The sequence below is a fragment of the Malaya genurostris genome, chromosome 3 (assembly GCF_030247185.1).
Source record: "Malaya genurostris strain Urasoe2022 chromosome 3, Malgen_1.1, whole genome shotgun sequence".
NCBI classification, from domain to species: domain Eukaryota; kingdom Metazoa; phylum Arthropoda; class Insecta; order Diptera; family Culicidae; genus Malaya; species Malaya genurostris.
Window position 1 is genome coordinate 37783436 of NC_080572.1, and position 576011 is coordinate 38359446.

The 576011-nt window shown below is 36.8% G+C and overlaps 17 protein-coding genes across 24 annotated transcripts; 9 read left to right on the forward strand and 8 right to left on the reverse strand.

Annotated features, from left to right (window-relative positions):
- Positions 1-5844: 5844 nt before the first annotated feature.
- Positions 5845-43740, forward strand: LOC131435035 (NADH-cytochrome b5 reductase 2). 3 transcript variants are annotated; one of them, XM_058602499.1, is made up of 5 exons: positions 5845-6025; positions 6354-6433; positions 42014-42581; positions 42928-43025; positions 43083-43740. In XM_058602499.1, the coding sequence occupies exons 2-5, from the start codon at positions 6413-6415 to the stop codon at positions 43353-43355; spliced, it is 960 nt and encodes a 319-aa protein (XP_058458482.1). In that variant the 5' UTR covers positions 5845-6025; positions 6354-6412; the 3' UTR covers positions 43356-43740. The 3 variants fall into 3 exon arrangements, with proteins under 3 accessions (XP_058458482.1, XP_058458484.1, XP_058458485.1); XM_058602501.1 differs by lacking the exon at positions 5845-6025 and adding an exon at positions 6099-6238; XM_058602502.1 differs by lacking the exons at positions 5845-6025; positions 6354-6433 and adding an exon at positions 15066-15285.
- Positions 43741-45483: 1743 nt separating this feature from the next.
- LOC131435783 (uncharacterized) lies at positions 45484-46549 on the reverse strand. The gene is made up of 3 exons (XM_058603978.1): positions 46355-46549; positions 46152-46292; positions 45484-46095 (listed from the first exon to the last, which is right to left on the reverse strand). The coding sequence occupies exons 1-3, from the start codon at positions 46410-46412 to the stop codon at positions 45797-45799; spliced, it is 498 nt and encodes a 165-aa protein (XP_058459961.1). The 5' UTR covers positions 46413-46549; the 3' UTR covers positions 45484-45796.
- Positions 46550-76824: 30275 nt separating this feature from the next.
- On the forward strand, positions 76825-350459 carry LOC131439303 (GTP-binding protein Di-Ras2). 2 transcript variants are annotated; one of them, XM_058610163.1, is made up of 7 exons: positions 76825-77500; positions 244403-244441; positions 291397-291850; positions 321090-321312; positions 342193-342390; positions 348812-348904; positions 348965-350459. In XM_058610163.1, the coding sequence occupies exons 3-7, from the start codon at positions 291762-291764 to the stop codon at positions 349205-349207; spliced, it is 846 nt and encodes a 281-aa protein (XP_058466146.1). In that variant the 5' UTR covers positions 76825-77500; positions 244403-244441; positions 291397-291761; the 3' UTR covers positions 349208-350459. The 2 variants fall into 2 exon arrangements, with proteins under 2 accessions (XP_058466146.1, XP_058466145.1); XM_058610162.1 differs by lacking the exon at positions 244403-244441.
- On the reverse strand, positions 223957-225795 carry LOC131439299 (alkaline phosphatase-like). Its single transcript, XM_058610159.1, has 2 exons — positions 224555-225795; positions 223957-224500 (listed from the first exon to the last, which is right to left on the reverse strand). Exons 1-2 carry the CDS (start codon positions 225773-225775, stop codon positions 224075-224077), a joined length of 1647 nt encoding a protein of 548 aa, XP_058466142.1. The 5' UTR covers positions 225776-225795; the 3' UTR covers positions 223957-224074.
- Positions 225928-237822, reverse strand: LOC131439298 (membrane-bound alkaline phosphatase-like). Of its 2 annotated transcripts, none has more exons than XM_058610157.1 (2): positions 236320-237639; positions 225928-226396 (listed from the first exon to the last, which is right to left on the reverse strand). In XM_058610157.1, the coding sequence occupies exons 1-2, from the start codon at positions 237556-237558 to the stop codon at positions 225977-225979; spliced, it is 1659 nt and encodes a 552-aa protein (XP_058466140.1). In that variant the 5' UTR covers positions 237559-237639; the 3' UTR covers positions 225928-225976. The 2 variants fall into 2 exon arrangements, with proteins under 2 accessions (XP_058466140.1, XP_058466141.1); XM_058610158.1 differs by lacking the exon at positions 225928-226396 and adding an exon at positions 232134-232636 and having other exon boundaries at positions 236320-237822.
- Positions 242184-244198, forward strand: LOC131439300 (membrane-bound alkaline phosphatase-like). The gene is made up of 3 exons (XM_058610160.1): positions 242184-242379; positions 242440-243605; positions 243668-244198. The coding sequence occupies exons 1-3, from the start codon at positions 242298-242300 to the stop codon at positions 244010-244012; spliced, it is 1593 nt and encodes a 530-aa protein (XP_058466143.1). The 5' UTR covers positions 242184-242297; the 3' UTR covers positions 244013-244198.
- LOC131439302 (membrane-bound alkaline phosphatase-like) lies at positions 247470-249454 on the forward strand. Its single transcript, XM_058610161.1, has 2 exons — positions 247470-248770; positions 248832-249454. Exons 1-2 carry the CDS (start codon positions 247523-247525, stop codon positions 249168-249170), a joined length of 1587 nt encoding a protein of 528 aa, XP_058466144.1. The 5' UTR covers positions 247470-247522; the 3' UTR covers positions 249171-249454.
- A 21011-nt stretch (positions 350460-371470) lies between the features above and the next one.
- On the forward strand, positions 371471-439939 carry LOC131438269 (uncharacterized). Of its 2 annotated transcripts, none has more exons than XM_058608149.1 (7): positions 371471-372290; positions 413456-415104; positions 415170-415502; positions 422313-422504; positions 422954-423528; positions 423590-423830; positions 431153-439939. In XM_058608149.1, the coding sequence occupies exons 2-7, from the start codon at positions 413567-413569 to the stop codon at positions 431211-431213; spliced, it is 2940 nt and encodes a 979-aa protein (XP_058464132.1). In that variant the 5' UTR covers positions 371471-372290; positions 413456-413566; the 3' UTR covers positions 431214-439939. The 2 variants fall into 2 exon arrangements, with proteins under 2 accessions (XP_058464132.1, XP_058464131.1); XM_058608148.1 differs by having other exon boundaries at positions 413482-415104.
- Positions 439931-474776, reverse strand: LOC131438270 (solute carrier family 25 member 16-like). The gene is made up of 6 exons (XM_058608150.1): positions 473933-474776; positions 472988-473214; positions 463598-463792; positions 463376-463532; positions 462919-463060; positions 439931-440848 (listed from the first exon to the last, which is right to left on the reverse strand). The coding sequence occupies exons 1-6, from the start codon at positions 474084-474086 to the stop codon at positions 440674-440676; spliced, it is 1050 nt and encodes a 349-aa protein (XP_058464133.1). The 5' UTR covers positions 474087-474776; the 3' UTR covers positions 439931-440673.
- Positions 468368-472954, forward strand: LOC131438271 (angiopoietin-related protein 6-like). The gene is made up of 6 exons (XM_058608152.1): positions 468368-468523; positions 468622-468666; positions 468719-468792; positions 468854-468892; positions 472220-472745; positions 472802-472954. Exons 1-6 carry the CDS (start codon positions 468387-468389, stop codon positions 472926-472928), a joined length of 948 nt encoding a protein of 315 aa, XP_058464135.1. The 5' UTR covers positions 468368-468386; the 3' UTR covers positions 472929-472954.
- A 14650-nt stretch (positions 474777-489426) lies between the features above and the next one.
- Positions 489427-489897, forward strand: LOC131436471 (EKC/KEOPS complex subunit LAGE3). Its single transcript, XM_058605200.1, has 2 exons — positions 489427-489584; positions 489639-489897. Exons 1-2 carry the CDS (start codon positions 489562-489564, stop codon positions 489895-489897), a joined length of 282 nt encoding a protein of 93 aa, XP_058461183.1. The 5' UTR covers positions 489427-489561.
- An 8-nt stretch (positions 489898-489905) lies between these two features.
- On the forward strand, positions 489906-490725 carry LOC131436470 (uncharacterized). Its single transcript, XM_058605199.1, has one exon. The coding sequence runs from the start codon at positions 489906-489908 to the stop codon at positions 490503-490505; it is 600 nt and encodes a 199-aa protein (XP_058461182.1). The 3' UTR covers positions 490506-490725.
- Positions 490726-493040, reverse strand: LOC131436469 (nucleolar GTP-binding protein 2). The gene is made up of 2 exons (XM_058605198.1): positions 492292-493040; positions 490726-492227 (listed from the first exon to the last, which is right to left on the reverse strand). The coding sequence occupies exons 1-2, from the start codon at positions 492880-492882 to the stop codon at positions 490788-490790; spliced, it is 2031 nt and encodes a 676-aa protein (XP_058461181.1). The 5' UTR covers positions 492883-493040; the 3' UTR covers positions 490726-490787.
- Positions 493041-503603: 10563 nt separating this feature from the next.
- On the reverse strand, positions 503604-505901 carry LOC131433770 (uncharacterized). Its single transcript, XM_058600363.1, has one exon. The coding sequence runs from the start codon at positions 505899-505901 to the stop codon at positions 503604-503606; it is 2298 nt and encodes a 765-aa protein (XP_058456346.1).
- Positions 505902-506223: 322 nt separating this feature from the next.
- Positions 506224-512215, reverse strand: LOC131436709 (uncharacterized). 3 transcript variants are annotated; one of them, XM_058605578.1, is made up of 3 exons: positions 511977-512215; positions 510732-510838; positions 506224-510658 (listed from the first exon to the last, which is right to left on the reverse strand). In XM_058605578.1, exon 3 carries the CDS (start codon positions 509742-509744, stop codon positions 506514-506516), a length of 3231 nt encoding a protein of 1076 aa, XP_058461561.1. In that variant the 5' UTR covers positions 509745-510658; positions 510732-510838; positions 511977-512215; the 3' UTR covers positions 506224-506513. The 3 variants fall into 3 exon arrangements, with proteins under 3 accessions (XP_058461561.1, XP_058461560.1, XP_058461559.1); XM_058605577.1 differs by having other exon boundaries at positions 511909-512215; XM_058605576.1 differs by having other exon boundaries at positions 506224-510046; positions 510125-510658; positions 510732-512215.
- Positions 512216-512370: 155 nt separating this feature from the next.
- On the forward strand, positions 512371-513795 carry LOC131436711 (luciferin sulfotransferase-like). Its single transcript, XM_058605579.1, has 4 exons — positions 512371-512643; positions 512695-512874; positions 512929-513280; positions 513340-513795. The coding sequence occupies exons 1-4, from the start codon at positions 512372-512374 to the stop codon at positions 513661-513663; spliced, it is 1128 nt and encodes a 375-aa protein (XP_058461562.1). The 5' UTR covers position 512371; the 3' UTR covers positions 513664-513795.
- A 6813-nt stretch (positions 513796-520608) lies between these two features.
- Positions 520609-569489, reverse strand: LOC131439543 (polyamine-transporting ATPase 13A3). Its single transcript, XM_058610686.1, has 3 exons — positions 568664-569489; positions 567609-568491; positions 520609-528071 (listed from the first exon to the last, which is right to left on the reverse strand). Exons 2-3 carry the CDS (start codon positions 568118-568120, stop codon positions 524615-524617), a joined length of 3969 nt encoding a protein of 1322 aa, XP_058466669.1. The 5' UTR covers positions 568121-568491; positions 568664-569489; the 3' UTR covers positions 520609-524614.
- Between the last annotated feature and the right edge of the window lie 6522 nt (positions 569490-576011).

The window sequence follows — 576011 nt, forward strand, 5'->3', positions numbered from 1 at the left end:
AAGAGACTTTTCTTTTCTTTTCTCTGCCGTTTACTATTATGACCTACTCTCAGCGAGTGCCGAGTCATTCGAAATTACTCGCGGTTAATTTCAACTTTTAGTTAAAATCTGACATTCGAGTGGTTAGTTTGATGTTGTCAAAAATAACCCTGCTCGAGAGCATGGTTATTTTTGACAGATCGATCGACGACACGACCAGGCACTCCGAACAAAAATTGGCAATGAAATTGTCTGTTAACGATTCACCGCCAGTTACCGCAAATATAGCGACCCCTTGATAATGATAAAAATAATCTTCTTGAGCAACACTGTTTAGGTTGCTACGTACTAGTTACGAAGGAGCTCCAAAGTAAATAAACAAACAATTTGAAAAAAAAACGCAAAAGATACGCGAATTGTATACATTTTTACAGATTTTGTTCAATATTTCAGTAACTTCTACTGTGAAATCCAAAGAAGGTCACCTTTCCATTGTACGCAATGGAAATGCTAACCAGTCAACATGTTCTAACTGCAATGGTTTCGTGAAAAATCAAATTCATGATCGAGAAATATAAACAATTTATCGATCGAGCGTTTTTTAATGTTCTAACGGGAATTATGTAGAATACGGATACAAAAATAGAAAATAAATTTGTTTCCTACGGTCTGGATCGAATTCTAGAATGTATCTAGGCCAACCCGTGCCATGATTTAAACATAGGTGTTCCCATTTTCGTTCGGTAGAATGGCGTTCGAATTTCGGGAAGGTCCCGTTACGACGGTTATTCAAGGTAGAACGTGTACAATCGCTATCCTCCACAATAAGGCCACTATGACCGATACACGCTTTATAGTAGCTTCAAAAGAGATTGACGCATCGATCGGCGTGATTCACGAAATCACGTTCCGTATCATCGTACATAGGAGGTCCAATCATTTCGACTATTTAGTCGTAAATAATGTAATATTTTCTACCGCCCGTTCACCATGCGCTACGTACATCTAGTCAAATAGCTGCTACATGTCTGCCTTTTCGGGGTGTTTTGGGTGAAAGTCAATGTTAAGCTGGTCCTTTTATTTTTGGTTCACAGAAATCCGCATTTCTTCTGGTTCACAGAAACAATTTGTTTTTGTTTTGAGATTATTTATATAGTCCGTTCAATTAAAAAAAACATACGTAGCCATGGTTATGGTAACTGTTATCTAAAATCAACAGTTTTCTACTTTTGTTGCCAGTTTCAATAGATTTTCAAGCAACTTCGTTTTGACATTACCAGTTACTGAGGGGTAGTTAAATTTTCGATACAGTTTAGATAGACGAGTGGCAGGTCGTGTCGTCGGATCGATGGTTATTTTCCAACACTGAAAAAAATCTTGTGATAAAAATTCTAATATTAATTCTTTAATTGAAATTATTTTCAGAGGAAAATAAACCCAAATTACTTTCCGTCCGTCAAATTTTGAAATGGGCCGCAGTTTTAGTTAAATTTGACTACTCGACACAAAATAACCACTCAAGTGTCAGATATCAACCAAAGGTTAAAATTAACCGCGAATTGGTTCACAGCCTTAACATAATAACCTGTTTATTTTAAAAATTACATTACTTTTTAGTTATGATGACACTTAAAGATTACGTAAGTGCACCTTATGAAAAATCGTATTTGGTTTATTGAATAATCCATCCAGCGAGATAGCGTGGCGATGATTTTTTACAGGTAAATTTACAGGTTTTGTAACTGAAAAAGCGAATTTTTTCTATGTTGTACGGCATATCTTTGAGTTTTTCTGTTGTTACGAATAACAACTGCTCGTCTTGTATTATGACAAATCTCGCATATTCGACGATCACTGATATCATAGGAAATAGATATACTGGGCCGTATGAATAAAACGTAGCATGCTTGAATTTCGGTAGTAAATGCTACATGTGGAAGGTTCTTGTCAAAAGCAGAGACTTTACTACACAACAACGTTCGAACACGTGTTATTTACTACAATTTTTCGGTAGGTAGCTCCAGAGGATGCTACTCGTGTGTTTGCTGATGAAGTGAAATAGAGAAATTAAAACCGAACCAAACTTGTTTTACTCTGTGGACTATGTTTTTGAGAAGATACTACAAACAACAGACTTTACTACATTTTATTCATACGGCCCACTGGCTAGCATGTGTGTAAAATTCACTTATTCAACGTGGCGAATACTTGAAGATGTCACCACGCTCGACACCATTTTAGGTGCAGTATTCGGGTGCTATATTCACCACACGCAAAATTTCTGTTTTGCTGTTGGTGAAAATGACAAGATTATTTTTGTTTTATTCCGATTGAATGCTCGTGTGATTTAAACGACAATGAAATAGTCATCATTTACACTTAAGGAAATTGTGAGCGAAGTTTTCAAATTGTTGTAGTTGGAATATTTCTATAACATTCTTTTTTTCTTACAGAGAAAAAAACAATGGTTAATTTAAGAAGATCGTTGGGCAATTTGAGAGCTTCCTTTGGTTCTTTTTAGCAGAGTAAAAACTTAAGAAGTATGAGCTGAAAAACTTTTATTTCGAAAGTGGTTCTTCATTGAGTATGAAAGACTATTCTTTTCAATTGAGAGCATGTTTTTGTTAGAGTGATAGTGTGCTCATGTTAATACAAAAGCTATCTGCATTCGATACAAGGATCAAATCAAATCTCCCGAACTTCGCCGCGAAAGTATTAATATACAAACAAACACTGCAGTACCACTTTTGATTACCACCAGCGATGCCAATCCTACGGATTTATCCGTAGATCTACGGATTTCTACCTTTTCTACGGATCTACACTGAAAATCATATACCTACTCGTTTTTTTTTTTTCTGAAAACGGCCATCAATCCGTCTGTCGAGTTTCACTTTGAAGAAAGATTCTGAAAGACTTGGCGCTAGCGAAATTTTCGTCTTGTTGATTTCAATACTTCAGAAATTATTCTTCAAAGTTTACGCACGGAGTTAAATAAATGACATAATAAAAATCCCGAATAAAAAATATTGTAGAAAAACAATACGATTTGCTGTTACAAACCTTCCACAATTTTGCTTTGACGATTGAAAAATATTGTAATGTATTGTTATACACTATTCAATTAATTGTGAACATGCTTTTTACAATAGAATGTATAGGTTGTTAAGTATCGTAACAATTCAACTCATACATGTTTTCTTGGAAAACAATCAAATGTACAGTTTGCATATAGTATTAATTTAACACCAGACGAAAGAGACTTTTCTTTTCTTTTCTCTGCCGTTTACTATTATGACCTACTCTCAGCGAGTGCCGAGTCATTCGAAATTACTCTTTAAAGTGAATATTGATGGATGGTTTATTGGCCGTTATAAAAAAAGCGTGAGTTTTCTGGATGGCATTCAGAGAAGCCAGATCTGCAGATTTGTCTGTAATGTAGCGTTTACAATTCTGCTGGCTGCCAGCATGCTGGTCAGGGCTTGTATTGTGAATCCTCAAACGAACGAAGCAACAAAAAATATTTACTGTGAATACTTTGCTTGACATAGCTGAATGAGAGACCTATATTAGAGAGAAACTGGATGCGTGAGAGTATATGCTACTGAGTAGACCAATTCCCCTTGCCAAGTACATTGTCTGTGCTCTTAGTCTCAGTTAACACATGAACTAAGCAATCCATGACAATGTAATGAAATGAAGAGTTCGCTCTCGTTAGTATTGTACGAGAAAGAAGACCTTGCCTCACGGCGTGCTACAAGACGCGAAGCAAAGTCATATAGGCAATGTTTACGGTTTATATTTAAAGTGTGGGTTTACAGAAATCATTTTTAACATAATGTTCGCATTCCAAGACCAAATTTGATCACATTTTAAACATACTTTCAACATTTTATAGCAGAAATTTTGCATTTGAGCCATAGCCTGTGTATATATCCTAGAAACACTAAAAGCAATGTTTTTTAAATTAATATTCATCAGAACTAAAAGTTGTGAATCTAGTTTCCTAATAGGCATCTACAATATGAGAACCATTCATCAAATGCTAACCTCATGAAGCATAGGTCTCAGCAAGCGGGCATATTCATGAACTAATGAACGAACGAAGCAGCTCTCCTTGCTTGGGTTGCGCTGTGAATTCTACCTGACATACGAATGTGTGTGAATAGCACAGATGGTGAAACCCTTTTGTTCATATTCGTTGCTTCAATTTGCAAGCCCTGATGCTGGTGTCAGTGTACTGCCCTCTTAGGAAAAAAACGTTCAACGGTGGTCCTTCGTTGGTCCAATACGTTCAATCATTGGACCACCGTTGAACGTTTTTTCCTAAGAGGGCAGTACACTGACATCAGCATGCTGGCAGCCAGCAGAAGTGTAAACGGGCCATAAATTTGCGATTTCGTACATAGTGCTGCAGACAATTTTTGTTGTGCAGACTTTTGCAGACTTTTAAAAATCGAGTTTTTTGCAGACTTTCGTCAAAATTTTCAGACTTTTGAAATTGTCGCGACCTTTTTTTTGCTCGCCAGTTCTGTTTAGCGTATCATACTTTATAGAGAAATGGCTGCCAGCAAGACATAAGTACGATTCAGACGGTCCGGCTTCTTCCGTCACCGTCACCGGAACGTCAACGTCCGTCACCGTCATTCTAATTCACACGATCCGGTTTCTTATCCGTGTCCGTCATGTCATTTTCTTACACGCAGAATTTGAAGAACTTAGTTTCGCACAATCTTATTTCACTAATACAAAATCTGGGAGCTTTTGAAGCCAATCAATCTGTTGTTGTCCTACCTTTTAATCGAATAAATATCTTTCAAAATTAACTAGAGAGCGGAAAAAACAAAACCATCAGTTCCACTCAACAACTTAACGTACTTTGCAAATCTACTGATTAGTTTAATTACATATATGTGGTATATTTTGTTTAAGAGTGGGATCTTGACACCGAATACATACATAACAAACGTCAGCTCAATACCGTAATCATATGAATCGTGCATGTGTGCGATAATCACAGTCCGTCAAATATTCTTTCGGAGAAATGTTGACGGAGCTTGCCGTTGACGTTCCGGATCTCTGCTGGATCGTGTGAATGCGCAAAGGGAAAACTAGTTTGACTAATTTTGACGGAGGCTGACGTTCCGGTGACGGTGACGGAAGAAGCCGGATCGTCTGAATCGTACAATACTTGCTGACTGCAGATTTTTTTTCGGATATACAGACTTTTCCAACCCTGTTTGAAGATATTTGGAATTTTCACCTGGCATCTCTGATGGCAATAGTTAGCAACGTTGCCATGTATACCGATTTCTCGGTATTTATACAGATATTTGACCTCTATACCGCAATAATTTACGGATCGTACAGATAAATACCGATTTTCGGTTTTAGCTTGGATAAGCAGCCCTTACACGAGACAATATTATTGTCAATACAAGGAGTATTGACAATACTTTTGATCGTGTAATGGAAACTTCATTGGATTGACGAAAATTGAGGAAACCGTCAAATATGTACAATGGACTCTTCTCTCAATGTTTCAATGTTCAGTTGCAATATTTGAAGCTTCAAACGCTTAATTATTTCGAAAAATGCGGACTCAAGTTACCAAGTCAATTGGATTGACGGTATTGACAATACTTTGGATTGACAATAATATTGTCACGTGTAAGGGCTGCTATAGACATGAGACATGAGAAAAGGTTGCTGTGGAACCTTTTTTTTTGCTCGCCAAAATGGTGCTTTGGTTTTCCTGGTACTTATGTTACGGGATTCTGATACCGATATGGTACAGATAGATTTTTGCGCCAAATACCGATTTTTCGAAAAATGACCTGGCAACGCTGATAGTTAGTGGTTAGTGCAGATGTGTGTGATCGATTGTTCGATCGATTGTGACAATCTAGTTTGCCTTCTCCACCGTTCTGTACAATAATAGTCATGTATCAGATAAAGGTCGGGCTAGACTAGTTTGTTACTGTTGACCGTAAACAAATTATAAAAATTCACAATTCTACAGTTTTTGGTACATCTAGAATAAGAGGTGAGTAACTACATTCGTAACACATCGGTATCGATGTAGCTTCACCAACAATCAAATGAAAGCTTTTTCTGTTCTGTTTATGTTTGCCAGTATGATGCAAACCTTTGCTTTAAAAATAGCCAAGATAAATATTCTTTCGGTTTCTTGACCTATCTTCTAACGGTGGTACCATCTGGTCATGATATAACCAATATTCCGGTAATATTTAGTCCGGTGGGTAATTGTTATATAATTAGTCTTCAAAATTCATCTTCATTCGAAATTTTCGCTACAATTTACTTTATTTCTCGGTTTCGTGGTTCCATTCAAAATTTCTTCAATTTTGCAGAAAATTGAATTGGTTGCGTGCCTGGTGAAAGGAGGTGCAGATATTGGAGTGGAATTGATATGGCTGTCACGGTGCATCAGGTAAGTTTCTACACATGATAGTCGAATGTTGAATAAATTATGCGCGCTGACTTTTCCCTGTTAGTTTAAACCATTATGCAATAAGTAGAAACTTTTAATTTACTTAAGCGATTAGAGCACAAATAGTCAGTAAATTCAGTCGTCGGCTTAATTTGTGTGTTGGATGGATTGGATGTTACTCCTAATATTCAAAGTTGAAGTATGTTAGTTTTGTAGTGTATTATTTCGACTCAAAAGTATCACTTCTATAGATAATCACCTCATTGTTTAATACCACAAGAAATTGTAGGCAGTTGATGTTCAATTTAGTATCAATTTCAATATCAGACAAAGACTAAAACTATTTTTTCGTTTACTGTTATGAATAATAACGGATAATTTCATTGTTGTCGTACTTTAATTTTACTTTATGAATAATTCTCAGCAAGCACTGAAACATCCGGAATTCTTTTTCAAAGTTGATGTTTTGTTAGTTTATTGGCCGTTGTCACAAAAACGCCTTAATTATTTATGGCAATCCATTGTGGTTCGAACATTAATTTTACGCTCCATGAAAATGGTATCCCCCTGCCACCGGAATGAGAGGAACCGGTGCAATTCTCGATACTTCTGTACTTGAACAATAAATAAATGGCAAATGCTAACTGCTTGAATAAAACAATGATTCTTTTCAAAATATGATAGTATACATGAATTTTGTTCTAATTAATAATCCTGTGAGGTCGTCTACGCTGTGTATCCCTAATTATTATTGATTCTAAACTGAACTAAATAACCTGTTCAGATATCTGTATCATGTTGAGATGACCTTGAATTCTCTTTCTTTCTCTACTAATATCGAGCAGTTCTACTAACTCACACCCACAGTAACGGACACATGGGCATTAGACATCACACTGTCGGAGAATGAGTTATTTTGAATGATGACGAACCATGCGTTATCTCAGTTTTTCTCTCTTGCTCCGAGTTCTTCGTATGGTACACTAAGAAAAAAACCACAGTAACCGTAACCTGTTTTTCATGGTCATTAAACTATACGCTTGAATAGTAGCAACCACCATAATGTATGACTGTTCGCCATCTGTATTGTATAAATTACTACACAACAAAGACTACGACTTAATTAATTGGTCATACTGACAATGTTAGCCATCTCAAATATAGTACAAATAGTTAAAATCACAATTTCTAGTAAGGTGAAATTGCTCTCCAGCCTCTAAATATATGAGAAGCGAAATGGTTTTTACTACCATGTGAATATGGTATAATAAAAATATGGTTTGAAAGACGATTGTGAGGTTTAAAAACACTATTTATATAGTCCATATCAACAGAATTTATGTAGTAAGCACATTATCGTATAGTGTTTTCTCGAGTGTTTTTCAATCGAATATGTACGTCTTTTGTGCTGACTATACAAATGGCAATAAACGGATGTACTATGTTATTGTCACATAAAGTTACAATATAGCAGAAAATTTCACACGTGGGTAATACATCAGTGATTGATTTAAAAAAATATTTTATATTCTGACTTTGTGTAATTTGGTAGGTCTTGCAGGTGAGTAAAGTTTGTAGCCTTATTAGTTTCCGTTGTTGAAATTGAATTTTTCAACAATTTTGCCAACAACGGCTATGTTTTTCAGAAAAATCGACGGACCATTCATTCATTATCGGTCACTGTAGAAACAACATCAAGCGATTGAAGAAAAAGAAGAAAATCATCCGCTTCCCGTTTCCACAAAACGCACGAATTCGACGGAAAAAATAATAATTCTTTTGGTTATTAATTTCGTTCATGCTATCCGTTCCTGCTTCAGGAAAAACTCCACCGGTCAGTGCTTGGAACAACAGCTGCTACCAAGTAATGCTTCTCCGTGTCTACGTTGCTAATCAATATTTCACCAGGCATATCATCATATAACTTTGATTAGATGCGAAAATAAAATAGAACTCAATGAAACTATTTTGTTTTTCCGGTTCTAGAATTTAAACTCATAAAACTTTTCAACATTAGCGCATGTTTTACTGATCTTCAGCATTGTTGCATCAACCACCGTTTTTAGTTTTGAAATAACTAGTAGTGAAATGTCAAAAATACCATGCCTCTGGTTGTAGCAAAAACTACAATGTATATGAGGATTCGGTCATGGTGAGGCTAACCATCTCATTCGTATTAGTTATTCGTACAATATACTGTTCAATATTACTATTCTAGAGCCAATACCATTTATAGTAAGCATGAAATTGACTATTGTTGAAATCTTCTGATTTCATAGTCGGTTGAAAACCACTAACACATGGATCAATAAGTCCCGAGACTAACAATGGAAACAACATTTTTTTTGCAAAATTTTTTTTATTCATCAACATAATCACCTTTTATGGTGATACAATGGTTCCAACGTTTTTCCAATTTTTCAATACCATGTTTATAAAAAAAATTATCTTTCGCTTCAAAATAAGCTTCAGTTTCAGCGACGACCTCCTCATTTGAGCCAAATCTTTTTCCCTGGAGCATTTTTTTAAGATCAACAAAGAGCCAGTAGTCACTGGGGGCTAAATCTGGCGAGTATGGGGGGTGGGGAAGCAGTACAAAGCCCAATTCGTTCAATTTCGCCATTGTTTCCATCGACTTGTGGCAGGGTGACTCGTTGCTGTTTTTGTTCCATCGAAAGCAATCGCGGCACCTACTTGGAAAAAACCTTTTTCATGCTCAATTTTTCATGAAGGATAGTAAATACACTTCCGTATGATATCTGTATCATCTCAGCAATCTCACGGAGCTTCACTTTACGATCTTTCATTATAATTTTTGTCACTTCACTCACATTTTCCAGTGTAACGGCTTCCACCGGTCTACCCGAGCGTTCCGCGTCATTTGTGTCGGTACGACCACGTTTAAACTCGGCGAACCACCGACAAATCGTTGCTTTTGATGGATAAGAGTCCGGATAACATTTTTCAATGCATTGTTTCGCTTGCACGGTGTTTTTACCCATTAAAAAACAATGTTTTATCAAATAACGAAACTCGGTTTTTTTTCCATTTTTTGAACAAACTACAAAACGACTTTACTCCAACCTCGAGAACTCAGCTGTTTCTGGTCGGATCGACTTAAAATTTTGACCAGTTTCAAGCAAAGGTTAGTACTCTAGAAAGACGTGGTTACTGGTTTACTACGAGCGCCATCTCTGCTTTAGTCTCGGACCACCCGCGATCCCATTTCAACCAGAATATTAGTTGATTTTCTGAATTCGATTGGTTAAAATTTGGTACAACTAATCGATTGTAGTTTTAACTAAACTGTCATTTTTGTTTTTCGATTAGCAGAAACGATGGTTGAAACAACTAATTTAACTGTTTGAAAAAAAAAATGCTGTCAATTAGTGAGGACACATACCTTTCAGTTTCAACAAATATTTTAGTTGAAATAACAGGTGTTGTTATTGAAACAAAATTCTGTTAGTTAAAAATAAATCGGTTTTATTTGTTTTAGATATTTTTATTAAATTAACCTAAAATGAGTATTGAAAGATGATGCCTTCAAATGGTTGAACTAAAGTTATGCACTGATAATTTTAGTCAATTTATATGAGCTTGGGTGCATTAACCGCTGGGAATTGGAATTTTGCGACGGCAATTCAAACGTGCCATTCAATCGCAGCGCGTTCTGTGTGTTTGAAACCCTTTGCTCCTGTTATTTTTATAAATTAAATTCATGTCAAAAAGCGTTTTATTGCTAATGCATGAACATCATCATCGGTTCAAACAGCAGGAAGTAAAACAGCCTGCTGGAAGTAAATCAATGATCGAATTTGAAGCATAAAATATTTGCGCATACCTGAAAGATTACGCGATGATCATTCATTAACATTTTCCAATTTGTCACCAAATCTTTTTCATCTTAAACAAGGTTAACTTTATCACAACACCGCTGTTAGATAAACACTTGTAATGGAATCATGAATTTCTCAAATCAAATGAACACAATTTCACCAAACGCTTTAACCATCGATGTTGTTTTCATTGACATTTTGAAGCGACGCGAACAGATTTCAACTAAAAAAGTTGTTGATTTTGCATTGCGATTATTGTTTTGCTTTCAACTGTCTCCGGCATTTGACAGCATTCAAAACAATATATTTTTCAACTACTTGAATATATGCAAATCAAAAACCATATTGGTTGAATCAAAAAGAAATTAGTTAAATAAACTATCGCAAAAATCAAAAACTGCGATATCGCAATTTTATGATCGAAGGGTTCTCCGTGGGGACTTATTGATCCATGTGTTATACTTTCATGGTCAAGTTGACCCTCTATATAGTAACAGTTACCATACTATTTTTCTGAGTGTACGCTCCATTTGGCCGTCGAAATTTATTTGCAGATTGACGATGAAATGAAATGCAGAGGTGCTGCTCGTTCAGAGATGATAGGGAGGGGGAGTATTTTCAGCAATGGGGGTGGATATTTTCAGCAAGAGCCGTCAAATTGGTAGGATAATTCTAAGTTAGTTCACACAAGGAGTAGCCAAATGAGGTTGTTCGGGCTGTTGATGTGGAACATAGACGATATAAAATAAACTGGCCTAAATTACAAATATCACAATTTTTTTTCTGCCTTTCTATGGAATGGCATTATTGAATTTTCTCCGGATCCGATTTCCGGTTTCAGAATAACAGTGAAACATGTACAAAAAATGTGTACCCAATTTTCTCAGAGATGACTAAACTGATTTTCACAATCTTAGATTCAAATGAAAGGTCTTATAGGATAGCAGAAAAAACGAACAAAATTCTTTTAACTAGACGTATAATTCTTCAACTGGACAGGTCTGGTAAGTTGATTGCCAGACGAATCGACATCGGTTATACCACCTCTCAGTGCTCGGCTCGGGGAGTACCGGAAATATTGATCAAAAGCTTCAAAACGTAACCCCTATATATTTGAAGAAAATTCTTCAAAAATTCCCAAAATGGACGCTTATCGTTCTGGGAAGAAACAACAATCTATGCCTCCAGTGACGGTGATGATCTCCGAATTCAAAGTATTCCGTACTGAGCTTTCTGCTTTTCTCCCGGAAGTAAAAGTCTCATTTCAAATCGGACGAAGAGGAGAATGTCGAGTCTTGATTGATGGATTGGCTTCCGCAACAGACGCAAACAAAAAACGGATACACCAAACACTTCGTCTTCTAATGAAAACAAGTTATGAGTAGGTAAATCTGTTTTGTCGTCTTCTTCATCTGGTTACAGTTACGCTAGCGTGACAGGCAGACAACCACCTACCTATAATTCTCCAAAGCCGTTCACGAAGTCGATTTTAGCGAGATAATGGAAAATAAAACGATCTACTTACAAGATTAGCTTTTTCAAATGATCATCCGAATGAATTCGAATTCAGTGTGGCAATATGTCAGTAATATTATAATAAATTAAAAATTCAATTCTGATGTTAAATATTTATTTGAATATTTTAAATTGGAATGCTCGATCTTTAAAATCGAGTGAAGATGAATTTTCTAATTTTCTAAAATTCACAAATAAATGCTGCTATTGCTTATTTCTTAAACCAAATTGATATGCAACCCACATTATGTGGTTCATTGATTTGACAGTTTTACTGGAATGGGTGGTGGAGTTGCCATCTTTGCCCAACAGCTTGGGATTGGAAATTTCAACCATTCATGGAAACTATTTTATCGTTAGAGCATATTTGCTATTCCAATGTGTCGGTAAACAAATAAATTTCTTTATAGGCGATTTGCAAAAACTCCCAAGACATCGACCTATTTTTTCGTAATAGGGGATTTGAATGCAAAGCTTGTCCAGTGGAATTGTAGACAAAATAATCGTAATGGAAAAATATTTCATGATAAACTCTGTTGATTACTTCACAGTTCTTTATCCCAGTAATCCGACTTGTTTCTCTTCCGCGAGAAACACCTCTACAATTGATCTGGTTCTAACAGATCAAAGTCATATTTGTAATGAATGATTGCTCATGCTGACTTTGACTCAGATCATCTTCCTGTAGCATTCAGAATTCCCCATGAAGTTATAATTAATCCAATTAGTTATATATTCAACCATCATACAGCTAATTGGTTTGAATACAGATCTCACCTTGAAAAACATGTGGATTATTAAATAACTTTAGGAAATCCTGCGGACATCGACATGGTAACAGATAATTGAATCATTGCATTATCGAAGCCTACAGCAGAAAAAAGAATTGTAACAATCTCAATGTGAATATCAGTTGTTGTGAGAAAAATTTAGATTTGCTGAACATCAAATCCAACAATTTTCTGTTTTCGAGCAATATTGCAAATAAATCATACGTTATTACATCGTAACAACGTATTCTGTAGATTACACCAGCTTGACTGAATACTTAGACGATTCTGAAAGGAAATTATGCATCTTTTCGTGTAATATTATAACCTTTAAAACGACACCAACACATTTGTGATATTACAACAAAATTGCTGTACATCACTACTCACTACTGATGCGCAGCGATTACGATATAATATCATAACACTCTTGGTGCCGTTCTAAAGCTACACGTGTAAAAATTCATTGCCGGTACCATGATAAAAATCATGAAATCATGAATCAAAAGTCATGATTGCATGAGCGAAATGATTGATATCATGAACAATAACACATATTTCATAAATATTTTCATGATATCAATCATTTTGCGAGAAGATGCATAATTTCATTTCGGAATCATATACAGTATTGAGTTAAAGTGATTTAATGTACTCAATACGTTGGAGAGGAAAGTTGGCATCACTGGGAGTGCTATGCGGTGTCCTGGTGCTGCTCTAAAAAAAGTATAATTTCAATGTGTTGTTTGATACGTATAGTTAAAAATTTGGTTGAAGTTGAGAGTGCTATTTGTTGAATAATATTGATCCGCGAAACTAAAGATGCTCAAGCGGCGGCAACTGAGAATTTACCGCCCCAAAATTCAACGATGTTAACCTCGAATCGAAGCGCCGTCTACATGTCATTGTCGGATTTCTATGGAATGTGTGAAAGTTTACAAGTCGATCGTGTCATTCAGACTGAAGGTCTAGGGTTGGTCTGCAGCGGACCCATTCGCGAGTGTTTTTATTTTATTCTTTCAGTGGTCGTGTTTCATCTCGCGTTATTGACAGCAGAGCGAGCAGGAGAAAAGGGATACTGGTGAGATCGTTCCTTGGAGATATTTTATATTTTTCTTGTTTATTAGTATCGAAAATCAGGTTTTGTTGAGATCATATTGTTTACCAAAACATATCCGGATCTCTTTCCCTCCCTACTAACATATCTCCTATCCCGTGATGCTCGTGGAGATACAGTGGTACCCGCGGTCTCTAGAAACAACGAGTATCGGACTAACATTCCTTCCTTTCCCTCAGTAGCACAGCCTTTGGTCGTAGCCAGCGTCGTTATTGATCATTTAATAAAAAGTTAGGAGTGAGTGGGTACGTACAGTGAAAATGATTTGCTTCTCCCAAGCTTCATTTTCTTGGTTCGTTGTACATTTACACTCATTAGGTCAATCACGAAGTGCAACTACGGGCGATCTACTTCAGCTCAGCTCAGCTTTAATGTACTCAATACGTTGTTTCGATGTGATAACGTGTGATTTATCTGCAATATTTCTTGAAAACAGAATATTATTGCGAATATAAAAACGTTATCGCGATCTTGATATGAAAACCATAGTTAAGGATTTACAAAAAGAAATTAAACATAGGAGAAATTAAACATAGGACTCTTTTGCGAAATGGAAATTTCGCTAAAGAAGTTGAACAAATTAAACCATATTCTAAACCATTCTGGAAACTATTTAAGGTTCTTTAAAATCCTCAGAAACCAATTTCTGCTCTTTCGAACGTTGTCAGTCCTATTGAAAATGAAGTCTCATTGAAATACGATTATATTCAAACTCAAGTATTGTTACATTACTGAAAAAATTGATGAGATTCAGTCAATCATAAGCACATCATGAAATGCAGTCAATCATAAGGAAAAAACATGAAGGCTCCTGGTAATGCTGGAATCTTTAGTATTCTTATTAAAGGTCCAATATTGCATAGAAAATAGTAAAAGCATCCGACAGTGTTTGATACAAAGCTTTAATATAAAAAATATCTGATTTTCAGTTTTCCTATTTATTTGATCAAAATGATTAAAAAGTATTTAACTGATCGTACTCTCCAGGTTAGCTATTAGAATTGTAAATATGAATTGCTACTCTTACGAATAGGGGTTCCTCAAAGTTCGAGCGTAGCTCCAATCTTGTAAAATATAGTCACTTCTGATCTTTCAAATCTACCCGGTGGTTGCCAGAGATCTCTATTCTGTGACGATACAAGTCTGTTCCGATGGTTCAAGCTGCTATCAGAGCCACATCGTAAGACGAAGAGAAATATGATTTCAGATGTTTTCGCTTCGTTCACTCATCGGGTGCCGCGCCTGGTTACGTGAGTGTAACGGGGAACCTCTTGTTTCCTTCTTGCATTGTGTTGTGGTGTGTTGGTTGGCTCTTGTGAGCATCACTGGCATGGCACAGCAAGGCAAGGAAAGGCGAAACGAGGTGGCTGATGATTAGTCGTAGGTCGACCGTGAATTCAGTGTACTAGCGGCGTTCCTCTCAAGTGCATCGATATTTCGCGTGACTCCGATACGCGTTTAGAGACGGTGCGATTAGGACCGGGTGGTGTTGAATTCCGTGTCGCTTTTGTTTCGTTATAGTGTACTGTGTTAGTAAGACAGCTGGCTAGTTTAACTTTAATCTGATTGGCGATCGTTAGACTATTCCAGCTTACAATGTTTGACATTGAAGTGAGTATTGCTAGGTTTTTACAGTCTCCACGTTTAACTAGATTAGGAATTTAAGAAAAAATTGTCTGATTACGCAATGTCTAAGGCTATTGTTTGCCTCCTTTGGATAAGAGCTGATGAACTGTCATTCATGGACATGCTAAAGTGAATGGTGACGTTTTTGTTATGTGTAAACAATTCATACTCGATGTGAAAATGAAATGCCGGGTTGCAATTCATTTAGGGCTTGGCTTATCTTTAGGGAGCGAAATGTCACTATTTTAAACTTGACCGGCAAGGGAAGCCACTAAAAATAGTCCTAACTTTATTATTTTGGTACTAGGTCCCATCGTAGATATGACTGTGCACAAATGTATGCTTGCCTAACATATGCTACTTTTTTCTGTTGCTCGTGTCACATTGCTCTCTCGGTTTGTGTCAGTTTTTACCAGATTGCTTTTGATGAAGCAGTAAGGCATTCCAAATGTTACTGCTTGTTAGTAGATCATATTTCTGCTGTTGTGAGTTGGTCTGAACAACACTGATTTTTTTTTAATTCCGTTATTTGGTATTACCGGTTGAAAGTACTGACCTTATTTTCGAAACTCAAGCAAAATAGGCTGCCGAGGTTAGGGATTGGGATAAAACCAGCACAGTTTGTACTAGCTACCGAAAAATCTACCGGGCCGCAGCACAACCGACTCACTTTTATATAGATTCGTATTGTTTCAACAAAGGACGTTTAACTATCGATCAGTACTCAATGAAAAACGTAAGATGACGAGTTAGGATAGAAAATAGTGAATGAGTTCTCTTCGGAGATAGGGCTCGAACTTACTAACCTCCTGGATTTACTGTTCACAATGTTAATAAGGTTCTTCTCATAAAATTATTTTTATTTGTTCAAATTTCGAGTTTCCTAATTCGAACTGTCAAAACCGAGCAGATTCTAAAAATTTTATTAAAAATAAATATTTATTGAAACATGAGTTAAAATTTAATTTGTTAACATTTAAATTGGGTGTTCAGCCAAAAATGGTGACTTTTTATGCCCTATTATGTACATGATTTGGTTATTACCAAGACATCATTTGCAGCCGCAATTCTGTGATGGGAAAATTGTAAACCTACTTGTATTGTATAATGGGAAAAAGGAACTTATATACTAACTTACCAACTAATACAAGAAGCGAAACGATTCAATTGAAGATTGCATCCATTTTTGTCGGAATTTGTTTATAATATTTTGTGACACTACATCTAATGGTTCTATATTTATGAGTCTGTGTAACTCATTTGTACTAAACCAGGGTGAACGCTTTCAAATCATTTTCAGAATTTTATTCTGAATCCTTTGAAGCGTTTTCTTCCTGGTGGAACTAAAACTTGACAAAATTGGTACTGCATAAAGCATGGCTGTTCGGAAAATTTGTTTATAAATTAATACTTAATTCTTTAGACAGAGCTTTAGAATTTCTGCTTATAAGAGGATATAAACATTCAATATATTTATTCCACTTTGCCTGGATTCCTTCAATGTAATGTAATGTAATGAGTTTTTTGTCATACGTTAAACCATACGTATTTTGCTTGATCAGACCATATCAATTCCAAGCCATTCAATTTGAGAATGTGATTATTGTTTGGTTTAAGAAAACAAGCTCTTGACCTATGAGGAAAGATAATTAATTGCGTTTTTGCTGCAATTTTCCATTTTGACAGATAATTACTGAAAATATTTAAGCTTCTTTGTGGGCAACTGCAGATCACTCTTAGATTCCTACCTGTGGCTTACAGACTTGTGTCGTCACAGAATAGCGATTTCTGAAAACCAACGGATAGATTAGGAAGATCAAAAGTGAGCATATTATACAAGATTGGGGCTACGCTCGAACCCTGCGGAACTCGTACGGGTAGCAATTCCGATTTACAATTCTGATAGCTAACCTGAAGAGTATGATCAGTTAAATAATTTGGAATCTGTTTGATTAAATAAATAGGAAACTGATTCTAAGAAATTTTGTTTTATTTTGTCCTCTTATTTTTATGCTTATGCTATAAGCTCCAGATAAAACCAGATTTGTTTAGAAACTTCCCAGAAGGTGAAAATACAAAAATACGAATATTTTGCGTTATAAATTGAAAATATTTGGTTCCATCAGATTTTTTATTACATTACATTTTATTATTTTGTTCTGACTAGAAAAAATGTCAATCGATTGCTTTATTCAAATAAATAGGACGGAATAATTATTAGAATAAACAGGAGTTTTTCCGGTGATTGTAATTGAAGACTGTTACAATCGATTTTTTTATAAATCTAACCGACTACACAAAAATATCTCGGTGAATAGTTGACGGATTCCTACAATCTATGGTTTGTTTGATTGCTATTACGATAAGGTATCTAAATTGAATACTATTTTCAGTTTTCGAAATCAATTGTGACAGATATAGTTAAAAAACTGCAAATTTGGACATAAAAGTCTATATAACTCGAAAAGTAATAACCAGGTACAAAAACAGAAACACTTCCTCATCCACATAACATTACATCTCTCGAATATGGTTGGTCTCGGTATCTTAGAGCTGAAGCAGTGTACCTTATTAAATATATTGTTATATAAAAAACCTCTCGAACCGGAAATGTTCGCCATAGTCCTTCCAAATTTGATTGACATTGTTAGCTTCCAAATAAGTTCATCGAATTTCGTTGAGTCATCTTCGAAAAAAATTCAGCATATGAAAAAAGAGCGAGTAATCCGTTACGCCTTTTCTACTTCCATATCTTCAGAGCCGGAAGTAACAACTATTTGATTTTCGAACTTTATATCGAAATTTCAATAGTAGCTTTCAAACAAACCTAGACTAGTAACTTTCAAACGAGTCTATGTTTGTTAAAATCGGCACAGTTATTTCTGAGAAAATTTAGCGGTAAAAATACAACACCGTTTGTCGCTTACGTCACTTATACCAATATATCTTCGGAACCGGAAGTGCCAGCCATTTGATCTTCGACCTTGATCGACGATTCAATAGTAGCTTTGAAACGAACCCAAACTTGTTGAAATTGGCTCAGTCTGTAATATATCGGAGAAATTCGTCCCTCCCACGATTCATATCTGACGAATTACCAAAGAACCTAAGTTATTCGCATTGAACTCCAAATTTATTACGTTTATTAGTTGAATTCAGTTTGTCTAATAAATCTCAAGCACTCTCCCATACTCACATATAACCATAAAAATTGTTGGAATAACCGATGGTTTCGCTTCAATTCATTGAAATGTTATTTTTGTTTTCTATGATACGTTGAATTTATTCCATGTTCTATATCGATGACGTTGTTTTGAAGTCAATATTTTATGAGTCATCTTTGTGGCCCCAAACGACATTTAAGCGCATTGCAATAATAAAAACTTACGAAATCGTTTCATAGCTCAGCAACTATATGTTCTTTTATTCCATTTTGAGTTTATGATGAACAAATAGTGAAACATGTATTCAAAGCAATTTAAAGTAATCGTTGTGTTTGGGAATTATCAATTTTATATTCTTCATCACCATTAAAATCTATTGTCACGTCACTGCACTTTCACTAAGGTGTAAAGCTTACAAATATATATATATATATATATATATATATATATATATATATATATATATATATATATATATATATATATGTATATATATATATATATATATATATATATATATATATATATATATATATATATATATATATATATATATATATATATATATATATATATATATATATATATATATATATATATATATATATATATATATATATATATATATATATATATATATATATATATATCAATTTAGAATTACTTTATGTAGTCTTCATCATTGTATCCTTTCAATAAACCTTTACAGGATTTTTCTACGGATTATATTTTTACACAGCGATCTTAACTGAAACGTTGTTAACAATAAACTTTCAAAGTTAGGATTCGATCAGTGGCGCGACATGTGTCGTCAAGTTAAGCCCGTATTAGAGCGAGTTGCGCTGCGGTACACTCCACGCGTGCGGGTCGTATTAATCTTTCCAATCTGAAACTTTGCCAAGATTGAGTTAAACCCCTAAGGCTTCTTTTTTCAACTAAAAAAGAAAAAATAGGCCCAAGTTTGAATTTGTTTATTAATTTTTAACTATTTTCATTAAATAAACTATAAAGGTTGTTTTATGGAATCGCTTATTTGAAAGCTAAAGAAAAAGCTAACGGAAAAGACGCACATTTCCTTGTCCGAATTTTTGTTTCTTTATTAGATTTTACAGGGAAAAACGTATTTGTAAACGCGAAACTTCAAAAAATCATATCTCGAAAATTCCACGTACCATATTGAAATAAAAAAAAACGTATCAAATATTTTCGAGTTCTTTACCGAAAAATAATCAGATGAAAAAAAATTGTGTGGCTGATTTTGCGTGGAATGCCCGATATATAATTAGTCTGTGAAATTCCGTATATTGTTACCCTTCCCGCCGATGAGACGAAATTAACGTAAAAGTATACACTTGACATGTATGATAGAACTCGGTCGAGTTTCATTAACGATTAAAACACGGTAAATAAATTACTAGGCACTCACTGTTAATATATTCCATTCCAATTGACTTTCGTTGTTGTTGAGTGACGTTTTGCGTCATGAATTATTCAACAATAAGTTCGAAACATTAACATAAAAATTTTCATATCTTATGTGAATCAGTCGGAAACGATAATACAAATCAATTTTTTAAAATATGTTAGACAATGGATTTTCAAAGAATTTATACTTATACTATTCAATGACATTCACATAACTTTATCACGACAATACAATTATTATGCACTAGAGATTACTAGCATTATAAACGACACTTACTTAGAAATTGAACGATTTCTTACAATACCCATTTTATTGTATTCAACTCGTTGTTATTTCAACACAAAACCAAATGTTGCATAAATTCGTGTCATTATTTCATATGCCTTTTATTGCTCAAGGTATAATGCCACCGAACTCTCCGAGCATTTCTCCACCACCACAATACGAAACAGCAGCAATAGTTTATGTGAACTTTCTTCGATTAGTTTGGCGAAAGTTCTAAAATTTTGAGTTGCAAGGGGCTGGGTCCACTAGGAGATTGATAGTACCTATTATCTTTCTCCGGACAGTACCAGTTTAGATGCCGTGTGGAATCCGGTGGAAAAAACTTAACCAAGAATAGATCCACTGGGATCCTGCTTTCATGTAGTAAAGGGCGACAATTTTTTTTACTAAATTATCTCTTCATTAAACTTTGGTATTTTTTCTTCTTCCATGTCATTAATATTTAATACAATTCTAATAACAGAGATAACATAGAGATACTTGTTTGTTTGATAAATTATTATTTTTTTCTCCGTAGCCGGCTGCCCAGGTCAATCAATATAACAAATTACCCATTTTTTGTGGTAAATAATAGAGTAAAAATAATAAACAAAGACGCGCGTGAAATTTGTTGAATTTTGTTTAGTAATTTAAAATAATATAGTTTATAGAATAAGACACTACAATGAATGAACTATTTTGTTTAATTCCTATTAATTTTGTAGCAGCTAATTCCATTTAGAAAAAAGTAATGAAATTTTTATTCGTTACGCGATAGTATTTCAAATATTCCTTCAGTTTTCACGAATAAGAACTGTGAATCAAGACTTCAGTATCGGATATTGTTGAAACGTTCATTCGGGAAGTCAGTGAGTTCAGTGGTGCATCCGAGCATCTTGGAACCGGAACATACTAGGAATCAGGAATCCTACCATTACTGAAAGTTAATATCCTTCTCCCGTGACCCTTGTGGAGTGCCCAGTAGTATATACGGCCTCTAGTAACAACAAGTGTTGGACTAACATCCCTTCGCATTGCTTTGACGATCTACGTTCGGGCCTGGCCGGCGCCGATACTGATCAATGAATTCTGGGGTTACCAGAAGAATGAATTCTGGGGTTACAAGCAATCGGAAATATGATCAGCAGTTTGTAATTAAATTTTCAGCAGCATGAGATGACCATAAATAACTGAAAAACAAACTTTTCTAAAACTTTTGGAAATTATGAGGCAAACAAGCGTGATGAATTTTTCACGCTTGTTTGCTTTTTTCGCACCCGGACGACGGTTTTGAGATCAGGCACATATCAGTTCCGACTATCTACTGGACGAGTACAAAAGGTAAACTTTGATTGAAAATCGTTCATTTCTTCTACTGCTTCAGACGGAACTAGATGTCGAAGTGAGATTCTTCCACCAACATCAGTAAGAACAAACCAAGTATAAAGCGTGAAACGGTTTTTATATCCAAACAGTGTTTAGTATCTTAGAGAATTACACGCTTCTGAATACCATACATTAATCCCGTACAGCAATTTGGTAGTTGCTTTCACTGAAAGTAACTATCAAATTGCATAGAACTGACTCAGAAGCCATTCATTTCGAATTTGGTTGCCTTAATCAAGGTGTTGATTATGGCTTGATCAAGGCATCTCCAAGAAAAATACAAAGCTTGCTATCGCAAAAAGGTTCTTTCGAGTACTTTACTTTAGGTGTATATTTTCAAATTCTAGTACTTTAAAAGAGGAAAGCTAGCATAACGACATCCAGTTATGTCTCTGACATCACACACCCGAACTTTTATTTCTGCTTTTCCATTGATCTCTTCTATTTGTTAGAGTAATATCTACTATCAGACTACTGGTTCAAAAGATTGGATGAAAAATGGTTCATTCAGTTTGACAGTTGCGACAATTTAAACATTAAATTTGTGATGAATGTGAACTAAACGTAATGACTAAACTATAGCAAGTCCATCATCTGGAACAATTGTGATAAATCGGTGGACCGCGCATGAATATATGATCTTCTGATTCAACAGCAGACTTACGTGTATTGAAATTGAACTTGTTGGAAACAAGCACAGTCACAGTCAATTTTGTAGGTGACGCAACTTTACATTGGCTTTATTTCCATCGACGATTACTTTTTGTTATCGGGTGTATTCGAGATAGGTGAGTCTGCATTTTTTTTCTTCAAGTTAGCTGAGTTAGCTCTAAAATGCCAACATCCATATTTTAGGAATAATTGTTCGGCAGGAATAATAAACATTGGAATACACAACAACAACAACATAAGCATAATAACAGGCAAAAATAAAATCATAAAAAACCTAGATGAGAGATCAGCTCACCGCGTTAATCATATGTGATTGATAACGTCTTCCGAAGTGTCCTAATTTAGGCGGCACGAAACAATATATGATATCTGTTGGTGGACTTTATGAACTTTCAATTTCTAGTTCAACGTTGTTCAACGATGCGTGGCGCGATGTTTCCGCCCGGTTGGTGTTCACCACTTTTTTGTGTAAGCTCAAGCCGATCTGATTGTGCTGGGTGAAAAGGTTTGCTGGAAATAACTGTTCGAACTGACTGCAATTTTCACTGGTTTGATCTCTTTCTATTGTTGCTTACCGATGGTCGCCGGTGCAATACGGGGGGAAACGGTTCAATTTTTAAATTAACTTTCAGTTTCCATTATTTATTACCGTGCGGAAGGGTGTTGCTCCTAATTTCAAGCTCGTGATACTTTTTTAGTGTCCAACTAATGTTTTTACTTGAATATGTCTTACTTTACTATGGGTCACCCTGTGGGGAGAGCGATGAGTTTTTAATCAGGAATATCTCTGGTAGTACTGAACGTAACAACATCATATCTGTTACATGCTATCGGAAGTAAACCCAAACCTCCATTTATAAACTAAAGCGTGAGTTCGTAACTCGAATCAGTTTATGTTATTTGGAATTTACTTAGTAAAATAAGTTTTTGCGAATAAGAATTCGCAAAAAAGTGTTGTGCTACGAATATTGTAAAATTGATATTTTCGGAACGGATGACAATAGCAGGTGCTGGAAAATGATGTTGAAAACCCATAGAATATACAAATTTTTTAGACGTGTTTTATGAGTAGTTGCGAGTAAACGATGCTTAAGATCGTTCCGAGATTCAAAATAATGACATCCGACTGATCCATTTTCCTAGACGTATTCACGTCAAAAGTATCTATGATTATCTTCATAATTAAACAACAAATTAAACAACGTACAACATCGAAGATTGGTGAAGATTAAGGCATTTTTAATGCAAAAATGCAGGTTTTGATTGTTTTCATATGATATCGGTACATCTGGTTTTCCATCCTGGATTTTTAAACGCTTTAAATGTAATTTTTGTTCTACGGGGTAACAGAGGTAATTTCTCCACTATAATGTATTTTGGCCCGCTAATATTTTTTTTTTGTAATCAGAATGAAGCACACTCCAAAAAAATTGAATTCTACAAGTGACTTAATCCCTCATACGATGTAATTCATAAAGCCCTAATTTGTCAAATGACGGAAATTTATTTTTGTATTGACTTAATGCTAGATGATCTTGAATTTTACTGGTTTCGACTGTAACTTGCGTTCTGCTAGCAGGTGCGACTGTATGAATTTAAATGCATCTTTTACCAGCCAAGCAGATGCATGCTTCTGTGGCTCAATCGATTAACAGACGTACTTGCGATCCAATGATTGTCGGTTCAAGTCACGGCGGTTGCTATAAGTATTCTTTTTTTTATTTCAATGAATTTCATGTCATGGAGTTTAAGACACAATATTAAATGTTCTTCCACGTAAATTTGCGTGAACTGCGACTAGGTTGCAATATTTAAAAACCCTTGTGTGGAGCATTCACAGACATTTTCATAGACACAAATTATACAAAGGTTATAAGCACATAGTTAGAATAAGCGGCAATAGTAAAATGATTCTATCGCAATTATCAACTGCCTGTATAGAATCGGATCGCGAAACGAGAATAAGCGACCGTTTGTTGCTTCAGAGAGAATCCCCACAGCAGCGTGCTAGCCGTTGATTCTCCGACGGTTCACCGAGAGAAATTCGCTCTCGCACTAGTGTCTATTCTATGTTAAATGTACCATGCCGGTCTTTTTGTTGTTGCGATGATTTCCGATTCTCTTTAATGGCACTGATTTAATCGTGGAAGAGTTGCGAGTGAGCATTCTTTGATACGATAAAAGCCATCCTTGGTGTACATATGCATACCTAATATATTAAAGAATTGCATAATGTACATCGGACCAAAATATATCACAGTAACCAAAGTACTTCCTTTATCCTACATTTGAATTTGAAAATAGGCATATTGTTAGGATTTTGAAGGAATATCGATGAATTGGAAGTCGCCGTTCTAAATTACGAAACTATCTCAAATGTTGTATTCAGGCAGCTATTCATCAAATCCGTTCCAAAAATACTCATATAGTAATGAGTTGCAAAGAATATTGATCACCGCGGATTTTCATATGAGCTCAAACATCGTTTTTACAACATTTTCTAATCGAACCCGCTCCGAAAATATCAATGTTGTAATGATGTCTAAAAATTATCTATAAACCGGAAGACGCCACCTTGGATTTTGGAACGATTACAAATTCCAAAAATTCCCAAATTGCATGGATTTTCATGGAATATCGATAAACTGACAGTTACTATCACCTTGGACCACTATTTTTGCCACTGTGAAAACCGACTTTTGAACCATTCGACTCAGCTCGACGAACTGAGCAAATGTCTGTGTGTATGTATGCATGTATGTGTGTATGTGACAAATAATGTCACTCGATTTTCTCAGAGATGGCGTGATCGATTTTCACAAACTTAGATTCAAACGAAAGGTCTTATGGTCCCATAGATCGCTATTGAATTTTATCTGTATCCGACTTTCGGTTCCGGAATTACAAGGCAATATGTGCAAATCTATGAGAATATGTGGAAATTTCTCAACCTATTTTCACAAACTAAGATGCAAATGAAAGGTTTTGAAATTCTTTAAAAAGTCCCCGAAAAGTTGATCCAGATCCAACTTTTGGTTCCGGTATTACGGCACGGTAAGCAAAAAATTTTCAATTTCATGTTTATTTTTTTGCATAGCGAAACAAGATGCACATTTTTATAAAATTTACTGGTGAATTCATCTAGTTGTCAGAACTTGTTAGTTGGTGGATATATAAATCTACTTTGGGCCTACCAGTGCCCGGTTTCCGCTCCCGAATTTCTCAGCAACGGTTAAACCGTTTTCCACAAATTATTACTCAAATTAAAGCTCTCAGTGTTTTAAAAGATACTGTGCAATTTAATCCAGATCCGATTTTCGGTTTCGAAAATATAGGACAATGAGTATCAAAACTTTCAAACTGTCATACAAAATGATTTAAAATCGGTATCAATTGGTACGTGCTGGTACGGAAGAAGAATAAGCCACCGCCTCCCCCACCGCGTGCTCTGTTCAATGTTGTATAGCGTGCAGGGTTGCTACATTTAGATCTATATTAACTTGACATAACTGAGCAGAGCTGAGCTGAAGTAGATCGCCCGTAGTTGCACTTCGAGATTGACCTAATGAGTGGAAATGTACAACGAACCAAGAAAATGAAGCTTGGGAGAAGCAAATCATTTTCACTGTACGTACCCACTCACTCCTAACTTTTTATTAAATGATCAATAACGACGCTGGCTACGACCAAAGGCTGTGCTACTGAGGGAAAGGAAGGAATGTTAGTCCGATACTCGTTGTTTCTAGAGACCGCGGGTACCACTGTATCTCCACGAGCATCACGGGATAGGAGATATGTTAGTAGGGAGGGAAAGAGATATGATCTCAACAAAACCTGATTTTCGATACTAATAAACAAGAAAAATATAAAATATCTCCAAGGAACGATCTCACCAGTATCCCTTTTCTCCTGCTCGCTCTGCTGTCAATAACGCGAGATGAAACACGACCACTGAAAGAATAAAATAAAAACACTCGCGAATGGGTCCGCTGCAGACCAACCCTAGACCTTCAGTCTGAATGACACGATCGACTTGTAAACTTTTACACATTCCATAGAAATCCGACAATGACATGTAGACGGCGCTTCGATTCGAGGTTAACATCGTTGAATTTTGGGGCGGTAAATTCTCAGTTGCCGCCGCTTGAGCATCTTTAGTTTCGCGGATCAATATTATTCAACAAATAGCACTCTCAACTTCAACCAAATTTTTAACTATACGTATCAAACAACACATTGAAATTATACTTTTTTTAGAGCAGCACCAGGACACCGCATAGCACTCCCAGTGATGCCAACTTTCCTCTCCAACGTATTGAGTACATTAAATCACTTTAACTCAATACTGTATATGACTCCGAAATGAAACTATGCATCTTCTCGCAAAATGATTGATATCATGAAAATATTTATGAAATATGTGTTATTGTTCATGATATCAATCATTTCGCTCATGCAATCATGACTTTTGATTCATGATTTCATGATTTTTATCATGGTACCGGCAATGAATTTTTACACGTGTAGCTTTAGAACGGCACCAAGAGTGTTATGATATTATATCGTAATCGCTGCGCATCAATAGTGAGTAGTGATGTACAGCAATTTTGTTGTAATATCACAAATGTGTTGGTGTCGTTTTAAAGGTTATAATATTACACGAAAAGATGCATAATTTCCTTTCAGAATCGTCTAAGTATTCAGTCAAGCTGGTGCAATCCACAGAATACGTTGTTACGATGTAATAACGTATGATTTATTTGCAATATTGCTCGAAAACAGAAAATTGTTGGATTTGATGTTCAGCAAATCTAAATTTTTCTCACAACAACTGATATTCACATTGAGATTGTTACAATTCTTTTTTCTGCTGTAGGCTTCGATAATGCAATGATTCAATTATCTGTTACCATGTCGATGTCCGCAGGATTTCCTAAAGTTATTTAATAATCCACATGTTTTTCAATGTGAGATCTGTATTCAAACCAATTAGCTGTATGATGGATGAATATATAACTAATTGGATTAATTATAACTTCATGGGGAATTCTGAATGCTACAGGAAGATGATCTGAGTTAAAGTCAGCATGAGCAATCATTCATTACAAATATGACTTTGATCTGTTAGAACCAGATCAATTGTAGAGGTGTTTCTCGCGGAAGAGAAACAAGTCGGATTACTGGGATAAAGAACTGTGAAGTAATCAACAGAGTTTATCATGAAATATTTTTCCATTACGATTATTTTGTCTACAATTCCACTGGACAAGCTTTGCATTCAAATCCCCTATTACGAAAAAATAGGTCGATGTCTTGGGAGTTTTTGCAAATCGCCTATAAAGAAATTTATTTGTTTACCGACACATTGGAATAGCAAATATGCTCTAACGATAAAATAGTTTCCATGAATGGTTGAAATTTCCAATCCCAAGCTGTTGGGCAAAGATGGCAACTCCACCACCCATTCCAGTAAAACTGTCAAATCAATGAACCACATAATGTGGGTTGCATATCAATTTGGTTTAAGAAATAAGCAATAGCAGCATTTATTTGTGAATTTTAAAAAATTAGAAAATTCATCTTCACTCGATTTTAAAGATCGAGCATTCCAATTTAAAATATTCAAATAAATATTTAACATCAGAATTGAATTTTTAATTTATTATAATATTACTGACATATTGCCACACTGAATTCGAATTCATTCGGATGATCATTTGAAAATCTTGTAAGTAGATCGTTTTATTTTCCATTATCTCGCTAAAATCGACTTCGTGAACGGCTTTGGAGAATTATAGGTAGGTGGTTGTCTGCCTGTCACGCTAGCGTAACTGTAACCAGATGAAGAAGACGACAAAACAGATTTACCTACTCATAACTTGTTTTCATTAGAAGACGAAGTGTTTGGTGTATCCGTTTTTTGTTTGCGTCTGTTGCGGAAGCCAATCCATCAATCAAGACTCGACATTCTCCTCTTCGTCCGATTTGAAATGAGACTTTTACTTCCGGGAGAAAAGCAGAAAGCTCAGATCTATATTAACTTGACATAACTGTTTAAAAATTGCAATGCTGATGGTAGTTTATACCAAAGAATGTTTTTAATTTTATTCAATTTTCAAAATAAAAATCTTGACAGAATCTTCTAGTGATGTTTTAGAAAATATAAGTAATATGAGAAAGGCATCATTACACCACTAGGTAGATTAAAAAATGTTTTAATTTAAAGTTTATCCAGTTTCAATGCATATTTTCATATTATGCAAAAAAGAAGAAGTTACGTAAATCGAATACTTCATACCCTGAAGAATTCTGGTTCTGAATATTGATTCAGAATTATAATTTTGAATTAGAATCCACGTTAGAAATTTCTTTTCATAATCCAAATACAGAATTCAGGTTCAGAACTCAGATCCAAGTCCGACATTTTTCGCAAATTAATAAATTCTGCGTATTTGGTTTTGGTGAAATTACGTTCGGAAAAATAATCCGTTCGGTGATCAGATCTCTGAATTTTTTTTCAAGTCGATTTGAAAAATCCGATCACACCAATTGCAAAATTTTTAAATATACTAGTTTTCAAATAGTTTTTTTTTGAAAAGACAGGAACCTTTTTTTCTGTTTTGAAAATATCGAACAAAAGTGAAAATTTCTGGTTTATGAAGAAGCATTTTACTTTCTGCTGGAAAGACAAATCATAGTTTACTCGCTGACGACTGGTGCAATAGGTCGAATGTCACAGATAGTAGTGCTTACTGTGATTGACGATGTGAGCTAGCTCATGCAGTGTTAGTCATGCGTTGATAAATAATACTTAACGGGGATTTTTAGCAGCAATCAGTAAGCAATACTCTATAATCAGATGTTCACTCAAACGTATAACCGCAATAAAAAGAAAGTGACCTACCGAAAATAAAATATATTTAGCTCGATCGTCTTGTTTTGCAATTTTTGAGTGAACTGTAACTATTTCACACCTAAGACAAGACAAGACAAGACAACTCGCGTTACGGGTTTAGCTCCGAGCAGCGTTGCCAGATTTTTTCTAAAAATCTGTATTTGGCACAAAAATCTATCTGTATGGTATGGTACAGAATCTCTTCAACATAAGTACCAGGAAAATGTCACCAAAGCTCCTTAAAAAAACCTATTTTAATCCACCTAGTGCACAGTGGTTTGAATCGACAAAAACGTGAACTTAATTCTCTAGCTGCTAAACCGTTGATCGGATATACATAGTTCCTTTGGAGAACTCATTCACAAAAATATACCTCGTGATTTGATCACAATAAAAAATGTGCAAAGCCTACTACGATAAAAGTTCATTTCAACAACTTTATTCCCCTAAGAGATAGAAAAATGATGTCTTCTACAAAGTTTTAGAACTTCCGACAAGAAAAAACTTTGCCGAAAAAGCTAAAGGTCTAATGCATATAGTTTCGGATATATGAAGCATTTTCTTTTGATACCACTTAAAATCAATTTTTTGTGCATAACTTTTTTCGTAATTACTTTTAGTGTCTACTATGTTCGAGATAATTACTAAGAACATAAAATTACACATTTTTGTTGAAGACTGTGCAAGGTTTGGCTTTTTGCATAAAAAGTTATTTAACATTTAAACTTTTATATACACTAACTTTAATTACTAATAGGAAGCAGGGTCGCAGACCAAATGGCACATACATATACTTTTTGAAAAGTTTAAATCAAGTAATATAAAGATACGAAGTGTGTAGCGTGGCCTTTTTAAATTGAGTGAATGAGAGAACAAAATATAGAGTGCTTTTTTGACCATTTTCTTAGGAAAAACGTACATTAATGAAATTGTTTATCTTCATATCACGCGTTATTTGTGATATCGATCGAGTTACCTTTAGGTAAAAACTTTCGCAAGAAATTGCAGTCCAGGTATAAAAAATAGAGCATTCGTTTTAACACTTTTTTACTAAAACGACTATTATTGGTTTATTAAAAAGAGATTTGCAGGAGATGTTAAAACATTGGAATGTAACGTATGTAACGTTGAACCACTCACGCATTTTATTGTAATATTATCATCGACCAAATGCTCCAGCATTTGTGTTATCAACCAACTCTTTTATGTTCTTAAAAATAATATGCAGCGCTGCTCTCACCAACACCAACAGTGCATATTTAGAGCAGAAATTTAATATAAAGTTACTTCATTGTGCTTCATTTTTCAATATAAAGCTTGCTTCATTTAGAATTGGAACAAACTTTTGCTCATATTGTGGCGCTCCTGGTGGACGGATTTGGAAGCTCTTGGCGCCCACGTGTCGGGAATTTTGTCAGCTTCAAGTATGATTTTTGACATTCCGAAAATCGACTGTACTTTGTAAACAATCAACATGGAAGCCGAAAGAAGGAAAAAAAATTGTGCACAGTTATTTGGAAAATCCATTGTGGTCTGCGTCTAGGCTAGCTAAACAGCTGAAATTGCCCAGAAATACCATATGGCGCGTTATCAAACGGTATAAGGAAACATTGACGACGATTCGGAAGCCTCAAGCTAATCGTCGGAGTGGAACTTTCAACCGGAAACTGAGTGGTAAGATTTTGAAGACGATTAAGAGGAATCCTAATCTGTCGGACCGTGATTTGGTCAGAAAATTCGGTGCTGCCCATAGTACCGTGAGGAGAACTCGACTCCGGGAAGGAATCAAGTCGTATCGAGCTAGCAAACAGCCAAATCGGACCATAAAACAGAATAGTGTGGTCAAAATTCGTGCTCGGAAACTATATGACCAGGTGCTGACCAAGTTCAACGGGTGTCTCCTGATGGACGATGAAACCTGTGTCAAGGCTGACTTCGGTCAAATCCCAGGTCAAAAATTTTACTTGGCAACGGCTCGGGGGGATGTTCCAGCCAAATTTAAATTTGTTTTTGCCGACAAATTTGCAAGAAAATTTATGATTTGGCCGGGCATTTGCAGCTGCGGCAAAAAAACGAAAGTTTTCGTTACAAATAAGACAATGACATCGGAACTATACCAAAAAGAGTGTCTCCAAAAACGAATTTTGCCGTTCATTCGATCCCACGACCATCCTGTAATGTTTTGGCCAGATTTGGCAAGCTGTCATTACAGCAAAGCCGTTTAAGAATGGTATGCAGAGAAAGTGGTCCAGTTTGTTCCGAAAAACCTTAACCCACTCAACTGCCCCCAGTTCCGCCCTTTTGAGAAATACTGGGCAATCATGAAGAGGAGACTCAAGGCAAAGGGAAAGGTTGTCAAAGACATCAATCAGATGACGACCTGGTGGAATAAGATAGCTAAAACGATGGACGAAGAAGGTGTGCGCCGCCTACTGAGCCGTGTTACAGGAAAAATTCGAGAATTCCTTCAAAACCGTGACGAATAATTTTATCCGTATTTTTTCTTAAAAGTATGAAGAAAACGCTACATTTGTATAAAAAAAGATCTTGAATACAATAATAAATAACTGAAATACAGGCAATTGTCTTTGTTCCAATTTTATTTGAAGCAAGCTTTACATTAAAAGTAAAACTAAACGTCAATATAAATAAACGGTCATATTCATTGAAATTAATGTATTCCAATTTAGTTTTACATCGAGGATGGTTTTGAATCGAATTTTTTATTCAACTGATGTCCATTTCATAGTACTATTTATTTAGAAATCGTGTGAATTCCATTATTTTTTTCAGTGTATGGCTTAATTCATAAAAACTTATTTCGTAGAATGACATGATTTTACAAAAAGGATTCAGCCTTTCAAGCAGGCTACACTTACACATTTCAACACATAAAAGTTAATCTCAGAAGACTTAAATTTAAACGATGTTTTTTTTGGAATTAAATGAACGGATAAGGAATATTCTATTAAAAGAATAAGTAAAACTTGCCGAAATTTAATGAGCACGTTAACATGCTTCTTTAGTTTGATCAATTACATACAAGAATGCATCATGAAATTATATTCAATCATTACACCATTGCACCAAAGCTACACTAACGACCGATTCCAATGTTTTAACATTTCCAGCAAAGCTCTTTTTTATAAACCAAAAATAGTCGTTTTAGTAAAAAAAAGTGTTAAAACGAATGCTCTTTTTTTTATACCTGAACTGCAATTTTTTGCAAAAGTTTTTACCTAAAGGTAACTCAATCGATATCACAAATAACGCGTGATATGAAGATAAACAATTTCATTAATGTACGTTTTTCCTAAGAAAATGGTCAAAAAAGCACTCTATATTTTGTTCTCTCATTCACTCAATTTAAAAAGGCCACGCTACACACTTCGTAACTTTATATTACTTGGTTTAAACTTTCCAAAAAGTATATGTATGTGCCATTTGGTCTGCGACCCTGCTTCCTATTAGTAATTAAAGTTAGTGTATATAAAAGTTTAAATGTTAAATAACTTTTTAGGGAAAAAGCCAAACCGTGCACAGTCTTCAACAAAAATGTGTAATTTTACGTTTTTAGTAATTGTCTTGAACATAGTAGACACTGAAAGTAATTGCGAAAAAAGTTATGTACAAAAAATTGATTTTAAGTGGTTTCAAAAGAAAATGCTTCATATATCCGAAACTACATACGTTAGACCTTTAGCTTCTTCGGCAAAGTTTTTTCTCGTTAGAAGTTCTAAAAGTTTGTAGAAGACATCATTTTTCTATCTCTTAGGGGAATAAAGTTGTTGAAATGAACTTTTATCGTAGTAGGCTTTGCACATTTTTTATTGTGATCAAATCACGAGGTATATTTTTGTGAATGAGTTCTCCAAAGGAACTATGTATATCGGATCAACGATTTAGCAGCTAGATAATTAAGTTCACGTTTTTGTCGATTCAAACCACTGTGTAGTGGTGTAACGATGCCTTTCTCATATTACTCATTACATCATAAATATTATCGTGAAATTCGCAAAAACAACTGTTTATTGAATAGAAATAGGTTAATTTGTTCGGATCTAATCTCACAAACTCTATAAAACCTGTTTACCCTGTAGTTCCGGAACCGAAAGTAGTATCCACAACAAATTAAGGAATTCCGTATGAAACTGTAAGACTTTTCTTTTGAACCTATAAGTTTATGAAAATCGATTTGGTCATCTCCAAGAAAAGTAAGTGAGATCCTTTTTGCAGTTTTTGATCACTATTTCCAATTCTTCCGAAATCGGATTCAGATAAACGGAATAGCCGAAGTTGGTTCGTTTACTACCAACAAATATGACCTACAAATTGGAACAGTTTTGAACGTAGTTAAACCTATACATACTATCTCATGCTCTATTTCGATTAAACCAATTAAACGAAATTTCTGTTAGTTCTACATATGAAATAGAACAAAGCACGCATCGTTTTTGTGTTTTCTACTTCTTTCGGTGTTGTACATATTGTCACTCTATATGGCGATTTGATAACTTTGACACTCATCGCCCTGTAACTGCGGAACCGGAAGTCGGATCCGGATGAAATTTCACAGTAGGTTTAAAGACAGTATGAACTTTAATTCAAATCAAGATTTGTGAAAATCGGTTCAAGCATCGCAGAGAAATCGAAGTGAATTTAGTTTTAGGAGTATTTCTGCCCCACTTTCGGTGCTCTCGGAACAGGAAAAGAGGGGACCAGTAGTGCCGAATTAAGAACAAGCTTTGCAAACTAGAAGAATTTATGGGATTTGTTTCTGTTTTTAACCATCGTTTGTGGAAAAATACTAATAAAATTGGTTATTCTCCATTTATCACTCTTTAGTTCCGAAACCGGAAGTCGGATCCTGATAAAATGTTCCACAAATTTTTAGGGTATTATAAGACCTTTCATTTGAATCTTAGTTTGCAAAAATCGGTTGAGTTGTTCCAGAGATAATTGAGTGTTAACTTTTTCTTAAATTTTCACATATTACCATATAACTCCGGAACCGGAAGTCACATTCGAATGAAATTCAATAGCAAGCTATGGGACCATAATACCTTTTTTTTCAATCTTAGTTTGTGAAAATCGGTTCAGCCATCTCTGAAAAAAGTGAGTGCATATTTTTTTCACTTTTTTGGTACATATCATCCTATATCACCGGAACCGGAAGTCGGATCGGAATGAAATTCAATAGCAGGCTATGGGACTATGAGACCTTTTATTTGAATCTTTGTTTGTGAAAATCGGTTCAGCCATCTCTGAGAAAAGTGAGTGCATATTTTTGTTACATACACACACACACACACACACACACACACACACACGGACACATACACACACACACACAGACATTTGCTAACTTCGTCGAGCTGAGTCGAATGGTATATGACATTCGGCCCTCCGGGCCTCGGTTAAAAAGTCGATTTTCACAGTGATTGCATAGCCTTTCTATATGAGAAAGGCAAAAAGGTCCCACGACGACCTTTTCGCATGTCTATCCGAGCAAAAAACAAAAATCGGTATTTATCTGTATGATCCATGAATTATCGGTATTTTGGGAGTACATATCTGTATTGCGTATTGTAATATTCAATACAGCTTGCGAACCAGCCTCAACAGTCAACATACTACAAGATACCAATAAGTTATAGTTGCTTTCATTGCTTCCTGTTATGAGGTTTTTTTTTTGCGGATAATGTAGGTACTCTAAATAAATATTTATAAAATCTCCAAATGTTCGATAGCTCAATACCACACAAAATACGAAGAAATTTTTGTAAATATGACAAGTGTCATTATTTGAATAATGGAATGTAAATAACATGCATTAATATATAAAAGAAATTGGCTGCACCGCCAATGTCGCTAGTCATATACATTTAATTATCATTAATAATTCAGCAGGGTAATGGAAAGCAAACAACATAAGAATAAGAAGCCAGCTGTCTCGGATCAGCTACGAGTGGTACTGAATTTCAGCACCATTGCACCTTCGAACGGTTTCACCCAGCCCGGTGGTAAGGATAGGGCGCTCCAGCAAGTGCTATCGTTGCCAACATCTGGGGCATTTGGTGCGCAATCAGAGTGCTCAGAGTATGGTAAACAAACTTTCGAGCATTTCAAATCGAGTAAAATCTTAATTTCCTTATCGTAGTGATGATATTCTGATCGATAATTTGCGGGAAAGTGCGGTAAAGGGAATAAACAATTAGTTTATAATTATAATAAACAATTAGTTTGTAATATCCAATTTTTTGTTAGCCATTCTTCTTCATTGTTTTTGATCCATGGAAGTTGACCATCAATATCAACTTCCCTCTCTGAGCAGCCTAGAGCAGCCGTGTAGTTTCGGTAGCGGTTTCCCAACTGGCTAAGAATAATGCTACGGTCCACCTGTATCGGTGGTATAAGTCCACCAAACAGGTAAGTCGTGTGGCATCCGGCGGAATTATTTTCTACCAAGAATTGATCCACTGGTTTCCTGTTCCATGTCGTAAATGGCTACAAAAATAGGAACTTCTAAGTCAAGGTGTATTTCCGTGCCGAGGACTGAATGGCTGCAGGAGGTCAAACAATGCAGTCGTGACGGAATATCTTGGGTGTTTCCCTTACTGGATACACGCAATGCTTAGCAATCGACTTATTTGTGCCTCGCTTCAGCAAGCAGAGATTAGAAAGCTAAGTGTCTGTGGGTATCCTCAAAGTGGTGTTCTATCCCCACTTTAATGAAACCTAATCGCTGATGGTTTGTTAAGGAAACTTAATAACCGGATTTTGCCGACGATTATCATATATTGATGACCGGTATAAACATTACCACTCTCTGTTGTCAGGTTGGATTATCTGTAAATCCGGGCAAAACATCAATGGTGCTTTTCACTCATCGTAGGATAATCACAGGAGCTCGTCCGTGATCGCATGTCGAAATCAAATTGACGACCTCAGCATTTCAAATTCTGTTTAATTCTTATGGGTACCAGGCCATTCTGGTATTACTGGAAATGAATGGGCTGATGAGTTGGCTAGAGCTGGTGCAACGAATGATTTCGTTAGTCCTGAACCAGCTTTATCACTTTCAACTAGTTGGATATAGCACAAGATTCGTTCTTGGGCTGCATCCAAACATGCCAGCTACTGGCGCAGCTTGCAAACTTAGACAAAAGCATTTTTACCAGATTTAAATCTGAAAATGTCAAAGTGTCTACTGCATTTTTCCAAGCATCATTGCAGTATTCTGGTCAGAGCTCTAACATTGGACATTGCAAACTCAATTATCACATGGCTACTATTCAACGTGCTGAGTATCATTCGTGTGATTTGTGTGAATGCGATTATGGTACTTCATATTCGGGTTTTTGGTTCTCAATACATGGTTGAGTCTATAATTAAAGGATATTCTCTCGTTTCTCACCCGATGTGGTAAGGAGCTATAGTCAGAAGGGTTCATCGTTCTTCCTGGAGTGAATGAATCCTTTCTGTATTCACATTAAATAGGGTTTAGCAGATTGTTTGGCATCCTTTACGGGGTACCTAATTGACTTCTGCTCGTACATACTGCGAATCGTTCTGCATTCTTCCGGGATTGCAGAATGGTGTCGCTTCTGTAAAATCTCTAAATCCTCTCGGGGGTTGGAGGTTTTATTAACTGTGCATCGTTCAGCAGAAAGAACGCACATAGTAACAAACCTAAATAGGTTTTACAGCAGACTGTTCGGGACCTCGTAGAGGTTCAGAATTTACTTCTGCTTTTTTGTGTTTTTGTGTCGTCAATTTTCCCCATCCTCCTAGTCCAAAACTTACCATTTCCCTTCAATACTTCCCTCTTATATATCGGGAAAATGATGCTAAAAGGGGCTGTCCATAAAAGACGTCACGCCGCATGGGGGAGGGGGGTGTTTCATAAAACGTGACCTTTTGTGACAGGGGGAAGGGGGGGAGGTTTTTGTGTGTCCAATATTTTCAATGAGCGCATTTTTGAAATACCTAATTTTATTACTGCTTTGCCCTATTTCTTGAAAAAATCTCCACAATAAGCGTTTACATACTATAGGAAAACGTGTATTTGTTGATGTAAAAGCTTCTTCTTGTAAATTCGGAAATGAATCATGCAGGAAGTCATTTTTGTTGTGATCAGCAAAAGTGCACGGAGGAGCGAGTAAATTAGCGAAATTAATAAATTTTGCCTAATATGAGTAAATAAGAAAAAGATGCCTTCAAACGGTTTAACTTAAGTTATGCACTGAAAATTTGTTCAGTAATTTGATTTTCTAGCATTGATAATAGTATATCATAAGAATTTCTCTTATCTGATTCTGATGCTGTTTATTCAATTGTACTCCATTTGAAAAAGGGCGGGAGATCAATGATTTCAGACGTAGATCATGTCATGTCTTGATCATATCTGATTTTCCTCCACCAACATCAAAGCTTATCGAATCATCCAATGATTGAACTTACATAAATCAAGAATCATTTTAGCTCAAAATCACTACCCATTGTGTGACGGAAGATCAGTAGCGATATTGATCGATGTGATTTAAAATTCACTGTTCAACTGATCATGAAAAGATTCTCCGGCAGTGATCTCGTTTTGATGAGGTTTTGGCCTTTATATCCTCAGCCCTGTATGCTATACTAAGGAAATATTATTCTTTACCTGAAACGATAATATATCTGTGTACCCCTAGAAGGAATAAAACAGATGATTTAAATGTTTCATCAATTCCAACCAAATACTTTTGTTAATTTATATAATTGATATTAATAAAATAATTCCGATGATTTTGTAGTTTTAGGGATATTTTTTAATCTAATGACAGCATGTAATAAATCGATTTTACCCTCATATTTGTATGGTTTGTCATACATATTGAGAATGTATTGAGATGAATTTTATTTATTTTGAATTCGTGACATGTGACATAGGGGGGATGGGGTGTCTTTGCTTCTTGACAATTTGTGACAAAGGGGGGATGGGGAGTCAAAAATCGTCAAAAAAGCGTGACGTCTTTTATGGATAGCCCCAAAATAAATTTATGACAAATATCAAGGGGAACGTGCCACTTGAGCCAATTTGTTCTGATTCCTGATTCTTCATTGTTTTGGTTTTTGCAGAATGAATTTGCTGGCCACAGTTACATGACGTCATAGCAGGGGGCTGGTTTCACCTCACATCACAAGCACCAAGACATATTACCATTACTTATATACTTCACAATAACGTCATATACCCAGTGTCAAATAATTAAAATTAGAAAAGTGACAAATGTTTCTGTGATGAAAACAAATCAATCTGCTTGAGGCGGTTTTTCGTTTGTAATAGTGAACTGGGATGCCAAGTGCTACAAAAATTCTTTTCATTCCCGCTTGTGAAAAATTCTAACAACCGGCAGAAGTCTGGGTGCATTCCGGCTGCTGTAAAAATTGCCTCTCTCGCCGTACGTGTCTTGCTAATTCGCTTCATTTTCTTTTTCAACATGCCCAAGTAACATTTTCAATATTAATAAATACTTGTAGCTGTCTTCAATGCTACATAATAAATCTTGCATTAAAACTTTAAACTTCACGAAAGCCCACTGAAAACCTTTATAAGAGCATGTTCCTGCACAGTGGACTATTCTTCGTAGGGTTTATAAAGCAAAGTGAAGAATCAGCATAAACCTGCGGTAGAACTCCAAATTCAGGAAATTTTTGTAGTTAGCTTTACGATCAACATTAAATTTATTCGGATGGAACGAAATCCGCCATGAATAAACTGTCATTTTAATAATATTTTTCTTGACTATAGGTGTGTGACGCCTGCTTTGAATGCAATCAGTAAGAATATATTAGATTTTATTTACGACTTTGAGGCTTTTTCCGAACGTAGAAATTTCATGCGCTTTTATTTTTATCGTGCATGTATGGATAAAAATAATAATTATAACTAATCGTCTTGAAATAAATGCGGTTTTTGCGAAAGTCTCCATGATATATGAAAATTATTGTCTGTGATTCATCGTTATTTTGTACTATTTCGTGACGTTAAAACTTGTGCATACGTTTTGTAAATGAATCATGAAAGTCCATCATATTTCCTCGTTTTTGCATTTCGAAGTTTATTTGATGCCAATAAAGGCTACGGCAAAGAATGATGGCGGCCATGCAATTTTCTTTAATGCAAATTACACTTTACCTAAGAAGCAATTAATCAAATAGCCCACAACAAATGTGTCATAAATGTACTTTAGAACCCTCAAATTTGCTCAGAGTGAAACTGTCATCCAATGAACACGCACACACACAAAACTAGATTTATGAAAGTATTTTACTGACAATAATGTTTTAAAGAAAATGTTTGAAAGCAATATTAAGAGCGTTTGCATGGTTTTATTCTAGTACAAATTGTTTTATTTTTAGTCCAGTTGTTAGTCCAGGTAAAGGGTTTTACAGAAGCTTTAAAAACTATGATATTACTTGTCAAAAGAGACACTTACTATAGTTGTCCTAAAACAGGTAGTGATTGAAAAATCAATTACAAAACTGCTATAAATTATAATCAAAACCATAAGACATTCGAATTGTTACTTGGGTGAAGTTAGTACATAAAATTTCCGTAATCGAAAAATTTTGTTTGATGCCTTAAGTCTTAGAATTGCATGAAACGTTGAGATTTAGTGTCATCCCGGAAAAATGTTTTTTGACAAAATAGGACTTAAAAAAATCTCAGCCCGAGAAAGTTGATATTTAAAAAAAAAATTCCGTCTTGACACTAAATCTCGACATTTCATGTAATTCTAAGAAATTCGGCATAAAAAAAATCGACCAACATCCAGTTTAGCTCAAATTTTGCATGGAGACTTTTTCCGAGGTGCTTAAACTTAAACAAACAGGGTCAGGGCAGACTTCTCTGCAACCAATTTAGCTGTTTTGTTGAAAATTTTCGAAATTTTTCTATGGTTGTTGCTTATATTGAGAGAGTTCGCTGTTTAATGTAAGCTGTTTAATGGATTCGCATCTTTCGATACAACGTAAACTCCATTCACTTCATACCATTCCAAAACATTTTGGCGTAGTGACAAGATACCAAATTGAGGCAGAATAACAAGGGATCCTTATGCCTGCGTAGAAATTTTCAAGAGGAATTGCAGATGAAAACGGATTTTTATTTTACTTTTGCCGTTCACTAATAGCGGCCCTTACACGATCATTAAAAGTGTCATTACTAAGTAATGACACTTCTGCTCAAACGCTCGTCATTACTGCATTACTGTACATCATTACTTTTTAGCATTACACGTTCATTATTAATGATGAGTATATGTAACTACTCCAGCAATAGCAATAGCAATATTTTTATTTTCGTTCAGTTGAAAATAAATTTGATTTGCCATTGAAACGTTAAGATTAATGAAATATTAACAATTTAAATCTACACTTTGTCATTTTTTCGCGTATCGTTATAAAGATATTCAGCACTTCCACAAAAAAAATAAGAAGAAGAAATAATGTTGGTAATGATGGAAAATCCGGAATTCCATCATTACTCGTGTCATTACTGAACTCGTAGACCTTACACGATCATTAAAAGTGTCATTACTTTTTAGTAATGACACTTTTAATGATCGTGTAAGGGCCGCTAATAGGAATAATGGCACATTGACGTCGAAATGAAACGCATAAACACTGCTCGTTTAGAGATGATACTTTCAGCAAGTGTTGTCAAATCGGTAGGAAAATTTTAAATTAGTTCATGTTGTCAACGATTTCAGATGAAACGAAGGTAATTGATTTGAAAAATCATAGCAGAAGTGGAAGAAAAACTTTTTACTCTAAGGTGGTTATTTAGAATGGAGAATTATACCGAATTGTAACGATGAACAGAATGTGACTGATAAAACTCGAGATCGCAAGTTGTTGTTCGTGATAATAGACAATAAAACTTATTTGCTGGAAGACTTTAAGCAGCTTCGCGGAATGTTTTTTGTACTGTTATGCAACGGAACGGTGTAGAGGAAAGGTCGTTTCCCAAAAAATATTTGGTTTGACAGGCAAAATCCAACGGTGGTCAAGCAAGCCAAAGCTTTATCACCACTGGAACGGTGAACAAGAAAACAATCCGAAGAATGCCTATAGAAGTGATTGTTGCAATTCCTACGCAGGCATAAGGATCCCTTGTTATTCTGGCTTAATTTGGTATCTTGTCACTACGCCAAAATGTAAGATGCGAATCCATTAAACAGCTTACATTAAACAGCGAACTCTCTCAATATAAACAACAAGCAACAACCATAGAAAAATTTCGAAAATTTTCAACAAAAACAGCTAAATTAGTTGCAGAGAAGTCTGCCCTGGCCCTAATGGCTGGAGTAGTCTCAAAAGTTCAAAGTTTCTTCATGCAGTCTAGTTGAGTAACCGTAATTAGTTTTAAGATGACTAATAATGCACAATTAAATGAATAAAAAATGCATCTTGGATCTGGCCCGTATCCAGGATTTCGTTTCGGGAGGGGCCCAAATATAAAAAATAATTTTATTGAAAATTGCTTATGTACCTAATTTTCGGTGTGCCTTTTACGGGTGTTTTAAACAGACACTTCAATCTTTTCCACTGGAACTGTTACTGTATTACATTTCTTTACGTTTACTGTATTGTTATTTCTGTAACACATGTCTGAGATCTTCTAAATAATTATATATCTGTTTTTGATTTCGGGAGGGGCCAGGGCTACTTTGCCCCCTCCCCCCCTCTGGGTACGAGGCTGCCGTGGATTAAACTAACTGCAAATTTGTTTAATTCTAAATATAATCTGTCCAGCTTTTGTCGTGAACAAGCCTTATAGTCAGATATTTTCTTTCACTATTATCGAACATATGGAACCCGTTCCGAACGCAACGATTAACCGTTCTTTATTTTGCATAGGTTGTGCCGGTGGCGCTTGGTGTTCTGGTAGTGATTGCCGGTGCCCTCATCGCCAACTATTTGCTGAACAATGCCAAAAAAGACAAATCCAAATCCAGTAAGGCGGAACCAAAAAAATCAACTCAACCCCGAACGCTCCTCGATCCACAGGAAAAGTATATGCTCCCGCTAGTGGAGAAAGAGGAAATCTCTCACGACACACGCCGGTTTCGGTTCGGGTTACCTTCAGCGGATCACATTCTGGGGCTGCCGGTGGGACAGCATATTCACCTTTCCGCAACGATCAACGAAGAGTTGGTGATTCGAGCCTACACACCGGTGTCCTGCGATGACGATCGTGGTCACGTAGATCTAGTCATTAAGGTGTACAAGAAGGGTGTACATCCGAAGTTTCCGGAAGGCGGTAAAATGTCACAGCACTTGGAGAGCCTGGCTATCGGAGATAAAATTGCGTTCCGCGGTCCGTCCGGGCGGCTGCAGTATCTGGGCAATGGCAAATTCTCAATTAAAAAACTCCGCAAGGATCCCGCTCAGATCTATGAAGCCGATCAGGTCTGTCTGATTGCTGGTGAGTGTGATAGTTTTTTGCTTTATAACGTTTGGATTGTATTGCGTTTGATTAATCGAAGTGACTAGCAAAAAACGTACTTGAGTTTCAATGTAACACGTGAAGGGGATGGCTCGAATGCACTGGCGATGCAATTATTTTACTGTGCATGATTTCGCATGGGTGGTACGATTATTAAGTATGGTCTGAAATGTCGACTACGAGTAAGCTTTTATGATACATTTTTCAGTAATTGTTAACTGCTACGATGCCTTTACATGAAGTTTGTTTTTTTTATAATAGAAAGCAGTTTTTAAGTTTTTTTCTGATCCTACACATGAAATGATAACAACAACGATTTTTTCAGGTGGTACTGGCATCACCCCGATGCTTCAGCTGGTTCGGGAAATTTTGAAACATGCGGAAACCGATAAGACTCAATTATCACTCATATTTGCCAATCAGGTAACCGTTTAACTGTGTTAGTTCATGCTAAATTATTCAAATGAAAAACTATTTTAGACTGAAGATGATATCCTGCTGAAACCGGAACTTGATGATCTAGCCGCACGGTATCCGGATCGGTTTAAATTGTGGTATACTCTGGACCGCCCCAAACCGGACTGGAAGCAGGGCAAGGGTTTCGTTACCGACGAAATGATTAAGGAGCACTTGTTCGAACCATCCCCAACCACACTGGTGCTGATGTGTGGCCCTCCTCCGATGGTCAACTATGCCTGTATTCCAGCATTGGAAAAATTGGGCTATCCAACGGATCGTAACTTTGCGTACTAAATATCAATTTTTGTATCACTAATATCTTTCGGAGAACATCGAAAAGACATTGTTTGTAGCTTCTACAATGAGACCAAGTAACTGCATTTCCTTTCGTTCATCTGTTGGCACTACCATAGTTTCTAAGAAGTCATCGTTGTCAATGTCGCGCAACTGTTATTGTTGTTTGCCGTCGCCTGGCCTTAAAGTGTCGAAACTGAAACTGAATTCCTGAAAGATGGTGAGGAAAACCTTACTACCGATACTACGATTCCTACGGCCAAGATATTTATCTGTATAGCGTTTAGAGTCGCTGTCTAAGACAATGGATTTAAAGTAACTAATACGAAGAAATGTGTGAAATTTCTGAAGCAGAATGCTTCTTAAATATATGCGTAGTATAACACTTCTATTTAATTAAAATCTGCATCCGAACTTCAGTAATTTTTTGAACTAATAAGAGGTAATAGTTTGGGGATTTGCATCTCGGTCAAATAAAGACATAATCTTATTCTAATTTACTACCAAAATTACGTTGTTTGGGCAATCGTACTGGCACACTTATAACATGGTAGAAGTTCTGATAAACTGTTAGGAACAAACGAAAACTAATGGTTTCATTCACCTTTATTCTGAATAACGACGTATCGTTTTTTCGATCGCTAGCAAAATCAAAGGTAGCTAGGATTCTACCGAACCATATTCGATCGATAAACCAATACGTCGTTATTTAGAATAAGGGCGAATTCAAATTTCATTGCTATGCAATGAGCAAATTAATGCCAGTTTTTTGATTCAGTATATTTAAAGAAATGTTCCCCGTGAACGTTAGCACAACCTTGAGACATATTGAATGATGCTGTCACGGTCCCAGGGCTTGTTTGTATCCTTACTCAATTGTGAAAGATGCACACTAATTGTACCATACAAATTATTTCCACTTTCAAAATTGTAGATTGAGTACAAAATCAAGCTATATTTAGTAAGTATAAGCTATATTTCATATCTTCTTAAAATATTTCCGCGACGCATTTGCACATGGTAAAAGGATCAATGCACAATTTCTGACATACGCCACTCTTCAGTTGGTCAACATAGACTAGTTCGTCTGGTGAGCAATAGAAATAAATTTCTTCAGCTTGCAGTTTTTTATAGTTGATGATCAAATATACTCACATTAGTAATAGTGGTCGTCAAATAGTGAGATAACTAAGCCCTCACAAGTTCTTATCCCATGCTTCCCTGTGTGGCTATGATGAAATTTAGTCAATAGAACGGCGTCGACTGGATGCTATCGCCTTCTGCGTTAGTAGCAGAATGAGAGGGCGCGAAATAGCTTGAAAGTTAAAGCCCATTTTAAAGTGCAATTTTAATCATAGTATATTACAACATATTATATATATATATATATATATATATATATATATATATATATATATATATATATATATATATATATATATATATATATATATATATATATATATATATATATATATATATATATATATATATTTATTATTGATATTATTATTACTATTATTATTATTTAAAGTACTGCTACGAAAGACGAGCATCACTTTGGAAGCTTTGTGTTTCTCCCTGAAGGTCTGAAATGAGTAAGACGCGCCCTTCTAACAAATAAACCATCAGGCAGATTTAAGCTGGTACAGCGAAATTCTTTATTATATGGCTGGATGTTCTAGCTGAAAGCCGCCGGGTCCTCAAACCCCATTTTGGCCTTCTTAACAGCAGTTATATGAAAGCTATCTGATAATCAAATTCGGATCTACTGTAAGTCTACCCGCATACACTGATTATGTCTTGAACTGATGGTAGCTTCCCACATACATACATGTTTTGAGGAAAGGTTGGGGTTGATAACATCCATTTGATCGTATGCCTCCATACTAGTTATGTTCTCAAACGAAACATGATTCTTTGCGCGATCCAAAATAGCACCACTTACAAAAAATTCGATGAGACTGAGAGGTGTGTTATTCCACGATAGTTCCCCACGTTACTTTGAATTTTCGAAATTACTTTGAGTTTGGCTCCAAACGAAAACGCCACTCAATTTATTTCGACCGATGGTTTACAGTTACTCCATTCACTTTCAGAGTTGTATCAAACAGAAACAAAATTCTATTTCAAAATGAGTTCAGTAATTTATTTTTGTCATACTTAAAAATAGTTTCGTTATATTTTTGATTTTCTTGTTCTATATTGGAATGTTTCTCCGGAAGTTGCAATAACTCCTTCTTTAGTCTGATTTTATTACTAGCAAACAGTTTGACGTGGTCGAGAAAATTACATGACTAATGATGTATCTAAGGCACGGGTTGGTTTATACTTCTATACATAAAAAATGGACGGATGTGTTATCTACTAGATCAACATACTTTGACAAGAAGTTCCAGAATATAATTTCTTGGTTAGTTGAATTTAAAAACCGAAGCGGCTCATAACATTTTCCATCTAAGCGCAAAAAAGAGGCCTGCCAACACAGATGCGCCCATCATCCAAACGAGCGATTGTCTACCAGGAGCTTTGTTGCACCGGTGGTCCAGAAAGCAGAAACAAAAAGTTGTGCTAGTATAGTAATCACGTCGTACGTCCAACTGTTTGATTGAATTATTTACATAGTGAGCCAACTGTTCATCTTTGGCCGATTTATAGCATCCTTCGTACTTATCTGCTGGAATATCGGTTCGAAAGCCTTGCAATGCGCTCAAACAGTCCCGGGTAATAGTTTCCGTAGCTACAAGTTTAGCATGCATTTAATCGTTACCATCAGAACAATAAATATAAACTTACTTCCTTTTCGTTCGATCACTTTCACGCATATATCATCGTCTTCTGGGCAAGGATCGCCCAGGTAGCCTATACCACGCCAATTAAATTTGTCGCCACAGCCTGGTGTAGCTGACGTGCATCGGTAGCACCAAATTGCTGTACCTGAACGGGATCAAGACAAGCAAAATTAAAAACAGATAGCTATGGTTCAACACTTTCGGAACCTTTTTCAAATGTTCCCAGAAATACTAGCAATGGAATAATCAGATCCTTAGCACGCATTTTTGAAGTACTGATCAGGAATAATAAAACACGCGAGTTTATGATGAACAACTGAAAATGGTATTATTGAAATCTAGCGGAATGTAAACACGCCCAGTCCAAGTAATTGATTCTCTTGGCGTTTTGTTTGCGTCTTGTTTATGGCATGTTACTGACTCATGGTTGCTATAAAATGCACGGTTAAAATAAAATACCCATTTATAGGTAGGGAAGACTTCACACATTTCAGTACCGTGAGGGTTCAGTGAAAGTGCCTTCAGTGCGCCGTCAGTGTTCTTTTTTTTATCGGAACCCTTCCGTTTCGTTTCCGTGCTGTTTCTGTTCCGGCACAGCCAATGCAATGACATACCGACTTCAGTGAAAATAAAAAATATCGGTGACGACGAATTTGAGTTTGCCGGACGGACGCTACACTGACAGCGAGCTGCACTGAAACGGCAAGGTGCCGGATAGGTGTGAATGCGCGCATAGATAACGAATGAAATAACATCAGTATCCGTGCACGGTGTCGTGCCGGCACTGAACCGGACCGGATATGTGTGAATAGTCCTTAAATATTTAATAATCCAGCAATTAGTTTGATCCATGGATTGACTTTGTAAACGCGCTTTCATGTGACAGACAGACAAAAGCCGTTCGTTTTTCTCTGAACTTAGTTTAAATATTCTAATTTTTTGGGTATATCTGATTTTTGTGCATTGTAACGGTCTGATCAGTGCTTTTAAATTTCTATTTCGTGCTGAATCTAGTGAATATTGAACTGTTTCGATTACATGGAAAATAAAATTCTTGTTGCATCTCGAAAATGAATAGTCTGTGCGGGGCTTAATCGGACAAAATAAGAGGGGCTCAATTAGACACATAATTTTCGATTTGAAATTTGTAACTCAGGAAAAAATATTTGAAATTTTATAATGATATCGTTCGGCACGTCTGTAACGACATGGCACTTCGGTGCCAATTAAAAAAGTGTTTTGCATATTGTTACGTATCGTTTTTGTCTATACACTCCTGGTGGCTGCTTTACAGCACCGGACCACCAGTTCAGGGTCGTTTAACTTTTGGTCTCCTGGAGAATCTTCACTTCGCTATATTTTTTGGGCGGACTTTCTTCCCCACCTGTGGCCACTGAGTAAATCGTTTCGGCGGAAACAAGTAACAATATAAAACAAAATGGACGACACAGCTTGTATAAAAAGAAAGACCGTACAATTTTTAACTTTTAAACACTATATTCTACATACACGGAAAATTAAATAGACAGAATGTCTTTATTGTTACTTGCGCTTTTTTCCGATCGATATTTTGTTCTCGACGCTCCGTTGCGGCCGTGATGCACGTTGGTCGACTTGATGGTTCCTGGCGACGACGAGCGAGGCGGCACTAGCTCCGGGGGCGATGAATCAGCAACGAATCAGTATCCAGATGCTGCAGCAACTTGGCCTATATGGAACGGAGGCCTGCGTTTTGTACACAACCCGGAGAGTGGTACCGTGCACTATATTTACGTTTTTCGGTTAACGTAAAAAAGAAACCTGAAGGCACACACGTCGGACTAGCAGCATACTTATCGATATTTATTACTGATCCCTTTGGATCCACTTTGAATTTATCGATGAAGAACTTCTGAAACGGATTTGATCCATTTGGATCGACTTCCACTAACTTTTTGTTCTGCTAATGACACGCACTGTCACATTGGTTTGTGACCGCTGCTACGATCATCACTCTACCGGGCTGGTAATATACTCGAGAGCCCGCAATGGTTTTCCCGCGGGTTTTATAGGCTGGTTGTCCGGTTTCCATCGCATACCCACCGCCACCCTCAAAGCATGCCACCCCGCATATTATGTTGCGATGATGACGATGATGACGATGATGACGACGATGACAGTGTGCAGACAGATGACGGTTACAATAATTTATCGTTTTATTATGGTTGGTGTCATGAACTGTGTATTTGAATTTTAGTACTTTTATAAGTGTGTTTTCTATTTTGTTTCCTTTCGCCGAAATAATCAAACACTCAAACGAAAAGTTAATGAAATAATCATAATTTATTAAATAAATTTGTATAAAGAAATATATGAACTTACGAATGTAAATAAATGAATAATATAAATAAATAAATAGTGTAAATAAATGATTGTAAATATATAAATACACAATAAATAAATGTAAATAAATAAATAATAAATAGAATAAATAAATAATAAATAGGATAAATAACTAATAAATAAATAAATGGAAATAAATAAATAAATCAACAAAACCCTACTTTTGACACCAACCTTTGCTATTGAGCAGAACTTAATCGTGACTCAAACATGTAAACACGGAGTATGAACGCGATTGACGTTTAAATTCTACTCAGACATTTACTGACAATGAAATAAACAAAAATATACAATATTTGAAAAACATATACAAGCTGGACTCAGTGACCAAAGGAACAACATTGTGAACAAAGAATAACAGGTCACAATTTTCCCCGACTCGGTTTAAAAAAAAACCGTAGGTTTTTTTTTCGAACAAAAGTCGACTTCTAATGCGACTACTTCTTCCTTAGTACCAGTTTCAATTCCGAGGGATGATTTTTCCAAAGGCCAGAGGAGCTCTCTCTCCCGGAATTGTATGCTTCTAAAGCAGTGAGCCTGTCCATTTTCAGTCTCGTGCTCTTGCCGAAATATTTGTCAAAATCAGGTGCGATATGTACCATCCATCATTCCAAAAACAACTGCGAAAGTGTAGCTGTCGAAACTGTTTAATATGCGTCAGAATTTGAGACGGTCTTTGCATTGGTAGAGCAGAAATATTGATCGGAAACACAACAAATAACAGAAACTGTCCGGAAGAAAAACAGACTAAATTTCACATTTTCTCCCCTTTTTCACTGCCACGAGAACGACGCTCGGACAAAACACCACTACTGTCACAAGAACGACGCTTGGACAAAACTACACTACTGTCACAAGAACGACGCTTGGACAAAACACCACTACTGTCACAAGAACGACGCTTGGACAAAACTACACTACTGTCACAAGAACGACGCTTGGACAAAACTATACTACTGTCACAAGAACGACGCTTGGACAAAACTACACTACTGTCACAAGAACGACGCTTGGACAAAACTATACTACTGTCACAAGAACGACGCTTGGACAAAACAATATTACTGTCACAAGAACGACGCTTGGACAGAATATTTTTAACCTAACTCATTCGTACGTCACATTCATTCAATTTCATTCATTTTCATTCATTCTCAGTCACACTAACATTCATAAATTTTACTCAATCGCACTCACTTTCAGATTGCATACTCATTCATATTCATGACACGCATACTACCTTAAACTAATTAAAACTTATATCATGGACGTCCTTAATTTTAATATTTTTCTTTTCGACTCTTTCCGAAGAGTCGAAAAGATACATAATTTTTACGAAATGTTTCACTCATTACGTACTTCTATTACTCGCTCAACTTGTGAGAGAAAATCGATTGAAGCTACGCAGAATGAAACCATTTACGTTGAGAGTGTACAGTTGGCATCTAATCGGCGGGCAAACGTTATCCCGCCAACTTAGATACCACCCTGTCGTATGTTTGTTTATTTTCCGATCTGTCAGTTCTGCTCGTACATTACTGACCACTTATAGAAAATAACGAAAAGTGATACGAGTTTGGATGGATACAGGATACAGGCAAAGACATCATATTAACAAGATATCCAGCTCTCACATTTCCCGAACAAATCATTGGCAACATCCTTTTTTGCGAGCATGTCGCCCCCAGACGAGCCCGCATCGAATCTTATACATAGAAGTAGGGGAGAAAAATGTCAAATTCGTGCGCGCCAAAATAGCAGGGTTGCGCACCCATACAATTGACATGATATGTTGAATGTGATGCCGTGCGATGGCGTTGCTGAACTGAAGATTGACTTCGCTCCAAGCTGACAGGGTCTGATACAGGTAAGTATTTTGTTTATTTATGCTAATTTGTTTTTATTTTCAGAGTTTGGAGACAGTGTTGCCTTTTTTTTTGGGAAAAGGATGGATAGCAGACGCGAAAATCCTTAATATCTCCAAAGACGGTATTTTGAAGAATATATATTATCTTCGCGTTAGCGAAATTAAAATGGTAAGTAGAATCCAGTATAACATTTTGGTTAATCTATTTTTGTTTCTATTATAGCACACTGTTCGCGTCCAGGCCGCTCCAGCCAGTCAATTTGGCAGAACGAAAAGCAGTGGCCCAGAGAAAATTATTATTCGTAAAGTCTGGTAAAAAGCTGTCGGCTCGGTTACCTATAAAAAGTAAATACAGTTTTTTTTCTGTGCAAATTATTTTTTTTAATTACTTTGGGAAACTCCTCTATGTTTTAGGTTCGCCTTGTATACTATTTGTTTGCGTTACTACATTGTGTGTGTATACAAATTCGCCTTCAATCAAATATTTTGTAGCTCAAGAAGTGAATTGTCTGATTGCCGAAAGTAGCTTTGATTTGATCAAAAACTATTCATGTCCGATTTTCCTATTATAATTTGACACCCTTACAGGAAAGATGAAAAATATCTTTTTGGATTTTGTTTTAATGTTTTTTTTTTCAAGTTATGAGAAACAAAACTAAATTTGCCTGATTAACTACACTAAAACGGACATAAAAACAATTAGCAGATTTTATGGTAGATTTGCTTAATTGTACCGAAAGCATAAAGTGTATAAAACATTGATGCGTTTATTAGAAGCTTGAAAAAATGAGCTTTCGACGGAACACTAGAAGAATAGATCACATGAAAACATCCAAATAAAGGTGATTCAATGTGTCAATTTTCGAGAGCATTTGCCTTTGTATCATCTGATAAAGTAAGCTCTCGATTATTTTTTTACTTGTTTTCGCTTCCGCGTACGGTAAATGCCGAAGGAGAGAATGACCGAATATGCAGTCAGTTCTAACTCCCCATTTGTTAAATTTTGCACATTTATTATTACATAGGGTAACAGAGGTATTTTGGCCCACTTTAGGATTGATTTTATTTTGGCCCACTTTGTACAAATATCCACTGAATGTTGTGATATCTTTGAAAACCCCTTCCGCAATAGGTAATTTAATATGATAGGCATCAAATTGATGCAACATGGGTTACTTAACATGGATAAAATCCGTTAAAATCGATAAAGTTTGTTAGGTGGGCCAAAATATATGAAGTGGCCAAAATACCTCTGTTACCCTACCAGCCTAGAAGCAGTTCTCATGTTCGCTTAAATTTGAGATCTGATCTGGCCATCTTAAAAAGAATCATAAAATAACACAAAAAACGACGAAAACTTTCGCAACCGCTACAAAAATAAACAAAACCGCAAGTATCCGAATGAAATGGTATTGGTAATTGTCAAATTTAGTCTGTTGGTATTAAACCGGCCCTCTGTCACGACGCCATCTTGATGAGATCAAAATCGGAACTTCAAAATCAACTGATTGCAACGTAAACAAACAAACAGTAATACTTTTGTTTTACGCGTTTACCTTGTTTAGTGCATGAAAATTAGTAAATTTTGGGTAGACTCTCTCACAATAACTGGTCGGTTTACCTAAAATACAGCAGACAGTGTTTTGGGACATCAAGTGGAGACAATTTTCACAATTTGAGAGTCGCGATGAATATCAAAACATCGCAATGTTTGGGGCTCGAAATGCGAGGGGCTCGACGTAATCGGTATACTTTCAAATGGCTGGTGCTCACATACCGGTGTCAGATGGGTGTATTAAACACTTTCAGATAGGAAAACATAAACGAAACAAACGATCAATGTTCCCGCTCAAACCATAGCATTTGACGGCGTGTCCGATGGACGATTTTTCCTCACTCGCCACAATTCGCAAAAACGACAATTACAATTAATTTCAGGAACAACTTCAGAACACAATATCGACCTGATGACTACGCGAGTAATGAAATTAACGTAGTGAATTGAATTTTCACCGGGAGACACGATGAAAAAGTGGTTTGCTTCTGGTCTAGGAATCAAAGCACTTTTTTTTTATTTTGCGTTGGGCGCCAATTGTTACGTGTCGTTTTGTACATACACTACTGTTGGCTGCGTTTCAGCACCGGACCACCAGTTCAGGGTCGTTTACCTTGTTGGTCTCCTGGAGAATCTTCACTTCACTAATTCTTTTGGGCGGACTTTCTTCCCAACCTGTGGTCACTGAGTAAATTGTTTATTCGGCGGAAACAGAATTACACAAAAAAACTAAACAAAATGGACGACACAGCTTGTATAGAAAAAGACCGTACAATTTAAATTTTTAAATTCTATATATTTTTAGCGTACGACAAAAAAACATAATGGCAAAATGGTTCACTTTTACTTGCGCTTTTATTTTGTAGAAAAACTTAGCTTCGACACTCCGTTGCGGCCGTGATGCTCGTTGGTCGACTTGGTGGACTCTGCTGACGACGACGGACGGGGTGGCACGGACTTCGGGGCGGTGGAACAGCAACTCGTCTCCAGATGAAGCAGCAACTCGGCCTATCTGTATCGGAGGCCTCCGTTTCGCGTGAGGAAGACCCAGTGAGTGGTACTGTGCACTATTAACCGATCGCGAGTGTCTGACGTATGATCGAGTGGGACATTTAACTTATTGGTCTTTGGGCTTTCCCCGGTTTTTCACTACGGTGGCGTCCTCAACGCCTGCCAAACACAATTTTTCTTGCCCTTCACTGACCGGGAATGCACTCACGTCGTGATAGCACTATTTTTAGTAAAACCGGGGAATAAAAAAACGATCCTACCGCACTTGCCCCACTCGATTACCGTGATCGAAACAAACGTTCGTGCGGATCTTCGACACGGATAACTACGGAGATCCCTTTTGGGATCGATTTGGACTGTGGTTCAAAGAAACGGATTGTCACTTTTGGCGGGTGACACGCTGCTGCTGTCTTCACTTCACTGGGTCAGAATCTACTAGTCTCCGCAATGGTTTTCCCGCGGGTTTTATAGGCTGGTTGTCCGGTTTCCATCGCATACCCACCGCCACCCTCAAAGCATGCCATCCCGCATATTATGTTGCGATGATGACGATGATGACGATAATGACGACGATGACAGTGTGCAGACAGATGACGGTTACAATAATTTATCGTTTTATTATGGTTGGTGTCATGAACTGTGTATTTGAATTTAAGTACTTTTCTATTTTTTTTCCTTTTGCCGAAATAATCAAACACTCAAACGAAAAGTTAATGAAATAATCATAATTTATTAAATAAATTTGTATAAAGAAATATATGAACTTACGAATGTAAATAAATGAATAATATAAATAAATAAATAGTGTAAATAAATGATTGTAAATATATAAATACACAATAAATAAATGTAAATAAATAAATAATAAATAGAATAAATAAATAATAAATAGGATAAATAACTAATAAATAAATAAATGGAAATAAATAAATAAATCAACAAAACCCTACTTTTGACACCAACCTTTGCTATTGAGCAGAACTTAATCGTGACTCAAACATGTAAACACGGAGTATGAACGCGATTGACGTTTAAATTCTACTCAGACATTTACTGACAATGAAATAAACAAAAATATACAATATTTGAAAAATATATACAAGCTGGACTCAGTGACCAAAGGAACAACATTGTGAACAAAGAATAACAGGTCACAATATAGCATTAGCTTTACGTCTGCTTAGCGGTTCAAGTTGAACATTTTAAGTTTACTCTAAGCTCTGCACTGAAAAGTGAAAGACTAAACGTGGAAAAGATATCGTATGGTTTTTAGCCATAAGAATATCGTATGCGCCTTGTAATGTCACGAAAATTGGAATTCCAATAAAAAGGCTTATGGAATTCATACGAAGTTTTAGGAACATTGTGTGAAATTTCTATGACAAACATAACTTCACAAACTAACAGACATGACAGAATGAGTAAATTCATATAAAAATAATTTTTCGTTATGCACTAGTTCCACCTATATTGTACTGCGCGAACTATTTACTATCTGTACACCCCTTGTGATATGTACAAGTTTTTTTACTAGTTGGTTTCCCATCGTTTGTCAACACCGATCAGCTGCTTGCAGAGATGCCTGATTTCATCAAAATATTTGAAAATGAATCGTCACAATAAATTATTGGATTACATTGATAATATATTTAACTTTTTCGCGATGTTGGAAGGTAACCATTTATTTGACTCAACGTTGTTCATCTAGACTATTTTTATTGTGTTGGAAGTTTTCACCAGAAATTAAGTGGCGGCAGATCAGAAGCAAGTAAATATTGGTTCGATTTTGTATTGCGTTGGAGGATGAGAAGTAGGCACAATTATGTATATAGTTTTGGCAATATGTATTAAATCTGTATCCTGCATGAAATTCGCATGAACTTATATAAATCAATACATTAAAGGTAATTCTGTATGAATGGTAACTCAGTTGGTAAATGAAAACATAAACACAGTCTAGATGACAGACAGGATTTTTTTGATAGGGTAACGTGGCGCCATCATGACATATGTGAGTACTGTCCTAAATAAAGGAATATTCGAAATGACCGTTAAAATGATTGAAGAATCTAATTTGAGTGTCCTGTATGTTAGTCTGTGATAACTTCTCTCATATACTGTGGAATTCATAAGTTGCTCGTATGCAAACTAGAATAGTGATAGATGAGATGTATATTGTAGAGTCATTATAATAGAGGTGTATTTTTCATATTAATCTTTTGAAATGGTGATGTTTTATGCATCATAAGATTTGACACTACTCATTTTGCCTGAGTATATAAATAAAATTAAAATCTACATATAATTCACGTTTTGAAACAATCAAATAGAAACTATACAACAGTATAGACAACCTGGATAAAAACAAAGACATAATATTAACAAGATATCATTGACAACATCCTTTTTTGCAAGTATGGCGCCCTCAGGCGAGTCTGCATCGAATCTCGTACATAGGAGTATATAGAGTACCTATAATAACCGAAAAAAAACTGGAACCTATTAAAGCACCTATAACTTATTGGTATCTTGTAGTATATATAAGAAACTAATTTGCAAAGAAAAATTGAAATGGAAATGACCGTACTACCTGATAACGTTTTTCATTGAATTCCCTCTCAGCAGGCCGTTCTATTTTGTTGGTCTTTGAGCGCTTGTTGAACGACATATTGCACGAAATATTCGTTCAATTTGCTGGATCGGTTTGTTGTTTTTTCTCTTGCAAAAATAGTATGAAAATTAAGTGTTACCTTTACATAGAAAGAGAATTTGTTGTTATTCTACGTGAAGTATAAGCACAGACTAACAGACAGGACACTCAAATTAGATTCTTCAATCATTTTAACGGTCATTTTGAATATTCCTTTATTTGGGACAGTACTCACATGTGTCATGATGGCGCCACGTTACCCTATCAAAAACATCCTGTCTGTCATCTAGACTGTGTTTATTTTTTCCATTTACCAACAGAGTTGCCATTCATACAGAATAACCTGTAATGTTTTGATTTGTATATGTCCATGCGAATTGCATGCAGGATACAGATTTAATAAATATTGCCAAAACTATATACATAATTGTGCCTACTTCTCATCCTCCAACGCAATACAAAATCGAACCCGTTTTGTTACAATATTTACTTGCTTCTGGTCTGCCGCCACTTAATTTCGGGTGAAGACTACCAACACAATAAAAAATAGTCTAGATGAACAACGTTGAGTCAAATAAATGGTAAACCTTCCAACATCGGGAAAAAGTTAAATATATTATCAACGTAATCCAATAATTTATTGTGACGATTCACTTTCAAATATTTTAATGAAATCAGGCATCCCTGCAAGCAGCTGATCGGTGTTGACAAACGAGGGGAAACCAACTAGTAAAGAAAACTTTTACATAACACAAGGGGTGTAACGATAGTAAATAGTTCGCGCAGTACAATATAGGTGGAACTAGTGCATCACGAAAAATTATTTTTATAAGAATTTACTCATACTGTCATGTCTGTTAGTCTGTGGTATAAGTATTGTGCAGGTATGTAGTGTTAGTTTAAACAAATAAGTGGAAAAAAAATCAGAAATTATGCAGTAACACTAGTCAGACGGGGCTCCAACTCCTCATGTTAAAAATGGCTCAACAATGGACCTCTGTCTGCCGGGTTTGTAGAGCGAAAACAATGACATTCGGTTTAACGGTCTGTTTCAAAATCGGCAAACGAAGGTCCCATGTTGGCCTCCCGTTGAACGTATGATTGGACTTTCATTGGACCAATGATCCAACGTATTGCACCAATGAAGGACCACCGTTGAACGTTTTTTTAAGCGGGTTCATTTCGTTTCGTCTGAAGTCTGGCGAATCTAAAAAATCCCGCAAAAAGAAATATGATAGCCGAAGTATGACGATCTAATACTACGAAACTTTGTATACGTGTTAATAAAATAAAATAATAATATTTGTTGATTTTAGTTATTTTGAGTTTAAATTTCCATAAGACATTTTTACTAATCTTGCTGCAAACACTGCGAAATTCGATGAGAATAACTCTGTGGTAACGAAAACAGTACAACACCAAAAACTTGGCTTGTCATGTCTTAGGCTAGGACAGGACCTGACAATTGTTAATCCACTTTTAGGACCAATTTCGGACCAGCTCGTGATTGGTTGAAATTGACATTAGCAAGTACAAGTTGTTGAAATCAATATTACTGCAGGGTGATAGAAAAAGTGTTGTCAGTATCGGCGGTAACAAAGTAGCTTGATATTGGATATTTTATTTTTCGGGTCATCTTTTCTAAATTATTAATTTCAATAGGGTTTAAGTTCAATTTGTTTTTAAGCCCTGTCAATGCGGAAAGTATACGAGTACATTTAACAATCACTGGATGATACAAAGAAAAAGCCTGAAATCACGAAGTGTGATATGGACGAGAATATTTATTATGTTGGTTGAGAATAGCACCGAATCTTTGGATACTTCTGTATGTTATTATTTTTCTCAAATAAAATATGTTGAATACTTTAGTTAATAAAGCTGCAAGAATTAATTACCCAAAATTGAGTGTTTTAGAAAAAATTTATTAAGCTGTTTCAACTAAACGTTTTCTTCAAAACAAACATCTGATCAAAATGAATCCAGAGCTATATTTTTGACCGATATAACATTTGTCTAAGTGTTTTCAAATGATAAATAATCGCATGTTATAAGGGGAGAAAGTTTTCAGAATGAATAATTATCTCTACTGGCAACAGTGATCGCGAGGCATTTATTATTTATAGCAGGGAGCAACCGGAATAAGAAGAGAAATATTTTTCTGGAAAAAGAAGCCAGTTGTCTGGTCCTGTCCTAGGTCTTAGGTGATGCCGTGCAATGGCGTTACTAAACTGAAAATTGATTTCACTCCAAGATGACAGGGTCTGGTTAAGTTAAAGAAGCTAGAAACCCTCTTAGAAAAAAACGTTCAACGGTGGTCCTTCGTTGTTCCAATACGTTGGATTATTGGTCCAATGAACGTCCAATCAATCGTTCAACGGGAGACCAATACGAGACCTTTGTTTGCCGATTTTGAAACAGACTGTTGAACCGAATGCCATTTTTTTCGTTCAACAAACCCGGCAGAAAGAGGTCCATTGTTGGGCCATTTTTTTGTATGAGGAGGTGGAGCCCTGTTGGACTAGTTTTACTGGCGAATTTTCGAAGTTTTTCCACTTATTTTTTTAAACTAACACTACATACCTGTACAATACTTCTACTTCACGTAGAATAACAACAAATTTTCTTTCTATATGAAGGTAACATCTCATTTTCACACTATTTTTGCAAGAGGAAAAACAACAACAAACCGATCCAGCAAACTGAACGAATATTTCGTGCAGTCGTTCAACAAGCGCTCAACGACCAACAAAATAGAACCGCTTGCTGAGAAGGAAGCGTTGCATATGATTTTTTTTTTTTTTTTTTTTTTTTTTTTTTTTTTTTTTTTTTTTTTTTAAAAAACTATTTATTGGAATATGAGTTAAAATTAAATTATTAAGATTTAAATTGGGTGTTCAGCCACAAGTGGTGACTTTTCAGCCCTATTATATATATATATATATATATATATATATATATATATATATATATATATATATATATATATATATATATATATATATATATATATATATATATATATATATATATATATATATATATATATATATATATATATATATATATATATATATATATATATATATATATATATATATATATATATATATATATATATATATATATATATATGATTTGGTTATTACCATGAAGACATCATTTGCTTCCGCAATTCTGAGATTTTTGTGTAGGGAAAATTCTAAACCTACTTGTATTGTGTAATGGGGAAAAGGAACTTATATACTAACTTACTAACTAATACAGAGAGCGAATCGATTCAATTGAAGATTGCATCGATTTTTGTCGGAATTTGCTTATAATATTATGTGACATTACATCTAATGGTTCTATATTTGTGAGTCTGTGTAACTCATTTGTACTAAACCAGGGAGGACGCTTCAGAATCATTTTCAGAATTTTATTCTGAATCCTTTGAAGCGTTTTCTTCCTGGTGGAACAACAGCTTGACCAAATTGGTACCGCATAAAGCATGGCTGGTCTGAAAATTTGTTTATAAATTAACAATTTGTTTTTTAGACAGAGCTTAGAATTTCTGTTTATAAGAGGATATAAACATTTAATATATTTATTACACTTTGCCTGGATTCCTTCAATGTGATCCTTGAAAGTGAGTTTAGCGTTGCATATGATAATTTTCCTAAATTGAGGGTTACAAATCATATGAGTTATTTTGAGGAAAGGATAAATGAATGTTAAAAACCGTTATAAGGGTTAAATCCTTGCGGTAAACGAGTTACGATGCGTTACTTTTAAAGAAGTTATAGGTGCTACGAAGTGTATACGTTACTCTTCTGCAATTTAGTGCAAGGTGTAACGAAGCGTTATATGCGTTACTTTTTGTAAGTTAAAGGCGTTACGAAGCATTACATGCGTTACTTTTTGTAAGTTAAAGGCGTTACGAAGCGTGAGATGCGTTACTTTTAAGTAAGTTTTAGACGTTATGAAGCGGTACATGCGTTACATTTGGTGAGGTTAAGGCGTTACGAAGCGTTACATGCATTACTTTTTGTCAGTTATAGGCGTTACTAAGCGTTACATGCGTTACTATGTAGTTAGTTATAGACGTTACGAAGCGTTATTTTTCTGTAAGTTATGAGTGTTCCGAAGCGTTACATGTGTTACTTTTTTGTACGTTATAGGCGTTATGAAGCGTTACATGCGCTACTTTTTTGTAAGTTATATGCGTTACGACGCATTACATTCGTTACTATGTAAGTTAGAGGCGTTATGAAGCGGTTACATGCATAACTTTTTTGTAAGTTTTTTAATCCATTTAGTGGTGTAATGATGGCTTTCTCATATTACTCATGTTTTCAAAAAAGTCACTAGAAAATTCTGTCAGATTTTTTTTTCAAACTTGAATAAAATCAAAACCTTTCTTTGGTAAAAATTACCATCACCTTTTCAATTTGAAAATAGTTATGTCAAGTTAATGTAGATTTAAATGTGACAACCCTGCAAAACACACAGTGCGCTAGGCGGATGCGTTTTCTTCTTCTACCGTACCAGCACGTACCGACAGCGTTGCCAGGTTGCCAGATTTGTCTGGGAAATGCCAGATTTTTTTCGTTTCGCCAGACACTCAAACTAACCAGATCTTTTGCCAGATTTTCCAAATTTTCCCAGATTTTTCAAATTTTCCTAGATTTTGTCAGATCTCGCTAGATCTTTACGGTTTTTTCCTCTATACGATAGGGAGGGAGACCTTTTTTTCGTTTTTTTTTGCTCACTGAAAATGAAGCCCGGCAAAAATTTCCTTGTATATAGTAGACCCAGACTAGAGTGCCTATAACCAGAGTGACGACATCTCATCCGTAATTTTGGCAACAATTCAAAACATTCCATTAGCTTTACATTGAACTGACAGGTCGTTTGCTCGTTTGGAACTGGGAGCTGTCATTCCAAACGAACAGCTGTCGCCACTCTGATTATAGTCACTCTAACCCAGACAATTCCAGATAAATTTTTGATTTTTGCCAGATTTTTGAAAAAATAACCTGGCAACTCTGCGTACCGATGCGTATCGATTTTGCTTCATTTTGTATGCCAGTTTGAAAGTTTTGATACTCATTGCCCTATAATTTCGGAACCGGAATCTTTCGGATCTGGATGAAATTGCACAGTATCTTTGAAGACACTGAGAGTTTTAATTTGAATCATGATGTGTAAAAATCAGTTTAACCGTTGCTGAAAAATCAAAGTGAGTTACGTTTTTTTTAGATTTTCTTCACTATTACGTTCGGAAGCGGAAACCGGGCAATAGTAGTCCCAAAGTAGATTTATATATCCACCAACTAACAAGATCTGCCAACTAGATGCATTTAATACTATATTTTAAAAAAAGGGCACCTCGTTTCGCCATAGCTTTTAAAAAAATACTCATGAAATTGAATGCCGCACTGTAATACCGGATCCGGAAGTCGGATCTCGATCAACTTTCCGGGGACTTTTTGAAGAATTTCAAGACCTTCCATTTGCATCTTAGGTTGTAAAAATCGGTTGGGAAATTTCTGAGAAAATTGAGTGCGCTTTTTCTCATATATTTGCACAATTTGCCTTGTAATTCTGGAACCTTAAGTCGGATAAAGATAAAATTCAATAGCAATCTATGGGACCATAAGACCTTTCGTTTGAATCTAAGTTGGTGAAAATCGGTCACACCGAGCGATCTATGGGACCGTAAGAGCTTTCATTTGAATCTGAGTTTGTGGAAATCGGTTCATCTCTGAGAAAATCGAGTGAAAATTTGTCACATACACACATACATACATACATACATACATATCTACACACATACACATACATACATTTGCTCAGTTCGTCGAGCTGAGTCGAATGGTATATGAAATTCGGCCCTCCGGGCCTCGGTTCAAAAATCGGTTTTCACTGTCATTGCATAACCTTTCTATATGAGAGAGGCAATCGATTCAACAGTATGTTTCGATATAAAATAATGTTTCGTAGATTTATAACGATTGTTTAAATAAAATGTAGCATCGGGAGGATCGAAAATGTTGCTTCCCGTTTTTTGTTTCGCCGCTTTAAGGTGAAATGTAGTCTCAAAAAGGCGCAAAATTTTAACCGCTTGAGTTGACCGATTCGTAGCACAAAGCATAACAAGAAAAACCAACATATAGAAATCAGGAATATTTTCAGTGATTGCGGGCAGTGGGCTTACCACTCGTTTTGTTGGCTTGTGAAAAAAAGACTTTTTGAACCGTAATGGATTTCTGAATCCTTCACACTTTGAATGTATCCTAATTCAATCGTTATTGTTAGTGATTACTATTACACTAGAACTATGAAACAAGAGTAATTAGGATTGACTAACATGAGGTTATATGTATATGTATTGACTAACATGCTTACCATGTATATGCCTTAGTTAAGTAGCAAGCATGTATTCTTCTTCAAGAAAATGATTGAAGACATGAAAACATTCAAATATTTTCGATATCTTTGACAGAAGTTCACCAGGTCCTTCACGTCGATGAGATGAAATTTATGTATTAACTTGACACGCACAGCGCGGTCGAATTTCCTTATCGAATAAAACACTGTTAAAATAAATTACTGGACTGAAATTACTGCCAATATTTTCCATTCTACCTGACTTTCATTGTCATTTTCGAAAAATAAACAATAAACGTAATAGCAAGACTTTGTTTTGCTCGTTTTAATTTCACCACAAAGTCCAATGCTGCATAAATTCGTGTCATTATTTGATAAGTAATTGTTGCTCACGATATAAGGCCACCGTGCTCACCGTGCATTTCTCAATACGAAACAGCAACGCACAAGCAATAAAAAATGCGGAAAAGTTTATGAAAACTTTCTCCAATTTCGTTTGTTGGTCGTCAAATGGTGAGATAACTAAGTCCTCACAAGGCCCTATCTCATGCCTCCCCGAGCGTCTATGATGACATTTGGTCAATAGAACGGCGTCGACTGGGTGCTATCGCCTTCTGCGTACAGAATAGCAGAATGAGAGGGTGCGAAATGGCTTGTAGGTTGAAGCCCATCCTAAAGTGCAATGTTTATCATAGTATATTACAACATATAATTCTGTTGTTTATTACATCATTATTATTATTAGAAGAGCGTAACTTACACTGCGACATTAACTGTTATATTGTATCATAGCATATTGTTTCATATATTATCGTCTTACACTATTTCATGTTATGATATACTATGTTGTATGGTATTATACTGCATTGCATTATATCATATTATATTGTATTATATTATATTGTATTTTATTTTATTATATTATATTATATTATATTATAGGGTTTATTATGAGTAGTACTACGTACCTCTGCGCAAAATATAAATTTGTTTTCCTTATAAGTTATCATTTTTAAAGTAATCTTTTAACTAACTATCAAGGTCGTCACAAGACGAGCTTGATCCTCACTGGTTCCTGTTTCATGTCTACACATGTGTCTGTGGTGACAATTGGTCGAGGGAATGCGTTGATGGCAGAATGAGAGGATGAGAAATGACATATAAATTCAAGTAATATAATATCATAGCATATCGCAACATATCATTTTATTCATTCTATTATTTATTATATATTTCATTGTACTATATTATTTTGTTTTTTATTATTATTTTCATTATAATATTTATTGTTATTATTATTAATTTGTCATCAATAATAATAACATATATTATTTTTATAGATGTGGATATTATTGTTATTAGAAGAGAAATATTCTACTTCCTGCAGTATTGCGAAGATAGAAGAGCATAACTGACACTCTACATTAACTGTTATTTTATATATTGTTTTATAATATATTATATTATATTATAAAACATTGTATTATATTATATTAAATTAAAAATATTATATTATATTATGTTATATTATATTATTTTGTAATCTATTATATCATTTTATGTTATATTAATTTCATTACACTATGTTTCATTGTATTTATCAATATAAAACATTTTGCACGGGACGTAAAGGGAAGGGAGCATCAGGGCATCGGACGAATTGATGACTGGACGAGGGATTGTGGATAGCCAGCCCAAGTCACTTGAAGGAAACTTGTTTCCTTCTGAAGGTTTGACATGAGTCTGACGCGCCCTTCTCAAACAAACCATCAGGCGGGTTCAAGCATGTATAGCGATATGCTTCATCCATGCACTGGATATTATGGTTGGAAGAGAATCTTTTATTCCCGCGGAATACGAGTAAGTGACTCTACTTACATATCCGCCCAACCCTTTTTGTTCGCTTTTCGGTAACAGCTATAGTAAGAAGGTGAATGGATGAGTCATATCGGAGCTACTGTAAGTCTACCCGCATCCACTGGCAAGTCCTTGAACTGATGGTGGCTTCACTTCACATCACATCACACATCACATCATTTTTTCCAATTTCGTTTGTTTTGGCTAAAGTTTTATAATTTTGAGTTGCATTTTCAGATGCTTTGTGAAATTCTGCTATAAACACTATTTTTCAGTTCTAAAACTATCCCCGTGGAACGGAACAGTATCCGTTTGCACATTTCAAAAACCAATCACGGCTCAGCAAAGCAAAATTTCAAAACTCTAAGAATATTCAGTTGTGATAAATTTAATTGCGTGTTTTTAGTTTTTTAAAAATCGGTCTAGTTTTTAAATAATTGATCAAAAACGCGACGCGCACATTCCGCTACATGGCAATCTGAAATCTAACTTTCTTAATTGAAGTTAAAAATTATTGCGCTTCACAGCAAAGCTGTTGGAAATTTTATTTTGAACAACTTTGCTAGAGACGGTGTACAATATTTAACACACTTTAGCATATGACTCCGGAACCGGAAGTCGGATCCGGATGAAATTCAGGAATTCTGTATGGGACCACGAGACCTTTCTTTCGAATCCTAGTTTGTCAAAATCGGCTCAGCAATCTCCGAGAAAACTTAGTGAGATTATTTGACACATACATACACACACATACATACACACACATACATACACACACACACATACATACACACACATACATACACACACACACACACACACATACATGTGTGTGTGGCTAGACCGATCTTAACAAGCTTAGGCACAAATCAAAACCACTTTGAATTCGATTTATTAATTTTTAGTTTGACGTAAAGCCGCCATGACTAAGTTCAGTTTTTGCAATGACTGAGCGGAAATATATATTGGAGAAGCCAAGTGAAAGAAAAACTAACAGAAAAGATGAATTTTTGGAAAAAGATACGCTCAGAGACAGGACACGAACCTGCGTTCTTATGCATTCCGTGCATACGCGCTACCATTTCGCCACTCTGATCTTGTTTTAGCCACACCAAAACTCGAAACAGACATAGTAGCAACGTACATCGAACATGGTCTACATCCTGGCCGTCACCCGACCGATACCTTACATCCAAACATCTTCTCTGTCCATCAAACACTAGTCCTCTCGCTTTATACCTATTTCTCCGATCAAGCATTGAGTAGGAGAGTGTATTTATAATCGCTTGTCACCTTCTTAATTTTTTAGCAGAACATAGAAGTTTATGTGAAATTGATCGTTGGTCGATCTTTCAAATAATTTCAGTAAAATAATGAATGGGTAGGAAAGAAATTAAAATATCTCAAATGATTACACAATTAAACAATCATAAACCATCTAATTGGATCAAGTAGTACAACAAATAATATTGATAGCTACAGTTAAAGGAATTGTGATGGGTATTCAAAGAAAAAGATGGGTGAGTAATGCCAGTTGCATAACCGGGTGACGTGATTACGATTAAAAAAGATCGTTCAAATTCTTCGATACTAAGCACTATTGAGTGCATTTACATAGAATGTGAAAGAGTAGTTGGATCTGAATCTCGATCGGGTCCAGGATGGACCGGGAACTGGTCCCGTAACAGTCAAGGTCTAGTTCCGATTCTAGTTCTATTGTCTGAGCCTGGAATGATAATATGGAACTTCCAGGTCCAGAGTCTGGATCTGGATAAGTAATATTGTAGGTTCAAGCCCAAGATTAGGATCTGGATCAATAATGTTGTAAGACTGATGTCCAGATTTGATTTAGATACAAGTCTATCCAGTCTCACAACCTGGATCAGAACCTGAAACTGTACTAGTAATATTGTCAGTCCAAGTTCTGAATTTGTTTGGGTCTGGACCAGAATCGGTAGCATGGTAAGTGCAGATACAGACCCAAATTTGTGGATTTATTCTAGACCTGCTTTGATTCTGGATCAAGATCCTTAACCTGAATTCCGGACTTGAGTTTTGTATTTAAGCCGGAATTCTCGACCTTGCCCAAGATTATTGACTTAAAATCTGAACCTGGATTCTGGACCTGTACTTGAATTCTAAATTCTAAATAAGGATTCTGAACCGAAAACTCAGATTCAGACCCTGAATTGTGAACCTGGATTCCGGGTCTGGATTCTAGATTTGCATTCTAGACTTGGATTCCGGACCTGGATTTTGATCGTGGGAATCGAATTATCATTAATACCTATCTCGCTTACTAGAGTATTTAAACCTGAACCAGACCCGTACCCGATCGAAAGTAAAATAGTAAAATCCGAATCCGACCCGTACTCGATAAAAATCAATATCTTTACCCGACTCTAACCCGACAAACCGGTTCGAATGCATATTTTTGAGTTCGAACCTGACCAGTTCCCGTTCAAAATGAAAAAAACCATCGCCCGTACCCGACCCGAACCTGATAAACATATATTTTTAACCTGAGCCCGACCAATACTCGTTGGGTTCGGGTTCGGGTCGGGTTTCGGCTACAAATACCTGAAACCTGACCATCTCTATCTCTTACTTCTTAAAAACTAGAGTGCCTGCAAGTAGAGTAATGACACCTCAACCGTAATGTTGGTAATAACTCAAAACATTCAATTCGAAATGTTGGTCGTTTTGGAAGCTTTGTATTGTATTCGACAGGGCGCTTGCTTCTTTGGCACGATACCGAAAAAAATGTTTGTTTCAAATGTTTCTCGGGTGACACTAAATCTTGACGTTTCATGCAATTCTAAGACTTTTGGCATCAAAATTATTTTTTCGATTTCGATTTCGATAAACACTGAAGCATGGTTTTGTGAACTACTCGAATCAATCTGAATCAATTGGTGTTTAAAATGAGCCCAAATTAATGTCCGAAATTATTTAATTAAGCAGATAAAACATATTTTCTTGAGACTGCTATGAATGATGGGAAAGGCATTATCACACCACTAGGTGGATTAAGAAGGGTTTTCATTTTCTATCCGAAATATTGCTTTTGGCCATAAACAATATTGCACTTCTTATACATGTTTCGTCATGAAATTTTTGTCATTTTCTTCAATTTTCAGTTTGATTAATCTGTTTAAATTACAAAATAAATAATAAATTGAAACATTATGCTATTCTTTGTACGGCGACTTTTCAGTTTACGTTGCGCAAACCACTGACATTAAATTTCAAACACTTTGAGCACGGGGAAAATAACAGAGCGAGATGAATTTGTTAAAAGTCTTTTACCAACTGAAGTTGATGCATTCAAATTTGCACCGCTGATGTTTACGAACGTCGAACGATCATTTTCGAGAGAATTTGGTTTGTGTAACAACCCATATTCATTTATGTTTGAGAACATAAGCAAAACATGTGATCCTTTTCTGTATCAATTTTGTTCAGGGGCCGAAAATGTAAAAAAAAACGTAAAATTTGCCTTTATTTGGTCAAAATATTTCTTACCTATCAAATATTTCCCCATTTTTTCATGCATAAATAAAAATATAAAATTGCATTCTATCGTATATATTTTTGGTTGCCCTGATCATAAACCTGAATACAAGTGGATTGATTTCTAAAATTTAATGTACTTTATTTGGAAATGTTGGTGAAATTCTGGAATTAGCAATACTGGAAATGCACTCATAAATGATTTTTTTTATACAAAATCTAGAGTGGTATAGAAATTGTAAGTACGATTAAAAAAACTCGAAAATTTTGAACATTTTTTTTACATGAAATACATTTTGGAAAATTCTGAAAAAAATCAAAAAAGTTTCCCATAATTCCTAAAATATTCCTGATTTTTTAAATTTTTTTGCTAAAGAGGTTTTTGAAAAATTTAAATAAAATGAAAATCAGAAGAACCACCCTAACTCCCCCAATATGACAGTTAAAGGGTTAAAATTTTGGGAAAGTCATCTCCAATATAAACCCTTTCAAACAGCGTATATCAATTTTTGTTCTGTTTTGGGGCAGTTTTTATATGTGAACCCGGCTACACCCTTTATATTCAATAATAGGTAAAATTGTGTGATTTGAAATTTACATGAGTTAAAAACGAAAACCCGTCACCGTCAAAATTAGTTGCATGCATTCTTAAACACTCAGCAAGCCATTATATTTTGTTGGTCGTTGAGCGTGTGTTAAACGGCATACCCAATGTGTGTTGAACTCAAGGAGAGAGTCGCTTAACACAAACAATATTTGCCTCTAAAAAACACGTGATATACTGTGAGTCTAAGTATGCCACGCTGTGCCCCATGAAACAGCTACTTGTCAAAACTTAGCCCTTTGTGTGCCGCAACTGTGAAACTATATGAAAACGAAAGTGCCAATATTGATAAATGCACCAACGCATTGTGTTAATGTGTGATTGGCACATTGTTCTAAGCGTCCTCACCTTGGTTGAACTGCATAACCATATGCATTATATCACTGCACATTTACAACTCTATTTTTACATTGTTAATGTATAATTACACTAATCCTACATACTTTAAAGCAATGTGCATTAAATTTGCATTCAAAATGTAACTGAGCATTATCTTACAACAACCTTCTGCCGTGCTACAGTCTGTTACATAAGAGCGTGGTCACTGTTGTGAGAAAATGGAAAGACTCAACATGAAAATACTTTTGAATATTGTTTTATTAGATCAAAATCTTGCATGCAAATATATTAATAGCAAGTAGAATGCTCTTCAGCGTTAATAATGGGTTGACACCTCCGAGGCATACTTTGAGCGAGATTTTGCGCGGATTCTTCTGAAAACTATTTCCAAATTTGTGAATTCGGCGAACAAGCTGTTTCAAATTGTGTGATCAGTTTTCCCAAGATTCATCTTCATTTGAGCCCAAACGTTCTCAATTGGATTGCCATCGGGCGGCTGAGAGGGCCAATCCAAGGTCACGACACCATTTTACGTTTTTGCACATGTTTTTCACTCAACATCGGTTTTTGCAAGGTACTTCGAAATTTCAAATTACTTGCGATCCGTTCGCTATATTTAACCTTTTTTAATCAAATTTGAAGCACCTTCTCGTAAAGTTAATGTCGGATTCTTCAATAACAGGTCACAAATCACTTTTTCGTCTTTTACCGACAATACATCGACAGAGCCGCAATTTGGAAAGTTGTTGACATTTTTCACCTCTTTAAAACGATTCACCCACTTACTCACAAACTGTTTCAACTTTTTCATGTATTTCGCCGCGGCAGCTTGAGTCATTTTGGGACCTTTCGAGTGCGAACACAAAAAACTGCTTCTTCTTATTCTTCGTCTGAATCGTACATTAAACTAATTTTGACGGAAACTAGCGTATCAGTGACGGTGACGGAAGGAAAAGGACCGTCTGAATCGTACTTCAGATTAATACTTTTTTGTATCGTAAAGTTAACACGTTCCGTCCGTTAAGACGTTCCGTGACGGTGACGTTTGTGGGAACGATTCAGACGATCCGGCTCCTTCCGTCACAATCAACCTCCGTCACCGTCAACATTATTTACATGCATTCTTATGGAGCCATTCACACGTAACGTCACCGTTACGGAACGTCTTGACGGACGGAGCGTGTGAACGTTCCGGTAAAGAAAGTATTGAACTAATTTTGACGAACGCTGACGTTCCGGTGACGGTGACGGAAGAATGCGGACCGTCTGAATCGTACATAACTCCATAAGAATGCATGCAACTAATTTTGACGATGACGGAAGTTGACTGAAGCTGTCATATGTGTACAAACCTGTTTTAATCCACCTAGTGGTGTAATGATGCCTTTCTCATATCAATCATACTATCATATACAACACTGGGGTATTCTTCAAAATAATTTGCTTCGATTCTTGAAAGAACAACCGAAATCGGTTTATTTGACCGTCTACCGAAAACGTTGGAGCATTAGAGAATATTTGAGGTCGATTTAGAATTTTTGCCTTTCTAATATAGAAAGGTTATGCAATCACTATGAAAACCGACTTTTGAACCGAGGCCCGGAGGGCCGAGTGTCATATACCATTCGACTCAATTCGTTGAGTACGCAAAATGTCTGTGTGTATGTGTGTGTGTATATGTGTGTATGTGTGTGTATGTGTGTATGTATGTGTGTGTATGTGCGTATGTGTGTATGTAACGTTTTTTTTGCACTAACTTTTCTCGGAGATGGCTGAACCGATTTTCACAAACTTAGATTCAAATGAAAGGTCTTGTAGTCCCATACAAAATTCCTGAATATTATTTGAATCCGACTTCCGGTTCGGGAATTATGGGGTAAAATGTGCAAAAAATTGTGAAAATAAGTGCACTAACTTTTCTCAGAGATGGATGAACCGATTTTCACAAACTTGGGTTCAAATGCAAGGTCTTGTAGTCCTATACAAAATTCCTGAATATTGCTTGAATCCGACTTCCGGTTCCGGAGTTATGGGGTAAAATGTGCAAAAAAATGAAAATATGTTTTCTAGCTTTTCTCATAGATGGCGCGACCGATTTTCATAAACTTAGGTTCAAATGAAAGGTCCTGTGGTCCCATACGTAATTCCTGAATTTCATCTGGATCCGACTTCCTTTAGGCTAAAGTGTGTTAAAAATTGTATACCATCATTGAAAAGGACGAAAAACCGTAAAAAGTTTTCTAAATCGACCTCAAATCTTCTCCACTTAATAGTTTTTTATCAGCAGACGGTCAAACAAACCGGTTGCGGTTATTGTTTCTAGGAATCGAAGAAAATTATTTTGAAGAATATAACAGTATTATATATGATAGTATGATTGATATGAGAAAGGCATCATTACACCACTAGGTGGATTAAAACAGGTTTTTTACGGGTTTTCACCCTTTTCAGTGATGGTACAAAATTTTTAACACATATTACCCTATATTTTCGGATCCGGAAGTTGGATTCAGATGAAATTTAAGAATTCCGTATGGGAACACAGGACCTTTCATTTTAACCTAAGTTTGTGGAAATCGGTCGCGCCATCTATGAGAAAAGCTAGAAAACATATTTTCATTTATATTTACATTTTACCCTATAACTCTGGAGCCAGAAGTCAGATCAAAATGAAATTCAGGAATTTAGTATGGGACCTAAAGAGCTTTCATTTGAATCTAAGTTTGTGAAAATCGGTTCAGCCATCTCCAAAAACAGTTGGTGCACTCGTTTTCGCAATTTTTTGCACATTTTACCCCATAATTTCTGAACCGGAAGTTGGATCCAAATAATGTTAAGGAATTTTTTATGGGACCACAAGACTTTTCATTTGAATCTAAGTTCGTGAAAATCGGTTCAGCCATCTCCGAGAAAAGTTAGTGAAAAACAACGTTTGATACCTACTCACACACACACACACACACAGGCATTTGTCGAACTGAGTCGAATGGTATATGACATTCGGCCCTCCGGGCCTCGGTTCAAAAGTCGATTTTCACAGTGATTGCAGTAACCTTTTTTGCCACCGCAATGTTACTGTAATGTCTTTCGTGAATCGCAAGAGTGATCCATATTCATATATAATAAATTTGTTACGGTTTTACCTGGATCTCGAGGATCAATACTCTTAAAGGTGAAACTGAAACGGTACTGTACCGGATAGGTGTGATTGTTATATGTTATATCGTTATATGATGGCTTATTCAAACGCACACCTGAATTTACTTGTGATTGAGATGTAATTTGCTCCCTTCTGAATGATGCATTTTTACCTTAATGATGAATTCATTTTGGGGTCGATGCACCTCCTCCCTCTCGGCACCCAATTGTGAAGTAGGACGTATTCAAGTAAAAATTAGGAGTTCATTAGAAAAATCAATAAATCGACGAGAAATCAATGATTGAACTTTGATTGATAGTGATATCATTTACGGAAAAAAAATTGATTGAAAGAGAGCAACGTCATTGAATTGATATTTAAAAAAATAATAAAGTTCAATAGGCTCAATTCAGTTAAATCCTCGTATTCAAGTACCTTTTATACAATACTTTTTTCTACTTTATTTTTATCTATCATTTTCGAAGGTTTAACACTAATGACTAATGACATGATTATAGCGCCTCTTGTTATCCTCCGGTTAAATTTTCCAGCTTCACTAAAGAAATTAACCTGCTTCTACTACCGACGCTCGAAGCTTGTTTTATCTGAACCGACAATAAATTATATTCTCTTTGAAATCTGAATGACGGAGGCGCATGGTTATTTACATAACAAACAACTGCTTAATCTGCCCAGTTATCAATCTAATGGAAGTGCAGCTGAACGAATCAAAAGTCAGAGAACATTTTCTGCCGAACGCCTGAGGTTCCTGCTGGAAAATGTCAACCCAGCGGAAATGCAAACATGGAGATGATTTCTGCACTGCAGCATACTTGCAGTGAAAAGTGAACCGCAGACGAGTGACTTTTTGCGTACAAAAATCCGTTTCTTCTGTGCATTTGCATTTCTTGTTTTCATCACCAGTGCTGGCCAACTCCCGACCCCAATCCCGAAACGAATGGGAAATGTCTGCCATTCTTCATCGCAGGCTGGATTGCGTGAATGTTTCCTTTGAGCACCGTTCGTTTGTGCGCCGAGCTAGTCTGCCGCAGACAGGAAGGCTCCGGTTCGTGCCGTGAGGCGTACCACAGCGGGGAAATGGTGGCTAGCGAACGTGAAAGGCAATGAGAAGTGATAACAAATGCTTTATGCTTGTTTGAAAGTTATGATCAACGTTGACGGTTTGCGGCGACACAAAAAAAATGTTTTGTTGCGGAAGAAAACGAGCGATTCGCGTTGTTGAAAAACATCAAACAGTCTCTCCTGAGATACATGTTACCAAGTGTCATAATTGAGTGGACTTTGTTATGGTTGGTGGGCAGATAAAAGTGAGTTTGCGTTGCTCAAAATTATTAAAAAAAAACAAGTATGGTTATAACATATGCCAATAAGGTTTCAATTTATCATCAATTCAACTCATTTGATGTTCAACCCAAAAGGTTATTTGAATTGAAATGAGAGAAATTTTAAAACTTCTCCACCTAGTTGAATTTAGTCTAAAGCCGAGCTAAGCAGAGCAAGCAAGCGAACAACTCTCCAATGTGGGATGGATCGAAAAAAACATACTGTCGAACAGTGCTGGCAGTGCTGTTGTTTCTTGAACTATTTTTTTATAAAATTTTTTTATTCAGGCCAATTCGCGTACAAGCTTTACGTGGCAGATTAAATAATTTTTTTACCATTGGATCTCGTTGTCACCCTTTTTCTAGGAGGAGAGGAGCTTCCATTTTTATCTTGCGATGATTGAGGGGCACTTTGTTCGTGGCTCGTCTCGTAATCCATTGCATTGTGCAGGTTGTTTACAAAACTGATATGTAACCAGTTGATTTTCATACGTAATCAGCGTTTTACACAAATATATCCCGTCCTGATCACAAATGATGTAAGATGGAATTGCTTTACGTAGTTGCATACGTACCACTCGCACGCCATTCCTGATACCCGGAAAAAAATCCGCCATACTTCCCTTTCGATGGAAAGAACTTCACCGTACTGCGACATACTTTCCCGAACAAACTGATCACTGGTCTGCGGGGGAAGATCATGCACGCGTACTTCTATGGCATTGTCCACCAAGTACACAGGGATTTTATATTTAACATTAACATGATCAACACTGTGCACCCCGTTATTAACCGAATCAAATGCAATTGCATCTCTTTCACGTTTGAACATAATGTACACACAGTTAGACGCCTTGTTGAATTGAATCTCACTTACATCATTAAAGTTTAGATACATTCGTTCCTTAGGCAAGATTTTAATTTCGGTTGCTGCTGGTCTAACTTTGCAGCTCTTGAAATCAATACAAATTGAATTTGGTCTTGTATTTGCCCATTTCGTACACACTGCACTGTATTGTCTTTGTTTCTATCGTCTCGACCGATAGCAGTTTTCGACGGTGTCGGATGAGATGCGAGCACGAACTGTCTTGAACTATTTGATATTTAGAATTGGAGTACGATGATTTTGTGCCAGATCAAGGAGACTACACTCTTACCAGCCGCAAGTATATTTTTTGTTGAAACCTAACCAAAATCAACTGAAGTGCATCTCTGCATTTTAGGTAACGAGTGATGTCCTCAGTATTGAGGTAAATGTAAGTACTCTTAGTGTTGTCATGGCAACTTTAAGATAAACGACCTAATTTTGGATAGCTCATAGAAAAGCTCGACAATGAGCTATTTCTTGTCAAAAATAATTAAATTCGATTTTCTGTGTACACCTCTATTTATATAGCTGCATGAATGTCTAGCTAGATGAAAATGTTTTAAAATACGTTATAATCCTTCAAAATAACAGCTGTCCGTTTCATAATGATGAAACCAACAGTTTCTAAAATATCCATATGTAGGGATTAGAAACTATAACGACAAATTGGAGCCAAATATACCATCATCTAGGGGCCCACCCGGAACAGAACTGCTACTGAAATACAAGATGTGAAACACCGGTCAAAATCGTTGGTTGTGTAAGAGGAATCAAGAGGATGACATCATTATGGTATGCTGCGATTAGCTCGTGAAAACGTAAGTCAATTCAAACCGATTTTTCCGTGGTAATGAAATACTGAAACAACGTTGCAATACATGTTTAAGTTAAATGTTTCTGAATCAATTGATAGTTAAATTATATAAATAAGCGTTCAAAATTATGCCAGAAATAGGTTACGCGACTAGTTTTGCGTATTTTAATTGACACACGGCCCTGTATAGTGAGGAATATTAGATTTATCCTCTATTCTAAAAGAAATTGAACTCACCTTCCGGAGTTAACAATCCAACGGAATACGGTAGATACGAATCCACAGCAGAGTCTAATACGGAAACGAAAAAACCAGCCAGTAAGTTCACAGTCGAATTCCAGGATTATCAAAACAGCTAAAGCGGGAAACTTTCGGAAGAGCACTATTATAATTAAACTATACATTGGAAGCTACTAAACGAAAATCCCATCATTTGCTTAAACTTTACTTATCATCAAGGATGTCAGGTCATTTTGAAAAAAAATCGATCCAAAAATTAGTCTGTGTACACCCCATATAACAGAGAGCGGGTCATTTCGCCAAAAGCCATTTCGCCGAAAGTCGTTTCGCAGAAAGGGTAATTTCGCCGGTCATGTTTCCTGTATGTACTGTCTCCTGTATAACTGATGCTGCGCAGCAACATAACCGAAGCCAGCTGAGTCGGCCGCCGCTAATAGTCAACAAGTTATTCAAGAAGTATAATTGTAGGTCAACAAAACGGGCGTTACGTTATCATCTTTCATTTGTCTCTATTTCGAATCAATTCCAATTACGATTTTAAGACGATTTCAGGATTCGGCGAAATGACCCTGATCCCATATGACAACATTGTACATCGGGATCATTTTGGTAGTAAAATAAAAAAGGTCACGCCACTTTCAAACGCTATTTGAATACTTTAAGGCGCAAAAGGTCACTTTTAAAATCTGTAATCATTTTGAAAATTTGAAAAAAAAATGACTTTTTTAAAATCTGTGCAGTATATTGAGAATCTGTGAACCTGGCATCTCTGTCAGGATAAGTCCATTAGCCATTTCATCAATTAGGGACCATTCACACATTTCAGCTCCGCGACGGTTCAGTAAAAGTGCCGTCAGTATTTTTTTTTTGTCGGAACCCTTCCGTTCCCGTGCTGTTTACGTTCCGGCACAGCAAATGAAGTGACATACCGGCTTCAGTGAAAATAAAAAATATCGGTGACGACAAATTTGAGTTTGCCGGACGGACCCTACCCTGACGGCGAGCTGCACTGAAACAGCACGGTGCCGGATAGGTGTGAATGCGCGCATAGAAAACGAATGAAATAATATCAGTATCCGTGCACGGTTTCGTGCCGGCACTGAACCAGACCGAATATGTGCGAATAGTCCTTTAATGTACTAAAACTCCTACACTGAATCAGGAATCAGAACAAATTGGCTCAAATGGCACGTTCCCCTTAATATTTGAAACTCAATTCAGAAAGCAACCCGAAAGTAGAGTTGCCATTTGGAAATCTGTGTTTCAACTTGAAAAATCCTTGTTGCATATTTTCGATCATAATCTGTGGAAAACATTTTCAAAATGTACCATTTTTATGAAATATTTATAAAAAACTGTATAAATCTGTAAAAATGCGTGCTACTTCATTTGGAAAACCCGTTTAAGTATTTTTGAATTCAAAAATTTGATAAAAACATTGAGTGCAGAGAAAAAGACAGGAATGTTACAATCGCTTAAACACATTATTTTTTTACGATCGCGACCTTTATCTTCGCCAGAACGGAATAAAAACTTAGCCGGTTCTTCTGGAACAAATGTTTGTATCCGGTTCCATTCCCAAATTCTCGGAATTAACTATTTGCACTGGAGTATTGATGTCATTGTCTCTAAGAGAAACTTTTTTGTTATATTTATATTTTTATATTTCCTTCATCTATCTCTTTCAACTGCGTTGTATATGGATTGGAAAGTAACTGGTAAAATGGTAAAACAGAGGATCCTTCAACTGCGTTCAACAATCGGGTAATAATTTCACAGACATTTATTACTCGTAGCTGAGTCCTCTCTATTTCTCTACAACATTGTGCAGCCTTGCTGACGGGAATAAAGCCGCATTTAGTATAATATCTTGAAATTTCTTTGTAGTAGTAGATCTTCAATGTCAGACTTTAAAAACTCATTCCTGCCTACCCTGCCTGTATCTGCTCAACGACAGCCCAGTTCGGTTATGCTATCAAAGATCACACGCTGGCTCTGTGGCATCGGTGGAGACCTGCTCTCTCACAACTGATAACAACTTGCCGAAATCCTGCTTCGTGTTTCCGTTTCGAAAGTCTGCGTTTGGAATCCGTACGGACGAGCCGATGGAAAACCAGCGGCAGCACAAGTCGTCCAGCGAACTGGCAGATAACATCGTGCAGTCAGTTTTCCCTGGGCTATCGCTGAGAACGGTCGAGTTTTCCTTCCTAACAGTTTGGCTCTGTGAGTGTCGGTTTTCTCCAATTTGTTTTTTTTTACCACAGTATACGCTAGAGTTCGCGCAATTCTTGCATTGTTGGTAGGACTCTGTGTGCGTGTTGGTACGCGTCTGGTACAGTGATAAATGGGTGACAGTGGAGTAGGAAGCTTTCTCCCAAGGAAATCGGTATTTTGGGGGTGTTGATTCGAAGATTTTCTTTGTTTTTTCGGTGAAGAATCAGGTGGCTGTGGCGTGAGAGTTTGATAAATGCCTACCACAACAATTGATGTCAAGTGAAATCTGATTAATGGTTGATGTGGCAAACGTATTCACCAGTGTCATAGAAGCAGGAAACCGATCCAGATCTGTGGACTACATCTAATCTAGTGCTGTAAAATGTTGCTCATATAACCGTGCCGGAGTACACCAGAAAGGAAGTTCTGTGAACGTATAGGTTCCGTTATTTGCCTAATGACGATTGTCGCTAAACCGAATTAAAACATATTAGTTTGTATTCAGTGTAGATGTTAGGGAATCGAGGATTTCTGAATACGAGAATTCTACGGAAATTGTAAAACTTTCGGATTCACATACCGGTAAGTGTGCTGCTACACGCAACGAAAAATATTGTAAAAGTAAATTTTGGTTTCACGATACGATTTATTTTATTGGTATAGTGATAAAAGAAAAGTAGATTTATTTTAGCAAATATTGTTGCTTGAAATTACAGAACTTAGTATTTGATTTTTCTCAGTTGATAAATTTGTTTCAATAAAGTTTTTGATAAAAATAGCAAATATTTTACTTGTGCGTTCCTGTCAATTTCTTGACAAACAATTTCATAGTAAATTTACCTCACAAAATTAGTTGAAAATAAACTAACTTTAAATAAAGGTGATATTTATTGTGATTTGAATTTATACACTTGGCACTAGAAATAAATGATAAGCTTAGTATTTCAACTTACCCTTTTTTTGTTAAAATCATACATACAGTCTGTTACATAAGAGCGTGGTCACTGTTGTGAGAAAATGAAAAGACTCAACAAGAAAATACTTCTGAATAATGTTTTATTAGATCAACCCTATTCAGCGGTAATAATGGCTTGACACCTTCGAGGCATACTTTGAGCAAGATTTTGCGCGTATTCTTCTGAAAACAACCTCCAAATTTGTAAACTCGGCGAACAAGCTGTTTCAAATTGTGTGATCGGTTTTACCCAAGCTTCATCTTCATTTAAGTCCAAACGTTCTCAATTGGATTGGCATCGGGCGACTGAGAGGGTCAATCCAAGGTCACGACACCATTTTACTCCTTTGCCCATTCAAGACGTCAATTTTGAAGCACCGTCGCGCAAAGTTAATGTCGAATTCTTCAAAAACAGGTCACAAATCACTTTTTTGACTTTTACCGACAGAGCCGCGATTTGAAAAGTCCGACATTTTTCACCTTTTTAAAACGATTCACCCACTTACTCACAAACTGTTTCGACTTTTTCATGTATTTCGCCGCGGCAGCTTGGGTAATTCTGGGTGCGAGTGCAAAAAAAAACTGCTTCGAAGCGCGTAGCGTACGCGGTATTCATTTTGGAAAAATGCTCAAATCGAATTGTAAACAATAGTCAGCTGATTTATTCTCGCATTGCATCAATGACACTACTGCCCTCTGTGTTAATAAAAAATATCACACCATTCCACTTTACTGATCGCGAGTAATCGTGACCAAGCTATTATGTAACAGACTGTATTTGTCTGTCATTAAGAAAAAAAAACAAATTTTCAAAAGTCCATTTTTAAACTAATTTTTAATCGATTTTTATCCATTTTCAAATTGTTAAATGCTATCAACAGCAGTTTTGTCGTGGGATGATCGATTTTTTTACATGCTATAATCAATCTTTAGGGATATTAATTTTTATTGTAATTCGGCGTTCAATCCGTTCAAGATATAGATCCAACATCAATTGTTTTCTGTATGCAGATTTAGTAGTATTTTGAATTATCCCTGCATACACTTGAATCTTTAAGAAACGCTAAGAAAACAACAGAAGCACATACATTTTCCCTCTAAAATTCTCTGGTTTATAAGGAATAAAACTGGTATGGTTTATTATTATTATTTTACTTCGGCTGATACGGTTTATTCAAGTTGTATCGTTACACAGGTAAGATCATACACACTCAGAAAATTTCGCAGAATTCGGTAATTTTTTTACCGAATTTTCAACAGCTGAACGTTCGGTAATCAGTTCGGTAATTAAATTGATTACCGATCGTTCGGTAATTGCTGAACTGTCAATCAACTACCGTAAACTGTAAAGCAAATGGATCTAACTGATTGTTCGGTAATTTTTTGATTGTTTGTTTTCTTTTGGTTGGAATTCTGGATTTTCGGATTTTAAAAATCAACACAAATTCACACAAACGAATGAAGAAAATTACAATCTGTTGTGGCTATGGTTTTATTCCACGAAAATATGAGCGCCCTCCGAAACACTGCATTTTCCCCTCGAACGATTTGTGTAGGCAGCAAGTGGACAAGCAATACAAAATTATTTTCTGCCTATAAGTAAACAAAAAGCTTTTACTGATTCTAATGTTTTAAATACTTTAGCACCTGTACCTCAATCCATTCGAAGAACACTTACTGAAAATTTTAATAACTGTTTGACAGTTAGTTTCAATACAATCAATTTTCACAGAAGTTCGGTTATTGGAAGATAATTTTACCATACCGTGGTTTTTACCGTACTCGGCGACTATTCAGATTTACCGTATGAATTGCATATCTATTTACAAAATTCTGTAATGAAAATTTACGTGAAACTGATCGTCCAGTGAAAATTTGCATAACTATTGTAAAATAAAACTCATGTTCCGAAATATCGGTTCATTTCTACCGAAATTTCTCGTCAAAAATATTACCGAACAAAGGAATTAAATCTTAGTGTGTAGATATAATTAATCATTTTTTTATGCAAATGTAAAACACGATTGAATCAACAAATAATTGACAATAACACCAACTCAACTTTTGTTGACATGTAATAAATGGTTAATTTATTTGAACAATAAAATCAGCCAAATCAAATTATTTTTTCGTTGGCCAGGATCAGAATTTATCTTCGAATCAAACAGTTATAATTGTTGATGTAGAAGGGAGAAATTGGTTCATAACAATCATATTCTAGCTTGAAATTATCAGAAATCATATTTAAAAATCTACTGACTGTTTTGTTATTTTAATCAAGCTCCATTTCTCTGCGTGTACTTAGCCCATGTTTCACAAAAGGGCTATATTTATCTAGCCTACATTATTGATAATTTTATTCAGAGAGAAGTGATTGCTGTAAAAAAATGTTGTTGAGGGCTGAGATTCTGGGTGAAAATTGTGTTGAACGATAAAAATTTTAGTGTATGAATAAATTTATCTTGATAATTTCCATCGAACTACGGATATATTTGTGAGGCTTTTGAAGCTATGACAGCATCAGAAAATGCTTAGATCAATAGTTCAAAAATGAAAATAATGTCGGACGGAAGAAAATTGGAAAACCTGTATTAATCCACTTAGTGGTGTAATGATGCCTTTCTCATATTCCTCATAACATCATAAATAATACTGTGGAATTCGCCAAAACAACTGTTCATTGTATAGAAATAGGAAAGTTTGTGTGGACTTAGTCTAACAAATCTGCAAATCCTGTTTACCCTGTACTTTCGGAACCGGAAGTTGTATCCACAACAAATTTAGGAATTCCGTATGAAACTGTTTGAACCTATAAGTTTGTGAAAAGCCTTTCACGCAGCTTACCATGATTCGATTCCCAAACCCGTACATAGAATCCGAAAGTTTTCCTGGCTTATTAAGGCGATGCTTTTGTATGGAAAACTCGAACTCGATCGAGCTACAGAATGCAAAATTTCGTATTTGATCGAAACAAACCAATTCGGACGAAATACAGAATCGGGGTGACTATCTCATGCTCTATTTCGATTAACCCTCAGGGTACGGACTATAAAAAAGTTACGTTCAGTACGGACAGGGTTAGCCTAACCCGGCGATTTTGATTGGGTGTATATCGAACTGTACTTTGTCAATTTGAATAATTTTTTTTTATTTTGTGTGAAATTGTCTCAAAAATATAATAGAATTGTCAGATTAATCATTTAACTGATTGAAAAAAAATTATAATGAAAAATGTGAACGGGTCTTGAATTTTTTTTTGTAAAAAACGTTTTTTTTTCAAAATGCTGTAACTTTTTGAAAAAAAAAAAAAATATTAACATTGTATAACTCGCATTTGAAAGGTAAAAAGTAGTTCTTACAAATGTCCATAACGGTTTTTTGATTTATTCCTAAAACTATATTTTTTTTGAAAAATGAAAATACGCGTTTTTTTCGAGTTAGCGAAGAAACGTTGTTTCGTTGATTTATGATGATAAAGGTTAAAATTAATTACTTTGAACAGCAACGCTTCGAGTGATTCGACGCGTTGCCATGTTTTTAATGCGTGTTCTTTAACAAAAAATTACAAAAAAAAAAACAAAATTTAACGAGTTATAATTCACTACGAGCAGCAAAGATTTCGATATAAGACGTACGTTCAAGTGATTGAGATCTACTACAATACTTCGCTTACACCATGTACAACGCGTTGTTTTGAGGTTAGAATCTACAAAATTAAGTAAAGAGTACGTATTCTTACTTACCTTTTTATTCCTCAGCGGCAAACAGACGAAAACGAAAACTTAATTTTTTTGAAAATTTTGGATTTTGTAACGTTCGATACGGACTGGGTGTACCACACCCGAGCACAATGTTTATATGTGTCTAGCTCGGACACAAAGCGGAGACTGACTCTGCCGCTTGGGCCTCTAATAGTGTGTACCTATAAGTTTTTTCCCCCCCTGGTCCGGACCCCCCTCGCCGACTTCTCTTCGTATGGCGCTTCTTTCAAATTTCGCTCGGGTTACGGTAACCCAGTCCGTACCCTGAGGGTTAAGGATCAAGAGTAAACCAAATTAACTTGTGTTGGTAATTTATATATTACGAACATCTTATTTGGTGCGTATGTCATACACTCAAATAAAAATTCACGTTCGATTCACTTGAAAAATCACGTAAACTGGTTTCAAATGTCAAATTGAATATTTTACGTGACGAAAATGAATGTTATACGAAAATCCCCTAAAATGAATAGAGTCATCACATAAGGTTTACGTGAAATGACCAAACGTCAAACAATCTACGTGAATTTCCAGTGTGAAAAATTCGATTTTGAAAATGGCGAACAGGGCTAAAGTGTAAATATTTGCGAAAAATGTTAATTAGTTCCAGTTTTTGACTGTGTTCAACTGGACTGAGTGCCTGCGTGAGTCCGGAAGTTTGCCCGCTCCTGCCGAAACAGGCCGTTGGTCCACCGAAAAACGAGTTCAAAATCGGTATTAAGCTAGAGATACTGGAACCATGTAATGCGACTTTAACCTGCATCGGTTGTGTTGTGGGAGTTCTCGACTCTCGACTGCGGCTTCGGTTGGATGGCAGTGACAACGAAAACGATTTTTGGAGGCTTGTCGATTTGAGATACCACGACGTAATTAGTTTCTTTTTAAGCTATTGAAATTATATGCTAATTTTCTGAAATAAATGTTTTATTTTTCATGGTATGTTTTATTTCATTGATTTATATAAACATCTGAAATCTCCCTTTTGACTTCAACCGATATATAAAATAGTAATTCTCTGGTATCTAAATTTGATATGAACTGATAGGTAAATGGGATATGAACAATACATTACATTCTACCTATGAAACACGTAACTTTTACTAGATTATGCATTAAACCGCTTTTAAATGCCAGTCCATTCAAATCTACGTGAAAAGTAGGGTGGAAAATATTCACATAACTTTTCACGTAACTATAACATGATTATTATTTTGAGTGTAGATCTATGTATTCATATATGCAATGCTACCAGTTTATAAAAGTGGCTTGCATGGATGAGTTTCAAACAATCTTTTGCAGCAATAATTAATTCTCAAAAGAACGTTAAGCCAGACTTTTTGGATGAAATATCAGTTTTGATAAATTTTTCACCAACGTTTGGTGGAGAATTGCTTGCATTTTATGACTGTAGATTTCAATTCCCTAATAAAAAAAGTTAGCAACACTGCTTCAGTGGATTTGTATTAGATTGCGCTACACAAAATAAACAAAACTAAATATTTTCTGTTACAAAAGCAGTTTTCCGGAAAAATAAATAGTTTTACGACAACATTCCATATTCATTGCCTTTTGCGTGTTAAATTAAAGGTTCCTATTTTGTGGGTTTATTTATAGAAGGTAAGTCTTTATATCGCAATAATTTCTGCAAGAAAAAAATCCATATAGGAATGTGTTTATTCCTTATCAAATGTGTTAGTGGATGTAAGCTGAAACTGAAATATTTTTTCTCGAGCAATTTTAAGGAAAGTGGAAGAGTTATAGACTATGGTATTCGCTTTTCTTAAATTGCAATTTTAAGCAGAATGATCCGATTGGTTCATTTTTCAACCATATGGAAGATTTGTTAATTAAAATCAGGAGAAGAAGCGCCGGAATTTGTTTTTATGCACACATTGTTGACATTACTCATACGCTTGCAAAGAGTCTTGCTCCTTAAACGAAATCGAACAAACGAAGCGAACCTGCGATTCTGTTACTTTTGCATATGTAAGTTAAGCTAAACAGCATGAATCAGCAGCAAAAATATGTAGTAGGATTATTATTATTATTATTATTATTATTATTGTTATAAAGACTGTGCCAGAAAGTATGGACGAACTTTGATTTCGCTGTAAATAATTCACAAGTGTTAGATATTCAAATTTTATTCGATATACTGATAATATTAGACTACGACAACAGAATATTATTCTCAACATTTGCTAATTAGCCATTGTGGACTAGCTGGCGCACCTTCTCGCGAACGTTCCCCCTGAAATTCCGTACAGACTGCTTGGCCACGAGTTTTGACACTTTTTTCCAATTTTTTGCGAACTGTTGAATGGTTTCGGCTGCCGAGACATGTTTCCTAAGATGTGCCTTCGTTAATGCCCAAAATTTCTCAATTGGTCGAAGTTGTGGGCAATGTCTTTTGGGACGAAAGTGACATTTTTGGTAGTATACCATTCTACCGTTGATTTCGAGTTGGGGCAAGAAGCAAGATCTAGCCAGAAGACAGCATCCTTGTGACTTCGAATCATGGGTAGAAGTTGTTTTTGTAAACATTCCTTGATGTATATTTCGCTGTTCATCAAAGCAGTGGTGATGAAGGGTTTCGTAATCTTACTGCAGCTACAAATTGCTTGCCAGATCATAGCTTTCTTACCAAATATTTCGGCTTCAATCGATGTCTCGGACTGGTTTAACACTTGCTCTTCTCGCACCGTATAATATTCTGGTCCCGGCAAGGATTTGTAATCGAGTTTCACGTAGGTTTCGTCGTCCATGATTATGTAGTTCAAATTTCTAGCAAGAATCGTATTGTACAACTTTCGAACCCTCGGCCTGATCGATGCTTCTTGTTTTGGACTACGTTTTGGTTGTTTCTGCTTCTTATAGGTTCGAAGATTCAAACGTTCTTTAGCACGAAGAACATTTGACTTCGAAGTGCCCACTTTTTTGGCCACATCCCGAACTGAAATCTTCTTCTTTTGCTCGAACGCCTTCAGTATACGTTTATCCAACTGAGGATTAGCAGAACCTTATTTTGACCCGTTTTCGGTTTATTCTCAAAGGTGTTATCCTCACCGAACTTCCTGATTGCATTTCGCACGACTTTTTCACTTATTCCTTCTATTTTTGCTATATTTCTCAGTGACAATCCGCGTTCTGTGCACCATTTGTACACAATTTTTCGACATTGTTCTGCTGAAAGTCCACGCATTTCGAAACAAACTAATAAAAACGAATAAACAACTGCACAAGTGGTTAGAGAAGAGTGTAAACAACCGGACGGAGCCATAAAATGGACAGATTCTGAACCATTGCGAAATGGCTGCGGTTTTTGGTTGCGTGCATACTTTCTGGGACAGTCTTTAATTGACATCAGTACACCACCAGCACGGTATTACTGCAATACCGGCTGTGAAAATTGCATTTACATTGCGAAACTTGAAAACTCAATGTAAGTTTAAATTTCAATTATTTGACATTATTTTATTCTTTTGATCGTTTTTATCATAAAAACCTATTTTAATCCATCTAGTGGTGTAACGATGCCTTTCTCATATATAATGTTGTGGTATTCTGTTCAAAATTTTTTTCTTCGATTTTTGAAAGAAACCAAGGGTTTGTTTGTGCATTAACCAGTATAACATACTGAATGAAACAGAACTTTGCTTGCGTAGGTCATCCTTAAGAAAACGTTATGGGTTCAGTATTATATACACTTTTGGCACCGGAACCCGAAAACCGGTATAACCGAAGTCTAGTACTAGTTTTTATTCAAATTTTGAAGACTTTATACGATTTTGCCATCGTACTCTAAACGACGGTTTGAATTTTGGTTGTATCCGAAAACATGCAGTAATTTTTGGTAGTATCTTATGACCGTTCTTTTGACCCTAAGATTTGGAATATCGGTTTTGAGTTCAGTTTATAAATTTGTTTACGGTTTTTGTTTCACCAGTTTACGATGTACAATATTTAACACATTTTACCCTATAACTTCTGAACTGGAGGTCGAATCCAAATTAAATTCAGGAATTCCGTATGGGACCGTGAGACCTTTCGTTCGAATCAAAATTTTTGGAAATCGGTCAAACCATCGCTGAGAAAAGTGAGTGAACCGATGCTTCCGGAACCGGAGACCGGGAACCAGGGTAGCCGGAATCGGTTTGCTTAGTTGTCTACCGATAATGACTATCGATTTGTGTAGTTTCGAGACCAGTTTAGGAAATTTTTAACGGTTTTTGTTCGGCCAGTTTTATTGACTGTGTATTGTACCACTTTAACACACTTTACCCTATAACTTCTAAACCGGTAGTCAGATCCGGACGAATCTAAGTTTGTGGAAATCGGTCTAGTAGGTTTTTCAAGTGATTGCATAAACTTTCTATATGAGAAAGGCTGAAAGGTAAAGTAGCAGATATAGTTTTCTTTATAGCGTGTACGAAATAGAACAAAGCACGCATCGTTTTTTTTTTTTTTTTTTTTTTTTTTTTTTATTAACTATTTATTGAAATATGAGTTAAAATTAAATTATTAAGATTTAAATTGGGTGTTCAGCCACAAGTGGTGACTTTTCAGCCCTGTTATATATATATGATTTGGTTATTACCATGAAGACATCATTTGCTTCCGCAATTCTGAGATTTTTGTGTAGGGAAAATTCTAAACCTACTTGTATTGTGTAATGGGGAAAAGGAACTTATATACTAACTTACTAACTAATACAGAGAGCGAATCGATTCAATTGAAGATTGCATCGATTTTTGTCGGAAAAGCACGCATCGTTCGTGTTGTGTTTTCCTCTTCCACGTTGCACGTACCGATGCGTACTATTGTTGCATTGTCGGATCCGGATGAAATTTCACAGTAGCATTTGACAAAATGTGAGTTTCAATTTAAACCAAGATTTGGGCAAATCGGTTCAAGTATCGCTGAGAAATCGAAGTGAGTTCTATTTTTGGAGTTTTTGTTCACTACTTTCGGTGCTTCCGGAATAGGAAAAGAGAACCAAATTTAGTTTATATACCCACAAACTAACAATTTCTGCAAACTAGAAGAATATATCAGACAGTTTTATGGAATGTTTTTGACTTATACTCATGAAATTGGTAATTTTACACTTATCACAGTTTAGTTTTCGAAACCGGATGTCGGATCCGGATAACATGTTCTAAACATTTTTAGGAAACTATAGGACCTTTCATTTGAGTCTTAGTTTGTGAAAATCGGTTAAGCCGATTCCGATAAAAAAGGGTGCACATTTAATCACTAATTTTCACGTATTACCCTGTAACTCTGGAACCGGAAGTCGGATCCAAATGAAATTCATTAGCAGGCTATGGGACTATAAGACATTTCATTTGAATATAAGGTTATGAAAATCGTCTCAGCCATCCCTGAGAAAAGTGAGTGTCTATTTTTCAATTTTTTTGGTGCATATCACCTTTTGACTCCGGAACCGGAAGTCGGATCGAGATGAAATTGAATAGCAGCTATGGGACCATGGGACCTTTCATTTCAATCTAAGTTTATGAGATTCGGTTCAGCAATCTCCGAGAAAAGTGAGTGCATATTCTGTCGGAATCTTCCATTTTTTATAACGGACAGATTTTCGAAAGCGATTAAAGACCAGAGCTGCCATACAAAGTCTGTCTTCTGAAATAAAAATCTTTTCACCATTTGTGACGCATGAACATCAAATTCTGTGAAAATCTAAATTTGTAAGATAATCTGTGACACAGAATTTATTTAGCAAAAATTATTGAAAATATCTTTAGTTTTACAGAGAAATCTGTGAATATGGTTACCCTGTCACAGACAGGTAAGGAGTCTGTAAAAATCTAGTCTTTCATTAGCAAGACAACACACAGTGAACACAGATTGATGAAAAAAAGACCAGGCATCCAGGGCTTACTTTTGAAAAGTACTACTGGATTGGCAAAAATAAAGGTTAGCAGTAACGATAAAAGAACAATTAATTCCAAGTTTTATCATTCTAGTTTGTTTATGATCTTTATTTACTTCATTAATAATTTAGTATGATGATTTTATTTACTACAGAACCTAGGACGGAACATATTTCGTTTACACAACACTCGTTGAGGAATGCAAATGATAAATTGCTCATGGATTATATATGATTTGAATTATGCTGATTGTCGTCTTTGGCTTCCCTCAACGTAGAATAAAACAGAAAACTTCATGCCTTAAAAACATCTGTGGTTACCTTATTTCAAAAAAATTATTTCAAGGCGAAATCCGATAATTACTTGTTATTCACGAAAAGATCGAAATTAAAACGGCAATTTGCCAAATGGGACAATCAGTTATGGATTCACTTCTAGAGAACAGCGTACAATCAAAAGTTTCTGCGATCAACGTTATTGAGATTAATTGTAAATATGAGTTCGTTCCGCTGACACTAGCTAAAATACTGATATTGAATTTAAATATTATGCAAAGCAAACTCGTTACTAAAGTGACATATTCTTTGTTGGAAGTTTGGTAAGTGTTATTCATATTATTAATGATATTAGCGAATCGACGTTAGGTAAAACTGTTGGTAAACTAAAGTTGACTATATTTTACTATAAGGTATCGTGTATCTTCCGATGATGTAACGGATTCTTATGCCATATTTGACGCAGCAAATCTACACTATTGAAATATGTTGTACATAAACATATCTTTGTATCTCTCTAATTTCTTAATATTACGATGAGGTCTTGTTTCGGTTGTTTGTTCTATTGTACTGCTATTTGTTAAACACTTACTGTCTTGTGCAATGTATAGGGAATCATTGATGTTATTAAGATTCGGAGCTCGTTTAATATCTTGCACGTTACGAGTATATTGAACACCGCGTTCGCTCCTAATATCAACTGTAGCTCCATCTCTCATCAGAACAGTAAATCGTTCAGTGGAGAAATTTGGATCTGTTTTGTTTTTCTCTAGGACAGGACCAGACAACTGGCTTCTTTTTCCAGAAAAATATTTCTCTTCTTATTCCGGTTGCTCCCTACTGTAAATAATAAATGCCTCGCGATCACTGTTGCCAGTAGAGATAATTATTCATTCTGAAAACTTTTTCCCCTTATAACATGCGATTATTTATCATTTGAAAATACTTAGACAAATGTTATATCGGTCAAAAATATAGCTCTGGATTCATTTTGATCAGATGTTTGTTTTGAAGAAAACGTTTAGTTGAAACAGCTTAATAAAAATTTTCTAAAACACTCAATTTTTTGTAATTAATTTTTGCAGCTTTATTAACTAAAGTATTCAACATATTCTATTTGAGAAAAATAATAACATACAGAAGTATCCAAAGATTCGGTGCTATTCTCAACCAACATAATCAATATTCTCGTCCATATCACACTTCGTGATTTCAGGCTTTCTCTTTGTATCATATCCAGTGATTGTTAAATGTACTCTTATACTTTCCACATTGACAGGACTTAAAAACAAATTGAACTTAAATCCTATTGAAATTAATAATTTTGAAAAGATGATCCGAAAAATAAAAAATCCTGACAACACTTTTTCTACCACCCTCCAGTAATATTGATTTCAACAACTTGTACTTGCTTATGTCAATTTCAACCAATCACGAGCTGGTCCGAAATTGGTCCTAGAAGTGGATTAACAATTGTCAGGTTCTGTCCTAGGTTTTTCTTAGGAACTGTCATAAGTACAACATCTCTCGACTTTATAACAGACGGCTTTGCTCCTCTTCGAACGTGTGCATACTTTTTTGAAATTTCGTTGTTGCATCTCTTTCTTGAATATCCCCACGATCCACCTTTTTGAGTGTAGATTTCCAGAGTGCTGGAAACATTCCCCTGTATTTTCGTCCTACCATCGGCCTAAATGGTGTAATGCCAAGTCCAGCATGAGGTTTCATCTTGTAGTGCTATTCGCCAACTGACTCCAACTATTTTAGCTGCCATCATCGCTTTCAAAATACCCTGGTTTTGACGTTCTACTGCTCTATTGGTTTGTGGACACAGTGGTATTGATTTTCTCACTATAACGCCTTTTGCTTACCAAAACTCGATAAATTCTGCACTTTGAAAGAGTGGCCCATTTGCACTTCGTAAAATTAAAGGAAGGCCCCAGATGAAGAATACTTTCTACAAAGCACTTATTGTGCTAGCAGCATCGATTAATTTCATTTCAATCAGCGAAATGAAACGACACAGAAAAAAATTATGAATTTTACTGGCGACAGAATTCTACAAACGATACAATTCATAACTACTTAATTTTTCAAATGACGCAATATTACACTCGCACAAAATTTTACAAGCTCCAAATGTAATTTGCACTCGGCTACCAAGTGCCACTGTTTGGATTTATATGTATCAATTATTCAACGAACAGATATGAGCTCCTTGGTTCAGTCGAGTAACCGATGTGCTTATGATCTAATGTTTCTCGGTTCAAGTCGCTAACGAACTTTTGTTTTTTCTTTCGTTCGAATTCAAGCCATGTAATTTTCAAATCACATAATTTTACATGTTCTTGGATAAAAATTTGTGTGAAATATGACGCTCCGATTATGTGCATCTTATAATATGTAAAATTACTAGATTTTTTCGAACTGTGGAGAGTATGTATCCACAAGTACCATATGTTAAATTCACTATAACCGCATCCTTGCACATTGAGAAAGTCTAATTGTAAAATTTCGCATGGACCTTCCGGTAGTTGACGGATAGATAATGGAACTAACGGATTTTTTTTTAAATTTATAAGCAAGTTTCGCAGCATTTTACAAATTTTCCGACATTTCTGGCCACCAAAAAAAATTCTCTCATTATTCTTTTCATTGCTGGACAACCTGTAATGCTTTTTTGTGTCGCTTTATTGGATGTATAATTGTATCCTCTTTAAACACCAGCGATCCCAATACACGGAGAAGTCTGGATTGCGATTCGAAGTGTACATATTCTTTTGGCCATGCGTTTGTTTCGATTGCTGCTTTGACATTGAGTAATTTCTCATCGATTTCGGATTCAAACTGTATCTGTTCCCAAGCTATTTTCATAGAACTAATATTCAATGAATAAAGTAGATTTTTACCGTCGTCTTCATCAAATGGTTCATCTATCTGAGATTTGGAAATAGATCGGGGTAGAGCATCCGCTATATTCAAATTCCCTGGAACTCGCTTCATTGTGAAATCGTAAGCTTGTAATCTTAAAGCCCACGATTCCGCCCTCGAACTAGAACGTTTACCAATTTTCAGCCCATCTCCAAAAATGAATTCGATAGTCCCACGACAAAAGGGCCTAACTGCAAATGAGAGCCTCTCTTTGTTCACTTTCTCTTTTGATAATTACGTAGCCATTATTGCAAATTCTTTAAAGTTTCCAATATAAATCGAAAGCTTGTAGTTTTACCTTGAAAGTTTTGCGAAGAGTAAAGCGTCAAATATAAAATCAGTTCGGTAAATCGTGAAACAAAAAGTAAACAAAGAGAAACTGTCATGTGCAGTTAGGCCCTTTTGTCGTGGGACGGTCGAATTCATTTGCTTCTGAATCTGTACGAACTACGAACCTTGCACCAGTTAGATAGAATGTAAATCGTTCAATCTCCCAAACTATTGCGAGAGCCTCTTTTTGTGTTTGAGGATACTTTTGCTCAGTATCTGTTAAAGCTTTTGATGCACAGGAAATTATTCTAGGAATTCTTTCTTCGATAAATTGTACCAGGACTGCTCCTAATCCAACTGATGAAGCATCAACATATAATTCGGTATATGCTTTAGGATCGAAGTATCCTAACTTTGACCATAAATCAAATGAACATAGATTTCCCATTGTACGGAGACACTAACAGCGCTTCTAGTGAGAAACGGGTGTACTTTTTTCCATTAGCTACTGTGGTTGTGGTAAATGCGTACATCCATGCAGGAGCATTTACGCACCTGCACATGCATTTTAGGAGCATTTACGCACCCATTCTACACCAGACGGCGCTTTTGGTGTCACGGGTTGCTCAACTACAGTACTATTACACTGGGGAATCTAGGTTTATTTTATTTTTGCTTTAATATAATTTTCAGTGATTCATTTGTTAAATATTTAAATTCATTTTCCAGCTCGTCGTTCCAGAAAAAACAATCAGATTTGGAGAAGGTCCACTTACTGATTCATCTGTTAAATTGTTTTCCACTGTTTCAACCGTTGCAATCTTTTTAGACCTTGTTAATAATTCATGCTCGTCAGTGCTGTAACGACGCTTAACTGATTCAGATGACGACGCCTTAGATTTATTCTGATGACATGCGCGTTCAAAATACCCTTCAATACCACAATTTCGACAATTCTGATCAATAGCATAACATTCGGATGGCTGATGTTGCCGGTTCGAGCATCTCCAACAAGGTATTCGTGGAATTGTATTTCTGACAAAGCTTCCACGGTTCAAAACTCTTCCTCCTCTTGCAGGTTTCCAATTATTCTTGGTTTTATGTTTAGAAAAGTACGACCAGACCAAGTATTCTTATCACCCTGATTGCTTTGTCCACCTGTTGCGACTATTGATACGCCCAATTGTGAAGCTTGAGAGTGATTTCTCGCGAACAAATCTTCGTTCATTTGTTCCATTTTATGAACACGTACCTTGTCGAGGAGATCCGCTAGGGATCCACTCTTACGTAGAATTTTTCTAGCTTTTTCTCGAACTTTACGATTGCGAGCATGCAATTGAATTGAATCGGCTACTTGTTCCACCGAATTTTCATCTTGAAAATCGCACAATTTGGCTACGGTAACGACTCGTTTGAGATATTATACATCTGTTTCTGTCAAATTTTGAGTTAACGATCTTAATTTCTGTCTCTGCATGAAAATGTAATCTCGTAATCCACGAACGTTGGATGGGATTTGCGTATGGAAATCTTTCAATATCTGGATTTTCAAAATGAGAAACTATTCCTTCAAGAACGTCTAACAGTTTCGGACCCGCTTTTATCGTAAATATGTTCATTTTTGTTATCTCATCAATTACTCCTGCCAAATGCATTGAGGCTTCTAACATGTGTCTCCATTGATCGTAAGATTTACGATCAATTTCTTCTTCTCCATCTACAGGCTTGCACTCGGGAACGTTGAGGGATGCAAATGATAAATTGCTCATGGATGATACAAGATTTGAATTATGCTGATTGTCGTCTTTGTCTTCCCTCATCGTAGAATGCATTTGAACGTGTATAGTAGATTTTTTCCAAACGTTTGTTATTTGCTCTGACTTTTTTAATTTAGTAAGTAATGGGGCATTTCGCTTCCTTTCCCTTCCAATTCCTTTGTCAAAACTAAGTCCTTGTTGGTTGATCTTGTAATTTTCCTGTAAAAGTGTATAATAATCGAATCATCACATTACCATGAATATACATTTTTCATACAGAATAAGAAATACTCTCGTCAAATTCACTCAACATTATCTTATAATTTATTTATTTATTTATTTTAGGCATAAAATTTTGGTTTGCACGAATTAATGTCTTCCAAGGACACTTGGATTTGGATTGGATTTGATGAGAATTACAATTGTCACAGACATATCAACTTGCTCAAGAATTTAAGTTAGATTTAAATGACAATTCAGGTCCACCCGGACTAAATGTCACGCAGTGACACACCAACTTGCTCAAGAATTGGATTTGAATGTAACTCAGGTCCACCCGGACAAAATATCTTACAAAGACACACTCACTCGCTCAAGAATTGAATTTAAATAAGAATCTAGGCCCGCCCGGACCAAATGTCACGCAATGACACACCAACTCTCTCAAGAATTGGATTTAAATGAGAGCTCAGGTCCACCCGAATCAAATGTCTTACTAATATACACCAACTCGCTCAAGAATTGGATTTCGTGAGAACTCTGGTCCACCCGGACCAAATGTCGTACAATGACACACCAACTCGCGCGAAAATTGGATTTAAAAAGTAATACTGGTTCACACGAACCTCGTTTTTTACAAAAGTGAGGAAGCAATTTGAAATAGGAATCACTAATCACTCTGGAACTCCGGAACCAGGAGTCGGATCCAAAAAAATTCAGGAACTTTGTATGGGGCAGTTATACCTTTCATTTGAATTTAAGTTTTTGAGAATCGGTTCAGCCGTTGAAAAGTTAGTGCACTTATTTTCATTTTTTTGCACATATTCCCCTGTAGTTCCAGAAACGGAAATCGGATTCGAATAAAACTCAGGAACTTTGTATGAGGCTACAAGACCTTTCATTTGAATCTAAGTTCATGAAAATCTGTTCAACCATCTTCGAGAAAAGTCAGCACAAAAAAAAAATTACATACACGTACACACACAAACACTCATACAGACATTTTGCGTACTCGACGAACTGAGTCGAATGGTATATGACACTCGACCTTCCGGGCCTCGGTTCAAAAGTCGGTTTTCACAGTGATTGCATGAACTTTCTATATGAGGCAAAAAGTTTGCAATGTGGGTGCTACGCGCTGATGAGTCAAAGACGAACCGTAAAATCAAATCAAAGTGGGTATGTGCACCTGTCATAAATTTGGGGGTATTTTGCTCCCTTTGAATTTCCTCAATTCATTGCACAATTCAGCCGTATTGTTTACCTGCTCGCAAGTTGCCAGACAGGCAAAATCCATGCAGGCAGTACTGCTGACCTGTTAAGGATGAATGCTTGTTCATTTTTGACGTCCTGCTAAAAAACCTAATGACCTCAAAAAATAAACTGGATGAACATCGTTTAATAGCTATCAGTGGTTTGTTCACATGTTCATTCTGTATCATTGCATTCAGTTCCATGATATAGAAGAGTTCTAAATGTGGTTCTTGTTGTATAATTCCAGTGAAAACAAACCACCAATAGCTGTCAGAGATGACTTTCATTCATCGATAGTTCACTTAGGTTTTACAAGTTGACATCACAAATGAACTCGTGATGAATAAAGTTTATGTTTGACAGCAGACGGTGGTTTGTTTACATTAGGTTTTTTACAGTCACTGCTAACCTTAATCGGGTGAACAAATTTTGACAGTTCAGCAGTACTGTTTGTAAACAGAGATTTTCTTGTTTGATGACAAATTGGATGAGACCATTTACGGTCCATATCGTCTAAATCAGGTGTTCCCAAAGTGGTCGATATAGACACCTTGGGGTCGATATCCTTTTTGTGGGGGTCGACGTAAACGAAAACTGACTATGGGGGTCGACGAGGTCTAGAAATCAACCCACTATTGTTTGATATAACAAATTGTTATTTGAAATATTTACGCTGAAAAATTTGTATTTATTTGACCATACGCAGAAATTTTACATCATTATTAAAAAGGCAAGAAATAGAATTTTCAAAGGAATTTGTTGATGGGGGTCTGAGGCCTAAGTTAATTTTAGTAAAGGGGTCTATAACCCAAAATAGTTTAAGAACCCCTGGGCTAAATAGTTTTAAAGTATTTGTTCACGATTGGATACGGTTTGTTTCTGAGATTTATTAAGTAAAAGTGACTAGTTGCAATGTGTAAAGATGATTGTTAAAGATGTGTTCTTCGATTTTTGTTTAAGCTTGTTTGTAAACAGTATCCTCAAGGATGAGTGCTTGTTCATTTGTAACGTCACGTTAAAAAATCTTATTAGGTTTTGACGAAACGAATAAACTGCAGATGAATGAAGTTCATCTTTTGACAGCTATCAGTGGTTTGTTTACATATCTATTAACACGTATTCAAATTAGAATGAATATATAAACAAACCACTGATAGCTGTCAAAATTAGTTCATTTTGTTCATTTCTGTTAGGCTATGTTATGTTCGAGCAAAACCTAATTAACACGTATTTAAATTAAAAAAAAACATGTAAACAAATCACCGTACGCTATCATAATGATGTTCATTCCGTAAATTTTGTGAGTTTATGTCATGTTTGTGTAAAATATAATGTTGTTTTTCATTTTAATAAAAATCTGTTGTGTCTTTACAGTAACTCTGAAATGCACCGAAATGCTAGCCGCATTTGACAGTGCCCTGATAAGGAGTACACTGACATTTGTGCACTTTGATGAAACAGGTTCAAAAGCCAGTCCGCACTCTCCGAAGCGAATTCGTGCCTACTTTCGAGTCATTTGGGATGACAATTCCTTCATCAAAAGCTGCTACGCACGACTGACCGATGAAGAAACGGTCACTTCTCCGTCGGCCGTTTTTATTCTGCCGTCGTCGCTTTGACGAAGGATAATCCGAAGAAATGCAAGTTCGTTAAACCGTTGCTTGTTTGTGAAGATTTCATTTGCCTTTACGTCAATCTAATCAAGAAGTCTTCGATCAACAAGTCAATTCAAGTGAACAACGAGATGAAGAGTGTTGTAGAAAAAAAAGAAAGGAAGGACTTTAAATAAGGAATTCATGTATACCTTACCTTAAATCTTTCGATGGTAGTTGTGGTTGATGTACTCTTCTGGTAAACTGCAATGATTCCGAATTATTGATCAAATTTATTTGGTTTGAATTAGACAAATATGAAACATGGAAGACTGTACGAACAATGGGAGGAGAGGAATTTATATGATAAAATTTTTCAATTTTATTAGAAGTCCATAATGAAAAGTAGAATGTCTCTCTTTTCCCCTTGCTGGAATTACAACACAAATATATTTCCTCCGGCAAAATTATTCGAAATCCCAATCTTGTCTTGGATCTGCACGGCTTTCATTATATGGAATCATTTCTCAGCGATGGAACTAGGAAAAATCCTACCTCACAGATGGGATTGGTTTTAATTAATACTTTGTGGATAGGAAAAAATATGAAGGTCCAATTACGCGAGATATTTTGTGGCATCGGTCATGTGTATGTTAGAATACGCATATAGCGATCGAAAAAATAAGAGGGAGGATTCTTTTGGCATTAAAAATGCCTTACTCTTCACTATATGGGGCCGGGTGTCAATTAAAAGTTTCAAAAATAGTCGCGTAACCTTTTTGTGTCATAATTTTGAACGTTAATAACTCGGTCATTTGTTGATGGATTGTTATAATTTAACAACCAATCGATTCGGAAACTTTTAACTTAAACATGTATGACGACGTCGTTTCAGTATTTCAATAGCATACTATTGAAAAAATGGTTAGAATCGACCTATGTTTTCATCCACCAATCCCCGTTGTGCAAAATGACGTCAACTTCTTGTTCGGCATAGGAGGCTTTGCGTCATGCATAAAAAAACACCGCAACGTTATGCGTAGTATGAAGAGAAATCTATAAATATAGGCTGCACAATATTTCTTTGCCTAGTCGATGCTTGACTGCGAATGAAACAAGTAGCTCGTCCAGTGAGCTGATTACTGGATTGTGTATGCGTTCGCTCGCTGGATTGTCGCTTTTGCATTATGTGTTGGTGAAATTTCCTGTTGTCTGCGCAACACCGTGTTCGCTTGAATATCTTATAAAGGGTGATTTTTTAAGAGCTTGAGAACTTTTTTAAACAATAAAACGCATAAAATTTGCAAAATCTCATCGGTTCTTTATTTTAAACGTTAGATTGGTACATGACATTTACTTTTTGAAGATAATTTCATTTAAATGTTGACCGCGGCTGCGTCTTAGGTGGTCCATTCGGAAAGTCCAATTTTGGGCAACTTTTTCGAGCATTTCGGCCGGAATAGCCCGAATTTCTTCGGAAATGTTGTCTTCCAAAGCTGGAATAGTTACTGGCTTATTTCTGTAGACTTTAGACTTGACGTAGCCCCACAAAAAATAGTCTAAAGGCGTCAAATCGCATGATCTTGGTGGCCAACTTACCGGTCCATTTCTTGAGATGAATTGTTCTCCGAAGTTTTCCCTCAAAATGGCCATAGAATCGCGAGCTGTGTGGCATGTAGCGCCATCTTGTTGAAACCACATGTCTACCAAGTTCAGTTCTTCCATTTTTGGCAACAAAAAGTTTGTTAGCATCGAACGATAGCGATCGCCATTCACTGTAACGTTGCGTCCAACAGCATCTTTGAAAAAATACGGTCCAATGATTCCACCAGCGTACAAACCACACCAAACAGTGCATTTTTCGGGATGCATGGGCAGTTCTTGAACGGCTTCTGGTTGCTCTTCACTCCAAATGCGGCAATTTTGCTTATTTACGTAGCCATTCAACCAGAAATGAGCCTCATCGCTGAACAAAATTTGTCGATAAAAAAGCGGATTTTCCGAATGGACCACCTAAGACGCAGCCGCGGTCAACATTTAAATGAAATTATCTTCAAAAAGTAAATGTCATGTACCAATCTAACGTTTAAAATAAAGAACCGATGAGATTTTGCAAAATTTTATGCGTTTTATTGTTTAAAAAAGTTCTCAAGCTCTTAAAAAATCACCCTTTATATCATCTAGCTATTGAAGAACCGAATCAGCGTGATTACCGATTCTTTTGAAATATCCCTTGTATTTAGCAAATTTTTGGTCGATTTTGCCATTAAAAATGCCTTACACTTCGCTTCCCGAGGCTGGGTGTCAATTTAAAACATGCAAAACTAATCGCGTAACATTTTTCTGTCATAATTTTGAACGCTTATAACTCAGTCATTTGTTGATGGGTTTATATAATTCAACAACCAATCGATTCGGAAACATTTAACTTAAACTTATGAGATGACGTTATTTGAATATTTCAATTGCATACCATTGAAAAATTGGTTTGAATTGAGTATTTCATTTTAATTCTCTGGTAACTATCAGGCCAATTTAGAATTATCGGCGATAGATTTTTTGCGGATCTAATTTGCAGCGCTTGTTGCTCGATGATTTGTTAATGGATTTTCCTAATTTAAATTATTCCAAAGCTTCAATATTGTAAGCTTAAAAATATTTTAATTTGTCTAAAAATGTTTTAATTTGTTGATGGATCGGTGTTTTCAATTCCCATACGAACAAAACGTGACAATGTTACTGCAGAAGTTGTTGTCCCACCAGGAATTGAACGCTTCAAAAGATTCAAAATTAAATTCTGAAACTTATCTAAAAGCGGCCTCCTCGGTTTAGTAGTATAAATGAGTTCCACAGGCTCACATATACAGTTCAATTAGATGCAATATCATATACTATCAAAGATAAACTCAAAGTAAGTTTACCTGCGGTTTTACATGTATCCTTTGAATAGGAACCCTCGTAGAATTTGGTTAACCGCCAGTTTCAGTTTAATTATTATTTGCTGCAAAACAATAAACGTCTGATGACTACACGCGTTGTAACTATAACAATGTTCATTCATATGTTAATAACATCAAGTTACAATATTAACAAAATTTCGGAATTTTGTTGCGTATCCATTCCGTATATTCCTAATATGCCAAAGCGAAAATCAATGTAAGTAACTAAATATTTTATGAGGACTGTTTCACATGCTTTCTTCCTCGTATTGTTGCCATATTATTTACCGACATTTTCCGAAGATTATTGACGATTTTGAAGAAGGATTAATAAAATTACGCTATTACTGAGTGTACCGGTACAACATCTTTCGTTAAAATAAATAAAATCTTTTCTTGGATCGATTAACTGTTTATAAAATTAATAAGTTTGTACGTTTCTCGAAAATTATTTTCATAAAATAAAAGTTTTATTTGTTCAGGTTTAAATGTTTAGGTTGTTTGTATCTAAAATTGAGCTTTCGAGTAACTTTGAATTCATCATAATTGACTTCTAGTTAAAGGACGTTATTCAAAAACTCAACAGTGTAAAAATTTGTGGAAAGGGATCAAAATTGAATAGAATCAATAATCAAGAAAGATTCTAATTGTCAATTTTATCATTCGCTAACAATCTCAGCGCTTAAACTAGAGCAAGTTTGTAATTAGTCAATTGAATATGTTTTTAGTCTAGTGTATCATCATCATTATCATCTTTATTTTTGTATTAATTATGAAGACCCTAGAAACGTTTCATTTTTAATGTTATTGTGCTCGGTCGTGTCTTGAATACAACCCTCTAATTTTTTTGTATAGGGGAATGTCGTCAGGGTTGGGCCACTGCAAAGACACCATATTAACAAGATATCCAGCTCTCACATTTTCCGAACAAATCATTGGCAACATCCTATTATGCGAGCATGACGCAGTCCGGCGAATCCGCATCGAATCTAGTACATAGAAATAGGGAGAGAAATGTCGCGCCAAAATAACGTCGGCACCCACACAATCAACATGATATGTTGAATGTGATGCCGTGCGATAGCGATGCTGAACTGAAGATTGATTTCGCTCCAAGTTGACAGAGTCTGGCCACTGTCTAGGTTGGGCCATTGCTTTTTCTTTTATATGACACATGCTGCCATCGGTGTTATATTATGGAAGTATTATTCTCAATGATGGCAAACTTTTCAGTGTATCATTTGTCACGAAGAATGTTTTGTGAAAGTTTTGTGCATTTGTCTTGTTTTTAGCAGTACTAAAAACTTCGGAGTAACCGCGAAAAACAGCTCAAAGCTTGGACAAAAATGATGACACCTCCAAAGTAAGTATATATTTCCATTATGTGGTTAAGCATTAACGAGTTTTTCAAGAGAAAATATAATTTCTATAATCTATAATCTTTTTGAAGGCTGGGTCACTCATGTAGTCAGGGTTGGGTCACATCACTTTTTTTCATTCAGTGCCTTGAGACCGTTTTCGCTTTTCTTGAGACCGGGAAACGTTTTCAGAATAAAGGTACATCTGAAAAGGGTAAATTACATGTGAACGACGTTTCTCGGGCTATCAAGGCTTTAATGTTGGAAAACGAATCCATAAGAGCTGCTGCAGGGCGGTACAATGTAAAAGCAGGCTCTCTTGCTACGGGGATTTGTACATATATTCCTGATATTTTCACGGATTCTGACTTTATCCAAGCTGTGTATAGTGGAGAAAATCAACGAACTGCTACAGAATAGGATTCGCAACACTGTACTGCCTTGATCAAAAAGTTCCCGGAATTTATTCAGAAAATAAAAAATAAAAGATTATTCATCAAAATTGATATTGTCCCCATCAAAGTACTCTCCATCGACTGCAACACACTGATGTCAGCGCTTGATCCAATCCTCGAAACATTTTTTATATTCAATTTTCGGTATGGCCATCAGATCCATCTGCGATTTTTCCATAATCTCATCTCGTGTGCTGAAATGCGTTCCACGGAGCGGTTTCTTGAGTCAACCGAATAGAAATAAGTCTCAGGGAGCCTTATCAGGTAAATTCGGTTGTTACTGAATAGTATTCGGTTCGTTTTTAGCCAAAGGTTCACGGATAACGATGGTATTGTGTGACGTTGCGTTAACGTGGTGCAAGATCCACGAGTTGTTAGCCCACAAATCTGGTCTATTTTGGCGAATTACTTCACGCAATCGTCTCATAACGTCCAAATAATACTCCTAGTAGTTAGTTTGCAGTTTACGGTCATCCATTCTTTGATTTTATTGATGTTACCGTCGGTTTTCGAAGTCGATGGCCTACCGCTTCTCTCATTATCATTCACTGACTCTCGGCTACATCTAAAACGTTCGTGCCACTGATAAACGAATATTTTCTTCAGTGCATCGTTGCCGAAACACTCTTCTAACATTTGTAATGTCGTCGCAATTGAAACCGTTTCTATCGCAGAATTTAACGCTAACTCGTTATAAATTCAATTCCATTTTGAAAATTGTAGAAAATCGAGGACACGCACAATCGCAGTTTCTTTTTTTCTTCAGTGACCATAACATTCTTATTGAAAGTATATTAAAACTGATTGATGTTCCATTCAAATAACAATAAATAGTTCCATGTTTGATCATTTGAAATTATTTAAGTGCATATTTCGTTCAGAATCAATAGTGGCCCAACTTTTTTATATTTTCGTTTTGTTAATAACTTTGTTTATATAATGCGCAGCAACTAACCCTAATTAGAAGTTTCTTATGGCGGACCAAACTTTTAAAAAACACATGAATATTGAGAATATTCCAATATAAACAAAAGATACAGGGCAAATTCAAAAAGTGGTCCAACCTAGACGACATTCCCCTAATAAATTCATCAAAGCATCCGTTAGAATATACAACGTTTACAGAATAGCTAGGTAGATTGGTTCATACTTTGTTCATAACATTCAAGCATGAAGCAAATCGTTCCAACACCATACTTTTGGAATGCGATTGCACATCACGACTCGGATCGGTGAAAAGTGTTGTGAGAGATAGACGTGGTATCTATCGCTCGATCGATTGAGATCGGTTTTTGAGTGCTTTTTAATAAAATATACAATAGTTGCGTAAGGAACTAAAGAGCCGCATGTTGCCGATCCCAGAGGTAGGCGAATACTGGCATATGTCACTGCGATCGACACTATTTATGTGCAGCATTCACGTTGACCTCACGCATTTTTTTATTTGTTGTAGGTCAAAATGTTTTGCTTCCGATTGAATTCACGTGTGATTGCAACGACATAAAAATAAAAGTGTCCCCTACACCAAAGGAAATGCCTTGAGAAGTGTTCATTTTGTTTAAGATGGAATATTTCCATACCAGGCAAGAGAGCATTGTTATCGTTCCGGAACGTAGTGGGACGTTTTGAAAAATCGCGGAGAATAGTTGAGTAGGTGATAATAGTGAGCTCCTTGTTTCCAACCTATAGCGAATTTGAAATTTTCACAGGATTTTGAGAATTTCTGTGGTTTAACCGATAAACATTTTTAGAAACTTTCTTTAGACTGCCCGAAAGCACATCACTCGCAGTATGAATTTTAATCAGTTAGTTATTCTACAAAAACATGTAGTGAGTGCAATTGGAGCTCCACTAATTCTTATCCTGATTTGTATATGTTCACTTGCACGAAATGACAAGTACGTCACTTACACGAGAGACATTGCCTTGCCATTTAACATTTTCAACATGAAATATTTCTGTTGCAATGAAGAGGCTGTTTGTGATCTGGGCTTTCTCCGCGTAGGTAGAATGGTTTTGGTTATATTTAATAGCAGATTAGGTTGGTTGGTCAGTAGATAAGGTACTGTTACAATGAATAGAAAGTTGTCCGCTAAAGTTCAAGCCTAATAAAAAGAACCTAATAATGAAGGTATGGTAGCACCAACAATGCAACTATACAGAACAAAAAATGTCAATTCTTTTGAAAGAGAAAGTTATGTCCCACAGTGGAATGTAGTACTAAGATCTCACGTTGCTTTCCAGTAGTAACCAAATACGAGACAGCTTTTCTGTGATAAGCGTCTATGAATGTGTGGATTACGGGAGGATCCTTTTGCTTCAGAAATTCTAATTTTGGTAACTAGCTCTAACGAAAATGAATAACTGCGGGTGCTTATATTAGCCTGTAGCTACAAACAGAAGTGCTTTTCTCTACTTCATATGGCTCGTTGTGTACGGGAATAATTTATTTGGATCTGCTGGTACTTCACCGAAGTTGAGTGATTGAATCAACTGATAATAAAATCGAAACATGTACAGAAAGACAGCCATTGCCGCTTTTATAAATAAAGAATAGTCCTGAACTTTTCACTCGCGGTTTGTGTCTTGGTGGCAGTAATCGTAGATCCCTGAGAAGGTAACCATTTCCACTGGGATCCTGCTATATTTTTTTTAATAATGATTAATTGCACATCAGGAAAATATGAACATCTCAGCGTTTTTTATTATATTTATAGTATATCTTTTAGTAGTATTTTGCCAGATTATTTCTTCTTTTTTTAACTGAGACTAGTTTGCGTCCTCTACCAGTTTGGTAAATTTACCGTATTAAAGTACATTTACTTCGTACTTAGGTGAATGGAAGGTAAAGTGGTGCTTGGTATCTCTTATGGTTTATGGTACAAGCTATTGAAAAAAATTGGGATTTGGTTTGAAACACCTTCGATCTTTACCATGCGTTTTCGATAGTTTTTTTTGCAAGTGTATTAGAGATTTTCAATAGCATGTAAGTTATGTTAAAAGAAAGTTTCATAGTAACGGGTGTTTTATGAAGGTTAGTTTTTTTCAATTGGGATTACTCTATTGTCTGAAAGTTGTTTCGACAGTGTAATGTGACGTCTCTAATCAGTATTGTTTGACAAATCATCATGCATCGAAAGGTAAACTTTCCCTCTTCTTCCTGATGGTTGCCAATTCTGCTTCTTCGCGGATGATACAGCTATCCTTTGCAAAGGAAGGGTCACAAGACATCTCACCAAAAAGCTGCAAAACTGTCTTGATTCCGTTGTCAGTTACATGAACACCTGGAAGATAAAAATTAACGCTTCCAAAACTCAGGCGATCCTGTTTCCAAACAGTCTATCTCATCGACTCACTCCTCCAGCTGATTGCAAGATCGTAGTTGATGGGCTTCCAATCGACTGGTCCAATGAGGTGGTCTACCGGGGGCTCACTTTTGACCGTAAACTACTTTTCCGCTCGCACGTCGATAAAATAAAAACTAAATGCTCCTTGCTCATCAAATGTCTCTACCCGTTAATCAAGAGAAGGTCACCTCTTATTCGCAAGAATAAGTTAGCCGTTTACAACTAGATCATCGCTCCAGTGTTCCAATATGCGTTGCCTGTGTGGGGGAGGTGTGCCGTTACACATCGGAACCAAATTCAAGTGCTACAGAACAGAGTCCTAAAAATGATTCTCGATCTTGCGTGGATTTCAACAGTTCACCAAATACCAGACGTCACTACCGCCAACGAGAAACTTATTTCAGCCAATAGAAAATTTCAAGAAAAATGTGCAATTTCTGAATACCCTCTAATTAGTTCACACTTTTAATATTTGTTTATAGTTTTAGTTCTTGTAGTTTAGTTATATAAATCAAACTGTCTGTCAGTTAAACTATTGAAAAGAAATTTAATCAAAAATTATTAACTAGAAAATTACCGTAAATTAAAGATGAAAAGTATCATCACTACATCACTTGACATGTGACATCATACAGAACCAAAGAGAAACAATAAATATTTAATGTAAAAAAAAAGAAAATCGTTCATTTCTTTTAGTGCTTCAGACGGAACTGTACGTCGAGGTGAAGTTCTCCCACCCTCATCAGTAAGAACTTCTAATGGCTCTAAATTTTATTTAAAGAACTATAAAGATTTCTTCTTTGCAAATCGGTAATTAAAACCATCAACGTAGTGCAAATCTGGGACAAATTGGATTAGCTTTGTGCAATGTTTGCAGTGCAAAATTCGCAATAGTGTTTAATATTGTTTATATCCAAACAGTGTTTTATATCTTAGAGGATTACATAATTTGACCCTTCTGAATGCCATAAATTTATCCGGTACTGCACTTTGATCTTTCATTGTTATATTCAAATCCAAAATGACATAATCGACATCAAAATTCTGCATGTTGCTATTTTGAACCATAATTGTATACCAAAGAATTATGCGACATTTTCCTTCACTATACTGTATACGGCCCATTTTTCAACCAGTTCTTTCTGCTGATTTGCTATATAAAATGCAGAGAATTTTCTGCTGATTTGCTATATAAAATGCAGAGCACCGACTCAGAATAGATTTGAACTCAACTCGTCACTCTCCATCACGAACGCCTTCATAAAAGGTTTTTTAGAACCACCATTATTTTATCATAAATAGCTATGCTGGTTGTTTCGTAGTATTTAATTGAATGTCAGAATGTTCAATGCAACTAATCTGTACTTTAGTTTAGGTGTATCGTTTCAAATTCTAGAAGTGAAAAAGGTGAAAGCTTGGATAATTCAAACAATCGATCAACTAATTGATATTCTGAAGTATGAAGAAAGAGTGTCAGTTTTATTCGTATTCACGACATCCACATCCATGTCTCGGACATTACACACCCATACTTTTTTTCTGTGGAAATTCAACGTTTGGTTATTATCACTTACTATTTGTTTAAGTTGCTCTTGGATATTAAAAACCGTTTATCGGTGTCAAAGGTTCTCATTCTTCTCTCATAAATGGGATGCAAAAATATACAAATAATATATAGGATATAGTATTAATGAGCTTTTGTGCATGCATTCCAAGTACATCCATGTGATTCTCAAATATGTAGTAAAAAACATAAATACTATAATAAATTTTTCAAGCGCATTTAGTATATAACCACGCAATGAGTTCTTGTTCATCGAATCTCTACGAAATTATAATGCTATTCTACGTCGCCCATTTTGCAGTACACTGCAGTAGTTTCGAATGCTTTGTCAGAGTTCTAAAATTGACAGATAAACGAAGTTTTTTTTGTGCGGCTCTTGAAAAGGAATTTGGTTGAACTTTTTAGCGAAAAAACACATAATTTCATGACAAGTGGATATTACAGACTGTGATTCGATAATACAAAGGGAGAAAAATTCTCAAATGTTCATGGAACTAGAATGGAGTAAGACCCGTCTCCAAAAAAACACATTTTGTAAAGACTAAACAGAATATATGTAAACCTCCATAAATTCATTTCGTCTATTCCATTTCGAAAGAGGCCTTTTTGTAAATGTTTGTAAGGGACACACCAAGAGAAAATAATGTAAATTTATGTCTCAATTTACTTAAATTTACAACCAAAAGCATGTACAAATGTATCATGTCACTAAAATAATTTGTAATATGTCAATATTGGATGAATACAATTAAATTTAGAAAACCAGTTTAGGTATGTACATTTGAATGCTAAAACCAAACACGGACATAACATTACTACAATCTTTTAGAAAACATGTATTTTGCGAGAACCGAACAAACATTCGTATCGAAAGAACAAGTTGAGTTTTGACCGAATTTCGCTGCGAACGAAGAACAATTTGTTTATTTGTTGCGGGGTCTGATCTGATCGAGGTCGGTCCAGAAGTAATCGGATATAGGCATTTGTTTCGGTAGAACCAGTGAACCAGAAGTTTTAAACCTGGTTTTGAATAGAATTTTTTTGTCCGGTTCTAGAAATGAAGATATGTTACAACAATTTTTGCATTATGTATACGATCTGAGTCTGTTTTTTACACCTAATGTTTTTATCCGGTGTTTGTATTTAAAATTATTTAAACGAGTTTTCCATACTAAGTAGATTATTGTGTTTTGCCTTTCTCATATAGGAAGGTTGTGCAATCACTGTGAAAATCGACTATTGAACCAAGACCCAGAGGGTCGCTTGTCATATACCACTCGAATCCATTCGTCGAGATCGGTAAAGTCTGTATGTGTGTGCACAACAAATTGAGTTCACTTTCTCTCAGAGTTGGCTGAACCGATTTTCAAAATCTTATATATATATATATATATATATATATATATATATATATATATATATATATATATATATATATATATATATATATATATATATATATATATATATATATATATATATATATATATATATATATATATATATATATATATATATATATATATATATATATATATATACATTATATTATACTTCGAATCAGCCCTCAAAATCATTTAAGCAGGGTTTACAATCTTCAGTCCATTATTCTGCCGAAATTCGAATTGTTCTTATATATTATGAACTTCTCACTCAAAATGACAAAAAATGCTGACAGCGGCACTTTAATACATTCATACATTTTTTACAGTCTGAATAAAAAATAATAACAAGCAATTGTAAATTTATTCATTACTTTACTATTTCCAGCAATTCTTGTAACATTGCATAATCCATTATGGTAGCTAAATAAGCAATGATAACTAAACAAACTATAGTTATGATATTGGTTTGCTCTTTCCTTATGATCGGGGAATGATCGTTGTATTCAATCTACTAATCGTATCGACTGAATCAACAACACGCTATCCAACTTTTTACACATATTCATTATAATAAACAGTAACTATGATACATATAATCTTACTCTTCAATGTTGCCAGTTGTGAAGAAAATTCATAAAAGTTCACTGTACCTTGACAGTGTACCGCATATCATAAAACGTGTCCTCGAAAAGTTGTCGGAGTATTCTGTATTATAATTTGTATTTGGTCTCAGTTCCCATTAATGTTTTTTTTCGGTAAAGTAGCAACAGCAAGATGTTTCGTCAGTTTGAAGCATTTGAAAGTTGAAACTATTGTCTGAGAAACACGTGCGCATTGAGATTTGATGACAATACGATTCAGCAGCATGGGTCTTCCTCATGGCTCATGCTTAAGTAATTTTGTTTATTGCAGTCGCCTATCCTCTCGAATATCACGTATATCTGGCTAGATTCGCAAACTTTTCGCGCTGTTCTACTGGAATATAATCCGATTAATACGTAGTGTGCTCCTATGACCTCTGTGTAATGGTTGGTTACGCGTGTATTCTCATCGTAACGGGAGACGGTACAGGTGTTTTGTAAGTCTCTAGATGAACGAATGAAGAAGAGATTTTTTTTAACTCTTAGGCAATTGAATAAAGCTAATCCACCATCCTAAGATGGTATCAACCATTAGACAGAGGCTAAGAAACGTCAACAACTTTTCGCCTTTCATCAGCTCGACGACATTCAATTTATTTTACTCCACAGCACTTTCATCATGATCACACCGAGCTCCGTCGGGTGAAGGTACATTACATATTTTGAATTCAGGACTTCGAATCAAACAACCCGGGAACGTCTGAAAAGTAAATCCGTTAAAAGTTAGGCGCTTTATGGCACACAAATCTCCCACCAGACAGCGGTTTTAGTCGGCTGCATAAATCAAAATAATCTTTTATATTATCGGCAGTTGCTTGGATGGAATTGGGCTTTGGGTTGAACAAATTTTTTTTACGGTGCACCATTTGAGAGAATCTTTAGTCATGTTTGTGTAGAAAAACACGATTTATCAATTAATTCCTTTTGCTGAGGTTGAGGCTTAAGAATTTTCCCGGAAAGTTTTTGGAACGTTGATCCAAATTTTCACCATAGCTAGTTCCACATTAAATTATAATTGATATGTGATGCTAACAAACTTGAATTAGCTCGTTGAAGTGGATAACTTAAATCCAAACGAAGCTTCATAATTTTTCTTTGTATTCGTACCAGTTTCATTGCGGGAAGTCAAATGGAGCCGAAAAGATGGCATTGCTATGTGATATATTTATGCTTTGTCTAATAAGTTGAAAATCAAGCCGGTACAAAATCTCAGATGCAAGAGATACAACCATTAGTAGGCTTTCTGATATACTAGTTTTTTAAATTTCAATTATCAAAGTGGCATATGCATATCCGATATGATATAAAAGTTTCATGGAAGCTGATTTGTCTGAAACTATTTGTACTATCTCAATGAATGTATACCACTGTCAAAATATAGTAAAATGAGATCTTTATAACGTTTATTAGGGTCGAAAGAAAATTATAAGTTTATCGATCTGATGAATCATAAAAAGTTTATCGACGGAAATAGTGTACAACTACGCTCAACACATTTCACAACCTGCTTCGATCTACTGGACCACGTTAACCGGAAAAAGGATCACGAAAAAGTTAGTTAATTAATCACACAGCTAACCGCATACAACACCGAAAGCTCTTGGCACCAAACGCGCTTTTGCCAAAATCAATCATGTGGAAGTGTAGTTTATACGTAGAAAATGGTGCGAAGTATCTTCTTCTCGTTTGGTGGAATATATGGCAGGGTCTCGACGCTAATATTTCTCGAAGAGTGAAACGAAGACCGACAAGTTTTGGGGTTATATCAAACTGATTGCGAGGTCGGTGTCAGATCGACAGGGAACTTAACATTCCAGACCGCAGTTTGGGATTACGATATCGCATGCCCTCATTAATCATTCCTGTCAGACGAAACGCTTTTGTCGGTGGTAGCGATTCTTACTTTAATCACAGGCTCATACCACGCAGCCATTTATGTCGACGAGAGGAATCTGAAAAGAACGCAAATAAGGAAACGTCTGAAGGTAAACAGCTTCAATAAACAGTGTAATATATTTTTGGGGTTGGAGTTCTGCGGAATCACCTTTTTCCGTTTGGCGATGTTTTCTGCCGAAAAATCGTTTTGTTTTTACATTCAACAATCTTATGGCATGCTAATAATCATTTCATTTTAAAATTCTATTCATAACGTGCAATGAGACCAGGGAAACTTACAAAAATAATTCAAGTTCTGTCTACTTTAGTCATTAAATACAATTCTAAAATACAAAGGGCGAACACAAAGTTATTGCAACACTATGTCCTCTCTGGAATTCAAATAACCGAACTGTGCACAAATCATCGTTGAAGTGAAACGCATGAAAAATTGTGTGCGCTGCCGCTCACTGATGTCGTTTTCGCTTGATGCCAAATCTAACCCAGTTTCCACCCTAACTGCTATCAGCCAGTTTCGAACCTAATTTCAAATTACACAGAAATTTAAGTCATGTTACGAAGCTGATTTTTGACGTGAATACGTCTTACTCTACTATTGGGCGCCTTAAAAAAATTTCTCGTATAAGAAATTACAAAATTACAATACAAATCTCTTGTTGTTATTTGTCAACTATTTATGATCGAATTTTCAGTAGTATGAGATGTATGTAAGTATGTTTGTATGTATGTGTGAAGCCACCATCAGTTCAAGGCATTACCAGTGTATGCGGGTAGACTTACAGTAGATACGAATTTGATCATCAAATAGCTTCCATATAATTGCTGTTAAGAAGGCCAAAATGGGTTTTGAGGACCCGGCGCCTTCCAGCAAGAACATCCGTCCATATAATAAAGAATTTCGCTGTACCAGCTTAAACCCGCCTGATGGTTTGTTTGTTAGAAGGGTGCGTCTTACTCATTTCAGACCTTTAGGGAGAAACACAAAGCTTCCCCCGCGTGAATCAGGTTGGCAAACCACTCCATCATCCAGTCATTCACTTGTCAGATACTCTGATGCACTCCCTGCCCCTCCCCGTTGTCGATATACTTGAGCATAATACAATATAATACAATATAATATAATATAATATAATATAATATAATATAATATAATATAATATAATATAATATAATATAATATAATATAATATAATATAATATAATATAATATAATATAATATAATATAATATAATATAATATAATATAATATAATATAATATAATATAATATAATATAGTACAGGGTGATTTTTTAAGAGCTTGAGAACTTTTTTAAACAATAAAACGCATAAAATTTGCAAAATCTCATCGGTTCTTTATTTTAAACGTTAGATTGGTACATGACATTTACTTTTTGAAGATAATTTCATTTAAATGTTGACCGCGGCTGCGTCTTAGGTGGTCCATTCGGAAAGTCCGCTTTTTTATCGACAAATTTTGTTCAGCGATGAGGCTCATTTCTGGTTGAATGGCTACGTAAATAAGCAAAATTGCCGCATTTGGAGTGAAGAGCAACCAGAAGCCGTTCAAGAACTGCCCATGCATCCCGAAAAATGCACTGTTTGGTGTGGTTTGTACGCTGGTGGAATCATTGGACCGTATTTTTTCAAAGATGCTGTTGGACGCAACGTTACAGTGAATGGCGATCGCTATCGTTCGATGCTAACAAACTTTTTGTTGCCAAAAATGGAAGAACTGAACTTGGTTGACATGTGGTTTAAACAAGATGGCGCTACATGCCACACAGCTCGCGATTCTATGGCCATTTTGAGGGAAAACTTCGGAGAACAATTCATCTCAAGAAATGGACCGGTAAGTTGGCCACCAAGATCATGCGATTTGACGCCTTTAGACTATTTTTTGTGGGGCTACGTCAAGTCTAAAGTCTACAGAAATAAGCCAGTAACTATTCCAGCTTTGGAAGACAACATTTCCGAAGAAATTCGGGCTATTCCGGCCGAAATGCTCGAAAAAGTTGCCCAAAATTGGACTTTCCGAATGGACCACCTAAGACGCAGCCGCGGTCAACATTTAAATGAAATTATCTTCAAAAAGTAAATGTCATGTACCAATCTAACGTTTAAAATAAAGAACCGATGAGATTTTGCAAATTTTATGCGTTTTATTGTTTAAAAAAGTTCTCAAGCTCTTAAAAAATCACCCTATATAATAATATATAATATAATATAATATAATACAATGTAATATAATTCAATTCAATATATAACAAATAATGCAACAAACAACCGAACCGAACCAATATACTATGATAAATATTGCACTTTAGGTTGTGCTTCAAACAACAAGCCTTTTCGCACCCTCTCATTCTGCTACTAACGCAGAAGGCGATAGCACCCAGTCGACGCCGTTCTATTGACCAAATGTCATCATAGACTCTCGGGGAGGCATGAGATAGGAACTTGTGAGGACTTAGTTATCTCCCATTTGACGACCAAGAATTTTCAGTAGTATGAGATGACCACAAACGAGCATTAAGGTGACAACCAGTGCCCAAAAAAGGCGCATAAAATTTCAACTGCATGAGTTTCACGAATCGTCGCACAAAGCGTATCGTGCAAAGCCGACACGATGAAATACGGAATATTTTCAGTGGTTGAATGCAGTGGGCTTATTACATGTTTTGTTCGCTAGTAAAACAAACACTAACTATGTATGCTTATAAACCATGAGTATTTTCAATTGACTTATATGAATAAGACGCATTTATGCATGTCGTTCTAGACGGTCAATTTAGTCATCAGTTTATTTACATTGCCCTAATTGATTTTCTCACGTATTACGAAATTGTCCTTTCTTTGTTACAAATTAAATCCTTTGGCATGATGACAATATATCACCTAGCTGATTATTGTATTATTGTATCATTTATAAAAGAACTGAATAATATTTAAATAAGATCTTTTTTTATATGGAATTAGAACTGGCTTGTAAGAGGTTTACTAAAAATATCTCGTTTGTGAAGTGCATATCAGTATATAAGTGAATAATATTTTACCCTTCTCATACATTTTTTAAGGTTTTTTAGATACTTTTTGTCCACGCCTTGCGAGTGTATATCAATAATTTATCTTTTAGAATTCTTTAATTCGGTTTGTGGATACTCTTTCAATTCGCTATACAATTTGTATTTTTGAGATGGGTTTGACAAATAAGTTATTGTAATAGCGGACCTTACACGATCATTAAAAGTGTCATTACTAAGTAATGACACTTCTGCTCAAACGCTCGTCATTACTGCATTACTGTACATCATTACTTTTTAGCCTTACACGTTCATTATTAATGATGAGTATTTGTAACTATTCCAGCACGGGGCTTGTAACCAGAATAACTTTCCCTCAGCAATTAAAGAATATTAGCAATATTCTTTATCTTCGTTTAGCTGAAAATAAATTTTATTTGCCATTGAAACGTTAAGGTTGGTCATTTCCAGATTTTTTTTTCACGTGCAGTTCTGAAGAGCAGGGATGCCAGGTCATTTTTACAAAAATCTTTGATCAAGCCAAAAACATGTCTGTGAAAATCTGTGCCAGTTGCCCGTACCATAATAGCAGATCAAAATCAATTTGGTGAACAAAAAAAAAAGGTCTCACTACCAACACGCTCTGTACCTTTTTCCTCAACCAATCTGTACTCTGTACTGAACCGACTTGACTTGCATAATGGGCGTTGAAATTCCATGTCAAATTATAAAGTCATCAATTTCAAACTAGATAAATATATGGAATTGCAATTCAATTGTGGATAAAAAAACTATGAAACTTCGTCGTTGAATTGACTGACAATCTATTGGAATAACATCTTTTATCATCATTTTGTTGTAAGAATTTCATTTTATTACTGAATAGAGATTATTACAGATATTTTATACAAAGAATACAGATTTTCTATGAAAATATCTGGCATCTCTGAATACAAATGACGATATTCAGCACTTCCACAAAAAAATAAGAAGAAGAAATAATGTTGGTAATGATGGAAAATCCGGAATTCCATCATTACTCGTGTCATTACTGAATTCGCAGACCTTACACGATCATTAAAAGTGTCATTACTTTTTAGTAATGACACTTTTAATGATCGTGTAAGGGCCGCTAATTAATGCCATGTCATTCCAACATAAATTTAAAATCCTATATGGCTGAAAACGATTTGTTGTAGAATTTTCAATTTATGAATGAACATTGCATTTGTGATTCAATCGGTCTTGTCCCTTACACAACCCCATATTTTTAAGGTTTCCCGAGCAAAACAGACATTATAAATTCTGCACGGAGAATACAAACTACCTATTGTTTAATTTCTTTTTACTACTTTTACTTTTTATTTTGAGTTGCTTTGAATCTTTTTTTTCATTCGCTGTCTCCACTGTTGTGAAAACCCAACGAGCAAAACCACCCAACAGCGAGAGTGTCGTTCAATAAGCTTACTATTAAGTAAATAAAACTCACTTTTCAGTATATTTTTTGCACTTTACCTAAAATTAGATTATGAAATGGAACCCCGAAATTAGGTGGGAAGTACTCAGAATTAGGTAGTATTGCGATACCTATCCTATGTAGAGCTATCACATAGTACTTGGGGGAAAATGCTTATAATCAGAAAATAAACCGTTCTAAAAGACCGGAAGACGGAAAGAAAGATAAAGGGTAACATCACTCCAAACCCCAACATATTAACACGGGATGTTGTCGAAAAAATTGGTGTTTCGCAAAGTTGTGTGCAGGAAGTCAAGGCGAGATCTGGATTACATGCATGCAAGGTTCAACACTTCTCAAACCGCGATGAACGCTGATCAACACTCTGTTGCCAATGCTTGTGCTGCGAAGCTCTACAGGAAATTATTGAACAATTACGGTTGCTGTGTGATGGATGACGAAGCATACCCCGAAACTGACTTACTTCAAATGGCAGGTCGGGAGTGTTACACCTCAAGATATCGTTTAAAAAAGTAAGGATAAAATCAAAATTATTTATTTGGTCGGTTACCTGCATCCAATCCACTATGATCCGAAACGTAAAATTAGCGTGACAAAAATATTTTCACTATTAAATATTAGTTTTTTGTAGTTAGTGTCTTCACAAAAGTTGTTTGTAATCAAATGGCGCTCCTTTGGATGAAAAATGTTACTAGGGTGGTCCTCATTTAGATAGAAATCTGAAATCTAACTTTCTTAATTGAACTCAAAAATGATTTTGTCGTACAATAAAGTTGTAGGAAATTTTATTTTGAGCAACTTTGCTGAAAAAAGTACCTCTCTAGCTTTTCATTTGATCGAGTTACATCAATTTTCCCGAATAAAAGTAGGGTGGCTCCTGAAAATTGACTTTTTTTGTTCTAACTTTTTTGTGAAACGTTCTACGGAAAAGTTATCTTTAGAAGAGTTGTTGTAATAATCATTGCGCATAATTTTGCTCAACTAAGCTTTTTCATATGAGCTACCAGTAAAAAGTTATGATTATTTTTTCATCAAAAATTAGTCAAGCTTCAAATATCAATATTCATTAGATGCCAGATCGATAAAAATGTATCCTATGCGGTTCCTGAAAGGTCATAATATAAGTAAAATTTTAAGAGAAAATTGGAAGGGTGTTATTTTTTTGACTTATTTAAATTAGTTTTAAAAATACCTTCAAAAAACTCAAAAACATTGCATAACTCTCAACACCTTAAGGTATTAACATACTTCTTTCGGCAAAATGATAGTGTCAAATTAGTTTAACAAGTGTTCCATACATTGTCCATTCGAGAAATGAGACACACAAAAACAAAACATTTGTGTTTAAAGAACACATAACTATTTTTGTTTTCTTGACGTATAGCCTTTGACTCGTCTGATTTTTCATAACAGTTCATGTTGAACTGTTAAGACAGATCAACACAAACCGATAAAATGTAAAGTTAAATGATTTTCGCAAAAGATGTCAGTTCTTTGGTGCAAAATAAAGTGTTTTTTGCGTAGCATTAACGTTACGTCTGTTTAGCGGTTTATGTTGAATTGTTAAGTGGCATCGCAGTTCAACATGAACACGAAAAATTAAGCAAATAACATTTGGAAAGTGTTTTTATTGCTGAATCCAATAACATCCAAACTCCCACTCTCAACAACGTCACTGCATAAGACAAGAGAATAAATAAATCAGAGAATCAGAAAATCAGGGGACCAGAGAGCCTGAGAAATGAAGAAATAAGAGAACCAGAAAAACAGAGAGTTACATAATCAGAGAACCAGAGAGTTAAAGAACAAGAGAACCTGAGAATAAAAGGTCTAAAAACAAGAATTCTGCAGAAACGGAGAAACAGAGGATAAGAAAACAAGAGAACTTGAGATCCTAAGAACTAAAAAACCAGAGAACTTGAAAAAGGTCTAAATAACAAGAACCCACAGGAACGGAGAAGCGCATAATAAGAAAATTGGATAATCAAAGAGCCAGAGAACCAGATGACCATGGAATCAGAGAATCAGATAACCTGAGAACCAGAGAACCCGAAAACCAGAGAACCAGAGAACCAGAGAACCAGAGTACCAGAGAATTAGAGAACTAGAAAACCAGAAAACTACACGGAGAACCCTTCGATCATAAAATTGCGATATCGCAGTTTTTGATTTTAGCGATAGTTGATTTAACTAATTTCTTTTTGATTCAACCAATATGATTTTTGATTTGCATATATTCAAGTAGTTGAAAAATATGCAATATATTCAAGTAGTTGAAAAATAATTGCAATGCAAAATCAACAACTTTTTTAGTTGAAATCTGTTCGCGTCGCTTCAAAATGTCAATGAAAACAACATCGATGGTTAAAGCGTTTGGTGAAATTGTGTTCATTCGATTTGAGAAATTTATGATAACAAGTGTTTATCTAACAGCGGTGTTGTGATAAAGTTAACCTTGTTTATGATGAAAAAGATTTGGTGACAAATTAGAAAATGTTAATGAATGATCATCTCGTAATCTTTCAGGTATGCGCAAAAATTTTATGCTTCAAATTCGATCATTGATTTACTTCCAGCAGACTGTTTTACTTCCAGATGTTCGATACCGATGATGATGTTCATGCATTAGCAATAAAACGCTTATTGAAATGAATTTAATTTATGAAAGTAACAGGAGCGAAGGGTTTGAAACACACAGAACGCGCTGCGATTGAATGGCGCGTTTGAATTGCCGTCGCAAAATTCCAATTCCCAGCGGTTGATGCACCCAAGCTCATATAAATTGACTAAAATTTTTGCAAATATATAACATTGTTCGAATTGATTCAACTATTTGCAATGTTTAAAACAAATTAAACTGATTTATTTTTCAACTAACAGAATTTTGTTTCAATAACAACACCAGTCATTTCAACTAAAATATTTGTTGAAATTGAAAGGTATGTGTCCTCACTAATTGACAGCATTTTATTTTTCAAACAGTTAAATTAGTTGTTTCAACCATCGTTTCTGCTAATCGAAAACCAAAAATGACAGTTTAGTTAAAACAACAATCGATTAGTTGTACCAAATTTTAACCAACCGAATTCAGAAAATCAACTAATATTCTGGTTGAAATGGGATCGCGGGTGGTTCCGTGTATAGAATCAGAGAACCAGAGAGCCACCTGAGAAAAAAGGCTAAAGAACAAGCACTCCGCAGAAACGGAGAAGTAGAGAATAAAAAAACGAGAGAACCAGAGATCCTGGGAACTAAGAAACCAGAGAAACTGAGAAAAAAGGTCTAAATAACAAGAACCCGCAGAAACGGAGAAAAGGAGAATAGACAAACAAAAGATCCTGAGAACCAAAGTACCTGAGAACCAGAGAATCAGAGAATCAGAGAATCAAAGAACCAGAGAACCAAAGATTAAAAGAACCTTAGAAAAAATAAGTAATGAACGAGTGAACCGCAAAAACAGAGAACTAAAAAAGCGGGAGAACGTAACACAAGATATACGAACAAATCTTCTTGGTATGTGGTTTCGGTACGACCAGAGAATCAGAGAATCAGAGAATCAGAGAACCAGAGAATTAATGAATCAGAGATTCAGATAATCAGATAATCAGAGAATCAGAGAATCAGAGAATCAGAGAATCAGAGAATCAGAGAATCAGAGAATCAGAGAATCAGAGAATCAGAGAATCAGAGAATCAGAGAATCAGAGAATCAGAGAATCAGAGAATCAGAGAATCAGAGAATCAGAGAATCAGAGAATCAGAGAATCAGAGAATCAGAGAATCAGAGAATCAGAGAATCAGAGAATCAGAGAATCAGAGAATCAGAGAATCAGAGAATCAGAGAATCAGAGAATCAGAGAATCAGAGAATCAGAGAATCAGAGAATCAGAGAATCAGAGAATCAGAGAATCGGAGAATCGGAGAATCAGAGAATCAGAGAATCAGAGAATCAGAGAATCAGAGAATCAGAGAATCAGAGAATCAGAGAATCAGAGAATCAGAGAATCAGAGAATCAGAGAATCAGAGAATCAGAGAATCAGAGAATCAGAGAATCAGAGAATCAGAGAATCAGAGAATCAGAGAATCAGAGAATCAGAGAATCAGAGAATCAGAGAATCAGAGAATCAGAGAATCAGAGAATCAGAGAATCAGAGAATCAGAGAATCAGAGAATCAGAGAATCAGAGAATCAGAGAATCAGAGAATCAGAGAATCAGAGAATCAGAGAATCAGAGAATCAGAGAATCAGAGAATCAGAGAATCAGAGCATCAGAGAATCAGAGAATCAGAGAATCAGAGAATCAGAGAATCAAAGATTCAAAGAATCAGACAACCAATGAACAAAAGAACCCGAGAAAAAAATTCTTAGGAATAAGAAAATAAGCGAAGAAGCAGAGTACTTGAAAAGCAAGAGAACGTGAGATCAGCAGAACAAGAGATAAGAGATAAGAAATAATTTCCTTAGTAGGTGCTTTGAGTATGAATAAAACGTTGTAATCGGAATCGCTTTGTTTACAACATTCTTGCAATCAGTTGCAATCAGAATCGATATTGTTCGATGATTGGCGGCATTTTGGTTCGTTGATACATGATGGTATTTCTACCCGCATTGGAAGCAAATAATTTCGTCATTCTGGCAGAATATGATAGTGTATATTCTGGCAGTGATACTATCTTCCAGGGGTAGTTAGGGAATTGAACGTAATCCATGGATGCATATGTATGTAAACAAACCACAACCGTGCCGGGAGCTTATGGAGTTTGCCCTACTTCCAAACGATATTTTGACCTAGAGTAACCCCAATCTGCCTGTGCACCACGCCTTTCTCCGGAAGAAATATTAACGTGGACATCCTGTTGTCCTGCGGTGGAATAACAATAACCTTATCTGTCTGGTGGAACCGATTGTTTAAGTGCCACTTGTCAGGCTTGAAGCTCAGGTAGTGCAGCTGGAATGAGGCCATTGGATATCTTATCTCATTAGACTAATTAGTTTTTATGTCATCGTCTGCAGTCTCAGTTTTCTTCGCCAATCCCCCGCTTTTATGATGCAGTAGTGTTTTGTTATCCATTCTGCATCAATAACAGACACCCTGTCAGTTTATTTTGTTTTATTTTGCAGTAATCTGTATTTCAGAAGTGGAGTTCTTTGTATTGTTCTAGTATTGGCTTCTTTAACTTGACTGCTATTTTAGTCGTTAGATTTCTTCAGAATAAAGGCTGACTTGATAGTACACCCTAAAAACTTTCAGATGAGTGTTAACAGTGATTTAATAGCACAAATTTGAACATTCTTAGCACACGACATAAACATCTACCCACCTAAATCCATTTATGTAACTGTACACAATCATTTTCATCACTAGCAATGTGGTAAAGACTTAATTTGTTGTGTAAACCGTTAAAATATGATTCAATGAAAACCGTAACCTCATTCATCGTGAAACTTTCCATATGCCATTCATCGATTCATACATGATCGAAGTGTGAATCAAAGTTCTCAACCTATCTATCACTCGATTCGTGTATCAAAGCGTGTAAGGTATTGCATTCATTTTCATCGCGGCGAAAAAGTTATTCAATGGAAAAAATTGTAATTTGAAAAACTCTTCTGATTACTTTATCGAGCAAATGGTAATCAATACTGTCAAATCAATTCAAATTTTGTGAATACATTATATTCCTAGTATTTCCTGTTTGTATAAATCAACTTGCCCTTCGAATAGACAATTCACCCTAAAAAGCAAAACAACGGTTCATCTGTTTTTGCATCATTCTTCATTGTATCATTGGTACCCACTCCTGCATAATCCGTAGAACTACTTCCTGTCTATGACTGTGTATAAATCCATTTTTTCATCGAACAAGGTACTAAGGGCTATTTTTAGAAGAGTAACAAATCATTCATCTGATTAAAAGCTCGTGCTACGACTCCCACCGTTAGTCCGGCTATGACTTTCGTCAGATTCCTGATAAGGTCCGCTCAATGTTGTGTTGAAGTTCGTTTTGATGGGGTAGATATCGCAATCGGATTCGAAAAATCGATTTAAAACGTCTATTGGATGGTCTGCCTTTTGTATGAGTGTGATCAATAGGTAAGCGTTAATTTTTTAAATTTTCATTGTTCTCCATTGGTCTTCGGAAGCCCTTTTTAGTGTATTAGAATACGACTTTCTAGCTAAGTTGATTTTGAAAGAGCTGAATAATCCAACAGTGAAAAGAATACCTATATTTTCTTTGTTGTGTCAAAGAGTGCTCAAATTCTGAAGAAGGAAACAAAATGCTTACGTATGTTAGTGGTTTTAGTGCCTTCTCGAAAACTTATTGTCTTAATAGAACAAATATAAACATGCTTCGAGCCAATAATTGTAGCTATTGGAGACACTGTGTCGAGAGTATATCAAACGAAACCTCAATTAGTACTGGTCGGAACAATAAAATGTGAAAATGGCAACGAAGCAATTGGGGTAATGCGCCAAAATTTTACTCGCGCAACGCGAAATTCCAAAACTACTCGCACGCAAAGTTAGCGAAATTGTTAAATATTACCAAATGGACTGTCATCAATCTACTGAAAGGCCGTTCAAGAGAAACAAGCTCATAAATCATTTAGGGGTTAACCTAAGTATGTGCTAAGGGCACATAACCGTTTCTACTTTTCATTACGTTTCATCTTAGACTCGTCAGTGCAGAGCAGTTTAACTTGAACCCCTAAGCAGACGGAAAGTTAATTTTTTTTTAAACAATTTTTATTCAGGCCAATTTGCGTATAGCTTTACGTGGCCGATTTACCCATGTTTTTGTTACATAAAATTATTTTTTTATTGTTGGATCTCGTTGTCACCCTTCTTCTAGGGGGAGAGGAGCTTCCATTTCCTTCTAGCGAAGATTGGAGGTCATTTTGTCCGTTGCTCGTATCATCCATTGCTATATCGTTGGAGTTGTGAGCGGTTTCCGTTTCCTTGTTTTCGTTGTTGATCGCCGTCTTGGGTTCATTTGCAGTTGCCGTAGATGCGCTTTGTACATTGATTGCAGTTGATAGTTGGTTAGATGGTTGGTTAGAAGGTGTTTTTGAAACAGGAGCACTGCATTCACTAGTTTCCGTTGTTGAGCGGTTGTCCTTGTTGTTGTTTGTTTTGTTTGTTTTCGCAGTTTCAGTGCAAGGTTTGCCGTAGTGTGCAGGTTGTTCACAAAACTGACATGTAACCAATTGATTTTCATACGTAATCAACGTTTTACACGGATGTATCCCGTCTTGACCACAAATGATGTAAGATGGAATTGCTTTACGTAGTTGCATACGTACCACTCGCACGCCATTCCGGATACCCGGGAAAAAATTCCGCCATACTTCCTTTTCGATGGAAAGAACTTCTCCGTACTGCGACATACATTACCGAACATACCCCTCGCTGGTCTGCGGGGGAAGGTCATGCACGCGTACTTCTATGGCATTGTCCACCATGTACACAGGGATTTTATATTTAACATTGTCATGATCAATACTGTGCACCCCGTTATTAACCGAAGCAAATGCAATTGCATCTTTTTCACGTTTGAACATAATGTACACACAGTTCGACGCCTTGTTGAATTGAATCTCACTTACATCATTAACGTTTAGATGCATTCGTTCCTTAAGCAAGATTTCAATTTCGGTTGCTGCAGGTCTAACTTTGCAGCGCTTGAAATCAATACAAATTGAATTTGGCCTTGTAGGCCAAGTTTCAGGCTTTGTTAAATCGTATTTGCCCATTTCGTACACTCTATTGTTCACTGCACTGTATTGTCTTTGTTTCTGTCGTCGCGACCGTAAGAAATTTTGGACTGCGTAGGAAGCGATGCGAGCACGAACTGACGGAAAGTTCCGCATCAACACGTCACATCTTCACCCAATAGAAAAACATGGAGTTATTGTGAAGCGGAGACTGAAGCAGGCGCGAAAAAATAATTGTCAGCGAAATGCAGTTCTAGGTAAACCGGTGTCTTGCAGAGAAAAATGTGACCAAGAAGTAAATTTTAGGCAAAAGTTGATGTAATGAATCGAACAAAAGGAGCTGGCAATTTGTATGCACTAACAAGGAAGCATGAGTGAATATTTTCGTTTAGTTTAGTAAGAATTGAACTAGACAAAGTTTTATTTGATAAGAAATAAATTTGATTTGATTTTTCAATTCATCATCAAAATCATCATTTTTGCGAATTTTTTCAGAATTATCGTTCAACAAAATAAATTCGAATGTATTGAATGATAATAGGCATCACTCAAACAACATTTTGTTGAGCCGAATGCGAAACGCAAAGAAAGTTGGAACAAAATATGTACTTTTTTGCACAAAAAAAAAACCCTAAATGTTCAAATCTCTGCGGTGACCAGTAGCAGTCGTCATTCGTTTACGCCCGAGACGTCAGAAAGGATATTGCAATATTTTTTCTTTTATAATTTGTTACAATGAAACATTTTAAGAATGGTTTGTCAAGTTTTCAAGTCAATCGAAGCAGAAATCTTGGGTCTATGCGTCGAGCTCTTACTTCTTCGCAGTATGAGTTAAGCAAAGAAAAGGCCTTTAGCCCATAACTTTCTGAGTTTTGTTCCGAAAGGCTCGAAAATTACACAGAACATTCTTGAAATGTTTTACTATAAGAAAATATAAATAAAAAAATAGATGTTTTTACAAATGTTTAGGGTCTAACCCGCCCCTTGAAGAGCTAAAAACTGTCGACTCTCAAAATCGCGGCTCTGTCGGTGTGTTGTCGGAAAAAAGACGAAAAAGTGACTTGTGAACTGTTTTTGAAGAATACGACATAACCTTTACGCGAAGGTGCTTCAAAATCACAATACAATATAATCTCTCAGATTTTTTTCGATAGTCTATCGTAAGATGAGCTAGTTCCATAATACCTAGTGTTATATGTTATAATCTTCCAGTTTTTTTCAATTTGTGAACAGTTATGTCACGTTAATAAGAATTGTACTTTATTTTGCACCGTCGTACTAAATGATTAAACACACTTTACCCTATAGATCTGAAACTGGAAGTCGGACCAGAATGAAACTGGAACCTATGAAACTATAAGAACTTTTATTTGAGCCTGTTTGTGGAAATCGATCAAATCATCTCTGAGAAAATTGAGTGAGTTTCGTTTTAGAGTTGTTGTTCACATAAACCCCGGTACTTCTGGAACAGGGAAATTGGATCCGATTGGGATTTCAATCAAATATCATTTGATCACAACGAGCGTCCGTGTATCTATTGAGCCACAGAAGCACATATCTGCTGGCCAGGTAAATGGTATATATAAATTCATATATTTGTACTATTTAGACCAGTAAAAGCGGTAAGTGAAAATTACGAACTAAACATGAAAATCTCATGCAGCTTCATGTAAATATTCTCACTACACCGTGTCTGTATCGACACACGTTCGTTCGACACACACGTGGCAGATACTTGAATTATCACATGCTTTCCATCCAAGGCTACAAGACACAGAGGGAAATTCCACAAAAATCGTTAGCAATCTTTCACATATCTTCTGTTGGTTTCGGCATTGCATCTTCGATTAATTTTTCGGTAATTACACAACATATCTCGTGAACAACCTGGTAGACAACCCCAATTCTGTAACTAAATGCTATGGTTTTATGCGTGTCTCCTGTTGCTAAATATCTGAAATCATGACTGCTGATTATCTTCGTCATTCAGAACAATTGCAATTACGGCTAATTCTTCGTTGGAAAAATGTGCCATTTTCGTGAGGAACAAAAAAAACATCAAATGCAACGATTGTGTGTGTTACTAATAGCAACGGCAGCGTCACGGAAAGTGCACGGTATGATGAGAATATTTTACAAATAAATCCCGGCACGTTGAAGTCCCGTTCTGGATACGTCACCTAGTGTGAATAGCGCTTAAGTCAGCATTGGGATTCCGTTACATTTAAATTTCAGATACTTTTACTGTGTACCTTTCTACGCAGAGAAAAAAAAATGTAAAAATAACCCAATTTGGGTTTCAAGCAACGACTTTTTTTTACTGAAACAGTGACAAAAGAAAATCTGATTTGATATAGCGAACATTGATGTTTGAACCTACAAAACCTGATAATCAATTTTTCTAAGTAGGTTATTTTGTTTCAAGCGACATTTTGATAAAAACAACAAATATTTTACTTGTGCGTTCCTGTTAATTTCTTGAAAAACAATTTCACAGTTAACTCAATTTGAAAAATTTGTTATAAATGAATGAATTTTAGATAAAGGTAATAATTGTAGCGCTTTAAATTCACAAACATTTTAGTTGAAATAAATTACCTTGAATTTTTTTTAGTTCAACTAACGCTTTTGTTTGTTGAATTCAAATATTTTTGATTGTTTTTAAGAACAAAATGATTTCTTACAAATTATTTCATAATTTTTGGTACCATTTTTATTTCGATTTATTTTGTGTTTTCAAATTCCTGAATTTTTTTTTCAATTCAATCAATCAATTTTGTCACTAGATGATCGAATCATTGATATACCACAATCAAGCCCTGTTTTTTTTTAATTTTTGCAGATTTTAACGATTCGGTGCTCCAGCAGTCCGGTCAAAATAGAGCTTCTGCATCAAATATTATTGTAAAGAAAATATGTTGCAATTTTCAAAAACATTCCTAATTATCAATACGTACGCTTGAATTGTTGGTTTATTTGTGCGGAAAAAAATATCTGGTTTATAAGAAATAATATTATTATAGTATTTAAACAGTAAACTTAGTTGTATCATTACACAAATAAGATAATAGATAAGTTGAACCAATTTTTTCTTGATATAGAGATATAGCAGGATTGAATCGGCATGTAATAAATAATAATTTTTTAAACAATAATCTCAGCCGGAACAAATATATTTGTCGTTTGGTTAGACCAAAATTTTGATTGAAATCAATCAGAGATCATTGTTGATGTTGGAGACAGAAATTCGTTCAAAACAATCAACAACAATATTCTTGCTTGACAGTAATATTAATAAAATTCAACCTAACTAAAATGTATAATTTTTTATATCTGTGTAGTATTTGATTAATTTCCTATACCACTGGCGATTATTTTTTGTTTATAATGCACTGGCTTGTGCGGGTTCACAAGAGAAATACACCATGTCGACACACCATACATTATTAGGATGGCGGTTCCACTATTCGAAGACAGCCGTTACAAATTTATGCGAAATGTGTGAGTATTCGCGTTGGTATTTGTCCATTACGCCCGTATCAAGGCATTTCGCTTGAGAGTTATAAATTATTTCTAGATACGACGGTTTGCGTTGTGACTCATCTAAAAGCTCGTATCTATTCATTAGTTTGTTTACATATATTTGCATATATCCGATACTGCACTGTACGGCGCGAAGAAGGCATAGTCAACGATTGTTTGTATAGCGACATAAAAATTGTATCGAAATTCGATACAAGAGGTCTTCTAATAAAAAAATTTAATCATCCCGACCGAAGCGACAAACAAAGCTTGACGGTTTGTTTTTGAGTTTTCAAACTGTCAACATCAATTGTAAACCAACTTTTTATTCAAATGTCTACCTGAGGCTCAGTTTAGAGGTACTGTCTCCTTCAATTGAACGAAAGAATGCTGCAAGAATGATATTTTATCCATTATAATTTTCAGCCAGAGAAAACTCTTCCTGCAAGTTTTGCTACATTACGTTAACAAAATCTAGTTGCTGATTCAAAACAAGCAGTATGTTTTCAAGTCGGGTATGTTAGCAGCAACCATTTTAAAGTACCTACCATCTGACACTGGTGTATTAGTACCAGCTAAAGTACCTCGAGCACCATTGTGAATATTACTTCACTTAAGGTCCCAAAACACTTGTATGTATTTTTGGAGAACGTATTATAGATTGTTCATTTACCTTGCAATCAGCTGATGTTGTGCATTCAAGTACTGATGTCATAGAGATATTATACATAGCAAAGAAAAAAAAAGAGATATTATACAGATAAATTTTTACGTTTGCCACAGGTTTTTGGAAAAATGACCTAACAACTCTGCCTCAAACACTAAGATGTTTTTATTTGCGTCGCGTTTCAAATTGCGAAAATTACTTTCACTTGTTGTCACCTTCTGTTGTATTTTATATAAACCGAAAACTTATTGTGATTGAATAATTCCAACAAATTCAAACCTTCGTGAAACAAACAAGGTGAACAGAAATACGATTACATTGTTCTTCTTCTTCTTTTCTGGTTGGCGTCACGTCACTTGAGATGGCGCCGAAATGATGGCATAGCAACTAAGGCTATATTGCCAGTTAATTTTCGTTTATAGTCCAATGGACTTTATTTTCACTTGACTACAAGCGGAAATCTCACTGTGTGGCTGCGTCGAATCGTCAAAGTACGGCTGAAAATCCTTTCTTTCTTGCGAAATACTCGAATTTTCTCCGGACTAACACGATGCAACGTGCTCACCCGTTGAGAGTTTCACCGGAAGTGATTACATTGTTGATTGTTTATTTACAATCAGCTGATTTTTTTGACGTTCCGATTTTTGGTCCTCAGCAAGATGGCGCCGTGACAATTCCGCGTTATGGCAACTGGCAACTCTGATCACTGAAAAAAGATTCTCCATAGTGACCGTGTATTATGCTAATTTATTTTTTTTTAATTTTTCAAATCGTGGTTATGATGATTTTTTTGATAAAATTCCCTAGAGCTAGAATTATAAAATTATAAAGTTATAAATTTTCTATGAATTGTTAACCATAAATTGCAGAGTATACGAAAGTTACATACAACTGTGGGTAAAAAAAGTAAAACTTTTGAATTATATTTCACACAGACACCTTATTTTTTGTCTATGTTGGTATGACTGTGCTAACGTCACGTCAAAATATTCATTAGTGTTTTGTATAATTTCTGTCTTTCTGTAGTATTATAAGTGCAATCGACGAATAAGTGAAATTATTCAACAAAGAAGATCCATTAAATTTTGTGTGCGGAATCAAATTTCTGATGCCGAAACTTTCAGAATGTTGCAAAAGGCATTCGGTGATAATTGTATGTCGCGAGCAAGTGTTTTTGATTGGTACTAGTTGTTCAAAGAGGTCCAGGACGGCCATCAACAGGTAATGTTGACAGTTTTCTATTGTCGTTTTCGTTTTTAAACTGCACTACACCGGTGGAGTGCTACACCATGGCATGAATAAATGAACAAAAATGATGAAAACATAAACAGTAACCATTGACTACAATAAACGATTCCATTGCACAGAGCTACACCAAACTTTTGATGAGTGCTACACTAGTGGTATCGGTGCAGAAAAAGTGTAGCACTGGTGTAGTGCAATTGGTAAAAACGAACGGTTTCAGTGCAGCTTTCGCTACACCTGTGTAGTGCAATTTAAAAACGAAAACGACATATGATTATCGAGGTGTGGTGTACTCCAAATTGCTTCCGACCGGCCAAACTGTCAACAAACTATTTGAGCGTTATGCGTCATTTGCGCAAAGCTATTCGTAAAAAGAGCCCGGAATTTTGGGCTGACAACTCTTGCTTTTTCCACCACGATAATGCAGTGCCGCATACTGCATTGATTCTTCGTTATGTTTTCGCCAAAAATTCAACCAATATCGTTGCACAACCACCGTATTTGCCTGATTTAGCTCCGTGTGCCTTCTGGCTATTTAGTAAACTCAAACGACCGCTCCGAGGAAACCGTTTTGAGTCAATTGAATACACCAAACGTGAATCGTTACGCGCATTGAAGGCTATTCCGGAAATTGACCTCAACAACTGTTTCGAGGATTGCAAAAAACGTTGGCACAAGTGCGGATTACTTTGAGAAGGACGAAATAGTTTTGAAGAATCAATGAAGAATTTTGAAATTATGAACAAAGTCTTGCAATTTTTTGCCCACAGTAGTACAGGGACCGCCATGTAACTTTTTTTTAAACATGCAATAAAACACAAACGGTTCATCCGATTTCAAAATTTATATTTTCATATTAAAGTACAGTCCTTCCGGTTATTTGTGGAATATAATTTCATTCAAATGGCTGCCTCGGCTGGCCTTGCATTACGCCATACGGTCGGTTTTTTAGTACATTTTCAATTGTATGCAGCTTTATTTCAGCTATGACTGCACGAATGTTGTCCTTAAAGGCTTGAATTGTCTCTGGATTGTCCAAATAACACTTATCTTTGATAGCCCCCCAAAGATAATAGTCTAATGGCGTCAAATCACAGGTCCATCAACGGGTCAACATTTTTTATATTCAGTTTTCGGTATGGCCAACAGAGCCATCTGCGTTTTTTTTTTCATAATCGGATCTTGGGTGCTGAAACGCGTTCTACGGATCGGTTTCTTGAGTCGACCTAATAGGGAACAGTCACAGGGAGTCAAATAAGGTGAATTCGGTGGTGAATACCAGTTCGTTTCGTTTTTAACCAAATGTTCACGGATAACGATGGCATTGTGTGACGGTACGTTATTGTGGTGCAAGATCATCCACGAGTTGTTTGCCCACAAATCTAGTCTTTTTCGGAAAATTACTTCACGCAAACGTCACATAACGCTCAAATAATACTCCTGACCTTGTGAAAGGAATTCATGATACACAACACCCTTGTAATCAATGAAAACTAAGCATCGCCTTCATTTTCGACAGAAAACGACGTGGCCATTTCTGAAACGTTCGTGCCACTGATAAATGACTGTTTGCTTCACAGTATCGTTGCCGAAACACTCTTTTAACATTTGCAACGTCGTCGCACCATTAAAACAGTTTTTAACGCAAAATTTAATGCGAACTCGTTGTTGCAAATTTTGTACAAAATCGAGGACATGCACAATCGCAGATGTACTCAATACAGCGTAACTTTTACAAATGTCTAGGTATCAAGCTGAAAATTTGATAGAATATCAATGACAGATGCTAGCTTGGCGCAATCATGAGAGCCACGACACACGGTGGCAATATTGAGAGCAGTTAATTTTTTCGCACTCTCTCACAGCAGTCAAAGCCACAGTGTTCGCCTTGTGGTTGTGTACGTACATACTGGATAAGTAGCTGCTTTGTTCATTTTTGGTCCCGGTTTCGAGAATGTTACAAACTCAAAATGTCATGACATTTTCATAACGGGACTGTCATATCCGCTGTGACCGATCTGTGGCGATGAATTGAATGCGAACGGTGGTGTTTTTATTACCGGTTTTGAAAAAAAATAATCACAAAGCTTATTCATTTTTTTTTTTTTTTTATTCAAGAATATAATGTTTAAGGCACACTGCTTAAGCTCTAAGATGCCAAGGGCTTTTACTAATTTTAATTTACGACTAACTTAAAACTAGGGTTGTATCATTGAGTAATGTCATATTTGGGTCGCAATGGTTGACTTTGGCAGATCCAGCCTTCAGCTGGTGATCGGCAGTGGCCGGTGAATTGAATATTTCATGAGAGTCTTCCATATGGCGTTGGTGAATGTTCATGTTGGCCGCATTCTTCGGTCCGTGTGGGTCCGCGGGAAACACCCCCAGGTTACGAATACCCGGCGGGTGGCCCGCATGCTGTTGGTAAGTTTCCGTGGGCGATGATGGTGTTGTTACAGAAAAAAATGAGAAAAAAAAAATAGCGAAGTAAATATTGCGGAAAACGGAGTAAAAAGGGGACATGGGAATGAATTGACTAAAACGACAGAGATCTAATTAGTTGACATCGAGATGGTGAAGAGACGGGGAGGGGGGAAGCGAAAAGGTTAGTGACAGCACAAAGATCTTGTTAGTTCCGATGAAGATGGTGGACAGATGAGGAATCGGGATAATCGGCGGAAGTTAGTGTCGAACCTGCAGGTGAAGATTATTCTTAGCCACAGTTGAAACAACGTCGATAAATAGGAGGAACTTTCTAAGCCAGATGTAACAGATTACACTTGTATATAAATGTGTTTGAGAAACTCGTATATCAGAAGCATATATGAGCTATCCCGACTCGCCAACACATCCCGAACCGGAACTTCAGGCGGTCTACCTCGGGCCCTGAGGGATTCCAGTAGCTTCGACCTGGCGTCGCGATACTCTACGCACGACCACACGACATGCTCGATGTCCTGATAACCGTCGCCACAGGTGCAGAGCCCGTTCTCCACGATCCCGATACGCCGGAGATGTGCGTTGAATGTATAGTGATTTGACATGAGCCGAGACATAACGCGAATGAAATCACGACTCACGTTCATCCCCTTGAACCACGGTTTCGTTGATACCTTAGGAATAATGGAGTGTAGCCATCGTCCCAGTTCGTCATTCGTCCATGAAGTTTGCCAACTTTCGAGAGTTTTCTGACGAGAAATACTGAAAAATTCATTGAAGCAGATTGGTCTTTCATAAATATCACCTTCTAATGCGCCCACCTTAGCCAATGAGTCTGCCTTTTCATTTCCCGGAATGGAACAATGCGAAGGGACCCAGACTAACGATATTGAATAAGACCGTTCAGATAAAGTTCTCAAGTGTTCCCGTATTTTCCCCAGAAAATAAGGGGGGTACTTTCCTGGCTTCATTGCCCGGAGAGCTTCTATTGAGCTTAGACTGTCCGTGACAATGAAGTAATGGTCTTTGGGCGAGGTTTCAATGATCTCGAGGGTGTACTGAATAGCAGCTAATTCTGCGACGTAAACTGAAGCCGGATCACTGAGTTTGTACGAAGCGGTGATGTTTTGATTGAAGATACCGAAGCCTGTGGACTCGTTGATGTTTGATCCGTCAGTGTAAAACACCTTTTCACAGTTGACTGTTCTAAATTTATTATAAAAAATATTTGGGGCCACTTGAGGGCGCACGTGATCCGGAATTCCACGAATCTCTTCTCTCATGGAAGTATCGAAAAACACAGTAGAATCAGAAGTATCCAAGAAATGAGCACGGTTGGAAACAAACGAAGAAGGATTAATATTCTGAGCCATGTAATCAAAATACAAGGACATAAAACGGGTTTGAGAATTGAGCTCAACTAACCTTTCGAGATTTTCAATCACCAGAGGATTCAAAATGTCGCATCGAATGAGTAAACGATATGAGAGATCCCAGAACCGGTTTTTCAATGGAAGAACGCCCGCCAGCACTTCGAGGCTCATCGTATGAGTCGATTGCATGCAACCCAAGGCAATACGCAAACAACGATACTGAATTCTTTCCAGCTTGATGAAATGAGTGTTCGCCGCGGATCGGAAGCAAAAGCATCCGTATTCCATCACGGACAATATCGTTGTTTGGTACAGCCTGATCAGGTCTCCTGGGTGGGCACCCCACCACGACCCGGTTATTGTACGAAGAAAGTTGATTCTTTGTTGGCATTTTCGTTTCATATACCTAATGTGACATCCCCATGTGCCTTTGGAGTCGAACCAGACCCCGAGATATTTAAATGTGAAGACCTGAGCTATGTTTTCACCCCCTAGTTGAAGCTGTAGTTGTGCTGGTTCTCGCTTCCTTGAAAATACAACCAGCTCAGTTTTCTCCGTAGAGAACTCGATACCCATTTGAAGAGCCCATGTGGATAAGTTGGCAAGAGTATCTTGTAACGGCCCTTGCAGATCGCCAGCTTTGGGTCCTATAATAGACACAACGCTGTCATCGGCAAGTTGTCTTAGCGTGCAAGATGTGTTGATACATTTATCGATGTCGTTTACGTAAAAATTGTATAAAAGGGGGCTTAAGCATGAGCCCTGAGGAAGACCCATGTAACTGAATCGTATTGTCGACAAATCACCATGCGCGAAATACATATGTTTCTCAGACAATAGATTATGTAAAAAGTTGTTCAAAACTGGCGAAAGACCATGCTGATGCAGCTTCTCAGATAGGATGTTTATGGAAACTGAGTCAAAAGCCCCCTTGATGTCTAGGAAAACTGACGCCATTTGTTCCTTACGAGCAAATGCCATTTGAATTTCGGTTGAGAGCAACGCCAAACAATCGTTCGTTCCTTTGCCTCTGCGGAAACCAAATTGTGTATCTGAAAGTAAGCCATTAGTTTCGACCCAATTGTCTAGACGGAAGAGAATCATTTTTTCGAACAATTTCCGGATACAGGAAAGCATAGCAATCGGCCGATACGAATTGTGATCGGTGGCTGATTTTCCTGGTTTTTGAATGGCGATCACTTTCACTTGTCTCCAGTCATGTGGAACAATGTTGCCCTCAAGGAACTTATTGAATAAACTCAACAAGCGCCTTTTGGCGGGGTCAGGCAGATTTTTCAACAAGTTGAATTTTATTCTGTCTAATCCCGGGGCTTTATTGTTACATGACAAGAGTGCAAGTGAGAGCTCTACCATCGAAAACGGTGTTTCGTTTGTGTTTGGTGTCGCGGCGCGGGTGATCTTCTGTTCCGGTACAGAGTCTGGGCATACTTTTTTAGCGAAATCGAATATCCAGCGGTTGGAATACTCCTCGCTTTCATTCGTGGTGTTATGATTGCGCATTCGTCGGGCTGTGTTCCAAAGAGTGCTCATAGATGTTTCTTTCGTTAAGCCGTCTATAAACCGACGCCAGTAACCGCGTTTCTTGGCTCTAATCAAGTTCTTAGTTTTAACGTCTAACGCCGCGTAATTCCGGTAATTATCAGGTGTTCCATTTTTTCTGAATTTTTTATACGCGGAGGCTCTCTCCGCGTTTAAATTTGTGCACTCTTTGTCCCACCACGGGTTGGGAGGACGAATGTTAGTTTTCGCGCCGGGTACACGTTTCGTCTGAGCTTGAGTCGCGGTGTCGAGAATCAAGCCAGCCAAAAACGTGTACTCTTCCTCCGGAGGAAGTTGTTGAGTTCTTTCAAGTTTCTCAGATATCGAGGTCGCATAGCTATTCCAATCAATATTTCGTGTGAGGTCGTACGAAACATTGATTGTCTTCGATGGTTTTGAGCCGCTGGTGATTGATATTACGATCGGTAGGTGATCGCTACCGTGGGGATCAGGAATTACCTCCCACGTGCAATCCAACCGTAGCGATGTCGAGCAAAGGGATAAATCCAGCGCACTTGGTCTTGCTGGTGGTGCAGGAATCCGTGTCATTTCTCCCGTATTCAATATTGTCATATTGAAGTTATCGCAGATATCATGGATCATAGCTGATCTGTTATCATCGTGAAGACAGCCCCATCCCGTACCGTGTGAGTTAAAGTCTCCCAAAACCAACGTCGGTGCGGGAAGGAGCTCAATGATATCACTGAGTCGCCGATGCCCAACCGAGGCTCTTGGGGGAATGTAGATGGAAGCAATACAAAGGTCCTTACCTTTGATTGTAACATGACATGCGACAACTTCAATACCTGGTATCGAGGGGAGGTTAATTCGATAAAAAGAATAGCACTTTTTGATCCCTAAAAGTACTCCTCCGTAGGGATCATCTCGATCCAGGCGAATAATGTTAAAATCGTGGGAGTTTAAGGGTATTTCAGAAGTTAACCAAGTTTCGCACAATGCAAATGCGTCACATTTCAGATTATTTACTAGAAATTTAAATGAATCTATTTTTGGGATAATACTTCTACAATTCCACTGTAAAACAGTGATTAGATCCGTGACCTCGGTGGATGATTTAGCCATCGAAAGATACAATCGCTGAAAGAAGGGGCCAATTTGCAGTCAACTGCTTCAAATATGTTTTTACTGTAGGCATGAAAGCAATTAAAATGCTTCTAAGAGGGTCTGAAATATTGAAAGTTGTAAAAATCCAGTCCACAACATCAGAAAACTTGATAAGTCCAGCACCTAGTTGGTTCTCTGGTGGATTTTTAGGGACGCTTGGGGATTTTGTAGTCCCTGGAAGTGGTGGGAATTCCATCTCGGAATTGAGTTTTCCGAGACCAGGAGCTTTTTGCTTCGGTGATTTTTCCCGATTCCCGTTAGCTGTAACTTTTCGAAGCCCTTCGGAAGACACCTTCGAACCCTTACTAGGTAGCTTATGAGAAGATTTATTCATTCTTTTCCTACAGCTATGAGGGACCGCTGAAGATGGACCTTCCAAAGGGTCGTCAGAATCGCTCTCGTCAGTCGACAAGCAGGCATATGGATTCGTTGTCTGTTTAGGAGGGGTGGCACTTTTAAGCATCTCTGCGAAGGAACGCTTGGAGTGCTCCTTTAGGGAACGCTTCATTCGATCACCTCGCAGTTTGTAAGCGGGACAATCAGAGAGGTCATGTGGACCCTCCTTACAGTAGAGACACTTTTCAGCATCCTTACCGCAAGAGCCGTCCGCATGAGCTTCCCCACAGTTAGCACAACGTGGCTTATTGCTGCAATGGGTAGCTGTATGCCCCAGTTGTTTGCAATTGGTACAATTCATTATCCGGGGTACAAATAAACGAACAGGCAAACGAACCCGGTCCAAGAGGATGTAGTTGGGCAAAGCAGTGCCGGCGAAGGTCACACGATAAGAGTCTGATTGGGGATAAGACTTTGTTCCATCCCCTGCGATCGATACTGAATGCAATCGCTTGCAATCCAGTATCTTGACATTCTTAAGTGAGGGGTCTTTAAAACAACCCGCCCCGTACTTAAGAATATCCTCGCAAGTCAAACTCGCATCGGTGACCACACCGTCGATTTCTACTTCGCGAGCGGGCACGTAGACGCGGTACTCCTGCGTAAAGGGATCCTTTTGAACAAGCTCATTAGCCTGTTTAGAGCTGGTAAACAGGACCCTGAGCTTGTCTGGCCGTATTCTATCAATACTTTTTATAGTATTATATCGCGAGAACAGGTCTCGCGATATTTTTAAAATATTTAAATTTTTTTCTCTTGATTTGGTCCGGAAATAGACCGCGTAAGGCCCGGCCGGTAGTGCGAGCCCATCAGGATAGCTCTTTATGCGGGACATTTTACAGACAAGGGAAGTCTCCATTTGAACATCGGGAGCGGGGGGGCCAGGACTTAAATTAGACATGTCGCGGAACTACTTCCGCGCAGAAACAAGTAATTCGGGGGGAAATATAATGGTCAAAAACGAATAATCGAAGTAACGGTACTTAACTTAAGATCCAACGGGGGACACCAAGCTGGTCTTCGTCGGTCGGCGTATCGCCGCTTTGATGATGTGCAAAAAACCTCCGAGAGGAAAAAGCACACTTATTTATAATCCTCACACAATGGCCGCTTGTTTATAATCCGCACACTTGGCCTTGATCGCCGAAACAATAACCGGCTAACGGTACCGTTTCGATCCACCGCTCACAATAAGGCACTGTTCTATTATATAATGCGAAAAAAACCTCTCAGAGGAAAAAGCACTATTGTCTATCACACAATATCGTTTCGATCGTCCGACCACTTTATCACACACACACAACTGGTTTTCAATGCTTTCGCAGTAAATCCAAATCACGTCCGTTCGCTCGGAAGGTTGAAACGGCAATGGCGGACAAAATAGTTGATTCATTGAAAGCTTATTCATGCAGATGTTTCACAAATATTACAACTATTTACTTAAATTTCATACACGAAGTATCAGAATCGCAGCTTTTGCCTTTCTAATATGATGCAAAGGCAAGAAATCTTACCGCAGAGACAATGAGTTTTGTGGTCATATTACTTCTACAATTCTGGTTCATGCTAAACGGGGTTTAGTTGTTTGATCGAAAAAGTGCATCCAAATTGTGGAAGTCAAAGCATTTATTTTGCTTTTCACATTGAACCGCTTCCTTCCAACGGGAGTGCAGAGAAACAATACACGCAAGGATACATAAAAAAACCGTCTGCATTGGGAAGCAAGACTTTCTTGTGCATGTCCCCCTACACCTCATGAGAATCGACATGAAACGTATTTCAAAGTTAAGCCTTGTTGGCGACTGTCTCTCAAAAGTTGTTGAATTTGAAAGGATTTTCTGTTTATTGTGGCTAGCCATTCTCAGATTGAAAACAGTACAACAGCTATCGATGTTCGAACATAACACTATCAATTAAATAAAAGAGCGAACTAAAGTTTTCGCCAACGCAGGTATGTAAATGTCGAAAATTAATTCTGGTAATCGTCAAATATAATATACTTGTTAAATCAGTAAACAAAACGAAAATAACAAAACTAGTAGAACCATAGCAACTTCAAGTAAGGTTGTCAGTTGAAAACATTTTCGCTTGCTCTCCTTTATCAAAGCTGAACGAAGAAATAGGCCACACTGAAAATTGAGTTTCCTTTGTTTTGAGGAGGAAACTCTCATTGTAGAATTTTTCTGTGAGCTATCCAAAATTAGGTAGGAAAAAATGTGGGAACCATCCAAATTTTGGGTAAATAATCGACTACTCTTTCTGAGTTCAAAGTGATTAGTAACTGAATCGCTATCTACTCAAACTTTGACTTGATCGTAAAAAATAGATAGTGAGCATTGCCAAAGTTGCCATGACAACACTTTGAGCAATCTTCCATTTACCTAAAAATTGAGGTAATTTCTCGTTAGATTTATACCCAAAATTAGGCAGCGGCTACTAAGAGTGTAGGTTAATTTGTTCATTCGTTGAACAAAACATTGGCGACCATTCGTCTCTTTGGGCCAGAAATACTTTCTGACTATATGCGCGGAGTTGGAAATGCTCAATTAAGATTTAAGTCTTTAAGTTTAAGTTCAAGAGAGATCTATGTAAATTCCGTGAACTGACGGTTTGAAATTTTAAATACACTTTACCCTGTTGTTCTGGACCCGGAGGCAGAGGCCAAACCAAAGTCAATAGCAGTCTATGAGACCGTGAAACCGCTCGTTCGAGTTTAAGTTCAGAAATTCGTTTCAGCCGTCTATGAGAAAGTGAAGAAAGTTTCTTTTTTTGAGTTTTTGGCTACTGCATCTGGTATTTCTGGAACCGGGAAAAGGTATTGTTGAAATCGATTTTTTGGCCAAAATGAAACAGTTTTTAGCAAAATTTAGAACAAATTTTCCATTTATGTCAGCGAAGCTCAAAATTACGGGTTTCGTTGACACATCGCCCTGTAGTTTCGGAACTGTTAGTAGGATCCGGAAAAATACTGTACATTAATTTATGGAGCCAAAATACCTTTTATACCAAGAATGATTTCATGATAAAACCGCAAAATAATTAAAGACATGAAATGTCCCACACACCTAGAAAAAATCGTGTAAATTTACGTCTTCTGGAACCGACATATATGAGCGTCAAAAATAACTCAATTTTACAGTAAATGCAACATTTAATGCATTCTGACATATTTTAAGTGCTAAAACATGTAAATTTACACGTTTGCTTGAAATGCGGGGTATGTTTGAAGTATAGTTATATAATTCTTGTAAAATTCAATCGTTTCACGGATTACGTTCTTACGAATTGTGTCATATATGGATATACGTCACCTGTAAATTTCATAATGTTTTGCTGACCAAAAACAAAACATGTTCGTGTTGCTGTTGCAGCATAGTTTGGACAACATAGTCATATCAGAACTAGTTGCAGAATGTTACACAGAAAACAATAATTAATTAATGTGAAATAGACATCAGTTGACTCGAAAATTTTCTTGGAAACCATCGTAAATGTAACACTAAATTGGAATGCATTGAATTTCTAAGAAATAGGTCTGTATGTTAAAATTAACGCCTAGCTTTGCTTTTATGGTATATTGAAATATATAGAGCCCTCATGAAAATGTATATTGAATTTCCAGCCGTTTCAGAAACTTTTACTCAGCTCAAAACCGTCGGCCTTGTTGGGGGTATCATCCGGATTATATAATGAAGAAAAATCAATTTTGTGGTTGTTTCTTTCGAGAGTTGTAGTGAAGGTTGATTTTTGCGTCTAATATATTACAACAAATATCAAAACAAAACAAACATCCAATTCTAATGATAATGACTGAAGATTTCAGTTTTGCATATCAATTCTCATCTGTACCGACTGAAACCAGTCTAGACACAACGGAGTTTGATTCATTCCTATCCATCTACCCTACTAAACGTAGCAGGAATAAAAAACAAGGACGTAGTCATTATAACTGAGGAATATGGCACCTTCAACGAAGAGGAAGAGTTTGCCTCCTATTCCTCTAGCTATATGTCAATCGCAGATATTTACGCAAAAATGTAAAAAGGAACCAACTGGTGGAAAAACGGAATCAGACAAAAGTTCAACCGATTCAGCATAATTTACATTTAAATTGGCTTTGTTCTCTCACGAACGCGTCCAGGATTGTGAATTTTGCTGCAGAATCTGTTTTCCACTCTCCGTCTCTCCGGCACAGTCTGTTTGCTAAAGTGGCAGCATAAAGTAGACGATGAAGAACTCTTGTCTAATGGTTATTTGCCAGCCCTTGAAGTTGCATACCATTCGCTGTTGAACTGGATTGTTGTTCTGAGGATGGTAATGGGAAAGCTCTCTCTCTCTTTCTCTAAAAAACGTGTCCTCTGCTAGGCATTCGTTGCTATTGATCCAGGTTGAAAACTTTGAAGAATAATTTACTGTCCCTGCTTTGCTGAGATTTATTTGTGCTGAATGACGAACAATAGAAAATAAAGTTGATGAATCAATCCTGAAATGTGGTTGCTACTTGGCAGACTAAAATGTGCCTGTTATTGAACACAGTAATTATCCTACTAGTTCTGCATATATCATTTCTCGCTTAGCTACTAAGCGAGAAATGATAGATGCAGCACTAGTAGGATAATTACTGTGTTCAATAACAGTTTTTCAAGTATTGTGATTATTAATATAAAGATATCCAAAAGTTGGCCTATCTACATGTGTTCGATTCCCGCACATACGATCAAAAAATTTTTAAGGCTATGATTTTTAATCTCCATAACCGAAATATTTAAGAAAAACCACCATTCTGCCCCAAATTTTTCTGTGAACTGTACGAAATTGTTCGAAAGTTATTATACAATGTAACCATTTAGGTTACAAATGTTTTTCGATACACCATGTACACTAATATTTGGATTTTTGGTTTAGTGGTTATAAGTTAGTATAGGGATTCTGATAGATTAGTGAACACCCCTATTGTGGGCTGAGTATAACTCAGATGGTCGACAGTGAATACGAATCTCAACAGGTGGTAGTTTGAGCGGTTGGCTGCAATGGTGGGGAACGGATAAAGGAGGAACAAGGAGAAAATGGAACTCAGTGGTTGACAGAAAGGTTCTGTACCATGTAATAAGCGGAGTACCCTTTTGGACTCCCGCTAAAAGTGGAGGACCGGTTAAATTATGCATGTCTCGCCCTGATCGGCTACCGGCCGTCACAGCTAATCGTAATAGGAGAAAGCAGGCTGACATATACAAACACACAATATAGAATTTATTTGTATTTTAGAGTAAACAGTGTTAATAATTCTCGGGTAATTTTTCGAAAGGGTGTATAAGCAAGTGACAGTTTCTCTTTAATCACTCTCTCTTTCGATTATTGTGATGTGATTACAAAGATTTTCTTTGATATCACTATTCTGTTTGAAAGTCGAAAGTTTCGGGTATCATTTCATGCAAAAAGTTGAGTGATCAACGTGGAAACCGCTGGGTAATCAAAAGAAGAGAAAGTAAACAAAGAGAAACTGTCACTTGCTTATACGCCCTTTCGAAAAATTAACCGAGACTTTCTTTCAAGATGGTCTTCCCTTAGATCCACTTTTTGGGAATCTCGTCTAATAAGATGTATATCCTTGATGGATTGAGTATCGATTTTATGTCGATCAGAAAACATCATAACAAGCACATCATTCGCTTTCCATGCAATGAAGCGATTTGTTTTGGACTCGACTGATTGAGAAGATTGTGAATTAAAACAACAAATAGACGAGCTTTAATTGAAGGAATATCACACCGCTGTTATACTTTAACATCGGTTCAGCATTTTTTCATCACCTCTAAGGAATCATCAGGCATTCTTTGTACGAAGTAGAAATCTATTCCAAATAAAATTTGCGCACATGCCATGTCACTTACCTTTGTCATTTCAATCACGGGGCTCTGACATCCTGTCTTGATGAGTTGACAATTGCAAGCTTTCAACGGACCGGAGTTTTTCGCGGTAAATGGAGCAAAGGCTGTTCCTGACGGTTTATGTTTTTTAATAGAAAACCTCTCAGTCTAACTTCATTAGCTGCAAGCAGTATGTGTGACGGCGTATTGGAATTTCAAAACTTGATTTGATCAACAACTAGACTGACAAATGATCCTGTCTACTATGGGAATGGGTTACTTATAGGTACTGTTATTCTTGAATAGTGACTCATTTTTTTTGCTCCGGAAGCAAACACAGATAAAAATATTTTGTGAATTTACATCTATTTTCATGCACATATTTGGAGCAGGTAATTAAACATAAAATTACTTTACAATTCTGTACGTTTCAATATAATTTAATCGCAAAACAAGCGTCAATTGAAAGATACAGTTATATTCATTGAAAATTCAACGCAATTCAATTTAGTTTTGCATCGATGAAGGTTTTCAATCAAAATTTCGATTCAACCCATGTCTATTACATGTTACTATTGATTTACATCTCGTGTAAATTTCATTATTTCTTTCTGTGAAGCTTTCGATTTCGTTTTATGTTTGATTTTCGTTCTTTGTTCTTTGATCTTGGGTATTAGTTTATCGTTCAGTTCGTTCAATTCGAGCTGATCGTTAGTGGCATTATGTATCTCGATTCGACTGAAATTTTATCGAATCGACCACGTTTCGTATTATGGTTCTCGATTCGAAGTCGATCATCGAGCTTCGTTCGACTTCACTCGAAGAAGTATTAGATTATCGAGAAGTTTTGGCATTATGGAACCAAAACAATCGAGCTCGTAAACGACTGAACTCGATAAGAAATGGTCGAAAGCCTTATTACTATCGACTATGAGTTTTCGAATACGTTTCTTTTTTATTTAGGTAGTTATCGATAACATCTTAGATTTTCATAAACATATTAGTATTGATAATCTTTATTTTAATGCATTGTTTTGTATATCGTTATATATATTTTGTGTGTTTGGCATATTATGTACAAGTCGAAATGTTTAGAAAGCATATTAATTGAAAGCTACGTGGTGTTTACTTAAAATAACAAAAGTAAGTCGAAACTAACCTATGCCCAGTAACTGTAGTTTGTAATAAAATCCTGTGGAATGAAAACGTCGCTCAAACGGATTGTAGGAAAAAGCTTATTCGCTCGATAACAATGAGCAAATAATGTTTTTACCCATATATCTAACTCAAGTTAATTGAAAAATTTGTCCAAACACCTTGAAAGTATTTAGAATATTCCAAAAGCATCACAATCTCGTGCTATTAGCGTGTATTTGACTCTTCAATAGTATCTAAATAAATTATGAAGACTACAAAGAATGGGTTGCTCCTGGTATATTAGCTCCTAATAAATATGATAAAACACTACAAAGAAAGCAGCAAAACCTAAAAACCTTTGATTAAAACTACACATATGGATGACGTAAATTGTATTAGACTTGAAACAATACATGAAAAATACAGATTTTTTTTTATTATAATTTCAAAAGTTCATCGATAAATTGTGTACAAGAACACGCTTGAAAAAATTCTTTACGTTTTCAAATGGAGTGGAAACGAATCTGCTTCTTGATTTAAATTTCAGAAATGTGTTCATGTTAATTTCGTGCGGCAACTTAAAACCGCAGTATTACAAACAGTTTGCTTCTTTTCAGTACTTGAACTGAATAAATGTAATCGAAAATACTCGAACAATAATTCAGTTTAATTTTTTTCATGATTGCAATGTATATGGGTTTGTTTACCTATGTATGTTATGACCAGAGATGCCAGATATTTTCATAGAAAATCTGTATTGATTCGTATAAAATATCTGTATTTATCTGTATTCGCTAATAAAATGAAATTTCTACAATACAATTATATATATATATATATATATATATATATATATATATATATATATATATATATATATATATATATATATATATATATATATATATATATATATATATATATATATATATATATATATATATATATATATCTTATATTATATTCATCGACGAAATTTTATAGTTTTTTCCTATCAACAACATATGCTTGTCTAATTTGAAAATGTTCACTTCATAAGTTGAGATGGATTTCCAAAACCCAATATGCAACGTCGAGTCAGGAAATACAACTGTCAGTCTGGCAATAATGTAATCTTTATTGCCTGAAATCTGTATAAATCTGTATTAAATTTAAGAAATCTGTAAGAAATTTGTACTCTGTATTAAATCTGTATGCGCATGTAAAAATCTGTATAACACAGATAAATCTGTATAAATGGCATCTCTGGTTATGACAGTTCGAGCAGCGTCAGTCGAAATCTAGTACCACATTGTTAGGATCTTGATCACGAGGTCGAAAGCGATACATAATGCCTCAGTTCAGTCGAATCGACTTCAAAAATAATCGTTTCGAGCAACTCGATTCGAGATGCATAATGTCAGCCCAGTTCGTGCTGTTCGTTCGACCTTCAGTGTACGAAATTGAAATATTGTTGAAGGCAGAAGTACGCCTCGATATGAGAAACCTATTCTTAATCCACCTATTGGTGTGATTAGGCTTTTTTTTTTTTCATCGACACAGTCTCAAAATATTTTAACCTTTTTATCAGCATAATTTCTGACACTCATTTTCAACACCATTTTTTCAGATTGACTCGGATTTGTCACACAAGTATACTTCACGTTTATGTCATATACTCGGAAACATTTCTCCGGTCAAGCTTTTCGGCAATTATACATTTGAATGTGATCTTAGGTCACTATCTGGAATAATTCTAAGGATAAAAAAATTATTGTGTCGATTACGTCAATCATCTCCGAAACTTGAATTGCCTTCCATATGATCTTCAAAATCAACCCATAGCACAGTTTTAGACTCAAATGAGTCTAAAATGTTGGATGATGCAAAGATTATCTGATATTTCTGATATGTTTGAGACGCAAAGATTCTCTGATATCTCTCTAATGCTAACACGACGATTTTCAAGCACAATTTCCTTCACTCTTTCGATGTCGTTAACAGAGGTGGACGGGTGAACAGCATGAGGCAAATCTTCTACGATCTCTCCACCCTCACTGATTGCTCTATGCCTCTTAAATTCTTTCTTAGACTCTCCAAAACATCTCTGCAAAATTCTCAATGATTTCGTAGCCGAAATTCCATTTGAAACACCCAATTTCAAGCAAACTCGTCATTCATTTTTTTCCAGTAAACATAACCAGACAAATTTTTCGTGTTGTCAACAAACAGCTGCCAAACACGCACTTATTGACATATCCCGCTCAAACTTAACAGGAATATCAAAGAAGGTTGTACCAACCTAGGAAAAAAACCTTTTTTAATTCACCTAGTGGTGTAATGATGCCTTTCTCATGTATAATATTGTGGTATTCTATTCAAAAATTTTTTCTTCGATTTTTGAAAGAAACCAAGAGATTGTTTGTGCATTAACTAATATAACATACATAATAAAACAGTGCTTTGATAGCGTGGGTCATCCTTAAGTAAACGAAGTGGGTTCACTATTATATGCACTTCCGGCACCGGAACCCGAGAACCGGTATAATCAAAGTCGGTTCGTACGGCCACCAACTAACATGACATACAAACTCTACTAGTACGCACTCTAAATTACGATTTAAATGTTTGTTGTATCCGAAAATATGCAGTAATTTTTGGTAGGTTCATAAGACCTTTCAATTGACCCTAAGATTGGGAATAATGGTTTAGAGTTCAGTTTATAACATTTTTTACGGTTTTTGTTCCGCCAGTTTATGTGACGGTGTACAATATTGAACACACTTTACCCTATAACTCCGGAACCGGAAGTCGGATCCGGATGAAATTCAGGAATTTTAATATGGGACCATGAGACCTTTTATTTTAATCTTAGTTTGTGAAAATCGGTCAAACCATCGCTGAGAAAAGTGAGTGAGATCCATTTTGGTATATATGACCACTATTTCCGGTACTTCCGGAATCGGATACCGGGAACCAGGGTAGCTGGAATCGGTTTGTTTAGTTGCCTACTGATAATGACTATCGGTTTGTGTAGTTTTGAGACCAGTTTAGAAAAATTTTTACGTTTTTTGTTTCGTCGGTTTAAGTGACGGTGTACACATACATTGAACTCACTTCACCCTATAACTCCGGAACCGGAAGTCGATTCCGGATGAAATTCAGGAATTCCGTATGGGACCACGAGACCTTTCATTTGAATATAAGTTTGTTAATTCGGTTCAGCCATCTCCGAGAAAACCTAGTGAGATTATTTGACACATACACACACATACATACACACACGCACACACACACAGTCATTGCTCAGCTCGATGAACTGAGTCGAATGGTATATGACACTTGGCCCTCCGGACCAATTTTCACTAGTCGGTTTTTCAAGTGTTTGCATAACCTTTCTATATGAGAAAGGCAAAAATTATCGATTGGGTTTACGCGCGCTGTTTAGATGAACCAGTCGGGGTCAATGCTGATCAGAAGGTATACACAGAGACATTTTCTGATCTCGTTGAGCTGAGTCGAATGGTATATAAAACTATGCATTTCCGAGACTCCGTTCGAAAGTCGGGTTTAGTGCCAATTCTGTTAGCTGTCTAGAAAGAAAGGCAAACAGCTGCAAGATATGCAGCTGAACAAATCGAGTATAGGGTAACGGCTCCCTGTTTCACCTCATTTGCAAGGACGTTACCTCAAAAACTTGATTGTGCCATTAAAACCATTATAATTATTTCATATTGCTACTCATTTCTTGGAAAATAAACTAGTATTGATAAAACGACTAAAAACACTTCTGACATGTTCACTATGTTCCTAATTCTCAATCTCAATGGATTTTTATTCATCCTATCGATAGTGCTATTAATGAGTGATAGTAATTAAAACAATATTTTGTACTGTTACACTCTCAGGTTCAAAATGTTAGAATTCTTCTTAAAAGGGCCTAATGCCAAATATGAGACAAAATTCGGCTTTCAAAATTATTGGGTGGTCTTCGCTTCCTTTCGTTTTACATTCAAAATTTTACTGTAAGGTTAATCTGAATTGACTCTTTAGAAAATATGAAAATATCAGATGCACAGGCAATCAAACACACACACACACACTTAACAACGTTATATTAACATATATCGAAATGAAACCAGTGCTACTACAATTGCCATGATGGTTTTCTTCTATTTAAAAGATATTTTTATTCAGGCCTATTTGCGTACAAGGTTTACGTGGCCGATTAAGCCGATTTTTTAAAGAATTTTTTTTGTATTGGATCTCATTGTCACCTTTGCAATATTGACATGTGGCCATCTGATTGTCATAGGTAACAAGTGATTTGCACGGGATTCTTGTATCCTGATCGAAAGTCACATAAGAAGATATAGGCCTCTTCAAGCACATGAGTACCCAATCGTACGCCATTTAGAATATCGGGGAAAAAGATCTTCCACTTTTCTTTTTCGATAGAGAGGATCTCTCCGTATTGGGACATAGTTCTGCGAATATAAGAATCGGTGACGCTTGAGTGAAGATTATACACACGCACTTTTATAGCACTATCATCCATATATACTGGAATGTTGTACTCAATGTTCTCGTGCTCCACATAGTGCACATTGTTATTGTCTTTTGCGAATTGAATTGCATCCAACTTTTTATAAAACTGGATGTAAACAACATTATTTGTTTTATTGCATTGAAGTAAATGCACACGTTTAATGTCAAGATGCATTTGCTCTTTCAGTAAACCTTCAAGTTCTCGTATCGAAGGTCGAATTTTTCACTACCTGAAGTCAACAATAATTGTATTTTTTCGTACCGGCGATAGGTTTTGTTCGTTTGGTTCACTCATTTCGAGATCGTTCTATTGTTCACTACACAATACTGTACTTGGTTTCTTCCGTCTCGAACGTAAGCGGTTTTGACTGACTTGGATGAGATGACAAAGCGAACTGCCCATAATGGTTATTTCAATAGTATTTAACGCGCATTTTCTAGTAATATTCGAAGCGGAAACAGTTTTATTGTAATTCAATTATTAATTGATCTAATTAAACTAATGGTACGGATACCTGTTATCTGTTGTTAAGGGTACGGATACCGAATATTTGTTGATGGTAATCTAAAGAAGAAAAATAATTTCTTCCATGACACTATGGAATGGCAACCTTGCGATACGAAATGGGTTGAAAAAAGGCACAATCAAGTGAATCAGGTGTATCTCATATTTTGAAGATTTTTATTGCTTAGCGAGTAATTTTAAAAGTTTTCAATCGTTGATAAAACAAGTGAAAAGTGAACATTACTAATTATGAAATTATGCAACATTGAATAGTGATGTAATTATGTGAAATAGTGATCATGCTTTGAGACGAATCAATTAGTAAATATTCAGAAACATCACGAACTGTAAAACTTGAGACGAAAATGTTTCCTTAATTGATATGTGATTTTTTAAATGAAAAAAAAAAAAACGGTCGCTGAAGGATTTAAATCCATTTTTAAATTAGAAAGTGTGACAAACACTTAAATAAACAATTTAAAATATTTCACAGCTTGGTTCAGACACGTTGAAAGATATGATTCATGTTCAAAGTTATTGAACAAAGTGATAAGATGGAAATAGGAGCTCAGATGAAATAGGGATACTAGATACGTCGGCCACGGCTAGCAATGATATCAGGAATCAAAAAAATAATGAGGATGATAAGAATTTAAAAAAGCTTATAACGATGCTTCCAACAAGGTGAATGGACGAAAACGCGATTAGTAAAGCAATTGCCCCAAGCCTTGCTGGATGATGAGGAGACGACCTATCCTCGAAGCAAAAGGACATCGAAGAGACGCAGCACAATCAAATACATTTAAGAATCTCGAACCGAACCAAATAAATAAATGAATAAGAAAATCAAGCCAGTCAGCCTTCGTCGGTCGGCCAAGGATCCTTTCGTCACGGAACCATGCCATCAGGCTGACTGGTAAAGACAACCACGAGACAAATTTAATTAACATTTAATCAACGGAACGATTTTACGACCAATCATTTAGTAATGGTACCGATAATAGCCGACGTTATTTTATCAATATGTTAGTCACTGCGATGCTGTCAATGCGCCCGATGATCCTGAGTATCGGAAAAGATGGGGCGTACGGAACCGGGACATAAACCACATGTTGCTGTCGCCGACAGATTCGTTTTCATCATTCTTATAGCTGGCGTCGTACATCGTGGGCATCAACTAGACGCAGAAAATATTTTTGTTCCTTTTTTACAGGGAAGCCTTCGGCTATCGGTTGTTCATAAACCGAATGGAGTCGTCGGGATTGGTTCGGGGTAAATTGTATTACATTATGACCGAAGAAAGTGCCCCCCGGAAGATACTTCAACCACACTGCATTATGCGGAACTCACATAATACATTAGGTCCCCGGTGAACGAGCAAAATCTTTAACCGCAGTAAAATAAATCATATAACTAAAAATAAAACATTGGGTTCACTAGAGATCCGTTGAAGGGTACTCAATAATACCGAAAACAATTCTTAGAGTTACTAAACCCAAGTGAAACGTTAAACATATTTCAACACAATTCCGAATTCCACCATCTACAAGTTTCCTAATATAAATGTGCGAGTTGAGGCGAATAGGGCGTTATCCTATGATAATGAAGTAACGGTGATACGCATACATGCTTCTGAGGTTCCGAAACGTTTTGACTCAAGAAAGCGAATGGTTCTAACTGATGTACTGTCGCACCCTTTCATTTCATTTCGTCTGGAATTCCGTCAGAGTGGTTTATTTTATCTAAGTTACAGCTGCAGTAAACTATAATTTCGAAACCGAAACACCGGTTGGTATGAAGTGTATTTTCATGTTATGAGTTTGCTACTTTGTTGGATCTTTGATGAAATACTTATCTTGGGAATAAACGCCAAGCGTATGCGGACTTCACTGGGGCAATTGAGATACAATAAAAAATTCAGCTCATTTTAAGGACATGCCTATTTTATGATTATTTTGAGTGCATTTGAGATCCATACCCTTTACAAATAGTTTAATTATTTATCTGAATTGCTACAAATTTGGAGTATTCTGTGTAGAGCAACGATAACTTAACTCAAACATGAACAATTTTATTCTGTATTTTAAACTTGATTTATTCTGTATTTTAAACTTTCGATAGTAATCAGTGATAGTGTTCTAAAGTACATTATCAAGCATTCACACAAAACGTAAAATTCGAACTAATCACCGTGGTATGAACGAGAGGCAAAATTTTACCTTTTAACCAAGGATGGCTATTATCGTATCAAAGAACACTCATTGGCAACTCTTCACACGATTGAATCAGTGCCATCAAAGAGATACGGATATCATCGCAACAACAAAAACCCGGCATGGCTCATTTAACATAGAATCGACACCATTGCGAGAGCGAATTTGTCTCGATGACATTTCTGAGAATCAAAGGTTAGCACGCTGCTGTGGGGATTCTCTCTGAAGCAACAAACGGTCGCTTATTCTCGTTTCGCGATCCGATTCTATACAGGCAGTTGATAATTGCGATAGAATCATTTTACTATTGCCGCTTATTCTAACTATGTGCATATAACTTTTGTATAAGTTGTGTTTATGAAAATGTCTGTGAATGCTCCATACAAGGGTTTTGAAATAATGCAACCTTGTATGAGAATCATCAAGTTGAATCATCGATTCGATTTTCTGCGATAATTGTCAACTTGCGATTCTCTCTTGGGAAATTCCACACAGCAACGATCATTATCAGACTGTAAATTTTTTTTAAGGGCGTGGAATACTCAGAGTATGAAGTGGAGCGAAGAAATGTAGATAAATTCTCTCGCGGTCCATGCATTGAGAGACTCGAGTTCTTGTAACATCTTCCACCGGATTGAAAATGTTGTATACAATATAGATAGCAATATAGCAGCTTCTGTCAAATTTTCGGCAATCACCAACACTGCTTTTAACATTTGTCATGTTTTCTGATAGAGCAATTTTTGAAAAACTACATGGTACGACTCTATGTGATTGTTCGAACTGTCGACGTTGGACTAAACAACTGTTGTCAAAATCACTCTTAACATTTGTTTTGAATATTTAGACAGTCTTTCTTGTGTTCCGTAGAAATTTATTTAGTTTTTCTTTGCGTTTCGTTAGTTAGTTTGCACTAATCAGTTCAATTTGAACTGCTCTGCACCGACGAATCTAAGACGAAACGTAAAGAAAAGTAGAAACGGTTATGTTCCCAAAGCACAAACTTAGGATAACCCCTAAATGACCATACCTAAATCGGCCAGTATTAGTCGAAAAAGACGTTTTCGTTCGGAACGTCAGAAAAGACATGGCACTTCGGTGCCAATTGAAAAAGTGTTTTGCAAATGGCATTAACTTTACGTCTGCTTAGCGGTTCAAATTGAACTGTTTAAGTTTACACTAAGCAGTTCAATCGTATTTCCGGTTCTGGAGTAATGGGTGAAAATGTGCAAAAAAATAAGAATAGACTTCCGACTCGGAAGTTACGGGGTAAAATGAGCAAAATGAACTAAAAAAGTGCACACGATTTTCTCAGAGACCGCTCATCCTAATTCACAAACTCTTACAAAGGTCTTACAACTCCATATAAGACTCCCGAATTTCATAAGGACACGATTTCCGGTTCCGGAATTACAGGCGGATAAGTTTGAAAATTTCATTTTTGGGAGCGTGTTTTTATTCAATTCATGACACGGAAAAATCAAGCCAAATACATTCAAATAAGTGCACCAACTGTTCTCAAAGATAGTTGAACCGATTTTCACAAACTTAGATTCAAATGAAAAGTCTTGCTGTTCTGTACAAAATTCCTCAATTTAGTTTGGATCTGACTTTCGGCTTCGAAATTATGGGGTAAAATGCGAAAAAAATGAATACAATTGGTCAAAATTTCAAATGATAGGTTCTATGGATCCATAGAAAAATCCTGAATTTCATGCGGATCTGGCTTCCGGTTCCGGAATCACAAGGTGTCCAAAATTTCAAACCGTCTTGTACAGTGTACCGGTACGTATATTCGCTGGTACGGAAGAAGAATACACAATACCACCTCTACGAACGAAGCACGCTGTGTGCGGTGCTCGATTTCATACACGCGGTAAAAAAAGCGAAAACCAACACTAAAGCTTGATTTGGAAAACACAAGCGAGTTCATCAGCACCGAGCACACATGAGTCCGAGTTTTCATTCGTTTTGAAGAAAACAGAATCACCGCACAGGTACGGGGGCTACCCCGTCAGACATAGGTTCGTTTGGTGTAATGCCGTTTGACATAAAGCCATTTGATTTTATATTTAGCATAATGGTTATTTTTAAAGGCTATTTGGTATAATAGTCATTTGACATAACAGTCATTTGGAATAAAATTTACAAATTTTTGATTCTGCGATAGTCGTTTGGCATAACTGATCAACATGCTGCCTAATACAAAATTAATACAATATAATTTACTAAGATTTTGAAAAGTCTGATCGTTTTTGTTGACCTGCTGTTCGACCTCGCTGCAACTCGTTTGGACATAACTGAGGGATAGATATAGGTGTTTTCTACGGAAGCGTTGCACCTTACAATGCGATATGGGTTCGAAAGAAAGAAAGAATTTTACTGGATTCAAGTTTATTTGACAAAATCTTTGCATTTGAATTGCATGCTTCACGATATATGCGAAATGTTAACGGCCGGTAGTAAAGTAATATCGTACCAGTGGTATAGTGATGTGAATGAAAGCTGTAAATAATATTTAAATACAAATGTAACATAAGTGCAGGATTTCGCTTGGTTCGTTTGTTTTCGGAAAATTGGTTCAATCGAAATAGAGCATGAAAGGTAAACCAAACAACTGGAAAACAAAAACTTTGTCTCTATAGTCAATATTCAGAATGAAATTTTTTTTTGTTGTATTTATTGTTACGTTTTTTAACGATACCAAACTAACTAGAGATTGTGAGAGGAGAAAGAATATGAAAATTATAGAGCAATAGTACTCAAGGAAGAGCAAGGATGTGGAGATAAAGTGGGCAGAAGGCTCCTCGCATTTGAACTTTTTCCTTCTACCAGAGGAGTCGAACTTAGAGAATAAATGGCAAATTTATAGTTAGTGGGTATTAAGAAAGGCTCAAATTCTTTAAAACTACACACTTAAAAAATGTTGCATCTTCTTAGAGGGACATAAAAGTAGCGTCGCGATTCACTTACATTCACAATACATAGCATGTAAAGATAAGTCATATCATTAACTTCACAGTTAATTTAACTGAAATTTACATCGATACAGACGCAAAATTTATATTTACATGTTAGTAGATGTAATATTGTGTCATCACCGAAGAAATTACGGCATGCTTGAATTTACGTCAAGCGTAAATTCTATTTTTTCTAAGAGTGTAGTCAGTTTTTTTTCCAGCATGCATGTCTTATTAGCTTATAACCAAAAACAAAACTGTAAGCATGACTATTTAATGGCCCTTAAAACAGCAACTGCGATAGTGTCCCGATTTCAGTTCCGGAAATAGTTATTCAAAGTTTCCAACATGACAGTTGCATCGTCTTCTCGTGAAATATTAATGAGAAAGGCACCATTACACCTCTAGGTGGACTAAAACAGTTTTTTTGTTTCCTAAATAAGAGGGCGCATTAACCATGTGAAACATTATATACTACCTTACTCTGCATCCCGAAACAAACATGGCAAATACACACAGTTCGAAAAAATTTTGTGATTTTACATCTTATGAGATGCACGTAACTGGAGCGTCGTATTTCACACAAATGTATATTCAAGAACATGTAAAATTGTGTGATTTGAAAATTACATGGCTTGAATTCGAATGAAATAAAAAAAACAAAAGATGGATAGCAACAGCGGGACTTGAACCGAGAAACATTAAATCACAAACACATCAATTAATCGACTGAACCACAGAAGAACATATGTGCTTGTTGAATAATTGATACATATAAATCCATACTGCAGTAATTGGTAGCCGAGTGCAAATTATAGTCGGAGCGTGTAAAATTTTGTGCGCGTGGAATATTGCGTCATTTGACAAATCAAGTAGTTATGAATTATATCCTTTGAAGGTTTATGTCACATGTAAAATTCCTAATTTTTTTCTGTGCACTTTTTGATATCAACGTTTTCCACTTTCTAACTGCACCGAGAATAAATGGTAAATATGTTCACCGATGTGTAGCGTATTGTATGGAAGAATCGTTTGAAGCAATACAAATAGTTAAAGAGCGCCACCATTTGAGGATATCACAGTACGGAAGAATTAAGCTCTTTTTAGGAAAGCGTTTTCCTGCTTTCCTATTGTGCATTCGCGTTGATTTATGCATGGAAATTGAACGGATTCGGGTGCTAGCTAGTGAATGGCTGCTACTCAATATGTATCTCCAATATTCTATTTGACCCTTATCGCTATAACTGCATCACAAATGGGTTTCAGATTTTTATTAATCAGACCAGTTACCCAAAGTCTGCAGAAACCAGTTGAATTTTCGATTTGCTTCAACCGAATTGGTGACATTCAGATTCAACGGATTACGTTCTTTCCTCGGCACCAGCTCCAGCGGATGTGACCCTAATGGTCGTTATAGTAGGATGTAGTGCTGACCTTCCAACTTTTAACAACTGTGTTATCGTTCTTAGTCTCACGCACGTGTAGTTGGATAGATGGCAGAACTTTCTAGCCGTACATTTCATTCTTTCCGCACCTGTCCCACTTGCTGCAGACGACGATTTACTGGCAAGACCAGCTTCCTGTCCGAAAGTGTCGTTGTATGGTCGCCTTCCTATATCTATACTTGGGTAAGCAACTTCCGGGCGATGAACAGTGAATTGAGATGCTTCAGCACAGAACTCCCAAGTTTACCGTACATATTTTATGTTTTTTGACAAAAGTTTGTCTTTCCACTTTACTCTGTCTCTATTCATGTTTCTTTACAGGTAAGTGGATACGATGTTTCAATTTTCCTCGTATGAGCTGTAGAGAGCTTGAAGCAGTTGATATAAGGCGGCAGGAAGTTGCAAGGGATGTGATTAAAGCCAGTGTTGGAATCGACTCGATGGTCTGAGGAGATCGCTGTACATGTTTCTATATGATGTTGGAAACTCACTGACCACTGATGAAAATTCTCGTCATCCTCCTGGATTATGTCGTTGAAAGAATTTTCTTGAAAATAAGGTGTTACTGCTGCACCTGATATGAGTCGATTGGATTTAACACTGCGTGTAATATTATAGAAGATTTAGAAATGAGGTTATGTCAATGATTGCCTTTTATGAGGTATAAGGTATGTAAATATTAAAAGTATCAGGTTACACATACACAACTAGAGGCTTGATATTTGATTTTGAAATTTAAGCAGAAATAAAAAAAATTTCAGATTTGAATACTTCTCGGTTGATTTTTCAAATCAATATTTTTTGTATATCACTTCTGCTGACAGCCAGCATCAGATTAATGATTTAATTACTTAAGGGATACATTTCATTGCTTTTAATAAATTTAACAAATTTTGTCAATAAGAAATTACTACTGGCACCAGAATGCTGGCAACCAGCAATAGTGTAAACGCCACAATAAGCGAATGACAGCTTCTATTTGTTTACTTTCGGTTCTATTCATTATGTCAACAGACTGTCATGCGATATATTAATAACTAAAAATTATACAAAATTTTGCTACCTTGTAACATTCAGTCTCAAACTTATTGATTCCTAAACTTACATTATCAATTTAAAGTGTATACAGAAGAAGGTTTTCCTTTGTTATGAACTTCGATAGTAGAGGCAAGAAATTTGAGTCATTTCTGCAAAAACACGTAGTTCATAATCAAGACACCAAAATATTTGTGATGTAACATGGTGCTATTAATTGATGAATAGGAGGAAATGCCTAGAGATTTTTGGACTTTTGTAAAAATATAGTCTTTTGAAATGGCCACGTTGTTTGTGTTTGCTCGCTAAGCAACTTTCGTGGATCATATTTTATAGAGAAATTTAAGACCACAGACATTTTTTCTAATTTACAGACTTATGCAAACAGGTCTGAAGATTTTCTGAATTTTTACCTGGAATATCTGGAAATGATAGTTTAACTATATAATCAGATAATTATCAATATAATCAGATAATTGGTCTAAAATAGAGCATGAGGTCAGATCAAATAAACGGATGACATTTGAAGATAAGATAACAAAAAGTGTTTTATAAGGTACTAGGAATTCTGTTTATTTTATATACGGGGCATTCCACGCAAAATAAGTCACCCAAAATTTTTTCTTCGTCGATCTATTTTGTTCCGTTACAGAACTTGAAAATATTTGACACGTATTTTTTTTATCTCTTACAGTATAGGCTGTTGAAAAAAGGCTCTTTTTTAAAAAGGCGAAATTTCAAAAAATCATATTTCGAAAATTTCACGTACCATATTGAAATAAAAAAATAGTTGTCGAATATTTTCGTGTTCTTTACCGAAAAATATAGTTAGATAAAAAAAAAATTGGGTGGATGATTTTGCGTGGAATGCCCCATATACAGGGTCCGCCATCTAAAATTTTTTTTAACTAGTGGTTATTTCGACATTGGTAACCTTAATGTCACTTTTGATTTTACAGAAACTTAGTTTTATCCTTCCGCTGAACGAAAATGGTTGTGTATACGCTTGAGGAACGCGTGAAAATGGGAGCGCCGTCAGCGTGTATGTTAAAAAGCAAAATTGTCGCATCTGGGGGACGGAAAACTCGCACGTTATCATGGAGAAGCCGATGCATCCTCAGAGAGATGGTTTGGTGCGGATATTGATCTGGCGGCATCATTGGGCCATTTTTCTTCGAAAATTAGGCAGGAGCCGCCGCGATTGGTTCTTCCCGTTACTTGAAGAGGAAGACTTTTTTAAGTGTTATGTGGACAAGCCAGAGACAATTCAAGCCTTTAAGGACAACATTCGTGCAGCCATAGCTGAAATAAAACTGCATACAATCGAAAATGTACTAAAAAACTGGACCGACCGTATGGCGTACTGCAAGGCCCGCCGAGGCAGCCATTTGAATTAAATTATATTCCACAATTAACCGGAAGGATTGTACTTTAATATGAAAAAAACAATTTTGAAATCGGATGAACCGTTTGTGTTTTATTGCAAGTTAAAAAAAAGTTACATGGAGGACCCTGTACAGGCTTTACATAAAATTGACACAATCTTTTTAATATAGCTGAATGAACATCATTTCACAGCTATCAGTGGTTAGTTTGCGTGTTCATACCATAACATTCCGTTATGTTTCATGTTACTTTCAATTTTTTTTCATTGTGTTCCTTGTCATTCCACAGCATTTCTGTGTGAATAAACCATTGAGAGCTGTCAATTATGCAATTTATTTGTGTCGTCACAAATGGAGGAATGTAGTGGAATGACAAGAAACATAATGAATTATATGTAAATAGCATAAAACATAATAAACACGCAAACAAACCACTGATGCTGTCTAATCGATGTGCACATTTCAGATGGATCAGGGTCATTTCGCCGAAAGCCGTTTTGCCGAATCCTAAAACCGTTATGAAATCGTAATTAGAATTGATTTAAATTAAAGACAAACGAAACATAATAGCGTTAACGCCCGTTTTGTTAACCTACCTTTGTACTTCTTGAATAATGATTGATTGTTTTACTCTTGAATAAAGATTGATTCATCAAACTCATAAAGTAGTTCCCTTGAAAACTTTTTGACTATTAGCTAGTAAGCATCAAAGCATTTTCATAGGTGTATCTACCAGGCAAATGTAGGTGGTATTTTCCGTTTATTTAGTGAAAATGAAAAAATACTAATGCGGCTAGGCCACATCGTTTTGGTTCATGTGCTGTCCGACCTCGCTACCGCTCGTTTGGACCTAACTAAAGCAAAGAAACCTAGCTTTGAGTAGACCGGGCAAACGAGGCGGTTACAGGTTACTCAGCTGGCGTCGGCTCGGCGGCTTTATGCCATCTTGGGTTCGGTTATGTGGCTGCGCCACATCAGTTAGACAAGAGACATAAAATGCAGGAGATATGACCCTTACGGCGAAATTACCCTTTCGGCAAAATGACCCTTTCGGCGAAATTACCCTTTCGGCGAAACGACTTTCGGCGAAATGACCTATTCGGCGAAACGACTTTCGGCGAAATGGCATTCGGCGAAACGACTTTCGGCGAAATGGCTTTCGGCGATATGACCCGCTCCCATTTCAGATGAGCCTAGAGGCCAAAACTCGCTGAATGAACATCATTTGACAGATAACGATGGTTTGATTACATGTTAATTCAAATTTTTAATACATGTTTTGGAAATGTAAGCAAACCACATATGTCAAACATGAACTTTAAAGTCTATTCGCATTATTCCGGGACGGGACCATCCGGGACGATCCGGGACGTTTTGTTTTCCCCATCGGCGATGACTGAGCTGCCGGCGGGTGCATGTATTGAAATCCCGGATCTGGCATAAAATCCATTTGGTTGCCACCGATATTCCTCGCCGAGTTTTTCCCGGTGCCGACGATGCGAAGAACTCGGCGAGGAATATCGAATAGAACATAGAAATGAAACAGGTCGACTAAATTTTTTTAACGTCTAGCAGTGAGCACGTTTTTATGTAATCGACATATTACAGTAAGAACCTAGTACTCATCATGCAATTGTCCTAAACACTTACGAATCGGATGTCGTAGTTTATTGAATCAAAATATTCTATACTTCATCGTAATGTAGTATCCTGATTCTGCTTTGCAATTTCAGTAAAAACAAGCAAACCTTAAATGTGTTATTGTTATTTTTGTGTTGTGTTATTTTTGTTTTCGTTCAAATTTGTATCTGTTTTTTCTTGAAATTTGTTTTGTACCTTTTCATGTCTCAGTGAATAAACTACATTCTATATTCATAATTTCCTAGGTCATGTACACATCTATCCAACTCTAGGCAAACCCATCCGATCGGCTCAGAAACATCCTAACTATTTAATTCGATTACCTAGTTCCAGCCTTCTATGATACGAACTGTTGTTGCGAAACCATCCGAGCAAACACGAAAAAGGGGATTTTTGTTCAGTGATTGGTTTATCATGCTTTGTTATCAGTGATTTCATTTTCCGACGAAATTTGATTTCAACTTTGCTCTCATTTTCAGTCTCGTAAACTTTGTCTGTTCCATTTCCGGTGGTACTGGTAGGTTCTAATTTCCAATACATTGGTTTGAAGTGTATCCAGGCTTGGAAACGTTTTCATTGATTTTACCCTTCATTAATTATAAACATAAATTTTTTGTTGATGGTATGAGTTAACACGAATTAAAGAACAAAACTTGCATTGCATTTTCCAGCAAGTATAATTGCATTTTAAAGTAGTTAAAAGGGTAATTTTATTTATTGTCTATTTTCGAAAAAATTCGTGTGCAAGGGTATTCATTAAAGAGCGTTACTTTAGAAAATCGGTCAGTAATCGGTCAGCAATCGGTCAGTCGTCTCATTTTTAAAACGAGTGTTTTCAATCATACCTATTATTTGAATTTGATATTTGCTTTTCAGTAGTAAAAATGTAAATGTAAGTTGTAAAAGATAAACAAAAACTAGAAGATAGACGATAGAAGACAGAACACAGAAGACAGAAGACAGAAGACAGAAGACAGAAGACAGAAGACAGAAGACAGAAGACAGAAGACAGAAGACAGAAGACAGAAGACAGAAGACAGAAGACAGAAGACAGAAGACAGAAGACAGAAGACAGAAGACAGAAGACAGAAGACAGAAGACAGAAGACAGAAGACAGAAGACAGAAGACAGAAGACAGAAGACAGAAGACAGAAGACAGAAGACAGAAGACAGAAGACAGAAGACAGAAGACAGAAGACAGAAGACAGAAGACAGAAGACAGAAGACAGAAGACAGAAGACAGAAGACAGAAGACAGAAGACAGAAGACAGAAGACAGAAGACAGAAGACAGAAGACAGAAGACAGAAGACAGAAGATAGACTGAAAACTGAAACTTCATCCTTCGGGAGCAGAAGACGGATCCAGAGAATAATTTAGTAATTGGAATGAATTGGAACCCAATCTAGAAGGTTCTCTGGGAAAACGAAGTAAGTTCCATTTTGGAGTTTTTGATCAATTTTGCAGGAAATCCCTGTTACGGAATCCGGGACCGATGTAGCCAAAGTTAAGTCTTGTGACGAGCTGCGTTGTTTTGAGCTAAGCTTAGCCTAAGAAAATTTCAAAATTTAAATCCTTCTTACCCTGAAATTCTGGATCTGGAATAAATTTAATAATCACCTTTGATTTGAATACAAGTTTGTGAAATAGGATAAGCCTATTTTTTTTAAAAAAAAAAGAATGCATTTTAAAGTTTTTGATCCGGAATCAGAAACCGAAGTGAATTTATTTGTCAATCATCAAGATCTGAAAACAAGAAAAATTTCAGTTTTTGCAATGACTGAGCGGAAATATATATTGGAGAAGCCAAGTGAAAGAAAAACTAACAGAAAAGATGAATTTTTGGAAAAAGATACGCTCAGAGACAGGACTCGAACCTGCGTTCTTATGCATTCCGTGCATACGCGCTACCATTTCGCCACTCTGATCTTTTTTTAGCCACTGCAAAACTCGAAACAGACACAGTAGCAACGTACATCGAACATGGTCTACATCCTGGCCGTCTCACCCGACCGATATCTCACATCCAAACATCTTCTCTGTTCATCAAACACTAGTCCTCTCGCTTTATACCTATTTCTCCGATCAAGCATTGAGTAGGAGAGTGTATTTATAATCGCTTGCCACCTTCTTAATGGTGCCAGTCGCTGGCTGGACATCGTCAGCGACAGACCCCTATGAAGGTTGTATTGATTGTCTGCCCTTTCCTACCAGAAGCAGATTGTTACGGAAAATCAAACCGCAATTGTTTTTAACGATTTATTAATTTTTAGTTTGACGTAAAGCCGCCATGACTATGTTCAGTTTTTGCAATGACTGAGCGGAAATATATATTGGAGAAGCCAAGTGAAAGAAAAACTAACAGAAAAGATGAATTTTTGGAAAAAGATACGCTCAGAGACAGGACTCGAACCTGCGTTCTTATGCATTCCGTGCATACGCGCTACCATTTCGCCACTCTGATCTTGTTTTAGCCACTGCAAAACTCGAAACAGACACAGTAGCAACGTACATCGAACATGGTCTACATCCTGGCCGTCTCACCCGACCGATATCTCACATCCAAACATCTTCTCTGTTCATCAAACACTAGTCCTCTCGCTTTATACCTATTTCTCCGATCAAGCATTGAGTAGGAGAGTGTATTTATAATCGCTTGCCACCTTCTTAATGGTGCCAGTCGCTGGCTGGACATCGTCAGCGACAAACCCCTATGAAGGTTGTATTGATTGTCTGCCCTTTCCTACCAGAAGCAGATTGTTACGGAAAATCAAACCGCAATTGTTTTTAACGATTTATTAATTTTTAGTTTGACGTAAAGCCGCCATGACTATGTTCAGTTTTTGCAATGACTGAGCGGAAATATATATTGGAGAAGCCAAGTGAAAGAAAAACTAACAGAAAAGATGAATTTTTGGAAAAAGATACGCCGTGGCTTAAGAAGGTGGCAAGCGATTATAAATACACTCTCCTACTCAATGCTTGATCGGAGAAATAGGTATAAAGCGAGAGGACTAGTGTTTGATGAACAGAGAAGATGTTTGGATGTGAGATATCGGTCGGGTGAGACGGCCAGGATGTAGACCATGTTCGATGTACGTTGCTACTGTGTCTGTTTCGAGTTTTGCAGTGGCTAAAACAAGATCAGAGTGGCGAAATGGTAGCGCGTATGCACGGAATGCATAAGAACGCAGGTTCGAGTCCTGTCTCTGAGCGTATCTTTTTCCAAAAATTCATCTTTTCTGTTAGTTTTTCTTTCACTTGGCTTCTCCAATATATATTTCCGCTCAGTCATTGCAAAAACTGAACATAGTCATGGCGGCTTTACGTCAAACTAAAAATTAATAAATCGTTAAAAACAATTGCGGTTTGATTTTCCGTAACAATCTGCTTCTGGTAGGAAAGGGCAGACAATCAATACAACCTTCATAGGGGTCTGTCGCTGACGATGTCCAGCCAGCGACTGGCACCATTAAGAAGGTGGCAAGCGATTATAAATACACTCTCCTACTCAATGCTTGATCGGAGAAATAGGTATAAAGCGAGAGGACTAGTGTTTGATGAACAGAGAAGATGTTTGGATGTGAGATATCGGTCGGGTGAGACGGCCAGGATGTAGACCATGTTCGATGTACGTTGCTACTGTGTCTGTTTCGAGTTTTGCAGTGGCTAAAACAAGATCAGAGTGGCGAAATGGTAGCGCGTATGCACGGAATGCATAAGAACGCAGGTTCGAGTCCTGTCTCTGAGCGTATCTTTTTCCAAAAATTCATCTTTTCTGTTAGTTTTTCTTTCACTTGGCTTCTCCAATATATATTTCCGCTCAGTCATTGCAAAAACTGAACATAGTCATGGCGGCTTTACGTCAAACTAAAAACTAATAAATCGTTAAGAAAAATTTATTATTTAGTTTTGAGGAATTCTCTTGTCGTCAACAATTTCAAGAATTTTTCAATGGAGTCTGATTTTTGAATCCCAGTTCACGAGAATCGGTTTAGCCGTCTTCGATAAATGTTAACATTATTTTCAGGTCCCTTCCGGAGCCGTAAGTCGAACCTAGATAAAATTCAAGCACTTTGTAAGACTTTTCAGTTGAATTTAGTTTTGAAAGAATCAGCCCTTCCATTTCCGAGAAAATTTACTGACATTGTTTATCTCTATTATCGGGGTTTTCTCCGCTGGGCATGTCTCATAATGTTTAATATCATTTCCAATTTCATTTTGCAGCCCGTAAAACTTTGTTACACCGCTTTAAATTACATCCGCTGGTATGAAAAAAGGGACGAGATTTAAAAAGGGTTCGATCCTTTTTAAGAAGGCATGGTTTTGTTGCCCATCCTTCTGTAGCTAGTATCAATCGCAAAAGAACATGAGCGAAACTACCAGTATTCAATCAATTTGTTTCAATACTCGTTAGATAATAATAATTATCTCAGTATCATTTTTAACACATGTATTGCCGTGCTGTAAACTCAGTTCAATGCTTAAACTCCTGGAATGGCCGAGAGACAGAGAGAGAGAGAGTTTTCCCGGAAGTGGAAACGAAACTCGTAAAATGACAGAACTTATCATGAAAAGTTTTCAACAATCAAACGTGGCTCGTAGGTACAGCCTTTTCTTCTTGAGAACGAAGAGTAAGCTCAACTTTTTCGAAACGATTCTATTCGAACTTGTTCCGCAGCAATCGCATCAGTCTCGAACTAAAACCCCGAACGAGGGTTCTGTTTTATGGCTTTCTCGAAATTTCCAGACGATGAAGTTTCAAGCGGCAGATTCTTTAATAAAACGAACATAAATAGCCAGGAACGTTTTGACGGGAGACTTTTGAATCATTTTTTCAATGTCGACCTTGAGCCTAAGCTGAGGAGCTGGTGATGGTTGAAAGATTTAGGATGAAAAATCGTTTTTTTTTATTTAATCTATTCTTCATCGGACTCTTCTTGTCGAGAAACAATATCCAGACCCGGAATAACGTGCTACCTTTATTTTAAATACGACAGGAAACATTTAAACCAATGACCGTCCCCGGTTAAAACACACTTCATCATTTTAGCTTCAACTTTTCAACTGAATGCAAACCGGAAAGTGAGAGCAAATTAAAAGAAACCGGAACACATTTTCTTTCAGCTGATCTCTTTACCCTGTGGGGTATCCTCTGCACCGGTCTCTTTAACGAATTCCATTTTTTGTTTGTTTGGAATATCAACCTATTTTAGGTGATTAAAATGTAAAATGAACGCCTGAAGGATGTTGATACAATTGTTCTGCCATTAAACTTTTCGGAACAGTTATGAATTATGAGTAGATAACGAAATTGTGCAATACTTTTGGATTTGTATTAAATTCGAGTTTGAGTATCCTCTCGGCTTTTTGAAAAACATTGATAGATTACTGGCGATGAAAAATTAAACTTTTCTAGAGATGAAAGCAAGATTTATTAGTGTTCATCTAGCTTTATATACCAACGGTGTCTTGTTATTGTCTGCAAAACTTTTTTTTCAAATTGTTATATAAATGGTAAAGTATCTTTAACAATGCCGGAGAAGCAAAGTTTGCAGATATTATGCACTGACGAGTACAATAACTTAAAAAATGGTACGAACGGTGTATCTAATATTGGATTATCTGTAATCTTCTGAAATGTTCTGAGCTTTTGACGTGGATACGTTATAGTTGGCGCCTTTTCAAAATTTATCCTGTGGTCAAGTGATAAGTTTTTGATTGTGATTATCTCTTGTTTTATCGAACGTATTAACGTATTTTCAGTTGCATGAGATAATCACAAACTACTTGAGATTAATGTTTTCTAAAATGTTTGATAAGTAGAAAAGGTACAAATTTGATTCTTCATTCAAAACCCAGGTCCAGAATTCAGTTCTGAAATTTAGATATAGAATCCAAGACCAGATTTTTTTCCTTTATTCCCAGAATCCAAATCTGAATTTTAGCATCTTGTCCCGAATTCAAGGCCAGAATCGGTTCACGAACTGAAATTTTGGAATTTGATTCTGAGCCCGGATTTTGAAACCAAAATCTGGGGCTGAGATCAGGATCTTGAATATATACCTGGACTTTCGAGCTTAATTTCAGAAATGAATTCTTACCTTGAATCTGGATTTTGAAACTTAATTCTGGAACTGAAATTGAGGTTCAGACCAAAATTCAGTTCTAAAATGCATTCCAGAATCCTGGATAAGAATTTAGTTCCAGAATGCAGGTCTAAAATTCGGTTCAAAAATTCAGTTCTACAATTCTAGAAGTGTAACTGAATTCACGAACTAGATTCTAAAGATTTTTCGATTAAATTGCGGGTCTGAATTCTAGAACTGAATTTCTGTATCCGTATCCGAAATTGAAATGTGAATCCTGAATCGGATTTTTTATAATCAAAATTCAGCTGTACCAGAGTACAGGTCCAGAGTTTAGTGCAAGGATTCAGGTTCTGATTCAGTGCCGAACCAGAATCCTGGTCTCGAACTCAGTTCAAAAACTTTGCTCCACAACACAGGTTCAGTGATAAGTACAAGAATCCGGAATTAAGTTCCAGAATGCAGTTTTAGAATTCAGTTTCCGAGTTCATGTTTAGAATTCAGTTCCAGAATCTAGCATTGAAATTGAGAATTCAAGTCTCAAATTCAGTTCGAGCATTCTGCTCTAAGCTTTTCTTGCAATCTTTTGAAATCTTCTGAAATCTTCTGAAATCTTCTGAAATCTTCTGAAATCTTCTGAAATCTTCTGAAATCTTCTGAAATCTTCTGAAATCTTCTGAAATCTTCTGAAATCTTCTGAAATCTTCTGAAATCTTCTGAAATCTTCTGAAATCTTCTGAAATCTTCTGAAATCTTCTGAAATCTTCTGAAATCTTCTGAAATCTTCTGAAATCTTCTGAAATCTTCTGAAATCTTCTGAAATCTTCTGAAATCTTCTGAAATCTTCTGAAATCTACTGAAATCTTCTGAAATCTTCTGAAATCTTCTGAAATCTTCTGAAATCTTCTGAAATCTTCTGAAATCTTCTGAAATCTTCTGAAATCTTCTGAAATCTTCTGAAATCTTCTGAAATCTTCTGAAGTCTTCTGAAATCTTCTGAAATTTTTTTCTTTATTTTCAAAAATTGCTGAATCGATTTCTTATGGTTCCATAGGTGCCTATTGAATTTCATTTGGATTCGACTCTCGGTTTTGGATGTCGGGCGCGATAAGTAGATTTCATGAGTTTTTTTTATTCAACTATGGTCAAAAACAGGTACAAATACCATGAAACTGACTAATAAATTCGTCTAATTTGCAGAACAAGGTAGTTTGGAGGTATATAAATCTATTTTGGTACTACTGTTCTCCCGTTTGCTGGTTCGGAAGCACCGTAAATAGTGAAGAAAAACTCCAAAAGTCGAACTCTCTTCGAATTCTCAGCAAAGTTTGCACCGATTTTCAAAAATCTTGATTTTAATTAGAGCTCACATCATCTCAAAAGCGACTGTGAAATTATAATCGGATCCGACTTCCGGTTTCGCAATTACATGGGGAATGAGTGTCAAAACATTCAAACCGTCATCTGATATGACGATACAAAACCGGTACGTGCTGGTACGGAAGAAGAGAACACAACACGCCTTTACAAACGATGAACAATGCGTACTCTATAAAATTTCATACACGCTATAAAGAAAACGAAAACCAACACCGAAGCTTGAGTTTGAAAACACAACCGAGTTCATCAGCACCGTAAACACATGACCAGAAGTTTTGAAATGCGTTGAATAAAACAGAATGACGGTGCGGCTACGAATGTCTGCTACTGGTGTGTAATTTTGGTAAAACACGGTGCTGCGGTTGAAATGAATCTTAGGTATGTTTTGATAAGTGCTACCGAAGAATTGAAGAATGTCAATGAGTTGAAATTCGCACCGAGGCCCGGAGGGCCGAGTATCATACACCATACGAATTAGTTCGTTGAGTACGCAAAATGTCTATGTGTATGTAACATTTTTGTACACTAACTTTTTTCGACTAACACGATTTCCCTCAACTTTGAAATCAAATGAATGATCTTAAAATGCCATAGAAAATTTTAAATTTATCCCACTTCCGGAATTACATGGTAACTACTGTGAAAATTTAAATTTCTGATTACTTACTTCTTATCCTTAGATAAAGCGTGACCGATTTTCACAAACTTAGGTCTTATGGTTCGATACAAAACTTTATATTTTCTTCTGGATACGACTTTCAGTACCGGAATTACAGGATGAAGAATGTTAAAAATTTTATATCATCACTTAAAATGGCGAAGCAAAAAAACGTAAAAAAGTGTCTAAACTGGGCAAGAAAGTATTCCAATCGTTTGTCATTGTTAGTAGACGGCCTATCGAATTAACTCCGACTATCCTGGTTCCCGATTTCCGATTACACCGAAAACTCGCCAAAATGGAACTCTATTTTCTCAGAGATGGTTTGATCGATTCCCACGAACTTAGGAAAGTAGAAGGTCTTAGTGTTCCATATAAATTTCCTGAATTCCATTTGGATCCGACATTCGGTTCCAGAAGTACTGTGATAGAATTTAAAAAAAAAAACGTTAAATTTTTTTATCACCACCTAAAGCGACGAATCAAAAGAGAGAAAAATTATTTTGAATTTGGTTCAAAATTGTTCCAATGTATAGGACAAATTTGTTGCTGACCATACGAACAAACTTGGAAATAGTGGTCAAAAACCGTAAAAATGATCTATCTCACTTTTGTTCAAGATGGCCAAATCTATTTTCACAAACTTTAGATTCACAGGATCTTACAATCTGACATTTCCGGTTCCGAAATAACAGGATTAATAGATTTTACTAGATTACATCCGAACAAACTTTCCTGTTTGTCAAGTTGTGACGAATATAAAATGAATTATTGTTTTGTTCCTTTTTAAAATTGATATTTTCGTTTGTTGACGATCATAAGATCTGCAACCGTCTGAAAAAAGGTCAAACATATGGAAACATATGGTTTTTCAAAAATCTTAGCCATTCCAAACATATTTGAAGATATACCAAATGCACCGAATCGATTACTTCTACTTGCATCATACAACCTTTTGGACCGAACATGCGCGTATATGTCTCTATTTTTTATAACAAAAAGTTCAAGGTTGAACGTTGCAAATGCAATATTCAACGAACTGATAATGAATATTTGTAGAGTGCTGGTGGAATTTAAAATCATGTTTTGCACTCGATCAAAATTTTATTCGACGGTTGATTCCGAATCGAAAACTATTTCTCGTGCTACTACGCATCACTTCTAGATTTGTTTTCGCGGTGAAACCTTTATTGCAATGATATCATAATAAATTATCATCCATATATGCATGAACTTTCTCCTACTCAGAATGTATATGCATCCTGTTTCTCCATCGTGGATGTATTGTCATTTTAAAATCGAATATATTTTCAGCTGATTGCATTCAAACCCGCACCAATGCTACAAAAGTTGAATAATGGAAATTGATATTTCCAATTGCCAAAACCGACTCATGCGAATTAGCCTGGGAATATATTCGGAAATCAGTTGTATTGAAACTTTTATTTTGGTCTGCGCATGGCATATTCAAGTGACCTCTGTCAAACGATTTGTTCGAGTTGCCCAATGAAGCATCATGATAAACGCCGGTTTCGGTGAAATTAATTGTCGAATGAAATGATTACCTCAGCTGTCACGCTATCAGAGACATTCATTTATTGCGAAATGAAACTAAAATGTTTGCTATTGCAATAAGACTTCATTGTTGACTAAAGAAAAAATAAAATTTTTCTTCCTTTCTCGTGTTACTCATACAGTCTCATTAAAACATTTTTTGTTTATTAAGTTAAATTCTAACACGAACTTGGGCTTATTATCGTTAAAAATTCATTGAGATTTATTCGGATAGATAGATAGAGGCTTCAACGCTTACGTCACATATTCGGCGACATTCTTAAAATCAAATGTATTGAAAATGATACACTTGAAATTCCGGTTCCGAAGGTACCATCAAATCTAGTAAAATTGTACTGGTAGAAAATAGTGCTATTTGTCGGTTACGTTACTTATACGATTATATTTCCGGAACCTGAAGTGTCAGCCATTTGATCTTCAAATTAGATCCATAATCCAATAATATAATTCAAATGAGCCTAAGCACGTTGAAATCGGTTTAGCAATATCCGAGAAATTGAGCGTATAGAATAAATCTTCTAAAGATGGTATATAACACTAGGGGTCTCCGAGGTTCCGATCGAAAATTTGGTTTTCCAGCAATTCTATTATCTTTCTCTAGAGAAATACAAAAAGGCTGAGTGAGTAACGTCAAAGGTATAACCGGAATTCTTCTTTATTTATTGGAAGAATAAAGTTATAAAAGCTTGGCTAGATTGGGAAATGTCTCTGTGTGTTCTTTTTAACGTTTTACCTATCCGCTCTATGTTTATCGGAGATGGACGAATCGATTTAAAAAATCTTAGGCTTGTCCGAAAGCTATCATTGGGTTGGAAATAACAAAAACTGACGCTCCTCGTATAAGTGACGTAACGTTAAAATAGGGGTAAAATGTATAGAGATAAATTGAAAATTGATGAACTGATTCAGCATTGCTATGATCATTCGAGCATACTATTGAATAATTTATGAGGTTTGGAAATCATATGGCTGGCACATTCGGCTTCATGGGTATAATCGTAAGAGTTATGAAATCAACAAACCGCCATCTTTAATATTCACTCAACTTTCCCGGAGATCGATTAACGGGTTTTAATTTTGACATTGTATTGTTATCATAGTATTTACCGACACTTTCCGAAGATCATCGACGCTCTTTAACGAGGGTTCAATCAAATTTCACTATTACTGAGTTTACTGGTTCACAGTTCACTGATTCACATTTTTCGATCAAAATATATGAAATCTTCTCTTGAATCGATTCATTGTTTATTAAATTAATACGTTTGTACGTTCTCTTTCTCGAAAATTATTATTATAATATTAAATCGTTTCATTTGTTCAGGTTTATATCATGGAATTGTTCGTATCTAAAATTGATCTTCTAAGTAACTTTGAAAGCATCATTAATTCCTTCCAGTTAAAGGTTATATTTCGAAAACTTCACAATTAAAAAAAATGGGGGATGGGTTGAGAAAATCAATCACATTAAACATATCATGTCGATTGTATGAGATTCGATGTGGACTCGCCTGAGGGCGCCATGCTCACAAAAAAAAGGATGTTCCCAATGATTTGTTCGGGAAATGTAAGATTTGCTTGTAGGTAACACAGGAATTAAATGTCGCTTACTACTTCAAAGCTGTCTTCGCGGGAGTGGGAAGGACAAACACCCAGTTTTCCATTCTGATGCTTGTTGATACCAAACATTTTAGAATTATTTAATTTTGAATCATTTGTAGTTTTGTCAAGCAACTGAAAATTTTATCTTAAATTGTTGATTATATTTTCGTTGGCAAGTAGCAATAATGATGTTGATACGTTAGATACAACAAGAGATTTTCACGTTCGAACACTTATAATTCTCCCAGAGGGTAAATTCCGAAAAAACCATTAGTATAGTAAGACATGGTCATATAAAAAAACGTTTTGCAAGCTCGATTGGTCCCGATCAATAATGAAGTAGTAACTCAAAAGCGGTCTCTGATGCTAATGCTAATGTTATAAACTAAAAATATTTGCTTCTATTGAAAACTGACTAACATAGTTACTTCACATATGTCTCTATGTTGGAATACCCTAAATTATTCCATAAACATTTGGAGAGTGGTAATAAAAATTGGTTTAAAATTAGTTATATAGTTTGGAAAGGAATACATTTTATTTTATTTTCTTAAAGTCACAAAATTGACCCAATAACTATTTTATTAAACTCATCTACCGTGGCTAACAAATCAGGAACGGATATTTCGTCGTGATAAATTCAGCCAACAAGCTGATAATGAGCTATTCTCATGGGAGATAAAATGTTGGTGCTATTTGTGCAAAAGCCTACCGCCGCAATTGAATCCTACGCCGCTCAACTTCATCCGATCACGCGAAATAACTCCATTGCATATTTCCTCATTTCTGCATAACCACCATTTATCACCAGTGATAATCACAGCACAACGTGTCAGTGGGTGGTAATTTTATTACTAGAATGTGCACATAGTTCGCATGACTGGAGCGAACGGGAAAAGCGTTTTCGCAGAAACGACAGGATTCAAGAGCATGCAACAAATATGGAGCGGAAATATGTATCATCAATAGTTTGCATTGTGGTGTTTTTTTTTGCCATCCAAGATGCTTCCCAAGTAGCAATCCGCAACTAGTTCTGATACGACTAACTCCAAGCTAATAGCATAATAATGTTGAAACAAGAGCACGAATATGCTTTCCATTTCTCATGGGACCGTTCATACACCACGTAGGCCAAAATCTGGTATTCTTTAAACCCCCCTCCCCCCTCGTAGACTTTCGTAGACTTTCCAATTATTACCACCCCCCTCCCCCCTTAAAAATATACGTAGACTTTTCATTGTCACAAAACAATTTTTTAATCATTATTCAGTGAAAGGTTACTAAGTCTTTAATCATTGATAGATTTTTATAGTTTACATTCTGTAATAAGATTAAATAAGATCTGACCCAGTACAGTTTTCATAAAGTCTTAGTTATTCAAGATATTCAAGAGGTAAAGATATACAATAAATCTCGAACAGCTTCTCTGGATGAACGATAAGAAAGTAAATGTGATTAAAATAACATATTATGTAAACAACCATTCGTGGGCATACGATTTTTAGACGAGCAACGATAAGATAGTGAGTTAACATACAGTTTTAATGTTTTGGTAATATCTTTCATAACCAATAAAGTTACAGTTTCCCTTGAAAAAGACCATAACCAGTGGTCGAAACGTCGAACAGTATATAACAGCCGTTCTTATTTAACAGACCGGTAAAGCCGAAACCATAATTATTGCAAATTAAAATCAACAATTATATGGGTGGAAATAGTTGGTTCGATTTCAGCCTCTGGGATGTATTTTTAGGCAAATGGTTACTGTCACAATTTCAATGATTTTGATTTTTCAAATCCGTTTTTGGTTGGAAGAAACCACACTACTTCACGTCAGAACAAAAATATGAATAACTTTTTAGATTTCCTCGCGAATTGGTATTTTCATAGTTAATTTCTTTTACTTATTCGTGTTCGTCTATAGATGAGTGATAAATTCTGATCATTTTGTCACCCAACTAACATCGGTCCTTTAACATGAATTGCAGAAGCAATTGACATTATCTTCATTTCTCCTTTTACAGCTTGATTACGTTGTGAATAAATAATAATAGGAAAGCATAAAAATTGAAATTTATTCATTTACTCCAATAAACTTAAAGTCCGATGACTTTTTGCAAAATAATAATGAGCTTTTTCAACTTATGTTTATGTTAGTACTTTCTTTTATTTTTTCACTTCGATAGGGAATAGAAGAATGAAAGAAAAAACAATAGAGTCGTCTGTGTTGAAATGTTATGCAATCACTTGAAAAACCGACTAGTAAAAATAGTGTCATGTACCATTCGACACAGTTCATCAGGCTGAGCAATGTCTGTGTGTGTATGTGTGTGTATGTGTCAAATAATTTCACTTTTTTGACAAACTTAGATTCAAATGAAAGGTCTTACGTTTCCCTACGGAATTCCTGAATTTCATCCGGATCGGACTTCCGGTTCCGGAGTTATTGGGTAAAGTGTGTTCAATTTTGTACACCGTCACTTAAACCGGCGAAAAAAAAACGTAAAAAATTCTAAACTGGACTTAAAACCGTTATTCACAATCTTAGGGTCAAATGAAAGGTCTTATGGTCCTACCAAAAATTACTGCATATTTTCGGATACAACAAAAATTTATTTATTTATTTATTTATTTGGGGAGTAGGGAAAAGCCCGATGGAGATGAAATATAGCAATCTCTCTCTCTCCTGCAGGCATAAAACCTCCTCATCTTTTGTATCAACAGACTACAATTAAAACTAACAGTTAAAGCTAAACGACCAACCCTATAACTAGTTGATGACACAATATTACAGCATTACAGAGCAGCTTCCTTGAAAGGCGAGATAGAAGAGAAAAGTCCCGATCAGATACACATAACAAAATAATAACACAAGTATATCAACAGTTGATATGCATAACAATTTGTGTTATTTTGAGATATTTAGCGAATGAAAACAGTTGAAAGTTGAAACTTATGATAACAATATAACAATATAGAATAATGATAAATATGATAACAATATAAAATCAGTTATGATGTTTTATTTTCATTTTCAAGACTCATGATGAAGTTCATTAATTTGAAAAATGAGTTCTTCCGTAGATTTATGTCGAAATATAATGATCAGAATTTCAAAAAACTAAAAGAAGAAATCAGAACACTAAATAAATCTATTTTTTATAACTATTATTATAAATTTCTGTTTTCGGAGGGAGGACGAACGGGTTAGTTTCGACGAATCTGATTAGTTTCTAATGAGGATAGTGAACATTTATTTACTGGATAGTTAAGGAATCATTGAATAAGCATTTTATCGCAATACGCGAGAGATGAAAATCAAAGACCTGCGAGTAACTGTTAAATAAACGACACATACTGAGAAACGGTTCATTATATCCGTAGTTAGTTCTAGCACGGGTTCGTAAACATGAATGTTAACGAAAATTGCGTCGATGGATGTCAAAGTTGACCGTAGGAGATCAGGGCAATCAATATGTGCTTGTATGAAATCAGCGATGAAAACAGCCTTGTAACACATGGATCAATAAGTCCCGAGACTAACAATGGAAACAACATTTTTTTTGCAAAATTTTTTTTTTTTTCATCAACATAATCACCTTTTAGGGTGATACAATGGTTCCAACGTTTTTCCAATTTTTTAATACCATGTTTATAAAAAGAACTTATCTTTCGCTTCAAAATAAGTTTCAGTTTCAGCGATGACCTCTTCATTTGAGCCAAATCTTTTTCCCTGGAGCATTTTTTTAAGATCAGCAAAGAGCCAGTAGTCACTGGAGGGCTAAATCTGGCGACTATGGGGGGTGGGGAAGCAGATCAAAGCCCAATTCGTTCAATTTCGCCATTGTTTTCATCGACTTGTGGCAGGGTGTTTTTGTTCCATCGAAGGCAATCGCGGCACCCACTTGGAAAAAACCCTTTTCATGCTCAATTTTTCATGAAGGATAGTAAATACACTTCCATATGATATCTGTGTCATCTCAGCAATCTCACGGAGCTTCACTTTACGATCTTTCATTATAATTTTTGTCACACGTGTTAGACGTTTCTACGAATACACAGCGGATCCAGTTCGATCAGTCGGCAACGATCATTATAACTTGGAAGGTTTAGTGGGTCTCTCCATGGTAGATTTCGGAAAGCAAACCTAATGAATTTGCGTTGAACAGCATCAATACGATCAATATCAGTTTGACGACAGCCGCATATTCAAGCGATGATCGGACTAGTGCACAATAAAGAGTTTTCAAGCAGTGTATGTTAAAGAAATTCTTGGTAATTCGAAATATGAAGCCTAAGAGTTTCGATGCCTTCGAAATCACGGTGTCAATGTGATTCTTAAAATTAGGTTTATCATCAAGAATAAACCCTAAGTCTTTCACGAACGATTCACGCTTAAGAATATTTTTCGAAAGATTGTAGTCATATCTTATTACTGAGTGCCTGCGGGAAAATGATATGACGGAGCATTTAGAGGCGTTTAATACCATCTTGTAGGAGTAACTCCAATCTACGAATGTATTCAATTGAGTTTGCAAAAAGTGTGCATCTTCTTGTTCTCTGATCAGATGGTAGAGTTTAAAATCATCCGCAAATAATAGTTTGAAACATTTCAGTAAGAAGTGCAGATCATTAAGGTAGAGTAAAAATATATACGGTCCTAAGTGACTTCTTTGAGGTACTCCAGAACTCACAGCAAACGGTGATGTTGTACAGTTTCCTATTTTTATCGACATCTCACGACCAGTAAGATATGAATGCATCTATTCCAGTGAAGAACCACCAAAGTCAAGTCTGTCAAGTTTGGCAATTGTTATTTGATGGTTTATTTTATCAAATGCTGCTGAGAAATCAGTGTAGATAGCGTCTACCTGTAGACGAGATTACATGGATTGCATGATAAAGGATGTGTAAGTTACTAGGTTTGTAAATGTTGACCATTTACTCATAAATCCGTGTTGATTTTCAGATATATATTCGTTGCACTTATGAGTTATGAAGTCGAGAACAATGATTTCAAATAACTTGGAAACAGCACATAGGGAGGCTTAAAAACCGGGAAAATGTAAGATTTTTTAAGAGGTCAGGAAATGTTTCCAACTGGAGGGACATGTCGAACAGCATTGTCAGACTATCGAGACTATCCAAGCACTTTTTAGTACTATTGAGGAAATACCATCAGGTCCTGCGTTTGTAGAGCATTTTAATTTAAAGCATGCTTTACTTATCATAGTCAGTGTAATAGTAGGGTGTGGTCCAACAAGGGAACGGAGAGGAACGTTGTTTATCGCTTTAGATACTTCGGAGCTGCTGAGGATTTCATCGGAGAAAACGCTACTGAAGTGCCTTCCAAATAGATTGCAGGTATCAGGCAAGGTGGATGATTGAACCTCTCCGAGCGACATATGAGTAGGTAGTCCTGTTTCTTTGCGTTGTTCATTAACATGACACCAAAAGCTCTTCGGGTTTTAATGTGGAATACATTTTTGTATAGGGGTGCAAATTAGAAACTCAAGAAAAGTACACGTCGAAATGTGGTCAGGTCAATTTTGTATCAATTATTAATATTATGTCACCATTTGATTTTCTACGTATTGATTTGAATATTCATAGCCATGTATTTTTAATTGTATATCATTCAAATGTTGATTAAAGCTAGCAGTGTCCTATTTTGTCTGCAGAAAATCTTCGGCATACCGGATTTCCCTGCCATAGTCGACGGTTTTGAAGGAGTAAGCGACATATCAAAGGGAAAGCATCGCTGTTGGAAGCACTCGAATCTATAAATATAAGCAAAATTATAGCTAACGTTTCAGTCCTACGAGTAGCATGCTAGAGGTAGGTTGTTGCTAGATAGCAAGACAAAAAGTGGCATTAAACGATTTGAAGCTTCAATTGATATACTCTGATCTTGTGTCATGCAAGTTCGGATGAAATTCCATGTTATGTCGTTTCGCTTGAGAAATTGACAACTAGCCCAAGGTAAATTTTGAGTGCATAAGATTAATTTCTAATTTTTATAAGATGAACTCGATTGATAATGAGAAACAGTTTATCGCTTCAAGCGAAATCGCAGAATGGTAGTAATGGTAGAGGAACGCTATGAAAATAACTGCTTGTATACAAAACTTGAACACAAGCTTGGCGAAGAGAAGCTCAAATATCTATATCCGTATCCTAAGCATGTACAAACATATAATTGCATACATTTGGGCTATTGATGTAATTTCGTCGGCTACAAAACAAAAACAAATCACGACAACTAGAGTCTAAATAAGAGATTATATTTGTCAATGATGCAGTCGCATAGTTTCCATCATTGTTTTATAAAATAGTCTCCCAGTTTAATGAAAATAGGAACTGATTCATTGCGTTGAAGTTTACTTTTGCGTAATCGTAATAAGTCGTCTCTGCTAGATTTTCGAAAGAAACAGGTTCATATACCGTTAGAGTAATTTGAAGCGCAGGATGATGACGGCATGATTTGACAAGAGCTGAAGGAGCAACGATAACGGCACAGTCGTTAATTAAGTCTTGACTGACAAAACAAAGATCAAGCATACGATTTTTGCTGTTGTAATTTCCGTTTCGTTGAACTAAGCCAGCGGTACTATAGCAGTCTAAGAGAAGCAAAGTTGTATATGTTTTAGAAGAGCACGTAGGATCAGGATGTAAATATCTGGATGAGCAGCGAGTCCATTTAATACTATAACGATTTTATCATTCAGGTTCATTTGATTTACAGTCATCGAAAGCGAAGCCAGATGTTCAATCATTATCGTATCATTCACACGATAGGGCGGGAAGTATAGAACACACATATTAAGCGTAAATCGTGCGAAAGAGAGAGCTATCCAAACTTGCTGTATACTGGATACGTTTGAAAGGGATACTAAACGAGATTTAAATGATGATCTACATGCAATGAGAACGCCGCCACCGACCTTTTTACTACTATTTTGATCATTTCGATCTTGCCTGAACACTGTATAACTGCTATCGAAAATTTGCTGAGATAAAGTGTTCTGGTTTAACCAAGTTTCAGTCAAAATATATACATATACGAGGTCTGTTCAAAAAGTTCCCGGAATTTTTTAATTGCGCGCGTCTGGAGAGTCCGGTGGTCAAAATTTTTTTTATTGTGTTGGTACATATGTCCCTAATGTATGGTGAAATTTTCAGCTAGCTGATCATTGTTTACATTCTGTCTTGTAGCGGCTGGTGTAGACGTGTTTTTTTGAGCTCGGCGATTTTTGTTAGTAAACAATGGAAGAATTGAAGAGTCAAAGAATTTGTATTAAATTTTGCGTGAAAAATGAAATAAAGTGTAACCAAGTGTGCGAAATGTTACAGAGAAAAACAATTAAATAAAATACAATTCACATAGGAACATAAAATTCACCTGCGAGAGGGAGACAAACAACAGTTTACCTTTCTTAGATGCTTATTATACGGGAGGCAAAAACTTTATCTTTCGAAATATATAGGAAGCCAACCAATACAGAGCGAGTTATACCTAATATTTCTAACCATTCTTACCAACACAAAATGGCAGCATTTCACCATATGTTTCACAGAATGCTAACCTTACCCCTCAGAGATGATGCGGTAGTGAAAGAGAAAAATTTTATCTTCGAAATTGGAAAGCTCAATGGATATCCGGAGCGCTCAATCCAAACAATCCTCGATAAGAAATTAAGATCATTGAAAAAATTATCACTTACAACTTTGACCCCCCTATCAGAAACGTTGAAAAGAATATCGGTAGACTCTAACATGGCATATCCACTTAAATCAAAATTAAAAACCTTTGGCTTGGATTTAGTGTTCAGTTGTATTAGCAACCAGTTGAAAACTTTACTAGGATCTACTAAAGATCCTACTGACATATTGAAAAAATTGGGGGTATACAAAATTTCATGTTCTCATTGTGATAAATTATACATTGGACAAACAAAGAGATCATTAGATATCCGTTTCAAGGAACATATAGCGGAAATAGGGAAAGCATCCAAGGATCTGGAACGGAGTTTATCACACCATTTCAAGTCGAAAGTAGCTGAGCATGCCTTTTCCGAAAACCATGATTTCACTACAAATGACATAAAAATTTTAAGACAAATTTCCAACCCATGGAAATTAGATTCGGCAGAAAGTCTAGAAATTTTCAAACATAATTCCACTTCTTTACTAAACAGAGACCAAGGAAATAGGTCTTCCTGGCTCTTTAAGTTACTACCTACACACAGGGGACAGACAAACATAGAAAACACTTAACCTCTCCCTACCCTAAACAAATTAGATAATTTTTTCGAGGTATTTATACCTGTTGTAGGAATCTACCTACTTCCATTTCATATAAAAGGAACAACATTGCAGCATTCTTTCAATAACTAAACAAAACTATCACACTGAAGAAGAATATAAATTGTATTCGAAATGCGCATATGTGATGTGACGTTTATTATACAAGATTTATAGTGTCATGAGATACATAGTGAATTTGTATAGTGACGTGATATACTTATAACAGAATTAAATGGTAATATTTAAAAAAATTTATCCTTGTAAAATCATTCTGTTCAAACACTCAAACGAAAAGTTTATGTTACAGAGAGCCTACGGTGAGTCTGCTATGAAAAAAACAAGTGTTTACGAGTGGTATAAGCGTTTCCAAGATGGCCGCGAAGACGTTGAAGACGACGAACGCTCTCAATAATCGATGAAAATGTGGGAAAAGTGGAAAAAATGATTATGGATGATCGCCGAATCACTATTAGAGAAGTTGCTGATGAAGTTGGCATATCAGTTGGCTCATGCCATCATATTGTTTTAAATGTGGCAGCAAAATTCATCGTTGCTTATTCGTGATTTTTTGGCTAAAAACAAGACTTTAATCATGCCCCAACCTCCTTATTCACCAGATATCGCTCCGTGTGATTTTTTCCTGTTCCCAAAGTTGAAGAGACCCATGAAAGGACAGCGTTTCTCATCGATTGAAGAGATAAAGGCAGAATCGCTGGGAGTGCTACAGAGCATTACAAAAAGTGACTATCAGGGGTGTTTCGAATACTGAAAAAAACGCTGGCATAAGTGTATTATATCTAGGGGGGATTACTTTGAAGGGGACCATATAGATGTAGACGAATAAATAAATATTTTTTAGAAAAATGAGAATTCCGGGTACTTTTTGAACAGACCTCGTATATCATATATAGCATCTGAGCAAGCAAGACGATAATCGACGAGAGAGCTATTCATTCCTCCAACGTTTTAATAGTAGATGTTTAAACCAAAGTCGTTTTTTAAGCCTCAGATATCTTACTGGCATTGATAAGTGTAATAAATGTGTAAATAACCCGGCTTTGCATGGATGTAAATTATTTCAAATTCAGAGGAGAATTTTATAAACAATTACAAGGGGCACCAATGGGCAATCCACTCTCCCCGTTTTTATGTGAATTATTCATGGCAAACCTTGAAGAATTTTTAAATAAACAGGGATTATTACCTAATCGCTGGTGGAGATACGTTGATGATATATTTTGCATCATCAAACGCAACGATTTATCGAACTTCTTAGAAATAAATAATAATTTACATAAATATATTAAATTCACCTATGAGGAAGAGAAAGACAACAGTTTACCTTTCTTGGACATTCTTATTGTCCGGGAGGCAAAATCCTTAACATTCGAAATATATAGGAAGCCAACCAATACGGACCGTGTCATACCAAATACTTCTAATCATTCCCATCAACACACAATGGCAGCATTCCACCATATGATTCACAGAATGCTATCCTTGCCCCTTAGAAAAGATGCTGCGATAAAAGAGAAAAACTTTATTTTCGAAATTGGAAAGTTCAATGGATATCCAGAGCATACAATTCAGACCATCTTCGATAAAAAATTAAGACTGTTGAAAAAACAATCACTTACAACTTTGACCCCCCCTTCTGAAAATTTTAAAAGAATATCAGTGGACTTCAATCAAAACATTTCACACCCACTAAAATCAAAACTAAGAAAATTTGGTTTAGATTTAGTGTTCAGCAGTATGAACTACCAATTGAAAACTCTATTAGGTTCTACAAAAGATCCTACAGAGAATTTGAAAAAGTCTGGTGTATACAAAATCCCGTGTCCTCATTGCGATAAAATATACATCGGACAAACAAAGAGAACACTAGACATTCGTTTCAAGGAACATATCTCAGAAATAGCGAAAGCATCCAAAGAATTGGAAAAGGGACTACCACATCACTTCAAGTCAAAAGTAGCAGAACATGCCTTTTTTGAAGATCATGAACTCACTACTAATGACATAAAAATCTTAAGACAAATTTCTAACCCATGGAAATTAGATTCAGCAGAAAGTTTAGAAATATTCAAAAACAACTCCATCTCTTTATTAAACCGAGACCAAGGGAATAGATCTTCTTGGCTTTTCCAGTTACTACCCATATCCAAGATAAAAAGAAACATAGAAAACACTTAACTCTTCCAGTTTTCTGTTACCTGTTTTTACCTTTTCAATTTTTTTTCCTTTTGTGGTTTACCTACTTACGTTTCTACCTACTTACGTTTGTATAAAAGGAACTTCACTGCAGCATTCTTTCAATAAACTTATAAAACCGATACACTGAAGAAGGATGCAAATAGCATTCCGAAATACGTATCTGTATTATAACGTTTGATACACTTTCGGAAAAATAGTGACTGTGAAAATAGTGACTTTGTGAGAGTGTAATGACATGATATAACATAGTGGAATTCAACGGTACAACAACAGTACTATTAGTGATTCAACTAGTTTCTTTTTGATTCCATCAATATGGTTTCTGATATTCAAGTAGTTGAAAAATATGTTGTTTTGAATGCTGTCAAATGCCGGAGACAGTTGAAAGCAAAACATTAATTGCAATGCAAATTAACAACTTTTTTAGTTGAAATCTGTTCGCGTCGCTTCAAAATGTCAATGAAAACAACATCGATGGTTAAAGCGTTTCGTGAAATTGTGTTCATTCGATTTGAGAAATTTATGATTCCACAACAAGTGTTTATCTAACAGCGGCGTTGTGGTAAAGTTGACCTTGTTTAAGATGAAAAAGATTTGGTGACAAATTAGAAAATGTTTACTGATTTGGTATTTAAAAAAATCAAACAATTTGTACCCCTGAGAGATATTGAAATTAAAAAATGATGAATTAAATCCATGTTAATGAATGATCATCTCGCAATCTTTCAGGTATGCGCAAAAATTTTATGCTTCTAGCGATTGATTCAATGTTAAAAGATAAATGTCCATCTTCTTTAATGATGTATAAAAAAAACGGTGCTTTGGCTCAAAAAATGAAAACAAAGATTTCAATGCGTAGAATCTCTACGCGCAGAATTAGACATAAGTGCACATTAACATATAGTTGATAACAGTAAAGAATACATTTATTAATAACCTGGGCTGGAAAAGCAAGATTAAAAAATCGTCCAATCGAGATCGCTGCCAAAGTAGATCACTTGTGATTTTTCCCAATGAGGATCACTACTGATCTGATCTTTTTAAGATCAATTGTTCAGTGATCTTCAAATAACATCGATCAAAATCGGTACCGATCTTTCATCACACAAAATCGGTAGTGATTTTGAGCTAAAATGATTAATGATTCATGAAAGATCAATCATTGGATGATTCGATCAGCTTTGATCTTTGTCGAAGAGAATCACATATGATCAAGTTCAGACATGAGTGCCGATTTATCTACGTCTGAAATCGTTGATCTCCGCTGAGGGGTGTGAAAATCAGTGATAACAGTAATTCTACAGGAATTATTAACTAAGGGTAACGCAGTGAGATTTTTAAAATCATGGAAAATTGTCGATTTTGTATCTCTTTATCACCAGAGTTGGGAAAAATACCGGTTTCGTTACGGCACGGCTTATGTAGTTGCAACATATGTTCTCGTTCGATACACCCCGTGTTCGAATTCACAACCGATTGTTTGATTCACAATAAAAAGAATGCCAGATAAAGAGAAATGAATGTTAGATGAAAGTTTCATGAAAATACTAACTTTACATCGTAATCACATTGATATTGTTAATTCGGCAGCATTCACTTTGCAATAGCAATACACAATACGAAATTAGTAAAAAATATTTCACACCACATATAGTGAGTAGAGCGACAAAAGACTGTTTTACTTCCAGCTATTTGATACCGATGATGATGTTCATGCATTAGCAATAAAACGCTTTTTGACATGAATTTAATTTATAAAAGTAACTCGAACGAAGGGTTTCAAACACACAGAACGTGCTGCGTTTGAATGGCGCGTTTGAATTTTCGTAGTAAAATTCCAATTCCCATCGGTTGTTGTACCCAAGCTCATATAAATTGACTAAAATTATCAGTGCATAACTTTAGTTCAACCGTTTGAAGGCATCATCTTTCAATACTCATTTTCGGTAAATTTAATAATTTCGCTAATTTACTCGCCCCTCTGGGCACTTTTGATTAAAACGTTTTTCTACATCAATCATTTTCGATCGTATCAGAAGTGTTTTTTTTTTAGAATTTAGATCTTTACTGATCTCGACTTGACATGATCATGATCATACAAAAATCAAAATCACTTAGAGATCAGATCAGTTCTGATTTCGTAATGATAATTTATTCCTTGGTTAAGATCACTTAAAATCAGCAGTGATCGTTGGTTTTCCCAGCCCTGTTTATAGCTAATGATATTACATGTCAATATAGAATACTGTTTATATTTTAACAACGATATTTATTTCATGTATCTCAACATTGCGAACTTTTTTCAAATAGATCATGAGGTATATCAGTAAGTATATTTGGATTATTTTCGCAAATCAATAACATTATTCGAGTTGATTCAACTAATTGCAATGTCTAATAAAAATAAAACCGATTTATTTTTCAACTAATAGAATTTTGTTTCAAAAACAACACCAGTTATTTCAACTAAAATATTTGTTGAAATTGAAAGGTATGTGTCCTCACTAATTGACAGCAACAGATAAATTAGTTGTTTCAACCATCGTTTCTGCTAATCGAAAAATAAAAATGACAGTTTAGTTAAAACAACGATCGATTAGTTGTACCAAATTTTAACCAATCGAATTCAGAAAATCAACTAATATTCTGGTTGAAATGGGATCGCGGGTGGTTCCGCGAAAATTATTTGGGTTCAACTTCCGGGTTGCGATAGCAGGTGAAATGGGTGAGTTGAAATACCATTACTTCACACAACGTGGGCGATAGAATCATCAGTTTCAGCGTGGGACTAAATGCCGAAATTTTACCCTAACGGTTACAGTTTCGGACTTCGGTGGTGGTAATAATGATGTACAGTGATGATACGTCAAGTAGCATGAATTATGCGGCTTTCCATTTCTCATGTATCTTGGATGCTAAGCGTGTTTCTGCCAGCTGCGAAGCGGGAACAGATGTTCCGATGGACGAGTTGCTCCAGTTGGCGTTACAAAATAGAATTCATAAATGATTTACATAGCTGATGTGCATTTGCATGGATCATCTCAGGCATTATTTGGACTTCAGAAAACGTTACACGAGTGCTCGAAACTAATGCATGATGATGATTGAAAAGGAGAGTTATGTGGGCGTTCGAATGAGATTTCATTAGAAAAGGTAGCAATCATTCCATGAATTTGGGTAGCACAGACTTGTTAAAGCAACAAATCAATGAAAGAGTGCAAAATAGACGGATTAATATAGAAGCTTCCAAGCTTCTCTATTCGTTCGGTCAGACATGGAATTTGCAACATCAGAAAATATATATACATGTACTCAAGAACAACGGGATTGCTCAAGGATAAGTCTTTTAATTAGGATCAGTACCGGGAATCTCGATGTATTAGATAATTTAAACATTAATTTGATTTAATTTGTTTGTAATTAGAACGCAATTTTCATTTTGGAAACATTCAATGTCTTGGTGGATGCTGTGATAAAAAATATCCTGGATACTGACAAGTGCTTTATGAATGTGTCCAATAATGGAAGGAACCAGAAACTTATTCGCCATTATTGTAATTAATAACACAGAAGTTCTATGAGAAGGTAAACCGCCCACGTAGAGGCTACACGCCACAGGTCGAAATGTGCAGAGATACCAGTATGGTAACCTTCTCACGAACAAGCGTGAGGTGATCGACAGGCAGAAGCAGTACTATGACGAACATCTGAATGGCGAAGCACAAGAGACAGAGAAAGACACAGGAATCAATCGGGGTGCACGCTCAGCCCACGACAGATTCACTGTACTGTCGGAGATAAGTGAGGAGATCGGCAAGCTAAGGAACATCAAAGCCGCGGGTAATGACTAAAACATGGAGGTGCGGCACTCCCTAGACTAGAGAGCTGCACTGGATGATTTCTAAGATTCAGGAGAACGAGATTCTATCGCAGGAATGGATGGAAGGAGTGGTATGTACTATAAAAGGGTGATAAGTTAGATTCTTGCAATTACCGCTCAATCACATTGCTGGACGCCGACTACAAGGTACTCTCTCGAATTCTTTGCCGTCGTCTATCACCATTAGCTAAGGAATTCGTAGGGCCGTACCAAGCGGGATTTACTATATTCGCGATAAGACAAGTACTCTGGAAGTGTCTTGAATACAACGTACCCACGTATCACCTATTCATAGACTTCAAAGCGGCATACGACACAAACGATCGAGAACAGATATAATCTGCCATATCTGCACGAATACGGTTTTCCGTATAAACTACGTCCGAGTATCTGGGACGCTCTCGAGTTTCTTCGAATCTCGGAGATGGCTACGGCAAGGTGGTGGACTGTCTTGTATCTTGTTCAATATTGCTTTGGAAGGTGTGAAGGTGTGACCACTTGCATAACTCAAAAAGCGCTACCAGTTACTAAGCCGGTTAAAAATAAGTTATCGTTACGTTGTAATGCCACTGAAATAACTTATCTTTCCATAACTTGAAAATAACTTGTAAACTAGTTGAAACTTAGTCACCATTTCTCATTATTTAAATTTCATGAGAACTATAATATTATCACAATCGATGTTCAATCCCTATATCCTATCGTGCTCTTGTTGCAACATAGTTGTGCTAAGTGGTATCAGAACTAGTTAAGAGTTGCTACTATTGAAGTCAAATAAACTTATTTTCAACTAGTAGCTAGAAGCATAGTTGTGATTAAAGATATATTTGAATTAATTTGTAAATTTACATCATGCACATATTTGGAGCAGGCAATTGAATGGAAAGTGAATTTACAATTCTCTATTTTTCAATGTAGTTTGAAAGCAAAACTAAGCGTTTTTTGAAACATACAGTCTTGTTTATTAAAAAATCAATGCATTCCAATTTAATTTTACATCAATCATGGTTTTAAATCCGATTCTCGATTAAACTGATGTCTATTTCATAGTACTATTGATTTACATTTGGTGTAAATTTCATTATTTTTTGCTGTGTAGTTTGGAGTTAGTCGTTTCAGAACTAGGTGCGGATTGACTGAAAGCTGAAGCTAGGCATATTGAACTGGCCATTAATGCATCATAAACAAAATACATGAATGAAACAGTCTCTAGAGAATATACACTATGCCTCCCACCACGTATACCGATAGACAATACATGAATGGAACAGTCTCTAGAGAATATACACTATGCCTCCCACCACGTATACCGATAGACGGTGACGATATCGAGGTGTTTGGCGAGTTCACTGGTGACCGCCGATAATAATACCAGCCGAGAAATTCAAAGGCGTAGTTTGGCACAAAATCGTGTGTACTTATATGTAAACTGTTTCGCGTGCAACAACTCTGCCCCGGAACGGTATATGCCTTAGCACAACCATTATGTTTATTTGAAACAACTTCTATTTATGCTTTTCTTTACGTTTCGTCTTAGACTCGTCAATGCAGAGCAGCTTAAACTGAGCTGCTTAGTGCAAGTGTGATAACACGACATTTTGCTGATTGTTCAGTAATCCACATGCTCTTTTTTGAAATTCGTAAAGTAATATGCTGATATCTCAGTAAAACGCGTACTTTTGTCGATGTTGGCATAATATTTTTTTTAGGGATTTGATCTTCGAACTCAATCAATGGTTCAATAGAAGCTTTCAAATGAGCCTAAGTTTGTTGGAATCGGGTCAGCCATTTCTGAAAAAAATGAGCGGTAAAAAATAAAGAACGTTTTGTCGGTTAAAGCATATAACAGAAGTAACAGAGATTAAATCTTCGAACTTGATCAATGGCTTAATAGAAGCTTTCAAATAAGTCCAAATTTGTTTGAAAGTCGAACTTGATCAACCATCCAATAGTAGCTTTCATACGAGTCTAAGCTAGTTGAAATCGGTTCAGCAATGTCCAAGAAAATTGATCGGCAAAAAAATCTTTGAAAGGTGCTTAGACATTTTCCCATCTTGTCAAGCTGAGTGAAATGTTATGTAACACATTGAAAGTCGGTTTCTCCAGCAATTCTATGTCCTTTTTATAGAGAAATTCAAAAATGATGTATTCTTTGTAGTGCAATATTTGGAAATAAATTCGGCACATTTAGTAAACAGCTTCTTCTAATTGTTAAAAAGTTTTCTCGGCAAGGTAGGATTTTTGTCGGGAGATTGATATGGCGATAGCATTCTTCTTCTCCCAAGTGCGAAAGAATTGAGTTGACATTTTGGGCGAAAGCTCAGACTGTGCACAACGGTGCGGTATTTTTTCATGCATTACGCGAAGCCTGCCTATACCGATCGAAGCATAATTGCTACTGTGTGAAGCAACGATCAAAACCATCGGCCGTGTTGTAGGAATCAAGAAGATGACATCGTTATGACATGCTGGGATTGGTTCGTGGCAATTCAACCCGATTTTTCAACAGGTTTCATTGCGTGTATTTACACTACTCCGGCACCATTCCGTATCCGTATTTAGTCGGACAAGTATGAATACACGCATTCAAACATGTGGAAGAATATTTGCGTCCGTCCACGGAACTCAAACAGGATCGGAAATGTTTGAATCGACCTTAACTTGATTTCCAAATATGGAAAAAAATAAATAGAATAACTGCGTATACCAGTTTTAAGTTAGACATTACAATAAATTAAACTGAAACGGTCTGCTGGATGTATGTTTGTTTCATTTTTAATTATATTATGCATCTCCCGCGTGAAATGCCTTGGAAACTTTAAGAATGCAAACCGATAATGATAGAACGATAAACCAAATGACAGGTATAAGTGAGTGGAACGTATGAACTGAGCGAGTGAGTATCAAGTTTCTGACATGTATTCCATCATCCAACACATCCTTTCGATACCGAACAACACAGAAGTCAGAGCCGACCAACTTGAGCTACTGGACTAGCAGGTCACCCTGAGAAAAGGATTGATGGCTTGCATTAGCGGGGATGTTTGTAGCTTTCAATAGAGGAAATAAGAGAACTATTCATGTGAAACTTTGATAGGTGATAATGGTGCACCACGACGGAACTCTACCATACTACGGGATTGTCAGTTTCATCATCGGTATGTGTACCTGGTAATCCAATTTAGAAATTTGATGAGATGTTAGCCAGCTATACTTGATTGTGAAACACTTTCCTATTCAACCACTGATGGAAACTGTAATCTGCAATCTATTTCCGTCAGAATTGAGTTACGTCTTTAAGCTTAACACACTGCAATCCGTTTAATTGGATGTGCGCTCGTGCTGGACTGGTAATGAACATGACAACAGACTGCAACGAACAACTCGAGTACCGTAATCTGTTAACTTAGCACTGAAACGATACTTCAGCGAGATAATTGATGGAATGAAAATGGAACTGCTGCTAATTATGTACCGTATTGTTGTCTGAAAATAGTGTTTCTGTTAGATTTTAGTATTTTATCATCCCCCACATCGAATCCTCATTATCTTAAACCAGGCTCATAGCCCTGGTCCCTCCAATAATCAGACATTTTTATTGAATGTTTTTTACATACCTATTTTATACGTATGAATTTTTGTTAATAAAGAGATTTTCGAAACCCATTTTAGACTTTCTCAAATAGAAAGGCTATGCAATCACTGTCAAAACCGTTTTTTGAAGTCATTCGATTCAGTTCGTCGAGATCATAGAATGTCTGTGTGTATATGTGTATGTATGTATGACGATGACAAATAATATCACTAAATTTTCTTAGAGATGGTTGAGCGGAATTTCACAAACTCAATTTTCTCAGAGATGATATGGTAGATTTTCAAATGGGCTTCAAATTTAGACTCAAATGAAAGATCCTATAGTCTCATGGGATGCTGTTGAATTTCATCCGGGTCCGACTTTTGGATCCAGAACTATAGGTTAAAATTTCAAAGGTGCCGGAACTATAGGTTAAATTTAAAATTTCAAATATTATTTAGTGCGGCGATACAAAACTAACTTGACATAACTGTTCACAAATCTAAAATATTATGTTAGTTTATACCCTTAAGAAAGTTTCTAATTTTCAGTTCGCTTTTACATCTCATCCAAGTCAGTCGATAAAACAAAACCGCTTACGTTCGGGACAGAAAAAAAACAAGTACAGTATTGTGTAGTGAACAATAGAACGATCTCGAAATGAGTGAACCAAACGAACAAAAGCTACCACCGACACGAAAGAGTACAATTGTTGTTGACTTCAGGCAGTGTAAAATTCGACCTTCGATACGAGAACTTGAAGGTTTGCTTAAGGAGCAAATGCATCTTGACAATAAACGTGTGCAATTACCTCAATGCAATAAGACGAATAATGTTGTTTACATTCAGTTTTATAAAGAGTTGGATGCAATTCAATTCACAAAAGACAATAACAATGTGCACTAAGTGGAGCACGAGAACATTAAGTACAACATTCCAGTATATATGGAAGATAGTGCTATAGAAGTGCGTGTGCATGATCTTCCCTCAAGCGTCACCGATTCATATATTCGCAAAACTATGTCCCAATACGGAGAGATTCTTTCTATCGAAAAAGAAAAGTGGAAGAATTTTTTCCCCGGTATTCTAAATGCCGTACGTTTACATACACTTGAAGAGGCCTATACCTTCTTATGTGATTTTCGGTCAAGATACAAGAATTCCGTGCAAATCACTTGTTACCTATGACAATCAGATGGCCACATGTCAATATTGCCAAAAAGCTGTTCACTACGGTAAGCCATGTGATAAACTAGACAAGGAGACAACCACACCATCCCGCATACGCATGGCTGCCAGATGGCTGACTAAACGCTGCCAGCTATAAAATATGGCTGGCAGATATTCTGGTGACCGACTGCCTCGCCGCTGCCAGATATATAACTCAAACGATACAACCGTATCCACCAGGATTTTCCCACATTGAAATCTTTGACATTTTCAGCGAAGGTGAGAAGATGAAAACGCTCGGCTAACTTAGATACAAACGACTTTGTTTTGTCAAATTGGATTTGACAACCGTCACTGAATCAATTTTGGTAGCCGTCTGGTGGCCATGGCTGCCCAGGTAGCCAAAACGCTATGCGGGAAAGGACAACGGTGCTTCCTTCACACCAACCCTAAGCAACCCCAGTACACCTATGACAGTCACCAACAACTGTAAAGCATCCTCTTCAACGAAACCATCCAACGTATTCCGTATAGAACAAAGTACACCAGCTGCAGTTAACAACTTACCATCCAACCAACCAGCAACTGCAAACAATGTACAACAAGACGCATCTACAGCAACTAGCAACAAAATCCACAACAATACCACCGATGCGGCAATGGATGACGAGACGAACCACGAACGAAGCGCCCTTCAATCCTCGCAGGAGGGAAATGGAAGCTCCTCTCCCCCTAGAAAAAGGGTGACAACGAGATCCAACTCAAAAAAAAATTATTAAAAAAATCGGCTCAATCGGCCACGTAAAGCTTGTACGCAAATAGGCTTGAATAAAAATATCTTTTAAATAAGAACAAATAAAAAAAGTTTCTAATTTTATTCAAGGTTGAAAAACAAACTTTCTTGACGGAGTTTTCTAGTGACATTTTTGAAAATATAAGTAATATGAGAAAGGCATCGTAATATATTATTTTTATTCAAGCCTATTTGCGTAAAGCTTGCACGCAAATAGGATTGAATAAAAATATCTTTTAAATAAGAACAAATAAAAAAAGTTTCTAATTTTATTCAAGGTTGAAAAACAAACTTTCTTGACGGAGTTTTCTAGTGACATTATTGAAAATATAAGTAATATGAGAAAGGCATCATTATACCACTAGGTGAAACAAAAAAAGGTTTTGTGATGCCTCTCAAACGGTAAAAAAACACAGAAAAGTTTGGTTTCTTTTGATAGTATCAAAACTACATAAAATGGTGCTGGATGACCGGAAAGTGAAAGTGCGCGTGCTAACAGATGCCACTAGGATTAGTATTGAGCGCACTAAAGATATCCTGCTGCTGGGGGCGAAAACATGAGCATTCAAGCGAACGCGAGCGCTTTTCGAAAGCACGTTTGGATATGCTGATGCTGAATTGGTTGAACTTTTGCTGTCGGTTAGTAACTGTTCAGAATGAATTTCGCACCAACTTGAACGAATGTTGGCAGCACTCTCTCAGATTTTAATCAAACTTTCTGTACATGAATACTTTGTCACAAAAACCCAGTTTACATACTTTGTTTTTCCAAAAATGATCTAGACTGACTAGGGTGAAACTTTTTTTTACCAGTTTTTTAAACGGCTATAATCTAAAAATAACAAATCCTTAAAAAAATTGAGCGTGTGATTTTCACAATTGTAGTATAATGTATAGTTCCGATGTAATGTAAATCATATTTAATACCAATCTTATGCAGTTAGGATTAGAGTGTAGGATGTACTGCTCTGTTACCTGTTTGCAATCAGCGTGTATGAATAGGGATGTCGGAAAGGTCGAATTACTCGATTATTTAGTAATCAAGTATAATTTTGAAACAAATCGATTGAAATTTATTCGATTATCTGGGTTATTATTCGATTACTCGATTATTCATTCGATTATTACTATGGGATTTTTTTAATTATTCGATTAGCTCAATAATCGAATATTAGTTTTAAGTTAATCGATTAAATATTACTCGATTATCTGGGTTATTAATCGATTACTCGATTAATCGCACGATATTACGGCATCCCTATGTATGAAAAGCTGACCTTCCTAGCAACACTGTACCCCGGAAGTGGTGTTTACGAGGAAGTCAGAGAAAATCATTGTACAGAAACCTCGATCGCGTACACACGTAAAATAAAGTCCGTGCGAAAACCACGTCCGTATTTAATTTTCTCTGCTACACAATATTAGTCAAGCTTTTTAATAACAGTATTTCAAAAAAATCTAAGGTGATTTACAAAAAACATCTCTGATTTAAATTTTGTTCCAATATAGGTAAATATATTCTCTACCTATCGTCAAAAAATCAAGTAGGGCACTTTTAAGGAAAAGAAATGATTTGAAAAAAAAATCCTTCGCCGATCTGATTTTTTTTCTCAGTGTATATTTATCGAAAACTAAACCAATGAAACTCATAATCATCTCAGAATCAAAAAATACTTAGTTTGTGATAAATTATTGTTTAATTTAGAAACTAAGTAAATTGTTATAATTCAAGAATTTCATTGCAAAAAGTTTATGTCATTAAGCAAATATTCCATTATTACTTCTTTATTTTATTGTTTAGTTCGAAGAAAGGATCAGGTAAAGAAATAACCACCCAGGAGACGGATATAGCGTGATGGGCTAGTCGATGCATTTCACGCAGCCCACCTTGGTTCGATCCCCAACCCCGCACAAAGGGTCAGAACGCTTTTGTGTCCCGAAGTGGCGAATAACCATCTATAATTCACACAAAAAAAAAACACCACAACATTAGGTATTGAATTTTACCCAAGTATTTATTAATTTTGGAACGTTAAAGTTCGATTCATAGAGCTGTCAAATTTTGTCTGATGCCTCATGGGTTACTATGGTTGATGCTGCGTGGGTAGTTTCATCAGTGCAGGTAAAGGTAAACCCATGAACAATCGCTATTTTTGTACATTTTCATAAATGCTAACGGTATTTTTTAGTTTCGATTTATATAGTGGATCAAGAATTAATATTGTCTAGTCATATGGCAGTTACGTTATAAAAGAGTGAATTCAATTCTCTGTGGATCGTAGTTTTTGCAATCCACTGTGAAATCTTAACCAACCTTATGAGTTTCTCATCTAAGCAGAAACCGATGCCGGTGTGTTGCCTTTTTAAGATCGACATAAAACTTTCACATATCACCTTACTCCGTGTCAATTTCCTTGCACGTTTGGCAGCAAATTGAACGTTTGTGTGAACGGGCACTGCAGATGAAGTTTTGAGCTTCCAGCAGCTATTTTCTCGCTCCGGTCTTAGCGTTATATGAAGTCAAAAAAAGTCTCTCATATCCTGTTTGCAAATATTGGAAGGAGCACTGCGATGCTGATGGTTACTGCCATGATTACGGCTTATAAACACAGCAATATTTAGAATCAAGCCACCTGGAGAGCAGTTTGCTGATTTTATCAAAATTTCGAGCTAAGTTGAATTGAACGTAATACGATTCAGGCAGGATATCCCAGTGCAACCAGACGTAGGCGAATGCTTCCCTCTTTAGAAAACGTTTCCCAAATGATTATTTTTCTGCAAAATTTTCTAGTTTCAGCTGAATTGTCGATGGTGATAAAAAGAAATTGAACCAGAAAACTGTTTTGTTGATTTAGGGATACAGCCTGTATACTGAACTGCAATTCAACATAAACCACTGAATGCTTGCCAGTTTCTGTTGAACTGCTGAGTAACTTAGCAGTTTAATAAAAACGGATGTTTAGTGACGACTCGAAGATGAAATATAAAGAAAACGTGTTGTTGATAATCTCTTATATCCTTCAACGATTTTGTTTTAGGCTTTGTTAAGACGTAAAGCCGCCTTGAGCTAGTTTTAACATGATCAGTATCTAACGGGGAAACAGATTGGAAAACCGACATGTGAACACAATGATGTAATGAAAACCGCGAAAATGTTACCGCAGAGACGGGACTCGAACCCGTAGCTAACTCCTAACCGGGGAAATTGTTTTACCAATTAAACTACCCTGCATATGAAAACACATGAAGAGAAAGTCCAATTGATTGGACGAAACTAAGCATGCTTCGCTCTACTTAGCCACTACGGTATTCACTTACAGTCCCGTATCGACGGAAACAAATTCAACAGAAACACATACAATGATCACGAGTCTATTTCTACCCATCTGCTCTTGCCGCACGATACTGATTTGAGACTTTTGTTTTTGTCTATTTCGCTATCTACGGGATAACACACGATAGTTTCATCCATCGATTTAATGGATCTCCACTAGTGTGTGGTAGCAGCAGTGACGATTGTGTGATCTCAAACACAATGGTAAAGGTAAAGGTAGACAAACCTTTTATTGTCCTTCAACGATTTTGTTTTAGGCTTTGTTAAGACGTAAAGCCGCCTTGAGCTAGTTTTAACATGATCAGTATCTAACGGGGAAACAGATTGGAAAACCGACATGTGAACACAATGATGTAATGAAAACCGCGAAAATGTTACCGCAGAGACGGGACTCGAACCCGTAGCTAACTCCTAACCGGGGAAATTGTTTTACCAATTAAACTACCCTGCATATGAAAACACATGAAGAGAAAGTCCAATTGATTGGACGAAACTAAGCATGCTTCGCTCTACTTAGCCACTACGGTATTCACTTACAGTCCCGTATCGACGGAAACAAATTCAACAGAAACACATACAATGATCACGAGTCTATTTCTACCCATCTGCTCTTGCCGCACGATACTGATTTGAGACTTTTGTTTTTGTCTATTTCGCTATCTACGGGATAACACACGATAGTTTCATCCATCGATTTAATGGATCTCCACTAGTGTGTGGTAGCAGCAGTGACGATTGTGTGATCTCAAACACAATGGTAAAGGTAGACAAACCTTTTATTGTCCTTCAACGATTTTGTTTTAGGCTTTGTTAAGACGTAAAGCCGCCTTGAGCTAGTTTTAACATGATCAGTATCTAACGGGGAAACAGATTGGAAAACCGACATGTGAACACAATGATGTAATGAAAACCGCGAAAATGTTACCGCAGAGACGGGACTCGAACCCGTAGCTAACTCCTAACCGGGGAAATTGTTTTACCAATTAAACTACCCTGCATATGAAAACACATGAAGAGAAAGTCCAATTGATTGGACGAAACTAAGCATGCTTCGCTCTACTTAGCCACTACGGTATTCACTTACAGTCCCGTATCGACGGAAACAAATTCAACAGAAACACATACAATGATCACGAGTCTATTTCTACCCATCTGCTCTTGCCGCACGATACTGATTTGAGACTTTTGTTTTTGTCTATTTCGCTATCTACGAGATAACACACGATAGTTTCATCCATCGATTTAATGGATCTCCACTAGTGTGTGGTAGCAGCAGTGACGATTGTGTGATCTCAAACACAATGGTAAAGGTAGACAAACCTTTTATTGTCCTTCAACGATTTTGTTTTAGGCTTTGTTAAGACGTAAAGCCGCCTTGAGCTAGTTTTAACATAATCAGTATCTAACGGGGAAACAGATTGGAAAACCGACATGTGAACACAATGATGTAATGAAAACCGCGAAAATGTTACCGCAGAGACGGGACTCGAACCCGTAGCTAACTCCTAACCGGGGAAATTGTTTTACCAATTAAACTACCCTGCATATGAAAACACATGAAGAGAAAGTCCAATTGATTGGACGAAACTAAGCATGCTTCGCTCTACTTAGCCACTACGGTATTCACTTACAGTCCCGTATCGACGGAAACAAATTCAACAGAAACACATACAATGATCACGAGTCTATTTCTACCCAAGATCCATTAAATCGTGGAGAACCATTAAATCGATGGATGAAACTATCGTGTGTTATCCCGTAGATAGCGAAATAGACAAAAACAAAAGTCTCAAATCAGTATCGTGCGGTAAGAGCAGATGGGTAGAAATAGACTCGTGATCATTGTATGTGTTTCTGTTGAATTTGTTTCCGTCGATACGGGACTGTAAGTGAATACCGTAGTGGCTAAGTAGAGCGAAGCATGCTTAGTTTCGTCCAATCAATTGGACTTTCTCTTCATGTGTTTTCATATGCAGGGTAGTTTAATTGGTAAAACAATTTCCCCGGTTAGGAGTTAGCTACGGGTTCGAGTCCCGTCTCTGCGGTAACATTTTCGCGGTTTTCATTACATCATTGTGTTCACATGTCGGTTTTCCAATCTGTTTCCCCGTTAGATACTGATCATGTTAAAACTAGCTCAAGGCGGCTTTACGTCTTAACAAAGCCTAAAACAAAATCGTTGAAGGACAATAAAAGGTTTGTCTACCTTTACCTTTACCATTGTGTTTGAGATCACACAATCGTCACTGCTGCTACCACACACTAGTGGAGATCCATTAAATCGATGGATGAAACTATCGTGTGTTATCCCGTAGATAGCGAAATAGACAAAAACAAAAGTCTCAAATCAGTATCGTGCGGCAAGAGCAGATGGGTAGAAATAGACTCGTGATCATTGTATGTGTTTCTGTTGAATTTGTTTCCGTCGATACGGGACTGTAAGTGAATACCGTAGTGGCTAAGTAGAGCGAAGCATGCTTAGTTTCGTCCAATCAATTGGACTTTCTCTTCATGTGTTTTCATATGCAGGGTAGTTTAATTGGTAAAACAATTTCCCCGGTTAGGAGTTAGCTACGGGTTCGAGTCCCGTCTCTGCGGTAACATTTTCGCGGTTTTCATTACATCATTGTGTTCACATGTCGGTTTTCCAATCTGTTTCCCCGTTAGACTCTTATATCCATTTAGAAGTAATGTTCAGTTCATATAAATCAATCTGGTAAATATTCAATACTTCTCGATCCCCGTTATCGATAGTGCTGCGTCTTTAGATCTGCGACCTACCTACCTGTGATCTGCTTAAGTGACCTACCTCAAACATAGCATTTCAGAATTTGCTTTTCGAACCCGTTCATAAAAAAACCCATACTATAAGGGTTTCAAACCTCGAACGGTCTATTGATATTCCTTCGAAATTCAAAGGAATATCAATAGACCGGAAGTCGTCATCTTAGAATTTGGATCGACTTCAAACAACGTTTTTCGGTACCTACACATCAAATTTTCAAATATTCCCTGCACAAACCTTTTTTACGAAGTAAATTCCAAATAACTCGATTTACGAACCACCGTTAAGTTCGTAAATGGAGGTCTCGGCGCATTTAATTTCAATTGTAAAAATTATATCATGAATGATACAAATGGTTAATTTCAATACATGATAAATTAAGCGGAACACACTTGAAAATTGTGAATATTTTTTTATGGACAATTTTGTGATGAAAAAATGCGGTTTTATTTGCAAATGGCTGCCATTCTACAGAAAATCGATTAATTAAAAAACGACTACGTACCTCTGTGGAGATAACTATCGAGAACATTCTGTAAAATTTTTGAATCGATTGGTCAAGATTTTCTTATGTTTCCGGCCGTCAAAATGCAGCACTTTTGCGGAAATGCCACCAAGCCGCCATTTTGTTTTTCAATTTTAAAAACTGATTATTTTTTGTACTTAAATATACATATTAAAAAGCGCTTTATACAAAATTCGGATTACTCCATTTTTTGGATCCCAAAATAATTCCCCAAAAAAGTCCCTCTCTTTTTTTTCTACAGTGGTGTAACCCCCTTTTTTTCTTATAAATACGTTTATTCCATAGGCAATATACATAAGTTTTTCTTCGCCGTGGCATCCACAATACAAAGTACTTTAAATTAATACATTTCGAATATCATATTAGTATGTTGGTATTCATTAGTTATACTAAGCACTGTTTTTATCAAGCGAGTTGCTATTTTAAATTACATTAAATAAAATACATTCATTTTGTACATGATCTTATAAATATTTCAAGTTTGTGTGTATCAGTTCATCACTTTTATTTAATATTGGCTATTGGTTGAACTCATGGAACAGAAAACAGTCTAACATAAAATAAAATTTAAATTGGAACTCCAATGAATTCAATGAAATGATGAAGAAGTTTCATGTATGTCGCGAACTGGGACATTGGATAGTCTACCTTGAGTAAGCAAGGAATTTATTAGTTGAGATCTGACATCACGATACTCCACGACATGATCAATATCGCGATAACCTTCGCCACAAGCACAATGATTAGTTTCCCTACTCACATAAAATCCCCTGAACCATGCCTTAGTCGATATTTTAGGAATAAGGAGTGTATCGAAAAGTAGTTAGTAACATTGATTATTGAATAGAAAAGCGAAAAAAGCATATTTTGACATCAGTTTTCGATATATTGTAGAAAAATTACATTTTTATGAATTTCACTGATTATATTGAAGAAAATCCTAGTTTCTCGCACTTTGGACTAGACATTCTTCATTAAATTATGCACAGTTACTTTTGTGACTTTCCTGGTGGCAGCTGTCCAGTTTTTTTTAACTCCTGCATGTTTTGGGACACTGTACCTTCCTTCCGAAAGTGGCGCTTAACAATTGCCCAATACCTTTCAATTGGCCGAAGATCCGGGCAGTTCGGTGGATTGATGTCCTTTTCCACGAATTGTACTTTTTTTGACAACCACTGTAGAACGGACTTGGCGTAGTGGGCTGAAGCCAAATCCGGCCAGAAAAAAGGAGGAACCTTATGCTTTCTGTACAATGGCAGCATTCCCTTCTTCAGACATTCTTCCTCGTACACCTTGGCGTTAATTGTGCCCTTCGTGAAGAAAATCGACTACCTCAAACCACCGCAATTTACACGATTTCTTCTAAGTATGTAGGTATTAGAGCTAGGGTTAAAATCGATCGATTGCTGCCGGACTTTAAAAAGCTTTCACAAGTAACCAAACCTACAAAATCAAGTGCTAGGATATGCATGATATATCCCCAAACATTTCAATACATCAAATCGATGTTAATTGTTAGATTTTGTGTAGAAATGCAAATGAATGCACTTAGCTGTGGATCATAATCACCGCAAGGTAATCCAATTCCATTTAGCATCATTTATCCCATGTTATAATTGAATGTTGTTCCCTTCGCTTTCCATAAATACATTTCTGGCCACCTTCCATCATCGTAAAATGTGTTGTAACATTTGCTCGGCAGCAACAGATGCGTACAAGCAAATCACTAAAGCATAGGGACTCTTTCCCGGCGGTGGAAACTATGCAATAAGCTCGTTATGAACGAAACCAAACCAGGCTGGCGATGGAAAGTGAATCGAAAAAATGGCAACGTTCTCCATCGACCATCAAGCTTCTTACAGACTCATTGGCCAACGATGGAAATGCACAAAACCAGACCACGAAATAATTTAATGTTATTTATTGCTTTCTGTTGCTCTTTGCGCGAATTCAACTTTTCAAGACTGACTTTGGTGAAAATGACAACACGATCCTGGTAGTTCCTGCTGTTGAATCGACGCTGATGAAGCATTCAAAAGTAGATGGTGAATGAAACTTTTCCCACTGTCGCATCTCTGATGGAATGCATCATCATTTGATTCTGCCCTGGGTTGTGCAAATGAATACTGAATAATAATTAAACCCGGAATTATGTTCTGGTTATAACGATATAGGTGTGATTACTAAGAAAACTATTGACATTTGTACAAGAAAATGCTCGGAATTTACCTGTCAAGCTGATGGCCAACACTTGAATTCTTCAGGATCATATTATTTTGTGCATTTGAAAAAAAACAAGTGTTTATGAATAGGCAAATTCTTATTCTTTTTTTATTACAACGAAATACCAGAATTTGGCTTGACAATGTGATATAAATTTATATAACCAGGAATTCCAACATACACGCAGAGAAAAATTTTGTAAAAGTAACTAAATTTTGGTTTCACTCAACGATTTATTTTATTGAAATAGCGACAAAAGAAATTTGGTTTAGTATAGTAAATATTGAAATTACACAACTAGATATTTGATTGAGTTTAATATTTTAATAAAAATAACAAATATATTAGTCAGTTATTGGCACGGTAGTAAAGACATGGCACTTTGGTGCAATAAGTGTAAATGTAAATAGCATTGACTTTACATCTGTTCAGCGGTTTGGACCGTTAGGTGGCGTTAGCAGTTCAACATGAATTGTAGACGCACTGATGAGCCGAAGGCAGAGCGTAGAAATTAAGATATAGTTTTTGTTTATGAAATTAAGATATCTGATGATTACTTTCCAAGTTATTGAATACTCTTCAGTATAGTATTTCGGCTCGATTTGGTTTTAGCACAGTTCCTTTTTGGCAACATAATTGTTGGATTGTGACGTGTTGTTCATTATATTGTTATTTCTGCATTATCTTCGAATTCAACTGAAAGCATATATATATATATATATATATATATATATATATATATATATATATATATATATATATATATATATATATATATATATATATATATATATATATATATATATATATATATATATATATATATATATATATATATATATATATATATATATATATATATATATATATATATATATATATATATATATATATATATATATATACATATATATATATATATATATATATATATATATATATATATATATATATATATATATATATATATATATATATATATATATATATATATATGATTATTGATGCTAATAACATGTGGTTCCGGAGTTATATGGTAATATAAAATTGAGAAAAAGTTTGCACTCGATTATCTCTGAAACTTTTTGCAAACTAAGATCCAAATGAAAGGTCTTATAGTTTTCTAAAACTTTGTAAAACATTTTATCTGGATTCAACTTCCGGTTCCGGAACAAAAGAATGATAAGTGGAAAATTACAAATTTCATGAGTATTTTTGTACGAACGATGGTTAAAAACAGGTACAAATCCCATAAAACTCTCTGATAAATTTGTCTAGTTTGCAGAGCTTGTTAATTTGTTTGCAAAAAGACTTAATTCCGCATTACTGGTCCCCCCTTTCCAGTTCCGGAAGCACCGAAAGTGGTGATGAAAAACTCCATAAATAGAACTCATTTCGATTTCTCTGCGATGCTTGAACTGATTTTCGCAAATCTTGATTTGAATAAAAGCTCATATTATTTTTGAACCTACTGTGAAATTTCATCCGGATCCGACTTCCGGTTTCTGAGTTATATGGTAAAGTGTGTTCGATAATGTACACCGGCGAAACAAAAACCCTAAAAAATTTCTAAACTGGTCACAAAACTACACCGTCATTTAAACCGAAGAAAAAAACCGTAAAAAATTTAAATCGTCGTTTGGAGTACGATGGCAAAATCGCATAAACTCTTTAAAAGTTGAATAAAAACTAGTAAAGTTTGTATGTCATGTTAGTTGGTGGCCGTACGAACCGACTTCGATTATACCGGTTCTCGGGTTCCGGTGCTGGAACTACATATAATAGTGAACCCATTTTATTTTCTTAAGGATGACTTACTTGAGCAAAGCAATGTTTCATTCTGTATGTTATACCAATTAATGCACAAACAATCTCTTGGTTTCTTTCAAAAATCGAAGAGAAACATTTTGAAAAGAATATCGCAGTATCATATATGAGAAAGGCATCATTACACCACTAGGTGGATTAAAACAGGTTTTTTTAAAACTCAACAGAATAGCTTAATTCCTTATTCGAGACATGCAACATTAAAGAAATTGTTTGAACTATATTTTTGGTTTGATGGGTAACAAACCGTTTTTTTTTGTTTTTATTATTCGGGATTTTTCTGCGTGTAGGTTAAATTCAAGTGCTGAGAGTCAATAACTCAATATTTGTGACTCATTTTAATACAATATACTCATAATTAGAGCAGTTTTGACGCAATTTTTGAGATATACGAAATAAAATTTCACACAAAGTTTGAGTGCTAATTATTCAATTGTGGGTTATGCACAAATAAAGTATTACTCAGTAGATGAGCATGTTTTACCCAAACAGTTACACGTTTCCAGTGAAAGAACTCAAATTTGTGTAACTTAGTAGTCAATCTAAATTGGAGTTATTCCACTTTTTTTGCAGGTGAGTTGGAGTTTACTCATTTTTTGTATTATTTTTTATGTGTGCAGATATTCTCGATATGTTCCTTCTTAGACACACACATACGAAAGCTTTAGCTGCTGATTACATTTAAGGAATGTTGTTTTATTTCTTTACTCATAGAGAAAGGTTTCACAATTACTATGAAAACGGATTTTTGTACCACCCAAAGGGTTGTCACAAACTATTCCAAACCAACTATGAATAGAACAAATGAACAGCTGTGGAGAACTAGTTCTTTCAACAGAACTCTGAATCACTGAACGGTGCTTAGAAATGAACTGTTTTGCCCATCTCTACTTGGCACTACGCAGTCATTTTCTGACGAAATACTTCGGAGAAATTTTCCGGTGGTCATTAAAAGAAATGGAATTAGTCCAAAAAGAATTCGTTAGAATCTACACAGTTCGAAAAAATCTTGTAATTTTACATCTTATAAGATGCACATAACTGGGGCGTGCACGTGGAATATTGCGTCATTTGAAAAATCAAGTAGTTATGAATTATATCGTTTAAGGGTTTATGCCACATGTAAAATTCATAATTTTTTTCTGTGTACGTTCTATTCAGTAAGTATACGAACTACAAATTACTTGATCCTGCTATCACTGCCGGGAAGTCTTTATAGGATATTTTGAAGAATTTCAACAACCTGTCAACATATTCGACAATCGGCGTTTAGTCCGAATTGCGAATTTTACATCGGTGCGTACTCGAAACATAAGCAATGCAATGTATTTTTTGCATGTTTATACGAAAAAAAAACCTTACCCCCATATGAATGCTTATACAGAGACATTATGAATTTTACAGGTGACAATTCAACAAACGATACAATTCATAACTACTTAACTTCTCAAATGACGCAATATTCCATTCGTACAGAAATTTACTGTCTCCGAGTGTAATTTGCACTCGGCTAGCAAGTGAGTACATCATGAAGTGTCATTTGAATGAACCACGACTCGTAGTTTGGCTTCTTTTATTATTGAGAGCCAAGGCTCTTCTTGAGAGCCGCGGTTCAATTATGAAGAGTTGTGGTTCGTTCGCTCATTGCTACGAATCGGTTCAAATGAACTACTAAGTGCCATGTCTAAGCTGATGTGCCGAACGAAAACGGATTTTCGACTCTCACTGGTCGATTCAGACTTACCTCTGATTAGACTTACCCCTGAATAACCAAACCTGAATCGACCAGCTAGAGTCGTAAATCCGTTTTCGTTCGGCACGTCAGCTTGGACATGGAACTTAGGTGCCAAACGAAAAGAGTTCTGTAAATAGTAGAAACGTTACGTCTGTTTAGCGGTTCAAATTGAACTGCCGAGTTTTGCATTGAGCAGTTCAATTTTAACTTCTACGATATTGTCGTTTTATTTTCGTATTTATTCGAAAAACAAATATGCAAGAACACAAAATTACTCCTGTGAGAGCACGCTCTTCAAGAGCAATTGAATAAACAACGGTCTGTGAAAAAGGAATAAATGTGCCGCCTCGGAAGTCGCTTCGCAAAATACGTTCACGAAGGCAAAGTTGTTTTTCTCCTGGTAGATAACAATGCTTCGGCCTTCACGGCAGCTAGGCTTCGGTTTATTTTCGTTCAAAAGTGAAGCCAGTACTTCAACAGATTTCTATTTACCGCGGTCTCGTTAGGTGGTTCTCAATCACTTGTGTGGGGATAGTGAATGATTCACAGTAGAGTGAATCCCAGGAATTATCTTATCCGGAAAATTTAACCAACAGTTTTGCTAAGTTAGAAACTTGAAGCATCAATCTAAAAGTTAAATTTACACTCGTCCTCTACGCTGCCTGGCTGTTGGTAGTAACACTGATATTGAGAGCGAGATTTTTTGCCGACAATGTTTTCTCCATTTTCTAGGAATGTACTGCAACGTGCTTATTTCGGATGGATAACTTTTCAATATCTGAAACAACTGAGAGTTTTTATTTAGTTAGAATACTTTATCCACACAAAAAATCAGATTTTTCAAGTCGAGAAGTTGAGCTTGGAAACAGTGGCGAATTGCTAATAGATTCATTTCTTATAATTTGGTGCTTTGTGAAAACACATCTACCAGTTCAACAAAAGAAAAAAAAACTAATCCAAATGATTGTTCTTTCGGTTAAATCATCGGCTCTCGGAGCACAGTACATTTTGTACAATTTTCAGAATTATACGCTGGAACGAATCAAAGGAATTTATTTGAGTTTCTAACCACTCTATCTACCACAGTTTTCCGATGACTGGTTTAACATAAAACCACATGAATCTAGGTCCGGAACCAAAACCGCTGCGGGGCATGTTTGCTGGCTTATGTTACAATAGTACTCTACATTTCTGCTGAATCATAATTGAATGAAAACTACGTTCGAGCACGAACAGATTTTTATCAATCTAATTAATAATCAGCTCGTCGCAGCATCGGATGGCGAGATCGAATGATCTGAAATTCCCAACTAAAACATCAATGTGTAGATAAAAGCACTCAATCAAATAATTCAATTGTTTCGGAGAGACAACCGATATAAACCCGCATTGCACCATTCCAAAAATAAACTATTAAAAAGGATACGACACGGAGCTGTTTTACCTTTCTCAATAGAAAAGATATAGAATTGCTATAAAAAACACGCCTTTTTTTCGGAGCCCGAAGATTCGTAGTGTTATATGCACGAAGAACCTATAAATCACCAATTTCCCATATTGCCTTTGTTGATTCTTACTTTGATTGTTCCAACTAAAACATGATAGTTATTAGATCATTTAAACCTATGCGAAGAGCAAAAATATCATTGATTATTTTTCCTAATTACTGTTTTGTGAAAGCTTTAGATATAGATTTGACAACATTCAACTTTTAATCGGCAAGAATAAGAATTAATGTGGCTATAAAAACCAATGAATAAGGATCTGAACAATCTTCATTTATTTGCGGTAGTTTCGAGACTGATAAAGTAAATTGTAAGTGCTTGCATTCATGATCGGTAGTTTTATTGATGTATGTGAAATGTCACAGCTGAACAGGTCCGCGGAGCTTCATGTTTCATGTCACGATAACTAGACAAAACCTATTCTTTATCCATAAAGAACCGTAGTGAGCGTTTCTGGCGCCCGAGGCCTCTCCCCAACCCCAAATTTATTTTTTTAATATAGGTTTTAACTTTAGGGTCATTCGCCTCTTTGGGCCAGAAAAACTTCCCCACCCAATTTTCGGGGTTGGGAATCGAACCCAGGTGGGTGCATGAAAGGCATCGACTAACCTATCACGTTAAACCCGTCCCCCATTAATTTTATAAAATACTTGTAGCAATATTGAGTGTTACGTCATAAATCTCGCATTGAAACTGTAAACTCCACAAAAGTCTATTAAAAACCATTTTGAGATCATATTTTAACCATGCGGATATTGCTTCATAAGGTTTATAAAGCAAAATGAATAATCAGCACATGCCTGCGTTAAATCTATTTCGAAATGATTCAAAATTTAAAAAAGTTTTTAAACCTGCTTTACGATCAATATTAAAGTTATTCTGGTGAATTCCACAGTAAGAATTTCATTTACGACTTCGCGCATTTCTCTGAATTAAAGAAATACTATTTATTTATTTTCGTAAATATTTATATAGACATAAGAATAATAATTAATTGCTGAAACTGAAATTCACAGAAGATCCATTTACGTTTACCCCTTAACGCTTAAGGGAAATATGTTTCCCTTCTATAAAAATTGTTATAGATTCTTCAATTACTATTGAATCGATGTTTTTTTCTGAATGTTAAATAAAACTTATTTCCATGGCGACAAATGTGTTTCTGAACGAACAAGTAAAAAAAAAACTATCAATCTTTATTGCACTAAAAAGTTTATGCAAAAAGACGTATAGAAAATAGAACACATAATAAATGTGTTATGTGCAACTTCCACAAGAACATGAAATCGTTTCGTAGAATGCCATAACTAACTATTTATTTTACTATTCTGATAATTAAAGCAATTAGAGCAAAAAATTAAATTACAATATTTTAAACCCAACTCTTCTTTTATTTATTTCTAGGAATCATAGGGAAAAATATTTCCCATGAAATTATAGGAGACTTCTGCACCCTGCTATGTTTTTCTGGTGATATTCTCTTAATTTACACCCCCAATAGCTAAAATATTGTCTTGTACTGACATATTTCGTCCTGCACATCTTATGGTCGTGAAAGGGTTAACGAATTCAAAGTGGTTCAATACTAATTTTTACTGTTTGAAGAGGCTCAATTAAAATAGTTGCGTTCATGCTGTGTAAAATGGAAAGCGATCTTATGTATAGGAAATTGTCATCTCTGTTAGGGGAAGTTATGGGAACGGCTTGTCAACAGAGGAAATTACACATTGTTTGTTATTAATTGATGGTTCGACCATCCATAATCTCAAATATATAGTTTATCTACTCCAAACGATGCCATCTGATCACTGTTAGCACAGTTTTATTTTCCGTATTTAGAATTCGCACTCCTGTATAGAAAACGAAGACGTAGTCCTACGTTAAAATAGCCTATTTATATTAGTGCAGTGAATAGTAGTACGGAAATTTACGTACACGTATATTTTATCAAATTTGGATTGGCAATCCCGGCAATTTTTGGTGGAAGGGGAACCTTCTCAATGAGCAAATCAATCACAAAAGATGTCCTTTTTATCCAAGCTAAACATTTAAAATGCACACTGTAGAGGACGCTCAAATCAGTGGGGTTTTTTACTTCTAGAAAATATAATTGCTAAAATGGTCCTTAAGTGGTTGGGAGGTTTGCTCTTTGCTAGGTCCAAGTATACATCCACAATCGAGAAGGGGGCGTCTCTTGCTCAAGATGGCTAAATGGCTCTCTATTATAAATGGCTGTAAACTAATTGTACATCAAATTTCCACCAATTCCATTATGTTCCACGTTCCCCTAGTTATTTGGAATATGGAAAGGAACTGTGCAGTGGGAGAAGTGGGAGAACAGCACAAAACAAAAAAAAAACACAATTCGTTGTGCTTTCCCGAAAGGATGCTGAGCGATCTACAAAATGCGCATGTAATGAAACCTCCAACTCTTAAGAGGATTTAGAGACACATATCTGAATTCCCGGAAGAATACAAAACGGTTCAATATGTATGAACCACCCATATCTATGCTGGGTACCCATAAAAAGTAAACAGTATTGGAAATGTTGAGGTCTTCGATTTCAGTAAGACATTCGATTACTAGATTCAACCGTGAATCATTCGAACTGAGTACCTTTAAAGCTTACCACAGATTATCTGCTGAAGTATCGATTGTTCCTCACACAGAACACAGTACAGTATCTACCAAGTGAATGAGACTGCTCTAGTCTCATTTCACGGCAGCAGACACCAGCAACAGAACGACCATCCAACAGAGTATCGTCATTAAAGATAATTGTTACGGTCGTCCCTGAATGGCGACTTTTTATTCTAAATGACAATAAAGTTGCACTGTCATGTAAATAAATGATTTTAATACGGTAGCATCTCAACGGATACGGGCTGGTCAAAATACATAGATGATAATGCCTTTAAAGTGAGTGTATACAGTGCCTAACGAATTGTCATCGCCGTTTCAGTGACTGTTGTTCTTGTTTAAAGTTTTACTTTTCTGTTACAATTCGAAAAAAATGCAGCTGAAGCGCATCGAATGCTCTCAGAAACTTACGGTGATGCTGCTCTGAGTAAAATAACGTGTCGGGAGTGGTTTAAACGTTTTAAAAATGGTGATGTCGAAAACAAACATGGTGGTGGAAGAGAAAAAACCTTCAAAGATGAACAACTAGAAGCATTTCTTGACGAAGATTCGTGTCAAACCCAAGAAGAGCTTGCCGAATCGTTGGGAGTGAGTCAGCAAGCCATATCAAAACGTCTCAAGGCCCTGGGCATGATTCAGAAAGAAGGAAACTGGGTGCCGTACGAGTTGAAATCGAGGGACATCAAGTGCCGTCTATTTGTATGTGAGCAACTGCTTCAAAGATAAAATCGTAAGGGGTTTTTACATCGAATCGTGAGCGGGTTCGATACGATAATCCTTAACGCAGAAAACCATGGGGAAAGCCCGGGAATGCTACTTTGTCGAAGGCAAAACCGAATATTCACGGCGATGATTTGTATATGGTGGGATCAGCTCGGTGTGATTTACTACGAGCTCTTAAAACCGAGTGAAACCATCACAGGAGATCGCTACCGAACGCAACTGATGCGCTTTAGTCGCGCGCTTAAAGAAAAGCGGCCACAATATCAAGATCGAGATGACAAAGTCATCCTCCAACACGACAATGCTCGGCCTCACGTCGCAAAAATGGTCAAAAAGTACCTAAAAACGCTAAAAGTCTTGCTCCACCCACCGTATTCCCCAGATGTCGCCCCTTCTGACTTCCACCTGTTCCGTTCGATGGCACACGGCCTGGCAGATCAACATTTTCAATCCTTCGAAGAGTTGGAAAAATGGATTGCTTCATGGAAAGCGTCAAAAGAGGACTCCTTTTTTAGAGCCGGAATCCGAAAATTGCCGGAAAGATGGGAGAAAGTTGTCGCTAGCACTTTTTCGCAATAAAGCTTTCAATTTTGGAAAAAAAAAAACGGCGGAAGCAACACCTGATAGTTGAGTGCTTTTTTCACATATTCGATAACATTTTTTTTGTTTCGATTATAGAGGTTTTTCCCGAGCCAGAAAAACTTTCTGACCCTATGTGCGGGGTTGGATCGAATCCAGGCGGGCTACTTATTCATCACACTATACCCGTCCCCTTTTCGGTAACAGCTATCACTGAGAAAACTGGGCGGTGAAAAAATGACGTGTCTTGTTTACACTGAGGTCTCTTTTTACGCGGGGGATACGTACCGCGTAAACAAAAACCGCGCAAAAAAAACGCTTAAGAAAACCGTAAAACTAATTTTTTTATGCCAATTGTCTTAAAAATGCATAACACGTCCAGGTCTAGTAAAATCTCCTAAAAAAATTTTTTTTCCGGTGATGTAATCGTAAAATCGCCATCTCCACGTTTCACTTAACTTTCTCGAAGATGGCATTACTGATTCCGACAAATCGAAATCGATTTCGAAATTTGAATACGTTGCTATCGGGCTGGTTGATAGGTTTTAAAGACTCACGGCGAACACAATCGGTTCCGGAGATAGAATCTTATAAGAGGCGTAACCGATAAATCGCAAATGCATTATTTGCTAATACCTTATTTGCTAATACCTTTTTTATAACTACCTGAATGGAGTTTTGTCGAAAATTAGCCCAGATTCGTGTTTAAAATTAGCCTTTCAAAAACTGTTTGACTGTTTTGCTATTTGAATGACAGGAGAGAGGTATTATCACAACACTAGGTGGATTAAACAGAGCTTTTTTGCTATCGCTGACAGTGCTTCAATATTCATTGAATTGTCGGTGTTGAACAGTCGTTCGCACCGCACGCGTATAGCTCTTGGCTCCTGGAATTTTTTTCTGGCTACCTAGAGTTTCATTGATTCAAGGCTTCAGTCTTTTTCAAGGCTACCTGAATCACTAACTAAGTGATACAAAAAGTGATATTAGAGTGACTAAGTGATACAAAGAGTGATATTAGAGTGACTAAGAAATTAATCAGCCTTTTTTAAGGCTAGCTAGGAGTCTAATCGAAGACTAATTTAGCCTAGTTAATTTAATTTAAAATTTCATTAATTTCAAAAATGCCTGCGTCCAACCGGAAAGGCAACAAGCCTAAGGCTAAAAATAATTCAATACGGAATAAATCACAATCCGTTATTCAACATTTTGCTAATAACATTCACGATCTTATAGAATCTGAATGTAAAAATAAAAGACAACGGACGGATTTCCCTTCCGTTGATCCTATGCCGTCTAACAATATTTACGAGATTCTTCCTGAATCCGATTGTAGCGACATAGAAGAAAATTCTTCAAAAATTCCCAACATGGACGCTTGTCGTTCTGGGAAGAAACATCAATCTATGCCACCAGTGACGGTGATGATTTCCGACTTCAAAGCATTCCGTACTGAGCTTTCTACTTTTCTCCCGGAAGTAAAAGTCTCATTTCAAATCGGACGAAGAGGAGAATGTCGAGTCTTGGTGGATGGATTGGAAGATTACGAACGTCTTATTCGATATTTGTCCGAAAAACTTCATAAATTTTATTCATATGATATAAAATCAGACAGACCCTTCAAGGCTGTCTTGAAAGGATTATCAAATGATCAAAGTATTGATGAAATTAAAAATGAACTAAAAGAATTGCTTGGTTTTGCCCCTTCCCAAGTAATACTTATGAAAAAAAGAGCGAATGGTACTTCTAAACCACGCTCTGGAATTTCCCATGAACTTTACCTAATACACTTCAATCGAAGTGATGTAAACAATTTGAAAACTTTAGAAAAAGTACGTTTCATTTCCCACATTAAAATTCATTGGGAACATTATAAACGGCATAATCGTATTGCTAACTTAACGCAATGTCGTCGTTGCCAAGGCTTCGGTCATGGAACCAAAAATTGTCATATGGATATACGGTGTTTGAATTGTGGTAAATCGCATTCGAAAGACGTTTGTCCAATGAATGAAACCACTGATAAATTTTCATGTTCAAATTGCAATGGAAATCATAAATCCAATTATTTGAAATGTCCTGTCAGGGAAAAAATTTTAAACGCTCGTTCGCTTAGACAACAAGTCAAATCAACGACCTTAAATTTACAGAATATACCTGAAAATTCTTCTAAGGCATCTGCCAATTCGTCTTCTAACGAAAACAATTTATTGACAGGTAGATCGACCTCGTCATCATCTTCTTCTAATGTCAGTTATGCTGGTATATTAGGTAGAAATCTATCTCCTATTTCTTCTAATGTAAATAATCAAAACACAGGACCGCCTTGCAGATCTTCTTCTAACGAAAACAATTTATTAATAGGTAGACCGGCCAAATCATCTTCTTCTAATGGCAGTCTACCTACAAATATTCCTTCAATGCCATTCGCTTCTTTAAATGAAGTCGATTTAGGCGATATAACTGAAAATAAAATGATCTACCTACAAGATCAACTTTTTCAAATGATCATCCAAATGAATTCGACTTCATCACTTTTTGAAGCATTTCAAATCGGATGGAAATTTGCAAATAATATTATAATGAATTTAAAATTTAACAGTGATGTTAAATAATTATTTGAATATTTTAAATTGGAATGCTCGATCTTTGAAATCGAGTGAAGATGAATTTTATAATTTTCTCAAAGTTCACAAAATTCATATTGCCATTGTGACAGAAACTTTTCTTTAACCAAATGTAAAATTGAAAAGTAATCCACATTATGTGGTTCATCGATTTGACAGGTTTACTGGAATTGGTGGTGGAGTTGCCATTTTTGTCCAACGGCAAATTAAACATCGAATTTTACCTTCTTTCAATACTAAAGTTATTGAAAGCTTGGGAATCGAAGTTGAAACCATTCATGGAATTTATTTCATCGCTGGAGCATATTTGCCATTCCAATGCACCGGCGAACAATTAAATTTCTTTAAAGGCGATTTGCAAAAACTTACAAGATATCGATCGAAATTTTTCGTAATAGGGGACTTAAATGCTAAGCATGTCCAGTGGAATTGTAGGCAAAATAACAGTAATGGTAAAATACTTCATAATCAACTCTCAGCTGGTTACTTTACAGTTCTTCATCCCAGTAATCCTACTTGTTTCTCTTCCGTGAAAAACCCGTCTACAATTGATCTGGTTCTAACAGATCAAAGTCACATTTGTAGTGAACCGATTACTCATGCTGATTTTGACTCAGATCATCTTCCTGTAACATTCAGACTTTCCAACGAAGCTATAATTAATCCAATTAGTTCTATTTTCAACTATCATAGAGCTAATTGGTTGGATTACAGATCTCACATTGAAAATCATGTGGATCATGAAACTATTTTAGAAAATTCTGCGGACATCGACACAGCAATTGATAATTTGAATCATTATATTATCGAAGCTAGAAATCTTTCAGTTCCCAAAGCTCAAACTAAATTAAATTCTCCTATCATCGATGACAATCTTCAACTGCTCATTCGGTTGAAGAATGTTCGTCGACGACAATATCAACGTTCTCGTGATCCTGCTATGAAAAACATAGTTAAGGATTTACAAAAAGAAATTAAACATAGATTTACTCTTTTGCGAAATGAAAATTTCGCTAAAGAAGTTGAACAAATTAAACCATATTCTAAACCTTTCTGGAAACTTTCTAAGGTTCTTAAGAAACCTCAGAAACCAATTCCTGCTCTCAAGGAAGGGAATCAAATACTTCTTACAAATGGTGAAAAAGCTCAAAAACTTGCTCAGCAGTTCGAGAGTGTCCACAATTTTAATTTAAACGTTGTGAGTCCTATTGAAAATGAAGTCTCACTGAAGTATGATCATATTTCAACCCAAGTGTTATCACACGATGACATTATTGAGACGAATTTTGATGAAATTGAATCAATTATTAGGAAACTCAAAAACATGAAGGCTCCTGGTAATGATGGAATTTTTAATATTCTTATTAAAAATCTTCCCGATGTTGCCTTGAGACTCCTGGTTAAAATTTTCAACAAGTGTTTTTCATTAGCTTACTTCCCAAAAAGATGGAAAAACGCTAAAGTAATTCCTATCCTAAAACCTGATAAAAACCCAGCAGAAACATCAAGTTATCGCTCAATTAGCTTACTTTCTTCTATCAGTAAACTTTTTGAAAAAATTATCTTGTTAAGAATGATGACTCATATAAATGAGAATTCAATTTTTTTACCAGAGCAGTTTGGATTTCGTCATGAACATTCAACTACTCATCAACTTGTCAGAGTAACGAACATGATAAAATCAAATAAATCTTCTGGGTTATCCACTGGAGTTGCTTTTCTAGACATAGAAAAAGCATTCGACAGTGTTTGGCACAAAGGTTTAATAGCAAAAATGTCTGATTTCCAGTTTCCTATTTATTTGATCAAAATGATTCAAAATTATTTAACTGATCGTACTCTTCAGGTTAGCTATCAGAATTGTAAATCTGAATTGCTACCCGTACGAGCCGGTGTTCCGCAGGGTTCGAGTGTAGCTCCAATCTTGTATAATATTTTCACTTCTGATCTTCCAAATCTACCCGTTGGTTGTCAGAAATCGCTATTCTGTGACGACACAAGTCTGTTAGCCACAGGTAGAAATCTAAGAGTGATCTGCAGTCGCCTACAAAGAAGTTTAAATATTTTCAGTGATTATCTGTCAAAATGGAAAATTAAACCAAATGCAGCAAAAACGCAATTAATTATCTTTCCTCACAAGCCAAGAGCTTCTTTTCTAAAACCAAACAATAATCACATTCTCAAATTGAATGGCTTGGAATTGACATGGTCTGATCAAGCTAAATACTTAGGTTTAACGTATGACAAAAAACTCACTTTCAAGGATCACATTGAAGGAATCCAGGCAAAGTGTAATAAATATATTAAATGTTTATATCCTCTTATAAACAGAAATTCTAAGCTCTGTCTAAAAAACAAATTGTTAATTTATAAACAAATTTTCAGACCAGCCATGCTTTATGCGGTACCAATTTGGTCAAGCTGTTGTTCCACCAGGAAGAAAACGCTTCAAAGGATTCAGAATAAAATTCTGAAAATGATTCTGAAGCGTCCTCCCTGGTTTAGTACAAATGAGTTACACAGACTCACAAATATAGAACCATTAGATGTAATGTCACATAATATTATAAGCAAATTCCGACAAAAATCGATGCAATCTTCAATTGAATCGATAAACTCTTTGTATTAGTTAGTAAACTAGTATATAAGTTCCTTTTCGCCCATTACACCTTAAACACGGAAAGAAATCCGTTACTGTTGTTATGATTAGAAAATTATGAAACCAATCATTTTAACTTATCATGAAATCATGAGCAATAACTCTTCTCACATGAAAATTAATCATGGTTCGAAAATGCGTTACTTAAAAATGCATTTCTTTCAAAGCTCGTAACTCTAATTTTCTACCCAGATATCACTTTGAACCCTCTGCCTCAAGTTATGTGATAGATTAATAGATTAATGGTAAAGCAAAAAGCAGACATTGAAAAGCAAGACCTACTGAAAATGTTTACTTGATCCTGAAGCATGTTATTTAATAATCGTGTTGTTTTACCCACCAGCTGATAGAGAATTAAACATAACATAAAAATAAAGATAATGAACCGAAAATTGACATCATAAGAGACTAAGCACGGCTACGCTTTTCATTTGACAAACATCAATGCTACATTTTGTTCGAATGTATTCTTACATATTTGATGTGATCGTTGTTGCTGGAATAATATTCCGAGAGCTAGCGTTCAATTCGATTGTGAATTTGGAACACCATTTAACGAAAATCAGAAAAATATTTTGTTCACCACTTTGATTAATTTGTTTCATAGATATAACAACACAAGCTGTATTGAAGCACCTAAATATTATGAATAAGACGATTTTTTTTGCAAGAGTTCGACATAGAGTTTCTTTTTAAGAGGTTGGATTCACTTCTGTTTAAATTCTGAAACACAAAATCAAACTGAAGTAATGAACGCAAGTAAACACGTTATCTCTTGCGTCGTCGTTTTTCAAAAACAGAATATTTACATTTGAAAAGAAGTTCGTCGTGCTTTTCACTGAATTTATATTGCAAAAATGACCATTGTTGCAAAAATCACACATAACGCCTGAATTTATGTTACAAAATTACCATCGTAGCAGAAACACGCCTGAAGTTATACACAACAACGTCAAATGCGTTACGTTTTTATTTCATAGAAATCAGTCCGAATGGATCATGATCCGAGAAATTTTAATCATGGTGTATTATCATAACATGAAAATATATCATTATTTTTACGTTTCATCTTTGACTCATCAGTGCAGAGCAGTTCAAATTGAACTGCTTAGTGCTAAACTCGGCAGTTCAATTTGAACCGCTAAGCAGACGTAAAGTTTCAGCTACTTACAGAACATTTTTTTGTTTTGCAACGAAGTGCAATGTCTTTTCTGACGTGCCGAACGATATATTATTTTCCCCTAATCATGACTCGTTTTGCTCATTTCAAGAATCGGAATTTTGCCCGTGCAGGTAGATTTACAATTTTCCCTACAAAATATCACAGAATTGCGGAAGCAATGTCCTAATGGTGATAACCAAATCATGTATATAATAGAGCTTAAAAGTCACTAGGGCTTGTGTCTGAGCATCTAACTTTAATGTTAAAGCTTATCTTGCTTTGTAGATTTAATTCATATTACACCTTTTCACGCTGTTTTTGCGGCTTTTTACGCGGTGATTTACAAAGTTACGTGTTTTTTTCTGCGAATTTTCAAAGTTATGCGGATTTCATGTTTTATCTTAGAAATGCACGAAACATCGAGATCTGGTGTTATCGCGAATTTTATTTTAAGTCAACTCTGTGACACTATTTTTCGAAATTACACCTGATTTCGGAAATCTCAAAAGTTCCAAAGTCGATTGTTTCAAAAAAACACAGAAAAAATTATGAATTTTGCATGTGACATAAACCTTCAAACGATATAATTCATAACTACTTTATATATATATATATATATATATATATATATATATATATATATATATATATATATATATATATATATATATATATATATATATATATATATATATATATATATATATATATATATATATATATATATATATATATATATATATATATATACATTTTTCAACAATCACATATGTGCTTCTGAGGTTCAGTCGATTAATCGATGTGCTTTATGATCTAATGTTTCTCGGTTGAAGTCTCACTGTGGATTCCAGTTCAAACTATGTAGTTTTCAAATCATACAATTTTACATGTTCTTGAATATAAATTTGTGTGAAATACGACGCTCCAGTTATGTGCATCTTATAAGATGTAAAATCACAAGGTTTTTTCGAACTGTGAAACTTTGGTCGAGATAACACTAGATCTCGATGTTTTCTGAGTTTTTGAGATTATTTGTCAACAAAAAAATAATCCTATAGTGTTGCGATTGTTTAACGGAAATTCCGAAGCGGTTTTATTACGCGGACCCCCGAAGCTACGCGTTTTTTACGAAGATTTCCGAAGTTACGCGATATTTTCTTCTTCTTATTAAAATTGGTTGAGCTGTAGATGTTGAAAACCTGGCCACGGTTTTATTTTCGTATTTTGAACTTGCAACCTAAGGGAATCCAAGACGTAGTCCCCGTTCATTCGATGTCGTCCGAAGTTGAACTGTGATGCTAACAAATGTTATATCAAATCGATCCGGAAACTTGACTCAAGTGCGTGAACCTCAGTAATTGTACGAATTTTAAAAATTTTGCAACGTATGAACTTTTGAACAAGAAAAACGGGATTTTATTTTGCTGCAGATTAATAAAAAATATAAAAAAAATATTAAAATTGTTTTTACAACGTTTGACAGACTTTTTATGTTTTCAAATTTTGAAGGAAGCGTTTTTCCCACTTTATCACTGCATGTCTCCCCGATTCGTTCTGAACAGAAGAAAAAAAACAACGATGACGCACCTCAAAGCTTTTAATAGGCGAAGAAGAAACAAACCTACTACGGTCTATTGAGAATGAGAATATACTCAGTAGGGTTGAAAAACTCCATCCCGCAATCAGCTCGCGTGCTTACACTTTTTTTTCGTTTTTCTTCGAAAGATAACCTCACAGCGGAAAACAATTTGCTTTATATTTTCTTTTCATTTCTTAATAATCGAAAAATCTTGCCCTTCTTATTCTTCCATTTCAAAAGCGACCGTTCCGGCAATTCCACGAAAACTGCCCAGTGCTAGATAATGTCCCAGATGTGGCTGTTGTGCATTGTTCGACATTGTGCTCAAACTATCACGTTCATTTGCTCTTCAATCCAAGGAAGGTTTTTTATATCATTTATTTTGCCTCGGCTTTAATCTTTTCGGTAGTTCACCGGGGAAGAAGGAAGGTTTGTTTTAATACACCAAGCGGTGTAATGGTACCAAATACAAAGTTGCATTGGATGGTACCGTAAGCGTAAGCGTAAATATAACGGTGAGATTCTTTTAAATAATTTTCCTTGACCTTTTATCGAAAACAAGTATCTTTGTTTGCCAAGAATATAACATGAATATCAAACTAAAAAAAAGATTATCAGTTTTGGAAATTTCGTGTCTTTTCATCGTCATCACTTATGCTTTAGTTCGAAATTGTTTGTACTTACCCTGTTTTTCGAGAATAAAAAAAAAAGTATAGTTTGTTCCATCAATCAAACAGTACTTATATTCCAAATGTATTACATTTAATATTTAATTAGTTTGATACTTACAATTTAATTCTAATAAATGTACAATCATGCTGCTGAAAATGCTTAAATTTCAAAAGGTTTTATACTTATTTATCAAATAGAATACATTTTCATATTGACTGCACGATAATTTGTTATTCAAATATTATCAATTAGATTAGAGTTTGGGGTATCAAATAACATGATGAAACATGATTTATTCTACGAAAATAATTTAATCAGATTAATTCCGTTTTCGAGGACTGACACAAAAATCCTTGTCGTGTACGAACATAATAATGATTTTCAACGATCACGAATTCTATTGCCTGAAAACACAAACAGATCTAATTATGAGTCATACAAATAAAAATAAAACAGTTATTGATGAATTTCACAAAAGGCTGCATTAGTGTAAAGCTTGCTTCAAATAGAATTGGAACAAAGACAATTGCCTGTATTTCAGTTATTTATTATTGTATTCAAGATCTTTTTTTATACAAATGTAGCGTTTTCTTCATACTTTTAAGAAAAAATACGGATAAAATTATTCGTCACGGTTTTGAAGGAATTCTCGAATTTTTCCTGTAACACGGCTCAGTAGGCGGCGCACACCTTCTTCGTCCATCGTTTTAGCTATCTTATTCCACCAGGTCGTCATCTGATTGATGTCTTTGACAACGTTTCCCTTTGCCTTGAGTCTCCTCTTCATAATTGCCCAGTATTTCTCAATAGGGCGGAACTGAGGGCAGTTGAGTGGGTTAAGGTTTTTCGGAACAAACTGGACCACTTTCTCTGCATACCATTCTTAAACGGCTTTGCTGTAATGACAGCTTGCCAAATCTGGCCAAAACATTACAGGATGGTCGTGGGATCGAATGAACGGCAAAATTCGTTTTTGGAGACACTCTTTTTGGTATAGTTCCGATGTTATTGTCTTATTTGTAACGAAAACTTTCGTTTTTTTGCCGCAGCTGCAAATGCCCGGCCAAATCATAAATTTTCTTGCAAATTTGTCGGCAAAAACAAATTTAAATTTGGCTGGAACATCCCCCCGAGCCGTTGCCAAGTAAAATTTTTGACCTGGGATTTGACCGAAGTCAGCCTTGATACAGGTTTCATCGTCCATCAGAAGACACCCGTTGAACTTGGTCAGCACCTGGTCATATAGTTTCCGAGCACGAATTTTGACCACACTATTCTGTTTCATGGTCCGATTTGGCTGTTTGCTAGCTCGATACGACTTGATTCCTTCCCGGTGTCGAGTTCTCCTCACGGTACTATGGGCAGCACCGAATTTTTTGGCCAAATCACGGTGCGACAGATTACGATTCCTCTTAATCGTCTTCAAAATCTTACCACGCAATTTCCGGTCGTCAGTTCGACTCCGACGATCGGCTTGAGGCTTCCGAATCGTCGTCAATGTTTTCTTATACCGTTTGATAACGCGCCATACGGTATTTCTGGGCAATTTCAGCTGTTTAGCTAGCCTAGATGCAGACCACAATGGATTTTCCAAATAACTGTGCACAATTTTTTTTCCTTCTTTCGGCTTCCATGTTGATTGTTTACAAAGTACAGTCGATTTTCGGAATGTCAAAAATCATACGTGAAGCTGACAAAATTCCCGACACGTGGGCGCCAAGAGCTTCCAAATTCGTCCACCAGGAGCGCCACAATATGAGCAAAAGTTTGTTCCAATTCTAAATGAAGCAAGCTTTACTAAGTAAATCAAGTGACATCCGTCGCACATTGGCCAACTTTTCCTCTATGAAACTGATCAATCAATTTTTTTGTTGGAATAATTACTGACACGAAATTGGGCTTAGTTTTAAAATAAATTTGAGGGACGGGTATAGCGTGATGGGTTAGCCGATGCCTTTGATCCAGCCTATCTGGATTCGATTCCCAATCCCGCACATTTGGTCAGAAAGTATTCTGGACCGAAAAGGTCCATAAGGTTAAAACCTCTATAATCGAAATTCATTAAAATTGTAACGGTTAGTTAAGCGAAACAAAAGGCATAATCATTAATGCATTTGAACTTGATCGTTGGTTACTGTCTGAAAAAAGTGCAGATCTAAAAAAAGCGATTTGTCGAAGATTGAATTCATAACCTAATAGTAGTGTTTAAACGAGTCTAAGTTTATTTAAACTAGTTTATTTTTTCTCCGAGAAAAAAATGTGGAGAGAAACATTATTGAAAAAGTGCACACACACATACATTTTCTGATCTCGTTGGGCTGAGTCGAATGGTATATAACACAAGGGATCTCCAATGCTCCGACCAAAAATCGGTTTCTCCAACAATTTTATTACCTTTCTATAGAGAATAGCGACAAAACGCGTTGTTTTTTCAATTCTCAATTTTCTCAAATTTTTGATCAAGTTCGATGATCATATGTCTAGCTTCTGTAGATCGTATAAGTGACGTAACCGACAAATAAAGGGTGATTTTTTAAGAGCTTGAGAACTTTTTTAAACAATAAAACGCATAAAATTTGCAAAATCTCATCGGTTCTTTATTTTAAACGTTAGATTGGTACATGACATTTACTTTTTGAAGATAATTTCATTTAAATGTTGACCACGGCTGCGTCTTAGGTGGTCCATTCGGAAAGTCCAATTTTGGGCAACTTTTTCGAGCATTTCGGCCGGAATAGCCCGAATTTCTTCGGAAATGTTGTCTTCCAAAGCTGGAATAGTTACTGGCTTATTTCTGTAGACTTTAGACTTGACGTAGCCCCACAAAAAATAGTCTAAAGGCGTCAAATCGCATGATCTTGGTGGCCAACTTACCGGTCCATTTCTTGAGATGAATTGTTCTCCGAAGTTTTCCCTCAAAATGGCCATAGAATCGCGTGCTGTGTGGCATGTAGCGCCATCTTGTTGAAACCACATGTCAACCAAGTTCAGTTCTTCCATTTTTGGCAACAAAAAGTTTGTTAGCATCGAACGATAGCGATCGCCATTCACTGTAACGTTGCGTCCAACAGCATCTTTGAAAAAATACGGTCCAATGATTCCACCAGCGTACAAACCACACCAAACAGTGCATTTTTCGGGATGCATGGGCAGTTCTTGAACGGCTTCTGGTTGCTCTTCACTCCAAATGCGGCAATTTTGCTTATTTACGTAGCCATTCAACCAGAAATGAGCCTCATCGCTGAACAAAATTTGTCGATAAAAAAGCGGATTTTCCGAATGGACCACCTAAGACGCAGCCGCGGTCAACATTTAAATGAAATTATCTTCAAAAAGTAAATGTCATGTACCAATCTAACGTTTAAAATAAAGAACCGATGAGATTTTGCAAATTTTATGCGTTTTATTGTTTAAAAAAGTTCTCAAGCTCTTAAAAAATCACCCTTTAGTACTATTTTCTTTCGCACAATTTTATCAGATTTGAACAATGGTATTTCCGGAACCTGAAATTCAAATGTGTTATTTTCAATATATTTTTTATTTGTTATCAACCCAACTGTGCTACTGTGTGAATAACAAAAGGAAGGCATTATCACACCACTATGTAAATTAAGAATAGGTTTTTTTACTTAATTTTGAGTTGTTTTTAATCTATCCTTTCATTCGCTCTCTCCATCGCTGTCAAAACAATTTGGTTCAATAAGTTAAAACTTATGGCGTTTTCGTTTTTAAATTGCACTACACCGGTGTACAGTGATGTCTCTCCATTTTTTTTTGTTTCGGTTATAGAAGTTTTAACCTTAAGGTCATTCGTCTCATCGGGTCAGAAAAACTTTCTGGCCTTATGTGCGGGGTTGGGAATCGAACCCAGGCGGGCAGCGAGAAAAGCACCGACTTACATACAAAAGTTCTTAAAACCCTGAATATGTCGATAAAAGCCTGCTTAATGAGTTTTTATCAATATTACACCAGAAAATAACGTTTTTTTTTATTTTGTGATTCAACTAACTTACAACTGATGAAAGTTATTGGACTATGAGTAAATATGGAAAAGTAATAACGAAAAATTGGCATTTTTTTTACCAAAATTTACATTATGGAAAAATGTTCAATATACAATTTTTAAGTTTCTCAACTAAAAAATCTCAAAATTTTCAATAAAAGAAGAACAAAACAACCAATATTTCGTTGGAATCGATTAATTTGGACAATAGTGGACTTCGCAGCCGATTCGTAGTGCACAAAACTATTGCATGGCTAGTAATAGGTCGGGGCTCGAACATATGACTACTGGCTTGTAAGACCAGCGCCGTATGCATTGAACCGCCAATCCATTAATAAAAAAAAAAATTATGTTAAAATATCTTAATGAACTATGTGAAACGAAAACGAAAGAAAAAAGACGCTGAGCAAACATGCAGAAAGTAGTTGTTTAGGAGTTTTGATATCGCGTGGTTTACGTGGTTCAAATATGAAAATTTTGACATGGAATGCAAGGAGAACCGGAAAAATGCATGTGGTGGGATCGACTGGGCGCTATTTATTGTGAACTGCTTAAACCAGGTTACACAATCAATGGTGACTCATACAGACGAAACATGATGTATTTGAACAGAACATTGCAAAAAAAGCGCACCCAATTTAAAGATCGTCACGACAAAGTTCATGTTATTGGCTCATTGCTCCATTCCAGGCAATGAAAGAGCCGATATTTTAGCCAAACGTGGTGCTATTGAGGGTGAAATTTATGAGAGACTGATTGCTTTCAACGAATTCTATAGCGCGTCTCGCCAAAGAACACTTACCAGCTGGCAAGCTTCTTAGGATGAAGATCAGCTGGGTCGGTGGATGAACTCAATTATTCCTAAAATATCGACAAAGCCATGGTTCAGGGGACTGGATGTGAGTAGGGATTTCATTCGTGTGATGTCCAGACTCATGTCCAATCACTACACGTTAGACGCACATTTCCTTCGAATTGGACTTTCCGAGACTAATCATGGTGCTTGTGGCGAAGGTTACCGCGATATTGACCATGTCGTTTGGACATGCGTGGAGTATCGTGATGTCAGATCTCAACTAACAAATTCCTTGCGTACCCAAGATAGACTATCCAATGTCCCAGTTCGCGACATTCTTGCTTGTCGTGACGTTCCTTACATGAAACTTCTTTATTATTTCATTAGGTCCATTGGAGTTCGAATTTAAATTTTATTTTATGTTAGACTGTTTTCTTATCCATGAGTTCAACTAATAGCCAGCTATCTTATATTAAATAAAAGTGATGAACCGTTACAAAAAAAAACTGAAATAGTTATAAGATCATTTCATATAACATGTTTATTGTAAATATTATAATGAATTCAGAAATGAATTACTTTTAATGAGATCAATTTTGGTTTTACATAGAATTTAAAAATGTCTTCATCGTTATTAGTATCACTGTATGATTCGTAATCAACATTTCAACACATTTAGGATCGTTTTAATGTTACTCTGTGTTCATTAAAAGGCAAGACACTTTGCAAGCGTATGAGTAATGTCAGCAATGTGTGCGTAAAAACAAATTCCTGCGCTTCTCATCATGATTTTAATCAATAAATCTTCCATGTGGTTGAAAAATAGACAAATCTGTTCATTTAGCTTAAAATTGCAAAACTCTTCCGTATGCTAAAAACTGCTCGAGAAAAATTATTTCAGTTTCAGCTTGTTTCCGCAAACACATTTGATCAGCAACGCACACATTCCTATATTTTCTCTTGAAGAAATTATTTAGAAACAAAGATTTACTTATCTTCTTTTAGTAATTCCTTTATTCTAATACGCGAAGGGCAATGGATATGAATATGAATTTTCTTCGGATATGGATTATCCGATATCAATAATTTTAAGCTCGTTAGGTGAGTGTATTTCGTCTGTCGCATCCTAATTCCATGTTTCGTGCTGTATTTGAAATTTATTCAGTAATATCGTCGTGGTGTTACATCATCAATAAAAACAGCTATTAATATTAACATACATGCTGCGATGAATAATAATTATAATGATAAGAAAAACATGTTCAATTACCATTGCTGTGCGTGCTATGCAGCTGATTAATATTACCCTATTCAGCTGGAATATCACACACAAAAGTAACAGGAGTGCAGGATTTTGCTGAACGAGTTTTTGTGAGGGCAGCTAATACTCTTCGCCTGCGCACGGTTGTCTACTGAGAATGAGAACAAGTTTGTCTCAGCGCAATAAAAAGAGTGCGTATGCATAAGGTCTGCTGTTACTCCGTTATATACAGTTCCTACAATTTAAAAAATATCGCAATTTTAGTTTCGTTACTCAATTTTTGCCTTTCTCATATAGAAAGGTTATGCAATCACTTGAAAAACCGACTAGTGAAAATTGGCCCGGAGGGCCAAGTGTCATATACCATTCGGCTCAGTTCATCGAGCTGAGCAATGTCTGTGTGTGTGTGTGTGTGTCAAATAACCTCACTACGTTTTCTCGGAGATGGCTGAACCGATTTCCACAAACTTAGATTCAAATGAAAGGTCTTCCGGTCCCATACGGAATTCCAAAATTTCATCGGGATCCGACTTCCGGTTCCGGAATTATAGGGTAAAGTGTGTTCAATATTGTACACCGTCACTTAAACCGGCGAAACAAAAAACGTAAAAAAATTTCTAAACTGGTCTCAAAACTACACAAATCGATAGTCATTATCAGTAGGAAACTAAATAAACCGATTTCGGTTATCCTGGTTCCCGGTATCCGGTTCCGGAAGTACCGCAAATAATGGTCATATATACGAAAGTAGATCTCACTTACTTTTCTCCGCGATGGTTTGACCGATTTCCACAAACTTAGATTCAAATGAAAGGTTTCCAGTTCCCATACGGAATTCCTGAATTTCATCCGGATCCGACTTCCGGTTCCGGAATTATAGGGTAAAGGGTGTTCAATTTTTTTTATTTAAAAGATATTTTTTTTATTCAGGCCTATTTGCGTATAAGCTTTACGTGGCCGATTGAGCCGATTTGAAAAAAAAATCAAATGCAATAATTTTCTGTTTTCAAGAAATATTGCAGATAAATCACACGATATTACATCAAAACAACGTAGTATGTAGTTTACATCAGCTAAACTAAAAGCCAATTCCTATTGCTATTATTCCATCGTTATTACGCTCACTGAAAGAGAGTGCAATAAGTGTGCAAAATTGAAATGATAGAATTGTCTGAGAGTATGTGCGTGTTTATTTTATGGTTTTCTCTCATTGCACTCTCTTTAAGCGCACCTGTGGGACGAAGCGAGATAGCCGAGAACGAATTTTAACGACAGCTAATCCACGTCATACCAATACATTTCACGCAGCCCATCTGGGTTCGATTCCCAACCCCGCACATAGGGTTAGAAAGTTTTCTGGGCTCGAAGAGGGGAATGACCTTAAGGTTAAAGCCTCTATAATTGAAACAAAAAAATGTTCCGTCGTAATAAGAATTGATTTCAATCTGTTGCGATACTGTAAGTATCGAGACCAAAAGTATCGATACTAACAGTATCGCTCTGATGCGATATCGATACCAAAAATACCCGATATTTGAAAGAAAGTATCGATACCTTAAAGTATCGACTCGGTATCGGACATCCCTAGTGAACAGCTTTTTGGCAATATTGACATGTTGCCATCTGATTGTCATAGGTAACAAGTGATTTGCACGGAATTCTTGTATCTTGACCGAAAATCACATAAGAAGGTATAGGCTTCTTCAAGTGTATGCGTAATAAACGTACGCCATTTAGAATACCGGGGAAAAAATTCTTCCACTTTTCTTTTTCGATAGAGAGAATCTCTCCGTATTGGGACATAGTTTTGCGAATATATGAATCGGTGACGCTTGAGGGAAGATCATGCACACGCACTTCTATAGCACTATCATCCATATATACTGGAATGTTGTACTCAATGTTCTCGTGCTCCACATAGTGCACATTGTTATTGTCTTTTGCGAATTGAATTGCATCCATCTTTATAAGACTGGATGTAAACAACATTATTCGTCTTATTGCATTGAAGTAAATGCACATGTTTAATGTCAAGCTGCATTTACTCCTTAAGCAAACCTTCAAGTTCTCGTATCGAAGGTCGAATTTTGCACTGCCTGAAGTCAACAACAATTGTATTCTTTCGTATCGGCGGTAGATTTTGTTCGTTTGGTTCACTCATTCCGAGGTCTATCGTTCACTACACAATACTGTACTTGGTTTCTTCTGTCCCGAACGTAAGCGGTTTTGTTTTATCGACTGACTTGGATGAGATGTGAATGCGAACTGCCAAGTGTTTGATGTTATGTATGGGATTGTTCTGTTGCTTAACTAGTGAAAGTTATAGTTCTACGATACATTGAGAAACAAAAATAAACAGGGAGAGAATCTGAACCAGCTCAAAAGATTTAAAAGTTATACTAGTTGTCGAATACATAGTACATTTTAGATAAAAAAATTTTTTTATCAAATGGTTCAAATCAATGAAAACAGCTGTTTCAAACGGAATTTGATTGATAATAAAGTTTCAAAACAGCATTATAAAATTGTTATACATTTTCGATCGTTTGTTCATGTCTTGGTATAGCACTGCACCAATGTTGTGCAATTTGGAAACGAAAATAGGTAAACCGCATTCAACCTGAAGTTGTGTCAATACGATTCAACCGTGGTTCAACCACTAGTGAGTGAGTATATTTTTGCAAGTGCCTTAGAGAAAGTATTTAGAAACACTTTACCTAGAATTAGGTTATTGGACAGAACCCCAAAGTTAGGTGGAAAGTACTCAGAATTAGATAGTTTTGCGGTTCCGAGTTGATATATTGAGGAAGTTATTCCCGACACCACACTTTCCAGTAGCGAAAACACGATGTACAGATTGATTCGAATTGATGTTTTGTATTTCGCTAGAGCGACACTTTGATAGCGTATAATGAATTCACGTTTTTCATAAAACCCATGTTCGGATTGTTTAGAAACCGGCACGATTATCTCACAAAGCGAAACAGGCACATGCCAAATATCCCTCTCGCTCATCTCAGTGAAGATGCAACGCTGATAATTGATATCTCTCTGCCACTTAGCCAATCGATCTCGCATGTGAAGAAGGACAGTAGGTATAAACTTCAGCGAGTTAGAGAGTAGTAGTACCAATGTGTGGTGTGTTGGGACAAGAGTGGAATTTGTTTCGTACAATAGAGCAGTCCTTTTTTGAAAATTAATTGATTCGTGTCTTATTTCGCGATCCGAAATCCGGTTTAACACGGGTCTTTATTGGACGATTGCGAATGTAATTACATGCATTGTTCAGCTTCGCTATCGACGATGTTACGACACGTGACGACCGAGATTTTCAGAATGTCTGAAATTGAACAAGAAAAATTCAAGTCTTTTCTGCATGGTAATAAAAGAGTGTGAAATAAGCCAAAGTTCAATTAATTTCAAAATATATTGCTCAATCGAACTTATCTTGAAAACCTATTTTGGAATCATACTCCTTATCACTTCGATTGTCTTTTGAAATGGTACAGTTTGTCTAGCTACCGCATTAGATTAGTAGTCCAATGGAGGCAATCAATGCCATCAATAAAGACAACGATGTGTGCAAGTTTCCTGCTCCTCCGCCATCATCGGGGTTCGATTTCTCCTGGTAGTCTCCGATTGTACTAGCATACGCTATCAGATACGGGATCGTGTTCTGTTCATAGTTACCGACAAAGATGTGTGACAAAGGCCCCGATGCATAAACACACACATCCTCTCCACCATGAGTTTCAGCATTCATTGGAACAGTCGCCGGATATCGCTGATTGTAAAGAGTGAAATCAAGATCGGAAACATTCAGACGCTCGGCAGGATTGTTCGGATTGTAGGTTTCATCATAACCTGGTCCGTTAGCATAGCTGAGAGTTGTATAGGGAAGATGGTCGAGGTCGCTGATATCTGCTATTCCTAACACGTCCTGACCACGTTTCTAAAAAAAAGAACTGTAGATTCGTAATCATGAAAAATGCTGACTTCCGCTTACCGTGTTACCGTTATAAGTCATGGTGTGACCATGATCAGAGCTAACCACAATCAAAGTGTCGTACAAGCTGGTAAGTTCGCGTGCACGTGCAATTGCTCTCGAAAACTCTGCCGTTTCATCCAAAGCCAGTCGAGTCCAAGCCTCGTGATGAGCAGTATCAATGAGCCCACCTTCGACGAACAGCACGTACCCCGCGTCATTTTTCTGCATAATTTTTATGGCTGCTTCCGTTAATTCACTTAGGGATGGTTCCGTGTCATCAAGGTTCTGTTTTTGGGTTTCCAAATTGTACAGCAAATGATTCGTATCGAAAAGTCCCAATAAATGATCAATTTTGTTGAAATCAACAGAGTTCAATCCGGCCTTGTTCCAAACATACTTCGACTGGCCCATTGTTGAGTGGATATCAATCCACTCATTTATAAGATTTCTTCCGTCCAATCGAATTCCATTATACCCTTCCTCATCTTTTTCCTCTTGAGGTAGAAAGTATTTTCTTCCTCCGCCCAGAATGACGTTAAACTTTTTCGGTACTTCATTGTAAATCATCTGTCGTGCAACATCTATCGTCTTTTCCGGGTCACATTTGGCTTCGATCACGTCCTGATCGCCTTCCCAGTACCGATTGGCAATGTATGCATAGCTGGCAGCCGGTGTAGCATGTGTCACTCGAGTATTCGTTACAATTCCCGTCGCCTTCCCGGCATCTTGGGCCCACTTCATTAAACCATCGATTTCCGTTTCGTCGCTTTTCTCATACTCACAGGTGTACCGGGGAATCGATGCCGCCAGATTCAGCATACCGTAGTTGATTTTCACACCCGACAGATACGAGGTTCCCGTGCAGGCAGAATCAGGTACCTGCCGATTGACGCAATAGGTTTTGGCTTGTCCCAGATGCGGAAATTTCTCGAACGAAAGAAATTCGTTCTCATTACCCAGGTACATCCGAGTGGCAGCCACTGTCTGCGGTGACATTCCGTCGCCAATGAAAAAGATGACATTTTTTGCATTGTAAATAGAAATCGTTTGCTTCAACTTCTCGCTAAGCGTCCGTTGAGCTAAGTCATTCCAATATTCGGAATGCAGTTCTTCATCCGTTATCGCATCTTTTGTTATTTCCAAAAGAGGAAGATGGTTTTTACTATGATAGTTCTCCTTCGTACGACCTGCTGCCGATGAAACCAATATATACAATACCACGAAAACCAACCTGATCATTTCTACTCCTCAGTACAACGTCCCACAACAAACGGAAATGAATACTGCCGAGTGTCTACTTAGAATCGTGCGTTTTTACAAAAAAACTCTAATCAGTTATACTGCAGGTTATCAGTATCAAGATCCTCATGAAATATATGAATGAACAGAGATTAAGCCAATCAAAAAGATTACCTTTATTCGTCACGTTAAAGACATACTTTATTTGAACATACGTAACAAAACCACCAAACAACACATCAAGGTCAGTTGAACGCAACCAATCAACGAAGATCCTGCACCCGTCTCATCATCCTTGTACTGACCTATCTTGGCTGCGTAAGCAATCAGATGTGGAATGGTGTGCTGTTCGAAGTTACCCTGGAACCAGTGGGCCATAGGTCCGCTGGCATAAACTCCCACATCCTCTCCACCATGCGTCTCCAAACCCATCGGAACGGTCGCCAAGTATTGGGCGTTCATGTCCGTGAAATTCATATTGCTGATGTCTGCTCTGACGGCTCGGTTTTCCTCCGTGTACGTAATGTAGTAACCACCACCGTTGGCGTAGCTTAGTGTGGTATACGGCAAACCGTCCTCATCGCTAATGTCCGCGATACCTAGGACGTCTGTGCCGCGTTTCTGCGGAGAGCAAAGTTGAGAAAGAAAGAATTGTATTATTGGTGCAACACTGTCTGATTCATACACATTCAGTTTTGAATAAAATTTTGAATGAAATTACTTAAACCAGTAATGTTTATAGCATTGATTAGATTAAGTCTACCTATCTATCTATCAATATATATATATATATATATATATATATATATATATATATATATATATATATATATATATATATATATATATATATATATATATATATATATATATATATATATATATATATATATATATATATATATATATATATATATATATATATATAATAACTGTAATGTTGCTAACAATAAACTGACAAAGTTAGAATTCGATCAGTGGCGCGACATGTGTCGACAAGTTAAGCCCGTATTCGATTGAGTGGCGCTGCGGTACACTTCGCGCGTGCGGGTCGTGATTGAAAATTTCACTTCTCTGAAAGTATTAATCTTTCCACTCTGAAACTTTGTCAAGATTGAGTTAAGTCTCAAAGGTTTCTTTTTTGAGCAGAAAAAAGAAAAAAATTAGGCCCAAGTTTGAAATTTATTTATTTGTTTATTAATTTTTAACTTTTTTCATTAAATAAACTATTAAGGTTGTTTTATGAAATCGTTTATTTGAAAGTTAAGAAAAATACGCACATTTCATGTCTTGAACGAATTTTTGTATCTTTATTAGATTTTACAGTATAGGCTGTTGTTGTTGGCAAGTGTTCTCTGGTGTTTACGAATTATGAACCGATTTTAACAAACTTAAATGCAAATGAAAGCTCCATATTAAATTCTTAATATTACAATTGCATATTATTAAAATATGCAAAAAATATGAAAAGATGTGTACTAACTTTTCTCAGAGATGGCGAGGTCGAATTCCACAAAGTTAGATACAAATGCATGGTGTTCTGATCCTTTACGAAACTGCTGAATTTCATCTGGATCCAGCTTCCGGTTCCGGAATTATAGGGTGATTAGCGTAAAAATTAAAATTTTGAATTACTTACTCACTTTTCTCAGAGATGGCGTGACCAATTTTTATAAACTTATTTTCAAATCAATGTAGATGGCCAAACAAACCAATGCCGGCTATCATATTTTTCCAAATGGATCTCACTTACTTTTCCCAGCAATGGTTTAACCGTTTTTACAAACTTAGGTTCAAATGAAAAGTCCTGTGGTCCCATACGAAATTTCTAAATTTCATCAGGATCCGGGTTCCGGAAAATTTTAGTTAACACACTTTACTTTAATTGACGTTTCTTCTACACAGAGCTGCGATGTATCAGCTTATTTTCATTATTCGATTTACTGGACCAGCTCGGGAGCGGATTGTACATCTCTAATTAGAAGCATCGCTTTGATTGGCCCCTTTCAAAGTAGAACCGAAACTGCCTTAGAGCAGTTTCGTGGAAAAGCCAGAGTGAGAGCAACACGCGACGCGAAGCGATGCGATGCGTAACACGAAAAATTTTCAATGGCAACATAGTAGCCATAGTAGAAGCGTACTTAAAATTTCAAAAGACTGGATCCGGAAGAAGTTGTTTTATGTCCGAGGGCGTACGCAACTATTTCTTCGGAAATCATAAAGAGTCATTTTCTGCTGAACTTAAATGAACGGAGCACTGTCGCGCGACTCTTTGCGACCTGTCAAGTTTCACAACGCTTCGCTTCGCGTCTAGTGTCGCTTTCTCCCTGGCTTCCTCCTTAAGTTGCTGTCAGAGTGAACGCGGAAAGCGAAGCGAAGCAGCGATGCACTGTTATCTAGTTGCTTTGATCAAATGTAACTAGCTCACACGCGCGTCCAGACGCTTCGCGTAACGCGTAACCTTAGGATGCTGTCAGAGTGCAAGCGTCACGCGAAGCGTCAAGACGTTCGTGCGAATTAGTTTGATCAAAGCAAACCTGTCAGAGTGAATGCGATTCGAAAACAATACATCGCATTGAGTCGTGTCGCTTCGGCCCGCGTTCCGTGCTCACTCTGACATCAACCTAAAATAGAAACGTAAACACCACAGAAAATAAAAACTGTAAATTTGTTGATTTCTTTTTACTCAATTTTGAGTTGTATTGACTCTTCTCACTCATTCGCTCTCTGCATTTTTGTCAGAACAGAAAGGGCAAAACCATCTAACAGCGAGAGTTTCGTTCAATGAGTTAAAATTAGATAAACCGCGTTCAACCTGGAATTGAGATAATAGAACTCAACCGCTGAGTAACAGTAGTGAGTAGATATATCTCACCTCTAAGTATTTTAATAAGTGTCATACCGAATAATTTAAATTACTAACTGGTACAATTGTATAACAATCTACCGTTTTGTGGTAACCACATTTGTTATGGTATGTTGTTGTTTCAACGATAAACAGGGTTTTATCAACTACAAAGTATTGTTACCAGATGATACGGTTTGTTGTTGTAACATAGTATATGGTTATTGTATGATATACTGTAGTGAAAATAAAATTGCAGGTATTGAAAATAATTATGAAGAACTTCTAGTGAATCGTTTGACATGAATTCACTACAGCTATTGCTAGGTTTTATTTTATATTGCTCCAACTACTAACTGTAATATATGCGCGAATTCAAAAGTTTTTATTCACGTATGGGAAACTGAATTGTTCTAACCAACATTTAGAGTAGTTGTATCTTTCATGGAAAATAACATTTATTATTTATGGCAATTATAGCAGCAATATATTGTGACCCATCATACGCATTGTTGAATGGAAATATTATACTCGCTGCTTCTCGTGTATATTCAATTTATGAATGGTCCGGACACATTCAGAGGTTTGGATTACAGCCACACGTTCGATACAATAATTCTTTAATAGTTCATCGAAAAGATAAAATATTTTATTTTATAATAAAACGAATGATTTTTCAATTGTTACAAACAAGTGGCACGTTTCTCTAGTTATTTAGAGATTTGTACCTTGTCGTGGCTTCACATCATTTTCCTGAAAGGAAGGGAAGGATAAATTGGATTTTCATTATTGGCCGAGAAGCCGGTCGAAAGTTGCAATTTATGAATAGTCCGGACACTTTCAGAGTCTTGGATTACAGCCACACTTTCGATCCAATAATTCATTATTAGTTCGGCGAATAGATAACATATATTATTTTCAACCACCTTTACATTATGCATAGGGTAACCACCTGACCAAGCCTCGCATAGAGCTACTTGCCGGGCTGCCGAGCTTAGCGAAATTCTGCCGGGCCTCACGTAATTTTTTTTAAAAATTTGTTTGATAAGTAACGATCCAAAAATTATGTAATTGTGTAAATCAAGCACAAGTCGAATTTCTTTACTAACTTTAACATATTATTTGCGAATCAAAGTAGTGGTAAGCATAGATGTCCATTTCTTCTGTGTGACGAAGAGCAAGCGAAATTTCTCCCCTCGCACTGACAACATCAACGAGAGCTCCTCTCTTTTACATATATACACCACTGTTGTATAAAGTGTGCACGTATCATGAGCAGTGCGGTAAAATTTCATTTTCAGTCGAATAATATAAGATGAAAATGAAATTTATGGCCGCTGACCGTCAGCATATCCCTACTAATTCATTTGACTTTTGCTGCCATTTTCAAGTGAAGCTCCCGGAATTCATCGTCAGTTGATTAATCGTTGATAGTCATTTGAAGTTTTGCTTGCTCAGTTTCAAGTGCCAAGTAGTGTAGCTCCTTCATTGCCTTCGCTCTTGGTAGTAAGCAAGTTCGAACGAATATAATTATAAATGGAGTAAAGTATTAAAAATGAAAACTGAGGGAGGAAACAATTAATTTATGTGTATTCTGTGATTGATATTTCAGCTATCTGGTTTGTCTTTCATCTATTATCTTGAACCAATTCGAATGTTTACATGAACCTCATTTGAAAGCCGCTTTCACACTATTGAAAGAGATATTTTGTTACTTCAAGAGATCAACTGACGGTGGTTAAACTGAGCCTCGATTGAAGAGAAACGAGTGATGACTGAATGCTGCCCGTTCGGGCCGTCAGCAATCATTGTGTGTGTCAGAGAGTGAAGTTTACTGCATTAGAGAGATCGTCAATGTGTTCCACATTCAGTTTCAATTGAATTGAATGAAGTTTTACAGCACTGATCATGAGTGCGCATGTTTATCTCTAGCACTGAAAGATAGAGCAGAGCTATCAAATTTTCTGAAGTGGATGCAGATATTTTCACAGAGATGTACTCAGTGAGTGAGGACTCTGGTGTATGGTTTGCGTAGAAGAGTTTGCGTAGATGGCACGCAAAATCAGCAAAAAAAATTTAACTTGTATCACTCCAGTGAAATGCCATTACTGATGGTAAGTAAAGGTTTTCCTCAGCTCATCCAACCTTGCCAGAAGAATTGGCTGTCTTGGGTGATGAACCAATGAATTGGTCGTTTTCTCAAATTTTCGAAAGAATCGATGCGCAGCTCAACGAGGTAAGGACTTTCCATAGTGCAGCGAACGCCTTTCTACTGGTACAATGGGTCATTGTCGTGGAACAAAATCTCCTTTTTTGGTCTTTTTTTATATTTTGTTCGATTTATGCACAATTGCTCATTTGTTGTTGGTAGCAAATGCCGTTGACAGTTTCTTCAGGTTTCAGATGATCCGATCTGGTCCCCCTCCCTCCTCTAATACATAGCATGACCATCCGACCATATCGATTCAGTCGTGTCGTCGATGTCGATGTTTCCCTCGGATTCACCCACGAATTTTTGTATTTAGGATTCCCAAAACATCCATTTTTCGTCACCGATGACAGTACAATGCAGAAATTTTTTTTTATCTTTGAAGCAGCATTTTATACGTCATGTTTCGGTTCTCATTTGTGACTTCTGTATCGGTCCGATGGCTTGTAGATGTTAACAAATTGTTCACTGTTGAAATTTCGTGGCGTGTCGTCTTCATTCAATAAGGCTTGCAATTCGGCATCATTCAACAATTTCCGCTTGCCGGAGCGACGACATCTCCCGTTTTGAATGTTCTGAACCGCGTTTTATATGTTTGCAGTATCACACAAGCGCACGAAGACGTATTTCCGTGATCAAACATAAAAAGAAATACAATGTTCAAATTCGTACGCTAGCAAGGGATAAAAAATGTTTAAAAGCCTCGAACTGTTTCGACTATCAAAACAACGAAGAAAACTAACAATTATGTTTCTCTTAGAGTTCTTAAAACCAGAATGACGACATCTCAACCGTAATGTTGGCAACAATTCAAAACATTTAATCTGGAATGTTGACAGTTTCGTTAGCTTTATATTGTATTTGACAGATCGTGGCCATTTTAAACAAACAGCTGTCGTCACTCCGATTTTAGGCACTCTAGTTTCACCAATTAGGTTTTACACGAGGACGACACAAATAAAGTGTCGATGAATCAAATTTATCTTTGACAGTTATGGACGGAATAAACAGATTTTGTCTTTTCGTGCAAAACCTAATAACAACACGAAACATATAATGCCATCTATCGGAAATTAATTAGGAGTACACCGGATAGAAAATTACACGGAAAATTGAGAGCTTTGTGTTGTCAATACAGATCGTTCGACGGTATTGCTTATCAAATTTTGAATCAAATGATTGCATGATATTAATTATAAACTTTGACTACAGATTGATAATATTGAATTAAGAAAACGAACCATAAACTACTTCAAATTTTGTTTTGATTATTTCATGTCAATAGCTCAACGTTTTTTGACGTAATAAAACGGAAAAAGCACCCAAAATGTTTATTGCCCATGAAATCCAATGGTTTTTCCGTCTTAAGCCCTATCGATATTCGAAACAAAATTTCCCGAGAACGACCAATTAGATTCCTATTGAGTCAAGCGACAATGCTTCCCACACCTATTCATCTGTTCTGTCAGTTGTTTTACACCTTGTATTGACCGATCTTGGCAGCATAGGAAATCAGATGGGGAATGGTGCTCTGCTCGAAGTTACCCTGAAACGTATGTGCCATGGGACCGCTGGCAAATACCGTGACATCTTCTCCGCCATGGGTTGCCGCTTCGAGTGGTACTGTCGCCATGTAGCGTGTGTTGAAATTTTTCAGATCCAAATTACTGATGTCCGCTCGGATGCCACGGTTTCCCTCGGTGTACGTCGTGTAATACCCGGGACCGTTCGCGTAGCTCAGTGTGGTATACGGCAAATCGTCATTAGCGCTGACGTCCGCGATGCCCAAAATGTCGTTGCCGCGTTTCTATAGAGTGAAAGTGGTGAAAGAGGTTCAATTTAATGCCAATTATATTCGATTTGGAGTGATTCCGAGGGTTCCAGCACCGCAACAGTTGAGTAGTGAAAATATGGAACACTGATTTTGAATAAATTTACTAGGGTGAAAAACCTTTCTATAAAAAAATATTGCCTTGAAAAACTTTGAATCAAAACTGATGTACTGCAAAAAATACCGAATGTTTTGCGTTTTCCGATTTCTGATAACTGAATCTTGTATGGAACAATTTTGAACTTTACTAAACAATAAGACGAAATGTTTGACACATGTAGTTCGATTCAATGACATAATTCTACAAACGATACAATTCATAACTACTTAACTTTTCAAATGACGCAATATTCCATTCGTACAGAAATTTACTGGTTCCGAGAGCAATTTGCACTTGGCTAGCAAGTGAGACTGTATGAATTTATATGCACGATTTACCAGCCAAGCAGATATGTGCTTCTGTGCCTCAGTCGACTAACTGGTGTGCTTCGTGATCTAATGGTTCAAGTCGCGTTGTTGCTGTCGATCTTTTGATTTTTATTCCATTCATTTTAAAGCCATGTAATTTTCAAATCACACAATTTTTCATGTTCTTGAATATAAATTTGTGTACAATATGACGCTCCATTTATGTGCATCTGATAAGATTTAAAATCACAAGAATTTTTCGAACTGTGCATAATTGATCGGATGCGACGAGAAACATTAATTTTTTGTCATTTCGGTCAATAAGTGGTATCCTGGATTACGTGTTAGCTACAATGAATTTGAGGATGATGATTTGAGCGTTTAACGGGATGATCAGAAGTCAGTAGTGAGGTGTTTTGAATAGAATTGTGTACATCCACGGAATGAGAAATATCACATTGACGATTCTGCCATGAGTACGGCTGAATTATTAAATTCAATTCATCGAAAGAACGATTTACAGCAAGAGAAAGTTGGAAAACTAGAAAAAAAATCAGATCGGTTGCCTTTGGACGGGAAGCTTATTCAAGTAAGTGTTGCCACGGAAGTGGTTGAGTCGAGTTTAGGTCATGGCTAATGAAATTCACCGAAATAACCGGGATAAGCCCATGGCCAACATGAAGTACATTGTAACTCAGTGCAATGTCAACGTTGAAAATTTATAAGAATCATACAAAAATTGTACATTGAAAATAAAAACTGGTAGCACTGCGTAGTGTAACATACACGGAACCGCAAAACAATCTAATTTTTAATACATTCCACCCAATTTAGGGGTTTCCTTTGAATAACCTAATTTTAGGTAAAGTGGCTGTAGGTAGTTTCCGTAAGGCACGTGCAAAAAATACTTAAATATGAATTATATCTACCCAATGGTAAGTTATATTTAGTAAGTTATATTTACTCTACAGTTGAGTTGTATTGACTCAATTTCAGGTTGATACGGTTTACTTAATTTTAGCTTATTGAACGAAACCCTCGCTGTTGGGTGGTTTTGCTCTTTGTATTTTGACAACAATGGAAGGAGCAAATAGATAGAAGAGATTCAAAAAAAACTCAAAATTAAGTAAAAAGAAGTCAAATAATAGGTAGTTTTTATTTTACGTGTACAGTCTAATTCAGATGTGAATGTGTTGGAATATTTGCTGGAAATCAGCTAATGTGGAGAATTTTAGAGGAATGTAAATAATATAGTTGGTTATGGAACATCTCTTCAGGAATCGCTGCTTGTCTCACATTTTTTCGGATGTTTATTACAAATTTATCGTACACGTTGCATCCTTGTGTGCATCACAGACGTCAAATTGCTAAATTGACTATATGTCCACAGAGAATTTGTATTGCAGCATGAGTGACTCATCGAAATTATCTGATGCATGTCTTTGCATGTATACTTCTGTATGGTTACGTGTTTGCTACAATGAGTTTGAGTGCGATGAGGTGAGCGTATGAATTAGTAACGATGATGATGATCAGAAGAAGGTAGTGAGTGAAGACAGGTGTTTTGGATAGAACTACGTATATCCACGGAATGAAGAATATCACAGTCATCTGTACAATTAAGCCTTCAGTGATGCTACCTTTGAAAAGTTAGAAGGAATGGAGAACGAAAAATCTCATGGGTTGATGAAAAACTTTCTTTAATGAATAAATACAGTGAAGGTAAAGAAATGGCTTGATAAAAATTATCCGGGCTTATCTGATTCATTATTGACTCTGGTATGCAGAAGTAAAACGTAATCTCGCAAACAACGATGATGCACCACGCTTTGGTCGTCCAAATGAGGCTTTGTGCCGAAAATCGTTTTAAAAGCTCATTCCATCGTTATGGAAAATGAAATAGTGAAGTAGCCGAAGATTTTGCATGAGCACTTGAATCTGAGAAAATTGTTCGCAAAGTGAATGCCGCGTTTTCTCACAGCTGATCAAAAGCAACTTATCGTTACGATGGCTAAACTCCACGAATTGATTTTTGAATTGCCACCGGATCCGCCATATTCACCCTCTGTAGTCCCTAATATTTTCCGTTTGCAGGTTTGAAAAATAATCTTACTAGATTTTCATCGAATGTCGAGGTCATCGCTGAGATCGTATCGTTTTCTGAGAATAACGAGAAATCATGGAGAAATTAAGCAACGTTTTGTGATTTTGAAAAGATTATATGAAACAGGTTAACTTGGCACATTTCGTTCCCTACTAATCTACTTCTCTTTTCTACCGATCATTTTCAAGCATTTTTTGTGGTCCACCAGAGGAACAGTTTAATCGGTTTGCATACTGGGACTACCACTCCACTCTTCTGCCCATACTCGCATATCAGTCCCATATCGATTTTCGCCAATATTGAGTTAGCTTGAGGAATGCAATCCATCCTCAATATACTCTCAGAAATCTCAATAAAAGTTGAGGGTTTATTCTGTAAAATGTGAAAAAAATATCAACTTATGTCTGTCCCATATGCAAAGTACCCGCATATCAGTCCCATTCAGTGCAAATTTCAATAATTTCGTTTGTTGCAATATTGGAATAGCAAAGGTGTATTACCGATATTTCGTGTAATAATACCACGATTCAGCATTAGGTAGCACAATAAACAAAAAAAGTTGAAAATAAAATTTTAATCGCCTTTTTCTCGACATGCCGATTTTCCATATGGGACTGATATGCAAGTATGGGCAGTCTTCGTCTTGAGCATTTGTTCATTCATTTTTGAAATCACCACTCCAATTTTTCCTTCACTCATCACAGTGGGTCCATAAACTAGGTATAACTCTCGATTAATTTTAGTAGCTGAAGATTCTTTTGCATCCAAAAACCCTATTCCACCACATACTTCACATCTTGTGGAATCAACAATTATCGCCGACATTGTTCACTGTACGCACAGATAGGCAAATGACTGCTAAATCAAAACAACATCTGAGATAGCTCTGTGAGTAGTATACGTTCAAATACGCACAAATTTGCGCGATTTAGGACTTGTCTGCTTTAAAATTTGAGCGCACGGCCCTCATTCTTCGAATATTGCTGACCACTTGCTTCTAAGTTCATGAAAATTATACACACATGTATTTTCCGGTTTCGAAAGCACCATCGTAATAAACCATAACATACCCTTATCGTATTGAAAATATGAATTTTCTACCTTCCAAACAACAAACAACAACTGTCAAATTAGATAACCCGCTTACCTGATACCCGTTGAACGTCATCGTGTGGCCATGATCCGAGGACACCACTATCAACGTATCCTGGACGTTGGTCGCCTGGCGGGCGAATTCAACAGCCTCCGAAAGCTGGGCCGTCTCATCGAGCGCCAGTCGGGCTCGCGTTCCATGGTGGGCATTGTCGATTCGGCCACCTTCCACAAACAGCACGTAGCCGTTTTGATTTTTACTCAGACTCTTAATGGCCACATCCACCAATTCCCACAGTTTGGGTTCAGTCTCGTGGAGACCCATTTGTTCGATTTCTAAATTGTAGTACAGGTAATCGGTGTGGAACAGCCCCAGCAGGTGCTCGGTTTTGTCGGTGTCAACTGCCTTCAAACCAATTTTGTTGTAAATATATTCTGCATTGCTTGGATGAAGTTGTAACCATTCATCAATAAGATTGCGGTTGTCTGTTCGAGCACCTTTGTTTCCATTTTCGTCCTCTGCCGAGGTGGGTCGAAAATGCTGCCGACCGCCTCCAAAAACAACGTTTAAATTCTTGCCAACATCTCCGTGAATCAACTGTTGCGCAATATCCGGATACTTGTTCGGATCACATCCGTCATTCATGACATTGGCGTCATTTTGCCAGTCTCGTGTGGCTACACTGGCGTACGCCCCCGATGGGGTAGCATCCGTTATGGGAGTATTGGTCACTACTCCAGTTCCTTTATTACTATCCTGAGCCCACTTCATCAGACCCAGAAATTCCGACTCATTTCGGTTGTACTCACAGTTGTACCGGGGAACATGCGGACTCACGTTGATCATGCCGTAGTTGGTTTTGACACCGGATAGGTAAGCGGTTGATGTACACGCAGAATCCGCCACCTGACGATTGACACAGTAGGTTCTAGCCGTTCCCACATAAGGGAAACGCTCGAACGATAGCACATTGTTTTCGTTACCCAAATACATCCTAGTGGCGGCAATGGTTTGCGGGGACATGCCATCACCAATGAAAAAAATTACGTTTTTAGCAGTTCCAGTTATTGGTTGCTCATCTAGTTTTGCCCGCAGCGTTCTCTGGGCTTGCTTTTGCCAATAATCCGAAGTGGTTTCAACCTCTTCATAGCCGAGATTTTGACGAGCATTCGCTTCCGATGAAGGTTTAGGTCTTTTATGCATATGGTCATTGTCGTACGTTCGGTGAACACTGTTTGCTTCGACCAATGCAAGTATCGCGGAAAAAGTGACTACTACAATTAAGTTCTTCATTGTACAAATTGAATGGAAAACACTCTTCTTCTAAACCAATCTGAGTGGGTTCAGCGGTCGGAACCAAACTAACGAATCCCCTTTCAACGGACAGCTCTTTTATTGGAAAGCGATAAACATGTGGTCATTTGGGGGGAAAAAGTAATTGTTTGGCCCATTCGTTATCGCTACAATCGCTTGACACTGAGATGATCGTTTATAGCGGTGAACGAGATATCAAATTTATTGCCGATTCCAGCGAGACAATTACTTGGGAGTGATCACCACGCCTTCGACCAATGAATTGATACTGAATTCTGCATGTCCTATAGTGGAACCATACTCGAAGTTGGAGCTGATATTTAGTTATTAAAAAAAGTATCGAGCTTATACTTAAATTGAATTCACCAGAAACTACTATCTTATCAATCGTTAAGAGTCTCGCTCATGACACATAGAAACCATACACCTCAATTGTTTATCTATGGACGCCACAGTAGGAAAATGCTACATCCCGTCAAAACCACTCGCATGGAAAATAAGTATTTTGGCTTCATCACTGGTTAGTAAGTTATCTGCTCAAGCAGGCACCGTTGATTGTCGAGTGGCTTTTATGGTTTAGCAGCATGTGTTTTGAAATGTGGGTGCGCAATTCGATCAAAATACAGGCGATCAAAGTACTTCTTTTCGCTCTCTCGTGAGTGTCTCATGATACTGATTATATTCACCTACCAGTTGGTTAATTATTCTAAAGGTTCAGTAATTTCCAAGAAAATTGAGCTGAAAGAAAACAGTGTGGGGATACGTTTGCATAAAAAATGGACAAAAATTGTTAAATTTTCATGATATTTTTTTCCCGCACTGACAAAACTACCCATGCAACATCAATCATAGTAACACGTGAGTCAGAAAAAAAATTGACAGCTCTATCAGTCGAACTCTAACAATGATGACAAAACCAGTGAAACAACTCCATTCAGAAGTATGTGTGTTCAAAGAACGGCACCCCGCTGCGTCGAAAACGGACATCGTGCGGTTTTTTGTGGACGCCGTATACGCCCGTTCCATGGAACTATTAGACAACAGTTAGAGCATCGAAAGAAAGCCCGGTTTCGGGTGACCGACGACCCAAAGCTACAAGAAACTACAGGAAACTTAAGAGAAAGACCGAGGGAAGAGTAACTACATGAACATACCTGTCAGGAAGCGGATCCACTCAGGCCCGTACCCAGTACCTGGCCCCTCCCGAAATCAGAAACAGAAACAAAAAAAAAAGATTGATACAAAGCGAACAGTGTCAAAACTAAATAAAATGGAGATTTAATCTAGGGCAAAACTGAACGACAATAATAATAAGACACTAAAATGATGACCGAAAACAGAAAGTGCGCGATCTGTTGGGAAAAATAGTGCAGATGAGAAAGATATCCTGCCGCTGGATCCCACACATACTTATATAGGACTGAAAAGACGAAGGAAAGCGCACTTCGAGTACGTGTTTGGCTGGATTCATTATAATACATCAGAGAACAAAATGTTTGGACTGAAGTTGTGCTTCGAAGCGGCACGTGTGCCTGGAAGGGAGCCTCAATGAGTCAGAAAGGTCATGATGCCGGTTTTCTGGGATTGTCATGGTGTACTTTTGGAGGACTACCTCAATGCAAGTATTAGCGTACATCAATGGAGCGATTGAAGATAGAAATCGCTGTGAAAGAGCCTTACATGAAGCACATGAGCATCGCTACCATGGTCAAAATCAACGGTTAAGAGTTCCAATTATTTGCCAACCACTTTGTTCATCTGGTTTGGCCTCCTCGAACTATTATCTGTTCCCAAACATCAAGTCAAGTTTGTATGGCGATCAAATTTTCAAACGGTGTGTGCATCATCCTTTCCAGGGAAAGATTCCAGTCGTAAACATCCGAACCGGCACATAACGCAGAATTCCGTGGTCAAAAAGTGTGCAAGGCGGTTATACGACCGTGTGTTGACGAAACACAAGGGCTGCAACATCCGTGCAAACTCATTTTAAAGCAGCTTTCCGGTCAAAAGTTTTACATCGCGACTGAACGTGGGAATACGCCGGGAAGTTTCAAGTTGATGTTAAACCTATTGATATCAGCAATACCCTGCTTTGCCCCGAGAAAACACTTTTCTTTTCAATTTGAACACACACAATAATGCTCCAAAACGAAAAAAATAATACGTTATAGAAGCGCAAAATGGAGCACTATGCAATACGTAACATCTTCTTTTTTTCAATATGAATTATAATAACTCACATGTGATTGAACATTCTGAACGATTATAACGACGCACCAAAATATTAGACTCGTGTCATAAAAATAATACTTCTGTAAGCAAACTAACGAAAACGCATGGTAAAGTTCGAGAGTGTTTCAAAACACAATTCCAATTATTTTCAAAAGCTGACACTATAAACCAGAAGAGATATCAAACATTCCCCCATTCCCTTATAAATTTTATGGGGCTAGTGTTCCTTCAGATAATACCGTCAATGGTCGATTCTACTAACAGTTCGAACACAAATACAGGGCTGAATAAAAAAAATGTTTTTTTTTTTTTTTTTTTTTTTTTTAGACAAAAGAACGGACACATTCTTTTTTTTATTCAATAATATAATATATTTTTAGGCACACTGCTTACGCTCTAAGATGCCAAGGGTATTTTCTAATCCTAATTAACGACTAACTTAAAACTAGAATAATATTCAAAAAAAAAAAATGTTATGAAAAATGCATTACATTTGAGCATTATTACGCCGTGTCGAATTATCGGCGAATGTGCAGAAAATTTACCAACAATCCGGCCATTCAGACGCCATCACGATATTGATTGGCAGTTTAATTGATAAGCCATTTCATGCTGTGATATTACACGAGATATACGCATTCCAAGTGCATTTCAGCTTTGATCTTTCCTTGACATATAGTTGAAATTATTGTTTTCGATAGTGTGTTTCACACATATGTGAGTCAAACATCAAGATGTGATTGAAACTGATAATGGCTTTTCGGTTGAATTAATTTTAGGGTTGCTCCGTTACGAAAATATCATATATTGCCTTCTTCTTGATAGCGTTATATTCTCATAAACCGGGTATGCCTTTACATACACTCAGTTGGGGAAATTCAGAGGATAGCGGAGTACAAATACTCAAAATTCATGACAAATACATAGAATAACACTGGAATATTTGTAATGCAAACGCCTCATAAGATATAGTTTTTAAAACGAGTATTCTATCCGATTGGAGGCTGTCAAATGTTTTACGATTACGATATTACATTGCATTGGCTGTCTTATATATATGAAGTACAAATTATCTTAAGTACTATCAAAAACTAAATATTTTACCTGTTATATTATGTCCTCTAAGCAAGTTCTATTTTTTTTTTGTCTGACAGTGCCAAATAGGATCTGAAGTTAACAGCTAACCTTTTTTAAAACATCTTCGAAGTTCACAACCCTATTGAATTTTCTAGCAAGATTCTTTTTGAAGTTTCGAATGCTTTTATTATGGGTGTCCTGCGTATCTTCACTGACCATGCGAAAAAATAGAATTATTGGTTCAGAAAACCCGTTGTTTCATAGCGAGAAAGCAAAAGTTAGCTCACCGAAATTCGGACATGACAACTTGACGATCAGAAAGATCATGATTGCATTTTATTTAAAAAAATCTTTTTTTAAATGATACATAGTTGGAATCAGCTGGGTGAAGTATTGTCATCATGCCGAGAATTTTTATCTGTAACAAAAAATGAATAATTATTAGAGCATTTTGGTTACAAATTGAATGCGCCTTAGTTTAGGCACTGAATTTCAACTTATTCATTCATTTATTCGTTGTCAATCAAGAAAAATCATGTGAAACTATCACTGGTGACGTATACATAGAACAATGGATGCGTTTGAACTGGGTACTACAAGAAAAGCGGCCGCATTACGATGAAGTAATTTTACTTCATGACAATTCAAGATCCAATGTTTGGATTGTCCTAAGACTTTATTTGGAAACTCTGAAATGGGATGTTCTACCTCTCCGCCACATTCACTGACCAGTATTTCATCAGATTACTATCTCGAAAACTTGAATCGATTCATTCATCGAATCTAAAGAAATACTTTTTTCAATGCAGTATCCGAGCTTTACCAGAACGATGATGAAAAGTAATGAATAACGATCGGGAGTGCTTCGAATAACGGTACGGTAATTATATTTTCCTAATAAAGCACATATCTTTGCAGAGAAAAAAGTTTAAAGTTAATTCCAATACCTTCTGCATCCAAAAGAAGAAATACTTGAAACAGGAACAGCAGTTTCTGATTCAGTTATAGCTCGATCCACTATTAGTCGGTAATGCATTGCTTGCTTGGCAGACAGATATCCTAGTCTATTTTTTTTCGTAACGGAGAATCACCACTATAAGTCTAGTATTTGCACCAACCTGATTCCAATAGCTTTTCGATTGCATTGAAAGAAAACGAACCGAAATTGACGATCCCCTACCAATCACGTTGTCACGAGACGATGTTTTATCACGTGGCAGACAGTCAGCAGACCGTGCCATTGGAAGGCGTGTTCCTCCAAGTGACTTTATATTGGCCACTAAAACGGCTATCAGCTACCGATAATCTACATTACACAGCACTTTGCTCGAAAATCCACCTCAAACTTATAAAAAGCAACTAGTTCAACTGGTAGTACAGTCAGTGGCGAGGAAGCGTTTGTAACAATAATGCTAACGTTGTCTGTAGCAGTTTTGCTGGTGACGAACTGTCTTCTAGTTGGCAGTTCCCCTACAAAATCACTTCTTCAAGGTTAGTTAGTTGATGCATTCTAGTCATTCTAATCTGCATAGTCGAACCTTTTCCCAACAGCACCTCAACATGAGCCATCGCATCCAAGTTTCCGGGATGAAACCAGTCCGATCCAGATGTCCAACCAAGCTCAGCTCGAGCGCACCATCGATTATTGGACGCAAAATGCCCAGAGCACAGTAGAAAGAATTCGACAACGGAAGCTGAACAAAAATGTGGCCAAGAATGTGATCATGTTCCTGGGAGATGGAATGTCCATTTCGACCGTTGCCATGACACGAGTATACATCGGTGGTGAAGAGAAGAAGCTGGCCTTCGAACAGTTCCCCGACATCGGAATGTCGAAAACTTACAGTGTCAATTATCAAGTACCCGATTCGGCGAGTACGGCGACAGCATACCTTACTGGAGTTAAAGGAAATTACGGGACAATTGGAGTTAACGCGCAGGTCCCCGCATACGACTGTGAAGCGGATCTTGACACAAGCACCCATACGCACTCGATTGCAAAATGGGCGATGGATGCCGGGAAGGATGCTGGCCTGGTGACGACTACTCGAGTGACACATGCCTCACCGGCTGGTGTTTATGCGCACACTGCAAACAGGGACCGGGAAAATGACAACGAAGTTGAAAACGACGGATGCGATAAAAGTATCGTGCAGGATATAGCTCACCAGTTGGTACATGGAGATACGGGTAAAAGACTAAAAGTCATCATGGGAGGGGGACGTCGAGAGTTTCTCCACAAAGATTTAGATCCTGAAACTGGTAAAAAAGGAAAACGCAAGGATAAGCGAAATTTGATTCAAGAGTGGTTGGATCTAGGAAAGGACATCGAAAATCGAACCTACGTTTGGAACAAACAGGATCTATTGAGTGTAGATTCCACCGTTACCGATCGGCTGCTGGGTTTGTTTGAACCAGGCCATTGTCAATACAACTTGAATCGAATTCGGGATAATCTAGAACAGGAACCAACACTTGCTGAAATGGTCGACAAGGCAACGGATATTTTAAGTAAAGGTAATAATGGGTTCTTCCTTTTTGTTGAGGGAGGCCGCATCGATCACGCACACCACGATACGTGGGCTAGATTGGCACTGGATGAAACGGCAGAGTTTTCCAAGGCCATCGAACTAGCTCGCAGAAAATTTAGTGAGGAAGATACACTCATAGTGGTGACCTCGGATCACTCACACGCCGTGAGCTACGCAGGATTTCCGGTAAGTTCAGCCAAACCATTTCTTTATGCAAGCAACTTGATTTATTCCGGATTCCTGTACAGGCACGAACCAACGACATCTTCGGTAAGGCAGGATACGGGAGTGATGAGGTTCCGTACATGACGATTAGTTACGCGAACGGTTTGGGTTTCTACGACCACGTAAGCTCGAATATTGGAGGAAGGGTGAATATCGCGAATATGGATACAACGAGCAATGACTTTCGCTTTCCAACGATGCTGCCACTCGATTCGGAAACCCACGGCGGCGAAGATGTCGCTGTGTATGCTTCCGGACCGTGGTCGCATCTGTTCACCGGTAGCTACGAGCAAAACACGATTCCACACATGATGGCTTTCGCACTGTGCGTTGGCGATGGGATCACTGCTTGCCCTAAAAAAATATAGAAATAAAATCAATAAATATACTAAGAAATGTGCCTAATCTATCTAGCACTGGGACTGGCTGGACCTACTTTGACCAAACTGGTTGCAAATGAAAGGTCTTCCAAAAAGTATTTAAGCTATTGGTTTTGTTCTTAGATTATACATTCTTAGAAAAATGAAATTTAAGCTTGACGCAAATTTCAGCATGCCGTAATTTTCTTCGGTGATGAAACATGTCAAAATAAATTTTACGTCTGTATCGATGTAAGTTTCAGTTAAATTAACTGTGAAGTAAAATAATATTACTTATCTTTACAAGTTTTTAATAATGAATGTAAGTAAATAACGACACTTTTTATGTGCATCTATTATAATTAATTATTATAACGCATTTTTTCTTTACGCTTTCAGAGAAATTTTCATTGGAATTGTCCCGGAATCGATTCTACGGTAATTTTTTCATCTTTTTTTCCACTTTAAAAATATTTCAATAGATTTCTATGAAATTATTGAGTTAAGCCCATTTTAAAGAGTTCACTTGTTCGGCATATTTTCTTGTAATAATATGGTCTGCAACATCTCCGAACAAATGAATTCTCTATCGCGCAATATAGGAAAATTATAACTTCGACCTCACTGCTAGGTGGAATACAGACAATTAATTAAATCAAGAGAAGGATTTAATTAACTGTTTGTAATCCACCTAGAAGTAAGTATTAAAAATAGATAAAAAAAGGGATGAAAAAAATACCGCAGAATCGATTGATGCTAATTGAAATAGCAGTTCTGCCCAAAATTCCTCTTTCTTTTACTAAATGTAAAACACTAAAAAATTATTCGACTAATCGGAAGATACTCCTGACATTTTCATAAGTTCTATAAATGGATTGCTCTCAATCAGAATAACCGCAAATAACTGTATTCTGTTTTACACTAAATCTTTTTTTTCATAAATTTATAGTAATATGGTAAACCAAGACAGTTCTATGTTACGCATATAACCCCACAAACTAATTACCGGATATTTTCCATGTTCCCTTGAATTGTGCAACATCTTATTACCCCATGTTTCGCTCAAACTTAATTTTAGGTTTAATTCTGCTTTACAATTCTGATTCAAATTCAATGCGTCCTATCAATAGTTGTCCTTATTACGTAGAAACTTCAGTGATTCAGGTACATATAATGGGAATGACAGTACTAGCTCGTTTAACCTGTTTTACTCTTTAGTTGAACTTTATATCGCATTCCGAAAGCATAGTGATTGCGGTTGATTAAAATCGACTGATGTTACGTAGAAAGCCCCAACAAAGGGATTCAATGACCGCATGAATCATGTTATTCCGTTTTATTATTTATTTCTTTATTTTTTCGGTTTTTAACGATATCAAACTAACTAGAGATTGTGAGAGGAGAAAGAATATGAAATTATAGAGCCATAGTCGGTGGCGTACCGAGGAAATTTGGCGCCCCCATCGTTGGTTTTGTGAGCAAAAATAACAACAAAGCTGAACTCCATCTCCGGAAAGATGACTTGGGCGATTGGGCGAGAAAAAAAGGCCCCAAAGATCAGTCCTAAAAACGTTGCGCCCTGGGCGAGTGCCTCCTTCGCCTTCCCCTAGATACGCCTTTGGCCATAGTACTCAAGGAAGAGCAAGGATGTGAAGATAAAGTGCGAAAAGTGAGACGTGACAAGAGTCATTTGAAGTAAGCAGAAGGCTTCTCGTAACTACACTTTTACCTTCTACCAGAGGAGTCGAACTTAGGCATCTTAGCGATTCGAATCATCCGAGTCTCTCACATGTCAGAAAGTAAAGGCAAAGGTCGTTTGTCATTTACTATCTGCCGGCTCGGTAATTTCATATTCTTTCTTCTCTGAGAATCTCTAGTTAGTTTGATATTGTCGAACACCGAAAAAATAAAAGTTACTGACTGACCAGAAGTCATAAAAAAATAAAAACTTTTCATTTAGTTTGGCTATTTTACTGAGACCGCTTGGTCCATGTGTTCCACTTCTTCGAATCACATGCTTAATTCAGTAACATGAACGGGATGCATGTTTCCTAAGTCATTTTTCGGTATATAAACTGTGTTCAATGCCGTCAAGTCAAGTTATAGAAAAGTCCTGTATGGACACTGCAAACAATAAACAGAATTTCAATTCATATTAGAAAGTCATTAGTTAGTTAAAATGTCTATCATTGACAACAGGATTAAGGTGTGTCAAAGTTAAATTATCACTGTAATCTCAAACGTCAAATCTGTCTAACTTTCTACGTAATAGAAACGTAAAATAGGGTTTCAAGTGATTGCTAACAGGGGAAATCTGAAGCAAAATGTTGCGAACTTTGCGAAAATGGACATTTTTCGACAGGTACAGATATTTATTACAACTGTAAGATAGTCGTAATTATATTCACGCGTAAAAGGATAGCAGGTGTCTCTAATCAAGAAGCTGAAAGTCAAATTGTTTATATATATCGGCATAGTTCCATAGAGATTCAGTAAATTATTACCAAACTTGGCACAGATACTTTTTGAAATTCAGAGGTGATCATTTTTTAATTTTTCTTGATGAGCTTAGATATTCATTGCAGAGATGAACAAGAAGGTGGAGTTTGTAGCAAACGTCTTTAAAAAGGGGTGCTTATTGTAAAATTTATCTTATCTGAGAATTATTTTTAATCTCTTATTTTTGGTTTTGTTTTATTGGTCATTCGGGTCCTTCCCATTTTTTGTAAAACGAGAAAAGTGCAAGAATTTCAAGGTCGTGCTAGATAGTATTACTATTGTTAATTTGAATGAAACGCAAAATCTTTAAAATATTATGTGTACAATTTTGCTTCCGCCGTTTTTTCCAAAATTTAAAGCTTTAATGCGAATAATCATTATCAGATGGAAAATCTTGAGTGAGTACGTGGAAATAATGATGTCATAAGAATTTTTATATCGATGAGAGAGTAGCGAGTAGCAAATGTTTATAACCACGGGAGCCAGAGGATGTTGACGAGGAACGTTAATTCAAGTACGTTACAAGCACACATACTTTTTGGAACTCAGAGGTTACTAAGAAAGTATTTGTACAGAGAAAGGTGTTTTAAATGTTCTTAACAAAAGAGATCAAGCATAAAACTGATCCGATTTGACGAGAATTCCGTGAAAGTTATTGTTATTGTGAGATCTGAAATGGGACGGTGCGTGCGTAATCTGAACATGCAATCGGGTTGCGCTCTAAGTTATGTTTCACTAAAATCAGAATATAGAATTGGGGGAAGGACAGTTTCTACGACAGTTATTTTCGACCAACGCCGGGCAATTCAGCTAGTATAGATAATTAAAAAGGGCAAAAAAACTGAACATTTATCAAGACACATTATCTCATATTTCATCCCAGATAATAACACTTCTTAATTTTTTTACGTCGGAATACAATCACCTTCGTGCAGCTTATCAGCTGCCAGCATTTTCATAAAAGCCAAACGGGCAAGCCGAAGAGGAGTTATTTCTTCGAACACCATTCGATTGGCAAGCATGAAACTGTTAGTGCTTTGTGTGACATTTTTGGCGTCTGCCATTGCCGTGCCGTTGGAGAGAAACATACAAGGTTCGATTTCGGATGATGAGCTGCATCCCAGCTTTCCCGAAGACCGCTTTATTAGATTTGAAACCAGAAATGCTCAGTTGGAGCAAACTATCAACTATTGGAGAGAAGATGCTATGAAGACCGTTGATAAGCTGGTCAAGCGTAATGAAAATCGAAACCGTGCCAAAAATGTAATTCTTTTCCTCGGAGACGGAATGTCGATCGCGACGGTCGGGATGGCACGCATCTACGCAGGAGGCGAAGAGAAGCAACTAGCATTCGAGAAATTTCCTTACTTCGGGATGTCTAAAACCTATTGCGTGGATTATCAAGTTGCGGATTCCGCTTGTACGTCAACAGCCTACCTATCCGGAGTGAAGGGAAATTATGCCACCATAGGAGTAAACGGTCAGGTGCCGAATGAGGATTGCACGGCGGAGCTAGACAAAACCACCCACACACATTCGATAGCAGACTGGGCTATGGATGCCGGCAAGGATGCCGGACTGGTCACTACTACTCGAGTGACGCATGCGTCTCCGGCCGGAATATATGCCCACACGGCCAGTCGGGATTGGGAAAGTGATAGTTTTATTACCGAATCTGGATGCGATCCGAATGTATTGGATGATATAGCAGAACAGTTGGTGCTCGGTGACACAGGTAAAAGATTGAAGGTTATTCTTGGAGGTGGCCGCCAAGAGTTCTATGGTTCAGAAGTTGTTGATCCTGAGTACAGTACGCAAAGTGGCGGTCGTACCGATGGTAAGAACCTCATTCAGACATGGTTAGAATCAGCGGAACCGGGTAAAAACCACGCCTACGTATGGAATAAACAGGAACTGTTCAACGTGGATGTTCAAAAAACTGATCGGCTGTTGGGGTTGTTCGAGCCTAGTCACTGTGTGTATAACCTAGAACGGGTCCGAAACAATATGTCGGAAGAGCCCACTCTAGCAGAAATGGTGGACAGGGCAACTGACGTTCTAAGTAAAAACGACAAGGGATTCTTCCTGTTCGTAGAAGGAGGTCGAATCGATTTGGCCCATCATTCTAATTGGGGAAAGCTGGCCTTGGACGAAACAGTGGAATTTTCAAAAGCAGTTGAGCTCGCTCGAAACAAGTTTAGCGAGGAAGACACCCTCATTGTTGTAACGGCGGATCATTCGCACAGTCTTAGCTACAACGGATATCCGGTAAACAATTAAGAATTGAATTTTTAAGAAATCATTCAAATTTTAAGTCGATATTTTTCAGAGCCGCGGGGGTGACATTTTTGGCATTGCTGGAACTGGATCCGATGGATTACCGTACATGACCCTAAGTTACGCCAACGGTGTTGGTTTCTATGATCACATCGATATCGAAAACAAGACCCGCATGGACGTCAGAACGATTGATACCTCGTCGGATTTCTTCCGGTTCCCGGCAACGTTTCCCGTCGAGTACGAAACCCATGGCGGAGAGGACGTTTCCGTGTACGCTTCCGGACCATGGGCACATCTGTTCACAGGAACCTATGAACAGAACACCATTCCACACATGATGGCATACGCCGCTTGTATCGGCGATGGACTGAAGGCATGCTCGACGTAGCCGCGTTTTGCGTGATAAGCACCGCATTCACACCTTGTCAATCTCACTCGGCCTGGACTCGCAGTAAACGTGTGACTCTAATAATCAATCATTTATTTTTGAATGACCGCCATAAATAACTGATTGCTACACAATTAGCCCAAATTGGTCTATAATCCAAGCAAATAAACATAATTGGGTTCAAGTTGGGTAGCATATGATTGGCAGAAATGATTCATTCTGGTTCGAATGAATCCTCGTTGAAGCAAAACTACTGTTTCAATTACATACACGGATGGACATAAGTAAACGTCATTTGGATGAAATTTTGTTGTTGCTTTCTCGTATATAAAAGGTTATGCAATCACTGTGAAAACCGACTTTTGAACCGAGGCCCGAAAGGCCAAGTGTCTTTCACCATTCATCTTAATCTGACTTCCAGTTCCGGAATAACGGGGTGATTAGTATGTTAGTAGGAAATGTTCAAAACTATTTGAACTTGTAGGCCTGGCTATTTAATGACTCTAAGAACTTATTGCAATTGTGACAGTCTCCCTTTTCCGGTTACGGAAACAGTTATTTAAAATGTCCAATTTGAAACATGCATAGATTTCTTGTTTATGTTTATGGGATTTACCCACAAAATCATCAGTAATATGCATGGTCTCATAAGAAGTAATGTTTCATGATATTCATGATTTAGTAATCATGGTACCGGCAATGGATTTGTATCCGTGTATTATTCTGTATTATTAGCTGGAACTTTTTTTTTATTGTGTTAACGAAAATATAAAATTCAGCCAATCAGGAACTGGAACATTCTGACAATAAAATTGGAACAAAAGCAGCTCCCATTTGTCAAGTCTTGTCTTGGACTAAGATCAAATATTTCTACATGAGAGGTGTCGTTTATAGTGTTACCAAAACTTTTAGCCTAATTATAACAAGTGATTGAAAAACCTATAGCGTGCTAATGACTATAAAGACTGTCCCAGAAAGTATCAAATTTTATTCGATATACTGATAATATTAGACTACAACAACAGAACATTATTCTCAACATTTGCTACTTAGCCATTGTAGACTAGCTGGCGCACCTTCTTGCGAACGTTCCTCATTAAATTCTGTACAGACTTCTTGGCGACAAGTTTTGACACTTTTTTCCAATCTTTTTCGAACTGTTAAATGGTTTCGGCTGCCGAGACATGTTTCCTAAGATGTGCTTTCGTTAATGCCCAAAATTCCTCAATTGGTCGAAGTTGTGGGCAATTTGGTGGATTCATGTCTTTCGGGACGAAAGTGACATTTTTGGTAGTATACCATTCTACCGTTGATTTCGAGTAGTGGCAAGAAGCAAGATCTGGCCAGAAGACAACAGGATCCTTGTAGCTTCGAATCATTTGTAGAAGTCGTTTTTGTAAACATTCCTTGGTGTATATTTCGCTGTTCATTGAAGCAGTGCTGATGAAGGGTTTCGAAATCTTACCGCAGCTACAAATTGCTTGCCAGACCATAGCTTTCTTACCAAATTTTTCGACTTCAATCGATTTCTCGGACTGGTTTAACACTTGACCTTCTCGCACCGTATAATATTGTGGTCCCGGCAAGGATTTGTAATTGAGTTTCACGTAGGTTTCGTCGTCCATGATTATGCAGTTCAAATTTTTAGCAAGAATCGTATTGTACAGCTTTCGAACCCTCGGCCTGATCGATGCTTCTTGTTTCGGACTACGTTTTCGTTGTTTCTGCTTCTTATAGGTTCGAAGATTCAAACGTTCATTAGCACGAAGAACGTTTGACTTCGAAGTGCCCACTTTTTTGGCCACATCCCGAACTGAAACCTCCTTTTTTTGCTCGAACGCCTTCAGTATACGTTTATCCAACTGAGGGTTTTTCATTTACTCTTCCCATTTTTGCTATCTTTCTCAGTGACAGTCCGCGTTCTGTGCACTATTTGTACACAATTTTTCGACATTCTTCTGCTGATTGTCCACTCATTTCGAAACAAACTAATGAAAACGAATAAACAACTGCACAAGTAGTTAGAGAAGAGTGTAAACAACAGGACGCAGCAATAGAAATTGGCAGATTCTGAACCATTGCGAAATGGCAGCGATTTTTGGTTGCGTCCATACTTTCTGGGACAGTCTTTATGTTCATCAGCATACTTTTTTTAACGTAAAATTTTTATTCCGGGTCATAGCATGACCTACGCGTGGCCTTTTCTTAATCCACTTAGTGGTGTGGTAATATCTTCCTCTTATCATTCAAACAGTCTCTGTAAAACATATTTTTAACTTAGGATAATTTCGGACGATAGCACACAACGTAGGGTCCTAACCACTATACGATCACGGCTTTCGTGACGAACCGATGCTTTCGTGACGTTAGATGGATTGAAGCAGGGCGACGCGCTCTCAAATCTGTTATTCAATATAGTGCTCGAAGATGCCATACGAAGATCCGGCGTGCAAAAACACGGTACCATCATCAATAAGTCTCACATGCTTCTTGGTTTTGCGGACGACATTGATGTGGATCGTAGAGCTGTGGAAGAGGCTTTTGTACCCTTCAAGAAAGAAGCTGCGAGAATTGGGTTGACGATAAACTCTACCAAGACTAAGCACATGGTCGTTTAAGGAAACAGATGTTCGAGTACTCGGCGTCTTTGAGAGAAAAATCCTGCGCTCAATTGTCGGCGGCAAAGAAGAGAATTGAGAATGGCGCAGACACCATGAAGCTGAGCCAAGACGCCATGAAACTGTACCAAGTATACAAAGATGCGGACATTGGAAGGCTTATAAAACACGACAGACTACAGTGGGATGGACATGTAGCAAGAATGCCGGAAAAGAGAATGGTCTACGTGATGTTCAGCAGAGAACATGGGAGAGGTCGTCGACGGCGGGGTAGACCTCGCACTCGCTGACTGTGCGCAATCGAAGAGGATGCACGCGCAGCGTGAGTACAGAGCGACTGGAAAACGGCAGCTCAAGATCGAGTACCCTGGAAATCTACAATTTGTTCGGTCATGTTCCGAAGACGGGATGTGCACCATTAAAGTAAAGTAAAGTAAGTAATTTCGGACAAACATTTGGGCTGAATTTTTTCAAAAATTCATTTAGATTCATTCGGTTAGCTCAGAAAAGCGCGACTCAACGCTTACGTCGCATATTCGACAACATTCGCGAGACCAAAAGTGTCAGCAATAATACATTTGAACTTCATTAATTGAAGGTGCCACAATTAGCAAACATTTTAACTCAAGTAAGCTGAAGCAGTTTTCTAAAAAACATTTATGTAGGATATAATTACTTTGTAACTTGTGATACGGGATATGTCGAAAGCATTATAACCTCGATATCTCGAGATAAACACACTGATTGGTTTATTTTCAATAGTATATATAGATGGTTCCAGTATGAAAATACTGTAATGAAAGCTGAAGATTTTGAAAGTCTTTGCTTAAGATTATACATACATATGACGTGAATTTTATTGCACTTGAAACAATACACAAAAAATTCAGATAATTTTTTCATTACAATTTTAAAAGTTCATCTCTAGGTTGTGAACAAGCACACATTTTGCTTTTTCGAACGAGATTCTTTGCTTTTTCGAAAGGATTGGAAATGAATTTGCGCCTTAATCGAAATAAATTACAGAAATGTGATCATTCATTCATTCAAAAAAAAATCGTGGCAAATCTTATTGTGAATGCAGTGAATTCTTAGACTCTAGCGCTTCAAATTTCGACAGCAACTTTTTTCTCACTGACTAATATTAGTTCAAAAGCCACGTGCCGTTCACATCCGAGATGCCAGGTTAAATTTTCAGACAGATTAAGAAAATTTTGTGTAATAAAACTGCTTAAATGGTAGTGGAAAAGATCGTTTTAGCTTTCAAAAAAGAAAGTCTTAAGCACACGAAATTTCAAGAATGTCTATTTAACATTAGAGAATAAAAGAAACTGCGGGTCAATAAATACCTGCAGCGTTCATTAGAAAGAAATCTATTAATTTAGAGATGAATCTGCAAATGTGGTATCACTGGTTTTAGTACGATATAAAGAGCTTATTTGTATATGTGTGCTGAGGGAAACTGACCATGTAAATAATTGTCCCTTAAGAGTCTAATCAGCTGTGAAATGCGCAATACAACCGCAGTGTGACAAACATCTTCTTCCTCTTTGAGACCGTTCAGAAATCACATAGACCAAAATTTGGTGTTTTTGAACTTTTCAACCAAGTATTGATTCCGAGAACAATCCGAAATAGTGGTGCTATAAAACATAATCGATCAGTTCAGTTTTCCCATGATCATCAGCACGAAATTTCAAGAACATATCCAACCTCAACCTCGTGTTCAAGTACATCCCGAGCACTGTACGTGAACGAACACTGTACGTTCGAGTTGCCATGCGTACGTATACCGTGTACATGTTAAATACGGATGAACTGGCGAAAGAGGACAAATAGAACAAATAAAAAACAAAACAAGTTCTGTAGTAAGCGAAGTAAGAGAAGGGTGAGGATAATAAGAGCGATGCAAAACTTATTATGTCAGGGTTACTGTTTATTTACAATTATTAGACAAAACATATAATCGTTGGTAGAAAAGTAATAACTGTTGATTTGATTTTAAATTCAGTACCGGTACCGTGTTCAACGATTCATTGGACCTTGTACTGCAACAATGGAAATTTTATTTTCGCGGACCAACATACAATAAATCGTTCATCACAGATCCTGCAGTGAATTGATAATTTTATTTATCAGTAATAGTAAGTGAAACCAATGATGATTCAAAGATGACATTTAATATGTTCTCACTTGAAAAAACACATTAAGAGATAGTTTTCATACATTTGTCCATCGAAAATTTCTGTAATGGTTGCAGTGATACTTTGGCATCACTGTTCAGTAGTAGATGAACATCGAGTCCGTACACGATGTAGGTGCATGGCGTATGAGTGTATTTGAAAAGATCGTTCAATCCACTCACTCAATTCAGATATCACCATTAATATTCTGCGGTCAAGTCTTATGATGATTATTCTTTATTTAACTTCTTTATCATTTCATTAAGTCCATTGGAGTTGAAATTTAAATTTTATTTTATTTTTGACTCCTTTCTCTTCCATGAGTTCAACCAATAGCTATCTTATATTGAATAAAAGTGACGAGCTGTTACAAACAAACCTGAAAAAATTATACGATCATGTACAAAATAAATGTATTTTTTTAATGTAATTTATAATAGCAAATCGCTTGATAAAAACAGTGTTGAGATTAACTAATGAATACCAACATATAAATATGATATTCGAAATGTATTAGGTTTAAAGTACTAACACATGGATCAATAAGTCCCGAGACTAAAGCAGAGATGGCGCTCGTAGTAAACCAGTAACCACGTCTTTCTAGAGTACTAACCTTTGCTTGAAACGGGTCATAATTTTAAGTCGATCCGACCAGAAACAGCTGAGTTATCGAGGTTGGAGTAAAGTCGTTTTGTTGTTTGTTTAAAAAATGGAAAAAACCGAGTTTCGTGTTTTGATAAAACATTGTTTTTTAATGGGTAAAAACACCGTGCAAGCGAAACAATGGATTGAAAAATGTTATCTGGACTCTTGTCCATGAAAAGCAACGATTTGTCGGTGGTTCGCCGAGTTTAAACGTGGTCGTACCGACACAAATGACGCGGAACGCTCGGGTAGACCTGTGGAAGCCGTTACACCGGAAAATGTGAGTGAAGTGACAAAAATTATAATGAAAGATCGTAAAGTGAAGCGCCGTAAGATTGCTGAGATGACACAGATATCATATGGAAGTGTATTTACTATCCTACATGAAAAATTGAGCATGAAAAAGGTTTTTTCCAAGTGGGTGCCGCGATTGCTTTCGATGGAACAAAAACAGCAACGAGTCGATGATTCAGAAAGCAGTTTATCGCTATTTACTCGCAACAAAAAAGATTTCTTGTGTCGTTACGTGGCCATGGACGAAACATGGATACATCACTACACTCCAGAGTCGAAGCGGCAGTCATCTGAGTGGCGCACAGCTGGCGAAAGCCGTCCGAAGCGTCCGAAAACGCAGCAGTCAGCTGGCAAAGTCATGGCGTCAGTTTTTTTGGGATACGCATGGCGTGATTTTCATTGACTACCTCGAAAAAGGGAAATCGATCAACAGTGATTATTATATTGACTTACTGGTGCGTTTGAAGGAGGAAATCGCAGAAAAAACGACCGCGCATGCAGAGAAAAAATCCTTTTTCATCAAGACAATGCACCCTGCCACAAGTCGATGAAAACAATGGCGAAATTGAACGAATTGGGCTTTGATCTGCTTCACCACCCTCCATACTCACCAGATTTAGCCCCCAGTGACTACTGGCTCTTTGCTGATCTTAAAAAAATGCTCCAGGGAAAAAGATTTGGGTCATCGCTGAAACTGAAGCTTATTTTGAAGCGAAAGATAAATTTTTTTTATAAACATGGTATTGAAAAATTGGAAAAACGTTGGAACCATTGTATCACCCTAAAAGGTGATTATGTTGATGAATAAAAAACTACAAGGATCAGCCCCATGGGGTTGTTCGAGCCGTTGATGTGGAACAAGGCAACCAAAATTTCTAATGATCTACAATCAAAAAGTTCAATCAATCCGAACCAACACCGAACATCATTTGTCTTGATTTGCATTTGTTTTATGACCGACGAAATTACACCAATATCCCAAATGTATGCAATTATATGTTTGTACATACTTGCGATTTCGATATTTAAGCTTCTATTCGCCAAGCTTGTGTTCAAGTTTTTTATGCAAGCAGTTTTTTAGCGTTAAGTTTCTCTACCATTCTGCGATTTCGGTTGAAGCGATAAACTATTTCTCATTATCAATCGAGTTCATTTAATATAAATTAGAAATTTATCTTAAGCACTAAAAATTTATCCAGAGGTAGTTGTCAATTTCTCATGGGGAAACGACATAACATGGAATTCCGAGCTTGCATGACACAATATCAGAGTATACCAATTAAGGGCTGAGGCCAGTGTGTTTTAGGGCGTTTTAAAGGGCTTTTTTCACGCTTCAAATCTGATTTTCTCAGAAACGGTGACGAATATAAAAAAACCCAACAGACAATCTCTTAAAAATTTAGTTTAGATTATTCTGTGAAAATTTTAGAATGATTGTTTGACTTTAGCGGTCAGGAAAGTCTTTTTTCTGAAGGAAGAGTTGCATAGCGGAAAACGGCAACTTTCAACTCGTTCATTGAAAATCTCGCCTTCAAAAGCATGGATCAAAAATCTATCCTGACAATATCTAGATAATTTAGTTTAGATGCGATTAGTGCATAAAAACATATATGTTGTCGCGATGAAAATTAAGTGAAAGTTATTTTTGTAGAGGTAAGTCGATTTCTATGTCGGCGCCATTTTAGTTCCCTGGTAACGTAACGAAACATGAGAGAGAAATAAAATCGGCTCATCAAGGCTGCCAAACAAGCGGTAGCTTTATTGAATTTTATGTGATGTAGTCAAACTTGTAATCGAAAATATCAAAACTTTCTTGGCCACCTGGCCACATCGAGAGTCATTTTACACATTTACGAGAGAGCATGAAGAGAAATGTACAGCGAGCGATACGGTTTTACGCTAACAACTGGCATCAGCCCTTAAAGCTTCAAATCGTTTTATGGCACGTTTTTGTCTTGCTGTCTAGCAACAACCTACCTCTAGCGTGCTAGGAATAGGACTGAAACGTTAGCTTTAATTTCGCTTTAATTTCGCTTCTATTTATAGATTCGCGTGCTTCCAACAGCTTCGCTTTTGCATCGATTGACCAATCAGAGCGATGCTCTCTCTTTGATACATCGCTTACTCCTTCAAAACCGTCGACTATGGCAGGGAAATCCGGTATGCTGAAGATTTTTTGCAGACAAAATAGGACACTGCTAGCTATTAATCAACATTTCAATGATATACAATTCAAAATACATGGCTATGAACATTCAAATCAATACGAATAGAATAGAAATATTTCCTATCAAATGATGAAATAATATTAATAATTGATACAAAACTGACTGAGCTGTAAGTGTTTAAAACCTGACCACATTTCTACGTGTAGTTTGTGATTTGCACCCCTAATAAAGATGTGTTCCACATCAAAAAAAATTTGGCAAAAACAATGTTGTTTCCATTGTTAGTCTCGGGACTTATTGATCCATGGGTTATGTATTGTGGATGCCACGGCGAAGAAAAACCTATGTGTATTGCCTATGAAATAAACGTATTTATGGATAATAGTCTTATGATCAAATAGAATATTTTTATTGTCGATAGGGAATTTATGAAAATCTCTTTATCTTGAAATGTTGCCGTAAATTCCTATTTATTTAAAACAAAATATGTTTTTTTCGAAGAGTGGCTCAATTGAAGAAGCAAAAAGTATGCATGTTCAAGTTTAGCCTCATTGTTGTATTTTTCACATATTTTTTCTTACGATATTTCTATAATTTACCTTTCCCGAATCCGTTTTCCGTCGAGTAAAGCTGAGCTGATGATGATTTGCCATCACAACGAAAAACTAAATTAAATTTCTGGCCTTAGTTTCGAAGTTAATTCATTTTAACTTATTAAAACTTATTACTAATACTACGAGACTACGTGGACTTTGAACAATCTTTATTTTCCAATTATTTCGACTTTTCATCGATTTACGATTTATTTTATTTTATTTATTTATTTTATTTTGGAACATGGAAAGCCCGAGCGATCTCCGCTCATTGGGTTTTAAAGTGTGTTGTATGAGTACGTTCTACAATTTGGCACTATCAACAGAGCGTATCATGAGAATTAAAGTAATTGAGTTTGCCCAATTATACATTGCATCTTGCACAATCATATTGAACCACCTTCCCTATCACTGCATGGTTTTCATAATTAATGTTCAATTCTGATACATTAATAGAGTAAAGTAAATAAACGCTGATGGTAAGATTATCGGTTTGAATCCGGTTGAAAGACACCATAATTACTACTATAAATTGCTTATGGTGGTGGATCACCAAGTGTCTTCAGTATTGAGGAGGATCTATGTATGTAAGAAGATTTCAATTTTCCGATTAAATTATTCCGTTTCACGCAATTCAGGCCATTAAGATATAATGTTTCTCGCGAAAGCCCTGCAGGTGTTTTCTGAAGCTAGTATAATCGCCTTCTAGAGCGCCAACCACTTATTATTACATCACCGTGTGGGCCGACTGAGATATGAGTGAACATGATTTTGTGCTTGCACTTTACGCACAGAACAATTAGGTGTGGAGAATCTATTATGTTTCTCTGCCGCAGGATGTACGAACACAATCATCAGAGATGGAAAGCTTCGAAATGAGCCATCTTTATATACACCCAAACATCCGTTTACGAACACTTTTTTACGTTAGTTTTTACGTAACCCTTTTTACGAACCTAATCTTAAATATCGTAATCTTTTATTTACGAATCAAATCCCAAATAGGGGACCCCTAATCCGCACATTTTTGTAAGACCAGGAAAAATATAACAGCAGGCTTACCCTAAGAAAACACAATTTCTTTAATTCTTTACGAAAAACTATGTTACCTTTCTGATATATTTATTAATATTATATTAGAAATATTAGATATTAGATATATTAGAAATATTAGAAAAAAAAACACAGCACAGAATAAATACTAGCTTTCTCTTAACAATTGATCTAATGTTTCAAGAAAATTTACTTCTATGTTAACAAAATTCAAAAATCATCCAAAATCGTTACAAAAATAAAAATTTTAAAAAATAATAATATACTTTTTTTATTGGAAATAACATATTTTTTTATTTATCCTGACATAAGATTAAGGTCATTTGCCACTTCGAGCCAGAAAAACTTTCTGACCCTATATGCGGGTTTGAGAATCGAAAGGCATAGACTCCCATCACGGTAAACCCGTCCCCAAAATTTTATTGAATAACATAAATTTTCCAAAATGTTCTATATTTTGATACGTAACTTTTTCAAGTATTTTTCTCCATTCTAAAAATTTGATAGTATTTTATTTCGGACTTAAGCTACAATATATCAAAAAAAAATTTAAAAAATACAACTTTTGAGATATTTGAAATTTAAGTGTAATTTTTAAAATTAAAATGCGGGTGGGTAGTGTCAGAGACATTATTAGATTGTCGTGAATACGAATAAAAATGGATCGCTGAAACTCAAACTGTGCCCTTATAAAGCACGATATGTACAGGTCAAAAGTGGGCTATAAAAAATATGTATAATAATAAGAAGTTCAACATTAAATATGATAACACAGCGAAAATATAGGAAATATTAGAAATAGTTCTATGCAATAACGCATGCGCTCTCCAATGTAATAAACATTTTAAAGAGACTTGTTTTACAAAGCAGTGGAAATATTCTGTAATGTATTATTGCTTCTATATCGAACCTATAATCATATGATTTTGTTACTATTTCAATTACTGCATTTTTATTGTCATCGTTTCTTGTACACATCCTCAAAATTATTTTAATAGTCTAATATGATTTCAATGATCGCTTGGTGGATGTTAGCTTTCATCAGCACCTCATACATTAAAATTCAGGGTAGTTTCCCATTTTTGTATAATACGTTGATGAATTTAAATTTCACTTTTTTTATAGGGCACCAGTTTTCGTCAGCCTCCATGTTCGAAATATACACAGCAAAAAATATGAAAACTACTGGTGACGCAAATCTACATATGTCATAATTCATAAGAACGTAATCCGTAAAATGATTGATTTTTAGAATAATAATTTAAATAATTTTAATTTAACCCACTTTTCAACCTGACGTGTGAATTTAAATGTCTCTGCCCTTCAAAATATGTCAAAATATTTAGACAGAACTGAGATGCCTCTCGGCGTGTACACTCGGTAAACTCGTCCGAAACTTGACTCGGAATCATTGGATTTTCAATTGGATTCCAAAGAAGGTGAATAAATCCATTCCGGGCGGAATAAGTAGGCGCATTTGGAACTCACAATGAATTCCTCAAATTCCGGACAGCTTTACTTAGCAGCAGTATACTACTGACAACTTCCACTGGCAGGCTTTTGGTGTGGTTTTACTGTATGCCCGGCTGCGACTGCTCTTTGGCACTATTCTGCTGTTCGGCGCTCGCTTCATTCTGAAAGCGTGAGGTCTTCGACGGTGCTCTCCCGTATGTTTTGCTTCGACAACTGTTACTCAGAAAATGAAAGGAAAAGTGGAATGTTCATCTTTTGTCTAAGTGACCCGTGGTGTATCCCGCGGACCCACATCAAAGAACATACAACCACCATCGAAAATACCAACATCACCTGAACAATTCCTCGTGACCTCATGTACCAGTCACGAAAGAGCACCAGCTGGATGCCGGATCCCCAGAATTTCATCCTAGTTGCCCTTGCCCGTATGTAGAGTGCCTTAATAAACATATCTTTAAACAAAAAATATCACAATCACGCGTCATGAATTTTCCTTTTCGATACTCGTTGATACCAAACGTATCAGAAAACTTCACTTTTGAATTATTTGTGATTATGTCACACAACTGAAAATATTTCCGATGGTAGGCAGCAAAAATTATGTTGATACGTTGGATACAACAACGATCAAAAACATATAACTCTCTCTCAGTTCGGTTTTACATCTCAGTCAGTCGATGCAAATAGCATTCCGAAATACGTATCTGTATTATAACGTTTGATACACTTTCGGGAAAGATAGTGACCGTGAAAATTGTAATTTGGTGAGAGTGTAAGGACGTGATATAGTGGAATTCAACGGTACAACAACAATACCATTGGTGAGAATATTCTACTAACAGCTCAAACAGAAATTCAGAAGACGAATAATGTTGTTGACATCCAGTTTTATAAAGAGTTGGGTGCACTTCAATTCGCAAAAGACAATAACAATGTGCACTATGTGGAGCACTAGAACATTAAGTACAACATTCCAGTATATATGGATGATAGTGCTATAGAAGTGCGTGTGCTTGATCTTCACTCAAGCGTCACCGATTCATATATTCGCAAAACTATGTCCCAAACGGAGAGATTCTCTCTATCGAAAAAGAAAAGTGGAAGAATTTTTTCCCCGGTATTCTAAATGCCGTACGTTTATTACGCATACACTTGAAGAAGGCTATACCTTCTTATGTGATTTTCGGTCAAGATACAAGAATTCCGTGCAAATCACTTGTTACCTATGACAATCAGATGGCCACATGTAAATATTGCCAAAAAGCTGTTCACTACGGTAAGCCATGTGATAAACTGGACAAGGAGACAACTACACCAAATGACAACGGTGCTTCCTTCACACAAACCCCAAGCAACCCCAGTACACCTGTGACAGCCGCCAACAACAATTAAGCATCCCCTTCAACGGAACCATCAGTATCCTCTGTAGAACAAAGTACACCGGCTGCAGTTAACAACTTACCCTCCAACCAACCAGCAATTGCAACCAATATACAACAAGGTGTATCTACAGCAACTAGCAACGAAAAGAAGACGGAAATCGACAACAATATCATCGATGCGGCGATGGTTGATGAGATGAACCACGAACGAAGTGCCCCTCAATCCTCGCAGGAGGGAAATGGAAGCTCCTCTCCCCCTAGAAAAAGGGTGACAACGAGATCCAACAATCTATTTAAAATCGGCTCAATCGGCCACGTAAAGCTTGTACTCTATTTGAGGCCTGAATAATAAATATCTTTTAAATAAAAAAAATATAACTCTCTCAGCGGATAAATTTTGAAAAGGCGCTCCATAGTAAAATAAGTCGTACTTAATTTAAAGGTGTACATCCCTTCTCTGGAACATGACCGAACGAATTGTATATATCCAGGATAGTTGATCTTGAGCCGCCGTTTTCCAGTCGCTCTGTACTCCATTCTCCATTCTCTTCTTACCGCCGAGTATTGAGCGCAGAATTTTTCTCTCAAAGACGCCGAGTACCCGAATATCTGTTTCCTTCAACGACCATGTCTCGTGGCCGTATAGGGCAACAGATAATATCTACGACTCGTATAGAGTAAGTTTTGTGCGTGTTTGCAAGCTACGGCACTTCAACTGAACACGGAGTCCGAAGAAAACTCTATTAGCAGCTGTAACAAGCATTTTTACCTCGCGGCTATAGCTACCCCGTTCTCTACCAGCCACCATGTCTTCTTTATCTTGGCAGAATTATTCGTCAACCCTATTCTCGTAGCTTCTTTCTTGAATGCACAAAGCCTCTTCCACAGCTCTACGATCCACACCAAAAATTTCAATGTCGTCCGCAAAACCAAGTAGCATGTGAGACTTATTGATGATGGTTAAGTTTCTCTGCACGCCGGAACAAAAAATTCAAGAGCGCGTCACCCTGCTTCAATCCATCCAACGTCACGAAAGCATCGGATGTCGTCTTGGCGCTTGATTTCGATCCATCGAGAATCGCACGAATCAGTCTAATTGATGTTGTTGGAAAACCATGTTCTAACATAATCTACCACAATTCGTTTCTTTTTCCTGAGTCGTACGCTGTTTTGAAATTAACAAACAGATTATGAGTTAGCAGGTTGTAGGGAAACAAAGGTATTTTGGCCCACTTTATAAAAATGTCCACCAAATGTTGTAATATCTTTGAAACCCCCTTCCTCAATAGGTAATTTATTGTGATTAGCTTCAAACTGATGCAACATGGGTTACCCAATATCGATTAAATCCATAAAGTTTGTTAGGTGGGCCAAAATATATGAAGTGGCCAAAATACCTCTGTTACCCTACTCCCGAAACTTATCGAGAATTCATTTAATAATATTCGATTGAAAATGAAATTTTACCGCACTACTCCAAACGACATTCACTCATCAAGCTCGTTCGACAAATATCCTTATTGTGATGGTTTGAAACGAATATCGATGAATCGGATGTCGACATCATGAATTTTGAAACTATTTCAAAAATCCTTTTCCAGCATTTTCGCTTAAAATTTAACATGTTATGCGAAAAACTCTGATGTTATTTAGAGTTTACAAAAAAATAGTTTGTAAATTGGGATTTACTTCGCTAAAAAAGTTTTGTAAATGGAGAAACGTAAAAATGTTTATGTGAATGGAGGTTTGGGTGTAATAAGGTTCTAAGACAGACATCAAAAATTCTTCTATTATTTGGAATATTCTTCATGAGTGAAGTAGGCGGTAACCTGACAACCAATAACTTCGCTCTGTAATAAATATGTGACACGAAATCACATCTCTCTGGGAACCTTACTCGTATCTGCCTACCCTTCATTGTAATGAAATTCTATTCTAATATATTCCCCAGCGCAATCATAATATTTCCGTTTATCACAAATGTTTCGCCTCGGTGCTTTCGCTACACTTCCGCATATCAATGAGGTCATATTCATATCAGTAAATCAATTACCGCTTGCGAATGACAAATCGGAAACTCATAATGCCAAGTACGCATCTGAGCTTCTTCCTGTGGGAGCAATTCGTCGAATCATTCCAATTGATCATAATCTACTCTAAATAATGCAGTCGGCACAACGATAATCGATCCATCCATCCCCCATCCACCCAAGACATCCAATACCTGGCGCGGACATAATCAGAACAGGACGCTTAGTTATGAATAGTTAGTTGAAGCAATGGCAATTATGCTGCAAATATTTTAATTATGCCACTGTTCGCTTCGCTAGATTGAATTTCTTCTCCTCTAGTCGTCCAATTAGAAATACAACCGATAACCGTTAGACATTTTCCCTCCAGTGGGTGGTAAAAACAAATCAAGCGCAGGTTATCGCTTTTATTGTGTTTCGACGTTAGACGGTTCTTGAAGTTTGTTTTCAATTTTGGACACATTACCAATTACGCGAGCCTACGAAGAGTTTTCTTGTTTAAAGAGTATATCAAAGATCAATTGACCTAACAATATAGTATTAATCGGAGGGGGGTAAAGCATGATGACGAGAAACGATCGCCTTTGACAGGGTTTCAAATCAATTTAAGGGTTGTGTAGGTATTCGATAAAAAATGGCACAAACATATTTTTACTTATAATAATTATACTGATTTTCCTGAAATATCCAGGGAATGAATAACTACTAATGAATTATGATTTACAAAATTTGTTTCATTCTATTTCTTCTCCCATTCCTAATGCCCACACACCTTTAAACTATAAACTTCCCAAAACCCTACTGAAAACAATTATAAAACAAAATGAAGAATTAGCATAAACCTGCGTGAAATATTTTTCGGAATGATTAAAAATTCAAGAGAATTTTAAACCCAGCTTTACAATCAACATTTAATTTATTCGAATGAATAAATTCCATGATGCATAAGTTCTCATTTTGATAATATTTTCTCTAGAATGTGTATGTGTCACATCTTATCTGATTCCATAGTAAGAATATCTTAGATTGTACTTAGAACTTGGGATTTTCTCTGAAATAAAAAAAAATAACTGCGCTTTTATTTTCATCGTATCGAATGTATAGGTAAAAAGAATTACAACTAATCGAATTGCAATAAATGCGCTTCTTGAAAAAGACTGCATGATTTAAATTTTTGTGTGATTCATCGTCATTTTGGCATAAATCAGCTTCGTTGCGTCAAAATTGGTGCAAGCATTCTGAAAATAAAACATGAAAAGCAATCATATTTCTTCCATTTTGAATTTTGAATTTTATTTGATATCAATAAATGCTACAGCAGAACAGAAAAATGCCGGAAATGAAATTTTCCTTAATTCAACTAACACTTAGCCTATAAAGTATGATATCCCATCGCCCATAATAAATGTATCAAAAATATACTTTGAACCTATTAAATTTAAATTTGATCAAATTAGAAAAATGATATGCGAATAAAACTATGGGATGCAAATTGCGAAAAGACTACCGCAGAGACGGGACTCGAAACCCGTAACTTTCTTTTTCTAGGAATGTCGTTCGCCAATTAAACTATTCTGCATGTGGGAGTTCGTGTTCGCATCTCATCCGACACAGTCGAATATTTCTTACGGTCGAGACGACAGAAATAAAGACAATACAGTGCAGTGAGCAATAAAGTGTACGAAATGGGCAAATACGATTTAACAAAGCCTGAAACTTGGCCTACAAAACCAAATTCGATTTGTATTGATTTTAAGCGCTGCAAAGTTAGATCAGCTGCAACAGAAATTGAAATCTTACTTAAGGAACGAATGCATCTAATGTTAATGATATAAGTGAGATTCAATTCAACAAGGCGTCTAACTGTGTGTACATTATGTTCAAACGTGAAAGAGATGCAATTGCATTTGCTTCGGTTAATAACGGGGTACACAGTGTCGATCATGACAATGTTAAATATAAAATCTCTGTGTTCATGGTGGACAATGCCATAGAAGTACGCGTGCATGACCTTCCCCCGCAGACCAGCGATCAGTTCGTTGGGGATAGTGTCGCAGTACGGTGAAGTTCTATATAACATATGGATGGGGCATTCCATCAAGTTTCTTCTTTTCAAATTCGAATAAAATCAAAAACTTTCTTCTTCTTCGAGTTTGCTTTCACATCTCATCCAAGTCAGTCGATATAACAAAACCGCTTACGTTCGGGATGGAAGAAACCAAGTACAGTATTGTGTACTGAACAATAAGCGGCCCTTACACGATCATTAAAAGTGTTATTACTAAAAAGTAATGACACTTTTAATGATCGTATAAGGTCTACGAGTTCAGTAATGACACGAGTAATGATGGATTTCCGAATTTTCCATCATTACCAACATTATTTCTTCTTATTATTTTATGTGGAAGTGCTGAATATCGTCAGTTGTATTAGATGAGAAAATTTGACAACCATGAAGTAAACATTCTCTTCAGAACTATACGTGAAAAAAAATTCTGCAAATGACAAAGTGTAGATTGAAATTATTAAGGTTTCATTAACCTTAACGTTTCAAGTCCCGTGCTGGAGTAGTTAAAAATACTCATCATCAATAATGAACGTGTAATGCTAAAAAGTAATGATGTACAGTAACGCAGAAGTGTCATTACTTAGTAATGACACTTTTAATGATCATGTTAGGGCCGCTATAGAACGATCTCAAAATGAGTGAACCAAACGAACAAAAGCTGCCGCCGTTACGAAAGAATACAATTATTGTTGACTTGCAAAATTCGACCTTCGATACGAGAACTTGAAGGTTTGCTTAAGGAGCAAATGCATCTTGACATTAAACGTGTGCATTTACTTCAATGCAATAAGACAAATAATGTTGTTTACATACAGTTTTATAAAGAGTTTGTCGCGATTCAATTCGCAAAAGACAATAACAATGTGCACTATGTGGAGCACGAGAAAATTAAGTACAACATTCCAGTATATATGGAAGATAATGCTATAGAAGTGCGTGTGCATGATCTTCCCTTAAGCGTTATCGATCCTTATATTCGCAAAACTATGTCCCAATACGGAGAGATTCTCTCTATCGAAAAAAAAGTGGAAGAACTTTTTCCCCGCTATTCTAAATGGCGTACGTTTGTTACGCATGCGCTTGAAGAAGCCTGTACCTTATTATGTGACTTTCGGTCAGGATACAAGAATCCCGTGCAAATCACTTGTTACCTATGACAATCAGATGGCCACATGTCAATATTGCCAAAAAGCTGTTCACTACGGTAAGCCATGTGATAAACTGGCCCCTCAATCCTCGAAGGAGGGAAATGGAAGCACCACTCCCGCTAGAAAAAGGGTGACAAGGAGATCCAACCCAAAAAAAATATTTACAAAATCGATGCAATCGGCCACGTAAAGCTTGTACGCAAATAGGCCTGAATAAAAATATTTTTTAAATTAAAAAAAAAACTTTCTTCGGTATAAACTTCCATCATCTTTTCAATATGTAAATAGTTATGTCAAGTAAATATAGATTTAAATGTGGCAACCCTGCACGCTATACAAAATTGAACAAAGCACGATGTGTGCTAGTTCGGTGCGTTTTCTTTATCTTCCGTACCAGCACCTGACGATGCGCACCGTTTTTGTATCATTTTGTATGACAGTTTGAAAGTTTTGATACTCATTGTCCTATAATTTTGGAGCCGGAAGTCAGATCTGGATGAAATTGCACTGTATCTTTTAAGACAATGAGAGCTTAAATTTGAATTTTGATTTGTGAAAATCGGATTACCCGTTGCTGAGAAATCGAAGTAAGTTCCGTTTTTGGAGCTTTACTGCTCAATTACCGGTGCATTTGGAAGCGGAAACCGGGTATTAGTAGTCTCAGAGAAGATTTATATATCCACCAACTAACAGGGTCGGCCAACTAGATGAACTTACCGGTAATTTTTATAAAAATGTGCACCTCGTTTCGCCATAGACCAAATTTTTCTAATGCCACTGGAAATTCCGGGACCGGAAGTCGAATTTGATCAACTTTTCGAGGGTTTTTTGAAAAATTTCGAGGCATCTTAGTTTGTAGGCAATTTCCATTTCCATCTTAGTTTGTAGAAATCGGTTGAGAAATTTTCAAGAAAATTGAATGCGCATTGTCTCATAGATTTGCACATATTTTCTTGTAATTCCGGAACCGGAAGTCAGATAAAAATAAAATTCAATAGCGATCTATGAGACCATAAGACCTTTCATTTGAATTTGTGTGAATCGGTTCAGCCATCTCTGAGAAAATCAAGTGACATTATTTGTCACATACACACATACATACATATATACATACACACACACAGCGTGTGTGATCTCCGAAGCATCCGTGTCTTAAGTGGCTTTTTTTTTTTCATAAATACGTTTATTTCTTAAGGCAGTTTACATAAGTTTTTCTTCGCCGTAGCATCACTTTTACATAATATTCTTATCCTAATTTAATTCTAACATAGTCACAACGTTTTGCATTTATTAAAACATATTCTCTTATTACTTAAATATCATCTTAGGTAACTCGTCATTAATTATGAAATCTACTCGGAAATATTATTTGAACCAAACGATTAACTTCTATAAATTATAAAATAAGCTGTTATTTTCAGACATTTTGTTAATAATTTCATAAACTGTTTCGAGTTTGTTTGTATCATTACATTATTTTTATTCTAATTTAGCTATTGGTTGAACTCATGGACGCAGCTGGGATCAGAACTAAGTCTTGAAAGGGGCCTTTATTAAATTGAAACTCCAGTTTTCTTTATGAAATGATAAATAAGTTTCATGTATGAAAGGTCACGACAAGCAAGAATGTCTCGAACTGGGATATTGGATAGTCTACCTTGGGTACGCAAAGAATTTATTAGTTGAGATCTGACATCACGATACTCCACGCATGTCCAAACGACATGATCAATATCTCGATAACCTTCGCCACAAGCACAATGATTAGTCTCGGAGAGCCCAATTCGAAGGAGATGTGCATCTAACGTGTAGTGATTGGACATGAGTATGTCTTAAGTGGCTAGCGACGAGCAGCCACGGACCGAGTTATGTGGAGACGTATATTGATATAGTAAAGGACACCCCAGGACTATAGGTGTTAGATAAGGTATATATATATAACACATGGATCAATAAGTCCCGAGACTAAAGCAGAGATGGCACTCGTAGTAAACCAGTAACCACGTTTTTCTAGAGCACTAACCTTTGCTTGAAACGGGTCAAAATTTTAAGTCGATCCGACCAGAAACAGCTGAGTTATCGAGGTTGGAGTAAAGTCGTTTTGTTGTTTGTTTAAAAAATGGAAAAAACCGAGTTTCGTGTTTTGATAAAACATTGTTTTTTAATGGGTGAAAACACCGTGCAAGCGAAACAATGGATTGAAAAATGTTATCCGGACTCTTGTCCATCAAAAGCAACGATTTGTCGGTGGTTCGCCGAGTTTAAACGTGGTCGTACCGACACAAATGACGCGGAACGCTCGGGTAGACCTGTTGAAGCCGTTACATCGGAAAATGTGAGTGAAGTGACAAAAACTATAATGAAAGATCGTAAAGTGAAGCTCTGTGAGATTGCTGAGATGACACAGATATCATATGGTAGTGTATTTACTATCCTTCATGAAAAATTGAGCATGAAAAAGGTTTTTTCCAAGTGGGTGCCGCGATTGCTTTCGATGGAACAAAAACAGTCGATGATTCAGAAAGCAGTTTATCGCTATTTACTCGCAACAAAAAAGATTTCTTGCTTCGTTACGTGACCATGGACGAAACATGGATACATCACTACACTCCAGAGTCGAAGCGGCAGTCATCTGAGTGGCGCATAGCTGGCGAAAGCCGTCCGAAGCGTCCGAAAACGCAGCAGTCAGCTGGCAAAGTCATGGCGTCAGTTTTTTGGGATACGCATGGCGTGATTTTCATTGACTACGTCGAAAAAGGTAAATCGATCAACAGTGATTATTATATTGACTTACTGGTGCGTTTGAAGGAGGAAATCGCAAAAAAACGACCGCACATGCAGAGAAAAAAATCCTTTTTCATCAAGACAATGCACCCTGCCACAAGTCGATGAAAACAATGGCGAAATTGAACGAATTGGGCTTTGATCTGCTTCCCCACCCCCCATACTCGCCAGATTTAGCCTCCAGTGACTACTGGCTCTTTGCTGATCTTAAAAAAATGCTCCAGGGAAAAAGATTTGGCTCAAATGAGGAGGTCATCGCTGAAACTGAAGCTTATTTTGAAGCGAAAGATAAATTTTTTATAAACATGGTATTGAAAAATTGGAAAAACGTTGGAACCCTTGTATCACCCTGAAAGGTGTTGATGAATAAAAAAATTTTGCAAAAAAAATGTTGTTTCCATTGTTAGTCTCGGCACTTATTGATCCATGTGTTATATATATATATATATATATATATATATATATATATATATATATATATATATATATATATATATATATATATATATATATATATATATATATATATATATATATATATATATATATATATATATAATAATCAGTTTGGTTACAAAGACAATTTTTTCGAACTAGTTTTTGAAAACAATATCAATATAGTAGCCACCTTTATTAGCCATTACAAAATAATCCCATTTTTCTGCGTTTGTCATTACTCTTTCGAGCATCAAAGCAAAGCCTTGGTAGTACATTCCTGTAGTGAAATTTGACCTTTTGTTTCAACAGACTTCGCAGCCGATTCAGAGTGTACAGAACCATTGCAGGGGTGGTGCTACGATTCTACTTACACTACGAATCCTTCCAGATCGAGGGGCTTTTTCGAGCATCTCGGGTGTTATAACGTCGATGTCAGCACTTTAAAAAAACTTCAATTATTATCTTGAGTAAAAACATGCTTCGGAGAGCAAAAAACTTGAATATTGCCTAATTTACAATGAAAAACACCAAAATATGAATTAATACACCAAACATAAAAAAATTAGAGGATATCTGTTGTTATTTCTTGTTATGGCTTTGGGTACTAAGCATGCACCATTCTTCGCTTTCGCTGACCGGTACTTTGACACAGATAATGAAAATCGCCCATTTCCTTAATTATCCTTTACAGTATGGTGCCGATCGTTCAGAGGCTCCTAACAGTTAACGATGTAATTTTGTTTCGTGTTGAACGGCAGTTAGCCTCTGAATAGCAAACGAAATCTCCGGAGACCCATATAATCCTTATAAATTATTATTATATCTCACTACTTTCATTTACAGTCCGCTTCGGGTAGCAATGATTCAATTGTTCGATTGTTATTTATATTATCAACGAAAGTTGGATAAAATTGGTTCAATACCAGTACTTGGACAAATTGCCATTCTCTGCTTATCTGCACAAAAATAAGTGATGAACTGAATGCACAGACAAACGGTTGTGTTCTTCGTGGATACATAATGGTTCTGCTTACGGCATAGGAATGGAATTTATATTTTTTAGCAAGATTTTGCAGCCAAAGAACGCGATAGATCCACATATCTGTGCCGGTAGCATGTTCTGGATACCCTCATTAAGAGTAAATAAAATCAAAGTCTGATTTATTTCCCATCGAGTGTGTGTGTTATTTTGTCGGCTTATCAATACTACTCAAGACTTCGTAGTATGCACCTCCACTTTCGAAGTGGTCCGTTCCAGTCAGCCGGGTTTCTGGTTGTACGACAAGAGAAGATGAAAAGTTTCACCTATGATGCGGAAAGTGATGTTTATTATTGTTGGCTGTCTGAAAGTAGGCGCTGTTATTTTGGTGACAATCTCATTTTCCCACGAGAACCCTCTACCTTGCTAATGGTATTGAGGGAACAAGGGAGTTCATTATCCAACGTAATTTGCAAAGAAGCAGCAGAGAACGACAACATTCAAGATGAGTGATAATATTATCTTATTTAAAAAAAAGTGTGCTTCGAATGAAATTGACTTGAGCTATGAGTTCTCTCGTTTTTAATCATACACACAGAGCAAAAATTTTTAAATATGTCTAAAAAGAAAATCTGGTTTTATATAGTAAACATTACTGTTTGAAACTACAAAACGTGATCATTAATTTTCTCAGTGGATTAGTTTATTTCAATTCATATTTTGATAAAAATAACAAATATTTTACTTGCGCGTTCTTGTCAATTTTTTGACAAAAAATTTCACAGCGAATCAATCTGATAAATTTGTTTTAAATTATCTAACTTTAAATCAAGTTAATAATAGTAGCGCTTTGAATTTACAATCATTTTAGTTGAAATAAATGAATTTGAATTTGGTTGTTTCAACTAACGCTCTATCTTGTTATAATCATACTTTTTTGTTTGATTTTACGAATAAAATGATTTATTCCGAACTAATTTGCAGGATAACTTTTGATACTACTTTTATTTCAATTTATAGGCATTTAGCCCTTCGTTGCGAGACGAACGAATTATTCACATACCCCAATCAAGCCTGGTATTTTAATTAAAATTCAATGATTTGGTGCTTCATCAGTCCGACCAAGATCGCTGTATCAAATATTCTTTTGTAAAGAAAATGTGTTATGTAATATTATGCCATTTTCAAAAATATGAATAATTATCAATACATACGTTTGAAACTACCCTAGGAAATGAAACTACTTATAAAATGCGCACAAACTTTATCCACAGGAGAAAGAGATGCTCTGGTTTATTCACGCGGAAAAAAATGTTATGGTTTATATGAAATAAAACTAATACGGTTCATTTAAACAGTAAACTTACACAGAAAAAAAAATAATGAAATTTACACGACATGTAATTCAATGATACTTTGGAATAGACTTCAATTTAATCAAAAGTTTGATTGAAAACCATCATTGATTTCAAAGTAAATTAGAATGCCTTGATGTTTCAATGAATTATACAACATATTTTATTTTACGCTTAGTTTTGCTTTTGAAGTAAATTGAAAAGTAAAGATCTGAGGAGTAACTTTATATTCAATTTCCTGCTTCAAACATGTGCATGAAAATATATGTAAATATTTTTATCTGTGTAGTTGTATCATTACTATAATTAAATCAACCGGAAGAAATATGTTTTTCTTTTGACTAGCCAAAAATTTTGATTTAAATCGTGACATAATTCTACAAACGATACAATTCACAACTACTTAATTTTTCAAGTGACGCAATATTTCACTCGCACAGAATTTTACACGCTTCGAGTGTAATTTACACTCGGCTACCGAGTATGTTCGAGCCCCGACCTGGAAGGATTCGTAGTGTCAGTAGAATCGTAGCACCAGCCATGCACTGGTTCTGTACACTCTGAATCGGCTGCGAAGTCTGTTGCAACAGAATGTCAAATTCCACTACAGGAATGTAATTCCAAGGCTTTGTTTTTACCGAGTGCCGCTGTATGGATTTATATGTATTAATCAGTGCTGTAAAACTTCATTCAATTCAATTGAAACTGAATGTGGAACACATTGACGATCTCTCTAATGTAGTAAACTTCACTCTCTGACACCCACAATGTTTGCTGACGGCCCGAACGGGCAGCATTCAGTCATCAATCGTTTCTCTTCAATCGAGGCTCAGTTTAACCACCGTCAGTTGACCTCTTGAAGTAACAAAATATCTCTTTCAATAGTGTGAGAGCGGCCTTCAAATGAGGTTCATGTAAACATTCCAATTGGTTCAAGATAATAGATGAAAGACAAACCAGATTGCTGAAATATCAATCACAGAATACACATAAATTAATTGTTTCCTCCTTCAGTTTTCATTTTTAATACTTTACTCCATTTATAATTCTATTCGTTCGAATTTGCTTACTACCAAGAGCGAAGGCAATGAAGGAGCTACACTACTCCGCACTTGAAACTGAGCAAGCAAAACTTCAAATGACTATCAACGATTATTCAACTGACGATGAATTCCGGGAGCTTCACTTGAAAATGGCAGCAAAAGTCAAATGAATTAGTGGGGATATGCTGACGGTCAGCGGCCATAAATTTCGTTTTCATCTTATATTATTCGATTGAAAATGAAATTTTACCGCACTGGTATTAATTATTAAACGAACAGATAAGAGCTTCTGTGGTTCAGTCGAGTAACCGATGTGCTTATGATCTAATGTTCGTCGCGCTGTTGCTATTGATCTTTTGTTTTTTATTTCATCCGTATTTAAGCCATGTAATTTTAAAATCACACAATTTTACATGTTCTTGAATATAAATTTGTGTGAAATACGACGCTCTATTCGATGTGCATCTTATAAGATGTAAAATCACAATATTTTTGCGAACTGTGTAAATTAAGAAATCTATTGTTGTTTTAGACATGCTCCATTGTTTTGTTATTTTAAACATGCAGAGAAAAGAATTATAAAAATGACCTAATTTGGGTTTCACACAACGATTTGTTTGATTGAAATGGTGACGATAAAAAATCTGAACTGATAAAGCAAATATTGTTGCTTGAAACCACAAAACTAGATAACAAATCATTTGACTAGTTCGTTTCAAAAAATTATTTGTTTAGAATACTTGTGAATTCTTGTTAATTTTTTCTGCGTTCACATGGTTGAAATTCTTCGCCTTCGATCTGCTGCCAGCTCGCCACGAGATCGTCTGGGTCTCGTTGACCGAATTGACCACACAGGACACGGTCGAAATTCTGATTCTCACCTAATTCACAATCATCCTGTGGGACTGGCCTGGGTTTTTCAATGCACAATTAATTTTTTCTGAAGCGTTTCTCGCTTGAAAGACGACAGATTGTAGCGAAATATTGCACATGTAAACATTACCCTCTGAACTATGTTTTCCTTAAATTTAATTAACTTTTATCTACGCAATAAAAAAAATTGTTGCATTTTTTTCAAGTATAGTCATTAAATGAATTATCTGCACTTTCACCTTCGGATTGCAACTTCACAGATAAAAATATTTTGTGAATTTACATCTATTTTCATGCACATATTTGGAGCAGGTAATTAAACATAAAATTACTTTACAATTCTGTACGTTTCAATATAATTTAATCGCAAAACAAGCGTTAATTGAAAGATACAGTTATATTCATTGAAAATTCAATGCAATTCAATTTAGTTTTGCATCGATGAAGGTTTTCAATCAAAATTTCGATTCAACCCATGTCTATTACATGTTACTATTGATTTACACCTCGTGTAAATTTCATTATTTCTTTCTGTGTTCACAAGGACCGAATCTACCAAAAAATGATTAGTTCCGTAAAGAAATGTTGCCTGATTTATTACGGGTTTCACTTAAAGTCAGTGGAACTTTCATCAGACATCGTATCAATAAATTTAAGGGTTTAAGGTAACAGTACCCCCATTCGTCTCAGCTCCAGTAGTCATCTCCTATACGAAATCCGTTAGTTAAAGTTTCTCCGACGACACGACCAGACACTCCGAAGAAAAGTCGGTATTAAAAATGTTCGTGAACGATTTACCACCAGTTACCATAAATGGAGTGACCCCTTACTAATGCTAAAAATAATTTTCTTGAGCAACATTGTCCTACACTCTCATTGAACATAACTCAACATTAAGTGACACATCACTCAAATTCATAAAAAGTGCACGTACTCTAAACTTGAGTTACCACCTATCTACTCATTTTTGCGTTAAGGGACGAAATTGTCAAAACTTGAGTAATTTTCACTTAAAATAAGAAAAAAATGTTTTGTTCAAAATTTGAGTAAGTTCAACTCAAAATTTGAGTTCCTTGCTCTCAAAATGAAGAAATTTTTCTTCGTTAATTTTCATATACAAAGTTATTCTTCTTACTTTTGAATGCGCAAAATAGTGATTCAAAACCATTTCCTTTTGAACGGTTTGGAGTAAAATTTAAATTGTTTTGATATCCTTATGTTGAGCTTTTCAGTAAGCATAATTGAAACCACAAAACATCTATGATTGACGTTGATTCATGTTTTTAATACCTGATCTAGAAACGCAATGGAAAACGACGTATTCTTGCATTATTTATTTCGATAGGAATATTCCGAGAATGAAAACGCACTGAACTGTAAGAAGTATTTTTTTCACTCAAATGTTTAAAAACTCAACGCTTACTCCAATATATGAATAAATGCGAGAGAACTCATGACAACGAGTTTATTTTACTCAAATCCATACTCAAATTTTGACATATTGTTCCAGTTTATGAATTTGAGTAATCGCAACTCAAACCATGAGTTATGTTCAAAGAGCGTGTAGTTGCTATGAACTAATTACCAAGGTGTTCAAATAAACAAAGTCTTCAAATGTATCGGAATTGTTCTGAATCGTAATTTTGAATTTCGGTCCAATACACAATTTCAGAGCAAAGAAAAAATGTAAACTCAGTGAACAATGTGAAAGTCAGTTTAAATCGAAAAAAATGATAAAGAGATTATTAAGTTTCTAATAAAGACTTATATCTATCAATTTTCATTCAGCTTTTCGCCATTGTTACTAAAACGCAACTTTCGTTTACATGAATTATGTATTAAAGAAGGCGGGCATCCTAAAAACCCAATAATTGAGTTATAGTATCAAGTCTATATCTGAGTTCGTGATATACAAGGCTCAACTTTTTAGAGCACTTATTGACGTGAAATCGATTTTTCTGCTAACATTTGCAGCTTAAGAATTTTTTTATTATTTAAAAGTTATTTTTATTCAGGCCTATTTGCGTACAAGCTTTATGTGGCCGAATTAGCCTATTTTTTTAATAATACATTTTTTGAAGTGGATCTTTTTCTAGGAGTAGAAGAGCTTCCATTTCCCTCCTGCGAGGGTTGAGGGGCACTTTGTTCGTGACTCGTCTCGTCATCCATTGCCGCTCCGGTGGTTTTGTTGTTGATTTACGTCTTCTTTTCGTTTTCCTTGATGTTCGCAGTCTTGAGCTCGTTGCTAGTTGCTGTAGATGCGCCTTGTTGTACATTGGTTGCAGTTGCTGGTTGGTTTGATGGTGAAACAGGAGTACTGCGCTCACTAGTTTCCATTGTTGAACGGTTGACCTTGTCTTTGGCTGAAGATGTTCTTTTCGCAGTTTCGGTGCAAGGTTTACCGTAGTGTGCAGGTTGTTCACAAAACTGGCATGTAACCAGCTGATTTTCATAGGTAATCAGCGATTTACACGGATGTGTCCCACCTTGACCACAAATGATGTAAGATGGAATTGCCTTACGTAGATGCATACGTACCACTCGCACGCCATTCCGGATACCGGGGAAAAAATTCCGTCATACTTCCCTTTCGATGGAAAGGATTTCACCGTACCGCGACATATTCTCCCGAACGTACTAATCGGTGACCTGCGGAGGGAGGTCATGCACGCGTACTTCTATGGCATTGTCCACCATGTGCACAGGGATTTTGTATGTAATGTTATCACACTCAACACTGTACACCTCGTTGTTAACCGAAGCGAATGCAATTGCATCGCTTTCACGTTTAAACATAATGTACACACAGTTAGACGCCTTGTTGAATTGAATCTCGCTTACTTTATTAGCGTCTAGATGCATTCGTTCTTTAAGTAAGATTTCAATTTCATTTGCTGCTGGTCTAACTTTGCAACGCTTGAAATCTATACAAATTGAATTTGGTCTTGTAGGCCAAGATTCCGGCTTTGTTAAATCGTATTTGACCATTCAGTACACTCTATTGTTCACTGTACTGTCTTTGTTTCTGTTGTTTCGACCGTATATGATTTGCGACCGTAAATGATTTTCGACTGCGTCGTGTGAGATGCGAGCACGAACTGGTGCTTAAGAATAGTTTGATGCTATGAAATCACTTACAAATGTTCGTATTATACAACATATTATTATTAATAAATACATAAGACTAAATCATTTCAGATTTATGTACTCAAATTAGTTTCCTGATAAAAATTGTCAGAATATTATGAATGGTTTCGTATGCTGATGTTGATTTTTTGGATGATACTTCTGAATCTTAAAATGCATAGTGAAATGTTTTAGAAAACGCGCGAAATAAATTAAACAAATAAATATAAGTGACGAATCAAGAAAAGTTCGAAAATTTCAAAATTATTTTAAAAACAATTTCTTGTCGATGGTCAAACAAACTATCCTCCGGGTCCTTGGTTTTCGATTTCCGAAGCATCGAAAGTATTGTTCGAAACACTCTACATACTAATTGAATCGAAGTCTCATGTAAACGATAATAAGTAAGGAATCGGTGTAATGGATCCGGTTTATGTTTCTAATATAATTAACTCATTTTAGTTCGCTTTCTTTTCCTAATATTCGTTTGTTAATATCATTCGTTATTAGGCGTTCAATTATTATTATCCCAAAGAATTTTCGGACCAGTCATCGATAGGAAAGCTTCTAGAATACTGTTTAGATCGGTCGGGCTTGCTCTAACTGATTTTATACGACAGCTGAAAGAAACTGTATTGTTAGAAAAGTACAAGACAAAATGCAGCAAATTTTGAAATCGAATTTTTATCTGCCATCTTCACTTGTTACAGGATTTTCCTGTGGCATTTCTTGAAATTTTCCTAGTTAAAATTTACGGCTTGTAAAACGGATTGAAAATTTGTTTTGTTTACATTCCAAAATCTATTTGAAAAGCAGTAAGCAAGGTTATGGTAACGTTTTTTCAAAATCAATAATTTATCAAATAGTGTAGCCAGTTTATTTTTTTTTTCAAGGAAGTTCACGGTAGTTAAATTTGCGATACAGATTCGATAAACGAGTGGCAGTTCGTGTCGTCGGTGTCTCTGTTCGATAGATTGACTTTATGGTTAAGATGGAAATATGTACATTCGCTTCGAGTTTTTGTGTCACTATAATAGCAGTAATACACAATTTTCGAATTAGTTTCTCTGCGGTATTGCTTCTTAGAACCAAAGCAAAGATATTGTTTCCATTTTAGTCACATTTAATCACATTTGGTTGATAAATTGGAGACTTCCCAACTTTGAGTAAATCCCCATTTAAAGCAACTTCATAGAGCTGATAACTACCCATCTGTGTTTGAAATGAAGAACCTTTTAACCAGCTGTGACGCATTCTTGATGTAATTAAAAATCAGAAAATCTTGGAGAAATGGTCTCCAAAATAGAAATTTGTTCAAAATATTCCTAAAAGTATGTAGAAATCTGTGATTTTTTTCCAATGCATGAGAAAATCTACGATCTGTGGATAGGAATGTCGGGTTTAACGAATTATTCGATTATTCAATAATCGAGTATAAGTTTTCAAACCAATTGATTGAATTTTAATCGATTAGCAGGATGTTTGAAATAATAAAACTGTAAGTAGATTTTAAAATTTAATTTATAATGATTTCTAGTTAGAGTATTTTTTTGAACTATTTTCTCCCTTCAACATCAACAGTGTTCTCTATTTGATTTGAATCACAATTTTTAGCATGTCAAATGAGAAAACCTCTTTTAATCCAACTAGTGGTGTAATGATGCCTTTGTCATATCTCACATATTCTCATATATGAATGTGATTCTTGAAAAATAAACGGTATGATCGAAGTCGGATCGAGAAAAGCGACTGGGATTTATTTTATAGCTACAATCTTCGGTCGGTAATCGATAACCGGGAACCAGAAAAGCCGAAAAGCAAGTTTAGAAACTATTTTACGTTTTTTACTTTGCCGCTTTTAGTGACGGTATAAGTAATTGAACAATCTTTAACCTGTTATTCCGGAACCGGATAGCGAATCCGGATTAAATTCAGGAATTCAATATGGGACCATAAGGTCATTAATTTTAACCTAAGTTTGTGCAAATCGGTAAAGCCATCGTAAAAGTGAGTGAAATCCATTTTGGAATATATTAGCACTATTTCCGGTGCTTCTGGAATAAGAAACTGGAAACCAGGATAATAGCTATCGATTGGAATAGTTTCGAGGCCAGATTAGAAATTGTTCTACGTTTTTATTTTATCGCTTTAGGTGACGCTATCCAATTTTGAATACGGATGAAATTTGGGAGTTTTGTATGGGACTATGAGACCTTTCATTTGATCCTAGGAGAACCGGTTACGCCATCTCTGTGAAAATTAAGGAAGTAATTTTAAGTAGGAATTTGGACTAATCACCCTGTCATTTCGGAAAAAAAATTGGATTCGAATCAAATTCAGGAACTTAGTATGGGTTACAAGAACCTGAGTTCATAAAAATCGGCTCAGCCATCTCCGAGAAAAGTGAGTGCATAAAAATGTGACATACATACATACACACACATACACACATACAGACAATCTGTGTACTCGACGAACTTGGTAGAATGGTATATGACACTCGGCCCTCCGGGTCAACTGACTTTATTGTGGAAATAAACTAAATATTTATTACATGTGAACCAAAGTTGAGTTGATGGTATCGGAAATGTGTATTTTGATTCAATCCTGCTATTTGATTCAATTTATCTACGATCTTAATGGTGTAATGATACAACAAAATTTACTGTTTAAATGAGTCGTATTAGTGTTATTTTTTTATAAACCAGATCATTTTACCCCGCAGATAAAGATGCCCGTTGTTATAAATTCGTAAGGAGTTTTCCACAATTCAAACGTATGTATTGAGAATGGATAATATTTTTGAAAATTGCATAACATAAGAAAACAATTTTTTTTAAATATTTAATGCAGAGATCTTGACCGAACTGATGAAGTACCAAAACATTGGATATTCATTAAAATATCACGGCTTGATTGGTTTTCAAGAATTAAAAACCTGTTTTAATCCACCTTGTGGTGTAATGATGCCTTTCTTATATCAATCATACTATAATATATCATATATCATATATCATATACTGTGGTATTCTTCAAAATAATTTTCTTCGATTTTTGAAAGAATAATAATCGGTTTGTTTGACCGTCTACTGATAAGAACTATCAATTGGAGAAGATTTGAGATCGATTTAGACAATTTTTTACGCTTATTCGCCCTTTTCAGTGATGGTATAAAATTCTTATCACATTTTACCCTATATTTCCGGATCCGCAGATCAGATCCGGATGAAATTCAGAAATTCCGCATGAGACCGCAGGACCTTTCATTTGAACCCAAGTTTGTGAAAATCGGTCGCGCCATCTATGAGAAAAATTAGAAAACATATTTTCATTTTTTGCACATTTTACCCCACAACTCCAGAACTGAAAGTGAGATCAAAATCAAATTCAGGAATTGATTATGGGATCTAAAGAGCTTTCATTTGAATCTAAGTTTGTGAAAATCGGTTCTGCCATCTCCGAGAAAAGTTAGTGTAAAAAACGTTACATACACACATACACACACACACACACACACGACATTTTGCGTACTCGTCGAACTGAGTCGAATGGTATATGACACTCGGCCCTCCGGGCCTCGGTTTTCACAGTGATTGCATAACCTTTCTATATGAGAAAGGCAAAAAGAAATTTAAATTGAAATAAAAGTAGTATCGAAAATCGAAAATCATTTTATTTTTGAAACAAACAAAAATGTATGATTATAACAAACAAAAACATTAGATGAAATAGGTGAATTTGAGTTGAATCATTTCAACTGAAAAGTTTGTAAATTTAAAACGCTACAATTATTACCTTTAACTAGAGCTCGTTCATTTAAAACTAATTTTTCAAACTGCATTTACTGTGAGATTGTTTGTCAAGCTTAACAGGAACGCACAAGTAAAATATTTGATATTTCTATTAAAATATTGATTGGAACAAACTGATCCACTTCTAATATCGAAGGTACAATATTGTTGCTACTTATACCAGTGAAAACTTATTTAGATTGTGAATTATTCAAATTAAAATGTATTCCATACTACTCGATACTTAACATATCGAAAATCTGTGTCGGGAAATGCATTGAATCGCATAACATCAGAGGCGATAAGTTTATCAAACTAAGACTTCTTTCGATTGCATGCACAGTCCGAGCTTCTCTTGAAATGTGTTCCTTTGTGAAACAAGCCCCATGGAATCGACCGGTGAACAAGTTTCGAGGATGCCGTACGCCATTCGGTTTCATGAAGACGAAAATTTAATCGGGATTTAAGGTTGGTAGACGATTTTATGTGTCGTTCGCAGTATGCTTTCTGTTCATCTTTCAAAAAGGGTCGATCCTGGGTTTGATTCTACAGATTGGATACAGTTTCACATCTCTGCCGGGATAAACTTTTCCTTTCTGACCAACATAGATTTTCAAACAGAGCTGCCAACAAGTAGGGCTATTGTACCAACAGTTATCTCACCAATAGAGTCATCATGTTATTTTGGCGATTAATTGTCCTTCAATTACGGGTTGTGATAAAATCGGATACTATATCTTTGCTGTCGCTCTAAGAAGCAAAAAAGTAGTTCTAAAATTGTGCATTAATGCTGTTATAACGACGCGGAAACTCGAAGTGAATGCACCTTTTTTCATCTTACTCTTAAAGTCAATCTATCGAACAGAGAGAGCAGATCTCACTCTAACTAATGGTTTTCGTAAATGAGATGAGTTCTGGAGCTGAGATGCATGGTGGTACCGTTACCCTAGGTATTCGATTTATTAGTTTGAACTATACGACACCGGTCTACTATTTCCCATCATTTGAAGCATCGAGTAATATTTTTTTTTATTTCACGCGGTTGGAAATCGAACCCAGGCCTGGTAGGTTGACGAGAAAAGCGATGATCTCACTCATCACGCTGTGCGCGTCCCGAACGTGAAAACTTTCCCCTTTACATTCGAATGATAATAGAAACGAGTTTTACAGCCGGAACACTATGCTTTTCAATTACCTGATGCGAGCCCACCCGGGTGATGATTGGATAAATCTGCTAAAAATAGTTTTCTCTGATTGAGGCAACAGATTTACATACACCATGTGCGCTGCTAACAAGCTGCCCATGTACAAAAAAAGGATGTGGTGTTTAATTTAAAGCGTGACACTCACTCGAAACGAAATCGATGTCTGTCTAGAAGTTCTGGAATAAAGGTAGATTCGCTATAGCATTTCATTGTTATTTTCATCCGATTTTTAACTACCTTTCTTAAAAATCAAGTAAAATGTGTCAACTCTACACGGAAAGAAATGCGTTACTGTTGTTATGGTTAGAAAAACATGAAACCAATCATTTTAACTTATCATGAAATCATGAGCAATAACTGTTCTCCCATGAAAATTATTCATGATTCGAAAATGCGTTACTTGAAGAATGCATTCCTTTCAAAGATCGTAACTCTAATTTTCTACCCGGATATCACTTTGAACCTTTTACCTCAAATGATGTGATAGATTAATAGATTTATGGTAAAGCAAAAAGCAGTCATTGAAAAGCAAGACCTACTGAAAATGTTTACTTTATCCTGAAGCGTATTCAGTTAATAATCATGTTGTTTTACCAACATATCATAAAAATAAAGATAATGAACCGAAAATTGACATCATAAGAGACTAAGCACGGCTACGCTTTTCATTTGACAAATATCAATGCTACATTTTGTTCGAATGTATTCTTACATATTTGGTGTGATCGTTGTTACTAGAATAATATTCCGAGAGCTAGCGTTTAATTCGATTGTGAATTTGGAACACCATCTAAGGAAAATCAGAAAAATGTTTTGTTCAACCACTTTGATTAATTTATTTCATAGATATAACAACACAAGCTGTATTAATGCGCCTAAATATTATAAATAAGACGATTTTTTTGCAAGAATTCGACATAGAGTTTCTTTTAATGTGGAACACATTTTTGTTTTCTATATAGTGGTGCAAACTAGAAACTCAAAAAATATACACGTAGAAATGTGGTCAGGTTTTGAACAATTACAGCTCAGTCAATTTTGTATCAATTATTAATACCATGTCACCATTTGATTGGAAATATTTCTACGTATTGATTTGAATGTTCATAGCCATGTATTTTTAAATGTATATCATTAAAATGTTGATTATTAGCTAGCAGTGTCCTTTTTTGTCTGCAAAAAAAACTCCGGAATACCGGATTTCCCTGCCATAGTCGACGGTTTTGAGGGAGTAAGCGATATATCAAAGGGAAAGCAGCGCTCTGATTGGTCAATCGATGCAAAAGCGAAGCTGTTGAAAGCACGCGAAGCTATTAATATAAGCAAAATTATAGCTAACGTTTCATTCGTCATCTAACACTCGATGTGGATAGACGAATAACCTACTACGACTAATTACGATTTTGTTTTATTTTTTATTCGCAGTTGTCTACCTACCCAAGCTATGGGTAAAAACCGCCATAGATCCGAGAAGGATCCAAAGGATGCTAAGCGTCTGAAGCCAAGTGATGTACAGGTAAACGACCGTTTGCTGAGTAAAAACCAATATGCTGATCTGTCAGTAGATGTCGAAGAGGAACTGCAGAAGAAGGAAAAAATGCGGCCTTTCTACCTGAAGGGCTTCCCACCAACTCTACGCTCGGATTTCAACACACTGATCAGCAAAGGACTACAGGCAACAATCCGTTTATGTACTGAAGGATACAAAATAACTGTTCCGGCTTTGAACCACTACAAAGGAGTGGAATGCTATCTGAAGCAGACTAAAGCGGAATACTTCACACACGATATTGCCGCCAACAAACGTATGAAGGTTGTACTTCGAGGACTACCCGACATGATGGAAGCCGAACTAAAGCAGGCACTGTCGGAGGCTGGACTAAAGCCTTTGATGGTATTTAAAATGAACCGACATAATACGGACAAAAAGTTTAGAGATCAACTGTACCTGATTCATCTGGAGAAAGGCTCCATCACCATGAGTCAACTGAAAACGATTAAATCGTTATTTCACATAATCATCGAATGGCAAAAGTATAAACCGGTACATCGGGATGTCACACAGTGCACGAACTGTTTGAACTACGGCCATGGAGCGAGGAATTGCCACATGAAAAGTCGGTGCGGCAAATGTGCCGAACCACACAATACCAACGATTGCCTACTAGATGACATCGCTGTAAAATGTGTGATTTGTGATGGCGACCATCCATCCACTAGCAAATCGTGTCCCAAACGTGCTGAGTTCACAAAAATTCGACAACAGGCGTCCCGCAAACAATCAACGCGCAAGAATGTTCCACAGAAGGATGAAGTTAATTTCCCACGGCTCCCACCGAAGAGGGATATTCCGAATTTGCCGCCACTTCCTCGCAGCAATCCAAAAGATTCAGCCGCTGGATCACAAAAAGAATCTTCCTCAAAAATCCCTCCTGGATGGGGCATTGATTTATTTTCTGCTGAACAACTGATCATCATTTTTGAAACAATGACAACAAAACTACGAAACTGCAGAACGCGGTTAGATCAAATCAACGCCTTAGGCAAATTCATCATCGAATATGCAATATAATGAGTTGGTTATAGTAAATTGGAATGCTTGCTCACTCAGGAGCAAAACTGCTGAATTGTCCGACTTTCTTCAAGAGAAGAATGCCGATATTGCTATTTTAACTGAAACTCATCTTAAACCTGAAATTTCTATTTTTATTTCCAATTACAGGATTCACAGGCTCGACAGGGCAACTACCAGAGGAGGGGGAGTTGCCATAGCCATTAAACGATCCATTCAGCACAGGCTTCTGTCAGCCTTTAAATTGCAACTCATAGAAGCCATCGGAATTGAGATTACAACGACGATGGGACCCATCATCATCATTGCAGCATACTGCCCCAAACAAACCAATCTTCGAGATGGTACATGTGCATCATTGAAGAGAGATCTGGCTATGCTCACTCGTCGACAGAACAAATTCATCATAGCTGGGGACCTGAACGCACGGCATGAGCTGTGGGGAAACAGAAGACAGAATCGAAACGGATTCGTACTTGCCGAAGATTACGAAGCTGGACAATACAACATCTTCGCACCGGATCAACTAACGCGACTTTCCAGATCGGGAGTTCATTCCATTTTGGATATATTCATCAGCAACATCGCCATAGACAGCTCTCCGTCTTCAACGAGCTCTCTTCTGACCACTTTCCAGTAATATTGACGTTGGGATCTTCACCAGAAACAGTGCCTATTCAACCTCGGAGGAACTATTATCGCACCGATTGGGTTCAATATCAACATATCGCCGACCAACTTATTAATATCGATTTGCCACTTGATTCCCTGATGGAAATCGATGCAGCCCTATCTTCCTTCCAGCATTCAATCACAGTCGCTCGTGATAGGACGGTTCCAGTACAACATATGCCGAGTTCCTCTCTTCAAATCGACAGTGTCACCAAGAAACTCATCCGACTTCGGAATATCTTCCGGAGGTAGTATCAACGAACTGGCATTCTAGATAGGAAGACTACTTATAACAACTTAACTAGGATAATCCAGGAAAGGATATCTGAGCTTCGCAACAGGAACTCCCAGCAAAAGCTTCGAGAAATTCTCCCACATTCAAAGCCCTTCTGGTCCTTAACGAAGGTGCTTAAGAAAAAACCGAAGCCTATTCCTCCTCTGATGTCACCCCAGGACGCAGCTGAAGGAATACCTTTAATCACACCAGTAGAGAAAGCAAATGCGCTAGGCCAGCAGTTTGTGTGTTCTCACAATTTAGGACTTAACATTGTTAGTCCATATGAAAGAGCCGTTGCTGATAGCGTAGCTGAGGTTGACCAATCAGACAGCTTGGTTCCTGAGGAAAGTAGAGTCACTGCGAATGAGCTGATGGCTTTTGTGAAAAAATCCAAAAATATGAAGGCCCCCGGTTTCGACAACACATTCAACATTGAGCTGAAACATTTGAGTATTCGCTCATTTGTCTTCTTAGCTAAAATTTTTAACAGGTGCTGGGAGCTTGGTTACTTCCCTTCAATGTGGAAGTTAGCTAAAGTTATCCCAGTTTTGAAACCGGGGAAAGATCCTTCCTTTTCCAAGAGCTATCGGCCCATCAGCTTACTCTCTGCCCTATCCAAGCTGTTTGAAAAGTCAATACAAAGGCGAATTCTTGCTTTCGCAGATGAACAGGATATATTTCTGGAAGAACAGTTTGGGTTCCGGAAAGGAAGATCCACCATCCACCAACTCACAAGGGTTAACAACGTCATCCAGCAAAACAAATCAGTGTCCAAAACGACTGCCATGGCAATATTGGATATTGAAAAGGCATTCGATAATGTGTGGCACGATGGACTGGTGTTCAAACTGCATCGGTATAATTTTCCCATGTATCTTATTAAAATTATCAAAAATTATCTTGCAGATAGAGCATTCCAGGTTTCTCTGAATAATGCACTTTCAGAAAGATTTACTATTCCTGCTGGTGTACCCCAGGGAAGTATCCTAGGTCCCATTCTACACAACATTTTCACATCAGACATCCCACCTCTTCCAGGTGGTGGTGTTCTGTCACAATTTGCTGATGATACTGCCATTCTTTACAAAGGTCGTGTCATTAATGCTCTGAAAAATAAACTACAGACAGGTCTGGACGCTTTAACGGAATATTTTACAAGCTGGAAAATTGTGATCAATGCAGCAAAAACTCAGGTCATCAAACAAGATGACCTGAGTTTTTGCTGCATTGATCACAATTTTCCAGCTTGTAAAATATTCCGTTAAAGCGTCCAGACCTGTCTGTAGTTTATTTTTCAGAGCATTAATGACACGACCTTTGTAAAGAATGGCAATGTGGAAACAACCACATTCAAGATCTCCAAAACTTGTTCCATCAGACGAATGCTGAATACGATTCGGTGATGAGGTCATTCAATGGTCCGATGAAGTTATCTATCTAGGACTCACCTTTGACAGACATCTGATATTCAGGTCACATGTTGACAAAATCATTCAAAAATGCAGCATACTCATTAGGTCTCTGTATCCGCTGATTTGTAGAACATCTAAACTATGCCTGAAGAATCAGATGGCTGTCTATAAACAAATCATCTACCCCGCAATTGAATACGCAGTCCCTGTTTGGCGGGGCTGTGCACGTACACACAAACTTAGGCTTCAGCGCATTCAAAGTAAGATCTTAAAGATGATTCTAAATCTACCCCCTTGGACAAGAACTAGTGAAGTACATGAGATGGCCTCACTGGATATACTAGAACAAAAATTCGAACAATACTGCACGAAATTTGAAGAGAGGTGCTCAATCTCTGAAATACAAATAATTCAAAATTTGTACGTATTAGGTTAGGGATAGTTATAAGTAGGTACACCCAAACCTCCTTTTACGAACCCTTTATATGTATGTATGTATGCTTACACACTCACTCGTCTACATATATGTGTAAATATGTATACATATAAATGATCGCTTTTACTTCACCAATATTTATATGTATTAAGAAATACAAATATTTGCACACATGTGTACGTATATTAATACATATATACATATATAAGTTACGTAAATGGAGGTTTGGGTGTAGACATTTTATAAATAATTAAAATAAATATTATGATTAAACATTAGTATGTAAAACAAGAGTAACTAAAACACCTAATATTAATAACGAATCGTATGAACAACAAAGATGAAAGGCCAAAGGGTCAAAACACTTGTACTGTAAAATGTTGATGTAATACACAAAACTAAGATTAATAAACAGATATTTATGCAAAAAAAAAAAAGCTAACGTTTCAGTCCTACATGTAGCTTTCTAGAGGTAGGTTACTGCTAAACAGCAAGACAAAAAGTGCCATAAAACGATTTGAAGCTTTAATTGCTATGCTCTGATCTTGTGTCATGCAAGACTGGATGAAATCCCATGTTATGTCGTTTCGCCTGAGAAATTGACAACTCCCCCAGGGTAAATTTTGAGTGCATAAGATTAATTTCTTATTTATATAAGATGAACTCGATTGATAATGAGAAAAATTTTATCGCTTCAACCGAAATCACAGAATGGTAGTAATGGCAAAGAAACGCTATAAAAATATCTACTTGCATACGAATCTTGAACACAAGCTTGGCGAAAAGAAGCTTAAATATCGATATTTATGCCGCATGCTTGTATAAACATATAATTGCATACATTTGGGCTATTGATGTAATTTCGTTGGCTAAAAAACAAATACAAATCATGACAAATATAGTCTATATTCTTGGTTCGCGTGTTCTGTGTTGGTTCATAATAAAGACTAAACAGACTCTCGTGCATTTGCAGATTCAAAAGTGTGGCGATTGATTAAAAATGTCGATCATTAAAAATTTTGGTTGCCTTGTTCCACATTAATGGCTCGAACAACCCTACGGGGCTGATCCTTGTAGTTTTTAATTAAATTCTAGAACTGAATTCTGAACCTGGATTCTGATCCACCTGGATTCTGAAATTAATTTCTAGATCCAAATTTAGTTTCACACTTCAAATTCAGAATTTTGTTCCAGATGACAGGTTCAGCATTAAAAATTATAACTTTGGAACTGAATCCTACTCCTAGATTTTGGAGCTGGATTCTTGATATTTTGGAACTGAATTTAATTCCTTAGCTTATGTTCGGGATTCGATTCCAGAATTCTGATTTAGGATTTCATCCTCAGAATTCATGAATTTTAGAACTGACTTCTAAACCAGAATTCCATTCCTGATTTAAGTTCAAGAATTAAATTCCTAAACTCAGTTTCAGTGTTCATTTCTAGAATTCAGAACTTACATGCTGGAACTAAATTCGGAACACGGATTCTCGAGCTAGATTTTTTACCTGAATTCAGTTCCTTTATTAAGGTTTGGAATTTAAGTCTACACTCTTAGAAAAAATGAAATTTACGCTTGACGTAAATTCAAGTATGCCGTAATTTCTTCGGTGATGACACAATATTACATCTACTAACATGTAAACATAAATTTTGCGTCTGTATCTATGTGAGCTTCAGCTAAAACAACTGTGAAGTTAATGAAATGACTTATCTTTAAATGCTTTGTATTGTGAATGTAAGTAAATCGCGACGCTCCTTTTATGTGCATCTATAAAGATGTAACATTTTTTAAGTGTGTAGAATTCAATTCTAGAACTCGATTCAGAACCAGAATTCGGAAAATGAGTTTAATTCCATAGTTCCATCGATTCCGAATCTGAATTTTGCAACTAAATTGACCCAGATTTCAAATATAGTTCTTGAATCCAGTAGAACTCAGTCCTGGCTCATAATTTTAGCTCTCGTGTAGATAAATAAATGATGGCAAAAAAGACTCATCAGTTGTAAACATTTGTTAAATTTGGCAAAAGCGGTTTTTAGAGCCATTCAAATATTACAAATTACTGAGTAAGCATAACTTCAAATGACTAAGTACGGTTATTCAACGATGAATTCTGGGAGTCTCATTTGATGGATAGAATATTCAATCGTTTCGTATCGCTTCCTCTGACGTTGTGACTCAAGGGAAACTTCCGGAATATTTTCGCTTATATTCATGCACACCAAAAAAATTGAATTTTACAGGTGACTTAATCCCTCATACGATGTAATTCATAAAAACCTAATTTGTCAAATGACGGAAAATTTCATTTGTAATGACTTAATGTTAGGTTAGCTTGAATTTTACTGGTTTCGACTGTAACTTGCAATCTGCTAGCAGGTGCGACTGTATACATTTGACTGCACCTTTTACCAACAAAGCAAATGTATGCTTCTGTGGCCAGTCGATTAACAGACATACTTGCGATCCATTGATTGTCGGTTCAAGTCGCGGCGGTTGCTATCAGTATTTTTTTTTATTTCACCGAATTTCATGTCATGGAATTTTAGACACAATATTTAAATGTTCTTGCACGTGAATTTGCGTGAACTGCGACGCTCCATTTATGTGCATCTTTTAAGATGTAAAATCATAGGGATTTTTTTAAGTATGTGGATTCGGGTGCGTCAATAGTCTCGCTTTTGTTCTAAATTACCAAGCGATGCTTTCCAACTGATATGTCGCTTACTGTTTCAAAATCATGGTACTTTTGAGACAGGGTTTAATAAAACTCTCATCAACGAAACTATCACCTGCTACTAATGTACAACAAGCTGGAAAATCCCACATCGGCAAAAATAACAGCAAGCAAAAAAGATTCTTCTACTAACTAAAAATTAGCGTAAACGCAAATTTGACCTAGGGTCTATAGATTCGAGATTTGCTTGAAGTATTCATTAGAGCTAGAATTTAAATCCCATCATAATGTTTATAAGAATTTGGACGAAGAGAAAAAACATTCTACACTCATATGACAAATATCCAATGGAGGAATTGAAACCCATAACCGGTGACATGAAGATTCAGTTGAACGGAGTAATATCTAATATCTAATTAATCGGCCCTGACAATATGACTGTATCAAACTTAATTTAATTGCAGATAAATAAATCACACATATACTGCTTTAATGTCTAGCTCTCAATCTTGGGATAACTCGTTCCGTTAGCCAGCTCTGGAACATACAAAAAAGATGTGCTTAATAAAAACAATTTTTTGAAAGAGTTATTAATCTTATCATACTTTCATTTTTTTAGTACTCAGCGAAAGATTTGTACTTTGGGGTTCTTTTGAATACAAACACAAAATTTAAATCTCAATATAAAACAGGTTCCGCGATAATAAATTCCTTATAAATGGCAGTATAATATGTTAATCATTTGTCAAGCTAGATGATTACTACAAATATTAGCTCCAGCTCACGTTGACACTGAGTTGATCGCTCCGCAGAAGCAAAAAAAAACGAGAAACACTCCCTTTACGAAAGGCAATTTCCTCTTCAGTATGAACGGAAAAGCTCGTAAATATCTTCTGATTAATCCTTTTTTGTCCTTGCTTTTTTCAGGCCAGTCAACTTTCATTACAACCCACTGCTAGTGTGGTAAATTCACCGGCACGAAGGGGGCACTGGTGCAGCTGTGACAACGGCGATCAACTGGAAAGCAGCAGACGAAGAATAATGATGATGCAATGAGAAAAACTTGATTAAAACCCCATCCTCGCGGAACCCGTTCCATATTAGCGATCTTCAAGTATCGCTTGCAGCGAACATTGCCTGTGAACAGAACGGTACCAACCTGTAGTAAGAGCTAGTAAACGGGCAAATATACGACAATCGCGTGTTCAGGAAGGAAGCCGAGAACTGGTGTCCAGTTTTTTTTACCGTATTTGCACAACCCGAAGCACACCAAAACGAGGAAATCCGGCGAAATGAAGGGACGACATCTGAGAAGACGGTTCAGCTTGCAGCCATCCTTTATGAAGGACGACAGCCCGGAAGATAAACCCAAACGCGAGAAGTGAGTGCTGTTTTTTACTCTTTTTTCAGTAGATGATTTTATCTACTAGGTTCAATGGTATCATCATTATCATATATGAGACTTGTTTGGCTTTGAAGTTCAAATGAGTGGTGTCATGCTAGTAGTGAATTAAACTTGGCAACGTGCTCTGTTTGATTACTAACCATCACAATTCGGTTGTAATTTTTAATTAGAAAACTGCTCTCTAACTTTTTGAATATCCCTCGTTAATAAATTAATTTAGATACATCATGAAGCATACGGTAACTAATTAGGTAAAACAATTACCTAACTAGTTCAAATTTTTAATCGTTAATTAAATTGAGCAACTGTGTTACAGTCAAACGGTACAAAAATACCATAGCAAATCATTCTATTGGCGTGCATATGTCTTACTTTACCATGGGCACCTTTACAAAATTTTTCATATAGGGCGAATGATAAGTTTTTTATTGTGAATATCTGTTGTTTTTATTTAACGTATCAACATAATTTTTTCCTCACGTCATCGGAGATATGATCAGCAATATGTGATAGAATTTTCAGTATTATGAAATAACCATAAACAATTTGAAATAAAAATTTTCTAACATTTTTAATTGGTAAAATAGGTAAAAATTTGTTGCTTCGTTCATTCATTGCGTAGTTGACTCATTCAGTTCAGACCAGAATACAGGAACAGTTTTAGTTGGCTGAATCCAGTGCCAGTTTTAGTTACCCATCCATGTCAACTTCCCTTTCTGAACAGCCTAGACGCTACGGTCCACCTGTTCCGATGGTATAAATTCACCAAACAGGTAAGCCATATGGCATCCGGCGGAATTATTTTCAATCAAAAACGTATCCTATGGTTTTCTGTTCCATGCCGTAAAATGCCACAAATATTAAAGCTTCCGTGCCGATGACTAGATGGATGCAGGAGCTTAAATACGATAGTCGTGAACGGAATATCTTGGGCATCTTCCTTACTGCGTTAAGCGAAGCTCTGACACAGTGAACCTTTTCATTCTTTGCACCTTGTGGGATTTTAAATGCTTGAACTATCCCAAGAAAACTATCCATCGCTCGCTATAGGCGAATACACTGAGGTCTTTTTTATGCGGTCTTTTTTTATGCGGTTGTTTTACGCGACTTTTTTTATGCGAATTTTCAGAGTTATGCGGTTTTTTTTATGCGAAGTTTCAGAGTTATGCGGTTTTTATTTATGAGAATTTTCAGAGTTATGCGGTTTACCCTTCTGCGGTCTTTTTTTATGCGAAGTTTCAGAGTTATGCGGTTTTTTTATGCGAAGTTTTAGAGTTATGCGTTTTTTTTATGCGAATTTTCAGAGTTATGCGGTTTTTTTTATGCGGGTTTTTTTTATGCGGTACGTAAATTCGCATAAAAAAAAGACTTCAGTGTATAAACCAATATATTTGGTTTCATCTAGTTGCTGTACGATAAGTGCTGGAGATGGAGTGTACATTAAGGAGTGTATCGAAAAGTAGTTAGCAACATTTATTATTGAATAAAAAAGCGAAAAAAAAAAACATATTTTGACATCAGTTTTCGATATATTGTAGAAAAATTACATTTTTATGCATTTCACTGATTATATTGAATAAAATCCTAGTTTCTTTTAAACGCTCGCACTTTGGACTTGACATTCTTTATTAAATTCTGCACAGTTACTTTTGTGACTTTCCTGGTGGCAGCTGTCCAGTTTTTTTTAAACTCCTGCATGTTTTGGGACACTGTACCTTCCTTCCGAAAGTACCGCTTGACAATTGCCCAATATCTTTCAATTGGCCGAAGATCCGGGCAGTTCAGTGGGTTGATGTCCTTTTCCATGAATTGTATATTATTTTTGACAACCACTGTAGAACGAAGTTGGCGTAGTGGGCTGAAGCCAAATCCGGCCAGAAGAGAGGAGGAGCCTTATGCTTTCTGTACAGTGGCAGCATTCTCTTTTTCAAACATCCTTCCTCGTACACCTTGGCGTTAATTGTGCCCTTCGTGAAGAAAATCGACGACCGCAAACCACAGGTACAAATTGCTTGCCAGACCAACACCTTCTGCCCAAACTTTTCCATCGCCACCGTGATGTCAGCGTCGTCCAGGTCCTGGTACACCGATTTCGTATAATATTGCGGTCCGGGCAGCGCTCGAGAGTTTTCATTGGCGTAGGTTTCGTCGTCGATCAGGATGCATCCGTCTTTATTCTGTAGAATCCGGTTATAAAGTTTTCGCGCTCTTGTTTTGGCCTGAACTTGCTGTACCAGGGACTTTTTCGGTACCTTCTGTTTCTTGTACGTTTTCAGGGAGTTCCGAACTTTGATCCGTTGAATCATTCCGATGCTGGTGTTGAACTGCTTGGCCAAATCCCGCGTCGACGCCGATGGGTTTTTCCTGTTCATCATTGAAACGATAAACCGTACCGAAACCAATCGATTGCGCAGCTGTTATTGACATGTAAACAAACATGTCACCCCAAAACACGTTGCAAAAAATTAAACCATTTCAGAGTAATAACTGTTTGAATGTTGCTAACTACTTATCGATACACTCCTTACTTTTAAAAGATAATAGAGTAGCTCAGATCAATCTTCAACATAAAGGTACAGCAACTATGAATTTATACAGACTTTTACAAAAGGTAAGCTATAGCTTTGGTTTCCATTTTTCCAAAAGGAAAAATTAGAAAGTTATTAAATCCAGTATTCGTTACCTTCAACAACTTTCAAATAGTATTCTTTCAAATAGTGCTCTCGATGTGCCTCTCATACCTGAGCCCACAACTCGGGATATTTATGCTGTTACAGACAGTAAATAAGTCTATTGTTCGGCATATTTGTCGCATAACTAACCTTCACCAAGTTATGACTCCAAAAAGGTTGTATTATGCTACTGCAAAAGTGATTTACCGATTATAATCGGCAGTGATGTAAATGCTCACCATATCATTTGGGGCAGCACAGATGTTTTGCATGACTTATGCCGTTTTTCATTGAGAAGCACTGGTAGCGTGGATTGCTCTGATTTTGCACTTTCGAGCAGATATGCAACATTTTGACGGTGTTTCATTGCGATTTCTGCTCGAAAGTGCAAAACCAGAGCAATCCACGCCACCAGTGTTTCTCAATGAAAAACGCCATTAGAAAATTGACTCATTCCCGATGAGCTCGAACCTTCGTTATCTGATCATCTACATCTCTTTTGATAATTCAAACGTTAAATTTGATATTGTCACATATTGTAATCCCGAATCTACAAACTGAGACTTCTATGAAGAGGGCTTGGCGACTAGATTTTACGGGTACCAATCAATCAGTTGAATCCCCAATTGACTTGAAAAATGTTGTGGACGATACAAACTCACTCAAAGTTGCAGCATATGTCGTATCCACTTCGAATTGTGCAAGCTACTAGAACATCTCCTTGATGGAATGCTGAACTTGCTAGACTAAGGAAACTATGTAGAAGAGCTCGGAACCACCGGCCCAAAGATGCGTTGGATGCGTTCGTGTCAGCTCGGAGGGCTTACAAAAATGCTCTTCGTTCGTTTGAGAAAAGTTATTGGAAAATGTCTCTGGTCTAAACGAGGCTAGCAGATTAAACCTAAACCTAACCCCCCCCCCCCCCCCTCCTTCCTTGGCATTGCAAACTTAACTATCACATGGCTACTATTCTGCGGGCTAAGTATTATTCGTGTCATTTGTGTGAATGCGATTACGGTACTTCATACCATCTGATATGTAACTGTCCCGCATTGACGTAACTACGTATCCGGGTCTCGTTTCTCATCCAATGTAGTAAGGAGCTATAGTCAGAGGGGTTCGTCGTTCTTCCTAGAGTGAATGAATCCTTTCTGATGCGATATCCTGTTCTAGAAGAGTGTTTTCATCTCTTCTGGGGTGCAGAATTTCCTTTGCTCATACATACTGCGAATCGTTCTGCATTCCTCCGTTGTCATCTTGGATGTTGGAACGGTTTCAAATGTTTCGAAACATTCTCAATGGATCAATTTCAATCTCAATCCTCATTTGAAGACTATTAAAAAAGCGGAAGGCACCATTCTGAATTTTGAATCAACTTTAAACACAATTTACTGGTATTTACTCGTCGAACCCGCTCAGAAATAATCAAAGCATTATATCCAACTATATACTTAATTAAAATGATTTCGAGCTTTTACTCCATCAAGACTCATTTCATATGTCGGAAGTCTATTTTTTGAAAAAAATTGACAAATAAATTTGCGATCATATGTCGAGATAGACCGTGAGCGTGACTACTTCTTCTTCATACCGGAATTATCGAATGAAATTATCAATCAATTATCAAAGTAAGAAATCTTCATTGCACTTGAAAACCTCAACGCAGCAAAAGAACCAGAACCAATAGTTTTGAAACAATTAGCAACTGAATTCACAACACCGCTACACCATCTCGTCAACTTATATCTAACAAACGGAAAATATTTCTAGAAATATGGAAATCCTCATTGCTAGTACAGTACCTGTACCTGTATTTAAATCAGGCTCAAAATCAGACGTACGTCATTATCGAGGAATAGTCATTATCTCGTGCACTGCAAAAGTAACAACACAACATGGCTTTTTCAAAGGAAGCTCTACTTCAACAAATCTCTTGGAATTCATTACGTTCACTTCGGAAGCTCTGAACAATGAGAACTGTGTAGAAACCCTATACACTGACTTCATCAAAGCTTTCGACAGGATTGACATTCCATTACTACTATCCAAAGTCGAAAAATATGGAATAGAACAGAAACTTTTTTTTTTATTTAAAAGATATTTTTCTATTCAGGCCTATTTGCGCACAAGCTTTACGTGGCCGATTGAGCCGATTTTTTAAATAATTTTTTTTTTAATTGGATCTCGTTGTAACCCTTTTTCTAGAAGGAGATGAGCTTCCGTTTCCCTGCGAGGATTTAAGGGCCCTTTGTTCGTCAATTATATTTTACAAAACGTAAACAAATTGTACGCACTCAAAACACCTACTTTGAATGACGGGGGTTGTTTCACCGAAAGTTCCTTCACCGAATGGGCCATTTCACCGGTAATCGTTACTTCGCCAAAAAGGGTCATTTCGCCGAGAGGGATATTTCTCCGAAAGGATAATTTTGAATATATCACCAGTGTTGATGATTGCCGAAAATTTGACCGGAGCTGCTATATTGTTATCTATATTGTATACAACATTTTCAATCCGGTAGAAGATGCTACAAGAACTCGAGTCTCTCAATGCATGAACCGTGAGAGAATTTTGCTACATTTCTTCGCTCTACTTCATACTCTGAGTATTTCACGCCCTTAAAAAAATTTACAGTCTGATAATGATCGTTGCTGTGTGGAATTTCCCAAGAGAGAATCGCAAGTTGACAATTATCGCAGAAAATCGAAGCGATGATTTAACTTGATGATTCTCGTACAAGATTGCAATATTTCAAAACCCTTGTGTTGAGCATTCAAAGACATTTTCATAAACACAACTTATACAAAGGTTATATGCACATAGTTGGAATAAGCGGCAAGAGTAAAATGATTCTATCGCAATTATCAACTGCCTGTATAGAATCGAATCGCGAAACGAGAATAAGCGACCGTTTGTTGCTTCAGAGAGGATCCCCACAGTAGCGTGCTAACCTTTGATTCTCAGAAATGTCATAGAGAGAAATTCGCTCTCGCACTGTTGTCGATTCTATGTTAAATGAGCCATGCCGGGTTTTTGTTGTTGCGATGATATCCGTCTCTCTTTGATGGCACTGATTCAATCGTTGAAGAGTTGCCAGTGAGCGTTCTTTGATACGATAAAAGCCATCCTTATATATCACAATATCATTTGGAAAACTACAAATTCTGGCTATTCCTCAAAAATTTGTATTTGTTCTCATGTCTCCTGGATAATTGATGTGGCGCAGCAAAAGCGTAATATCTAATCTGATGTCTTATTGGAAAAAGTATATAATAATATGCTTTTCAAAATAATCGATAAATATAAAATTATTCCTTTTTTGCTTCTCGAAGAAACCTTCCTAATTAGCCACCATAATCTTGAGTTACGCATGAATTTCAAACCTTTCATTATACACTAGCGTAACCATGTGAGGAAAGTTGTAACTTCAGCTCACACTATTTTATCTGTTTTGAACTCCTGAACATGCTTTCTGAAAACACCGACATTCTACATAATAAGATTCATAATCTATTTTCTAGCGTAAACTTGCGAGCCCACTAGCACCATTCTGCGTAACTTAAATGCTATTCATAATGTAGACCTTAACATCCTACACAACTTCCAAGAATACAAAATCACCCTGGGGGACGAGTATAGCGTGAGTCGATGCCTTTCACTAAGCCCATCTGGGTTCGATTCCTAACCCCGCAAATAAGGTCAGAAGGTTTTTATGGCCCGAAGAGGTGAATGACCTCAAGGTTAAAACCTCTATATTCAAAATTATTGCTTACTAATGTCGTTTTCGCTTGAGAAAACTGAAACTAATCCAGGGTAGTTTCATCAAACAAATGCTTTTTGCGAAACTGTTATAGGTTCGCACTTAGAAACGGGGGTTTGAGAAAACCTGATATAAAAACCGGGTTCGAATCTAACTCGATTTTTAGTTCAACTACGTTGAAACTAGGTTCGAAACTAGCTTCAAAGAAACGGTTTGACAGCAGTTAGGGTGGAAACTGGGTTAGGTTTGGCAACAAGCGAAAACGACATAAATGACTGGCGGAATACACTGTTCTAGAAATATCGCTGTAGGCAGTAGAAAAATTTCTGATATCGTTCACCAGTTGATGGATTGTGTGTAATGAAATCAGATGAATAATATAGGTCATTGTGAATCAATGAAAAGATTGTGCTGTGGAAGTGGTAAGGTGAAACTAAGAGATTTTCCTTGCATTTTGCTTTTGATTGATTTAGATTACTCGAAGCTCGCATAATAAGTAGCAATTAGATATCAATATTCAAGATGGATTGAGACTATTTCATATTCTGAGAAGCAGTGTTGATGATTACCGATATTTTGGCAAAGAGCGGTTCGATATTTTTTCTACATTGTATACAACTTCGGCAATCTGGTAGATGATGCTACAAGAACTCACTACCTCTCGATACATGAACCGTGAGAGAATTTTTCTACATTTCTTCGCTCCACCTCATATTCTGAGTTTTTCACGGTCCTTACCAAAATAGATACAGTTTTTCAATGATCGGCGCTGTGTGCAATTTACCAAGAGAGAACGAGTCATCGAGGAAAATTCGATCTCGCACTGGTGTCCATTCTTTGTTAAATTAACCATGTCGGTTTTTCATTGCTGAGATGATATCCGTTTCCTTTTGATGGCACTGATAGAATCGTGTGAAGAGTTGCTAGAGAACGTTCTTTTATACGATAAAAGACATTTTAACTGAGAAGAATGTTCAAATTGGTAAGATCAATATCAACTTAAAATGTAAGCGTCGTCTCTCCAAGCCACCAAATGTTCCTTAGGACCAAAAAATATCGACTTTATTAGAGCTCTGAAGTACGTGTGGCACTTTTTGGCAACTTGAATGTACAGAACAAGTTCTGAGAAAACTTTCTCGATGCTTAAAAGCTGTACAAGGAACTGCTTCAAAGTTTGTTCTGTTGCGTCGGGTGAACATTAAAGTATCGGTAATTCCTCAAACCCGGACTGTTCAGAATGCTTTGTATGCATCTTGAGCCAAATATTTTTAACAGCTTTATGTTATTTGGGCTAAATACAAATTGTAAATATATCCTGAGATGACCGTCTGTTCATTTGCTCGATTTTTGCTTAACTTCACATTTTCACATTAAGTTTTTGTGATGTTTCTTTTTCTGGGCTAAAACGAATGTGTGTCGAATTTCGTTTATTGTAGGATAAGTAATCAGCCAAATATCGGAGAGAAACGTTAATCAATTAGTCGTACGACAATTCTGCTCCGAATACATACATTCGAACAAATAATTTTGGGTTAGACGAAGTTCGACGGATCAGCTAGTTATGAGATAATTATGCACAATCAGTCGAAATTCTGATATGGTTTTCCGGCAATAAGTATGGAAATGCTAGAAAAAAATGAAATCATAAGCGATTTGACCATTCATGAAACATAATCGATACATAAACAGCCACTTTTGACAATATAACGAAATGTTCATGAAATGAAAAAAGTGGACGGTTAACGACAACACACATAACTGGAAAACGCGAATACGAATAAAACTGGCATACTTCCATCACACTTCCGAATATCCATAACCGTTCGTATTAGTTGACCGATTATATCCATTTTCAAACTTTTACTGCTTCGCTACCACAACTGTAATGGTACTAAAACATTAATTATTGACGACCACACAAAACACGCTGAACAAATGATAGTAAAACAATAAAACAAACAATAATATTTTTTTTAATAATGAGACTGAATTCTGGAATATGAATGCATATAGTAATTGAATAATAAATCTAAATTCGGGAGTTAAATTCATTACAGAATCCAGAACAAGAATGCTTGTATTGCTCTTTGTTATAGAATTCTGAAGTTAAATTCCTGAATACGAATTCCGAACTAGAATTAAGGCACTAAATTCAGTTTTAAAATCTAGTCGAAAAGTCAGTTCTCGATTACCGTATTCGACTTTCATATATTCATATATTGTTGCCATTCATTTATGAACCATACACCGGCAAATTTTGCTTTCTACACAGTTCTACAGTTTTATCATAATCTGGTAAACTTGTTTATAAACTTATGAGCATCCGAACCTGTTATTATAGTTTTCTAGTTCGTTTCCGGTGTATGAACGTGTGTGTATTTTGCATAGTTGTTTCGATCTCCGAACCATACCCTTGAGTTGCATGATCTACTAGAACAAAGCACCATGCGTTTCCCTCTAATAGAATTTAATGGAGACGCATGGTCAATTGTCAATTTTTTCAGAAAAAAATCAAATATGGTGGTCATCAACATTTTAAACGAATATGAAACCAAAATTATTATTTTGTTATTTAAAAATATAGAGAGCTGCAATAACCACTCCACAAAGGATGAAGTTGAAGTGCGTAAAATGTTTCGCACTGTCCGTGTTCTGATTAACTAGTGAAAACATGGGTCAGTTCAAATTGATTTCTAATCGTGTACTATTGGAAAACATTACCACTTTTACTATGCATATATTAGTTAAGAGTTTTTGTATGGATTGGTGGTTGAACGATATAAATCCACCAACAAATGAATAAGTCATACCACCTTGATCAAAATGTTACCGGAATTTATTCAGAAAATTAAAAAAAACAAGATTATTCATCAAAACCGTTTATTTGTTTATTTATTTATTTATTTATATATATTTTAATCAACAGACAAACTATAGTCCTAATGATTATTTCTAAGAATATTCAAAAAATTTGCTTTTATTCTGCTACGAGGAAAATGGAAATTGAATCCCATAGATACGCCATTGAAGGTTCGCTGCAGTCCAATAACGGCGCCATTGATTCCGTAGTTAGTACGACGTAGAGGCATTCTGAGGAGGTTGTTGTTGCGAAGAGCTCTAGAACGAATATTAATGTTGATTTGACTAAGTAGTGCAGGGCAATCAATATTGTTCGTCAAAATATCGGCAATTAGCATTGCACAGAATAGATCTCGGCGTACTTGCAAATTATCTAGTCCTATTAGCATCCTACGGCTTTCATAACTAGGCAGAAAAGCAAAGTCTTGGCATTACATTCCTTTTGTGGAATTTGGCCAATTCTGGCCAATTGTGATAGCGGGATTAATTTTATCAAACTGAATTGACTGAATTCATTGACTGTCCCAAAACGGGAACGTTAAGTGCCTCCTGGGTGATTTGGGAAGGTGCTAAGATTTCTCTAGAAAATATCTCAGAGATTTTTTTCATGAACATTTCGCAAATTTCCTGCATGCTAGAACTTGTCTGTTCATTGTAAAACATAGATGAATGAAGATCTGACTCCTTCCTTTGCTCGTTAACGTGCTTCCAGAATGATTTTGGATTAGGCTTTAATCTCCTCTGCACACTGCGTAAATAGTTGGCATAGCAACGTTCAGCTGTCTTTTTGTAATTTTTGTTGATTTCTACGTAGTTTTGCCGGAGCAACAAACCTCCGTTCTTATAGAATATTTCTTTAATGCTGTCCTTTTTGGACTTTTCAGTCGTCGTAGTTCTACTGTTTGCCACGGTACTTGTTCGGGTGGCTTACTAATTTGTTTAGGATCATATTGGTCAATAGCATACACCAGAACGTTGGAAAACGTTCGAGCTGCAAGATTAACATCGCCATTGTCAAGAATTTCACTCCAATCGATGCTTGTAAGAAATGCAATAATACTATTGTGGTCACTGGTCAGCTCTTTTAAAATTATATCTGGCGTTGTGAGATATCTTGCAATTGTTCAACGATCGATTCCATTTATGCTCAATGTGCAGAGGAGGATGATGCTTAACGGACTCCACCAGAGGAGAGGGTGCTGCGGTGATTTTAGGTGCACAATCCGATTTGCTTGAAAAATAGAGATCGAGGATTCTATTGAGCTCATTTTTAACTTAAAGTTTTAATTTAACTGTAAGATAAAACTTTACCGCTCAAGCAAGATAATACCAGCGTGAAACGAAGAATACTTTGGATCTGTCAACAGAAAACCGTCGGAAGCTGTGAGCCATTTAAGGCTTGGGAAGTTGAAATCACCGACGATAAGTATTTCATCTGCCGGATGCATATGGGCAGAAATGACATCCTCTAACGACTTAATATGCGGGTCAATCAATGACAAAACACGAGTTCCATTCGGTGGAATATAAACCACAAACAGTCGCTCAGATTAATTTGCACCCATACCTGCTCGACACTACTCCCAGATGCGCTAATAATTAGCCGTCCTTGCAAGCGGCGGTAAATAGCGAGCACGCCACCACCGAAACTCTTCGAACTGTTACATATATTACGATCGCCACGGAATACTTCATAATTGGTACCAAATGCTTGCGTAGAGAGGGTACTATCACTCAGCCAAGTTTCCGACCGTTTTTGTCCCCTTCAAAGTACTCCCCATCGACAACAACTCACTTATGCCAGCGATCGATCCAATCCTTGAAACATTTTTTATATTCAGTTTTCGGAATGGCCATCAGAGCCATCTGCGATATTTCCTTAATCTCATCTTGGGTGCTGAAACGCGTTCCACGGAGCGGTTTCTTGAGTCTACTGAATAGGAAGAAGCCACAGGGAGCCAAATTCGGTGAATTTGGTGGTTGCTGAATGGTATTCGCTTCATTTTTTGTTCACGGATAACGATGGCATTGTGTGACGGTGCGTTATCGTGCTAAAAGATCCATGAGTTGTTTGCCCACAAATGTGGTCTTTTTCGGCGAATTGCTTCACGCATACGTCTCATAACGCCCAAATAATACTTCTTGTTGATGGTCTGGCCTTGTGGAAAAAAACTCATGATACACAACACCTTTGTAATCTATGAAAACCTCTGAACATTAGCTACTGCTTCTCTCATCATCATTTAAAGACTCACGATGACTCCTGAAACGTTCGTGCCACTGATGAACGATTGTTTTCTTCAGAGTATCGTTGCTGAAATACTCTTCTAACATGTGCAATGTCGTCGCACCATTGTAAGTGACCCGCCCTTGCAGCAGATACAGATAAACAGCCATATAAAAATACGCGATCATACAAACAAAACCTGATTTAATTAACCAGTTTTGAATATTACTACATTTGAATTTAAGTTAATGAAAATCGATTCAATCATATTTGAGAAAATGAAGTCAGCTCCTTTTCATAATGCGCCTTCGATTTAAATAGCATTTTGAAATAAAGGACGAGTCTAGTATAACAGCACGTATGGTCATAAACTAACATGCCCCACAAATTGGAACAGTTTTGAGCTCAACTTAGAAGATTTTTTACGATCTTTTATGACGGTTTGAAACGTTGGAAACTTATCACCTTGTAATGTTAGAACAGGAAGTCGAATTTGGGTATTTTATGGGAATATCAGTCCTGTTAATTTGAATTTGGTTTTATAAAAATCTCATATGAGTTTATTTGGCCCTAGACATCATATGGTTACTTATGGAAATTGACATTTTTACTCTAAACATCCTATCTCCGAAGCCGGAAGTTGAATCTGAATGAAATTCGTGTTATTTCTATGGTATCTGGAGACCAGTTCAGTTGAAACTAAGATAGTAAAAACCGGTTGAATCTTCGAAAAACAGCTATTGTCATTATTTTCATTTTCTTCTGTGCAACCGGAAGTCGGATTCAAATAATATTTGGGAGCTTTGTATGAGATTGCAAGTCCTTTCATTAAAATTTAAGTTTGTGAAAATCGGTTCAGCCGTGTTTGAGAAAATGTAGTGGCATCTCGGTTGAAAAGTCGGTTTTCACAGTGATTGCATAGCCTTTCTATATGAGAAAGGCAAAAAAAGTGCCTTGCCTAAAAGCGAATTCTTGAGCTTGAGCTTGAGCGACCACCCCTGGTTGCTACTCCGTTACTGATCGGGATTAGCTGAAATTGTACAGGGAATTTCTAGATGATCCAACCTGGGACTGATAAATTATCCTTCAATGTACATCTTCTGGCAACCCCAGAATTCATTGATCAGTACCGACGCCGGCCAGGCCCGAACGTAGATCGTCTAAGGAATGGAGAGGGATGTTAGTCCAACACTTGTTGTTACTAGAGGCCGTATATACTACTACGCACTCCACAAGTGTCACGGGAGAAGGATATTTGTTAGTAAAAATTTCAGTATTGGTATTATTCGCGGGCGACTCAGTATGTTCCGGTTTCAAGATGCTCGGATGCACCACTAAACTCACTGACTTTCCGAGTGAACGTTTCAACAATATCCTATATTGAAGTCCCGGGAAGTCTTGATTCACAGCTCTTATTCGAGGAAACTGAAAAAAAATTTGCAATACTATCGCGTAAAGAATAAAAACTTCCCTATTTTTTTATAAATGAAATTACGTGATACAAAATAAACGAGTGAATAGGATTTAGACAAAATAGTTGATTCATTGCACTGCCATATTATGAACAGTTGTTATAAAATCATTTTAAATCATCAAATAAAGGTCAACAGATCACACGCGCGTCTTGATTCTGTATTATTTCCGCTTTATTATTTTAGTTATTTTCACAATTATTAATTGGTTATATTGGATGATCTGGGCAGCCGGCTACCGAGAAAAATATTAATTTATTGTTTGAAATATCATTATCAAGTGTTTTTTTACTATGTGTTCAATATACCGATATATGTTATCTCTGTTATTAACTTTGTATTATCAACGGATTTGCGCAATAGTTGATTTTTATCATTCAATTTATAATCCTGAAAGATCAATAACATGGAAGAAGAAAATATTCCAAATAAAACTTTTCTCTGAAGCTAGACGGAAATTGATAGTTTCAATGAAGAAATAATTTAGTAAAATAGAGTAATCAGACGTGAAACATTGAAAATATGTGATAACTGAAATGAAAAAGATACTCCTGCAATTGTCGTCTTTTACGACATGGAAGCAGGAACCCAGTGTATCTATTCTTGGTTCTTTTTTTCCGCCGGTACTGTCCGGAGAGAGCTAATAGGTACTATCGATCTCCTAGTGGACCCCAGCTCCTAGAAACCTAAAAACGAATTCTTACGTTAAACTCAAATTTAAAGACAGAGTTACTCATTATGTTCGTTGGTAACTGCTCAATTTTTGACGTTTCTATGTATTATTCGAAATTGAGTAACTAGTACTTGAACTCTGAGTAACTTTTTATAAGCGTGTAAGGCATGTCAAAATAATTCGAATTGTCCCTAGGGAATGTGCATGCCTAACAGAGAAAATACGAAAACTACGAAATACAAATGGCACTCACGTTTTACGCAGTAACATAAATTCTAAGTTTCTTCGGAATTCCAAGTGGGTATTTTACACACTAAAAAATTCTCGAGTGGGTACAATTACTTTCCATATTCACACTATCTGCCGGGCATGAGCAAATGGTATACAAACTGTTTCTTTATCGCGAATCGGCTTCAAACTGAGAACGCTATGATGTTCGCAATTGGAGGTTATCGAATAAAAGTGTAGTTAGAAAAATACATCCCGCATTCCACAACGAATAAAAAATGCATTGCGGCAAGATTCAGTTGGAACAAATCCGTTACAACACCGGTGAGGTTCATCAAACAAAACACTAGAGTGTACAAAGTTGCCTTCGGAGCTTAGCACTAAATCCCATCTGTGGAAGCTCTGGACCATAAATAGATGAGCATTTCGCTTGTGATTCTGTTGCATTCGGACTGCTTCTAATCTTGCAATTTATTCCTAGAAGATACAGCACTTCATTCAACTACCGAACTCAGAAGCAGGCTACTGGAAAACATAAAATGATAGAAGGGTTTTTTTCTAGTTGTACAAGTTTAATCCACTGTGTGATGATACTTGCTACACAGGTAACTAAATTTTCGTGGAAATAAATACTGCTATAGTGAACTGATGCCACTGACTTCGATTCCAGCAAAAAGTTATCAGTGGTCTATAGTCTATACTCTCGAGTCGAGTGGATCTGGAAAAGCAACCGTATGTTTAATAACCATTTCCAGGTCCGTACAATTTACTGTGTATGCAGATTGAATCAGAGTACAATCTGCTTGAGATCGCTTCCAAGTGTCTCACTTGATACATGTTAAGTTACAGTAAGTACCAATAGATTTTATAACAATGAAAAGCATTGATAGATTTTCCATTCCAATGCAAAAACCTGTTTTAATCCACCTAGTTGTGTAATGATGCCTTTCTCATATCAATCATACTATCATATATAATACTGTGGTATTCTTTAAAATAGTTTTCTTCGATTCTTAAAAGAATAACCGAAATCGGTTCGTTTGACCGTCTACTAATAAAAACTATCAATTGAAGAAGATTCGAGGTCGATTTAGAGTTTTTTTTTACGGTTTTCGTCCTTTTCAGTGATGGTATAAAATTTTTAAAATACTTTACCCTATATTTCAGGATCCGGAAGTCGGATTTGGACGAAATTCAAGAGTTCCGTATGGAACCACAGGACCTTTCGTTTGAATCTAAGTTTGTGAAAATCGATCGCGCCATCTATAAGAAAAGCTAGAAAACATATTTTCTTATTTTTGCACATTTTACCCCATAACTCTGAAACCGGAAATCAGATCAAAATTAAATTCAGGAATTTAGTATGGGACCTAAAGAGCTTTCATTTGAATCTAAGTTTGTGAAAGTCGGTTCAGCCATCTCTGAGAAAAGTTAGTGCAAAAAAACGTCACACACACACGCACACACACACTCACACACTCACACTCACACACTCACACACACACACACACACACACACACACACACACACACACACACACACACACACACACACACACACACACACACACACACACACACACACACACACACACACACACACACACACACACACACACACACACACACACACACACACACACACACACACACACACACACACACACACACACACACACACACACACACACACACACACACACACACACACACACACACACACACACACATTTTGCGTACTCGACGAACAGTGATTGCATAACCTTTCTATATGAGAAAGGCAAAAATAAATACGGTTGGTGCTTCAAGGAAAATGACTGTTGCTGGCAATGGCTTGATAAAATGTTTCGGAGCTGCCTGAGTTAAAGTCTATAACAGGGTACATGAAGGAATATTCTGGTTTAAGAGGAAGTGGAGTACGACATAAGATTCCAGAAATTGGAATGGAAAAAATCTACTTCTCTGGACAGTTGCTTGGACACAGCCTACAACATTGGTTGTGACAAGAGGGAGCTTTATTTTAGTTATATAAGATAACCGAATAGAGAGATTTGGGTTGTTAAAAATACTTTAAGCTAATGTTGTACACCAAACACAATAGAAATTTCCCACCCTCAGTGATAGCAAAAGTTCTCAGGAAAGAAAGATAGCAGTTGCTACCAGATGAGCTGATTATTGATAGAGAATATAAATGAAAAGCACTTCTATGGTAAACTAGATTCTCAACCCTTGTTTAATCGCAGACTGATTACATAGCTTGTGTGTTGCTATGTTATCTGGAAGACACCCGAAGGATTTCATGGTGCTCCATGCGACTACCGAAGCGCCGTTGCTCGAACCAGGTCGAGTATGGAGTCAAGTGTGTCTTCCATTGGTAACGAGATCAGATTCACCTTTCCACCGGTGCACGGCAATATCACGAACATCCAGCCGGGGGCAAGTCGGAACAGAGTTAAAATGGAAGTTGATATTGATGTAGTGACATCTTCGACTACGAGTTTCACACTTCGTTCTAGATTCCGATACGATGTACCCTGCGGAGCGCTTCCGAGAATTTCACCCAAGCGTCTTGTGGAAATTCTGATTTTATTCACCAGTTGAGTTGTAACAACACACAAAAGCAAAGAAGCTGTGAGCAGCTAGCATCCAAACTAAAGCGACGATAATTAGTAAAATCTTAGCATCCTTCTCGAAGTGAAGTGTTTTCGTTTTCGAACAACATTCACGTAGAAAGGGATGTTGACCTGTGCTGTGGAATCCTTTTCCGTAATAAAATAAAGCGAAACATCAGTGTCAAACACTGTTTAAAAGCAAAGCCTTGGTATTACATTCCTGTAGTGGAATTTGACCTTCTGTTTCAACAGACTTCGCAGCCGATTCACAGTGTACAGAATCATTGCAAGGCTGGTGCTACGATTCTCTTCCTGGAAGGATTCATAGTGTCAGTACTGTTTGAGGATGTGTTATTTTCATTTCGCGCGACGAAGTCTCTCAATTCGTTCGTTCGATTAGTAAAACACTTATCCAGCATGATTTGAATAGCTGATCTGAACATAATTATTCGCATGTGCCAAATCGGTTCGTTATGGCGTTTTTCCGAAAGGAACAGTATTCAAAGCCTTCCTACCATCACAAGAATGACTTGGCATTCACTGGTTTCAATATTTGTTTTTACCCAAGCTCAGGCTTTCTGATAATAAGAAACGCTCATCTGCATACCTAATAATAACACACGTTGGGTGAGTTTAGTACAGAAATTAAATATTTATATAATAAGATAGATGAAAACCGGCAAACCCTTGCTAATTCCGAGAATTCAGTGTCGATTAAAAGTTTCCGTACATTTTCCGGGAAAATAACGTTACACCAATAAGTAAAAACAATTTAATCAATTTAAAAAGATACCTTGATCAAAAAGGTCTCGGAATCACCGTCCCCGTCGGATCTAATCTAATCGGATCACCGTCAGTCATCCGATTAGATTTTTTTAGGTTGCCACATCTATCATTGATATTCTATCTACTTTTCAGTTTGATACCTGGACATTTGTTAAAGTTACGCTGTATTGAGTACATACGCGACTAACATTGCAAATGTTAGTGTTTCGACAACAATACTCTGAAGAAAACAGTCGTTCATCAATGGCACGAACGTTTCAGAAGTGGGTGTGAGTCTGTGAATGATGATGAAAGAAGCGGGAGGCCATCGACATCGAAATCCAACGAAAACATCACCACGATTAAGAATGGATGATCGTAGACCGCAAATTGACTATTAGAGAGATGGCAGAGAAGTTGGACATTGCTTTAGGGGCGTTATTAGACGTATACGTGAAGCAATTCGCCGAAAAAGATCAGATTTGTGGGAAAACAATTCTTGGATCTTGCACCACGATAATCACAAAAACGAAACGAATACCATTCAGCAACCACCGAATTCACCTTCGTTCTATTCGCTCGACTCATGGAACCGCTCCGTAGAACGTGTTCCAGCACCCGAGATGAGATTATAGAAAAAATCGTGTGTGTCCGTCGGTGTGTGTATGTATGTAACAAAATATGCACTCACTTTTCTCAGAGGTGGCTGAACCGATTTTCACAAACTAAATCAAATGCAAGGTCTCATGGTACCATAGCATAAATAAAATAAACCTAGATTCCCAAGTGTAATAGTTCCGTAGTTGAGCAACCCTTGCACCAAAAGCGCCATTTGACGTAGAATGGGTGCGTAAATGCTCCTAAAATGCATGCATAAAGTTGCCTGCGCATTTAACACAACCACAGTAGCATAAATCAAATAAACATAGATTTCCCATGTACGGTGACACTAACAGCACCTCTAGTGAGAAACGGGTGTATTTTTTTCCATTAGCTACTGTGGTTGTGTTAAATGCGCAGGCAACTTTATGCATGCATTTTAGATGCATTTACGCACGCATTCTCTCCCAGACGGCGCTTTTGGTGTCACGGGTTGCTCAACTACATTACTATTACACTGGGAAATCTATGTTTATTTGATTTACGACAGTAGCTAATGGAAAAAAGTACACCCGTTTCTCACTAGAGGTGCTGTTAGTGTCACCGTACATTGGGAAATCTATGTTTATTTGATTTATGCCCATAGCCTGCTATTGAATTTCATCCCGATCCGATTTTTTCAGAGATGGCTGAACCGATTTTCACAAACTAAGATTTAAAAAAAAGGTATTATGGTCCCATAGCCTGTTATTGAATTTCATTTGGATCCGACTCCAGCTTCCGGAGTTATATATTATTATGTGAAAATTTGAGAAAAAGTTTGCAATTATCTCTGAAACAGCTCCCCCGATTTTCGCAAACTAAGATTCAAATGATAGGTCTAATAGTTTCCTAAAACTTTGTGAAACATTTTATCTGGATCCGACTTCCGGTTCCGGAACTAAAGCGTGATAAGTGGAAATTTCATTAGCATTTTTCCACGAACGATGGTCTAAAACAGGTACAAATCCCATAAAACTGTCTGATAAATTGTTCTAGTTTGCAGAGCTTGTTAGTTTATGAACATAAAAACTTAATTCGGTACTACTGGTCCCCCTTTTCCAGTTCCGGAAGCACCGAAAGTGGTTATGAAAAACTCATAAAATAGAATTCACTCCGATTTCTCTGCGATGCTTGAACCGATTTTCACAAATTTTGATTTGATTTAAAGCTCATATTATCTTCGAAGCGATGAGTGTCGAAGCTTTCAAATTGGCATATAGAATGACAATACAATACCGTGTAACGTGGAAGAAGAAAACCCAAAACGAACGATGCGTGCTTTGTTCTATTTCGTACACGCTATAAAGAAAACGAAACGGTTACGGATGTCTGCTACTAGTGTGTGATATTGGAAGAAGACGGTTGATAAAAATTTTTGCTAGTTTATATGTGCGCCCGAAAGAATAAAAGAATGTAAAGCCAGGGTAAAATAAATGATATAACAAAATAAAAGAATGTCAATGAATTGAAGTTCATTTAAAAAAATATGCAATTTCCACAGCCGGTAGTGCAGTAATACCGTACCGGTGGTATAGTGATGTCAATAATAATAATAATAATAATAATAATAATAATAATAATAATAATAATAATAATAATAATAATAATAATAATAATAATAATAATAATAATAATAATAATAATAATAATAATAATAATAACAATAATAATAATAATAATAATAATAATAATAATAATAATAATAATAATAATAATAATAATAATAAATGTTACTACATGTTTTGTGCTGCTGCATCATGCTGTTTAGCTTGATTTAAATATGCAGAAGTAACAAAAACGCAGGTTCGTTTCATTTGTTAAATTTCGTTTAATTGGTTCAATCATGAAATAGAGCATGAGATAGTAAGTCTATGTTTTACTAGATTCAAAACTGTTACAATTTGTAGGTCGTATTGGATGCTGGCGAACGATTCTATTCCGGTCGTCTGAATCCGGTTTCGAACGAATTTGAAATGGTTATTGAAAACTGCAAATCACCTAACTTCATAAAACAATATTTTATTCAAACTAAAAATTGATCCTTTATTGTACGAGGTTTTTAACGCTAGAGTCCAAATTCTTTTGAACTCCTGCATGTTCCCAGCTGCCTTAACAGTCTTTTTGAAGACCCTCTTCACGATTGCCCAGTAACGTTCGATGGGTCGAAGCTGAGGGCAATTTGGTGGATTGATATTTTTCTCAAAGAAATTTATACCCATTTCCGAAAGCCAATTGAGAGTGGTTTTGGCATAGTGAGCCGGCGCTAAATCCGGCCAAAACAGTGGAGGCGTGCTATGCTTCTTTTGTAGAGGCAGCAATCTTTTCTGGAGGCACTCAGATCGATAGATTTCTGCATTTATAGTTCCGGTAGTGTAAAAATTGGTTGACTTCAAACCACAGGAACATATTGCTTGCCATATCAGTACCTTTCGACCGTATTTCCCCCACTTGAATCGACCTGTCCGCATTGCTCACATCCTCCCCAATGACGACAGTAAAATATTGTGGACCTGGAAGGGTTTTTGAGTCCTCCTTTACGTAAGTCTCATCGTTCATCAAAACGCATGCATCCGGACACTGCAATAGACGCGAATACAATTTCCGGGCCCTTGTTGCTGCTCGCTTCTTCTGTTCTACACTTTATTTCGAGATTTTCTGCTTCTTGTAGGTCTTTAGTTGATTTCGCCTCTTGATACACGTATTGACATTGATTTGTTCTTCATGATTAGAGATACCACTTCCTGATTCAGTTTCGGGTTGGAAGAACCGGGTTTTCTGCCTCTTCCTGGTAGCTCATCCAAGGAATAGTGTTCCTCAAACTTATTAATGATGGTTTTAACACTGGCATGATGAATTCCATACCGCTTCGCCAATTTTCGCATAGTAATACCCTTCTCACTTAGCCATGTTTCCAGAACCTTAATTTTCACTTCTTTTTCAATACGCGACATTTTGAAAACGTCGAATTTGTACCGCACAAACAAGTAAACGATTGAAAGCTGACAGCAACACGCACAGCATGCTGTGATCTGAGCAAAAAAACATCACAAATACATGCATACAACACAAATGTATGTGGATAGCTTATTTTCGATACCCTCCTTATACAGAATTCCTAAATTTGTTGTGGATATTATTTCCGGTTCCGTAACTACACGGTAAACAGGAGGTAAGATTAGGTCCGAATAAATTTTTCTATTTCTATTCACTGAACAGTTGTTTTTGCGAATTTCACGGTAATATTTATGATGTAATGAGTAATATGAGAAAGGCATCATTACACCACTAGGTGGATTAAAACAGGTTTTAGAAGTTTGTTTTCTCTACTAAAGAGAATATTTGTTCGCTTTGTCATGGTAGTGTATGTTTGGAAAAACTTATGCAAATGGCTACCATTATGACCACAGAATTGAATATTCACTAGATTACAAAGAATTCATTATATTTATGGCATGTGGTCTACTGTTTTAATTTTGATATATGAGAAACTAATATAAATTACCAATAAAAAAATTCTATTTGAATACATTCCGACATTGCATGTGATGGGAATAAAAGTATAAATATTTTTTTTTTTTTTATTCAATAATATAATATAATATTAAGGCACACTGCTTAAGCTCTAAGATGCCAAGGGTATTTACTAATCTTAATTATCGTCTAACTTAAAACTAGAGTAGTATCATTATGTAATATAGTATCTGGCGATCGGTAGTGGCCGGTGAATTGAATTTAGGATGAGATGATTCCAGATGGCGATGGTAATTTTCTATGTTGGCCGCATTCTTCGGTCCGTGAGGGTCCGCGGGAAACACCCCCAGGCTACTAAGGCCCGGCGGGTGGCCCGCATGCTGGTCATTGACTGGAGCGGTCTTCCGGTGATGGTGATGTTACGGAAGAGAATGAAAAAAAGAAGTAAATATTGTGGGAAACGGGGTAAAAAAGGGGTGTGGGAACAAAATGTTTGAAAACGACAGAGATCTAATTAGTTGCCATCGAGATGGTGAAAAAACAGGGAAAGGGGAACGAAAAAGTTAGTGACAAAAAAAAAGATCTTGTTAATTCCAATGAAGATGGTGAACAGGGACGGGGATCGAGAGAATCGGGCGGATGTTAGTGTCGAACCTGTAGGTGGAGATTATATTTTCTGAGCGAGGAATAACACATTACACCTGTATATCAATGTGTTTGAGGTACTGGTATATGAGAAGCATATATGAACTATCCCGACTCGCCAACACATCCCGAACCGGCACCTCAGGCGGTCTACCTCGGGCCCTGAGGGATTCCAGTAGCTTCGACCTGGCGTCACGATACTCTACGCACGACCACACGACATGCTCGATGTCCTGATAACCGTCGCCACAGGTGCAGAGCCCGTTCTCCACGATCCCGATACGCCGGAGATGTGCGTTGAATGTATAGTGATTTGACATGAGCCGTGACATAACGCGAATGAAATCACGACTCATGTTCATCCCCTTGAACCAAGGTTTCGTCGATACCTTAGGGATAATGGAGTGTAGCCATCGTCCCAGTTCGTCATTCGTCCATGAAGTTTGCCAACTTTCGAGAGTTTTCTGACGAGAAATACTGAAAAATTCATTGAAGCAGATTGGTCTTTCATAAATATCACCTTCCAATGCGCCCACTTTAGCCAATATGTCTGCCTTTTCATTGCCCGGAATGGAACAATGCGAAGGGACCCAGACTAACGATATTAAATAAGACCGTTCAGATAAAGTTCTCAAATGTTCCCGTATTTTCCCCAGGAAATATGGGGGATACTTTCCTGGCTTCATTGCCCGGAGAGCTTCTATTGAACTTAGACTGTCCGTGACAATGAAGTAATGGTCTTTGGGCATGGTTTCAATGATCTCGAGGGTGTACTGAATAGCAGCTAATTCTGCGACGTAAACTGAAGCCGGATCACTGAGTTTGTAAGAAGCGGTGATGTTTTGATTGAAGATGCCGAAGCCTGTGGACTCGTTGATGTTTGATCCGTCAGTGTAAAACACCTTTTCACAGTTGACTGTTCTAAATTTATTATAAAAAATATTTGGGGCCACTTGAGGGCGCACGTGATCCGGAATTCCACGAATTTCTTCTCTCATGGATGTGTCGAAAAACACAGTAGAATCAGAAGTATCCAAGAAATGAGCACGGTTGGAAACAAACGAAGAAGGATTAATATTCTGAGCCATGTAATCAAAATACAAGGACATAAAACGGGTTTGAGAGTTAAGCTCAACTAACCTTTCGAAGTTTTCAATCACCAGAGGATTCAAAATGTCGCATCGAATGAGCAAACGATATGAGAGATCCCAGAACCGGTTTTTCAGTGGAAGAACGCCTGCCAGCACTTCGAGGCTCATCGTATGAGTCGATTGCATGCAACCCAAGGCAATACGCAAACAACGATACTGAATTCTTTCCAGCTTGATTAAATGAGTGTTCGCCACTGATCGGAAGCAGAAGCATCCGTATTCCATCACGGACAATATCGTTGTTTGATACAACCTGATCAGGTCTCCTGGGTGGGCACCCCACCATGATCCGGTTATTGTACGAAGAAAGTTGATTCTCTGCTGGCATTTTTGTTTCAGATACCTAATGTGACATCCCCAGGTGCCTTTGGAGTCGAACCAGACCCCGAGATATTTAAATGCGAAGGCCTGAGCTATGGTTTCACCCCCTAGTTGAAGCTGTAATTGTGCTGGTTCTCGCTTCCTCGAAAATACAACCAGCTCAGTTTTCTCCGTAGAGAACTCGATACCCATTTGAAGAGCCCATGATGATAAGTTGTCGAGAGTATCTTGTAATGGTCCTTGGAGATCGGCAGCTTTGGGTCCTATAATAGACACAACGCTGTCGTCGGCAAGTTGTCTTAGCGTGCAAGATGTGTTGATACATTCATCGATATTACTTACGTAAAAATTGTATAAAAGGGGGCTTAAGCATGAGCCCTGAGGAAGACCCATGTAGCTGAATCGTATTGTCGACAAATCACCATGCGCAAAGTACATGTGTTTCTCAGACAATAGATTATGTAAAAAGTTGTTCAAAACTGGCGAAAGACCATGCTGATGCAACTTCTCAGATAGGATATTTATAGAAACTGAGTCAAAAGCCCCCTTAATGTCTAGGAAAACTGACGCCATTTGTTCTTTACGAGCAAATGCCATTTGAATTTCTGTTGAGAGCAACGCAAGACAATCGTTCGTTCCTTTGCCCCTGCGGAAACCAAATTGTGTATCTGAAAGTAAACCATTAGTTTCGACCCAATTGTCTAGACGAAACAGAATCATTTTTTCGAACAATTTCCGGATACAGGAAAGCATAGCAATCGGCCGATACGAATTGTGATCGGAGGCTGGTTTCCCTGGTTTTTGGATGGCGATAACTCTGACTTGTCTCCAGTCGTGTGGGACAATATTACCCGTGAGGAACTTGTTGAATAAATTCAGCAAGCGCCTTTTGGCGGGGTCAGGCAGATTTTTCAACAAGTTGAATTTTATTCTGTCTAATCCCGGGGCTTTATTGTTACATGACAAAAGTGCAAGTGAAAGCTCTACCATCGAAAACGGTGATTCGTTTGTATTTGGTGTCGCGGCGCGGGTGATCTTCTGTTCCGGAACAGAGTCTGGGCATACTTTTTTAGCGAAATCGAATATCCAGCGGTTGGAGTATTCCTCGCTTTCATTCGTGGTGTTATGGTTGCGCATTCGTCGGGCTGTGTTCCAAAGAGTGCTCATAGATGTTTCTTTCGTTAAGCCGTCTATAAACCGACGCCAGTAACCGCGTTTCTTGGCTCTAATCAAGTTCTTAGTTTTAACGTCTAACGCCGCGTAATTCCGGTAATTATCAGGTGTTCCATTTTTTCTGAATTTTTTATACGCGGAGGCTCTCTCCGCGTTTAAATTTGTGCACTCTTTGTCCCACCACGGGTTGGGAGGACGGATGTTAGTTTTTGCGCCGGGTACACGTTTCGTCTGAGCTTGAATCGCAGTATCGAGAATCAAGCCAGCCAAAAACGTGTACTCTTCCTCCGGAGGAAGTTGTAGAGTTCTTTCAAGTTTCTCAGATATCGAGGTCGCATAGCTATTCCAATCAATATTTCGTGTGAGGTCATACGAAACATTGATTGTCTTCGATGGTTTTAAGCCGCTGGTGATTGATATTACGATCGGTAGATGATCACTACCGTGGGGATCAGGAATTACCTCCCACGTGCAATCCAACCGTAGCGATGTCGAGCAAAGGGATAAATCCAGCGCACTTGGTCTTGCTGGTGGTGCAGGAATCCGTGTCATTTCTCCCGTATTCAAGATTGTCATATTGAAGTTGTCGCAAATATCATGGATCATAGCTGATCTGTTATCGTCGTGAAGACAGCCCCATCCCGTACCGTGTGAGTTAAAGTCTCCTAAAACCAACGTCGGTGCGGGAAGGAGCTCTATGATATTACTGAGCCGCCGATGCCCAACCAAGGCTCTAGGGGGAATGTAGATGGAAGCAATACAAAGGTCCTTACCTTTGATTGTAACATGACATGCGACAACTTCAATACCTGGTATCGAGGGGAGGTTAATTCGATAAAAAGAATAGCACTTTTTGATCCCCAAAAGTACTCCTCCATAGGGAACATCTCGATCCAGGCGAATAATGTTAAAATCGTGGAAGTTTAAGGATATTTCAGAAGTTAGCCAAGTTTCGCACAATGCAAATGCGTCACATTTCAGATTATTTACTAGAAATTTAAAAGAATCTATTTTTGGGATGATACTTCTGCAATTCCACTGTAAAACAGTGATTAGATCCGTGACCTCGGTGGATGATTTAGCCATCGAAGGATACAATCGCTGAGAGAAGGGGCCAATTTGCAGTCAACTGCTTCAAATATGTTTTTACTGTTGGCATGAAAGCAATTAAAATGCTTCTAAGAGGGTCTGAAATATTGAAAGTTGTAAAAATCCAGTCCACAACATCAGAGAACTTGATAAGTCCAGCACCTAGTTGGTTCTCTGGTAGATTTTCTGGGACGCTTGGGGATTTTGTAGTCCCGGGAAGTCGTGGGAATTCCATCTCGGAATTGAGTTTTCCGAGACCAGGAGCTTTTTGCTTCGGTGTTGTGTCCCGATTCCCGTTAGCTGTAACTTTTCGAAGCCCTTCGGAAGACACCTTCGAACCCTTACTAGGTAGCTTATGAGAGGATTTATTTATTCTTTTCCTACAGCTATGAGGGACCGCCGAAGATGGACCTTCCAAAGGGTCGTCAGAATCGCTCTCGTCAGTTGACAAGCAGGCATATGGGTTCGTTGTCTGTTTAGGAGGGGTGGCACTTTTAAGCATCTCTGCGAAAGAACGCTTGGAGTGCTCCTTTAGGGAACGCTTCATTCGATCACCTCGCAGTTTGTAAGCGGGACAATCAGAGAGGTCATGCGGACCCTCCTTACAGTAGAGACACTTTTCAGCATCCTTACCGCAAGAGCCGTCCGCATGAGCTTCCCCACAGTTAGCACAACGTGGCTTATTGCTGCAATGGGTAGCTGTATGCCCCAGTTGTTTGCAATTAGTACAGTTCATTACTCGGGGTACGAATAGGCGAACAGGCAAACGAACCCGGTCCAAGAGGATGTAGTTGGGCAAAGCAGAACCGGCGAAGGTCACACGATAAGAGTCTGATTGGGGATAGGACTTTGTTCCATCCCCGGCGATCGATACTGAATGCAATCGCTTGCAATCCAGTATCTTGACATTCTTAAGTGAGGGGTCTTTAAAACAACCCGCCCCGTACTTAAGAACGTCCTCGCAAGTCAAACTCGAATCGGTGACCACACCGTCGATTTCGACTTCACGAGCTGGCACGTAGACGCGGTACTCCCGCGTAAAAGGATCATTTTGAACGAGCTCATTAGCCTGTTTTGAACTGGTAAACAGGACCCTGAGCTTGTCTGGACGTATCTTATCAAAACTTTTTATAGTATTGTATCGCGAGGACAGGTCCCGCGATATTTTTAAAATATTTAATTTTTTTTCTTTCGATTTGGTCCGGAAATAGACCGCATAAGGACCGGCCGGTAGTGCGAGCCCATCCGGATAGCTCTTTATGCGAGACTTTTTATAGTCAAGGGAAGTCTCCATTTGATCATCGGGAACGGGGGGGTCAGAATTTACACTAGACATGTTGCGGAGCTACCTCCGCACAGAAATAAGTGAATCGGGGAGAAATAGAACAGTCGAATGCAGGAAGGAAAAAAAAACTAAATAATGATACTTAACTTAAATCCAACGGGGGCCACCAAGGCCTAGCCCTCGTCGATCGGCGTATCGCCGCTGCGATGGTGTGCAAAAAACCTCCGAGAGGAAAAAGCACACTCTTTTTTAATCCGCACAGTGATATCACGTACACCGCTGGGCCTGTTTTGATCGATCGAACAATCACCGGCTAACGGTACTGTTTCGATCGTCCGCTCACAACAATACACTGCTTCAGTATATAATGTGCATAAAACCTCTCACAGGAAAAAGCACTATTGTCTATTACACAATAGCAATCTAGTTTTGATCGTCCGGTCACTTTATCACACACGGCACTGGTTTTCAACGCTTTCGCAGTAAACACAAAGCACGTCCGTTCACTCGGAAGGTTGAAACGGCAATGAAGTATAAATATTTATTGTTTGTCGATGTTTTAATGCACAAAATATCGATGGCGCGCGCGTTTTCAATATGTACAATGGTTAATTTCACCATAAATATCGAATATCATATGGATTTTAAGTATATTTATAGCGGGTTTTATCAAAATTGAATTATATATTTCATTTTGAGCAATCAATCTTTCAATCTTTGGTCACAAGAGTGGATCGGAAAAAAATCAACAACCTGAAACCAAACGTCTGTTGTCTGTTTCATTGTGACTGATGAGCGCACTGGATCAAATCGAATATTCGTTATTAAGAATTTGTTTGGCAAACCCTTAAGGACTATTCACACATATCCGGTCCGGTTCAGTGCCGGCACGACACCGTGCACGGATACTGATATTATTTCATTCGTTTTCTATGCGCGCATTTACACCTATCCGGCACCGTGCCTTTTCAGTGCAGCTCGCCGTCAGTGTAGCATCCGTCCGGCAAACTCAAATTCGTCGTCACCGATATTTTTTATTTTCACTGAAGCCGGTATGTAATTCCATTGGCTGAGCTTGAGCTTGAGCTTGAGCGACCACCCCTGGTTGCTACTCCGTTACTGATCGGGATTAGCTGAAATTGTACAGGGAGTTTCTAGATGATCCGACCTGGGACTGGCAAATCATCCTTCAATGTACATCCTCTGGTAATCCCAGAATTCATTGATCAGTACCGGCGCCGGCCAGGCCCGAACGTAGATCGTCTAAGGAATGGAAAGGGTTGTTAGTCCAACACTTGTTGTTACTAGAGGCCGTATATACTACTGCGCACACCACAAGTGTCACGGGAGGAGGATATTTGTTAGTAAAAATTTCAGTATCGGTAGTATTCGCGCGCGACTCAGTATGTTCCGGTTTCAAGATGCTCGGATGCATCACTAAACTCACTAACTTCCCGAATGAACGTTTCAAATATCCTATATTGAAGTCCCGGGAAGTCTTGATTCACAGCTCTTATTCGAGGAAACTGAAAAAAAATTTGCAATACTATCGCGTAAAGAATAAAAACTTCCCAATTTTTATAAATGAAATTACGTGATACAAATAAAAAAAGTGAATAGGATTTAGACAAAAATATTTTAATTATTTATTAAAATTATTAATTGGTTATATTAGTTGATCTGGGCAGCCGGCTACCGAGAAAAATATTAATTTATTGCTTGAAATATTAATATCAAGTGTTTTTTACTATGTATTCAATATACCGATATATGTTATCTCTGTTATTAACTTTGTAATATAAACGAATTTGCGCAATAGTTGATTTTTAACTTTCAATTTATAATCCTGAATAACAATCAATAACATGGAAGAAGAAGATCCTAGGCGGCCCCTTATGCAGCACAAATTTCGTAACAGTATAAATTAGAGTGCCTATAACCAGAGTGACGACATCTCATCCGCAATGTTGGCAACAATTCAACACATTCCATTAGCTTTACATTGAATTGACAGGTCGTTTGCTCGTTTGGAACTGGTAGCTGTCATTCCAAACGAACAGCTGTCGCCACTCTGATTATAGTCACTCTAGTATAAATTAATCAGCGATGTTCAATTTGCTTTCCCCGAGCAACAATTTGTTCATTTTTGGTTTTCTACCACACTTCCAGACCCCTCAAAAATGATGAAAACTCGATAAACTCCAACGTGCGGCACAAAATCGTTGTCATGGGAGCGGCCAAGGTCGGCAAAAGTTCGCTGATCACCCAGTTCCTGTACAGCACATTTTCGCCCAAGTACAAACGGACTGTCGAGGAGATGCACCACGGTCACTTTTCCGTCGGTGGGGTAAACCTCACGCTGGACATCCTGGACACATCCGGTTCGTACGAGGTAAGCATCATTGTGTATAATTGAATTGTTCTAGCAACGTAACGCAACAGAGCGCAACATGTTTTTCCCATTTCCACCATATGCAATGTAAATTTGTTGAAAGTTAGTAACGACCTATGACTTTTCGCCCACACGCTCGACTCCATAACTCAATTGCTCACGGTTCCTGACATCATCGGTGTGGGAAGAATGTTCATCGAGCCTCTCTTCCGCAATCGAATCTTTCTGGCCTAAAGCTCACTATCGTTTGAAAATCGCTTAGTCTATTGGAAGCAGAATTGTATTAGCCTGCCTAGGAACGGAGAAAAATACACAATGTTACCGAGCACAGAACATTAAAAGAAAAAAAATGAATCGACTCGTTCTTCCATATCAAACTACCTTCTACAGACTCCTGATCAATTCAATCATTCGACTCGACAAGCGCCACGATTAATCTCGCAAGGAACTACCATCGTCATGACATAAACGAACGCAACACAAAAAACGGGTGACAAGTTTATGAACTCAGTGGGTAGCCATCGGATACATCAAAATTTGTTTACACTAGTGTGACCTTTCGAACGGGCAGGTTTACCGTAAGCCTTTGGAGGAAAATACCGTCATGCATCGAAACGAGTTTGATGCACTGCGTAGCCTGTGCTTAATCAATTTTGCGAACGCAAACTAACGACGGATGTGTTTTAATATATACTATGCCGCACCATATGCTGATGTATCCCACAATAAATCAAGGCTGACACGTTACCTTTAACTGCGTACGTAAATGTGTTGTACGAAATGCATGTCTGGAAACCGAAATTTTCGTAAAACATTTATAACTCAATTGAGTAAGTAAACGGTATATTAAAATCTTCGGCAGACGTTAAATACCATATAACCAAATGAGAAAGCCTTCATCATGCTAATTTACAAACCTGGTATATGGTAATTTTTAGTAGAACTGACATGACTAATCCACGGGAAGTGTTTCGTGCATGGGAACTGCTTAAAATTCTACCGCCGCATTTTTGGCATCGATTACTGCACACAACTCGATGTATAGTAAGACTGTTCGCAATACTCAATTCATTATAATTGACTGTAGCAGTAACTCCATAATACCATCAAATCTTTCTTATTGATAGTTTTATTTACTGAAGTTTCAGGTACGCATTTCTGCATAACCAAAAGAACGTTCAATTTACGCCAAACTTCTTTTCAGAAAGTTTCTTTCCTTTCACTTTTCACCTTCTTACGGATATCAGTGAAATTTTACTGATTCACAAACAGCTGAATCTGTAGTCATCGCAGTTCAGTAAAAGTTTCATTTGATGAACGGTCGGTGAATCTTCCTGTCATAATAATAATGACTTGTTCGTCTTACGTTACTGATAACCTGTATAAAGATAAGGATGCATATAACTTAAAATAAAACTTTTTTAATCCACCTAGTGATGTAATGATGCTTTGCTCATACTTACCTTACCTAACAGCTATAGGCCTGGGGTGTCCTTTGCTGTATCAAGCATACGTCTCCACATAACTCGGTCCATGGCTGCTCGTCGCCAGCCACTCAAGGCACGGATGCTTCTAAGATCACCCTCCACTTGATCGATTCACCTTGCTCGCTGCGCTCCTCTTCTTCTTGTACCATTCGGATTAGATTCAAGAACTATTTCCACTGGGCTGTCGTCCGACATCCTTATGACATCCCCAGCCCATCGTAGACGTCCGATTTTAGCTCTCCGTACGATAGGTGATTCTCCTAGCAGCTGTTGCAATTCGTGATTCATACGCCGTCTCCACATTCCGTCTTCCATCTGCACTCCGCCATAGATGGTCCTCAGTACTTTTCTTTCGAGAACACTAAGGGCGCGTTGGTTTTTCTGAATCCAAAGTACGCACGATTCCCTGCCAAAATACGTCTATGAATTTCTCTGCTGGTGTCATTATCGGCGGTCACCAGTGAGCCCAAATACACGAACTCGTCAACCACCTCGATATCGTCACCGTCTATCAATATTCGTGGTGGGAGGCGTAGTGTTTTTTCTCTAGAGCCTCTTCATCTCATGTATTTTGTTTTCGTCGCATTTATGGCCAGTCCGATACGCCTAGCTTCAGCTTTCAGTCCGATGTAGGTTTCCGTCATCTTCTCAAGGTTACGCTTTTTCTTCCGGAAAAAAGTGTTCTGTCTGTTCCGCGCCTGTCTGTATCGTTCCTCGTTCGCTCTAGTGCGGTGTTGTAGCATCCTCGCCCTTGCTTCATTCTTCTCTTCGACCAACTGCTGACATTCGCCATCAAACCAGTCATTTCCTCGATTCGATAACCTCGTACCTAGAACGGTTGCAGCAGTGCAACTCACGGCGGACCTTATGTTCCTCCAGCCGTCTTCAAGAGTCGCCGCATCAAGCTGCTCTTCCGTTGGTAGCACTAGCTCTAGTTGTTGCGCGTATTCCTCTGCAGTACGAATGCTACGTAGCTGCTCGATATTGAGTCCCGGCGTTCCTGTGCGACGAGTATTGTGCACCGTCGATAGTTTTGAACGCATACAAACCGCGACAAGGTAGTGGTCAGAATCAATGTTGGCACTGCGGTAAGTGCGGACATTGATGACGTCGGAGAAGAATCGCCCGTCGATGAGAACCTGGTCGATTTGATTTTCCGTATGTTGATCAGGTGATCTCCATGTGACTTTGTGGATATCTTTGCGAAGGGAGAAGGTGCTTCGATTTACCATTCCTCGGGAGGCTGCAAAGTTTACGCATCGTTGACCGTTGTCGTTTGTTACTGCGTGCAGGCTCTCCAGCCTGGTCACAGGCCTGTACATTGCCTCCCGGCCTACCTGAGCATTCATGTCGCCGATAACGAGTTTTACATCCCGCCGTGGACAGCTGTCGTAGGTTTGTTCCAGCTGCGCGTAGGATGCTTCCTTCTCATCATCGGGTCTCGTCTCATGTGGGCAGTGCATGTTGATGATGCTGTAATTGAAGAAATGGCTCTTGATCTTCAATACGCACATTCTATCACTGATTGGCTGCCACCCAATCACGCGCTGTCGCATCTTGCCCAACACTACAAATCCCGTTCCTAGAACGTTGGTTGTGCCACAGCTCTGGTAGAAGGTAGCCGCTCGATGTCCACTTTTCCACACCTTCTGTCCCGTCTAACAAAGTTCCTGCAGTGCTCCGACATCGAAGCCGCGGATTTGAAGCTCATCATGCAGCATTCGGTCGTATCCTGGGAAGCCAAGCGATTTGCAGTTCCATGTGCAAAGCTTCCAATCGTACTCCTTAGTTCGTCGCGTAGGTCTTTGCCGATTATTCCGAGTCGTATTTCTTTCTTGATCGTACGTAACATGTGTTTTCCGGGCGGCTTGTTAGGCCTGCACCAACCTCCTGTCTCGCCGGAGGGCCATCGTGTCAGCACTGTTTAGAGTCCCACACTGACACAAGGACGGTAATCAGCCGCTCCTAACATGGATAACAGACGCTGTTCCGAGCCGTCCCAGCATGGGGAACAGACGCTCGGGTAGGCTCGTTCTCTGTAAAGAGAAGGTAAGCCCCCCCTTTTCAGTCAGCATACGACCAAGGTCCCTCCGGGGTTGGTTACCCGATCTTTCCTATGGTTACTCGTACCCCAGCCGGTACCGCGGGGAGGTAGGGATAGGAGTTACTGGACAAGAGGCTAAGAACCACATTGGGGCCTGAATTGAGCATTGTCCAGTCGTTTACCAAATGCTTTGCTCATACAACACATGTTTTCATAAATATTACTAAAGAATTGGGATTGTTCGAGATATTGATGTAGAACAAGGCAACCATTCCAATAATCGATATTTTCAATCAAACAGTTCCATCAATCAGCATACTTTTGAATGTGCAATTGCACGAGAGTCTCCTTAGATTGATTTGACTTAGGAACCAACGTCGAACACGCGAACCCAGAACATAGACTTTGTTTGCCTTGATTTGAATTTATCTTGTATCCGACGAAATTTTATCAATAGCCCTAATATATACAATTTTACCTTTGTACTTACTAGTGGAACAGATTTCGATATTTAAGCTTCTCCTCGCAATGCTTGTGTTCAAGTTTTGAATGCATGCAGTTATTTTTATAGCGTTGTTTCTCTTGTGAATGTGTAACACAGCGATTTGTCCCGGTGGATTTTGTCGACCCGCATCGGTCCGATCATCGGGCCGATTATCGGACCGATTGAGCACGATATAGGGCCGATTGTAGCGCTTCGATCGGCCCGTCATCGGACAATTCTGCACCATTTGCATGAACCGCGTCGACCTAAGAAAGCTTTATTTTTACATTATGTATCGCTAGAGAAACATAGCGAAGGAATATCAAACAATTTCTCATTTTCGAGCCGCCGTCTCCCCGATTGTGTGTGAAGGAGTGTTAAACACTGTTTTGTTTTGATCATAGAGGCTTTACCCTTAAGGTCGTTCGCCTCTTTAGGGCCAGAAAAACTCTTGCCCTATGTTCAGGGTTGCAAATCCAAACCCTGATATATCGCATCTCTCCTGAGTATCAGACATCCGCTCTCTGCTTTGGTATATCTTCACTCTTTTGTTCTACCGATACACTATGTAAGCTCGAAACGCAACCAAAAGCTTTCGTGCACGATGCGTCCGGTGTTCGGATTCACTGGGGTGTAGTTGCCTATTTCTCAGACGAAAACGACATAACATAGTATTTCATCCAAACTCGCATGACACTTATGATCAAAGCAAACTAGTTAAAGCTTCAAATCGTTTTGCTATAAAACGTGATACTTGCTGGCTACGCTTTGTGTGATACTTGCTGTGTAGCTTTGTGCGCTTTGTGTGATACTTCCCGGTGGATGTTGTCGACCCGCATCGGTCCGATCATCGGGCCGATTATCGGACCGATTGAGCACGATATAGGGCCGATTGTAGCGCTTCGATCGGCCCGTCATCGGACAATTCTGCACCATTTGCATCAATCGCGTCGACCTAAAAAAGCTTTATTTTTACATTATGTATCGCTAGAGAAACAGAGCGAAGGAATATCAAACAAGCCATTTTCGAGCCGCCGTCTCCCCGATAGGGTGTGCAAGAGTGTTAAACATTCTTTTGTCTCGATCATGGAGGCTTTAACCTTTAGGTCATTCACCTCTTAGGGCCAGAAAAACTCTGGCCCTATGTTTGAGGTTGGAAATCCAACCCCGATATATCTCATCACCTGAGTATTGGATATCCGCTCTCTGCTTTGGTAGGGTAAGGGCTCCCTATTTCATCTCATTTGTAAGGACGTCGCCTTCAAACCCCGATTTAGCCACTAAAATCACTGTAACTATTTCATATTACTGCTTCATTCGACTTGCTCCACGTTGAAAATTGATTCACATTTCTTGAAAATTCAACTAATATTTATAAAACAGCTAAAAACACTAATGATGTTTTCACTACTCTGCTCCTAATTTCATCTCAATGGATTTTTATCCATCCTATCGTTGATCTTTTATTCATCCTATAAATTAGCAATGGCGACAGCAATCAAAACAAAATATTCCACTATTACACTCTCACCCGCATTCGCATGGCTGCCAGATGGCTGACTAAACGCTGCCAGCTGGAAAAATATGGCTTGCAGACATTCTGGTGACCGACTGCCTTACCGCTGCCAGATATACAACTCAAACGATACAACCGTACCCACCAGGATTTTTCCACATTATATTGGTAAAAAATTTACTCGTTGAATTATCTAAATAATGGGGCAATGACTTACAGAGATCTAAAGAACTATCTTTTAACATCATTTTATTAGTGAAAACAGATAGAACAGATATAGATATTCTATGCAAAGTAAAACATATTTGCTATGAAAATACCTGGCATCTCTGTGCACAGCCGATGAAACACACACACTTCACAGCGTTATGTTGGCGTATAGCGGAATGAAACCAGTGCTACTAGATTTGCCACAATGGTTATTTCAATAGTATTTAACACGCTCTTTCTGGTAATATTCGAAGCCGAAACAGTTTTATTGAAATATTAATATCAATAATATAATTAAACTAATGTCACGGATACCAAAAACATACTTTTTGATGATAATTTGAAGAAGATAAACAATTTTTGTTTTGTAACATTATGAAATAACTTGGCAACTTTGCGAAACCAAATGAGATGAAAACAAAGCGCAATCAAGTGAACTAAGTGAAAAACTTTCATCTCATATTTTTGAAGACTTTTATTGCTTGTCGGGTGAATTTTGAAGTTTTTAATCGTTAACTAAACAAGTGGCAAGTGAACATAATTATTTATGAAGTCATCCAGCATTCAATGGTAGTGTAATTGTGCGAAATAGTGATCATGTTTTGAGAGGAATCGATTAGTAGATACTCATAAACATGACGAACTGTAAATCTTGAGACGAAAATGTGTCCTAAATTGAAAAGTGAGTTTATTTTATATGAAAAAAAAAACGATCACCGAAGAATTTAAAACCATTTCTTTCAATAGGAAAGTGTGACAATAGCTTTTCAAATCATTTTAAAACCTTTCACAGTTTGCTTCCGGTAGGTTGTAAAATATTATTCATGTTCAAAGTTATGAGGTGAAGGGATGAGATGGAAATAGGAGCTCAGATGAAATAGGGAGCCGTTGCCCTATATCTTCACTCTTTTGTTCTACCGATACACTATGCAAGCTCGAAACGCAATCAAAAGCTTTCTTGCACGATGCGTCCGATGTTCGGATTTACTGGGCATCATCTCCGTTAGGAAAATTTAGTAAGCCAGCATAGCATCTTGAATGACAAAAAACTAAAATTACGGGATCTTTTCGAAGCGATGGCTGTACTTTTTTTACAAAATCAAATTCAAATGAAAGATGCTATGATCTCATACGAATTTCCTAAATTTCATCCGGATCCGATTTCCGGTTTCGGAATCACAGAGTGAAGAGTGTTGAAAATGTTATACCATGACTTGCCAATGCTGGAAAGCTCAAAAGCAGTTTCTCCGCAATCGACAAATAAATCTTTGTGAGAAAAACACAATAATAAAAATGAACTGAAAGACTGATGTTTCTTTTTGTCTTTATCCATAGAAAGGTAACAGAATTACAGGAAAAATCGGAGCTCCGAAGACCCCTACTGTTATATACCATTCGACTTAGCTAGAGGAGATCGGAAATCGAAATGATCCCAAACTCGAGTCAGAATTTATTTTATAGAACAAAGCAAAAAATGTTTTAACGAGACTTTGTCAGTGACAAGAGAAAGTCACACCACTAGGAGGATTAAGAATAGGTTTTTGAGTTTTCGTTCAATGGCTGCGGAGACAACTGCTTTTGCGGTTTTGCAAAAATGGCTGTTTTGCCTTAAGGTGAAATGTAACGGAATGCGATCGCGTTTTTGATCAATTATTCAAAAACTAGACCGATTTTCGAAAAACCAAAAAAACTTAAGTTTTCGAAATCAAAATTATCATAACTAAGTATTCTTAGAATTTTGAAATTTTGCTTTGCCGAGCCGTAATTGGTTTTTGAAATGTATAAACGGTTACTGTTCCGTTTCACGGGGATGATTTTAGAACTGAAAAGTAGTGTTTGTAGCAGAGTTTAACAAAGAATCTGAAAATGCAAGTCAAAATTATAAAATATTAGCTAAAACAACCGAAATTTGAAAAAGTTTACATAAACTTTTTCGCATTTTTTTTTATTGCTTGCGCGCTGCTGTTTCGTATTGAGGTGGTGTGAGAAATGCACTGTGGCACGGTGGCATTATATCGTGAGCAAAAATTACATATAAAATAATGACGCGAATTTATGCAGCATTGGGTTTTGTGTTGAAATAAAAACGAGTTGAATACAATAAAATGGGTTTTGTAAGAAATCGTTTATTTTCTAAGTAACTGTCATTTATAATGCTAATAATGTCCAATTCTGTTGAGTTCAATGCATTGATATTGCTGAAACAATAAAGCTTGGCTGTGTAATATCGTATAACAGTTATTATTTTAGATTGTACCGTATTGGGAGAATACTGAATCCACGCCAGGAAAATGTCTGGGTGTGTAAGTCTTGGAATTACATTCCTTTTGAGAAATTTGGCCTTTCTGTTTTACCAAACTTCGCAGCCGACTCCTAGCATAGCTTCTATTACATGGCTAGTGCTATGATCCTATTGACACAACAGAAATAATACTTTCTACTTATTCGAAAATGATAATGAAAGTCAATTAGAATTAAATATATTGGCATTGAATGTATTCGATAAGTAAATTCGACCGCGCTCTATCATGCGAGTCAAGTAAATACTTTTACGTAAATTCTATCTCATCGGCGGAAGGGACTGGCGAACGACTGGCGAAAATACTTGAATGTTATCTCGTCTTCAATCGTTCTTTTGAAGGAGAACTAAACTAAACTCAGGCATTTACATGGTTAGAAAATTGGTCAATACATATACATATAGTCTCATGTTAGTCATTCATAATTACTCATGATTTATAGCTCTAGTGTAAGAGTAATCACTAACATCAACGATCGAATTAGCATATATTCAAAGTGTGCAGGATTCAAAAATCCATTACGTCCAGTCTTTTTTACAAGCCAATATAACGAGAGGTAAGCCCACTGCGCTCAATCATTGAAAAAAGGTTCTGTTGTTATGTGTCCGTTTTTCTTGGTATTCTTTGTGCGACGGTTCGTTCAACTGAAACGGATAAATTTTTGCGAGCATTATATGACGCTAAATTTCACTTTAAGGGACGGGTAGGCTCTAACACTTTTGAAAAATCATTTATTTTTTTCTTTATATTTTCTTATAGTAAAACATTTCAAGAATATTCTGTGAAATTTTCCAACCAATTTGGAACGAAACTCTGGAAGTTATGGGCCTTTATTTATGCTTATCCCATTTTGCGAAGAAGCAAGAGCTCGGCACGTGGGCTCAAGATTTCTATTTTGATTGACTTAAAAACATGACAAAACGTCCTTGAAATCATTTAGGTTTTGGTACCTCGTGAGTACCGATTTGTTCAGAAGGGCACATGACTGTTTTGATTGTTTTACGTTTCGCATTCAGCTCATCAGTGCATTAGCAGATTATGTTGACTGCTAATGCCACCTCGCTAATGATTTATTATAACAAAATACAAAAGAAAAAATAAGATGTTAGACCCCTAGAAAAATAAATTGTTTTCTTCGATTTTATAGACCTAATAAACTTTAAACGCGTTTTCTCGAAAGCAGATTTTGAAGAACGTGTCCATCGTCACTCGAAAACTACTTCACCAATTATTTTCTAATATTGCACACACTTTCTATATGTAAAATATTAAACTCCAACGTTTTCCTTTTCGGGTTTTGTTATTTTGGGGAGGTTTAACAGCTACAAAATGGCGTATTTTTATGTGAAGTTTTGACTTGAATAACCACCAAAAATTAAAAAAATTAAGAATCTAGAAGAATATCTACTACTATTCTGCTTTGATTTGTTCACTTCTGATTAGTCTCCGCTGAGATACAGTGGATACCGCAAATCATGATTTCTTAGTAGCGTCCTTGAAAATACGCCTTCATCGGCTATATTCTCCAATATTTTCCCACGAAGAAATTACTACATGTTGTTTGAATGATACTTTTTATTGTGCAAAACATTTGAATTTATTGTTTGGAACGATAGTTCTAAAAAATTTCGCAAAAATAGTGAGACTCTAACCCAACCATTCATGATAGCATGAGAATTACGCCACTCGGAGAATTGAAACTGTTTTTTTCTCAAATAAATCACGCTTAATCAAACCTTTTTTTTACGTATTCTTGGAATCGGGCACAGACTTTCGCTGCCCTCCTTCTTATTTTCAAGGTGAAATGATACTTCCAAAGCAACGTTTTATGCAACACTGTACTTCAAAAGCTTTCGAGGAAAAGTAGAAACAAAATGATTTACTTGATTTGTAGATCCCAAATCTGCCTGTCAGAACACGTTTACCAAGGATTTCCGAAAACGAGCGTACGGATAAAATGTAAATATTTGTTTCCACAACCACAACCACTAGCTGCACTCTATGCGAAAGCTATAGCTCTAAACATCGCGCAATATACGAGGGCTGTGCCATATTGCAGTATGCGAAACACGAGGTTTCACTGATGCATATTAACATATACCGGAAACGTGGCACACAGCTGCTGACAAGGATCAGAATGTAGGACATTTGTATAAAACACATCTGCTCGATAAGGTTTGAAAATGTTGCAAGCACAGCACGTGAAATTGCACAACTGATTGCAGGCAAAGATGAAAACAACGCAAGCCTGTACGAATCAGTTTTTATGCCTACGAATTACAATTCTTATTTCGAGTGGTAAAAACAATCCAATCTGATTTTTTCTACTATTACTGCATACTGATTTACACCGTCACACTCCATGTTACCGACTGTTCGGTGGGAAAATAATCACATTCGATAATGTCCACAAGCAGGGTACTACTATGGCAGTTCGACAGCTCCCTTGGGTGCATAACCACAAAATATAACCAGGTACGGCTGCTAGTCGCAAACATCAACAAATGTTTGACATGTTTGAATCGGTTTTTGCTTGTGCCGACCGTCGACAAGATCGCACAATTTTATTTCTACGATTTCAATAACAAAAAGCTAATGCTTTAATGAAACTCAGTGAAGTATTGTGGGAAATATTTTTTTCAATTTGACTGAATTTACAATCCGGTTAAGCATTAATTTCACATCAAATGCTGCCTGAAAACAGCCTTCGGTAAATTATACGGCTATTAGCATTAGTGAAATTAGTATTGACAGCACTGAAAAAAGTAATGATATTCAAGTGGTGAAGAATATGGTGACACCCAAAAATGTAGAAAAATAGACATTTTACTTATGGTTTGATTTTTATTGTTTCATGTTGCTATCATTACGGAATACATCCTGTGTTGGTACACTGCCACGCGCATCATCAATCATACACAATCTTCCAACTTACAGAGTACATATTTGCGTTTCTTTTCCCACATTTATGTCAAATGTCTCTCGAATCACAAAAATTCCTCCAAAGCTAGTTGCTTTTGATACCAATTGCAAATAATGATGCTGTCACCCGTGGAACATATTTTTTGATGTGGAACACATCTTTGTTTTCTATATAGGGGTGCAAATTAGAAGTTCATGGGTAAATACAAGTATAAATGTGGTCAGCCTTTGATCACTTACAGCTCGGTCAGTTTAATTTCAATCAGTGATGTTATTTCACTGATTGATTGGAAATATTTCTACGTATTGATTTGAATGGTCAAAACCAAATACTTTCAATTATATATGATTGAAATGTTTATTAATAACTAGCAGTGTCCAATTTTGCCTGCTAAAAACCTCCGGCTTACCGGATTTCCCTAACGTAGACGACGGTTTAAAAGGAGTAAGTGACATATCAATGGGAAAGCATAGCTCTGATTGGTCAATCGATGCAAAAACAAAACTGTAGGAAGCATGCGAATCTATAAATAAAAGCGATATTATAACTAACGTTTCATTCATTCAGTTCGGCTTTACATCTCACCCAAGTCAATCGATCAAACAAAATCGCTTACGTTGGGGACAGAAGAAACCAAGTACAGTATTGTGTAGTGAACAATAGACCTCGAAAATGAGTGAACCAAACGAACAAGAGCTACCGCCGGTACGAAAGAATACAATTATTGTTGACTTCAGACAGTGCAAAATTCGACCTTCGATACGAGAACTTGAAGGTTTGCTTAAGGAGCAAATGCATCTTGACATTAAACGTGTGCATTTACTTCAATGCAATAAGACCAATAATGTTGTTTATATCCAGTTCTATAAAGAGTTGGATGCAATTCAATTCGTTAAAGACAATAATAATGTGCACTATGTGGAGCATGAAAATATCAAGTACAACATTCCAGTATATATGGAAGATAGTGCTATAGAAGTGCGTGTGCATGATCTTCCCTCAAGCGTCATCGATCCTTATATTCGCGCAACTATGTCCCAATACGGAGAGATTCTCTCTATCGAAAAAGAAAAGTGGAAGAATTTTTTCCCCGGTATTCTAAATGGCGTACGTTTGTTACGCATGCGCTTGAGGAGGCCTATACCTTCTTATGTGACATTAGGTCAGGATACAAGAATACCTTGCAAATCACTTGTTACCTATGACAATCAGATGGCCACATGTCAATATTGCCAAAAAGCTGTTCACTACGGTAAGCCATGTGATAAACCGGACAAGGAGACAACTATACCAAAGGACAACAGTGCTTCCTTCACACCAACCCCAAGCAACCCTAGTACACCTGTGACAGTCACCAACAACAGGGAAGTATCCCCTTCAACGAAACCATCCAACGTAACCACTATAGAACAAAGTACACCAGCTGCAGTTAACAGCTTACCATCCAACCAACCAGCAACTGCAAACAATGTACAACAAGGCGCATCTACAGCAACTAGCAACGAAATCAACAACAGTACCACGGCAATGGATGACGAGACGAACCACGAACAAACTGCCCCTCAATCCTCGCAGGAGGAAAATGGAAGCTCCTCTCCCCCTAGAAAAAGGGTGACAACGAGATCCAATTCATAAAAAAAAAATGTACGCAAATAGGCCTGAATAAAATTTCTTTTAAATAAAATAACGTTTCATTCATTATTCTGCATTTTGTTTTCAACGCGTGCACAGTAAAAACTTTGATACATACGAGTGAATTGGAGAAGATGTCGCTTAAGGCGACCGATTGTGAGAGAGACGGTTCGGGACGGTCCGTGAAGCGGAAAAAACTACAAATTCCAGAGAATCAACTGTCAGTCATGTGTCAGTGGCTACAATGAACACCTACGCTTCGTTGGATATTGATACCATCCGGATGCCGATCCGGATAATATGGATAATGCCACTTGGAAAACAGAGATCAGAAAAATCAAGCTTTCACCGTTGATGGTTGCCAATGCGGATTATCACTCATTGCGGAAGGCTCTACATTCACTGAATATTGCACCAACATACAGAGATGTCTATCTCCTCTGTGTGACGAAGAGCAAGCAAAATTTCTCCCCTCGCGCTGACAACTTCAACGAGAGCTCTTCTCTTTCACATTTATACACCACTGTTGTGTAAAGTGTACACGCATCATGAGAGCGTTTGTTTGTTTCCTTTTACCTCTTCCACTGAATCGCACCAAAGTGCTAGAGCATTAGCTAATAAATTCTCCGAGGTGGATGCAGATACTTTCACAGAGGTGTACACGCCGGTGAGCACTCTGCTGTATGGTTTTCGTAGATGAAGCGTGGACACGCAAAATCAGCAAAATAAAACAATTTATCGTAAAATTTTCGGTTTTCCTTGCAAATTTTTCATAGCAAGGCCAGATCTACTCTCTATTAATTGAAGTTCACAGAAGTGTTCGCTCATCATCACGCGCCAGTGGTCACTTGGGTGTATTTAGACTAGAGCGCGTGTGAGCGATTCATGCGAAGAGAATGTGTTTCACTCGCGCCAGCTGCTTTAACCTCAAGCACACACTCAAATGCTGTCTATTCGACACTGAGAAGAAGTGCGCTTTCCTCTTTGTGCGGTGCTTCGTTTTTTTCATCCTCGGTGTGGCAAAAATCTGACTCTAGCGTTTATCACTCTGGTGAAATGCCATCGCAACATTCAAGTTATGCAGCTTTGGAACCAAGCTGCTTTGCAACTCACAGCACGAGTATGATCTAGGGCAACGGCTCCCTATTTCATTTGAGCTCCTATTTCCATCTCATCCCTTCACCTCATTACTTTGAACATGAATATTATTCTACAACTTACCTGAACCAAACTGTGAAATGTTTTAGAATGATTATAAAAGCTATTGTCACACTTTCCTATTGAAAGAAATGGTTTTAAGTTCTTCGTGTTTGGTTTTTTTCATTTAAAATAAACTCACTTTTCAATTTAGGGCACATTTTCGTCTCAAGATTTACAGTTCGTCATGTTTCTGATTATCTACAAATCGATTCGTCTCAAAACATGATCACTTTTTCGCACAATTACACTACCATTGAATGCTGGATGACTTCATAATTAGTAATGTTCACTTGCCACTTGTTTAATTAACGATGTAAAACTTCAAAAGTTACCCGACAAACAATAAAAGTCTTTAAAAATATGAGATGAAAGTTTTTCACTTAATTCACTTTATTGCGCTTTGTTTTCATCTCATTTGGTTTCGCAAAGTTGCCAAGTTATCTCATATTGTTACAAAAAATAAATTGTTTTTCTTCTTCAAATTATTATCAAAAAGTTTTTGGTATCCGTGACATTAGTTTGATTATATTATTGATATTAATATTTAAATAAAACTGTTTTGGCTTCGAATATTACCAGAAAGAGCGTGTTAAATACTAATGAAATAACCATTGTGGCAAATCTAGTAGCACTGGTTTCATTCCGCTATACGCCAACATAACGCTGTGAAGTGTGTGTGTGTGTTTCATCGTCTGTGCACAGAGATGCCAGGTATTTTCATAGAAAATATGTATTACTTTGCATAGAAAGTCTATATCTGTTCTATCTGTTTTCACTAATAAAATGATGTTAAAAGATAGTTTTTTAGATCTCCGTAAGTCATTGCCCCATTAAATAGATAATTCAACGAGTAAATTTTTTTACCAATAATAATAATGTGGAAAAATCCTGGTGGGCACGGTTGTATCGTTTGAGTTGTATATCTGGCAGCGGTAAGGCAGTCGGTCACCAGAATGTCTGCAAGCCATATTTTTCCAGCTGGCAGCGTTTAGTCAGCCATCTGGCAGCCATGCGAATGCGGGTGAGAGTGTAATAGTGGAATATTTTGTTTTGATTGCTGTCGCCATTGCTAATTTATAGGATGAATAAAAGATCAACGATAGGATGGATAAAAATCCATTGAGATGAAATTAGGAGCAGAGTAGTGAAAACATCATTAGTGTTTTTAGGTGTTTTATAAATATTAGTTCAATTTTCAAGAAATGTGAGTCAATTTTCAACGTGGAGCAAGGCGAATGAAGCAGTAATATGAAATAGTTACAGTGATTTTAGTGGCTAAATCGAGGTTTGAAGGCGACGTCCTTACAAATGAGATGAAATAGGGAGCCCTTACCCTAGTAATGAAACATCTCCAGGAAACGAAAGCTGAATTTTTCACTCATAACAAGCCGAGTGAAAAACCATACAAATTTGGGCTGAGAGGACTTTCGTTAGTCAGCGAAGAGTCACTGATGGACAACTTATCAAAACTTGAAAACCCGGCTCTGGCAATTCATTGAATGAAACGTCGAGAAGAGGATAAACGTACGTACAGAGACGCATTATACATTATTCACTACAAGAAAGGTACGACCACGTTGAGACAGCTTAATGAACTGAAGGCCATCGATCATGCCATCGTGAAATAGGAACCCTACCTCAACAAACGCAGAGATCTAACTTACTGCATGAAATGTCTACACTTCGGGCATGGTGCTCGAAATTGCCACATGATGAGCCGTTGCAACCGCTGCGGATGGAATCATGCTACCAACGAGTGTGCAGTTGAAGAGGAATCTACCCCTCGCTGTGCGAACTGCGCTTGACCCACGAAGCAACTGAACGTAGTTGCCCGAAACGTGCTGAGTTCCTGAAAATAAGGAAACAAGCTGCACCTCAGCGAAAACCGACGAAGAAGAAGGTTCCACCAGTACCAACTGTACCGCCATTGGACCCAGTGAATTTCCCCAGGTTGAATAATCTACCGGATCCAATCCTCCTACCACCTGGTTTCAAACCTACTAATGATGGCCCTACTGTAAACTGTACTCCGCTATTTACTTCTGTGGAGTTGATGAAAATTTTCGTCGACATGAGCTCTGCGCTTCGTGGTTGCAAGACGAAAAAGGAGCAGATTCAAGTGATCGATTGCTGTACTTCCGAGCTTTGGTACGAAATTCATCGAGTCGCTAGGAGTTGAAATGGATACGACGATTGGAAGGATAAAATTCATCGCAGCATACTGCCCTAGACAGTGCTCACCAAACCAAGGAACTCAATCACAACTAAGAAAAGATCTGCAGAAGCTGACAAGAGGACGAAATAAATTCATCATCGCCGGTGATATCAATGCCAGAAAAAATCGGAAATGGAGAAATTCCAGAAATAATCGGAATGGAGCAGTGCTGAACGACGACCTTCAAAACGGTTACTACACTATCCTGAGTCCAGACAGTTCAACGTATGTTACCAGATCAGGGACCTGCTCCATCATTGACCTGTTTATCTCCAATCTTGCTGAGATCATCTCTCATCCTTTCATCATTGAAGACCTCAGTTCCGACTACTATCCTATTGTGGTAGAAGTTGGGTCCGGTGTTGAAACCCAGCAACGTACTCGGTGTGATTATCATCATGTCGACTGGTCAGCATTCAGCAGCAGTGTGGACAACAACATTAACTGCGATCGCCATCCAGAATCTGCAGAGGACATCGACAGACAACTAAATGAAGTTGAACGTGCCATCGCCAGAGCTCGTTAACTAAACATAAGAGAAATACCAATATTCCGTAAATCTATCACCATTGATTCTACCACTAAAACATTAGTTAGGTTAAGAAATATTTATCGAAGGCAATACCAGAAAACAGGACTCAGGGAAAAGAAAACTTTAGCTAATAAGCTCACTAATCTCATTAGGCAAAGAATGAACGATATCAAAAACAGGAACATCTCAGACCATATCAGTAAGCTAGATAATTATTCTAAACCATTTTGTAAATTGTCTAAACTTCTTAAAAACAAGCCGAAACCAATACCACACCTTAACGTTAGATTTTTACAAGATCTGGCATCTATTTTTAATCAATGTTTGGTCCTTAGCTACTTTCCCTCTAGTTGGAAAGTGGCCCAAGTAATCCCAATAAAACAGTCTGAGAAGGATCCCACCTGTCCGAAGAGCTATCGTCCGATAAGTCTCTTTTCTTCACTGTCCAAAATATTCGAAAAAACAATCCTGTCCCGTTTGCTAGATTTTGCAGACACCAATAACACTTTTCCTGAAAAACAATTTGGGTTTAGAAGAGATCGTTCTACAATTCACCAGTTGGTCAGAGACACCCTCTCGAGGAATAAAGCTGTTTTAAAACCAACTGGCACGATTTTGTTAGACGTTGCAAAAGCGTTTGACTATGTCTGGCACGATGACCTAATTCATAAAATGCATCATCTCAACTTTCCAACCTATCTAGTAAAAATAGTAAAACACTATTTGTCAAACAGAAGCTTCGAAGTCTTTGTTAACAACTTTTTACCAGATAAATTTCATGTTCCCGCTGGTGTTCTCAAGGCAGTATCCTTGGTCCAATATTGTTCAATATTTTTACGTCAGATATTCCGGCTCTTCCGGGTGATTGCATACTCTTCCTGTTTGCCGAAGACACCTCCCTCATCTACAAAGACCGAATAATTCGATTGTTAGTAAACAAAATGCAGAGAGGAATGGATGTACTGGTTGATTATTTCAGCAGTTGGAAAATATGCATCAACAGACCTAAAACTCAAGCTGTCATATTTCCCCACTCTAAATCTCCACGACTTTTCGCACCTGAGAATAACAAAATTAAAATAAATGGCTCTGAAATAGATTGGTTGATTGAGGCAGTTTATCTAGGACTGCCCATGGATAGCAAGTTTCTTTTTAGGTCACATGTGAACAAAATAGTGTTAAAATGCAACATTTTATTGAGATCTCTCTACCCATTGATCAACAGAAAAGCTAAATTATCAACTCAAAACAAACTAGCTGTTTCAGTTCGAGCTCGCATCTCAGCCAACACAGTCGAAAATCGTTTGCGGTCGAAGCAAAAGAAACAAAGACAATACAGTGCAGCGAACAATAGAGTGTACGGAATGGTCAAATACGATTTAACAAAGCCTGAAACTTGGCCAACAAGGCCAAATTCAATTTGTATAGATTTCAAGCGTTGCAAAGTTAGACCAGCAGCAAATGAAATTGAAATCTTACTTAAAGAACGAATGCATCTAGACGCTAATAATGTAAGTGAGATTCAATTCAACAAGGCGTCTAACTGTGTGTACATTATGTTTAAACGTGAAAGCGATGCAATTGCATTCGCTTCGGTTAACAAAGAGGTGCACAGCGTTGAGTGTGACAACATTAAATACAAAATTCCTGTGCACATGGTGGACAATGCCATACAAGTACGCGTGCATGACCTTCCCCCGCAGTCCACCGATGAGTATGTTCGGGAAAGTATGTCGCAGTACGGTGAAGTTCTTTCCATCGAAAGGGAAGTATGGCGGAATTTTTTTCCGGGTATCCGGAATGGCGTGCGAGTGGTACGCATGCAACTACGTAAAGCAATTCCATCTTACATCATTTGTAATCAAGACGGGAAACATCCGTGTAAAACGCTGATTACGTATGAAAATCAACTGGTTACATGTCAGTTTTGTGAACAACCTGCACACTACGGTAAACCTTGCACTGAAACTGCGAAAAGAACATCTTCAACAAAAGACAAGGTCAACCGTTCAACAACGAAAACTAGTGAGCGTAGTACTCCTGTTTCACCATCAAACCAACCAACAACTGCAACCAATGTACAACAAGGCGCTCCTACAGCAACTAGCAACGAGCTCAAGACTGCGAACAACAAGGAAAACGAAAAGAAGACTGAAATCAACAACAAAACCATCGATGGGGCAATGGAGGACGAGACGAGCCACGAACAAAGTGCCCCTCAACCCTCGCAGGAGGAAAATGGAAGCTCTTCTCCTCCTAGAAAAAGAGTGACAACGAGATCCACTTCGAAAAATTTTTTATTTAAAAAATCGGCTAATTCGGCCACGTAAAGCTTGTACGCAAATAGGCCTGAATAAAAAACATATTTTAAATAAAAAAAACTAGCTGTTTATAGCAAAAAGTTTATCCAGTCATTGAGTATGCAGTTTCAGTTTGGAAAAATTGCGCAAAATGTCATAAAAATAAGCTACAAACATGAAATAAAAGTCACTAACAATGTAGGATTGAAACAATAAGAATTAAAATTAATACATAGCCTAAGCAGATAATCACTAAAATATTTAATGTAAAAAAAACTAACGTTGCATTCTGTGCTGTACTTTTCGTGAGTTCAGAAGTATTCAAAGTTGTTATAAGTTGGAAAACTTTCGGTTTGTTGCGTTTATCGCAGTCGTCGTGTTCTTTCTCCATAATGGGTAAATAGCGTAACAGATCCGATGAGGATCTGGATCCTGCTAAAAAGCAGAAGAAAAACGATCAAAAAGCAGCAGCTGAACAGCTACTGCGCAATAACAAATTCGCCAGCTTACCAGTTGACGCTGATGACTCTACAGAGGAAGCAATTGAAAAGAAAGAAAACATGCTTCCCTTTTACGTGAGGGGCTTTCCATCAATGTTAAGGAAGGACTAAAACACGCTTATTAATTTTGGCCTTAAAGCAACTATCCGTCTTTGCACCAATGGATACAAAATTTCAGTTCCTCCGCTGAATCATTAAAGGGCAGTTGAAAATTACCTTCAACAAATTCAAGCTGAATACTTCACGCATGACATCGCATCAAGCAAGCCATTTACAAAATAAAGCGACACGATACGAAAGCGAAATATCGGGACCAGTTGTATCTAATGCATCTAGAAAGAGGCTCCATCTCAATGAAGGAAAAAATCATCTCGCACTGTCTGGATGGTAGAACCGCACAAGTGTCAATTAATAACAGTCTCTCTGAGCCATATGACGTGACTGCTGATGTTCCTCAGGGAAGCATTTTGGGTCCCATCTTATATTATATATGCAAACAGGTGTAGATGCATTTATTAAGTATCTTGCAGACTGGAAAATATGCGTGAATGAAAGTAAAACGTAGATCATCTTCTTCCCGTACCGCAACTCAGACCGCTTGAAACCGACATTTAGGAGGTTGTCACGGATAGGAATTTTCCACTGCGAAAAATGCACAAAGCTAACATTAACGTTTGGAGCCATTAGAAGGGCGGATTTTGCATGATGTTCCTCATTGTTGTCCATTTTTCGTTGTATTTTGCTCCAATGCAAACGACCAGCAGGAAAATGCAATCGATCTTCTTTGAAGGAAAACTGGCTCTGCGACCTGAGCGTTTGAGGTTTTGTACCACGCAAAAGGTCTGCTTCCATTGCCGATTGCTCCTCCTGGCAACCGAAGTCCAAATGAGAGCACGACCTGAGCGTTTTACGCTTTATACTTGGTTTGTTTCTTACTGATTTTGTTGGGGGAATCTCACCTCGACATCTAGTTCCGTCTGAAGCATTAGAAGAATTGACCATTTTTCAATCAAGTTTACCTCTTGTACTCGTCCAGTGGATAGTCGGAACTGATATGTGTCTGACTACCTCAAAACCGTCGTCAGGATGCGATAAATTCAAGCAAGCAAGCGTGATGAATTTTCCTCATAATTTCCGAAAGTTTTAGAAAATGTTGTTGTTCAGTTATTTATGGTTTTCTCATGCTGTTGAAAATTGAATAACAAATTCCTGGTCATATTTCCGATAGCTTGCAGAATGAATTATGTTGTAGAGTTAAGTACTTACATCAAGAGATATTCGCGATAAAGTTCTGCCCATTCTTGTACAGGGTAAGTTTTAAAAAGGCACCTCATAATAAAGTGAGTTTCAAACGGGTGAAACCTTATGGTGGTGTGCCGGCATCTCCCACACTACACCTTACTTTTATAACTATGTTACATGAAATCAAAACCTAAACAAAATATTGGAATACACTGTCTTACGTGCTCGCTTTACTCTACTAACTGCCAAGGTGGTACAGCACTAAACTAGATCGCATTTTCTCTTATTACATCAGTTTCCAGCGATGCGGGCTCTATCCATCTCATCGGCCGACGCCTTCATCCTGGTGTACGATATCACCGACAGTATCACGTTCGAGGAGGTCAAAGCAATCCGGGAACAGATTCATGAAATAAAATCCACCACCGCAGTCCCGATTGTGGTGGTTGGAAATAAGACCGATTTGGTCGATGAGGACGATGATATCCGACAGGTGAGTAAACGACTAATGAATACTCGAATTTTAAAGTCATACTGGTTGCGGAACCTGTTAAGTTAGGACATACTGAAATCTTTTTTGACAGTATATCAATTATTTAGGAAAATAAATGTGAATAACTTATTGTGAGAAAACCACTACAGGAATGAATCCATAATGATAAATCTTCACCGGAAATAAAATTGGTTTCATGGCTGCTGCCGTTGTACTTACTTTTTCCGGGAAGCTGTCTAACGTTCGAAAAAAAACCAGACTGCAATTCCCACGCTTTCCGATCTCAGTCAAAGAAGAAGTTACGACAGTTGTTCCGATTTATCCTGACGAATGGAAATCCCCAGCAGCTCATCAATTATTGGCTATTACACTGATCGGCGATGCTCAAGCGGAAACTCCGTTCAGTTTCCCCCCACCCGGAAAAGAGGCGACAGAACGAATGTGAGTGGGAAGCAAATATCGTTCTTCGGTGTTGAGCACCGATGAATATTAAAAACGGTGCAGAAGCCAGATTGGATTCACCGGAAGACGAACGAGAGTAGTGGAAAAGGAAGTGGCTTTCACTGTGGTTTTCTTCAAAGTCCGGTTAGCGAAACGAGATAATAGATCCATCAATTTTAAAACGAAAAATCTATAAATTGTTCGACTGTGGCCACAAATTGTGTTGAATTCGTTTTATAAATGTGTTTATTTTCAAACATAATCCTTGGAGGCAGCTCAATACTCTTCAAAGGATTATTAATTAAAAGTGAATGTTATGGTGTGTCTCAACTTATCATAAATTGTCGAAATAACACAATTAGCTTTAAAACCGACGATATGAAAATTTATAAATTTATTCCTTACCAGGCGAGGCTTAATGAACTTACTTTAGCTTTCTCCTGTATTCAACGAAAAACATACCTGAAAAAGATTAGTGAATAAATTAGTGATATTTACAGAATTCTGTTTAAACTTATACAGTACATCTGTACAACCGCGGAATGGTGTAGGAAAATATCATATGGGTATCAACTATCATTCACCAACTTCGGAAAATTCTATAATCAATGTCCATTGATCACCAAATTGCGAGTACTTGGCAAACTTGAAAAACGTGAAATTCGTCATGAAAAGCGGTCAGTTGGTGACTGTGTACAACGCAGTTGTTTATGGTCGTCTCAAAAGTTCATTTTATCGTTATGGAAAATCGAAAGTAATAGTACAGGAGATAGCTGACATCGTAATGATATCATAAGAAAGTGTATTCACATTTTGGTATGGACACTTGAAAACATATCAAAACATACAGTTCGCTTTCTCATCTCATCAAAGTCAGTCGATGAAACAAAACCGCTTACGTTCGGGACAGAAGAAACCAAGTACAGTAATGTGTAGTGAACAATAGAACGACCTCGAAATGAGTGAACCAAACGAACAAAAGCTACCGCCGACACGAAAGAATACAATTATTGTTGACTTGAGGCAGTGCAAAATTCGACCATCGATACGAGAACTTGAAGGTTTGCTTAAGGAGCAAATGCATTTTGACATTAAATGTGTGCATTTACTTCAATGCAATAAGACAAATAATGTTGTTTACATACAGTTTTATAAAGAGATCAAACAATTCAATTCAATTCACAAAAGACAATTAAGTACAACATTCCAGTATATATGGAAGAAAGTGCTATAGAAGTGCGTGTGCATGATCTTCCCTCAAGCGTCATCGATCCTTATATTCACAAAACTTTGTCCCAATACGGAGAGATTCTCTCTATCTAAAAAAAGTGGAAGAACTTTTTCCCTGGTATTCTAAACGCGTACGTTTGTTACGCATGCGCTTGAGGAGGCCTATACCTTCTTATGTGACATTCGGTCAGGATACAAGAATCCCGTGCAAATCACTTGTTACCTATGACAATCAGATGGCCACATGTCAATATTGCCAAAAATCTGGGCACTACGGTAAGCCATGTGATAAACTAGACAAGGAGACAACTATACCAAAGGACAACGGTGCTTCCTTCACACCAACCCCAAGCAACCCCAGTACACCTGTGACAGTCACCAACAACAGTGAAGTATCCCCTTCAACGAAACCATCCAACGTATCCCCTATAGAATAAAGTACACCAGCTGCAGTTAACAACTTACCATCCAAGCAACCAACCAACAATGTACAACAAGACGCATCTACAGCAACTAGCAACGAAATCAACAACAATACCACCGATGCGGCAATGAATGACGAGACGAACCGCGAACAAACTGCCCCTCAAGCCTCGCAGGAAAATGGAAGCTCCTCTCCCCCTAGAAAACAGTTTTCAATCAAACAGTTAAATCAATCATCACACTTTTGAATCCGCAATTGCACGAGAGTCTGCTTAGATTGGTCTTTATTAGGAACCAACATCCAACACGCGATCCCAGAATGTGGACTCTGCCTTGATTTGTATTTATCTTGTATCCGACGAAATTACATCAATAGCCCAAATATATGCAATTATATTTATGTACTTGCTAGCGTAAACGATTTCGATATTTAAGAATCTCTTCGTCAAGCTTGTGTTCAAGTGTTGCATGCATGCAATTATTTTTATAGCATTACGTTTCCCTTCCATTACTATTCTTTTTCTCATTACTGATCGAGTTCATCTAATATAAATTAGAAATTAATCTTAAGTACTCAAAATTTACCCTGGAGTTTCTCAGGCGAAAATGAAATAACATGTAATTTCATCAGAACTCGCATGACACAAGATCAGAGCAAACCAATAAAAGCTTCAAATCGTTTCATAGCGCTTTGCTGTCTAGCAACAACCTACCTCTGGCATGCTACACGTAGGACTGAAACGTTAGTTATAATATAGCTTATATTTATAGATTCGCAGGCTTCCTTTAGTTTCGCTTTTGCATCGATTGATCAATCAGAGCTATGCTTTCCCATTGATATATCGCTTACTCCTTCTAAACCGTTGTCTACGTTAGGGAAATCCGGTAAGCCGGACATTTTTAGCAGGCAAAATAGGACAGCTATTAATAAACATTTCAATGATATATGATTAAAAGTACTTGGCTTTGAACATTCAAATCAATGCAAAGAAATATTTCCAATCAATCAGTAAAATAATATTACTGATTAAAATTAAATTGACTGAGCTGTAAGTGCGCAAATGTTGACCACATTTTTACTGGTATTTACCCTTGAATTTCTAATTTGCACCCCTATATAGAAAACAAAGATGTGTTCCACATCAAAAGTGTTCTTCATTGAGAACTTATCAAATTACCTAACAATAGCCTTCGAACGCGTCTAAAATTTTCGAACATGGTTCTGGCATCTCTGGGGAAATTGAACGGAGAGAAAAAAAAGGTGTTTGACTGTTACGTTATTTATACCATTACATTCAAGGTACTGGGAGTGACAACAATTCGATCATCGATCTTGAACAATAATCCAACAGTAGTTTTCAAACGAGCCAAAACTTGATGGAATCTGTTTCGTCAGCGGAGAGACGAAAAAGTGCAATTTGTCATTTTTCATTTATACCGTTACATCTTCTGACCCGGAAAGGACAGCTTTTTGATCTGGAACAATGAACCAATACCCAGTAAACTAGAACATCGGACGGATCGTGTGTGTTTCGAACAAGATTGATGTTTACATTGTGTATTGCTAGAGCAAAAGAATGCAGAGCTCTCAAGGCAAGGAGCACGAACTTCTGTGACCGGGTAAAACGTGAAGGGCTAGTCGATGCCATTCATGCAGCTCAATCGGTCCGATGACCGAATCGATTCGGCTAGACAGAATTCACTGGGTAGTGTTAAGTGTTTTGGCAAATGCAAAATTGCTAAGCATGTTGCATGTTTGTCCGGCACAATGGAGATCGAAATAAAGTTGTTGCGTAAACTTGATAATTGTGTGATTATGTGCGATACGTATATGGCGTGTATGAGTACGACAACGGATGCGGAAAAAATGCTGGAAAAAAATAAAAAAAATTAATGATTTTGCAAGCGTGATCGACTTCGCGAAAAACTTTGAAACCAAAGCAATTGTTAGGAATGAATTATATGTTCGTAATATACTGTCTACCGCTGCTTCCGACAATAAGGAAATGATTGAAAGTGAGCCTAGTAGTGAGAAGCGTTCGACATAAAAAACAGAACCTGGATATTGCACATGAATAAAATGGAAACAAAGCGACGGAGGAACCAGTCCTAACATTTACCAAAATCAACCGAACATTTTTCCTGAAGAATAATTTGGGTTTAGAAGAATTCGTTCTACTATTCACCAGTTGGTCAGCGTCAATAACACCCTCTCAAGTAATAAAGCTGTTTCGAAAACATCTGGCATGATTTTGTTAAACGTTGAAAAAGCGTCTGGCACGATGGTTTAGTTCATAAAATGCATCATCTCAACTTCCTGGCAAAAATAGTAAAAAACTATTTGTCAAACAGAAGTTTCTAAGTTTTTTTTAACAACTTATCATCAGATAAATTTCATGTTCCCGCTGGTGTTCCTCAAGGTAGTATCCTTGGCCCAATATTATTCAATATTTTCAAGTCAGATATTCCGGAACCCTCGGATGATGGCGTACTCTCACTGTTTGCCGATGACACCTCCCTCATCTACAAAGACCGCATAATTCAATTATTAGTAAACAAAAAGCAGAGAGGAATGGATGTACTAGTTGATTATTTCAGCAGTTGGAAAATATGCATCAACGGAACTAAAACTGAAGCTGTCATATTTCCCCACTCTAAATCACCCCGACTTTTTCCACCTGAGAATAACAAAATTAAATAAAAATGGCTCTGAAATAGATTGGTTGAATGAGGCAGTTTATCTAGGACTGACCATGGATAGCAAGTTTCTCTTTAGGTCACATGTGGACAAAATAATGATCAAATGCAACATTTTTTTGAGATATCTCTAAATTGTCACCTCAAAACAAACTAGCTGTTTATAGGCAAATAGTTTATCCAGTCAATGAGTATGTAGTTCCAGTTTGGAAAAATTGCACAAAATGACACAAAACAAGCTCCAAGGTTCAAAACAAATTTTTAAAAATGATTCTGAGCCTACCTCCATGGACTAGAATTTCTCATGTACATATAATTGCTGAAAAATAAACAATAGAGCAGAAAATTGAAAGCACACACAATAAGTTCAAATCTAAATGTTCAACTTCTGAACATGCTATTATTAGAGCGCTTTCTAGTTAGGTTAGGTTAGTTTAGGTTAATTAGATAAAAATATACAATTACAAGGATATAAATCCAAGCTAGAAATGAAATAATCACTTACAATGTAGGACTGAAACAATAAGAAAAACAACTAAATTTAGACTAAATAGTAAATACCATAGATGTAAAGTTATAAACTGTATCACTAAAATATTGTAGCCACTGTATATGAATGTTGACAAAAAAATGGATAATAAATAAAATATGTAATATAAAAAACACATTGAGGACACCCACAGACACTCAGCTTTGTAATCTCTGCTTACCATAGCAATGAGATTACTAAGCATTGCATGTATCCTATTTGTGATACTTGAAGGTATGTCATGACCAGTTGCTTCCAGAATTGAATTGAAAGACACGTTATCGAAGGCACCTTTAATATTGAAAACTCCCAAACAAGATTACTTTTTTGGGAAAGCGTTTTCAATGTTGTAGACAATATCATGTAACAAAGAGTTACCACACTGATATGAAAGTTGCATTTTATGTAGCGGATGCACGCCCAAACTAACATCCCTGATATAGTGATTGACTATACGTTCCACTGTTAAAGATGAAATGAGTTAAGATTGGTAGGCCTGAAACTCTTTGCTTCCTCATAAGTTTCGCGACCGCCTTTTGGAATAAATTTGACAATTATATCCTTGAATTTTCTTCAAAACATGTTTGAGATATGCATACCCTTTCTGCAGCAAAACTGCGAAAAATCCATTCTAGGGTCAAAACTCTCAACTGCTCATTTGACCGATTCAACGTCAGCAGAGCAAGTGCTCAAGAATCGTAACTACCCGAAAAAGTCTCAGGAACAGCTTTAGGTAATGGCTCCATACATTCTGGAAAGTGAGTGTTAGAAAGATAGTTATGTACATCACCTTCATCAGACAAATACTCACCATCTGAAGTTCTTAAGAAACCTACATGAAATTCTTTCGATTTCGAAAGTAACTTATGTAATCTGCTAGCCTCGTTGAGACTAGAGACATTTGTGCAAGGGCTTTTCCAACCACTTCACTCAAACGATCCAAGAGTATTCCCGTTATCCCACGATTTCCTTGCTTAGAACAATTCTAGAATGCATTTTTTGAAAGCTTTCACACTGCCATAAGCGAGGCTTTATAGTAAAAGCTAAGGTGCAAAAGTTGAGCTTTTACTCACCCTCTTTTTCCCCTCCCGCTACTTTCAGATCCCACACGGAACGACCGAATCGATGATAACAGTCGACTGGGAAAACGGTTTCGTCGAAGCATCAGCAAAGCTCAATCGGAATGTGTCACAGGTAGGTATAATTGTAAATTACTCTTGCCCAAAACCACTAATGATTGTCCCTTCATTTCAGATTTTCAAAGAACTGCTTGCGCAAGCTAAGATCACCTACAACCTGAGTCCGGCCTTGCGACGACGACGGCGCCAATCGTTGCCACAGCAGACCAGCACTGGAAGTAGCACGGCGCCTCCAACGCCGCAGCAAGCCATGCCACCATCTTCGGTGCATGTTCCCTCTGCCGCACAGTTGGCCCATCTGCAGCAAATTCAGGAGAAGAGTCTCGGTGGAAAGCGAAACTCCTGTGTGCTGTCTTAAAATCCGTCTCGGTCCTCCATACATGCATAATTATGTTTCAATAATCAATCAGAATAATTGAAATCAAATAAAGTAACAATTTCCAAACAGTAAATCCGCTAAAAATGTATTTGACAAGTGTTTCATGTACTTCAATACAATACAGAACAAACAAAATTATATTTGTTGAATGTTTATAACACTTAGTCCTGACTTTGTTGTTGAGCTGACAAATAACATATAAAATAATCAGTACCATCTCTGCAAGGGAATAGAAAAAAGATGTAAAGAAGCGAACAGGATTATTACGGGTAAATCAATTCAACGCTAAGTAAATACAATAGAAGGATGATTTCCAAAAAAAAACATAACTAGGATGAAAACAGCTAAGCTGTAACCCAGTGCAACCATTTATTCAGAAAAGACATCGCCGCTATTCGTTTGTAGTAACTTTTAACTGAATGCAAAGTGAAAATGGAAGTCGTTCTACTATTCAGCTATGAATTTTAGCTACTCAAATATTTGAAACCGAAGGGAATTCTATTCCAAAGATTCAAATGCTTAATTTCTCTAAAATTATAAGCTGATATTTCAAAGTACTTCGATCTCTAACGAACAACAACACATTCAAACTCCGACCTAACATCTACTTCAAATATTCGAGTTTTATGAAAGCGCACAGCCTTCCTAATATTTTCCCTGAATAGTTAGAAACATCAACAATTTAAGCCAAAAAGAAGAAAATTGTAGCTACGCGAGATATGCGAAAAAAAAATGACGTGGAATATCACTGCTTCGCATATTTTACAAAACTAATAAAACAAACACCACAATAAGCTACCCGGAAACCAAGAATGAGATGCGGAATTTGCTGAATAATCATGATGAATAGAATAAAACATATGCTAACTGTTGTCGTACTTGCTATTCTATATTCTGATCGCATATCTTTAAAAGAAACACACCTCCTAGAGAAGTTCGAGAGACTATGCAATGTTCGTGAAAAAAATGTGCTAAATTATTATATACATATAGAAGTCAATGGAATAGCCACATTACAAATATATCTGATATAGAAAGTAAACGAATAATAAAATGTGCATTGCATGCGGAAATTGATAGGAACCAATAATACAACACAGAGTTGGAAGACTTTTTGTACTATAGCAGTAATCCACTCTGGAAATGTAGGGAGAAAACAGTTTAGAATGACATTAGTGTACTGTATCTGTGACAATGATGATGGAAAATAAATTATATCCGGTTAAAAACATCTTTTTTTTTTTCATAAATACGTTTATTTCTTAAGGCAGTTTACATAAGTTTTTCTTCGCCGTAGCATCACTTTTACATAATATTCTTATCCTAATTTAATTCTAACATAGTCACAACGTTTTGCATTTATTAAAACATATTCTCTTATTACTTAAATATCATCTTAGGTAACTCGTCATTAATTATGAAATCTACTCGGAAATATTATTTGAACCAAACGATTAACTTCTATAAATTATAAAATAAGCTGTTATTTTCAGACATTTTGTTAATAATTTCATAAACTGTTTCGAGTTTGTTTGTATCATTACATTATTTTTATTCTAATTTAGCTATTGGTTGAACTCATGGACGCAGCTGGGATCAGAACTAAGTCTTGAAAGGGGCCTTTATTAAATTGAAACTCCAGTTTTCTTTATGAAATGATAAATAAGTTTCATGTATGAAAGGTCACGACAAGCAAGAATGTCTCGAACTGGGACATTGGATAGTCTACCTTGGGTACGCAAAGAATTTATTAGTTGAGATCTGACATCACGATACTCCACGCATGTCCAAACGACATGATCAATATCCCGATAACCTTCTCCGCAAGCACAATGATTAGTCTCGGAGAGCCCAATTCGGAGGAGATGTGCATCTAACGTGTAGTGATTGGACATGAGTCTGGACATCACACGAATGAAATCTCTACTCACATCCAGTCCCCTGAACCATGCCTTTGTCGATATTTTCGGAATAATTGAGTGCATCCACCGACCCAGATCATCTTTATCCCAAGAAGCTTGCCAGCTGGCAAGTGTTCTTTGGCGAGACGAGCTATAGAATTCGTTGAAAGCAATTGGTCTCTCATAAATTTCACCCTCAATAGCACCACGTTTGGCTAAAATATCGGCTCTTTCATTGCCAGGAATGGAGCAATGAGCCGGGACCCAGACTATAGTGATTAGATAATTATTGTTCAATATGTCGTTCAGGCACTGTTTTATTTTGCCCAGGAAAAACGGTTCAGTCTTGCCAGTCATGTTTGAGCGAATGGCTTCAATTGCACTCAGACTATCTGTGAAGAGGAAATAATGGTTTGGAATTAATGTGACGATTACACTCAAACTATAATGAACTGCTGCTAGCTCTGCTATATAAACAGATGCAGGTTCTTGAAGCCTAAATGAGGCCGAAACATTATTGTTGAACATACCAAACCCTGTCGCTTCTTCAATTCGCGATCCGTCCGTGTAAAACATTTTCTCAGAGTCAATATGCCTGAACTTACTTGAAAATATTTTTGGGATTTCCGTCGAACGTAGATGATCCGGGATTCCACGCACTTCGCGCTGCATGGATGTATCGAAAAATAAAGTTGAGTCAGGGACATTTAGGAGGCTGACACGGATAGGAATATATCTTGAAGGGTTGATTTCCTGTGACATATGGTTAAAATATACTGTCATGAATTTTGTTTGAGATCGAAGCTCGACTAGTCGTTCGAAATTATTAATTACCATGGGATTCAGCACCTCACATCTTATTAGCAGGCGTGATGAAAGCTCCCAAAATCGATCTTTTAATGGAAGAACTCCCGCCAGAACTTCAAGACTCATTGTATGTGTCGAATGCATGCACCCTAAAGCAATTCGCAAACAACGATACTGAATTCGCTCCAGTTTGATAATATGAGAGTTTGCAGCGGAACGAAAGCAAACGCATCCATATTCCATCACTGAAAGTATCGTTGTCTGATACAATTTTATTAGATCTTCCGGATGAGCACCCCACCAAGATCCTGTTATTGTTCGAAGAAAATTTACTCTTTGTTGGCATTTTGTTATCAGAAACCTAATGTGTCCTCCCCACGTGCATTTGGAATCGAACCACACCCCGAGGTATTTAAAAGTTAAAACCTGTTGGATCATTCTTCCCATCATATGGAGCTGAAGCTGCGCGGGATCATGCTTTCTTGAAAAGACGACTAACTCTGTTTTCTCCGCAGAGAATTCGATACCAAGATGAACAGCCCAATCGGACAAGTTATCTAAGGTATCTTGCAATGGTTTATGCAGATCAATAGCTTTGGGTCCAGTAACTGAAACCACGCCATCATCTGCCAATTGTCTTAGTGTACATGGGGTTACTAGACAGCTGTCAATGTCATTTACGTAAAAATTATAGAGGAGCGGACTGAGGCATGAGCCTTGCGGGAGACCCATGTAACTATTTCTGAGTGTTGCCAAATCGCCATGTGAAAAATGCATATGTTTCTCTGACAAAAGGTTGTGCAAATAATTATTTATAACCGCTGGGAGTCCATTTTGGTGAAGCTTGTCTGAAAGAACATCAATGGAAACTGAATCAAATGCTCCTTTAATGTCTAAAAATACAGATGCCATTTGTTGCTTTTGAGCGAAGGCAATTTGGATGTCAGACGAAAGTAATGCAAGGCAATCATTCGTCCCTTTATTTCTACGGAAGCCAAACTGAGTATCTGACAACAAACCGTTCGTCTCGATCCAAGTGTCGAGACGTCGTAGAATAATTTTTTCGAACAATTTTCTGATGCAGGACAACATCGCAATGGGTCTATATGAGTTGTGATTGGAAGCTGGTTTCCCCGGTTTTTGAATGGCGATAACTTTCACTTGTCTCCAGTCAGGTGGAACAATATTTTGCTCAAGAAACTTGTTGAACAATTCCAACAAACGTCTTTTTGCGAGGTTGGGCAGATTCTTCACCAAGTTGAATTTAATTCTGTCCAACCCTGGAGCGTTATTGTTACAAGACAAGAGTGCTATAGAAAATTCCATCATTGAAAATGGGTTATTAATAAAACCATTATTTGGAGGAGATTCCCGTATAATGCTCTGCGTAGGAACAGAATCTGGGCAAACTTTCCTAGCAAAGTCAAATATCCATCGGTTCGAGTATTCATCACTCTCATTGCCCACGTTACGATTCCTCATTCGTCTGGCCGTGTTCCAAAGAGTGCTCATTGAGGTATCTCTTGACAAACCTTCGACAAAATGTCTCCAATAGCTACATTTTTTGGCTCGAAGTATGCTCTTGTACTTGGTTTCTAAAACCATAAGTTTTTCAAAATTCTGAGGAGTTCCTCCTCTCCGTTTTAGAAACGTCTTGCAAGCATTTTGTTTTGCGAGTTTAGCCTCTGAGCACTCTTTGTCCCACCAGGGGTTGGGAGGCCTTCTGTTAGTCGTTGGCCCAGGAAAGCGTTTAGTTTGGGATTGTTCTGCTGCCTCCAGAATCGAACAAATGAGGAAGTCATATTCTTCAAGTGGAGGGAGCTCTTCCATTGAATTCAAAATACTAGAGATACTACTTTGGTATTTAATCCAGTCGATATTTTTTGTCAAATCATATGGAATACTAGCGGAAGTAGCAATGCAATTGCTACTGCTAATTGAGATGATGATTGGTAAATGATCGCTACCGTGTAAATCAGGCAGTATTTTCCAGGTGCAATCTAGTCGAATTGATGTTGAGCAAAGAGATAGATCTAATGCACTTGGGCGTGCCGGAGGTCTTGGGATCCTGCTACCCATATTTAATACCGTCATGCTAAAATTGTCACAAATGTTTTGTATTAAAGATGATCTGCTATCATTGTAAACGGAACCCCACATAATACCGTGCGAATTTAAATCCCCCAGAATCAATCGTGGTGCAGGAAGGGCTTCAACCATTTCATTAAGCTGTTGCTGTCCAACTTGTGCTTTTGGAGGAATATAAACCGAAGCTATGCAAATATCTTTGCCTTTAATGTTTATTTGGCAAGCAACAACTTCTATACTAGAAGTTGAAGGGATGTTTAATCTATAAAAGGAATAGCATTTCTTAATTCCCAAAAGCACTCCACCATACGGAGAGTCTCTATCGAGACGTATAATGTTAAAATCATTAAAATTTAAAGCTATGTTTGAAGTAAGCCATGTTTCGCATAAAGCAAATACATCACATTTTTGACTATGCAATAATATTTTAAATGAATCAAGTTTTGGCATGATGCTTCGACAATTCCACTGCAGGACAGTGATTGTATCATTTGCGACGGGTGATAAATTATCCATCAAAAGATACAAAACCTGAGACAATTGGCCATTGAGCTGATAACTGCTTCAAAAAGGTTCTAGCTATTGGAAGGAATGCCATTATGAGGGTCTTTAAGGGTTCAGATATATTGAATGCTGAGAAAATCCATTCAACAATTTCCGAAAACTTCAGTAATCCTGTTGGTGGCTGTGAAATGGAGCCCACTGGATTATTATCTTTTTCTGTACTAGATCCTGGATTGGTTTGTGAATTTGACAAACCAGGAGGCACAGTCTTTGGTTTTGACTTTTTTTGTTTAACACGGGGATCTTTTTTTGAAGATGAAATTTTAGGTGTCTTTTTTGGTAATTTGGAGGAAGACTTCTTTCTCTTAACTGACCCTTGGGTAGTGATAAACGAATTACCTTCACTATTTTCGTCAGAGTCAGAGTCCTCTGGTTCCTCTAGATTTGAAAACCCGTTTTCGGTTTCCAAAGGGGGGACATCAATGACCGTTTTAAGCATTTCTGCATATGTGCGCTTAGACCGTGCTTTTAAAGAAAGCTTAATTTTGTCTTTGTGCACTTTAAATGCAGTGCATACTGAAATATCATCATGAGGACTATTCCCACAATAAATACATTTTTCAATTTCCTTGTTGCAATCATTATCTTTATGAGGCCCTTCACACTTAATACATTTTGGTTTATTACTACAGTAAGTAGCTGTGTGGCCGAATTTTTTGCAGTTCGTACAATTCATTACATTTGGAACAAAAAGCCGAACAGGGAGGCGAATTTTATCGACATAGACATGGGACGGCAACGCAGACCCGGCAAATGTCACTCGAAACGAGTCTGATGGGCGATAAACTTTTTTTTCCTCTTCATGAACTACTGAGTACAGTTGTTTGCACTCCAGTATTTTCACACCCTCAAGCATAGAGTTCTTGGAACGACCAACACCATGCTTGAGTAAATCATCTACCGAAAGACTCGCTTCGGTAACAACACCGTCAATTTCGACATCTTTGGAGGGTATGTAAACTTTATACTCTTTATTGAAATGTTCCGAAGAGACAATATCATTCGCGTGTTTCAAATTATTTACCACAACACGAATTTTATCGTTATTCACTTTTATGATCTCTTTGATTGAAGAGTATCGTGATGTCAAACCTTTATTAATTTGAAAAATGTTTAATGGCTTTGATATACGTCTAAAAAAGACTATCCAAGGCCCAGAAGAGCTCTCCTGATATTTTTTCGTTCGTGGGGGTATCGGATTCATGCTAGGATTTACGTCCATGGATTCATCCATTACATTAAAATTTTTAACTAAACTTTAAAATAAAATTTGAAACCAACACTACACAGTACTCAATCAAAAGGAAAAGAAAAAACTTCTACCTTGAAATTGTTGTCTATCTCCGTTGCACTGCCGTGTAGATCCTCGTTGCTCTAGATGTTCTTGTTGGATGTATCTGGACGTTGATACAATGCTGAAGCTCACTGTAGCGATAGAATATGATGTGATGCTACTGCTACCTGACATCCAGCACCACTCGAATTCCGATTTGCTTTCGTCTTCGCCAGCTGTAACCAGCGCAGGTCACCGGTGTATACCTGCGTGTTGTATGGCAGTGGAAAGACCGAGTTGTCTTGTCTCCTTCGTCCTAGTGCTCCGCACCGATATGCTTCTGCGCCGAAGTGCCTTCGCACCGGTGTGCCTTTGCACTCTCCTGCTTCTATGTGCCTTTGCACTCTTCCTCTTCGATGTGCCTTTGCACTCTCCTGCTCAGCACTTGTGGCTGTATATTGCGGCCTGGGTAGAGTTTGGGAAACGCCCTTTGTTGTTTCCTTCACCAGCTTGGCCCAGCACTAGGGCTCTCTTATGCAGCACGACTATACGTTTTAACGGCTGCTGCCAACAGGTCTCTACCTGTAGTTCAACCGTTGTCGTATTTAACGCGTGTAAACCAACCAGCGTTATTAAACTGTACGCTTCTATACACAACCTTCTCGGTTGAACGGCTATTACTGAATGATCTCATGGTTAAAAACATCTTGTTCAATTAATTATTGTTATTGGGCTGCAACTTTGGTTGCGATGGTATTCGAATATAGATGGCATTCGAATAAAAATGGCATTCGAATCTATTATGTATTAAACAAATTAAGCTGAAAACACCGAAAAAACGATCAACGAAATGTTAGTAATGTACTTGACCCATTCACCAATCACGTACAGGCTTGTGTACACAGTTGGAAAAATAACCTTGTGATTTTACATCTTATAAAATACGCATAAATGGAACGCCGCAGTTCCCGCAAATTTATAAATAACATCGTAAAGGGTGTACGGACTCGAATTTCATCAATTAAAAATAGCTGAGAATTTTTAACTTTTATGCGATATTCACCTAACCAGAGACCATTTTTGTAGAAACAGAAAATGAAAATTGTAGAATGATAGTACTCAAGGGAGAACAAGGATGTGAATATATAGAACGGAAAGGTGAGACGTGACAGAGGGTCATTTCAGCAAGCAGAAATCTTCTAGTAACTTAACTTTTACCTTCTACCAGAGGAGTCGGACTTAGGCATCTGAACAATGCGAATCGCCCGAGTCTGAAAGTAGTGATAAAGGTCTTTTACCATTTACTATCCGAACCGGCAAAAGAAAAGTTACCAGAAGTTGTCAATGTTTTTTTTGTTGAATGTTTTTTTTCTTAATCTCTATACGGCTAGTTGAAGATCGGAATGAAAGGTTTGTTCGAACTATTGCTTATATGCCCAGAGTCACAGCGTGTTGGCTGTTTAGGCTAGGCTCCACTCGACGCTACCCGATGGAAACCCATCATGTTAACTTTTTACTTTTTCTTTTTCAACAACTAAGTATAGTAGTCAATATTTCTAATAACCTAGGCTAAACAGCCAACACCTATTTGGTATTTTCAATGTGAATTTTGGGTGAAACTAGTATAATGCTCACATTATGTAAATGTTAACAAGGCTGATGATCATCGTTTTTGTACTTCATCATCAGTGAGATCAGCTCTTCAGCTCACCTGCTGATCGATTCCAATAGTGTAGTGAGCGAGTTAAGCAAATGGGCAACCATTTGGATAAAGAAAACATCACCTCAACATCGTAATGCCAAACAATCAGCAGATGAGCGCAGAGCGCACGATTAGAATTCACTAAGAGAGCCGATTAGCGAGCTCTGATTTGATGTGTTTGTTAATCAACACATTGCATCAGGTTCTTACGATACAGTCTCACTTGTATTCCCATCCACCCAAGATACCATGGACAGCCGATTTTCGAAACCATTTCAATCCAACTATCAATCAAGGGTGCGAACATTTGACATTTTTTATAATGTCGCCAAGCATTAAATGTCATATATTTTCAAGTAGTTTTGCCAAATTTCATCGCTTTAAAATTTTGTTTATCGTCTTTAAGAATTTCTTTAGTAAAAATGTTGGAGAGAAAATTATTGTTTTTTCTTTTCTCATGTGCCAAAATTTTTTTTCTTGAGCTGCACGCGCATTCCAAATTAGGAAAATTGGCGTCTAATTGCAAATTTCTTTTATTTTTCAAGAAATTTTGTAATCGGAACTCGGCTGCAGATGTCGTACAATCCTGGAAGTATTCTCAATGTCAGTCGTACATCGTAGCACTGGTGCAGCGATTTTCCTATACACGACTCGGTTGCCAAGGATGTTGAAAAGTTAAGTTAAATTTCAGAGTATAGTACCCAGAAATCGCTTTGGTTTCTGTATATCGTATAAAGAATTTTGTTGGCCACACCATTTTTGAAATTGTTTCAATGTACCGCAGCAGCATATGACAGTTTCTCTTCGTATATTTGAAAAATTACTCAGCCACTACAAACATGTATGACAAGTTCAAAATTCTAACTAAGATTAAGAATCCTTCTCTGTTGAAGTTCGAACCACTAACCTGGTAAAAATCCAAATTTTACCCTGCAAGCTGCCGTTGATCTCGCAAATTTAATCACATTTTTTTAAATTCATCTAGATTGGCAGTTTTTTCCGTTATCTATTAAAGAAAAGACTCAGGTTTTAGAGTGTAAGGCGCTTGTCTCATAAACTAGTTATCGTATGTTCGAGCCCCGACATAGTAGAATTCTTAATGTCAATAACATGCCTATACCGAGTGGCGCTGCCACCGCCGCTGGTAGAAAATGGTCTGGCACCACTGCTTTTGAAATTCTAGTTCGACATTCAACTTTATTCGCAAATTCTTCTTTAGAAAAAAAAACAAATTTTGTTAACACTTTGTTCTACGATCGTCTATCTATACAAGAAAAATGACAAATTCCATAAACATGTGATTTTCCTAAAATTAGTCATATTTTCGAAAAAAAGAACATAGAAAAAATCCAATTCGAGTCCGGTTCGATTCCAAGGCAAATACAGTCGAGTTTTGGTCGGTTCCCGGTCAACAGAGCATAACAGGATTCTATCAAAATAATATATGATCTTAACATTTATATCTCATTATGTTATAAATATGATTCCAAATCAGAAGCAAACATTCAGATTTTATTAAGATTATATAAAATCCAGATATTATATTAAGGGCCGTTATATTTCAGGTAAAACTATACTAGAGAATTGAGAAAAAATGAGTTCAAACACTTTTGTTGATCATATTTTTGACTTTCAACCCGAAAAATGCTATACTTCAATGAAGAGCAGTAACAAACATTTTTTCCAATTTCACATACCTGAAGATGATTTTGAAAACAATAATTTGATATTTGATTTTGAAATGATGGGCTAAATTTTAAATTTGAGATCGTAGTAATGAGTTCAAACACTTTTGTTGATCAAATTTTTGACTTCAACCCGAAAAATGCTATACTTCAATGAAGAGCAGTAACAAACATTTTTTCCAATTTCACATACCTGAAGATAATTTTGAAAACAATAATTTGATATTTGATTTTGAAATGATGGGCTAAATTTTAAATTTCAGATCGTAGTAGCTCCAACTTAAATCGTGCAAAAATTTTTGTTCAAATATTAATTTTAAATTGAAAATAAATATTTTTCAAGATGATTTTGCGCTTTTTCTCTTACGAACAAAGAAAGGTAAGGCAAAAGCTTTAAACCTCGACTAATAAATATTGGAAAAAGTAATGTAGCATTCGATTCAGTTCATTGAATTCTGCGATGTTTTCTCAGATATGATTTTCACAAGCTTGGAGTCAAATGAATGCTTGAATTCTTCAATTTTATCGGTGACCGATTTTTGTTTCCGAAAACACAGAGTGATAAGTGTTAAAAATTTCAAAAGTGACGCTGCAATAAACGAAAAACATAATCTAAACTGGGCTCAAAACCAAAATCTGAACTCAGCTCAATACTTCTTCGATTTATTATAGGTCTTTTAGTTGCGACTTTAGTTTTACCGGACCCCGGATGTACTGAAAATAGAGAAAAAAAAATCCTGAAAATATTCGTATCGATTTGTCTTTAGTTCTTGCTGTACTTTATAGTATGTTGATCTAATAATTTTTACGTAGTTCTAAATAAAAAACTTTGGTAATGTTCACTGGTGGCGCTGATGATATCATCATGACCTAAATAATACTAAAGTAATATCGAATCACTTTCACAATTTTTGGATTCAGTAAAATCGAAATGATTTGGTCATCAATTAATAAGATCTATAAATTGCAGATATCGCGTTTTGCCCGTTGTCATCTATATCATTGCATGAACATTGTTACATTCATGAATCAGACAAAAACGATTTATCGCACCATAATACCTTCGATTTGAAAAGTTTAATCTTTCCATATATGATAAATTTATGATAGTTTCATTTCGTAGTATTTTGATTACTTCCAATCCGGAACCATGAGCTGGGATTCGAAATTTGCAAAGTAAAGTTTGAAGCAACCGCATTTTAATCAAATATACCCGCCAACCAACACACATACACGTACAGACAATTCACTACTTCAACTAACGAGCGAACCGATTCGAATGTTATTTGAAAGTCGGCCCTCTTGGTACAAAGAAGAATAAACTGAAAACTATCATTCATTAGTTAATTTTCTTAGATTTTATAAGGTAGTTTTGTTTCACAGAATTTTGTAATTTCCGTTCATTTACAACTTTTCTTCAGTACCAAAAAATGAGCAAGCCATAGGTCTAAAATAGCCCATTTGTCATTCATATGCCGGTTAGAAGGAAACGACGAAACCGGGGTGGAGGGCGATAGATTATATTTGTATCAATATGGACTTACTCTAGTTATTATATGATGCCAATATATCCCTCCAACCTCAGTTAGTTCTCATGTCCCGATGCAATCGTAGCGTATGTTGACAACTCAAAACTTCCCGGTTTGGAACCAGTCGCGCATAACTGGACATGACTTCTTTTATGGCAAATCAAATCGCCTGAAGGTATTCAATTTCATCTTACTTCGCGAGATCTATTTTTAGATTTGCACGGTAAAACTTTTTCCCCCAAAAAATGGGTAATAACAGCTGAAAAGTCGTACTAAATTTGTAACAAATTTAGATATAATATTGATATTTACATATCAAGGTTTGTAACAATTTTGTTATCACCTAGGTTAAATTGAGTTATAAATATTGTTATTTTAACTATTAACGAGGCCAAGATTATGACTTTTTATTTTTTAGATAGAAAAAATGAAACAACCCCAGATACAATTTTGTTCTCCCTTGTTTATCGGGTAATTAACTGATAGTATATAATAAAAATCATAACGAAGCTTAAACGTGTAGTCAATGCTGCGACAGGCTACTTGATCATTATAAAATTCATAACTCAGTACAAAAACGGTAAAAACAACACTCAATACATCATCCATATTTCGTAATTTTCATCCATACTCGCAGTAATCATATTAAGTTAATATCATTACTCGGCACCCCTACACTTCCGAAGTGGTAATCCGTGCACATGCGTACTGATTGCAAAGACCACGCGCGTACCACGGTAATCCTTGCAATACCACCCAAACCACGGTCAATGTTGTTTATACGCGATCACCCCTAGCAACGCGTCGGTAAGGATCACCTCAGGTACGTAGGTTCTACCACCAACACACGCTGGTGAACGAAAGCGGCACTTAGTTCGTTCAGTTTCCGTTCAAACTTTCTTCGGTCGAGTGGTTTGCGCGAACAGACCGTTTTGTAGCAGAGCTCAACGATGGGGTGGTGTTAATGAAATGTAGAAAATGTGATTATTGTTATTTTCAGTGTAGATGCCTCTTAGTGCCATTCAGAATCAACAAGTGCGAAGTTTGATTGGGGACAAGCAATATAAATTGTGTCAAAAAATATGATAAGCATTCGATGAAACGCGTTTATCGGTCACTCATGTCGGAAATTTATGAAACGATCTCACATTTTGAGTGAATGTGTGTGCCTTCAATAAAAAGTAGTTAACGAGATACCAGTTGCATTATCTGTGTTGGTTTTGTTTTACTTCGGTTGCCAAGCGTACAGCAGAAGGGAATAAGTGACGTCATCCAGGGAATTGTTTAATCAAAGGAAGCGGCTGTGTTACTTTTTGATATCAACATCGATTGGCTTTAGGAATTTTCCTGATCTTCGTTGAATAATGGACATGTTTGAGGTTTGTGAAGCGTTTTTTAATATTTCATGCATAATAGATCATTTCCTTCACTGGTGTCAAACGTGACATCAATTCTCTAGAGTCATTGGAAAAAAGTCATATTGAAACTCCGAAACAAGTTCAAATTAGTACTTTCATGTTCAATGGAACAAGATGTCGTTGTATGTTTCACTAATAATCTACTAAACTACCTTTTCATGAACAAAAAATTAAACTATTAGCTATTATTTTGGATTAATAAACAATGTTGAACTTCAAACAATAATGGAAACTTTACGCATGAGTAAATAATAGACAAAATTCATTGTCCAGTGCGAAATGAGGTGGATTACCATGTGAAATTCCAAAACGGCAATCCAGATAAATGGAAATGGACTTAAGCTGGAGCGACCACCACTGGACGATACGCCGTTACTGATCGGGATAAGAAGATCATCAGACCTGGGACTAGCAAATCATCTTTCAATGTACATTTTCTGGTAACCCCATTTTCTGGAACGGATTGCAGTATTTTGACAGAACTAACTACAACATACTTCTTACCGCTTGCAATAAACGAGACCGACAAAGACGACAAGACTAAGTGAGTTCCCTTTTCCCTTGGAAAAGGCCATCAAAAACGGCCGAAACTTCGGGCAATTTTAAAAACAAATCGTCTGCCTTACTTTTTGGACTGAGAAAAGCCGTTCAATACAATAAAATAACCCATAACCAGTCGTTAAAGCATTTATAATGTACAGGACTATTTTAAGCGGAAAGGCCTGTGTTATAATCCTACGGTTACCAAAAACGCTTTCATCTTAGAACTCGAACATACGACATCTGTCTTCTTAGACCAGCGCCTCATACTCTGAATCACCAAATCCTCTGGTAGAAATGTAAATATAGAAACCCTGATCATGTTCATACTTAGATTGAAATGCTCACTATTATTTTTGTTAAATTGTACCCTGTTTAACACTTTTTATTTGCATTGAGTTATGTTCAACTGTTCTGGTCTGCTCTCAGACAATTTTTGTCGAACAAATGACGAAGCCCACTATATAAGTCTCATTACCCACCTCCGCAAGTAATTTATATTTATTTTTTAACGCGTAGTCAACGTCGCGCGCGGGCTTTTTCTAGCCTTAGTACATAGTGCATTCGTATTTCGGACGAATTTTATTTGAAATAATAAAGTGCGGTGTAAAATCGTGTGTTAATATTGAAAATCGCTTCCTTTGGAAATGTGAATTCTGCGAAAAATCTTACCATTCAGCCTGCATCGGCTTTCTGCGGCACCAAGAAAATTTCATTCTGGCATTTACGGTACCAGTGTGTGCCGACTGTCAACATTTAATGAGGACAGGAGCTGAAACTCTAAAGCTACTTCATCAACAGGAGCAACTTCATAAGTACACAAAAATCAAACGGAAACGTATCACCGGACCACTGCAGACATGAAAACCCATTATCTGGAAATATTCGACAGTGTAGAGCGCTTGCTCATCGACGTGAAGCAGTCATTGTCAAGTATCAGCAGAAACGAACACATCATTTGTGGTAAAGTAGGTGAGCGCATGCAGTCATTCGAGGCCTCGTTACACAGTGCAATAAAAGACGTTAGCGATTCTAGTTAAGTCAACGACCAACACATCAAGGAAATGAGCGAACGGCTTCTTCGCCAGGAAGAAAAATTCTTACTACCTACCAAATCTGAAGCCCCTGCAATAATACCTAACCATATTCTGGAAGAATTGAGGGATGAAGTCAAAGCAATATCGACTTCAATCTCCAGTATCGGAACCAAAGACCAAAATATTAATCCTAAGTCTCTAGCTGAAGAACTCAAAGCGAGTACTTCAGAACTAGTACAGAAAAAACAATCAACGAATATGGCTGCCGCTTTATCGGAAACAAAAAAAATTGGAAGACCGACTGGACTGAATATGACAAAAAACAACGCAACCGTGGGCGTCAAGAAAAGCAGGCAGATAAGGCCAACTTCAGACGGAAACGTAACTTAATGCAGAACCGAAATAAGAAGTACAACAGTCATGGCAATGATAATAATAACAACAATAAAATCTATAATAACAAGAGTATCAACGTCAGCAATAGTAGCAAAACTGTCAGTAACATTAGGAACACCAACAACAATACAAAATCACCGACACTTCCAAAACACTCATTACCTTCGGACCTACTAGCAGCAGGACTTCCAGTATCCCCTAAACATCTCCTGCGCATCTTTACTGAAGTACATCAAGAATATGGACTTAAGCCGTAGCAGCCCTCGACGCATATCAAAACAATCTGTCCAGTGAGTGGACCCGTCGCTTACAACAAGTACGCGAAAGTACGAACACATTTTACCAGCCGAATTTTCGGAACAAATGACGTCCTTTAACGTAAAAAATAGACCCAGAAATTAGTAATGTAAATATAACAAAATTCTCAAAAACTTCTTCGCCTCTTAAACAAAATGTGACTGATATTCTGGTATATTGCCAAAATTTCAATCGCATGAAAAGCCCAGACCAAATGAAAGAAATTCATCAAAAAGCGCAAAAAAACACAGTTTACAAACAAGAAAAAAGTGTCACTTATCTCCAAAATTACATAAATCTCTGCAATCAACTCAAAATAGCCATAAATGCAGCACATGACGAATATAGACGCAAAATTGAAAACGAAATAAAGGCTGGTCCTCAGAATTTCTTTAACTACACGAAAACTAAACTAAAAGGCAACAATTTCCCATCTGAAATGCATCTCGACTGACATGTAGGAAAAATAGTACAGAAATCTGCAAAGAATTTGCAAATTTTTTTCAAGAAGTATATGGGGAACATGTATTCCACGCAAAATCAGCCACCCAAATTTTTTTTTTCATCTAAATATTTTTTTTCGGTAAAGAACTCGAAAATATTCGACACGTTTTTTTAAATAACTATTTATTGGAATATGAGTTAACAATGAATTCAGTTCGGTTTCACATCTCATCCAAGTCAGTCGACAAACCAAAACCGCTTACGGTCGGGACAGAAGAAACCAAGTACAGTATTGTGTAGTGAACAATAGAACGATCTCGAAATGAGTGAACCAAACGAACAAAAGCTACCGCCGGTACGGAAGAATACAATTATTGTTGACTTCAGACAGTGCAAAATTCGACCTTCGATACGAGAACTTGAAGGTTTGCTTAAGGGGCTGTCCATAAAAGACGTCACGCTTTTTTTGATGATTTTTGACTCCCCATCCCCCCTTTGTCACAAATTGTCACAGAATCAAAGACCCCCCACCCCCCCTATGTCACATGTCACGAATTCAAAATAAATAAAATTCATCTCAATACATTCTCAATATGTATGAAAAGCCATACAAATATGAGGGAAAAATCGATTTATTAAATGCTGTCATTAGATTAAAAAATATCCCTAAAACTACAAAATCATCGGAATTATTTTATTAATATCAATTATATAAATTAACAAAAGTATTTGGTTGGAATTGATTAAACATTTAAATCATCTGTTTTATTCCTCCTAGAGGTACACAGATATATTATTGTTTTAGGTGAAGAATAATATTTCCTTTGTGTAGCATACAGGGCTGAGAAAATAAAGACCAAAACCTCATCAAAACGAGATTAAATCACATCGATCACTATCGGTACTGATCTTCCGTCACACAATGGGTAGTGATTTTGAGCTAAAATGATTCTTGATTTATGTAAGTTCAATCATTGGATGATTCGATAAGCTTTGATGTTGGTGGAGGAAAATCACATATGATCAAGATAAGACATGACATGATCTACGTCTGAAATCGTTGATCTCCCGCCCTTTTTCAAATGGAATACAATTGAATAAACTGTGTCAGAATCAGATAAGAGAAATATTATGATATACTATTATCAATGCTAGAAAAGCAAATTACTGAAAAAATTGTCAGTGCATAACTTAAGTTAAACCGTTTGAAAGCATCTTTTCTTATTTACTCATATTAGGCAAAATTTATTAATTTCGCTAATTTACTCGCTCCTCCGTGCACTTTTGCTGATCACAACAGAAATGATTTCCTGCATCAATCATTTCCAAATTTACAAGAAGTAGATTTTACATCAACAAATACACGTTTTTCTATAGAATGTAAACGTTTATTGTGGAGATTTTTTCAGAAAATAGGGCAAATCAGTAATATAATTAGGTATTTCAAAAATGCGCTCATTTAAAATATTGGACGTCACATTCCAAAAACCTCCCCCCCTCCCCCCTGTCACAAAAGGTCACGTTTAATGAAACACCCCCCTCCCCCTTGCGGCGTGACGTCTTTTATGGACAGCCCCTAAGGAGCAAATGCATCTTGGCATTAAACGTGTTCATTTACTTCAATGCAATAAGACCAATAATGTTGTTTACATCCAGTTCTATAAAGAGTTGGATGCAATTCAATTCGCTTAAGACAATAATAATGTGCACTATGTGGAGCATGAAAATCAAGTATATATGGAAGATAGTGCTATAGAAGTGCGTGTGCATGATCTTCCCTCAAGCGTCATCGATCCTTATATTCGCGCAACTATGTCCCAATACGGAGATATTCTCTCTATCGAAAAAGAATAGTGAAAGAATTTTTTCCCCGGTATTCTAAATGGCGTACGTTTGTTACGCATGCGCTTGAGGAGGCCTATGCCTTCTCATGTGACATTCGGTCAGGATACAAGAATACCGTGCAAATCACTTGTTACCTATGACAATCAGGTGGCCACATGTCAATATTGCCAAAAAGCTGTTCATTACGGTAAGCCATGTGATAAACCGGACAAGGAGACAACTATACCAAAGGACAACGGTGCTTCCTTCACACCAACCCCAGTACACCTGTGACAGTCACCAACAACAGTGAAGCATCCGCTTCAACGAAACCATTCAACGTATTCCCTATAGAACAAAGTACACCGGCTGCAATTAACAGTTTACCATCTAACCAACCAGCAACTGCAAACAATGTACAACAAGGCGCATTTGCAGCAACTAGCAACGAAATCAACAACAATACCACGGCAATGGATGACGAGACGAACCACGAACAAACTGTCCCTCAATCCTTGCAGGAGGAAAATGGAAGCTCCTCTCCCCCTAGAAAAAGGGTGACAATGAGATTCAATACAAAAAAAATTATCTAAAAATTCAGTTAAATCGGCCACGTAAAGCTTGTACGCAAATAGGCCTGAATAAAATATCTTTTAAATAAAAAAATAAACATTAAATTATTAAGATTTAAATTGGGTGTTCAGCCACAAGTGGTGACTTTTCAGCCCTATTATATACATGTTTTGGTTATTACCATGAAGACATCATCTGCTTCCGCAATTCTGAGTTTTTTGTATAGGGAAAATTCTTAACCTACTTGTATTGTGTAATGGGTAAAAGTAACTTGTATACTAACTTACTAACCAATACAGAGAACGAATCGATTCAATTGAAGATTGCACATTACATCTAATGGTTCTATATTTGTCTCATTCACACTAAACCAGGGAGGACGCTTCAAAATCATTTTCAGAATTTTATTCTGAATCCTTCGAAGCGTCTTCTTCCTGGTGGAACAACAACTTAACCAAATTGGTACTGCATAAAGCATGGCTGATCTGAAAATTTGTTTATAAATTAATAACTTGTTCTTTAGACAGAGCTTAGAATTTCTGTTTATAAAAGGATATATACATTTAATATATTCATTACACTTTGCCTGGATTCCTTCAATGTGATCCTCGAAAGTGAGTTTTTTGCCATACGTTAAACCTAAGTATTTAGCTTGATCAATCCATGTCAATTCCAAGCCTTTCAATTTGAAAATGTGATTTTTGTTTGGTTTAAGAAAAGAAGCTCTTAGCTTATGGGGAAAGATAATTAATTGCGTTTTTGCTGCATTTGGTTTAATTTTCCATTTTGACAGATAATCACTGAAAATATTTAAACTTCTTTGTAGGCGACTGCAGATCACTCTTAGATTTCTACCTGTGGCTAACAGACTTGTGTCGTCACAGAATAGCGATTTCTGACAACCAACAGGTAGATTTGGAAGATCAGAAGTGAAAATATTATACAAGATTGGAGCTACGCTCGAACCCTGCGGAACACCGGCTCGTTCGGGTAGCAATTCAGATTTACAATTCTGATAGCTAACCTGAAGTGTAGGATCAGTTAAATATTTTTGAATCATTTTGATTAAATAAATAGGAAGCTGGAAATCTGACATTTTTGCTATTAAACCTTTATGCCAAACACTGTCGAATGCTTTTTCAATCCTAGAATAGCAACTCCAGTGGATAACCCAGAAGATTTATTTGTTTTTGTCATGTTCGTTACTCTGACAAGTTGATGAGTAGTTGAATGTTCATGACGAAATCCAAACTGCTCTAGTAAAAAAATTGAATTCTCATTTATATGAGACATCATTCTCAACAAGATATTTTTTTCAAAAAGTTTACTGATAGAAGGAAGTAAGCTAATTGGACGATAACTTGATGTTTCTGCTGGGTTTTTATCAGGTTTGAGGATAGGAATTACTTTGGCGTTTTTCATCTTTTTGGGAAGTAAGCTAATGAAAAACACTTGTTGAAAATTTTAACCAGGAGTCTCAAGGCAACATCGGGAAGATTTTTAACTACCAGGAGCTTTCATGTTTTTAAATTTCCTAATAATTGATTTAATTTCATCAAAATTCGTCACAATAATGTCATCTTGTAATAACACTTGAGTTGAAATATAATCATATTTCAGTGAGACTTCATTTTCAATAGGACTCATAACGTTCAAATTAAAATTGTGGACACTCTCGAACTACTGAGCAAGTTTTTGAGCTTTTTCGTCATTTGTAAGAAGTATTTGATTTCCTTCCTTGAGAGCAGGAATTGGTTTCTGAGGTTTCTTAAGAACCTTACAGGGTCCGGCACTCGAAGTGTAACAAATTAAAAAGGCCATAAATTCAGTTTGGAAAATTACTTTTACTTAATTCAAAGTACAAAATGTGTAAAAATAATACAAAATTCAGAAACAATTCACTTTTGCTCGATATGACCACCTTTTGCCTTGACTATGGCCTTGAGACGGTCAAAAAACGAATCGCAAGCTGCCCGAATGTGACTTGCAGGTATTTTGGCCCACTCGCCTCGAGATTGGTGTGTCTTATAGTTCGGACTTTGCTCTCCAAAATGGTCCAAAGAGAATAATCCATTGGATTCGCATCTGGTGAATTCGAGAGCCATTGTGTGGACGTGATGAACTTCGGAACGTTGTTTTTCAGCCATTCTTGGTTCACTCGAGCTTTGTGAGACGGTGCCGAGTCCTGCTGAAACGTCCATGGTCTGCCACCAAAATGTTTGTCTGCCCATGGCTTCAAAGCAACCTCCAGAATACTTTCCCGATAATATGTCGCATTTACCTTGACGCCAGGCTCGAAGGTCTGAAGTTGGTTACTCTTCGAGTGCCGGACCCTGTAGAAAGTTTCCAGAAAGGTTTAGAATATGGTTTAATTTGTTCAACTTCTTTAGCGAAATTTTCATTTCGCAAAAGAGTAAATCTTTGTTTAATTTCTTTTTGTAAATCCTTAACTATGTTTTTCATATGGAATAAGGCTATCCACATTATGCCGATCCGACCGATCCGAGCTCTCCGGTGTTGACTTTTTTTCTGCTTCGGCTATGGCTGAGCTGCACATGCATTTTTTCATTGCTCGAAAACAAACTTCATTTTTTCCAAAATGTGAATAAAAAATTTCAAGGGTGACGAAAGTTTAATAATTTGCGATTTTGCGGAAAATTACGCCTATTATTCAAAACGCCATAACTGGCTTTCATTGGAACAACGACCAAGCGACTATATTTCCCATTGTTTTCTATTATTAAATAAACTGCAAAATCGATCATAAAACATTGGTAATTATTTCTGATTGCAAGAAACATGACGCAATAGCTGTGTATGTTTTTCTCGAAGCCCTTAATAAATATTTTTCCCAATACTATCCACATATACGCAAGTGCATCTATTTTTCTGACGGCGCTCCTCAGCAATTCAAAAATGTAAAACACTTTGCGAATATTTTTCATCACGATCATGATTTTCATCGTTTTGCACAGTGGACATGGTTTTCATCGTTTAGCACAGTTTCACGCGACAGCTCATGGAAACGGGCCATGTGACGGTGCTGGAGGAACTATCAAAAGAATGGCACGTCGTGCAAGTTTACAAATGATCAATGATTGTCAAATTTCGACCGCGAATGAATGGTATCTTCTCTACAAAATATTTCAGTCATATACAAATGTTCGAAAGATTATGTAAAAGCAGAGAAATTTCTTAAAAATCGTTTCGAAAAATGTTACACTATTTCTGGAATACAATCGTTTCACTATGCTGAGCCACACGGAGACAAGGAATTAAAAATAAAAGTTTTCTCTTCCCAGGACACGTTTGAAATATTGAATTTTTGTAAACCAGAAAAACCAAATCATAGAAAAATTGCAACTGTGCAAAAACTTTATGTCACCATTATTTTATTACTCACGTAAAACCTTTGTCCCAATTTTACTCGCTTTCTGCCTGAAACGTTGCTAACAATAAACTGACAAAGTTAGGAATCGATCTGTGACGCGACATGTGTCGACAAGCTAAGCCCGTATCCGAGCGAATTGCGCTGCGGTACGCTCCGCGCGTGCGGGTCGTGATTGAAAAATTCACTGCTCTGAAAGTATTGATCTTTCCACCCTGAAACTTTGCCAAGATTAAGTTAAACCCCTAAGGCTTCTTTTTTCAACAAAAAATAGAAAATAAATTAGGCCCAAGTTTAAAATGTTTATTATTTGTTTATTTGTTATTTGTTTATTAATTTTTGACTTATTTCATTATATTAATTTTAAAGGTTGTATTATCGAATCGCTTATTTGAAAGCTAAGGAAAAGACGCACATTTCATGTCTTGGACGAATTCTTGTATCTTTAACGCGAAATTTCAAAAAATCATATCTCGAAAATTCCACGTATCATATTGAAATATAAAAATACGTGTCGAACATTTTCGAGTTCTTTAACAAAAAAAATAGTTCAGAATACAACAGAACATTTTGAGAAATAGAAGAGTTAAATGTTAATGGAATTGTAGGTACGACGAAGCGTTACAATTTTACACCCTCGTACGATTCGGATCGGTCTGGCATGCCCGAACCGTGGCTCTCTCGTTCGGCTTCGATTTCGCATCTGTTTTTCCCACTCGTAGGAGATTATATAGTAAAAGGACCTGCTTGATGTAGCTACAGGATCAAAACAGAGCTGTCTGACATGAACAGCACACAGTTTGAGTTGTGTAGTCTTGCGGGTTGGATCCATGGTAGCAGCACCATTACTGCAATGATGCAGGCTGTGTTGTTAGCAAAATTGTAAATTTGTTTGCTTAGTGAAGAGTGCATGTAAGCCATAACATCGTAATTGAAAAAAAAATAGTGCTTTTATCGTTGTCAACGTAATCCATCTACTAGGGAAAAAATTAAAGTGCTGTGGAAGTCAGCTGGCTTTATAGCACTATTCGAGTCAAAAGATTCCATCATTCTATCCTGCGAGGTAAAAATGAAGAGCATCGAGAGAGGATTCGTTGTTCTATCCTATTTTCTACAACCTATGAATGTGTGTAATTCGACCACTTGCACGGGTAGCAGTTAAAGCGGATAGAGAACCTTGAGCTTTCCATCCTTTTGTGATTGTATGATGTTGAGCTGTCAGGTTTGCTAGATAGCTGCTCCCGGGAAGCTGTATGAGACGGATTGCAAACGGTGTATTGCCAGACGACAAGTTGCTGGTGAATGAAAATACTTTGATTAGTGGCCTCTCGAGCTGGGAGCATAGACGGCATGAATAGAATTTTAAATAATGTAATGTGGGGAAAACGTGATCGATAACTTATGCTTGATTCCACAACTCGTATTCGCAGTCTGGTATGCAGTGTCCAAGGCAAGTGTTGAACAGAAAATCACAGTGCATAGAATGACGGGTGGTGTTCTCACGTAATCTATGGTGGGCGAATATAAAAGTCTGCTAAAATAATACACCTAATAATTGGATTGTATTTGATAAGGAGAACAGGAAACTTAAAAGCTGTAAGTCGATATAAATGTATGAACATTCTAAATTACCTAGTTTAAATTATTGTCACGTGAATTTATTTTTCCAATATTTTTTCACTTGAGTTGTCACACAGTAAATCTAAAAATAAAGTATATTAAGTTACTTCGTATTACAATTCCTAACGATTGATGATCAACCAAAGTTTTCCTGCTGACATTGGTTTCCGATTCCTGGTTGAAATAATGAACAATAGAGTTTTGTCTACAGATGCAAATCGCTTGAGTTTTGAAGAATCAAATTTAGAAGAATTTCTCCGATTTGTTCATCGTCTTTATAAATGGTAGTTTACAATTTCGAACACACTTCACTCAGTAGTTCCGGAACCGGAAGTAGGATCCTGGTGAAATTCGACAGAAGACCTTTCATTTGAATCTAAGATTTTGAAATTCGGTTGTCATCACTGTGAAATTGAAATGAGCTCCTTTTTGAAGTTTTTTGTCCCGGTACTTCCGAAATCGCAAACTGAAGTTGTTTGGCCAGCAATTGACATAACTTTCAAATCGCAACAGTTTTGAGAGAAATTTAAGAAAAAATATTCCTCTTTTCGCTTCGTCGCTCTGAATGACGGAGGTTTTTAATTGCTATTTCCGGCACTTCCGGAACCGGGAACTAATAACCGATATCTCATAATTAATATTTTAGCCAAAAACTTACAATACGTACACACCATTTGTATTGTATGGCTATTTAAAAGGTTTTTTTTCGTTTTATGTAGGGAAACACACTCTTAAAATGAATGTTTTTCTACTAATTACCACGTAATTTCGGAACCGGAATAAGTGTTCAGTATTGTTGTACGAGTATGTGAGACTTTTCATTTGAATCTAGGTTTGTAAAAGTCGGCACAGATGTTCTTGTAGATGAACATGGAGTGCATATTATTTGCAATTTTTTTCTCAATCGTCCTATAATTCCGGAACCGGGAGTCCGACGCGCATAAAACTCAATCGCGTTCTATGAGACCATAAGACCTTTTATATGAGTCTAAGTTTGTGAAAAACGGTTCAACCATCTCCAAGAAAATCAGGTGCATATTTTATGCATATAAACACACAAACATTCACACAGATATTTTGTGATCTCGACGCTGAGTCGAATAATATATGGTCTCCGAGGTTCCGCTCGAAAGTCGTTTATCCCAGCAATTTTATAACCTTTCTATACAGGAAGGCAAAAATCAATTTTCTCAATGAAGTAACTTTCATCCTTATTTTTTAAATTGTTGTGCCAGACAACTTTTCAAATTTTTTGAAATTTCGAAAAATGATGAAAAACACCTAACAGTTATAGTCCTGGGGTGTCCTTTGCTGTATTAAGAATACGTCTCCACATAACTCGATCCATGGCTGATCGTCGCCAGCCACTCAAGGATGCTTCGGAGATCACCCTCCACTTGACCTATCCAACTTGCTCACTGCGCTCCTCTTCTTATTGTACCAGTCGGATTAGATTCAAGAACCATTTTCACTGGGCTGTCGTCCGACATCCTTATGACATGCCCAGCCCATCGTAGACATCCGATTACAGCTGTCCGCATGATGGGTGGTTCTCCTAGCACCTGTGATTCATACGCCGTCTCTTGATGAAATGCTAGTTTTAAATATTTTTCGACCCGAATTCATCAAGGACGCAAAATTTTCAATTGAAGAAAACTACTTACGTTGTAACAGCAATTGATACTTTTTTATTGCTTTACACTCATAAAAGAATGAGACCTACACTTGCAGACACGTACCCAGAGGAGAAGCCCGAGGGGCCCTGGCCCCTCCCGAAATCAGAAACAGAAACAAAAATAAAGTTTGATACGAAGCGGACAGTGTCAAAACTAAATAAAATGGAGTAAACTCCGCATTTTAAATTTCATCTCAATCGGTCGTGTCTTGTACACAACCTTGTAATTTTTTTTAAATAATCAATCATCATCATATCAAAACCTCACCGATTGCAAGTTAAAACAATTTTCTACGGTGCGTGAACTACAGTGCGTTTAAAATGAAGAAATACATCAGCTAGGGCAATAATCGTCAACCAACGATCGGATCGTAATTTTTGGTCTACCAGACAATCTACACCATCGGCTTACATACGGGGCCAACCAATGCGCTCTTCGTTCGTTATATTGACGCAGACTTCACAGCTAGTGAACATAACAATTGTCACGGACATTGTTTACTGTACACACAAATAGGCAAATAACTACTGATTTAAAACATTGCCTGGAATAGGACGAGTTATACATGTAAATATATTTACAATTTTAAAAGTGTTAGAACTTGTCGATTTTGAAATTTACGGGTCCCTTAATTTGTAAATATGACTCGAACAACAATTTCAACTATTTGTTCTTCACTTTATAGTCTAACCAACAGAAAAAATATATTGCTGATCAAGGCTCATCCAACATCGTACTAATAGAATAATAATAATACTAAACTGCCATGTCTTATCTCAACTTCGCCAATTTTGTACAAATAAAATATTGTCCTGAAAGATTCACAAGCTCTCGGTGAGAATAGGTTGCTACTGACCACACTTAATGGAGCAATGAACGAAAAACTTTTCGCCAGACTCCTAAGAGCTGCAACAGCACTCTCAATGGATAAAGGTAGAATCCATTATGCCTTATACAAGATGATTAATTCATCGCTATATGATTTTGCAGCACACTGCTCACACTACTCTTTCGTCGCAAGAATGCAATAAAATAGACAATATTGCCCAACCTTGGAGATCCTTCAATGTCATGGTCGTTATTGTCAGCACTGAGCATGTTTTCTGCTGTATACTGCAACATAACAATCAGTCGAATTTGATTCCATAGGATTTCCAGGTGGCTCAGAATAATCAACAGAAAACAGTTTCCAATCACCAAAGACTTTTTTCAGTTTATTCAGTTAACACTATTTTTCGAACTATCTAATTTCGACTAAAAACATTTCTTTTTGCTTGTTAATCCAATACAGAATAGATATTTTTCAAGTGTAAATTCAACTCCGAACTTTGAAACTGCTACCCTGAACAAGAAAAAAGGATCCTTCTACCCTCACCATTCGGATGAACATGCCAAGAGTTCCGGCAGTGGCCCCTTCCCGGACGTACCGCCATTAGACCGTGATTGCCTTTTGCTTTTGAACGCAGCTCTGTTTATTTCTGGCCCGTCAGGCACTGGCAAACGACGAATGGCGGTTTTGCTATCCGGCTACTAATGGTTTTCCCCAGGAGAAATTGTCCCGAGTAGCATATGTTAGAGCAGGAATTGCGAGCATAATAGAAATAAACACATCATTAGTCGGTCGGTACCGGAATCCATTCAAGGTTTTATTTTGCTGAAGTGAACCTCCTAAGGCTTCAATGTCTTTGAATTTGATACTGAATAAATTGTAGCATCGACAGAAATTTTCAGAAACGCAAGCCATCACTAATGATGATTTTTGATAAGCAAATACTTCCATTGCGTACAGTCAAAATAGCTCACATGTCTTTCACCAAATTGACCCCGCGTACTAGAAAACATAAAATTATACCTCCAATTATGAGCGTTGAATTTTGGTTTAACTTTTCTTAAATCGCAAATTTTTTATCTCATGCTATAAAATCGATTTCTGATACCGAGGAAATTGCTTACATATTCTCCTTCCATTTATAATGAAACTTAACAATGAGACAGATACATTGTATGATTCTACCATTCTGACATAAACCACAACACAGTACTGCGGACAGTACTGCTCTACTTTAAGTGTCACAATAATGATTGAGTCGAAACGTACAAAAATGATCAAATGTGCTTTACACAGCTTTGAATTCTTTGACTAAACCCACAAATTTTGGCAGCAACAAATTATGAAATTTTTAAGTTACGCAAACACGACGAGAGAAAAATTGTCAAAATATCCGATAACACAACGATTTTGAAGAATGAATGCTGTGAATATTGTAGCTTGGAGCTACAAAACAAGGCGGCTGTTCCTTTCTAATGGATTAACCATTTTCTTTGAAATAACATATATTGTAAAGGGTGATTTATCAAGAAGTACAGGATTTGATCATCAAAAACACACAAAAATGAGAAAATTGATGAAATCGTTAATGGAATCGATAGAACTATCAATATAACTTAATGTTTGAAGTTGATTTCATGCAAATGTTGACCGCGGCTCTGCTTTAGATGGCGCACACACACTCCAATATATCGGCCGGTATTTCACGAATAGTGCAAAGAGTGACCTTTTTGGGATGCATTGGTAGCTCTTGCAATGCTTCTGGCTGGTATTTACTCCAGATGCGACAATTTTGCATATTGACGTATCCATTCAACTAAAAATAAGCTTCGTCGCTGAACACAATTTTTCGATAAAAAAGTAGATCTTACTCCAACTTTTCCATCGCTCATTCTTGATTAAATTATGGACAAAACGACGATTCATGATTTCATTACAGATCAAACTGAACAAGTTTGACAATGACACAAGGCACGATTCACGCGTGATCTGTTAAAAACAGTGTTGCCAAAAGGATATCAAACTTCCTGCGCCACGATAGATTCTGGAAGATTTCAATTCGCACGTCTCTTCACTCGACTTCAATTCGACTAGATTGCACCTGGAAAGTATTTCCTGATTTACACGGTAGTGATCATTTACCAATCATCATCTCAATTAGCAGTAACAAATGCATTGCTAATTCAGTTAATATTCCATATGGTTTGACAAAAAATGTTCACTTAATTAAATACCAAAGTAGTATCTCAAGTACCTTGAACTCAATGGAAGAGCTCCTCCCACTTGAAGATAATGACTTCCTCGTTTGTTCGATTCTGGAGGCCGCAGAACAAGCCCAAACCAAACGATTTCTTGGTCCATCGACCAATAGAAGGCCTCGAAACCCTTGTTGGAACAAATAGTGCTTAGATGCTAAACACAAATACTTTCAACACGTTTTTAAAACGAGGAGGAGGAACTCCTCAGAATTTTGATAAATTGTTGGTTTCAGAAACCAAGTACAAGATCATACTTTTGGCCAAGAAATGTAGATATGGGAGACATGGTTTGTCAAGAGAAATCTCAATGAGCACTCCTTGGAACACGGCCAGACGAATGAGGAATCGTACGTAGGAAATGAGAGTGAGTAGTACTCGAACCGATGGATATTTGATTTTACGAGGGAAGTTTGTCCAGATTCTGTTCCTACGCAGAGCATTACTCGTGAGTCTTCTCCAAATAATGCCCCTTTTCAATGATAGAATTTTCCATAGCACTCATTTCTTGTAACAATATCGCACCTGGATTTGACAGAATTAAATTCAACTTGGTGAAGAATCTGCCGGACCTCGCAAAAAAACTTTTGTTGGAATTGTTCAACAAGTTTCTTGAGCAAAATATGGTTCCACCTGACTGCAGGCAAGTGAAAGTTATCGCCATGCAAAAGCCGGGGAAACCAGCTTTCAATCACAACTCATATAGACCCATTGCAATGTTGCCTTGCATCAGAAAATTGTTCGAAAAAAATATTCCTATTCTTCGACGTCTCGAAACTTAGGTCGAGATGAACAGTTTGTTGTCAGATACTTAGTTTGGCTTTAGTAGAAATAAAGAAACGAATGATTGCCTTGCATTGCTTTCGTCTGACATCCAAATTGCCTTCGCTCAAAAACAACAAATGGCATCCGTATTTTTAGACATTAAAGGAGCATTTGATTCAGTTTCCATTGATGTTCTTTCAGACAAGTTCCATCAACATGGACTTCCAGCGGTTATAAATAATTATTTTAACAACCTTTTGTCAGAGAAGTGCATGTATTTTTCATATGGCGATTAGGCAACATACAGAATTAGCTCATGCCTTAGTCCGCTTTTCTATATTTTTTACGTGAATGACATTGACAGCTGTCTAGTAACCCAGACAATTGGCAGATGATGGCGTGATTTCAGTTACTGGACCCAAAGCTGTTAACCTGCAAAAACCATTGCAGATACCTTAGATAACTTGTCCGTTTGGGCTGTTCATCTGGGTATCGAGTTCTCTGCGGAGAAAACAGAGCTGGTCGTATTTTCAAGAAAGCATGATCCCGCGTAGTTTCAGCTTCATATGATGGGAAGAAAGATTGTTTTGACTTTCAAATACCTCGGGGTGTAATTTGATTCCATATATAACCCTATCCGCCTCCTTAATGTTCCTGACTCAACATTATTTTTCGACACATCCATACAGCGCGGTATGCGTGGTATTGACTCTCAGAAAATATTTTACACGGACGGATCACGAATTGAAGAGACTACTGGATTTGGTATGTTTAACAATTTCCTCTTCACAGATAGTCTGAGCGCAATTGAAGCCATTCGATCAAACATTGCTGGCAAGAATTAACCGTTTTCATTATTTTTACGTTTCGTCTTTGACTCATCAGTGCAGAGCAGTTCAAATTGAACTGCTTAGTGCTAAACTCGGCAGTTCAATTTGAACCGCTAAGCAGACGTAAAGTTTCTGCTACTTACAGAACACTTTTTGTTTTGCAACGAAGTGCAATGTCTTTTCTGACGTGCCGAACGAAAACGTGTTTTCGACTATTTCTGGCCGATGCAGGTATGGTCATTTAGGGGTTAGCCAAATTTTGTGCTAGGGCACATAACCGTTTTCATTATTTTTACGTTTCGTCTTTGACTCATCAGTGCAGAGCAGTTCAAATTGAACTGCTTAGTGCTAAACTCGGCAGTTCAATTTGAACCGCTAAGCAGACGTAAAGTTTCTGCTACTTACAGAACACTTTTTGTTTTGCAACGAAGTGCAATGTCTTTTCTGACGTGCCGAACGAAAACGTGTTTTCGACTATTTCTGGCCGATGCAGGTATGGTCATTTAGGGGTTAGCCAAATTTTGTGCTAGGGCACATAACCGTTTTCATTATTTTTACGTTTCGTCTTTGACTCATCAGTGCAGAGCAGTTCAAATTGAACTGCTTAGTGCTAAACTCGGCAGTTCAATTTGAACCGCTAAGCAGACGTAAAGTTTCTGCTACTTACAGAACACTTTTTGTTTTGCAACGAAGTGCAATGTCTTTTCTGACGTGCCGAACGAAAACGTGTTTTCGACTATTTCTGGCCGATGCAGGTATGGTCATTTAGGGGTTAGCCAAATTTTGTGCTAGGGCAAAACAAAAAGTGTTCTGTAAGTAGCAGAAACTTTACGTCTGCTTAGCGGTTCAAATTGAACTGCCGAGTTTAGCACTAAGCAGTTCAATTTGAACTGCTCTGCACTGATGAGTCAAAGACGAAACGTAAAAATAATGAAAACGGTTATGTGCCCTAGCACAAAATTTGGCTAACCCCTAAATGACCATACCTGCATCGGCCAGAAATAGTCGAAAACACGTTTTCGTTCGGCACGTCAGAAAAGACATTGCACTTCGTTGCAAAACAAAAAGTGTTCTGTAAGTAGCAGAAACTTTACGTCTGCTTAGCGGTTCAAATTGAACTGCCGAGTTTAGCACTAAGCAGTTCAATTTGAACTGCTCTGCACTGATGAGTCAAAGACGAAACGTAAAAATAATGAAAACGGTTATGTGCCCTAGCACAAAATTTGGCTAACCCCTAAATGACCATACCTGCATCGGCCAGAAATAGTCGAAAACACGTTTTCGTTCGGCACGTCAGAAAAGACATTGCACTTCGTTGCAAAACAAAAAGTGTTCTGTAAGTAGCAGAAACTTTACGTCTGCTTAGCGGTTCAAATTGAACTGCCGAGTTTAGCACTAAGCAGTTCAATTTGAACTGCTCTGCACTGATGAGTCAAAGACGAAACGTAAAAATAATGAAAACGGTTATGTGCCCTAGCACAAAATTTGGCTAACCCCTAAATGAAGAATTAACCGTTTTTCGACATATTGAATAATAATTATCAAATCATTATAGTGTGGGTCCCGGCTCATTGTTCCATTCCAGGCAATGAAAGAGCCGATATTTTAGCCAAACGTGATGCTATTGATATCATTACACGTTAGATACACATCTCCTTCGAATTGGACTTTCTGAGACTAATCATTGCGCTTGTGGCGAAGATTATCGCAATATTGATCATATCGTTTGGACATGCGTGGAGTATCGTGATGTCAGATCTCAACTAATACATTCATTGCGTATTCAAGGTAGACTATCCAATGTCCCATTTCGAAACATTCTTGCTTGTCGTGATCTCCCTTACATGAAACTTCTTTATCATTTCATTAAGTCCATTGCAGTTTCAATTTAAATTTCATTTTATGTTAGACTACTTTCTCTTCCATGAGTTCAACCAATAGCCAGCTATCTTATATTGAATAAAAGTGATGAACTAATACAAACAAACCTGAAATAGTTATAAGGTCATGTACCAAATAAATGTATTTTAGTTAATGCAATTTATAATAGCAAATCGCATAATAAAAACAGTGTTTAGATTAACCAACATACCAACATACTAATATGATATTCGAAATGTATTAGGTATAAAGTACTATGTATTGTGGATGCCACGGCGAAGAAAAACTTATGTATAATGCCTATGAAATAAATGTATTTTTGAAAAAAAAGTTCTGCGTAGTTCTGCGAATTTATATTTCTAGTCATTTATATTTACAAAAAACATTCGTTCTTCTTTAAGTGAAAACTGAAGCCAGGCACATCACATTATATATTTGAAATAATCAGACTCTTCATAGAATATTTTAATTTATTTTTATATCTTCCACATCAATTATCTATGTGGTGCAGCCACATATCCGAAGCCAAGATTCTTTGGCTTAATTAGGGTCAAATGAGCGGAAGCGAAGTTATTTTTTCATTCACGCTCAGTCAATGGAAAAGTACCGCAAAAATATTCTGGTAAATACATTAAAGTAAATGCTGCAATGCTTAGTAATTAATTAAGTCAACTAGTTTTTTTTTCTTTTGGAAAATCCATTCTGAAGAGCATAAATTAATATGGATGTTATAAACACAGGAAAATGAATTTATTCAATATTTTAAAAAGGAACTGTTTCAGATGTATACGATTTTAGGTCAACAAATTAGGCGTTAACACAATTATCTTTCACTTTTCGTAATTTCTAATCAATATTAAGACAGTTGCACGATTCGGCGATCTGGCTTTCGTCGAAACAGCTTTCGACCAAATGATGCCTGACCGTCTAATAATGCTATATAGAAAATGTTTTTTTCCCAAGTGCTAAGTGGCAGTTGTTTAATTTCACGACGGAAAAGGGCCCAAATTAGATGTTCAAATTTAATTTATGTTCAATCTCGAACATTACTGTTATGAACTAATTTCTGCCTTTACCAACAACATTGATGTCTGTAGGGGATCCAGTCTAAATTATTGTTCATATTAATAAAAACAATAAGCGATTCAATCGATTTTATCAATGAAATGAAAGAAACATATATATATATATATATATATATATATATATATATATATATATATATATATATATATATATATATATATATATATATATATATATATATATATATATATATATATATATATATATTTATATATGTTTCTTTCATTTCATTGATAAAATCGATTGAATCGCTTATTGTTTTTATTAATATGAACAATAAACAATAATTTAGACTGGATCCCCTACAGACATCAATGTTGTTGGTAAAGGCAGAAATTAGTTCATAACAGTAATGTTCGAGATTGAACATAAATTAAATTTGAACATCTAATTTGGGCCCTTTTCCGTCGTGAAATTAAACAACTGCCACTTAGCACTTGGGAAAAAAACATTTTCTATATAGCATTATTAGACGGTCAGGCATCATTTGGTCGAAAGCTGTTTCGACGAAAGCCAGATCGCCGAATCGTGCAACTGTCTTAATATTGATTAGAAATTACGAAAAGTGAAAGATAATTGTGTTAACGCCTAATTTGTTGACCTAAAATCGTATACATCTGAAACAGTTCCTTTTTAAAATATTGAATAAATTCATTTTCCTGTGTTTATAACATCCATATTAATTTATGCTCTTCAGAATGGATTTTCCAAAAGAAAAAAAAACTAGTTGACTTAATTAATTACTAAGCATTGCAGCATTTACTTTAATGTATTTACCAGAATATTTTTGCGGTACTTTTCCATTGACTGAGCGTGAATGAAAAAATAACTTCGCTTCCGCTCATTTGACCCTAATTAAGCCAAAGAATCTTGGCTTCGGATATGTGGCTGCACCACATAGATAATTGATGTGGAAGATATAAAAATAAATTAAAATATTCTATGAAGAGTCTGATTATTTCAAATATATAATGTGATGTGCCTGGCTTCAGTTTTCACTTAAAGAAGAACGAATGTTTTTTGTAAATATAAATGACTAGAAATATAAATTCGCAGAACTACGCAGAACTTTTTTTTCAAAAATACATTTATTTCATAGGCATTATACATAAGTTTTTCTTCGCCGTGGCATCCACAATACATAGTACTTTATACCTAATACATTTCGAATATCATATTAGTATGTTGGTATGTTGGTTAATCTAAACACTGTTTTTATTATGCGATTTGCTATTATAAATTGCATTAACTAAAATACATTTATTTGGTACATGACCTTATAACTATTTCAGGTTTGTTTGTATTAGTTCATCACTTTTATTCAATATAAGATAGCTGGCTATTGGTTGAACTCATGGAAGAGAAAGTAGTCTAACATAAAATGAAATTTAAATTGAAACTGCAATGGACTTAATGAAATGATAAAGAAGTTTCATGTAAGGGAGATCACGACAAGCAAGAATGTTTCGAAATGGGACATTGGATAGTCTACCTTGAATACGCAATGAATGTATTAGTTGAGATCTGACATCACGATACTCCACGCATGTCCAAACGATATGATCAATATTGCGATAATCTTCGCCACAAGCGCAATGATTAGTCTCAGAAAGTCCAATTCGAAGGAGATGTGTATCTAACGTGTAATGATATCAATAGCATCACGTTTGGCTAAAATATCGGCTCTTTCATTGCCTGGAATGGAACAATGAGCCGGGACCCACACTATAATGATTTGATAATTATTATTCAATATGTCGAAAAACGGTTAATTCTTCATTTAGGGGTTAGCCAAATTTTGTGCTAGGGCACATAACCGTTTTCATTATTTTTACGTTTCGTCTTTGACTCATCAGTGCAGAGCAGTTCAAATTGAACTGCTTAGTGCTAAACTCGGCAGTTCAATTTGAACCGCTAAGCAGACGTAAAGTTTCTGCTACTTACAGAACACTTTTTGTTTTGCAACGAAGTGCAATGTCTTTTCTGACGTGCCGAACGAAAACGTGTTTTCGACTATTTCTGGCCGATGCAGGTATGGTCATTTAGGGGTTAGCCAAATTTTGTGCTAGGGCACATAACCGTTTTCATTATTTTTACGTTTCGTCTTTGACTCATCAGTGCAGAGCAGTTCAAATTGAACTGCTTAGTGCTAAACTCGGCAGTTCAATTTGAACCGCTAAGCAGACGTAAAGTTTCTGCTACTTACAGAACACTTTTTGTTTTGCAACGAAGTGCAATGTCTTTTCTGACGTGCCGAACGAAAACGTGTTTTCGACTATTTCTGGCCGATGCAGGTATGGTCATTTAGGGGTTAGCCAAATTTTGTGCTAGGGCAAATATTTATATATATATATATATATATATATATATATATATATATATATATATATATATATATATATATATATATATATATATATATATATATATATATATATATATATATATATATATATATATATATATATATATATATATATATATATATATATATATATATATATATATATATATATAATATATAATAATATAATTTATATAACAACATGACAGTATTTTATTTTGGTCTTCAGCTACAACATATCAAAAATGCATGCAAATTGTCTCTTTTGATAATGAGGAATGCAAACGCAAAATTTGAACCAAATAAAAAAATACAAAAAATCGACGTTCGATTTCGCACTACAGTCGGTTTTAACGTAATCTGAATAAAGCAATATAGTATATTAATAATCTAAATAAATTGACACCATCATCATTTAGAAACACAAATTTTGTATTCATAGAATAACATTAAAGTAATAGACTCTTATTTATTATGTGTCCATAAATAAACAAAATTAACCACCGCAATATCAAGGAAAGTTGCTGGTATGATCATTTTTAAGAAACTCTGACTTGTCAAGAATTTATGCGATGATGGGCTAAGTTGATCATTTGGTGAACCAAACATTGGCTTCCAATTGGTATAGGACTTGGGCGTAATATTATTTGTATTTGGTTGAATAGTATCTTTGTCTTGCTTTCGTTTCGTTGCACATAGATGGTCTGTTTGATGAGAGTATTTGGCTGTTTTTAGTTTCTGACTTGCGTGAGAGAACTCTGTTGTCCTTGGATCGTGATATCTTATTATCCATTTTACCACAAGGTTTGTCATAGTGAACGGCTTACAGACAATATTGACACGTGCCGTGCTGGTTTTCGTGGATGACCAGCAATCTACATGACCACATTACGTCGCAATCGAAAGTCGCACATGAGGGGATTGATTTCGTTAGGCACATATCATTCAGAACACCGGGAAAAACATATACAAATTAACTTAGTTACAATCAAATGACAAAACACTTTTCTACAGACTTTGAAGAAAAAAGTTCTTAATCTCCATGCGATGTTAAATAACATGATTTATAGAATTATTCCGAACAGTATCACGAAATCCCTTACTTGTTACTCAGAACAAATCAATATTTGGCGTCTGTATAATCAAGCTGGTAAAAATCCGTCACCGTTGATGACCGACTGAAGCCTTGTGCGTCTGTTGTTGTAGATTACCATCCAATCGATTTTATCAATGAAATGAAAGAAACATATATATAATATATAATAATATAATTTATATAATAACATGACAGTATTTTATTTTGGTCTTCAGCTACAACATATCAAAAATGCATGCAAATTGTCTCTTTTGATAATGAGGAATGCAAACGCAAAATTTGAACCAAATAAAAAAATGCAAAAAATCGACGTAATCTGAATAAAGCAACTTATATTAATAATCTAAAGAAATTAGCACCATCATCATTTAGAAACACAATTTTTGTATTTATAGAATAACATTAAAGTAATAGACTCTTATTTATTATGTGTCCATAAATAAACAAAAATAACCATCGCAATATCAAGCAAAGTTGCTGGTATGATCATTTTTTAAGAAACTCTGACTTGTCAAGAATTTATGCGAGGATGGACTAAGTTGATCATTTGGTGAACCAAACATTGGCTTCCAATTGGTATAGGACTTGGGCGTAATATTATTTGTATTTGGTTGAATAGTATCTTTGTCTTGCTTTCGTTTCGTTGCACATAGATGGTCTGTTTGATGAGAGTATTTGGCTGTTTTTAGTTTCTGACTTGCGTGAGAGAACTCTGTTGTCCTTGGATCGTGATATCTTATTATCCATTTTACCACAAGGTTTGTCATAGTGAACGGCTTACAGACAATATTGACACGTGCCGTGCTGGTTTTCGTGGATGACCAGCAATCTACATGACCACATTACGTCGCAATCGAAAGTCGCACATGAGTTCATATTAATAAAAACAATAAGCGATCCAATCGATTTTATCAATGAAATGAAAGAAACATATATATATATATATATATATATATATATAATATATAATAATATAATTTATATAATAACATGACAGTATTTTATTTTGGTCTTCAGCTACAACAATGTAAAAAAAGTGAAATTACCGTAGTTCATCCGTTTAAGACTTCCCAACAGCAGTAAGCTTCCTACTGAAGAGCATACCTAATTTTTCGCCCACCCCAAACAAGTCACTTGGAATATACAAATACCGTTGTGAATGAATCTTATCGTTAGTCTGTGTCTGGCGTCTGTCAATTTGAATTGGAATTTATATGCATCTAGTCTGTTACTATAGTAATGAGAGTCTTTGCGACTTTCAACTGCAGATATTCGTTGGAAGCAGCATCAATGACAAGCACTGTCATCATGGATCTAGGGTTCGTTATTGTGTTTGCTATTCAATAAACTGATAAATTTTCCTTTCTTTTACAAATCAACTTCAAACTGATTTTTTTCTATGCAATATATTTACCATGGCGATTGAACTGCAAGGTAGAGCATTTTATTTAGACTTTCATTCAATTTGGTGAAAATAGACTAGAAATTGATTACCATTCCAATAATATATGAAATGAAGGAAGTATGGAATAAGGAACAGAAAGAAACGCGTCCCCCTTTCTGAACACTCCCGCTAGAGTATCTATATTCGTTGCGAGACTCGTGAAAACATGGAAACGGGACCACTTTATTGTGAACAACAGAATGAATAATGGAAAAAATTGAAAGATAAAATTGATACCTGTAGCTCTATGTTCTACTGAGAACAGTCTATGGAGCAACGGAAGATTGAGTCCTCATTGAAGCGATCTTATATCCGTGAGGATACTCGAAAAACTGAGACGCAATAAACTATCCTTCCACCAGAATAATTAAGAGAAATGTGGTCTAATTTGCAAGCACAGTTGATACGAAATCCGCTTAATTCACTAACAGCCCCACAAGCCGAAATAGAGACATTCTGCTGAAAGGATGCATATTTACACAAGTGTGACGATGATTGACATCGCAAGCTGGTGACAGTCACCTTGTCATAACTATGAACGTTTCTGGTGCTTTATTTTCCAGTTTAAGGTGCAGGAATGTTTGTCACGGATCACAGGAAACAAACAGCAAAGAATTTGAAAATAGGATTTGACAGCAAAATAGGCTGTCACTTGAAACTACAATATTAGAACCGAACGAAAGCTGCCGAATCCTGATAAAGTTCAATTGCAAGAAATGATAAAGTTCAATTTCCAAGAAATTTGAACGTGAACTTGCCCTTGCCCGGCAGCAATTTAATTTGGATACAACCCTAGCCCGGAAGCAATTTAATTTGGAGAAAAAATATACTGCAATTGAAGACAGTTACGTTTTTCAATTAAATTGTATGTTATACTTGAGACCTACCTGAGTATTGATTACACCATATTATTCGCACTGTGTTTGTGGTGTATTTATTTATCAAGGTAACTAATTACCGAAAGATCAACGATGCGTATGAGATGCGCATGGGTTTGTCTATGTGGACTAAGTCTTCCCTCAGCAACAATTTTTCATCCAATGAAGAATCTACAAGTTAGTGAAGACATTTAGCTCTTGATTTTTGTATTCAATTTCTCAATAAAATGGAAATTTTACATTATTTGCTGTTTATTGTTACATTGACCCAATATTTCAATCCAGGAATCTTTATTTCACATGTCTTGGAAAATCATAAAATTTTGACCACTATTAAATTACGTTAAACCAAAAAGACAAAAACATTTTCAGAAAAAAATCTTGTTTGGAAAGTTCTTTAGTGTGCATCGTCATAAAATCTTGATTCAATGCTAAAACTTTCTTGTATATGCTCTATGAATAATCTTTTTGGCTTTCTCGTATAGAAAGGTTATGCAATCACTTGAAAAACCGACTAGTAAAAATTACCATTTGACTCATTTCATCCATCTGTCTGTGTGTATGTTTCAAATAATCTCACTAAGTTTTCTCGAAGATGGCTAAACCGATTTTGACAAACTTATATTCAAATGAAGGTCTTCCGGTCTCGTACAGAATTCCTGAATTTCATTTGGATCCGACTACCGGTTCCGGAGTTATAGGGTAAAGTGTGTAAATGGATCTCACTTACTTTTCCCAGCGATGGTTTGACCGATTTCCACAAACTTAGATTCAAATTAAAGGTCTCACGGTCCCATATGGAATTCCTGAATTTCCGACTTCCAGTTCCAAAGTTATAGGGTAAAGAGTGTTAAATATTGTACACCGTCACTTGTACTGGCGAAACAAAAACCGTAAGAAATGTTGTAAACTGGACTCAAAACCGTTATTCCCAATCTTAGGGTCAAATGAAAGTTCTTATGGTCCTACAAAAAATTAGTGCATATCTTCGAATACAACAAAAATTTAAATAGTCGTTTAGAGTACGATGGCAAAATTGTATAAAATCATCAAAATTTGAATAAAAACTAGTAGAGTTTGTACGTCATGTTAGTTGGTGGCCGTACGAAACGACATCAATTATACCGGTTCTCGGGTTCCGGTGCCGGAAGTTCATATAATAGTGAACCCACTTCGTTTTCTTAAGGATGACCTACGCGAGCAAAGCACTGTTTTATTCTGCATTTTATAATAGTTAATGCACAAACAATCCCTTGGTTTCTTTCAAAAATAGAAGAGAAACATTTTTAATAGAATACCACAATATTATATATAAGAAAGGCATCATTACACCACTAGGTAGATTAAAATAGGTTTTTCAGATACGAATTTACTACATCAACCGTAAATTTGGGTTTTCACAAGGTAACTCACAAAACGTGAATTCCATTAATTACAAATTCAATACTGGAATTTTAATACTGGATTAAACTACAAAAGTAATAACAAATGAAGTCAGTTCTCGCCATTCCGAAACGTTTTCATCTTCCGCATTTTTAATTTGACCGTTGTTCAAAGGCTAACGAGAGATCTTCTTAGGCGTTTTTTCTAAAACTGTACCTACTGTTAGAATTAGCCGTTAAAAAAACCATCTGCTACGACTTTATTGTGAGCAGGACCGGTGAAAGAGGTGGGTACGAAAAATCCTAAGTTGGGTAATTACCCACCTGAAATTTCTATCGATAAACAGTGGTAATGTTAGTATTATTTAAAACAATTGTTTAGTCAACATAACAATCTATATTGACTACTCCCGTGGTTTCCTCTAACAGATACGAAAGTTTCGTATACATAAATTCACGGTTTCCATACGAATTCTGCCACTAAATGAATGCGCTGGGATTCATTAAAATCACTCACAGAAAATAAGATTTAGTATCGAATCGACTTGCACTCTATGCGGTAGCTTATAGATTGATTTGTGGATGGCCTCAAAATAGGCTTTTCCCTGGAGTATCTTTTTTTTTTGTTTTTTAGATTATAGAGGTTTTAAACCTTAAGATCATTCGCCTCTTCGGGCCAGAAAAACTGTCTGACCCTATGTGCGGGGTTGGGAATCGAACCCAGGTGGGCTGCATGAGAGGCATCGACTTACCCATCACGCTATACCCGTCCCCAGTATCTTTTTGAGATCAGCAAAGAAAAATTAGTCGCTGGGTACTAGGCTATTGAGAATAAGGTGGGTGAGGAAACAGATTGGAGCCCAATTTATTGAATTCCTTCTTCATATGAGGCCATTTTTCAGTTGTCGTACATCAAACTCATCAATAACTCAATGCAATAATCACTTCCGATGGTACTTTCCTTTTCAAGATAGTCGATGTTAATTATACCTCGAGCATCTGAAAGCTGCCGCCATGATTTTTCCAGCTACCTGTTGTGTTTTCGGACGGCTTTCTCCATCTGAATGCTGATATGACTCCGAAGAAAAACGGTAGATCCATGTTTCGTCCACTGCTTCATACCTACGCAAGAAATCTTTTTTATTGCGACCAAACAGTACCGAACAGCTCTCTGGATCCCTGATGCATTGACCAGATTCTCGCGTAATATCGTAAAAGCACTTCCAGTTGATGTGTGAATCATTTCAGTACATCTAATATCTCACACATTGAGTTTGCGTTGACGATTATCAAAACATGCTTATTTATCAGTAGTTCAGTAGCAAAGGAGTTTTAAACAACAGTATCAAACGAAGTTTGAACCTTGTCTTAACAATTCGTATAATTGTAAGATACAAACTGTAAATCTCATAGAAGGAATTACAGATTTAATTACGTCATGTATCTTTATCGGACGAACGATAGGAATGCAAATATATGGAGATGCTTTCTTGCAATATAAGAACATACGAATAAGATTAATTCTGAGATGTGTTTATTCGCACTCCAGGATAGTCAAAATGGTGAAAAAGTTCCAGCGATTGGAGAAGTTTTGCAAGTTCGAGTTCTGTACACTAATGCAAACGTTTCATACATAATTCCAATGCATAGGGAAGATTAAGCGTTAGAAGTGCGAATTCATGACAGGTATTTCAAACTTAATTGGACGCAATTTAGAAGGTTATTTGTTAAGTCAAGCCATTACATTCAATCTCTTCAACAAGTCCTTTTACAAGTTCCAATAATTTTTTTTTCCATAATCCGTGAGTTCAGAGATTAGCTCTGCCGTAAAAAACAATTCAATTCTAAAATGCAAGGAGAGATTAACGATAAACGAAACCTGAAAAGCCTAAAAATTGTGATTAAAGACAAAGTTTGAAGCACTTATTCTCGACGTTGATTATTTTGTCCGATTCGGTTTACTGTGCCGACTAGCACAACAAGTTGATATGACCAAACCAAGCAAGCTTTATTTACCTGGAAACGATAGCACGTCTTCGTTGATGTAGCAATGGACAGAATAAGGAGTCAAGTTTAGATGAGTTCTACGAGCGGATGAAACAGGAAAAGTCCTTAGTGACTTTATTGGCTTTATTGGCTTTGAAACAAAGTTACATCTTCGTTCCTTCTTATCGTTACACAGTTTCCCCTTTGAACACAAGCGCAATAGTTCCTGCTCGATGACTTATGAAGGTCAATTTGAGAGGAAAACATCGAGTCTGATTTTTGCATATAGCAGTGATGGTCGGTTTTGTAACTCACGATATTATTTTTTCAAGCATGACTGAGCTGCAAACCTTTAACAAAGTTTTTTAAATCAGACCTACGATTATGAAGACACGATTTTTGATCTGAAGCAAAAGATTTTCCTTTGTTTTAACTAAAAAGTTGTCATAAAGCTGAGGATACACATGATTGAAGTTCAAAAGTCCAATCAATATACTTAGATTCCGTAAACAATAACTCAAATATCAAACGTCGAAGGACGAATCCATTCGTTTGCTCGAAGCAGAAAACACGAGGTATTCTCGGGTGGTTAACTATGAATGGCTATATTGTAGCGTGTGGCCAAAGGTCAGAAGGCCAACTTCAAATAAGCTCATAAATGTAACACGACGGTACCGGTTGATGATCTAACCCCTTTCACATGTGTGCTTTATCCATATCAGAAACAGGAGAGGTTTTCTTTTACAGGTCTAAAACTCCAATAAAATACCGATAATAAATACACGGAAAAGCTTTCGATCGCATAACAATTTCTAGATTTGATGTTTAAAATTTGGTACAACTAATAGACTGTAGTATTTTCCAAACTATAAAATCTGATTTATCATGCTGACAGCTCAGCAAACGGATGATGAAACATTTCAACGTTACAACTTAGTTTATCAACTGTTTTATTCAATCATTCTGTTATTTGAACGGAAATGCCCATTGCAATAAATATTACTTACTGTTTGGTTACTTCGGAATATGTCGCGATGTAATTTAATTGAATACTACTTTCGTTTAGGAGACTAGCAGTTAGGGTAGCGAAACACGCCGTGTGAACAATCAAATTTTGCCTAACTAGCTACTTACAGTTTTAACACTAAACTCACTAACCAATACAATGATAGATTATCCCGAGATGAAATTAAAGGCTTAAGGGAAAAGAGGCCCAATATTTCGATCACTCTAGGTAGTGTGAAAATGATTTTAAGCAATTCCACCGAATTTTTTTGATTTTTTTTTGTATTTTTCGATTTGGGCCAAATTTTGCATAAGCATCATTTATGGCCAAACAAAACAATTTACATCATCAGTTTTCCATTTCAACTTTCTTTTGTCTTACTTTTGAGAAAGCACAAAGAAAAAAATCCCTTGAAAATTTTTCATATATATCCCAGAACGGGTGGGTCCTACGTAAAAAAATTTAGTTCTGTTGTAAAAAAATTTCGTTTCCCTTTTATTTAAAAAAATAACACTTAAAATTCAAATACTTCAAAAAATATATTTTTGATTTTATTCATGTTTGGATATAAACAAGCTAGTGAGAAACAAGTGATAATCAAGTGAAAACAAGTAATTGCTCAGATTTGAAGAATGAAGTACAAAAAGAATAGCTACAGGGAATATGTAAACGTGTTTTCTAACAAGTTTCATAAATTGCCGAAATCTCAAGGAAAGTAATATTGTCCAGTTGAAGTTAGTTGAACTAAGATTTGTTGAAAAAAATGTGCTTAGCAAAAAATTGAAAATTTGCGATTCAGTAGTGAAGAGGAAGATGCTTGTATGGATGTTCAGAGTCAGGAAGCAATACACGCAACAACAGAAACACCAATAGCTTAGGTTTAGCTTAGTTGACCGCCCGTGAGTTTCCCGTGATTGATCAGAAATCAGTTGAAATTGTATATTGAACCAAATGCATGATCATGCTCAACGTGCAACCTAAACTGACTTAGAACATGGACTGATAATAAAGTAGATGGCCACGCCCATGCAGGTTAATATGGGAAAGGAAGGAATGTTAGTTCAACACTTGTTGCCTAGTGACCAAGGAATTCTCTGCGTCATCACAAGTGTCACAGGAAAGGAGTGATGTTAATGGAGCGAGGATATGATCAGAATTTATCTTGGTAGATAATGTGATCTACTTATTACTTATAATATTATCATGTGTCGTGAGATACATAGTGAATTTGTATAGTGACGTGATATACTTATAACAGAATTAAATGTAAAATGTAAAATCATTCTGTTCAAACACTCAAACGAAAAGTTAATGAAAATGGCTACCAAGCCTAGTGAGTTAAATAGGTTTTTAAAGTTAAGAAAGAAAATTGCGGGATTATCGAAAGATATTGCATTTTTGAAAAGGTGCAAGAGCATTGGAATTATTCCGACATGCTGTAAAATACGGGGTAGGAAATCTTTCTCTAATAACATTATGGGTAAAATTCAGGGGGAAATTTTAAAAGAAAATTTAAAAAAGTTGTATAGCACCCAAAGTGTAAAAACCTTGGAATGTTATAATCTCCATTTAAAACTAGCAAAACAATACCCCCATGGTTTCGAAATTTTTCTAGCCAAAGTAAAGTTCGCTGAGCACTGTGAATCAGAACGCAAACGAACTCTACTCAACAAAAAATTTGAAAAATTTACTTTCCCAAAACCGTATGGTCCATCCTCCAAAACCTTCGGTACAGTTTTCAGAAAACTTCCTAGTTAATCGTTCATCACAAAATTTCACACACGAACAAACAAATCTTCTCAACTTGGGGTTAAATTATGCCATTTCTTCCAAAGTTAATCTCGAACAGGTTATTATAGACGTTGAAACAGGTCTAGATAGCTGTAACCTTCCTTTTTCGAAAATAAATGACGCCAGGACTATTGTAGCTGAAGTCATTAAAAATACTCCATTAAGAAATGAACAAACTAAAAATGAAAGAGAGCTAGTTAAACAATTGCGGGAAAAGCCAGTTTTTATGTTAAAGCTGACAAAGGAAACAAAGTTGTTATTATAGATAAGGATGATTATGACAATATAATCATCCAAAAAATTAATGACGGACCATATAGGAAACAAAGATCCGACCCCCTTCCAGAAATTATCAAAAAAATAGATAAAACTCTCATAGAATGTAACCCTAATTTCGATATCAATCTCAGCCGCCTCAAAGTTCCTAACCCTTACCAAAAATCAAAGGATTACCTAAAGTCCATAAACCTGGGAATGAAATAAGGGAAATCATCTCTTCAGTAGGAGCCCCTACCCAAAAAATCTCCAAATGGCTAGTGGAAGAATTCAAAAATATGCCGAAAAAGTTTTTTAGTAGATCCATTCCCAATACACAAGAATTCGCTACTCAACTTCTGAACTCAGGTGAAATCGAAGATGACGAAATAATGGTATCTTTCGATGTAGCCTCCTTATTCCCAAGTGTCCCGGTGAAGGACTCAATCAATCTGTTGGAAGATTGGTTAGTTAAACAAAAGAGTAGTAGGGGAAAGTCTTATAAAGCGCCCCTGCTAGCCAAAATGCCCCCTTTCCTTTTTTAAGCATTGAAGACTTTTCTGAACCAAAGTTTTATCACTAACACTATCTTTTCGTAGGATCTTTCTGCTATGCAAGTTTGGTGGTTGTCGTTTGCAGGAAAGTATGAAAAAACTAAAAATTTCATTTAGCAGCTTTTCGATGTAAGGTTTTGCTTCGACTAAATAGATATTTTATCCGCCATTTCTTTGACATACTGATTATCTCAAAACAGTAACTTCATGGACATTTCAAGAAGCATAATGCATCATTGTTGTGGAATAAAATGTCTTTTGTTGTGTGTCATACCACTGATTTGTTGTGAGACATATTTTACGGCTGCTGGGGCATTATGTCTGAGGCGAGCGAAAAAAACTAAGAATGTGGCCGTTTTGGAAAATGTGTTTATATCAATCAATTCTTATCTTTTCTATTGGAGTCATTGAAAATTATGTTCCTCATCCGCACTGCAATGAAATACTTACATTCTCGAGGAAAATATATCAATACACTTGAAAATATCTCAATGTTTTCTTAAGGGGGGGCATATTATAACACTTTACCCTAGTTTATGGAAATGTAAAGTAAGGTCTTACCTTACTCTAACCCGGTTTTGCATGGATGTAAATTATTTCAAATTCAGAGGGGAATTTTATAAACAATTACAAGGGGCCCCAATGGGTAATCCGCTCTCCCCATTTTTATGCGAATTATTTATGGCAAACCTCGAAGAACTTTTAAATAAACAAGGATTACTACCTAATCGCTGGTGGAGATACGTTGATGATATATTTTGCATCATCAAGCGTAACGATTTGGAAAATTTTTTGGATACAATCAACAATTTACATAAAATTCACCTGCGAGAGGGAGACAAACAACAGTTTACCTTTCTTAGATGTTCTTATTATACGAGAGGCGAAAACTTTATCTTTCGAAATATATAGGAAGCCAACCAATACAGAGCGAGTTATACCTAATATTTCTAACCATTCTCACCAACACAAAATGGCAGCATTTCACCATATGTTTCACAGAATGCTAACATTACCCCTCAGAGATGATGCGGTAGTGAAAGAGAAAAATTTTATCTTCGAAATTGGAAAGCTCAATGGATATCCGGAGCGCTCAATCCAAACAATCCTCGATAAGAAATTAAGATCATTGAAAAAATTATCACTTACAACTTTGACCCCCCCATCAGAAACCTTGAAAAGAATATCGGTAGACTTCAACTCTAACATGGCATATCCACTTAAATCAAAATTAAAACCCTTTGGCTTGGATTTAGTGTTCAGTAGTACTAGCAACCAGTTGAAAACTTTACTAGGATCTACTAAAGATCCTACTGACAAATTGAAAAAATCGGGGGTATACAAAATTTCATGTTCTTATTGTGATAAATTATACATTGGACAAACAAAGAGATCATTGGATATCCGTTTCAAGGAACACATAGCGGAAATAGGGAGAGCATCCAAGGATCTGGAACGGGGTTTATCACACCATTTCAAGTCGAAAGTAGCTGAGCATGCCTTTTCCGAAAACCATGATTTCACTACAAATGACATAAAAATTTTAAGACAAATTTCCAACCCATGGAAATTAGATTCGGCAGAAAGTCTGGAAATTTTCAAACATAATTCCACTTCTTTACTAAACAGAGACCAAGGAAATAGGTCTTCCTGGCTCTTTAAGTTACTACCTACACACAGGGGACAGACAAACATAGAAAACACGTAATCTCTCCCTACCCTAAACAAATTAGATAATTTTTTCGAGGTGTTTATACCTGTTGAAGGAATCTACCTACTTCCGTTTCATATAAAAGGAACAACATTGCAGCATTCTTTCAATAACTAAACAAAACTATCACACTGAAGAAGAATATAAATTGTATTCGAAATGTGCATATGTGATGTGACGTTTATTATACAAGATTTATAGTGTCGTGAGATACATAGTGAATTTGTATAGTGACGTGATATACTTATAACAGAATTAAATGGCAATATTTAAAAAAAATATCCTTGTATTATCATGTGTTTATTGCTCTGGATAGCCGGCTACCGAGAATTCGTTGCAATTTTATCTCGTTTTGTATCAATGTGTGCTCCCTACCAGAATACTAAATTTCTTCCGAAACTCGTAAAATTTCAGACAGCCGGCTGCCGGGAGGTTCGGTATCAATTCAAATATCTAATCCATTGTGTTCAGTTTTTTTTTTCAATAGACAGCCGTAAGATCCCGAGACTAACAATGGAAACAACATTTTTTTGCAAAATTTTTTTATTCATCAACATAATCACCTTTTAGGGTGATACAATGGTTCTAACGTTTTTCCAATTTTTCAATACCATGTTTATAAAAAAATGTATCTTTCGCTTCAAAATAAGCTCCAGTTTCAGGGATGACCTCCTCATTTGAGCCAAATCTTTTTCCCTGGAGCATTTTTTTAAGATCAGCAAAGAGCCAGTAGTCACTGGGGCTAAATCTGGCGAGTATGGGGGGTGGGGAAGCAGATCAAAGCCCAATTCGTTCATTTTCGACATTGTTTTCATCGACTTGTGGCAGGGTGCATTGTCTTGATAAAAAGGATTTTTTTCTCTGCAAGTGCGGTCGTTTTTTTTGCGATTTCCTCCTTCAAACGCACTAGTAAGTCAATATAATAATCACTGTTGAGCGATTTACCTTTTTCGAGGTAGTCAATGAAAATCACGCCATGCGTATCCCAAAAAACTGACGCCATGACTTTGCTAGCTAACTGCTGCGTTTTCGGACGCTTCGGATGGCTTTCGCCAGCTGTGCGCCACTCAGATGACTGCCGCTTCGACTCTGGAGTGTAGTGATGTATCCATGTTTCGTCCATGGTCACGTAACGACGCAAGAAATCTTTTTTGTTGCGAGTAAATAGCGATTAACTGCTTTCTGAATCATCGACTCGTTGCTGTTTCTGTTCCATCGAAAGCAATCGCGGCACCCACTTGGAAAGGATAGTAAATACACTTCCGTATGATATCTGTGTCATCTCAGCAATCTCACGGAGCTTCACTTTACGATCTTTCATTATAATTTTTGTCACTTCACTCACATTTTCCGGTGTAACGGCTTCCACAGGTCTACCCGAGCGCTCCGCGTCATTTGTGTCGGTACGACCACGTTTAAACTCGGCGAACCACCGACAAATCGTTGCTTTTGATGGAAAAAAGTCCGGATAACATTTTTCAATCCATTGTTTCGCTTGCACGGTGTTTTTACCCATTAAAAAACAATGTTTTATCAAAACACGAAACTCGGTTTTTCCATTTTTTAAACAAACTACAAAACGACTTTACTCCAACCTCGATAACTCAGCTGTTTCTGGTCGGATCGACTTAAAATGTTGACCCGTTTCAAGCAAAGGTTAGTACTCTAGAAAGACGTGGTTACTGGTTTACTACGAGCGCCATCTCTGCTTTAGTCTCTAGACTTATTGATCCATGTGTTACTATCACTTGATCATCATCAATCGAACAACAACGTCTTACGCGATCTAAACTACATCCGTTCTAGTTAAGCAAGGTCGCAAAAACAAATATCTGCTCGGTTATAAACTAAACGTTCCCCGAATAATCGACGGAGTTTAGTCTAGCCCGATTTTTAGTAAGAAGAAATATAAAAAGATTGTAAATGAGAAAAAATATATCTCTAAGGAACGATTCGACCAGTATCCTGCTTCTGCTTATCGCATTACTGTAAGCAACGCGAGATGACACACCACTACTGAAAATATAAAATAAAATAAACACTAGCGGATGGGTTTGCTGTAGGCCAATTTTAGATCTTCAATTTTAGAATTTTCACACATTCTATATGAATATGATAACATAAATTTGATAACACCGACAATGATATGCAGGTGGCGCTTCGATCGGTTGATGTCATTTAATTTTTGGCGGTAAATTCGCATCATTGACATCGTTTAATTTTGAGCGGTGCATTTACAGACTTCGCCACTGGAATATTTTTCATTTTCGCGAATCTGCAATGTTTAATAATATCCAGCCAACGACTGGCACCATTAAAGAAAGTGACAAGCGATTATAAATACACTCTCTCTCACTCAGTGCTTGAGCGCAAAATAGGTATAAAGCGAGAAGACAAATGTTTGATGGACAGAGAAGATGTTTGGATGTATGGTATCGGTCGAGTGACGGCCAGGATGTAGACCATTTTCGATGTACGTTCTACCATGTCTGACTGGCGTTTTAGAGTGTCTATAACAAGTTTCAGAGTGGCGAAATGGTAGCGCGTATGCACGAAATGCATAAGAACGCAGGTTCGAGTCCTGTGTCTGAGCGTATATTTTTCCAATAAATCATCTTTTCTGCTAGTTTTTCATTCGTTTGACTTCTCCAATATATGTTTCCGCTCAGTCATTGCAAAAACTGAACTTAGTTATGGCGGCTTTACGTCAAACCAACTAAAATTAATATGTCGTGCATAGATTCAGCCTAATTGGAAAGAAGTTTATTAGAAGGAATTGATGAAAAATGCATTGTTAAAATTTTTTTTGAACAATAGGGCACAACTGCCATATAGAAACGTTCATAAAACAGAATGAAGAGTTTGTTTCCTGTTTTATTCAAAAGTAAAAAAACGATACCACAGGATTTAATTAAAAGAGAGCAGTCTACTCTTTCGAAAAATACCAAAAATGCACAAGAACGTCTTGCTTCCTAATGCAGACGGTTTTTTCTGTATCCTTAAGTGTTTTGCTTCTCTGCACTTCCGTTGGAAAGCAGCGATTCAGTGAGAAAAGCAAAGTAAATGCTTTGACTTCCAGAACTTGGATGAAGGGTTCGTTTTGGTAGTTCGGGTGATTTTGTTTCATTTCCAGTTGGTTGATTTACTCCAATGCACTTTTTCAATCACACAATTAAACCCCGTTTAGAATTAACCAGAATTGTAGAAGTAACAAGAGCACAAAATTTATTCACCCCTATTCTGTATTTCGATCGAATCGGATTGTTCCGATGGAATACGAAATTTTACATTCTGCATCTCGATCGAGTTCCAGTTTTCCATACAAAATTATCACTCGATCAGATTGCAGAATGCAAATTTTCACATTCGTTCGAAATAATCCAATGCGATCGAAATTCACACATACACACACACAGGACACACACACACATATGTCATATACCTAAAGTTTGAGCGAACTCTGTACCTATTTTTTACATTTATAAAAAAAGGTAAAACAGTAGCATTAACTTAACGTCTACCTTGCGGTTTATGTTGAGCCGTCAAGTCGCGCTGGCAGTTCAACATAAACTGCTACGCACTGTCACAGACGAAACGTAAAAGCAGTCAAAGACGAAACGTAAAATCAAACATAAAAACCTGTTTTAATCCACCTAGTGGTGTAATGATGCCTTTCTCATATCAATCATACTACATACATAATACTGTGGTATTCTTCAAAATAATTTTCTTTGATTCTAAAAAGAATAACCGAAATCGGTTTCTTTGACCGTCTACTGATAAAAACTATCAATTGGAGAAGATTTGAGGTTGATTTAGAAAACTTTTTACGGTTTTGCGCCCTTTTCAGTGATGATATAAAATTATTAACACAGTTTACCCTATATTTCCGGATCCGGATGAAATTCAGAAATTACGTATGAGACTACAGGACCTTTCATTTGAACCTAAGATTTTGAAAATTGGTCACGCCATCTATGAGAAAAGTTGGAGCACATATTTTCATTTTTTGCACATTTTACCCCATAACTCCGGAACCGGAAGTCGGATCCAAGTAATACTCAGGAATTTTGTATGGGACCACAAGACCTTTCATTAGAATCTAAGTTTGTGAAAATCGATTCAGCCATCTTTGAGAAAAGTTAGTGCACTTATTTTCACAATTTTTTGCACATTTTACCCCATAATTCCGGAACCGGAAGTCGGATCTAAATAATATTCAGGAATTTTCGAAAAAGTTTGTGGAAATCGGTTCAGCCATCTCCGAGAAAAGTAAGTGCAAAAAAACACATACGCACATACACACACATACACACACAGACATTTTGCGTACTCGACGAATCAAGTAGAATGGTATATGACACTCGGCTCTCCGGGCTTCGGTTCAAAAGTCGGTTTTCACAGTGATTGCATAACATTTCTATATGAGAAAGGCAAAAAAAGTATTCATGATATTCAAAAATTTACAAACATGTAACTTCTTTGAATATTATTTCTCCATTCAAAAATTTGCTAGTATTTTATCTTGGACTTCAGCTACAGTCCTTATACAACATATATATATATATATATATATATATATATATATATATATATATATATATATATATATATATATATATATATATATATATATATATATATATATATATATATATATATATATATATATATATATATATATATATATATATATATATATAATTTACAAATGCAAATTGTCTCTTTTTATCATAAAGAATGCATAGGTAAAATTTGAGCTCTATCAATAAATATTTGGAAAAGTCGACATTCGATTTGGAATTGCTCTTCTGTTTTACAGAATTGAAAAGCATCGAATAGTACATGTTGTTTAATGTTTGTGAAAAAAATTATCGTTTTGTAACAATTTACGATGAGAACAATATTCCGAAAACTAATGAATCGATTAATTCCACATTTTCAGATGGTGTTTCTTATTGTTATAGCTAGTTTGTGAGCAGAGGAAAGCGAAAATGATTTGCCATTTTTACTCAAATAGAATAAATATACATTATATTATATTTAACCTAAGTTTGTCAAAATCGGTTCAGCCATCTCCGAGAAAACCTAGTGAGATTTTTTGACACATACACAAATAAACAGACATTGGTCAGTTCGATTAAATGAGTCGAAAATTATATGACATTTGGCACTCCATGCCAATTTTTACTAGTCGTTTTTTCATGTGATTGCATACCTTTCTATATTAGAAAAGCAAAATCGTAAAATCAGCCCAAATTAACCAAATATGAGTAATCATTGCGTCATACCTAGTCACATCTAAGCCGCTCAGTAGAGTTAGTCCCAGTCTCGGCAATTTGTATTTTATAATCAACTTGTTCGCTAGATTATTCGTAACACAAACGGGTAGAAACTACAATGTTCCACATTTCTCTGGGCCACAGATCCTGACTGGGTGGGTGTTTTTCCTAAACGGAACACGCGTCTAGCAATTCAACCCACCAGATTTCAAGCGAAAAACTAGGTTCGGTAAACCTCGAAAGTTTCACATTAGAGAGCTGATGGAAAAAAAAAAGTTTTTTTTTCCACAGGGGTATTCCCCATGCTCCAAGTTTTAGCACCGTCCGTGGAAGCGCTACCGATATTCAACATTCCATTCGTAGGTGATAACTTTCTTTCTGTGTGGGAGTAGATGCTTATCATAAAAGAGACTGTGGGGGTCGTATGAGCAATTCTAAAATATCTATTTCACAATCAGGCCAAGAGTATAGAATAGTTCAAATATGTTTAAAATTAGTGTTGCTTATTTTTCAATCTATCGACGAAAAGTGAAAACCGAAATCTTCGCTTTTGACTTCTGCGAACAGCCCTGAATACGGCAATTGGAGCGCCCTTCTAACAACCTATTTCCTTGTGCATAAGGAGGGAAAATATAATGGAGCTAGGACTGAGTTCGTGATAATTACATAATTAAATGATAGCTCATGAGGCGGTTGTAGGTTGCTTCCTAAATCAAGAAATAAAAACAGACGTTAATTAGTCAGTGAAAAGGGCGATAACTACGGTTCACAACCACTCCTGCCAGCCTCGCAATGGAGTGGTTTCGAGACAGTCGCAAGTAATTGATAGATAGCTTACACTAAACTTTCTAACAAGCTATGCCTCGGTATTTACGTTATACACGCTTCGGGATGCACCCGTCCAGGTTATCTAATTGTTACAGGTGCATTCAGTGCTGATTTATGTTCAAGGTGGTACGTGTTTGGCCTAAAAAGAAATATGTTCACGTACGCCCAGCAACCTCACGACCACACGAAATGCAACTATCAGGATAGTTTTCAAAACATTACAGTAACCTTCACCGTATGTTGTTAGAAGTTGAACTATTGCTATTTGGTATTTACAGAAATAGATGCTCAACAACAACGACGTTCAAAGGTTCTTTGACATCAAAAAAATGTTTAAGCATGAAAAATGCACGAAGTTGACGTCCATTGCTTGGAACATTAACAATAGTTTCCAGTATAAGATTTTATAACTAAATTTGAACCAAAAAAAAACATAACTTTTCATTTTCTGGCAAGACGAATGGAAACTTTTCGTACGAATCATCGTAGAAGAAAAAGTGGTATGAGCTTCAAGAGAATCTGTCAAACCAACTTTCATAGGTTTAGATAAATTGCATCCCGTCGAGCACAGCACGAGATGCAATGGGGTAGAACAGCTTTCTCCTCACTTTAAGCGATTACTGAGAGAATGATTACGAAAAACGATAGTCGGAAAAGGTGCATCTGATCAGTAGAGAACGGGTTATTTTTTATGTGGAACACATCTTAGTTTTCTATATAGGGGTGCAAATTAGAAACTGAAGGGAAAATACGCATTGAATTTGGTCAGGTTTTGGACACTTACAGTTCAGTCAATTTTGTATCAATCATTAATATTATTTTACCATTTAATTGAAAATATTTCTAAGTTTCGATTTGAATGTATCATGCCACGTATTTTAAAATATATATGATTGAAATTAATAGCGAGCAGTGATCCTATTTTGTAAGCTAAAATCTAAGACATCATGCTGGCTTAATGGATTTCCCTTACTGAGACGATGGTTTTGTAGGAGTAAGTGATCTATCAGCTTGGAAGCATAACTCAGATTGGTCAATTGAAGCAAAAGCGAAGCTGTAGGGAAGCACTCAAATCTATAAATAGCAAACGTTTCAGTATCACGTGTAACATGTCAAAGGAAGGTGGGTGTTATGTATTTGACACACATGTGATATCGGAATCACTGTACGCCATGAAATCACATGTCTGTCACGCTGAATCACGGTGGTATCACGCGAGCATCATGATACAATGGTGATTGCCGTACTACGGTCATTTATCGTTGTACTGTGCAAAACCATATCTGTTTACTGCTACCAGCGCCATTGGTAAGCGATGGTGAACTCACGAAACAATATTTCCTTCTTCTGAGTATCAAATAATAAACAATAATAATGATGCCTTTCTCATATCCATCATACTATCATATATAATACTCTGGCATTCTACAAAATAATTCTTCGTTTCTTAAAAGGGTAACCGAAATCGGTTTGTTTGGCCGTCTACTGATAAGAATTATCAATTCTAGAAGATTGGAGGTCGATTTAGAAAACTGTTTACGGTTTTCACCCTTTTCAGTGATAGTAAAAAACTTTTAATCAACTTTACCCTATATTTTCGGATCCGTAAGTCGGATCCGGATGAAATTCAGAAATTACGTATGGGATTATAGGATCTTTCAGTTGAACCTAAGCTTGTGAAAATCGGTCATGCCATCTATGAGAAAAGCTAGAAAACATATTTTCATTTTTTTTGCACATTTTACCCCATAACTCCGGAACGAAAAGTCAGATCTAAATGAAATTCTGGAATTTTATATGGGATCTAAAGAGCTTTCATTTGAATCTAAGTTTGTGAAAATCGGTTCAGCCATCTCCGAAAAAAGTTGGTGCACTTATTTTCACAATTTTTTGCACATTTTACCCCATTATTCCGGAACCGGAAGTCGGAACTCAATAATCTTCAGGAATTTTGTATGGGACCACATGACCTTTCATTTGAATCAAAGTTTGTGAAAATCGGCTCAGCCATCACTGAGAAAAGTTAGTGCGAAAAAACGTTACATACACACAGACATTTTGCGCACTCGACGAACTGATTCGAATGGTATATGACACTTGGCCGGACCTCAGCACAAAAGTTGATTTTCACAGTGATTGCATAACCTTTCTATATGAGAAAGGTAAAAAATTCTATGTAAAAATCTAAACTAGCAGCATAAAACTTATATACTTTATCAACATTGTAGCATGTTTTCAAAAGGCAGTCAAACCACGAAAAGTTCATAAATTTGGTGAAGTTTTGAAATACAAATATATTCATATTTGTACATAAAATCAGAACTATTGAGTAATTGTTTTCTATTCAATAACAAGTAGTTTTATTGTTGAAATGGATTCAAAAACATAATGATTCATATTATAAATGCACATGTGGTAATAATAAACGATAAATATCCAATACATCAATAAACCAATTGTTTAATCACAACTTTAAACTCCTAAAAATCCTAATAAACCCATTATGAGTTAATATTCCAGCCTAGTAGACCATTTTTAATGAGATTTATGAAGCAAACTGAATCATCAAACCTATGTCAAATCTATTTCGGAATCAAATTCAAGAAGGTTTCAAAATAAAGCTTTATGATAAACATAATCAGCTTCGTTGCCAGAAAATAGTGCAAATGTTTAGTTCTAAAAGCCTTTCGTATTTCCTACACTTTTTATTTTTATTCGATGTCAGTGAATGTTACAGTAGAAATTAAAAGTTATGGACATCAAATTTTCCCTAATGCTTATTACATTTCAACAATGAAGAAAAAAAATCTGTATCCAAGAACAAACGTGTCATAAATGTACCTTAACACTCCAAATACCAAGCCTCAAAAAAAGTTGGAACGGTAACTTTGAGCTGTCATAGCTCAGCTGTTTTTCAACAAATCGCAATGAATTTTACACCCTTGAATTTTGTGAAGTTCGTAGACTGATTCCAAAACTTTGTAGCAGACGATTGGTAAAGGAAAACCAATGAAAATTTGATTTTTCCCGTTCCAAGGTTTTTTCACGCGCCCAATATGCCCTATCTGCTTTCCAATTTTCTTTCCATTGGCATAATCGTCGCATAGATAATATTGAATACTTCAACTTAACCGAGTCATAACTTTGTTGTTAGTCAACCGATCTTCAAAATTTGTTCACCATTGGAAAGGTACTACTTCCAGAAATAAAATGCACTGAAAAAAAACTAAAAATAGGGTTGTCTACCCAAAGTTATAATGAAAACTGTAGATAGATGACCTAAGAAAAGATGAGACTTTTTACAATGATCGTAAATATCTCGAAATTCAAAGCGATGACCTATATATTTTTATACATCATTCGATTGCTAGTGATACCAGCTACAATTTTCACACAACTACCATTCCTGCACAATCAAAAGAAAACATTAAACAATCGATGAATTTATAAATATATATGAATTTTTCATTTTTTTCCCATGTTTGTATATAACTCAAAAATTAAAGCGATGACATGTACATTTTTTTGATTCAAAATATTGGAATTATTACCAGAAACAATGTATTGATGATAAAAATTATACATCCGTTCAAAGAATCTCAAGAAATTTGGTACAATTTATTGGGAAAATTTAGCAAAAAAAAACAAATCAAAACTTTTATGACATATATCTTTTTTTTATTTTAGTTGGAAATTTATTATGAACAAAATTTACAAAAAAACTGAAACTTGGATTTCACTGAAAATCTTAAAACTTTTGGTAAATATACCTAAACTCTAAAAATAATTATGTTTTAGTATTGGACAAAAGATCTAAACAATTTGTATGCACAACCCAAACAGAATTGATAACTACTAAAATTAGGTTTTTTTGTTTTAGGTTTTCCGTAAAATCTCAAAAAATCGGTAGAAGATCGGAAATTTAAAAATTTCTGATATATATTGCGTTCCAAATCAAAGTGAAAATATTGGAATCCGTTTTGATTTCATCTGTTTCAAAGAGTCGTAGAATTTGTTTCTATTAATAAAATAAATTTTGTGACAACACGAAAATTTTAAATTATTTCAATGGCTTTGTACAATAAGAAATAAAACGTAAAATTATATGAATTTCATATACACACCCATGGCAAAAGAACCCAACTGCAATTTAAAAAAAAATATTGCTTTGTTTTGCAAGCATTTAAGATCAAAAACATATATCTTAAATTTTCCGCTATCCTAAACAACATCAATTATAATCGATAGAATATTAAAATTTGAATATCACAAACTTAGAATTATTTCGGAATGTAGATATTTTTCAATGATGAATGTATGAACATAATCTAAAAAAATTTTTAAAAATATCTCCTCCGCCCTTTTTTATAAACATGCTTGAAAATATTTACTGTCAAATACAAGAAACGGATTTTTTTTCGTTTGCCTCAATGTTAGATATAGCAATTTAAAAATAACCTGTTTTTGAACTAGTTTTGCTCATAACTTCGGTTCAGAAAATGCTACCTGAATACGCCAGTCATTAAAAAATTGGTTTTAACAAACTCTAAAAGATGTTCAAAGATACCTATACGAAAAGAGATAAATATGAATGCTAGAGCAAAAAATCTGATTTTTTGAGGAACACCCTAAGTTGCTCTTTAAAAATAGCTGTGACACTAAAACCGTCCCAGATACTACTATGGTGTCCTTAGCAAAGCTGCTCGATATAAGCTTATCTACAATTTTGCCGAAAAATGCAGTCCTCTATCTCAATACATCCGGAAAATAAGTTTTGGATCACCTTAATAATAAGAGCCACCCTAATACCATGTACATCGACATATGGCTTATCTTCACTGATCATTTGTTTAGTCCCCCTATATTGTGGATCCGTACCACTGTGCAATGCAATTTAACTCGGAAATTTTAAAATTTCTTTTACCCATTTTTTGAGATTCTACGGCAAACCTACAACAAAATCAGAATTTTAGTAGTTATCAATTGCGTTTGGGTTGTGCATAGAAATTGTTTAGATCATTTGTTCAATACAAAAATATAACTATTTTAAGAATTTTAGGTTATTTCCTAAAATTTTTAAAATTTTCGGTGAAATCCAAGTTTCCGTTTTTTTGTAAATTTTGTTTATAATAAATTTCCAAATAAAATTAAAAAAAATATATGTCATAAAATTTTAAAGTTTTTTGTTTCAATTATAGAGGCTTTAACATTAATGTCATTCGCCTCTTCGGGACAGAAAAACTTTCTGACCCTATGTGCGGGGTTGGGAATCGAACCCAGGCGGGCGGCGTGAAAGGCATCGACTTACCCATCACGCTATACCCGTCCCCTGGCTTTAAAAGTCTTGATTTCATGTTGTTTGGTAAAATTTTCCCAATAATACAAATTCTCTGTGTTTGTACCAAATTCCATCAATACATTGTTTCCGGTAATGATTCCAATATTCTGAATCAAAAAAATGTACATGTCATCGCTTTAATTTTTGAGTTATGAACAAACATGTGAAAAAAAAGAAAAATTCATATATATTTATAAATTCATCGATTTTTTAAAGTTTTCTTTTGATTGTGCTGGAATGGTAGTTGAGCGAAAATTGTAGCTGGTATTACTAGCAATCGAATGATGTGTAAAAATATATAGGTCATCGCTTTGAATTTCGAAATATTTACGATCTTTGTAAAAAGTCTCACCTTTTCTTAGGTCATCTATCTACAGTTTTCATTATAACTTTGGGTAGACAACCCTATTTTTCGTATTACCTTTCCAATGGTGAACAAATTTTGAAGATCGGTTGACTAACAACAAAGTTATGACTCGGTAAAGTTGAAGTTCTTAATATCCGATTCGCGATGCAGGTGCCGCATGAATGCAGATAGGGCACATTTTGAGCTTGAAAAAAACTTGGAACGGGAAAAATCAGATTTTTATTAGTTTTTCCTAAAAGATCGTCAATAATGATATACTTAAAATAATCTACAAACTTCACAAAATTCGATGGTGTAAAATTTATCGCAATTGGTCAAGTAACAACTGAGCTATGATAGCTCAAAGTTACCGTTCCAACTTTTTTTGAGGCTTAGTGCTTCGCGTAACTTTTTTAGGCTTGGTATTAGGAGTGTTAAAACCATAAAATTTGATATGAGTGAAACTGTCATCCAATGAACACTTACACACAACACTAGTTTAATAATTTAATCAGTTGCTAGGAATACACTTCAAACCGCAAAAATTTTTGGTTTCTATTATCGATCATCGGAACTGGGAAATCAAGCTAAGACAGAAATGATTGTACGGAAATCACATGTCAGCGGTGACAACATGCCACAAAGCGTTATAAAACGATTCGAAGCTTTGATTGGTATACAAGTGTCATGCTAGTTTGAACGAAATGCTTTGTTATTGTCATCTCATGATAAATTTTAAGTGTTTAAGATTAATTTCTAATTTAAATAAGATTAACTCGATTAATTATTTAATAATCGGAAACTTCAATTGGTATGCTTTGATCGTGTGTCATGAAATTCCACGTTATGCGAATTCCATGTTGCGTCGTTTTCGCCTGAAAAATTTGTCACTACCCCAGGGTGAATTTTGAGCGCTTAAGATTAATTTCTAATTTATATAAGATGAACTCGATTCATAATGAGAAAAGTTTATCGCTTCAACCAAAATCGCAGAATGGCAAAGAAACTTAACGCTAAAAAAAATAACTGCGTGTATACAAAACTTGAACACAATTTGGCGAAGAGAAGCTTAAATATCGAAATCCATATTGAATGTATGGACAAAGCTATAATTGCATACATTTGGGATGTTGATATAATTTCGTCGGCAACAAAACAAATACAAATCAAACCAAACAGAGCCTATATTCTGGCTGCTCGTGTTCGTTGTTGATTCCCAATAAAGATAAACCTGAGCAGACTCTCGTACAATTGCGGATTCAAAAGTGCATTGTTTGATTGAAAATGTATTGCATTGTTTGATTGATGTCGAACATTAGAAATTTTGATTGTGTTGTTCCACATAAATAGCTCGAACAACCTCATGGGGCTGATCCTTATTGTTTTTAATTTGTATATATGTCTTATTATTAAACCAGCGAGTTGAGCAAATCTTGGTTATTTTCTTGTAATATCGGTTAAGGACATCTCAAAAAACTACTTGTTATTTCACCTAGTGGTGGGATACTGCTTTCTCTTGTCATATTTATTTCTTGTTGTTGATCTATGTTTTGGTCCAAATTTAGCCAGAGCCAACAATTTTCAAAATGATCAAAAGGGAAAATATTCACCCGTACTCGACCCGCACACTTGCACGACTGAAAGTAAAAATCCTTATCCGAACCGACCCTGATCACTTAAAATCAAAATTTTGAAAATCGCGTCTGAAACATTACGCAAGTGATTTCCAGACAAAAAGACGGGAGGGTTATGACAGAGACATAACTGGATCACGTGAATACGAATAAAACTGATGTACCGAATGTTGATAATCGCACGTAATAGTTGATTGATTGTGTGAATTTTTCAATTTTTGAATGCGTCGCTTGCATAATTGTAACGGTTTAATTACAGAGAGCACTAGGGGTTGTGTAGGGGACAAGACCGATAAAATAAAAGCGATTTGAAAGAATATCCACAAACCTGTAATATAAATTATTGATATCCACTCGTCAAGTGTGGTGTCGGTGTATTCAAAATTCTTTCAAAAATTCGTGATAAATGATATACTCAACTAGATACTTTGAGTGAATATCTTACAATCCAGTGGTAATTCCATATAAAAAGAATATAGAATATTATTCTGTCCTTATATAAAATGTTCAATAGTTGGAATCAGCTAGATGAAGTTTTGTCGTCCTGCCAATGGTTTTGATCTGTAACAAAGAATTAACAATTTCACAATAGGCGCGAAAATCAATTATAAGAGCATTTTGGTTAAAAATTGAATGACTAAATTGACCATCTTAAACAATATGCACAAAAGTATCTTCCTAATATTAGTCAATTCAAAATACTCATTCATACTCATTCATACTCGTTCAAAAACTGAAAATATTTCGTATTTCTATGTGTCGATTTTGCACGTTACTCCGCTTTGTTCGATGATTGCTTCAATTCATGCGGTTGAACTTTTACGAGCCATAGTTTGGCACTGAATTTCATCTTAATGCTCGTTCATACCTAACATTTTAGAAAACTTTAATTTTAAGTTAGTTGTAGTTATCTCATGCTACTGAAAATTTGATCATAAATTGTTGACCATATACCTGATGATATGGGGAAAAATTATGTTGCTGCATTAAATACAACAAGATATATTCGCGATTAAGTTCTACCCGTTCTTGTACAGGGTAAATTTTGAAACGGCGCCCCATAGTAAAGTAAATTGTATTCACGACAAAAAATATCGATCAGAAAACTCACTGAAAAAAGTTTACTACTGATTTTTGGCAAACGCGATTTCCACTAAATCTGATCTCACATGGCAAAAATCAGTTGTGAAAAGTTTACTAGCGAACATTCTCCTTGATGATCTTTAAAAAAAATACAAGAATCAGCCCAATGGGGTTGTTTGAGCAATTAATGTGGATGTATTCCTCGCGTAAAAAAACATCTCAGTGTATTAAGAACCAACATCAAACACGCGAATCCAGACTCTGTTTGCCTTGATCCGTGTTTGTCTTGAAATTACATCAATAGCCCAAATATATCCAATCATATCTACGTGCATACTATTATTTTTAGGTACATTACTGCTTGTAATACTAACATAAGTACACCAAATGAAAAAGATAACTTGGCGTATGTTCCTGCCATTTGTTGACTAATATGTACATTGGAAGAAATTGACATCTTAGAAAAACCAGGTGTGACATCAGAATTGTTTTGTTGAAGTTTAGGTTGAATTGGAATTATCTAAAATAACGAGCATTTTAACTTTCTTGTCCACAGGATATTGTCTATTAATGGATCTATGATATCCATCACAATTAGAGCATTGATATATATCTGTGGGTTCGTTCTTTGGGCAGAATGCGAATTACTAAAATTCAAACAGCATTTTATTCATTATGTTCCCACCGAACTTGTACGTGAAATATGAAACGTGTTATTTGATAATATTTTAAATTCTATGCGTAATTACTTTATGTAATTTATGCTAACGTATAGTTACTTTCTATTTACATAATTGCTTTAGTAAAGTATAATAGTGTATTAGATTAAGTTCATTGATGATTTCAGAGCCTGACTTAACAATGCCATTCACTCTTTTTTCAGAAGTATTTTTTTCGAAGGAGTAAAACCAAGCAGTTCTTTCAATTCAACGCAACTTGAAAATACCAAAAAAATACTGCAAGTGCGTTTGTGATCTTCCAATTCATCCACCAAGACATTGTAGCCTTCGTCCGATTTGATATAAGGCTCAGAAAAAATCTCGTAAATGTAAATATTTGAGTGTCAAAAATGATAAATTTTTATAGCTGACCCATGTTTTTATGCATTCTGATACATTTTTGAGTACTAAAACAAGTTTACACGTGTGCTTGAAATGCTGAGTATGCTTAGCACATTTTTAAATCATTTCTGTAAAGTTATGTCATTTTACGAAGTATGTTCTTATGAATTACGTCAGGTGTAAGTTTAAATCACCTGTAAATTTTATAATATTTTCATTTATTGGAAATTTAGCTTGCTTGAATTTTATTTATTTCTTCCCTTTTAGTAAAAGGTTTGAAATATATTACATTAAAATATACGGAAGATTATCATAATGGCGGTCATAATTATGTTCTTATAACTAATGATTCTCAATTAAAGTTGTGGTTGTGGGGACTACAAACCAACAAAATCGCAATAAAACAACTTTTAAGTAATCGTGAAACGGGTTTTTGTTTATTATTTTTGAAAAATCACTTTTCTCCTGACACTTGGAGGTGCCGTAATTTTGACGTAGCACTACACAGATAAAAATATTTTACGAATTTACATCTATTATCATGCAAATATTTGAAGCAGGCAATAAAACATAGAGTTCCTTTACAATTCTCTACGTTTCAATATAATTTAATGATAAAACTAAGCGTTAATTGGAAAATACCGTTTTAATAATTGAAAATTCAATGCAATCCAATTCAGTTTTGCATCGACGATGGTTTTCAATCAAACTTTCGATTCAAGTGATGTCTATTCCATATTTCTATTAATTTACATGTCGTGTAAATTTAATTATTTCGTTCTGTGTATACCTTTTTTTTATATAGGGATGCGAATTCAGAATACGGGAACAAAATTCGCATTCAAAAGTGGTTTGCTTGGAAATAATTTCGCGCATCGATTCGAGTAGATAAAACTATATATTAAAGATATAATTGATGATTGAAACTCTAATTAGTAACAAACAATATCTAATTTTATCTGTTTGTCAAGCCCTTATCATGGTTTCTTCTAACAGAAATGACAGTGTTGTATACATTAGGTCAAGATTTTCAAAAGGTTTACGCACTTCAATATGTGCGTCACATCTAAGAAAATCACACGCACAAAACAAGAATCAGTTACGAACCCCGATTTTCACTCTGTTCGGTTCGTTCATGGAGTGGTCAGCATCAACACCAATAAACTGAACGGTCACAATTAAAAAAAAATATTTTCGAGAAATAAATCGCATAAACACAAATAAGTTTGTGTAATACTTTTCCTGTGAGACGCCAAGATACTTGACGCCCTCTAGAATAGTGAAAATCTGTAAACCACTGAACCAAACAACGAAGAACAAGACGACTCATCGAAACCCGTAACCATGGACCGAATCAACACTCACCCGAAGCGCTAAATTTTGTTCTTTCTATTCTCTAAGAATTCGAAATGTACATATCGTTTTTTTTTTCTTTCCTCAGGGCTGAATGACCCTTTGTTTAAAGGACGAAAAACTTAAATAAATCAATAAATAAATACCAACATGGTTTCTATGAAGATGTTTCGAGAACAACTTTGAGATTGTGGACAGTGTTTTATTATAACATGATTTTTTTTTTAAATAGCTACAATGAAATTATAAAATCAAAAATTAGGCTATAATCTGGCAAAGGAAGTGGTATTTGAAAAAAAAACTGAGTATCGCATTGGTAGGCAATGTTGATCGGAACCATAAGCAGAAACATTTACACCATAACTTCATGTCTCGTTTTGATGTACATCAAATTTATCCTATTTTCCAATCAATAATACGCAGATACTAATCACAATTATCTAACAGCATGCTCAATCTCTTCTCTCCCCTAGACCAAACCCGCATCTTCCTCGCAGCAATGAATAACACATCGTTTGCCACCGCCCATTATCACCCTCTCCAACATCGAGCTGTCCGATGGACCGACTCGGTTCGTACGTTACTACCGGTGGGTCTACTTGCCCGTACAGCACCGATTCCAGTTCATCAGCACAGTCCTATGTCCGGCCATTCGACACAATAAGAGCTCTCCACGAAACGATCGTATCGCTACGGACAGCACTCGAAGAAAGCCGCCAGGACAACGACCGGTTGCGCAAACAAATCAGCGTTCGAGACACTGTTGAAGAAGGAAGAAACTTTCTGAGAAATCAACAGGCAGGTCCTAGGACTTATAATCTGAAAAAGTTTGATAACGGCGTAGACGTAAATTTGACAAGCGTACCTGAGAAGAAGTTGAAGAAAGGGAAACGAAAGAAAATCAAAGTACCAGCAGACGAAACAGAGGAAGATACGAAATCGGTGGAACGAGAACCTTACTCTGCTGCTGAGGAAGAAGCGAAACTAGAATCGCCCCGTAAAAAATACTCTCCGAAAGATGGTGGCCATCGGAAAGTATCCGTAGTGCCAGACATTCAGATCGCTTCTCATCCCTCTTCGAGTCATTCCACGATGGCTTCCAGAATCGATGTGAAGATAAAAGTTTCTTCGAACATCAACGTCGAAGGTAGCAGCTCCGAAGCAGAGTCATCGGAAATCACCAAAGATGAAGTGGAAGTTAAGGGAGTGAACACCGAGGCAGTGAGTACAACAGTAACCGAAGAGTCAGAGGACCAAACCGAAAATGTTACTGTTCGAGAGGAATTCGTCAAAGGCGATGCATCCAATTTAAAAATAAATTTGGTCAATGAAGAAAACCTTTGCGTATCCAAATCCACAGAAGGTATTAACATCAAGCAGAGATCCTCGGAAAATTTGCACATCGATGTAGACCGATCAAGTAATCCGTCAATTTCCGAGGGTGACAATTCAGTATTCACAGAAGATGTGGTTACCCCAGTCGAACAGGATCAGGAGGGCGCCGTTGGTTTCATAAAACCTGCGAAAACAGTAGTGAGAAAAAGCGAGTCAGAGAATCAAGAGGAGGTTGATGACATCGAACTGATTTTCTCATCGAATGATAGTAAGGAAATTATTCAGGAGGACTTGGTATCAATTTCCGACTATGAACCATGGCAAGAGACGGGCCAATCCGGAACACCAATTCTGCTCAAGTTCCGACACCTTTCTTCGGATCAAGAGACAAGTAAAAAGAACTCGGTCGAACGAAGTGATAGCGATACAGTGGAAGGCGACGATTCGAATAGAGACCTCCCGAAAGGAAAGAGCATAGAAAGTCAGGATTCGTTCGGAGCTGATAGCATAAAAAAGAGTTTAGATTTCAGTACGAAGTCTTCCAGCTTGGAAAAGGACTCCAGCTTGGATTACGGAGCTGATAATGTAAGACGGGATGACAGTTTTGAAGTTGGAGTTACGAGTGGTACGGCCACGCTAGGAAAAAGATGGACAAACTACAATGTGTTAATTGAGACGGACATTTCCAAATGCGGTATCGCTGAGGAAAACATTCTGGAAATGGGTAGAAGAAATACCTGCCCCAATCCACCCGCATACAGGTATATTTTAATACTGAGCTCTGTGAATTCAGTTGTAATTAAAGTTTCATTATGTTACTCGACAGACCTATTATCCACACACGAACTCCAGCGGTCCCGTCGAGTCGTAATCCGCTGGCCGTCAAATTTTCGAGAAGCCCTCGGACCTATTCACCCCACCAATATCTGCCACCTGGAAAAACTCTGCGAACAGTTACGTCGGCCGAAACGGCCGGTCAGTCCGTTAACTCGGACGAAGCCAAACGTTCACGAGCTGCACAAACCGACATTACGGCACTTTCCCAGCAGTGGCGTTCGGAAACGCACCTGTCCCAATCGGAATTTGGCACAGGTTTGTATACCCTACCGTCCAAATTCGTTCCCCCGTCGGCCAATGCCAGTCGGAAATATTCGCTTCGGTAAGTGCGACTTTTCTGTTGTTTGAATGTCCATTTGTTATTTCTATTATATTCATGGAATCACTTTGTCACCGAAATAAACAAACATCATGCTTCAAGTTCATTGTTTTATCAAAGATAAACTCAAGATAGAGTAGTCTGTGATTTCTTATGTATCATTTGAATAGGACCCTTCGATGAGCTCGGTTCACTGTTAGTTTCAGTCTTTTGAAGCAAAACAACAAGCGTCTGATCACTAGATGCGATATTGAGCAATTTTGCCTTATCGGTACTAACATGTGATTAGGGCATATCGTGCGATATGCCCTTTTGAATGTTACGAAAAATAATGCTCATTACTCAAGTTTTAAACATGAAATTCAAGCATATTGCGCACAATTTAGTGAATTGGGCTTCTATGTACGAAATTATATCGATTATTGTGTTAATGAAGGTTGTAAAGCCGAGCAATGAGCATTATATTTTGTAACATTCGCAAGGGCCTATCGTGCGATATGCCCTAATCACATGTTACTACCGTTGTATCCAGTGATTCTTACTATAAGAAAGTAAAAACTACATAGAACCATTGCCTAGAATTTATTTACACTAAGGTCTTTTTTTATGCGCTTTTTTAATGCGACTTTTTTATGTGAGGTTTCAGAGTTATGCGGTTTTTTATGCGAAGTTTTAGAGTTATGTGATTTTTTATGCGAATTTTCAGAGTTATGCGGTTTTTTTTATGCGGTACGTAAACTCGCATAAAAAAGACTACAAGACAGTGTAGTTTGTTATTACCTCATCCCATGAAGAATTAAAGTCAGCTGTGGCAAGAAATCATTATATGCTGAATGTAAACGTATGTTTGCTTCCTTTCTAACTTGTATTGTTTTCATGGCATTTTATCGAAACAAGTCGACGCTTGTTAACGGAGGATCAATAAAATTACATTATTACTGAACCAACTGGTTCACGATTACTGACCCAACATTTTTCAATGGGACATTGTAATCTTGCAAGGCAATGGTGATCAGTTTCTACCCCCGCTGGGTTCGTATATCAAAAGAATTAGAAAAAATTGCCGGAAAAGTGGGAAAAATCCATAAAGTTGTTTTGTATAGTCAATGGAATTTTCCACTGAAAAATGTTGCCGATGCTTACTTAGTTGCATAAGTGTTTGGCCGTTGAAGGAAAGTATACTAGATCGTTGAAAAAACTGTTTGGCGCGCAACTAGTTGATTTGTGTGGATATTCCATATGCATACTTGGCCCATGTGATTCTGCATTTCGAGCCACGTGCTTAATTGGGTATCAAAATCATTGTTTGCAAAATGACTTGGTGGAATGCATATGACTGTTCTAGCTATGCCGATATACTATTCAAGCCATACCTTAAGTAGGAGCAAAAGTTCGTTTACTAGATGTGTGCCATATAATCAGTTAGATGAATAATCGATGTTATCGTGGGCGTGAGTTAAACAAATGAAATTAGTAAAAATATCAATGATACAATTCCGCTGTTGAAACAATGAGGACAAACAAAGAGATGTTCCTAGCATTCAGCTTACAAATTATGTAGATAGGCGCACATAATAAATAACAATTAAATGCCAATCGGTAGATGATGATTAGCGTGAAGATTTGATAGTGGCATTTTATTTTGCTTATTTTTGTGAAGTATTTTCAAATTGGTAAGATAAATATCAAATTAAAATTTTAGCGGAGTCCTCCCATGCAATCAAAAGTTTCACAAAATATGAAAATAATCCGTTTCTTTCTGCTTCAAAGTATAAGAGAAGCTTTTGGCAACTTGAAGGTACAGAACAAGTTATGAACTAATTTTCTAGCTGCGCCGAGCTATAGTTCGTTCAATTGCGTTTGGTTAATTTTCAACTGTGGATTATGACTTGTAAACGGGTGGCTTAGGATACTATTCATTTACTTTGAAAGTAACTTAAGACAAATCACTCCCTTTTTCCAAACTTTGGGTTACTTAAACAATTACTTTGGTTACTTAAACAATTACGTGCGTTGTAACTATGGCAATGTTCGTTCATGTATTAATAAAATCAAGTTACAATATGAACAAATTTAAGGACATCTTTTAAAAATCTTTTCTTGAATCGCTGTTTATAAAATTTATCAGTTTGATCGTTATCTTTCACGAAAATTATCGTTATGATATGAAATAGTTTCATTTGTCCAGGATTATATCTTGAGGTTGTTCGTATCCAAAATTGATCCCTTCAATAACTTTGAAATCTTCATAATTGACTTCCATTTAAGAGATATTTTTCAAAATCTTTATACAGGGTTCGGCACTCGAAGTGTAACCTATTAAAAAGGCCATAAATTCAGTTTGGAAAATTACTTTTACTTAATTCAAAGTACAAAATGTGTAAAAATGATACAAAATTCAGAATCAATTCACTTTTGCTCGATATGACCACCTTTTGCCTTGACTATGGCCTAGAGACGGTCAAAAAACGAATCGCAAGTTGCCGAATGTGACTTGCAGGTATTTAGGCCCACTCGCGGACAATAACTTTTTTCAGCGCCTCGAGACTGGTGTATCTTTTAGTTCGGACTTTGCTCTCCAAAATGGCCCAAAGAGAATAATCCATTGGATTCGCATCTGGTGAATTCGAGAGCCATTGTGTAGACGTGATGAAGTTCGGAACGTTGTTTTTCAGCCATTCTTGGTTCACTCGAGCTTTGTGAGACGGTGCCGAGCCCTGCTGAAACGTCCATGGTCTGCCACCGAAATGTTTGTCTGCCCACGGCTTCAAAGCAACCTCCAGAATACTTTCCCGATAATATGTCGCATTTACCTTGACGCCAGACTCGATGAAAACGATTGGAGAGCGCCCATCTGCGGTTACAGCGGCCCAAACCATTATCTGTTGCGGGTGCTGCCTCCGGGTGCCCAATCGATGACTCAAATTCTCGTATCAACGGTCGGTCAAGTAAACCCTATCGTTTTGAGAGTTCACGAATTGCTCAATTGGAAAAATTTTCTCGTCAGAAAATACAATGTTCGGAAATTGACCGCTTTCGGCCAAACGAAGCAACTCCTTCGCTCTCTCAAGTCAAGATTTTTTTTTCGCGTTCACTTTTGGCAAAATGCTTTCTTGCGCTTGTAAACAATAAAACTCCGAACTGTCATTTAGCAAATTTCTAGAGAGCTGATGCCCGTGCGTCAGCTGCGCGAGCGGTCTGAAGTTGGTTACACTTCGAGTGCCGGACCCTGTAAAAGTGCCGGACAATGTAAAAATTTGTGGCCTAAAAATAGAATAGAATCAATAATTCTGAAAGAATCTAATTGTCGATTTTATCATTCGCAACAAATCTAAGCGCTTAAAGTAGAGTAAATTTGTAATTTGTCACAGTTTAGTACATCCACCATCATCTTTATTTTTGTATTTATTATGAGAACCGTAGAATTATTTCATTTTCAATGTAATCGTGCTCAATCTTGGCTTGCATACAACCCTTAAATGTTTGGCATTATAACTGCCTCACTCTTCGCTATACGACGCTGGGTGTCAATTCAAAAAACGAAAAACTAATCGCGTAATCTTTTTGCCTTTCTCATATAGAAAGGTTATGCAATCACTTTGAAAATCGACTTTTGAACCGAGGCCCGGAGTATCATATACCATTCGACTCAGTTCGTCGAGAACACAAAATGTCTTTGTGTGTGTGTGTGTGTGTGTGTGTGTGTGTGTGTGTGTGTGTGTGTGTGTGTGTGTGTGTGTGTGTGTGTGTGTGTGTGTGTGTGTGTGTGTGTGTGTGTGTGTGTGTGTGTGTGTGTGACAAATAATGTCACTCAATTTTCTCAGAGATGGCTGAACCGATTTTCACAAACTTGGATTCAAATGAAAGGTCTTTAGGTCTCATACAAAGTTCCTGAGTTTCATATGGATCCGACTTCCGGTTCCGGTATTACTAGGAAATATGTGAAAACTTATGAAAAAATATGCAAATAAGATTAAACTTACACGACATGTAAACCAATCTTACTATTAAACAGACATCAGTTGAAACGAAAATCTGATTTAAAACCATGTTTGATGTAAAATTACATTGAAATGCATTTACTTTTTCATCGAACAAGGCTGTATATTTACAAATCGCTTAGTTTTGTAATGTAACATTCCATTCATTTACCTGCTCCAAATTTGTGCATGAAAATAAATGTAAATTCACAAAATATTTTTATCTGTGCTTATAATGTGCATGCTATTAAGATGAATTAATATTGAAATTATACAGCTAGAAATAAAAATAATGATCAAATTTGATGAAACAATTTTGGCAATTAACATGCCACATTTTCGTCAACCAAGATGATTTCGATTCAAACAAAGGTTTACAAACATTGGGACAATATGTTAATAGTATTTGCAAGAGTCTTTTTGGATTAGAATCGCAGGATGCCAAACAAAATTTAAGTATAATCGCCATTTGTACTAAAGCAAACTATATACCTGCGCGCAAATATTACACATAATGTAGAATATTGTACGAATAATTAGGTTTAGGCAGTTTCAATTTATTTCATTGAAATAGTTACAAAATAGCTGGTCAACTTTAATGAATTGAACTGGTTGAAGCTGCAATTTGTTTTCCTTTAATAGATTTGAATATTACACAAATATGGCCTTTAAATTAAAGTATTTTATATCTGAAAAATAGAACTGATTTGCGTCTGTATGAATTTAAATACACCTTCCACCAGCCAAACAGATGTATGCTTCTGTGGCTCAGTCAAATTACAGACGTACTTGTGATCCAATGATTCTCGGTTCAAGTCGCGGCGATGGGTATCAGTAGTCTTTTTTTATTTCAACGAATTTCATGTCATGGAGTTCTAGACATAATATTAAAATCATAGAGATTTTTTGAAGTGTGTTCCCTCGTCATGGCAGTGAAAATTTTCACATATGCTGGCCCTTATTACGGTGAAAACCGAGTGAAGTGACTGTGACCCTTATTATGGGTATCACTTCACGGTGGAAATCAAGTGAAGTGAATGTAGGTCCTTATTACGGAAGTCGCTTTAGAGACAAAAGTAATTACTTGAATAAACTTGATGTCATTATGAACATCACGCCACCAACATTTTGTTGAAAAATTAGTTTTTTCTACCACAGTGATCACTTCACTATGAGTGATACAGGTAATAGGTAAAATCAAGTGAAGTGAATCAAGTGTAAGTGAAGTGGATGTGAGAAAGGTAATAAGGGCCGCTATTTAACCACCGAAAAAAACAATAAGATTCATTGTAACAGAAAACTTTTCCATTGACCATAAGTTCACATTTAATTGTTCTGTAAGAATTACACTGGTAATAATGGAGATGGTCGAATCAAGTGAAAAAATTTTAATTCAATGTACTTTCTCATATCAAGCCAAAAACTACTTCGAAAAACACCTATTATTGACGTCCAAGAACATGTAATATTATGTGGTTGGAGAATTCATTAAATCAAGGTGCAATATACAATTATATAAAAACAAAATTTCCCACAATAATTGTTTGTCTAAAGTTGAAGTTGCCCTATAATTACATGAACTCTAAGTCTACTACAGACTCTCACTTCAATGAATACTAACCAAAACAGTCTAACACAAGGTTTGCCAATATTTCCATCGAGCACCATTCTTAATCACTGATAAATCAATTTCATACTACCACCACAATACGCATCGAAAAAAAATTTGAAAATTTGTGTTCGACTTTATGAAAACTGCAAAATGAAAACAAAGCTTGCATGGAATGATTTTTGTAACAGAAATGCCATAAAACACATTATTTTCGATTCCAGAAAACATACATACAATTGAAATACAATTCCATATTTTTATGCCATTCATATAAATAGTGGAAGAGAATCCGAAGAAATGTGTATAAAACTCATTCATTGTTAAACAAAAAATTATTCGAACTGTTCATAATATATTTTTAGGAATAAATTCTTCTCAAGAATTAAAATGACAATTGGTAATATACATTCAGTCTGATTCATGACGATCAACACACAGTTCACTAACATTTCAAAAGTAACTGACAGCTATATAACATATGGATGGAAAGCACACATAAAAGAAGTGAAACTCACTGAATATTGATTATATGATCATGCAAATTGTTTTATCATTCAATAATCGGAATCCTCAGTTATATATCATACTGAATGAAGTTTCATCCAAAATGCGACTGGCGTTTTCTTTCAGTGATAGTTGATGCACAGCCAAATTATTCTGAAGGCTACCACAGTATTATATATGAGAATATGATTGATATGAGGAAGGCATCATTACACCACTAGGTAGATTAAAACAGGTTTTTGAATTTGAATCGATAGATGAGTGACACATTAACGAAGAGCGACAAATGAAAATTTTTATCGGCTTGATTCAACACTGTTAGGTTTTCCATGATCAATACTGTCAGATTCGGTAATTTTTTCACTTTACCAGACTGCTATTCCCAGGTAAATATCGTGAAGGAGTTGCATGGTAATTTGACAGTAATTTTTCCCGACAACCGAAAAATAAATACAATTAGATTATCCTCTCGCTTTGAGCTCCTGTTAATTTCCTTTTATCTTTGCTAGGACCATTTTATGCCGATTATGTCTTCGTCATTGAGTTCGATTTCCCCATGTTTTTCTTTTGCCTTTCGTAACCGAAAACACTCTCCACACCTTACCATTTGACTGTTCCGCCACGTAACAGCGTTGTAAATGATATATCTCTATTTCACGCCTGCCTGCCACTTCACGGAAACATCATCAAACTATCGGTACGGTCACGAACAATCAGACCATCGGATAGGACCCAAGAGGCCCGTCGAGTGCTGCTGAGTGATATAAATTTCACCAGCATGGTACCGGAGCTATCGCGCTCAGCAGATCACCTGTGCCAGCAGGAGGAGGATGTAGAAGAGAACAGCGAGAACCAGTCACCCAACTACTGCAAAGGCAATCTGCTCAAGACTCCTGAGACCGTCAAGGGGTAGATATTTATGTACATATAGCAATATCACACTCTGTCAATCTGCGCTAGTTTGTTGAAATTGTGGCCTTTGGATGGCTACGGAAAAAGCTCGTCTACATACCATGCTGGTAGACGATGTAAATTCTTTATCAAAGTCCGCCTTCGGTAATCCACAGTTCAATATTCAATTATGTGTTTATTGGAAAAGTTTAAACCATTTGCCGTATTCATGGGTTACGGAATGAATCACTTAATAGTCTTGACAACTTGGAGATTATTTTTCTTTATCAATTATTCCCTGACAAATTTAACACATTTTGAAAAACATTGGAACGGAACATTAATTAAACATAGACGTAATAATGCAGATACGTATTTTATATATTAATTACATTTTCCTTCAGTAATACTATTAAGAAGTCTGTTATTACTATTAGAAAACTCACATTTCTTCATCATCCTCACAGCATTCCACCCAGCTACAGTATGAATTCCCCGGGCGTCTCACAGTGGACAGTAAACGAAAGTAGCATAGCTACGCAGACCACCCAAACCGAAGCCTACTGGGGCGATCGTGGAGATTCGTTCGATTCGTCGAAAAGCTACTCACTGGGATCACGTTACTCCACCTTGAGCAAACATCATCGCTCACGCAGCGTTCCGTCAATACGATGTGCCATCTGCAGGCAGGGTCATCAAACGACAACGCTTCGCCCGTCGGAGAGTATGCACTACACTCCACGGGTAACCTTTCAAGAACCGTCACACAAAATTCGCGGATCTCTACCGGACCTTAGGCACGATTGTAACTGTCCGAGGCGATACGGAGGGCCGTCTCTGTACCGAATTCACGGAGACTCCGGGGGATCGACTGACAGTTTGCTGGAAGAAGCCGAAGAGTTTCTCAGACGATCGATTGAAGGAAATATCATGTTAGAAGATCCTGAAGGTCGGTGTGAACCACCGCTACCACCGACGCCTGTACCACATATCGTAGGTTCACCTAAACACCGCAGATGTTCTGAAAATGACATTCAAAGAGGTAGGTGTAATATTCAATATTTTCTTCTATGTCAAACTACAGCAGCATTCACTATACGTAGATTACATTCCTTCGAAACATTCCCTGCCATTCCTCCCAAAAACGGCCAAATGTCTCAAACCTGGACACCTGGCCAAAGTAATATCACGCAACGGCCGAGTGGTAGTTGGCCGTGTTCGCTACATTGGCCCGCTGGCGGGTTGCAGCGTAGGAGACGCGGATGAGAAATACGTTGGTCTTCAACTACCGAACAATTTGGGCGATTGTGACGGATCGATGGACGGAAAAAAGTTTTTCGATTGGTAAGTTAATTTTTGTTTACTTCTTGATTTTATTGCTAGAATTTTTCAATTTTTCCTATTCATCTGGACATTTTTTGTCCACAAAGTGGAAGCAGCCATCACCGCCAACAATTTGTTTGAGAGCGCGGGTAGGTTTTTGGATCCGATCTAAATAAAAGATTGGTCCAGGAACAAGTACTTTTTCGTCAGCCTTAATGACAGTATGAACACCTCCACAATATCGATTATTAAGAGTGAATAACTCTTTCTGTTTTCTACAGGTCAAAAATTGACTCGATTCCGAATTAATCGCGCTATTGCTTTCATAAGATGCATCAGCGCCGCATGCCAAACAATGCGTACTTCCTTTATCATTCGAACGAACTCCGGCGGATACCGAAATTCCCGCCTTTGGAATGTTCTTCATTTCCTTTCGTTTCAGTTTCACTAAAACATTACCCAACTGTTTCTCCAACTCCTCAAATTCAACCTTTTCTACTTTAGATTCGAGTCCTCTTTGAAGTTCATAGGTTCGCGATTTGACATACTGCCTTGACGCATAAATTTCTTCATGCAGTCTAGCCAAATATTGACTGAATTCTAGTTGAACGGTATTGTAGCATTCATAGAGTACAAACTTGTTCAAATCAGTAACGAAAGCTTTCAAAGCCAGCTCTTGTTCCATGAGTGCCTTATCGGCTTTAGTGTTTGAAAAATGATTCATCTGTTCCATCAACGTTTGAACGTCGGTAACAAATTGCTGCCTGTCCTTTTCAATACATCTGATGGCACATTTCACTTCCCGAATTTCGACTGTTGCGAAATCCAGCTGTCGATAAACATCTTCGAATTTTGTATCGTAGTCCAACATTGCCAGACCCAGACATTCCAGATCCGTCGTGACCTTGAACATCTTTTTCTCTTGTTCACAAAGTCTAGAGTCAAGCATGTCAATTTGTTGCAAAGTTTTTGCTATCGTCTCCAGATCTTCCATTCGCTTCGACCTAACATCGGTCAGTTCAGCTTCTAGGGCTTGAAGACGCGTTAGGTAAGCCTTCAATAAAAATACTACCTGTTTCGCATCCTCCGCTCTTCGCCTTGCAACTTCTGCTGCTCTAGCTTCGGGAACCACTGCGAGGAGACTAGGAGTTAAAAACGCTTCTGAGTTTCCATTTTCATTTCCATAAGCATCGAATGTGTCATCGCTTTCATAACCTTCACCTTCAAATGTTCCAGCAGATGCGTATTGTCCTACAGCTCTCGAACTGGTAGTGTCGTCTCCTCTACTTCCTGGTCTACTTGTTCCACCGGGTGTAGCGTGACCCGACTGTTTTGCAAAGGATACTCCAGTGAGTGCTTTACTGCTGGATTCCTGTGGTAAATCCACCGTCACAACTATATTTTTCAGTCCCAGTCGTGAAACGAGGGCACGAAGAAACTCGAACAACAAACGGATGTTAACGGTTCCCACATCCGGTAATTCGAAAGCGGTATCCAGTAGTTTGCCTAGTTTGATTTTACGTTTTTCTGACATCTCTGTACTTGGTAAGTCAAGGGGTCTGTAACAAGTGTTGACAGCGTGACTGTGACAAGGACTATGCCTACTTGTTTTTACGTCTCACTTTCTTTTTCTTTATTTGAGATGGCTTCACCAAACATAAACTCAAGATGGAATGGTCCATGATTTTTCACATACCATTCAAATAGGACTCCTCGATAAGCTTAGTCCACCGCAGTTCAATTATTATTTGAAACAAAACAACAAGCGGCGAATCACTGCATGCGTCGTAACTATGACAATGTTTGTTTATGTCGAATTAATCTTATGTTGCAATATGAAATAAAAACCGCGGTATTTTGCTGCATATCGAGTGGATCTTCAGACACGAAATCAAACATCACTTAGAATTATTACTAAGAATCTATTATATTCTTATTTTACAAGACATTACGGTGATTGGAAGTAACAATAAATATTGTGCGGTATGTTTCCATACGTTTAATTCCAAACTTTCATTGTTGCTATGGAAATTTACCATCGATTTACAATGATTATCCAAAGATAAACTCAAGATTATGAAGCCCCATATGAATCGAATAAATAATTAAAAAGCGTCGATCAACATAGAAAAGCGTCTCAAAATAGTATGCGTTGCCCTACAATACCAAAAGAAAATAAACAAAAGTTTACAAAATTCGCGTATCTGTTTGTTTCTAAAGTGAATTGAACCTACTTATACTAATTAAATATTAAGCTAGTTGAATATAATAAATTAAATCTACATTGGTTGATATCATACATATTTGAACACTATTTGTTATCAGGTGTACAACTTTGCTTCCGCCGTTTTCCGATAGGTGGCTGTACCGGCTGAGGCTGGTTAAAATACATAGATGATAATGCCTTTAAAGTGAGTGTGTACAGTGCCTAATGAATTGTCATCGCCGTTTCAGTGACAGTTGTTCTTGTTTTCGTATTATTCACGCTCGAAAATGTCTGTTTATGTGCCCAATTCTCGCCATTGCGGCTTTACTTTTCTGTTACAATTCGAAATAAAAATGCAACTGAAGCGCTTCAAATGCTTTCAGAAACTTACGGTGATGCTGCTCTGAGTAAAAGAACGTGTCGGGAGTGGTTTCAACGTTTTAAAAATGGTGATTTCGATGTCGAAGACAAACATGATGGTGGAAGAGAAAAAACCTTCAAAGATGAATAACAATTTACTACGAGCTCTTAAAACCGAGCCCCGACCTGGAAGAATTCTTAGTGTCAGTAGGATCCATAGTACCAGCCATGCAATGATTCTGTACACTAAGAATCGGCTGCGAAGTCTGTTGAAACAGAAAGGCCAAATTCCACAAAAGGAATGTAATGCCAGGACTTTGCTTTTTCTTAAAACCGGGTGAAACCATCACAGGAGATCGCTATTGAACGCAACTGATGCGCCTTAGTCGCGCACTAAAAGAAAAGCGGCCACAGTATCAAGAGCGACTTGGCAAAGTCATCCTCCAACACGACAATGCTCGGCCTCACGTCGCAAAAGTGGTCAAAAAGTACCTGGAAACGCTGAAATGGGAAGTCTTGCCCCACCCGCTGCATTCCCCAGATGTCGCCCCTTCTGACTTCCACCTATTCCGTTCGATGGCACACGGCCTGGCAGATCAACATTTTCAATCCTTCGAAGAGTTGGAAAAATGGATTGCTTCATGGATAGCGTCAAAAAAGGACTCCTTTTTTCGAGCCGGGATCCGAAAATTTCCGGAAAGAAGGGAGAAAGTTGTCGCTAGCGACGGGCAATACTTTGAATAATACATCTGTAAGCACTTTTTCGCAATAAAGCTTTAAATTTTGGAAAAAACTGCGGAAGCAAAGTTGTACACCTAATACTAACATGAAAACAAACATCATCATAGTTGAGTAAGACGACACGACCTGCTACTCGTCTACCAAACTGTATCGCAAATTTAACTACCCATCAGTAACTGGCAATGTCAAAACGAAATCGTTCGAAAAAAAAATGAAACTGGCAACCCAAGTTGATAAACTGTTGATTTTGAATACCAGTTATCATAACCTTGATTACTTTATATTGAAGATTCGAGAAATGTAAATAAAACAAACTACAAAGCCTACACACTTAAAAAAATCCTGTGATTTTACATCTTATTTGATGCACATAAATGGAGCGTCGCAGCTCATGCAAATTTACGTGGAAGAACATTTAATATTGTGTCTAAAACTCCATGACATAAAATTCATTGAATTAAAAAAATAGAATACTGATAGCAACCGCCACGACTTGAACCAAAAATCATTGGATCGCACATACGTCTGTTAATCGACTGAGCCACAGAAGCATGCATCTGCTTGGCTGGTAAAAGGTGCATTTAAATTCATACAGTCGCACCTGCTAGCAGAACGCAAGTTACAGTCGAAACCAGTAAAATTCAAGCTCATCTGACATTAAGTCATAACAAATAAAATTTTCCGTCATTTGACAAATTTGGTCTTTATGAATTACATCGTATGACGGATTAAGACACCTGTCAAATTCAATTTTTTTTGGAGTGTATTGCTAAAAACTAAAATGGATTCACCGATTGTCCTAAGTGAAAAATTATCTTGTTGCTGTAAGTTTTAAGATCTCCAGCACAATTAAAAGATGCACAGAAAAAAATAATGAATTTTACAGGTGACAGAATTCTACAAACGATATAATTCACAACTACTAAATTTTTAAAATGACGCGATATTCCATTCGCACAGAATTTTACATTGTCCGAGTGTAATTTGCACTCGGCTACCAAGTGCCGCTGTAGGGATTTATATTTATCAATTATTCACTGAACAGATATGAGCTCTGCGGTCCACTCGTGTAACCGATGTGCTTGTGATCTGATGTTTCTCGGTTCAAGTCGCGCTGCTGCTATCGATTTTTTGTTTTTTATTTCATTCGAATTCAAGACATGTAATTTTCAAATCACACAACTTTCCATATTCTTGAATATAAATTTGTATGAAATACGACGCTCCATTTATGTGCATCTTATAAGATGTAAAATCACAAGATTTTTTCGAACTGTGTGTTTTATCATGACTTTTAACGATATATTCATATTTACTGTTAGTCCATCGAAAATCCTGTGCAAAGTTTTTATAAGCCACACAGAAGATTGAGTGTGAGCTGTGAGTAAACTTTCTATTTGAAAGCGACGATCAACGGGCGTAAGACGAGACAGAGAAACAGTTTGAATTACTTCTGAGCTGAGAAAATAGTAGGAAAGTGATGAATGTTAGAACTTCTAAAGTATACTTGAAATATTTATACGAATAATACCCTAAAGCAATTTATTGGTATAAAATCCGTATACAATATAATATTGTCAGAAGAATACAATTGAAGGAGGACCATTCTATAAGCAAAAAATGCATCGTATGTATTCAAATTTATTAAAAGAGAATTGTTTATTTCTATCGTGCACCCGGAAGTTTCAATTTTTGCCTTTCTCTATAAAAAGGTACATATTAGAATTGCTGGAAAAACCGACTTTCGAACGGAGCTTCGGAGACCCATAGTGTTATATACCATTCGACTCAGTTCGACGAGATCGGAAAATGTCTGTGTGTGTGCACTTTTCGAAGATACTTTTACCGCAATTTTCTCAGAGATGGCTGAACCGATTTTAACAAACTAAGGCTCGTTTGAAAGCTACTATTAGGTCATTGATCAAGTTCAAAGATCAAATGGCTGTGACTTTTGGTTCCGGAGATATGTTGGTATAAGTGACGTAACCGACAAAACGCTTTGATTTTTTACCGCGCAAGTTTCTCGAATCGATTTTAACAAACTTAGACTCATTTGAAAGCTACTATTGGGCCATTGATCAAGTTCTAATATCAAATGGCTGTAATTTTTTGTTCCGGAGATATATTGGTATAAGTGACGTAACCGACAAAACGCGTTGATTTTTTACCGTCCAATTTTCTCAGAGATGACTAAACCAATTTTAACAAGCTTAGGCTCGCTACTATTGGGCCATTAATCAAGTTTCTAAGATCAAATAATTGCGACTTTGGGTTCCGAAGATATGATGATATAAGTGACGATGAAAGTCCCATAAATTCGATTGATCGAAAAATTTTTTTTTCAAGATGCCACTAAATCTCGACGTTTCATGTAATTCTAAGACTTTTGGCATCAAAAAAATTTCGGAAATTACATTTTGAACCATCCCTTGAACCCTGAATAGCGTAGCAGGTGAATGGAGTTCATCGAAGGGTCCTGTTTGAATGGTACATGAAAAATCTTCAAATGTTCCTCCCTTTATAGCTGAAATCAGCTCTTTTGACCAGAAACTAGCATAGCCTATAAATTGAAACTGTTTTGAACCAAATTTAGTCATCTGTATTTCCGGAACCAGAATCCAGACTTGGATAAAATTCCGATAAATATTGTGAGGGGTTTCAAGGAATATCAATTAACCGAAAATCGTCATCTTGGATTTCGGAACGACCTCAAACATCGTTTTCCGGTACTTATACATCAAATTCATTTCGAAAATATTCATATTGTAAGGATTTTCTAGAAATATCAATAAACCCGAAGTCGCTGGATTTCGGAACGATCTGGAATCTACTCTTCACACCCGTTTCAGAAATATCCATATTGTAGTGATTAACATGGAATATCATGTTTTCATTTTATTCAAAAACCTCTTTTTACGAAGTAAACTCGTAAAAAATAGATTACGTAATTTGGAATTTTGCTCGTAAAAAAAGATTAGTATCCGTAAACAAAGGTTTGGGTGTATCTGCACGAATAGTACACATAAAAATATGCAGAAGTTTGACGGTATTGCGGTTTCTAGAGTTTAAATTATCAGTAAATGACCCTTATTTTCCAATTATGCCTCGTTCCGAAAGTTTTCGATTGATTAAAGCCATCAAAAGAACGATTTGTTGGCTACAAAATCATTATGTAAATATGGATATAACCAGTTTCCATGCTGTTCAAGTTAAACATAATAGTTTGATCCCTTTCCGTTTATAATAGATGGACAAATTACGTAAAGCGTGCTGGGCTAGTCGTTGCCTTTTACGCAGCTCACCTGGGTTCGATTCCGAATAACCTTAAGGTATAAAATCCTATATAATTAAAACAAAAAATTGTAAAGCATAATATCACCAATTCCAGTTTTGCAATGATTGAGTGGAAACATATATTGGAGAAGCCAAATGCATGAAAAACTTAAAGCAGCCCTTACACGTGGCAATATTATTGTCAATCCAAAGTATTGTCAATACTGTCAATCCAATTGTCTTGGTAACTTGAGTTCGCATTTTTCGAGAAAATCAAGCGTTTGTAGCTTCAAATATTGCAAATGAATATTAAAATATAGAGAGAAGAGATTTTTGAACATATTGAACAGTTTCTCTCTAGAGAGAAAGTATTGTTGGATTGATGAGCTGTTTTGATTTTTTTGACAATATTTTCGTCAATCCAATGAAGTTTCCATTACACGATCAAAAGTATTGTCAATACTTCTTGTATTGACAATAATATTGTCTCGTGTAAGGGTCGCTTATCACAAGGTTCAGAGTTACGAAACGGTAGCGCGTATGCACGGAATGCATAAGTACGCAGGTTCATGTCCTGTCTCTGAGCGTATCTTTTTCCAAAAAATCATCTTTTCTGTTAAGTTTTTCATTCATTTGGATTCTCCAATATATGTTTCCACTCAGTAATTGCAAAACTGAACTTAGTTCTGGCGGCTTTACGTCAAACCAACTAAAAATTAATAAAACGATATCATCAATCGTTTTTTTTTCTCTCTTTTTACAGTGAACCCCTCCATGGTATCTTCGTCCCATTCAAAAAGGTTGTCATGGCGTGGAATTCTTAAATGAACAATCGCAAGCAAAGGTACTGAGCATTAGTTTTACTGAGTATAACCAGAAGAATACCCCAGATTTGTATAGTACATGTTCAAACAGAAAAACTTGTATAATTAGAAAGGCAAATGAGTGGGCAAAGCACTGCGGTTTCAGTCGGCCTCATCGGTCGATGATGATCCTTCAATCAAACGGAGACTTACTTGAATGGTTAACTACCGAAGAAAACGACACAATAAGCATCTTTTCAGTTGGAAATTCGTCTATATTAGTCACAAAAGAAACAGTGTGCTCTTTATGTGGCCTCAGTTGGTAGGTAAAATTAATGATACTTGAATGGAGTTTAGGCGGTAGCGTCTCGAGCGATCTAGACAATTCTAGAGATGTAGGAAAATAGGTCAAATTTGGATCCATGAACAAAGACTATCGTCGAAAAGATAAGTACATGACAGAGATCAACAGAATGCTTTCAAAAGTTAAAGTGAATGCCTAGACGAAAGAAAAACACATCAATTTAGAAAATTTCTGTGTTCAGTGTCGAAGTCATAGAGGTACTAGTTTTTAGTAATGCAAATATTTGCTGACGATGTCCCCAGAATATATATTACTAATTATCGAGAATACGTCATCTAATCATGAATCTTATTTATAACACCATCTTAATGGTTAATTCTTTGAGTCTTGTCACTCCATGCCTTATGATAAAAAAAGAACCGGAATTTTCATTTTAAAATTCCCACGCTTGTCCAATCGGTAAACTTTTATTCTCTCAACGTTGGCAACACTTTTATACACATTCTGTCAAATTTTGACGCATATCGTACGATTAGTTTTTGTTTGGCGTCTATACAAAGAATTTGAAAAATTTTCGTGTGGCGATTTTTATAATGGATGAAAATTTAGAAAAACGTGCGTGCCTTCGAAGCGCTATTCGGTCGATTGTTGTGCGGTTTCGACGTCATATTCATAGATCCACACCTCATCACCAGTTATGATGCATTCGATGAATGTGGGGTCACTATCTGCGTTGGAAATCATCTCTTTGGCCACATCAACACGACGCTGTTTTTGAATGAAATTCAGCTTTTTTGGCACCAGCCGAGAAGCGACGCGTTTCAATCCCAAAACATCAGTTAAAATGTGTTCGGCTGATCCATAAGAGATGCCCAACAACACAGCAATCTCTCTAATCGGTACAGAACGATTTTGCAACACGATTTGCTTCGCCGATTCAATGTTTTCTTCAGTGACAGATGTTGTTGGGCGGCCAGGGATCTCATCATGATCCAAGCTTGTACGACCACCTTTGAAGCGTTTATACCACTCGTATGCCTGTGTTTTTTCTAGACACGATTCACCAAAGGCCTTTTCTAACATTTTCAACGTTTCGGAACACTTAAATCCATTTGCAACACAAAATTTGATGTACGCACGTTGTTCTAAATTTTCGCCACACGAAAATTTTTCAACCTCTTTGTCAAACAAAAACTAATCGTACGATATGCGTCAAAATTTGACAGAATGTGTACAAAAGTGTTGCCAACGTTGAGAGAATAAAAGTTTACCGATTGGACAAGCGCGGGAATTTTAAAATGAAAATTCCGGTTCTTTTTGATCATAAGGTATAGGAAGAAAACACAAACAAAAAACCAAAGAAACAGATATTCAATACAAGTACTAGAAATGTATGTTTTTTTATAAAATGGGATATTCGCTTAAGAGTGTTCAACCAAAAACACTACTGAGGGCTAGCCGGCTCGTGTGAATGTTCCGGTATAAAAAAAATTTATTAAACTAATCATGACGGATAGCCGTTGGTGTTAACGGAGTAGTGCTTAGAACTACTTGAGTTTAGGTATTTCGGGATGAAAACGAAACCAATTTTTTTTAAGCATATCTGCATTCGTGGTTGTAAATGAGCTGTAAAAAACCCTTATTTCTTGAACTTTACTCTGCTTTAAAGAAAACAGTATCACAACGAAGGCGTCAAATTATGTTTTGTATCGTGATGTCACAAATCAACAAGCATTCATCCTTGACAGTTCAGCGTTACTGTTTACAAACAAACTTAAAACAAATTCAGGAGCACATTACAAACAATCATCTTTACACATCACAAGTAGCCACTTTTATTTGATAAATCTTCAAAACAAACCGTATGGAATCATCAACCAATGTTTTTAAGTTCTATTTGAGCGAGATGGGCCGTGAACGGTCTCATCCGTCTGCAAACAGACAAAAAAAAACTGTTTACAAACAGTACTGCTGTACTGTCAAAATGTTTTCATCCGATTGAGGTTAGCAGTGACGGTATGAAACCTAATTTCCGAAGTCTGGCTCCAAATCGCAACGCTTATTGTGTTACCTTGTCTTCCACTCTTCAAAAATTTGAAAATTTTAAAGTTTGAATAATGTTCATGTTTTACATGTACCGATTATTGTTTACATTTCCAATAACACGTATTCAAATTAGAATGAATTTGTATACAAACCACCGTTAGCTGTCGAACGATGTTTATTCAGTGAATTGTGGGAAGTTCGTGTAGAACTTTATCAACATTTAAATCTGAATTTTCAGCCTTTTTTATGTTAAATTGAGTAAAAGTAGCTGTGAAATTCATTATGTGACATATTATCTCCATCTTTCGGGTTGGAAATTTACATCGATTATTACGCTCCTTATATGTGCATCTTTCGAGACGTAAATATACATGATTCATTCGTGCTGTTTATCGTTGGATTGATGTTGATTCTTCTGAGCCTCTACCACAAAGCGACGGTTAGGATAAAAACCGAATCATGTACTAAATTTATTGGTATTATTTTAGGAAATAAAGTTGAAGTCAGTCATTTGTTTGGGATCCATACTAATCTTCAAGCAGCTGTTGGATGTTAAAGACATCGGGATATCAAACAAACGCATACTGACTGAATACATAACTTCACAGAAAGTTCTTGAACTTTGCATCGTTTTTTATTGGAAATTATACGTCAGTTCTTTTGGATGGTAAATATATAGTAAATAGCTTCGAAGAAATTTACATTAGATGACGTTACTACTAATAAGTACTGTCGGAAGTCTTCCGACCTATATTTATTCTCGTGTCCGTATAAAAGTCAGTTTCAATTCAATGTAAAAATTAACTTCCCTTGGGCTCAAACAAAGTCAACCTTAATAAATTATCGATAATTGCGGAAAGCACTTTTGTTATCAGCAGTGTTGGTGATTGCCAATAATTTGACAGAAACTACTGGATATACAACATGTTCAATCCGGTAGAAGATGCTACAAGAACTCGTGTCTCTCAATGAATTTTTTCACATTTCTTCGCTTCACTTCATACTCTGAGTATTTCACGGAGCTTAAAAGAATTTACAGTCTGGTAATGATCGGAGCTGTGTAGAATTTACCAAGAGAGAATCGCAAGTTGACAATTATCACAGAAAATCGAATCGATGATTCGACTTGATCTGATCAACTATGAAACAACATACTAGGTTGCAATATTTCAAAACCCTTATGTGCAGCATTCACATACATTTTCATAGACACAACATATACAAAGGTTATATGCACCTAGTTAGAATAAGCGGCAATAGTAAAATGATTCTATCGCAATTATAAACTGCCCATATAAATTCGGACCGCGAAATAGAATAAGTGACCGTTTGTTGCTTCCGAGAGAATCCTCCACAGCAGCGTGCTAACCTATGATTCTCAGACAGGTTATCGAGAGAAATTCGCTCCGGCACTGGTGTTTTCTGTTGCTGCGATAATATCCGTCTCTCTTATATGGCATCCGTCTCTCTTTGATGGCACTGATTGAATCGTGTGAAGAGTTGCTAGAGAGCGTTCTTTGATACTATAAAATCCATCCTTGGTTATCAGTGTTCTACCACACCCACCGTATTCACCAGACATTGCTCCTCCCAACTTTCCACCAAATCTATTGCAAAAACATGCCACCATCATTTTTGAATTCGTAAAGTATATTAATCAATGTCTACTATCATTTATTTACTTTACACGTTATTTAAAAAAAAACTAGAGCTATTTCCGATAGAATCTAAATGTTAAACATTTCGGTTTTTATAAAGATGGTCTTATAATTCAAATAATCTGCATTAAAATGTTCCGAATTTTATAATTAAAATCTTTCGTTTAAATCAAAACATTTGGAAATTGAATAAATAATGTTAGAATGAAAATTGTAGTCAAAGGTCCTATAATGCATCGTTTTGTGTGAACTTTTTTGTATCACATGTTTTCAGAAATATGATATTAAAATAATGTTGAAATAGACAAACAAAATCACAGGCGATGTTCTAACATGTACTAACACGTATTTAAATAAATATACTACATACCACATCGGTCAAAAAGTTCCCGGTCTGAAAACCCATACTTTTTTCTCCCAATTTCGAATTAGTTCATCAAAGTATTCTCCTTAGAGAGCGATACCATTGCTCCAACGATTTCTCATTTAAAAAATCATCTTTTTGGTATGCTTATAAAGATTTATCCCGCAACTTTTCCAATTTTCGATTTTCCATAAGATAAAATGAACTTCTGAGACCAACTATGAAATATTTTGGATGACCACGTTGAAATTTATCATACACACTCAAAACCGATTCTCGGGCTCGGCATAATGAAGTACGAAATTGGATCGGCAACACGAACTGTTATTGATTGTTCAATAATCCATATCCGAAATCAACTATTCATTCAATAATAACACTTAAAACTTTTTTGAGATACCCGAAAAGCACGGGAAATCAATATTCAACAATCGAATACGATTTATTTCGGATACTTTACTTACTATTCCCGGGTATCTGAGAAATAGTATTGTCTGAACTCACACAAGATTTAGCAGGATTAGAAAAGAATAGCAGAGATTGTGTGAGATTAGCAACTATAAGCAAGTTTAGAAGAGTTTAGCAGGGATTAAAAAAGTTTAAGATAGATGCATGGGACTAAAAAAGTTTTCGAGGGATTATGCAGGATTCGTAAGTTTAGAAAAGTTTAACAGGAATTAAGAGTGGGATTAGGTGAGATGATTTCGGATTAGATGAGTTTATTTGTCTGAATAATTTGCCTCTTGTAAAGGTCATTTTCATTTGCTGTTTTGAAGTCTGAAGTGGTTTAGAAACAGGGCAGCCACGAAGGGACTCATCGTTAAAATTTTATCTGGCGGAAAAAGCGATAAAATGAAGAGTACACTTCGAGTGTAACAATAACAAGATTAAAATTTCACTACTTCTCTCGATGATTTACTGAGATTTTGCAAGATTATTTTTGCATTCAGTGAAGAATTTAAGAGCGTTCATGCTGGAAGACTCGAAAACAAAACTTCTGAATATTGTCAGTTTGGTTTAAACAAAACTTAGACATTTTGATTTTCAAAAACTAATTGAAATTTATATTGTTTCTGTGTCGTTCTATCGAAATGAAGTATGTCTTTCCCCAAATAAAATTGCTGTCGGACGAGGGATGCATCCGAGGTGGTCACCCTATTTAACGATATTATGTACTGTATTATATTGCAACGTAATCTTCTAGAGTCTCAGTTTACTTATGATTACTTCCACTAGAAAAACTATTTACAACCATAAGAAGAGAAACGACAACATCCACGACACGTTTCAATCCTCGAGAGGCAAATCTATTCGGTCGTAATCGCTTGTTCAGAGGCACGATAAAATTATGAACTGAGTAATATCGTTCAGCTGGTTCACCGATAATCCGGCACTAAACATTGAAGATGTGTTGCTATGACCCACTTAGAAAAAAACGTTCAACGGTGGTCCTTCATTGGTCCAATACGTTGGATCATTGGTCCAATGAAAGTCCAATCAATCGTTCAACGGGAGGCCAACACGGGACCTTCGTTTGCCGATTTTGAAACAGACCGTTGAACCGAATGCCATTTTTTTCGTTCAACAAACCCGGCAGACAGAGGTCCATTGTTGAGCCATTTTTAACATGAGGAGTTGGAACCACGTTGGACTAGTTTTACTGCAGAGTTTCTGAAGTTTTCTCCTCTTATTTGTTTAAACTAACAATACATACCTGCACAATACTTCTACTTCACGTAGAATAACAACAAATTATCTTTCTATGTAAAGGTAACACTTAATTTTCACACTATTTTTGCAAGAGAAAAAACAACAACAAACCGTTCCAGCAAATTGAACGAATATTTCGTGCAATATGTCGTTCAACAAACCAACAAAATTGAACGGCCTGCTGAGAGGGGAACTATCGTTGCAACAATTGACAACCCAGTAAATTCGAGCATCGGACGGGCCGTGCATGAAAGCTGATGAAAGCGTTTCGAACAAGATTGTCGTTTACATTGTGTATTGCTAATGCAAAAGCGTGAATAGATACCAAAGCAAGGAGCACACACCTCTAGGGACGGGTATAGCGTGATTGGTTAATCGGTGCCTTTCATGCAGCCCACCACCCTCTCAGCAGGCCGTTCAATTTTGTTGATTTTTTAGCGCTTATTGAACGACATATTGCACGAAATATTCGTTCAATTTGCTGGAACGGTTTGTTGTTTTTTCTCTTGCAAAAATAGTGTGAAAATTAAGTGTTACCTTTACATAGAAAGATAATTTGTTGTTATTCTACGTGAAGTAGAAGTATTGTGCAGGTATGTATTGTTAGTTTAAACAAATAAGAGGAGAAAACTTCAGAAACTCTGCAGTAAAACTAGTCCAACGTGGTTCCAACTCCTCATGTTAAAAATGGCTCAACAATGGACCTCTGTCTGCCGGGTTTGTTGAACGAAAAAAATGGCATTCGGTTCAACGGTCTGTTTCAAAATCGGCAAACGAAGGTCCCGTGTTGGCCTCCCGTTGAACGATTGATTGGACTTTCATTGGACCAATGATCCAACGTATTGGACCAATGAAGGACAACCGTTGAACGTTTTATTCCAAGTGGGCAGGGATTGATTCCCAACCCCGAACATTGGGTCAGAGTTTATCTGACCTAAAGAGGCGAATGATCTTAAGGTTAAAATGTCTACAGCCGAGACAAAAAAAAATGCCGGATGCTCTTTATCACACTATCGGGGGGACGTCGGCTCGATAATGCTTTGATTTGGTATTTTTCTTCACTCTTTTCCGCTAGCGATACATATTGTAAATATATGCAAAGCTTTTAGGTTGACGCGGCTGACAGAAATGGTGAAGAATTGCCCGATGACGGCCCGAGCGCTGACCACGATCAATCGGACCGATGCGGCTCGAAAGAACTCACTGGGAAGAATTTCAATCAGTTCCGGCCTATGGGAACCTGGGGTGAAAATCGCCAGAAAATTATATTTACCCAAAAAGATATATACTATTCGAAAGCTATAACCTTCAGCTAAAAACTCATATAGCTTGAGAAACATATCCCATTTTATACGGGCGCAATCTTGCTTCAAGTGCTAACCTCGAAAATATAAAATCTAAAGTATCAAAATGATTGGGGCGAAAATGGTCAGTCACATCTCGACGCAGGAAACAATCAGACATGTCCAAATATTGTGTGAAATTTTAATGTTTCTTACATGAAAAATTTTATTTCATCATAAAATTACTGATTTTATTAGGGCAACATGAATCTGAAATTTTATACGAAAATCTATGGATCTCATGACAGAATTTTAACTATTAACAGAGAGAATACTGCATGTTTTATCACGAATCAAAACTCTCGACGATATTTTTACTCGCTTTGGCGCAGAGGAATTGTTCAACTGAAACTGTAAACCTACAATTTTGGCTACAGCACTTTTTGTCCCTCCAAAAATTTATTGGAGTGGCCATGCCCTCCCAATATTTTGGCAACTGGAATAAATATTTGAAAATTTGCTAGAAATATCTTATGATATAACACTTTTTCCTGTTATCCCCCTTAGTTCGTCTCCGTAATCGTTCATATTTCTCAACTAAGTTACTATAATTTTTAAACAAATTTACTACAATGTGAAATGCGCTATACTTTACCACATTCGAATATTGCTTATTACTGGAATAGTAAGGAAAATGTTTGTGATCGTGTCAAAACATTCGGAAGAGAAACTAAACCTGCTTACTTTGTTGCTTTTTGTTTGCTCTAACCTCTCCGCTCCCTTTATAAAAATGTTTTATATATTGCAAAGTTTGACGGGGTAATAGCAATTGGAAGAGCAATTCCACAGAAAAGGTGTTAGGTAGAAGTTCTATCTCTAGAAGAAACATTTTTGCCAATTTTCTTTTTGACTATCACATTCATTCATCTTTTACCTTTTATCTAGCAAATTATAACTGAATTTTGAGCGACTTGATGTAATGATGAAATATAGGAAATAAATCGATCAAGAATCGATTGTTCGAGGGAAGCAGTAGAGACCATCGTTCCAAAATTACTACACTAAATCCCAAGATACCAAACGCCTTCGGTTTTACTGAAAAAAATATGTTTGCATATAAGCTTACGCCTAGAAGTAACAAACATATGAGAATAATTGTTATAAATATTGATGTGAATACTAACGAATGCAAAGTGTTATGCCTATATCCATATTCGTGAAGGAACAAAACCTTGTATGTGAAATTCACACCGTGAATGTACTTATACTACATAGATTGAGAAAAGTGTTATGAGCTGCGAAACAACACAGCTAATGTGAAAATAAAAACTATATTGACTAACTGGAAATAGATTGAATAAAACAATCCGATATAACAAGAATAGTTGCCATTTTATTCCATAACTTCCTTGTATACATTTGATTCTATACTTTATAAAAAACTGTTCTCCCGATGATAATCCTCCCCATTAGCTATCTAGCCTGTCATGCTGATTCGCGCTTAAGCTGACCGTAGAATTATTTTGTTTTAGTGTCTTCTAATTGATTACCTTATCCAATAAAACAGATAAAGATCGAAGATCTAATTTTGTTTCCCGCTAGTGCCCGCTAAAGCAATATGAAAACCAATTTAAGTACCTTTTTTGCTACATTCAAATTGCACCTACACCATTGTCTGCTAATACTTAAAGAAATAGAATTTCCATTTTACACAGCTTTACTACGTTCACGATGAAAGAAATACAATAAAATAAATACAATGTTGGATAGAAACTAAAACCAATATTGAATACAAACATATTCTGTTTTATTTATACTTTCAAAAACTATGCCAATAATTTTCTTTTTCAATTTCAACATAAACCGCTAATATCTGACTTTATTTACGGGACTTACAATCGAGTCCAGGTGCACTGCGTACAGCTGGATTATCCGATGACCTAGAGGTGTCATTGTTCGTCTTAGTTAACAAACTAAATCTAATCTATGCATAATCTTATTGGCTCAGAAATGCCCTTCTTCCGTTACAAACGTATGGAAATTACAATAATCTATAAATCTCGTTCTTCACAATCACGCACTTTCATACGCACAACATCCTTCCGGGAGCCGTAACTCAAACCTTCATCCCCGTATCCAGGTTTAGCGTTTGTTTCATCAATTCGTAGGTACTGAAGGAGACGGCCACCATCGGGATAGCGCGAAGATAATTGATCGACATGCCCCGGTACAGGCCCTTGATGATTCCGTTCTCCTTGTAGATGATGGCCAAGGTGCGAAACATGCCCATGCTAGAAGAGGAAAAAACATCAAATGAATATCGAACGTAGTAAGGAATAGACGTAAAAATCTTGCATCTGTTGCAAAGATAAAAAAAAATATTTGGAAATAAATTGTATCAGAAGATTCAGAAGTCACCGAAAGAGCCAACGAATACACTTTACGATTAGTTCAGTCGCATAATAAATTCGGCGAAATGCTTGGTTTTCAGCAAATTAACACTGAAATTAACCTTTCGGCGAGATCTCATTCAGCAAAACAACTTTCGGATAGATGGCCCGAATAATCCCATACGAAATCAAAGGTCGATTTGCATCATCAGTTTACCTTTTTAACTCTAGCCTTACTTTCGAGAAGGTCCTAAGCAGAAATTCTTCGAAAGTTTTCTTATTATATATCATAACCGGTTTGCTCTACTGATTTGTTGTCTACGACAATGTTTTAGGTAGTTATTGGGACTATATAGAGAAAGTATACACTGTGAAAAAAAAGCTGTGTTATCATTTTGTTCTGAAAATACAACCGAAAGTCGAAAATTTCATACGAATTTTTTTTGCTTCGTTTTGATTTAAGCAAGAATAGAAGAAAACCAGCTTTACTCCCGACTATGATGAAGAAATAAATTATGGTAGTCGCATCTTCCAATGTGTGAGTACAACTGTCATTTTTGTTTCGAAGATGTGAACAAGAAAAAACGTAAACATCTGCCGGCGTAGTTCCAACCCGTCGAATCACGCCCTTTGTCGAGCCGTATCAGTCCGATCATCGGCCCGATTGAGCACGACATCGCCCCGATCGTACACTCAAATAAAAATTCACGTTCGATTCACTTGAAAAAATCACGTAAAATGGTTTCAAATGTCAATTTGAATATTTTACTTGACGAAAATGTATGTTAAACGAACATCCCCTAAAATGAATAGAGTCATCACATAAGGTTTACGTGAATTGTCCAAACGTCAAACAATCTACGTGAATTTCTGGTGTAACACTTGATTTGGAAAATGGAGAATGGAAAGTGGCCCTCAAAGTATAAGTAGTGTAAATGTTTGCGAGAATTGATTTTTAATTACAATTGTTTACTACATCGTCCGGACCATTCCAGTATGAAAGTTTCCATGTGTTCGACTGGCCCGAGTGCCTGCGTGAGTCCGGAAGTGTGCCCGCTCCTACCAAATGCTTCAAACAGGCGGTTGGTCCACCAAAAAACGAGTTCAAAATCGGTATGAAGCTAGAGACACTGGACCCATGTAATGCGTCCTCAACCTGCATCGATAGTGTTGTGGAAGTTCTCGGATCTCGACTTCGGCTTTGATTGGATGCCAGGGACAAAAAACGGTATCTGGAGGCTTGTCCATTCGAGATCACACGACGTTATTAGTGGCCCTTATTACCGTTCTCACTTCCACTTTCACTTGACTTGATTTTACCTATTACCAGTATCACGCAGAGTGAAGTGATCGCTGTAGTGTAAAAAACTCATTTTCAACAAAATATTGGTGACGTGATGTTCATAATGAAATCAAATTCATCCAAGTAATTACTTTTGACTCTGAAGCGACTCCCGTGATAAAGACCTACTTTCACTTCACTCGGTTTTCACCGTGAAGTGATACCGATAATAAGGGTCACAATCACTTCACTTGGTTTTCACCGTGTAGTGATATCTGTAATAAGGGCCAGTTGCTTTTTATTTTCAGCTATTGGAATTCTATGCTAATTTTCTGAAATAAATATTTTATTTTTCATGGTATTTTTCATTTCATAGGATTATATAAAAATCTGAAATATCTTCCTTTTGATTTCAACCAATACATAAAATAGTAATTCTCTGGTATCTAAATTTGATATGAACTGATAGGTAAATGTGATATGAATTGTACATTACATTTTACCTATGAAACACGTAACTTTTACTGGATTATGCATTAAACAGCTTTTAAATGTCAGTCCATTATGACCTACGTGAAAAGAAGGGTGGAGAAAATTTACATAATTTTTCTCTTTGTTTTGAGTGTAGCGCTGCGATCGGGCCGTCATAGGACAATTCTGTCTCCCCGATAGAGTTATAAAGAGCGTCTGATATCATTTTTTTGGTTTCGATACCCGTCTCCCTAGCATCGGGCATCCGTCGAGTTCATTGCTTTTTTATCTCTTCACTCTTATGCACTAGCAATACACAATGTAAACATCAATCTTGTTCGGAACACAATCAAAAGCTTTCGTATCCGATTCGTCCGACGTTCGAATTTACTGGGTAATTAATTTCGAACATCGGATGTATTGTGCACGAAAGCTAATGTTTGCGCTTCGTACAAGATTGACATTTACATTGTGTATCACTATTGCGACGAAAGATTGAAGAGATACCAAAACAAGGAACACGTCGGCTGCCCGATGTTATGGGGACGAGTATAGCGTGATGTCTTTCATGCAGCCTACCTGGGTTCAACTACCAACCCCGAAGATAGGGTCAATACTTCTTTTAACAGTAGAGGCGAATTGCCTTAAAGTTAAAGCCTCTTGACTCGAAACAAACAAAAAATGACCGATGCTCTTTACCGCGCTATCGAGATGACGTTGGGTCGGTAATGCCTACACTCAAAATAATAATCATGTTATAGTTACGTGAAAAGTTATGTGAATATTTTCCACCCTACTTTTCACGTAGGTTTTAATGGACTGACATTTAAAAGCTGTTTAATGCATAATCCAGTAAAAGTTACGTGTTTCATAGGTAAAATGTAATGTACTGCTCATATCACATTTACCTATCAGTTCATATCAAATTTAGATACCAGAGAATTATTATTTTATATATTGGTTAAAGTCAAAAGGGAGATTTCAGATTCTTATATAAATCTAGGAAATGTAAAATAAAACATTTATTTCAGAAAATTAGCATAGAATTTTAATGGCTGAAAATAAAAAGCAACTAATAACGTGGGATCTCGAATCGGCAAGCCTTCAGAAATCGTGTTGTCACTACCATCCAACCGAAGCCGAAGTCGAGATACGAGAACCCTCACAACACTACCGATGCAGGTTGAAGTCGCAATACATGGTTCCAGTGTCTCTAGCTTCTTACCGATTTTGAACTCGTTTTTCGGTGGACCAACGACATGTTTGAAGCATTCGGAAGGAGCGGCAAACTTCCGAACTCACGCAGGCACTCGGTCCAGTTAAACACATGGAAACTTTCATACTGGACGGACCATTCGATGTAGTAAAAAAATGTAATTAAATAACATTTACACTACTTACAATTTGAGAGCCACTGTTCGCCATTTTCAAAATCGAGTTTTTCACACTGGAAATTCACGTAGATTGTTTGACGTTTGGTCAATTCACTTAAACCTTATGTGATGACTCTATTCATTTTAGGGGATGTTCGTATAACATTCATTTTCGTCACGTAAAATATTCAATTTGACATTTGAAACCAATTTACGTGATTTTTCAAGTGAATCGAACGTGAATTTTTATTTGAGTGTAGTTTTGATATTTCTTCTTTTTGTTAAGCTAGCAGTATGCAATGTAAACGTCAATCTTTTTTGATAAGCTTTTAGGTTGACGCGGTTGATGCGAACGGTGCTGAATTGTTTGATGACAGCCGGATCGCAGCGCTACGATCAGACCAATATTGTGCTGTCACTTGCTTATACGGCCATTTGAAAATCAACTGAGATTTCCATCACATTGGGCACACTCGATCCCTTGTAAATAGGAACTTCAAACACGGAATCACAACGTAACAGCTTTGCAAAAAAATTTTGAACCATGTTTTGTTCCGATGTTTACTTGGCCGGTCGTCGCACTTATGCCGTTTTCGCGTGAAGCGGAACTCAACCCAGTGTCGACCCCAACTGCTGTCAAATGTATGGATTTGGCAGCATTTAAGAATTGGAATTTTTGGCTTCAAGCGAAAATGACATTAATTTCGCGAGAAAAATCACCAACACAACTAGTTCATTTTACATCGTGCCCGATAACGAACTATCGGTTGCGGGAGTAGCAAGTACAGTATTCAAAATAAATGGTACTCGATGGTTGAACATTCTTGCACTCAAGATGTTGACATGGTATTGCACAGTGGTCCGGATCCACAATTTAGAGCACTGATGGCCCAGCACACGAGCCAGCTCTCATATAGTCCGTGTGCTGTACCTTTTCAAAAACACGCACACGAAGTCTGAAGCACACGCTCGTGTGCCGTGTTGCTGCTAGATCGAGAGTCGTATGCTTCGAAGAACCAGCTCGCGATGCTGTCTCATCTGCTGACTCATGAGCTGGAATGGGGAGCTATCAGGAATCAGAACAAATTGGCTCAAATGGCACGTTCCCCTTGATATTTGGAGATTTGTGCCTTGCCATCAATTTGTTTTTAGCATCATTTTCCCGATATATAAGAGGGAAGGATTGAAAGGAAATGGTAAGGGTTGGACTAGGAGGATGGGAAAAATTGACGACACAAAAACACATAAAAGCAGAAGTAAATTCTGCACCCCTAAGGGATGCTGAACAATCTGCTGAGGATCACATTTAGTGGAAGCAGAAGGAAATTCTGAACCTCTACGAGGTCCCGAACAGTCTGCTGTTAATAAAACCTCCAACCCCCGAGAGGATTTAGAGATCTTACAAAAGCGACACCATTCTGCACTCCCGGAAGAATGCAGAACGACTCGCAGTATGTACGAGCAGAAGTAAATTCGGTACCCCCCAGAGGATGCCAAACAATCTGCCAAACCCTATTTAAGGTTAACAGAAGGGATTCATTCACTCCAGGAAGAACGATGAACCCTTCTGACTATAGCTCCTTACCACATTGGGTGAGAAACGAGAGAATATCCTTCAATTTTAGCTCCGCATACACAGACTCAACCATGTATGGAGAACCAAAAACCCGGATACGTAGCTGCGTCAATGCGGGACAGTTACATATCAGATGATATGAAGTACCATAATCGCATTCACACAAATCACACGAATAATACTCAGCACGTTGAATAGTAGCCATGTGATAATTGAGTTTGCAATGTCCAGTCAGAGCTCTGACCAGAACACTTCAATGATACTTGGAGAAATGCAGTAGACACTTTGACATTTTCAGATCTAAATCTGGTAGAAATGCTTTGTCTGAGCGCAAGTTTGCAAGCTGCACCAGTAGCTGGCATGTTTGGATGCAGCCCAAGAACGTATCTTGTGCTTTATCCAACTAGTTGAAAGTGGTAAAGCTGGTTCAGGACCAACGAAATCATTCGTTGCACCAGCTCTAGCCAACTCATCAGCCCATTCATTTCCAGTAATACCAGAATGGCCGGGTACCCATAAGAAGTAAACAGCATTTGAAATGCTGAGGTCTTCAATTTGAGTTCGACATGCGATCACTAGATTCGACCGTGAGTCATTCGAACTGAGTGCTTTTAAGGCTGCCTGACTGTCGGAACAAAAATAAATACGTTTACCACAGATCCTCTGCTGAAGTGCCGATTGTACTCCACACAGAATTGCGTAGATTTCTGCTTGGAACACAGTACAGTATCTACCAAGTGAATGAGACTGCTCCAGCCTATTTCACGACAGTAGATACCAGCACCAGCACGACCATTCAACAGAGAACCGTCCGTAAAACAAACTATGTGTTCATCAAGTTGTCGTTCCAGACAACCAGACAATCATTCCTAACGAAGAGGATAGCTCACATTGAATGTTTTAAAAGGAAAACTGCATGTGAGAGTTAGGTCACTAGGAGCGAGTAAATACTCATCCCACGTAACCATTTGAGACCACAAGCGAGTGTGACTGGTAGCATATTCTAATGGGTTACTGTTCCAAAGCCCTGTAACCCTAAGACGGTATGCACAAAATAATGCTTCTTGTTTTAGGAACACATGTAGTGGTTTAATGCACAGTAGCGCCTCTAGAGCAGCAGTAGGAGTTGTCGTGAATGCTCCTGTCATCGCCATTAGGACCATCCTTTGGAGATGATTTAGCTTTGACTGAACTGTCGCGACTTCTCCTTTCTGCCACCATACAAGACATCCATATGCTAAAATTGGTCTAACAATAGTTGTGTAGATCCAATGAATATATCTGGGTTTGAGTCCCCATGATTTTCCAAAAGCTCGTCTGCATTGGCCGAAAGCCATGCAAGCTCTTTTAATCCTGAAATCAATGTGAGCAGACCAATTCAGTTTTGAGTCAAGAATAACCCCGACGTATTTAACTTGATCGACCACAGTGACCCCTGAACCAAAGAACTGCAACGGACGAGCTCCTGTAATTATCCTACGATGAGTGAAAAGCACTATTGATGTTTTGCCCGGATTTACAGATAATCCAAACCTGACAACACCATTGTTCAACAGATCGCAGGGCTTGCTGCATTAAATCAAAGAGAGTGTTAATGCTTATACCGGTCATCAATATATGATAATCGTCGGCAAAACCATAAGTCGGAAATCCAAGGTTATTAAGTTTCCTTAACAAACTATCAGCGACTAGGTTCCATAAAAGTGGGGATAGTACACCACCTTGAGGACACCCACAGACACTCAGCTTTCTAATCTCTGGCCTGCCGAATCGATGATCAAAGAAGTTGATTGCTAAGCATTGCGTGTATCCAGTAAGGGAAAAACCCAAGATATTCCGTTCACGACTGCAATGTTTAACCTCCTGCAGCCATTCAGCCATCGGCACGGAAATACACCTTGACTTAGGAGTTCCTATTTTTGTGGCCTTTTACGACATGGAATAGGAAACCAGTGGATCAATTCTTGGTAAAAAATAATTCCGCCGGATGCCACACGGCTTACCTGTTTGGTGGACTTATACCACCGGTACAGGTGCACCGTAGCGTTATTCTTAGCAGTTGGGAAACCGCTACCGACACTACACGGCTATCTAGGCTGCTCAGAGAGGGAAGTTAACATTGATGGTCAACTTCCATGGATGGCCGAACAGCCGAACAGCCGAATCTGCTGACTCATGAGCTGGAATGGGGAGCTAGCTCGTGAGCTGACTCACGTGCTGAGTTGAGTGTCCGTTTTTTTTTAAATAACATAATAATTTTTAAGCACACAGTGTCCGCTCTTGTATTGTCTCTTGTCAGTAGGTAAACTACACAAATAGCACACGCTCATGGATCTGGTTTGAAAAGCACAGCACACGAGTTCAATAGGTACACACTGCAGCTCGTGTGCTGAGCTCGGACATCACTGATTTAGGGGGACAAAAACATTTGTTGTTTAGCCTTATACTTTAGAGCTATGATGAGGGTGATCCAAAAAAAATTTTTTCGTATGTGTTGAGATAGAGGACTGCATTCTTCGGCAAAATTGTAGGAAAACTTATATCAAGCAACTTTGCCGAAAACACTATTGTAGTATTATTTTTACGTATCGTCTTTGACTCATCAGTGCAGAGCAGTTCAAAATGAACTGCTTAGTGCTAAACTCGGCAGTTCAATTTGAACCGCTAAGCAGACGTAAAGTTTCTGCTATTTACAGAACACTTTTTGTTGTGTTCTGTAAATAGCAGAAACTTTACGTCTGCTTAGCGGTTCAAATTGAACTGCCGAGTTTAGCACTAAGCAGTTCAATTTGAACTGCTCTGCACTGATGAGTCAAAGATGAAACTTAAAAATAATAAAAACGGTTATGTGCTCTAGCACAAAATTTGGCTAAGCCCTAAATGACTATTGTAGTATCTCTAACGGTTTTAATGCTATTTTAATAGAGCAACTTAGGGTGTTCCTAAAAAATCAGATTTTTTGGTTTAGCTTTCTTATTTCTCACTTCTAGTTTTTGGTGTCTTTGAATATCTTATATATATATATATATATATATATATATATATATATATATATATATATATATATATATATATATATATATATATATATATATATATATATATATATATATATATATATATATATATATATATATATATATATATATATATATATATATATATATATATATATATATATATATATATATATATATATATATATATATATATATATATATATATATATATATATATATATATATATATATATATATATATATATATATATATATATATATATATATATATATTTCGTATATAATGGTTCTCGTATATAAGATTAATACTTTAGCTGAGATGAAATTGGGGTACCGTTACCCTATATGTGGTAATGTCACTACTTTTCCAACCTGCCGTTTTATCCACCTTCATATCCACTTATTGCATTCTGTCGATCAAATAACACACACACTTAAATTTGATTACCGATCTCAGCTGTTCCAACTTCGGTTGCTGATTTTTTCAGAAAACATAACATTTCATCACAGCGGTACTTTAAGGTACTGCTTTCAACTATTGTGCTGATATATCAGTAGAATGAGAATGTTCGGTAGTTCGACTGTTCTAAACTCGTCAAAAGGTAAAAAAATACCGAATTAAGTTTTATGGTGCACAATCATTAGATGCGGGTTTGTTAGAAAGTCCGAAAAAAAATCATTCCAGTCCATTGCATTTTGTGATCATCTCAGAATAACGGGCCAAAACTGATATATTAAAAAATACGTCAAAAAAACGTTGAACCCGGTGATTCTGATAGACCGTAAACTTCTAGGCTGCCACTTAAACTATTTCATTCTTACATTTTACTACCTCCATCAGATCCAATGCACAGTGGTCCAGATCCACAATTTAGGGGGACAACAATATTTATGGCCTAACCTTATACTTTAGAGCAGCGATGTCTGCAGAACAAATGATCAGCATCGAAGAAGCCTTCGTTGGATATAGACGTAATTAAAGTGGCTCTTATAATTAGGGTGATCCGAAAATTATTTCTCGAACGTATTGAGATAGAGATCGGCAAATTAGAAGAACATTTTATATCAAACAATTTTGCTGAATACACCATTGTGGTATCACAATGTACAAATTTATAAAATCGATTTTTTCAGTGTAAGGCTCAACTAACAATTTTTTCAATATTTTCATTCTAAAATTTGACTAATTTTGTAGAAACCTTTCATAGAATACTTTGCTGCTGTAGGACTTCATTTTTCGACAACAGTCATTTTAAAAAAGTTGATTACGTTTTCCAATGAAAGAAACTGTTTGAACACAATTTGAAAAAATCAAAAAAATATCTCCTCCGCCTTTTAACAAACATACTTGAAAGCATGCTCTAACCAATGCAAAGAAAGGACAAATTTTTCGTTGGCCTCCACCTTGAACAACAACAGTTTCAAAATTTCCTGTTTTTAAATTAGGTTTGCAATAACTTCAGTTCGAAAAGGTTTATCTGAATGCATCTATCAATAAAAAACTTGAAGACCACAAATATTTTTGTCCCCCTAAATTGCGGATCCGGACCACTGCGCGATGTAAAAACAGAAGCCATTCACTTGCCGTGCCAATGACCGACAGCAGCCACATCAAATAACTAGATACCGAAAACCGCGCTCGCTGCCACGCTCAGTTTCATAACAATCATAGTCAGCTAAATTGGAATTAGGGGTAAAACAAATTAGGTACTTCAAATAAAAGTCAATCCAACTCCCACCGCAACCCATTATGATGTACTAGTCACTTTGAAGCCGAATAAGTTACCCACCTCCTAATTAATGAGACGTCGTCGTGCAAGATTTTTTTCCATCCGCGTTTCCATCGATGATTAAGCAAACGGTTTAGTAGAGTGCGAGAAACATTGTATGTCATCCATCCATCACCATTTCCAGTAGTTTTTGTTTTAACCATTTCATAGAACCCATAGATGAGATTGCAAAGATAGTTGTTGTTTTTTTTTTCATTGTTATTTAGTTAGCATTTGTAATAGATTGATGTTATTTAGGTTAGTGCACACGTAAAGTTGGATAGAGAAATAAGCGAGAATTTATGTGGAACCATCGACGAAGTGTTGTTTGTAAGCCATTTATAACCGTCACCAGTGCGTGTAATTTGAAACGAGAAAAAGAAAAACACAAGTAATTATATATTAGTTAGCATGATTGAGTGATTAGCATCGAAAAAGAATTTATTAAACGGCACGCGTGATTTTTTTCGATGAACGATTTGCTCTTCTGGACTAAGGTCCAAGAGAAACGATTTTGGAGTTTTTACCTTGAATTGTTATTTTAATATAGCCATTAGAGATGCAAATTCTACAAATTACCAGCAACCGCAAATGCGATTCCTTTGAAACGAAACTCGACTATTACGCTTGCAATTTGCATCCTTAAGAGGTAATGCCACCATGAAACTTTCAGAAAATCAAATTGAATGAGAAAAAAATGTCTTGTGTTCAAAACAAATTTTGAACTCGTTGTGTACGACAGTTTGCTGAGGAGCCTCGTGCCGCTTTTATTGCATCTCAAGACAACTTAAAAAGCGTTTTTTTCTCAAAACACGATCTTCAAAATCGGGCGAACTCATAGCAGGTACAAGTCTTTATCGATTGTTCGCAAATTTTGAGGGGACTTTTATAAACACATTATCTAGTATACCACGTTGAAGTTCCTTGATAAATTGTTTTTTTACAATATGAAATTTTCATGTAAAAAATTGAATTTTTCACTTAAAATATGTATACTAGTTTATGATATGTACTTAAAAAAACTGTGGTGCTTTACCAGCTTTAAATTTGAAGACACAGTCGGTTCGCTCGTTTGGAACTTCCCGGAAAACTAGCCGCAGCAACTTGGTCATGAAGAGACTATTTTCTATCGGAATTGTTAATGTAACATATTAGAAGAAAATTAAATTTTTATACTAAATAAATATAAATATACATAAATATAAATATAAATATATCGTATCCAGATGAAATTCGGTAGGGTGATATGAGGTCTTGAATTTGAACCTAAGCTTGAGCAAATAGGAATGAGCGGTGAGAAAATCGAGGGCACTTTTTTAGCTCATTTTGTACATTTTACACCGTAAAGCATCGCTATAACAGAATCGAACTTTATATTCAGCGGAATTGCTTCTTAGAACTGATTCAAGGATATTGAATCCGATTCTGTCGCAATCCGTTGATTGAAAGCCGAGTAATCGACAAAATAATATGGTGACTCTACTAATGCGATGACTTATGGTACAATAGCCCTATACCAGGTTGGGAAAAAATCCATTATTTTTACGAGAGCTTCAAGACTCTCTTATATCTGTTTTGGATTGTTCGGTGTGGATCAAATATGCTCCGTTTTGAGGTCAAGCGAAAACGACATTAGAGAAGTCTTGGTCCTGAATGGCGCAAAACTTCAGACAAAAATTTTCATAGACTTCTCTCGAAACCAATTTCTTATCACTAAGAAAGTTTTGCAACGCAAGGACACGAGGGTAACCCTTGGTGCCAGATCAGAACTGTATGTTGGATGCACTTCTCAAATATTTTCACGCATCATTCATTTTTACATTTTACACTGAATGAATGGTCTTATGGTTCCATACATAACCCCTGAAGTTCATCCGGATCTGACTTACGGTTCCGGAATTAAAAGGTGATTAGTGTCCAAAATTTCAAACCATTTTATAAAGCGAACCGGTACGTACATGCGGTGGTACGGAAGATGAAAACACACGACCGCCTCTACGAACGAAGCACGCTGTGTGTGGTGTTCGATTTCGCACACGCGGTAAAGAAAACGAAAACCAACACCGAAATTTGCGTTTGAAAACACAAGCGAGTCCATCGATACCGACCACAAATAAGCACGAGTTTTTAACCGTTCTGAAAAAAAACAGAATCACGCCACAGGCACGAATGTCTGTTACCGGTGTGTGATTTTTGTGGAATACGGGGCTGAGGTAGAGACAAATCAATACTACTTTATGAAATGTGCGCCCGAATGAAAGAATGAATTTCAATAAATTCGAAATTTTTTGAAGACACATTTACATTGGAATCGCATGCTCCGCGAAGTACATGAAATTTTTACAGTCTATAGAACAGTAATATCGTACCAGTTGTGTACTGATGTCAATTAAAACATTAAATAATATTCACATGTGTGCTGTGACCAAATTGATAAAAAAAATTCAATCACAAGGCAAGTTCTATGCAACTGATTCAGAAAGAATACCCTGTTTAGCTTGAATCTCATATACAAAAGTAACAGAAGTGCAGGATTTCGCTTAGTTCGACTGTTTTCGAATAATTGGTTTAATCGAAATAGACCATTAAAGGTTAGCCGCTGGAATCAATATTCAGAATTAAACATTTTTTTCGTTGAATTTTTTGTTAGAGGGCATTGAAAATAGAACAAATTCCTTAAAACTATTTCCAGTAAATTCCTCTAGCATGCAAGTCGTATTAGCTTATAACCAAACAAACTTATTGTAACTGAACCGATCGAAATTTGATTCAAATATACATTATCCTATTGACGAAGGTCGAATTTTATCCGAATCCGACTTCCAGGATAATGATAGTTAAAAATGTCTATCTTTTATATTTAACGCCACAATCAAGTACGAAATTTTCGAAGTAGATTGCAGAACTATTTGAACTCGTAAATGCTAAAAATTTATTGCAACTGCATATATTATATTGTATTCCGGTTCCGGAAACAGTTATTCAATATGTCCAATATGCATTGATTTCTAGTGAAATATTTATGAGACAGGCACCTTTACACTACTAGGTGGGTTCAAACAGGTTTTTGTACGTCTTACTTAACTGTGGGACACCTTATCAAAATGTACTCAGTACAAGAATGGGTGAAACTGAACTTAATATCTTTTGTTGCATTTAACGCAGCAACATAATTTTTCTCCATATCATTGAAAATATGGTCAGCAAATTATGATCGAATTAAACAGCTCAAAATTGAAGTTATACCAAATGTTTCGTATGAACAAGAATTAAGGTGAAGTTTCAAAAAAATGCGTGCAAAATTTTAACCGCTCGAGTTGAACGAATCGTCGCACAGAGCATAACAGGCAAAACCGACATGTAGAGATACGGAATATTTTCAGTAATTGAGTGCAATGGGCTTACGACATGTTTTGTTCGCTAAAACAAAACTAACTATGTAAAACAGACACTAACTATGTTCAATTTTGTAATCAAAATGCTCAATTGATTTTCTCGCCTATTGTGAAATTGTTCATTGATATAGATCAAAACTTTTGGCATGACGACAATCCCCCTCATTCTGCTAAGCCTTGATGAAAATTCTTGTGATTAACCATATGCGAAACGCTAGAATGTATGCCAGTTTCGCTTTAAACGATACGTTTATTCGAACACCATTCGTACGAACGAAAAGTCCCATTATAGTTTACGGACGAATAGACGAAATGCCGTGGTTTCGATTCGTCAGTTTAATGTTGCGAATCAACCGTTCGAACACATTTAAAACAGTTTAAGCGATTTCCAACAATTTTTTTTTCGAATCTAAAGTTGATTTGCAATCAAATCATGAATTTGAATTTTGCATAGAATAATTAGAAAGCATAGCAGTCATATTAAAATGCTGTTTTTTCTAGCGGGCCTTCGAATATATGCGCGGTTCCAAGTTTTTGCAAATCAAATTTTACATCATTTAGGTATTTTATGGAAAATACGCCATGGGTAAACATGCTTTATTTTATATTAAATGCATGATTTTACCAATGTAATAAATATGTAGACTATCGAAGACATGAAAAATTGCAAGAAAAAATGCAACATATTTTTCGCAGGTACTATTGAACGGCCTGCTATTTTAAATGCTTTTTTATACTTTGCACGAAGTTTAGTTTGAAAATTTCATTTACCGACTTGAATAAAATTGGTTCTGAGTACGATATTTATTTAATATGTAGCATTCGTCACTTCCTTGAAGATTGGAATCTTCATAAAAAAAAACTACCTGAGCCGCTGATCCTTCTTTTGCACAGGAATCGCGTTCATACACATTCGAGTGAAAACAAGAATGGCTTGTTCGCAATCTTTCGAAAGTATGTGTTCATCGAATAGTTGATACGGACGTAAGCAAGCATGATGATACAAAATCAGCGAAAAAACAAGTCAAATAACAAATTATATCAAACATTTTTAATTACAACTCAAGTCTGTACCAGAACTGATAGTTTAATAGTAAACAGGAATACGAATTTGATATATTTTCGAACGTATCGCATACAGCCGTAAACAAGAATGAGGGTTAATACTTCATTTAGCTGATTCCAAGTATATATCATTTTATAAAAGAACTTAATAATATTCAAACAAGATCTTTTCATATGGAATTAGAACTGGCTTGTAAGATGATCACTAAAAATATCTACTTTTGAAGTGCATACCATATCAGTATGTGAATATATAATACCGTTGACCATTTCGCATGGTTTTTGAAGAAATTATAGATACTTTTTGTCCACGCTTGGCGAGTGACCTAAATGACCAAACCTGCATCGTCCAGAAATAGTCGAAAACACGTTTTCGTTCGGCACGTCAGAAAAGACATTGCACACCGTTGCAAAACAAGAAGTGATCTGTAAATAGCAGAAACTTTACGTCTGCTTAGCGATTCGAATTGAACTGCCGAGTTTAGCACTAAGCAGTTCAATTTGAACTGCTTTGCACTGATAAGTCAAAGACGAAACGTAAAAATAATAAAAATGGTAATGTGTTCTAGCACAAAATTTGGCTAACCCCTAAATGATCAATAATTTATATTTTTGAATACGGGTGGATGATATTCTTGCAAATCTGTATACAATTTGTATTTTCGAGATGGGTTTGACGTACAAGCTCTTGAAATTAATGTCAACGATATTCGAATGTGTACAAATAACCACGTCAGTTTTATTCGTATTCACATCACCCAGTTATATCTCTGACATTACCCTGACATTAGCTATCAGCTATAAATGAACTCTCTAAGAAAGCATGATCCCGCGCAGCTTCAGCTCCATATGATGGGAAGAATGATCCAACAGGTTTTAACTTTTAAATACCTCGGGGTGTGGTTCGATTCCAAATGCACGTGGGGAGGACACATTAGGTTTCTGATAACAAAATGCCAACAAAGAGTAAATTTTCTTCGAACAATAACAGGATCTTGGTGGGGTGCTCATCCGGAAGATCTAATAAAATTGTATCAGACAACGATACTTTCAGTGATGGAATATGGATGCGTTTGCTTTCGTTCCGCTGCAAACTCTCATATTATCAAACTGGAGCGAATTCAGTATCGTTGTTTGCGAATTGCTTTAGGGTACATGCATTCGACACATACAATGAGTCTTGAAGTTCTGGCGGGAGTTCTTCCATTAAAAGATCGATTTTGGGAGCTTTCATCACGCCTGCTAATAAGATGTGAGGTGCTGAATCCCATGGTAATTAATAATTTCGAACGACTAGTCGAGCTTCGATCTCAAACAAAACTCATGACAGTATATTTTAACCATATGTCACAGGAAATCAACCCTTCAAGATATATTCCTATCCGTGTCAGCCTCCTAAATGTCCCTGACTCAACTTTATTTTTCGATACATCCATGCAGCGCAAAGTGCGTGGAATCCCGGATCATCTACGTTCGACGGAAATCCCAAAAATATTTTCAAGTAAGTTCAGGCATATTGACTCTGAGAAAATGTTTTACACGGACGGATCGCGAATTGAAGAAGCGACAGGGTTTGGTATGTTCAACAATAATGTTTCGGCCTCATTTAGGCTTCAAGAACCTGCATCTGTTTATATAGCAGAGCTAGCAGCAGTTCATTATAGTTTGAGTGTAATCGTCACATTAATTCCAAACCATTATTTCCTCTTCACAGATAGTCTGAGTGCAGTTGAAGCCATTCGCTCAAACATGACTGGCAAGACTGAACCGTTTTTCCTGGGCAAAATAAAACAGTGCCTGAACGACATATTGAACAATAATTATCTAATCACTATAGTCTGGGTCCCGGCTCATTGCTCCATTCCTGGCAATGAAAGAGCCGATATTTTAGCCAAACGTGGTGCTATTGAGGGTGAAATTTATGAGAGACCAATTGCTTTCAACGAATTCTATAGCTCGTCTCGCCAAAGAACACTTGCAAGCTGGCAAGCTTCTTGGGATAAAGATGATCTGGGTCGGTGGATGCACTCAATTATTCCGAAAATATCGACAAAGGCATGGTTCAGAGGACTGGATGTGAGTAGAGATTTCATTCGTGTGATGTCCAGACTCATGTCCAATCACTACACGTTAGATGCACATCTCCTTCGAATTGGGCTCTCCGAGACTAATCATTGTGCTTGTGGCGAAGGTTATCGAGATATTGATCATGTCGTTTGGACATGCGTGGAGTATCGTGATGTCAGATCTCAACTAATAAATTCCTTGCGTACCCAAGGTAGACTATCCAATATCCCAGTTCGAGACATTCTTGCTTGTCGTGACCTTTCATACATGAAACTTATTTATCATTTCATAAAGAAAACTGGAGTTTCAATTTAATAAAGGCCCCTTTCAAGACTTAGTTCTGATCCCAGCTGCGTCCATGAGTTCAACCAATAGCTAAATTAGAATAAAAATAATGTAATGATACAAACAAACTCGAAACAGTTTATGAAATTATTAACAAAATGTCTGAAAATAACAGCTTATTTTATAATTTATAGAAGTTAATCGTTTGGTTCAAATAATATTTCCGAGTAGATTTCATAATTAATGACGAGTTACCTAAGATGATATTTAAGTAATAAGAGAATATGTTTTAATAAATGCAAAACGTTGTGACTATGTTAGAATTAAATTAGGATAAGAATATTATGTAAAAGTGATGCTACGGCGAAGAAAAACTTATGTAAACTGCCTTAAGAAATAAACGTATTTATGAAAAAAAAAATTAACTCTCTTTGCGTTACGCCGAGATTCCATTCTTCGATTTATCCTATTATATGAAACGTTTTAAAGCAGTAATTCCATATCTAATTCCACGTCAATAAACGATTTGGTGAACACTTTAACTCATATCGACCCAAACAACCTTGTCTGGTTGCTGGACATTGTGGCACACATCGATTCGAGAACACGAAATTCAAGCACGCTCTACGCCACACGAGTGCCCCGCCCATGACCGACACTCGCAAACCGGATTTGTCACCTGCAAATTCCAAAACTCGTTGGCGAGAGATCACGAACTTCGAACACCTGCTAAATGGTTTGTGCTATCTTCGTATTCTTCAACATTAGGCGAAGATCATCGATCCTCAGCTTACAACATTTCGACGTAAACATTTCAGAAGGGCCTAAAAGCCATTGACAAGTTCTCTTGGTTTACTTTCTCTTTCGATTATATCTGCGTTATTACACGAATGTTCGTTACATATCTGGTACTGTTAGCAGAATGGAAATATTATCTTTCATTCTACACGAATATTTTGTAAATAAACGTGAAATTAAGAAGTTATTAACATGAAGAGAAAGTAAACAAAGGATTGTGTCACGATGGTGAATTAACACTGGTGGTGAGAAAGGGCGGTTTTGGTTGTGTTTAGAATTTTCTCACGAAATTTAGTATGGCACCGGGATCCACGCAAGTAAACATCGGAACAAAACATGTCTAAAAATACTATTATAGAGCTGGTGTTTTCGGATATGTAATTTAATTTTTCCAAGTTCTCAAGTATTCCCGTCTTGGTAAAAAAGAAATAAAACTTTATTCTCGGTTCTTCTTCTTTGTCTTTGTTTTTCAGGATGATCCTGAAACGCTCGATGTTTACACTTTTTTCCCCACTTTTCTAAAAAAAAACAACCGCACTCACACAAAGAAAAATCTCACCACCTATCTATTTACCATCGTGGGTTTATGTGACCTTATGCTATGTTCACGTCGACTTATTTATATACAAATCCGTTTCTCTCAGATTCCATCGTGCGATGCCCATAGCAAAACAAAACCAATCTTCGGGTTCCTTGTAGTATGTGAAAATACGACGCGATACGCGTTACGCTGCTTTGTCAAACAAACCGGAATACATTTGTTATTGAGCATCCAAACAGGCTATGCAAAGGTGGTGCCAGACAAAAAAAATACAAACATTTGCGGTTTTGCGCAACTTAACGAGCGATTTACAAGGCACACAGAGCATCACTTGCCATATACAGTCGTCATGCAGAAACGCATATTTTTTCAACAGCACGAATTTTACCGGACACTTGTTCAGGGTGCGGGGCAGAATTGTGTCTGTAGCACCGCATACGATATTCCACAGTTTGATGATTGTTCGGTTTCTTGTTCCATTGAGTTGCGTCAAGGGTAACTAGATGCACACAATAGCACAATTACAATCGAGACTGCACTGCTTTTATATGTCAGACAGTGCCAAAACAATGTGCCTTTCAAAATAATAAAATAATTTTCCTTTTACCGGTACCACGTTACAGGTTAACTGGAATGTTGGTACATAACAGTGACCGTGAGCAGCGAATGGCGTTTCGACTCGTGAAATTGTCAATAATTGACCGTCCGTATTTTACTTTTTTCATTGAACTTCAGCACAATTGAATTTTATTTCGAAACGATCAATGACGTCAATAGGAAAAGGATGACAAAGTTCAGAGTATATAACGAACAAAATTAGTTGATCGTATATCTTCAGTCAGTAGACATGTTTAAAACCAGAACCTGAAAACCCCCTATTGACACACATACTCAAAACTATCCAACGAATTCGTCAAGATGACAACAGCTGCAATAGGTACGGAATAGGGTAGTTATACTTTTGTCCATGTGATCTCTTCGATCCTCCTATTCACTAGAGTGTGTCCTGCTCTCTTCGTTGTAGCACTCTCAAGCGAATGGCAAAAAGAGTCAGTCTTGCTCGCAACTATGGAAATACCATAACAACTCCCCGAGGGTTATATAATTGGGCAGTTGAACAAACTGATGAACATATCACAAAATTAAATTTCAGCTATATATAACAACTGAACAGTACAACAAATTGTCCGAAGAACTCGATGAACTGTATAATAACACCAGAACAATATCTTGCACTCAGAAATTCCACGGTTGTGGGCCTATTCCTGGTGGCCAGGCCCGTACCCAGGATTTCGTTTCGGGAGGGGCCCAAAGATAAAAAATAATGTTACTGAAGATTGCTTATGTACCTAATTCACGGTGTGCCTTTTACGGGTTATTTTAACAGACACTTTAAACTTTTCCACTGGAACTGTTATTGTATTACATTTCTTTGCGTTTACTGTCTTGTTATTTCTGCAACACATGTCTTAGACCTTCTAAATAATTATATATCTGTTTTTGATTTCGGGAGGGGCCCGGGCCCCTCGGGCCCCCCCCCCCTCTGGGTACGTGACTGCTGGTGGCAAAGTAAAGGCAAAAAGGTATTATAATTCAGAAAATGAACCAAAGATATAAAATAGCATGCATGAAGCTGACAAATGTTACATATAAAACTAAATAAATAATTATGCAAAATTCAATACATAATATTGTGGTGGTTATTTCTTTTTCTAATCCTTCCTCAGAACTAGACAATTAAATAAAGAAGTAAAAATGGAATATTTGTTTGATGACATAAACTATTTTCAATGGAATTCTAGATTATTGAAAATATACTTATTTGCTAAATTAGACAATATCTTCTAACAAACTTAGATTTATTGGATTCTGAAATGATTACGACTATCACTGGTTTAATTTTAATAAATATACTGAAAAAAACTCAGTTTGGACAAGGAAAAGTTTTTTTCAGATTACTTTTTTTTCCTTAAACGTGCCTAACTTGAGCTTTTGACGTTAGGTAAGGAACATAATTATCTATCTCGGAACACAATTTTATCCAAATCAAAGATGTTTTTTTTAATAAATCGATTGTAAAATTTAATGTATTTTTTTTAAATTGACTTTTTTCAGGGTAGGAGTCGGTGAAGAAATTTTTAAATATTTTTTTTCAAAAATTTGACTAATTTTGTGACTACAATATTTTATGTATGATTTACCATTTTCAGACCATAGCCATTTGAAAAAAAAATGGTAAAAAAGGTTTGACCCTCTTCAAAAGATTTAGATAATTTTCGAAAAAAAAACAAAGTATGCAAAGTGGCTTTTTGTGACAGTCTTCATGTACAGATAGTTTCATTAACTCTAGAAAGCCCGAAATATTGCCCAAAAGCATTCGAAATGACTGAAAAAAAAATTAAAAAAAGAATGAAAATACCTAATATGTAAAGAAATTAGTTTAAACAAAATTTTCCATATATATATATATATATATATATATATATATATATATATATATATATATATATATATATATATATATATATATATATATATATATATATATATATATATATATATATATATATATATATATATATAAATAATTTTATTCCACAAAAAGTCACAAAATTTTAAACAGTTAATTGAAATCGAAAAGCAGTCAAAATGACTTCTTTGGGCAATGTAGTGTTGAAATCTGAGAGGGTGCTGCCAACTCTGAATACGATTTAGCGCAAAGTTCGTCTACTCTTAAACGCTCTGCCTGTGATTTCCTTAACAGTTCTAAGAATCTGAAGCACATTATTAGTCTATTATCGATTTCAGAAAGCAGTGTCACTCAGAAAAACCCTTGCAAATAAAGCCAAAGCAAATCGAAAAACCTTGAAAAACAGATCAATCCGTGAACCCGGTATCTCCTAATACCACAGTTGACTCAGTCCCAGTGCATGTACTATACTGGCCCACCGATAGAACAGAGATGCTAGGTTCACAGACTTATCCGTGCCTCACAGATCCCGAGTGTGATGCACAGATTCTGAAAATTTCCCAGATTCGGAAAATCACCGAGAACTCCCTATAACACGCTTCTCTTCTAACTTTAATTGTGCTACCCATATTCGTAATCAATTCGGATTAGCTGCACAACTGATTAAATGAATGGAATGGGCCAACTTGTCTTTAAAAATAACGAAAGTCTTTAAAAACACTTCAATATCACTTTTTAATCGAGAGACTAAGAGACATAGAGTAACAGAAGTATTTCGGCCCAATATCCACCAAATGTTGCAATATCTTTGAAACACCCTTCCGCAATAGATAATTTAATGTGATTATCTTCAAACTGATGCAACATAGGTTACTTAACATCGGTTAAATCCATAAAGTTTGTTAGGTGGGTCAAAATATATGAAGTGGCCAAAATACCTCTGTTACCCTAATACTCATCCTCCAGTCGGCCTCGCCACTCATTTGTGCGATCAAAAAATTTTCGGAAATCCATTTTCACTGTGTTTTTCCTAGCAATTTGAAGACTTTTAGAGGCTCACTGTCAGTCAGTGGTCGATTTTCTCAGAATCTGAAAAAAAAAAACCGTTTGACTCACAAACTGGAAGTCATTCGACAAATACGTCACAAGAATCACTGCGAGCATAAATAAGGAACAGGGTAAATTGAATGATTCATTTCGAGCAGTCATCCTTTCTTATGGTAAATACGATATAGATAGATCTGAAAAACAACATCGAAGTCTTATCACTAGTCACAAGCAGCTCGTAACTTATGACTATTCATGAGTCCATTCTTTGAACTTAGAATCTTTATCATCATTCTTACTATTTAACATGCTAAGCTATCTTCCGTCGTTCCTTCAACGAAATGTGCAGAAAAATTACGCTCGATGTTTGTCTGTGAAGGTAAGCGTTATGCTCCACATTTGAGTTTTTTTTTCTTTTTGATGCGTCAAAGACAACACTGTCTCTGAGCGTATCCTTTTCCAATAAATCATCTTTTCTGTTAGTTTTTCATTCATTTGGCTTCTCCAACATATGTTTCCACTCAGTCATTGCAAAAAACTTAACTCAATTATGGCGGTTTTACGTCAAACAAACTAAAATTAATAAATCGTTAAAGACAACAGAGTCAACCCCAGTGTCGTCATTCACAAACATATCTTATCGAAACCACTTGAAATTCAACTCTTAAACGAATAACATTGTTGTCATATCTTATAACAGGAAAGCAAGATCCGGATCCAAGCACCAATTGAGAAAACCAAGCAAGTTGAGTCGAAAGTGTTTCATCTGCATAAAATTTATTGTCTACTTCATCACCTGAGAGCGAACTTACCCAAACTTAGCTGTCTCGGGGTTCATCATGGCTAGCTGCATCCGCCTCCGAGTCACGTCCAGCGGGTAGGAGAAGGATTGTGCCACCGCACCGGCGAATCCACCACACAACAATTTGGCCGGTACTGACAATACAAGGCCACCTGTGATAGATCAACAAACAACAGAAGCATTATTAATTGACAAATACAACCGATTCACCTGTGGAATAGTTTGAACGCCAGTGAAATCGTTACCGATCAGTTGGGAGATACTTAAAAGCAAGTTAACATTCATAGAAATTAATTCCTCCCTGCCGATAGAGCAATCTCAACGTAAAAGCATCCAAATTATTACGTAGTGTGACATCTCATCTGAACAAGTCAACATCTACCAACACATGGTCATAAGCAATCAACAACTGTTGGTAGTTGCCTGAAGCAGACGTAAGCTATTATTCAACAGCACGGCCGACTCACCTGTGTTCCTTTCGCACTCATCACACGTCAGCTGGGGGGCATACTTCATACACACGAACTTAAGCATTTCGAAGCAGTAGAACGAAAAACCAGCATATGGAACCATACCCATCAGGGTGGGTACGAAGCCTCGGTACAGTGCTCGGACGCCCCCTTCCTGTAATCAAAGTATAATTGCGTTTGCTAATCAACTGATACGCTGCTTCACCACCTCACACTTACAGTCTTAAAAATGGTACTGGCCGTATGCAAAATGCCGTTGTACCGATGCTCACCGGTAACCTGGAATGCTAGTCGGGCACGGATCGTATCCAATGGGTAGGTTAGTGTAACGGCGGTTACACCAGCCCCAGCACCGGCGACGAACTTGTCCGAGTGTTTGATCGGTAAACTGGGTCCTAAAATTTTCCCTAGATACTGGAAAAAGAAAGAAAAGGCTCGTTAATTTTGTGCTTGGAAATTCATAACAATTATGTCATTAATTAAGTCGATCGTCACGATCGTCGATCGTGTGAATGAATCTTACTGAACGGATGACGATGACAGATTAAATACTGTTTCCGAAAGTAATACTATGGAATATTATGGTGTGATCATTTTCAAATTAATGTGAGCATAAATTTCGATGCAACTGAACAAACTTCCACAACTTTTAACTGTACCTATATGTGGATCTGCATCACATCATAAATTTTGTGCTTTCGAATTATCCTATCATTTCTTCGAGCTATTGGTTGTCGATAAAATTTTAGAGGCTTCTTACACAAATGATTTCATTGAGTTCCTATGGAGAAAGAACTAAATCGAACTAAACAATCAAATTAGCTTTCTCATTATTAATAGAAACAATAATTAAATTAATAACCAATCACTCCATTAAGTCGTTTATCTAAGAAACAGATGGCGCGATCATTGACAAAACCATATGACGTTAATGAAGTACCAAAGTTCAAAAGATTATGTGTGAAATGTTATGAAATTTTAAATAATCAGAAACAAGCATCCACCATTCAAGAGAAACTACTTTTAACATTTTCGAAACTATAGGTTCAAAACAATTTCATGTGTTAATTTATCGTTCCTTCTTGATGAAAAAACAAATAATGTACAAGCTTAACAATGGCTTCAAAAGTATTTTCCGGATTCTGCTTTATCGAAAACAACCAAGAAAATTCTGGTCGTCCAGTTGAAGTGGTTACTCCACATATTGATTACATCTAATTGTAAATTGAAATTGCGTGAGATAGCTGAAGGCGTAAAATATCACTGCCGCGATTACAGTGTTTGGACATGTTTACAAGTAATAAATCAGATTTTTGATGTGGAACACATCTTTATTTTCTATATAGGGGTGCAAATCAGAAACTAAAGGAAACATACACGTAAAAATGTGGTCAGGTTTTAAACACTTACAGCTCAGTCTATTTTGTATCAATTATTAATATTGATTGGAAATATTTCTAAGTTTCGATGTGAATGTATCAAGCCACGTATTTCCAATTATATATGATTGAAATTTTGATTAGTAGCGAGCAGTGTCCTATTTTGTCCGCTAATAATCTCCGGCATACCGGATTTCCCTGCCATAGACGACGGTAATTTACATAAGAAAAACTCGATTGATAATGAGAAAAAGTTTATCGCTTCAATCGAAATCGCAGAATGGTAGAGAAACTTAACGCTATAAAAATAACTGCTTGCATAAAAACTTGAACACAAGCTTGGCGAAGAGAAGCTTAAATATTGAAATCTGTTTCGCAAGTATGTACAAAGATATAGTTGCATACATTTGGGATATTGGTGTAATTTCGTCGGCTATAAAACAAATATAAATCGAGACAATGTTCGGTGTTGGTTCCTAATCAAGATCAATCTAAGCAGACTTTGGTGCAATTGCGGATTCAAAAGTGTGACGATCGATTGAACTGTTTGATTGTAGATCATTAGAAGTTTTGGTTACCTTGTTCCACATCAATGGCTCGAACAACCCCGTGGGGCTGATCCTTGTAGTTTTTTGTGTAGATATGTGACAATGGATGAAACACGAATTCAACATACACTCCGGAATCAAAACGATCAACATATGAGTGGACTGTAGCCTGTGAACCACATCTGAAGCGTACAAAGGCACATTAGTCAGCCGGGAAGGTTAAGTGTTTTGGGGTGAACAAATGTTTGAATATAAAAATCAAGAAAAAACACCCTCATATGTCGAAGATATAGTAACACCGTTTCACCAAGACAATGCACCAATTAACAACTCGATGGCAACGATGGTTTAACTAAACAACCTGCACTTCGAATTGCTTTCTCATCCACTGTATAGTCAACATTTGGTCCCCAATAACTACTGGCTATTCGATGATCTAAAAATATATGACCGGTAAGAATTTAAATCAAATGAAAAATAACAAATCTTTCTGAGAGCACGGCATCGGGAAACTGAGAAACGTTGGAATGATTGTATTGTAATTCGTAAAATCAACCAGAAAAAAATGATGGCGCAAAATAAGGCCACGCCACTGGCGAAGGTGAAGCAAATATCGCAGAAGAGACCAGATCTTTCGTTACAAAATAAAATCTGTATGTCGCATTCGTGCATACACCCGTTCGTTCGTATGAAATCGTTCAAGGTGAAAACTGTACCCAATCGTAATGATAAACAAAATATGACGACTAAAATCCGGTATCGCAAGTTCTATCGCGAGTATTTGAATATAAAAGTTTTCATGCGTGATAATGTACGATTGTTACCATTCCTACGCAATCATAACACTCATTCGCTAATCTGGACTGATTTGGCATCTTGTCACTGCGTCACCAATGTTTTGGAGTGGTATAAGAATGCAGTCAATGTTATACCAAAAGAGACGAATCCACCGAACTACCCAGAGTTGCGACCTATCCAGCGGTATTGGGCGCTCGTGAAGCTACAAATATAGAAAAATTTCGAAACTCTTGGACAAAAGCAGCTAAATCGGTTGCAGAGAGGTCTGCACAGACCCTAATGATTGGATTAAACTGAAAAGTTCATTGTCTTTTCATGCAGCCTTATTAAGTAACTATAATTAATTTTAAGATGATGCGGGGTACGTATTCTGCGTAAAAAAAACCCGCGCAAAAAACCCGCTTAGTTTCGAAAATCCGCGTAAATAAAACCCAAAACTAAAGAAAACAAATTGTTTTTGATGCCAAATATTTTAGAAATGCATAAAACGTCCAAATCTGGTATAATCTCAAAAAAAAATTTATTGTAAACATAGACTTTAGGACTGGGAGAATTTGAGACCGCGTAACTTCGGAAATTCGCGTAGAAAAAATCTCAGAATGCAAAAAAAAATTTTTGATGCCAAATATCTAAGAAATGCATGAAACGTTCAGATATGGTTTAATCTAAAAAAATCGACTTTGGGGCTTAGAAAAAATTTGAGACTTCCAAAATCGATTTTTTTATCGAATGTCGTAGAAACGCATGAAATATCCCGATCTGGTGTAATCTGAACATTTTTTTTGCCTTTCTCACATAGAAAGGCTATGAAATCACTGTGAAAACCGAAGCCCGGAGGGCCGAATGTCATATACCAAAATCGACAAACTGAGCAAATGTCTATGTGTGTGTGTGTGTGTGTGTAACAAAAATATGCACTCACTTTTCTCAGATGTGGCTGAACCGATTTTCACAAACTAAGATTCAAATGAAAGGTCTCATGGTCCCATGGCCTGCTATTGAATTTCATCCCGATCCGACTTCCGGTTCCGGAATCATATGGTAATATATGAAACTTTGAGAAAAGGATTGCACTCAATTATCTCTTAAACAACTCAACCGATTTTCGCAAAATAAGATTCTAATGAAAGGTCTTATAGTTTCCAAAACATTCGTCAAATATTTTATCTGGATCCAACTTCCGGTTCCGGAACTAAAGCGTGATAAGAGGGAAAATACCAATTTCATTACTATTTTTTTCGCAAACAATGGTCAAAAACAGGTCAAAAACAACAAATCCCCTAAAAATATGTGATAATTTTTTCTAGTTTGCAGAGCTTATTATTATTATTATACATTCGGCACTACTGGTCCTCCCTTTTCTAGTTCCGGAAGCACCGAAAGTGGTGATGAAAAACTCCAAAAATAGAATTCACTTCGATTTCTCTGCGATGCTTGGACCGATTTCCACAAATTTTGGTTTGAATTAAAGCTCATATTATTTTTAAAGCTACTGTGAAATTTCATCCGGATCCTCCTTACGGTTCCGCAGTTACAGGGCGATGAGTGTCGCAGCTTTCAAATTGGCATATATAATGACAATACAATACCGTGTAACGTGGAAGAAGAAGACACAAAACGAACGATGCGTGCTTTGTTCTATTTCGTACACGCTATAAAGAAAACGAAACGGTTACGGTTGCAAATAGTGTGTGATATTGGTAAAAGACGGTTAACTAGGTTCAAAACTGTTTCTAAGTGTCAAATCGTTGTCTTCAAAAAATTTTCGGGATAGCACCAGATCTCGAAGTTTTATGCATTTCTAAGACAAAACAAGAGAACCGCGTAACTTCGGAAATCCGCGTACCTTCTGAAATTCGCGTAACTTCGGAAATCCGCGTAAAGTGAAACCGCATAATAAACCGCGTAAAAAAAAACAGTATAAATGAATAAAAAATGCATATTGGATTTAAATAACAATTTTATTTCAAATTTAATCTGACACGATTTTGTCGCGAAAAAGCCTTTGATGGAAATTCCTAGGATTAAATGATTTTATTTGATTTAGTAAAGATTTTAGAGTGATCGTAAAATGCTTACAAATGCATCATTCGTTTGCTTAGCATCATTCAACTAAAAAACCACAACGCAGAGCTCATATCGTGTTCTAATTGAAATCATAGTGGCAGAGCGATAACAAATTGTTCATGCAGTGCAATTTTTTTCCTTTATTAGCTGCTTCATCCGCATACGAAATAGTATATCACAACTAACTTGCCTAGTCAGAAGCTGGGCGCTGCAATAATGGGATCACTGAAAAGCATCAAGTTTTTTTATATAATAGTGGCGATGCTTGGTTTACCAAGTACCGAAATATCTGCGAATGTCTACTATTCGCCGACACAGATGTTTTCAACCAAGATGGACCAGCTAGAAGAAAAGTTTGTGAATCGATTTGTTTATTTCGTTACAAGAAATCATGTTGAATATGATCAGTTCTTTGTTAATTCTTCCTAATGTAACATTCTTTTTTAAAAAGGATCATAACCCGATTTGAACAACACATGGAGCTTTTTGAACAAAGGTAAAGTGTAAATGATGTAGAAAAGTATTATATAAAATATCGGAAAATCCAGATTGGAGCAGAAATTGGCGCAGCAGTTTACCGCAATGCGGAAGTCTACTCAAACTAAGTGGCTACAACTAGACGGTTTGTTCGACAGTCTAAAGATAACCTTTTGCACTATTACTTGTACTGTTTTCGATTCTAGATAAATTTGTCGAAATGAAGAAGACGATTGCTCAAAATTGTAAGTACCATGATTTTTAAAATTCTGTAATCTTATGATACAGTTCAAATAGTATCAACAAGTAAACTTGTTAGGTCCGACAGTTCATATAAAAACGTATTATTCGCTTGTGCAACCAATTTTTTTGCCGTGAAAATGGTTATGACAGTAACAAAGTGATTATACCGAATACGACTCGACAAAATTCTCTGGGTAAGCTAAGCTGACACCACAACCAATTTCTTTTACATATTCATAGCTGTTAAATTTTGCGTCATAGTTCAAACACAGAAAACAGATATACAGGTTCGCAAATGAACTGTGTGTGAAATTTGCTCATTCAGCGGGACGAATAATTGCAGATATCACCGCGATCGACACTATTTTGTGTGCCACTTTCACATGAGACACTATTTTGAGTGCCGCATTCACTTCAAGCTAGATTTTTGTTTTGCTGTTAGTTAAAATAACAAGCTTATTCCGATTCAATTTACATGTGATGTATACGACATGGAAAAAATATCTTTTATACGTATGGAAATCGAGTGAGAAGTGTTGAAATCGTTGAAATTACACTATTTCTATAATATACAGGAGCGATTTGTTATTGTTCCGGAACGTAGTGGAACGTTTTGAAAGATCGAGGTGTATAGTCGAGTAGGTGAAATAGTGAGTTCCTTGTTTTCAATGCATAGCAAATGTATGATTTACACAGGTTTTGAAAATATTTATCGAGCCTGTATATCTGTTATCTGTGGTTCAAATGTTTTAAAAAAACAATATATTCCTAGTGACGAATATTTTGCCACATGTCATCAGACACTAAGTGTTGATCGAACCAGGCTACAGTAAACAATTATGCATTTAGTTGAGTTTCGAGAGATTTCAACTAGATGGCAGTGTGATCATATAAATGACTTCATAATGTCAATTTTTCGATGTGTATAGAAATATTTATTACTAGTATCAAGAATGTCGAGTTTTATGTCATTGAAACGTCATTTGAGAGAAGTTCTCTTATTTTTGCTTTCACTTGAAAAAAAAACAGGTAAAACTCATTGAATATTGTGCAACGCGTATGGAAAACGTTTTCCATCACTAAAACAATGCGAATTCTGGTTCAGAAAGTTCAAAAGTGGAAATTCGAAAATGGAACATGAGCGTGCAGGAAGATCAGGCAAATTTCAAGAAGTCGAATTAAAACATTTATTAGCCAAAGACAGTTACCAAAACCAGCGTGTAAGTTTCATGCCTACACCGAGGATGCAGGTGCGAGTGAATCACATTCTTGTCGCATGAATTGCTCTCACGTGAATCGCATGAATTGCTCTCTCTGTGATGTTTTTTTCAATAGAGAGTAGATCTCACCTTGCTATGAAAATTTTGATGTGAAACACATCTTTGTTTTCTATATAGGGGTGCAAATTAGAAATTCAAGGGTAAATACCAGTAGAAATGTGATCCGCTTTTGAATTTTTGAATTTTTCAATCAGTAATATTATTTCACCCATTGGTTGAAAATATTTCTACGTATTGATTTGAATGCTCATAGCCATGTATTTTCAATTATATATCATTAAAATGTTGATTGATAGCTAGCCGTTTTCTACAAACCGGATTTCCCTGCCATAGATTTCCGGATTTCCCTGCCATAGACGTAAGAGTAAGCGATATATCAATGAGAAAGCATAGCTCTGATAGATCAATCGATGCAAAAGCGAAGCTGTTGGAATAATGCGAATCTATAAATATAAGTCGATTTGAAGCTTTAATTTGTATGCTCTGATCTTGTGTCATGCGAGTTCGGATGAAATTCCATGTTATGTCATTTTCACATCAGAAATTTGAAACTACCCCAGGGTAAATTTTGAGTGCTTAGGATTAATTTCTAATTTGATTAATAATGAGAAAATGTTTATCGCTTCAACCGAAATCGCAGAATGGTAGTAATGGTAGAGAAATTTAACGTTATAAAAATAACTGTGTGCATACAAAACTTGAACACAAGCTTGGCGAAGAGAAGCTTTAAGGGCTGAGGACAGTACCGTAAAGTGGTAGGTTTTTTGCTATTTTCCCATTTCAAATTAAATTTTCTCGGAAACGGTGCAGAATATAGAAAAACCCACCTGACAATGTCTTCGAAATTTAGTAAAGAATATTCTGTGAAATTTTCAGAATGATTCATTGAGTTTAGCAGTCGTGTTGTATTTTTTTCTGACTGAAGAACTGCTGAAAATTGGAACGCTCGGAAATGCATACCTCTACTTGTTTATCGAATATCTCGGCTTTGAAGGTTTGTATCATAAATCTACCGTGACAAAATCTAGATAATTTAGTTTAGATGCGATTAGTATATAAAAACATATATGTTATCGCGATAAAAATAAAGTCTTGTATTTTTCTGTGAAACAAAATCAGTTTCAATGCATCCGCCATTTTTTTCGCTTTGGCTTCCTGATAGCATTCTGAAAAAGGAGAGAGAAATACAATTGGCTCGACAAGGCTGCCAAACACACAGACATTCAATCTTTGTGAAAGATGAATATTTTTTCATTGTTAATGGGAATCCATGTAATGTCCATCCCATACGATAGATTAATGTGATAAAACTTCTCATCAAAATAATAAAATGTATGCTGGCAACCCGGTACAGTTTGCTTATATACGAGAGAGTACAAGATAGATACGATGCGCAAAGGGAATTGAACGAGCCACGTGGTCGATTTAAAACTCAACACGTGACCCTCTGTCCTCAGACCTTAATATCGAAATTTGTTTCGCAAGTATGTACAAAGATATAATTGCATACATTTGGGATATTGATCATTGATGTAATTTCGTCGGCTACAAAACAAATACAAATCACGACAATCAGAGTCTATATTCTGGGCTCGCGTGTTCGGCGTTGGTTCCTAATAAAGATTAATCTAAGAAGACTCTCGTGCGTTTGCGGATTCAAAAGTGTGACGATTGATTGCATTGCAAGTTGATTAGCCGTCTGAATCGTGTTTGATGCTGGCGTTTCCTGATGAAAACAAACCAATCTCATTTGCATTTGTGGATTTAAGTGAGCTGTCTGAAAGCCTAATGCGTGCACACTTTATGTAACAATGATGTATGTATACTATGTGTAAAAGAGAAGAGCTCTAGTTGATGTTGTCAATGTGGGGGGAAGAAATTACTCTTCGTCACACAGAGAAGATGGACATTTCTGCTTAGAGTAAACTTCTCTTTTTATACACACATTTTTCGTATAAATAAATAAAATTTGAACAATTCTGTATAAAATGTTCAAAACGGCGAATGTAACAACAAAAGATTCTCTTTGTTTACTTTGTCTCCCTGCAGCCGGTGCATACTTCAGTTCCTGTCGGCTCGTTCCATCCGAGTTCAGTAATGTCTTCATGATCCGCCCGGCGGGACTCAATACGCAACCCTTCCTGGCATACTGTGAACAAGATTTCCTCGGAGGCGGATGGATCGTAATACACAAGCGTTTCGATGGATCAGTAAATTTTACCCGTACCTGGGTGGAGTACAAAGACGGCTTCGGAGATCCGGATGGGGAGCATTGGATCGGTCTGGATAAGATTCACAAGATAACACGATCCGGTGACTACGAGCTGCTGGTGGTGTTGAAGGATTTTGACGGAAATGGCAAAATTGTGCTGTATGAAGACTTCAAGGTGGACAATGAACGAGCAAAGTTTAAACTAAGACTGGGGCAGTTTGTCCATGGAAATGCCGGAAATTCATTGGATTTCAGTAACGGGGTAAAGTTCTCAACATACGACCAAGACAACGATCAGCACCAGGAAGGATCATGTGCTGAATTTTACGAAAGCGGATGGTGGTTCACGGATTGCATGAACGCGTAGGACTTCGATCAAATACATTGCTAACTCGATTCTGATATAATTTTTCTTACAGAAATTTGAATGGACTCTACCAACAATACGATCAGGCAAACAAAACCATGAACTGGTTTGGATTCCGGAATGACCTTCAAGGTCTCAAGGAAGCGTCAATGATGGTACGCGAGAAAGCAAAAATATAATGCTTCGAATTTGTTTTGATACATAAAAATGTTTATCATTTCCCAATAAAACTACTTACCTTCTTATAAATTTCGAACGCGGTAAACTGTGTCGCGGCATATGGAAATATCCGTACCATCTGAGCACCGTTTCCTTTATACAGTGCAAAGAAGGATTCCTTTTTGACTATATGCTTCAACCCACTGAACACTCCGAGGTGTTTGTAGTGAATTGAGTGTGCCTGTAGGAGAATCTTTATTCGGTCCAGTGGAGCGACGGCCGTTTTGGAGCACATCCCGGCAATACCTAGGTGGGGGAAAATGCCACATTAAAAACAAACGCTTTGTCAAAATAAGTTAATTTTAAACAGGAAACTAAACTCGTTGAGTAATTTCTATACCAAGATTTGATTACATGTCCTACTAGATTCACGCTTCACGGGCTCGTTTACGTTACGTTTTATTATTATGTATGTTCTATCAAGTGAGTAGACTGCCTTAGCTACGTCAATGTTATGTCATGCCAGTGTTGATGAACATGCTTAAACAACTTGAAATCAGTGTATTGTTCGTGCTTTGTTGAGTTTAATCGTTGCACTATAACTGTACTGCCATACGCATAACAGTCCCAAACTCCTTGTATCCATGGGACAATTGCACATAAAACGGTAATGAAATGCTTTTCAGACTTGATTTATGCCTTCATTGATCGTGTTCTGTCCGTTGTTTGCGGTTATCAGTCCCACCGACGCTATGTAACTTTTTTAAAGGAAAAACACAAGGCAGGTGTCACAATTTTCATTCGAAATGTTATCAAATCTTTGCATTTACAAAAGCATCTTTAGGTAATTTTGAATAAAAAAGCGGATGGAAAATATGTCGACTAATTACTGAATTTATCATTGCGATACATCCGCCTCAACCACAATATTTAAATAATCGTTCTTCAATTCGGGACCTTTATTTCATTGCATCTGAGGCAGATTGAGTCTACTGACAAGGTATGAAACCGATCGGAAACCTACCGCCAGCGAGCAGGTTCTTCGCAATGAAATCCAAATTCTTCCTGGCTGCTTCAGTCCTAACGACTGTCGCAGAGGAAATCGCCACGGCCGCGGTGTTGGACGCCGCCGGCGCTACTTCCTTGGTTTTACTATCGCTGTTTTTGAGGGATTCCATATTTGAGGGTAGTAATTCGAACACACACACACACACACACACAACGGGCGACGAATAACCGACGACAAGCGCGGTGGAATTCCAATCGAAAAAAAATTGGTCGCTCAAGTAGGCCACATGCAACTTGTTTTAGCGCTTCTCTTTTTCGATTTTCGGTTCACTGGACCTACACTGGTGGTGGAATGTTCAGAGATTCACTTCCACAGCACCATTCAATTAATTGTGATTCATCATTATCATCTTCCAATGCCTATGGACAACTTTCTCTTATCACGAAACACTTGAACTGCGGAGGATTTGTACGATGTTGTTGAACACTTTGATGAGCACGAAATAATCACAACAAATCAATCGAGGTCTCGTTTCGATTCTAAGCACTTTGAATTACGGCTAAGTACATCCGTTCACTAGTTGAAAAACATTTCCTTAGAAGGATCAAATAATCCAACGAAACTGGATCCAAATTCACAAGATGAACCCGAAGATCCAATCCTAATAACGAGTAGCCAAATCGGGGGGGTGAAAGTTTTCTTCACTTTTGACACGCCATGAACGATTATGTATATGTTGTTACTACACAACCGAGCGCGGAACAAGAAGACGGAAAATCGCAAACTGAAAACAAAACACAACCGATCACGGCAAAGATCGAACTACTAATGATTAGAGATGGGCAATTCGCTCCTGAGCTGTTCCAGTGAATCGAATCATTGAAGTGAGCTGACAGCTCACAGCTCTTTTCAAAAGAACCGCAGCTCACCAGCTCACTCATTTGCTACCCAGTTCACTGCATTATGACGCAGGGAACACGCTACGAGCTGATCGGATCTTCGGCTCTTTAGGAGATTCAATTTAGTCGACATCAATTAAAGATAAATTATTTCGCATTGCATTCATTGCATCATTGCAAATCAATTTCGATCATGCATTTGAAAGAAAACCGGTGATAAGAAAAACGGACCACAAAATGAACCTTAAGTTCAAAATAAAAGAGCTGATGAGCTGATACATCGAATCGATTCACTTTGGTGAGCTGATCGGTTCGGAGCTGTTCACCAAAATGAGCTGTTTTGCACGCCTCTACTAATGATCGGCCAGTGGTTAGTTTGGGCAACAAATTTCAGTGAACGAGAATGAATTTGCGGTGGGTGGGGTGGGACTGGCGATGTAAACAAAACCCATGGAATTATAACTGCACGCTCATTCAATATTACTCTCAAGTGAGTCATTTGTACTCACTTTTGCTTATTTGGTTCAAATGTCAAAAAGTGAGTAATATTGATTTATAAGAATGAGTAACTTCGACTCAGTTTCTAAATTGACAACAAGTTTTACTCACAGAGCTTTGAAAACGTTGTGTGAAAATTTACGTGCACTGAACTTTTCCCTTTGTCGGAAGGCGGAACTTTTCCCTCTGTCGGAGGTGGAACGGAGGAAGGCAGACGGATCCTTTCCAATGAGCGATGAACAGGTAACGGCTTCCTTCATTCGTTGGAAGTAAGTCAGCAAAGCATTCCTTATTCGAATCCCTTATTCAATTCGCTTGATATTGAGTAATATTTACTCACTCGAGCTAATTTTACCATTTGTAGCACTGAGTAAATGTTACTCAGAATTTGACAAATACCATATTTACTCAAAAGTGAGTAAACAAGCTTTGCTCACTATAGAGTAGTTCCACTTTCAACGAAAGTGAGTGAAATTGTACTCACTTTAGAGTAACATTGAACGAGCGTGTAGGTTCACACACGCTCGTTCAATTAGGTTTTTTATCGTGACGACACAAATGAACAAGTATTCATCCTTGACAGTTCAGCGGTACTGTTTACAAACAAGCTTAAACAAAAATCGAAGAGCACATCTTAAACAATCATCTTTAGACCTGGCAACTAGTCACTTTTATTCATCAAATCTCAAAAACAAACCGTATCCAATCGCGAACAAATGCTTCAAAACTCTATTTAGGCGATATGGACCGTAAATGGTCTGATCCAATTTGTCAATAAACAAACAAAAGAAATTTCTATTTACAAACAGTACTGCTGAACTGTCAAAATTTGTTCATCCGATTGAGGTTAGCAGTGACGGTAAAAAACCTAATGTTACTCTAAAGTGAGTACAATTTCACTCACTTTCGTTAAAAGTGGAACTACTCTATAGTGAGCAAAGCTTGTTTACTCACTTTTGAGTAAATATGGTATTTGTCAAATTCTGAGTAACATTTACTCAGTGCTACAAATGGTAAAATTAGCTCGAGTGAGTAAATATTACTCAATATCAAGCGAATTGAATAAGGGATTCGAATAAGGAATGCTTTGCTGACTTACTTCCAACGAATGAAGGAAGCCGTTACCTGTTCATCGCTCATTGGAAAGGATCCGTCTGCCTTCCTCCGTTCCACCTCCGACAGAGGGAAAAGTTCCGCCTTCCGACAAAGGGAAAAGTTCAGTGCACGTAAATTTTCACACAACGTTTTCAAAGCTCTGTGAGTAAAACTTGTTGTCAATTTAGAAACTGAGTCGAAGTTACTCATTCTTATAAATCAATATTACTCACTTTTTGACATTTGAACCAAATAAGCAAAAGTGAGTACAAATGACTCACTTGAGAGTAATATTGAATGAGCGTGTAGCTTTGACAGAAAATGTACGTGGCGTTCACACTGCTCCCAACGCTGCCAACTATACCGATTTTTGGACTCGATACAGGACTACAGATATGCTCTCTCAAAATACCGATATGTCAATTTTCATACAGATAAATACCGATTTTCAGTTTTTGTGTTGGATTCCATAGGGGTAAACCAGGTCGAGCGACCTTCTGTTTTGGTCGCAAAATCAGTTTCCGCTCTAAATTGATGTTTGATTTTTCGAGAAAGATATTAAACAGATAGATTTTTCCGCCAAATACAGATTTTTAGAAAAAAAACAGTTGACAGCACTGGTTTACACTCTTGTATCATGATTGCTTTAAAGAAGAGCGAAATTTTATGAGGACCCACTCAGCAAGCGATTATATTTTGTTGTTCGTTGAGCGTTTGTTGAACGGTATAATGCACAAAATAATCATTCAGTTTCCATGAAAGGTTTGTTGTTGATTTTACTACTACAAAAATAGTGTGGTAATCTTTATATAGAAATAAAATTTGTTGTTACCATACACGAAGTAGAAACAAATACAAATAATAATACCCCTACACACTTAAAACCATTTCTTGAGCTCGGCATAATAAAATGCCGAAACTGATCAGCAACACGTAAATTTGCTGATTGCTCAGTAATCAATACGCATGTTTCTGAACTTCGTTAAATGGATTCACTGATATTTCGGTAAAATGCTTCACTTTGCCGAAATTTGGCATAATTGCTTGCTGAATTTATCAGTAAACAACAGTTATGCCGACATCAGCAGAGACGTTTGCCGAGATTTCGGAATATGCGCTAGCTGTTGCCGAGAATCAGCACGACAGCTGTCATTTATTGCCGCGTTACATTTTCGCTTCGCATTGTGCGTTTATTTTCTAATGAAATTCTCGAGTGAAAAAATGGATAATCTTCGAAGAAGCGTGGAACCACTTGCAAGAAAAAATATTGAATAAATAAAATGACATGTTTCGCTTTATAAAAAGCGACTTTATCAGAGCACTCGCGATTATAAGGGAAAAACACCCTACACGGGGCTCAAGGCGTCCTCGAGACAAAACTTTGGGGGATATGCGAAAAATAACCCAATGCATGGAATAATTCAATTGATCAAAGTAAGTTTATTTTTTGAACAATACCGTATATGCATCATTAAATATTGAACATTTTTGTAAGCCAAAAATCAATATATAATTTATTTTCATATTTCCAGCTTGACTCAAGGTGGCCGCATCTGGAAACGCCGCTTTTTATTTATGTTACATGTTTTCAGGTAGGCTTTAAGCACTACTGGCAACAAATTTGTAAGCCTCCTTTAAGTGTTAATAAAATGAATTTTCCTGAATGGCGTGTTTATAATGTTGAGAAAATACAAACAAAATTAATTGACTAGATTTTTAATTACTGATGATTCGGTAATTCATTTTTTTCATTATTTCGTTTTATTGGATTGGGTTCAGTGAACGTTTCACTGAGCAAACAGTAAATCTTATGCTGACGATTTCGGCAATATTTGACGTTTGTCAAATTTTAGGGTGCCGAGACGCTCAGTAAATTTATTTTTGCCGAGATGATTGCTGATTACTCGGCTGTGCGAATCTCGGCTTTTTTTTGCCGAGACTCAGCTAAAAAATTTAAGTGTATAAGAGCAAATTCAGCAGCTACCCACATTATCGAAATGACGGAATGAGCAATGAAATCTTACTCGACTGCATGATTTTTTAGTGCTCGATCGGTTCAGTGCTAGAATTTTCGCCTGAGTTGACTGCTCGATCAACCTGATTGACAGTGACATTTTAAATGTCATTGAATATTCGTTCATTTTATGAATGTGTTAGTGTGAAATTTATGCGACTTAAGCCATTTCACTACACTCCAGCTTGAGGAATGGATGATGCTGACTAAGGTAGGCCGTTTTGTTAATTTCCAGCGAATTTCAATAGTTTATGTTGGGATTCTAAGAAGAACTGGTTATTTACTAGTTCTGTATATCCAAAAAACATGAAGATTTAAACTTGTATATTCAGTTATATAATGTTTTCGTTTAAAAATAAATTGAAAATCAGCACGAAAACGTGCAAAATCAGGAAAGAAGAAGAAGAAGACGAATTGACAATTCAGTCCGCATCTTCTCACTCAATTCCGAATGATTTCCGAATCAACCGGTTGTAGGCGAACCGGTTCATTCGGAATCGGTTGTTGCACTGGAGTTGGAATTGATTCGGAATCCATTATGATTTCCACATGAAATTCCGAATAAAAATTTCTCGCCGATTCGGAATTGATTCGGAATCCATTCGGATCTGATAATGTGGGTAGAAGTTCTATATGGAAGATCTATAATTGAACAGAAACTGGAACAAACGTATCCCCAGCAAGCCGTTCTTGTTTTATTTATTCGACCAGTTCTACTGTCAAAGTTAAAACTGGTCTACGATGCCGTTCTATTTTTTATATATTTGAAACACAAGTAAAACACTGCTGGGGCTGCCAGTTTTTCTTGTTATAAAATCCAGATTTAAATTTTGTAACTGACATAAATTATGAATCTAGAACTAGAACACTACTGAATATGCCCTTAGTCCCATACAAACGAACCGCCAATGTTTGGTTCACAACCTGAACAAGTAAGCCTAGCAAATTACTCCCTTTCATTGCGATAGTTTGAAAATGTGGAAGGAGATCGTTTCTGGCAACGCTTTATGCTAGTTGCTACGGTGCAAAACAAACTTGTTTGTTTATGTTCATCGTTGCTGTATCAAACTGCAACAATCAGTCTAAATATCACCGGTACTAGCACAAAAGATGAAAAATGAACACAAACACCCACGAATATCAATACAGCTAGTAGTATATTCATGGTGGCTTAACCATTCTAGATTATTGTTTAACTTACATTTTGCTTGTGATCTTGATTATCAGATAAAAACTGTTTGTTTATTTATTTTTCACTATAATAAACAGTAACTATGGTGAACTTGTTCTTACCCTTCAGTGTTGCTAGTTTCATAGAAAACTCGTTAAAGTATATTGTCACTCTGACAGTGTATCATGACAGTGTACCCCACTTAGAAAAGAACGTTCAACGGTGGTCCTTCATTGGTCCAATACGTTGGATCATTGGTCCAATGAAAGTCCAATCAATCGTTCAACGGGAGGCCAACACGGGACCTTCGTTTGCCGATTTTGAAACAGACCGTTGAACCGAATGCCATTTTTTTCGTTCAACAAACCCGGCAGACAGAGGTCCATTGTTGAGCCATTTTTAACATGAGGAGTTGAAGCCCCGTTGGACTAGTTGTACTGCACAATTTCTGAAGTTTTTTTCCACTTATTTGTTTAAACTAACAATACATACCTGCACAATACTTCTACTTCATGTAGAATAACAATAAATTTTCTTTCTATGTAAAGGTAACACTTAATTTTCACACTATTTTTGCAAGACAAAAAACAACAACAAACCGTTCCAGCAAATTGAACGAATATTTCGTGCAATATGTCGTTCAACAAGCTTTCAAAAACCAACAAAATTGAACGGCCTGCTGAGAGAGACCGCACGATGCAAAATGTGTCCTTGAAAATTTGTCGAAGTATTCCGTATTATAATTTGTGTTTGGTAGAAGTATTCTACAGGTATGTAGTGTTCATTTCAAAAAATTAAGTGAAAAATAACTTCCGAAATTCTACAGTAAAACTACTCCTCATATTGAAAATGGCTCAACAATGGACCTCTGTCAGCCAGATTTGTTGAACGAAAATCATGGAGCTCGGTTCAATAGCGTGGTTGAAAATCGGCAAACGAAGGTCCCGTGTTGCCCTCTCGTTGAACGATTAATTGGACGTTGATTGGTCCAACGATACAACGTATTGGACCAACGAAAGACCACCGTTGAACGTTTTTATCTAACAGGGGAATTCTGGAATATCAAAGCAAAGCAACAACAGGACATCAATATAGATTTCTTACTACCAAACATTATTCATGTGTGGTACCAGACCACAACTTGGTTACTACTTTTGGCAACATCCGGAATGCAACCTGCCTTCTGCCGTTTGGCAGTTTAATGCATAGGGCACTGGTCTTACAAGCTAGTTGTCGTATGTTCAAGCCCCGCTCTGAAAAGATTCAGAAGTATCAGTAGAATCGTAGCACCGTAGGGTGCGCAGTGCTGCTATTTTGGCGCGCATGAATTTGACATTTCTCTCCCATACTTCTATGTACGAGATTCAATGCGGACTCGCCTGAGGGCGCCATGCTCGCAAAAAAGGATGTTGCCAATAATTTGTTCGGGAAATGTGAGAGCTGGATATCTTGTTAATATGATGTCTTTGCAGATATTTAGCATGAAAAACTTTTTATTTATGTTTACATACTTCTTCGTTGTTTTCGTCTTTGCGGAAAAGATGATGGTCACAAAAACATGGCGGCCCAGCAGGAAATTGGTTTGTCATACCGATCGAAACCTTTGACATTTTCAGCGAAGGTAAAAAACTCAAAATGCTTGGTTAACTAAGATACAGGCAAGAAAAACTGGCCGTTGATTGTTTAAAGATTTAAGTCGTTGTTTTTTTATCATTTGGCCCTGGATACATGCCAATATGTATTGTCAAATTGGATTTGCCAGCCGTCAATTTTGAAAGCCGCCTGGTGCCCATGGCCAGGGATGCCAGGTCATTTTTTCAAAAATCTGTGATCAAGCCAAAAACCTGTCTGTGAAAATCTGTGTTCATCTCTCGTACCATAATAGCTGATCGGAATCATTTTGGTGAGCAAAAAAAGGTCTTACTACCAACCGTTGCCTGTACCTTTTTACTCAATCACTCTGTACTTTTTGGATCTAAACTGTAATCGAATCTGTGAAAATCTGTGATTAATTTCAGAATCTGTGATCATTTTCAGAATTCTGTGCCATTTTTAAAATCTGTGTAGAAAGTTGAAAATCTGTGAAACACAGATTAAACTGTGAACCTGGCATCCCTGCCCATGGCTACACAGGTAGCCACACTGAAAATCATTTTCACCCATTAGATTTTTTATCGTGACGTCACAAATGAACAAAGATTCATCCTTGACAGTTCAGCGGTACTGTTTACTAACAAGCTTAAACAAAAATCGTGATACACATCTTAAACAATCGTCTATACACTTTGCAAATAATCACTTTTATTTAATAAATCTTAAAATCAAACCGTATCCAATCGTGAACAAATGTTTTAATACTCTATTTAGGTGATATACACCGTAAAAGGTCTCATATATTTTGTCAACAGACAAACAAAAAAAAGTCTGTTTACCAACAGTACCGCTGAACTGTCAAAATGTGTTCATCCGATTGAGGTTAGCAGTGACGGTAAAAAACCTAATATTTTAGAAGAGGTATATCGACCGTCCCACTACAAAAGGGCCTAGCTGCAAATGACAGTTTCTCTTTATTTACTTTTTCTTTCACGATTTACCGAACTGATTTTATATTTGACGCTTTACTCTTCACAAAACTTTCAAGGTAAAACTTCAAGCTTTCGATTTATATTGGAAACTTTAGAGAATTTGCTATAATGGCTCCGTAATAATCAAAAGAGAAAGTAAACAGAGGCTCTCATTCGAAGCTGAGCCCTTTTGTCGTGGGACTATCGATACGGCGAGGCAGCCGGCCACCAGAATGGCTGCCAGCCATATTTTGCCCGCTGGCAGCCGTTAGTCATCCGCCTGGCAGGCAAGGCAATGCTGGAGTCTATGAACGGAGATGCCAGGAAAATGAGTAATACAGTAGGATTTGTTAAGTATTGAGTTTCAATTACTCAATGTTTAAATACAACATACTCATAAATGAAGCAATTTTATGCATATAATATAAACTTTCACTCAAGATTCGAATGCTAATTACATAATTTTTGGCTCATGTACAAGTAAAAAAATGTTTAGTGAATGAGTATATTTTACTCAAACGTCGTTTCCAGTAGAAGAACTCAAATTTGAGTAACTAAGAAAGCATATTTAAACTAACAAAACTGTTAGTAGATTTTTAAATTTGATTTATGATGATTTCAAACTAAAACATGATTGTTTTGGACTAATTTTTCCCATCAACATCACAGTGTTCTCTGTTTGATTTGAATCAAAATTTTTTTCTAGTCAAATGAAAAAAATATTTGTTTTGGCTGATTGTATTGTTGAAATAAACCAACTATTTATTACATGTCAACCAAAGTTGAGTTGTTGTTATCGACAATGTCTATGTTGATTCAATCCTGTTATACCTTTATATCAAGAAAAAAATTGGTTCTATCTATATATGATCTTATTTGCTGTATTTTTTCTCTCGCAGATAAAGTTTGTGCGCGTTCTGATAAGCTTCTTTGATTCCATAGGGTGTTTTAAACAATCCGAGTGTATGTATTGATAATTTATAATATTCTTGAAAAATGCATAACATTAAATAACACATTTTTTGAAAAATAATTATTTGATGCAGATATCTTGACCGGACTGATGAAGCACCAAAGCATTGGATACTAATCAAAATACCCGAATAATAATTTTAAAGAATTTTAATACGAGCATGAATCGAAATAAAGTAACATCAAAAATTACCTTGCAAAATAATTTAAAAAAAAAATCATTTCATTCTTAAAACCAAACCAAAATATATGATTATAACAAACAAAAGCGTTAGTAGAAATAGCTAAATTTAAATTAATTTATTTCAACTAAAAAGTTTGTAAATTCAAATCGCTGAAAATAATTAACTTAAACTAGAGAGTTCGTTTATTTAATACTAATTTTTCGAATTGAGTTTACTGTGAAATTGTTTGACAAGAAATTGACGATATTCGTCATCTAACACTCGATGTGGATAGACGAATAACCTACTACGACTAATTTCGATTTTGTTTTATTTTTTATTCGCAGTTGTCTACCTACCCAAGCTATGGGTAAAAACCGCCATAGATCCGAGAAGGATCCAAAGGATGCTAAGCGTCTGAAGCCAAGTGATGTACAGGTAAACGACCGTTTGCTGAGTAAAAACCAATATGCTGATCTGCCAGTTGATGTCGAAGAGGAACTGCAGAAGAAGGAAAAAATGCCGCCTTTCTACCTGAAGGGCTTCCCACTAACTCTACGCTCGGATTTCGACACACTGATCAGCAAAGGACTACAGGCAACAATCCGTTTATGTACTGAAGGCTACAAAATAACTGTTCCGGCTTTGAACCACTACAAAGGAGTGGAATGTTATCTGAAGCAGACAAAAGAGGAATACTTCACACACGATATTGCCGCCAATAAACCTATGAAGGTTGTACTTCGAGGACTACCCGGTATGATGGAAGCCGAACTAAAGCAGGCACTGTCGAAGGCTGGACTAAAGCCTATGATGGTGTTCAAAATGAAACGACATAATACGGACAAAAAGTTTAGAGATCAACTATACCTGATTCATCTGGAGAAGGGCTCCATTCATCTGGAGAAGGGCTCCATCACATAATCATCGAATGGCAAAAGTATAAACCGGTACATCGGGATGTCACACAGTGCACGAACTGTTTGAACTACGGCCATGGAGCGAGGAATTGCCACATGAAAAGTCGGTGCGGGAAATGTGCCGAATCACACAATACCAACGATTGCTTACTAGATGACATCGCTGTAAAATGTGTGAACTGTGATGGCGACCATCCATCTACTAGCAAATCGTGTCCCAAACGTGCTGAATTCACAAAAATTCGACAACAGGCGTCCCGTAAACAATCAACGCGCAAGAATGTTCCACAGAAGGATGAAATTAATTTCCCACGGCTCCCACCGAAGAGGGATATTCTGAATTTGCCGCCACTCCCTCGCAGCAACCCAAAAGATTCAACCGCTGGATCACAAAAAGAATCTTCTCCAAAAATCCCTCCTGGATGGGGCTATAATCAACCACAAGCAAAGGATGACTCTGGTGATTTATTCTCTGCTGAACAACTGATCGTCATTTTTGAAACAATGGCAACAAAACTTCGAAACTGCAGAACGCGGTTAGATCAAATCAACGCCTTAGGCAAATTCATCATCGAATATGCAATATAATGAGTTGGTTATAGTAAATTGGAATGCTTGCTCACTCAGGAGCAAAACTGCTGAATTGTCCGACTTTCTTCAAGAGAAGAATGCCGATATTGCTATTTTAACTGAAACTCATCTTAAAACTGAAATTTCTATTTTTATTTTCAATTGCAGGATTCACAGGTTCGACAGGACAACTACCAGAGCAGGGGGAGTTGCCATTACCGTTAAACGATCCATTCAGCACAGGCTTCTGTCAGCCTTTAAATTGCAACTTATAGAAGCCATCGGAATTGAGATTACAACGACGATGGGACCCATCATCATCATTACAGCGTACTGCCCCAAACAAACAAATCTTCGAGATGGTACGTGCACAGACTAACAGACATGACAGTATGAGTAAATTCTTATAAAAATAATTTTTCGTGATGCACTAGTTCCACCTATATTGTACTGCGCGAACTATTTACTATCTGTACACCCCTTGTGTTATGTAAAAGTTTTTTTACTAGTTGGTTTCCCCTCGTTTGTCAACACCGATCAGCTGCTTGCAGGGATGCCTGATTTCATCAAAATATTTGAAAATGAATCGTCACAATAAATTATTGGATTACGTTGATAATGTATTTAACTTTTTCGCGATGTTGGAAGGTAACCATTTATTTGACTCAACGTTGTTCATCTAGACTACTTTTTATTGTGTTGGTAGTTTTCACCCGAAACTAAGTGGCGGCAGACCAGAAGCAAGTAAATATTGTAACAAAACGGGTTCGATTTTGTATTGCGTTGGAGGATGAGAAGTAGGCACAATTATGTATATAGTTTTGGCAATATGTATTAAATCTGTATTCTGCATGAAATTCGCATGGACGTATACAAATCAATACATTACAGGTAATTCTGTATGAATGGCAACTCTGTTGGTAAATGAAAAAAATAAACACAGTCTAAATGACAGACAGGATGTTTTTGAAAGGGTAACGTGGCGCCATCATGACACATGTGAGTACTGTCCCAAATAAAGGAATATTCGAAATGACCGTTAAAATGATTGAAGAATCTAATTTGAGTGTCCTGTCTGTTAGTCTGTGGTACGTGTGCATCATTGAAGCGAGATTTGGCTATGCTCACTCGACGACAGAACAAATTCATCATTGCTGGGGACCTGAACGCACGGCATGAGCTGTGGGGAAACAAAAGACAGAATCGAAACGGATTCGTACTTGCCGAAGATTACGAAGCTGGACAGTACAACATCCTAGCTCCGGATCAACCAACGCGACTTTCTAGATCGGGAGTTCATTCCATTTTGGATATATTTATCAGCAACATCGCCATAGACAGCTCTCCGGTTGTCTTCAACGAGCTATCTTCCGACCACTTTCCAGTAATATTGACGTTGGGATCTTCACCAGAAACAGTGCCTATTCAACCTCGGAGGAACTATTATCGCACCGATTGGGTCCGATTTCAACAAATCGCCGACCAACATATTAATATCGATCTACCACTAGATTCCCCGATGGAAATCAATGCGGCCCTATCTTCCTTCCAGCATTCAATCACAGTCGCTCGTGATAGGACGGTTCCAGTACAACATATGCCGAGTTCCTCTCTTCAAATTGACAGTGTCACAAAGAAACTCATCCGACTTCGAAATATCTACCGGAGGCAGTATCAACGAACTGGCATCCTAGATAGGAAGACTTCTTATAACAACTTAACTAGGATAATCCAGGAAAGGATATCTGAGCTTCGCAACAGGAACTTCCAGCAAAAGCTTCGAGAAATTCTCCCACATTCAAAGCCCTTCTGGTCCTTAACGAAGGTGCTTAAGAAAAAACCGAAGCCTATTCCTCCGTTGATGTCACCCCAGGACGCAGCTGAAGGAATACCTTTAATCACACCAGTATAGAAGGCAAATGCGCTAGGCAATCAGTTTGTGTGTTCTCACAATTTAGGACTCAACATTGTTAGTCCACATGAAAGAGCCGTTGCTGATAGCGTAGCTGAGGTTGACCAATCAGACAGCTTAGTTCCTGAGGAAAGTAGAGTCACTGCGAATGAGCTGATGGCTATTGTGAAAAAATCCAAAAATATGAAGGCCCCCGGTTTTGACAACACATTCAACATTGAGCTGAAACATTTGAGTATTCGTTCATTTGTCTTCTTAGCTAAAATTTTTAACAGGTGCTGGGAGCTTGGTTACTTCCCTTCAAAGTGGAAGTTAGCTAAAGTTATCCCAGTTTTGAAACCGGGGAAAGATCCTTCCTTTTCCAAGAGCTATCGGCCCATCAGCTTACTCTCTGCCCTATCCAAGCTGTTTGAAAAGTCAATACAAAGGCGAATTCTTGCTTTCGCAGATGAACAGAATATATTACTGGAAGAACAGTTTGGGTTCCGGAAAGGAAGATCCACCATCCACCAACTCACAAGGGTTAACAACGTCATCCAGCAAAACAAATCAGTGTCCAAAACGACTGCCATGGCAATATTGGATATTGAAAAGGCATTCGATAATGTGTGGCACGATAGCCTGGTGTTTAAACTGCATGGGTATAATTTTCCCATGTATCTTATTAAAATTATCAAAAATTATCTTGCAGATAGAGCATTCCAGGTTTCTCTGAATAATGCACTTTCAGAAAGATTTACTATTCCTGCTGGTGTACCCCAGGGAAGTATCCTAGGTCCCATTCTATACAACATTTTTACATCAGACATCCCACCTTTTCCGGGTGGTGGTGTTCTGTCACAATTTGCTGATGATACTGCCATTATTTACAAAGGTCGTGTCATTAATGCTCTGAAGAATAAACTACAGACAGGTCTGGACGCTTTAACGGAATATTTTAAAGCTGGAAAATTGTGATCAATGCAGCAAAAACTCAGGTCATCTTGTTTCCACATTCAAGATCTCCAAAACTTGTTCCATCAGACGAATGCCGAATACGATTCGGTGAAGAGGTCATCCAATGGTCCGACGAAGTTATCTATCTAGGACTCACCTTTGATAGACATCTGATATTCAGGTCACATGTTGACAAAATCGTTCAAAAATGCAGCATACTCATTAGGTCTCTGTATCCGCTGATTTGTAGAACATCTAAACTGTGCCTGAAGAATCAGATGGCTGTCTATGAACAAATCATCTACCCCGCAATTGAATACGCAGTCCCTGTTTGGCGGGGCTGTGCACGAACACACAAACTTAGGCTTCAGCGCATTCAAAGTAAGATCTTAAAGATAATTCTAAATCTACCCCCTTTGGACAAGGACTAGTGAAGTACATGAGATGGCCTCCCTGTATATACTAGAACAAAAATTCGAACAATACACACACATACAAATAATTCAAAATTTGTACGTATTAGGTGAGAGATAGTTATAAGTAGGTAAATATTTTATTAATAATTAAAATAAATATTATGATTAAACATTAGTATGTAAAACAAGAGTAACTAAAACACCTATTATTAATAACGAATCGTATGAACAACAAAGATGAAAGGCCAAAAAGTCAAAACACTTGCACTGTAAAATGTTGATGTAATACACAAAAATAAGATTAATAAACAGATAATTATGCAAAAAAAAAATGACAAGAAATTGACAGAAACGCACAAGTATAGGATATTTGTTATTTCTATCAAAATATTGATTGAAACAATCTAATGCACTGAGAAAAATTTATCATCATGTTTTGTAGTTTCAAGTAGCAATATTTGCAATAACAACAAAGATGAAAGGCCAAAGGGTCAAAACACTTGCACTGTAAAATGTTGATGTAATACACAAAAATAAGATTAATAAACAGATAATTATGCAAAAAAAAATGACAAGAAATTGACAGAAACGCACAAGTATAGAATATTTGTTATTTCTATCAAAATTTTAAATGATGACTAAGTAATGATGTATTTCAAATTTGTTAGAAATTTCGTCATTAGTGCACCATTACACGTTCATTAAAATGATATTATTTTTTAGTAATGACATTTTTAATGACTCGTGTAAGGGCCGCTATTGATTGAAACAAACTAATGCACTGAGAAAAATTTATCATCATGTTTTGTAATTTCAAGTAGCAATATTTGCAATACCCAGATTTTCTGTTGTCACTATTTCAATAAAAAAAAATCGTTGTATAAAACCCAATTTTAGTTATTTTTACAATATTTTTCTCTGCGTGTTCATTCCTGTAGCGGAATTTGGTGCTACGATTCTACTGACACTACGAATCCTTCCAGATGGGGGCTCGAACATACGACAACTGGTTTGTAAGACCAGTGCCCTATACATTGAACCACATACCCGGGACTCTAAATTCTTGGTTAATTTTTCGAAACTGCGTATAAGCAAGTGACAGTTTCTCTTTGTTTACTTTCTCTTCTATTAATTACCAACCGGTTTCCAAGTTTATCACTCAACTCTGCATGAAATAATACCCGAAACTTTCGACTTTTAAACAGAATAGTGATATCAATGAAAATCTTTTTAATCACATCACAATAATCGAAAGAGAGAGTGATTAAAGAGAAACTGTCACTTGCTTATACGCCCCAATGAAAAATCAACCGGGAATTGTATTTGTTTCAAGTTTTCTATACGGATTAGAGAGATCTTACTTATGTTTGAGTAACTTTTCTTAAGCGTGTTCGATAGAATGAGCTGTCATCCTTGATAACTTAAGTTAAAAAATCCTATTTTTATGTTTGAACTTTTCAGACTATCTAAAAATAGCTGCCGTGCAATTGTACTTATATTCGTTTCCTGAATCATGTCGGATAATGAAATTGTGGTGTAAGTTCATTCAATAACTCTTAGGAAATACCCGTAACAGTTTTCACCCTACAGCTCTGTAGTGATTCCATTTCCGTCACATCGAGAAGCAGAAATCGCTTACGACGTACTCCGGATCGACGCTGAACCAAAACGTAGCTTCATCGAAAAGTCCCTACGGTTAGAGAATAATTCGTTATTGGTTGAACTACGTGGTCAACAAGCTAAAAACGTGCGGGTTGGAGTAAATTCATTTTTCGAATCGCTGCTTCTGTGCTGCGAAACAATTAATCAATTCGGACCGGTGGTATCTGATGAATATCATCATTATTAGAAACCAAAATGCCGGAACATACGCCAGCCCCAACCCCCTCGCGAGCTATCTACGGTTTCTGTTTGTTTCTGTTGTTTAAAACTTTGTTCATTCTCTACGTCTTGTGGGCATTTATTCCTACTCACATTTTGGACGGAATTGGTTTGACCTATCTTCCGGATAAATATTTTGCTTTATTTTTGCCAGTACTGGTGCTGGTGGCGGTAACGTTTTTCGCTTTCCTCGTGTACCCTTCGATGTCGCTGGCCATCATGCCAGATGTGGACGACGTGGCCACCATCACCGACCACTACGCGATTGTTCGCTGTCAGTATCAATTCCCAGATCGACAACGCTGCAGTCGGAAGATCGATCGACCCTACGGGGATAGTTGGGCCGTGAAACCGTTCTGCTCGCAGCATTCCATACGAGTGACGACCGCGAAGGATTTGCGGAGTAACGTGAGGATCTCCAATTATTGCGATTGCCTTGAGGAGGACCAATGTCTGCTGCGAAAAGAACCGGGACATCTGGCAAAACTGCGGGCTAAAAGTACGGTGCCGGCTGTTGCAGACTTGAATCTTGCGGATGTTAGTCGGGTTCTATATCGGAAACGTAGTCGAAGATAGTTGTACTGATGAAAAATATGAAAAAAATTCGTAAAATGATTAACTGGGGATATTTCGAAATACAACAGCTGAAGCGTTATGTCATCTTGATTCTGCATTGCGACAGATCGTGCCATAAGAAACTTGTTTAATCTATCATAGTACAGAATAAGGATCTGTGCTTATGGTTAGTGACAACACCGTAAAAGGACGAAGAGAATAAATAAGAACTTATAACAAATGTTAATAATGTTTTACTGTGGCTTCTTCAATTAGATCCCTATAATTCACAATAAATTCAAACTATTCAACGAACTTTTTGTTTCGGTTTCTGTTCTTAACGTTGTGGGTCTCGTAGAAGTTGCTACCGATCTTTTTCCGTTTGGAAGCTCTTTCGGCTGCTCTTCGCTGTTTGGCAGTCATTTTCGGCAACTTTGCTTCCTTAGCATTGTCTTCTTCCACAAGGAAACTGCCGCTAGCGGACATTGCCTTAGTCTTTTCCTTAGTAGCACCAGTTCCATTGGCAACCGATTTATTCTTGGCACTCTTGTGAACCAGTTTTCCTGCTTCTTCGTCGTATTCATCTTCAGAGTAAAAGTCGGAAATTCCAGATGAATCATCATCCATTTCTGTATTCTCTTGATTCTCCATTTTCCCTTTTTTCTTCCTTTTCGCCTCCGTTTTCTTCTCGTCCTTCAATCGCTCCAGCAGTTCCAAATCGATTTTATCAATCTCTCGAACATCCTCGTTTTCGAACTCCAGATTCACCTTGATCTTGCGGAAGTCTTGAATTTGGAACATTTCCTTTCCCTTTTTGATAGATTCGGGGATAGTTGGAGTTGCTGTCACTCCGGAGTACGTACTTTTCTGGTCTTCCGATGATGCTTCCTCGTTCGTTTGATTTATCATCGATTTCGGCATTTCAAAGCCTTCGGGAGCAACGTAAAACGGTAACCGACCGCGCTGCCAGTCATTCAGTACCATCTTAGCCAACGTTTGAACATCCGGCTCACCCTTCTTCAGCAGTTTACCCGTCTTCCGAGCTGCTTGCTCCAGGAAATCAATATGCGAACTCCACTCGGAAATTCCATACGTTCTGGTGAGATACTCTTTCCGAACTCGCCGTAGCACATCTTCGATGTAATCTTCCGGATTGTTGACAAGTTCTACCCTAACAACTCCCTTCAGCACTTTCTCCGTGTCGGTTTCTGCCGTCGGATAAACCACTCCCGGGCAATCGATCAGGAAAATTCGTTTCATCAAAGTTATATACTGCCAAACTTTGGTTTCACCGGCTATGGGAGCAACTTTACAAACCTTCTTGCTTCTCAAGGCATTAATCACCGAAGATTTTCCTACATTCGGATAGCCAATAAACCCAACACTTATCTGTTTTTTGTCCACATGCAACTTGCCGATTTGACGCAACAAATTTATCAGAGCTCCTTTTCCAAAAGGATGAGTTAGTGAAGCGTGAAATGCTATAGTGGGAAATTCCTTGCTGAGTAGCGCAACCCACCGCTGCGTCACCCAAATCGGAACTAAATCCACTTTATTGAGAATAAAGAATAGATGCTTGTGAGGTTTTTCCTTCCGTAGGAATCCCTCAATATACTTTGAACGAGTTCCCATGGGATCTCGCGCGTCCAGCACCTGCAACAAAACATCTGCCGAATCGATCACTTTGTGAAGTTCGTTCCAGATACGTTTGCTTTGACCAGCTGCGAATATCCATTCGCGAACCTAGCGGTAGCAAAAAAAATTTATAAAAGCGCAAACTAAACATTTTGAAGCCTTGGATTCTTACCTGATCTTTAACTCCACCGTCATCCCGTTCCAAATCACGATCCTTGCTGTCGTCATACCGATCGACAGATTCTTCTGCATTCCTTGTCAAATCTTCCAAATCACGTACTTTCAGCGATGGTCTTTTTCGTTGCTTTTTAGGTCCAAATGTTGTATCGAAACCCTCCGTGTCAAGCAGGTGCACTCGCTGGTATTTAGCTGTTTCATTCAGTAATGTGATCGGTAGATTCGTCGGTTTCATAACCACCTTGTAGGGATCACGAATCGCTTTACCCATTTCTTCCTGAAACTTTTGCAGCGAACTCTGCGAAATTACTCTTGAATTGGCGAACCACTTGGGTGATGGTTCGACCCGGGACACGGTCCCACTGGAAACCCAGCCCTGAAAGGGAGCCGGAGTGAGAATCTTGCCCTTTCGGTCACGTTTCGCCTTGAAGTTTCGGTACATTTGCAACCGCTTGATTGTGGATTTCGTTCGTGGCTTGGCCACCCCTTTCAGTCCTTCGGTTGAACGTTCCGGATTCATTGAGTGCTTCGACTTGTTAGTCGACAATTTTCGGGGTGGACCCGAACGGGAGCTCACTTTCGGCATAGTGGTGCAGCAGTAGATAGACGTAACTTACAGATGAATGACTTAATTGCGAGGATTGGTTCTCCAGAATGCTTGGTAATAACAAATACGAACTTGACAAAAATACGAGTACGAACGTTTTTGCTCGAAAACGTGGTAATATTTTGATTCGAACAATTCAGTCTGACAATCAACAATCCCTGCGGCTGAGCATAAATGTATGTTAATACGAAAGTACTTATATTTGGGTAAAATTGGTAAAATGGTCGCGTGTTTATGATAAGGGACAATAAACCACTAATCAACTCAAGAATTCGGTACTCACTGAAAATTTATTATAACAATATACGAATTATAAACACAGACTAACAGACAGGACACTCAAATTAGATTCTTCAATCATTTTAACGGTCATTTCAAATATTCCTTTAGTTGGGACAGTACACGCATATGTCATGATGTCGTCACGTTACCCTATCAAAAACATCCTGTCTGTCATCTAGACTGTGTTTATTTTTTTTATTTACCAACAGAGTTGCCATTTATACAGAATTACCTGTAATGTATTGATTCGTGTACATCCATGCGAATTTCATGCAGGATACAGATTTAATACATATTGCCAAAATTATATACATAATTGTGCTACTTCTCATCCCCCAACGCAATACAAAACGAACCCGTTTTGTTACAATATTTACTTGCTTCTGGTCTACCGTCACTTAATTTCGGATGAAAATTATCAACACAATAAAAAATAATCTAGATGAGCAACGTTGAGAAAAATAAAACCTTCCAACATCGCTAAAAGAGTTAAATATTTTATCAACTTAATCCAATAATTTATTGTGACGATTCATTTTCAAATATTATGATGAAATCCGGCATCCCTGCAAGCAGCTGATCGGTGTTGACAAACGAGGGGAAACCAACTAGTAAAAAAACTTTCACATAACACAAGGGGTGTACCGATAGTAAATAGTTCGCGCAGTACAATATAGGTGGAACTAGTGCATCACAAAAAATTATTTTTATAAGAATTTACTCATAGTGTCATGTCTGTTAGTCTGTGTTATAAACGTAAAATATAAAATCCCTTTGTGCAAACCAACTTGTCCGCTACGGGCAGATTTCCCCTCTGAAGGCTATGTCTGCCAGCCATTTTTGCCGGCATACTGCTAGAATTCCGACAAAAGTCTGGAAACAATGCAACAACTGTTTCCGGCAAATAATTTCGCTTACCGGTTATTAATGGTTCTGTTTCAGCAAGATTCTTGTCATACAAGATAGGCAAAACCGTTTTTGAATCGGCTCTACATTTTTAGCGCCTTAGTTTTATTTTTTCAATAAAGAGTGCATATGAAGGGCAATAAGTTATTGAAGTCGAATAAAAATAAAGAAAAACGAAAGAAGAGCGAAATAAACAAGATACGTATGGCGCGATAATGACGCAATTTCACCTGGATAATTTTGACAGCAGACGGAATACAGCATTGCATTCGAGCCATCTGCCATTCGAGCCTTCTACCGGTTGCCAGAAATCCTCACAAGCGGAAGGTTCACCTGAAGTTCCTCTTCAAAGCGGATGTTGTTAGGAATATTTTCGGAAAGAAACTTGGCATGTTGAAGCTACAATAATCATATTTTATACTTGAGACTAGATGGGAACTGATTCAACTCTAAGTATAAATGTTAGGTCAGTAATTGTGAACCTGTTGGTTCAGTAATAATGTAATTTTATTGACCTTTCGTTAATAAGCGTCGACTAGTTCCGGCAAAATGCCATCAAAACAATACATGTTAAGAAGATATGTTTAAATTCGGCAAATAATGATTTCTTGCTTCAATTAACTTTAATGCTTCGTGGGATGATGCAATAACAAACTAAATAAATTTTAGCAATAGTTTTAAGTAGTTTTTATTTTCTTATTTTAAGAATAACTTGATATGAAGCAAAATTGCTCAATATCGTTCATACTGTAACTTGATATTGTTTCAAACATAAACAATTATTGTCAAAGTTACTACGCATTTAGCAATCAGACGTTTGTTGTTTTGCTTCAAAAAACTGAAACTGACAGTGAACCGAGCTCATCGAGGGGTCCTATTCAAATGATACATAAGAAATCGCAGACTACTCTATCTTGAGTTTATCTTTGAAACAATCACGTCCATCGAAAATCCGTTGTTGAGTGATTAGTGTAATGAACTGAATCGCTTTAAAAGAACATAATTTCCTTAATATTAAAAAATCTTTACTATTTCGCAAATAATTTCACGAAATATTAACAGACATTGTGATATTGGAGACGAGATAGTACAGATTTTTTCAGTACGATGGGATTAACATTCTACAAATGTCTACGAGGGGGGAAGGAAGGTTAAAAGTACCAGATTCTGGTCTACGTGGTTTATGAATGATCCTCATGCGAATATCATATGAAGTCAAATCGACAACAATAAGGATGAGCTATCCTGCAAGACGTGACGTGGCGAAAGAATGACGCAATTTCGCCTGCAAAATTTTGATAGCTACCGGAATCTTGCCAGGCTTCTGTTGGCTGCCAGAATTTCTCACAAGCGGATTGCTTTTGTATATCTTTACCAGAAATGCCAGGTCTGCAGATTTGTCTGTAAATCTGTAGATTTCGTATATAGTGCTGCAGACTTTGTTTGTTGCGGACTTTTTTTTGCAGACTTTTGAAAATCGCAGACTTTCGTCAAAATTTAGCGTATCATACTTTATAGAGAAATTGTTGTCAGCAAGATATACTTGTTGACTGCAGACATTTTTTCGGATTTACTGACTTTTGCAACCCTGTCTGAAAATATTTAAAATTTTTACCTGGCATCTCTGATCTTTACTCTTTTGCGCTAGCGATACTCCCTACAACATCAGATCCGAATGTATTCCGAATCGGCGAGAAAATTTCATTCGGAATTCCATGTGGAAATCATAATGAATTTCGAATAAAGTCCAACTCCAGTGCAAAAACCGATTCCGAATGAATTTCGCCTACAAACGGTTGATTCGGAAATCTGTCGAAATTGAAAGAAAAGATACGGACTGAATTGTCAATTCGTTTTCTTCTTATTCTTCAGATTATTTTTAGTTTATTTCATCTCATTTCATTTTTAGTTTAAATTTTCAGTTTATTTTTAAACTTTATATAACTGGCTATATAAATTTAAATCTTCGAGTTTTTCGGATATACAAAGCTAGTAAATAACCAGTTCTTTTTAGAATTCCAGCATTGAAATTCGCTGGAAATTATGGAAAAGGCCTATCTTCGTCATATCAATGACATTCATAATGTTACTGTCAATCGGGTAGATCGAGCACCCAAAAACGAGCAGTCAATTAAGAATTCATTGCTCATTACATCATTACGATATTGTGGGTCAATGTAGACGCCCTCTCAGCAAGCGGTTCTATGCATTTTGTTAGTCGTTGAGCGCTTGTATAAGGACATACTGCACGAAAAATTCGTTCAGTTTGCTAGGTCGGTTTTTTGTTTTTTCTCTTGCAAAAATAGTGTCAAAATTAGATGTTACCTTCATATAGAAAGAAAATTTGTTGTTATTCTACGTGAAGTAGAAAATTTGTACAGGTATGTAGTGTTAGTTAAAAAAAAAGTGGAAAAAACTTCAGAAATTCTCCAGTAAAACTAGTCCAACGAGGCTCCAACTCTTCATATTAAAATGGCTCAACAATGGACCTCTGCCTGCCGGGTTTGTTCAACGAAAAATATGGTATTCTGTTCAACGGTCTATTTAAAATCGGCTAACGAAGGTCCCGTGTTTGCCTCCCGTTGAACGATTGATTGAACATTCATTGGACCAATGGTCCAGCGTATTGGACCAACGAAGGACCACCGTTGAACGTTTTTTTCTAAGAGGACGAAAAACTTGTTAGACCATTTCAACCAAAAGTTAAAATTTGGGATTCCGAATGAAAATTTCTCGCCGATTCGGCATTATTTCGGAATCCATTCGGATCTGATAATGTGGGCAGTTTAGCAACTGCCGGTGTGGAATCTTGTTATGATGATGGTTGCCAAATTACTTTTACTTACACTCCGGGGGATAGTCTTAGAAACGCAAACAAAAGCCTTCGTGCACGATTTGTCCGATTTTCGAATTTACTGGGTTCCTTTGAATATTTCTCAATGAACATTAGAAAAGGTCCCAAGTGCAAATGACAGTTTCTCTTGGTTTACTTTCTCTTTCAATTATTACGGCAAATTCCAGTAATGTCCAACAAATTCTACAGTGCATATCGGTATCAGAATCCCGTAACATAATTACCACGAAAATGTCACCAAAGCTCATTTTGGCAAGCAGCAACCTTTCTCATGTCCATTCAAGCTATAATCGAAAATCGGTATTTATCTGTACGATCCGTGAATTATCGGTATTTTAGGAGTACATATCTGTATTGCGGTATAGAGGTCAAATAACTGTACTAATACCGAGAAATCGGTATACCTGGCAACGGTGGTCTCATCCGTAATGTTGGCGCACGATGTAAAATACCCTGATGATCACGTTTTTCTATGTGTTAGTGCGGTTGTCATTTTATTTTGGAATAACAGAGAGACGTGAAGAAGAAAAAACATAAACAAATGACGTTCCGGGAGTTGCTTTTATGAAAATATTTAGAGTTGGCTCTGTTTGCGAAAATATTGAAGGTGAAATGCGGTGTTTTGTTCCGGGATGTTTCAATCGTTTTCATCACCTGCATTTGAATTGCCACCCACAGCACAATCACTCCATTATCCATAATAACTGTAATAGATACCACAGTGCGATCCGCCAAATCCTCCCTCCAACGAAATGAACAGAATCGGATGTGTGTAAAATTTTCTATATTTCGACGTTACCTTGAAAGCCCTTGAAGAAAAAATGTCCAGATTTTCAATTAGTGCCAAAGATTCGCCAGGCTGCGCGACAAATGGAGTAATTTAGAAGTGAAATCCCGATCTGAAATGGTCGTTTGTTAATGTTTACATGCTTGAATCCCGGCGCGCCATACTTAATTTCGTGAGAAAATTACCAACACAACCAAAACTGTCTTATCACGCCACCAGTGTATTTTACGTCGTGATGTTGGCGACAAACCAAAACGTTTAATCATTAGCAAGTACAAGTTGATGAAATCAATATTACTGCAGGGTGGTAGAAAAAGTGTTGTCAGTATCGTCGGTAACAATGTAGCTTGATATTGGATATTTTATTTTTCGAGGTATCTTTTCAAAATTATTAATTTCAATAGGATTTAAGTTCAATTTGTTTTTAAGTCCTGTCAATGCGGAAAGTATACGAGTTCATTTAACAATCACTGGATGATACAAAGAGAAAGCCTGAAATCACGAAGTGTGATATGGACGAGAATATTGATTGTGTTGGTTGAGAATAGCACCGAATCTTTGGATACTTCTGTATGTTATTATTTTTTCTCAAATAGAATAATAAGATTTCAGCTAGATCTTTACGGGTTGGGCCTCTATACGATAGGTGGGGAGATCTTTTTTTTTGCTCACTGAAAATGAAGCCCGGCAAAAATTTCCTTGTATTAGAGTGCCTAAACCAGAGTGACAACGTCTCATCTAGCGTTGCCAGGTTATTTTTCCAAAAATCAGTATTCGGCGCAAAATTATGTCTGTACCATATCGGTATCAGAATCCAGTAACATAAGTACCACGAAAATGTCACCAAAGCTCATTTTTGCGAGCAAAAAAAAGGTCCCCCAGCAACCTTTCTCATGTCCATCCAAGCTAAAACCAAAAATCGGTATTTATCTGTACGATCCGTGAATTATCGGTATTTTGGGAGTACATATCTGTATTGCGGTATAGAGGTCAAATATCTGTATAAATACCGAGAAATCGGTATACCTGGCAACGGTGGTCTCATCCGTAATGTTGGCGACAAACGAAAACGTTTAATCAGCAATGTTGGTCGTTTCGTTAGCTTTCCATTGTATTTGACAGGTCGTTTGCTCGTTCTAAACGAACAGTTGTCGTCACTCTGGTTATAGTCACTCTACCTTGTATCAGACCCTGTCAGCATGGAGCGAAATCAATATTCGGTGGCAACAATAAGGCGCTCCAGCTAGTGCTATCGTAACCAACATCTCAGTCCTTCGGGGCCATCAAAGCTAGCAAGTCAGTGAGAGCAAAGTAAACAAAATGAAGTAAAATACAACACTTCATTGATTGTGAAAGTCAGTATTACAATTTGGCAGCGCACGTTTCATAACGATATCACATTTATAATCAAACATAAAAAAATCAACTTTCACTGCTAAATATCATAGATATTTAGCAACAACGAACTTATATACTTCTTCGTTGTTTTCGTCTTTGCGGAAAAGTTGATGGTCACGAAAACATGGCGGCCTAGCAGGGACTTGCAATATTCAGTTCAGCAACGTCATCGCACGGTGTCACATTCAACATATCATGTCAATTGTATGGGTGCGCAGTGCTGCTATTTTGGCGCGCACGAATTTGACATTTCTCTCCCCTACTTCTGTGTACGAGATTCGATGCGGACTCGCCTGAGGGCGCCATGCTCGCAAAAAATGTTGTTGCGATTGATTTGTTTGGGAAATGTGAGAGCTGGATATCTTGTTAATATGATGTCTTTGCTTGTATATAGTAGATCCAGACCACGACGTAAAATACACTGGTGGCAAGTAAGACAGGTTTGGTTGTATTGGTAATTTTCTCACGAAATTAAGTATGGCGCGCCGGGATTCAAGCATGTAAACATAAACAAATGACCATTTCAGATCGGGATTTCACTTCTAAGTTACTCCAGTTGTCGCGCAGCCTGGCGAATCTTTGGCACTAATTGAAAATCTGGACATTTTTTCTTCAAAGGCTTGCAAGGTAACGTCGAAATATAGAAAATTTTACACACATCCGATTCTGTTCATTTCTTTGTTGGAAGGATTTGGCGGATCGCACTGTGGTATCTATTACAGTTATTATGAATAATGGAGTGATTGTGCTGTGGGTGGCATTTCAAATGCAGGTGATGAAAACGATTGAAACGTCCCGGAACAAAACACCGCATTTCACTGCCAATATTTTCGCAAACAGAACCAACTCTAAATATTTTCATAAAAGCAACTCCCGAAACGTCATTTGTTTATGTTTTTTCTTCTTCACGTCTCTCTGTTATTCCAAAATAAAATGACAACCGCACTAACACATAGAAAAAAGTGATCACCAGGTATTTTACATCGTGGATCCAGACATATCCAGATAAATTTTTGAGTTTTAACAGATTTTTGAAAATTAACCTGGCAACTCTGAACGAACCCTATCAGTTTTGGTTTTTTCCTAGCTGTCTGTTTTTTCATCGACAATCAGCGTTGCCAGGTTGCCAGATTTGTCTGGCAAAAGCCAGATTTTTCTAGTTTCGACAGACACTCAAACTAACCAGATCTTTTGCCAGATTTTCCAAATTTTACCAGATTTTCCAAATTTTCCCAGATTTTGTCAGATTTTGCTAGATCTTTACGGGTTTGCCATCTTTACGATAGGTGGGAGACCTTTTTTTTGCTCATAGAAAATGAAGCCCGGCAAAAAATTCCTTGTATATAGTACACTGAGCTAAATTTTCTTTTTCACATTATATGATATTCTAATGATTTTGCACTATTAGCATTTCCAATAATAGTTACAAGATGTGTTCAACATCATGTCAAATATATGAGATAATCTCATGAAACATAAAACTCTTCTTAACGTTATTTTTACAGGATTTCCATATAACGAATGAAATTTCCAGTCTGAGTCAAATTTATTGGCGCGTCTTATAACAATTACTAGATATCCGCAAAACATACATTGGAACAATTTATGAAGCGCATATGATATTCACTTCGAATTTATTTATATAGGTTCATATATACCATATGACTAGTTTTATAAAATTTATTTATTTATATATATATATATATATATATATATATATATATATATATATATATATATATATATATATATATATATATATATATATATATATATATATATATATATATACACTGAGGTCTTTTTTTATGCGGTCTTTTTTTATGCGAATTTTCAGAGTTATGCGGTTTTTTTTATGCGAAGTTTCAGAGTTACGCGGTTTTTTTTATGCGAATTTTCAGAGTTATGCGGTTTGCCCTTCTGCGGTCTTTTTTTATGCGAAGTTTCAGAGTTATGCGGTTTTTTATGCGAATTTTCAGAGTTATGCGGTTTTTTTTATGCGAATTTTCAGAGTTATGCGGTTTTCTTTTATGCGGTTTTTTTATGCGGTACGTAAATTCGCATAAAAAAAGATATATATATATATATATATATATATATATATATATATATATATATATATATATATATATATATATATATATATATATATATATATATATATATATATATATATATATATATATATATATATATATATATATATATATATATATATATATATATATATATATATATATATATAACTTTCAATGGAGGTCATAAGAATAGCAGATAATTGCCAACTACTACTTTTCTTTGAGGATTCAAGCTTTACTAGTATTCCATTCGGTAAGGGAGCACCTCATGATATTTGCGAAAGAGAAGTGAGATCCCGAGACTGAAAATAAAAAAATGAATCTTACTAGACAGATAGAGTAATGAAATGTACCGGATATATATTTCATGGTCCGTTAACGCATATCCTTGAACGAAGTTGGATGAGCTGTCTTGTCAGCGATTTAAAATTACATTGAGATGCGGAACCACAGACTAACAGACAGGACACTCAAATTAGATTCTTCAATCATTTTAACGGTCATTCCGAATATTCCTTTAGTTGGGACAGTACACGCATATGTCATGATGTCGCCACGTTACCCTGTCAAAAACATCCTGTCTGTCATCTAGACTGTGTTTATTTTTTTCATTTACCAACAGAATTGCCATTCATACAGAATTACCTGTAATGTATTGATTTGTATACGTCCATGCGAATTTCATGCAGGATACAGATTTAATACATATTGCCTAAACTATATACATAATTGTGCTACTTCTCATCCTCCAACGCAATACAAAATCGAACCCGTTTTGTTACAATATTTACTTGCTTCTGGTCTACCGCCACTTAATTTCGGATGAAAATTACCAACACAATAAAAAATAATCTAGATGAGTCACGTTGAGAAAAATGAATGGTTACCTTCCAACATCGCTAAAAAAGTTAAATATATTATCAACGTAATCCACTAATTTATTGTGATGATTCATTTTCAAATATTATGATGAAATCTGGCATCCCTGCAAGCATCTGATCGGTGTAGACAAACGAGGGGAAACCAACTAGTAAAAAAAACTTTCACATAACACAAGAGGTGTACCGATAGTAAATAGTTCGCGCAGTACAATATAGGTGGAACTAGTGCATCACGTAAAATTATTTTTATAAGAATTTACTCATACTGTCATGTCTGTTAGTCTGTGGCGGAACTTCCCGAAAAAAATGGTCTGGAGTAGTTGATGAATATCGAGGACACAACTATTCACGACTTTCATCGGATTTCCATATAAATTATATGGGATATTTTTATAACTTTCATTATGATAACGTCCATTTAGATTTGACGTACACATTAAATAAAGATCATAAGTTTCCATATAATTTCTATGAATTATATTCTACATATGATTCATATGACAAATCTAATGAATATAAATAAGATTTTCATTTCAGTGTAGACCCAGACAAATCCACACTCAAAATAATAATCATATTATAGTTACGTGAAAAGTTATGTGAATATTTTCCACCCTACTTTTCACGTAGGTTTTAATGGACTGGCATTTAAAAGCTGTTTAATGCATAATCCAGTAAAAGTTACGTGTTTCATAGGTAAAATGTAATGTACTGTTCATATCACATTTATCTATGAGTTCATAGCAAATTTAGATACCAGAAAATTACTATTTTATATATTGGTTGCAGTCAAAAGGGAGATTTCAGATTTTGATATATATATCTATGAAATGAAAAATGCCATGAAATATAAAACATTTATTTCATAAAATTGTCATATAATTCCTGTTAGCGAGGGCTAACGACCATAGAGACTTCCGAAACGATAATCCCGAAGAAATAAAACACCTGTGATTATATTCAACGAAAGATTATAATTTTCCTGTGGAGGAATCATGATTTATGCTGTGAGTTCATGTGTATATATAAATATGTAATTTTTCTTACGTTTAGTATCTCCGAACTGATCAATTAGTAGTTTGCGGTTTGTTATATGTCACGCCTGCTCTGTTAAGGTTAGGCTCGTGCAACTGATCTTACGAATCTAAAGAGTTAATTCTACATTTATTTTCAATCATTCAAATTTCAATCAATTCAAACATATATAATCTATTGATCGTACCTGATTAAACGAAAATTCAACTAGCTTTATATAAACTGTTATTCACTGCCAATTACTCGAAACTGTGGCTGGACTATTCTTCTCAAAAACAGTAATTATAGTATAGCTTTCATCTAGTCTCTCTTACTTCCTTTCGTGTTTACATTCCAGTGTAGCCAGTGTAGTTTATTTTCAGGTTTGACCAAGTTTCGGGGGGCCCGCAATCGAGCATTGCAAAGTTGGTTTACTCACATGAAGGTGCGCTTAAGTATTCACGCCACACTCCCCCCAGGTACGCTGGACACCAGTTCGCTTACACAACGTCGCGCCGCACGTCTAGTATGGCCAACTTGGCAACTGGTCGTTCATAAATGCCGGCCGAAGTCCTTACAGTCGCTGATCTTGTTAGACCGTCTCGGCCCGGTTGAGTGCAAATAATTCTCCTCTTTGGCCAGCAGCTCCTAGGCGATTGCGGGTCCACAATCACTACAACATCATCCGGCTGGATCGGTTTCGTGTAGTTGAACCATTTCGTACGACGAGTTAATTCTGGCAGATAATCAGTTACCCAACGTGTCCAAAAACGATTTGCTTGAACCTGAGATAATCGCCAGCTTTGACGAAGCACGGCATCAGTATCGACGATAGTGCTTAACGGTTTAACTCCGTTGGATGATCCCAGCAGGAAATGATTCGGGGTCAAAGCAGGCGCTGAATCATCGTCAACAGGAACATGTGTCAACGGTCGAGAGTTTACGACATTTTTAACTTCTGTTAACACGTTTCGCAGAACTTCGTCACTGAGCTTCCGAGCATGCAGAACTACCATCAAGTTCTTTTTAACGCACCCAATCAGGCGTTCCCAACTCCCACCCATATGAGGACAAGAAGGAGGTAGAAACGTCCAGCTAGTTTCCGCGTCGGTGAATTCTCTCATCAATTCTTCATGGTTGATAGAACCTTCTGCTTCTTTGATAACACGGTTTGCACCGACAAAATTAGTGCCACGATCACTGTAAAAGGTTCTCGGTTTACCTCTCCTTGCCACAAAATTTCTAAGTGCCATTATGCACGAGTCAGAACTAAGTGAGTTCACAACCTCGATGTGAATCGTCCGAACTGTGAGACACGTTGCCAGCATCCCCCAACGCTTTTCTGCTCGACGTCCTATGACGATCTCGTACGGTCCGAAGAAATCGACGCCAACATGCGTGAAAGGGCGCGTGAAGGCATCCAGGCGTGCTGATGGTAAGTCGGCCATGATTGGAACTTGCGGGAGTACTCTGTAGTTCATACATCGCTGACAGTCTCTTTTTACTTTGGAGTATGTCGCACGGAGTTTGGGAATGCTGTATTTCTGGCGAATTTCGTTAATCACGGTCTCGTGATTCTGGTGGTGATATTTTTGGTGATAATGTGCAACGATCAACTTGGTGGTATGGTGGTCACGGGGCAGAATTATCGGATTCTTTGCATCCTCTGTAGCGTAGTCACAGGCGGCGATGCGGCCTCGCATTCTCAAAATCGAATTCTGGTCTATCCACGGTGATTTCTTATAAATTGAACTTGTAGTGGGAATCCGCGCTGTAAAACGCTCTAGATCTTGCTGTGATTGTTTTAAGACGGTAATTTCGTCTTGATAGGCCTCCTGCTGCGCTTGACGGATTAAATAATGAGCTGAGGAAGATATTTCTTGGCTTGAAAGTGGCCCAACCACGATTGAACTTTTCTTGAGTTTTAGTTTGCAATTTTTCACAAATCTGCGTACCAGAGCAACGACATTAACTAACCGATTCCAAGAAGAAAAGTCGGTAACGCATACCGCGGGCACTGCTGCGACAGAGTGAACTAATACGCTCGGACGTAATTCTAGCTCTGTAGCCAACGAGTTCTTACACGAAACCGGCCAACATTCGTCTGATTGATAAAGAAATTTAGGGCCGTTAAACCATCTGGCCTTTGAAGTCAAATCAGGAACCCCTTTCCACTTGGTCCCATCGTCTGCCACGTTTAAATCGGTAGGAACGTATCTCCATTCGCTCATCTCTGTCGTCTCCAGTATTTCACTAACTCGGAATGCCACAAACTGTGAATAACGGCGGTGATCCGACTTGATCCAACATATTACGTCCTGTGAGTCTGACCAAAACATTTTTCGAGAGAATTTGATAACAAGAGCTTCGGAAACTGATCGAGATAGTCGCGCACCCACTAACGCTGCTTGGAGCTCAAGTTTAGGCGTTGACATATACTTTAATGGAGCGACTCTAGTTTTCGCGGCAACTAGTCTACACTCAACAATGCCGTCCTGAACGACGCGCAAATAACACGCTGCTGCAATGCCATTGTCGCCAGCATCTACGAACGTGTGGAGCTGAATATTTTCGCCAACAGCATCTGTGTGACTGAAGTAGCACCGAGGAATACTAATTTCTTCGACTCTTGGAAGCACTTGAAGCCATCTCTGCCACTTTTCGAACAGTGTGTTGTCGATTTGGTCGTCCCAATCAATTCCGGCACGCCAAACATCTTGGAGGATAACTTTTAAGTACATGAGAAAATGTGCGATCAAACCAAGAGGATCGAGAATAGACATCAGAACACGCAGCATATCCCTTTTTGTTGGATGAATTTCACCTTCTAACAGAGCACGACCATAACGATTCCAACCAATCTTATACGTGAATGCCGATGCCGAGAACCTTTTCTGTAGAAAATTCAGGAGAGAGGTCAAGGCTCTTCACCTCCGTCCGTTTCTCTTGTAACGCCTTAGTAACCTGTTCGGAGTTGCTTATCCAGTTACGGATCTCGAATCCGCCATCGGCATGTATTTGCTTCACCTGTTTAGCGAGTTCAATTGCTTGTTGATGCGTCGCAACACTAACTAGCATATCGTCGACGTAGTGACGTTTCTGGATCACTTCAACAGCATCTGGAAACTTCGCTATGAATCGATCGGCGTTTAAATTTTTTATAAAATCCGCCGTACTAGGGGAGCAACACGCTCCGAACGTCATGACCTTTAGGATGTAAACAACTACTTCACCGTTATCGTCGTTCCAGAGGAAACGCTGACATTGCTGATCTTCAGCTCGTATAAGAACTTGCAAAAACATTTCACGTACGTCTCCGGTCAGCGCGATCTTGCCTTCCCGAAATCGGATCAGTATGTTGAACAGATCACAGAGCAAATCAGGCCCTTTCAATAGAACCGAGTTCAGTGTTACTCCGTAGGCTGCTGCAGCCGCGTCCATACCATACGGATTTTCCCAGGTTTGTGGATATTAGTCACCGGGAATATTGGCAAATACCAAACTCGCGGGAAAGCTTGATTTAGTTCTTGCTCCGTAAGTTTTCTCGCGTATCCCTTTGTAACAAGGTCGGTGATTTTTTGATTCAGAGTTTCAGCCAGTTCTGGATCCTTATCCATCCGTTTTTTCAGGCATTGCAGCCGCCGTAGAGCCATAGGATAGCTGTCTGGCAAACGAACGTTTTCATAGCGCCTCAACAGGCCAGTTTCATAACGATCTCCTTTGAATACGGTACAAGTTTGAAGCAATGATCGTGCTCGCTCGTCCTCTGCAGAGAGAAGAATTCTTTTCGGCTGAGTAACACCAAGACCATCGATTGTGAAATATTCTTTCATCGCTTTGTGGAGGTCTTCATCCGTTGATGATTTACAAGAACACACGTGGAATACGGAATGTACGAGGCTTGAAGCTTCGTCTGAATTGCCCCCTCCGCACACAGTCCACCCTAACCGGGTTTTAACGGCTACTGGCTGATGTGGAGCTCCTTCACGACTCTTTCGTACTAAACTCAAATGTTGATGCTTGATTCCAATCAAAATCCTTGGACGAATGTCTCGGTACGAAGCAATTGGCAGGCCACTGAGATGTGGGTACCGCGTAGTTAGCTCTTCTATATTCATAGTTTGCGGGGGAAGAAGCAGTTCTTTAACTGTGCGTACACCGTGTAAACTATACCTCCTAAACGGCTCATGTTTGGAGGCTACTTCCAGTCGGACACTCCTTGAACAATCCTCACGGCGTGTAGCTCCTCCTGTCCAACGTAAACACAAGGGCTCTATATTTCCTTCAAGTTGTAAGTCATCTGCCAAATCGCTATCAAGTAGTGTAAGCTCCGATCCGTCATCAAGAAACGCAAATGTTTGAACTGAACGTTGCTTTCCATGAAGCACTACCGGTAAATAGCGGAATAAAGCGTTGTTAGATGAAACCTGATGAGTGTGACATCCATGTTCCGATGTAATAGAGTTTGATTTGGGAAGATCGTCACGCTTAGTTGGAGAAATTTGATCACAAGAATTCGAAGAGACTGCCTGGTGTTTTAGTTTGCAACCGTTCTTGCCACACATCCTGGTCTGACAACCTCCTTTATGCTGACGTAGGCATCTACGGCAAAGCCCCAGGTCTCGAACGGTTGACCAACGGGAATCACGACAGAATTCTAGAAATCGTCTGCATTTGGCGATCGACTTACAATTTCCTTTGCATACCAGACAACAATTGGTCGGTGGTTTCGCGTTGGATAACACTGCTGGCTGATGATCTGGAGACAGCTGTTCAGAATGCGCATTGAGATATGAGTTACTTTTTCTGATTGCTCGTGAGTCATTGCGTGTATTCTTGATTTCAGGAATGATACTTGAGAATGTAACTGCACTGGCTGCTTCGGCAAGTGAGTACAACCAGTTACTGAAGGATGGAAGATTGATTATGGGAAGCGACCGTCTGTATTGGGCCCAGTTTAATTTTATTGACGCTGGCAGCTTGTTTACTAATTGATGAAGAAAGGTTACATTATAAAAATATTCTTCGAGTCCGCAAGCATCGACTGTAGCACAGAAGTTTTCAACGTTGACGGCGAAATCCACGAGAGTTTCGAGCTTGTCCTCCTTTAGAGCTGGCATAGAGTTGATCTTGGACATCATCGAATTCACAATTACCTCCGGTTGCCCAAAGAGCATCTTTAGCGTAGACATTACACCGTTTACATTGGAAGGATGCATCAATCTGCACCTTACCGCTTCATAAGCGCGGCCTTTGAGACAGCGTTGAAGCCGGACAATATTCTCCTCGTTCGTGAACCCGCACATTGCTGTCGTACTATTAAAGGTGGAAACGAACAATGGCCATTCTTCAGGATTTCCTGAGAACGTAGGCAAATCTTTAGCAATGGCTTGACGAGCGGCTAACTGTTTACGAGAAATAGATAGTGATTCATCTTGCTCATAGCCATCGGAGTGACAGTTACGCATTGATGATGGATGGGGTACATTCCGTTGCCTGTCCGACGAATAATCCAATCCACCTCGGTACTCTCGATTTGAGATGCATCGTGAATCCTGACCATCTTGCGATAGTCGCGAGTTATTTGGATGAAATTCCCGTGGTGCTGAATTCATTATTAAAGGCGACGTTAAATTAGTTGGATTTGCTGGCGGATTATGTTTTTGCGCAATCGAAATCTTTCGAAGGTGGCATACACTCAGATTCAGTTGCCTACGGGTTGTGTCTCGTGGGTGGTTTTTGCTGGAAGTCACATTCAGCGTGATGTTGCGGTTCAGACACGACATTGAAGACGACGGTGCAGGAAATGGATCTGGGGGACCCGATTCGTGTGATACAGAATAATTGCTAACATTATCTGGAGTTACCTGTTGATATTCTTCCGGCAGCCAATTATCCTCCCCAGGTTCCGATGCTGCTTTGATTGAACTGCTTTCGCTCATAGCCTGCTCGAGTAATTGATACTTCCGTTCCAGAAAATCCTTCTCTCTTCTCGCTTCCTCTGCTGCGATCACCCGTTGGCGCTCAGCTTCACGTCGTTCCACTTCTCTCATGTCTTCTAATCTCTGTATTTGCAGTCTTGCAAGTGCTTGCGACGAACGGCTAGACGCGACAGATGGAGCTCCACTAACTATCGACTTTCGCAGTTCTGTCCACATCCGAACGGCGTCAACTGAAGTTAAATCGGCTTTCTGCTGTCCGGCTGTTTTGAATGAATGGCTTGGCAATGAAACATCTACTGGTTGATTTTTATCCGAACTATCCAGCTGATGCTTATGCTTTGGCAATATTTTTGAAGATGGTTTTTGAGTGGTTCGCTCCCGTGCATTTTTATCACTGTGATGAGAAACGTTAACAGTCGAACTTGTTTCCTGAACTCCGTTTGCGTCAGTGCATTTGGAACATCTCCAGGGAAAATTCTCGATTTCCTGCGTAACACCTACACAATGAAAATGGTACCATTTAGAGAAACTATCACACATCACCATCTCATCCGTATCTAGTTCACGGCACGCCCGGCAGGCTTGACCGAATATGGTTTCGTTTGCATCTTCCGTCACTATCGTTTGCACATCACCGTTCGCACCTTTCCCGGCGACCTTTTTATTCGACCGTTTTGAGCGTAGTTTTCGACTTGACATGACCGTTCGCTTGGTTTACTTATGTAAACGAAAATTATAAATTGTTAGCGAGGGCTAACGACCATAGAGACTTTTCCGAAACGATAATCCCGAAGAAATAAAACACCTGTGATTATATTCAACGAAAGATTATAATTTTCCTGTGGAGGAATCATGATTTATGCTGTGAGTTCATGTGTATATATAGATATGTAATTTTTCTTACGTTTAGTATCTCCGAACTGATCAATTAGTAGTTTGCGGTTTGTTATATGTCACGCCTGCTCTGTTAAGGTTAGGCTCGTGCAACTGATCTTACGAATCTAAAGAGTTAATTCTACATTTATTTTCAATCATTCAAATTTCAATCAATTCAAACATATATAATCTATTGATCGTACCTGATTAAACGGAAATTCAACTAGCTTTATATAAACTGTTATTCACTGCCAATTACTCGAAACTGTGGCTGGACTATTCTTCTCAAAAACAGTAATTATAGTATAGCTTTCATCTAGTCTCTCTTACTTCCTTTCGTGTTTACATTCCAGTGTAGCCAGTGTAGTTTATTTTCAGGTTTGACCAAGTTTCGGGGGGCCCGCAATCGAGCATTGCAAAGTTGGTTTACTCACATGAAGGTGCGCTTAAGTATTCACGCCACAATTCCAATGGCTTAAAAAGCAACTAATAACGTCGTGGTATCTCAAATCGACAAGCCTCCAGAAATCGTTTTTGTTGTCACTGCCATCCAACCGAAGCTGAAGTCGAGATCCAAGAACTCCCACAACACTATCGATGCAGGTTGAAGTCGCATTACATGGTTCCAGTGTCTCTAGCTTCATACCGACGGCCTGTTTGAAGCATTCGGCAGGAGCGGGTAAACTTCCGGACTCACGCAGGCACTCGGTCCAGTTGAACACATGGAAACTTTCATACTGAAATGGTCCGGTCGATGGAGTAAAAAATTTCAATTAAATAACTTTTCTCGCAAATATTTACACTACTTACACTTCGAGGGCCACTGCTCGCCATTTTCAAAATCGAGTTTTTCACACTGAAAATTCACGTAGATTGTTTGACGTTTGGTCAATTCACGTAAACCTTATGTGATGACTCTATTCATTTTAGGGGATGTTCGTATAACATTCATTTTCGTCAAGTAAAATATTCAATTTGACATTTGAAACCATTCTACGTGATTTTTCAAGTGAATCGAACGTGAATTTTTATTTGAGTGCAGATAAATTTTTGAGTTTTGACAGATTTTTGAAAAAATAACCTGGCAACTCTGTCGACAATAGTTGATTGGATTACAAAAAGTAATTTGTAGGTATTAGCAATACTATGTGAAACAAATTGTCGATATTGGTAAAATTTAAAAAGAATCGTTGGGTTGTGTAGTGTATCTTGAAAACTGTAGCGAACGGTAAGTACACAGTTTATTTTTTCGAGAAGGGAAGGTCTAACTTCCGGTGTGCAGGCCGGTTCGCACTAGTGCGACGAAAATTTGTGTATTTCGAGGAAGTGAATCAGTGTGGCGACGCCGCGAAACTATCATCGGGAGTCACTGTAAAACTTTACAATCAAAAATAATAAAATAATCGAAAATAACCATAATAACATAACCTCAACGGGTGAGATAGATCTCTATAGGTCTCAGCCCCGTCAAGTGTACACACCAGCAAATAAAAAAAGGGAAGGCCTTGTCGATCAGCATTTGATTTTTTTTATGACAAGAGTAATGCGCTGCTAACCTAGAATTTATTTCTACTTGAATTACCAATTCTATTTTCAAGATTTGAACTGCAAACATATACTTCCGGTAACTACCGTAAGTAGTACCTGCTGTATCGACGATCAGAGTAAACATCGATCTAGCAAGCTAGTTGAAAATTTTGCTTAGTGTCAATGTTGATTACATCAAATTCCGGTTGGTGCATTGGTTTTTTGTCAACAATATTAATGTTTAATTATCTAAAAATTTGATCTTTATGGCTGTAGAGTAAATCAAAACTCCTACGAACACATTGCGACTCATTCATTTAGTAATCACTGGGCGGATTCAGATTGCTTCTAACATGCAATTGTCAGAACTGAGCTTGGTTCACTCCAAAACAATAGCTTTGTCGAACAGAATATATTTAAGCCCTCGATTCGATCACTATTAACTGAAACTGTAATCTACCTTGAAAATGATTGAAAGACACTAAAATAAACATGAACACGATAATTTCAATAATATAAAATTAATACATTATTTCGCTTGTATCGTAAGACGGAGCTTCTTTTATTACAAACATATACTACATCTTTGCAATTAACAGTATACAGTACTGAAATGCGTCAATCTCACGCATGCATTGCAACCGGTTTGGATTGTGCATTGGATTTCTCACTCACATTTCGACGTGAACATTTCATAAGGGCACATAAACCAATGAGAGATTCTCTTTGTTTACTTTCTCTTCAGTAAATAACACCTACATTTTCACGTTCACTTACCAAATTTGCATATAGAATGAAAGAAAATATCTCCAGTTTTGTAATAGTATTATACATGTAACGAACAATTGCGTAATAACGCAGATATAATCGAAAGAGAAAGTAAACAGAGAGAATCTGTCAATTGTTTTAAGGTCCTTTTTGAAATGTTCACGTCGATTTCTTCTGCTGTATCTAGCGCATACAGCAATTTTTCTTCATTCAATAAGTCGCTGCCACCGCGACGCCACATTATTTTTCTTGTGCGAAAAACTAGAACAATGTCTTTCGAATATTTGGAAATAAAAGATTCAGTTTACAAAACCACTTGTGAGCAAAGGAATGAAGAGGGTTATATCCTAGTCGAACCGAAGGATTATAACCAGATTCCTGTAACATTGCCACATTGGAAACCAGAACCGTGTTGTTTGAATGAAAGGTATGTTCAGAATATTTTCACGAGAAATGATGAGCACTAATGCTTGTGCAGGTTTAAAAATCTTGCAGATCGGATAAAACACATGAATGTTCGAGCAGATGACGTATGGTTGGTAACATATCCAAAGAGTGGGACTACCTGGTGCCAAGAAATGATTTGGCTTATCTGTAACGACCTCGATTACGAGAGTGCAGACAATCTACAGCTCGACGAAAGATTTCCCTTTATGGAGTGAGTTGAACTTTATCTTAGTCACAGTCGTAACGACGTAAAATCTGTTTGTAGAATAAATGGCCTTCGCGATCTTCTTTCTGGTAGAGACTATTATCAAACTGTCCTATCGATGAAATCGCCCAGGTTCATCAAAACTCATTTACCGGTAGGGTTTCTCCCGGATCAAATTTGGTGTGAAAAACCGAAATTAATTTACGTTAAACGAAACCCGAAAGCGGTAGCTGTTTCTTACTATCACCATTCGGTTTCGCTGCACGGTTACAAAGGCACACTGGACCAGTTTGTTCTTTCCATGCTGAACGAACTTCAGTACTACTCACCGTACCATCGCCATGTGTTGGAATACAACAATCTCGAGTATGGAGGTGCTATGTTGCATTTGTGTTTCGAGGATATGAAAAAGGTTTGCGAATATATTAGATTTCTAATGTGTTCAACAATACATCAGATCTGTTTCAATAGGATCTAACCGGAACACTGAAGCAAGTTTGTCAATTTTTCAATAAACTTTACTCCGACCAACAACTTGCTAAGTTAGCTCAACATTTGTCATTTGAGTCGATGAAGCATAACCCTACCGTTAATCGACAAAGCTATGTGGAACACCTTCTGAAAATAACTGATCGAGACGATAAAATAAATGATGCCAATTATCAATTCATGCGTCGTGGAGAATCCACCGGATGGAAGAACGAACTGAGTACCGAACTGTCACAAAGGATAGACCGATGGACAGAACAGAATGTAGGCGACCCGAAACAGAGAGAGCTTTTTCGCTGTGAATAGGAATGATTGACTGTACCTTTCGGTTAGACTACCGCAGTTTTGTTTAATTAAATTTCAATATTTGACCGGCATGTGTAAATTGTTTGAGTGTAATATTAAGGAAGAAAAATATCAAACTAATTAAATTTGTAACTTGCTCATAACCATCTTTAAACATCACAGCTAAATAATGTGCTTCTGTTATAGCGACCCGGAAATTAGAAGCAGATTTTTTTTCTCATCCTTTAAAGCCTATCAAGGGAGTGTGACGAAAGTGACGACTGAAGAATTGGTTACCTGAAAACTGTTGAAACTAATTAATTATTTAAGTTCATGTCTCTTAAATAGATTTAAAGAATCTATGGAAACATCGATCAAATGGAACGGAAATAAGAAAAGAGGTGCTATACTGCTGGCATGATGGCTGTTGCAGTTCGTGATTCATATGGAGTCTCTTCGTTCCGTCTTCCGTTTACCATAGATTGTCCTCAGCACTTTTTTTTAGAAATTACCAAGGACGCTTTGGTCCTCTACCAACATAGTCCAGGCCTCGAAGGGTATTTCTGAATCCAAAGTACGCACGATTTGCTGCTGGATTTCTCTGCTGGTCTCATTATTGGTGGTCATCAGTTAGCTCAAATACAAGAACTCGTCAACCAAGTCGATATTGTAACCAATATTAGCGTTGGGAGGCGTATTTTTTTGTCTTTAGTACCTCTTTCTCTCATGTATTCTGTTTTCGACTCATTTATAGCCATACGCCTAGCTTCGGCTTTCAGTCCGATGTATATTTTCATCATCTTCTCAACTGTGGGTCTGCCCTCGGCATCTTAGAGCTTAAGCAGTGTACCTTTAAACTTATATTATTAAATAAAAATAAATCATCTCAAAGTTACGTGTCACAATATCAACGTCGTCAGCGAAGCCAAATAGCTGTACGGATTTTCGGAAGATCGTACCATTCGTGTTGATCCTCGCTCGTTTTAGCCGAGTATTATAAGAATAGCAAGATAGACACGACAAAGTAATTTTGCAACATGACAATGCTGGTCCACATATTGCATAGTCGGTAAAACATACCTAGAAACCCTCAAATGGGAAACCATACCCCACCCACCGTGTAGTCAATTGATTCATCCGATTACTATTTGCACCAGTCGTTGCTGCTTAGTCTGGTTGACCAGCACTTCTTCAATTATGATGAAGTTAAAAAATGGCAAACGGTGAACAATACTATGAATATTGAATTTGCAACCATCCCAATGAATAAATAAATAGATGAACTCATACTTTTAAACGAATATGAATAAGCCAAACATACTTTCAAACGAATATGAATATTTTCACTCGAATGTATTCGAACGCGACTCGCTCGCCACAAAACAATAAAATAAAAGTCATTTTCATTGACTCAAAATAGCTAATAAAAGCCATTTTCTTTGATCAAAATAGCCGAAAATGACGAGAAATAAATGTCACTCTCAGCTTCGCTCGCAAATTATGAGAACGAGATCCATGTCCATTCAACGACATAATCAGAAAAGTAATTTCAAAATTGTGTTCTTTGTTTCATTTGACCTTTCAGTCATTTTCGGTTTTCAGTGCAAATCGCATACTGTGCAGTGTCGATATTCAACCGAAGCTTTGAGAATCGATAATGACAGACAACGATTCACAATGATTTTTACCCGTTGGTGCTCGAATCTGTAGTAATTCTGGTTTCCAAAGAAGCTCTGGGGTGTAATTACTTCGATTTATCATATTTTAAACACTCTTTATAGCCAAACGTCACAAATTTTCAATATGTCGATGAAAGAATGAGAATTGAAAATCTACTGGTTCTTCTTGCAGACGTTAGTTTGGGTTCGTCTTGTCATAGGGGAACGAATGACGTTGGTAATTCGGTTTTGCACGAAATGACATAACCTCACAATATGATCTAGATGACCATCGATAGACAGCTATCAGTGGTTTGTTTACCTGTTCATTCCGTTCCATTTAATTTTGTTTCGTGGTATTCCCGTATCATACAATTAAGTTCCTTGTTTTTTCAGTGTAAACAAACCACCGATAGTTGTCAAAGATGAATTTTATTCATCATGAGTTCATTTATGTCATCATCGTGCAAAACCTAATTAGGTTTAACACGATGACGACACAAATAAACTTAGGATGAATAAAGCCCATGATTGACATGTACCGATGGTTTGTTTACATTTCAAGCACAGACTAACAGACAGGACACTCAAATTAGATTCTTCAATCATTTTAACGGTCATTTCGAATATTCCTTATTTGGGACAGTACTGACATGTGTCATGATGGCGCCACGTTACCGTATCAAAAACATCCCGTCTGTCATCTAGACTGTGTTTATTTTTTTCATTTACCAACAGAGTTGCCATTTATACAGAATTACCTGTGATGTGTTGATTTGCATATGTCCTTGCGAATTTCATGCAGGATACAGATCTAATACATATTGCCAAAACTATATACATAATTGTGCCTACTTCTCAGCCTCCTACCCGTTTTGTTACAATATTTACTTGCTTCTGGTCTGCCACTACATAATTTCGGGTGAAAACTACCAACACAATAAAAAATAGTCTAGATGAACGACGTTGAGTCAAATAAATGGTTACCTTCCAACATCGCGAAAAAGTTAAATATATTATCAACGTAATCCAATAATTTATTGTGACGATTCATTTTTAAATATTATGATGAAATCAGGCATCTCTGCTAGCAGCTGATCGGTGTTGACAAACGAGGGGGAACCAACTAGTAAAAAAAACTTTTACATAACACAAGGGGTGTACCGATAGTAAATAGTTCGCGCAGTACAATATAGGTGGAACTAGTGCATCACGAAAAGTGATTTTTATAAGAATTTACTCATACTGTCATGTCTGTTAGTCTGTGTTTCAAGTACAAATTAGAACAAACCACCGTTAGCCGTCAAATGGTGTTCATTCAGTGAATTTTGCGAGGTTATGTTATGCTCGTTTAAAATCTAATTATACTCTCTTTTGTTTCATTGAGAGACGAAAATGCTTCGTCTCTCTTCGATTGTTTTGGATGCGATCATTTACGAATGCGACAGTAAAAAAACGAATATGAACCTGTTGGATTGGACTCTATAATTGAGAATGCATAGCAATTTTATGTTCTGATCTTCAAGACGATATTAATTTATTGCAATGACGATACTTTTTGCCTTTCTAATATAGAAAGGTTATTCAATCACAGTGAAAACCGATAAGCTTTTTTCACATTCAACATAACATGTCAATTGTATGGGTGCGCACGAATTTGATATTTCTCTCCATTACTTCTATGTACGAGATTCGATGCGGACTCGACAGAGGACGTCATGCTCGCAAAAAGGTTGTTGCCAATGATTTGTTTGGGAAATGTGAGAGCTGGATACCTTTGCAATATGATGTCTTTGAAGGTATCCAGCTGTCACATTTCACGAACAAATCGCAATACTATCGGTACACCCCTTTGTGCATGGCGCCTTCTGGCGAGTCAGCATCGAATCTCGTATATAGATGTAGGGGAGAGAAATGTCAAATTCGTGCACATCAAAATAGCAGCCTGCGCATCCACACAATTGACATGATAAGTTCAATATGATGTCGTGCGATGGCGTAGCTAAACTAAAGACTTATTTCTCTCTAAGCTGACAGGGTCTGTTAAAGTCAGTGTATAGAGTTTCTACATAGTTTCCATTGTCTATAGCTTCTAAAAAGAATGTGATGAATTTCAAGAGATTTGTTGAAATAAAACGACCTTTGAAAAAGCCATATTGTTTTGGGGTTACGAATATGACCAGTGTTCGGAAAATCAAAATTTCGAAAATTGCGACTAAAGCTTTTCAGAACTGATTTTAAGACAAAAAATTATCGATAAGTAAACTCACTGGAGAAAAGCTCACTACTGATTTTTTGCAAACGCGATTCTCACTGAAACTGATACCACATGGAAAAAAAATCCATTGTGAAAAGTTCACTAGCGAACATTCGCCTCGAAGATATTTAGGAAAAATTGAATATATCGGGGCTATTCCGTTTGGTATTAGGTCGTTTGGCATAATACCGTTTGGTATAATACCGTTTAGCATAAAATCATTTGGCGTAATGGTCATTTGGCATTAAATTTACAAATCTTCGGTACTGCGATGGTCGTTTGGAACAACAGATCAACATGCTGCTTAATACAATTTGTACTAATTGATTTTGGAATCTCAATCCTTTGCAAAATACATGATTAATAAATGCACCGATGATCAGAAACTGAATCTTTCTGAAAATGTTCAGTGCGAGTAGGGTGGTCGATAAGTGGATCAATTAATTCAGCAATACCGTGGTGGTGGAGTAATAGCACAGACTAACAGACATGACACTATGAGTAAATTTTAAAAAAATAAATGACACTAGTTCCACCTATATTGAACTGCTCGAACTATTTACTATCGGTACACCCCTTTGTGCCGGGTTGGCGGTTCAATGCATAGGGCACTGGTCTTTCAAACCAGTTGTCCTATGTTCGAGCCCCGACCTGGAAGGATTCGTAGTGTCAGTAGAATCGCAGCACTAGCCATGCAATGGTTCTGTACACGCTGAATCGGCTGCGAAGTCTATTGAAACAGAAGGTCAAATTCCACTACAGGAATGTAATACCAAGACTTTGCTTTACACCTCTTGTGTTATGTGAAAGTATTTGTTACCAGTACAATTTTTTTTCTCAACGTTGTTCAGAAAAATGTCAGGTACGTGAAACCGATTATTGGTTTGGAAGCAAGTAAATGTCGTAACAAACTATGGGTTCGATTTTGTATTGCGGTGGAGGATGAGAAGTAGGCACTATTCGGTATTTAGTTTTGGAAATACAGGGTCCGCCATGTTTTTTTAACATGCAATAAAACACAATCGGTTCATCCGATTTCAAAAATTTTTTTTTTATATTAAAGTACAATCCTTCCGGTTAATTGTGAAGAATAATTTCATTCAAATGGCTGCCTCAGCTGGCCTTGCAGTACGCCATACAGTCGGTCCAGTTTTTTAGTACATTTTCGATTGTATGCAGCTTTTTTTCAGCTATGGCTCCCCGAATATTGTCCTTTAAGGCTTGAATTGTCTCTGGCTTGTCCACATAACACTTATCTTTGACAGCCCCCCAAAGATAATAGTCTAACGACGTCAAATCACAGCTCCGAGGCGGCCAAACGACATCCGAATTTCGACTAATAATTCGATTTTCGAAGACTGCGCAGAAGATCGATCGTAGCGTTGTCTGTGTGGCACGGAGCGCCGTCTTGTTGGAACCAAATGGTGTCTAAGTGTTCCTCTTGAAGTAACGGGAAGAACCAATCGCTAATCATGGCGTGGTAGCGCTCGCCATTGACCGTGGCGGCGGCGGCTTCTGCCTCATTTTCGAAGAAAAATGGTCTAATGATACCGCCAGACCAAAATCCGCACCAAACTGTCACTCTTTGAGGATGCATCGGCTTCTCCATGATAACGTGCGGGTTTTCCGTTTCCCAGATGCGACAATTTTGCTTGTTAACCTACCCGCCGAGATGAAAATGTGCCTCATCGGAGAAGATGATTTTTTGGAAAAAACGGCGTCTTCTTCAAGCTGATCGCAAGCCTAGTTTCAAAGTAAAACTGCACTATTTTCACGCGTTCCTCAAGCGTATACATAACCATTTTCGTTCAGCGGAAGGATAAAACTAAGTTTCTGTCAAATCAGAAGTGACATTAAGGTTACTAATGTCGAAATAACCGCTAGTTAAAAAAAAAAGTTAGATGGCGGACCCTGTATGTATTAAATCTGTATCCTGCATGAAATCCGCATGGATTACATTACAGATAACTCTGTATGAATGCCCACTTTTTTGATAAATGAAAAAAATAAACACAGTCTATATGACAGACTGGATGTTTTTGAATAGGGTTGTGCCTTCATGACATATGCGATTACTGTCCCAACTAATGAAATATTCAAAATGACCGCTCAAATGTTTAAGGAAACCAATTTGAAAATCTCGATCTGTGATTCAACATCTAAATATCATCTGAGACTCATCTCCCTTTTGATTATCTCTTCAGCGATATTTATCTGGGTGAAAATTCGTCATCAGCTATATGCATAGTTGTAACATTTATTCATTTTAGTTAGTTTTTCGCAAGGAATGTCATCTAGGCTGTTTTTGATTAAGTTGGTAATTTTCAGCCGAAATTAAGTGGCGGCAGGCCAGAAGCAAGTAAATATCGTAACAAAATACGAATCTCGATCTGTGATTCAACATCGAAATATCATCTGGGACTCTTCTCTCTTTTTCTGATCATGATTTTCCCAACACTGAATATGACTTACTTTTGAACGTATCGGATACGGCCGTAAACAAGAATGAGGGTGATTATCGAATCGAGTTTTAGTTTTTTATAAATGTGATACTGATACCAAATAGCTTTGTTGATGTGACGCGAAAGATGACTGGGCTATAATAATAATTGTCCCATAATTGTGCAATACTATAGTATATTTGTCCCATAATTTTGCAATGGCGTAGATGAACTGAAGATTGAGTTTTCTATAAGCTGACAAGATCTGAAGTCAATGTATCGAACAAAGACAACATATTACACTCTAACTTATGGTTTGCGTATATGAGATGACCAATTGAACTGAGTTAAATGGGAGTAACGTTACCCTATATAGGATATGGCACAATTTTGCATAGAATGGCAGTGGACTGGGCATGTAGATTGGGATGAGAGGCCAACCAAAATAGAGTTTTTCAGACAATCTGCAAAAGGTCGTCGATCTATAAGTCGTGACTTGAAATCGCATCGCAATTCGTTCGGCCATATTCGGGAGACGGGGTGAGACCACGGAAATGAAATGAATACTTGCCAGTAAATGTTACTTTTCTTCGCAAAGCAAAACGACGGCTTTTGTGATATAATGATAACCTTTATTTCTTGTAAAATATTTCCCGGTATATGTACACAGTTTTGTTACAATTTCAGCAGAGATACATCTTTCTCTTCAAGTACGATTTGACTAAATATCGATTGTATACTAGATTGATTTTTTTAATCTTCCTTTTTTTTATCCATTTTCATGCATGTAATCAAACATCAAACCGATAGGAAAACTCAATCGCTATCTCTGAACTGCGGTTGCACAATTCGACGAGTGAACGGTGACTGTTCGAAAAGAATGCGATTGGAACTGTGTAGAAAAATCAAACAGTTTGTCGTTCCGTTTAATTCATCTACTTGATCAATTGATCCTTGATCTAGTTGTTAATTCGATCTTGTATACTACGTTTTCTATCAACAAGCTGCCTAGGATAAATATGCTAATTTAAATCATAACATCAAAGCGGCAGAGATGATAAATAATTTTATTAACTGATGTCCCTATAGAGCTAAATAATTCAATGTGCTAGAGTTTTTAAGTATGCCATTTTGTCGTTTCGTGATTAATCACTACGTGAGAGATCACTTCTATGCTGAACCAACGGCACTAGGACACGATATTTAAAAATTTTTAAATATGGTCGTTTGCTGCTAACTGAATTCTTGACCAACACCACGAATGCTTCACAATTTTGTATAAGTTAATGTTCCCTTACTAGAGATCTTCAATACTCTTTTAAGAAAGTCGGAGAGGCGTGCAGCAGCTGTCAATTAAAAACTACCTTAAGATGCGCTATATGCACGAGGTGCTGCTGTGCTCTCAAAATTTTACCTAATTTGATGTCTACTAGCTTCCACCAAGTGTGCACATAAATACGGTTTGTTGGAATAATGTGCTTCGCGTACTAGATCGTTCCTGCAAGTTGAAGAAGACGTTCGTTTGAATTTCATCTCGGGGTGATACCTAGCGTAAGGTTGATTAGACGCAAGGAATGTGACAGACAAGAACCCCGTGAAGGCTGGAAAGTTGTTGAGTCTATTGGTCACTTTATTGATACATTTCAATTTTTCCCGTTCTTTCCATCGTTGTTAGGGCAGGATCATTTCGACGGAAGGGTTATTTCGCCGAATCGTACAATTGTCCTAATATCGCATTGGAATTGATTCAAATTAAAGACGAATGAAAGATTTTTTCGATAGTAAAATAAGGAATAAATTCATTTCTCCGCGTTCAAATCAGAAATACTCTATTGATTATTTTAATTCTGGCGATTGACTTTATTAGTTACTAAACATCAAAGCATTTTTTGGCGTATCTACCATGCGAATGTTTGGTGTATCTACCAAGCCGAATGAAAAAATATTGAGTCGGCAGCCAGCACATAGCTTTTGACGAAATGACCCGCTTCTTAGGTATATTGATTGATCTGTGATTGAAGGGATATTGCAGACGGAGCAAGGTATGTTTTGAACATTTCTATAAACTGCATATGAGATGAATTGAAGCTTCGTTTCATGAATGGAACTTCGATTTCGATAGCAGCTTGTCGAATATAAAATTCAATTATCAAAATGGTTTACAGTATAAGTAGGATTTGATTGAAAACGATTGATTGATCGATATTTTTGTGATGAATCACTAAAGCATATTTTCTTTCGCAAAAATAAAACGGATCAAATTTTGTTTACTTAGGCTGCGACCCACTTCGGGAATTGTTTTAACTTATAGTTATAATTTAACAGATAATTAGTAATTTGACAACTGGCTCCTTTTCCTGAAAAATATTTTTCTATTCCGGTTGCTCCCTGTTATAAATAATACATCCCTCGCGACAACTGTTGCCATAGTTATACAGTCTGACAATCTTCTCGCCTTATAAAATGCAATTATTTACCATTTGAAATTATTTAGACAAATGTTATACCAACTAAAAATTTATTAATTTTGATCAAATATATGTTTTAACGAAATAATTTTTAACGATTTATTAATTTTCAGTTGGTTTGACGTGAAGCCGCCATGAGTTCAATTTTTGCAATGACTGAGTGGAAACTTATATTGGAGAAGCTAAATGAATGAAAAACTTAACAGAAAAGATGCTTAATTGGAAAAAAGATACGCTCAGAGACAGGACTCGAACCTGCGTTCTTATGTATTCCGTGCATACTCGCTACCATTTCGCCACTCTCTGAACCTTGTTACGTTCTACCATGTCTGACTTGGTACGTTCTATCTTGTCTGACTGCGTTTTAGAGTTGTGTCTATAACAAGGCAGCTATGTCTAGCAGAATTTTAAATTGAACGCAATGTTTTTTTTTCACCAAGCCAGTTTTGTGTTTATAGTTTATAAAGAAATGAAAGCCTGAACACATTTTTTGATCTTTTGCATCCCTGCCTGAAGATATTAGAAATTTTTACCTGGCATCTCTGCTGTTCCGTCACATTGAGTGCACTAAAATCTGTAAAAAACTTGATGAAACATCTCAGTTTTTAGGAAATATTACGAAAATCTGTAGAAATTGTAATAGGGTAAGATCTTCGGTTGGCGGAAGTGTTCGGTAACTTTTGACAGAAAGCATATAGCGTCATTCCGACAAATGTCATGTGTGTGTAATAGCAACACGTTCTTATTGTACCGAATACCACAGCAAACAGACGCTTGTACTTTTTTACTGTGCTACCAAATTTTTCGCAACCAAAGTTTTTTTTTGTTATTTTCAAAATGTCTACCACCACCACATTTTTTTCGACAAATCGTGAAAAATCGTCAGAGATATGCGGAGATACAGAGAGACAACGCATGCCAAAGTTTTGGCCAAACATCTAGCAACTCATACAGCAGATGCTCCGACTAAGAAAAAACGTGGAAGACCGGCCAAATCATTTTTAGCGAAATTTCTTGGGGTGCCGGTAATCGAACACCTTTTTTAAAATAGCTAAAATTTATCGCTTTACTAAATTGATAATAAAGGTTTTTTTTCAATTAAATGAATCAACTTAGTTTCTAAATCAATTGATAGCTAGGGACTTTAGCTTTCCATTGATGTATATATGTCCGCAAAATGTAAACACAGAATTTACAAGCTTAAAATAAAAAGAAGCCGGTAACCGAACACTCTCCCCCGCAATCTTGCAACAAAGATTTAGAGCTTTTGTTAAAATCATTTCTTTGTAATTGATTTTTCAACATATCCGTCAAATTCAAAACCCTAACAATACATAAAAATACATTCTCCGTCAAAGTAAGTCTATCGTATGGTTTTTATTTTTCAATTATTATATTATTTGTTATCAACTTTCCATCGATAGACAATAATTATCAAAATGCTGAAATTTTAATCAAGAGTCAAAATTATTCCCGAAATCTATCACAACTAGTTACTAACTTTAACATTTGAATCATTTTTGAGTTGAACACCCCCCAACCTTCACGAAGCTCATGTGAATCTGAACGTAGAAGCGAGAGACAAGTTTTTAGAAACATCTAATCTGTATGCCAGTACCAATTCAATTTGATTATTATCATTTTTAAAACAATTTAATTTATACAAATTTTGATTATTGTCATGCTTTAAATCTGATTCTGCACAGCGCTAGTATTCCTGTATTTGTTATCTTCTCTGGTTTCTCGCACACTACCCCTTCGGAAAAGCTCTTTCGGGTTTTCCATGACTTCAAATCGAAACTTTTACTTTATCTTCGATCTTAACCAAATGTAATACAATTATGGCACTTACAATTCTATATTTCACAATTAATTGATTAATGCAATCCTACACACATCGAAAAACTCAACCTGCAAAAAAAAATCTAAAACACAATGGCAGTTTGCTTCTGTTTTTTTGTTTGCAGTGTGCACAGTACAACACGTGAAGGAAAAGCATGCAATCAGGGGTTAGCTTTTGTCGCCTTGTGGTGGTCGTCGCTACCGAGTATTTGCATTCGCAAAACTTGAATATCTCATCGGCCAACGACCGTCACCGTCGTCCGACGTGAACACTGCCACCAGCTTCGCCACTCGTCGGAGGAGTTGTCAGTAATCATATTTCTCGCTGGACCAGCCAAGCACCGTTTTGAAATCACTCGGCATTTGAACCTCACTGCGAAAGTTGTGCTGGATCATTAAGTACTTGCGCCGGGACTTGGCAATGTTGTGCCATCGGTAGCGCAGCTTTTTGAACGCCAGGATGTCGATGATGTACTTTTCGATGAATAGTGCTATCAAAAAGTTGGCGAATCCATAACCGACCAGGTAGACTCGGAAAATAATGTCCTCTTCGGGTATGACCAATTGGAATAGATCACTGAGCCACACCGGAGGATATACCGTCAGGATGATGGATATGATTGTGTTGATTATGATGCTAGCCAAAAACCCGTAGTTAGAGAAAATTGATCTGCGATAGGGTGCTCCTTTGGAGAAAACTATAGCTAGGATGATATACTGGTAACAGGAGATGCAGAATATAGCGTAGTTTTCGTAGCATCCAAGGTCATTGAGGGCCAACTCTTCAGTATAATTGAATGGTGTAAACCAGGGTTGAGCTTGTATGTGGTACCAGCCAGCAACCTGAAAACCTAGAGCCACGATAAGATGTAGAGCCAGGGAAAGCAACGGACTCAACGATATCAACGAGTTTGACGGAACTTGCTTGACTAGTGGACCATCGTATGAGGAGGTCTTTCCAAAGAAGAACGCTACTACCGATATGATGAAGAGATCAATATAAAGATACTCGAAATCTGTTAAATTCGAATCGATTGAATAGAGGATTAATACCGATGCAAATTGAACCAGTGAATAGGCGGCCATGTATTTGAAGATTCCGAATGAAGTAACCAGCGCAGCGCGTCCCTCCTTGATAACCGTCGGTACACAGGCGATCGTTGGTTTTTTCGATGTAAATGGAGATGCGACCGAACTTTCCGCTTCCGATAAAGAAATTCCCGTATGTGCAGCTTTCAATGCTCCACAGTCATTGGCTCCGTCACCGCACATGGCTACGTAATATCCCAGATTTTGAAGGTCACTTATTAAATGTTGTTTCTGATCTGGAGACATTCTTGCAAATACGGTTCCGAAAGTTAAAATAGTAGGCACCACCTCCGGGAAGTGTTCCTTGATGACAGCCCATGTTTTCCCGGTCAAAGCGAATCTAAATGAAGCTCCTTTTGCCGTCACATCAACTGTCACAGATGTATCCTTTTCCTCCTCGATTGTGATATGATGGCCATCCTTTTCAAAACCACTCAACTGCGTTGACAACGTGCATGTATCGATAGTTTCGCAGCTGCTTACACTATTCGATTGGGTCATGAGTGTATAGTTTCCGTTTCGCTTATCCCCCCCGCTAACCTTGTTATCGTTCAGGATATCTGACTGAGTAAGCGGATTTTGACCGGTCACATCGTAAGTCAAAAAATACTTGCCAGAACTGTTCTTGTCCAAATGCGCCGTCAGTGTTACCAGGCTTTGCCCGGGCATAACCATTCCACAGTCATGCGCCACACTGCCCGCCGTCAATAAGTTATCCCCCGTTACCATAACGCAACGAATGTTGGCCTTATTCAAACTCTCAATCACTTCTTCCGTGTCCGCTTTGAGCCGATTTTCCAATATCACAAAGCCCAAAAATTCCAAGTCACACTCAATCTTCTCCCGCGATACCTTCTGGATCTTCGAATAGTTCATCTTTTTGTCTAACGATTTGTAGGCAATTGCAATTATCCGATAGCCTTGATGGGCGTAGTACCCGAGCTTACTAGTAAAATCTTCCGGAATACTCGCCGGTTTACACAAACTGTTGATCATTTCGGGTGAACCTTTGACGTACACGTTGAAATGATTATCCGACAACTTCCTAGTGATAACCGACATTCGCTGCAGTGCACTAGTGAAAGAAAACTCCCGCACAATACCGATATCGTTGGAATTGTCGTATGCGACATCGAGCTCCAAGCTCGTGTTATTGTCCGGATCTACCCTCGGAGGCTTAACGATCGTCGGGAACAATAAATCATACTTGGTTTCATCGGAAACGTTTGCCTCTTCCAGTATCCAACCCGTAGATTCGAATATCTTCAAATCGAGCGGATCTCCACGCATCTCCCCGTTAACGAAGGTTATCGAATGACACGTGACCATACCACTCAACAGGTGCTCAGTAATTGGCAATCTGGTAACCTGTGTCAGCGGGATCTGGAAACAGTTCGTAGTATCCTTGGGTAATACGCCCCACATGTCGAGTCCGTCTTCAGTGAGTGTTCCCGTCTTGTCGAAACATACGCAATCGATACTGCCGGAAACATTGATTGCCCGGGGTGAAACGCAATAAATGTTGTTCTTCTTCAAACGCTTCTGAGCATACATTCTCCCAACGGTCATTGCAGCCGGCAATGCCGGAGGAACAGCAATTGTGATGAGATCCAGTGATTCGACAATAATTTTCAGAGCAGTTATTCCACGCAGTACCTTCGTAATGACCGTGTAGAGGAAACCACATCCGGCGACAAAGGCTAGCACCATGATAAATTTGTATGAATCCTTTTCGAATTTATAATCCACTGGAGGAGGATAAAGAATTGATCGAATCAGACCACCTTTAGCGGTAATATTCCCCGTGTTTATGACTTTCACCAAAACCTTCTCACTGCCAATGTATCGTGTTTGGATGATTTTTGTTCCGCAGAACAAAGTATGTCGAGCGTGTTCTTTCTTATCGTAGTACAGATCACGCTTCAAGGGTAATGGAGTTTTCGTTACCGGAACACTTTCTCCGGTCAGCATCGATTCATCGAGAATACAGTTTCCCGAAATCAAAACTGCATCGCATTGCATCGTACATCCGTTAGCTGGAATCTCCACGATGTCGCCTGGAACCAGGAGGCGCGTTTCTGTTTGCTCCGGCTCGCAGTCATCTCGCAAAACCGTTGCCGTATCACTGCTCTTCACCGTTGAATACAGAGCTTTCTGATTTTTCTGCGTTTGAATTATGGATAGCGAAATCCCGAAGGCACTCATTAGTAGAATAACCGTAGCGTAGTAGTAGTAATCGTACGCGAACCACAAGCACACGGAAAAAATTTGAAACACATAGAAAGGATTCAGGACCTCCAGAAACAGAAGCGTAAGTACACCCCGAAGCGGAATCAATATCTCGTTGCTACCATACACCAGTCGGCGGATGCTTTGCTCGTACAGCGACAGGCCTTTGTTGTGATGCAGTACCACACTCGGCACGTCTACATCCAATCCCGTTAGCTTCAGGAAGCGCTTCGATTCACTGTTCCAGATGTAACGCAGTTTCTTGCACGTGAAAAAGCGGATCGAACTCACATGTTCGAACTTTCCTCCCCGTCGATGGAATGCCACCTGAAATGGATTGCACAGGTTGAAGAATTCGACCCGGTTGGTGATTCCAATTTGCTGCAACTCTTTGATGATGTTTTCGCCGTTCGGGGAAATTTTTTTACCATCGGAGATAAGTTCTCTGTAATGGGAAAGAAGGGAGAAAATATTTGGAATTAGATTTAATACCGTTTGTAGTACAATGGTAAAGTTGGGATGGAGCAAAAATTTGATAGAAAAGTGCGTCATCCACAATATTGACGCTGTAAAACAAATTCTGAGAACGAAGTATGAATTGTCAAGTTATTTGCACTTTTATAAAATAAGTACTCTATTGTTCATGGACCTTAATGTTGAAAAATCTTCCATGGGGTGTGTTTAAAACCCCCCTCCTGCGCACGCGTCTGCAATGGTACATTAAAAATTTTGTTCGATTTATGTCGTATATGAACCGATTTGTTTTATAATTAGTTGCAATGTTAAGGGTGTAGTCTTGATAACCATTGGTGAAAAACTCTAATATTTGTTTGGCGCAGTCTTCTCTTGATGCCAATACGGTAATCGGTTGATGCCAAGTCCGGACTATGTGGTAGATGCATCGAAACTTCTCAACCAAACTCTCGGAGTTTCTGACAAGTCACTAGAGACAGTTCGCTTACAATACAGTCTAGTGAACAATAAGACAAATCAGAGAAAAGTAAAACTAAAGAACGATAAGCATATGCAGTGTCGGTTGCACGATCAAGGTCGTTTGTCACAAACTTCATAAAGAGCAATATTCGCCCTTCACCAAGCGAAATTAAAATCTTACTGATGAAAAAAAGGCACAATTGACATTAAAATACATAATGTTCTTTTCCAATTACGAAGCAGGATTGGCAAAAGTCGCGCCATTGTTCTATTAAAAAACAAATGGCTAAGTACGATGAGGTTCTTTCTATCGAGAAAGAAGTGAGGAAGATTTAATTTTCTCTAGAGTAAGCAATGCAATTCGTGTATTATTTATTACGTTTAGAGATATCTAATCGTTCTTATGTGGTTTTTGGTAGCGAAAGTACCTAAATCTAATCACGAGGTTGAATTTTTAAACTAAATTTTAAATCTAAAACCAGTTCTAGAATCTAATCCAAAACTCAGTGCATGTTGCTGCTGCTGTTATTGGGAGTACAAATTAGTTCGTTTCGTTTTTTAGGGTCAAAACAGCATTTCAAAATAAAAAGAATTTTAAGATTAATCGTCCATCGCTAGTTACTACTTTTTTTCCCACCTCTCAGGCGGTTTTCGAATTCCATTTCGAAAAAATATCTCGTCTTTTGAGTTTGAAACCAATTTTCGATTTCTGCAAAACAAGTAAAAGACTATTCACATATATCCGGTCCGGTTCAGTGCCGACACTACACCGTGCACGGATACTGATATTATTTCATTCGTTTTCTATGCGCGCATTTACACCTATCCGGCACCGTACCGTTTCAGTGCAGCTCGCCGTCAGTGTAGCGTCCGTCCGGCAAACACAAATTCGTCGTCACCGATATTATTTTATTTTCACTGAAGTCGGTATGTCACTGCATTTGCTGTGGCGGAACGGATACAGTACGGATACAGAACGGAAGGATTCCGACAAAAAAGAACACTGACGGCGCACTGAAGGCACATTCACTGAACTGTCACGGAACTGAAATGTGTGAATAGTCCTCAAACCAGATCGTACAGCATCCGTCGGAACAACCAGTAAACAGAAGAAGCAATGTCAGGAGAATACGGCGGATGCGGCAAAATATCCCACTTGAGCGTTTTTAAATATTTTTTCACGACTTTCGCGATTATTCTGCATTCTTGAAAAGTCGAAACCATGGTTTATCAGTTGGAGCATTATCACCATAAACATCCACAAGCATTTGATGTGCTTCAGCTGCGCTTTTCTTCCAATCAAAACAGAAAATTAAAACTTCCCGCAAATGCTGGTTAGTTAACATAAATTGCTCATAATTAACACAGTGGAAATAAAGGTTACAAAAAACTGACAGCAATATGAAGTTAATATTAATAACAGATGTTTAACCTCTTGACGAATTGCTTGGATTTTCGTCAAACGTAAAGTTCATTTTTTAGAGTGTGGAGAAATAATTACGTTGTCGCATTCACTACAACTCGAGATAATCACGAATAAGTTTCAGTCATTCTTTCACAAGGCGAATTTCGAAAAGGTACCCCATAGTAAAGTAAGATGTATTCACGTCAAAAAAAACTTTTTAATCTAGTGGTGTGATACTTCCTTTCTCTTGTCATTCAAACAATCCCATTAAAACATTTTTTTTCATGCAGGGATTTTTGTTTCAATTTCTTCTCATTTCGCCTTCAGCTCATCAGCAGTTCTAATGGAACCGAAGATAAGATAGGGCACCCAGCAGTGAAATATTCTTAAAAGGTCAAAAAATTGTGTGTACTTTTCGTCTGCTTAGCGGTTCAAATTGAACTGTTAGGCGGAGATGGCGGTTCAATTTAAATTGCTTCAATCACTGATGAGTCATTCAGTAATAGCCGTTCAACCGAGAAGGTTGTGTATAGAAGCGTACAGTTTAACAACGCTGGTTAGTTTACACGCGTTAAATACGACAACGGTTGAACTACAGGTAGAGACCTGTTGGCAGCAGCCGTTAAAACGTATAGTCGTGCTGCATAAGAGAGCCCTAGTGCTGGGCCAAGCTGGTGAAGGAAACAACAAAGGGCGTTTCCCAAGCTCTACCCAGGCCACAATACACAGCCACAAGTGCTGAGCAAGAGAGTGCAAAGACACATCGAAGAAGGAGAGTGCAAAGGCACATAGAAGCAGGAGAGTGCAAAGGCACACCGGTGCGAAGGCACTTCGGTGCAGAAGCATATCGGTGCGGAGCACAAGGAAGAAGGAGACAAGACAACTCGGTCTTTCCACTGTCATACAACACGCAGGTATACACCGGTGACCTGCGCTGGTTACAGCTGGCGAAGACAAAAGTAAATCGGAAATCGAGTGGTTCTTGATGTCAGGTAGCAGTAGCATCACATCCAACAAGAACATCTAGAGCAACGAGAATCTACACGGCAGTGCAACGGAGATAGACAACAATTTCAAGATAGAAGTTTTTTCTTTTCCTTTTTGATTGAGTACTGTGTAGTGTTGGTTTCATTTTTTATTTAAAGTTTGATTAAAAATTTTAATGTGATGGATGAATCCATGGACGTAAATCCTAGCATGAATCCTATACCCCCACGAACGAAAAAATATCAGGAGAGCTCTTCTGGGCCTTGGATAGTCTTTTTTAGACGTATATCAAAGCCATTAAACATTTTACAAATTAATAAAGGTTTGACATCACGATACTCTTCAATCAAAGAGATCATAAAAGTAAATAACGATAAAATTCGTGTTGTGGTAAATAATTTGAAACACGCGAATGATATTGTCTCTTCGGAACATTTCATTAAAGAGTATAAAGTTTACATACCCTCCAAAGATGTCGAAATTGACGGTGTTGTTACCGAAGCGAGTCTTTCGGTAGATGATTTACTCAAGCATGGTGTTGGTCGTTTCAAGAACTCTATGCTTGAGGGTGTGAAAATACTGGAGTGCAAACAACTGTACTCAGTAGTTCATGAAGAGGGAAAGAAAGTTTATCGCCCATCAGACTCGTTTCGAGTGACATTTGCCGGGTCTGCGTTGCCGTCCCATGTCTATGTCGATAAAATTCTCCTCCCTGTTCGGCTTTTTGTTCCAAATGTAATGAATTGTACGAACTGCAAAAAATTCGGCCACACAGCTACTTACTGTAGTAATAAACCAAAATGTATTAAGTGTGAAGGGCCTCATAAAGATAATGATTGCAACAAGGAAATTGAAAAATGTATTTATTGTGGAGAAAGTCCTCATGAGGATATTTCAGTATGCACTGCATTTAAAGTACACAAAGACAAAATTAAGCTTTCTTTAAAAGCACGGTCTAAGCGCACATATGCAGAAATGCTTAAAACGGTCATTGATGTCCCCCCTTTGGAAACCGAAAACGGGTTTTCAAATCTAGAGGAACCAGAGGACTCTGACTCTGACGAAAATAGTGAAGGTAATTCGTTTATCACTACCCAAGGGTCAGTTAAGAGAAAGAAGTCTTCTTCCAAATTACCAAAAAAGATACCTAAAATTTCATCTTCAAAAAAAGATCCCCGTGTTAAACAAAAAAAGTCAAAACCAAAGACTGTGCCTCCTGGTTTGTCAAATTCACAAACCAATCCAGGATCTAGCACAGAAAAAGGTAATAATCCTGTGGGCTCTATTTCACAGCCACCAACAGGATTACTGAAGTTTTCGGAAATTGTTGAATGGATTTTCTCAGCATTCAATATATCTGAACCCTTAAAGACCCTCATAATGGCATTCCTTCCAATAGCTAGAAATTTTTTGAAGCAGTTATCAGCTCAATGGCCAATTGTCTCAGGTTTTGTATCTTTTGATGGATAATTTATCACCTGCCGCAAATGATACAATCACTGTCCTGCAGTGGAATTGTCGAAGTATCATGCCAAAACTTGATTCATTTAAAATTTTATTGCATAGCCAAAAATGTGATGTATTTGCTTTATGCGAAACATGGCTTACTTCAAACATAGCTTTAAATTTTAATGATTTTAACATTATACGTCTCGATAGAGACTCTCCGTATGGTGGAGTGCTTTTGGGAATTAAGAAATGCTATTCCTTTTATAGATTAAACATCCCTTCAACTTCTAGTATAGAAGTTATTGCTTGCCAAATAAACATTAAAGGCAAAGATATTTGCATAGCTTCGGTTTATATTCCTCCAAAAGCACAAGTTGGACAGCGACAGCTTAATGAAATGGTTGAAGCCCTTCCTGCTCCACGATTGATTCTGGGGGATTTAAATTCGCACGGAATGATGTGGGGTTCCGTTTACAATGATAGCAGATCATCTTTAATACAAAACATTTGTGACAATTTTAGCATGACGGTATTAAATATGGGTAGCATGACACGGATCCCAAGACCTCCTGCACGCCCAAGTGCATTAGATCTATCTCTTTGCTCAACATCAATTCGACTAGATTGCACCTGGAAAATATTGCCTGATTGACACAGTAGCGATCATTTACCAATCATCATCTCAATTAGCAATAGCAATTGCATTGCTACTTCAGCTAGTATTCCATATGATTTGACAAAAAATATCGACTGGATTAAATACCAAAGTAGTATCTCTAGTATTTTGAATTCAATGGAAGAGCTCCCTCCACTTGAAGAATATGACTTCCTCATTTGTTCGATTCTGGAGGCAGCAGAACATTCCCAAACTAAACGCTTTCCTGGGCCAACGACTAACAGAAGGCCTCCCAACCCCTGGTGGGACAAAGAGTGCTCAGAGGCTAAACTCGCAAAACAAAATGCTTGCAAGACGTTTCTAAAACGGGGAGGAGGAACTCCTCAGAATTTTGAAAAACTTATGGCTTTAGAAACCAAGTACAAGAGCATACTTCGAGCCAAAAAATGTAGCTATTGGAGACATTTTGTCGAAGGTTTGTCAAGAGAAACCTCAATGAGCACTCTTTGGAACACGGCCAGACGAATGAGGAATCGTAACGTGGGCAATGAGAGTGATGAATACTCGAACCGATGGATATTTGACTTTGCTAGGAAAGTTTGCCCAGATTCTGTTCCTACGCAGAGCATTATAAGAGAATCTCCTCCAAATAATGGTTTTATTAATAACCCATTTTCAATGATGGAATTTTCTATAGCACTTTTGTCTTGTAACAATAACGCTCCTGGGTTGGACAGAATTAAATTCAACTTGGTGAAGAATCTGCCCGACCTCGCAAAAAGACGTTTGTTGGAATTGTTCAACAAGTTTCTTGAGCAAAATATTGTTCCACCTGACTGGAGACAAGTGAAAGTTATCGCCATTCAAAAGCCGGGGAAACCAGCTTCCAATCACAACTCATATAGACCCATTGCGATGTTGTCCTGCATCAGAAAATTGTTCGAAAAAATTATTCTACGACGTCTCGACACTTGGGTCGAGACGAACGGTTTGTTGTCAGATACTCAGTTTGGCTTCCGTAGAAATAAAGGGACGAATGATTGCCTTGCATTACTTTCGTCTGACATCCAAATTGCCTTCGCTCAAAAGCAACAAATGGCATCTGTATTTTTAGACATTAAAGGAGCATTTGATTCAGTTTCCATTGATGTTCTTTCAGACAAGCTCCACCAACATGGACTCCCAGCGGTTATAAATAATTATTTGCACAACCTTTTGTCAGAGAAACGCATACATTTTTCATATGGCGATTTGACAACATTCAGAATTAGCTACATGGGTCTACCGCAAGGCTCATGCCTCAGTCCGCCCCTTTATAATTTTTACGTGAATGACATTGACAGCTGTCTTGTAACCCCATGTACACTAAGACAATTGGCAGATGATGGCGTGGTTTCAGTTACTGGACCCAAAGCTATTGATCTGCATAAACCATTGCAAGATACCTTAGATAACTTGTCCGTTTGGGCTGTTCATCTTGGTATCGAATTCTCTGCGGAGAAAACAGAGTTAGTCGTCTTTTCAAGAAAGCATGATCCCGCGCAGCTTCAGCTCCATATGATGGGAAGAATGATCCAACAGGTTTTAACTTTTAAATACCTCGGGGTGTGGTTCGATTCCAAATGCAAGTGGGGAGGACACATTAGGTATCTGATAACGAAATGCCAACAAAGAGTAAATTTTCTTCGAACAATAACAGGATCTTGGTGGGGTGCTCATCCGCAAGATCTAATAAAATTGTATCAAACAACGATACTTTCAGTGATGGAATATGGATGCGTTTGGTTTCGTTCCGCTGCAAACTCTCATATTATCAAACTTGAGCGAATTCAGTACCGTTGTTTGCGAATTGCCTTAGGCTGCATGCATTCAACACATACAATGAGTCTTGAAGTTCTGGCGGGAGTTCCTTCATTAAAAGATCGATTTTAGGAGCTTTCATCACGCCTGCTAATAAGATGTGCGGTGCTGAATCCCATGGTAATTAATAATTTCGAACGACTAGTCGAGCTTCGATCTCAAACAAAATTCATGACAGTATATTTTAACCATATGTCACAGGAAATCAACCCTTCAAGATATATTCCTATCCATGTCAGCCTCCTAAATGTCCCTGACTCAACTTTATTTTTCGACACATCCATGCAGCGCGAAGTGCGTGGAATCCCGGATCACCTACGCTCGACGGAAATCCCAAAAATATTTTCAAGTAAGTTCAGGCATATTGACTCTGAGAAAATGTTTTACACGGACGGATCGCGAATTGAAGAAGCGACAGGGTTTGGTATGTTCAACAATAATGTTTCGGCCTCATTTAGGCTTCAAGAACCTGCATCTGTTTATATAGCAGAGCTAGCAGCAGTTCATTATAGTTTGAGTGTAATCGTCACATTATCTCCAAACCATTATTTCCTCTTCACAGATAGTCTGAGTGCAATTGAAGCCATTCGCTCAAACATGACTGGCAAGACTGAACCGTTTTTCCTGGGCAAAATAAAACAGTGCCTGAACGACATATTGAACAATAATTATCTAATCACTATAGTCTGGGTCCCGGCTCATTGCTCCATTCCTGGCAATGAAAGAGCCGATATTTTAGCCAAACGTGGTGCTATTGAGGGTGAAATTTATGAGCGACCGATTGCTTTCAACGAATTCTATAGCTCGTCTCGCCAAAGAACACTTGCCAGCTGGCAAGCTTCTTGGGATAGAGATGATCTGGGTCGGTGGATGCACTCAATTATTCCGAATATATCGACAAAGGCATGGTTCAGGGGACTGGATGTGAGTAGGGATTTCATTCGTGTGATGTCCAGACTCATGTCCAATCACTACACGTTAGATGCACATCTCCTTCGAATTGGGCTCTCCGAGACTAATCATTGTGCTTGAGGAGAAGGTTATCGGGATATTGATCATGTCGTTTGGACATGCGTGGAGTATCGTGATGTCAGATCTCAACTAATAAATTCTTTGCGTACCCAAGGTAGACTATCCAATATCCCAGTTCGAGACATTCTTGCTTGTCGTGACCTTTCATACATGAAACTTATTTATCATTTCATAAAGAAAATTGGAGTTTCAATTTAATAAAGGCCCCTTTGAAGTTCTGATCCCAGCTGCGTCCATGAGTTCAACCAATAGCTAAATTAGAATAAAAATTATGTAATGATACAAACAAACTCGAAACAGTTTATGAAATTATCAACAAAATGTCAAAAAAAAACAGCTTATTTTATAATTTATAGAAGGTAATCGTTTGGTTCTAATAATATTTCCGAGTAGATTTCATAATTAATGACGAGTTACCTAAGATGATATTTAAGCTATAAGAGAATATGTTTTAATAAATTCAAAACGTTGTGACTATGTTAGAATTAAATTAGGATAAGAATATTATGTAAAAGTGATGCTACGGCGAAGAAAAACTTATGTAAACTGCCTTAAGAAATAAACGTATTTATGAAAAAAAAAATCACTGATGAGACGAAGGTAAAACGTGAAGAAATCGAAACGAAATATATACTTTTAATACAAACCAAAAACCTCAAAATGTTCAAATTCTGCGGCAACAGCGACGACAAACGAATTGACGAAGGCGCGATAGGTGAAGCCATAGCCTTCCAAACATTGATAGATGGTAAAGAAACTGTCTTTTGCCCATGGAAATGGGTCTCGTAGAGACCCAGCACAACGAAACATCGCAGTGATTCTATTTATACTATATATTTATAAGTTAGAGTTTGGAAGCAACTCAATTTAATTGATTCTTTTCTGGTCCCATGGTGTCATATGTGACCCATTTCTCATCCCCAGTGATCATCCGTTTAATAAACGGTACGGTATAATTCCGTTTGGCCTAAATTCCAAAATGCTATTTTGTATTAATTGGAGTGACACCCAAACATCAAGCTTCAAATTGAATTCAGATTAGTGCAAGTGGTTTAAGCCACAGAGAACAGACATCCTGTACTACTTTTTCAAGAGACCAGGCATCCTGTCACAGAGAACAGACATCCAAGCTAGTTCAAACTTTTTCAAAAAAGCTGTTGAAAGCATACAAGTAAAAATCCGTTTAAAAGCACCGCTGCGTTCGACCTTGCACGCATGAAAAGAAAATCCAAAGGAAAGATGCACACTGAAAGTGATAATCAAAGCAATAATAAAGCCTTACCTTTGTTACATTCCAATTTGACATGCTATCACGACACGCTTCGCAATATTTATACAGAACAAATGCATGATTTAGGAAATATTATTACTGACACTAAGAACCATTCATGATCATACTATCTTCTGAACTTCTAACCTAGGCAATCAAATCCTATATCACATTCACGCAGGCGCATTACATGTTTCAAAACATAAAAATATGTCAGAATGCATGAAACATGTACTGAATCTGCCGAGAGGAGGTGCTATTACGTTTCCTGCGAGACGCCAAGATACTTGACGCCCTCTAGAACAGTGAAAATCAGTAAACAACTGAACCAAACAACGAAGAACAAGATGACTCATCGTAACCCGTAACCATGGACCGAATCAACTCTCACCCGGAACGTGAATTTTTTTTGTCTATTCTCTAAGAACTTGAAATGTACACATCGTTTTCCTCCCGTTCCCTCAGGGCTGAATGGCCCTAGTGGTTAAAGGCCAAATAAATAAATAAATAAATAAATGTACTGAATCTACTGTAAAAATGTGTCTTTTCTGATGTTCGAGTATTCTGTGACTGACAGAAGATGTAAATTTACACGATTTTTTCTAATGTAGCGTTTACACTATTGCTGGTTGCCAGCATGCTGGTGCCAGTGTACTGCCCTCTTAGGAAAAAAAACGTTCAACGATGGTCCTTCGTTGGTATAATACGTTGGATCATTGGACCACAGTTAAACGTTTTTTTCCTAAGAGGGCAGTACACTGGCACCAGCATGCTGGCAGCCAGCATGCTGGCAGCCAGCAGAAGTGTAAACGAGGCATAAGTGAAAGGATAAAAATATTATCAATGCCCAGGATGATTTTTTTAATATACTTAGCGAATTCAACTAATTATGATCAAATGCAGGCAAAATCTTCATTGCACGTTGCAAGTCTTCCGGGATGCATAAACTCGACCATAAATTCATCATCATTTTGGACTGTTTTTTCTTTAAAAATTGAAAAAAAATCTAGAAATATTGTCCATAATGACTCATTGGATGTCTTAGCTCTAGTTCCTTTCTCAGTACGTTAAATATTCTTGTTGCATCTTCGAGTGCTATCTTCTGCTTCATTCCATCAATGAAGTATTTTAGCAAAACTGTGTGTTTGTAATTTTTTGCTAGTTTAATGTAACCCAATAAACAACAGAAGCTTGATAAACGTCTGCAATGCAAGAGTATACAAATTTGTTAGGCACCTCACGTCAAACGATGAATCGTCAATCACAAACTTCAATCTCATACCTCCTCGAGTCAGGTCAGTCTGCCTAGCGGTTTATGTTGAGCTGCAGGTGTCATAATAGTTTAACATAAACTGTGATGCACTGACGAGTCTAAGACAAAATTTAAAGATAATGGATTGCAATTGATGCCAGAAATGTTTCTCATCAGGAATTCAAGAATGAGTTGCCCATTCATTATGTGTTTCAAATAAAAACAATATTCAATATTTCTTTTCTTTTTGTACTAGGTTTTGGCAACTATTTGTGGAGTAAAAATTTCTACAAAAAACGATATTTAAAATGTTACGTAACGCTATTACCAAAGGCTACAAACGATTACTTCGAAACTGTATGCGAATCCACAAGCAAATTCTTGGCATTACATTCCTTTTGTGGAATTTGGACTTTTCATTTCAACATACTTCGCAGCCGATTCTTAGTGTACAGAATCATTGCATGGCTAGTACTATGTATCCTGCTGACACTAAGAAACCTTCCAGATCGGGGCTCGAGAACATACGACAACTGGCTTTTAAGACCAGCGTCCTATGCATTGAACCGCCAACCCGGGTTGATATGCAAATCCACAGATACCATAAATCTTGAAAATCAGGAAACATTACTTCACATGAGACCACGCCTATTACTGATGATATTGTGAGTTAATCCCATGAAAATTTTCATGATTTAAATCATTTTGCTCATAATATCATTAGTAATAGGTATGATCTCAGGAGAAGACACGTTCCATGATTTTAATAATTTTATAATCATTTCTGGATTATGCTTGAAGTCCGCCTTCACATATGTCTGGTCATCTTTTACTAAGAGGTATTGTTTTGCTTACTTCTGGTCGTACAACTTCCGGGTATGGTATCTGTTTTTCGTCACGGGATAGGGGCTTCTGAATATGAAGCTTTCGTGGTCCAGCTTGAGTTTTGGTATTTTGGCTGGAAGTCTTGCTCACATGCATTTTTGGGAAAATACGAAATAATCAAATATCATTGATGATAAAAATCATACGCGATTTTCGGCAACGATCAGCACTATCCGCAAAATCAGTGATAAATTTGATCACTCGATGAGAGTATGGGCAAAATCTCATCTAGTTCGATATCACTACAGTGATGTTCCATAAACTTACACCTCATAATGAAACGACAATCATTCACAATCATTCTCTCGATTATCATCCTTGTAGCGATTTTCACTGAAACTTGATGATTTGAAAGAGGTTTTGAAAACCAATTTCAACCAAATCTTAATACACTTAGTATTTTTGGAACGGGTAAGACGAATGGGTGTCGAATAACGATGTCAGAAGTCATTTTGAAATCCAAGATGGCGTATAAAGTATGAGTTTTTTTGAAATGGGTAAAATGAATGGATATCGAATATCGATGTCGGAAAACTTTTTGAAATTCAAAATGGTGGGTTTCGATACGTCAAAATGCTTCGAAATTTCTACAATATGAGTATTTTTTAAATGGGTTTGATAAATGGGTGTTGAATCCCAATGTCTGAAGAATTTTTGAAACCTAAAATGGCATCTTTCAACGCTAGCTTATTTGTGACTAGTTTGCAATCATCTGTTACTAATATCTAACCACTTGCGTCAACAAGCGCAGTTGCTAGTTGCTAGGTCGACTAAAAATAACGTTGTTACGTTGTAATACCATACTGAAATAACTTATCTTTCCATAACTTGAAAATAACTAGTTGGAACTTAGTCACCATCGACATTATAAATATTTAATGAATCGAGAATACTTTTCTATCAATTATAAAAATGCAGTAGAGTACTTGATAAACTTGATAGATGGTACAAATTTCACAACGATTTTAAAACTGTCAAGCGGAATTCAATTTTAATCAACTGTTTTTTATGCGTCTTAAAAATCAAAATCTGTTTATGAAGATATGAAAAATAAACAACGAAATAACTCTATGTTCAGAATGCTAAAAATTTATCCAAGTAGAGTGATTTTTCATTGTTTTTAAATTCATATATCATGAGAATTATAATATTATTATAATCGATGTTCATCCCCTATATTGTTTGCTTCGTGTTTATGATAGTGCGTAGAACAAAAATGATTACTCTACCCTCATTATTTTCACCAAAAATTAGTTTTGAAAAAAGTAATATTTTGATTTTTTTATGTTTCATACACTTCTTGCGACTCCATAGTATGATCGGGATATTCAAGCAAACAAAAGTTTTTAGGTTGCATTTTAATTGTCATTACTTTGGGAAAACCTGCCGATAGCTATCTGAATCATCTGAAAATTGTATGTTATAATCTTATAATATCTATACTATTGCTATATCAATGCACAGTAACGATTTACATATACGCTCACGTGTTTATAATGGTTTCGCTGCATAGCTGTGAATAAAGATATGTTAAAATATGGTAACGATAACTTACAAATCTGTATAAAATGTTCAAAACGACGTATGTAACAATGAGAGATTCTCTTTGTTTACTTTCTCTTTTGATTATTACGGCACTCTTAGCAATCCTTCTCTCCAATTATTTACCGATAATAATAACTAAAGCTATCATCTTTTAATCTGCTCTGGAGAAATTACCGAAAAAAGCAGGAATATTTAGCAATAATCAAAAGAGAAAATAAACAAAGAGAATCTCTCAATGTTACATACGTCGTTTTGAACATTTTATACAGAAATGATAGTTAGTTCAATGTTCATGTTATGAAGAAACACTGTTGTCACCATGTTTGAACCAGTGTAACATAAAAAAACACGCTCTTGCTCTTGTTGCAACATAGTTGGTCTAAGTGGTATCAGAACTAGTTACGGGTTGCTATTATTGAAGTCAAATAATAAATATGACAAAAAGTTGAGGTGATTGGAAACATAAATAACTATTTGGTAACTTGTTATGTTACGTGTTAAAATCGATTGAACATTCCTAGAAATGTCGAAATGAGTTAGAGTTTTTGATAATTATTTTCGGTATTCAGGAATGACTCAAAACGGTTCGTATGGCGATAAATTATTATAACGAATAAATTTGAATAGTTTTGAGCCCAATTTTGAATTGGGTATCTTCATCTTCTATGACGGTTTAAACTTTAAAAACTCATTACCCTGCCTATTACCCTCAAAGTCAAAGTCTTGGCAATACATTCCTTTTGTGGCCTTTCTGTTTCAACTGACTTTGCAGCCGATTCCTAGCGTACAGAATCATAGCATGGCTAGTACTATTACCTACTGACCAGGGCTGGCAAAATCACGATCAAAAAATCATCAAATCACGATCACTACTGATCATGAATCACTTGTGATCTTTCCTTTAAAGATCACTACTGATCTGATCTTTTTACGATCAGTTGATCAGTCATCTCCAAATCACATCTAGGACGATCGGCAATGATCTTCCGTTACACAAAATCACTGCTGATTTTGAAACACAGCTGATCTAGATTTTTGTAAGATCAATCATTGGATGATTTGATCTGTTTTGAGCATTGTGACAAAAATCAAACGTGATCGTGATCAGACATGAATGCAAATTGATTTACTTTTTAAATCGTTGATGTTGTGTTTCATCTGGTGAGGGGTGCGAAAATTGATGACAATAGAAAATTATGCATCCAACAAAAGATTAGCGGTACGTAATAGGGCGTGTCAATGGGACTTCAAAATCAATAAATTTTGATGTTTCGAATGCGTGGAGGTGTTCAAATCGGAGAAAATTTTCTATTTTGTAGCTTTTGGGAATCTAATGATGGGTGAAAGAGCGTGTCAATGGGGTTTGAAAATCAATAAGTTTTGATGTTTCGAATGCGTGGAGGTGTTCAAATCGGAGAAAATTTTCTGTTTTGTCGCTTTTGGGAATCTAATGATGGGTGAAAGAGCGTGTCAATGGGGTTTGAAAATCAATAAGCTTTGATGTTTCGAATGCGTGGAGGTGTTCAAATCGGAGAAAATTTTCTGTTTTGTCGCTTTTGGGAATCTAATGATGGGTGAAAGAGCGTGTCAATGGGGTTTGAAAATCAATAAGTTTTGATGTTTCGAATGCGTGGAGGTGTTCAAATCGGAGAAAATTTTCTGTTTTGTCGCTTTTGGGAATCTAATGATGGGTGAAAGAGCGTGTCAATGGGGCTTCAAAATCAATAAGTTTTGATGTTTCGAATGCGTGGAGGTGTTCAAATCGGAGAAAATTTTCTGTTTTGTCGCTTTTGGGAATCTAATGATGGGTGAAAGAGCGTGTCAATGGGGCTTCAAAATCAATAAGTTTTGATGTTTCGAATGCGTGGAGGTGTTCAAATCGAAGAAAATTTTCTGTTTTGTCGCTTTTGGGAATCTAATGATGGGTGAAAGAGCGTGTCAATGGGGTTTGAAAATCAATAAGCTTTGATGTTTCAAATGCGTGGAGGTGTTCAAATCGGAGAAAATTTTCTGTTTTGTCGCTTTTAGGAATCTAATGATGGGTGAAAGAGCGTGTCAATGGGGCTTCAAAATCAATAAGTTTTGATGTTTCGAATGCGTGGAGGTGTTCAAATCGGAGAAAATTTTCTGTTTTGTCGCTTTTGGGAATCTAATGATGGGTGAAAGAGCGTGTCAATGGGGCTTCAAAATCAATAAGTTTTGATGTTTCGAATGCGTGGAGGTGTTCAAATCGGAGAAAATTTTCTGTTTTGTCGCTTTTGGGAATCTAATGATGGGTGAAAGAGCGTGTCAATGGGGTTTGAAAATCAATAAGTTTTGATGTTTCGAATGCGTGGAGGTGTTCAAATCGGAGAAAATTTTCTGTTTTGTCGCTTTTGGGAATCTAATGATGGGTGAAAGAGCGTGTCAATGGGGCTTCAAAATCAATAAGTTTTGATGTTTCGAATGCGTGGAGGTGTTCAAATCGGAGAAAAATTTCTGTTTTGTCGCTTTTGGGAATCTAATGATGGGTGAAAGAGCGTGTCAATGGGGTTTGAAAATCAAAAAGTTTTGATGTTTCGAATGCGTGGAGGTGTTCAAATCGGAGAAAATTTTCTGTTTTGTCGCTTTTGAGAATCTAATGATGGGTGAAAGAGCGTGTCAATGGGGTTTGAAAATCAATAAGTTTTAATGTTTCGAATGCGTGGAGGTGTTCAAATCGGAGAAAATTTTCTGTTTTGTCGCTTTTGGGAATCTAATGATGGGTGAAAGAGCGTGTCAATGGGGTTTGAAAATCAATAAGTTTTGATGTTTCGAATGCGTGGAGGTGTTCAAATCGGAGAAAATTTTCTGTTTTGTCGCTTTTGGGAATCTAATGATGGGTGAAAGAGCGTGTCAATGGGGCTTCAAAATCAATAAGTTTTGATGTTTCGAATGCGTGGAGGTGTTCAAATCGGAGAAAATTTCTGTTTTGTCGTTTTTGGGAATCTAATGATGGGTGAAAGAGCGTGTCAATGGGGTTTGAAAATCAATAAGTTTTAATGTTTCGAATGCGTGGAGGTGTTCAAATCGGAGAAAATTTTCTGTTTTGTCGCTTTTGGGAATCTAATGATGGGTGAAAGAGCGTGTCAATGGGGTTTGAAAATCAATAAGTTTTGATGTTTCGAATGCGTGGAGGTGTTCAAATCGGAGAAAATTTTCTGTTTTGTCGCTTTTGGGAATCTAATGATGGGTGAAAGAGCGTGTCAATGGGGCTTCAAAATCAATAAGTTTTGATGTTTCGAATGCGTGGAGGTGTTCAAATCGGAGAAAATATTCTGTTTTGTCGCTTTTGGGAATCTAATGATGGGTGACAGAGCCTGTCAATAGGATTATCAATCAAAAATCAAATCGAATCAAACGAGGTTTCTAAGGTTTCTTTTTTTTAATTTCGTGATACTACTTTTAAACTTGTCAAGCGATATTCAATTTTTTCTCGCACTTTCGATTACCATATGTTTGTAATGTTCGAAACTAAGCCGTGTAGAATTAATTCATATTCATTATGATTCTAAATTCTACAATAACGACCATGTTTATGTTAATGTAATCGAATTTTGAATGCATTTATAGTGTAATGCTTGCAAGGTTATGCTCAGAATAAAAATTATTGTTTATCCATTGTTGGTGTTAGAACGTGTGTTGAAAATAAAGCATTTTTTTGGTTCCAACAATAGTAAATACATTTTCATACATATACATATACATTTGATGTAACGTTCAAGCCATTTAGCATATATATATTATTCGATGGAAAACGATTTTGTTATCAATAGTCACATAAATTATGTTATGGCAATACTTAGTATGCTATATGTTTGATGTTACATATTTTCAACCAAAGCAACAAAAACTGTTTACGCTCCTAAGTTAACATAAGCCTGACTTTTTAAGAATTTCTATTTGCTGCAAGGGTAGCCTACTATTGTAATGATGACTTTTTTATGGACATATTTAAGAAAACAATATAAGTTTCATTTAGAAGATTTTTGACAACTATTACCGAAAACCGGATTATAGTGACTTTGTTTTGCCATCAACTAAAAACACTTACAAATTGAAATATTTTTTGCGACAGTTTTGAAGTTTTCGCACCTTTTTTGCGCCGTCACTAATACGACCATTGCAACACTCCCCAGGTTTCCAATCTGGACAGCATAATATCACTAATTGGCATTATAGTCGCTCTAGGGACTGCTTTAATACCGGCTTTAGCAAAATACATACAAAAGATACAAATTAGAGTTCTAAATTTAAATTTTATAACTGCATTAAAATTCATGTTATTACATTTCATAAAGTAGAAATCTATATTCAGTTTCATAATTATTTTTTATCAAATATATAAATTTGTTTGATTTTGATTTGATTTTGATTTGATTTTGATTTGATTTTGATTTGATTTTGATTTGATTTTGATTTGATTTTGATTTGATTTTGATTTGATTTTGATTTGATTTTGATTTGATTTTGATTTGATTTTGATTTGATTTTGATTTGATTTTGATTTGATTTTGATTTGATTTTGATTTGATTTTGATTTGATTTTGATTTGATTTTGATTTGATTTTGATTTGATTTTGATTTGATTTTGATTTGATTTTGATTTGATTTTGATTTGATTTTGATTTGATTTTGATTTGATTTTGATTTGATTTTGATTTGATTTTGATTTGATTTTGATTTGATTTTGATTTGATTTTGATTTGATTTTGATTTGATTTTGATTTGATTTTGATTTGATTTTGATTTGATTTTGATTTGATTTTGATTTGATTTTGATTTGATTTTGATTTGATTTTGATTTGATTTTGATTTGATTTTGATTTGATTTTGATTTGATTTTGATTTGATTTTGATTTGATTTTGATTTGATTTTGATTTGATTTTGATTTGATTTTGATTTGATTTTGATTTGATTTTGATTTGATTTTGATTTGATTTTGATTTGATTTTGATTTGATTTTGATTTGATTTTGATTTGATTTTGATTTGATTTTGATTTGATTTTGATTTGATTTTGATTTGATTTTGATTTGATTTTGATTTGATTTTGATTTGATTTTGATTTGATTTTGATTTGATTTTGATTTGATTTTGATTTGATTTTGATTTGATTTTGATTTGATTTTGATTTGATTTTGATTTGATTTTGATTTGATTTTGATTTGATTTTGATTTGATTTTGATTTGATTTTGATTTGATTTTGATTTGATTTTGATTTGATTTTGATTTGATTTTGATTTGATTTTGATTTGATTTTGATTTGATTTTGATTTGATTTTGATTTGATTTTGATTTGATTTTGATTTGATTTTGATTTGATTTTGATTTGATTTTGATTTGATTTTGATTTGATTTTGATTTGATTTTGATTTGATTTTGATTTGATTTTGATTTGATTTTGATTTGATTTTGATTTGATTTTGATTTGATTTTGATTTGATTTTGATTTGATTTTGATTTGATTTTGATTTGATTTTGATTTGATTTTGATTTGATTTTGATTTGATTTTGATTTGATTTTGATTTGATTTTGATTTGATTTTGATTTGATTTTGATTTGATTTTGATTTGATTTTGATTTGATTTTGATTTGATTTTGATTTGATTTTGATTTGATTTTGATTTGATTTTGATTTGATTTTGATTTGATTTTGATTTGATTTTGATTTGATTTTGATTTGATTTTGATTTGATTTTGATTTGATTTTGATTTGATTTTGATTTGATTTTGATTTGATTTTGATTTGATTTTGATTTGATTTTGATTTGATTTTGATTTGATTTTGATTTGATTTTGATTTGATTTTGATTTGATTTTGATTTGATTTTGATTTGATTTTGATTTGATTTTGATTTGATTTTGATTTGATTTTGATTTGATTTTGATTTGATTTTGATTTGATTTTGATTTGATTTTGATTTGATTTTGATTTGATTTTGATTTGATTTTGATTTGATTTTGATTTGATTTTGATTTGATTTTGATTTGATTTTGATTTGATTTTGATTTGATTTTGATTTGATTTTGATTTGATTTTGATTTGATTTTGATTTGATTTTGATTTGATTTTGATTTGATTTTGATTTGATTTTGATTTGATTTTGATTTGATTTTGATTTGATTTTGATTTGATTTTGATTTGATTTTGATTTGATTTTGATTTGATTTTGATTTGATTTTGATTTGATTTTGATTTGATTTTGATTTGATTTTGATTTGATTTTGATTTGATTTTGATTTGATTTTGATTTGATTTTGATTTGATTTTGATTTGATTTTGATTTGATTTTGATTTGATTTTGATTTGATTTTGATTTGATTTTGATTTGATTTTGATTTGATTTTGATTTGATTTTGATTTGATTTTGATTTGATTTTGATTTGATTTTGATTTGATTTTGATTTGATTTTGATTTGATTTTGATTTGATTTTGATTTGATTTTGATTTGATTTTGATTTGATTTTGATTTGATTTTGATTTGATTTTGATTTGATTTTGATTTGATTTTGATTTGATTTTGATTTGATTTTGATTTGATTTTGATTTGATTTTGATTTGATTTTGATTTGATTTTGATTTGATTTTGATTTGATTTTGATTTGATTTTGATTTGATTTTGATTTGATTTTGATTTGATTTTGATTTGATTTTGATTTGATTTTGATTTGATTTTGATTTGATTTTGATTTGATTTTGATTTGATTTTGATTTGATTTTGATTTGATTTTGATTTGATTTTGATTTGATTTTGATTTGATTTTGATTTGATTTTGATTTGATTTTGATTTGATTTTGATTTGATTTTGATTTGATTTTGATTTGATTTTGATTTGATTTTGATTTGATTTTGATTTGATTTTGATTTGATTTTGATTTGATTTTGATTTGATTTTGATTTGATTTTGATTTGATTTTGATTTGATTTTGATTTGATTTTGATTTGATTTTGATTTGATTTTGATTTGATTTTGATTTGATTTTGATTTGATTTTGATTTGATTTTGATTTGATTTTGATTTGATTTTGATTTGATTTTGATTTGATTTTGATTTGATTTTGATTTGATTTTGATTTGATTTTGATTTGATTTTGATTTGATTTTGATTTGATTTTGATTTGATTTTGATTTGATTTTGATTTGATTTTGATTTGATTTTGATTTGATTTTGATTTGATTTTGATTTGATTTGAACACCTCCACGCATTCGAAGCATCAAAACTTATTGATTTTGAAGCCCCATTGACACGCTCTTTCGCCCATCATTAGATTCCCAAAAGCGACAAAACAGAAAATTTTCTCCGATTTGAACACCTCCACGCATTCGAAACATCAAAACTTATTGATTTTGAAGCCCCATTGACACGCTCTTTCACCCATCATTAGATTCCCAAAAGCGACAAAATAGAAAATTTTCTCCGATTTGAACACCTCCACGCATTCGAAACATCAAAACTTATTGATTTTGAAGCCCCATTGACACGCTCTTTCACCCATCATTAGATTCCCAAAAGCGACAAAACAGAAAATTTTCTCCGATTTGAACACCTCCACGCATTCGAAACATCAAAATTGATTGATTTTCAAACCCCATTGACACGCTCTTTCACCCATCATTAGATTCCCAAAAGCGACAAAACAGAAAATTTTTTCCGATTTGAACACCTCCACGCATTCGAAACATCAAAACTTATTGATTTTGAAGCCCCATTGACACGCTCTTTCACCCATCATTAGATTCCCAAAAGCGACAAAACAGAAAATTTTCTCCGATTTGAACACCTCCACGCATTCGAAACATCAAAACTTATTGATTTTGAAGCCCCATTGACACGCTCTTTCACCCATCATTAGATTCCCAAAAGTGACAAAACAGAAAATTTTCTCCGATTTGAACACCTCCACGCATTCGAAACATCAAAACTTATTGATTTTGAAGCCCCATTGACACGCTCTTTCACCCATCATTAAATTCCCAAAAGCGACAAAACAGAAAATTTTCTCCGATTTGAACACCTCCACGCATTCGAAACATCAAAACTTATTGATTTCCAAACCCCATTGACACGCTCTTTCACCCATCATTAGATTCCCAAAAGCGACAAAACAGAAAATTTTTTCCGATTTGAACACCTCCACGCATTCGAAACATCAAAACTTATTGATTTTGAAGCCCCATTGACACGCTCTTTCACCCATCATTAGATTCCCAAAAGCGACAAAACAGAAAATTTTCTCCGATTTGAACACCTCCACGCATTCGAAACATCAAAACTTATTGATTTTGAAGCCCCATTGACACGCCCTTTCACCCATCATTAGATTCCCAAAAGTGACAAAACAGAAAATTTTCTCCGATTTGAACACCTCCACGCATTCGAAACATCAAAACTTATTGATTTTGAAGCCCCATTGACACGCTCTTTCACCCATCATTAGATTCCCAAAAGCGACAAAATAGAAAATTTTCTCCGATTTGAACACCTCCACGCATTCGAAACATCAAAACTTATTGATTTTGAAGCCCCATTGACACGCTCTTTCACCCATCATTAGATTCCCAAAAGCGACAAAATAGAAAATTTTCTCCGATTTGAACACCTCCACGCATTCGAAACATCAAAACTTATTGATTTTGAAGCCCCATTGACACGCTCTTTCACCCATCATTAGATTCCCAAAAGCGACAAAACAGAAAATTTTCTCCGATTTGAACACCTCCACGCATTCGAAACATCAAAACTTATTGATTTTGAAGCCCCATTGACACGCTCTTTCACCCATCATTAGATTCCCAAAAGTGACAAAACAGACAATTTTCTCCGATTTGAACACCTCCACGCATTCGAAACATCAAAACTTATTGATTTTGAAGCCCCATTGACACGCTCTTTCACCCATCATTAGATTCCCAAAAGCGACAAAATAGAAAATTTTCTCCGATTTGAACACCTCCACGCATTCGAAACATCAAAACTTATTGATTTTGAAGCCCCATTGACACGCTCTTTCACCCATCATTAGATTCCCAAAAGCGACAAAATAGAAAATTTTCTCCGATTTGAACACCTCCACGCATTCGAAACATCAAAACTTATTGATTTTGAAGCCCCATTGACACGCTCTTTCACCCATCATTAGATTCCCAAAAGCGACAAAACAGAAAATTTTCTCCGATTTGAACACCTCCACGCATTCGAAACATCAAAATTGATTGATTTTCAAACCCCATTGACACGCTCTTTCACCCATCATTAGATTCCCAAAAGCGACAAAACAGAAATTTTTTTCCGATTTGAACACCTCCACGCATTCGAAACATCAAAACTTATTGATTTTGAAGCCCCATTGACACGCTCTTTCACCCATCATTAGATTCCCAAAAGCGACAAAACAGAAAATTTTCTCCGATTTGAACACCTCCACGCATTCGAAACATCAAAACTTATTGATTTTGAAGCCCCATTGACACGCTCTTTCACCCATCATTAGATTCCCAAAAGTGACAAAACAGAAAATTTTCTCCGATTTGAACACCTCCACGCATTCGAAACATCAAAATTGATTGATTTTCAAACCCCATTGACACGCTCTTTCACCCATCATTAGATTCCCAAAAGCGACAAAACAGAAAATTTTTTCCGATTTGAACACCTCCACGCATTCGAAACATCAAAACTTATTGATTTTGAAGCCCCATTGACACGCTCTTTCACTCATCATTAGATTCCCAAAAGCGACAAAACAGAAAATTTTCTCCGATTTGAACACCTCCACGCATTCGAAACATCAAAACTTATTGATTTTGAAGCCCCATTGACACGCTCTTTCACCCATCATTAGATTCCCAAAAGTGACAAAACAGAAAATTTTCTCCGATTTGAACACCTCCACGCATTCGAAACATCAAAACTTATTGATTTTGAAGCCCCATTGACACGCTCTTTCACCCATCATTAGATTCCCAAAAGCGACAAAACAGAAAATTTTCTCCGATTTGAACACCTCCACGCATTCGAAACATCAAAACTTATTGATTTCCAAACCCCATTGACACGCTCTTTCACCCATCATTAGATTCCCAAAAGCGACAAAACAGAAAATTTTTTCCGATTTGAACACCTCCACGCATTCGAAACATCAAAACTTATTGATTTTGAAGCCCCATTGACACGCTCTTTCACCCATCATTAGATTCCCAAAAGCGACAAAACAGAAAATTTTCTCCGATTTGAACACCTCCACGCATTCGAAACATCAAAACTTATTGATTTTGAAGCCCCATTGACACGCTCTTTCACCAATCATTAGATTCCCAAAAGCGACAAAACAGAAAATTTTTTCCGATTTGAACACCTCCACGCATTCGAAACATCAAAACTTATTGATTTTGAAGCCCCATTGACACGCTCTTTCACCCATCATTAGATTCCCAAAAGCGACAAAACAGAAAATTTTCTCCGATTTGAACACCTCCACGCATTCGAAACATCAAAACTTATTGATTTTGAAGCCCCATTGACACGCTCTTTCACCCATCATTAGATTCCCAAAAGCGACAAAATAGAAAATTTTCTCCGATTTGAACACCTCCACGCATTCGAAACATCAAAACTTATTGATTTTGAAGCCCCATTGACACGCTCTTTCACCCATCATTAGATTCCCAAAAGCGACAAAATAGAAAATTTTCTCCGATTTGAACACTTCCACGCATTCGAAACATCAAAACTTATTGATTTTGAAGCCCCATTGACACGCTCTTTCACCCATCATTAGATTCCCAAAAGCGACAAAACAGAAAATTTTCTCCGATTTGAACACCTCCACGCATTCGAAACATCAAAATTGATTGATTTTCAAACCCCATTGACACGCTCTTTCACCCATCATTAGATTCCCAAAAGCGACAAAACAGAAAATTTTTTCCGATTTGAACACCTCCACGCATTCGAAACATCAAAACTTATTGATTTTGAAGCCCCATTGACACGCTCTTTCACCCATCATTAGATTCCCAAAAGCGACAAAACAGAAAATTTTCTCCGATTTGAACACCTCCACGCATTCGAAACATCAAAACTTATTGATTTCCAAACCCCATTGACACGCTCTTTCACCCATCATTAGATTCCCAAAAGCGACAAAACAGAAAATTTTTTCCGATTTGAACACCTCCACGCATTCGAAACATCAAAACTTATTGATTTTGAAGCCCCATTGACACGCTCTTTCACCCATCATTAGATTCCCAAAAGCGACAAAACAGAAAATTTTCTCCGATTTGAACACCTCCACGCATTCGAAACATCAAAAGTTATTGATTTTGAAGCCCCATTGACACGCTCTTTCACCCATCATTAGATTCCCAAAAGTGACAAAACAGAAAATTTTCTCCGATTTGAACACCTCCACGCATTCGAAACATCAAAACTTATTGATTTTGAAGCCCCATTGACACGCTCTTTCACCCATCATTAGATTCCCAAAAGCGACAAAACAGAAAATTTTCTCCGATTTGAACACCTCCACGCATTCGAAACATCAAAAGTTATTGATTTTGAAGCCCCATTGACACGCTCTTTCACCCATCATTAGATTCCCAAAAGTGACAAAACAGAAAATTTTCTCCGATTTGAACACCTCCACGCATTCGAAACATCAAAAGTTATTGATTTTGAAGCCCCATTGACACGCTCTTTCACCCATCATTAGATTCCCAAAAGCGACAAAACAGAAAATTTTCACCGATTTGAACACTCGCACGCATATCACCTGCATTATGCAAAATTTATACAATTGTATCATTTGCTCACCCCTTTGTACAATTTTTGCTGATCCTCATCAAAAACGATTTTCTGCTCAAATCATTTCTGATCGCATCAGTAGTGATTTTTTGGAATTAAAATCTTCTCTGATTTCCTAATTCCATAATCATGATCTTACACGAAATCAAATCTCATAAGGATCAGATGAGTGCGATTATGTAACGACGATTTTTCTTTAGGCTAGGATCAGTAGTGATCAAATCAGTAGTGATTTTTTAAAGTTCAAGATCAGTGATCTTAATATCAGCAGTGATCGTCGATCACTGGTGATTTTTGATTTTTGGTGATTTTTCCAGCCCTGCTACTGACACTAACAATACTTCCAGGTCGGGGCTTGAACATACAGCAACTGGCTTGTAAGACTGCCCCAAGCATTGAACCGCCAATCTGGGCCATACCCATTACCCTACAATTCTTCAATCGGAATTCGTAATCGGATAAAATTCATCAATTTTATGTCTTTTAATATGAGTTTTTGTTCACGAAATTCTATTTGGCCTTCTTCGGAAAAACGATTCAGCTCCTCTATTCCCGATACTTTAGGAACCGAAGTCAGTTAAATTTGCCTAATTGATTGTAAACCATTCCATTTGACTCGAAATTTTTGAAAATCGATGTAGCCATCTTTGAGAAATCGTATTCAGGATCGAAAACCGAATACCGTTAAAACTGAAATAATTTTATCTGGTCATCGATTATCAAAATCTGCAAAGAAGGAGAGTTGGCATCACTGGGAGTGCGATGCGGTGTCCTGGTGCTGCTCTCACGTATAGTTAAAAATTTGGTTGAAAGAGTTATTTTTAGTGATAGTCATGTTGAAATCAAAAATGACGGCCTTTTTGAATCGGGGAGCAGATGATATCCAGGGCAGATGTCATTTTGAAATCCAAGATAACGGTTTTCGGCTGGTCACAATTCTTCAAAATCCATGAAATATGGGCATTTCTGACGAATGGGTGTCGAATATCGATGTCAGAAGTCATTTTGAAATCCTAGATAGCGATATTTGATTCGTTGAAATTCTTCAATATCTATTTAATATTATATTATGCAGGGTATTTTTCGAATGGATATGATGAATGGGTGTCGAATATCGATGTCTGAAGCCATTTCTAAATCCAACATAAACATAACGCAAAACTTCAATAATTTATATCCAACGGATCAAAAACAATTTGAGTGTGTGCGGATTTTGAACGGTGTACGGTTTAAGTAATATTCTATTCCACTTCGGTACAATACCGGTGTTCTGTAAATAGTAGAAAGTTTTCATTTGCTTAACTGTTTACGTTGAACTATTAGGTGACACAACAGTTCAACATGAACTGTTATAAACTAACGAGTCGAAGACGAAACGAAAATAAAATAAAATTCCATTGATAGTGTGGAATTGGTTTTACCACTGAAGTTTGTTGACGAAAAAGAGAGCTGCAAATTCGTTTCATTATCGAAGTGACTTTTAATAGACGCGCTATAAAAAACGCACCGAAAAATGTTATCTGAATTTCAAACGGATGTTCAATTTTAAACATCTGTTTTGGCAAATTGATTTATAATTCCCAATCTTAACTCAAACAACCTCGACTTAGATTGCCCTCAATTGGCTGTGTTATCTGGTCATTGGTACGGAGCTGTACTGATATACCGGAAACCACATCTGATGGCATCTGATAAAATCCATTAACGTTTACCATAAACATGTTAGAATCATGTTTTGTTGCTTTCTCGAAAACTAGCGGAACGTTTTGGTACAAGTTCTTGACTTGACAAACTTAGCAACTTAGATTTACATTTTCTTGCTTTTCAGAAGAGCTCCCTTGTACGAGTTGTACATCAACATGAATTTTGATTACGCTAGCTGCACCGATAAGGGTTGCATAACATACTACATAGCACTTTCCATTGAAGAGATCGTCTCTATTTAGATTCCGTGCTGTCTTGCTATGTCTGTTTATTGGAATGTTAATCTATGTGTACGTGTGCCGTCTATTCATGAGCAAATGAAGTATTAGTTGCTAACTGTAGTCACCTTTTCATTTGCTTTTTTTTCTCTGCTAGGATGAAATCAGTAAACAAAAGCCACATTTTTATGACGTCATCGCAGAAATACTTATCACCATCTATACAGCAAACCATAAAATGATTTGCCTTGATAGGCAGAAACAAAAACGTGATAATAAAACATCTATAGTTTTTTTTGTAGTAGATAATAATTGTTTGACAACTTAGTCGGTGTCACGTTGACCTCAGAAGGCATAGAATTATTCAAATGAACTGAGGGGTTTCAAAGATAAGCTTTATTTGTTTTTCTGTAATTGGTATTGTTCGATCATCAATTGTCACAATCCGTCAACTGTCATTTGCTTCCATCACACACCAGAACATTTCGTATGCATGGAAATATGCGACGACAGAGCGGCACCAAGAGATTTTCGAATTGTTCGAGGAATCAAACATAATTGCTAATGAAAAATTTCTCTCAGATTTCAAGATGGAACGATAGCTTTGTCTCACCGTGTTGCAGCATGAAAATATTTCCTATCAATCAACATTTGAATTTCTGTCCCGGTTGTCATGAAGGGAAGTGCCGCAGCTGAAGTCAAACAAAGTCAAATTCGGAAGGCGCCTCGCAAATTGGCATTCGCAAGTAATGCACGAAGACGGCATGCAAATATGTATGTTGGAATCCTTCAGACGCCATCAAATTTATACCAGCACTCAGACGACACGACGCACAGTGGACCGAAACTAAAAAAGACGGTCAAAAGTTAGTGATGTTTAAGAGCTTAGGTGTTTTCAGAGAAGCTTCTCAGAATTGGACAACGCTTCTTTTGGAGGAGAGTTCTTAAGTTTTCGGAAATGTCCACCCTGATCCATTTAAATATGATCTGTGTCCACATAAACCCAAATTTGTCTAAATCGATCGAGTTATCTCTGAGATAATTGTGCGGATAGCAACAAGTGTATTTTGGTCGGTTCGCCTTCAGTGGTTACTACTATATAATATTTTATTTCGATCATAACGAGTTTAACCTCGTGATCACGGGATAACCTCTCGGAACCGAAAATTTTCGGGCCCTATGTTGGGACTCGAACCTAGGCAGTTGGTGTAAAAAGCTATGCTCATTCGTATTCAGATTCAAATTAGTTGTGTCAAATACGATTATATCTACGAAACCGCAAATGCCCACTATGACCCGCTTTAACTTATCAAATAGTCCACTAGTAGCTCTCGAATGAGTGTTGAGATTTTCGAAATCGATTCAGGCATTTTCGAGATAATTGAGTAGGTTATATCACTTATTCCATTATAACTCCGGAACAGGAAGCGACTGCCGTGATTAGCCCTTCGAATGTGAGCAACGGTCCAATAACAACTTTCAAAAGAGTACAATTTTCTTGAAATCGTTTGCGCCATCTTTGGGAAAATGGAGAAAATCGAAAAAAGTGCTGATTGTCTTGTCGGCTACGTTACATATATCATTATCTCGCAGGATCTGAAAGTTTGTTTTCCGAACTCGATTAATAACCCAATAATAACTTTAAACTACTCTAATATTGTTTGAATCAATGACGGTTTCGTCACTTATAAGATTATTTCTCCGAAACTGGTACTGGGCACCGAGAAACTGATTATTAGAGACGTTGATATTAGCTTTCTAACGAACCTAAGATTGTCGAAATCAGTTATGTCATCTCGGAGAAAACTGAACGCATAGAAAAAAGTGCAATTTGCCGAGTGGTGCCTAGTGATCCTACAACCAAAGATCAGCGAAGAGATAAATCGTAGCTCTGGCAACTAGATGAATTTAACAAAAATTTTGTCACCGCTAGTATTTTTATTTATGTGCGAGTGACTTTTTGAATGTTCGAGTTTGCTTGCTGAAAAATTGAAAAATATTACACTTGTATGAAGTGTATTCTTTACTACAATTCAGTGAGAACACAGCATTAACCATTCGTAAATTATTTCACGTTTCTTTCAGATATCATGTACTCACTATTTGGTATCAACTATTTGGTAAACAGGGCCAATGTAAACAAACAGATTGGAAACGTTTTCGACAATTCAATTGGAATCATAAAAAAGTCTCCGTTGATCTCTCTGGTTTTAGGGTCACTTTTAGAACAAAGTGTGGTTTGTTGGTTGCGTCACACATACTATTTCCAACAATTATACACCACTTTTGTACCAAGATCTCCCGTTAAGCTAAAAAAACACCAATTTCAGCGCTCATCTCATCATTCGTTGTAAATCTCTTTCCAGCAAGCTTTTTTTTAAATCTGAGAACAGACAATAGTCGCCGAGGGCCAACACTGGCGAATATGTAGGATGCGTCAGCAATTTCATGGAACTCAACTTAACTATGAACGGAACCACTGCATTCCTACATTCATACCGACAATTACAGGAGTTATCAGATTTATTCCTAAATTACCTCTTCATTCAACAAACAGTTATTTTCAAAGAAAACTTTCTCAATTTTACGACTAAATGATTTCTTATTTACTTTCATCTAGCTTCTGCAAAACGTTTTATTTGGTATTTTTGTTTTCTTTCACGGTATTGTTTGTCTTTCAAAAGTATTTGAACGCTAGGAGGTCTTTCAATTCGTGACGCCATCTCTCTGTCAGACCGGCGATTTATTAATCGACTTGTTAATCGATAAATGATACCTTCAAAAGAATACTAAAAAATGTAATTTCTATGAAAATCCTGCAAAACAATTTCTGAATTTTAATTTGCAATTTTTCGTGGAACTTGAATATTAGTTTATTTGAAACTGGCACTATCCCCATAACAAAAAATAAGGTGTCTGCTCGATCAAAATGCGTATAAAATCAGGAGAAACTTTTCTGCAGACACTCAAGCTCTTGAACATCACTGAAAGAGGAAGTACAGACTTTTGACCGTCTGGTTCTTCAGTTTCGATCCACTGTGCGATGACACGACTTCTTTGAAACTCGCAATCATTCGTCTATTTTCGTACAAGACCATCCGTCAGTGATGCAGGAACTGAATGTGAGGTCCATACTTTTGCATTTTTTGTTTTGATTGCGTCCATTTCGTTGGTTGTTTTGGTTTTCGCTGCTTGGAATCCGAATGAAAACGCTCCGCTCCGTTGTCCATGAGAGTGTAAGCAATTATTACTAGCCTATGTGATCGCAGTACTAAACCGAACAGTACCGACGTTCTGAATTTGCGGAGTGGATTTTCATGTTGCTCATTCCTTTCTCGTATTTCCTGAAGCATAATCATTTTCTCGATTGCAGTCATTTGAATACTTTTATGAAGTTTGTTTTAAGGTCAATTTCGGTTAATTAACTATGAATATCTTGAAAAACCTCGATCACTGCCGAAGCCTCCGATAATTCCATTAGCATATGGTAATTCATCAATTAATAACCAATTCTTCTTCAACTCTAACTAACGTATTGTCGCGAACATCAACATTATACATTGATTTGACGGCTTAAAAATTTTAGTGATTCATCGGTGTCCATACTAAGCATCAACAAATGCCGACTGTCTATATTGATCGATGTCATTCACACATTACATACAACCGTAAGTCTACCATCCGTCAAGTCAAGTAGTGAACATTATTTTCTCACCAATTTGTGCTATTCCAATAGCCAGACAGAATATCTTTCGACATTGTAACAGATGTTTATCAGAAACAATTGCCAGTTACTTGTGACCTTGGAATTATTTTTTTCCTCACTGCGTAAAAGCTTTTTATTTATTAAATTATTCAAATTGCTGTTAAATGGTTAGCAGTTCTGAATGATTCCGAGGTGAGAACTTATCTCATGATTTGAATTACGTTTTGAATATATTTATCGGATTTTTCAAGTGCCTCTAGTTGCGGCGATGTACAAATACGTGAGATTGTTTATTGAATTGTTGTTGTTTATTGTTGATTATTTATAATATACAGGATGATTGCATTCCATAAATACCTTACTTGCTCCAAACCACAGAATGAATTCCTATTTATTTGTTTAACACCCTTTAATGAATTGTGATGTTTAGTTACTAAGCATGATACAGATGCATCATGCTTTAATACATAAAACTTTTTCCATGAACCAAGGGAAATTGCCACATATAACAGAACTCTGAATGAATGTTATGAGTTCGATCCGATTAAGACATTCAAGCTGGAAGACGCCGAACAATGCACAAGAAAGTTGTATCTGCAGTAGTTCACCGAAGAAAACAAGACGACAAGAGTATGATTGAGAAGAAACTGTTCGGACAAAAAAAAATTCACTTATTAAGCGATGTTTAGATTTAGCGAAAATTGGTAGCCCGTCGCCACATTTGGCATCATGAAACGCTATTTCACTTTAAACAAGGGCTAAACCAAAACCAGCAAGTAGAAAAAAAAATGTGCTTAATCCACCTAGCAGTGAGATGATACCGTTTTTTAATAAATCCGCATGTGTTTTTACATGAATATTCATCGGTGTTTTAGTTCTCATGACATTATTTTATTGACCGTCGTTTTAAGCGGCAATTTGAGTTTTCAATCGTAAATCGGATCGAATTTTATTCTAAGCGTGTGACAAACGATTGAACATTCCATGAGAAGTTGAAGTAAATTCCACTTTAGAGTTTTTCGCCATTATTCACGGTTTACCCACAAAGATTCGTATGACCATAAAAATAATTTGACGAATAAATTGCAATAGTTTTGAGTTCAACTGTCATATTCTAAATTTGTTTGGATTTTAAAAATCTATAATCATTGAATTTTTGTTTTTGAAATTCGATTTGGCTTGTTTTGAGAAAACGATTGAGCTGTGAGAAACGATTCAATATTGGAACCGGAACTCGAAAATCGGTGTAGCCGAAGTCAGTTAAATTCATCTAAGGAGCTATATTGTTTATATTTGATTCAAAATGTTTGTAAATCAGTGTAGACATCATGGAGAAATCGTACTGCGAATTAAATTTTTGGGTATCTTCCGAATAGAAAACTGAATACAGTTACAACTGAAATAAGTATATTTGGTTATCGAATATCCAAATCTGCAAACCCGAGAAACCCGGTTAATTTATGTGGAATGGACATTTTCAAACTAATCTCTCTGTATCCATAGAAACCGGAAGTTGGATCTGACCAAAAAGCAAGATGTTTAAAAGGATCTTAAGATCTTTCATTTGAGTCTTAGATGGTTCCTAGATCGGTTCAGCCATCTACAAGAAAAATGATTAATAATGATGACATGTATTTTCATTTCGTTTCACATATTATCCTGTAGTTCCGGAACCAGAAGTCGGATCCAAATGTAATTCAGGAACCTTGTTTGGAAGTATACGACTTTTCATATGAATCTGATTGTCGAAAACAATTGAGCCATCTACGAGAAAATTGAGTAAATTTTTTTGTCACACACGCATTTGCTGATCTCGACGAACTGATTCGAATGGGTGTTATGTTATTTCAGTATTTATTGCTGTAAATAGTTTAAATCAATATAAATATAGAATTGCTTTCAACTCGAAAATGCTGCCATCATCAGGTTTACGTATGTAATATTCGAACAATTATGTTGCCAAAAACGAACCGTGCTAAAATCGGCCCGAGGCAAAATATCATAAAAAGGATGCTGTACACAGTCTTTTTGGTACTCAGAAACAATTGTATGTAACAGTATAAAAAATCGTTTTTCAAGTTGCTCTCAAGTATTGCTTTGTCTACAGCGCTTAAAACTCCTACTACTGGAGTAAGGCGAAAAATCGCTTACACAAAAATATCGATATCTCTGTTAAAAATGGACGGATGCTAACAATCTATGGCTTGTTGGATAACTATTACCGTGCGGAATCTAAGTCAAAAAACATATTCTGTTTTCAAGGTCAGTTGTGAAAACATCCTATCTCAAAACTATTCAATAGCGTTCTGGGTGATGGCGACATCTTTCATTTGCGACTAGTTTGATCAAAATCGGTTCAGCCATCTCTGAGATCTCGACCTCTTTACTGACAACACACATACACACCCAAACACGCGCGCGCACGGGCCTCGGAAAATTTTTCTAAAGTTTGAGCGAATTCTATATCTATTTTTTATATTAATAAAAAAAGGGTAAAACCATAACGAACAGCAGCAAACTGTTTCCAAGATCTTTTCTAAGAAGTTCTACACGAAGAATTTGACCAGATACACAGCTTCTGTGTCATGAATGATGAACCATTCGTCAAAGCTGACTTCCAGAAAATGCCAGAACAGATGTTCTCACCGAGAATGATGAGTTTGAATTGGGTGATTGTTTCGAAAAGAATAATATGTTAACATTCGTAAAAATCTAATTGGCAGACCTGTGAAAAGCAAAGTGAAATTTTCGTCTCAATAGGCATCATATATAAGTTCACAAGACTGAGTAACCAACAACGTCCTCCGTCGAGTCTGGCGCAGCACAATGACAAAATACCACACTGAAACCTTTTTTCTATGCGGGGAATACCGAATTGTTTCGAAAATCAGCAAAGAAACCTTTGGAAATCCGTGCAGGAGAAAAGAAGTTTGCTTAAAAATTTCGGAATTTCATATGAAATTAAAGAAATAACTTCGTAAATCCACATAAAAAGACTTCAGTCTACTTTGGACGAATTTAGCTTAATGCCACTATTTTAACAGTGAGTTCGAATTCTCCGTGGAGAATTTGGTTTATGTTATTTCTCAGAGCATGAACCCACCGACACGCTCTGCCATATCCATTAGAAACCTATTTTCAGTCATGATGAAGCGGAAGCTTAGAGAATGTGCAGACAAAAGAAAGAATGCTTAATAAATGGATAAAAAAAGGAAACGGTTACAGATTTTTCATGATAAAAATAATTTACATCACCTTCAAATGCCTGCACCTTTTTACCGTTTGGATATTTTCAATCAGAATTTTTGGGTGAAACTAGTTCAGTGTGTAATGTTTACAATGACAGTATTAGTTTTGCAATCGTTGCGAAGGTGTCATAGTATCATCGGCAGGAAACTGGAAATTGCACAATCTACGGTATCTCGTGTTTTAACTCGATACAGCGAACGTGTAACTGTTGGTCGGAAGGAAAACAGTGGCCAAAATTTATTTAAATGTCAAAAATCAATTAACCAACTCAAACAAGTCTTCATTTCCCTATCTCTTAGTAAAGCTAAGTTGTCGTTGCGGTCAAATCATAGTATGGAAAGAAGTTAAATTTTTCAACTCTGTGTGTAATTCGTCATCTTTTTGTTACAGTTTGATTTTTGTGCTCAGGTGAGATAAAAAATTGTAAAATTATTGCACAAAAACCTGTTTTAATCTACCTAGTGGTGTAATGACTTTCTCCCGGTGAACGACCACAACTAGGTTAAAGCCGGGTATAAATAAACGATACAAAAAAAATGAGTACTTATATTTTTAAAAATACCAATAGAAGATTCTGTTAAGAATGTTTTATCATACTTAAATAAAATTAGAAGCTTTTTTTTATGTATTTCTTTCCAATTTGTGAACAGTTATGTCAAGTTAACAAGAATTTTTCTTTCTTCGCATCGTCGGAATAAATAAACGATTGGAAATTTTGAACACACTGCCCTATCGTTCCAGAAAGTTCGGAAGTCGGACCCGGATGAAATTCAGCAGCAACCTATAAGACTATTGGACGTTTCATGTTAGCCTAAGTTTGTTAAAATTTATCAAACCATCTCTGAGAAAAATGAATGAGTTTTTTTCTCTTTTTTGAAAGTCTTGACACTCATTGCCATATAATTTTGGAACCGAAAGTCGGATCTGGATGATTTGGATTTATTTGGAAACCGGAGACTAGTAGTCCCAAAGTAGGTTTATATGTCCACCAACTAACAAGATCGGCCAACTAGAAGAAGAACAACTAGTCAGTTTTATAAAAATTTGCAACTTGTTTTGCCATCACTTGTGAAAAAATACTCACGAAATTGAAAACTTTTCACATTCGCGCTGTAATACCGAAACCGGAAGTCGGATCTAGATAAACTTTTTAAAGAGTTTTAAGACCTTCTATTTGCATCTTAATTTGTGAAAATCGGTTAAAAAATTTCCGACAAAATTGAGTGCGCATTTTGTCAAAGATTTGCACATTTGCACCTTGTAATTCCGGTACTGGAAGTCGGATAAAGATGAAATTCAATAGCAAGCAATGGAACCATAAGACGTTTCATTTGAATCAAAGTTTCTGGAAATCGGTTTAGGCTTCTCTGAGAAAATTTAGTGACATTATTTGTCACATACATACAGCCATACATACGTACACACATGGCATTTTGTGATCACGACGAACTGAGTCGAATGGATTATGACAATCGGCCCTCCGTTCAAAAGCCAGTTTTCACAGTGATTGCATAGCCTTGCTGTATGAGAAAGGCAAAAAGAACTACGGTGGAAATGCGGTAATTACGTATGAAACTTCACCGTGGAAAAAAACTAATCAAACAAAAATAGCAAAAGGAAACAATTGGTAAATACTACGATAAATCAACGAGAATCTGAGAATATCTACTGTGGAACTTGCCAAAATGTTCCATGACACTTCAGTAGTGAATGCATCGCAAAGTTCAGCACGAAATGAATTTTTACAATCGTATTCCATGAAAAAAAAAGTTAACATAGTGAAACTTCTGATTTTCACATACCGCCATAATAATGATGATTCGTCGTACTGGAACAACGTCATTTCTACAGCCCTATTTGGGTCCTATGGGAATGTAAAAGTTTGGAGAAAGATTGGTACCACCATGGATCGCTAAAAATTTGTTGCCAACCTTAAAACATGGCGGTGGATCCGTAAAGGTTTGGGGTAGTATGTCGGTAACAGATGCAGGAAATTTGTTGTTCATTGATAGCATCATGGATCGATGATTTGAAGCAAACTGCTCAGAAATTGAATTTTCCAACAGGATAACGATCCCGAACAAAGGTTAGCAAGGATTGGTTACAATACGCTAAAAGTAGTAAATTATCACTACCTAATTTTATGCATCAATGAATTAAACCTACATTAACATTAGGAAAAAATATTCTCAAATTCGATGGTGTATGAAGATTTTTTTGAGTCACTGTATATGCATTAGAAAAAATATAACCTTCCACGACGGTTCCAGGAAAAGTGTTGGTGCGTAGGCGTCAATTATGAAATTTTAACAAAACCATAAAAGTTAGTCTTCGCCGGCTGTGTTGGTGGCTAGATAAGGTTTGTCTATGAAAAAACCTAACGAACGGGAATGTCGGTGTTGACTGGTTCTTTAATGATATGAGAATGACGACACTCGCACATAAGCAAGTACATGACTCATTTCAATTTGCAAACGAATATACACGGTGACAAACGTTTCGAGGCGCAGTCTGGTGGATGTAGAAGGAAGTGGTACGTGGCCTTTGCGCGTCATTGATAAATACCTGGTACCAAAACAGATCTGTACTCCGAAAACGGATTTAGTGTCGTCCATGTATCAAGCCGGTTGGTTCTTGTTCAATCTGGTTGGTGAGTCGATATATTTAGTATGCAATCACTGTAACATTTGATTCATGGCACTCTGGAATAGCTTTCATCAAATGAGTTAGTAATTTAGTTTGACAGATGGTTGAGCAGCATGTGTTTCGAAGAATTCACCATACACACAATTTGGAACATGTTTCATCCTGTTGATTGATGACTGGCTCACTTTTCATTTCGTGGATTATGAAATCAGTTAAGAAATAAAATTCATTTATTTATTGTTCAGAGCCTATAACGAAATGTAATGTTTAAAAAACCTCGTATCAGGAATAGAGGAGTTCAATCGAATTCTTGAAGAAGGGCAAAACGAATTTCATAACTCGTGGTCCCATACAAAATTGGTGAATTTTATCCGAGTCTGTCTTCCGATTCTGGAATTATGTACGATTCAGACGATCCGTCTCCTTCCGACACCGTCACCGGAACGTCAGTCTCCGTCAAAATTAGATCAATACTTTCTTTATCGGAACGTTCACACGTTCCGTCCGTCAACACGTTCCGTGACGGTGATGTGATGATTCCAAAAATTCTTCAAAATTGAACTCAAAACTATATGTCATATTAATTTATGGACATACAAACCGTTTTGGTTTATGTTGGTCCCCGATGGCCCTGGTTGGCGGTTTAATGTATACGGCGATGGTCTTACAAGCCAGTCGGTCCGACTTGCAGTTTCGAAATTACAGGGTAATGAGTGACTGAAAATTCAAACTGTTAGGGTAAGGGCTCCCTATTTCATCTCATTTGTAAGGACGTCGCCTTCAAACCCCGATTTAGCCACTAAAATCACTATAACTATTTCATATTACTGCTTCATTCGCCTTGCTCCACGCTGAGAATTGATTCACATTTCTTGAAAATTTAACTAACATTCATGAAACAGCTAAAAACACTTATAATGTGTTCACTAGTCTGCTCCTATTTTCATCTCAATGGATTTTTATCCATCCTATCGTTGATCCTTTATTCATCCTATAAAATAGCAATGGCGACAGCAATCAATATATTTTCCACTATTACACTCTCAGGTTCAAAATGTCAGAATTCTTCTTAAAAACGGCCTAATGCAAACTATGAGACAACATACGATATTTTTAGGACCAGTTTGAAATCATTTCAACGTTCAAAATTTTTTCGGTCGTTTCCGTTACGTTTCGCTTTGAATTTAAAACTTTACTGTAAAGTTAATTTGGTGAACTTTAAATGAAAACCAAAATGTAATTGTTACTATTAATTCATTAGCCCTTCTTAAAACAAAGAGTAGAGCCAGAGATGCCATTTATACAGATTTATTTGTATTGATTTTAATTTACATTTAATTCTGATTTGTACAGGTTCATAGAAAGTGAGAAGTAAAAAATTAGACTTTTCTCTCTGAGTATCTTTTAGTATTTGATTGCAGTGATTCTTTAAAAGCTTATTAATCAACGGACAAATCACATGTTAAAGTGGAAATCTTTTATGTAGATAATTGATTATGAATACTGACAAACATTTATATTAAAATTTATAATCAATTTGAACATATATATATATATATATATATATATATATATATATATATATATATATATATATATATATATATATATATATATATATATATATATATATATATATATATATATATATATATATATATATATATATATATATATATATTTATATTGTTATTGTATATATTAACTCGTTGAATATTCTCGTGAGCGGGGCATTGACTTACGGAGATATAAAGAACTATCTGTTAACATCATTTCATTAGTGAAAACAGATAGAGCAGATATCGACTTTCTATGCAATGGAATACATATTTTCTATGAAAATATCTGGCATCTCTGTGCACACACACACTTCACAGCGTTATGTTGACGTATAGCGGAATGAAACCAGTGCTACTAGATTTGCCACAATGGTTGTTTCATTAGTATTTATCGTGATGTTTCTGGTAATATTCGAAACCGAAACAGTTTTATTGAAATATTAATATCAATTAAACTAATGTCACGGATACCAAAAACATACTTTTTGATAATAATTTGAAGAAGAAAAACAATTTATTTTTTGTAACATTATGAGAAAACTTGGCAACTTTGCGAAACCAAATGAGATGAAAACAAAGCGCAATCAAGTGAACTAAGCTAAAAACTTTCATCTCATATTTTTAAAGACTTTTATTGTTTGTCGGGTAGTTTTTGAAGTTTTAAATCGTTAATTAAACAAGTGGCAAGTGAACATTACTAAGTATGAAGTTATCCAGCATTCAATGGTAGCGTAATTGTGCGAAAAAGTGATCATGTTTTAAGACGAATCGATTAGTAGATAATCAGAAACATGATGAACTGTAAATCTTGAGACGAAAATGTGTCCTAAATTGAAAAGTGAGTTTATTTTAAATGAAAAAACGATAAACGAAGAACTTAGAACCATTTCTTTCAATAGGAAAGTGTGACAATAGCTTTTATAATCATTTTAAAACATTTCACAGTTTGGTTCAGGTAGGTTGTAGAATATTATTCATGTTCAAAGTAATGAGGTGAAGGGATGAGATGGAAATAGGAGCTCAGATGAAATAGGGAGCCGTTGCCCTATTTAAAACGAATTTCATGAAAACAGAAAACACCAAAGAATATTCATGCAAAAAAATGCTTGCGGACTGATAAAAAATTGTATCATCTCACTGCTAGGTGGATTAAGCACGTTTTTGTGATACAAAACGCTAAATGTTGCTAGATATATTTGAAATACGCCACCATTATTTCAATGAAAAAATTTGCACTGAATAGGATTTATATGGGGGTACTTTGCATATGAGACAGGTAAGAGTTGATATTTTTCCTAGCCTTCAATCATCAAATTAGCTCAAAAATAACGAAAATGGGAAAAATGTAGAATAAATCATTTTTATTTGAGTAAAAAACAACAATCTCAATATTGCAATTTTGTGATTTTGGGACTTTCCGTGCTGATGTTGAATTTTCATATGAAGTTCATTTAACGAATAAACGGCATTTTTTCTAAATTGCTGATAACATATTCTACCACATAAGTCAGATATAGTTTTTTTCATCTCACATCCACGACATGTTTCTGTACTAGTATGAAGTTGTTCACTATGATTCAGCTGTGAAGTCTGCCGTAACAGAAAGTCAACATTTGTCATTATTTTAAAAGTACTGTTTGTATAGCAGTTTTTGTTTTCTTCGCTACATCAGTTTCTTTAAATGGTGAAATACTATGACACACAACACCACCGTACGGGACTCCCACACAAATTGGAATTTACAATACCGCTGTCACCGATAAAAAACGTTCCCAAGTGCACAATTTTCCAGAAAATAAAATTAGGAAAAAAATGTTAACCAACGATACTCACTTAATCGCATCCGAGTCCAACGTGACGACGCTCTTGACGTAATAGGCATCATGTTTTCCCTGATAGCGTTCGTGTACCAACACTTTCTGAGCAACCTCCAGCGAACACTTTCGATGAGTTGCCAGCAGGAGCCAGTGCTGCCACCAGTGCATCACAAGCCGGAGAATTCCCAGCGTTAGAAAATAGCCGATGTAGCAGAAGAACGTTTGGGTAGCAGATTTTTCGTAGCCAGTAATGAACATTTGATCCTCGTCGCCATCATTGAGAATGTCGTGTACGGATGCCTGAGAGGTTTCCTTCAGCAACTCCACCAACGTGGACATTCCATCAGCGTAATGTTTCTCTTTGTCACGGCTGTATCGCAGTGAATTACCGGACATCTTCGATTTGACGGATTTGTTGCTCCGAATCGAACTGTACAGTTCCTGGTAGCCGTTGGCTTGATCCGGAACATCCTTCGGCGATGGGCTCGGAGGTACAGGAGTGGGATGATCGCTGGTTTCAAGTGGCATAATTTTTTTTCTCCCTGTTCTGACAGTGGACGTAAACCACGTAAACCTCGCCACTGAGCGGAGGTCAGGGAGGTTTGGCTCTCGTGATTTTTGTACGGGAAATCAAACTGAAGTAATTGTGACTACTCTGCCGGTGCGACGTTATACTGAAGGTGACAATGAGGGTGGAACCCACGATTATGGGTGCTTGTAATCAGCGAAATATAGGTACTTCAGTGTAGCGATGCTATCTCCGGACGAAATAGTGCCCAGCGATCCTAGCAGCGTACGACGGAAGGCGCATTTCACGATAGTCCCGATAACGACAGATGGCTGAGGTGTTTGCCAATGTGTTCGGCTATTACTTTTTCATCGATTTTACGCTGGATATTCTGGAATAGAGTAAACCACAAAAAATTAAAAGCAATGCTCGAAAACTGGCACACTCATTAGTGTGTGGGTTGGTTGGGGCAGTTAGTCCAATTTTGTGCGTAGCTCAATTATATAAGCGTTAGTACGTGAATTGAGTGTCATTGATTTGGAGGTGCGAACTTGTTGTCGTACCTTATTTATTCTATTCTTTTCCTGCTACTTTATGTATGTGCCAAGGACGTATCGCGCAATCGATTTTCTCGGTTTCCAAGATTTATTAGTTGATAATTCTGCCGCTTTTATCAATACTTGTCAATCACACAAAAACCATATTGGTGCAGAACCTGGTATTTTGCATGATTTCAAAGGACAGCGGCATGCAGTGTTCTGGTTTTTGTATCCCTTGTCCTAAAAAAAATCTAAATTTTGCTAGCTTTCGAAACTACATCAGCCTGTCTTTGGCTGCCTCGTGTCACCACTTATTCGCTTTCAGCTCATCGATAAGAAATGTGCACTGTCTGTATCACTATTTCCCACGAGACAATCTGTTTTCACACCTCAGCAAGCAAGATTTTCCACATGGATTCAACTTTTGCTTCACTTTGCCCGTATAGATAGGCTAATTACAATACCAATCCTACTGGTTAGCACACTTTAATCACAGAACTTTCATCCCTCGCAATTTTTTTCACATCTAGTAGCACAAATCGGCACCAATATTGCATGAGAATCCGGACCGATCCGCAATTCACACGATTCAAGCTGAAATTCACGCACCGTACTGACTGAACTGGAATGGACGAGTCTGTCAAAATTTTTCACTCAGGATTGCTGACATATTTTCTAGCAATTTTATTGAACTGCACAGCGCCATGCAAACTGAAACTCACCAACCGCTCGAATTATGGGAAACTTTTACTGCACTGGGGTGAGTATGATTATCGCACCAACACCACACCAACCGTTCCCTTTTCGATGCGAACGCTGAATCACCAAACAATGTGACCATCAAAAGCACATGGTTGCGAACGCGCGCACTTCGTGGAAGACACTGACTCGTTGAAAAGTACCTGAGCTGAGGTTATAGCAGGCGAGTTAAGCGAACAGATGATGATAACCGTGGCTCAGAATGCCGTCTGACAGAGAGAGACGGAACGGTATTGATTCTGGTTTGCATTTGTGTATTTAAAGAATTCGTTTACTAAACACAGGTAGTGTGAGCTCAACTATGCCAGCCAACTATAAATAATCACTGGAAAAAAAATTCCAGTTCCATTGATCGATATTTGAAACTTATGTTGAAAATTTTATTTCTATCGATGAAAAAAACTCTCATCAACAGATTTAAATTGAAAAAAAATAGGCAACTAATTGTGCCCTCCCGTGGTTGGTGGGCTTTACGGTATTGCAAACATCATCAGATACAATCAATTACAGTCAGAATTTAATATAGATATATTACAGCTTAGCTTAATTATTGAATTTAATTAATGAAATGCGAAACGACTAGAATAAGATGTTGATTGCATTACGCTCCAAAAATCCGAGGTTTGGAGAGGCCGGCAGGGCTTACCTGAGCTCTGTTTTATGTTTCATTTTCATACTACCGGCCCTTATTACCAGTGCGAAGTCGAAATTAAATGGAATGAACGTATCTCAATTGGGTTTCACATGATAACATCAAACGAACGGTAAATGCAGTCCATCTTTGACGTTTATTGGTGATTTGTGTACTATGAAATACTGTGGAATGAGGTAGAATATTGTAGAATAGAATAAAATAATACAGACTGATCAAATGAGCAAACCCTTGATAGCTGTCAAACGATGTTCATCCAGTTCATTTTGTGAGGTTGTGGTATGCAAGAACGGTAATAAAGGCCACCGTTTCAGCTCGGGACTAACGATCGACCAATAGTAGAGATAAAAGTAGGGTAACTCATTTATCTCAGCTCCATTAGTCATCTCATATACGAAAACCATTAGTTAGAGTAAGATCTGTTGTCTCTGTTCAATAGATTGACTTTAAAAGTAAGATGAAATTAGGAGCATTCGCTTCAAGTTTTCGCGTCGCTATAACAACAGTATTGAACAATTTTCGAACTACTTTTTCTGCGGTAGTGCTTCACAAATCCGAAGCAAAGATATTGTATTCGATTTGATCACACATCTAGTAGCACAAATCGGCAATAATCGAAAGTCGAGTAATCGCTAAAATAATATGGTGACACTATTAATGAGATGATTATTGGTATATTAACCCTAGTCAGAATCTATTAGAATAGAAACAGTGCATTAATCGAAAGTCGAGTAATCACTAAAATAATATGGTGACACTACTAATGAGATGATTATTGGTATATTAACCCTAGTCAGAATCTATTAGAATAGAAACAGTAGCTCAATGTTACGATGTTTGCTTGTGGAGCACCTGTATGTATGTATGTATGTATGTATGTATGTGTTTGCGTGCATATGCAGATGTATATGTGTGTAAATTGCATGTGTAAATAATTACTAACTGAACATTTCTATTTCATATGAAATTGTTTCACATTGAGAAAACTGGAAAATCGAGCTAAGAAAAGCTCTTAAACTTGGAAAAGAAGAAAGAAGAAAAGAAGAAGAATGATGCAGAATACCAGAAATATAAAAAAGGAACGAATAAATAACGCAAGAGTATAGATAAGTATGTAAAAAACCTGTTTTAATCCATCTAGTGGTGTAATGATGCCTTTCTCATGTACATATAATATTGTGGTATTCTATTTGTACTTCCGGAACCGGATACCGGGAACCAGGATAGCCGGAATCGGTTTGTTTAGTTGCCTACTGATAATGACTATCGATTTGTGTAGTTTTGAGACCAGTTTAGGAAATTTTTTACGTTTTTTGTTTCGCCGGTTTAAGTGACGGTGTACAATATTGAACACACTTTACCCTATAACTCCGGAACCGGAAGTCGGATCCGGATGAAATTCAGGAATTCCGTATGGGACCGAAAGACCTTTCATTTGAATCTAAGTTTGTGGAAATCGGTCAAACCATCGCTGAGAAAAGTGAGTGAGATCCATTTTGGTATATATGACCACTATTTCCGGTACTTCCGGAACCGGATACCGGGAACCAGGATAGCCGAAATCGGTTTGTTTAGTTGCCTACTGATAATGACTATCGATTTGTGTAGTTTTGAGACCAGTTTAGGAAATTTTTTACGTTTTTTGTTTCGCCGGTTTAAGTGACGGTGTACAATATTGAACACACTTTACCCTATAACTCCGGAACCGGAAGTCGGATCCGGATGAAATTCAGGAATTCCGTATGGGATCACGAGACCTTTCATTCGAATCTAAGTTTGTGGAAATCGGTCAAACCATCGCTGAGAAAAGTGAGTGAGATCCATTTTGGTATATATGACCACTACTTCCGGTACTTCCGGAACCGGATACCGGGAACCAGGATAGCCGGAATCGGTTTGTTTAGTTGCCTACTGATAATGACTATCGATTTGTGTAGTTTTGAGACCAGTTTAGGAATTTTTTTACGATTTTTGTTTCGCCGGTTTAAGTGACGGTGTACAATATTGAACACACTTTACCCTATAACTCCGGAACCGAAAGTCGGATCCGGATGATATTCAGGAATTCCGTATGGGACCGGAAGACCTTTCATTTAAATCTAAGTTTGTGGAAATCGGTCAAACCATCGAAGAGAAAAGTGAGTGAGATCCATTTGGGTATACATGACCACTATTTCCGGTACTTCCGGAACCGGATACCGGGAACCAGGATAGCCGAAATCGGTTTGTTTAGTTGCCTACTGATAATGACTATCGATTTGTGTAGTTTTGAGACCGGGCCAATTTTCACTAGTCGGTTTTTCAAGTGATTGCATAACCTTTCTATATGAGAAAGGCAAAAATACATCAAGTACCCAACAGGTAAATCCATTTAAAAGATTATTATTATTGTTATTACTATTACCATTATTACGTTGTTACAATACTATTACTAGTAATGTCAGACATAATTGTGCAAGCTCGATGTGGTAAAGTATAGTATAGTGCATACTACCACATCTGGGACCTAAAAGGAAAACAAAAATTTTAGGGGAGCCAAAATAAAAATTTTGTCCCACTCTACTACACACAGTTAGACATGCTATGTTATATTTTAAATTCATATAATTATTACTCCAAATCAATTATTTTACAAACTAGAGAGCTTAACCATTTTAAAACAAGGTATTTCTTACATCGAGTAGAAAATTGAGTAGTGCGTACCATTCGAACGAAGATAAAAATGGATAAAAAACAATGAATACAAAGTAAGGGAGACTGGGGCTGGTTGGCCGAGTTTTTTTTTCAAAATTTCTGTACTCGTTCTGATTAGACTTTTAAATTAAAAGCGTGTTGTATCCACCTAGCAGTGAGGTGATACCTTTTTTATCGGTTTGCATGCTTTCTGAATCAATTTTCAATATCACTCGAAAATTGTGGTTAGAAATAGTGGTAATCGATTGCATTATTAAAATAAATAGAACAAAAAAAATCATGATATGCCCTTGAATGAATTAAAAAAAAACGAATATATTAGAGAAATATGATATTGAGATTTTAGGATGGTTATGATTGAAGGCAGTTACAATCGATTTAGTTATACAATGAACCTATAAATTGTCACTTGAAATTCAGAAATTTTCCTGAGTTTTTAAACAATTTTGTTGCCAAAACAAAACCGTGCTCAAAACAAAGATAATACTATGCGGAATTGTACTGTATTCACACCCCTATCAATGGGATATGGCAGAAAAATCGCTGACACCAAGGGGAGGACGCTTAGAACAATGTGCCAATCACACATTAACACAATGCGTTGGCGCATTTATCAATATTGGCACTTTCGTTTTCATACAGTTGCACAGTTGCGGCACACAAGGGCTCAGTTTTGACAAGTAGCTGTTTCATGGGGAACAGCGTGGCACACTTTGACTCACAATATATTACGTGTTTTTTTAGAGGCACAATATAGTTTGTGTTAAGCGACTCTCCCCTTGGCTGACACACAATTTCGATGTCTCTATTAATAATTAACGGATTCTTACAATTTATGGTTTTTTTGATTGATATCACAATAATTTATCTAAATTTGATAACATATTTAGTATTCAAGATATTTAGTATTCAAAATTGAGATTGAGATATTATCAAAAAAACTTTATGCAATCACTGATTATGCAAATCATCTTCTCTAGCTATAGAGACTGCTTATGAGAATTTTAAAACTATTAAAAAATGTGAAACCGGTGATATTCAATCCCCTCTAAAAATCCGATATATACAAACTCAGATCCGAATAAAAGACCTTATGATCTCGTAGAACTCTATTCAATTGTTACCGAATCCGACTTTTCGATTTGGAATTACTACATGATGAATATTTATACTATTGTCATTTAAAAACTTTATTTTTTGTCATGACGGTGAAAATTGCAGCAAATTTCTTGAAGCAGATCATTAAATTCTCCTAGTTGGCAAATGTAGCAAGTTGATAGTCTACACTACTCACTTCAGTTTAACCATTTCACGGTCTCAGAGATGGTTGAACCGTTTTTCAAAAACTATGATTTGAGTGACAGGTCTTATCATTCCATTTATCCTGATCCGGCGTTCGGTTCCAGTGTAATGAGTTTGTACAGCTTAAACGTGAACGTAGGATTTTCCATATAACTTTCAACTCTTTGTGTTTCTTCAAATTACAGTAATTCGTTTTCTGAAATCCATAGGGTTAGCACCTGAACGGGCCTAGAGCTACTTGCCGAGCTGCCGGGCCTAGCGAATTTCTTCCGGGCCGCACATATATTTTTAAAACATTAGTTTGACCACTTGTCAATTTCAATATATATATCCACAAAATATTATGTAATTCTAGCACAATTCAAATTCCCGTGTTGAGCATAGACGTTTCTTATCGTCAATAGTTTCATTGGTGTTAGGTTTCAGTTTTCCTCAACTCATTTGAAAATCCCCCCGCTCACATGCAATTAGTTTTTTGCTTGTTAGGCGAGAGAAGTTAACATGGTGGTAACCCTAGCAACCCAATCGCTCACCGGTCACAGGTGACTTAATTTGCACTTCTGTGATTGGTTAATGAAAACATAGGTCGATTCTAACCAATTTTTCGATAGTATGCTATTGAAATACTGAAACGACGTTGCCATACATGTTCAAGTTAAAAGTTTCCGAATCGATTGGTTGTTAAATTATATCAATCCGCCAACAAATGATTGAGTTGTTAACGTTCAAAATTATGACAGGAAAAGGTTACGCGTCAATTTTTGGAACTTGAAAGCGTAACAGATCGGCTAAAAAGTTCGTATCGTTTCTATGAGAGGGCGCCACTAGAATTAAATCCATACCATTTTCAGTTAGTACCAACCTTCAAAAGATACTTGTATAAATTTGACAGCTGTCTGATTATTAGTTTGTGAGATATTGCATTTTGAGTGAAGCTACTTTTGTTATTGTGAAAAAAATGGAAAAAAAGGAATTTCGTGTGTTGATAAAACACTACTTTTTGATGAAAAAAAGTGCCGCCGATACCAAAAAATGGCTTGATGAGTGTTATCCAGACTCTGCACCGGGCGAAGCAACAATTCGTAAGTGGTTTAGCAAAATTTCGTACTGGTCATATGAGCACCGAAGACGATGAACGCAGTGGACGTCCAAAATAGGCTGTTGCCGATGAAAACGTGAAAAAAATCCACAAAATGATTTTCAATTACCGTAAAGTAAAGTTGATCGAGATAGCTGACACCCTAAAGATATCAAAGGAACGTGTTGGATTCACAAATATTTGGATATGAGAAAGCTTTGTGCAAAATGGGTGCCGCGTGAGCTCACAATCGATCAAAAACAACAACGAATTGATGATTGAAAACCATGCTGAAATTGAACGAATTGGGCTTCGAATTGCTCCCTCATCCACCGTATTCTCCAGATTTGGCCCCCAGTGACTTTTTCCTGTTCTCAGACCTCAAGAGAATGCTCGCTGGTAAAAAATTTAGAAACAATGAAGAGGTAATCGCTGAAACTGAGGCCTATTTTGAGGCAAAGGACAAATCGTACTACAAAAAATGGTATCGAAAAGTTGGAAGATCGCTATAATCGCTGTATCGCCTCTGATGGCAATTATGTTGAATAATAAAAACGAATTTTGGCAAAAAAATGTGTTTCTATTAAACGATACGAACTTTTCAGCCGAACTGTTAAGAAGAGTATAAATGATGTCTTGTAGTTTGCCAGTATTCAGACTGACATGTAAATTTTAGTGCGGTATAGCCAACATGTTCTCGGTACAAATTTCCAAATTACCACACGGAAAGACCGAAATCAGCATTTTGGCGAAAAAATTAGTTGATTTTCTGATTTTAGTTAGTTATTTTTTGAGACAACTAAAAAAATCTTACTTTTGCTAATTTAGATTTTTTAATTCTAATTCCCTTAATAATAATAAAATATTTGTTGAAATGGTTATTTTTT

Coding starts and splice junctions, on each gene's coding strand:
- LOC131435035 (XM_058602499.1), top strand. CDS start 6,413: ATGGCTGTCACGGTGCATCAG. Junction 6,434..42,013: donor TGGCTGTCACGGTGCATCAG/GTAAGTTTCTAC, acceptor TATTTTGCATAG/GTTGTGCCGGTGGCGCTTGG. Junction 43,026..43,082: donor CACTCATATTTGCCAATCAG/GTAACCGTTTAA, acceptor AAACTATTTTAG/ACTGAAGATGATATCCTGCT.
- LOC131435783 (XM_058603978.1), bottom strand. CDS start 46,412: ATGCGTGCTAAGGATCTGATTATTCCATTGCTAGTATTTCTGGGAACA. Junction 46,293..46,354: donor TCTGGGAACATTTGAAAAAG/GTTCCGAAAGTG, acceptor GATCCCGTTCAG/GTACAGCAATTTGGTGCTAC. Junction 46,096..46,151: donor AGTGATCGAACGAAAAGGAA/GTAAGTTTATAT, acceptor CTAAACTTGTAG/CTACGGAAACTATTACCCGG.
- LOC131439299 (XM_058610159.1), bottom strand. CDS start 225,775: ATGATCAGGTTGGTTTTCGTGGTATTGTATATATTGGTTTCATCGGCA. Junction 224,501..224,554: donor TGACTTATAACGGTAACACG/GTAAGCGGAAGT, acceptor TCTTTTTTTTAG/AAACGTGGTCAGGACGTGTT.
- LOC131439298 (XM_058610157.1), bottom strand. CDS start 237,558: ATGAAGAACTTAATTGTAGTAGTCACTTTTTCCGCGATACTTGCATTG. Junction 226,397..236,319: donor TGACGTTCAACGGGTATCAG/GTAAGCGGGTTA, acceptor TGCTCTCCGCAG/AAACGCGGCACAGACGTCCT.
- LOC131439300 (XM_058610160.1), top strand. CDS start 242,298: ATGCTAACGTTGTCTGTAGCAGTTTTGCTGGTGACGAACTGTCTTCTA. Junction 242,380..242,439: donor TACAAAATCACTTCTTCAAG/GTTAGTTAGTTG, acceptor TTTTCCCAACAG/CACCTCAACATGAGCCATCG. Junction 243,606..243,667: donor TGAGCTACGCAGGATTTCCG/GTAAGTTCAGCC, acceptor ATTCCTGTACAG/GCACGAACCAACGACATCTT.
- LOC131439302 (XM_058610161.1), top strand. CDS start 247,523: ATGAAACTGTTAGTGCTTTGTGTGACATTTTTGGCGTCTGCCATTGCC. Junction 248,771..248,831: donor TTAGCTACAACGGATATCCG/GTAAACAATTAA, acceptor GATATTTTTCAG/AGCCGCGGGGGTGACATTTT.
- LOC131439303 (XM_058610163.1), top strand. CDS start 291,762: ATGAAGGGACGACATCTGAGAAGACGGTTCAGCTTGCAGCCATCCTTT. Junction 321,313..342,192: donor ACACATCCGGTTCGTACGAG/GTAAGCATCATT, acceptor TTATTACATCAG/TTTCCAGCGATGCGGGCTCT. Junction 342,391..348,811: donor AGGACGATGATATCCGACAG/GTGAGTAAACGA, acceptor CGCTACTTTCAG/ATCCCACACGGAACGACCGA.
- LOC131438269 (XM_058608149.1), top strand. CDS start 413,567: ATGGACCGACTCGGTTCGTACGTTACTACCGGTGGGTCTACTTGCCCG. Junction 415,105..415,169: donor CCCAATCCACCCGCATACAG/GTATATTTTAAT, acceptor GTTACTCGACAG/ACCTATTATCCACACACGAA. Junction 422,505..422,953: donor ACTCCTGAGACCGTCAAGGG/GTAGATATTTAT, acceptor TCATCCTCACAG/CATTCCACCCAGCTACAGTA.
- LOC131438271 (XM_058608152.1), top strand. CDS start 468,387: ATGGGATCACTGAAAAGCATCAAGTTTTTTTATATAATAGTGGCGATG. Junction 468,524..468,621: donor ATGGACCAGCTAGAAGAAAA/GTTTGTGAATCG, acceptor TTTTTTAAAAAG/GATCATAACCCGATTTGAAC. Junction 468,893..472,219: donor GAAGACGATTGCTCAAAATT/GTAAGTACCATG, acceptor GTCTCCCTGCAG/CCGGTGCATACTTCAGTTCC.
- LOC131438270 (XM_058608150.1), bottom strand. CDS start 474,086: ATGGAATCCCTCAAAAACAGCGATAGTAAAACCAAGGAAGTAGCGCCG. Junction 473,215..473,932: donor GAAGAACCTGCTCGCTGGCG/GTAGGTTTCCGA, acceptor TCCCCCACCTAG/GTATTGCCGGGATGTGCTCC. Junction 463,533..463,597: donor CCAGTACCATTTTTAAGACT/GTAAGTGTGAGG, acceptor CTTTGATTACAG/GAAGGGGGCGTCCGAGCACT.
- LOC131436471 (XM_058605200.1), top strand. CDS start 489,562: ATGTCGGATAATGAAATTGTGGT. Junction 489,585..489,638: donor TCGGATAATGAAATTGTGGT/GTAAGTTCATTC, acceptor TTCACCCTACAG/CTCTGTAGTGATTCCATTTC.
- LOC131436470 (XM_058605199.1), top strand. CDS start 489,906: ATGCCGGAACATACGCCAGCCCCAACCCCCTCGCGAGCTATCTACGGT.
- LOC131436469 (XM_058605198.1), bottom strand. CDS start 492,882: ATGCCGAAAGTGAGCTCCCGTTCGGGTCCACCCCGAAAATTGTCGACT. Junction 492,228..492,291: donor ACGGTGGAGTTAAAGATCAG/GTAAGAATCCAA, acceptor TGCTACCGCTAG/GTTCGCGAATGGATATTCGC.
- LOC131433770 (XM_058600363.1), bottom strand. CDS start 505,901: ATGCTGCGTGTTCTGATGTCTATTCTCGATCCTCTTGGTTTGATCGCA.
- LOC131436709 (XM_058605578.1), bottom strand. CDS start 509,744: ATGTCAAGTCGAAAACTACGCTCAAAACGGTCGAATAAAAAGGTCGCC.
- LOC131436711 (XM_058605579.1), top strand. CDS start 512,372: ATGTTCACGTCGATTTCTTCTGCTGTATCTAGCGCATACAGCAATTTT. Junction 512,875..512,928: donor GAAAGATTTCCCTTTATGGA/GTGAGTTGAACT, acceptor ATCTGTTTGTAG/AATAAATGGCCTTCGCGATC. Junction 513,281..513,339: donor GTTTCGAGGATATGAAAAAG/GTTTGCGAATAT, acceptor CTGTTTCAATAG/GATCTAACCGGAACACTGAA.
- LOC131439543 (XM_058610686.1), bottom strand. CDS start 568,120: ATGCCACTTGAAACCAGCGATCATCCCACTCCTGTACCTCCGAGCCCA. Junction 528,072..567,608: donor TTGGACTCGGATGCGATTAA/GTGAGTATCGTT, acceptor TTCCCATTACAG/AGAACTTATCTCCGATGGTA.